General features: G+C 39.5%; 2 protein-coding genes across 4 annotated transcripts in view; one reads left to right on the top strand and one right to left on the bottom strand.

Moving 5' to 3' along the window:
- Nucleotides 1–184,160: 184,160 nt before the first annotated feature.
- On the top strand, nt 184,161–415,077 carry MEIS2 (Meis homeobox 2). Of its 2 annotated transcripts, XM_003418648.3 has the most exons (13): nt 184,162–184,451; nt 185,727–185,959; nt 187,504–187,645; nt 188,340–188,390; nt 189,323–189,373; nt 190,179–190,328; nt 200,549–200,663; nt 253,934–254,079; nt 345,077–345,153; nt 408,958–409,016; nt 410,840–410,950; nt 411,291–411,386; nt 413,643–413,733. In XM_003418648.3, exons 1-12 carry the CDS (start codon nt 184,440–184,442, stop codon nt 411,347–411,349), a joined length of 1,206 nt encoding a protein of 401 aa, XP_003418696.1. In that variant the 5' UTR covers nt 184,162–184,439; the 3' UTR covers nt 411,350–411,386; nt 413,643–413,733. The 2 variants fall into 2 exon arrangements, with proteins under 2 accessions (XP_003418694.1, XP_003418696.1); XM_003418646.4 differs by lacking the exon at nt 411,291–411,386 and having other exon boundaries at nt 184,161–184,451; nt 413,643–415,077.
- An 89,780-nt stretch (nt 415,078–504,857) lies between these two features.
- CDIN1 (CDAN1 interacting nuclease 1) overlaps nt 504,858–576,716 on the bottom strand; it is a 250,163-nt gene continuing 178,304 nt past the window's right edge. The window contains exon 7 of one of the 2 annotated variants that reach the window (XM_023558637.2): nt 504,858–512,487. In XM_023558637.2, the coding sequence (XP_023414405.1) occupies nt 512,358–512,487 (130 nt within the window). In that variant the 3' untranslated portion in view covers nt 504,858–512,357. The remainder of the gene's footprint in view (nt 512,488–576,716) is intronic. The other variant, XM_003418729.4, reaches the window with a different exon arrangement.

Here is a 576,716-nt window from a genome sequence, read left to right on the forward strand (position 1 = left end):
CAGTTTTAAGATGACTTCAGGGGATATTTTTGCTTTAAGTTTTCAAGATTATCTCAGGGCAATAGTTTCAGGGGTTCATCCACCCTCCATAGCTACAGAAAGTCTACAGTCCATGACAATTTGCAAATCTGGTCTAAATTTTCCCCCTTTTGATCAGGATTATTCTATGGAATCTTTGATTGAAATGTTCAGTTATGGCAGCCTGGCACTGTCCAGTTCTGGTCTCATCGCAAAGGAAGCAGTTGTTCATGGAGGCAATTAGCCAGGCATTTCATATCCCCCTGCTATTCCTGACTTTCCTTCTTCCTCTATTGCTCCAGGTGAATAGAGATCAATTGTTGTGCCTTGGATGGCCACTTGCAAGATTTTAAGACCCCGGGAACTACACAAGGCTCTAGGATGTAGAACAGAAGCACTAAACACGTTATTAGGCCAATTAACTGGGATGTCCCATGAAACCATGACCCTAAACCTCCAAACCAAGGAACCAAACCCCATGAGGTTTTTGCTTGTACATAAGCAGCCTCAGTAGCTACTCTTTTTTTGTGTGTGTCATTGTTATAAATATATATCACACAACTTTTGCAAGTTCAACTTTTTACAGGTGTACATCCTATTGACAGAAATTACAATAATTGGCTGTGCAACCCTACCCTTAATCAGTACAGTTTTTCCAACACCGTTAACCCCTTTCCCCCCTCTCTCTCACCCCTGGAAACCACAGATAAACTTTGGTCTTTATACATTTGCCTTTTCCTGTGTTTTTAAACAAGTGAGGTCATACAATATTTGTCCTTTTGTGATTGGTTTATTTCTTTCAGCATGTCTTCAAGCTCCATCCATACTGTAGCAGGTATTTAGACTTCATTTCTCCTACTGGCTGAGTAGTAATCCATTACAAGTATGTACACATTTTGTTTATCCATTCATCTGTTGATGGGCATTAAGTTGTTTCCACCTTTTGGCTTCTGTGAATAGTGCTGCAATGAATGTTGGCATACAAATCTCTTCTTGAGTCTCTGCTTTCAAGTTTTTTGGGAACATACTTAGGAATGGAATTACTGGGTCATATGGTAGTAATGGGTTTTTTTTTTATGGTAGTTCTATTTTTAGTTTTTCGAAGAACTGCCACACTGTTTTCCACAACAGCTGTACCATTTTGCATTCCCCACAGCAATGGGTAAAGGTTTCAATTTCCACATATCCTCAACCAACATTTGTTATTTTCTGTTTTTTATGCTTTAGGTGAGGGTTTACAGAGCAAATGAGTTTCTCATTAAACAATTAATATACATATTGTTTTGTGACGTTGGTTGCGAACCCTGCAAAAAGTTCCCTTTTCGAACTTGGGTTCCCCATTTCCATTCATCCAGCATTCCTGTTCCCTTCTGCTTTCTCGTCCTTGCCCCTGGACTAGTGTGCCCATTTAATCTTGTATACATAATTGAGCTACATTTATTACTGTTTGTTTTGTGGGCCTGTCTGATCTTTGGCTGAAGCATGAACTTCAGGAGTGACTTCAGTACTGAGTAGGGTGTCCGGGGCCATACTCTCAGGGCTTCTGCCGCCTCTGTCAGACCAGTAGTCCGGTCTTTTTTTGTGAGACAGAATTTTGTTCTACGTTTTTCTCCAGCTCTGTGTAGGACTCTCTGCTGTGATTCCCTGCCAGAGTAGTTGTTGGTGGTAGCCAGGCACCATTTAGTGGTGCTGGACCCAGCCTGGTGGAAGCCGTGGTAGTTGTGTTCCATTAGTACTTTGGACTGTATTTTCCCTTGTATCTTTGGTTTTCTTCATTCTCCCTTGCTCTAGATGGGGTGGGACCAGAAGATGTATCTTAGATGGCCATTCACAAACTTGTAAGACCCGGACACTATTAATCAGAGTAGGATGTAGAACATTTTCCTTATAAGCTATGCTATGCCAAATGAGCTAGATGTTCCCTGAGACTCTGGTCCCCAGCCCTCAGCCCAGTAACTGGATCCCTATGGGAGTTTGGATGTGCCTATGAAGTTTCTATGACTTTGCCTTGGTCAAGTTGTGCTGGCTTCCACAGTATTGTGTATTGGCTTACCCCTCGTCAAAGTTACCACTTTTCTATTGTCTAGTTAGTGTTTTTCTCTCCCTACCCCTCTCCTCTCTTATAACCATCAAAGATTACTTCTTTCTGTGTGTAAACCTTTATCATGAGTTTTTACAATAGTGGTCTCATACAGTATTTATCCTTTTGTGATTGACTTATTTCACTCAACATAATGCCCCCCAGATTCATCCATGTTGTGAGATGTTTTGCAGATTCATCATTGTTCTTTATTGTTGCATAGTATTCCATTGTATGTATGTACCTTAGTTTGTTTATCCATTCATCTGTTAGCACTTAGGTTGTTTCCATCTTTTTGCTATTGTGAATGAGGCTACAATGAACATGGGCGTGCATATACTATTCGTGTGACAGCTCTTATTTCTCTAGGATATAGTCCTAGGAATGGGATTGCTGGATCATATGGTTTTTTATTTCTAGCTTTTTAAGGAGGTGCCACATTGTTTTCCAAAATGGTCGCACCATTTTATATTCCCACCAGCAGTGCATAAGAGCTCCAAACTCCCCACAGCCTCTCCAGCATTTGTGATTTTCTGTTTTTTTGATTTGTGACAGTAATGTTGGTGTGAGATGGTATCTCATTGTAGTTCTGATTTGCATTTCTCTAATGGCTAGTGACCACCAGCATTTCCTCATGTGTCTGTGAGCCCCCTGAATATCTTCTTTGGCGAAGTGTCTGTTCGTTGCTCATTTTTTAATTGGATTATTTGTCTTTTTGTTGCACAGGTGTTGGATTTTCCTATAGATTTTAGAGGTTAGACCTTTGTTGGATATGTCATAACCGATTTTTTTTTTCACAGTCTGTAGGTTCTGTTTTTACTCTTTTGTTGAAGCCTTTTTTTTTCTTTTTTTGATAAGCATAAATGTTTAATTTTTAGAAAATGCCAGTTATCTAGCTTGTTTTCTGGTGTTTGTGTACTGTTGGCTGTGGTTTGTATTCTATTTATGTTGTGCATTAGGGCCTCTAGCATTGACCCTATTTTTTTTCCTTCCACAAACTTTATAGTTTTTGGTTTTATATTTAGCTCTTTGATCCATTTTGAATTAGTTTTTGTGTATGGTGTGATGTGTGGGTCCTGTTTCTTTTTTTACAGATGGACATCCAGTTTTGCCAGCACCATTTGTTAAAAAGACTGTCTTTTCCCCCATTTAATGAACTCCGTCAAAGATCAGGTGATCATAGCTGGATGGATTAACATCTGGGTTCTCAATTCTATTCCATTGGTCAATGTGTCTGTCATTGTATCACTACCAGGCTGTTTTGCCTACCATAGCTGTATAGTAGTTCTGAAGTCAGGTAGTGCAAGGCCCATTTTCTGTTCTTTTTATTTTAGCCATCCCAGTGGGTGTGAAATGGTATTTCATTGTGGTTTTGATTTGCATCTCCCTGATGGCTAATCATGCGTCTTGTGGTCATTTGAATGTCCTCTTTGGCGAAACGTTTTTTCAAGACCTTAACCCATTTTTTAATTAGGTTATTTGTCTTTTTTGTTGTTACGCTGTTGAAGTTTTATATGTATTTTGGTTATTAGATTCTTTGTTGTATATATGTTTTCCAAAGATATTCTCCTAGTTGGTTGCTTGTTTTGCCACTTTTTTGGTAAAGTCTTTTGATAAACAAAAGTTTTTAATTTTTGTGAGGTCCAATTTACTTATTTTGTCTTTAGCTGTTTGTACTTTTGTTATTATATTAGATAATCCATTGTTGAAAGCTAGGCCTGACAGTGTTGCCCCACTTGTTCTTCTAAGAATTATATGGTTTTAGTTTAGCTCCTTAATCCATTTTAAATTCATTTTTGTGTATGGTATGAAGCATGGATCCTGTTTCATTTTTCTGCATATGGAAATCTGTTTTTCCCAGCACCATTTATTGAAGAGACTCTTCTTTCCTCATTGAATGGACTTAGTACCCTTGTCAAAAATCAGTTGACCATGGATGTGTGGGGAGTCTGAGCTTGTTTTAAACACAGATTCTATGTAAATATGGCTTTGATTTCTTAGCTTACTATTGTTTTTACATTCTGCTCCTTTTTCTGCATTCATTTTCCTTTTTTGCCAAAGTATATCCTTTATTAGTTCTTTAAGCAAGGACCCATGGTTAGAAAATATCTCAGCCTTTGAATTCCTGAAAATGTTTTCTTTTATCCTTCAGGTAACAGTTTATTATAGAGTTCTAGTTCTCAAGTACTTTCTATCAGCAGTTTAAATATATCTCCTTATAGTCATCTGACTCCAATTTTTCCTGATAAAAAAGTTGATGTCAATCTAATTGTAATTTCTTTGTTGGAAAATTAGTTTCTTCTGATCTTGTTAGAGTTTCCTCTGTATATTTGAGGCCTTTCATTTTCCTACAGTGTATGTAGGTATGAACTTTTAAACAATTACCCTTTCCACAATTAATGAATTTTTTGAGGATTTAGAATTTTCTTCATTTCTGGAAAATTCTCAGCCAATATATCTTTTACTCTTTCCTTTTCATCACTCTATTTTCCCCCCTGAAACTCCTATTAGATGTATATTAGAGCTTCTCACTCTGCCCTCTATATTTGATAACCTCTTGTTCATGTTTTCCACCTCTTCCTATTTCTATGTTTTGTTCTATCTTAGTCTGATATCAGAAATTTAAGTAACGGGTCGTGTATCAGTCAAGGTTAACTCAGAGAAACACAAAGGCAGTGATATAGATTGATAGATGCATTTATCACAGGGATTTGACCTTATGCAATTTTGAGAACTTGTTAAGCAATTTCTGTAAGGTTGTTGTCCTCTTGTGTGATGCTCAAAATGAGCAAGGGAAAATGGATTTAAAGTGGGGAAAGCAAGAAGCTAGAACCCACAAGCACAAGCTGAACCGTGAAGATGGACTGAAATCCATGTCAGTTCAGATAGCCTCTGACCTGGATGGTGTGGGTTTCCTGCAGAAACTGGGACCTTCGTCAAGGGGCTCAACACACACATCTGGCTCAGGAGTCAGGGAAGTTGAAGGAGGATCCTGGGAAGGTGGAGTTCTTTCAGGTCTCACATCAATGAACAGTTGTTAGGTGCCGTCAAGTTGGTTTCTACTCATGGTGACCCTATGCACAATAGAATGAAACAGTGCTTGGTCCTGTGCCATCCTGACAATTGTTGCTATGCTTGAGCTCACTGTTGCAGCCACTGTGTCAATCCATCTCATTGAAGGCCTTCTTCTTTTTCACCAACCCTCTATGAAGAGAGCCAGCTGATAAGCAGCAGGTGTGTGTGGGCCACAGAAATGGCTGCTGCTTCGCTTCCACCCTCCAGGTCCTCTCTTGTGGCCTTTCACCCTAACAGAAAACATATAGGGAAGGGAGTTCTGGGAAATGTAGTTCAGCCTAGCCAAGTTGATACATTCCAAACAGACCACGGTGAAAACTGAGAAGGTAGAAGTAGTTGGATTAGCTGCCCTTCCAGGAAACACAGAAAAATGATAACACTTATGTGCTGAAAAGGGTCAACAATGGCTTTTTCCTTACCAAATCCAATGCACACCTTTAGTCTTCCCTTTTCTCTTAGACTTTCCTGCAGTGTTTAACACTATTAACAACTGATCCTGGTTCCCTAAGTCTGCTGCTTGTTTTTGAGTATCAGTTCTCTATTCTGAAAATAATAGGACACTATGGTCATATCAACGAGTCCTGGTAGTGCAGTGGCTAAGCCTAGCTGCTAACCAAAATATCACCAGCTGCTTCTAGGGAGAATAATGTTGCAGCCTGCTTCTGTAAACATTACAGCCTTAGGAAACCTTATGTGACAGTTCTACTCTGTCCTATGGAGTCCCTATGAGTCAGAATTGACTCAACAGCAATGGGTTTATGGGCATATCATACCACTCAGGATAAACACCAAATTTCCAAACCTTTGTTACAATTAGGTTTGCCAATGTGACTGAGTTCTGACAACTGGGATGTAAGAGGAAGTCATATGTGCAACTTCTGAGAAGCCTCTTTCAGGCGCGGAAGATATTCTTCTTCCTTTCCTCTTTCTTGTCTAAAAAGTCCTTTTTTGGCTTATTCTATCCCAAGAGCACTGAGCTTTTCTTATCCTAACTGAATTTCAGAGCCTTGTTTTTCACCAATGCCTTCAGTGGATCTTGAACTTCTTCCTTCAGCACCATCAGTTCCTGATCATATGCTACTTGTTGAAATCGTTGGACATCAACAAGGCTCCAGGAATTGACGGAATATCAATTAAGATGTTTCAACAAACAGATGCAGCGCTGGAGGTGCTCACTCATCTATGCCAAGAAATATGGAAGACAGCTTCCTAGCCAACTGACTGGAAGAGTTCCATATTTATGCCTATTCCCAAGAAAGGTGATCCAACCAAATGTGAAAATTATAGAACAATATCATTAATATCACACGAAGCAAAATTTTGCTGAAGATCATTCAAAAGCAGCTGCAGCAGTATATTAACAGGGAACTGCCAGAAATTCAGGCCAGTTTCAGAAGAGGACATGGAACCATGGATATCATTGCTGATGTCAGATGGACCCTGGCTGAAAGCAGAGAATACCAGAAGGATGTTTACCTGTGTTTTATTGACTATGCAAAGGCACTTGACTATGTGGATCATAACAAATTAAGGATAACACTGCAAAGAATGGGAATTCCAGAACACTTAATTGTACTCATGAGGAGCCTGTGCATAGATCAAGAGGCAGTTATTCAGACAAAACAAGGGGATACTGAGTGGTTTAAAGTCAGGAAAGGTGTGCGTCAGGGTTGCATTCATTCACCATACCTGTTCAATCTGTATGCTGAGCAAATAATCTGTGAAGCTGGACTATATGAGGAAGAATGAGGCATCACACTAGGTAATCAAGCACTCTCCTCCATTAGTGTTCTCTGAAAAGGTAGAGTTTTCTCATTCTTGATCTTTTCAAATAACTATGTAAGGATGATTCAAATCTTCGTTTTCTGATGTCATGGGAGGGTCAAAAGGATGGAGAAGTTCTGTTTAGTCTTGCCAAAGATCTTTACTCTGATGCTCAGTCAAGATTGGGTCAGGCTGGTCTGAGCTACAGCCTCTAACCTCAGTGCCCTAACCAATGGGGAAATTTTAATGAAAGTAAAAGCAAGTTTTGAGGTAAACCCTGATTCTGGGCAAAGCTTGAATTTTGACTGGTCCTACCCTCTACCCTCAGGGCCCCTACAAAGGAATGTGCTGGGGCAGATCCTGACCCTGTGCCAAGTTTAGATTATGTCCAGCGTGAGCTACTGTCACTAGCCTCAGTGCTACTTCCAGATACTTAAACAAATGATAATACAGGAGATTGGAATGATTCATAAGAGAATGGGCAAAACAAGGGGGAAAGAGAAAGGAATTCATCCCAGCAGGATGGAGATCTTTACTCAGCTATTATGAAATGAGTATCGATGGAGTCAAAACAAAAGTCTTTCTTAGTGAAGCACTCTCATAAGTTGGGTGGTTGTTCCTCAACGTTAAAGGTCCCTAGAAAAATTACTTCATTCACCCGAGTTTGGAGAGATTTGGAAAGGTGCAAGACCAATATTACAATGAGAAACCTGATCTCCTATTGCTTGGGGAGATGGTCCCAAATCTTATTTTGTGAATTAATATCACCAGCTTCTTGAGAAACCTTAGTAAAATGGGTAGTGAGAATGACTCCCTTAGGGTCAGTCTCATTGGTTTTGAATACAGGTAGTTCCTAACTTAGGAATTATTCAAGTAACAAAAAGTTGATTTTACGACCATCCCTTTTTCTTTTTTTGTACATCTTATCATTAGTAATATGTACTACATTTTTATGGTGTTGCAATGCATGATTTGCAGGTGTTATCATTCTCAAATGTTCACTCACATGCGTTCGGTGTTATGACTTACTGATCAAAACACCATCATATAGCAGGATATGGCCCATTCTACAATGACGTCTGTATCGTGTTGGTGCAGGGACTCAGGGAGTCTTAACAGATAGAAAGTTGGGCAATGTCCAACCCTTGACAGTGCAACTGCACAGGCACCCAGCAGCCATCAGGACTCCGACTTCATTGTTATGGTGTTGACACTGACTAATAAAGATTGGATTTATAAAGGTACTGATAATAAATGGCAATAATAATGGAACTTAAAAAAAAAAAAAGAATGAGGCATCAGGATTGGAGGAAGACTCATTAACAACCTATGTTATGCAGACGTCACAACCTTTCTTGCTGAAAGTGAAGAGGGCTTGAAGCACTTGCTGATGAAGATCAAAGATCTCAGCCTGCAGTATGGATTACACCTCAACATAAAGAAAACAAAAATCCTCACAACTGGACCAATGAGCAACATCATGATAAATGGAGAAAAGGTTGAAGTTGTCAAGGACTTCATTTTACTTGGATCCACAGTCAACAGCCATGGAAGCAGCAGTCAAGAAATCAAAAGATGCATTGCATTGGGTAAATCTACTGCAAAGGACCTCTTGAAAGTGTTGAAGAGCAAAGATGTCACCTTGAAGACTAAGGTGTGCCTGACCCAAGCCATAGTATTTTCAATCGCATCATATGCACATGAAAGCTGGACAATGAGTAAGGAAGACCGAAGAAGAATTGACGCCTTTGAATTGTGGTGTTGGCGAAGAATATTGAATATACCATGGACTGAGAAAAGAATGAACAAATCTGTCTTCAAAGAAGTACAGCCAGAATGCTCCTTAGAAGCAAGGATGGTGAGACTGCGTCTTACATACTTTGGACATGTTGTCAGGAGGGATCAGTCCCTGGAGAAGGACATCATGCTTGGCAGAGTACAGGGTCAGTGTAAAAGAGGAAGACCCTCAATGAGGTGGATGGTCACAGTGGCTGTAACAATGGGCTCAAATGTGGCAATGATAGTGAGGATGGTGCAGGACAGGGCAGTGTTTCTTCTGTTGTGCATGGGCCACTATGAGTCAGAACTGACTCAACAGCACCTAACAACAACAACTGAATTTTATTCAGCTTGTCACTGATGGCTTTTTCATTTGGTGAAGATCATGTTGGATTTTGAGCATACTCTGAGGTAATGACCATCCCTAAGATTGGAGACTCTAAATTCAAGCAGCTCTGCAGTCTCTCATTCCAATACTTACCCAATCTTCTGTCTAGTTTAATGAACCTCATTTCTCACACCTGCTAATGAGCATACAATGTCAAATAAAATAAAATAAAAACTTAAGTTAATATTGATGAATTAGATCTATCATTTCCCTTTTTCTCCCAGTGCTTTTTTCCTTTGTAAGAGATTAGGCTTTTCTGGCAGAAGTTACTGTTACCTACACCATACTGATTGTTCTATTTTTGTTGTTTGCAAATTAATTTAACAACAATTTCTTTAAAGTTTTTTTTTTTACTATTCCATTACGTGAATGCAATAAAACAAAATTTTTTAAAAAATCATAACCGAAAATGTTTCCAGGCTCTAGACAGTAAATTAATTCAACCAATATTTAGCAGAATATAATTCCACTACAACAAAATAATGTGAGCAATTTAGAAGCTATGCCTGTTTGTGTATGTATTCTAGTGTCATTCTGATATCCCAGAGTGTCTCTTCCAATGCTAACGTATTCATTAATTAAATCATTTATTAACCCACAGGCATTAAGGGCCAGGCTGTATTCCTGTGTGTCCTGGTGAATAAGACCTCTTGATCTTGCCTAGTGAGGGGTATAGATATACAAATACATAACCAAAATCAATAGGGATAGGTGATTAATGAAGGAAAATACAAAGTTCTGAAAAGAACCACAAAGACACAAATAACTAAATTTATTGAATGGCAAAGAGGACAGATTGGAGATTTTTGAGAGAATCTGACTTTTGGAATTAGAAGGAAATTAGCAGTGGGAGACAAAGGGGAAAAATATTCCAGGCAGGGGGAGCAACACATGTTAAATTGGGGAATGATTACGTTTTGGTGGGATCACATAGCAACATTTGTTCTGGGTAAGAAAGCAGAAGGAAGCATCTGCGTTCTGAAGTAAAGAGAAGAATTCTTGGGACAAGACCTGTGGAGAAAATAGATCACTCTGCTAGAAATATCATCCTCCAAGCCTCAATAAGTCCTTAAGGTGACTTTGACCAAGTTTCCAGCTTCTTATCTGAGCTTATGAAATTGAATTAATAAATCCATTTCATTTAAATAGTTTTTCATTAAGCCTTTTCTCACATCTGCTTGGTTCTTCCGCTTCCCATCTTTGTATTTTCTTTCATTTATTTTTTCTTTCCATCGTTCTTTTTTTCCTTTGAAGTAGATTTTTTTTAAAAACATTAAATGTTTCTGTCTTTCTGACGCCTCGTAGTTTTAGATAAAACGTGAAAAATGCATTTTCATGAGATGCTTTCTTTTCGGGGGATTGTGGTAGTTAAAAATCATTTGACTCAAAGCTCTTTCCCATTGTGTGTGCTTCAATCCTAAGAAATAAATCCATTTTTGTAATTACTCCAATATTCTCATCTCAGAAACTTTGCCTGACACACCATTCCATATGTTTATGATTCTCTGAATGAAAAAGGGTTCCCTGACAACCATTCAGACTTTTCCCTTTAATTTCCATTTATGCCTTATTGTCTTATAACATTCAACTGAAAATATATGTTGCAATATTGTGTGACATTATCAGTATTACTTAAGATTTTATATACCCATATATCAACCAAACATCAGATAAATCTCGCTATTCTCCTTTCTGTACATCTTCCTTCCTGGAAGAGTACAGGTAATAGATTCAATTTCTTCTTTGTGACAAGTTGACTTTAAGCATTTCTTACAAACCGAAGACAAGAAGCAATTTGCATTTTGGTTTGAATTACTTTTAAAATGTGAACTGGAAATGGAATTTGGCTTCGCGTTGGTGCAATTAAAGTGATGGTGCTAACTGCCATGCAGGCTTTTTAGACAAAACTTATCTCAGGGTTGATTTTAAGAAGAGCACAAAGCCAAGACACAAGACTAATTTGAAGGTCTTGCTAATAAATAATGTTGTTAGAAAAAAAGGGGGTATTCTGATGATTTGTAATCCTGCAATAATGGCTTCTAAATAGTTAAGATTAGTTTGAGAGATGAGAGCCTTTCCACCCTCTATGCCATATGCCAGCAGGGGACAAAAATCAATCTTGGGAGGGCTCTGATTACTTCTGCTGCAAGTTTCTTGTCAGCAGATTCAAAATGTGCAGGGCAATGAATCTTCCACCAAGGTAGAGGTGCTGCCCATCAGCAGGAAATCTTTTTTTTTTTTTTTCTAACTTCTGGTAGAATATCTGCTTGTGATAAATTAGGAGGAGAGGGAAAAATAGAAGACTATTTGGTGCAACAATTTTAATCCCGTGTTATCAGTACAGAGAGAAAGTGACGCCAGTTCCTGTGGCTTTGAAATGAAAAATGTACCCTTGGAGAGAAGAAGCTTGAAAGTTAAGGAACAGATAAAATAATGGTCTTTGTCGTCTTGAAATGCCATGCTGCTTAGAAAATGATCAAGGAAGAACCACGTGAAGGGTTGATACCTGAATTAGTAAATAGTGATATCTAAAGCAGGATGTCTAGTTTGGAACCAAACTGGAAGCAATAAGGAAAAAGAAATTGAGCTTTGATTTCAATAAAAGGCACAGGTATATGAACAATGAGAGAAAAAAGGACATCGCGGTAGGCATACTAATGGTCTCCCAAAGCTGTCCACATCCTAATTTCCAGAACCTGTGAATATGTAGCCTTACACGACAAAAGGGACTTTGCAGGTGTGGTTGAGTTAAACACCTAAGGTGGAGAGATTGCCTTGGACTACCCAGGTGGAACCAACGTCTTAACAAAGTCCTTAAAAGTGAGAGGGAGGCAGAAGAGGACGTCAGAATGACATCATGTGAGAAGGACTCACTTTTGCTAGCTTTGAGAATGGAGAAAGAGGGTCTTGAGTGAAGGAATGCAATGCCTCTACAAATGGAAAAGGCAAGGAAATGGACCCCACCCAGAGCCTACAGAAAGGAATGTGGCCCTGCTGACACCTTGATTTTAGCCTGGTGAAGCCCACACAAAGCTCCTGACCTACAAAAAATGTCCGATAATAAATGTGCGTTGTTTTAAGCCACTAATCAAAAAAAAAATAATAATAATTAGCCTTATGTAATTTGTTACAGCACCAATAGAAAACTAGTAGGGACAAGATATGATCGAAAAGAAATACACTTTAAAATTGTATATTGCAAAAGTGCCATGTATCCTCACCATTGCTGGTGAAAAGATATTTTGGTACAATCTTTCTGGTGGGAAAATATTCAGTAGTTTTCAAGTACATTAAAATCACATATGCCCTTTGACCTAGAAATTGCACTTCTGGGAATTTAGTAAAATAACTAAAGATGTGTGGCACGATTTTCTGCAAATAGTCAAAAATTAAAAAGAACCTAAATTTTCAACGTTGAAGGTTATTTGCATAAATCTTGGTATACTTCAAACAAAATACTATGTAGCCATTAAAAATAAGTTAAATGAGAACTAATTGAAATTAAAAAAAAAATTCTCAATGGATTGAATCGAAAACACATACAAAATATTATGTACGGTGTGATATTACACTTAAAGGTACATCTATAATCACATAATACTTTACAGCAATTTTTTATACACATCACCAGATACGTACATGAGCTTGACTGAGGATTTTGAATGATATACACCAATGTGTGAGTAGTAAGTGTAGGTACACAGAATGGGTGTACACCCACTCCTGGATTAACAAGAACACAAAAACAACAAAAAGAATAGCTCAACAAATGGTATTTTTTAGAAATAAATTTTTTTCTGCCTATATATATATGTGTATTTTGTGTGTGTGTGTGCATGCATATGATTTTATATTTCTGTCACTTTTAACCAGCTGGTCGTGGAAGTATAGAATGTAAAATTGTCTATATATTTAAGCTTTCCTCCATACAACTTTGTAAAGTTCAACTCATTCTGAAAAGGGGAAGAGCTCTGTCTCTACTCAAGAATAAAACAGCCCAAAGGTAGAGTGAATTGTTTGACTTTTTTCTGGGCCAGGTCACTTGAACCCAACGTCAGTCATCAAACATTTCCCTATAAGTCCTGCAGTTGATGGGAGTATAAAACGGTACAATATCTTCAGAAAACAATTTGGCAAAATATATCAAAAGCCTTGAAAAATCGTACCCTTTGAACCAGTAATGCCCATTTCCAGAAATCTAAAGAAATAATACGCAAAGGTTATTACAAGTAAGAATATTCACTGAAGACTTATTTATGTAGGGGAAAAATAGGAAACAACCTTAATGCCCAATAAGAGGGGAATTGGGCAGTCATTTAAAATAATGTTTTCAAAGAATATTTAATTACAAGGGAAAATGTGTTCAATATGTTGCTAAGTGAATAAAAGCAAGCTGCAAAATTGAATATACAATATGATTCCAATTTAGAAAACAAAAAGGAAAAATATACCAAACGTTAAGAGCAGCTATCTCCATGTAGTAGAACTGGGCTTTCATTTTTTAACCATGTGTTTATCGGGGTGTGTAAATAGGAGTTTCCATTTCTTCTACTATGTGCATATATATATTAATTTTCAAATTAAGATAACAACATTTGCCAGTCAGAACACCCTGTATCCTCTGGGAGCTGCTCAGAGTCAGTTAGGCTACCTACCAGAATTAAACCAAAGCAGGGCGTTCCCTCTCCTCTTGGCCTATCTCCCTTTCCACCTTCTGATATTTGGCTCTGTTTTATGACTGTGACTCAAGATTCTCTCACAGAGTCCTTGGAACTAGCCTTTTTAGGAACACTGGTAAAGAACCACGGCCTTGCTCTAGGAAACATATCCTTTTCCTCCCAGACTGAAGCTGACACTTGGCCATGGTAAGGACACACAGCATAGCACTAATATACCTGTTATAGCTAATAGCTAATACACATTTTTAAGTAATGCGCAGAGGACAGTTTGCCCTGGGCTTTGTACATACTCCTAGGAACAGCCATGCCACAGAAAAGAACCCTGTTAGAAGCTTTCCACCAGGTGGGAAAGAATTCAATAGTTTTCAAATACGATAAAATCATGCCTGCCCTTTGACCTAGAAATTGCACCTCAGTCAAGTGAAATCATGTATATCACCTTTTATACCTTTTATTGAAAATACCTTTTATATTTCTTGATCATAACCAGCTCCCACTTCAGGACAGTCTCAATGAAAGACTTCTTCGTCCTAGGTTCCGGTTGTCTCTGTCCCCTGTGTGCCATCATTCATGCTACCAGCAATGGGTATTGGGACCCAAACTAATGGAATATGAGAGGAAAATGAGATTAAGACCTTTGAGAAAGTATTTTCTCCTCATTGTGAGCACCTGAAGGCAGGGGCTGCCTCATTCACGTCTGGATTCCTCAGGCACCTAACACAATCCTGGCACATAGTCGGTGCTCATTAAGTATTTTTAGATAATTGAACTTAAAAAATGACATTTTTTAACAAATTCTTCTCAGAGGTTATAAAGGTACTTTTGGTGTGTACCTGTATCTATATAGGATCGTGACGTTCATAATGGCACTTTTGGTGTGTACCTGTATCTGTATAGGATTGTGACGTTTATAATGGCACTTTTGGCGTGTACCTGTATCTGTATAGGATTGTGACGTTTATAATGGCACTTTTGGTGTGTACCTGTATCTGTATAGGATTGTGACACTTATAATGGCACTTTTGGTGTGAATATGTATATGTAGGGATGTGAAGTCCCATTTACTCTAATGGTTGTACAAGATGAACAAAAGGTAATAACGTCTCCCTTTTTGGAAGGTTTACTGGGCCTCAGCTAAACAGGAAGAAATAATTCTGTCTCATTCTGAGGAAACTACAGAGTCTTTCAGTTCAAGAGATCAAAGCTGCATTAACTCTTCCAGTTACTGCCATTTACCACTTACTATCATTTAGTGCTCTGGAAAAAAATCTACTAAATAGGACCCAAGTGGCCTAGCAATTTATTAAGTGACAAATTTATTCTTTTCTCACTACTAAGATCAAACCATTCACCATTCAAATTTTCCACATTTCTCAGAAATAACAAGCTGGAAAAATATTCTTTCCTTACAGATGGGGAAACTAAGGTTTAGTCTTGAAACAAATCAACAGACAGAAGGAAAAAAAAAAAAAAAGAATTACCCACTGCTTACCCTCATTCTCAAGAACACATTGTCTCTTTCTTAAATTCAGACAGAATTGAGTTGTTCAAGCTTTTCAGAGCCCCAGGAAAAAGGGGCGGTTTCATTTATCACTAGGTTTGTACAAAAAAAGAACAGCTTTTTGGGCTCTTACAAAGTACTGGTCTTCAAAATGCTGAAGACAAAGGTACTGATAGAGATGGGTAAGAAAAGGGATGAATTCAGGAAATAAAGGGATAAACAAGAAATATTAAGTTATTAAGTTTCATAAAGCAAGGGGAAATTAAAAATATCTAAAGGTATTTATTCTTTGCCAGCAGTTATCAAAAATATTCAAACTGAAATCATGCTATAACTAAAACCAATCCATTTTTAGATTATATTCATGAAAAGTTGGTTTATGCCTCCCATTGTGGTTCACATTAGGAGAAGGTGAATCTCCCCGACCCACCCCCATCAGATTGAGGTCATGTGACCTGGTAGACCAACATACCTCTTACCCTAAACTTTGATGTTGATGGTGTTGTCAGAGCCATGGCAGTACAGTACCTCCTGGACTGCTTACAGCCCTGTAGTGTGTGCCCAAAAGCCCTCTGGCTTCATGAAAACAACAGCAGCAAGAACCACAAAACACATTCAAGCACCAATGGAACAGAATTGAGAACCCAGACTTAAAGCCATCCACCGCCGGGCAGCTGATATTTGACAAAGGGCCAAAGTCCATTAAATGGGGAAAAGACAGTCTCTTTAACAAATGGTGTTGGTATAACTGGTTGTCCATCTGTAAAAAAAAATGAAACAGGATCCATACATCACCTCTTACACAAAAACTAACTTAAATTTTATCAAAGATCTAAATATAAAACCTAAAGTGATAAAGATCATAGAAGAAAAACAGGGACAATGCTAGGGGCCCTAACACATGGCATAAATAGCATACAAACCATAACTAGCAATGCACAAACATTCTAGAAGAAAAACTAGATACCTGGGAGCTCCTAAAAATTAAACAGTTATACTCATCAAAAACTTCACCAAAAGGGTAAAATGAGAACCTACAGACTGGGGGAAAAAGTTGGCTACCACTTGTCTGACAAGAGTCTAATCTCTAAAATCTGCAAAAAACTTCAACAGCTCAACAACAAAAAGGCAAATAATCCAACTAAAAATGGGCAAGGGATATGACTAGACACTTCACCAAAGAAGACATTCAGGCAGCAAGCAAATACATGAAGAAATGCTCACAATCCTTAGCCATTAAGCCCAACCCACCCAGTGCCTAGAGAAATGCAAATCAAAACTGCAATGAGATACCATCTCACCCTGACAGTACTGACATGAATCAAAAAAAAGAAAATAACAAATGTTGGAGAGATTGCCGAGAGATTGGAACTCTTATGCACTGCTGGTGGGAGTGAAAAATGGTACAACCATTTTGGAAAAAAACAACATGGTACTTCCTTAAAAAGCTAAAAATAGAACTACCATATGATCCAGCAATCCCATTCCCAGGAATATATCCTAGAGAAATAAGAGCCATCACATGAATAGACATATGCACACCCATGATCACTGAAGCACTATTCACAACAGCAAAAAGATGGAAACAACCTAGATGCCTATCAACAGATGAGTGGATAAACAAATTATGGTACATACACACAATGGAATACTATGCAACATCTAAACACCTTGAGCGACTGAGTTGCTGGGGCTGAGGGCTGGGGAACCATAGTCTTAGGGGTACATCTAGGTCAGTTGGCATTACATAGTTGTCTTAGGCTGGGTTCTCTACAGAAGCAAAACCATACGTGTATATGTATATAGAGAGAGAGATTTATATCAAGGGAATGGCTCACACAGTTGTAGAGTCTGGCAAGTCCCAAGTCCATGAGTCAGGCTGGAGGCTTCTCCTGACTCAAGTAGCTGCAGGGGCTGATGAATGAAAGATTGGCAGGTCAGATGGCAAGCTGCTGGCTCACAGACTGTGAAGGCTGATGAATCCAAGATTGGCAAGTAAGATGGCAGGATATTGGCTCAAGTCCCAAGAACCACAGTTCAGATGATGATGAGCTGAATGCAGGATCCAGAACAGAGCAAAAGCCAGGAAGTTGATATATATTGGATGCAGGCCATACCCACAAGGAAACTCCCTTTCAACCAATTGGCTGCTCACAGTAGGGCTTATCATGGAGGAGATTATATCATATCAGATCTCATTATGGAAATGATTACATAATTACATAATGGCCAAACTATATCATAACTGCCAAACCACTGAGAATCATGGCCCAGCCAAGTTGACACACAACCTTAACCATCACAATAGTTCATAAAAGAAAGTCTACATCCTACTTTGCTGAGTAGCATCTGAGATCTTGAAAGCTTGCGAGTGGCTGTCTAAGATGCATCTGTTGGTCCCATCTGGTCTGGAACAAAGGAGAATGAAAAAAAAAAAAAAACAGAGACACAAGGAAAATATTAGCTTAAAGAACTAAAGGACCACATGAACCACAGCCTCCACCAGCCTGAGCTCAGAAGAACTAGATGGTGCCCAGCTACCACCACTGACCGCCCGGACAAGGATCACAATAGACAGTCCCAGAAGGAGTAGGAGAAAAATGTAGAACAAAATTCAAATTTAAGAAAAAGATCAGACTTACTGGTCTGACAAAGACTGAAGGAACTCCCGATACTGTAGACACTGCACATCCTGCTAACTCAGAACGGAAGCCACTCTCAAAGCCCACTTTTCAAACAAAGACTAGACAGACCTATAAAACAAGCAGTAACACACATGAGAAACATACTTCTAAGTTCAATTAAATATACGAGACCAAATGGTCAACTCCTGCCCAAAAGCAAGACAAGAAGGCAGAAAGAGACAGGAAAACTGGACAAATGGACATGGGGATCCCAGGATGGAAAGGCGAAGAATGCTGTCACATTGTAGGGATTGCATCCACAGTCACAAAACAATATGTGTATAAATTTTTTAATGAGAAGCTAACTTGAGTTGTAAACTTTCACCTAAAGCACAAATAAAATTTTTTAAAAACACACATGCAAGTTTCATTTTGTACCTGATCTCCCTTGATTGTCATAAAAAGAGTAGGTATTATTATCACCATTGTACAGATGGGAAAAATGAAACACGAAGAGATAAATAATGCATCCACGCTCACACTGCGAGTAAATGGTGAAGTCTGGTTTTAAACCCAGGCCTGTACAAATCTAAAACACATCACTTCTTACGTGGGATGGTGCTTCGTGTCTGCTGCATTGTGTAGGGTCTTTTGATAGAAAGCTGAAGTCATGTCCCAGGACTTAAATTCCATTTTATTATACTTTTTAAAAAAGTAAAAAAGCTTATTGTACCAATTCCCCGGGTTACTGTTGCCAGGACACAGGCCAGAGTCCTCCAAACTAACCAAGTCCGCGTAGTCATTAAAATATTTCCAAATTGAGACTTAGGCCACGATATAGTAGAGCGCAACTGGTATTTGTTGAATGCCAAATTTAGAAAAACGGTACGATGTTAGTTCCAGGAAACTATGTCCCCAGCCTCTATTGGAATTTCTAGCATACAATCTCCACAAAAATATACCTTGTTGAGCGTATTTTTTTTAAAGAAAATACATAAAAAACATTTTGAAGATACCTAGTGTCTACGAGTATTCTCATTAAGTAACTTGGCTGCTGACACTTATCAAAAACTTAAATTGACCCCCAAATTTTTACTGTTGTGCCAAAAATGTTAACTAGAATTGAGTGTGTCATAGCTTTTGGGAACCTGTCTGATTTACTTCCCATCTCTGGTAGAATAAAGTATATTATGTGTAGACTAAGGATAATTATGGTGGTGCAGTGGTTTAAGTGAAAGGAAAAGTTGGCGGTTCAAAACACCAGCTGCTCCTCTGGAGAAAGATGTGGCAGTCTGCTTATGTAGAGATTTACACCCTCAGAAAACCTATGGGGGTCACTATGAGTCGGAATGGACTTGAAGGCGGTGAGCTTGGTTGTTTTCTGGTATTAGCAGGGCCATGTTGTTGTTCTTAGGTGCCGTCAAGTTGGTTCCAACTCATAGCAACCCTATGCACCGCAGAACGAAACACTGCCCAGTCCTGAGCCATCCTTACAATCATTGTTATGCCTGAGCTCATTGTTGCAGCCACTGTGTCAATCCACCTCGTTGAAGGTCTTCCTCTTTTCTGCTGACCCTGTGCTCTGCCAAGCATGATGTCCTTCTCCAGGGACTGATCCTGCCTGACAACATGTCCAAGGTTATGTAAGACACAGTCTCACCATCCTTGCTTCTAAGGAGCATTCTTGTACTTCTAAGACAGATTTGTTCATTCTTTTCACAGCCCATTCAATATTCTTCGCCAACACCACAATTCAAAGGCGCCAGTTCTTCTTCAGTCTTCCTTATTCATTGTCCAGCTTTCACATGCATACATTGTGATTGATAATACCATGGCTTGGGTCAGGCACACCTTAGTCTTCAAGGTGACATCTTTGCTCTTCAACACTTTCAAGAGGTCCTTTGCAGCAGATTTACCCAATGCAATGTGTCTTTTGATTTCTTGACTGCTGCTTCCATGGCTGTTGATTGTGGATACAAGTAAAATGAAATCCTTGACAACTTCAATCTTTTCTCCATTTATCATGATGTTGCTCGTTGGTCCAGTTGGGAGGATTTTTGTTTTCTTTATGTTGAGGTGTAATCCATACTGCAGGCTGTGGTCTTTGATCTTCATTAGTAAGTGCTTCAAGTCCTCTTCACTTTCAGCAAGCAAGGTTGTGACATCTGCATAACATAGGTTGTTAATGAGTCTTCCTCCAATCCTGATGCCTCATTCTTCTTCATATAGTCCAGCTCCTCAGGTTATTTGCTCAGCATACAAACTGAATAGGTATGGTGAACGAATACAACCCTGATGCACACCTTTCCTGACTTTAAACTGATTGGTTTAAATCAGCAGGGCCATGGCTAGGAATTAATGAAACACCCAAATACCAGTGTAAAATATACTTCCAAAGACATATACATGATCATATTAATAGCACTTGGATGATGCAATTGCCAGTCATTATTATTGTTTTTCATATCCTCTGTATTTTTACATTTTAACAACAAATCTGTGTTTTTTTAAATAAAAATTTAAATATATGAACTTCCAGGGAAATATCCTTCCAGATATGTAGAGACACTGCTAATTAATAACAGTTAATAATTATTATTTTTACTATGCACCAGGCACTGTTCTATGTATTTCATATCCAATAACTCATTAAATGTTCAGAATAACTACTGTAGTGGATCATATTATCCTCATTTTACAAATAAGAAAACTGATTCACAAAATTGTAGAATAAATTAAAAAAAAAAAAAAAACCCAGAATAACTTCCCCAAATCAAACACACTTAGTAAGCAGAGAAGCCAACATAAAACAATCCCATTCTAGACTTTACATTCTTAGCCACGGAACCATTTCACCACACAATGAAAGATTTAGAGTTATGTAACAATTAATAGAGTACAATTAAACCTATGAAAAATAATTACCAAAAACAGTCCATGAGATAAAGATTTAGTATCTGGAATATATATAGAACTCTTATAAATCAATGGCAAAAAGACAAGCCAATTAAAAAAAAAAAAATAGGCAAAGGACTTGAATGTACATTTTGAGAAGGTATATAAGTGGCCAACAAACACGTAAAAAGATGGTCAACATCATTAGTCATTAGGAAAATGCAAACCAAAACCATAATGGGGTACCGTTTCATACCCACTCCAGTGGCCACCAAGTCGACTCCAACTCATGATGACCCCATGTGTGACTAAAGTATAACTGTGCTCCCTAGGGTATTCAATGCCTGATTTTTCAGAGGTAGAATGCCAGCCTTTTCTTCCAAGGTGCCTCTGGATGGACTTGAACTGCCAACCTTCCAGTTTGCAGCTGGCCACATTAACTGTTTGTACTACCCAGAAATTCCTCACGCCCATAGGATGGTCATAATTTAAAGAGGAAAATAACAAATGTTGATGAGAATGCAGAGAAATTGGAACTCTTATGCATTATAGATGAGAATGTAAAATGGCCCAAGTGCTGTAGAAAACAGTTTGGCTGTTCCTCAAGAAGTTAAACATAGAATTACCATCATCATTGTTAGATGCCATCAAGTCAATTTTCAACTCATAGAGAGCTCATGTGACAGAGTTGAACTGCCCCATAGAATTTTCTAGGCTATAATCTTTTTTTTTTTTTTTTGGGGAGCAGATCTCCTGGCCATTTCTTCCACGGAGCCACTGGGTGGGGTCAAACTGCCAACTTTAAGGTTAGCAGCTTAACCATTGTGTCCCCAGGGCTAATCTGTAGACTTGTTAGAGATGGGCCTTACATTTGGTTCCTTACTGTAAGCATAATGATGTGTTTAACAGATTAATGCCATGAAGCCGAAATTCAAGTCAGTAACACGCGTAAACCTACACACAAACACACACACACATACACACACACACGCACACACACACAACCTGGGGTAGACATAATGGACAGTCTCAGTCTGTCAGTTCTATACTCAGCAAACACGTTGTGGGCCTAGTTTAATCTCAGGCAATGTTTAAGAATATTTCTGTTTCTTTGTCCTTCTTCCCCATACTCTTAATTTGCACAATGAGTTCAGTTCCAGGAGCAGATAGGAACAGTCACTTTTCTACTGCACCCATAGGTGTTCAATATTTATTGACTGTGACCAGAGAAAGTTATTCAGTTGTCTGGTTACTAGACTGCAAACTTCTTGAAGTTGGAAATCATATCTTTTACTAACTTTTATTGGTCTGTATCTTAACACCTAGTACAAAACTGTGAATCAGGTGGTCATTTCACTGTTAAAGCTGAATTGATTTTATATACGTTTTTCCCAGGTGGCTGGACTGAAGAAGTAGGCGGGGAAAAAAAGAAAACCCAGCAAGCTCAAATAGGCACCCAAGAAAGAAGTGCTCTATTCTATGCCTCTAGATGAGGTAATTATGGTGATGTCATGGTTAAAGTCATCGACTGCTAATGGAAAGGTCCGCGGTTCAAAACCACCAGTGGCTCCTCCATGCCTCTGCATGTTTACGGTTCACGTCCATATTTCATCTTTGCTTTTGACTGAAATTCCTTAAATCCAAGACCCCCTCTGTGCTATCAGAGCTCTTTACCATAGCCAACCCCAAAGTACTATGCTGAAAGTCTCCAGGTACAACCAGTCACTGACTACATAAGGAGAAAAGGAAATGGGAAATCAGTCTTCTGAACACCCTAGGCTGATCTCTGGCCATCAGCAAAAGGACTCTCCAGGAATAAAACAGGAAGACTGAAGGAGCCAGTGAGCTGAGGGGCATGTGGGTCAGATACGCTGTCCCAAGTTCACATCTCTTCTCCCCAATGTGTCCTTTCCCACTGTGTGCAAAATATCAAGCCAGAAGCACAACAATTGCCAATAAAACCAAAAAAACCCAGTGTCATCGAGTCGATTCCGACTCATAGAGACCCTATAGGAAAGAGTAGAACTGCCCCATTGAGTTTCCAAGGAGCGCCTGGAGCATTCGAACTACCGACCCTTTGGTTAGCAGCCATGCCACTTAACCACTATGCCACCAGGGTTTCCAAATTGCCAATAGGGGGTCCTAAAAAACCAAACCCATTGCTGAAGAGTGGATTCTGATTCATAGCTACCCTGTAGTACAGAGTAGGACTGCCCCATAGGGTTTCCGAGGCTGTCATCTTTATGGAAGCAGACTGCCACCTCTTTCTTCTGCCGAGCACCTGGTGGGTTCAAACCACAGACCTTTCAGTCAGCAGCCAAGTGCTTAACCACTGCACCAACAGGGCTCCCCAAGGGCATCTTAATACTTCTTAACTGCTTTCTAAGTTCCAAATAAATGTTATCTTCATGTTATAGATGATAACACTGCTATTCTAAATAGTTAAATATTATATTAATCTTCCTTGGGTGTTAAACCAGGGCTCAGAACCGAAGGTTTTAATTGTTCCATTAACACCATCTGAGAGTTTTAAACTTAATAGGCTCAGACAGCTTAATCTATTTTTTTGGCAGATTGGGACAAATCAGTCTCCAAGAGCATCAGTTGCTGAGAGTCTCCATACATTTGCCTTTTCCCCCAGGAAGGTGGAATGTGGGTAGATACTTTGGGATCTTCAATCACCACCAGCCTTAGCCAAGCATTCCAGTTCTTCAATGGTTGTCATTCTGAAATCTGGGACACATTTATCATGCCTCACATGCCTTTCACCATAGTCATCATCATAGTCTAAGCATCCTACACCAGCTATCATCATATGGATGGTCCTACTCATAAATTTCTACTTTCCCCCTAAGCTGGTTCACCGCTCACCCATCTCTAAATAACCAAACCTATATAAACACAAGATGCTCAGTCTTCTGGAGACTATTATCCATTAGCACCAAAGTCCACTACATCAACAATTTCCTCACCAAGTATTATCTTCATCTTGATCTGAACAACACCTGAAGGTCTCCTGAAGATACTGCATTCTCCCATAAATTATGTTTCTTGGGGTTCTCCTACCTTGTCTTTCTGGCTGTTTCCAAACAGTCTCTCCTTATTTCTTCTTCAAAACCTCTGCTGGCTTAGAGCTCATATCATCAGACTTTTCCAATCTTTACTCCTCCTCTCATTTATTAACTTTCTGATAAACTTTGTCATCTGGATCCCTATCTCCCTCACCTGTCATGTGTTGATGACTTCAACTTGCACAAAGATGAAGCATCAAATACCATGTTCTCTCAGTTCCTTGGTCTCTTTAACTCCAACAATGTCTTCCACCATTTAACCTCAACCACATGGTTGTACGGAAACCCTGGTGGCATAGTGGTTAAGAGGTACTTCTGCTAACCAAAAGGTTGGCAGTTCGAATCCACTAGGCACTCCTTGGAAACTCTCTGGGGGCAGTTCTACTCTGTCCTATAGGGTCGATATGAGTTGGAATCAACTTGATGGCAATGGGTTTGGTTTTGGTTTTTGGACATGGTCATACCCAAGACCTCATCATCACCAATCATGGCATCACCTTTAAAACCTCAATTTTAAACACATTATTTGACAGTCATTTTCTATCATTATGTATCCATTCAGGTCACTTATGCTAATGCTGTATGACCTTACTGAGGATTGCCCTTACCATTTATTTCATTATCCGTCTTGCCACTGATCTCTTCAATTCCTTCCTATCCATCTCAGATTACACAATCGCTCTACCTCCTATTCAGTCTCCTCAAATCCTCAACCAGTATCTCCCTTCCCCCTCATAAATAATGCTTTTGCTATGTGCTTCATGGAAATGATAGCTGCAACCAGTAGTACTGCATATTTCCACTAATTCCAAAAATCTACATGCATCTCTCTTTCCTTCTGTACAAATGTATGAAACATCTCCACTCTTATCTAAGACCAACTTTTCTACTTGTGCCCTGTGTTCAAGGTTCTTACCTTCTAAGGGTTTCACACTATAGCTATTACTTTTCTCTACTGTATCAACTTTTCATCTTCAATTAATCATTCCTATAGACATACAAACATACCTTTAAAAAAAAGTGTTAGCTATCATTTAAAAAGAAAGAAAACCTTTCTTGAACCTATTTATCTCTCCAGCCCTTGCCATTTTTCTCTGCTTCCCATGCAGCAGATAATTTTTAAATATTGTCTATGTTCACTGTCTCCAAGCTTTAACTTCCCAGCCCTTTCCCAACCCACTAAATCTCTGCTATCACTCTACCAAAGCAGCCATATCTTCAATGGTTGACTGTCTACTCACTCCTTTAAACACTGGCTTCTCTAGGATTTGATGGCTCCACACTTGCCTAATTTTCCTCCTGCTTCACTGGTTGCTCCTTCTCAATCTCTTTTGTTGAATTCCCCTTTCCTACCAGATTCCTCAGAAACCCTGATGGCATAGTCGTTAAGATCTACAGCTACTAACCAAAAGGTCTGCAGTTCGAATCTACCAGCCTCTCCTTGGAAACCCTGTGGGGCAGTTTTACTCTGTCCTCAGGGTCGCTGCGTGTCGGCATCGACTCTATGGCAACCTTTTTTTTTTTTTTAACCAGATTCCTCATGTTAGAGTGAACTAGGGCTCTGGTCTTCTTTTTCTAACTAAAACCTGGCAGATGACCTCAAAAAAACCAAAAACCAAACCTGTTGTTGTCAAGTCGATTCTGACTCATAGCAACCATATGGGACAGAGTAGAACTGCCCCATAGTGTTTCTAAGGAGCAGCTGGTGAGTTTGAACTGCCAACCTTTTGGTTAACAGCCATAGCGCTCAAATGCTGCACCACCAGGGCACCTCAGATGACCCCATCCAGTTTCAAATGCCGTCTATATGCTAATGAACTCAAATTTATATCACAGTTCAGTACCTTTCTTTGAGCTCCACATTCATGTATCCAACTGCCTACTTGACATCTCACCTGGATATCCAATAGTCATGTCAAACTTAACAGAAACCAAACAGAACTATTGGCTTTTCCTTAAAACGTACTTCCCGTATTCCCGAGGTTTTCCATCTCAGTGAACAGCACCACCATCTACTCAGTTTCTCAGGCTCAAAACTTAGAAGTAAATATTGAAAACTTGGAAGTCAGTCCTATGATCAACCCATCAGTCCTTTTGTCCTACCTTCTAAAATACATGGCAAATTTGACCAATTCTCAGCATATCCATGACAATTGGACCAAGCCATCATCACATCTTGCCTGGACTGCTACAACAGTCTATTGTTTGGTTTCCCTGCCTCCTCTCTCAACTATTTATGGCCCATTTTCCAAATAGCAGTGACTGACTGTCTTAGTCATCTAGTGCTGCCATAACAGAAATACCACAAGTGGATGGCTTTAACAAAGAGAAATTTATTTTCTCACAGTCTAATAGGTTACAAGTCCAAATTCAGGGCATCAGCTCTAGGGGAAGGCTTTCTCTCTCTGTTAGCCTTCTCATCAATGTTCCTCCGGACGAGCTTCTTCACGCAGGGACCCTGGGTCCAAAGGATGTGCTCTACTCCCAGCGATGCTTTCTCGGTGGCATGAGGTGCTGAACTCTGTGCTTGCTTCTCTTTCCTTTTATTTCTTAAGATAAAAGGTGGTGCAGGCCACACCCCATTGGATCAGGGGGTGACCTGAATAAGGGTAGTGCTGCAATCCCACCCTAAGCCTCTTAACATCAAATTACAATCACAAAATGGAGGACAACCACACAATACTGGAAATCATGGCCTAACCAGGTTGACACACACGTTTTTGGGGGGACATAATTCAATCCATGACAGCATCATACTTGTCAGGATTTGAAATTATCTTTTTTATTTGTCTGTTTTCTGTCTTTCTCCCTCCACTGTAATATAAGTTCCTTGAGGTCAGAAATGTTTTTCTTGCATTGCTGTGTTCCTGGTGCCAAGAATAGTGCCCGCATCTAGACGTCACAAAATTAAAAAATAAAATAAATTGGTCACAGGAAAAAAAAAAGTGTCTACTTCAAAAGAAAATAAACAGCGTATTTCAATAAGATTGTAGGATAAGAAGTATGGGGATAACAGATGACTGACCAGGAGAAATCTGGGACAAAGTTACATAAAGGGAAAAAAAGAAAAGCGATAATGCTATTACAGGTCAGTAGTTTTGTTTGATGGAGCCCTGGTGGTGCAATGGTTAACAGCTTGGCTGCTAACCAAAAGGCCGAGAGTTCGAATTACCAGCCACTCCTTGGAAACCCTATAGGGCAATTATATCCTGTCCTATAGAGTCACTGTGAGTCAGAATCGACTTGACCAACCTATGGCACACAACGACACCAACAGTCTTGTTTGAATATGGTTGTAAATGCAAAATACACTTTAGAGATATACTAAACCAAATCAAACAACGTACTATGACATTAAACTTAGAATCTGATAGAAGACTGATAAGTAAAGAAATATGAACATGGAGCTATGGAAAGGTTTTTTAAGTAAAAAGGGATTATTAGGAAAAGAATTAGGCCAAGGGTCATTACGAAAAGTTTATGGCCACAGAAACATCAGAGACACCTTTGGAATATAGTCAGCAGAAAAAAAAAATCGTAATTTTAAGTCATATTACTAGGGATGTAACTTAGCTTAAAGTCACTTACCCGTTTACCATCTTGGTATTTTAAGAAATGTCCAGCTCTCTCCCTTCCTCCAATATAAGTAAAATGGAAGTCACATGGGAGTCCCTGAAAAGGAGGAAGTTAACTTTAGCATTTGAACTGTTGAGTAGTGATCAATTAGTTTATTAATAATCTGATAATTGAGCAGGGGGTTCCTGAATAAAATGAAAAGTAGAAATAACCAGCAGGACAATTTTAAGAACCATCTCTCAGCTTTATAAACTAATCCTCCTCTAATGGCCCTTTTTAATGTAATTTATAGTTTCATCATTACCCTTTTTGTATTAGTAATTATTTCTAAAATACCAAAGAACCATCTTTTTTTCAAGGTCCTTCCCTCAGTCTGATTTACAACCCAGCTCAAGTTGGACTCTGTCTTTCGGAGGTTTGACATTTCCAAATATTTATTGCTCTTTTACATTAATGCCTTTCTCATGAATCTGAAGGTGACTGTTATTTCTTTCATCGTGTTGTAATTAAATGGATCAACTATTGCTTTATTATTTCCACTATTTGTCTGCACAGCACATTAAAACTTTCAGATTAGAAAGTGATATTGAGCTCTGGGTGAACTATAACAAACAAATATTCCCGAAAATATAGGGTCCTCTTGATGCATCGCTAAAGAAGCTGTTCCAAGCGAAAGCACAAAATCTTTAATATTTTATTGATCAGATCTAAACCTTCTGCCCAAAGTGGCAATTAAATTTCAATTAAACTGACTGAAAGCATCATATTAAATTTCAGCACTTTACGAGCTATCAGATAATGCTGCAGGACAAATCTTTAGTATGATCACACTCTTTTCAAATTATATTATCCTGTTCATTCACAATAAAAGTGACAGTTTTAGGTATACTTTCAATATTTCTTGAATATAAACCCTCTAATGAACACATTTTATTGCCTTTAAATCAATTATTATTGGATATTTTAATAAAGTGAATTGAGCACTTTGTTTTACACACTGCTTAGAAGTTATTATATTTTGCACTCTGCACAGCAAAGAACTGAATCAGAGAGAGAGAAAGGGCCAAATACGACAGTATAAGATAAATGGAATGAGCCATTTATAAGGAAGAGGGCTTCCTGTCTCACTCTATAGCATTTAATGATACATGCAAATTAGCATCTGGTTAATATTTTGGGTTTTGTTTTGTTTTTTGAAATTTAGGTCCAAATTCTAGAAGTAGCTCATATCACAACAAGAATATGTTAGAAATCACAAAATCATACAGGAATTTAACCTTAGGTATACTTTATTTTGGAAAATTAGGACCTAGTTTTTATTTCTTTCTCTTGCCCTTTGAATTTGTGATTCTTAATATTATATCCAAAATTTTCAGAATACAGTCCACTTTCAATGTTGATCCAGATTGCGCCATTTGAATTATATAAATAGAATCCTGATGTAGTTGGTTCCTCACTTCGGCCACCTGCATGATGAATGCAGCTCCCAGCCTTCAGCAGTCTGCGGAGGTGGTCAGTACTGATTGCCAAGGCGGCCAAAATGAATATGTTGTCCAGATCACTTGTCACTTATTTGAAACACTACTTCTTATTCGTACAAAGCTGAACGCGCTGGTCCCATTTCATGCACATATGTACACCATTAACACATAAATCAGGGAAAGAGCACGGAAACACGCTCAGAGAGAGAAGACCAGGCAAGAGAATGCCTTCTACTCCTAAAGAACCTAGCCACATATAAGGATTTTGCCCTGCTTTGTGAAGACAAAGATGCCTTTTTTGCTGAAGTTGAAAGGATTCTGTAATAACCTCAGTATAATTCATTGGAATGGATTAAATTAAAATTTAGATGAAAATCATGATTTCTTATTGAAATGATTCAATTAGATTATGGTCCCTGAACTTGAGTAATTGAGTCTTAAGGGGACAAGGGACTTTAACAAGTCGTTAAAACTATTCCTCTGTGTTGAGCCAGATTAAGGGACAAACAGCAAAGCTGCTCATGGGCATGGCATTAATCCATAAGGGATGCTCAAATACCATTTCGATAAATGCAGACAGTTAACTCTGGCAGCCCATATAGTGGGTAAACTACAAATTGTCCAACTCCTGCTGAAGTAGACAGCGCCCACAAGTCACGGTGTTAGTATTCATACCTAGCGCTGTTGTCTCTGTTAAGCATTTTGGAGATGAGTCCACATCAACTGAAGGGCAGAGAGAGTCAACTGTATACTATTTACCTGGAATGAGTGATACAGCATTTGCTTCTCAACAAAAATTAAAAAAGATAAAACAAGCGTCTTTTTAAAAGTTGGAGGTGCATTTGCCTATTTCAGAATATCTACTGCTCTTGGGGAAGTTGAAGGGATTTAAGGAAGAGATCAGTTTCTGTATACCATTTTTGTTAAGAGACAATCAGTTTCTCCTGCACTCACATTTGGAAAGGACTCCAAGTATTGTTGTGCCAGGCAAGACCCCACTGACACCATTCCTCAGAGACCGAAATACAGGAATGGGAGCACCCTGTAAATAATCTCCACCATCAGCAAATTCCCAGTACATATAGCTTAAGCCTTGTTTACAGCTTCAGTCTATTTATTTGGGCTCCGTTTTTAGTTAAGCAGAGACAGTTAATCCTGAAAACATTCACTATCCTAAGTGATGTATATGGAAGGGGCAAAGTAGTGGTGGTTGTGGCTCTGTTTGAACATCTTTAAAAATAAGCATAGCCGAATATATATTTCTCAATGGGTAGAGCCCTTCAAAGCTGACTCTCTGGGAGCTTACCCACCTGGACCTCCTCAGGTGAAGCTTACCAAATGGAGGGAAGCCAGCATTATCTCCTAAGCACTCTGCCAGCCCCAAACTGGGTCCTTCTGGATTCATTTGCGCTCTCACGTGTCTTCATAGCATTTCCAAAGGGTTTTGGGTGAGCCGCTGAGGTGCGAGAAGAACACGCTAGAAAATCTTCATATGTTTATTTTTATCTGAGAGTAAGAAGATAATTAATCTTTATTAATACTAATACACAGTTTGGCATGGACAATCTCACTCAGACAGAGGTCCCGTACAGAACCAGAGGTAAAATGGACTGAGCTAAATGGGAATGCCACTGGGGAGAGGGTGGGCCCTCCTGCATTCATTTACCTTCAGCCTATTCCAACACATAATCATTTATCTGTATACAGTGAGAAAGGCTTCCAGACCATGTTTTCCAGTTTAAACTAATCTTGCTGTAAAAAAAAATTGTGGTATGAAGATACTAACTCAAACACAAGCAAGCACATGCCTTATTCATAGTCAAGTACTTCATCATTCATGCTACATGTTAAAAAACAATGATGGCCAAAACAGAGCCAATAAAAATTCAGGCAATGAAATGATCAGAAAGACTATTTGAAATACAAATATACACACACAATTGCTAATAATAGCCTTCACTCTATTCACGTAACAAATATTTCTTGAACGTCTCCTATAGACCAATCGATGTTCTAGGCCCAAGGGATACGGCAGTGAGCCAAAAACAAGCCCCTGTTCTCGTGAGGAAGGGGTAGTGGAGACAGACCATAAATAAGGTAACTCAATTACACGACGTATTTAAAGGTAGTAGAAGAAAAATGAAGCAGGGAAGAAAGACAGGGAAGGCCAAGGAAAGGCTTATCATTAAGTGAGATGATCAGGGAAGGACTCACTGAGATGGTGATATTTGATAAGGGCGATACCATGATGACCAGCAAGACATATGAAAAAACCAACAACCACTGCGTGAAAACAAGAGTCTACAATGTGAAAACAGAGGCCTTTGTAGGACTGATAAATGTTTACAACTTTTAAAGATGCATTTTGTAACTAGCTCGTTCTTTTAAATTTTTAATTTTGTGTATGTTTAAAAATTAACATATTAGTACAGTGAAACTTGCATAGTACTTATAAATTAAAAAAATACATATTCATCTACTACGAATGAGTTCTCCAATCATGTTTACTGATAGAGGTGTATGATGAAAGAATTGGAGAGCAATTGACACGGCAGCTGTGACAACGGACTCACACATACCAATGGTCATGAAGATGGCCTAGGACCTGAAAACGTTTAGTTCTGTTATACATAAGTTCACTGTGAGTTGGAGCTGACTGATTGGCAACTAACAACAACAACTCTCAACTACAACCAAAGTAATTTTTTTTTAATAAAAATTTGATCATATCACCCTTCTGTTCATCTAAAGCCCTTTCACTTAAGAATATATCCAGATTCTTAACAGGGCGCTTGAGACCCTACATGACCTAACTGCTCTTTCCTCCCGCCTATCCTACATTTCAGCAACACTGAACGTCTCCCTGGTGGCCTAGTGGTTAAGTGCTACGGCAGTTAGCCAAAAGGTCGGCAGTTCGAATCCACCAGGTGCTCCTTGGAAACTCTATGGAGCAGTTCTACTCTGTCCTATAGAGTCGCCGTGAGTCGGAATCTACTCGACGGCAGTAGGTTTGGCTTTTTTTTTTTTTTGAGTGGACCTCTCCCTGTTCCTAGAGTAAACCATGCTCTCTCTCACCTCCTGGCCTTTACATACCCTATTCCCTCAATTGGAAAAACGGTTTCAGGAACCACCCCAACCCCAGGATCTTCCTTACTTTTCACCTGACCAAGTGCATGACCTTCCAAAAGTGAGTGAGTTCAGAAGTCACTTCCTCCAGGAAGCCCTCCCTGCCTTATCAAGTAGCTCAGGTGCCCTCCTTGGTTATCATCCCACTGCATATTTATTCCACCACAGATTTTTTGATAAATGGGATGGTATGGACTTATCCTGGGTCTTGTTGTAGTCCTGGAGCTCAACTCAGTGCCAGGCACATAATAGATATTTCACACGTACTAGTTAAATGACTAAAATAAGCAAATGGATGTCACTAGAGCATATTTAAATATTGCTGTGGAAACCCTGGTGGCGTAGTGGTTAAGTGCTACGATTGCTAACCAAAGGGTCGGCAGTTCAGATCTGCCAGGCGCTCCTTGGAAACTCCATGGGGCAGTTCTATCTACTCTGTCCTATAGGGCCGCTATGAGTCGGAATGGACTTGACAGCACTGGGTTTTTTTGGTTTATCAATTTCACAGCTCCTGTCCACATCCTTGGACTTCAGAGTTGCGTTGACTGTGTTCTGTTAGTTTATACATTTCTTTATAACAGAATATTTCACCCTGTAAGGATTGTGACAAGCTTGTAGTGCTTTGGATTGTGCCTGTCTTATAGCGAAAACCAAACCAAACCAGTTGCCGTCAAAGTTGATTCCAACTCATAGTGATCCCGTGTGTTTCAGCGTAGAACTGTGCTCCATTGGATTTTCAGCGGTTGTGATCTTTCAGAAGCAGATTGCCAGGACTTTCCTCCAAGGTGCCTCTTAGTGGACTGAAACCACCAACCACTCAGTTAGTAGCCAAGCGCTTAACCATTTGTCCCCCCCAGGGACTCTGAAGTGTAGTGAATATTCCATAAATATTTATCACATGAGTTTCCTTGGTAGTGTAAGCTAGTTCTCGATTTGGGCAAATCTGTGTTCATGATGATCCGTTTTTGCAAGATATATATTCTAATAACCCCTAATACAATTTTGGACTACTGTGAAGGTCACCACTTCAAATTCACAAACTTGAAATAATTGTTTATTTTATTTAGGTTAATAATCAAACCATAAACATTGTAGCTGTGATTATAAATAACAAAGAACATACCATTTATGTATTATACACTTTAGATATGTTTTGTGTGCATGCGTGCACGTGTGTTTTTGTGTGTGTCTCCAGATGCTTGTAAGCCTGTGTAAGCTAAAGGTTGTCCTTACCTCACTGATACCTGGAGAAGAAACTTGATCTGAGGTTCCACAAGACCCCACCTTATATATGACCTGCCCACTAGGGAGGTACCTAAGAGATTAAATGTGACTTATAAGGGACTAGACCTGCCTCCTCAGGAAGGACTGATCACATTTCCCCTGCTGGAAATTATACTGGAACCCCGTCAGCACAGTGGTTAAGAGCTCAACTGCTAACCAAAAGGTCAGCAGTTCAAATGCACCAGCCATTCCTTGGAAACTGTATGGAGTGGTTCTCCTCTGTCCTATAGGATCGCTATGAGTTGGAATCAACTTGACGTCAAAGGGTTTTTTTGGCTTTATTCGACTCAATGGCAATGGATTTTGTTTTGTTTTGTTTTGGTTACCTCCTCCCAGTTGCACCAATCCCTTAATTGCTCAAAATAGTGAGACACAATGACAAAAGAAAAATGGTGAGAGCAGACCTACCTGGGCTGACTCTTGGCAGTAGGCAAGCTATATTCTTTGTGTGGAATAGCCTTGCTTTTTCTTCATTTTTTTCTGAAAGCAGCACCAATTTTTAAAGAATGGTAAGAGGAATCCATTAGCTTGGACCAGAAAAAAAAATATTGAAAACAATGAATATAAATATAGAAAGAGTTACTGTTTGTTTATAAAGACACATTCCTGACATTTAAGCAAAGATAGTTCACAATCTGAGCTGTTTGGTTGATAAAGTGCTCGGTATTTGAGAGAGAATTTTTTTCCATGACTCAGTATGCTTGGTTTACTTTTCACTATAAACACCTTTTTCGTGCAAGTCTGCCTTTCTTTCTAAGATCAAGTCATAGGACACGTACATATATATGTAAGCCATCTTGAAAAACTGATCAAGCCAAGCTGCTAATAAATTTATTTGATAGCTCTTCTTTGCATATCCCGCACCGCCGAAATACATAAACCCCCAAATGTAATAAAAGACTAATTTTTATTGCGTTTTAATGGATCCATTCAGCAATTTTTTTATGCTTGTGTTTTATTTAGCTGCAGTGAAATCCTTCAGAAAAGATTCAAATTCATGTAAGAGATAGAAGTCGATGGATAAGGGAAGGGAAGGAGGGATATGGAAACAGAAGGCAAAGGGGCTGGCAGTGCTCAGGAAGGGTTTTTCATTTCACTGAGTCCCTTACAATTCAGTCTCAAGTACAGTAGCTCTGTTGTGTGAGCAAATCTTTTTGCGTAGACCATAGTAATTGAACTTTCACAGATTTCTCAAGTACATCGAAACTGCTGCTAAATCAGAAAGGGTGAACCGAAGCCTGCTCCACTATATTGCACTTATCTCCAATGCTCTGCTGGATTTATTTTTGACACTGAGAAAAGAACCATGAATTTTTGTCAACTGCGACATGGGAATTTACATTTGTTCTATAAAACGCACTGAAAGGACCAGGCTGCTCTTTGAGAATGGGAAATGTAATCTATCCAACTCTCAATAAACTTGAGAATATATATCTGGGTAAACCCATCTAAAATGAGATGCAGTCCTGGCAATATGGTGGGCTCAGAAAGGCTGGCAATAAAAGTGGATATACAGTATCTGACATCGGATTGTTTCAAGCTTAATTTCAGTCAAGTAATAATGTCAGGAAAAGAAACGCTCTGTGATGCACAGATTGATACCATTAGATAGAAACTGTGCAATGCCTTATGAACACAACCATTTTCGACTTGATATTATGAGTAAAGAATAGAGCAATATTCCATGTGCCAGCCCCAGATTTGCAGTTATAAAAGTTGACCAGGGTAGTGGTCAGGGAAAGGGATGAAATATTGCAAAATATATTCCTCTGCAAATAAAATCAAGTAAGATTACAAGACTCTAAAAGATGTCCCGTGTAAATGCCCTCCCCAATTTGCCCTGAGTAGCAAGGAACAGCCTACATTCAATGAGAGGGAGCCCTCAAACAGAAAATATTAAACAAAGAATTTATTACAGTCAGATTGAACAAAAGCATCTTGGTGGCACTTCTAGCCTCAATGGCAGAGATGCATGAAATAATTGGCGAAAGGCGATGGGTATCTAGAGAAACCCAAGCAATGAACACCCAGTTCCATTTATTTTTCACTTAAATCGCTTTTTCCAGTCAATAAATAATCACATAACCACATGCTACTTCAAGAACATACATGGGTGCCACCCTTAGCCGGTTTCATTTACGGGCTCACAACTTTATTCAGGATTCCAAGTGTCAGGTCTGTCTTTGGTTTTCATCTTAACAAATGTCAAGTGCATTTTTTGGTTTTCAAAAACAATGGTGTTGCTGATTTTCTCCTGATGAGAGATCACTTCCTGATCTCCTTTCACTTTTGGAGAAGGCAACTTCAGGTACAGATCAAGTTTGGAAAAAAAAAAGTAAAGCAGGCTGGTAAAGGTAAAAAAACACACACAGAAACATAGACTCAGCTACCCACACACCCACCCACAAACGCAGATGGACATCTCTCTACCCAAACATGGCTAGATGAACTAACAAAGAGATTTTCTTGGACACATACCCTTAGAAACCATGGAGACAAGTAAACAACCCATAAAGAAACATCCTTAGTAATTCTGGATAATATTACGGCAAGATTCAATCAATAGCTACCGCCTCATTTGAAAAATTACTTCTAAATTTATTTCGTTAAATATTAAATGTGCTCCCATTGAGGTGGTGAAAAGAATAAAAGAGAGAGACAAATTTTTTTCTCTTTCACCTCTCAGATAATCAAAGGACTACTGATGAATTAACGTCATTGCTATTAACATTTGCACCTTAAGCCATTTTGGTGAAAATGCTATGCTTTCCCCTGTTTGTATACGGTGAGTCTGTCCTCTGTCAGTCCCCTTTTCTTTAATCTTGTTTGAGTGTACAGCTCACTCGTCCTTATTTTATTGACTCAATCACAGGCGCACTGTCACTTTTTATAAAATGGTCACTGCAGAATCACATCAAGCAAATTTTTGATTCTGCAGTCAGTAATTTAGTGCCTTTATGGAATTGCAATTTCAGGGCTCACTGCTTGTTTTTCTAAAATGTACTTTAGGAATTAGTTACTCCAGCCACAAATCAGTTGAATTTATGCACAGTTGTAATACAGTTTATGGCCTCATGGTACATTGCTTCAAAAACAGCAGATGTGAAATTATGATAAATATAATGAGTGTTTTTTTGCCTGATCTAGTGGAGTAGAGAAGGATCTGGAGCGTGTTTACCTACCCCATACAGTACATTTAATGTCTTAGTCAGGAGCCCTGACAATGGCTGATTAATGTCCTCATCTCCTTTATTAAAGATAAGAGTAGCACTGCAGTCAGGAGATAGAAAGCACACCATAAATCTTCGTAAAATGAGCAGTCCAATCATCACTCATCAGAAATAAAATCTACATACATTAACACTAACACTCAGCCTTGCACGCAAGCTCCCATAAAAAGCCAGAAGAGATGGCGGTCCCGAAGTTTTCATTTGAACGAGTTCTTTCCGTTGAATATTACCAGCCCCGTAACCTGGATGCAAAAGCTGGCATTTCAAAGCACATGTGAAAGGGGCAGATGCCTCATCATTCCATTAAGAGCATGAAGCAGGCAACAATTAAGCGATTCACTGGAAAGACATAATGCTGATCTATGCTAGCAATTAATCACAGAATACATTAGACAATGATGGGTGACCTACAAATTTTTGACAAAATAATTTTTCATCATGTTGGCGATTTCTTAGCCTAATATGCCTGCAAGGCACAGAGTCAAAACCTGTCATTTATTCCATTTCTCCTTGACAGGCGGCAACCTGTCTTCCAGACAAAATGAACATTATCTGTGCTCGCTAGACATTTAGTGCAGGGCTTAGCTTACGACTAATGATAATCGGCAGACAGAAATGTTAGAGTCTGAAATAATGTTCTCTTTGTTAAAGAAATTTCTTGAGGTAGAAATTTTTTTTTCAAGAGATGTATAAAGATAAAAACTGTTTTTTATCGGGGTTTTAATGCTACTCTAGGAACCAATATCTCCCTTCTACCAAAATAAACAGAAGGATGTGGCAATTTTTTAAATTAACATCTCATTTGAATACCGACTCTTGCCTGTAAAATTTCTTACATGGCTTGGAGCTGAGATACAAAGGAAAGCTCTAGAGAAAGAGCCTTAAACAAGAAAATGAAGGCAAGCTGTTTTGTGTTCCAGGTTTTATTTTGAATCTGGTGAAAATAAGTTTGAAACATCATGAGTGCGTGTGCTACGGAATATAAATAAATGAAGACCGCGTTGGAAAATGGATTCCCACCGCTCCGATTTCTCTTGGTTTCCATCCATCACAAGGTTCTTCAAAGCCTGAGACAACCTCAAGCATATTTGGGGAAAGCAATTCTGAGTGAGAGAACTGCGTAAAATTGCAAATTTATTAAATGGACTTAAAATTCCACAAGCAAGTCCTTTATCTTGTACTTATAATTAATATAATTGTTTTACGTGCTTTGGCCAAAGAGAGATGGTTTTTTTTTTTAAGTTATTTTTCTTGTGTGTTACATGTGCAAAATGTCATCTTCGAGGTAGATTTGTCTTTGGATTCAGGCAGCAGATTCCTATTAGCCTTAATGGGACTTCCACATGCACATCGATAGGCTGGAAATTTAAAAGAACAAATGGCAAGGACATCAAAATAGTAAAGTCTAATTTAGATGATCCATAATCCTGCACAGTTTCCTTCCTGGGAAGGCAAACAAATGCCACGCCTTATGATATTTCTGATTGTTTTCATGGCCCTGTAAATACATCCTCTAGACTCATTACTTAAGAAGAAAGTCTGCTTCACCAAGTGGCACAGTTTTTGATGTCACGTGTTTGGTTTGAACTGTATTTTTATTTATTTATTTATTGTATAACGTGTTATTGCTAATTAGTGCAATGCAGTGTAGTTCGTTGTTTCAGCGCAGCACTGGGCTTTGTGCCTATCATACAGCTTGGACGCCATTCTTTTCCCATGGATGAGAGGGAAGAGGAAAACTAAATCTCGATTGTTTTATTAGACTTGTTCCCAATTCCTTCCAGACAGATTCTTGTTGGCGCATAATCCGAAGAAGCTCTCATTATTCTGATGAGATGGACCCTGAGGTTCCATAAATTGTGTGTTTGTTCTATCCATTCACAAGGCTGGATAAATGATCACCTACCTGGCAAAAGTGGGCCATGTTCTGTTATTCTTCAAAACAATTCAGTGAAGGATGTTGAGAAAATGACCTTTTGCTCTCTCAACAGAGCCAGGGTTTCCAGTTCAAGGATCTGAGTGTACTGGCTATGAAAGCTAATATTTAAATGTCTGTCTAAGCTCAGGATAACAAACAACTTTAGCCTTCATTGATCACACATTCCTCATTTCCTGGGGTTTCATTTTCTCTCTCTCAAAAGAATATGAAAAACATGATCATCTTTTTCCTCCACCACTGAGTCTCGTCTCTATCACATACTGCTTCACTGCCAGAACCAAGCTAGTTCTATTTCCCTTACCCTACCTCTGCTTAGAAAACCTTCAGAAGATCCTTTATGTTTAATATTCAAAACTGTGAAATTTTACTTCCATAAAAATATGAATGAGAGATATAGACCTGTATAGTCACATGGTCATTTGACACCAATCACCCATTAAACACCATAAAAGTGTAAATTAAATTTGAGAAAAACAAATGTAGTATATTAAAATTTAGATTAAGCAACCTAGCTTGGAGCTAAGGACCTAAAGATCTGTGCACGCTAATTCTAATTCTGATGAAAACAACTGGCTTTGTGAGCTGCACCTGGTCTCTACTTATTCTCTTCCAGCTCTTGTTATATCTTTCCCTTTCCCCTATCAGTCACTTTCCCCATCTACTCCAGCCAGTAGACTCATGGTATGCTATGTCTCCATATGTAAAATGGAGACAGAGAAAGGAGCAAATGCTGAGTCAAACATCTAGTATCTGGATCGTAATTACTGCAGAGTTGCCCAGGCAGATAAGACTGGAAACAGGTGAAAGAAAATGCCTATTGGATGAATCTCATGAGCATGGAAATGATGCAACAGAACATGGAAGCTGTGACTTTGTTCACGTTTTCATATCCACACTTTATTGAATAATGAAGATTCGGGAATTGTTTTAAAGTCATGTCTAAAACGGTCTGTGTTCTCCTGAAGTTCACAGCATAGTGGTGAAAACACTGACTAGAAGGCCAAAGTCATAGCATCACTGTACATTTGAATTGAGGAAACTTAGAAACCATCCAATCCATGCACATGAATTTCTCTTTGTAACCTTGTTTTAGGCCAAGTTCTCTAGAGAAGCAAAACCAGTGAAGTGTGGAGATATATATATATGAGATAGATTTCTCTCAAGGAAATGGCTCACATGGTTGTAGTCGCTGGCAAGTCCCAAGTCTGTGGGTCAGGCGTCAGGCATCAGGCTGAAGGCTTCTCCTGATTTACGTAGCTGCAGAGGCTGACAAACCTAAGATCCACAGGCCAATGACAGGCTGCTGGCTCACGGCTGCGAAGACTGACAAATCCAAGATCAGCAGGTAAGATGGCAGGCTGCTGGTCTGAGTTCCAAGAACTGGAGATCAGATGCTGATGAGCCAAATGCACGATGCAGAGCAAAAGACAGCGAGCTTTGCCCGAAAGTCCATATATATTGGATGCAGGGTACACCCATAAGGAAACTCCCTTTCAACTGATTCGCTATTCATACCAGATCCCATCTTGGAGGTGATCACATTATATCAGATCTCATCATGGAGGTGATTACATCATGATGTGACTGCCAAACTACATCATAACTGCCAAACCACTGAGAATCATGGCCCAGCCAAGTTGACACATAGCCTTAAGGATCACAAACCCCCATATGTAATGGCCATCCAAGTTTGTCCTTATTCTCCTCCAATAACGTGAAGCTCAACCTGAGTGAGACTTTCCATAGGAATATAAAATGTTTAAGAATAAGACTTAACATCTACCGCATATCTGACATTGGGATAAGGCCATCACATGTATCATCTCATTTAAATCCATTGGAAGTAATAGAAATCAATTTTAATGATGACACAATCAAGAGAGATAAGAAACTTCCCCCAAGGACATAGAACTGCTAAGTGGCAGAACTGGGATTCACACCCAGTTCTCTCTGATTCTAAAGGCTGCTCCTGACCATTATGATACACCACCTCCTTGACCTATACACACATTTTGGGTTCATCTTGCAGAATCAGCTGTTTTCATACAAGTATCACTATCTACTTTCTCACTGTGTACTCTACTCCTCCTCTTTCAGGAGACATTTAGCCCAGTTTAACATTTCTAGTTATTGGGTCTATTTCTCATGTGACTTAGCTTTCATTGCCCTGTGTGTCCTTCTCACCTTCCCCTGGATGCACTCAGAACAAAATGTTATCATTTTGACGAGGTTCAGCCACTTTTTTTTTGAAAGCCATACTTCTATTTATAAGGACTAAGATTAAATTAGTTTTGGTCTTAATTCATATTTGGAAATACTAAGCTGTGTCAGACAGTTGATGCATGAAGATTGCAGTTTAATAGAAGTGCCAACTATGACACTTCTATTCCTGAATTCCCATCTGGTCTCGTTACCAATAGGATGTGGAATCCTCGCTGGGCCTCAGTTACCTCATCTATAAAAATTGCTGATTGGTCGATTGCTTTCCCAAATCTACTCTAGCTAAAAGATCACCTCCTTCAGTGTGTATGCCTGGAAATTCTCTTGCTCATTTCTCTCCAGTCATATCAACTTGTGGGAGAGGGTGGAAAGAGTTGGCAAGAAGCAGGGAAATGAAATTAAGAAAAAACCAAAATCTCACTTTAGGAGGTGGTTTACTTACATTTATGTTGTATTTTGTGTACAACGTGAGAAGTGTTGTAAACTTTTAGAGTTTAAGCTCCTAAGAGTCAGTTTCTTTTTGTAGCACCTTTGTCATGTTCCCAGTTTCAAAAGAAGGACCAGGAATCGGCAACACAATCTTTCTAAAAAACTGGATTCACCATAAATCAGATGAACTAAGATCAAAGTCTTTGCGCCTAAATCGTATGCAATAGGCCTTCTAGATATCACCAGAATCAGGTATGTTTTCCAATCTCTTAATGAAGCTGCATTTTGACAAATAGAGTAACACACTCCTGTCCTGAGTATAAAGATTAACATGGAGGTTTTCTGAATCATTCTGATGTTTTTAGCACTGAAAAAAACCACCCCCCAACAACTTAAGCTAAAATGCCATTGAGTCGATTCTGACTCATAGCGACCCTATAGGACAGAGTAGAACTGCCCCATAGAGTTTCCAAGGAGCACCTGGTGGATTTGAACTGCTGACCTTTAGGTTAGCAATCATAGCACTTAACTACTACGTCACCAGGACCAGCATAAGATAGGGAAAATTGCTAAGATTCTCTCTCCTCAGGACTGGAAGGATTCCTATAGATTTTCAGGAAACAAGATCTCATATGCCTTTCTTCCTTGTCTGAAAGATGTCCAACTTATTTCTGAGTGCTCCAGAAGTAGAAGCCACTGAGGGAATTGTTCTGCCTGAGCCCAAAAGGGCCAACAGGACCCTTGGATCATATACACACATTTGTCAGTCCCATTAATTACTTAATCTATAATAACTACTTATGAAGAGCTTCTACCATGTAATTTTGTCTCAATTTCTTCCATCATTAAAGAGACTGGTAATTTGGGTCCTTTTCCTACTTTGAAGGAAGCCTATGTTGAATGAGAGCATGTAAATAAAACTTACAATTGACAAAAGATATCAAGGACAAACTAACCTAAAATTTTGTTAATTCAATACTCCAATTATGTGGAGGGCAGCCTTAACATGCTGCTAAAATACAGTAGAAGTCATAAAATAGTAGAAGTCAAGACACATACTTCTTTCTGGCTGTTGTAGATGAGAACAGAAAATCATTATCTGGGTGATATCTGGGTGCCGTTGGACAAATCAACAATGATTTTCATGCTGCCAAAGCCAATGGTAAGGTAACTTTTACAATATTATAGTGCCTGATATCTTAATGGCATTTGTCATAATTAACAACTTCCATCTTCTTAAAACACTTTTTTCTAGCTTACCTGACACCGTGATCTCCTGGTTTTCCCAGTATGACACTAATCTTTTACAGACTCCTTTGCTGGCTCTTCTTCCTCTACTCTACCTATGCCCTCACCTCTTCTGTAGGTTCATATGCTTTGCCCCATTTGAATTCATTCAATCATATGGCTTTAAATACCATCCATAAGCCAGACTTTCAACATCCAATTGCCCATGTGACATTTCCACATGGACATCCAATAGCCATATCAAACACATGTCCCAAAAAACAAAGGTTTCCCCAATCTGACTCTTCACTCAGTCTTTCCCACCTCAATAAACAGCACAGCCATCTCCCACACCACCCCCCAACAACTTAAGCTAAAATCCTAGGTGTCATCCTTGATTTCTACACTCTGTTAACTCTCAGCATCCAATTCTTCACCTAGACTTGATGATTCTGCTTTCAAAATATATTTCACATACAAACAATTCTGTCTCCACTATTAGCAGCATAGCCCAAGCCACCACCGTCTCTGCCTTGGGCTAATGCAGAGGCATCATAAATCGTCATCTTCTCCCATTCTTGCCTTCTCTGATCCATTCTCCACACAGCAGTCATCAAAGGACATCATGCTTGGTCAGCAAAATAGAAGAAGACCCTCAAAAAGATGGACTGACACAGTGACTGCAACAATGGGCTCAAGCATGGCAATGATTTGTGAGGATGGCGCAGGACCAGACAGCATTTCATTCTGTTGTACTAGGTGTCGCTATAAGTCGGAACCGACATGACGGCACCTAGCAACAACTACATGACACATACCTATTTCAACATGTTGTGATATAACTACATCTGATCTGAGTCCTTAAGAACTTTTCTTCTGTCAAGGTTTATGATTATTAATACCTATTGTCTTTTACAATCAGGATGAGTTTCTTGAAAATGAATGAAGAATGTAGGTACCCCATACTCTCCTGGGTCTCAAAATGCCTATATCATCCAAGGATATTGTAATAGTTCAAGCTGTAAACAAACAATAGCTGTACATATACTCAAGTAATTTAGGTGGCTAAAGGTAGCTATTTTTTAAAGGTAGCTATTTTTTATTGTTCTGTAACTGCTTCATTTGCCAGCCTCAATCTCTAGATCTTCCAAGAGAAATGATTGTGTCTTATATACTCCTTTGGTGCTTTAGAGCCTTGCATAGGAGCTCAATAAATATGTACCTTAAATGTTAAAGAACTAAGTGACTGAGTCAGTTTTATTAAAACACACTTTCATCTGATGTTCCAAACTAAAATAATTTTAATTTTTTCATTGCTAAACACAAAAGCATCAGCGATTGTTTCTTTTAATCATTACATTAAATGGTGGCTAAAATTATAGATATACCCCAGTGTATTTCACAACTTTGTTTGTTTTACGAAGATGTTAAGTTCATACTCCAGGACAAAATTAAAGTTTTGTCTTTCTTTGGTCACATTCCAATAGGTCATTTCTGCAGCATTACCCTAGGTGACAAGTAGTCAGTTCTCAAACACACAGAGCCTGTGGCTTCATCCTATAGTGAGTGACTTCATGTTAGTTATATGAAAGCAAGTCTTACCCCAAATACCGTATTTTTACACAAATAATGTGTGCCTTCTATGTTTCTTTGCCAACCGTGCCCTCCCTCTGTGAGGTATTTTCATAAGCACTACATGCCAATTTTTTTTATATACATTATTTAAAAATTAGCATAGTGCACTTACGAAAATACCTCGCGGGGGGAGAGTGCAGTTGGCAAGCAAACATAGAAGGCACACGTTATTTGGTAAAAATACGGTATTCTTCTCTGGGCCTATGTATGAGAGACATGGACCCCTTGTCATTATCACTTGATATCTAACAGCTATGGGGAAACCAAACAAGTAAACAACCCTTCCCTTTTCTGGGAAAATACAATTCCTAAGCCACATTCCATTTATCCACATCACTATTTGTAGAAGTAAGCATCTTATAGTACCACCCACATGGTTATTGGTTGATCCATTCCTGCAGTCTATCAATCTTTTTTCAATTCTGAGTTCACAGCTAGAGCGGTGTAGCGGTGTATATTACATCTCTATGATAATTTAATTTAACTGCAGTGTACTAGGATCTAGATTGCTCCTCTTAGCAGCCAGGGGTGACTGCATACAGTGCGAGGGCCTAGATTGTTGTCAGCAATAATTACAGGCTAAAGAGAGCTTGGAAAGAATATGACATTCTATAGAAACACCCAGCAATGAGAGCTAGAGTGTATGTAAGGATACATATAGAGGTATTCTAACAAAAACATAAATTTCTTTGTCAAAACCAGTTGATAACTGATTAACCTACAAAATCCCTCAACTGCATTTGCATCTTTGTATAAGTCTGTAAGGTACTACTTGCTCCAGGCATGTTTCCTTAATGGGTTTACAGATAATAATAATCTGAAAATGAAGTAAATGGCCAGGCTAAATTACAAATGGAAAGAAGAAAAAAACAACTCTGCTAATATATTTTCTCTTTTTTTTTCTGCTCACACAAAAGTAAATTCAACTTTAAACATCCAAAAAAGAAATGGCTCCTCCCCGCCCCTCCTTTAATTACCAGAACTATGAGCTGACACACCACTTCAGCAAATGGTGTTGAATCATGAGTGATGCCATATAATGCTGAACTAAAATGCTTGTCTTAGAACATGCTTTTTAGTCATGTGCTGGAGAATATGATAGGAATCCCAACACAGTAACTGCAGTGACTTTTTTTTTTCTTTTTTCAGACTAGCTTTGTAGGAAAGGAATTATCCACAAACCTTAAACATGAAAAGTATTTGCTTAAGTTAGTAAATATAGATAGTTATATCAATGGAAATTTATTTTCATATGACCCAGTGCCCTCGAGTCGATTCCGACTCATAGCGACCCTATAAGACAGAGTAGAACTGCCCCATAGAGTTTCCAAGGAGCACCTGGTGGATTCGAACTGCCAACCCTTTGGTTAGCAGCTGTAGCACTTAACCACTACACCAGCAGGGTGTCCTATTTTCATATAGATTTTTGAATATTATTTTAATATAGCTTTAGGGTTAGTATATAGCTCCAAAATATTAAAGACAAAAAAAGCACTCCACCCCAGTGATGCTTCTGAAGGATGTGTGATTTCTAATTAGCAATTTAGCCTTGATGGTAAGAATCGGTGGAATATTTACACAATCTCATTTGAGGAGATCGGTTGCCCTCGAGTGGATTCTGACTCATAGTGAGTCTATAGGGCAGAGTAGGACTGCCCCATAGGGTTTCCAAGGAGCAGCTGGTGGATTCGAACTGCTGACCTTTGGTTAGCAGTTGAGCCCTTAGCCACTGAGCTACCAGGGCTCTGATTTGAGGACAGGAAGAAGAAATGTGTTCTGTAACTATTTTAAACATTAAGACAAAAATATCCTGTTTGAAAATTATGTCATAATTTGAAAATTATCTAACACTATAGTTTAGTGCTACGGCTGCTAACTTTTTAAGGGTCAGAAGTTCGAATACGCCAGGCGCTCCTTGGAAACTCTGTGGGGCAGTTCTACTCTGTCGTATTGGGTCACTATGAGTTGGGATCGACTCGACAGCACTGGGTCTTTTTTTTGGGTTTTTTTTTTTTGGTATAGTTTCAAGGAGCCCTGGTGGCATAGTGGTTAAGAGCTCAGTCCCTAACCAAAAGGTTGGCAGTTCAAATCTATGGGCTGCTCCCTGGAAACCCTATGGAGCAGTTCTACTCTTTCCTATAGGTTCCCTATGAGTCAGAATCAACTCCACAGCAACGAGTTTTTTTTTATTTTCTTTTGTTTTGTTTATTTTTTTGGTATAGTTTCAAAAATATCAAAGGGAGGAAAATCAGAAACCTGTGTGGCTGTCAGCTCACTTACCCAGGAGACCCAGAAACATTCTCAGATATGGAGAGTATTATGTTCTTCCTCCTCCTGCAGTGAACTACCACCTCCTTGTTATGAGAAACTTAGGGTTGTAAGGGACTTTAACTGTGTTTGCTAAGGACCCAAACCTCATTCCAGTGATGACACAAACTACTTTGATGCCTTCGATCTATTATTTCTTTGTCTACTCCACGAGAAAGCTTTAATAGTAAGGGAGTTCCTGGAAGGAGGTATTTCATACTCTGTATCCCTCACTTGAGGTTTTTACTCACTACCACTTAGTGTATGCCAAACAGCTCAGCAAAAGTTACACACTAACTTGCATATTTCCTACTGATTTCATGATCATATAGCATGTTCCCCCAACTAAGCTGAAAATTCATCAATAATAAAGGCTATGCTTTATACATAGACCATTGATCCCCCAAAACACCTGCACATATGCGTCTTTGGCACTGGGAAGGTGCCCATAAATATTTATTGACTTAATAATGTAAATGGGACTATGTCTTATGCATAAGGGAAGAATATAGGTCTCAGTGATAAGAATTTTATTTATTCATTCCTTTACTCGACAAACATGTATTGAGTGCAAACTTAAGTTCCATTCACAGGGAGGCACCAATTAAAGAAGATAATGTGCTGCCCTCAGTGAGTTACCAGTCAATAAGAGGAGACGGTAAAAAATATAATCTTAATGCCTTAATGCCTTGCTACTATCAAAGTTTGCATACGGTTTGGTGAAAGGAATAATTCATAGAAGGAGAGGCTTCAGTTGGTTCTTAAAGAATATATCCGAAAAGTAGAAGGTGATGGGAAAAAGTTTCAAGGCAGAGGAAAAAATAGCATTTGGTATAGCAGGAATATAGTGAATATGTGAGTTGTGGGAGCTAGAGCTGAAGAGGGAAGAGTCCAAAAAGTTAAACATACTCTGCCCAGGGATTGTATTTCATATTTCAGAAATTTCTCTAGACAGTGCCTCCAGAACCCACTCTCTTCATCTTACCTCTCTCCATGGCAAACTCTTTCCTCCAGAGCTAGATCTAGAGCCCTCCATCTATCCTTGAGCACACTCTCCTAGGACACAGACACAGGCCCTTTGTTCTTTTGCCCAACCATAGGCTAGCTTCTGAAGACCCCTGCCCATGAGAGAGCACAGGCCTCTCCCCACCCACTTACATCAGCAAAGGCCTAAATAGGAAGTTCATATGGAGGAGCCCAGGGCAGTTTCATATGCCTTGCTAAAGAGTTTGGGCTCTATCCTCAAGACTAGGTAAAAAAAAAAAAAAGGAGGGGTGCCAATTTTATATTTTATCTAGGAAGCTCTAACCAAAAACATAAATATTTAATAGCAAATAACTAGAAGCGCATTATAGCATGATATCTAAATCATTACCCTTGATTCCCATTATGGCCTTCTGAGATTTACTGGAATGATTCAGTTAAGCCACTAATTCAGGTAAACCTTTGATCCATTGTTGTTTTGATTTTGAAAGTAGCAAGTGAATCAAGCTTTGGGAATATGCTAATATTCAACTCTGCAGATTTTAGCAGTACTCAGAGAACCATTTTTCTGATATCCATATGTCATTACACATGGTTGATTTATTAATCTTCAGATGTATTTTAAAATACTGCACATATGCAGATTATAATGTCCCCAATAATCATGTACTCTAGCGTGTGATTTATGTTACAGTCTTCTCTATTTAACATCAGGGTTTTGTTTTTTCTGGAGGCAATCTCTTCAGAAAAAATCAGTCTCATGTCTCTGCTGTTTTTCAGCGGGTAAAAGGGCTTTTCATTGCAATCCTAAGAGAAGGAGCTGTTTTTCTTGCCCCAGCTACAAATCATTTCAGTCATTGGTGAAACCTTATCTTTTTAGAACTTCAAGTTGAGTTTCAAGTTTCAGCAGACATAGACCATCTCTGAAGATAGTACTCCTTTTGTGAAAGTGTTCAGCTATGACTACAGTAACCATGTTTAGGTGAAGTTAAAGACTTCATGTCTACTGCACAGCGTGGTGCAGGTTGAGTTGTAGCCACCTCCAGCAGAAGCCATTCTAGTCATCATAGATTCCTATATTTATTAGGACTATCTTACTGGTAGATTGCAGGCAGATGCCCTAAGGAAAGAGAGGCTTCTTCTAATTCACACAAATGTGCCATATGGACTAGCACTACAAGTGTAACAGATAAAATTTTATTTGATTTATAAATTAGTAGTATTTTTTCTTCATTTCCAGCCCATGCACAATGTTCTGATAGTATGCTTTAAAAAAGAAACAGAACTGAAAGTGTTTGAGAAGTTAAAGGGATGTTTCATAGTACCTACTCTCAAAGGGGATTGAAATCCCTTTAAAGCGAGTTAGAATGGGTAGATGAAAATATGAAACACAAGCCCAGGAGAAAAACTAAATCACCCCAGGAACATGATTAGAAGATTGACAGCCACAAAAACCTTGAAGGCAGAAAAACCTGACCTGCTGATTTTCACTAATCATAACTTTACTAACAAAACCAAGCTGAGAATGGCATCACCAACTCAGATTGTATTATTAACAATTTAATTAAAAGAGTCCAGAAAAATTTTCTACATCTATACATTGTCTTGAGATCCAGCCTCACTGAGAGAAAGCACAAGTCATTTAACCTTTGGATACCTCCATTTTCCCTCTACATCCAGGAGGGGTGACACCAGCTTAGGGCAGAGTATCTTGGAAGTTGGCAATAAAATGCTGTCGTCTGGAAAGTAGTGTTAAAAACAACAGTTGTCTTGACTGTCATAGTTAAAACATCTCTATAGAATGTCTTCATTTCTTTTTTTCATTCTTCCTGTTCATGTTTTTATTTATTTTTTAGAGTAAGCAAATAGGGAAAATTATATTGGCAGAGGGCTGACCTCTATTTTATATAATTTGTAGCTAAAAAGCTTGCAGACTAAAACATGTAAATATATGCAGATCTGGGAGCAAGACCTCAGAAAGGAAATTGCCCAGCAAGATTGAGGAAAACGTGGGCCATACACAAGAAATCGCTGGGGCTCTTAAAAAAAAAAAAAAAGGGGGCTCTTAGCAACCTGGAAACCTGAAATGAATTATTATCTGGGTCCTATTGTGACCTACTTAGTATCCTGGCAGCATGTTGGCATAAGGAGAAATTTGGGGCTGTAGGAATCATTTATTTGACCTTGCAGATATACTAACCAGTAGGATGAGTGCTAATTCAGCCCAGTGAGCAGCCACTGCTATAGTTGCAGCCGAATTGCAATGTGCAAAGAAGACTCACCCTATACTGTGTACAAAGGCAGTTGAGTATGTCCTCTGATGAGTTCCTTTTTTATTGGAATATGCTGTATCTAAGTTGTAATCATTCCTGGTAATAGTCATAGAAAAAAAGAAAAAATGTACACCACTGTCATGGATTGAATTATGTCCCCCCAAAAATGTGTGTATCAGTTTGGCTGTGCCATGATTCCTGGTATTGTGTGATTTTCCTATATGTTGTAAATCCTGCCTCTATGATGTTAATAAGGGAGGATGGGCGACCATTGTGTTAGTGAGGCAGGACTCAATCTACAAGATTGGATTGTGTCTTGGGGCAATCTTTTGAGATATAAAAGAAAGAAGCTAGCAGAGAGATGGGGGACCTCATACCACCAAGAAAGCAGTGCCAGGAGCAGAGCACAGGGAAGCTCCTAGTCCAGGGGAAGATTGATGAGAAGACCTACACAGAGAAAGCTTTCCCCTGGAGCTGACGCTCTAAATTTGAATTTTAGCCTACTTTACTGTGAGGAAATAAACTTCTCTTTGTTAAAGCCATCCACTTGCGGTATTTCTGTTATATCAGCACTAGATAACTGAGACAGAATTTTGGTACCAAGGGTGGGGTGCTGCTCTAACAGATACGTAAAAGGTGGATGCAGTTTTGAAACTGTGAATGGATAGAGGAATGGCAGCAACAAAGGACAAGCAGCAGCAGAGAACTTGTAGCACAAAAAAGCAGCAGCAGAACCAGAAGACCAGCACCACCAAACAGCACTAGAGCCAAGCCACGGAGAGAGAAAGCTGAGTGCCTGTGTAAAGGAGGCTTCCTGGTGGGGCGGGATGCCTCCAGGCACTTATCAGAGCTTTGGAATACTTGCTCCAGCAAGGCAGATGAGGGCTTGAGGCCCAAGGAGCAGAGAGGCCAAGAAACCAGGAAGATGAAGCTGAAGAGACAAGGAATACAAGAAGCCGAGCTGCCTCAGTCTCAAAAGGTATGGCCATGACCTCAGGGGTTTCCAAGGGTGAAGCCATGGCCTTTGGTGTTTCTAAGGGTGGAGTTTCCACTCAGATGGACTAGGAGAATGGTGAGTCTAAAGCTGAAGAATCAGAGTTGCTGTCCCAGTGAGCCCAGGAGGCAGAGCTGAAGCTCAGGGATGAGGGGCCTCTACTCAGAATCTGGAAAGTGTGGCCAATACCTAGAGTCTGGAGGCAGGGCCATTGTGTAAATTGTCTCAGAGAACAGAGGATTATTTTCAAAGCTTTGAAGGCTATGTAACGTATTCTGCTGACTTGCTCGGTGACTGTCATCCCTTCTTTTCCTCCTGTTTCACCCATTTGAGATGGAAATGTCTAGCTTGCGCCTGTTCTGCCATTGTACCTTTGGAAGCAGATAGCTTCTATTCTAGATTTCACAAATGAAGAGAAACTTGGATTTTAGACTTGGAGTTAAGACTTTTGCTATGTATGACGTGATGGGGTGAATACATTTTGCGTGTTAGAAGGATGTGATTTTTTAGGGGCCAAAGGCTGGAATGTCATGTATTGAATTATGACCCCCAGAAAATGTGTGTATCTGTTTGGCTGGTCCATGATTTCCAGTATTGTGTGATTTCCCTACATGTTGTAAATCCTGCCTCTATGATATTAATGAGGGAGGGTGGGTAGCAGTTGTGTTAGTAAGGCAGGACTCAATCTACAAGATTGGATTGTATCTGGAGGCAATCTCTTGAGATATAAAAGAGAGAAGTAAGCAGAGGTGGTGTCATGGATTGAATTATGTCCCCCCCTAAAATGGGTGCATCAACTTGGTTAGGCCATGATCCCCAGTATTCTATGGTTGTCCTCCATTTTGTGATTGTAATTTTATGTTAAAGGGGATTAGGGTGGAATTGTAAAACCCTTACCAGGTCACATCCCTGATCCACTGTAAAGGGAGTTTCCCTTGGGTGTGGCCTGCACCAACTTTTATCTTACAAGAGATAGAAGGAAAGGGAAGCAAGCAGAGAGTTGAGGGCTTCGTACCACCAAGAATGCAGCACAGGAGCAGAGCATTTCCTTTGGACCTGGGATCCCTGCACCTGAGAAGCTCCACGACCAGGAGAAGACTGATGACAAGGAATCTTCCTCCAGAGCCAACAGAGAAAAAAAGCCATCCCTTGGAACTGACACCCTGAATTTGGACTTGTAACCCACTAGACTGTGGGAGAATAAATTTCTCTTTGTTAAAGCCATCCACTAGCAGCACTAGATGACTAAGACAGGTGGGGACCTCATACCAGAAAGAAAGCAGTGACAGGAGCAGAATGCAGAGAAGCTCCTAGTCTGGGGGAAGATTGATGAGAAGGCCTACAGAGAAAGAAAGGCTTCCCTTGGAGCTGATGCCCTGAATTTGGGCTTCTAGCCTACTGGACTGTGAGAAAAGAAACTTCTTTTTGTTAAAGCCATCTACTTGTGGTACTTCTGCTATAGCAGCACTATATAATTGAGACAACCACCAATGTTCTTGCTTTCTTCAAGCCTCTACCACTGTTGTTTTGTTTTTGTTTTTAATTATGGTACACTGAGAGGAGAAACAGAGCATGCATCTAAGATTAAAGTTAGAATGAGAAATTAGTTGCTTTGTATAAAGGAGCATCTCTTTGAAAGAGAGAGTACAGGTAAATGGAAACAGGGGAAATATTTGTAGCAAGGGGTCCCTGGGCGGTGCAAACATTATGCTAGGCTGCTAACAGAAAGATTGGTGATTTGCATCTACCCAGAGGCAACTCAGAAGAAAGGCCTAGTGATGTACTTCTTGAAAGTAAGCCGTTGAAAACCATATGGAGCACAGTTCTCCCCTGACATGCATGGGATTGACATTACTCAGAATTGAATTGACGACAACCGTTAATTGATTTTGTAACAAGGCAGAGCAATAAACCTCAAGAGTTCTCACCAATGTATTCTGATGACATTAAAGGGCTCAAATGATCCAAAAAGACCATTGATTCTGTTTGGTCTTACAGGCAAGGAACACAAGGAACAAAACCACAATCCTGCTTAAAAGTATCAGACCAGAACTCAATTCTCCAAACCTTCAGACCTTTCCATGTTTTCCCGCACACTGCTCCCTGCAGTAAACTTTCTTTCAAAGTCTCCTCGGCCGTAAATCTTTGCTAAGGGCACTATGAATCAGTGGGGTTTTGAGTAAGGTGATCTGAGGTAAAGGTTCTGTCAGCTAGCCTTATTCTCCTCTTTTGAGGAAGAATCTGTTGAGGGACCAAGTTTTGCCCTTCACTTCGGTCAAAGCAGACATGAGTCAGAGTTGAAATTGGATCCTACACTTAATTTTGCCTGTGCACACCCAGTTTATAATATATGTCTCACAAATGGATTCTTTCAGAAGAGCCAAAACCTGAGATGCCATGATTGATGGAAAATTCTGAGTAACCCAATTAACGTGGAAGAGGAAGTCATCCAATGTGAAAACTTTAGGTGAATTAACTGTCATCCAGTAAGTCGTGATGTGATGAATAATGAGCATCTGAAGTTTTATTAATGAGCATCTAATGGAAAAGATGGAACTGGCACCAAGAGGTTTAATCCCCAATAATGTGTAAAACAAGCCTAAGCTAAAACCAGGAGATCTGTAAGCGCCAGAACCTAGGACTTACCACAGCAAGCATCAGAACTCATAGATGTGTTACCAGAAAGACACGTGACTGCCAGTTTTCATGGGACAGAAAGCTCAGCATTGAGCAGCTCCAGCATCTCAGGATATGTACTCGCAGAGAATCACCAAAGTCAGCAGTAGTTGCCTGTACTTAGCAATCAGACAGAGAAGGGCAGATTTGTGACTAGAACTACAATAAATTCTTGTATATGACACAGGTATAATTCACAACTGTTTTGCTGTTGTTGTTTTCAGAAAAGCTTTTTTTTTTTTTTGCATTAAGAAGATTTCCCTTAAATACAAAAAAAAAAAAAAAAAAGGTTAGGTATATTTTGTGGCCAAAGTAAATGGCTGTCCGTGAGGAATAATTTGAAAGGTCACAAAATATCTTCAGCGTATGCTTGCTGCTATTGCCTGAAAATTGCACCATTTGAGATGTGTTCCTTTAGGCATTGCCCACCCTTTGGGAGATGGCTATCCCCATGAAAGATAACCTGGGGGGTATCCTATAGGTCAATGGTAAACTTTAACATAAAGATGTTAATGTATTTCCAACAAATAAATTCAATATAGAAAGTTTTTGTGAAGACGGAGAAGAAAACGAAAGGCTCTGATCCTAGTCCACTGCTTAAGGGTAACACACATAAATTGGAATCCATAAATAGACATAGCCAGGGGTGAGTTAACCAGTAAGCAAGGTATGCACAGGCTTGCAGTAAGCAAGGTATGCACAGGCTTAGTTGTGTTTACTTACTAATCTGCAATGCACAATTTCACATGGGTTTTACCACATCTTAAGCCTGCGCATACCTTGTTTATTGGGTAATACATTCCCTGGCTACAGCATGGAGCAAACAGAGCTGATAGGTTCAATGATAAAGATAAAAGGATGCCAACTGAATTCTTTCAGTTCTTCAAAACTGTTATATTCTCTCTTCATTTGAACTTAGCACAAGTTGTTTCCTCCTCCTGGAGAGCTCTTTAACCCATGTTGGTTGTCCTGGCTAACTGAGAACTTTTGAAGGTCAGGGAAATTATCTTTATTCCTTTATTTCTATCACAGTGACTAGGATATTATGCAAAATTCAACAATTTTTTAAGTAACCAATGAATAAATGAGAAACAGAGAAAACTGGAGTTAGGATGATAACTAAGATCAATCCCACTTCACAATTTTGCCTTAGGTGACTCTAGTTAAATGTAACTTATTTCCAAATGTGTCTATGCATTAATTTGAAAATGTATTTGGCTAGAAAAAAATATTACTGATCAATATGATTATATGTTAGAATTGCATGCATAAAAACCTTTTAAATCACATATTTAAGAGAAAATTATCATTTTACTATAAAGCATCAATGCTAAAAACATATTAATGTTACTGTGCTTAGCCAATTCAATGGCAACTAACAACAACAATTAAAACAAACAACCAAAACTACTGGAACTAATAAAATGGAATAGAATGGAACTAGAAAAGAACTAATGGAACTAATAGCAGAGTAGAAGGATACAAGATCAACATACAAAAATCATTTGGATTCCTATACACTAACAAAGAGATATTCAAAAAGGAAATCAGGAAAACAATACCATTTATAAATGCCCCCCAAAAGACAAAATACTTAGGAATAAATCCAACCAAGGAAGTAAGAGACCTATACAAAGAAAACACTATTGCAAGAAACCAAAAAGAGACCTACATAAATGGAAAAATATACCATGCTCATGGATAGGAAGACTCAGCATTATGAAAATGTCAATTCTACCTGAAGTGATCTACAGATATAAAGCAATCCTAATCCAAATACCAACAGTAATCTTTAAGGCATTGGAAAAACTAATCACCAACTTTATATGGAAAGGAAAGTGGTTCTAGATAAGCAAAACATTATTGAAGAAAAAGAACAAAGTAGAAGGCCTCACACTACCTGATCCCAGAATCTACCACACAGCCACGGTAGTCAAAACAGCCTAGTACTTGTACAACGGCAGACATATAGACCAACGGAAGAGAATCAAGAACCCAGATGTAAATTCATCCACCTATGGTCAGCTGATCTTTGACAAAAGACCAAAGTTAATTAAATGGAGAAAAGATGGTATTTTTAACAAACAGTACTGGCAAAACTGGATACCCATCTGTAAACAAATGAAACAGGACCCATACCTCAAGCCTTACACAAAAACTAACTCAAATGGATATAACTTAAACATAAGACTTAAAACTATAATGATCACAGAAAAAAAAAAAAAAATAGGGACAACACTAGGGGCCATAATAAAAAAAAAAAAAAAAAAAAAAAAACTATAATGATCACAGAAAAAAAAAAAAAATAGGGACAACACTAGGGGCCATAATACATGGCATAAATAAAATGCAAACCATAACTAACAGTGTACAAACACCAGGAGAAAACCTAGATAACTGGAAGCTCTTCAAAATTAAACACTTATGCTCATCAAAAGACTTCAAAAAAGAGCAAAAAGAGAACCTACAAGCTGGGGAAAAAAAATTGACTACAACACGTTTGACAAGGGTCTAATCTCTATAATATATAGAATACTTTAGCACCTCAAAAACAGAAAGACAAATAATCCAATTAAAAAAATGGGCAAAGGATATGAACAGACACTTCACCAAAAAAGACATTCAAGTGGCTAACAGACACATGAGGAAATACTTGCAATCATTAGCCATTAGATAAACGCAAATCAAAATTACAGTGAGATACCGTCTCACCCTGACATTACTGGCACAAAAAAAAAAACAGAAAATAACAAATGTTAGAGAGGCTGTGGGGTGACTGGAATTCTTACACATTGCTTGTAGGAATGTAAAATGGTACAACCACTATGGAAAATGATATGGCACTTCCTTAAAAAAGCTAGAAATAGAAATACCATAAAAAAAAAAATCCAGCAATCCAATTTTTGGGAATATATCTTAGAGAAATAAGAGCTACCACACGAATAGACATATGCATACCTGTGTTCATTGCAGCGTTATTCACAACAGCAAAAAGATGGAAACAACCTAAGTGCCTGTCAACAGATAAATGCATAAACAAACTGGTACATACCACATAATGGAATACCACAAAATGATGAACAATGATGAATTCATGAAACATCTCACAACATGGATGAATCTGTAGGGCATTATGCTGAGTGAAATAAGTCAGTCACAAAAGGACAAATATTGTATAAGACCACTATAATGAAAACTCAAGAAAAAGTTTACACAGAAAAAAGCAATCTTTGATGGTTACTAGGGAAGAGAGGGGTGGGGAGGGGAAATAATCAGCTTCGGTGAAGAGAAAGGCAACACACAATAATAAGGAAGTCAGCACAACATGACCAAGACAAAGTCATAGAAGCTTCCTAGACACATTCAAACACATTGAGGAAGCAGGTTAGTAGGGCTGAGGGCTAGGGATCATAGTCTCAGGGGACATCTAGGTCAACTGGCATAACAGTTTATAAAGAAAATGTTCTACATTCTGCTTTGGTGAGTAGTATCTGGGGTCTTAAAAGCCTGTAAGCAGCCATCTAAGATACACCTATTGGTCCCATCCCATTCGGACCAAAAGAGAATGAAGAAAACTAAAGACACAAGGAAAATATTAGTCCAAAGGACTAACGGACCACATGAACCAGAACCTCCACCAGCCTGAGCTCAGAACTAGATGATGCCAGCTACCACCACTGACTGCTCTGACAGGAATCACAAGAGAGGGTCCCAAACAGAGCAGGAAAAAAATATAAAACAAAATTCAAATTCATAAGAAAAGACCAGGCTTACTGGTCTGACAGACACTGGATGAACTCCAAGATTATGGACCTCGGACACCCTGCTAACTCAGAACTGAAGCCACCTCCAAAGCCCATCTTTCAATCAAAGATTGGACAGACCTATAAAACAAACAATAACACATGTGAGGAACGTTCTTCTTAATTCAATCAGGTATACAAGACAAAATGGGCAATGCCTGCTTGAAAGCAAAGTTGAGAAGGCACAAAGGAACAAGAAAAATGATTGAATGGTCACGGGGAACACAGGGTGAAAAGAGAAAAGGAGAGAGTGCTGATACATTGTGGCGATTGCAGGCAATGTCACAAAACAATTTGTGCACAAATTTTTGAATGAGAAACTAATTTTCACGGTAAACTTTCACCTAAAGTACAATAAAATTTAAAAAAAGAAAAAAAAAAGAACCCAAGGACTCATCAATGCAATATTAGCATTCCACAGGAGCCCTGTTTAACCACTACGCTACCAGGGCTCCTCCTTTATTAGCCAAAAATTCCCTAAATTCTAACTTTCCATTTAGACAATTATTTTTGTTCATTTTCTAAACGTTTGATTTTCTCTAAAACCTGTTACTTCAGGGTTATTGTTTTTTTGCTTGTTTGTTTTTTTAGTATGTCCTTGTCAAGAAGGGGTAAAACACACATACACACAAATTAGGGACTAAAAGCTTTGATGAAGGCTGCAGTGTGATGGATCGTTTCTATGCGGCCTTTCTCGCCATGGTCTTGTAACTCTCACCCAAGCGATTGTGTAGGACTATTTGTGGCCCACCAAAGGATTGGTCAGTTTTGCCATCCCAATAGACTTAAAATGAGCCATCCCAGAGGCGAGAAGAAAGGATCTTACCAGCACCAAGGAAGGACAGCCAGGAGCAGAGAATGTTCTTTGGACCCGAGATCCCTATGATGAGAAGCTCCAGGAACCAGGAGAACGAAAAAGAGAGAGCTGTAACACTGAAGATGGTAAGAAACAGAGGCAGAGAGACGGAGGCAGGAGAAACCAGCAGGAGATGGCGCATTGAGCTTCTCAGCCCACAGAGCGAGAAAGCTGAGTGCCTTGGCAGGAGGCTTACTGGTGGAACAGGGTGCCTCCAGGCACTTGGTGGAGATAGGTTTGCCAACCCACAGAACTAGAGCTGAGGGCCCTCAGGCTGAGGCTTGCTAGTGGAGTGAGAGGACTTGGGACACTTGGCAGAACTAAAAGAGCTTTGTAACACTTGCCTGAGCAGGGCAGAGGCCAGAGAGAGGTGTGCCCGTGGGCACAGCTGAGAAGAGGCTGTCCTGATGAACTGTATCCTGAGCTTTCCCGAACGTGAATTGTAACTTGTTACTTCCCTAATAGACCCCATGATCGTATTGTCTATGAGCTCTGTGTGGCCATTGTACAGAATTATCAAACCCAGCAGAGAAAAGTAGACAGTGCTGTGGGAGGGATGGTCGGTGTCAGAATTGGTAAAAATGGCAGAGAGAGGAGGCATGTCTGATGTTCACCTCATAGGAATCAGCCTTGGGCTGTCGATTTTGGTTCTCCTTCCCCCTTGTGAAGTTAGAGGAAGTCAGATGCCACTCCCATGCCACTTTTACAAAGGCCAAGCTAATGTGTATTGGGACGCATGTGTACCTGGTATCAAAACTCTAGCTGACCAGAACTAATGAGTTGGGAGAGTATGAAAGAGAGTCTGTGGATCATTCCATTACCAACATGCTGTTGTTTGGTAGCATTTTTGGATGTTTGCTTTTGTTTGGGAGCTTTACAGTTTATTGAAACTTTAACAGAAGCAAAATAACAGATACAGAAATGCAACATGGAACCCTAAAGTTATAGAAGTGAGTGGTCCTCTTTCCTGGAATGAATTAATGCCCAGGTTAGAAATTACTGAAATTCATCATTCAATTAAGTACATTTCTGTTAAGTAAGGGAAACATATACACTTGAGAAAAATAAAGAAGTGTTTTGCACTACATTTATCAAAAGGAAGAGGGGAATGAAGAAAGGAAAGTAAGAAAGGAGGGAGGGAAGAAATGGAAGGAAAGTACCCTACACATAAAGAAGAATATTTCCATTTGTAGGTAGGAATCTTGAGACTTAATAAAACTGAGGGTTGGTTTCTGATAACAAGCTTTCTGGAAGGTGATTTCGCAATATGTACCAAAAACTTCCAAGTGGCATACACTTTGACTTAATAATTATACTTATAGGAATTTATCCCAACAAAATCATCAAATAAGCTTGTTTAGTTTTTTTTATAAATGTGCTCTTCGACATTTTGTTTATTACAGTGAAAATATGACAATGATAGTGCTTGATTAAATGAATAGTGAAAATATTTACTGTATTTTGTTATGTTAAAAAAAAAGTAGATTATAAAGCAGTATATAGGACACAATCTCATTTTGTAATAGGCTTTAGTGCATTTTATGTATTTTCCTAAGACCCAGTCTAAAATGAACAATATCTAAATATTAAAAGTTGGTTACTTCTAAATGTTGAAAGCTAGTTTTTTGCATGTGTGGGCGCATTTGCATAGTCTAGTTTTTAACAATAAGGATAATACAAATAATAAAAACCAAAAACCAAACCCGTTGTCATTGAGTCAATTCGGACTCATAGCGACTCTAATAGGACAGAGTAGAACTGCCCTATATGTTTCCAGGGAGTGCCCGGTGAATTCCAACTGTCAGGCTTTTGGTTAGCAGCCACGGTTCTTAACCACTACACTGCCAGGTTTTCCACAAATCATAAGGAGTAAGAAAAATAATGAAGGACAATTATTCTTAAAATGTATTACAGATATCAAACCCAGAGAAAGATATGATTATGGCGATGATGATTATATTTGTCCTTAGCTTCAACTATATTTTTACTGGTTCAGTTTTTATTCAAAACTAGAAAAAGGCAAAACTGATTTCGTTCTGCAAGTTTTTCTCCACCTAAGCCCTTCACTCCGACTTACTGTTTATTTATCACACCTTCTGGGACATGACTACAAATTGGTTCCCAAATTGGGAATACGCAAAACCCCCAAACTAATATATAAAACAAATTGTCCCATCATACCATGGTTAACAATTGTGAAGAATTATTGGTATTATAAATAATATTCAATTGAAATTTTAGATCAGCCATGGCTCTGCCTCAATAGTTTATTGGAAAATCATTTGTTTCACGTCAGTTTTGGCATTCAGTATTCAATGTCAATTACGTAGTTATAGCCCAGTTTATTATATTTCTGTTTGTTCCACTGTGTGTGTATGTGTCTTAGGCTTTAAAAAGGTAATTTGTGCCCTCAAAATGTATTAGGTAACAAATTGTGATTCATGCAAATCACTTTGATTTGTTTTCCAAAAATGTAGCCTGCTCCAATTAATCAGTTGCTATTCATTTCAAGTATTTCAATTGCACTCACAACAAAAGCTCTGGTGGGTTATCACTTACATGGGGGGCTGGCCTCCAGAGGGTATGAAAGACACAACAATCAGACATTACACCAAGTATACAATTATAGTGTGTGTCCCCACAAACTCCAATAATTCATACATCACATTATGCTGGACTCCCACCTCTCTGAAGTTCTCCGTTCCCGCAAGCCACCTACCCGCTATAATCACAACGTTCTGCAGTGCGTGGGTGCACAGCTTTCAACCTGCCAAGACCTATTCCGTGACTCCCAATGTGTGGCAGGAGTCAGCCAAGCAGATTGCTATATCTATGTTCTGCAGCCTGCCCATCATGACAAATGAGTGGCTGCAAGTGCTGTGCTCCTGGGTGTGGACTTTGTTTAGGAAAGGAGGGCAGTAAGAGCAACATGTCAATTTCAATTGTGCTTAGAAATTGATGCTGCACAGTATTTTCCTGTTGCTTTTATTACTGGAAATGTAGAAATGGACATAGCAAAGACTTCCAAGAGATGTTATAAACTAAATACAGAAAATGTTCTCTTTGGTAAAGGTTCTGTTTTAAATATGGGACAATTTAAAGTATAATTACCAACATGTCACGTTCTCTCCACCCTATCCCATAGGATGAACTAATAATAATGGACTGGGCATTTTATGTGAGACATATTATTATTTGTTTTCTCCGCAATAACAGGGTACTTAGTGTCATCTAAAATAGAGGGCGTTATTAAACCAAAACCACTTTTCTGTGCTGGCTATTTATAAACCACATACGAATAGTTCTAAAATATAGGGTACTGAAATGACTAATTGTGCTGAGGAGGTTCTCATGAGAGGTAAGAGTGTCCACAAAGGGAAGATTTGGATGTGGAGTTTCTGATATTACTCTGCCAGCCATTGCCAAGTAACTCTGATGACAATGACACAAGATTTTATTTGAAGATACTTCTTCTGGGCCCAAAGACTGTGGAAATAAGTAAAGGGCAGACAAGTGAGGCATAAGACCTATTTCTATCATGTAGGGATATTGAGTCTGAACTGGGTTGCCAGAGATCTCAGGTAAGTAAGCAAAGCAACAGGATGAGAATATGAATCTTTGGACCTTTATGTGTTTACCTATCAATAAGACAAACCTCAATTCCACCAAGGTAAAGTCCACAAACAATGGCTGATAAGTATTCCAAAGGGAAACTCTCAAATTTGACAGTCTTGCCGGTATATGTTTGCAGTTCTAGTTTTCTATTCTCTTTCTTTTAATTTGATTCATTAGGGAAAGGAAGAGAAAATAAAAGTGGATGACCGTTTGTTTGTTCAGCTCCTATCTTGTTATTAGTAATCAGAACTTTACCTATGGCATTGAATGCAATCATTGCAACAATTCTGTGAAAGATAATAAGCCCCGTTCAAACCAACAGAAAGTCAAAGAAGATGATAGTAGTAATACCAATGTAGTCGACCCTGGAAATTGCAGCCTGATTTTCAAGCTGGTGCACTTTCCACTAAATAATGCTTCCTGCTTTACTTTGCTATAGAAAAGAAGACACTTAGCTGTAAACCACAATGAAGAATTTGTTTTATTGTACTACCTATGAAATATTTTTTTTCATGAAATTTAGAAAATAAACATTTTTGTAAATGGGGGTTGTGACCTCTTTCTGCTAAAATAAATAAATAAATAAAGGTTTCAATAGATCATTGTAGTAGGCTGAAAAATGGCACCAAAAATGCCTGCGTCCTCATCCCCAAAATCTGTGACTATGCTACCTTACATGGCAAAGGGGACTCTGTCAATGTGGTTAAGGGTCTCAAAATGGGAAGATTATCCTCTATTATCCAGGCAGGTCTGATATAATCACAGGGTCCTTAAAGAAGGCAGAAGGCTCAGAGTCATGCAGTAGGAGACGTTAACAACAAAAACGAAGGTTGGAGCGATAAACTTTAAAAATGGAGGAAGGACCATGAGCAAAGGAATGCAGGTAGCCTCTAGAAGCTGAAAAAGCAAAGAAACAGATTCTCCTGCAGAGCCTCCACAAGGAAATGTAGCCCTGGCAACACTGTGGTTTTAGCACCGTAAGACTAATTTCAGACATTTGATCTCCAGAACTGTAAGACAATAAATGTATTTGTTTTAAGACACTGAGTTTGTGGTAATTTGTTACAGCGACAACGGGAAACTGGTACAGCCATTCTAACAACCAAATCGAAACAGATAAAGGCACTAAAATCATAGTTATAAAACAAATAAAAAAGCTAATTATAAAACAAACCAAAAATTCCCTAAGGGAATTCAAATTAAAAGTGGCAAGTTTTTTCTAAGAAAGAATCACACGGCTGTTTTTGTTGCTAAGGAATAGCAGGAGGGAGAAACTAGTTTGTCATAGACAGAGGTAAGGAAAAGCAAGCTCGACTTTTACAAAACTATTAATAAGTTACATGTGGGTTTCTGTAACAATGCCAAGGAACCCTAGTCAAAAAGTGAATGTACACACACTCTTTCTAGCTCTTTTACACAAAGTGCTTGGGGGCAACAAGCTAAAGGTAGGGGGCAAGAAAAGAAAACTAAGACAAATATCCTTTGGGGTACCCAACTCTTCACCAAAGCACAAGGCAGAGGACACAAAAGGCTGTGGGTATACGTGAGGAGGAGAGAAGGAAAAAGATTTCCTCAAGGTACATAGAATTGTCTATGGATCTTTATTGACTATAAGGCTGAAAGCTTCTAAAAGAGACAGGTAGCTCCCTTGTGGTACACCAGGAGGTCAAGAAAGCAGGTTAGAGAGAGATCCCCTGGGGTGCAGAAAACCAGAGCTGATCTGAAGAGCAAAAGGAACATCCCAGTAGCTCAAAAAGCTGGGAGTTAAGCTTTAAAGCATAGAAGTAGCTCTAGAGAATTATTTGTGCTCATATTCCAAACCCTGATTAAAGGAAAGTGCTGATACAGCCCTCAAAGTATTTGAAACCAGTGGTTAACTGAATATAACTAAATCTACCACAAAGCCATGTTCAGCTCAACTATAGATTAAATTGACTTGGCACTCATCCTAGTAACCTGAAATAGAAAGGGAACTTACTTTTACAGATAGCCTTTACTTTTCTTTCCACAAATTTTTTGCCATGGAGTAAAAATCTTAAGACATGTAGAAAAAAAAAATGTGACCAAGAGGATGAGAACAGACAACAAACAGAAACAGGATGACAGATGATCCAGATCTTGAACTTAGCAGACAAGAACTTCAAAATAACTCTCATAAGAGGCGGGGCCAAGATGCCAGAATAGCCAGATGCTTCCTTCGATCCCTCTTACAACAAAGATCTGAAAAAACAAGTGAAACAATTATATTTATGACAAGCTAGGAGCCCTGAATATCAAAAGCAAAGTTAGACAATGGACTGAGCGGCACGGTTCAGAAGCAGAGAGGAGTTACAAGACCTGAATCTCTGGGATCCCTCAGGAACCATTCCCGGGAGTGGCTGTGGTGGGCTGGTGGTAATGTTTGGCCACAGTTTCCTCAGGGAGAAGCAGCCAGCCGCACAGCCTACTCACACCTCCAGAACCAGAGAAGAACTGCGCTCTAGGCAAAAGCTAAGTACTTGCTTGTGTTTTACAGCGCCCTCCCACCCCCAAGCCAGCTTCAGAGGCTATTGATTTCCCTGGGCCTGAGATAGGCCCTGTGGACTGCCCGGAGCCATCCTCTCAGCCTTGGAGTAGGAATAAATTTACAATTGGGGGAAAAGAAAATTTGCCTGCTCCACTAACCAGGGGAGCTCAGGGCAGAAGCGGCTCCTGCCCAGGCATAAATGGCCCATTGACTTTGAATACCTTTCCCCCCTGCATGGACCTGTGTGGGCCTGTTTCAGGAGAATAGGCCCTTGTTGCCAGGCTGCAACCGTTTCAGCTGTGCGGTGAAGAGGTGGGTGTTTGATATTTGACACCACTTTGCCTATTGAACAGGGTCCTCACCTACCCACATCAGGGGCCTGAGGACTGGTGGCTCCACGTGGGTCACCCACCCACCCATGAAAGGGGTCCAAGGATAACTGGTACCTCCCAGTCCTAATAACCAAAAGCATTGGGTACCCGTGGTCTGTCTACAGAACCCACCCACCTCAAGAGAACATGGACATGCTTTCCTCACAGACACTCAGGGTCAGTTCTTAACCCCCTGCCTTGTTCAGAGAATGACCCCGGCTGCAACCAGATACTGGTACCTACACCAATCACCCCTGCCCCCTAAGACTGTAGGACAGGGCTCGTACCACACTTGATGATCAGCCACCTGGACACCTGAGCTGAATTCATACAAGAAAAGTAAATGGACTCCTAGACTGATATAGCTGATAACAGCTGTAATCATCTGGTGACAGGAAGTCAGAGCTTCAAAGGTGAAAATAATTAAGCTAGCTCACTCAAGCAACCCATTTAGGCATATCAAAATAAAACAAAGCAATAAGCTAGGATACAGTAAGCAAACATAAAATAAACTAATACAATAACTTATAGATGGCTCGGAGGCAACAGTCAATATCAAGTCACATAAAGAGATAGACAATGATCACCTCAACAAGCTCTCAAAACAAAGAGTCAACAGATCTTCTGGATGAAGGTGCCTTCCTGGAATTACCAGAGGCAGAATTCAAAATATTAATATACTGAACTCTTCAAGACATCAGGAATGAGATTAGGAAGGAGATCAGGCAATACACAGAACAAGCCAAGGAACACACCAATGAAGCAGTTGAAGACATTAAAAAGGTTCTTAAGAACATAATGAAAAATTTAATAAGCTGCAAAAATACATAGAAAGAGAGCAATCAGAAATTCAGAAGATTAACAATAAAATTACAGAATTAGACAACTCAATAGAAAAATCAGAGAAGAACTGATCAAGCAGAAGGCAGAATTAGTAAGCTTGAAGATAAAGCACTTGGCACCAATATATTTGAAGAAATATCAGATAAAAGAATTTTTTAAAAATGAAGAAACCTTAAGGATCATGTAGGACTCTATCAAGAGAAATAGCCTACGTGTGATTGGAGTACCAGAACAGGGAGGGATAACAGAAAATACAGAGAGAATTGTTGAAGATTTGTTGGCAGAAAACTTCCATGATATTGTGAAAAATGAGAAGATACCTATCCAAGATGCTCATAAAACTCTACATAATGTAGATTTTAAGAGAGAGTCACCAAGACATATTATAATCAAATTTGCCAAAACCAAAGATAAAGAGAGAATTTTAAGAGCAGCTAGGGATAAATGAAAAGTCACTTACAAAGAAGAGTCAATAAGAATAAATTTGGACTATTCGTCAGAAAACATGAAGGCAAGAAGGCGATGGAATGACTTATATAAAGAGTTGAAGGAAAAAATTGCCAGCCAAGAATCATATATCCAGCAAAACTTCTCTCAAATATGAAGGCAAAATTAGGACATTTCCAGATAAACAGAAGTTTAGGAAATTTGTAAAAACCAAACCAAAACTACAAGAAATACTAAAGGGAGTTCTCTGGTTAGAAGATCAATAAAATCAGGTATCAACCCAAGACTAGAACACTGGAGAGAGCAATCAGATATCAAACCAGACAGGGAAATCACAAAAATAAATCAAGATAAAAAAATAAAAAAAAAACACAACAGGGAAACAGTGATGTTATTATGTAAAAGAAGACATCATTAAAAAAATAAACAGGGACTAAGAAATGTAGTCATAGATCTTTCATATGGAGAGGAAGACAAGGTGATATAAAGAAATAAACGCTAGGTTTAAACTTAGAAAAATCGGGGTAAATACCAAGGTAACCACAAAGATGACTAACTATCCTACTCATCAAAATAAAACACAAGAAAAAAATAGAGACTCAGCAGATATAAAACCAGTGAAAATAAATAAGAGGAAAAGACAATGTATAAAGATAAACTACTCAGCACAAAAAAATTAACGGGGAAAAAGAAAATGTCAACAACACACAAAAAAAGACTTCAAAATGACAGCACTAAACTCATACCTATCCGTAATTACTCTGAATGTAAACAGACTAAATGCACCAGTAAGGAGACAAAGAGTGGCAGAATGGATTAAAAAAAACATGATCCATCTATATGCTGCCTACAAGAGACACACTTTAGACTTAGAAATACAAACAAACTAAAACTCAAAGGATGGAAAAAAATATATATCAAGCAAACAACAATCAAAAAAGACCAGGAATGCCAGCATTAATTTCTGAGAAAATAGACTTTAAAGTTAAATCCAAAACAAAGGACAAGGAGGGACACTATATAATGATTAAAGGAACAATACACCAGGAGAATATAACCACATTAAATATTTATGCACTCAACGACAGAGCTGCAAGATACGTAAAACAAACTCTATCAGCACTGAAAAGTGAGATAACTCCACAATAAGAGTAGGAGACTTCAACACACCACTTTCCCTGAAGGACAGGACATCCAGAGAAAAGCTCAATAAAGACACGGAAGATCTAAATGCCACAATCAACCAACTTGACCTCATAGACATATACAGAACACTCCACCCAACAGCAACCAACTATACTTTCTTTTCTAGTGCACATGGAACATTCTCTAGAATAGACCACATGTTAGATCATAAAGCAAGCCTTAGCAGAATCCGAAACACTGAAATATTAGAAACCAACTTCTCTGATCATAAGGCCATAAAATTAGAAATCAACAACAGAAAAAGCGGAGAAAAGAAATCAAACACTTGGAAACTGAACAATACCCTGCTCAGAAAAGACTGGGTTATAGAAGACATTAAGGATGGAATAGAGAAACTCATAGAATCCAGTGAGAATGAAAACTCTTCCTATCAGAACCTTTGGGACACAGCAAAAGCAGTGCTCAGAGGTCAATTTATATCAATAAATGCACCCATACAAAAAAAAAAGAAAGGGCTAAAACCAAAGAATTATCCCTACAACTTGAACAAACAGTAAGAGAGCAACAAAAGAAACCCACAGGTGCCAGAAGAAAGCAAATAATAAAAATTAGAGCAGAATTAAATGAAATAGAAAACAGATAAACAATTGAGTTAACAAGACCAAAAGCTGTTTCTTTGAAAAAATTAATAAAATTGATCAACTGTTGACCAAACTCACAAAGGAAAAAGAGAGGAAGTAAATAACCCAAATAAGAAACGAGATGGGCGATATGACAAGAGACCCAACTGAAATTAAAAGAATCATGTCAGATTACTATGAAAAACTGTACTTAACAAATTTGAAAACCTAGAAGAAATGGATGAATTCCTAGAAACACACTACCTACCTAAACTAACACAAGCAGAGGTAGAACAACTAAACAGAGGCATAACGAAAGAAGAGATTAAACCAACAAAAAAAGTCCTGACGCAGACGGCTTCACTGCAGAGTTCTATCAAACATTCAGAGAAGAGTTAACACCACTGTTATTAAAGATATTTCAGAGCATGAAAAAGGACGGAATACTCCCAAACTCATTCTATGAAGCCCCCATATCCCTGATAACAAAACCAGGTAAAAATGCCACCAAAAAAAAAAAAAATTACAAACCTATATCTCTCATGAAATTAGTTGAAAAAAATCCTCAACAAAATTCTAGCCAATAGAATTCAAAAACATATCAAAACAATTATTCACAATTATTATGACCAAGTGGGATTCATACTAGGTGTACAGGGACAGTCCAACAGTAGAAAACAATTAATGTAATCCATCTTATAAATAAAAGACAAGAACCACATGATTTTATCAATCGATGCAGAAAAGGCATTTGACAAAGTTCAACACCCATTCATGATAAAAACTCTAAGGAAAATAGGAATAGAAGGAAAATTCCTCAACATAATAAAAGGCATTTATGCAAAGCTAATAGCCAAGATCATCCTAAATGGAGTCAGTCTGAAAACATTCCCCTTGAGATCGGGAACCAGTCAAGGATGCCCTTTATCACCACTCTTTTTTTTTTTTAATCCTTTTTATTGTGCTTTAAGTGAAACAAAGTTTCCAAATCAATTCAGTCTCTCACACAAAAACCCATATACACCTTGCTACACACTCCCAATTACTCTCCCCATGAGACAGCCCGCCCTCTCCCCGCACTCTCTCTTTTCATGTCCATTTTGCCAGCTTCTAACCCCTTCCACCCTCCCATCTCCCCTCCAGGCAGGAGATGCCAACATAGTCTCAAGTGTCCACCTGATCCAAGAAGCTCACTCCTCACCAATCCATTGTCCAGTCCAATCCATGTCTGAAGAGTTGGCTTCGGGAATGGTTCCTGTCCTGGGGCAGCAGAAGGTCTGGGGGTCGTGACCACGGGGTCCTTCCAGTCTCAGTCAGACCATTAAGTCTGGTCTTATGAGAATTTGGGGTCTGCATCCCACTGCTCTCCTGCTCCCTCAGGGGTTCTCTGTTGTGTTCCCTGTCAGGGCAGTCATCGGTTGTAGCCGGGCACCATCTAGTCCTTCTGGTCTCAGGATGATGTAGTCACTGGTTCATGTGGCCCTTTTTGTTTCTTGGGCTCGTAATTACCTTGTGTCTTTGGTGTTCTTCATTCTCTTTGATCCAGGTGGGTTGAGACCAACTGATGCATCTTAGATGGCTGCTTGCTAGCGTTTAATACCCCAGATGCCACTCTTCAAAGTGGGGTGCAGAATGTTTTCTTAATAGATTTTATTATGCCAATTGACTTAGATGTCCCCTGAAACCATGGTCCCCAGACCCCTGCCCCTGCTAAGCTGGCCTTCAAAGGATTCAGTTTATTCAGGAAACTCCTTTGCTTTTGGTTTAGTCCAATTGTGCTGACCTACCCTGTATTGTGTGCTGTCTTTCCCTTCACCTGAAGTAGTTCTTATCTACTATCTAATTAGTGAATACCTCTCTCCCACTCTCCCTCCCTCCCTCCTCTTGTAACCACAAAAGAATGTTTTCTTCTCAGTTTAAACTATTTCTCAAGTTCTTATAGTAGTGGTCTTATACAATATTTGCACTTTGGCAACTGACTAATTTCACTCAGGTTCCTCCATGTTATGAAATGTTTCACAGATTCTTCACTGTTCTTTATCGATGCATAGTATTCCATTGTGTGAATATACCATAATTTATTTATCCATTCATCTGTTGATGGGCACCTTGGTTACCTCCATGTTTTTGCTATTGTAAACAGTGCTGCAATAAACATGGGTGTGCATATATCTGTTTGTGTAAAGTCTCTTATTTCTCTAGGATATATTCCAAGGTGTGGGATTGCTGGATCCTCTGGTACTTCTATTTCTAGCTTTTTAAGGAAGCGCCAAACAAATTCCCAAAGTGGTTGTATCATTTGACATTCCCACCAGCAATGTGTAAGTGTTCCAATCTCTCCACAGCCTCTCCAACATTTATTATTTTGTGTTTTTTGGATTAATGCCAGCCTTGTTGGAGTGAGATGAAATCTCATTGTAGTTTTGATCTGCGTTTCTCTAATGGCTAATGATCATGAACATTTCCTCATATATCTGTTAGCTACCTGAATGTCTTCTTTAGTCTATTCATATCTTTTGCCCATTTGTAATTGGGTTATTTGTCTTTTTGCAGTTGAGTTTTTGCAGTATCATGTAGATTTTAGAGATCAGGCGCTGACCAGAAATGTCATAGCTAAAAACTTTTTCCGAGTCTGTAGGTAGCCTTTTTTACTCTTTTGGTGAAAAGTCGTTGGATGAGCATAGGTGTTTGATTTTTAGAAGCTCCCAGTTATCTAGTTTTTCTTCTACATTTTTTATAATGTTTTCTATACTGTTTATGCCATGTATTAGGGCTTCTAACGTTGTCCCTATTTTTTCTTCCATGATCTTTATTTAGATTTTATATTTAGGTCTTTGACCCATTTTGAGTTAGTTTTTGTCCATGGAGTGAGGTATGGGTCTTGTTTCATTTTTTTTGCAGTTGGATATCCAGTTATGCCAGCACCATTTGTTAAAAAGACTGTCTTTTCCCCATTTAACTGTTTCAGGGCCTTTGTCAAATATCAACTGCTCATATGTGGATGGATTTATGTCTGGATTCTCAATTCTGTTCCATTGGTCCATGTATCTGTTGTTGTGCCAGTACCAGGCTGTTTTGACTGCTGTGGCGGTATAATAGGCTCTAAATAAAATCAGGTAAAGTAAGACCTCCCACTTTGTGCTTCTTTTTCAGTAATGCCTCTTTCCCTTCCATATGAAGTTGGTGATTTGTTTCTCCATCCCATTAAAGAATGTCGTTGGGATTTGGATCGGAATTAAATTAAATGCATAGATTGCTTTTGGTAGGATAGATATTTTTATAATGTTATGTCTTCCTATCCATGAGCAAGGTATGTTCTTCCACTTAAGCAAGTCTCTTTTGGTTTCTTGCAGAAGTGTACTGTGGTTTTCTTTGTATAAGTCTTTTACATCTCTGGTAAGATTTATTCCTAAGTATTTTATCTTCTTGGGAACTAATGTAAATGGCTTTGATTTGGTGATTTCCTCTTCAATGTTCTTCTTGTTGGTGTAGAGGAATCCAACTGATTTTTATATGTTTATCTTGTATCCCGATACTCTGCTGAACTCTTCTATTAGTTTCAGTAGTTTTCTGGAGGGTTCCTTAGGGTTTTCTGTGTATAAGATCATGTCATCTGCAAATAGAGATACTTTTACTTCTTTCTTGCCAATCTGGATGCCCTTTATTTCTTTATCTAGCCTAACCGCTCTGGCTAGGACTTCCAGTACAATGTTGAATAAGAGTGGTGATAAAGGGCATCCTTGTCTGGTTCCCGATCTCAGTGGGAATGTTTTCAGACTCTCTCTATTTAGGGTGATGTTGGCTGTTGGCTTTGTGTAAGTGCCCTTTATTATGTTGAGAAATTTTCCTTCTAGTCCTATTTTGCTGAGAGTTTTTATCATGAATGAGTGTTGAACTTTGTCAAATGCCTTTTCTGCATCAATTGATAAAATCATGTGATTCTTGTCTTTTGTTTTATTTATGTGGTGGATTACATTAATTGTTTTTCTAATGTTGAACTGTCGCTGCATACCTGGTATGAATCCCACTTGGTCCTGGTGAATAATTGTTTTGATATGTTGTTGAATTCTATTGCCTAGAATTTTGTTGAGGATTTTTGCATATCTACATTCATGAGGGATATAGGTCTATAATTTTCTTTTCTTGTGGTGTCTTCACCTGGTTTTAGTATCAGGGATATGGTGGCTTCATAGAATGAGTTTGGTAGTATTCTGTCCTTTTCTATGCTCTGAAATACCTTTAGTAGTAGTGGTGTTAACTCTTCTCTGAAAGTTTGTTAGAACTCTGCAGTGAGGCCGTCTGGACCAGGGCTTTTTTTTGTTGGGAGTTTTTTGATTACCTTTTCAATCTCTTCTTTTGTTATGGGTCTATTTAGTTGTTCTACCTCTGTTTGTGTTAGTTTAGGTAGGTAGTGTGTTTCTAGGAATTCATCCATTTCTTCTAGGTTTTCAAATTTGTTTGAATATAGTTTTTCATGGTAATCTGATGTGACTCTCTTAATTTCAGTTGGATCTGTTGTAATATCGCCCATCTCATTTCTTATTCTGGTTATTTGCTTCCTCTCCTGTCTTTCTTTTGTCAGTTTGGCCAGTGGTTTATGAATTTTGTTGATTTTTTCAAAAAAACAGCTTTTGGTCTTGTTAATTCTTTCGATTGTTTCTCTGTTTTCTATTTCATTTAGTTCAGCTCTGATTTTTATAATTTGTTTTCTTCTGGTGCCTGAGGGTTTCTTTTGTTGCTCTCTTACTGTTTGTTCAAGTTGTAGGGATAATTCTTTGATTTTGGCCCTTTTTTTGTTTTGGATATGTGCATTTATTGATATAAAATTGGCCTCTGAGCACCACTTTTGCTGTGTCCCAAAGGTTCTGACACAAAGTGTTTTCATTCTCACTGGATTCTATGAATTTCTTTTTATCCTTAATGTCTTCTATAATCCAGTCTTTTTTGAGTAGGGTATTGTTCAGTTTCCAAGTGTTTGATTTCTTTTCTCTGCTTTTCCTGTTATTGATTTCTACTTTTATGGCCTTATGGTCAGAGAAGATGCATTGTAATATTTCAATGTTTTGGATTCTGCTAAGGCTTGCTTTATGACCTAATATGTGGTCTATTCTAGAGAATGTTCCATGTGCACTAGAAAAGAAAGCATAGTTGGTTGCTGTTGGGTGGAGTGTTCTGTATATGTCTACGAGGTCAAGTTGGTTGATTGTGGCATTTAGATCTTCCGTATCTTTATTGAGCTTCTTTCTGGATGTCCTGTCCTTCAGGGAAAGTGGTGTGTTGAAGTCTCCTACTCTTATTGTGGAGCTGTCTATCTCACTTTTCAGTGCCGACAGAGTTTGTTTTATGTATCTTGCAGCCCTGTCATTGGGTGCATAAATATTTTATACGGTTATATCTTCTTGGTGTATTGTCCCTTTAATCAATATGTAGTGTCCTTCCTTATCCTTTATGATGGATTTAACTTTAAAGTCTATTTTGTCAGAAATTAATGTTGCCACTCCTGCTCTTTTTTGATTGTTGTTTGCTTCATATATTTTTTTTCCATCCTTTGAGTTCTAGTTTGTTTGTGTCTCTAAGTCTAAGGTGTGTCTCTTGTAGGCAGCATATAGATGGATCTTGTTTTTTAATCCATTCTGCCCCTCTCTGTCTCTTTATTGGTGCATTAATCCATTTACATTCAGGGTAATTATGGATAGATATGAATTTAGTGCTATCATTTTGATGTTTTTTTGTGTGTGTTGACAGTTTTTTTTTTCCCACTTGATTTTATGTGCTGAGTAGATTTTCTTTATAAATTCTGCTTTCCTCATATTTGTTGTTGTTGATTTTGTTTCTGCTGATTCTGTATTTTTCCCTTCTATTTTATTTTGATGAGTAGGATAGTTTGTCTCCTTTGTGATTACCTTATTATTTATCCCTATTTTTCTAAATTTAAAACTAACTCTTATTTCTTTGTATCGCCATATCTTCCTCTCCATATGGAAAGTGTATGATTACATTTCTTAGTCCCTCTTTATTATTTTACTGTTGTCTTCTTTTGTGTAATAACATCGCTGTTACCCTGTTTTGAGCTTTTTTATATATATTTATAATCTTGTTTTGTTTTTTTTTTTTTGGATTTCCCTGTCTGGGTTGACTTCTGGTTGCTCTGCCCAGTGTTCTGGTCTTGGGTTGATGCCTGATATTATTGATCTTCTAACCAAAGAACTCCCTTTAGTATTTCTTGTAGTTTTGGTTTGGTTTTTACGAATTCCCTAAACTTGTGTTTATCTGGAAATGTCTTAATTTCACCTTCATATTTAAGAGACAGTTTTGATGGATATATGATTCTTGGCAGGCAATTTTTTTCCTTCAATTTTTTTGAATATGTCATCCCATTGCCTTCTTGCCTCCACGGTTTCTGCTGAGTAATCCGAGCTTGTTCTTCTTGGCTCTCCTTTGTAGGTGACTTTTCATTTATCCCTCGCTGCTCTTATAATTCTCTCTTTATCTTTGGTTTTGGCAAGTTTGATTACAACATGTCTTGGTGACTTTCTTTTAACATCTACCTTATGTGGAGTTCGATGAGCGTCTTGGATAGATATCTTCTCATCTTTCATGATATCAGGGAAGTTTTCTGCCAACAAATCTTCAACAATTTTCTCTGTATTTTCTGTTATCCCTCCCTGTTCTGGTACTCCAATCACTCGCAGGTTATGTCTCGTGATAAAGTCCCACATGATTCTTAAGGTTTCTTCATTTTTTTTAATTCTTTTATCTGATTTTTCTTCAAATATATTAGTGCCAAGTGATTTATCTTCGAGTTCAGAAATTCTAGGTTCTTTGCTCAATTGTGCTCCTCTGACTTTCTATTGAGTTGTCTAATTCTGCAACTTTATTGTTAATCTTCTGAATTTCTGATTGCTGTCTGTCTGTGGATTCTTCCAGCTTATTAAACTTTTCATTATGTTCCTGAATAATCTTTCTAAGTTCTTCAGTTGCTTTATCTGTGTGTTCCTTGGCTTGTTCTGCATATTGCCTCATTTCCTTCCTGATGTCTTGAAGGGTTTTGTGTATTAAACTTTTGTGTTCTGCATCTGGTAATTCTAAGAATGCACTTTCATCTAGAAGATCCCTGGATTCTTTGTTTTGAGAGTCTCTTGAGGTGATCATGGTCTGTTTCTTTATGTGACTTGATATTGACTGTTGTCTCCAAGCCACCTAGAAGTCATTGTATTAGTTTATGCTCGTTTACTGTGTCGTAGCTGCTTGCTTTGTTTTGTTTTGGTGTGCCCCTACGGATTGCTTGAGTGAGCTAGCTTGATTGTTTTTGCCTTTGGAGCTCTGGTGTCCTGTCCCCAGCTGGCTAGAGCTGTTATCCGGTATATCAGTCTAGGAGTCCATTCAGTTTTCCTATGTGAATTCATCTCAGGTTTCCAGGTAGCTGATCATCAAATGTGTGGTACAGGCTCTGTCCTACAGTCTTAGAGGGACAGGGGTGATTGGCAGATATACCAGTATCTGATTGCAGCAGGGGGTTACACTCTGAACAAGGCAGGGGTCTGAGAACTGACCCCAAGTATCTCTAAGGAAAACGTGTCTCTGTTCTCTAGAGCGTACTGGTGGGTGGGTTCTGCAGAGGGACCACGGGCACCCAAAGTTTTTGGTTGTAAGTTCTGGGAGGTACCAGTTATCTTTGGACCCCTGTCACGGGTGGCTGGGTGACCTGAGTGGAGCTACCAGTCCTTAGGTCCCTGATGTAGGTAGGTGAGGACCTTGTTTAATAGGCAAAGCAATGTCAAACCTCAAACACCCACCTCTCCACCGCACAACTGAAATGGTTTGCCAACAAGGGCCTATTCTCCGGATATAAGCCCACACAGGTCCATGCAGAAAGGAAGGGTGCTCAAGGTCCACAGATAGTTTATGCTTGGACAGGAGCCACTTCTGTCCTGAGCTCCCCCAGTTAATGGAGCTAGCAAATTATCTTTTTCCCCCAATTGCAAATTTTTTCTTTCCCCATGGCCAGGAGGATGGCTCTAGGTGCTCATCAAGGTCTATCTCAGGCCCAGGGATTCAGCCGCTGATGCCAGCTTGGGTTTGGGGGGGAGTGCAATAAAATATACACAAGTACTTAGCTTTTCCGAGAGCGCCATTCTTCTCAGGTTCCAGAGGTATAAGTAGGCTGTGCGGCTGGCTGCTTCTTCCTGAGGAAACTGTGGCCAAATGCTAGTACCAGCCCGCCACCGCCTCCACTGCTGCTCCGGGAATGGTGCCTGAGGGCTCCCAGCAATTCAGGTCTGGTAAATCCTCTCCACTTTTGAATGGTCTCTTCCTCCCCCTGCCCCTCAATTCATTGTCTAAGCTTGCTTTTGATGCACAGGGCTCCCAGTTTGTCACAAATATACTCGTTTCACTTGTTTTTTTGGGTCTTTGTTGTAAAGAGGGCTCGCTGGAAGAGTCTGTCTATCCCGCCATCTTGGCTCTGCCTCTCCCTTTATCACCACTCTTATTCATCATTGTGCTGTAGGTCCTAGCCAGAGCAATTAGGCTAGATAAAGAAATAAAGGGCACCCAGATTGGTAAGGAAGAAGTAAAAGTATCTCTATTTGCAGATGACATGACCTTATACACAGAAAACCCTAAAGAATCCTCAAGAAAACTATTGAAACTAACAGAAGAGTTCAGCAGAGAATTGGCACACAAGATAAACATACAAAAATCAGTTGGATTCCTCTACACCAACAAAAAGAACATCAAGGAGGAAATCACTAAATCAATACCATTCACAGTAGCCCCCAAGAAGATAAAATACTTAGGAATAAATCTTACCAGAGATGTAAAAGGCCTGTACAAAGAAAACAAGACATTACTGCAAGAAACCAAAAGAGACCTACAGAAGTGGGAAAACATACCTTGCTCATAGACAGGAAGGCTTAAAACTGTAAAAATGTCTATTCTACCAAAAGTGATCTATAGATACAATGCAATTCTGATCCAAATGCCAAGGACATATTTCAATGAGATGGAGAAACAAATCACCAACTTTATATGGAAGGGAAAGAGGTATCAGATAAGTAAACCATTACTGAAAAAGAAGAACAAAGTGTGAGGCCTCACCCTACCTGATTTTAGAACCTATTGTACTGCCACAGTAGTCAAAACAGCCTGGTACTGGTACAACAACAAATACATAGACCAATAGAACAGAATTGAGAATCCAGATATAAATCCATTCACATATGAGCAGATGATATTTGACAAAGGCCCCAAAGTCAGTTAAATAGGGAAAAGATAGTCTCTTTAACAAATGGTGCTGGCATAACAGGGTATCCACCTGCAAAAAAATGAAACAATCCCCATACCTCAATCCATGCACAAAAAAGAACTCAAAATGGATCAAAGACCTAAATATAAAATCTAAAACAATAAAGATCATGGAAGAAAAAATAGGGAACCCTAATACATGGCATAAACAGTATACAAAACATTACTGACAATGCAGAAGAGAAACTAGATAACTGGGAGCTCCTAAAAATCAAGCACCTATGCTCATCCAAAGACTTCAACAAAAGAGTAAAAAGATTACCTGCAGACTCGGAAAAAGTTTTTAGCTATTACATTTCCAATCAGCGTCTGATCTCTAAAATCTACATGATACTGCAAAAACTCAACTACAGAAAGACAAATAACCCAGTTAAAAAATGGGCAAAGGATATGAACAGACACTTCACTAAAGAAGACATTCAGGTAGCTAACAGATATATGAGGAAATGCTCAAGATCATTAGCCACTAGAGAAATGCAAATCAAAACTACAGTGAGATTCCTTCTCACTCCAACAAGGCTGGCATTAATCCAAAAAACAGAAAATAATAAATCTTTGTGAGGTTGTAAAGAGACTGGAACACTGAAACACTGCTGGTGGGAACATAAAACGGTACAATCACTTTGGAAATCGATTTGGCACTTCCTTAAAAAGCTATAAATAGAAGTACCATAGAATCCAGCAATCCCTCTCCTTGGAATATACCCTAGAGAAATAAGAGCCTTTACATGAAGAGATATATGCACACCCATGTTCATTGCAGCACTGTTTACAACAGGAAAAAGATGGAAACAACCAAGGTGCCCATCAACGGATGAATGGATAAATAAATTATGGTATAGTCACACAATGGAATACTATGTGTTGATAAAGGGGAATGATGAATCCGTGAAACATTTCATAACATGGAGGAATCTGGAAGGCATTACACTGAGTGAAATTACTCAGTTGCAAAAGGTCAAATGCTGTATAAGACCAATATCATAAGGACTGGAGAAATAGTTTAAACAGAGGAGAAAATATTCTTTGATGGTTACGAGAGTGGGGAGGGATGGAGGGAGGGAGAGGTGTTTTCACTGCTTAGATAGTGGATAAGAATTATTTTCGGTGAAGGGAAGGACGACACACAATACAGGCGAGGTCAACACAACTGGACTAAACTAAAAGCAAAGAAGGTTCCTGAATAAACTGAAAGCTTCAAAGGCCAGCATAGCAGGGGCAGGGGTTTTGGGACCATGGATTTCGGGAACTTCTAAGTCAATTGGCATAATAAAATCTATTAAGAAAATATTCTGCGTCCCGCTTTGAAGAGGGGCTTCTGTGGTCTTAAACACTAGCAAGCGTCCATCTAAGATGCATCAATTGGTCTCAACCCACCTGGAGCAAAGGAGAATGAAGAACATCAAAGACACAAGGTAATCATGAGCCCAAGAGACAGGAAAGACCACATAAACCAGAGATTGCATAGGCCTGAGACCAGAAGAGCTAGATGGTGTCTGGGTACAACAGATGACTGCCCTGACAGGGGGCGAAACAGAGAGCCCCTGAGGGAGCAGGAGAGCAGTGGGAAGCAGACCCCAAATTCTTGTAAAGGGACCAGACTTCATGGTCTGACTGAGACTAGAAGGACCCCGGAAGTTATGGTCCCCAGACCGTCCATTTGCCCAAGACAGGGACCATTCCCAAAGCCAGCTCTTCAGACAGGGATTGGACTGGTCTTTGGGATAGAAAATGATACTGGTGAAGAATGAGCTTCTTGGATCATGTAGACACATGAGGCTATGTTGGCATCTCCTGTCTGGAGGGGAGATGAGAGAGCAGAGGGGGTCAGAAGCTGGCCGAATGAACATGAAAAGAGAGAGTGGAGGGAAGGAGTGTGCTGTCTCATTATGTGGAGAGCAATTAGGAGTATATAGCAAGGTGTGTATAAATTTTTATGTGAGAGACTGACTTGATTTGTAAACTTTCATTAAAGCACAATAAAAATTAAAAAAAAATAACTCTCATAAATTGTTATACAATCTAGTGAAAATTGGCACGTGAAGGAAGTGAAATTTTCAATGAAATATAAAACTACTAAAAAGAACAAAATAGAAATGTTAGAATACTATGTTGTTGTTAGATGCTGTTGAGACAGTTCCAACTCATAATGACCCTATGCACAACAGGATGAAACACTGCCCTGTCCTTTGCCATCCTCAAAATTGTTGATATATTTGAGCCCATTGTTGCAGCGGCTGTGTCAGTCCATTTTGTTGAGGATCTTCCTCTTTTACTCTGTCTCTCTATTTTGCTAAGCATGATATCCTTCTCCAGGGACCTGTCGATCGTAATAACATGTCCAAAGTATGTGAGACGAAGTCTTGCCGAATTTGCTTCTCAGTAACATTCTGGCTGCACTTCCTCCAAGACAGACTTGTTCATTCTTCTGGCAGTCCATGGTATACTCAATATTCTTCACCAACACCATAATACAAAGACATCAATTCTTTGGTTTTCTTTAATTATTGTCCAGCTTACACATGCATATAAAGCCATTGAAAACACCATGGCTAAGGTCAGACACACCTTTGTCCTTAAAGCTACATCTTTGCTTTTTAACACTTTAAAGAGGTCTTTTGCAGCAGATTTGTCCAGTGCAATGCATCATTTGATTACTGCCTCTTCCATGGGCATTGATTATGGGTTTAACTAAAATGAAATCCTTGACAACTTCAATCTTTTCTCCATTTATCATGATGTGGCTTATTGGTCCAGTTGTGAGGATTTTTTTTTCTTTATATTAAGGTGTAATCCATACTGAAGGTTGTAGTCTTTGATCTTCATCACTAAGTGCTTCAAGTCTTCTTCACTTTCAGCAAGCAAGGTAGTATCGTCTGCATATCACAGGTTGTTATTAAGTCTTTCTCCGGATGCCACGATTTTCTCCATATAGTCCAGCTTCTCAGGTTATTTGTTCAGCATACAGATTGAGTAAGTATGGTGAAAGGATATAGCCCTGATGCACACCTTTCCTGATTTTAAACCATGCAGTATCCACTTGTGTTGTTCAAACAGCTACCTCTTGGGCTATGTACAAATTCCTCATGAGCACAATTAAGTATCCCGGGATTCCCATTCTTCCAAATGTAATCCATAATTTGTTATGATCCACACAGTTGAAGGCCTTCATATAGTCAATAAAATACAGGTAAACATCTTTCTGGTATTCTTTGTTTTCAGCCAAGATCCATCTGGCATCAGCAATGATATCCATTGTTCCACATCCTCTTCTGATCTCAGCTTGAATTTCTGGAAGCTCCCTGTCGATGTACAAGTGCAAACACCTTTGAATGATCGTCAGCAAAATTTTATTTGTGTGTGATAATAATTATATTATTCAATAATTTCCACATTCTGTTGGATCACCTTTCTTTGGAATGGACACAAACATGGATCTCTTCCACCTGGTTGGCCAGGTAGCTGTCTTTCATATTTCTTGGTAATGACCAGTGAGTGCTTCCAATGCTGCATCCGTTTGTTGAAACCAGTTCGTAGTCCATCAATTCCTGGAGCCTTGTTTTTCTCCAATGCCTTCAGTGCAACTTGGACTTCTTTCAGTACTACCAAATCTTGATATTATGCTACCTCCTGAAAAGGTTGAACAACGACCAATTTTTTCAGTAAAGTGATTCTGCATATTCCTTCCATCTTCTTTTGATACTTCCTGCATAGTTCAATATTTCTCCCATAGAATCCTTCAGTGTTGCAACTCGAGGTTTGAATTGTTTTTTAGTTCTTTCAGCTTGAGAAATGTCAAGCCTGTTCTTCCCTTTTGATTTTCTAAATCTATGTCTTTGCACATTTTATTATAACACTTCACTTTGTCTTCTCAAGCCAGCACTTTACTAGGAATGTGGAATGTACAAAATATGAATCTAGGAATATTGGAAGTTGTCAAAAATGAAATGGAACTCATAAACATCAATACCTTGGGCATTAGTGAGATGAAATTAGCCATTTTGAATCGGAGAATCATATGGTATGCTATGCCGGGAATGACAAATTGAAGAGGAATGACATTGCATTCATTGTCAAAAAGAACATTTCAAGATCTATTCTAAAACACAGTGCTGTCAGTGATAGGGTATCTCTACACCTACAAGGAAGACCAGTTAACATGACTATTCAAATTTACACACTAAATACTAATGTCAGAGGAAGAAATTGAAGATTTTTACCAACTTCTGCAGCCTGAAATTGACCAAATATGTAATCAAGATGCATTGGTAATTGCTGGCGATTGGAATGCAAAAGTTGGAAACAAAAAAGAAGGATCAGCAGTTGGAAAATATGGCCTTGGTGATTGAAATGATGCTGGAGATGGCATGATAGAATTTTGCAACATCAACGACTTCTTCATTGCAAATACCCTTTTTTCAACAATGTAAACATCAACTATACACATGGACCTCACCAGATGAAATACATAGGAATCATATTGACTACATCTGTGGAAAGAGACTGTGAAAAAGCTCAATATCATCAGTCAGAACTAGGCCAGGGGCCAACTGTGGAACAGACCATCAATTGCTTATACACAAGTTGAAGTTGAAGAAAATGAGAACAAATACATGAAAACCAAAGTACAAACTTAAGTATATCCCAATTTTTTTTTAACTGAATTTAGAGACCATCTCAAGAACAGATGTGATGCATTGAACACTACTGACCGAAGACCAGAAGGGTGGTGGAATGACATCGAGGACATAATACGTGAAGAAAGCAAAAGGATATTAAAAAGACAGGAAAGAAAGAAAAGACCAAAATGGTTAGAACAGACTCTGAAACTTGCTCTTAAACATAGAGTAGCTAAAGCGAAAGAAAGAAATGATGAAGTAAAAGACCTGAACAGAAGATTCCAAAGGGCAGCTCGAGAAAACAATGCATTATAATGAAATGTGCAAAAACCTGGACATAGAAAACCACAAGGGAAGAACACGCTCAGCATTTTTCAAGCTCAAAGAACTGAAGAAAAAATTCAATCTGCATGTTGCAATTTCCCGTGGAGAAGATACTAAATGATGCAGGAAGCATCAAAAGAAGATGGAAGGAATTCACAGAGCCACCGTACCAAAAAGAATTGGTTGACATTCAAACATTTCAAGAGGTAGCATATGATCAAGAACCAATGGTACCAAGCTGCATTAAAGCCACGGGAGAAAAGCAGGTTCTAGGAATTTACAGAATATCAGTTGAGGTGTTTCAACAAACAGATATAGAGCTGGAAGTGCTCACCCACCTGAATTAAGAATTTTGGGAGACAGTTACTTGGCCATCCAACTGGAAGAGATCCGTATTAATGCCTATTCCAAAGAAAGGTGATCCATTAGAACACAGAAATTATCAAACGATATCATTAAAATCACACACAAGTAAAATTTTGCTAAAGATCATTCAAAGACATTTGCACCAATACGTCAACAGGGAACTTCCAGAAATTCAAGCCTAATTCAGAAGAGGACATGGAATGAGGGATGTCATTGCTAATGTCAGATGGATCATGGCTGAAAGCAGAGAACACCTGAAAGATGTTTACCTGTGTTTTATTGACTATGCAAAGGCATTCAACTGTGTGGATCATAACGAATTATAGATAACATTGCAAAGAATGGGAATTCTGGAACACTTAACTGTGCTCATGACAAATCTGTACTTAGACCAAAAGGCAGTCTTTCAAACAGAATAAGGGGATATTACATGGTTTAAGGAAACCCTGGTGGCGTAGTGCTTAAGTGCTACGGCTGCTATCCAAAGGATCGGCAGTTCAAATCCTCCAGGCGCTCCTTAGAAACTCTATGGGGCAGTTCTACTCTGTCCTATAGGGTTGCTGTGAGTTGGAATCAACTCGACGGCACTGGGTTTTTGTTTTTACATGGTTTAAAGTCAGGAAAGCTATGAGTCAAGGTTGTATCGTTTCACCATACTTATTCAATCTGTATGCTGAACAAATAATCTGAGAAGCTGGACTATATGAAGAAGAACATGGCATCAGGATTGGGGAAAGACTCATTAACAGCCTGTGATATGCAGATGACACAACCTTGCTTGCTGAAAGTAAAGAGGACTTGAAGTACGTACTGATGAAGACAAAAGACTACAGCCTTCAGTATGGATTACACTTTAACATAAAGAAAACAAAAATCCTCACAATTGGACCAGTAAGTAACATTATGATAAATGGAGAAAAGTTTGAAGCTGTCAAGGATTTCATTTTATTTGGATCTATAATCAACGCCCATGGAAACAGCAGTAAAGAAATCAAATGATGCATTGCACTGGGCAAATCTGCTGCAAAAGATCTCTTTAAAGTGTTAAAAAGCAAAGATGTCTCTTTAAGAACTAAGGTGCGCCTGACTTAAGCCATGATGTTTTCAGTCATCTAATATGCATGTGAAAGCTGCACAATGACTAAGGAAGATCAAAGAAGAACCAATGCCTTTGAATTATGGTGTTGATGAAGAATACTGCACATACCATGGACTACCAAAAGAACAAACAGATCTATCTTGGAAGAAGTACAACCAGAATGTGACTAGAAGTGAGGATGGCGAGGCCTTATCTCACATAATTTGGACATAAAATCAAAAGGGACTGGTCTCTGGAGAAGGACATCATGCTTGGTCGAGTAGTTGTTGTTGTTGTTAGGTGCCGTGGAGTCCTTTCTGACTCATAGCGATCCCATGCACAAAAGAACAAAACAGCGCCCTTGGTCCTGCACCATCCTCACAATTGTTGCTATTCTTGAGCTCATTGTTGCAGCCACTGTGTCAATCCATCTCGTTTAAGGGCTTCCTCTTTTTCAATGATCCTCTACTTTACCAAGCATGATGTCCTTCTCCAGGAACTGATCTCTCCTGATAACATGTCCAAAGCATGTGAGACAGTCTCGGCATTCTTGCTTCTAAGGAGCATTCCGGTTGTACTTCTTACAAGACAGATTTGTTCTTTCTTTTGGCAGTCAATGCTATATTCAGTATTCTTTGCCAGCACCACAATTCAAAGGTGTCAATTCTTCTTCGGTCTTTGCTATTCATTGTCCAGCTTCCACATGCATTTGAGATGATTGAAAACACCATGGCTTGGGTCAGGCACACCTTAGTCCTCAAGGTGACATCTTTACTTTTCAATACTTTAAAGAGGTCCTTTGCAGCCAATTGGCCCAATGCAATGAGTCTTTTGATTTCTTGACTGCAGCTTCCATGGGTGTCGTTTGTGGATCCAAGTAAAATGAAATCCTTGACAACCTCAGTCTTTTCTCCATTCATCATGATGTTGCTTATTGGTCCAGTTGTGAGGATTTTTGTTTTAGGTTGAGGCCTAATCCACACTGAAGGCTGTGGTCTTTGTTCTTCATCAGTGGACTAGTGCAGAGTAGAGTGACAGCAAAAAAGAGGAAGATCTTCAACAAGATGGACTGACACCGTGGCTGCAACAATGGGCTCAAGCATAGCAATTAACTGGAGGATGGTGCATGACTGGGCAATGTTTCATTCTGTTGTATGTAGGGTCGCTATGAGTAGGAACTGATTTGATGACACCTAACAAGAACAGAAGTGTAAATATGATAGTAATTCTAAACATACATGCACTTAGTAACAGGGCTTCAAATTACATGAACCAAAATCTGATAGAACAGAAGACAAAAATAGACAAATCCACCAAAGACAATTGGAGATTTAAACACCTCTTTCTCAGTAATTGATAGACAAATAGAACAACAACAACCAAAAAATCAGTAAGGATATAGAAGCTCTGAACAATGCTATCAACCAGCTTGAATTGATATTTATAGAATATTCCACCCAACAGCCCCCAAGTACAAACTCTTTTGAACCATAATAGACCTCGTGCTGGGTCTCAAAAACTTTCAATAGGATGAAATCAGAGCAAGTATATTCTCTGACCACAATAGTATTAAATTAGTAATCAAGAAGACATCTAGAAAACTTCAAATTATTTAGAAATTAAGCCACATACATCTAAATAACCCAGGGGATAAAAAACAAACCACAAGTGAAATTTTTAAATATTTTGAACTACATAATAAGGAAATACAACATGTATAAATTTGTGAGACACAGCTAAAGCAGTGGTTGAAGGAAATTTATTGATTTGAACTCCTATATTAGAGAAGAAATGTTTAAAATAAATTATATCAGCTTTTGTTTTAAGATGGTAGGAAATAGAGGGAAGAAAATAATAGTAATAAAAGCAGAAATCAATGAAATAGAAAACAGAAAAATAGTAGAAAAACTCAACAAGTGTTAGTTCTTTGAAAACGTTAATACGTTTTATAAAATTGCACCAAAAGCCAAACGAAACTCATCATCGTTGAGTGGATTCCAACACATAGCCACCCTATAGGACAGAGTAGAAGTGCCCCATAGGGTTTTCAAGGAGCAGTTGGTAGATTTGAACTGCTGACCTTTTGGTTAGCCACTGAACTCTTAACCACTGTGCCTCCACACCTCCAAAAAATGGCAAAAAAGAAAAAGAAACGTGAATTATGAGCATTCAATATGAAACAGGAAAAAACCCTACAGAGTCTATAGCCATTACAAGGAAGATAATGGCATAGTATAAAAAAAATTATGCCAATAAATTCAACAGCTTGTATGAAGTGGACAAATTCCTTGAGAAACAAAACTTGCCAAAACTGACACTGAAAGAAATAGAAAAACTGAATGAATAGCCTTATATCTATTAGAGAAAATTAATTTTAATAAAATATTTTCCCACCAAGATAAAGCAAAATTTGGGCTTATAAGGTTTCATCAATGAATTTTACTAAACATTTTTAAAAAATTAAAAATACAAATTTTTAATGAAGTAGAGGAGGAGGAAACATTTCCCAGTTCACTTACAGGACCACAATAAACCTAATTACAAAATTTGAAAAAGATATAAAAGGAAAAAAGGAAGGAAGGAATAGAAGGGGGCAGATAAAGAAGGAGAGGGGTTGGGAGGGAGGAAGGAAGAGAAAATTACAGGTAAATGTCATTCTTGAAAATACAAAAAGTCCTCAACAACATGTTAGTAAATCAAGCCCAGCAATATATAAAATGAATGATATATCATGATCAGTGGTGTGTATTCCAGGGATGCAATGATGGTTTAACTATCAAAAATCAATCAATATAATTCATCACGTAACAGAAAGAGGGGGAAAAAAATGATAATTAATAAATACAGAAAAAGCTTTTGACAAAATTCAATGCTTATTTATGATTTTTTTAAAACTCTCAGAAACTAGGAATAAAAAAGAATTTTTCTCAACATAATAAAGGCCATCTATGAAAAACTTACAGCTAGCTTCAAATTTAATGGTAAAATGTTGAGCACATTCTTTTTATGAGAATATCTGCTCTCACAATTTTTATTTCAACATTGTGCGAGTTCTAGACAGTGCAGTGGGGCAAGAAAAAGAAACAGAAGGCCTCGAGTTTGGAAAACTCAAACCCATTGCCACTGAGTTGATTCCAACTAATAGAGATTGGGAAGGAGGTAAAAAGAAAACTATTCTTTTTCCCAGATGACGTGATTTTATACATAGAAAATTCTAGTATATTTGCCAGATACAAGATTCATATACAAAAATCAGTCTTATTTCTCTATACTAACCAAAAAATGGAATTAAAAAAAATTATTTGTAAAAGCATTCCAAAAAATCAAATACCTAGGGACAGATCACACAAAATATGCGTAAGGCCCCTGTTTAGAAACCTGCAAAATATTGCTAGGAAACTTAAAGAAGATCTAAATAAATGGAGAGACAAACCATGTTAATGTTTGGTAGAATTTATTTGGTTAAATATTACCAGTACCAGTTGCTATCAAGTTGATTCCAACTCATGGCAATCCCATGTGTGGCAGAGTAGAACTGTGCTCCACAGGGTTTTCAGTGGCTGGTTTTTCAGAAGCAGATTGTCAAGCCTTTCTTCTGAGACACCTCTGGGTGGATTCAAACCTCCAACCTTTCATTTAGCAACTGAGCACATAAATCATTTGTGCCACCCAGGGACTCTGGTTAAATATTAATTTCCCCCAAATTGACCTATCGATTCTGTGAAAGTAACAAATAAAATATCAGCAGTATTTTTTTTTTTTATATTGACGAAGTGATTCTAAAATTTATATGGAAATACAAAGGATCTAGAATGGTAGAAACAATCTTGAAGGAAAAAAAGTTGGAGAACTTTCTCCTTCTGAAGTCAAGATTTATTCTAAAGCTAATCAGAACAATGTTGTATTGACATTAAAGAAAACAACGTTGTATTGACATAGGAGAGGTTAATAGATCAACATGTAAAAAAGCAACTGATTTTAATAAAGGCACAAGACAATTCTTTGAGGAAAGCAAAGTCTTTTTAACAAAAGATATAAGAGATATGGAAAAACTGTATGGAAGAAAAAAGATCCTTTACCCCTACCTCACATCATACCCAAAATCAATTCAAAATAGATTATAGACCTAAACATAAAATCTAGAACCATAAATAATTCATAAGAAAACATAGGAGAATATCTTTGCAATCTTACTGTAGGCAAGTTTTTTTAGGTCTCTGAATAATATGTTAGAGTACCGTTCTTGGTGTTTACCCAAGAAATATATAAATATTTAGAGAAGCAATATTCATAGAAGTCAAAAACTAGAAACAACCCATGACCAATAGCAAAGAACTGATAAACACTTTGTGGCATAGTCATAAAATTGAATGCTACTCAGCAATTAAAATTTAAGAGCTACTAGTTCACATGACGATATGGATTAATATCAAAAATATTATCTTGAGGAAAAGAAGTCATTAATATAAAATTCAAGAACAAGCAAGACTAATCTATGGTAATAGAAATCCAAAAGTGGTTGCTCCTAGAAGGAGTAATTGACTGAAAGGAGGCATAAAGGAATTTCACGGCATAATGGAAATGTTTTATATCTTGTTTTGGGTGGTGGTTGAATGGGAATACACAATTTTCAAAACTCATTTGCAACCTGTGCATTTGATTGTATATAAATAATACCTCACTTTTATTGGGCATAAAAATGACGGACCTTACCTGAGGAACGAAGTAATTCTATAACATACTGACAGTTGTCTTTTCCAAACATTTCTAAGAAATTTTAAGATGAGTTATTTTAGCCTGAATATAATAAAGCCTTTAGATATAACTACCATTTATAGGAAATAGGTGAAAAACAGTTATTTGACATGTCGAGGAAACAATAAGCTAATTCTATGATATGGAACATTCGACAGGACAAATGACCTGATTAATTCCATATAAATATTATTAAAAAGGAGGCAGATCTGTTATAGATTAAAAGAGACTTAAGGGGCTTATCAACCAAATAAAATGAGTGGTCTTAGACCTTGTTTGGATTTCTATTTGAAAAGAATAATGGTAAAAAAAAAAAAAAAAAAGATATTTTTAAAAGTTCTTTAAGACAGTTGAAATTTGAGTACAGTATTAGATTATAATAAAATTATTAATTTTGTTAAATGTGATATTAGTATTACATCAACATAAAAAAACAAACCCACGTTGGTTAGCAATATGTAGTGAAGTATTGTAAGGTGAAAAAACATTATGTCTGGGATTTTCTTTTAAAATTTTTAGTGAAGATAAAAAGACAAGGAAGGTCGATAGGTGAAACAAGGTGAAACAAAATTGGCAAAAACTTGGCAATTATTTAAGCTGGGTCATGGGAACATATGAGCTCATTAGACTATTTCATTTTGTAGATGTTGAAAAAGTACAATAATAAAACATTATTATTCTATAATAATGAATCATTGTATATAAAAAGGAGGTTACTCTTATTTTCCAGTGAAAGATATAGCTGGCTATCACTTGAGCTCTTGTTACCATAAATTTCCAAATTATACACAAGTCCCTAATTGTTTTTAAACTTTTATGTTCCACTGCTCTTTTCAAGTCATTAAATAATTAACACCAATGAGGGAATGAAATGAAAGCAAATATCCTAATTAATCAAATTAACTTCTTTTATTCTTATAAATCAGATACCATCCCTGTTCTTCGCTCTAAACCAAAACCAATAATCCCAATCCCTACCAAGCCTTATAAACTGGACTGTTTTTTCCAAAAAGTTTTTCAATCTTTCAAATTCAGAAAGTGAACAAAGTTGATTTTGCTAACACCAACTTCTGAACTGTTGTGTGCATTTTTAAACTGATTGAACATGGGCAGAACAAAAAGGAAAGGTAGACTGGCTGTTCCCACTACAATGACAATCTAAACTTGACATACGGACAATATCTTAACCTTTTGTTCACCAAGGGAAAGACTCCCACTCTCTTTAGGCATTTCATTATTTCCTCAAAAGATCTCTTTTCCAAGGTTTTGTTTGTTTTTATTTTTCTATAGCATTTTGAATTTCATTTTAAAATATTTTTAGTTAATCGTTTCTTTAGCAGTGCTAGTCACGTATCACTTATGTGCTTCCATTTTTACAGAAGAGTAATTAATTACAGGTAAGGTGATTTCCCTTAAATGAGCTTACTTTAGGAGCAGGAAATCACTAGTAGAAGTCCTGATAATTGGACATAAATCTCTAGATCAACTTTTTGGACTGATTTTGAGCTGTAGCTGATGAAGGTCCAGGAAGGATACAGCAAAGTGCCTATTAAAATGATATTGGCAAAAACATGGTGCTGGTCCTAATCCTGGCTCGGCTTCAGCTAAGCTGTGTGATTTGACAAACCGTTTATTCTCCCTGGATCTCAGTTATCTCAGAGCTTTGTTGTTGTTGTTAGGTGCCCTCGAGTCGGTTCCAACTCATAGTGACCCTATACACTCCAAAAATAAGGCCAACTTTCTTAAGGCTAGAAGCATTTATTTGTAAATGCCTTACAATCTTGAGGATTCATATACACACACATACCTCAAAACCCTAATGTCATTCAAGGCCCAGTTTAATTGCCACTTACTGCACAAAATCATCCTTGAAGTCACATTCCCTACTTACCAATGGCCCTTCTCTGCTTTCCCAGAGAATGTGAACGGTACCACTTTTAGGATATCTATTACCTTCTATCTACACATCTGCCTCTAGGGAGATTGCAAATCACCAAAAATTTCCTACATTTGGAGTCAGGAAATCTAGTCTTTGCACCAACCTAGGCCAAGGACCTAACATCTCTTGACGTGTTTCCTCATCTTTTACAATGAAGGCAACATTAGCCTACCTTACAATCTTTTTTTCTAAGAATTAAAGGAAATTATGATCTTAGAGCAGTGTCCAGCACGTAATAAGATCTCTATGAATGTTAACAGCTCATGTTATTATTTATAGTTAAGTTTTTCAAGGATAAACACTGTGTCTAATATTAGTTCTCTGAAGGGCTTAAAATAGTTCAAGAAGGGGGGCAAGAAGAAATGAAGAAAGGAAAAAGGGACATGTAAGTGTGCAAGAAACAGTAAGTAGCATGCAAAATAAGATGTGTTTTCTGAATACAGTAATAAGATATATTGGATGATTTGGTTCTTCTCACAGGGAATCCTAACTAGAATAAAAGCCCAGAAGGAGGTGGGTACTAGAGGTAATTTTAAATGTGAGTCATATATTAAGAAGGGTAGGAATTAGTTTCTCCTAGCTTTACCACATTTTGTTTATCACACCAAATCCAATTAGTAATTTGGTATTGAACAGAACAAAATCCCAATTGGTAGGCTGAAAGTTTCACTCTTCAGCAGTGAAGAGTGTTGGAGGACTCCCCAAGCACCAAGGAAGTAGAGGTAAGGTAATTTGAAATACCATGAATCTAAAATTAAAGGGCAAGTGGGAAAGCAACAAGTAAAGATTTGAAGGAGATGGTAGACCAGATGTCTGGGTGACTTTGAATGCTAAGTTAAACCTACCTGAATAGCAATGAAATACTACTTGTTTCAGTTTCACTTGCAATTATCTAATCCTCTGTTCACAGCAGCATTTGCCTGGCTGGCCAAATACAGTTAAGCCTACAAGTAGAAACGGAAGAACAGAGGAAATCCTATTTCTGTCGAACAACACTAATGTGTGATTCTTTCCCAGGGCTCCAAGATGCAGCATTGATGGGAAATTTCCAAGTGCTCTGAGCTACAGAATTATCTGAAATGGCAAATGTTACCATCTCAAATGTGTAAAGACAGATATGGTCTTCTCAACACCGTAGTCCAAATTAGATTCAATATTCTAGCTCACAGACAAGAGACAGTAATCATTGACGCATAAAATAAACATGGAAAAAAAAATCTAGACTGATAAATAGCAATGTGTGAATTCGAGCAACAAGTTGGAACACATTTCTGTAAAAAAGAGTGGTCTAAATTGGGATATTATGATCTTGTAGCTATCCAGTTTATCCACATTTTTATAATTTGATTACAAAAATAAAACTGTTATTATTCTGAATAGTAACCTTACAAGTATTTAACTTTTAGATTTCTCCAAAAGAAACCACATTCCTTATTATTCACTATTATAAATGGTCTTTCCTCAATGTGTTTAAAAGACTCTGTACTGTGTACTTATCAAAAGCTGTGGAAGTTTGTATTTATGACCTCAGTCCTGACAGGTAGATACCAAATAATAAAGACATCTTACCTTCTAAAGCAATAGATTCTAGTAGGCTATAAGAATTCAGGTCCCATTCATTGAAACTGATATTTATCCCATAGTACAGTTTTTTCAGTTTATTTATGCACACTGCAGTGATTGTAGAAAAAATTACAATGAACCATATTTGCATTTATAACCTGAGGCTACGGCAGGTAGCCTAGATTTTCTGGGGCATATCCAATTCGACATAATTTTATTCTTTTCAACAAATTAAATGTCACTTAATTTGTATACCTTTATAAAACTTTTCATATAATAAATTCATAATTCAGAAGAAACAGTCCCTGGAGACCCACTCCTGCTCCTAGTCAGGCCCATTCTGGGGCTAGAAGGGAACAACTCAATTCAGTGACCATTCGCTAAGTTTCCACTGCATGTTAGTACACACTGTTGCTAATTCAGAGCAAATGAGAGCAACTTAATACCTCCCAGGTTCATCCTTCAGACTTCAAAAGGACTGATAGCTGCACTGGCTTCCTTTAACTTACCATAGGTAATACGCCTTGTGGTGCAATGTGTTCGGGCTCAACTGCTAACCTAAAGCTTGGCAGAACACACCCAGCAGTACCATGGAAGAAAGGCTTGTCAGTCTGCCTCCATAAAAATTGCAACCAAGAACAGTTCTAGTGTGCATACATGGGGTATCCATGAGTTGGAATTGACTCAACAGAAATGAGTTTGTTTATTTGTTTGATTCATAGCAATCCTATAGGACAGAGTCGAACTGCCCCATAGAGTTTCCAATGAGTGGTTGGTGAATTTGAACTGCCGTTTGGCTAGCAGCAGTAGTTCTTAACCACTATGGCACCAGGGTTTCCTTTAGACTCTCTAAATTCTACAAAGATACCCTAAGCGAAAATTATTTCTCTTGTTCGCAAAGGGAATTTCGCTTTCTTATTTCTTTTTGCCCTGGTCACAAAGAAAATATTCTTCTTTCCAATATCTATCCACTCGGGAAATGCAAATTGGTTATGTGGATTTTATTAACACTACTTTGAAATATTAAGCAAGCTGAGTTTGCAGAAGTGTTAGCTGTTGTTTTTGTTTCATTTTACAATTTTAATTACATCATCCATGAGAATGCATAATTAGGCCTTGGGTCTAATTTATGCTAAATACAATTAATTCAAATATTTAAAAATAATTAATAACACTTTCAAAAAGATCATGGTTAATGAAATCTACAACATAGTTAAATAAACTTCACTTTATTGCCTATTTGTCTAGACTGACTCTAAAACATGAGTCTCCACTGATATACTCAAGAACTGAGAAACGGGAAGGAAGAGGGGAAAAGTTGGTTTTGTTTTGCTTTCCTAAGAAAAATAAAAACACTATGAAAGCTGAGTGGCTATTCCTTAAAGGGACTCAATGTATTGTTAGACTAGTAATTCCCTTACTATACCCTCCTCATGAAGTTTAAAAGCCACAGGATGGAGAAATGAAGAGTTCTGATGCCAATAGGAATTCTCTTTGAAGACCTGAAAGTTAACATTTCCATCACAGATATATTGAAGTTAATGCGCATCTGATTTCCCTTGTGATTTGCGTGGCCTTGCATTATTCTAAGTCAGTGATAGACTTTCAGGAAGAATTAAAATAATGTCACTTTTAGCGTTTTCTTCTTCAGAACTTCTCATAAGAATTAGAGACACTGTGAAGACAAATCAATCCATTACTTTTCTGCAAAAGTGGAAAAAAGGCACATTGGTTATAGTACACTAGTGATCTCTCACCCGATCTTGTTAAATGATTTAATACAATATCCTGTGGGTCTACTATATTTAAAAAAATAATAATACTTCTTATATAAATTAACAGAAGAATTTGCTAATATATTAGAGAAAATTATTTTTCCAAGCATATCACCATAGTGGAATAACAAATTTAAACTCTTCAGAGCAATCTCATTTATTAAAGATTTAACATAAGACATATATACTACGGCTACCTCCTGGGTAAAAATAATTCTATTTCTTCAGCTATTTGCATAAGACCTACCTCATTTGTGTCACCAGTAAATGTCTTTGTTTTCTAGTTTAGCATAATGTGTACATAAATAACATTGCCACTTTATTCCCAGTTACGCAATGTGTGTTATATTTTGAAACAGGATCTCAACACTTAGGCTGTTTGTGGGCAAAAAATACGAGCATGTCCAAAAGTCTATTGTTTCTGTCCCCATAAGTTATCATTCTGGTAATTATGCAGATGCTTCCAGCTTGCCACAGGTAGTTGAATACTAAAAGTCTCCCCATCCCCACTATCCCAAATCATTCATACAATAAGTGTTACAGAATGTCATGGACTTCTTTTCCAAAGGGGTCTTCAGAGCAGTTCAGGGGATACAACCAAATACTTTATATCTAAAGAAAAAGAAAAACATATAAGGTATGCCCCAAATGCAGAAACATGATATATATATATAAAATGCAGGTTTTGAAAGAACATCACCCTTACCCTAACAATAAGAAAAAGCTATATAAACACAAAAGCATCACTTTTGATGTACTCATCAAAGAGCTAACATCGAGTAGCATGAAACCTAAGAAAGGCATCTCTAAGGAGAAAGAATGTGAGCACTGGATCACTTGTAGCAGAACATGCAAGAAAAAGATGCTGAAAACCATGTAAGTTAATAACATTTCAGCTAAAATTTTTAATAAATTTCTGGAAGGTGAGTGAGGGGTACCATGAGAATATAAAACCCTTGAGAACAGCAGAATCACTGGCAGGGTCTTTTCCACTGCTCCCATTGCCTTTCCAGGCTAGCAAGCACCAGTAACAAGCAACAGCATTCTTCCTTTGGGAGGGGGACAAGAACATGGAGAGAGGACCCCTTCTTAAGCACTGACACACAGGGAAAGTTAAAAGCTGAAGATGGATAAGCAACATTATAAAACTCTGTAGCAACCCAGCCCCCACCATAAGTAAGGTAATGCTGAGAGAATTTAAAATTGGTTGTGCATAGAAGATAATCATAGCAACAACAGCAAAACACAAACATAGCTTAACTCCTTACTATATTGATACAACCCCCAGCATTAGTAACCTTACTGAAGAGGCTTGCCCATTTCTAGACATAAATACCATTTACCTCAATCTGTACTATTCTGTACAAGATGTCAGATTTCAAAATAAAAATCCACTGTCAAGAGTCAAAGCAATCAACAGAACAAGACCCAGAAATAAACCAGATGTGGAAACTATCAGACAAGGAATTTAAGTCAAGAGATAAAAAAAGGTCTAAAGGAAACACTGGAAGTAAAAACTATGGCAACAAGATGAAGAATGTCTTTGGCAAACTCATAAGTACATTCGATACAACTAAGGAAATAATCAATGAACTTAAAAATGGGACAATTGAAATTTTGTAAGCCTAACACAAAGGAGAAAAAAAGAGTGAAATAAAAAGCAGAAGAGAGCATCTAAGTGCTATCAAACTTGCTAATATCCTTCTAATCATAGAAGGAGAAGAAAATGAGACTAGGGTGGAAGAAACATTTGAAGACACAATGGCCAAGAATTATCCAAAAGTGATGAAAAATATCAAACCACAAATCCCAAGAGCTCAGAAAACATCAAACAGGATAATAATGATATTTATTTTCTCAGTCTAGTCACATCATATTCAAACTGCTGTAGATGAATAATAAAAAGAAAATCTTTAAGGCAGGCAAAGAAAAAAGACATAAAATAAACATAAGAAGTGCATCGGATAGGAAATATGCAAGCCCAGAAAACAGTGGTGTGACACCATTAAAGTGTGCTGAAAAGAAGAGTCAGGCAAGAATGCTATACCCAGTGAAAATATTAAAACTGAGAGCAAAATAAAGTGGATCACTGGTGGCCTGGGGACAGCAGTGAGAGGGTAGAAGTGGGGGCTGGGGGGCAGGGAACACAGGGAGGGAGGGAGAGAGGGATTACAAACGAGTATGAGGTAATGGAGGTGATTGGGGTGATATGTTTGCTACCTTGATTATGGTGATAGTTTCATGTGTATACATATTTCGAACTTACTTTTTGTACACTTAAATATGTGCCCTTATTATACATAAATTAAACCTCGATAAAGCTGATTTTCAGAATTCCATAATAAGCAAACAGCCAATAAAAAAAAAATGGACAGAAGATTTGAAAACATTTCTCTAATGAAGATACGTAAATGGTAAAATAAACACATGAAAAGATTCTCAACATCTTTAGTCATTGTTCTCAATATCATCAGTCATCGTTATTGTTGTTAGTTGCCATAGATTTGATTCCAACTCACGATGATCCCGTGTGTGCAGAGTAGAACTGTTCCATAGGGTTTTCAACACTATAAACTTTCAGAAGGAAGCACCAGGCCTGTCTTCCAAGGCACCTCTGGGTGTGTTTGAACCAACAACCTTTCAGCTAGAAGTAGAGTGCTTAACCATTTGTACTACCCAGGGACTCCTCATTAATCATTAGGGAAATGCAAATTAAAACTATAATGAGATGCTATTTCACATCTGCAAAGTGTCGGACATCACCAAGTGCTATCAGGATGTACAACAACTAAAACTCATATACATTACTGTCAGGATACAAAATAATACAGCCACTTTGGGAAACAATTTGTAAATTTCTTTTAAAGTTAAACATATTTACCATAAGCCTAGCAATTCTGTGATAATTACCGAAGGAAAATGGGAACTTGTGTTCCTATAAAAGCATTTACATGAATGTTTCTGGAAACAACCTAAATGTCTGTCAGCTGGGGAGGGGATAAACAAACTTCAAATCATGCATACAATGGAATACTGTTCAGAAATTGAAAGGAACAAACTGATAATGCAAGCACACAAATAAATCTCAAAAATATTTTTCTGAGCATAAGAAATGAAATAGAACACACACTGTATGATTTCATTTACATACAATTATAGAATAGGCAAAGCTAATCTACAGACTCAGAAAGCAGGTTGGTGGTTACCTAGGGCTACAGAGTTGCTGTGAGTAGGAATCTACTTGATGGCAATGGGGTTTTTTTAGGGCTGGCATGATGGGGGGGCCAGATAGAATGGCTGAGAAAGGGCACAAGAGAATACTTTGGGGTGACAGAATTGTTCTGTATCTTGGTTGTGGTCGTGATTACATGGGTGTGGAAATTTGTCAAAACTCATAGTCTTATATATAAAACAAGTGCATTACATTTTATGTAAATCATACCTTAAAAATGTGTATTTCAATTTTTTTTAATCAAAAGGCCATGACAGTAGTTGGTGGGGGAAAAAAATCCTAGTTTTTTTTTTTCCTACACTAAGTCTTGAATTTGCTTTGTTTACTGGAATTTTATAGATAGATTACACAAATTCAGATATTCAGCAAGAAAAAAAAATCTTACCTCTCACGACACAATCTCCCTTGAGAGGCCTGATAGCAGTGCAGATGAACACTGTAAAGGTCTTAAACTGCATTTGCAAAGTTTTAATACTAAAGAAAAACCTAAGGTTCTTGGGCTGTGTATTCCACTTAATAGGCTACCTATGTATCTCCTTCATCTCAGTCTTCTGTGTGTGGAATTCTCAATAATTTCAATGTAAGATATACTGCAGAAGGATGCATCTGTTATGTTAAGAATTCATATAATGTCAGCTTAAAAGAGCAGGATTTAAATTAATACAGACATTGAAAACCATGTCAAACATCAACAACCATGTCAAACATCAACAAAGTGTAGATACATAAGAGATTAGAAGAACACACACCAAAATATGAAGTGAGTTGTAGGACGATAGGTGATTGTTTTTTTCTTCTACGTATTTTACAGAGTTTTTATGATGAGAATGTATTGCTCTGTAATAAAAATGATTTCTAATTATTTAAGCGCAAATGCAAAAAATGAATAGCTTTCTCAATGACCGGAAAGTTTTATGCTTCTGACACAGACAATGTTTTAAGTTGAGCAGAACATACACGCTTAGGCTGTCTTTAATGCTTTGTTTTCATAAAGCAGACCAATGGGATCTGAATATCTTTTTCTTTTTGCCTAATTTTTAAGAGGAGTTTTTCTTCCTGGAGTTCCTATTTTTCAGCACAAAGCACTTGGGCAGCTGAATAAACACATGTTGAAAATTCATATATTAGCATTAGAAAATTAAGCAGTGGCAGGGAACATACCCTACGCGCATTTGGCCTTAGATCCTCTTCCCCAAGGACATTGACCTCTGAATAGTGTTGACAGGGAAGGTCATTCATCTATCCCAAGACAGGCCTACTACTAGCATTTCCCCTGACGTCATAAAAGAGTAGGGTGGCCAGGAGCAGCACTCCACCCTCTTAGCCTTCTATGTTGCTGCCAAGTTCCTTGTCACCACGCCTAGACGTTAAGAGAGGCTTTCCATACCCTTGTTTCTACACATTTCTTATAACTGCAACCTTGAAGAATTCTGTCTTCCAAGGGAAGGGCCTGGTATCCCAGTGTTCAATTTGCAGGTGATTAACATACATCCTTGTGATATTCTTTACAGTCTCAGGTGCCTAAGGTGAATTCAGACTGTGACCCTGGGTAGTTACAAACCAGCACAAAGTTACTGTGATAATGAGAATAATGCAGGCAAACAACTGAAAAAGAAGAAAGTAGCCTCAGCACTTTTCTTTATGATGCCTGTGTATGTATGGCCTGAATTTTTGTGACTATAAAGGAAGGTGTTGCAAGCTCAGGTGGAGATCAATTTGATTGCTTCAAAGCAATTCTAGACCATCAAGGCAACCCCATGTGAATGGCGGTTTAATATTAATATGGGATTCCAGACCAAACACTGGAGTACGCCACCGGGCTTGTGCCTTCATTACTTTCTTGGTCCTCTCTGACTTACTTCACCTTAATAAAGTCCTCGTCTCCCTCTTCATCCCTCTCTTTTACACATTGATATTCTTGCCTCCATGATAGTTGCTTCTATAACTGACCAGGCTAAGAATTAGAGATGGTTTATGTAAAAACTCAATAAATGGTTATTGTCATTATGTTTTCGTCAGTACCATGATCTGCTTTTATTCTTCCCTCTCTAGTCCTACAAATGTTTCTCTTTTCCCTCAAAGCAATTTCGAAACCTTCTTTCCATTTATTCTAGGCTCTTGTTACTCAAAGTGCACCCACAGGGCAGTCACATTGGTATCACCTGGGAGCTTGATAGAAATGCAGTATAGCAGGCCCCAGCCAGGCCTGCTGAATAAGAATCTACATTTTAACAAGATGCTGCCCTCTAATACAAGCAAGCTGATCTTGGTAGCTCCTCTTATTTTGTATTTTCCCACATGCTACCTGACATTCCTTGGCAGGATGGGTATCCTTGCCTCTTTTCTATGTCCAGATTTTATTCGTTTTTCAAGGCCCATTTTACAATCAGCTTTTTCATTGAATGAAAACTCTGGCTGATGTTATTCTCTCTAGCCTGACCTCTGCACTCTCTGCCTTTGCTATGCACACTGACGCTTCATTATATTCAATTTACCACCCTTGTTGCAAGTAGAAGTTGTGTTCTCACAAAAGGAATGTAGGGACCATATCATGCATCCTCTCTTCAGGGTTCATCTCATACTTGGTGCTTTAAAAAACACTGCTGGAGTGATTTGAGCTCAGTTTCTCAGAAAGCAAAAAAGAATCAAAATGTCGGATCAGGCAAAATGACCATATGTTTGGAAACATTACTATCTACCACGATTTTTCTAATAGCAGAAATTAGCATCATGCAAGCCATCCTTTGTAACTGGAAATTTAAGGAGATAAGGGGTATAGAGATACAGATGAGCTATAGTGTTTAGACTACTCATGCTGAATAATGCTGAATAAAAGAGTTGCCTGATTTTATGCTAATTTAATAATATGTATTGATTATATACCATAAACAAGCAAACTTCTGGGAGTTAGGTATACAGCAGAGGACAAAATATAACAAACTACCTGCTCTTTTGTATCTCATATTTCAGTCCTCTGTACTTAAAACTGGATCTTATATGCTAACTTTATCTTTAGTTAAGAAGTATTTCAGAATAAGATATTGGCCACATTCAATTGTTAGTATCACTAGGGACCTATTACCATTGCATGTTTTTCTTAGATTGTAAGATTTGAATGTAAAATAGAAGGGATTGTAAATTATTTATATATTATCCCACTCTTATGCCTAATATAATTTCTAATATGAATGAAACAATTATCTTCAATTTTTAGTTGCTACCGAATAAAATAAGATTCCTCAAGCAGGTGGTATACAAGTTGATTTTATCCTCAAAATGTTTTTGTTATGCTTTGTTTAATTTTAAACAAATACATGTACATACACGTATTTCTGTGCACAACCCCCGCCAACACGCTCAGGCTAACAGACTTCACTACTTTTTTGTAGGCATTTTATTGAAATATAGCGTGAAGTTCACAAATCTTAAGTGAGCAGCTCAATGAATTCGTACAGTGAACATACCCTCTAGATTAAGATACAGAATATCACCTGCACTCCAGAAAAAATTTTCATGCTCCTTACTAGAGCTTACTGCAAACCACTACTCTGACTTCTATCCCCAAAAATCAATTTGCCTGTTTTTGAACTTTATAGAAATGGGTAAAACAGGATATACGGTTTTTCACCTGGCGTCCCTTACTCAAAATTCTATCTATGAGATACACCTATGTTGATATGCTTGACAGCAGTTTCTTTTTTTTGTTTTTTTTCTTGCTGTGTAGTATTTCCTTTAATAAACATGCCACAATTTATTTAACAAGTCTGCTATTGATGGGTATTTTGATTCTTTCCAGTCTAGGGCCATTGTTGGAACACAGAGTTATGAGTATCTTGATATAGATTCTGTTAAGCAGTTTTTTTAGTAGAGATTATACCAACTTACTATTAAATCAGCTTCGTATGTACTTGGAGTTTTTCCATACCCTTGCTGTTACTTGTTACTGTCAGGGCTTTTTGTTTTGTTTAGTTTTGTTTTTCATTTTAGCCATTCTGGAAGTAGTGTAGTAATACCTCTTTATAGTTTTAAGTTGCTTTTATTTTGCCTTTTAAGTAACTGGCCATATTTTATTTTTTTGTCCATTTAGATATCCTCTCTTGGGAAATGTCTGATCAAGTCTTGCACATTTTTTATTAGGTTGTTTTTATTCTCTCGCTGATATGTAGGATCTTTTTTTATTATTATTATTACTCTGTATATGAGAGCTTTGCCTGTGTGTTAGTCATTCTCGAAAAAGTTAGGCCAATTAATAAACAACCTGAAAACCTCAATAGGTTACAACAGCAAATATTTATTTTGTGCTTATTTTACATGTTGGATGCAAGTCAGTTGCAGCTCTTCCTGACTCTGCTAAGCTAAGCTGGTCTCAGCTTCGCTTGGCTCAGTTTGGCTTCATGTGTCTTTTCCTTCTAGGAAAGAAGCTGATGATGTAGACACTACCTGGAATATACTGTTCTCATGGTTGAGTATCAGAATAAGAGATGGACCTAGAATGAATTAGTAATGCCTCAAGAAGCATCTGTTCAGTTACGACAAACGTCATGTCCATTCACATAGCATTGGCTAAAACAAGTCACAAGATCAAGCCCAAAATCAGCAGGCAGGGAAATACATTCTCACTGGGGGAAAGGATGGCAGGGGGTGGGGGGATAAAAACAGTGAACAAACCATACAATATACCACAGTTGGATACATGTATTATAAATATCTTCTCTCCCTCTCCATTAATAATGTCTTACAGAGAAAAGACATCCTTAACAATCACAAAGTACAACTTAACAATCTTTTCCTTTACGATTTGCACTTTCTGTGTCCAATTTAAGACCTTTTTACCTATGACAAAGTATGAAGATATTCTTCTGTCAGAGGTTGGCAAATATTTTCTGCAAAGAGTCAAATGGTAAATATTTTTAGCTTTGCAGCCATACGGTCTCTCTTGCATTCATTCAACTCTACCTTTGCAGCACAAATCAGTCATAGACAATACTTAAACGAATGGACATGACTGCATTTCGATAAAATTGTATTTAAAAAACAGAGGTGCCAAGGCTGGATTTGGACTACAGGCCGTATTTTCCTGGCTTCTATGTTATCTTCTTGAGCTTTGTTGTTTAACCTGTTACAATTACATCTGCAGTCTATCTGGAATATGTTTTTTGTCTGTTCGGTGTGTGATAAGAGAACTATCATTTATGTCGTTAGTTGAAAAGACCCTTTTTCCCATTGTATTACAATAGTACCTTTGTTAGAAATCAGGTGATCATATGTACAGATATGCTTCTCAACTCTATTCCGTTTCATTTGGTCCATTTTTCTAGCCTTTGTACCATATCACTCTGTTTTAAACATTACAACTTTAAAAATTCTTGCATTATAAATTTAACGATTCTGATCTCTTTCAAAATTTTATTTGTTGTTTTTGGCCCTGCATACACACACCAACTAGGAATTTGATTAGGAATTCATTGTTTAAAAGTACACACACACATTCGGGGAGGATAGATATTTTTTCAGTGTTAAGTGTCCCAACCCATAAACATGGTATATCTTTCCATTTTTTCTTTCTCCCAGTAATGATTGATCATTTTCTCTGCGGAAGTCATGCGTATTTACCAGAGATAAAAAGGGACATTTTATAATTGTAAAATGGCCAGTTCAACTTGGAGATATAATAGCCCTAAATTTATATGCACCTTAGAATATAACCTCAAAATATATAAAGCAAAATATAACAGAAGTAAAATAAGAAATATGAAAGCATTGATAAAGAACAGCAAGGGATCTGTGAAACATTTCATAACATGGAGGAACCTGGAAGGCATTATGCTGAGTGAAATTAGTCAGTTGCAAAAGGACAAATATTGTATAAGACCACTACTATAAGAACTTGAGAAATAGTTTAAACTGAGAAGAAAACATTCTTTTGTGGTTACGAGAGGGGGGAAGGAGGGAGGGTGGGAGGGGGCATTCACTATTTAGATAGTAGATAAGAACTGCTTTAGGTGAAGGGAAACAGCACACAGTACAGGGGAGGTCAGCACAATTGGACTAAACCAAAAGCAAAGCAGTTTCCTGAATAAACTGAATGCTTCAAAGGCAGGGGCAAGGGTCTGGGGACCATGGTTTCAGGGGACATCTAAGTCAATTGGCATAATAAAATCTATTAAGAAAATATTCTGCATCCCACTTTGAAGAGTGGCATCTGGGGTCTTAAACACTAGCAAGCAGCCATCTAAGATGCATCAATTGGTCTCACCCCACCTGGGTCAAAGGAGAATGAAGAACATCAAGGACACAAGGTGATTATGAGCCCAAGAGACAGAAAGGGCCACATGAACCAGTGACTACATCATCCTGAGACCAGAAGAACTAGATGGTGCCCAGCTACAACCGATGACTGCCCTGACAGGGAACACAACAGAGAACCCCTGAGGGAGCTGGAGAGCAGTGGGATGCAGACCCCAAATTCTCATAAGACCAGACTTCATGGTCTGACTGAGACTAGAAGGACCCCAGTGGTCACGGCTCCCAGACCTTCTGTTGGCCCAGAATAGGGACCATTCCTGAAGCCAACTCTTCAGACATGGATTAGACTAGACAATGGGTTGGAGAGGGATGCTGGTGAGGAGTGAGCTTCTTGGATCAGGTGAATACTTGAGACTATGTTGGCATCTCCTGGCTGGAGGGGAGATGAGAGGGTGGAGGGCGTTAGAAGCTGGCGAAATGGACACAAAAAGAGAGAGTGGAGGGAGAAAGCGGGCTGTCTCAGTAGGGGGAGAGTAATTGGGAGTGTGTTGTTGTTGTTTTTAGGTGCTGTCGAGTCAGTTCCGACTCACAGCAACCCTGTGCACAACAGAAAAAAAAAAACACTGCCCCATCCTGCACCATCCTTACAATCCTTGTTATGCTTGAGCTCATTGTTGCAGCCACTGTGTCAATCCGCCTCGTTGAGGTTCGTCCTCTTTTCCACCCACCCTGTACTCTGCCAAACATAATGTCCTTCTCCAGGGACTGATCTCTCCTGACAACATGTCCAAAGTATGTAAGACGCAGTCTCGCCATCCTTGCCTCTAAGGAGCATTCCAGCCGCACTTCTCCTAAGGCAGACTTGTTCGTTCTTTTGGCAGTCCATGGTATATTCAATATTCTTCGCCAACACCACAATTCAAAGGCATCAACTCTTCTTCGGTCTTCCTTATTCACTGTCCAGCTTTCACATGCATATGATGCGATTGAAAATACCATGGCTTGGGTCAGACGCACCTTAGTCTTCAGGGTGACATCTTTGCTCTTCAACACTTTGAAGAGGTCCTTTGCAGCAGATTTGCCCAATGCAATGTGTCTTTTGATTTCTTGACTGCTGCTTCCATGGCTGTTGATTGTGGATCCAAGTAAAATGAAATCCTTGACAACTTCAGTCTTTTCTCCGTTTATCATGATGTTGCTCATTGGTCCAGTTCTGAGGATTTTTGTTTTCTTTATGTTGAGGTATAATCCATACTGAAGGCTGTGGTCTTTGATCTTCATTAGTAAGTGCTTCAAGTCCTCTTCCCTTTCTGCAAGCAAGGTTGTGTCACCTGCATAACGCAGGTTGTTAATGAGTCTCTCTCCAATCCTGATGCCCCGTTCTTCTTCATATAGTCCAGTTTCTCAGATTATTTGTTCAGCATACAGATTAAATAGGTATGGTGAAAGAATACAACCCTGACGCACACCTTTCCTGACGTTAAACCAATCGGTATCCCCTTGTTCTGTCCGAACAACTGCCTCTTGATCTATGTTAAGGTTCCTCATGAGCACAATTAAGTATTCTGGAATTCCCATTCTTCGCAGTGTTATCCATAGTCTGTTATGATCCACATAGTCAAATGCCTTTGCATAGTCAATAAAACACAGGTAAACATCCTTCTGGTATTCTCTGCTTTCAGCCAGGATCCATCTGACATCAGCAATGATATCCCTAGTTCCACGTCTTCTTCTGAAACCGGCCTGAATTTCTGGCAGTTTCCTGTCAATATACTGCTGCAGCCACTTTTGAATGATCTTCAGCAAAATTTTACTTGCATGTGATATTAATGATGTTGTTCTATAATTTCTACATTTGGTTGGATCACCTTTCTTGGGAATAGCCATAAATATGGACCTCTTCCAGTCAGTTGGCCAGGAAGATGTCTTCCATATTTCTTGGCATAGACGAGTGAGCACCTCCAGCGCTGCATCTGTTTGTTGAAATATCTCAACTGATATTCCATCAGTTCCTGGAGCCTTGTTTTTTGCCAATTCCTTCAGAGCAGCTTGGACTTCTTCCTTCAGTGCCATCAGTTCCTGATCATGTGCCATCTCTTGAAATGGTAGAATATCAACGAATTCTTTTTGATGTAATGACTCTGTGTATTCCTTCCATCTTCAAAAGAAGATGGGAGTGTGTAGCAAGGTGTATATGGGTTTTTGTGTGAGAGACTGACTTGATTTGTAAACTTTCACTTTAGGCACAATAAAAATTATTTAAAAAAGAAATATGAAAATCCGTAATTAAAGTGGAAGATTTTAACAGATTTCTTAATATAACAAGATTATCAAATATATATATGCATATCAAAGTATATTGGATAATACAGCAAGTCTCAAGAAATTTCAAAAGCCAATTATAAAATAGGCAAAGGACTTGAGTAAACATTTCACCAGAGAGAACATTCAAATGGCCACCAAACACATGAAAAGATGCTCAAAGGCATTAGCCATCAGAAAACTGACAATCAAAACCACAATGAGATACCATTTCACTCTCACTAGGATGGCTAAGATTAAAAATAATAATAAACAAAAAATGTGGGCAAGAATATGTGGAAATTGGAGCCCTCATCCATTGCCAGTAGGAATGCAAAATGGTATAGTTGTGCAAAACACTGTGGTGGTTCCTCAAAAAACTAAAAATAGAACTACCATACGACCCTTCAATTCCGCTCCTAGGTATATACCCCAAAGACTTGAAAGCAGAGACTCCCGCAAATACTTGTACACCAGTGTTCATTGCAGCACTTTCACAGCAGCCAAAAGGTGGAAACAACCTAAGTGTCCTTTAATAGATGAATGGATAAACAAGATGTGGTACATACATGCAAAGGAGTAATACTCAGCCAATAAGAGAAAAAAAGTCTTGATACATGCTACAAAATGGATGATGCGTGAAGACATTGTGTTGAGTGAAATAAGTCAATCACAAAAGGACAAATACTGTATGGTCTCGCTTTTTAAAAAAAGGCAAGAAAAGGTATACATACAGAATGCATTGTTCTTTGGTCATTACCAGGGGTGGGGAGGAGGGAGGAGGAGTCACTTTCTAGATAGTAAAAAAAAAAAAAATTTTTTTTTTTTTTTGATAGTAGACACTTGTTATTTTTGATGATGGGAAAGACAATACCGAATAAGGGTCAAGTCTGCATAACTTGAGCAAGGTAAATGATGACACTAAGAAGTATACAAGAATAAGAGACAATTTTGGCAAATGCTATAACATAGACAGTTGTGTAACAATAGTAATAACAACCAAAAAATGTGTGTGGTTGCTATTGTTGTCATTAAGTCATATCACCTCTATGTACAACCGAATGAAATGCTGCCCAGTTGTATGTCATCCTCACAATCGTTGCTATGTTTGAGCCCATTGTTGCAGCCACTGTCAATCCATCTCATTGAAAGCCAGCCTCTTTTCCACTGATCCACTAACTTACCAAGCAGGGACAGGCCCAGGGGCAAAGATTAGAAGGCAGGAGGGAACAGGAAAGCTGGTAATAGGGAACCCAAGGTTGAGGCAGATGAGTGTTGACACATCATGGGGTTGTTAACTAATATCATAGTGTACAATATGTGTACTAACTGTTTAATGAGAAACTAGTTCTGTCAAATTTCATCTAAAGTACAATAAAAACAAAACAAAAACAAAATATGTGAGACAAAATTTTGCCATCTTCTCTTCTAAGAAGCATTCTGGATGTACTTCTTCCAAGACAAGCTTGTTCATTCTTTTGACACACTGTGTTATATTCTTGGCTGACACCGTAACTCAAATCCATCCATTCTTCTTCAGTCTTCCTTATTCATTGTCCAGTTTTTGCATGAACATGAGGCAATTGAAAATACGTGCACGCAGGGATAGGAGGAAGAGGAAGGGAAAATCACTAACTAGATAGTAGACACGTTAACTTTGGTGAAGGGAAAGGCAATACACAATATGGAGGAAGTCAGCACAACATGACCAAGGCAAAGAAAGACACTGACAGGTAGGCAAAAATTTACTACAGTAAACAGTACAACATCTACAATCCTACAACAACAATAATAACAAACAATAATTTACAAGTGGATACATAGGTAGATATGTATGCTGAATAAGTATGGGAGGGCATATGGGAGTACACTCGTGCATATGTGGATTAGATTGTGGATATTCCTACATTCATATTTGTATGTGCTACGTGTATATTCATATATACAATGAAGCACACAGGAAGCACAGCCATAGAAACTTCTTAGACATAAACAAACACATCACAAGACTGAGTTTCTGGGCTTGAGGGGCGGGGACATCTAGGTTAAGTGGTATAACATAGTTCATAAAGACAACGTTCTGCATCCTACTTTGGAGAGTACTGTCTGGGGTCTCAAAAGCTTGCAAACAGCCATCTAAGATATAATTATTGGTCCCTTTCCACCCAGAGCAAAGGAGAGTGAAGAATACCAAAGGTTCAAGGCTCAAGGAAGCCTTTAGACTAATGGCCCACATAAACCACAGCCTCCACAAGCCTGAGACCAGCTACTACTGCTGACTGCTCTAACCAGGAACACAATAGAAGGTCGTGGTTAGAGTGGGAGAACGATGTAGAACAAAATTCAAACTCATAAAAAAAGACCAGAATTACTCATCTGATAGAGACTGGAGCAACGCCCAAGGCTTTGGACCTTAGACTCTCTCCTAACTTGGAAGTAGAGCCACTCCTGGAGATCATCTTTCAACCAAATAATAGACAGGCGTATGTAATCAACAATGACATCCGTAAGGACAGTGCTCCTTAGAACAATCAACTATAGGAGAACAAAAGGTCAACATCGGCCCAAAATCAAAGATGAGAAGGGACAGGAAAACTGGACAAATGGAAATGGTGAACTCAGAGTGGAAAGGGGGAAGAGCGCTGACACATTACAGAGACTGCAGCCAATGTCTTAGAAACAATTTGTGTAAAATTATTGAATGATAAACTAATTTGCTCTGTAAACTTTCACCTAAATGCAATAAAATGTTCAAAAAAGAAAATATGTGTGTGGTTACATAGGTAGATATGCAAGCATATGTGTATAGAAAGGCATATATGAGTACATGGGTGTGCATGTACAGGTGTATCTATGTGCGTATGTATAAACATGTCTGTGTGTGCTACATGTATATTCATATATATAATAAAGGAGATAGGGAACACAGCTATGGATACTTCCTAGACATACCCTAACACCTTGCAGGATTCGTTCACTGGGTTTGAAGGTTTAGGACTACAGTCTCGTGGAACAATTCCATCAATTGGCATAACATAGTTCATAAAGAGGAGCCCTGGTGGCACAATAGTTAAGCCCATCCAGTGTCTTCTAGGGAAGAAGACCTGGCCTTCTGCTCCCATAAAGGTTACAGCCTAGTAAACCCTATCGGGCAGTTCTACTCTGTCTCGTGGGGTCTCTATGAATCGAAAATCAGTTTGATGGCACACACCAACAACAGTTCATAAAGATAGTGTTCTACATCCTAGTTTGATGAGCAGTATCTAGGGTCTTAAAATCTTGTGAGCAGCCATCAAGGTACAAATATTGGTCTGTATTTGTCTGGAGCTAAAGGGAAAGAAGAAAACCAAAGGCTCAGAGAAGAAACTAGTCTACAGGACTAGCAACCCACACCAACCTCTGCCTCATCTATCCTGAGACCAGAAGAACTAGATGGTGCCTGGCTACCACTACTGACCTTCTGACCAGGGACACAATAGATGGTCCCAGATAGAATGGAAGAAAAGAATGTAGAACAAAACTCAAAAAAGGCTGGTAAAGACTAGAGGAACCCCTGAGACTATCACCCTGAGATACCTTTTAAACTTGGAACTGAAGCCACTTCCAGAGATCAACTTTCAGCCAAATAACAGATTGGCTCATGAAATAAAGAATATTACCCACGAGTACTGTGCTTCTTTAAATAATCGTCTACATGAGACCAAATGGTCAACATTTAGCCTAAAGCAAAGATGAGAAGGTAAGAGGGGTAGGGAAACTAGATTAATGGAAATAAAACAACCAGAATGGAAATAATGAGAATGCTGACACATTGTGAAAAATGTAACCAATGTCACTGAACAATATGTATAGAAATAGTTAAATGGGAACCTTATTTGCTGGGTAAACTTTCACCAAAACATACAATAAAATATTATTAAAAAGAATGTTGCACATCTGCAAAAAGTTGAGTTGGCAAAAGTTGTGTGATATATTTACAAAGACCACAAAAAAATTAATAAATAAGAAGAGTAGCTGCTGAGGCTGTTTATGTACAACCAAACACCTCATGGGATCTGGTTCCTTGGTTTGGAGACTTAGAGTCATAGTTTTATGGAACATTCAGTTAATTGGCCTAAGAATGTGTTCAGTGTTTCTGTTCTACCTCCTAGTTTGTTGCGTAGTGCCTGGGGCCTTAAAAGCCTGTAAACAGCCAACCAAAGCACAACAATTCGTCTCTATTCACTTGGAGCAACAAAGGAAGAAGTGGAGTCAGGAATAGGAGGAGGAAATAGAATGTGTGACTAATTGCCTGCATGAACAATTTGCCTGCTTTGCCATGAGACCAGAAGAACTGCTTGGTGCCCGGCTACCATTACTGAACATTTTGATGAAAGATTCTATAGAAGAATCCTGATCAGAAGGGGGAATATATAGAACAGAATTTCAAATTGTCATGGAATCGAGATATCCTGGATCCATGGAGGCTAGATGAACCTCTGAAACTATTGCCCTGAGATAAGCTTTAAACCTTAAACCAAAAATATCACCTGAAGTCATCTTAAAACCAAACAATAGTTTAACTTAACTAGTAAAGAATGCCTACATTGAGCGTTGTGCTCTTTTAAGATCTATGTATATGGGATTAAACTGACAACAGTAACTTGAAAAATTAGGAAACTGAGGAGGCAGTGAGTTTATGTAAATAGGGAGGAACAACTTAACCTTTCAAGTTCTTATGTTTTAAATATGCCTCTTATAGCAGCCTATAATTGTTCTTTTTTTTTTTTTTTTTAACCAATCTAGCAAGCTTAGTCTTTAATTAGAATATTTAGTCCATTTTCTTTTAGTGGAAGTACAATATGTTTGGGTTTAAATCCAACAAGTTAATATTTGTTTTTTATGTACCTCTTTTTTATGTACCTCAGCCTTTTTTTCCTTTCTTATTGGAAACCCTGGTGGCGTATTGGTTAAGTGTTACAGCTGCTGACGAAAGGGTCGGCAGTTCGAATCCACCATGTACTCCTTGGAAACTCTATGGGGTAGTTCTACTCTGTCCTATAGGGTCGCTCTGAGTCATAATTGTTTCGAAAGCACTGGGTTTGGGTTTTTTGTTTTTTGTTTTTTTTTGGTTTATTCTTTTCTGATTTATTCAAGTATTTTTATTATTCCAAAATAACCCAAGACATCATTATTACTGATTTCAAAATTCAGTATACATTTAGGGTTCATGTTTATTTATCTTTTGCTTGTTTGTTTGTCTTTGGTGATCTTCATTTATTCCTGTATTTCCATGTGTCTATCTGTCATCACCTTCCTTCTGCCTGAAGAGCTCCCTGTAGTATATTTTTTAGTGCGGTTCTTTAAAGACAATTAATTCTTTCTGTTTTTGTTTGCCTGAAAATGTCTTCATTTTTGAAGAACGTTTTCTTTCAGTATAGAATTTGAGATTGGTAATTATTTCCTTTTAGTACTTTGAGGATATCTCCTTGTCTTCTGGTTTCCTGTTGCTCCTTTGAACACTATGAGTCTCTTTTCTTTTTCTTTTTTTTTTTTCTGACTGCTTTTAAAATTATATTTTTATCCCTGGTTTTCAGCATTTTTTATCATAATATATTCAGGAATGGCTAAATTTTTTTTGTTGTCGTTTTGTATTATTCTGTTTAAGGTTCATAGAGTTCTTGAATCTGTAGCTCAATGTCTTTCATCTTTTTTGGAAAATTTCAAGACACATCTTGAAATATCTTGTCCCATCCTTTCTCTAAACTGACTTTGGACTCCAATTACATGTACACTAGGACTTCTTCGATATAGGACTTCTTTGATATATCTGTTATTTTTTCTGTTTATTTCATTCTTTTTGTGTATCATGTTTCAGCCTGGATATTTTCTCCAATTTGACTTCTCCTTTTTTCTCCCTTCAGCTGGGTCTAATCTGCTGTTAAACCCATCAGTTGGGTTGAGTATCCAGTTGAATATAATATTTATTATATCTTTCAGTTCTAGAATTTCCCCTTGGTTCTTTTTAAAGATTCCAGTTCTTTGGTAGGTTTTCTATCTTTTCATTTATTTCCCTCAATGTATTAATCATAGTTACTTTAATGTCAGTGTCTGATAATTTCAATATCTTGATACTGTATTGTTCTGCTTCTATTGTATGTTTTGATTTTTCATTATTTGGTTCTGTATCCTAGCATACCTGGTAATTTTGATTCAGGATCAAACATTGTGTAGGAAAAATTGTAGATGATCTATTATCTTCCACAAGAAGTTTAATTTTCTTTTGAGAAGCAGATAGAGTGTAGGAAAATTACTTTAATATACTCAAGGCTGTCTATTTCTGTTTGCTCTCACTCCTAGTGCATACACTTCAGAGAGACTCAACTGAAACCCTCAAGTTTCATAGCCCCCTCTTCCTAGGTGGGCCTTAAACTCCAGATCTTTCTCCCTAAAACCTGACACTGCCAAAATCTTTGCTTATTTATTTAGCTCTTATCAGCTGCCTTGTACTTGGTTTCCCGATTTCTTAGCATTTGGTTCTACTCAAATGCAATTTAGAAATTGCAAATGCCTCAAGGGGAAATTTCAGGTAGAACTTTGGACTTACTTCTTTGCAGTTCCCTTTTCTCCATGCTCTTGGTCCCTTAAGTTCTGGTAGGCTTGATAACCTGAAACTCCAACTTTTGTCTCCCAGCCCACTGAAATTACTGCGAGCTCTAAACCATTAGAGCTCTGCGAGCTCTAAAACCATTGTTTTTAGTTCAGTCTCTGTGCCCATGCTTGGAATAGACAAATTCTCTACCCTAAATGTAACTCTAACACTAACAGAGTAAGAGTAAGGCAGATAGCCTCAGAGCCCAATCCTTCTAAGAGACACTTGTTTGACTTATCCTCCTACATCAAGCAGAATAGGTTGCACATTCTTCTGAAATCGCCCTTGACAAGATAATCTAGTGGGCCTCAACCAGTTTTAGCAGGTTTTCTATGTCATCTTAACACTTCAAGTGACCTATCAGTTCATTAAGTGAAAAATACGTATAAGCATCCTGCCTCTGGGTAGAGACTTAGCATGCTAATGAAGGAAAATGGACCTCTTCCTCCATCCTGGAGAATTCAACCCTTGTCTAGAGAAAATACATAGTCATCCCCAAGCCCTGAACACCTGTGTGAAGGTCAATGCTGAATATTCACAATGAATTTGCATTTCCTTGTCTGCTCTCTGTAAAGCCCATCTCCCTGAGCTGCCTGTGAGCAGTGTTGGAGGCAACAGCCCTGATTGTTCCTTTCCTTGCACAAGGAAATAAAGGTGCCTTTCTTCTCCCACCTTGACCTCCTGTTTATTGGCTGAAACAAGTCGCATGAGGTTTTCACCTGGCCACAAGAGCAGGCCTGGCTCTTAGGTCTGGCTCATCAAAAAGTGTTTCCTTTTTCTCTGGAGGGTTTGATTGTTCTGATGCTTTCAAATGATTTTTTGTTTGTTTTTTGTGTTATCGTTATTGTTTTCATTTGTCTTTTATATTTGTTCTGTGAGAGGACTAATCTATCACATACAAAAGCAGAAATCCCTGACACTCCATTTTGCTTTATACCTGGTCAACTGTATACATTTATGCATTAGTCTTGTGCCTGATTAGCCTGCGTTTTGTTGATCCTTTGCCTTTTTGAGCCATAGAATGAATAAGTGGCTGAGTCAAAATTATGTATCTCCCCATAACAGGGTGCCAAGCACTTTGCCCTTGAGACCCTTCAACATTCCTTAACAGAACTTTGCACACACACCAAAAAAGCACATCCTAAAATCTGTATTTTTGCAGATTTTAACAACATTTTCTATACTTATATATTTTATTTTGTTTTTATTCATTCCAAAGCCCTGGCTATTGTAATGAGCCTTGAGTCCAATTAGGAGATAAAAAACAACGTAATAGCCTAAAACCCAGGACAAAATAAAAACAGAACTAGCAACATAGATTATTGCTTACACATAGAACTAAAAACTAAACATGTGGGTCTTATGTTATTTATCTATCTTACCCCTTTTGTATCCAGTCAAGAGTTATCTTTATCCCCTGACCAAGCTGACCCAGTTCCTCATCACTCTCTCATTTTTTCCTGTCCTGCAATGGCAGGCTTTCTCCGTCCCTTGTCGACTTAATGTGTGTGAGGGCTGTGAAAAGAGGTTAAGTAGTTCTGGCACAGTAAAGAAGTGTAGAGGCACTGCTGAACAGCCAGAGGACACAAAAGCGCTACCATATTATACTGTTTGTCATTCTGATGTGAACAATGGCTATGAGGTTATTAAACAGATTGTCCAGGGGTTTTTCCTCTCATTAGTATTTTAGCATTCCCTCCCCATACCATTATTCCAGGTTTCTTTCCATTGTAGCTTCTAATTATAATGCAGGCTTGGGGAGAAGGATACACCCACTGGAAACCATGCAGTGGTTCAATTGTTCAAAGCCACTTGGGTATTCATTTGTTTATTTGTTCCTAGGTTTACAATTCAGCTGTGTTAACTCATGGAAACTGCTCTGGGACAGATTTAAATCAAAACAGACAGTTTCCATTTTTGCTCTGAAAATCAAACGGGAAGATTTGTTTTAAATGGGTAGCTAGTGGCTTGCCCCAACATGATTGGAATGTGTGTTTACTTTTTAGATGTAGGATAATGTGATTTTTAGATGTAGGATACTGTGATTTTTAAAAAGTCCAAGTGCCCCTGACAGAATAAGCAAAAAACACCTAGTATGTCACAAGGAATTTAGTAGTCATCCAAAGATACTGCCTTCTTTCTGAAAAATATAAATTTCTAGTGAGATGAATAGAGTTTTCTTAAATATTTATAATAAATAAAAATTCTTAAAAGGGACCATTTGTCAATAAATTTCTTATTCAGTAAGTTACTCTGTTCACTGATGTTGATATTTCAATATGTAAAAATGATTCCAATTTAAAATTATCAGGTCATAGTTTTAGCTCAATAAACTGGGTATGTTTATAAGTGATGCTCAAATAGGTTTCTACTCATTAAACCTTTACTAAGTAATCACAATGTGCAAGATAACTGTATAGACAATGAGGAAAAGTAAATGAACAGTATAAGGTCCTTGAGGTTTATCGTGATGGATTCCTTCAAAAAAAAAAAAAAAACTTAGATCCCTTTAGTTTTTATTTCATTTTTATGTTAAAGAGTTCTAGGATTGAAGTCAAAATATCTTACTATTCAAATGAATTAGAATAAGCAGTCGACTACAGTTCAAGTTTTAAGTATATCCTTTACTCAGTGAATTATTTCCTCACTGACAAACATATAAAATACTTATATATATGGTAGTTTTCAACTTTTCACCTATATTATTTAATTTCATATTTATATCACACAGTGAGGTAGGCAGAACAGATATTTTTTTACTCAGTGAATTATTTCCTCACTGACAAACATATAAAATACTTATATATATGGTAGTTTTCAACTTTTCACCTATATTATTTAATTTCATATTTATATCACACAGTGAGGTAGGCAGAACAGATATTATTATCTACATTTTATAGTTGAAAAAGCCTGACACTCAGGCATGCCGTTTTCCCCAAATCACACAGTGAGGATTGATCCCAAGTCAGTTCTCCTTCCTTTATACCAGGATGCTCCTCAAGATACTCTACAACCACATATTCAAGTTTTCCAGATTTAAGAACACTCGAACATATTGAGTCAAAGAAGTAAACAAAAACAAACCCAAAAAAGTGTTAGGATATTTTTGAGCACAGTGATTATATCTGATTATAATCCCAAATTATAATCACAGGCAACTGGTTACCTACGACTTTGCAAGGCACAAGATGTTTCTCGCAAATCTGCCTGGAAATTTCTATGAATTAGAAGCTGGATTTTGCCTTAAAAAACCATGCCAGAAAACACACACACATTTCCAAGGGTATATTTTGAAAAGAGACCTTTAGCGCTGGATGTAAAACTGTGCAAAGCATTTTATAGAGGTTAAACAAAATTCCTGGCACAGTTTCCAACATCCACAGCTTACAGTTTACACAGTTTACAGTCTGATTGTGCCCCAAAGCAACTGGTCACAGACATACATGGATTTCTCGCTTTGCTTTTCTCTGTGCAGTCCTGTCTCATCAATGGAGCTTTTTCTGATAAAGTGTGAAATGATACAGAAATGAAGAGTTTGTACTGATCAGGTTTCGGGTTCAATCCCCTGAAGCTCTCTCTCCTGGACCCTAGGGCTTTCTAAGCAAATACTATTTTATTACCACAGTGTCTTTGCTACCACACAGTTCCATAAAGTGGTTAAAGTCTGTAGCCCATACAAAGATACAAAGATGGTTGGTGCAATTTGATTAAATATAGTAGTTTAAATGTAGATGCTAATACAATATTTGAAATGTGAGTGTGTGATTGGGTATTAGCAATATTTAAAGTTTGGTTGGTTTTTCTATGCCCTGCTCCTAACGCCTGGATAATATTTTACATACCTGGTGGCCCACTGTGACTAGGCTGGTGGTCTTAGCCCATGTGGCCACTTCCTAAGGAGTCTCCATGAAAATCAGACTCACACCCAACCTGAGCTCCAGCTGCTGATCTCTGAAGATCTCTGTTGACCACTGAAGGAAGTATTCTTCTTCGTCTGGCCTGACAAGAAAGGGTGCATCTTTCTGAGGACCTATGGAATGACACCCCCTCCTGCTCTTCTCCAAAACCTGCCTGGAGTGATGGGAAAATGATAAGCCTCCTCTGATCAGCATCCTCCCCTTTCTTCCTTACTGAGTCTTAAGGGTGGATAAGATTAATCCACACCCTGTGTAAAGGTCCAATAATCTGGAAGAGAGAGAGAGAGAAGCATATTATAACTACACCTCTAAAACTACAAAATTAGATTTTAATCAGGTTAGTACTTTTTTTTAGTAGAACTGGTAAACAAAAATAAGACATTTCCTTTCCTCAAGGAGCATATCAGTGCGCAGTGTCTGAAGTTCTAGAACATGACTCACAGGAAATTGGTTTTATTAGAGATGACCAACAGACAAAAACATATATAATTGAAGTTTGGGATGGCAATAGCCTTTTTAGTACCATGGAAAACATACTGCGCGGTAGTGGTAATCTATGTATCTCTTGAATAAGGTTTATCTTCCATCATATAGCACAGTAAAAAATAAAAATAGTTCAGTGTGAAAATCAATATCAATCTAGGAAGTATGACCCATGTTCATTAGTGAGAATCTATCATTGATACCATTATTCTCTTTTCCCTCAGCGATGCTCCCTAGGTTTTATGTTGTTTGTTCTCATTTGTTTTAAAGCTAGTTCATAAACCCAGGTTCCCACAGTAAATAAAGAGAGAGAGATTCCTCTCTTTAGTTCAAGGGCCCCGTTTGGAACCACTATTTATAGACAGGATTTCAGCTGCCAGGTGAATTCCACTAATTTCTGGGGCCATTTAAAACTCCTCAGAGCCCTGGCAGCACAGGGGCTAAGAGCCAAAAGGTTGGCAGTTCAAATCCACCAGCTGCTCCTTGGAAACCCTATAGGGCAGTTCTACTCTGTCCTACAGGGTCACTATGAGCCAGAATCTGACTCAATGGCAGCACGTTCGGATTTTTGGTTTTCAAAAACTCCTCACAGTTAGGCAGTAGCACCTGACGGCCACTTGTCACTCAGCTGCTTCATCGGAATCCAGGAGGTGTGGTCGCCCCTGGAATAAATCCTGGGTTCACTCCATTCTTTCTATCCTCCCTTATTCTCCTCTGCTTAGTTGTGATTTTCTATGCATTTTTACAGATGTTTGTGTAATGTTCCTTATTACAATTTTTCTTGTGGGTACTTAAATTATACACTTGTGTTCCTCTCTTAAACTGACACCTTCTGCCATACAATAGGGATGCACTTAAGTGATTAGAAGAAAAGATCATATCAATAACATTAACATTAGCTGGTTCTGAGGAAAAACATCAAAGCCTCTTAGATTCCTTAAATGTGAATTTCCTGGAATTTCATTCTCCTTTGACTCTCCACTCTAAAGCTCATGTCAGAATGATAGGGTTGTAGGAGGGACAGTGAGACCACTAAATTTTACTTTATGCACCACTGCTTGTTTAAATTAGCATAACGATTGATTCCTAGAAATTAAAAAATTAGTAAGTCCACTTGACAGCACTGGTTCTGGGTTAAACAAAAGTATTCACTGACATTTACCTGCTGAGGGAAATAAAGTTCTGAAACCCAAATATGTCAACATTGATGATAATCAGGGCCAGTCTGCGGCCTGTACAGTTGCACAGGGCCCCATACTCAGAAGGGCCCCACACCTGTTGCCATCTTGAAATTCTTAATAATTTTGGAACAAAGGGCCCCACATTTTCTTTTTGCACTGGCCCCCACAAATCGTGTGGACATCCATGGTGATAATTCTCCTTGTGTCCTATAACTAGGGTGGCCATATGGGCCTGTTTGCTCCAGGCAATCATGGCTTATGCCTGTGGTCTGTGGAAGATGTTTCAGGGTATCCTCCCTTCACTCCCGGAAGCATTCTAGTTTGGATGATAAAATGTATAGTCACCCTACCAATAAAGTGAATTACTGAACAATAACTGAAAAAGCTCTTGTGAGTAGAGGTGTGTGGGGCCATATGGGTACCAGAAAAAGACAGTCACGTGCTCAGTTCGATCTAGAACCTTGCTAATGTAATTCCTCTTCAAAAAGCGTTGCTGAACATCTATGCTGTGTGAGATGATGTCTGCTGTACCAGAGTCATACCTGTCAAACTGGAAAATTTCATAGTCACTCCATCCTAACATTTTATTTTTAAATGTGGACAGTGTAACATAAATATAAAATGTGAACGTGAATCAAACTGCACATTAAAACAATAGCCTGCTGAAAACATACCCACGGTAGAGTAAAGCACTGAACTGTATTGGGGTTGGTGGTCCAAATGAATCTGTAATTGAGAAAGACCTTGTAAATAATACCTTTCTGTAGAGGGAAAAATGTACGTGCTTGTTTGCAAGACGGCTTTGGTTCCTTGATGGAGACCCATTCTTGTGCTAAACACTTTATAAGAGAAAATCTTTTCAGTTCTAGAAATTAGGAGGATATTTTGGGGGATACCAAAGAAGAAAGAATTAAAACTTATTTATGGTAAACCAAAGAGAATACAGCAAATTTTGACAGCCCATTTATTTTGACAGCCCATTTATTTTATTATTCATTTTATCATTTTTAATGGATTATATTTTACAAATTATGATCCAAAACATTGCCTCCTCAAACTGGTATAAAATATATACGGTAAATGGTATAAAATTGGGACAGATTTCTGCTAACTCAAAAACTTTAGGGTGCATTTGCATTTAATTTTGTTCAGTATAACTTTTTGGCTAAGAACTTTCATAAGTATAGGTTTGCTATTTATTTCAGAAAAATATCAGGACCAATAACAAACAATAAAACACGAGTCATATATACTTTATCCTTCAAACTCTCAGTTTCACCACAGAAGAAGAAATTAATGTTTTCATACATTACTAGGAACAATGTATGAAAAAATGATTGTCAAAATGCTGTTTACCACATCCTTCAAACATAATCCAAAATATGGGGAAATATTACCCCCAAAAATGTTTATCACTGTACTATTTTTATTAGTGAATAATTAGAAAGGGCAAATATGCTTCACAGTAGGTAAACAGTCAAGTAAATTATGGTATATACTGTATGTATAATTCCACATACAGGCATACCTCATTTTACTGTACTTTGCTTTATTGTTCTTCACGGATACCGTGTTTTTTACAAATTGAAGGTTCGTGGCAACCCTGCATACAGCAAGTCTATTTTTCCAAAAGCATGTGCTCACTTCGTGTCTCTGTCACATTTTGGTAATTCTTGAAATATTTCAAACTTTTTCATTATTATATCTGTTATGGTGATCTGTAGTCAGTGATCCTTGATATTACTATTGCACCCATATAAGATGGCAAACTTAATAAATGCGTATAATCAGATGAGTCAGAATATACACACATTTATTATTAAGTCCGCCATCTTATATGGGCGCAGTAGAACATCAAAGATCACTGAGTCGGAATCGACTCGACAGTAGCGGGTTTTTTTGTTTGTTTGTTTATATTCTGACTGCTCCACCTACTAGCCATTCCCCCATCTCTCTTTCCTCTCCTCAGGTCTTTCTATTCCCTGAGACAAGACAATATTGAAATTAGGCCAATTAAGAACCCTACAATGGCCTCTAAGTGTTCAGGCAGGCGAAAGGAAGAGTTGCACACCTCTCACTTTAAATCAAAAGCTGAGAATGATGAAGCTTAGTAAGGAAGTCATGTCAAAAGCCAAGACAGGCTGAAAGCTAAGCCTCTTGTGCCAAATAGTTAGCCAGGTTCTGAAGGCGAAGGAAAAGCTCTTGAAGAAAATTAAAAGTGCTGCACCGGTGAACACACAAATGATAAGAAAATGAAACAGCCTTGTTGTTATTGATATGGGGAAAGTTTTCGTGGTCTGGATAGAAGATCAAAACAGCCACAACATTCCCTTAAGCCAAAGCCTAATCCAGAGCAAGGACCTAACTCTCTTCAATTCTATGAAGGCTGAGAGAGGTGAGGAAGCTGCAGAAGGAAAGTATGAAGCTAGCAGAGGTTGGTTCACGAGGTTTATGGAAAGAAGCCGTCTCCATAACATAAAACTGTGAGATGAAACAGCACGTGCTGGCACAGAAGGTGCAGCAATATTCAGAACGTGTAGCTGAAATAATTGATGAAGGCGGCTACACTAAACAGCATATTTTCAATGTAGACACACCAGCCTTATAGTGGAAGAAGACGCCATCTGGGACTTTTACAGCTAGAGAGAAGTCAACGCCTGGCTTCAACGCTTCAAAGGACAGGCTGACTCTCTTGTTAGGGGCTAATGCAGCTGGTGACTTTCAGTTGAAGCCAATGCTCATTTACCATTTCAAAAATCCTAGAGCCCTGAAGAATTCTGCTAAATCTACTCTGTCTGTGCTCTAGAAATGGAACAACAAAGCCTAGATGACAGCGCATCTGTTTACAACATGGTTTACTGAATATTTTAAGCCCACTGTTGAGACCTGCTGTTCAGAAAAAAAGATGCTTTTCAAAATATTACTGCTCATTGACAATGCACCTGGTCAGCAGAGAGCTCTGTTGGAGGTGTACAAGGGGATTAATGTTCTTTTCATGCCTGTAAATACAACATCCATTCTGCACCCCATGGATCAAGGAGTAATTTCAACTTTCAAGTCTTATTATCTAAGAACTTCATTTTGTAAGGCTTTAACTGCCATAGATACTGATTCTTCTGAGGGATCTGGGCAAAGTAAATTGAAAACCCTCTGAAAAGGATTCACCATTGTAGATGTCATTAAGAACATTCGTGATTCATGGGAGGAGGTCAAAATATCAACATTAACAAGAGTTTGGAAGAAGTTGGTTCCAACTCTCATGGATGATTTTGAGGGGTTCAAGACTTTCGTGGAGGAAGTAACTGCAGATGTGGTGGAAATAGCAAGAGAACTAGAATTAGAGCTGGACCCTGAAGATGTGATCGAATTACTGCAATCTCATGATAAAACAGGAGAGGAATTTCTTCTAATGAATGAGCAAAGAAAGTGGTTTCTTGAGATGGAATCTCCTGGTGAAGATGCTGTGAACATTATTGAAATGATAACTAAGGATTTAGAATATTAAATAAACTTGGTTCACAAAGCAGCTATAAGGGTTGAGAAGATTAACTCCGATTTTGAAAGAAGTTCTACTATCGATAAAATGCTATCAAACAACATTGCATGCTACAGAGAAATCTTTTGTGAAAGAGTCAATTGATGTGGCAAACTTTGTCGTTGTCTTATTTTAAGAAACTGCCACGCTACCCCAACCTTCAGCAACCGTCACCCTGATCCGTCAGTAGCCATCAACATCAAGGCAAGACCCTCCATCAGTGAAAATGTTACAACTCACTGAAGGCTCAGATGAGAGCATTTTTTTAGCAATAAAGTAATTTTTAATTAAAGTATGTACATTGTTTTCTAAACATAATGCTATTGCACACTTAATAAACTACAATGTAGTGTAAGCATAACTTTTACATGCCCTGGGAAACCAAAATGTTTGTGTGACTCACATTATTATGATAGTGGCTTTATTGTGGTGGTCTGGAGCCAAACCTGCAATATATCCAAGGTATGCCTATATACAACTTCCTCTTTTTTCCGGTTAACATCATGACACAAGCATCTTCCAACACAATTCAAAGATCTTAAAATGCATTTACTGTCTGCATTGTATTTTCCTAATTGTCTATACCATGGACATATATAATTTGCATAGTTGGAAATAAAATCTTTTCAAAAAGAATGAAATATTCTATAAACAGCTCTGCACGCAAATAAAAAGCTGGCCTTGCTTAAGATGCAGGATGATGAATATCTATTTTCTCATTATTACCCAAAGATGTTTTTGTTCCAACTATAGGGGCCATGGGCCCTGGCAGCACAGTGGTTAAAGCACTCTTCTGCTAACACAAAGGTCGGCAATTTGAACCCATCAGCTGCTCCACAGGAGAAAGATGTGACCATCTGCTTCCATAAAGATTACAGCCTTGGAAACCCTATAGGGCACTTCTACTCTATCCTATAGGAGCATTATGAGTCAGAATTGATGCTATAGCAGTGGGTTTGGTTTTGGATAACCAAAAAACCAAACCCATTGCCGTTGAGTCAATTCTGACTCATAGTGACCCTAGAGGACAGAGTAGAAGTGCCCCATAGAGTTTTCAAGTAGTGGCTGGTGGATTCGAACTGCTGACCTTTTGGTTAGCAGCCTTAGCTCTTAACCACTACACCACCAGGGCTCCTTGGTTTTGGATAGGGACCATACAACTATTTTTTTTAGGAATATCAGTAAGAGTAAATCACTTTATTTCATTCTTTGCTAAGAAATCACAGCCTTACAGAAACATTTTTCTCACTGAAGTTATTTCTATGTTGACTGAATCTGAGTGATAATTTTCTGTATATATACAGTCCTTCAGAAACCCTGGTGGTGTAGCGGTGAAGAGCTACAGCTGCTAACCAGAAGGCTGGCAGTTTGAATCCACCAGCCACTCCTTGGAAACTGTGTGGGGCAGTTCTGCTCTGTGCTATAGGGTCACTATGAGTCAGAATCGACTCAACAGCCATGGGTTGTTTTTTTACACAGTCCTTCACATGCCCTAAACCAAATTTGAGACCCTTGTCAAAAGTGTGGTAGTGCAACTCAGTTTACCAGCAGAGAACAATGTACTAGTGATGCTTTTCTCTCTCTCTTTCTACCACGCTCTGGGTAGATGTAAGTAAAATTTCATATGAAGATGTTATGCTAAAATGTAAGGGAAACCCAAGGAATAAAGTTTGACTTACACATATTTCCACTGGAGGTAAACTGTGAACTCCATCCTGTGGTCCTTGCTCTAGCAAAGTACCTGTGAACATCAGTGGGAATAGTGCCAAGAGCAAGATAGTGAAGTAGGGCTTTGTGGTGTCAAATCAGATTAGTTTTATCTGCCTTTTTCTAGCTAAGTGTTACACGAGATGGAACTCTTTTATTGTATTTAACCACTTGTGGTTCAATATATTTTTATCTTCATGAACAGCTAGATATGCAAAATGTGGTACAATTGCCTTTTATGGAGGTGGTAAATTTAATTTACAGCATATACATAATATGTATGTTTGTAGAAAACATATTGATCAAACCAGCTTCCTTTTACTAAATATGCAGAGAGAATGTAACATTTCTTAGCATTAACATATGTTGTCTCACACAAACAAAATGAAAAAAAAAAAAACATAATAATATGCAGAGTTTAAATGAGCCTTAAAATGTCTTCAGTAATCTGTGACAATATTCTCACAGATGATTTTATCCCTAGGATGTGTCCTTGGGGTCCCAAAACAGTAACCAGTCAAATCAATAAAGAAGCGAATGGTTGAGCAATTTGTTTTACTGAACAATCCAGTTCGTTCTGTCAAGAATCTTCACTCCAAGAATCCTACGCTGTTGTAGGTCAGGTTCCTCAGAACCAGACCTGAGATAGAGATTTTGCATGCAGGTGATTTGTCGGGGATTGTTCTCCAGTGGAGTTCCTGGGTGGAGCAAATGATTAACATGTTCAGCTGCTAACCCAAAGCTTGGAGGTTCAAATTCACCCAGAGATGCCTCAAAAAAAAAAAGCCCTGGTGATCCCCTTCCAAAAGATCATAGCCATTGCAAACCCTATGGAGCAGAGTTTTACTCTGACACACATGAGGTCGCCATGAGTTGAAATCAACTTGAAGACAACTGGTACTATGCCTTTACAGGACTGAAGGAAGCAAGACTGGGAAGAACGAGATTTGAACTGTGTTTAGGCTGCAACAGAAGCCTCAGGCAACCCCACTAGATGCTCTGAGTCTAAACTGACCCTTCATGTTTTGTTGTTAGGTGCCCTTGAGTCACTTCTGACTCATAGCTGCCTTTCATAGATGTACCCATATTGAGTCAAGGGGGCTAGGCTTTTGTACTTCTGCATTGGCCAGTCATTGGATGGGAGCTTCTCCCAGAGAGAGAGTATTACCTGGGGAGAGGTGGATCCCTTTAGCAAAACATACCCCTAGGGAGGGACTCCGCTATAAGTCATCAGCAGACAATACTCCTGGCAGCTGAGGGATGACTGCCTTGGTCAAGAAGGAAGATCTGGGCAACACACCACACGTGCAAAACAGTCAACCTCTTCCACCAGTCGGAGTCACTTGCTTCAAATAATAAGTTCACCACATCTACGAGTAGTTCCTCAAGGATTCTGGTTAATTTCTTTTCCTAAAGAAATTGACCTCATTTCCCTTCTCTGGTACTCATTTAAACTCGCTGTCTTAGTTATCTAGTGCTGCTGTAACAGAAATACTGTAGGTGGATGACTTTAGCAAACAAATTTATTCTCTCACTGTTTAGGAGGCTAGATGCCCAAATGCAGGGTGCTGGCTCTCAGGAAAGGATCTCTCTCTCAGCTCTGGAGGAAGGTCCTCGTCGCTTTGTAACTTCTGCTCCTGGGTGATCTTCATGTGGCTTGGCATCTCTCTTTCCCCATCTCTGCTTCCTCACTTGCTTGTTTAATCTCTTATATCTCAAAAATTTTGACCCAAGACACACCCTACACTAACCCTGCCTCATTAACATAACAAAGAAACTCATTCCCAAATAGGATTATAACAACAAGCATAGAGGTTAGGACTTACAACACAAATTTTAGAGGGGCACAATTAAATCCATAACATTCCCCTCACCTCCAGTTATCTTTACTGGTCAGTGATTTACCAGTGGAGAGGAAAGGAGAGGATGATCCAGACCAGATCCCCATCTCTGGGGTGTCTGAGTCCTTGATCACCAAACTTTTCTCATTATGGTTGATGTACTTTTCCATTTACCACCAACATTGGACAGGGGTGTACCAAAAGAGATGCAGATGTATTTGTCTCTGTCTCCATTATGTAATAGCAGCCCTACCTCCTCCTGGTGATCAGGATCATTTACCCCTTTGAGGAAAGTGATTCCTTTCTTTGCCTGCCACTCTTGTCACAGGGAGTGTGAAGTGACAGGTGGCAACCCTAACTTGAAGTTTAATGGAACTCTTGCTGCGTTTCATACTGGAAGTATCCTCCCCTTCTGTGAACTAGGACCTCTAATCTTGCAGAATGCACAGTTGCGAGGACAGGAAGCACAAATCCCCAAGTGAGTCACTGGAAGTATTGATAAGAAAACCCACTCCTACTTCGACCTTTTGATTCCCAGACCCATGTATTCTATCTGTTGGGCACACAACATCATAAAATGGGCATTGGTAATGTTATATAGCCCCTACTGGATGATGGTGCCCATCCCAAGATCAACAGGCAAGCTGTTAGCTCCAGTCCTAAAAACCAGAGGTCAGATGAACAGGAGCCAGCTCCAGGATTCAGAGTGACCAAAAGCCCACAAGCCTTGCCAAAAAGTCCACCTATATTGGATGCAGGCCACATACTCAAGGAAACTCCCTTTCAAGTAATTGGCTGCTCATAGCAGATCTCATCATGGAGGTGATTACATTATATCGGATCTCATTATGAAAGTGATTACATCATTACATAGCTGCCAAACTGCATCATATCCACCAAACCACTGAGAATCATGGCCCAGTCAAGTTGACACACAACCTTAACCATCACATATGGTATCCTGTGTCAGAGGATCAAATACTTTGTAGGCCTTCAGGCAGTGGTGCTGGTTGAGGCCTTCTAGTGGACACCCAATGACCCTTCCTCCTGGTTCATGTCTTCGTGTAATACCCTCACCTTCAGCGTAGGTGGGACCTGTTACTTACTTATAATAAATACAATACAAAAAAGGAGACAGGATCTCACTCCTGTGATTATTTTACAATATATATGACTTTGTCTTCCTAGCAGATTCACCAGAATGACTGCCCCACGCTGGCCTTGAAGAAGTAAGCTACCATGAAGTCAGTCGGCCTGTTGAGGAAGCCTGTATTGCAAGGAATTACAGAAAGACTTTAGGACTGAGAGCAGCCTCTGGAAAGAAACTGAAGCGTCGGATCAGCAGCCACAAGGAAATGAATTCTGCCACTCCCTCTGGAGTGCATGTGTCTTTTCAAGGTTTCCAACATACTTGCCAATTCTTATTTATCTGGTTTGATTAACATGATGTCACTGATACGCACACATCATTCGTTGGTGTCGAATTGGACCAATGTAATGTTCTGCAAGCATGTCTAGACAGTCCAGGTCCCCTTGGACTATTAGAGAACAGAAGAGTTAAGAGGTCCTGGGGCAAGACTGTAGAAATATATTGTTGTCTATCCTGCATGAATGCAAACTGCTTCTAGTCTATCTTCCCAATAGAGATAAAAAAAAAGAACACAGTCACCAGATCAGTGGCTGTGTACCATGTACCATGTCGATCCTCACTATTCATGGATTCTGTGTTGGTGAATTTGACTACTCATTAAAATTTGTATGTAACCCCAAAATCAACACTCTCAGTGTTTTTATGGTTGTCCATGGACAGCGTGACAAAAAAATTGAATCACCTGACACACATATTCCCAGCTAAAGTAGAACAAGGCCATGTTTTACCTCTTGTTTCAGCTTTCATGCTATAAACACGTGTCCTTTTCACAGTCTATTTAGTGTTTCATATTTTTGTGCTTTATGTTGCTGATTTTGCTGTTTAAAATGGCCCTCAAGTATTGTACTAACGTGATGCCTAGTGTTTTCCCAAGCACAAAAAGTCTGTGATGTGCCTTATGGAGAAAATACACGTGTTAGATAAGCTTTGTTCAGGCATGAGTTATAGTACTGCTGGCTATGAGTTCACTGTTAATGAATGAGCAATATGATATATCCAGAAAAGAGAAAAAAAAAATGCCAGTCTATAGGTGAGGTCACTCTGGAATGTGTTAAAGTAACATCTATACATCCACTCCTCACTTATTGACATGGTTAGGTGTCAAAGACCAGGTCATTATGTGAAAACTGGCATTATGTGAAAATGGAGGATGGCCTCATCTGATCACAAAATGGAGGATGACTGCATCATTACATAACTACCAAATTACATTATTACATAACTAAATTACATCATTACAAGACTGCCAAATTATATCATTACATAACTGCCAAACCCCTGAAAATCATGGCCCAGCCAAGTTGACACACAACCTTAACTTTAACAGCCAGCATCGCTCTTGACTCACACCTTGCCATTTGTTATTGCCAGACATCTGTCATTAATAGTCACACAGTAGATTTTTTACTATTGTTATAAGTGCAAAATGTAGTTGATAAGTGAGGAATGGGTGTCGTAGGTGATGAAGCTATGGCAAAATGGTTAAACTTGTGGATTCATGAGATGATGACCAATTGAAAAAGCATACTGGAAAGCGTCGTTGTGAGACTAAAAACCAAAGAAATTTACTGTCGTGTTACTCAGGGTCAAAAGAATATTAAACCCTTCTTGCCTAGCGTTTTATTATAAAGAAATATATATTAAATAAGATGTCTTTAAACAGAAACATACGTAAAACAAGGTTATATACTGATCCCCACTCACTCAAACCTATTGCCATTGAGTCGATTCTGACTCATAGTGACTCCATAGGGTTTCTAAGGCTGTAAATTTCTTTGGAAGCAGACTGCCACATCTTTCTCCCATGGAGTCGCCGGTGGTTTCCAACCACCAATCTTTCCATTAGCAGCTGATCACTTTAACAACTGTGCTACCAGGGCTCCTATATACTAATCAGTTGATAAAAATGTTGTGACTAGAGGCTTGAAGGAATCTAAGCCTGAGTTTCTCCTATGAACAATAGCTTAGTAATTCAGTGTTTGCCACAGCGATATACATACCAAAAAAAAACAAACTAAACCAGTTGCCATTAAGTGGATTCTGGCTCATAGTGACTCCACATATGCAGAGCAAGAAGTGCCCTCTCTAGGGTTTTCAAGGTTGTGACCTTTCGGAAGCAGATCACCTGGACTTTCTTCCAAGGTGCCTCTGGGTGGACTCAAGCTTTCAGTTAGTAGTCAAGCTCTTAACTGTTTGCACCATCCAGAGAGTCCTTATAGAACTTGCCTACTATGAATAAGGACAATCAACTATACCCGAGGCCACATAAATCTGCTGTAGCAAAGGTACCAAGCCTGATATAGCACTGCAATTACTTCTACTTGGTTGGGTTTGCCATAGCCCAATGTCATTCTCTTGGATCAGTCCAGTTTTTATAAGCACCAGGTTGTTGAATTAAGTAAATATACAATGAGGATCACCAACCCTGAGTTTTTTAGGTTTTTAAGGGTAGCATTCATTTTTGCCATTCTCCCTGATATATACTGTTCTTTTATTTTCTATATTGTCTGGGAGGAAAGACAGTTTCAGAGGCTCCCACTTGGTTTTCCCACTATGATACATCTAACCCCACAGGCCAAAGAGGAGGAGAGGTGGGAAGCAGGAAGGGGTGCATACTGTCTTACTGATCAGAGGCTTCGGCATCGTCTCCAAGTAAAGGAGGAGTACTAGCTTTTAATAGGAGGTGGTAGGCCACTTCGGTAGGCTCAGAGGATTCAGGGTAAATCTGAGGATTCAAGATCTTGAAATGTATTGACCCAAGGTCTCACTCCTGGTCAACTGGGGTCCAAGTCTTGGCAGAAACAACTTGGAGTTAAAAATTCAACCTTCTTTGGAGCTAATCTACTCTTATTTTTAAGTCCTGAGTTAGATTCCCAGCTTTTTCACTCTCTAGCTGCAGGAGACGGAAGTCTTTTTACACACTGCCAAGGAGACCCTCTGGCTTTTATAAACCGCAAACCAAACCCACTGCTGTTGAGTTGATTCTGACTCACAGCAACCCCATAGGGTTTCCAAGGCTGTAACCTTTATGGAGTCAGAATCGACTTGATGGCACTGGGTTTGGGTTTTTTTGTTGTTGTTTTTAACCTTTATGGAAGCAGACTGCCACATCTTTCTTCAACAGAGTGTCTGGTGGACTCAAACCATCAACCTTTTGGTTAGTAGCCGAGGCTTAACCACTGCATGACCAAGGCTCCTTCTGGTTTTTAGGTTTCACCTTAATTTCATGATTAATCACGCTCAGCCTGTCATGATCTTCTTTAATGTCCTTTAATTGGTATTTACCCCTAAACTCTCAAACACCTGAGATATTACACCTTCCAATGCATTTCCTCCCCTGATATCTAATTACAATTCTGTATCAGTGAAAGGTTTAACAATTATAGCACTACCACATTCCAGGGGTATTAATAGTCTACCTACCACTAGTAATGGAGTTCTAATTAATAGCCAGCCAGCAGATAATTCAACACCAAAGTATAATTTTAGAACTTGATACTTAAGACCATCCAAGTATCGACTGCCATAGGTTGAGTTTTCTCTAAAAGAGACTCTGAGGCCAAGATTTGTATACAGGTGGTTTACTGTGGGATGCTCTCAGATATGACAAGTCCTCTCAGATAAGGGAGTAACAGAGAAAGGACATAGCAGAGGGAGAAGTTCAGCTGTAATACAGTCACAATAGGGCCTCAGCCAATTGCACAACAAGGAAATGTGAAGCTGGGATGGCACTTCAGAAATATCTCTGATAAAAGCCTGGTTTAATCACTGAATTTAGACTGCCCCTGAGAAAGGAGCAAGATAACTCCCAAGAAGAATTCCTAGAGAAGAACTCAACAGTATGCCAATGGCAAGAAATATTCTGGCCACTGGGAGAAATAGTGTCTCTGTTCCAGTGAGAATTTGGGTAGCATACCACAGTATCCGCTACACATGTCAAGACTAGGTAAAAGAAGCAAAAGAATGTTAGGCAATCAACTCTTGGTTAGCTCTCCCAATGTTGGTGAACATAAGCTCAGGTAAATACAAAGAAACAAATAATTCCAAACCTTATTTGCCCCCGACTTTAGAAAGTGATGCAAGACCATCCATCAAAGAGAGAGAACACTCATTCAGACTCATTCTTGCCCATCCTTGGTCCAGCATCCTGTCCTTTTTCAGTCAGCCCTGTTGGGCAGAGGAATCAGGGCTGAGATTCCAGAGAAGTGGCCACAAAACTCGGCTTTCACTTACAAAGAATCAGGTTGACTGTTCTGCATACATTTACTCATCCATTTTGTGATACATTCATTCAGCCTATAAAACTTTAAACACAAGAGGTATTGAAAATAAACCATAAAATATAAAGTAAAAAGATGGTGAAAATGCTGAATCTGACAAGTGCTCTATCTGCAATAGACAGTCGTATCCCTCTGTAATAAACTCTTACTAATCAGTTCTGAGCTTTATAAAACAATAGGAGGGGACTGACAATGCTGTCATTTGTGTATTCTCCCTCAGTTCTCTAATGGAAAGCTTTTTTTCTCTGCCAAGTCATTCCTGACAATGTTAATGATTCATTATAAAGCAGCTTCTGGGCTATGATTTGTGACATTCGGGCTGGTTAGATAGAAGGGCTCGGCAGGTTTCTGGGGAGTGTTTTGGATGCAGGAATGCCTTGAAGATAGCACTTTATTATATTTAGGACAAGTATGACATCCCACTTCAAGGAAGAGGCCCCTATACATATTGAGAAGGGATTTCTACGGTTTAAGTGGGGAGGAGAGGCTTGGTTTAAAAGAATGCCTCCGTGTGTTTTTTGAGGCAACATAAGGATAGGAAGCAGAGAAATGGAGGCAGGAGGCAGAAGGATTATGGATAATGGAAGACTTTTGCCTGAGGGTATATGCCTGCTTTGCCTATTCCTGTATAACTAGAATATTTATAATTCAAATACTTATCTTTAATAATTAAAAACCAAGGAATATTAAAGACAAAAGGTAGAGAATATTATGTACACATGTGTAGGCACCATGCATTAAATCCCCACCATCGCAAAACACAGTAAGAGATGGCTTTAAAAAGAGGTTGAAAAGTGAATATTTTAAAATGTCTTGAAAACGGAATTTCTAATTCACTCCAGTCCTGCCAGGAGTGATACCCTGACTTCTGATTTCTACACACACCATCAGTCACGGGGATAGGTACTAAAAATATCCAGCATGGTGGTTTGACATCAGCACATCAACAATTAAAAAGCGGATACAAATAGTTCAGGTTTTGAAAACCATAAGGCTTTCCTCCAGATTCGTGAAAACATTGGATTTGCACAGGAAAAGGAAAAGTCACTTTCAATTGTTTTCACAGAGGACTTAGTTGCACAGTCTATGTAAACTACTAGTTACAATGGAATGTAATATCCTACCACCACCAGGGACTCTCTCTGATCTTCTGCCTCTTCTCAGACAGCAAAGAAACAAAAGGAAAACAGCCATTGCTCTGGATGGAGAAGAGTGTTTGAAAAGAGAAAAAGACCTCAACTGTACCCACCAGTATTATAAAGCTGTCAATTAGAATCATGATTACAATGAAAATACTGAAATAAAGAAAATGTTATGTAGGGGGGAGAAAAACCAACTCCATTTAAAAAGAAAAAAAAAAAACAGAATAACAAAAAATAAATTGTTCTATTTCAACTTAACAATTCTAAAGGTAATGAAAAATAATCCAACCTAATGGAGCTCAATCATTCATTATTATAGTAGCAGAAAAACAGAATGCTTAGCAGCCAAAATATGAACAAATTAAGATGGTGGATGAAATGGTCAGGTGTCATGGTTTTTGCAGTATGTGCCCTATGTGGCAGCGAGTTTATGAATGGTAGCTTCGACTCGTGTCTAAAAACAGAGGTGTTAATATTTACACCTTGGCTAATTATGGCAAGAAGGAGATTAATGAAGAATTAAATGCTCCTATCTTTTTTACCTCCTATTCTCACCAAGTGAATCTTAGTTGAACATTAACTCAACCTGACAATAATAAGCCGTGGGTGGAGAAGTGAGGAGGGGGACCCAGAGATCTTTCTGTGCTTCCCTTCTGCCTAAAAAGAATGACATTAATCAATGTCTAGGCATTGATTATAGCCAGCAATAAAACTCAAAGTCACACTCAAGATTCATTTTGGGAGGCCACTCATTTTTAGGCTTGGCTTGAGGCTTGGCTAATGCAGTGCTTGACGTACTGACGATCTGAAGTGCAGCATCTTTTGTCCACCTGAGCTGCTGCTACTTCTGTGCTATGGAAAATAGCAAGATTCCTTGGACCAATATCATCATCATCATCAAATCCTATACTTGCCAAAGATATTGCTTGTGGGGTCCCAGTTGAGATTAATATATCAGTAGGAAACAATGGTTTACTGAATCTTGGATTTGGGAGAGGGAGATAAAGAGTAAAAATCTCTTTCTATGAATAGCTTTTATAAATGGAAAGAAACCCTAGTATTTCAAGAAATATTTCACATTGTCCTGCCTGAGGATGGAAAGCTTGAACGGGCAAATTTTTCAACGTTCAGATTAGCCTCGTATCTGCAAGATTTGGAAAGTAGGTACTTGTCAATACCATCCAATACTTTTCTGGAGTTCAATATGGGGTGTAGGCTCACAGAGAGAGGCCCTTATCTACTTCCTCTCTTGCTGTTTGTCTTACATCTTGATTAGCTTTCCACAAAATGCAATCATAATTAAATTCTAAAGCCAAAGATGAAGTCACCCGAATCAGAATCATCATCCAACTAACGGCAAACGATGATGGTAAGATGATGGTACCCGGCTCTTCTTTCATTCTAGCTCGGCAGCATTTCAGTCCTTGACCTCCTGCAGTTGTGAGTGCCACAGGCTGCTCAAACTCTGTGCAAAAGCATTTCTGTTTTATTAGTTCTAAATCTACTGGCTATTAATTTCACAGTGTGACCTCCTATTCTCCGATTAGTTGGCAGATTTCACTCTAGTCTTCCAAAAGCTAAAAATTTTCATCAAGCTACTTTATTTCTCTGTCTTTTCTGGCCATTTCTTATAATGTGCAACATTTCCTGTTTCTTTAACTATCCTTACTACTCTTTTTGTAAGCTTCATGTCTAATAATTCAAAAGAAATTTATTTCATTCTTTTCATAAGAATTTGCCTTTCCTTTGCCCCTTCCTCACTTTCTTATAAATCTCAAGAGAAACTGCATGTTTATCAGGAAGACTGTATAGTGAATAGTTTCCATGTTGTTGAGTAATTTAAAGACTTGACTTGGTATTTTTCTCATTCCAGTAAGTGGGGGATAGGGAAGGACTTCTATCACACAGAGAATAGAAAGAGTGGCAGTGTGAATTCACATAGCCTAGAGGTCACTTAATTTCCTGGACCTTTCTCCTGGAGACATGAATGTCCCATTCTCCACTGTGACCTAGATCTTCGACCTTAGAGGGAAAACGGTGCATTCGTTGCTGCTCCAACTGACATCAGAACTTTTGAATGACTGGCTATTGGATGAAGAATTTTATAACTCAACTCAGGGTCTTAACCATTTTCTATATATGAGTGTGTGGCTCTACAAACTAGACCTTCTTTGAGGAATTCCGGGCTCCAGAGGTTTTGTGGCATTCTGGATTCATTTTGAGCAGCTACAAGCTATCTGACTATCTTGTATGACGACTACGTTGCTCCAGCTAGGTATACTAAAATCCACCCCTCGGTACTGTCAGAGCCAATCCTAAAGAGTAGCTTTTCAAAAGCTCAATTCCACCACATTCACCTCCCCACATTCCAGCCACACAGGCTATAGAGGATTTGTTCAAGAGCTACTTCATAAGAATAGTAAAGACTAGAAACTAGAAAATGAATTGTAGGAAAGAATGAGTAACAGGGATTCTAGATCAGATAGTAAAAATTTTATATATCGTGAATAGGAGGGTCAAGCCAACATTTTTTCAAGACAGAGAAAGCCTTCATTTGTTGGAATATCGTAGAACATAAGACAGACAAGGAGCGAAGATGAAAGGCACTATGGGACATGAGAGTAGGTAAGGGAACAAGTTTCTACAAAGCGTAGGTGAACACCTAAGACTTCTTTCTCTCTCTCGCTCTCTTTTTTTTTTTGAAACAAGATGGAATTTAATACAAAAAAAAATAGAGACTTGCAAAACCATTGGAAGATTTTGGACGGCAAAGCTAGGGAGAGCTGCGCTGGCTTTCAGGAAAATAGGAAGGGAAAGAATCACAGAAAGGAACCATTGATCATCTTAGCTGCCTATAGCACTGACATGAGGGATCTACACTTAGTGGAAGTGACTGCCCATATGACTGCCCATGTGTCGTTTACCAGCTGAGCACGCTAACCATTTGCACTACCCGAGGACTCCATAAAGACATCCCCAAAACCAAAACTCATTGCTGTTGAGTCAATTCTGACTCATAGAGACCCTATAGGACAGAGTAGAACTGCCCTATAGGGTTTCCAAAGCTGTAAATCTTTACAGAAGCAGACTGCAACATCCTTCTCCCGCAGAGCAGCTGGTGGGTTCGAACCGCTGACCTTTTGGTTAGCAGCCAAGCTCTTTAGTCACTGCACCACCAGGAATCCTATAAAGACATCAGTGCCCCTATAATGATTCAAGGGGTGGATTAGAAATGTCATCTTCATGCAAAAGAATTGCATGTAAATAGTTTTGACTTTCTAAGCTCTTTTACATCTGTTATTTCATGGTATTCTCACCATGGAATGTAGTTGGGTTGCTATGTCATCCCCAGTTTCTACAAAGTTGTGTGGGAGGGATTGTGGTCTACAGGTAACTAAGGCAAGAAAAAGTTTAAGTAATTCCCCTAAGGTAGTAAAGATGATACCAGGTTCTCCAAAATAGGATGCCCAAATCCTCCCCTCTTCTTTGCACCAGATGATGCTTTCTTATACGGAGGACTCCATTTCGACAGCATAGTTTTACATTAAGTAAGCAAAATAAAAATGGCACAAATATACCATCTTCTTTCAAAAACATACCAAGTAGACTATTTAATAAAGTCTGCTATAAGCAGTTGCCCCAAGCTCCCAGGATTTCCGTTAGAAAAAAATAAAAATGAATAGAGACATGGGTATGATTCTGTCACATTAGGATTATTCTCAACTTGATTGATGGACTATAAATAACAAGCAACTATTAGTGATGCAACACTACACTGGGGACAGTGGGATTCTGTAGGAACAGTATTGGGACCAGTGCTAAATGAAATGTCCAAATTAATGCCCTGATGGTAAAAGTAAATAGCTGTGAGCATACCAAAATAGAAAGAACTGCAAACACAATGGAAGATCTTAGGTGGAAAAATTAAAAATGGAATGAGATTTAATTTAGATAAATCTATAATAACTTGCTCATGGGAAAGTAATTCCTATCTTAATAATAACAAGTAAAATTCTTCTAAAAGAACAGTAAAGTAGAAAAAGAATTGAGTACAGTGGTTGGGTTTTCTGAGCATTAACAACAAACAAATCTTAGGGGAAACGTTTTTAGATAAAACCCAACTCTTCAGAAGTCTACCAGTTGCAAACGAACTGTAAGTTGTGGTCCCAAACTATGGTTATTTTATGCTCACCAGTTTGATAAAGCATGTTGTTGCCTGGGTGCCCCCATCTATGACTTCTAATCACCTGATCAGTGGTTCCATCTTTATCTGATGCCTGGAGTTTAGAAACAAACGATCCCAAAGGTTGATAAGATCAACTCTTTCAAAAGTCCAAACAAACCAATTGCACTTAAATTCCTCGACTTTAAAAGAGACAAGGAAGAGCTGTAAACTGGTTCCAAAGGAGAGGAATCTGGTTTCAACTCTGGTAGCATCAATCACAAATAAATGGCAGATGCTAGATTAAACTTGAAAGCAGCTGGTATTTGTTTCTTTTTTGTCGTTTTTTTTAATTTTCCAATACACGCAGTTCATAAAAGGTGGTCAATAACTATTAGACATCTCCCCCAAATACAGTCAAATCAGAGTTAAGAAAATTTGATCTGATTATTTGGCAATTTTGATAAGAAATGAAAATGAAACTTTAGCAGTATGTCATGAAGATACATGCCAACAAACCATTTCTTCCTTCCCTGTACATACAGCCATATACTTGTTACTGTGCCAGCAGGAGAGCCCTGGTGGTGCAGTGGTTAAGAGCTCAGCTGCTAACCAAAAGGTCGGCAGTTCGAATCCACCAGCCACTCCTTGGGAACCCTACGGGGCAGTTCGACTCTGTCCTATAGGGTCGTTATGAGTTGGCAATGGGTTTGGTTTTTTTGGTTTTTTGGCCAGGGTGACCTTGGTTCCTGCCCAGGGTGGAGAAGCAATCATGAAAACTGAACAGGAGCTAAAACCGGCCTTAAACTTACAAATTATCTAGTTAGTCTGCAACTTTTGCTCTTCATAATCTGATCATGTTATACCAACAAGGATTTTTTTAGACTTTTTCCTTTTATGCCTTGAAAAAATTTATTAAATACTACAATTGCACAGTAAAGTATAATACTACAAAGAACAAGGAGAAATCCATGACTTTAAGCCAGGGTAGCAATGGGCTACTCTGAAGCATGCAGAAGGGGGTATGTAGAAGGGCAGTCAAGCACTAGAGGGCAGAAAGCTTTAATTTCAGTGAATAATCTATATAATGAGTGCTTGTGGAACAAGGTATAGCCATTTCTAGCTACCAGTTGTTTAGAGAAGTCATTTGGGTACAAAATGTAAGTAATGAAAAATTCACGCTTTTATATTACTTACTTATGTAAATTTATAATAAATAATTATTTCCCAGTGTTTACAGTTCCAAAAAGTGTTGGGTTGAAAATGTAGCCTTTGAAATTTTTATGAAAAATTAGATGCTAATATTTAATTCAGTAAATGTCTATAGTCCTCTTGAATGTCAATTCTTTTTCTGATGTCAGTGAACAAAATATACTGTCATTTCGTCTCTCAGAATTTTTCTTGGTAGCAAGTGACTTTAATTTTAATAAGCTGAATACAGTGCAGTACTGACAGTATTTTTGATGGTCTCAGCTCACTACACTGAAACGGTGCTCTCAGACAATTTAGATTGATCAAGTGGAGCTCAAATTCTTGGTTCCTCAAGTTTCATTGATAATTATTCCTGGGTAATGTCTCTGAATATCAAGTGATTTGAATATCTGGATTAGAATTGTCCATCCAGAGAGCTAGAAATTGATAAACCAATTATAAATTTGTGTAAGTAAATTAGCAAAAGGAACATCTTAGAGAAACTTACTTATAAAATACATTATTAAACATTCCTTTTCCTCTTCAAATTCCATTGCAATGTGAGAAATATGCTCTGCTGTGGAAAAAATGTGACTTTTATTTGGAGGCAAATATTTTGGTATGCCTAATTGCTACAGAAATGTCTTTGAGGGCACTCAGTGCACTCTTAAAGTCAGAAGATGCTAATTCTGCCTCAGACACTGAGATAATGCTTTGAGGATGGTATCCCAAGTTGGAGCAGGGACATCATTTTCCTGCCTGTGTTATATCTTCCTTCCCCCCACATATGGTTGGCTCCCCACATTGAAGGCAACAAAAGCTTCCAAAGGAACAAAAATGACCAGACCCCAGTATCCGCGGATCGCAAACTCCTCATATGTCATCTCTTCTCACCTGTTAGCAAGCTCAACCATTCAGAATGGTTTACACGTGAGGGTTGTTTAAATAAAACTCCCTCTACTCTTTCAAAGTATGACATAGGAGGTTTTGATGATACTTGAAGCTAATTTTTAAAAAGAAAAAGAATGCTATAATGAGGTCATAAAACAGCATTTGAAAACAACTTGCCACAATATGGAAAAGGAAATTTCAAGATGAGTTCCAAAGAAAGCCCAATTAGTAAGCAGTGGCATGGAGCATGGCCTAGGGGAAGGGGAGCGGGGGCTGGGGAGGGATAAAATTCATATCTACTGCGTATAATGCAGAATAAGGACACATAGGAGATACACTTGTAGGGTTATATATACATCTTCTCAGAGTATTTGTTGGGAGCCCCTTCTTACTCAACATGACACAAAGCAGATAGACAAACCTGTATTATCCAGTTGGCTTCTGAATGCAAATGTCACAAAGAAAATAGGACTGATCCAGGATATAAATATTATCACAGACACCCCCCACCCCACCCCAAGAAGGCCTGCATTTCTAAGAAATAAGAAATCTGGTCTGCATTTTAAAAAATCATTACGTAGCACCCAGTGCTTGAGGTTAAATTTGGAAATTTTTTTTTAATTTTTTTAAAGAAACATGGATCAAAACTACTGCTTCTCACCACTATGATTATCAAGATGCGTATTTCTAATCTATCTTAAATGAGTACAAAAGAACTGCTTTTTGCAAACCTGGATTGTGTATCTTACACTGCAGTACAGGTCTTGGGCTTGGTAGGCAATGTTTCCTCTGACTAGGAAGTATTTGTGCTCACAAGGAAAACATCTACAGTGTCATTCAATGTGATGGGTGAATCTGAACTTTCTGAGTTGACTCCAGAGCTCTCCTTTACTGTCATTCCCTGTCGGACCGCAAGCAACCCAGACAAGTCCGAAGGAGTCATAAAATCAAACATTAAGAATGCAATGCATCATAGGAATTTTTTATAGACTACAGACACTTGAAGATTCATTAACTAAGATAATCACGTGAGAGTGACTAACCCCGGGCCTGACGCAGAGTAAGACTCTCAATAAATGTTCATTTATTTCCTTTGTCACTTCTTCCAGCACTCCTTCACTCAGTGAAGAAGGGAAACTAAACATTCCCTCGCTTTCCTCTTAGCTGCTATCTTGTTGCTGCCTCATTACATTGTAGGAGGCGGTCTAATCTCTCGGTGATAGCAACGCACCTGACCATCAGCCTTAGGTGTGAAATTTGGAATACAGACCGTAGCATCTGCCTGGGCTTGACTTTCTCTAGTTGCAAAATAAAAAGTTCATTGTATCATTTACCATTTTGCAGAGGGAAATTTCAAGAATCAGTCACATAACGAACAGACTTTCCTGTAGGCCTTATTTAGGGTTTTGTGGCCTTTAAATACTTAAAACGTTTCCCCAGAATCCAGGATAATGGCTGTGAAGCTACAGAGTTCACGGATAGATCCAGCATTACAATGCCTGAAGCATGTACGATTTAGGAGACTGTCTTTAAGAAAAAAATGCCAATACCAACAACATTCTAAAAGTGAATGTTACTTTAGGATAAGAAAATAAATCACAACAAATTACACCGATTCCCCCAAAAGAACCCATTGGGTTGGTTCCGACTCATAGTGGCCCTATAGGACTGAGTAGAACTGCCCCATAGGGTTTCCAAGGCTATGGGGATAATCTTCACAGAAGCAGATTGCCACATCTTTCTCCTGCGAAGCCTCTGGTGATTTGAATCGTCAATCATTTAGCAGCCAAACGCTTAACCACTGTGCCATCAGGGCTCCTTATATACAAATCAAAGGCTGACAGATATCACAAACATCATAAAAGCCAGAAGCAAATAACACCATATTCCTATTAACTACCTGACACCCCATCTAGTTTTTTTCTACAACTTTTTTTTTTAATTGTGCTTTTTGGTGAAAGTTTACTGCTTAAGTTAGTTTCTCATTCAAAAATTTATACACATATTGTTTTGTAACATTGGCTGCAACCCCCACAATGTGACAGCACTCTCCCCCTTTCCACCCCGGGTTCCCTATGTCCATTTGTCCAGTTTTCCTGCCCCTTCCTGCCTTCTCATCTTGGTTTTGAGCAGGAGCTGCCCATTTGGTCTCGTATACTTGATTGAACTAAGAAGAATATTTCTCACTCGTGTTATTGTTCGTCTTATAGGCGTGTCTAACCTTTGTCTGAAAAGTGGGCTTCTGGAGTGGTTTCAGTTCTGAGCTAGCAGAGTGTCCAGAGTCCACAGTCTCAGGGATATTCTACGTTTTAGTTTCATACTGTTTCATTGACAATGATTTTGTAATGGAGAGAAAAGAAAGACAACTAAGACTTTCACACAACATGGTTGACCAAAAATTGTTTTTTATTAATAACAGTTTATAAAAGCCTTGGTCTTTTTTGCTCTACCATGGTGATTTTGATGTGTTGCATCATCTGGAAACACCAGCCCCCATCACAGCAAGGCAAGTCAGAAGAACTAAGACAGGCTCCCATACATCGGCTGAACAACCATGTGACTTCACGTAGTCACGCACATTGTTTGTATTCTTGTTACAGGTTTACAGATCTTTTAAATCCTGTTTTGCATAATTCACATCAAAACAGAAAATTAATGTACCTTGAATTTGTAATTGTTTAAGCTGCTTAATCAGGTCTATTCCATTTGACTAGGCTTCAATGAGAATCAAATTCTTTGCTATAATTGTACATATCTGGGGTTTGGAAGGATTTTCCACAAACTTGTAGTTCTTTACATTTAAAGTCTTTTTTTTTTTTTTATTTTATGACCTACCTCTTTCTGGTGCCAAAGGACAAGTTTATACTGCAGGGGCACCAAAGGACAACCCCTGGCCCTGCACCTTTGGTCAAAACCCCAGGTGAACTGTTGGAGCAGATGTCAGAGTACTCCTGGTAACCACTTGTTATGGAATAAATTGTGTCCCCCCAAAAATATATGTTGAAGTCTTAACCCCTATACCTGTGAATGTGCTCCTATGTGGAAATAGGTTTTTTTTTTTTTTTTTAATATGGTCATATTGGAGTAGGGTGGGTCCTAAACATAATCCCTTCTGTGTGGTGTCTTATGAAGGAGAGTATAGCCACAGAGAACCACACACACAGGAGGAAAACACCATGTGAAGATGAGGCAGATGAATCTACAAACCCAGGAATTCCGAGGATTGCTGAAAGCGACAAAGAAAGACCTTCCCCTAGAGCCAACACCTTGAATTCAGACTTCTAGCCTCCAGAACTGTGAGAAAATAAATTTCTGTTCTTTAAATCAGCTACTTATGGTATTTTTTTCTACAGCAGCACTAGGTACCTAAGAATCATGGTGTGGCTAGAAAATACTTAACTATACGTAAGGCAACTGTGAAACACAGTAAACCCAGACAAAGTGTACAGCCAACTGAACTTCCCCTAATCAGATCCCAATGATGGTATGAGAAGAGACGTGACTGGGGGGTGGGGGGTAGGGAGGTTCAGAGTAGAAACAGAGCAGTTCTAACTGATCATAGCTAAAATGGCTTAATCTGGCAAATTTTATAGAAGCACATGATCATGAAAACACATTGCTTGAGCCCCGTGTCACAGAAAAAGTGGACCCCATCTATGCATGGGGCTGGGAAGTTTAAAGTTGCATTAACTTCATGGTAAATCTGTCTCCAGTATAGTGGTTAAGAGCACAAGTTTGGGGTCAGACACAGCAAGGTTTCAGTCCGTTTCTAGCTGTGTAACATTCATTAACTCACAGAGACTCAGTGTTGCCACCTGTAAAATGGATATAATAAAACTTGTCTTATATGACCATTGTGGAATTTAAATGAAAGTTATTTATATAATGTAACCTTTATATTCTAAGTCCTCAATAATTGGTGGCTATGTTTGTTACTAGATGAAGTGCTCAGAATTTGTCATCCTTATAAGAGCGCCAAATAAAATATCTAAAATAAACCTTCGGTTTTCAACACCTACCGTTCTACACCTATTCATCTACCTTATTCTCCCAACTAAAGAACATACTCACTCTTCTCTCATTTTCTAATTCGAAGCCTATGTGTCCTTCCAGACTCAGCTGTGATCTCACCTGTTCATTTTAACCTCTCATATTTTCAGCACGTATTGCCAAGCCCATCCTTTTGAAAGACTATAGCAGCATTGTCCAATAGAATATGGTGTGGGCCACATTTTATTTTGCCAGGTTAAAAAAAATGTTTTAATTAAAACCAAGGGAAATTAATTGTAATAACATTTTTATTTAACCCAATATATCTAAAATATTGCCCTTTCAACATGTAGTCAATGTTTGAAAATTACTGAAATATTTTACATTCCCTTTTTTTAATACTAAGTCTTCAAAATTCAGTGTATATTTTATATTTCCAGCACTTTCAATTCACACTAGCCACATTTCAAGTGCTCAACAAATACATGTGTTTAGTGGCTGTCATATTGGGCTGTGCCTGTCTCTAACATGAAGAGTCTGTACCTTACTATTTAATATGTAATTATACAGTAGTCTCCCTTTATCCATGGGGGATACCTTCCAAGACCCCCATGGATACCTGAAACCATGGATAGCACCAAAGAAAACCAGTATATACTATGTTTTGCCCTATACATACATACCTATGATAAAGTTTAATTTATAAATTAGGTACAGTAAGTGATTAACAATAATAACTAATAATAAAATAGAACAATTATAACAATATGCTGTAATAAAAGTTATATGAATGTGGTCCCTGGGCGGGATGGAGCGGGATAGATCGGGAGATTTCACCAGGCTGCTCATTTAACGTTTTCGAACCAAAGTTGACCGTGGGTAACTGAAACCCTGAAACCGCACAAAGCGAAACTGTGAAGGGGGAGAGGAGGAGGCTACTGTACGTACCGTTATGTTTGCTGATGCTTCCTGTCTGTCAGTCCCTTCCCAGCTAGTCCATAGATTCTTTGAAGAAAGAAACTTCTCGTAGAATTCCGTATCTCTGAGGTGCGGTGCCAAACACAGTGAGCACTTAGTAAAGGTTTACTCATCAATGGTTTGGATGCATTTAGTAATCTTAGCAGGAAAAATGCAACAGAGACTGTACTTTCCTTCCACTTGTACTACTTTTGTTCCTCCGAGAGTGTTGTTTTATCTCAGAATATAAACTCTCAGAGTTCGTGGGGAAATGCCAGCTGCAGATAGGTATTAATGAAATCTGCTCCGGCACTGGTGTGGATAAGGCCAGAGGAAAAGACAGGAGAAAGGTGCATGTGGTAATGACTTGTTTATGGAGTACACAATCAGATTAAAGAGCTGCGATTTTTTTTTTTTTTTTTTTTTTTAGGTATGAATGGGAGCCCTGGTGGTGTGGTTAAGAGTTCTACTGCTATGCTAATCCACAGGTAGGCAGTTTGATTCCACCAGGGGATCCTTGGAAACCCTGTAGGACCTCTCTAACCTATGAGTCAGAGTCGACTCCACAACACACAACAGCAGGTATGAATGGAAAGTAATCAAATTCACTACTGCACCTAGCAGTAGGGCTCTAGTTTTTTTAAATATCTACTTGCCAGTGATTAAAATGAGCACCACACTTCTGATTTGCAACTCTACTGTGGAAGCAAAGGTTGCTTTTGAGATGCAGCTGAGGAAATGACACCCAATGGCAGGCCACATTGAGTATGCTACAAAATACTCAGGTCTTTCAACAGCCATTTGAAACTATGCCATGATGAAAAATTTATCATGTCTCTGGCCTGAACATTTTTTAAAGTTCAGGTAAGAATCAAGTCATACAGCACAAATACAAAAGACTTCTACACCCCCATTGCAAAAATGTTGTAGATCCAGGAGGAAACTGGATTTCCAACCATAGTCTTTGTTTCTTCTAGGCATGTAAGAAAACACAATTTATAATAAAGAAAATGTCCAAATACAATGAAAGTAGCAGAGATTTTTAAAAAAGTTTTACTCACCCAGGGAATCATTAACATCTTGGAAAAAAGTATTTTGGCTTTTAACAGTTACATTGGAGAGAAAAAAAAAACTTAAAAATATGTCCTGATAGTAGGCTTGACAATAGGCAATACTGTCCACATTATATTACATTATGTGACTGAAAATGTGTTTTGTCTTACTTATTTTTCTGCAAGTAATAAAGACAAAGCAAAGTGGAAATTTTTTTTAAAAAAAAAAACTTATTTATATCTGTTCTTGAGATGAAAAGCTTCCTCCCAAACATATTTCACAAAATATTGAAAGGCAACATTAATTATTCCTCAGTGTTGGAACATTTTATTTTGCATATTTTCTAATTTTCAAGTTTTCTATCAAAATCCTAACAAAGGGCTTGAACAAATTTCATTTTCCCCATCAAGTCTTCTAGCACAGGGACTCTTCTTTTTTCTTGGAATTTCCATAGCAACTCTGTGTGTACACAAACTTAGTACTTACTATAGTCTTCCATGAATTATGGTTATCTTTCCACTTGTCTATGTATTAGCTCTACAATACAATTACAAGTTTCTTTAAGTCATAGGTCATGCTTTATTCATCTTGTATCTTGAATAGAAAATACATTTAATAAACATGCTGGAAGTCATAATGATTTTGACCATGATTTACAATATATTCAGCAGATCAATGACATAGCAATGTTAGCCATCACAAATGCACAGTAACATTTTTACATTTCTATCTCTTCCTTTTTTATCTATTCCAGTTTCTTTGACTTTTTAAATAAAATTGCTTAGCGTTTCATCCGCATTTTCATGCCAAAAATTCAAGTCAAATTTAAATTAGCAACCTAAAAAGTCTAATTACATTTTAGCATCAAAGAACCTTTTCCTCCCTTACGGTTATATTTTTAATGTTTTTTAGTGCACAACCCAAGTTAAAACACCAGTTTACAAATATGTATCTACTGTGAGTTTTTTTTCCAAATTCAATAATATTCTAAAACCAAATTTTGTGTATTGGAGTCGTTTAAAATGTGGTTACTACTCAACAATTTCAGAGGAAACTATATTACATCAGTCTCAACATTTAAACTAAACCGAGAAGTCAAAATTCTATAAATAAAAACAGCAAAATTCCCAAAAAGCATGAAAGCCAAAGGAAGATGCTAACATACAGCACAAAGTCATTTGGCCTCGTGAGCACTGCACCCAAGGGACTCATTTGAAACAAAGCATGTGAAATGCACCAGGGGAAACGCAAGCTAGTGGTCTCGCTAGCGTGAACCTGTAAAAGTGGCTCAAGAGTAAGAGGTCATGAGGAGAAGGAATTTTGGATTAACTGTGGCCTTGAAGTTACCCCCTGGAAAGTGAGTAGCACTGATGTGAGAGGCGTGTTAGCCTCTTCAGACCACTAGAGTTCAAAGTATTCCATAAGGGAAAATTTATTAAATGAGTCCTCCTGCTCAGTAATGGATCCCTGATGGTGCAGTAGTTAAGAGCTACGGCAAGCTACTGCTGCTAACCAAAAGGTCAGCGTTCAAATCCACCAGCCACTCCTTGGAAACCCTACTGGGCCGTTCTACTCTGTCCTACAGAGTAACTATCAGTTGGAATAGACTCAACGGCAATGGGTTTTGGGTAATTGCTTGGTGGAGCCTTGGTGGAACAATGGTTAAGAGCTAACCAAAAGGTTGACAGTTCTTATCCAGCAGCTGCTCCTTGGAAACCTTATGGGGAAGTTCTACTCTGTCCTATATGGTCACTATGAGTTTGAATCGACTCGCTGTCAATGGGTTTTAATTGCTCAGTAATGTGCCTTCCAAAAGTCACTTCTCTATACTATGATTAGACCTGGTATTTGTCAAGTGCTGTCATTCTCTTTGTAACTCCGTAATGGAACTCTAGGGTGTGAGAGGCTGATCCATTGGACAGCTATACATCTAATCAGAGCTCAGAGTCCTACCAACAAAGCCAGACTACCATTCATTTACCCCTCTAGTGCGTGAACACAGAGATGCAAAAAAGACACACCTTAATTGTTGTGCCTTTTGCCAAATAATACAAATTTTAATAGGATAGGGTAACTGGTTTTACTGTTTAAAAAAGACATCAAGCCCACTTCAGCACTGGTTTTGTTAATTAGCAGGACCAGCAGAGGGAGTGCAAGAGCATTGTTACAAAAAAATGAAATAAAATGAAATCAACATTTTAAAGAATAATAGTAACAATTAGAAGTTGTAAACCTGACTATAAAATACTAGTAGCTATATTGCACAGTCTAAATATGGAAGCAGCCTCGGTAATATAGAGACAGGACTTCTGTTCTGCCATGCATCTTTATACTCATAAACTTGCCCAATATAACCGTGTCTCACTTTCTCAGTTCTGAAAATGGCTCTCACAGGGGCTCCCACTAAGATAAGAAAGGCTATTTGACATCTTGAAGTGAAAGTGACTGCTCAAAGAATGGGAATTATTGCCACAAGAATGAGGCTGATGTCATTTCTTTCTTTCAGGGCTCTGGTTCATTTCTCAGCTTTGACAACAAGGGAACAACAACGAGGTCGTATCCCCTGACATCGCAAGGACAGGGATTCCATTTGATCATGGAGTTATGCGCACCTCTTTTGAATGTGAATAAATAAAAATAATTAGTCTGCAAAGTAGTGTAGAAATGCCTCTCGATCAGAGAGAAACTGCATATTCTGATCTTATATGTTGTTTTACAACTCCTATTTCCATATCATTTAAAGAAGTTACACATCTTCCAAACTCATTGTCAGACTACTGGTTACAATGGAGTCCTGTTCACACCCGACACTCGGTGGTTCATGGTTATATAGAACCTCAGTTTCACTCTTAAGGGGATATGTTACACTCGTGTTTCCCGGAAGTCTTCAGTAGTATTTCTTAGGAAATAATTTCTGCAGGTCCCATAACCACTCTTCTCCAGAGGGAACCTTTGAAAGGAATGATAACCAAAACAAACCGGGCTTCACACCACATTCAGCTAAATAAAGCTCTTTTGTTGGTTCGTTTTAGACTGTTGAATAAACTTGAGGATAGTACAACTTCCCTGAAAGTTTAGCAGAAAAATAGTTTGGAAAGTAAATATTCAGTTCTACTTTCTCCAGTAGATGTCACTTTCTGTACATAGCATATCAAGGTATATAAGGTACACACTATTCCTTACAATGATGGCAAAAAATAACTTTGGGTTCCAGCCATATGTAACAATTTTCAAGCTTTCCTTGGTATTTTCTAGTGTTTGGAACCTTAAGGAACATAAAAAGCAAAATGAATGCTATTAACTGTCTTAAATATTTGTGTGTAGCCTTAGCAGTGGCCATTAAGCCTCACACATGATACAATATTGCAATGCCTTTTTAATAACTGCAGACAACTACATATTATTCCAAATCACATCATAAAATTAATTTGCCAAAAGCAAACATGGTTTCTGAGTAAATAGTCAGTCATTAATAATATACTGCATATTTACCAAGAACCTAGTTAAACATGAGTTCACCTAAACTATTATTATTTCAAGGGTTATTCTGCATGGGCCCTCTATATCATTCCAATATGCACATGTTCACATGAGCTTGGTAATGTCTGAGAGAAAAAAAAAAAAAATCCTGGTTATCTGAAGGGTTTTATTACATAGAAGGGGATATCAGTACTAGAAAAAGGAAGAAAGTAAGGCAGAAAAAGAGAATGAAGGGAAGGAAGAAAGGAAAGGAGAAGGAAGGAAGGAGGAAAGGAAAGAAGGAAGGGAGGAAGGAAGGAAGGGAAGGAGGGAGGGAGGGAGGGAGGGAGGAGGAAGAAAGAATTATAAGCCTTAATAAGTTTTTATGGTATTCACATATCCGAGAATGAAAATCAAATGATGGAAGAACATTAATAGTTAGAATTAGATTAATTCTTCCTAAAATACTTTGCAAAATGCTCTTTGCATTTCTAAACATAAGCCTCATTATGCTGTGCTATTTGTATTCCAATGCAGATGAATTTTATATTTGAGTTGTTTTAATGGACGACTTTGAAATGACAGAGGAGAGTACATTTTTGTTTCTTATTGATCCTATCAAGAATTTGCTTGTAGCTACTATAACTTGAAATAATAGGAAAGGCTAGAGAAGCTTTATAAATGTTGACGTCTAGGTCATGCCTGATTCAGTCATTGTATTGACAAATGTGATTTGATAATTGCCAAATTAAGCTCAAGAGAAAATGTTAAACAACTACATTTATTTTTAGATGCTCTAAATGAAGACTATGAAGTTTGGTGGCAAATAATGATAGGGTGCTAGAAAATTCCCTAAGAAAACAAAAGACATGTGGTCTTTACAAAACAAAGGAATCTACTTGATCATCAAAATAAACAACATCCAAAATAGTCTCTTTAGGTTTTAAATATTTTGTGCAGAGAGTAAACCCAAAGACCTCAATTCTTATCTGAGGTAGAGATTTCTTGATATGTGAGCTGGAGACATCTGCCACCATTCTTGTGTATACTTGGTTAAGACAAAGGGATTATAGGGGGTTGGGTAATAAAGAGATTTAGAGGCTTTCACCTTTAGGCTACTGATTCAACTCCCTTTCAGGCTGAGGAGACCTAAAATCATGATTGTTTTATCCAGTGTGCTGTTTACTTTTAATTCAGCCTGAATTAGGATCTACTTCATAATAAAGCCAAGAGTCAGTTTTTTCACCTATTCAGAGCAAATGCAGTTTTTAGAAGAAAAAGGAAGACTGAGCCGGAAGAATGGAAACAAACACGTAATAGAGACTGAGGTGAATTCCTGAGGAAGTCATCCTCTCTGCTGCCTCTGCAGAGCACTCTACAGAACTGTCTTCTCTCCACGCTCCACCATTCCCAGTCTTGTGCTAGTCTTGATCAATAAATAAACACTGATCTATCATTTTGAAAGACAATGACACCATGATAATAATTTTGAAAAGGGAGACAACTAGTTGATACCGTGTGGCTAAATTACTCTGCTTTGATCTGAACTCTGGGAAGAGGCAAGCAAAGCATGACCCCTACTGAAGTCTGTCAGTCGTTTTTATTCCTGTCTGTACAGCCCACCACACTCAGGCAAGCAGCCACTGGGATTCCTTAGCCTCTACTTGTATCTTTTCTACTTTATGTTTCCCTTTTCTCTATAGTACTTGACACTTTAGTTATTGAATAGATCTGAGCAGAAAACTGAAGGTACCTTGGGAAAGAGTCAATTGCTTAATTCCATCACCCTAATATTTAAAAAGTAATTATTTTATTACTCTTACTTGAGTCTCCAGGTAATGCCTTATCTATTTCTCCTTTAAATTACTTTTTCAAATATTAAATTAACACAGAATAATATTTACAGCATATATACAAATTCATAAGTAAGGAAAAAAGAAATGTCACCAGTACCTTTGGGGTCCCACAAACACCATCCTCCATCCCTCCCTTCCTCCATAGATATCATCCTACATTTTGTGTTTAGCAGTCCCTTACTTTTCTTTTTTTCATAATATGAATGCTTTATAGGAATTTTAAGGATTGACTATTTAGAAAAAATATAACAAACATTTGGGTAAATTGACAGATATAAGCAATTTTGATCAGTTTTAAAACGTTTATTCAATCAAAACTGCCTTTATTGTTAGAGTTCAATTACAAAAAATCAAAATTTGTAGAGAATACGAATGTTTTACCTGCATATGCTCATTAAAATCTTATACACTGCACATAAGTGTAACAAACGATGCTTTCAAATCGTGTAGTAAAAGATTTAAGATTTCAGAAAGAATTCTAAGGGAATGTGTTATGTTTCCTTTTTTGGAGACTTAAATAAACTTTTTTTTTTCTAACGTATGAGGTTTACATGATCTTTATCCTAAAGATAGGATTAACATCTAGATGACTGATTATTAAACCCCTGAGTATATTATTAATATACTCAGGAAAATAGCCATCAAATTGCCTCTCCATTCCTTTTTTGAGATCTGCAGATGAGCAAGTCCTAAAAGGGAGTGGTGGGTGTGGCCCCAGGGTCTTCTGTGAAGAAATACAGGGGACTCACAGAGTGAAGGAGCCCAGAGGATCCCTGAGGCATCCTTCCCCTCTCTTCCTCCATCTCCTCTTCTCCTGCATTCCAAAGTGCACTCTAGGCTCAGTCAACCACCAATAAACAACAGAATCCAATTTGTAGCTACTCTAGCAGCAAAGTAACTCCAACTATGTACCTGGTTCCTTTTTATTCTCCAGAATATCCCCCCTGGGCACACAGACGCATCCCATCTTTGTATCTTTCATCAAAACCTTCAACCCTGGAGTTAACTTTTTACAATTTAAGATAAAGGCATTCATTTAGCGTTTGCTGTTGTTCGGTGCTGTCAAGTCAATTTCAACTCAAAGTGACCCCATATGACACAGTATAACTGTCCCCAAAGGATTCCATTTAGTACTTATGACACCCAAAGTCAAAATTTACCAATAGGGTAGAGCTTATAATTACTTTAAACAAAATGTTAGATGATAATTAGGTTTTCCACTAAACTTAGGGTGTCCTGAATTCACATATGTTATCAGTCTGAGTGTTTTTGAATTTTATTTAAGGTTATTAAGAAACATTCCCTGTCTGGACCTTAAAATAGAAAAATGGGACATTTAAGGCATCAGATGTTAGAAATGAGAATAAGATCCTTCATAGATTGATTACCTAATGGCAAGTGTGACAAGAGTGACAACATATTTTAGAATAATATTACCACCTCAGTAAAAAATAAACACGAATATTATTAACTATTAATTTCTTTAATGTTCTAAATAGTGATAAAGTCATCAAAGGTGTTGAAAATTAAAATTAGCAGATTGAAGGTTTGTATAATAATCTTTGTCATGATACCACTTACATGTCACCTGCTCAATATATTTCAGAAACATTTTAAGTTCATATTCTTTAGTTTATCTTACTGTCACATTCATTCCTTCCTCTATGTTTCCATAGCTGCATTCCAAATCAAATCCCCAGATTATCTTTTGGTTGTACTGGTTTCCCCGTCTCCCAAGTTTGCCCTTCAATCCGTTTTACAGGCCGCTACTAGAGTAAGCTCTGTACAGAGTTTTTCTTCTGTTGCTTCTTTTTTGATGACTTCCGATTTTCCATGGAAATAAATTCTGAAGTCCTTAGTATAGAATTTAAATAGGTCTTCTATCTAACTTTCCAGGCTTCTCCCCAACTACTGAAAAAGTTATGCTATCTCTGTACCTAATATCTAATCATATTCACATACCACAAAATCTCCTATACCTAAAATCCTCTACCTTGCCCCATTCTGCATTTCTACCTGCTGAAATCCTGTTGCTCCCCCAACCCAAAGCATTTATTCTGTGGGCATTCCTTGAATTAACCCCAAATGCTTAAAGCTTCCAAAGTACTTCAGTCAAACAGCATTTATCATGTCCTGCCTCGTATTTCAATTATGAAGACTCTAAGTCTCATTAACTGCCGTTTCCCCTGAGTGAAGTTCATACTTAACACCACCTTAACCTGTAGAATAGCACACAATCAGCTCAGTATTTGTGGCATTAACTTGAATGATTCAAAAAATACGGCCAAAAAAAAAACGAAACCACTACCATCTTTTATCAACGAGGTCTTGAAAGAAAATTACTTGAGTATTATTGCTTGTATGGATGATATGTTATAAAAACTAGTACTCCTAATATTTTCAGAGAAAATATATTTTTAGTACTACAAAGTCCCAGGAATTGTGTTGGACTGAGAAGTCAAATATAAATAAGATTCAGCCTCCTTCTTCTAAAGGCTCAATATCTAACAAGGAAGATGGATCTCCACATACAATTAACTATAGTACAACACTCTACGTATACCAGAAGAGGTTAAATACAAAATGCTCTGAAAGCACAGAGGAGTGAGTAATTAATTCTGGTTGGGATGAAGAAAGGAAGTGGTAACAGGGTGTGGGCCACCTTGGGGTCTCTAAAGTAGACCTTCAAAGAGAAACAGATATTAGCTGAGAAGCCAAGCCTGGTATAGCCATGCAGATGGCGCATGACCCAACTTCAGGGGCACCATTTAGTTAGACTACAGTGTACTTGGTGCTGCCTGGAGCTGTGCATCACGGTGACCCAGGGAAAGAGCCAGCCGTACCCACGAGGTGTGAATACCATGTCAAGTAGCTCTCTTGATATCATATATAAGCTTAGTTAAAACTTTATTAATATTTCACCTTCCAGTTTGTCTTTTCTAGGCCTCCCTTCTACAAGATTTTAGGAATTATTTTTTATAACCTCTCTTTAAGAGAAGTTTCAATAATCACTTCAATATTCACTAGAGTAGTTACGGAACAAAATCGGTTGCATGTGAGAGTTTTCAAACCATAAACAATCTTAGCAACCATATTTTAAATTCAGTGGTTTTTAAACTTTTTAAGTCATTTCTTTCTGAAAATTAAGTTTTGCTAAAATCATTATACAAACCAGTAAAAAAAAAAGTGGATGATCTTTTCCCTGAGCCAATCTTCCTTTTCCCCATCAAGACTCTTATCACAGCCCTAGAGATTCAGAGACATAGTTTGAAAATTGCTACTTCTATATCAACCTCTTCTTTTATAATTAAGAAAACATAGATCCAAATAAATCAAAGTACCCTGTTCAAGTTCATACCAGCCGTTAGTGGAAGACTAAAAAATAGAAGTCCCTTAACAGCCATGCACTGCTCTTTCAAAATAAAATTAATTCTATTTACAAAGCAAAATGAACATGAAGTCCAAGGGTCTCCCAAGGTGACATTTAGGATAGAGAGAGGCTGTTTCTTTTTCTTGGTAAGACCAGACTTAATTGCGATTCAGTAAGTCAGTGTTAAGTAATTCAGAATCAATGCTAAGTCTTTTATTCTTTCTTTCATTTCGATATTGAGCTACCAAAGATGACAGCTCCCAGACCCTCTAACTTCTTGATCCAAGGCAAGAGAGCTGGTTAAAGAAATTCACCTCAGTGATGGCACTGGCTAGTCAGGCACCTTCTTGACATAGAAAGGAAAGTGCAGTGTATCATCTCCCTCAGTTTAAAGATGCACAACAAAACTCAGATGACCTTTCTTTCATCTCATACATTGTGAGAAAGGAGAACAACATTGTCTAGACTCCTTGACATGTCATGTTTTGACTTAGAGATTTATTATTGTTGTTAGGTTCTGTGAAGTTGATTCCAGCTCGTAGTGACTTTATGTACAATAGAAGCAAACAATAACCAGTCCTGCACCATGCTAATAATCATTGTTATGCTTGATCCCAATGCTGCTGCTACTGTGTCAATCCATCTCATTGAGGGTCTTTGTCTTTTTTACTGACCCTCTACATTTACCAAGCATGATGTCCTTCTCCACGGACTGGTCACTCCTGATAACATGTCCAAAGTGCATGAGACAAGCAACTTAAGTGCCCATCGACAAATGAATAGATTAATAAACTGTGGCACATACACACAATGGAATATTATGCAACAATAAAGAATAATGGTGAGTCTGCAAAACATCTCACAACAGGAATGAATTTGGAGGATATTATGCTGAGTGCAGAGTGCTGGTGGTTCAGTTGTTGAGAGCTCAGCTGCTAACCAAAAGTTTGAATCCATTAGCTGCTTCTTGGAAACCCTATGGGGCAGTTCCACCCTATCCTATAGTGTTACTATGAGTCAGAACTGACTTGATGGCAATGGATTTGAGTTTTGTTTGGTTTTGGTTTTTTGTTTGTTTGTTTGTTTATGTTGAGTGAATTAAGCCCATTATAAAAGGACAAATATTGTATGAGATCGCTATTATAAAGTAAAAATAAAAAAAGTAAAAACACACAGAAAAATAAGAAAAACATACTTTGATGGTTACTAGAGATAAGAAGGGTAGGGAGGGAAAATTACCAAATAGATAGAAGACACATGTTAATATTGGTGAAGGCAAAGGCAATACACAATATGGGAGAAGTTAACACAACATGACCAAGGCAAGAGAGGACACTGAGAGAAACCCCAGAATAAAATGCAACTATGGTAACTGCTATAAAAAAAAAAAAAAAAAAAACCTTATGGACAATTCTGCAACAATAGTACTAACAAATGATGATTTAAGACTGGTTACATAGGTAGATAGATATGCCAAGTGGTGTGGGAGGGTATAAGGGAGCACATCTACTGGAAGATACTGGTTTGGTGGTGAATATTTCTACATACATGACTGTAGCTTCTCCTCATATATGAATATAGACAATAGAGTACACAAGGGGCACAGTCATGGCAACTTCTAAGACATAACCAAACACCTAGTGGGTTGAAGTTACTAGGCTTGAAGGCAAAGGATCCTAGACTTAGAGGACATCTAGTTCAACTGGCACAACATAGTTCATAAAAACAATGTTCTGCATCCTCCTATGGTGAGTAGCATTTGGGATCTTAAAAGCTTGTGAGTAGCCATCTAAGATACAGCTATTTGTCTCTTTCCATCAGGAGCAAAGGAGAGTGAAGAAAATCAAAGACTAAAGGGAAGAATTAGTCCAAAGGACTAAGGGACCACATGAACCACAGTCTGCACAACCCTGAGACCAGAAGAACTAGATGGTGCCCGGCTACCACTACCAACTGCTCTAACTGGGATCACAACAGAGGGTCCTGGACAGAGCAGGAGAAAAATGTAGAACAAAAGATCAAATTCACGTAAAAAAAAGACCAGACTTATTGGCCTGATATAGACTGGAGGAACCACCAAGACTATGGCCCTAAGACTCCCTTCTGACCTGGAACTGAAGCCATTCCAGGAGATCGTCTTCCAGGTAAACAATAAACAAGCCCATGAAACAAATGATAACACCCAAGAAGACCATGCTTCATAGAACAATCAAGTATATGAGATCAAAGGAGCAATATCTTCCAAAAAGCAAAGATGAAAAGGCAGGAAGGGGTAGAAAATCAGAAAGAAAGCAGACAGGGAACCCTGTGCAGAAATGGGGAGAGTGCTGACACATTGTGGGAAATGAAACAAAGGCCATGAAGCACTTTATGTACAAAATATGGAATGGGAATCTAATTTGCTCTGTAAACTTTCACCTAGTGCACAATTTAAAATTTTTTTTTTTTTTTTTTACTTTTCAACTAAACTTGCAACACTTGCTATATAAAAGTTTTAAAGTATTGTGACTATCACTATTATTCAACATTGTTTTGTGTTCTGGCCAGTGCACTAAGGCAAAAAGGAAAAAAGTAATACTCTTGCAAAACTATTATTGTTTGCAAAAAATATGATTTATCTATCTAGAAAATCCATAAAAAAAATAACCAGAAGTGGGATGCAGACCCCAAATTCTCATAAAAAGACCAGACTTAATGGTCTGACTGAGACTAGAGGAATCCCAGTGGTCATGGTCCCCAAACCTTCTGTTGGCCCAGGACAGGAACCATTCCCAAAGACAACTCATCAGACATGGAAAGGACTGGACAATGGCTTGGAGAGAGATGCTGATGAAGAGTGAGCTACTTGTATCAGGTGGACACTTGAGACTGTGCTGGTATCTCCTGTCTGGAGGGGAGATAGGAGGGTAAAGAGGGTTAGAAACTGGCAAAATTGTCACGAAAGGAGAGACTGGAAGGAGGGAGCAGGCTGACTCATTAGGGGGAGAGTAAGTGGGAATATGGTGTATATAAGCTTATACGTACAGACTGACTTGATTTGTAAACTTTCACTTAAAGCACAATAAAAATTATTTAAAAAAAAAAAAAAGGAACTGTTTTTTAAAAACAAGTCTTGCTGTCCTCATTCCTAAGGAGCATTCTGGCTCTACTTCTTCCAAGATGGATTTGTACTTCTTTATGGCAGTCCATAGTATATTCAGTATTCTTCACCAACATCGTAATTCAAAGGCATCAATTCTTTTTTGGTCTTCCTTATTCATTGTCCAGCTTTCACATGCATATGAACCCATTGAAAATATCATGGCCTGGGTCAAGGCGTACCTTAGTCCTCAAAGTGACATCTTCGCTTTTTAACGCCTTAAAGAGATCTTTTGCAACAGATCTACCCAGTGTAATATGTCATTTGATTTCTTGACTGCTGCTTCTATGGGTGTTGATCATGGATCCAAGTAAAATGAAATTCGTGACAAATTCAATCTTTTCTCCGTTTATCATGCTGTGTCTTATTGGTCCAGTTGTGAGGATTTTTGTTCTCTTTATGTTGAGATATAATCCATACTGAAGGCTGTGGTCTTTGATTTTTGTTGGTAAGTGCTTCAAGTCATCATCACTTTCAGCAAGCAAGTTTGTGTCATCTGCATAACGCAGGTTGTTAACATGTCTTCCTCCAATCCCGATGCCCTGTTCTTCTTCATATAGACCAGCTTCTTGGATTATTTGTTCAGCATACAGATTGAAAAGTGTGGTGAAAGGATACAACCCTGACACACACCTTTCCTGAGTTTAAACCACGCAGTATCCATTGTTCTATTCAAACAACTACCCCTTAGTCTATGCACAGGTTCCTCAGGGGGACAATTACGTATTCTAGAATTCTAACTCTTCACAATGTTATCCATAATTTGTTAAGATCCACACAGTCGAATGCCTTTTCATGGCCAAGAAAACCCAGGTAAACATCTTTCTGGCGTTCTCTGCTTTCAGCCAAGGCCCATCTGATACCAGCAATGATATCCCTCATTCCACGTCCTTTTCTGAATCCACCTTAAATTTCTGGCAGTTCCCTGTTGATGTACTGCTGCAACCATATTTTAATGGTCTTCAGCAAAATTTTACTTGTGTGTGATATTAACAACAATGTTCAAAAATTTTGCCTTCTGTTGGATCACCTTTCTTTGGAATGGGTAAAATATGGATATCTTCTAGTCAGGCAGCTGGGTACGTGTCTTCCAAATTTCTTGGCATAGATGAGTGAGTACCTCCAGCACTGCATCCATTTGTTGAAATACCTCAATTGATATTCTGCCAATTCCCGGTGCTTTGTTTTTTGCCAAAGCCTTCAGTGCAGCTTGGACCACCACTCATCTGTCAATTTGTCATACTGTGGTGGCTTGCGTGTTGCTGTGATGCTGGAAGCTATGCCACTGTATTTCAATACCACCAGGGTTACCCATGTTGAACAGCTTTCAGCAGAGGTTCCAGACTAAGACACACTAGGAAAAGGACCTGGAAATCTCCTGCTGGAAAACTTGACCAGTGAAAACCTTATGAATAGCAAGAGAACACTGTCTGATATACTGCCAGAAGATGAGCCCTCAGGTTGGAAGGCACTCAAAATAAAATTAGAGAAGAGTTGCTTCCTCAAAGGAGAATTGACCGTAATGGCATGTTGGAGTCAAGCTTTCGGAAACTTCATTGGCTGATATGGCAGGACTCAAAATGAGACGAAACAGCTGCAAACACCCATTAATAATCAGAACGTGGAATTATGAAGTACGAATCTAGGAAAATTGGAAGTCATCGAAAATGAAATGGAATGCAAAACCATGGATATCCTAGACATTAGTGAGCTGAAATGGACTGGTATTGGTCACTTTGATTTGGACGATCATATAATCTACTAGAGTGGTAATGACAAATTGAAGAGGGACAGAATTGCATTCATCATTAAAAAGAACATTTTAAGATCTATCCTGAAGTACAACAATAGAATGTATGTTGTAGTATGTCGTGGGAAAGAGTTGGTTGAAAGGAGTAATAGAAATAATGCCTATTAAGATCAAATGAGTTAATAACTTTTGAAAGACAAGAAGTTTTTAGCTATAGAACCAAAATAACAAGGCCTGGTTTACAAATGTAATTTTGAGCTTTGCTTAGATCAATATGACAATAATTACAGATTTTACATAAAGACCTTAATAATTACCAAGGCTATGGCTTTTGTAAGTTATGGATATTTTTTACTATTAATAACATAGAAGCCAGCTTCTTTCCTAACAGAGCAGGGAATTGAAGAGAATGCAAAATTATTTCTAGTTATGCCACATCTGAATTTCACCTCCCAAATCTAAATTTCTGCCTTAAAGCATGGCCTGGAAAGAACATATAGATGAATATTCTGAACAGACCACAATCCCCCAGCCTCTTCCAAAATTAGCGCTATTGTGTGCCATGATTTTCACATGGTGGCACTAGCTTCATCAATCATCCTAGAAAACAGAACATAAGAAAGAGGCTCACAGGGTAGAGTGTCTCAAAGAGATACTCCATAACTTACAGATAAAAAAAAAAATTTTTTTTTATAACCTAAATATAAACTTCAAAGAAAAATTAATTGGAAACATTTCTACTTTAAGGCAGACCTAAACAAGTCTTTAATTTGTTTTCAAATATCTCCTATATATGTGCCCAGGGGCGCACATGCACGCACGTGTGCACACACATACACACAAAAGCTACTGGTGCTAAAGAACCGGTATCGTATTAATGACTAGTTACTTGCTGAACAAAATGAATACATTTTGATTTAACTTACCATGTTGCCTATATTTTACATCTCCAAGTATGTAAGTATTCTTTACATCTCCAATTTGCAAGTATTCTTACAAATTTTTATTATCTGGAATTCATCTTCTTCATTCTAATAGAAAAAAATTCACTAATACTCTGCAAGTTATTTTACCATGAAGGGACTTAAGAGAAGCTGAGCTATTCTCTAAAATTAGCTATGCTAGATGATTGCCTTTATTTCAGAAAGCAACAGTATAGAAAAAATTTTAAAAAACCCTTTGAAGTCGAGTGGATTCCAACACAGAGTGACCCTATAGGACAGAGCAGAGCTGCCCCATAGAGTTTCCAAGGAACAACTGGCGGATTCAAACTGCCGACATTTTGGCTAGCAGCCTTAGCACTTAACCACTGCGCCACCAGGGTTTCCACCACATACAAGCTGTTGCATATTGATTCTTCTCAGTAGAGCAAGTAAGAGCACTTCGGGCACAGGCCTGAAACTCTTTCTGAAAAGGAAACTCTGTCTCAGGGGGAAATATGTCCAACCACTTTCTACCTGGCTGACCTCCAAGAGCATGATGAACTGCAAAAATATAATACACAAAAGGAATATTTATGTGTCTTCCTCCTTCATCGGATTCACGGTAGTTTTTCTCCCACGTCACAAAAACTATAACTGCAATTTACAAGTATATGCACAATCAAATTGCTATTGATTTAGCGATGCATTTCTTTGATGTCCCTTGCCTTAACCTCATTTATAAAGCTATTTTGCATTATTTCAAACCGCCAATGATTTGTGACTCATGAATATTCAAATCTAATTTGCACTTACCTTTTTGGTATGCATGCTTCCTTGCAATATGTCTCTACATTTGCCCTTTTGTTTTGTGTTTATTTGTGTGTTGTTTTAGTGAAATGATATTCCTTTAAAAGCATAGTGAGTCTATTTAAGAACAACAGGAGTGGCTGATGATTGACTCCTTTTGATCTCAGCTCACCTTTTCTGTATTTTACTGTTTACTGAGTTTACTCATTCTGCAGCATTTCTCTAAGTAATAAAATAGCCATGTTTTTGTTGGTTGATGTCAATTTCAGCGGGATGGGTTTAGTTTTGCTGGGCTATGTGTCTGTAGGAAAGAGTCAACAATTTTTAGACAAACTTGAGTCTTACAAAAAAAGAAAGAGAAAATGGATTATTTCAGGTGGAAAAACAAAAAGTTCATGCAGAATTGAGCCCTGCATGTCAGTGTGGATCAACTTTTCCACTTACACTGTGGAATGCAAGAAATGAAACCTAATGCTCTCATGCACTGAAAAACCTTTAGATGTCTTTCAGATGATGATAGCTAAAAGAGACACCCAGGAGTTTGTGGACTGCAGGCATGTCACTCGTGATTGAAGCTCCAAAACAGAAGAGCAGGGAGCCACCTGACTATGCAATGGACAGAGTTTCTTCTTGCAAAACCTGTTCAGGAACAAATGGAAAGTGTCTTTTCGGGGGCGGGGGGGAATGAATAAAGAACTTCTCTTTTGTAACTGATTTCTGGACTCAACTGTGGTTTCTAAGAACATTCAAACAATTAAATGCTACCTTGCCAAAAAAAAAAGCATTTTCAAATATTTATATTTTTATGCCAATGGAAAAAAAAAAATTGCCATCCAGTCCATTCTAACTCATAGCCGTGCCAATAGCTAAAATAAAAACATAGTCCATAGCATTTACAATGCAATAGAATATCCTTAATTTGTGTCATGCTCAATTTCTAAACTGCCACTTGAACTATAAAGAAATCATTGGCCACCTATTGCCTTCCGTCTCAAATAACATCCCCCCATTTCCTAAATTATTGTGCACAAAGGATGGACAAAGGTCTCAGTTCATCTTATCCTACCAAGATTGTACATACTCTCTGTGATCTTCTAAAAGCTACTAAATTGCTAACTAATCTTCTTTAGAGCCATTTCTTTTTTATTTGGAAAGCCAAATTTCTTCATTACTGGAGAAAGGTTTTGCTGCCATGATATTTTATTGTTTATGTGTATTTAAACAAATATCCTTTGTCTAAAAGAATTCATAATGTTTTCCCAACGTTATCACTTCCTTTGTAATTGTTGACGTCATCGTGCTTCCCTTCATTTTGAAAACCAAACATCATATATTCGCCGGGCCCCATAACATGCCATCCAAAGCTATCGAGGGGGAAAACTCCTCCACCGGGTGCTATTGTTGTATGTTAACTAAATGGTTTATCACATCCTGACCTCAGACGCATGAATCAGAGGACTCCACCCTGGAATACAGAACACCCTTAGGAGCAAGGGTTCTAGCTACATGACTTGATTCTTTTACTAATTAGCTATGTAAATTAGAGCAAGTTGCCTAATCTTAGGCACCCTGGTGGCACCAGTGGTTAAACGTTCAGCTGCTAACCAAAAGGTGGGCAGTTCGGATCCACCAGCCACTCCTTGGAGATCCTATGGGACAGTTCTACTCTATCCTAAGAGGTTGACTTGACGGCAAAGGTTTTTTTTTGCTTTTTGCCTAACTTCTAAAAGCCTCAATTTCCTCATCTGGAAAATAAGGGCAATAATAGTAGCTACCTTAGTTGTTAAAAGAATTAAATGAAATTATTCAGAAGCAGTTAGTCAGTGATTAATATGGAACAGCTATTAAGCGCTCAACTACTAACCAAAAGGTTGGCAGTTAGTAGACCAGAAGCACCTCGGAAGAAAGGCATAGGAGATCTTCTGAAAAGCTTTGACAATCCTGTGTAGTACAGTTCTACTCTGCAGACATGGGGTCACCACGTGTTGGAATTGACTCGATGGCGACCGGTTTGGTTGATGTTTTTTGTTTTGTTTTATTTATTCCTATAACCTAATGTTTGCCAGAAGTTACACCTAGTCTTTAATTGTATTCCAAACTGAGAAAATAATGGCTTTTTAATATCTATTCCATGCCTCCCCCATACCAAAAACCCGTTGCCATCTTGTCGACTCCGAAAGCATTTGCTCCCACCTCCAGGGTTGTGCCCTCCCTCTTACCAGTTGATTAAGCCATTAAAAAAACAAAAACAAAGCCTGTTGCCACGGAATCAATTCCGACTCATAGCGACCCTATAGGTATAATTCTCTCAACAAACTCATACAAATGAGATGTGGAGGGAAATTTGCTGGGCCTTCTCAGATTGTTTTCTTACTCCTTTTCCCACAGCAACATCCAGAGAAGCTTTCCTCCTCACAGTGTTTTGGTGGGAAAGATATGAAGCTCAGCGCTACTTAGATATTATCGAGCATCCTTAGATATTATCTGGCTATATTGGCCATCAGCCTGCGGATAAATCTGATATACGTAAGAGGGCAGAGCCAAAAGAATTGAAAGAAAAGAGAGATGAGGCCTCTACAATAGGTAAGCCTGAAGCCTGCCCCACCTCTTGCCAGTTGCATAGCTTCATTCCCTTATTGCTTCAGCCAGTCTAAATCGGGCTTTCTGTTACTTGCAGCCAAAATGTCCCTGATTCAAGAGGCAGCTAAAAACAATGTCCTCTACGTATTAGTTCTTAGTACAATACTCACAGTGGTCCAGTGCCCAAGTTTATAAAATTACACAAACATGTTGTAATCTCTCTGGCCTTTTCTAAGTCAGTGGCCCAGCCACATCTCCATAATGTGTCTGCATTTCTGATAACAGAAAAAAAATGTTCCAGGGTGGATCCTCCAAGATGTCCCTGGTCTCCTAAATAACCAGCAAAACCCACAAAGCTCTTTCAGCTTTTGCAGGAATTTAAGGCATGGAGGCCATCATGGCTTGCTTCTATAACCTCATCTCAGATCCACAAGTTGCAGAATTTTACTGCTCAAAATGTACTCTGAATTTTTAATCACTTGCCTTCTAGAAAATCACAACCTAAAGTAGAATGGCACTGCATGCATACAACCCAGTGTCATGAAACCTAAACGAAAATTATTTTATGGTTTGTTTTATGGTTTCATGGTCCTGTTTCTAGCTGACCAATTTAACCTGATACATTTAAACAAAAAATAAGATGATGCCCTTAAGCTCCATTTTTGCATCTATATAAGGAGGATAAATCCAGTTTGCTTTAGCTCTGAGGAACCTGTGTCATGGTTTGTATAATGGAAATATGCAATTCCCATTTGGAAATCAAACAAAAAACTTTTCCTGGTACCAAATCAGTCCAGGCTTTCTCTACTCCCTCCCCATCCCACCTGCCCCCAGCTATCCATGATTTAATCTTATCAGGAGCTCTCAGGATTATAGTTCCAGTACTCCTTTGAATAAGCAGTGAGAAGAGAGACCAGGGAAATCTCCATTGCCCTGGAAGATATAGAACCATAGACCTGGAGGCATCCCTAGATACTATCTGAAGGACAAACAACAGATAAAGCTGAGACTTGCCTAGGGTCACACCATTAGTAGCAAATCCCCTGACTCCCAGGCTAGCAGCATCACTTCCACTTCTCCACTCCGTTTCTTATATAAAGTGACTCTTAAAAGTTATATGAACAAATGTATTACTAAATCTAATCTGTGGGGCTGTTCTTTATTGCTTAAATTATGTCCATGAGAATCTAAGTACCTATCTAAGCCTTATGATTATAAGGATAATAATAATAATTTTTTGCATTTTGAGATATTGAAAGTCAAGTCACTGGCATGCCTCACTGTAGATTTCTGTATAAAAAAAATATAACACATAAGAAATATATATAACATATAAGAAATGTCTATATAACATATAAGAAATGTCCTTTCTTGTGTTTGTGAAAACTGGGATGGAAGTAGTAAAGAAATATGGTTTTAAATATGTCTTTTTTTTATTAGTTTTCCTATGCTGGAACTTGATCAACTGACACTAGTGGCCACTGTGACTGTGGTCTTGCCACTAGCCAAATGGAGTGAGTGTACAACCAGCTGAATGAGAATCTTCTCTGTCCAAAAAATATCAGTCCTAGAAACTAAAAATGGAGACATCTTGGCTAGATTTTTTTAAAAAACTAGATTAGGAACAAATCAGTAAATTAATCCAGGTTCTAACCTTAATTGGAGCCCTGGTGGCACAGTAGTTAAGAGCTCCGTTGCTAACCAAAAATTTGGCCGTCGGAATCACCAGCTGCTCCCTGGAAGCCCTATAGGGCAATTCTATTCAGTCCTATAGGGTCGCTATGAGTCGGAATCGACTCCATGGCAACAAGTTTGGGATTTTTTTACTTTAATTTTTTGTGCTACCTTAAAAAAATTTTTTTCAATGTCTCCGTTTTTTCTAACTCCAAAGTGAGAATAATCGTATTGGTTGTGTATTTCCAAATACTGATGCAAGAACTAAACAAGACTGTTTATTTCAAATGCTATAAAACATGTAATTTTCATGGATTCATAGTTTGTTGATTGTGCACACATGTGTTGATTTAATAAATCATTGTGACCAAAATAACCCCACAAAATAAAAAAAAAAAAAAATTAATACTGCCGGTATTTAGAAACCAATTGATTTAAAGCAGGGAATTCTTTCCACCTCCCATACTGGGTAGGTATCTCTGGTTTAAAAGGTCTTATTCAATTCAAAGTTGAAATGAGATCCTTAAAATAGTTCAAAACCAACAGCAAATCAACCATATGCAAAACAATGTCTAGAATCTCTGGGATTAGTGATCAATAGAACACAGGATGAGATTATAACCAAATACTCTTTCTATGATGTCTTCTCTTTTGACAGTTGTTAGAGCCTCTGGGAAATGTTAGAAAGCACAACAGAATTAAATTAGACTTGAAATAGTAAGAATAAAACAAGTGATATGTATAAGGGTATAACATTATAAATATAGTATGAGAAGATACCATTATGGCAATAAGCTTAAAAACTTAGGTGAAATGTATAAATTCATATAAAATGATAATTTTTTGAAATCTGACTCAAAAAAGAAATAGAATCAAATTATTATATAATATTTATTACAAACAAAACAAAAGCCCACTGCCTTCGAATCAATTCCGACTCATAAGGACAGAAAAGAACTGCCCCATAGGGTTTCCAAGAAGCAGATTTTGGATTCCAACTGCCAGGCTTTTGGTTAGCAGCTGAGCTCTTAACTACTGCACCACCAGGGCTCCAATTAAGGTAAGAACCTGGATTAATTTGCTAATAGATCTAAATTATTATATAAAAATAATTATTAAAGAAATTGGATCAATAATTAAAAATCTTTCTTTAAAAGAAGGCCATTATTATATTAAGAGTAAACTCTACCAAATTTTTAAGAAATGGATAATTCCAATCATAAACTTGTCCAGAGAATAAAAATGTGGGGAAAAACTCCTAATTCTAATTCATTATATAAGGTCAATATAACTTTACCTAGACGAAGCAAAAATAATGTAAACAATTTTCAGAAAAAGAAAATGACTGGGCTTTCTCTCCCACAAATAGAAATTGAAAAATTCTAAACAAAATATTATTAACCTAAAACCTAGTTGATACTAAATAGTACCATAATCAACTTGAATTTAACTCAGAATCACAGGAGTAGTCTAATATTAGATGAGATCAGGCACATTCAGGGTGGTATGGCTGTAGACAGAATAGTCTAATATTAGAAAAACCATAAGTGTAATCCCTCACAGGAGCAGAGTAAAGGGAAAAAAAATTACATGGTGATTTTATTACATACAGAAAAGTCATTTAACAAAATTTAGCACTCAATTTGTTTAAAAAAAAAAAAAAAGCTCTTAGCAAACCAGGCTTGGGGGGAAAATGCTCTTAATCTGATGGAGATTATTATCGATTAAATATAGTAAATAGAATTCTTCATAGAGAATTGCTAGAAACACTCATTTTCAGATCAGGAATGAAAAAAGGATGCCCACTATTTAAGGATCCTTCTCTTCAACATTGTCCTACAAATCTGATCCTATACAATGCAATAATACAGAGAAAGAAGAGAAAGGAAAGGAAAAGAAGGGGAGGGGAGGGAAGCAAGGGGAAGGGAAGGAATGGGAAGGGAAAAAAAATTAAAGTCAGGATTAAAAAGGAAGGAAAAAAAACATTATTATCTGCAGGCTATATTACTATATACATTGGAGACCCATAGAATTTATAGACAAATTGATATATGAAAAATGTGGACTGAAGATCACTGGGCAAAACAAAGTTGGGATATTGGTTATCCACACAGAGGAAATGAGAGTACATTCCTACCTCACACCTACACACAACAAACCAACTCCCTGCTGGTTAAACAATTGAGTATAAAAGGAAAATACAACTGAATTTGTTAAAGAAGTTTACAGAAAAACATTTTATAACCTCAAGATGGGAAAGAATCTTCTACACAAGACACAAAAAGCACAAATAATAACAAGAAAAGAATGATAAACTATGTTAAAATTTGAAACTTCTGCTCATCAAATCATATTTCAAACAAAATGAAAAGACAAACCACAGACTGAAAGAAGATATTTATGACATGAAACTCAAAATTAACGATAAGTAGACAATCCAATAGAATATAGGGGAAATACATAAACAAATATTTCACAGAAGCGAAAATACAAATAAAGAATAAGCACATAAGATGTTCAGCCTCATTAATGATTCAGAAAATACATGTTTAAAAACCATAAGTTAAATGTCATTTTACACCAACTATATTCGCAAAAAACTAAGAAAACAAAGATACCAACTGTTGGAGAGGATATGGATCAAAAGGATACCTTATATAGTTTTGTTGAAAGTGTGAATTAGTTTAATTATATGGAATAAAATTCACATTATCTTGCAAAGTTGAACATTTGAATACCCAAAATTCGACAATTCACTCCTAGGATAAACTCTGTTGTTGTTGTTAGGTGCCATCAAGGTTCCGACTCATAACGACTTTGTGTACGTACAACAGAACAAAACACTGCCCCATTCTGCACCATCCTTACAACTGTTGTTATGTTTGACCCCATTGCTGCAGCCACTGTGTCAATCCATCTTGTCGAAGGTCTTCCTGTTTTTGTCTGACCCTCAACCTTACCAAGTAGGATGTCCTTCTCCAAAGACCGATCCCTCCTGATAACATGTCCAAAGTATGCGAGATGTAGTCTCTCCCTCCTTGCTTTTAAGGAGCATTCTGGTTGTACTTCTTCCAAGGCAGATTTGTTCATTCTTTGGCCAAAACCCAACCAAACCCACTGCTGTCAAGTTGATTCCGACTCATAATGATAAGACAAACAGAACGAACCCATAGAATTTCCAAGGAGCACCCGGTAGATTTGAACTGCTGACCTCTTGGTTAGCAGCTGTAGCACTTAACCACTATGCCACCAGGGTTTTGGGCAATCCTTTGGCAGTGCATAGTATATTCAATATTCTTCATCAACACCACAATTCAGAGGTTTCAATTCTTCAGTCTTCTTTACTCATTGCCACATGTGTATGAGGTGATTGAAAACACCATGGCTTGGATCAGGTGCAGATTTACACTCTAAATCTAAAAAAATCTTTGCACATGAGCATCCAGAGACACATACCAGAATGCTTAAAGCAAAACTCTTTATAATAACAACAACAATTAAAAATAATAATAATAGCAACCCAAAGGAAAAAAGATAAATAAACTGTGCTCTATTTACACAATGGAATACCAAGCAAAAATACAAAAGAATGAACTATAGCTACACACGGAAGAAATAATCTTAAAAATGCAATGTTGAATGAAAAAAGCAATCCAAAAAGACTACATCGAATATATCATTTTTATTTAAAAAAAAGCTAAATATATTTTTAGTAATATATATATACAAATATATGTGTGTGTACATATAGAGGGAGAAAGTTTAAGAGTATGTATTTATATACGTTGTTATTAAGTGCACTAGAGTCTGTTCTGACTCATAGCTACCCTATGAGGAAAGAAACATTGCCTGGTCCTGCACCATCTTCACAATTGTTGCCCTGTTTGAGCCCAAACCACCTCATCGAAGATCTTGCTCTTTTTTGCTCATCCTCTACTTTACAAAGCATGATGTCCTCCCTCCAGGGACTGGTACCTCCTGATAACATGCCCAAAGTACATAAAAGTAAGTGTCACCATTCTTGTTCCTAAGGAGCATATGAGGTGATTGACAATACCACGGTTTGGGTCAGGCACACTTTAGTCCTCAAAGTGACATATAGAGAGAATAATATATACTATGTAAATATAATACATTATTACATTTAGCAAAATATAATAACATATATGTATGTTATTTATATAGTTTCTATATAAACTATATGTATAGTTTAGGAAAACACACACCCACACAAACTTTTAACCCAAAAATCAAGATGGTGGTTACCCCAAGGGGAAAGAAACAGAAGGACGGAATGTGGGTATATACAACGTTCCCCTTCTTAAGCTGTGTGGCAAGCCGACAAATGTTCCTTTTATTAGTATGCTTTATAACATGCAAATAAGTTACATATGTTCTTCATATCTATCAAATATTTTTTCTGAAAATTAAAGTAAAAAGATAATAAGGGGTCTTTATTAAAAACAGAGTAATGTTATGACTAAAAGAAAAGGAAATACCTGGTGGAAAAGAGAAAATATTAGAAAGCTCATACAAGAAGTCTTTGGTTCCAGGGAAGTGGGAAGGGAAGTCACCTGGGAATGAAAAAGGTGAGGCAAGTTAAGGGCTTCTGGGTGGTTTGTAAAGAAAGGAAGTAGGAAGAAAAGGAAAGAAAAACAAAAAGGGAGAGAAGGAGAGGAGAAAGGGTAAGAGGGAAGGAAAGGGATGGGAAGGAAAGGAGACTTCAAAAAAGAGACACAAATATTTAGGAGCATTACCACGGTAAAGCAAGTTGTACATAGGGGTTATATTTATCCTTTACAGCCTAGATAGAAATGAATAATTTTTTTTATTGTGCTTTAGGTGAAAGTTTACAGCGAAAATTAGTTTCTCACTCAAAAATTTATACACAAATTGTTTTATGACATTGGTTGCAATCCCCACAATGTTTCAGCATGTTCCCCCTTTCCCTTCACACTCTGAGTTTCCCGTGCTCATCTGTCCAGGTTTTCTTTCCCTTCCTGCCTTCTTGTCTTTGTTTTTGGGCAGGTGCTGCCCATAAGTCTCCTATACGTGATTGAACAAAGAAGCGCGTTCCTCATGTGTGCTATCGTTTGATTTATAGGCCTGCGTAATCTTTGGAGCCCTTGTGGCGAAGTAGTTAAGAGCTCAGCCTGCTAACCAAAAGGCTGACAGTTGGAATCCACCTACCGCTCCTTGGAAATGGTATGGGGCAGTTCTACTTTGTCCTGCAGGGTCATTATGAGTCAGAATAGACTCCACAGCACGCAACAATCTTTTGTTAATAGGTGGACTTTGGGAGATAAGTGTTAACTTTGGTGAAAGGAAAGATACACAATACAGGGAAAGTAAACACAACTTGACCAAGGAAATGACTCATTTTTTGATGAATACATAGAAATAACCAGTTTCAGTTATATTTATTAATAAGGAACCCTGGCAGAGCAGTGGTTAAAGCACTTGGTTGCTAAACGAAAGGTCAGTGGTTCAAACCCACCAGCCACTTCGTGAGAGAAAGATGTGGCAGTCTGCTTCTGTAAAGATTTACAGCCTTGGAAATCCTATGGGGCAGTTCTGCTCTGTCAGACAGAGTTGCTATGAGTTGGAACTGACTCGACAGCAGTGTTGGTTTATATTTATTAAAGGGCCCTCTGGGTGGTGCAAATAGCTAAGCACTGGACTACTAACCAAAAGGTTGGCAGTTCAAACCCACCCAGAGGTGCCTTGGCAGGCAGGCCAGACAACCTTCTTCTGAAAGGTCACAGCCTTGCAAACCCTGTGGAGTGGAGTTCTACTCTGCACGCAGGGTTGCCATGAGCCAGAATTGACTTGATGACAACTAACAACATATTTATTAATATGACCAATTAAATATGAACACATCCGGTGTTGCATTCATAACTCACCCTACTTTTCTGTTTCCTCTCCACGCATAAGTTCCAATTCATTTTTTAAAATATATGTTTGTATCTCTAAAAACCCCAGCCTAACTCATGATACAAATTAGACCTAATTGGTAATGCACATTAAAGCAATGTTCTTTGAAGATAACATTTTCCAGGGAGCCCACCTTTCCAATTTATCCCACTTTTTCCTATCATAGTCACCAAGGGAAATATTTACATTTTTCTCAGTTTGCACATATACCACAACCATCCTGCTAAAGTCAAGTATAATACAATATTACATGTTCATTTTTGCTGTTAGTAAGAGCTAAATATTAGTAAACCAAGATCATCAATACTTAGGTAGGACCAGGAAGGCTAGAATGTAATCGGGTTGAGAACACCGTTCTCTGCTAAGATTTAGTTCTGACCCAGGAAGCCTCCTGTGATCTCAATGTCCTCACTCCACCCCAAGCTCTTTAAGGCTCCCATAGTAGCCCAGTCATAATTCTACCTTTGTTGAAACCAAAATCTGTTTATACACATCCATTTCCCTCTGTGAACCCTTTAAAGCAGAGAATATATTAATTAATCTTCATATGTCAGTCCCCATAAGAGTTCCTAGATAATATTACAATCTCACTAAAGATTCATTTGAATGATTAAACAAAAGTAGGAATTAATGATCGAATAATTCCCACCTCCTTGTTAGTGTTATCAAATTGCACAATTTCTGTTGGCCAGGATTTGTTGTTCTGCTTCCATATGAGTTCATAGCACAGCAAGCAATATATTCTAAACAGAACTATAAGTCTCATACTTAAGTTTGCTAATCCAAGACTTTATTTGAAAATTAATTCTGATGTGTCCTATGTATCTTACAAACATTATTATGCCTCCTGGTAAACCCAAGAGTGGTAAATCTTCCAATTATGTGCTCATAAATTTGTTTTTAACCTGTCAGGTATACATGGCTCCCCCTGCTACATAACTACTCTATTTTTAGTGAAATCACTGGATTCCAAATCACTACAGCATACTTTATTTCAGCAAGAATTTAGCAGAGACAGATCCAGTGCAACACCAAAAGATGCTTACTCCATCCTGCACCTCTGCCTCTAGCTTGTCTAAGCCTTTTTTCCAACATCTGTGAAAAAAAGATCTCCCTCCTCCCCCGTCTGTTTTGCTCAACATGATGCTGTGGAAAGGGCAGTGAGCTGAGAGTAGGCAGTCCAGGGACTTGGTCCCAGGGCTGTTACTATCTTGAGTTAATTAGACTTTGAATGTGTACCTTAACCTGTTTGGGCCCCATTTCCTCATATGTAAAATGAAGAAGTCATGCCAGATAATAATTGTAAAGATAATTAAAAGTTCCATTTATTAAGTTTTTACTCTAAGTGAAGAGCTGTGCTATGTGTTTTCCATATATTATCTCATTTAATTTTAATCCTCCAAACAAGTTGACGGGGTGTATCCATCAGGCCTCAGCAGGAAACAGATGGTACATATCAAACCGGGTAATTCAAGGAGAGCTTAATAAAGGCACTATATTAGAAAGGTGTGATCAGAGTGTAAGGAAATAAAAAGGGACAGTGCAGTGCCCAAAGCTAGAAATGGAACCCCAAGAGAGAGCTATGTGAAGAAGGCTACTTGAACAGTGGCTGGGAAGCAGCCGGCCCATGGAGACCCTGTGAATCAGTACCCGAGACTCACTCAGTCCACTTGGACCAAACCCAACAGGAAGCCAGGGGGCAAGGCAACATTCTAAAACCATCCATCCCAGCCTCCAGGGGCATAGAGTTGGATGGAGAAGGTGAAGAATGGATCTGGCAGGACCACAGACTTCAGTAATATCAAGTATCGTTATTCTGATTTTGTACATGAGGCTACTGAGGTCCAAAGAGGTTAAACGACTTACTTAAGATTACACAATTAGCCCAGGATGGAACCAGGATGTAGTCCCTTCTCATCAGACTCCAGAGCCTTGGTTTTTGCCATTCCTCAGCCCTCCAGGTCCTTTTTGTCCTTCCAGGATTAGAAACAGCCTTACCAAACCAAAACCAAACACAGTGCCCTCAAGTCGATTCTGACTCATAGCGACCCTATAGAAACAACCTTAAACCCTATAGAAACAGCCTTAGGAATGATTTAATTCCACCCTTTCCCTTAAAGATGCTTGAATGAGATCTTTCCATTTAGAACATGAGCCTTGCAGAGACCTCAGTCATCTGGAAAAAGCTAAGGGTCTCTGTTGTCCTTACTCCTGTTTCTCTGTTTATAGCTTGTATTCTAACGTATAATTTGGATTTATAACCCTGAATGGGTTGCTAGTTGAGAAAACGTTGTTAGACAATCAAAGGGAGAGAATAGAATTTATTATTATTTTTTTTTTCTGATGTGCTCTCCAAATTAAGCAAAATTAAAGGATTTTTCTTTTCCAAAGAGTTGTCTAGTATTCTGCTTTGCTTGGGAGTGGAAATGGAAAGTGAGGAGGAGAATAAACTGATGATTAGATTTCCAATATGTGCTAGGATGCCTTGTTGGTGCAGTGGTTAAGCATTTGTCTGCTAACCAAAAGGTCAGCAGTTCAAATCCACCAGCTGCTCCTTGGAAACCCTATGGGGTAGCTCTACTCTATCCTGTAGGATTGCTATAAGTTAGAGTTAGCTCAATAGCAATAGGTTTGGTTTGGTTTTGGTCTTCCTAGGACAGAGCACAGACCAAATTGTGCTAAATATGTTCAAGTAGAACGTAGAAAAAGTGGACAGAAAGCAAGATGTTTAAATGAAGTGAAACTAAAAACTAGGATTAGACATATTCTTTAATACCCCATGAGGGCTCTTAAGAAAAGGAAAGGAAATTCTCAGAGTAGTCAGAGGTTGTTATTACTCACGTGAGAACTAAATTTGCTTAAGAGGAAAGACTGTAGTCATTATCTAAGGTCAAGGGGACCATCCCTAATCTGTCTGCTCCTCTGTCAAACAGAGATAAAAGTCTCACTCAGGACTCTTCATATTAGGGAACTTTTCCTATTAGGTACAAGTACTTCCTGACCTGCATGCAAACAAATGTGGTCTCAGAAAGTCTGTAACTCAGTAGTTGAAAACACAAAACAAATGTAAAAGCCAGGGTGTATTAAACTGCGATCTAGGGCTGGACTAGCCTTTGATGCCATTTAAACCCAGAATCTGACTTAATTAAAGCCGCAAATGTACTTCCTGGTATGAAGCTAGAAAGGAAGTGGCAATACGGGAAACTCAGTCCAGCCTTGTACAGTCCTAGATCCTGAACCTGGCCTGTTCTTCACTGCCTCTCAGTGGCCACAGTTCCAGCACCTTCAAGTCCAGGGCAAAAATGGAAACTCAATTTCAGGCAGACCGGAGCTGTGGCTTGGTCAGCCATTTTTGTTACTAAGAGGAGTTATAGAGGCTGTTGTGGGTGAACAGTGAATGTTCTGGCTCAGGTGTGCCTCACCGTCAACTCAAATGCCTTTCTGTTTTTTCGTTTGCTCCTGAATGGGGGATAAAAAAGGGGAGAGTTACATTTTTGTTTTGGTTGTTTGAAAAGCTTTGGAGTCTTAGCAGAATGTCTGCCCTTGAGTAGTGAGATGCTATGAGTTAAGAAAAGGGGCAATTTAATTATCTTTTCAAAGGTCATCAACATAGACAAGGCAAACCTAAGAGACCACTCTTGGCAGAGAAGGTTCTGGACTCACTTTTAACTAGCTGGTCAATATAAGGCTGAGGAATTTACTTATCATAAGAAATCTCAAAAGACCTGGGTGAGAGGACATCTTTTCTATGAAAAGTGGTTTCCCTGCCATTGAAGCCTAGCTAAGCAGCACTTTTTATATTATTAGCCACAGCTTCATCATCTCTTGGTACTTGGTTAGTGAGTGAAAACGAGGTTAGGGTGGAATGGGGGGAAAGCAGTTCCAGTGGTGGGTGGTGAACCAGTGCCCGGAGATCTCCTCCTTCAGTCAGGCTCTGTGTATATGTACAAGTCAACTGCTACCTTATGACAAACTGGGCTAGTATTCAGGCTCTCCAAAGTGAGAGAAGGGTAAATTTACCCCACAGCTAGTGGGCAAGTATGTTTTGATCCCACTGTTGTTGTTGTTGTTAGCGCCCTTCAGTAGATTTCACTTATAGTTACCCTTGTGACAGAGTAGAACTGCCCCGTGGGGTTTTCTAGGCTGTAACCTTTATTTATTTATAACCTTTATAGGAGCAGAGTGGCTGTGTGGGTTCAGAACCGATTAACCATTGCGCCACCAGGGCTCCTTTCAACAGAGCTACGACTTAGTAATTTCCCCAGGCTGGGGAAGGGCTGGGGAACTTAAAACAGAGGTAAAGTTATCTGTCTTTTAGGATACGTGGTTATGGGGGGGGGGGGGATGTGGAGGAGGAGGAAGGTGAGAAAGGGGGAAGGGACAAGGAAAGGAAAAAGGAAAGGCATGGAGGAAGAAAGAACTCTACCAGCTGACTTCATTTCCCACGTGAATCCACCCTCTCTAGGGCTTCTGTTGTTGCTTTGTTTATGCAAAGTTAGTGGGGCTGAGACAAGTGAAGGAGCAGAGATCCAGGCTGAAGCAGGCAAAAATAAAAATAAATAAATAAACGAAACTGACACACACGCTCGCACACACACACGTACACGCACACACGCAGACCCCTTTCGGTAGGGGTAATCCCAGCCCGCAGACTAACTTTGAAATGAAAACACGCCAAGGCGGGGCGGGGTGGGAGGCCCGGCAGCAGCGGGGAGCGTTGTCTGTGACTGGAGGCGCTCTGGTGAATATCAGGTTCGGATTAGTGACAACTCAGAAGTCACGCCGGCGGTTGGGGGAGGGAAGTTTGCCAAGGTCTCTGAACTCGACAGAAGAGAAAACAGCTTCCCTCGGCGCCGGGCGGAGCTGGGCGTACCGAGAGAGACCTCTGTCCCGGCTCGAGTGAGCCCCACCGCGCTGACACCCCGCCCAGAGATTGAGTTTGTCAGCGATCATAAAATGGGAATTGATTATTCCGGCCACCATTGATTAGGGAAGAATGCTTACTGCAGCAGCGGGGGGAAAAGGTTAAGAGGAAATTGACCTTCTTCTTAGGTGACATAAAGTCATTAGGTAAATGAGATATTCACACAGGAGTTTTAAAAGGTCATGCTCAATTTTTATTTGTAGCCTGAAAAGTCAACCTGGAAATTGGGTTTAGGGCCGAGATCTTGCTTTTCTGGACAGTTGGACCAGTATGAAGACTCTCTAACCGGGGGCTTGGCAGCCGCCAGGGTAGGAAGTGGGTTATTGTCTTGGGAGAATGACGCCTAGAGTCAGCGGGAGTCCTGGGACCCCGAGCTTTGTACCTCTTGCCTGACCCGTGTATGCGTGTGTGTGCACCAGTGTGCGCGTCTGTGTGTCCCTCTGGGGTCTGTGCTTTGCGCCCACGTCTCCTCGGTTCCATTGGCCCGCCCGCAGAGGGATGCCAGCAAAGGCGGACAGTTAAAACCCCTTACCCTACCAGAGTCGGCCACGTCTCACAGAGTCAAAGTGTTTGGGCCTTTTTTTTTTTTTTAGCGGAGTGAGAGATATATTTATGCACATATTTATCCCTCTAATTATAGGAATTAATCCTCTTACTTATGACTAAAAGGTAACGTGGAAGGACGTCCCTTTGATGTGGAAAAGCATCACTTGTGACTCACATCCAGCCTGATTAAGGAACAATTGTTAAACGCTTTACAAGAGGAGGGTGTTTAATTGAGGGGCATTCGTAATTTTACGGCTTAGCACAAAATTAAAAATGAAACGTAATTAAAAACTCAGAAATTCCAACTAATTTTCCAATTATTTTTATTGTCTGAGCTAATTGTTACACAAGGGTATCACTTCTCCCCAAAGCCAAAAAAAAAAAAAGCCAACCATACCTTTTCCAAATATTCGCAGAGAGGCGAGAGTGTACTCCAGGTAAAAGCCGGGTCAAAGACGGTCCTCATCTCCACCCCCCTGCACCGCAATGAGCCCCTCCCTCCCCCACTGTAATTAAGCGCTTCAGCCACTCTCCCCTCTCTCTGAGTCCCTGTAACACCTTGGGATGTGAGAAAGTGATGGCAGTTCTCTTCTGCAGATCATTACGGCAAAACTGGAAGTATCTGTAGAGGCTGATGAATTTCTTGAAGTAACACTTGTCATACATGGCGGAGAGATTAAAAAAACAACTAAGTAAACATAGCTCTCTGAGGGCGATCCCTCGATGCCTCTGCCTTCGGTGTGCGGCAGGAAGGCGGTAACACACAAACACAGGCTAAAGAGATGTTTATAAACCTGCGCATGAAGACGTACAGATGCGTGCAGCAAACTTTCTTTTGCTTTGCACTTGATTTTTTTAGGTGCAAGGATGGGTATAGAAAGGTTTCTCAGTTCTATTTTTTTTTTTTAATGACTGGGATTGATGCTTAAAGCCAAGTTATCTTTCTTTGCATGTGTCTCTTTAAACTTATTTAAATACATTAAAATGTTTACAGAAAGTGCTTAGGTGTTATAGAAATAAAACACATCCTTACAACTAGTCCAGAAGTGGCCCTGTTTTTCCTATCAGACTTTGGAGGGAACCCTGGAATAAAATAAAAAGCATAAAATTAGGCAGAATATTAATCTATACAATTTCAGTTAGTATAGACGGGGGGGGGGTAATTTGGGTTTCAGTGCCTGTCTTTAATTTCTCTGTGATTTTTTAAAAAGAGACTTCAGTGGATTCAAGCTATCTGACTTTTCCACCCACCCCCTCCACCAAAAATAAATGATTGCCTCTGATCTGACGCGCCAGGTGAAAATGGGTAGAATTAAAACTGTCAATTCTGCTTCCAACTTGTGTCTTTCGATTGAGTTCAAAAGCTTTTAAAGGTAAAACGTGCCGATCATTTATACGTATTATTTCTTTTTCTCCTAACATGGCTTTTAAGTAAAAGGAAAGAAAAGGTATTTATATTTCCAAATTCATTTTCCCTGGAAGACTTCAATCTTCCAGGTAATTGGATGATGGACCCTGACGCGTGTGCAAACGTCTGCCCAGCGGAGCCGGGCTTACTTGAGCGCGGCCAAGGAGGTAAGGGGAAGTCCAGTTTTTCTATTTTTCTACCCAAATTGTTCACTGAGAGCCGAGAGGTGGGTATTTAAACCCAAGACTTTCCAAGTGCTTCAATATAATTTCGGAGAAAAGTTTGAGGTAGGCAGAGTGGGGGAGAGAGGAGGAAGAGAAACAGTTCCTTTGAAAGGTAGAAATGGTGAAAAAAGGTATGTAATCCAATGTAGAAAACTGGCTAAAAGAGGCCGTGAACACTTCAGCTTAGGCAAAGACTGCGGAATGCTTTGAAGAAACTGACACGGGTTTTCCAGAGCCGGGAGGAAAAAAAAAGAGAGAGAGAGAGAGAGATGGGGTGGGGTGGGGGAATCCTAGGGTGGGCATTTTATGTAAATGAGAAATCCGAAATGGAGTACAAATCCGGTATAGTAAAACTGACAGTTCTGACAGTATTGACAACATAAATATATGTTTGAACACTGCACTTTCAGACACTTAACCGATGAAGCAATAAAAAAAATTCGACTACAATATTTCAAATAATCGACATTGATGTTTTGATACATCATTTTTATACTCTAAATCGATCTATCACTCTGGGGCTGGTCAATTTTAAGTAAAAATGGGCTGCAACTATTTGCACCTTGGCTAATGATGACCTAATAACAGTCTTCAATTAATTACATCCCGACTATGCTTCCTTCCTTCTGCGGTGGGGATGGGGGAGGGCAGTTCTTGGGGAACAGAACCTGCGTTTGTACCCTCTCCCCTCCTCCTTTCTATTTTTTGCGATTGTCTGGGGTGGAGGAGGATTCTAGAATTAGGAAGGAGTCTTTGGTTGATCACAGACACTGCAGGCTGAGGTCTCACCTCAAGTAGTCACCGACTAGGTTTGTGTTGGGAATGTGGTACTCACTTGTACTTTGCAAGGCCAAAACTAAATTTTAGAAAAATGCCATCATAAAGTTGAGTGAAGCTAATCCTCCCCACGCCCCATACCCTTTCTTTTGCTTCAAGGGTTAGATGGAAGAGATTTGCTCAAAGGGGGAATTGGAGAATTCTCCCTGGTTCAGTGTGTGTGAGAGTGAGAGACTGAATATTTTAAGAGAATATGGATACAACCGGGTGTCCATCTAAAACACCTAGTCTAAGTCGAATCTCTTCTTACGCCCTATACCCTCTGACTGCACTCCACACGCGGCTGAAGGCTGACAGGCTACTGTTTAAAAAAAGAGAGAGAAAAAAAACTAAAGCCACAAGTAAGAAAGAAGACAAATCTCTGGGAGAAAGAAGGGAGGATGCTGGTGAGTCCTGCCTCCCCCGGCGTGCTTTTCCTCCCGCCATCTCTGACTGTTTGGGCTTCCTCTGTTTGCCCTGTGGGCTCTCCAGTGAGCTTTCCTACTCCCACTTTTCTTCTCCACCCCTCCCCAAACTTGGGTAGGAAAATAAAACTAGTTAGTTCCAGGAAAAAAAAAAAAAAATCCTGGACCGACCCAGGTTGCAAAGTCGAGCAGCCCTTTGTGATCTACCGATCAGGCAGGAGACGCGTGGGGACAACTCGCGCCCCCATTGCCGCTGTCCGCCAGGCCAAGGCACCACTCGACGCTGTTCCCACGCCTGGGAAGCCCGATCCTTCCTAAAACTCGCACTGAGGCTCGGCTTCCTGACCTAAATCTTAGCTAGGCTCCACTAGCCCGGGATTCCATGTCAGATTTGTTTCCTCCAAACTTCATAAAGGCAGTTATAAGCCCCTTGGAACCACCGTCAGCTGAAACGCTGCGACTTAAACAACATCTTAAGTAACATTAAGATGGTAATCGAAGGCAAAGGACGTGTAGGCGACCCACGTTAGGTAAGGATGGGCGCCCTGGAAGAGCTCGGTCTCCGGAGCAACACCTAGTGCCAATGGTTGTCAGCCTCTGGCGGCGTCGTTCCGAGCCATCTGCGAGGGACATGGTGCTGGCAGCTAAGAAAAGGGATAAAAAGGAAGATACAGGATCGCGATAGGTGAAGAGACGAGAGAAAGAGAGCGGAAGAGGGAGAGGAAGGAAGAGAGCGCGCGGGAAGGATGAAGAGAGAGCGCACGTCGCGTTTGGAGCCCCGCCAGATAGCGCTAGAGGGCTATTTATTGAAATCCTTCCCTACTGCGAGACCGTGAAGCAGCTAAAATTGGGAGAAATAAGAGAGGGCAGAAAGAAAGTACAATGAATTTCACCCCATCCTATTTAAAGAATAACTTTGCGGGATAATTTATTGTTATTAATTGGAGAGAGAAAAATATATGGTAGAAAACATACGGGGGGGGGAGTGAAGGACCAAAAACAACAACAAACATACATACAAACAAACAAACAAAAAAAGGTCCCCTCCCCTCTGTTGATCCCAACTGGGAAGAAAGCAAGCAAAGTTTACAGGTAGGAAAGCCAGAGAAATTCTTCCTGCACCAACTTTGAGAACTGTTGGTCACATTGCTGGGAAGGTCAAGAACAACTCACAAGGATGAGCCAAGGTTTATGGAGAAGAGGTGTTTTAAAAGTAATAGATGGCTGGCTGTAAGGGGGGTGGGGAGGGAGAGGTAAACACATCATTGGAAACACCAAATAAAAAAATACATATCAATAATTCCAACTGCCATTTAGCAAGTCTGAAGCAGAAGAGAGCCTCTTGCCTTTGTCCCAGTGACGCTGGGATCAGAGTGGTTTTGGTAGAGCTGCAATCAAACTCTTTGAATAACAATTTAGAAATAATCCGGGAAGCTGGGGGAAGAAAACTAGACTACAAAAATCCAATTTGGGGTTCAGCACCCAAAGAACAGTGCTGGAGGTGTTGGCGAGCAGGGCTGGCGACTGCGACGGAGTCCAAAGAAAGAGAGAAAGAAAAAAAAATCCCTTTTATTTACTCAGTTCAGTAATGTAAGAAGGAAAAAAGAATACCTTACCTTAAAGGATTGATTTGATTTTTAACCTAAAACCCCTGGCATCTCACTCATCTAGGTTCTCATTTTAAAACTTTACTTTTCTTTTACCTGAAGGAATTTGTCTGAATCAAAGTAATTATCCATAGTTTTCTTCCAAACCAGTAAACAGACCTTCCACAAGTAAAAATTAACCTTACAGAGTCAGGAAAAATCTGCTTAATCCAAAATACTACAATTGAAAAACACTGATAACTAAAGTTACAAACAAGATTAAGGCTGGATTTATTTGCTCTTCTAGCACAGCATCAATTGTTCTGATCTAAGAAGACAAAAAGGATTTAAACCAGCGATTTTAATACACAGATTAACACTTAGGGCTTCACCATCCTGAGGAATTTGGTGTTATCTGTGCTGAAGATCTATAACTTTCTAGAAAAAAAAGAGAGAGAGAGAGAAGCTGAAAAGAAACAGGCACACAGGCTCCTTAAGGAGCTTGGGCAAATTCACCTAAAATAGAATCTAGGTTCATAAAGGGTTGTTTCAAATTAAATACCGCCCATAAAGCCAATGCTCTTTAAATTAAGGAATTATCACAGGACTCAATGATTGTTTTTAAATCTTAAACATTACCTAGGAGCATTTCATGTTGGGGCAGAAAAAGAAAAATAGAAAAGAAGCAATTCTCAGGAGTCTTGGGGATGCTTCAACGAGAAAGAGGTGATTAAAAGCAGACTCTTAAATTTGAGAGGCCCAAAGCCTCCTCCCATTCACCCCCACCGGCTTGGGTCCCCTCCCTTTCACCTCTTTTTTTATGTAGTGTCCCCACCCCCACTCCAGAGCTAAGTAGCCGATTTGGGATTCTGAAGGAATGGGTTTCAGCACCCATATTTGTTCTGGGGCACTTGTAAAATGCGATTTGTAGAGGGTCTTTAGCCCTCTGATTGTCTTTGAATTGTTTTTACTGAAACAAATCTTTTGCAGTTAATGAGTCCCCACGCAGCTGGACAGCTCCTCTCGGACACTGAGAGCTCTAACCCCAAAATGACCCCAATTTGACACCGCAAGATGAAATTTTACCGCCTGTTAAAACCATTTCCAGCCTGGGCAGAAGGAGCTGACCGTTGACGGAGGTGTGTGCCGCTGCCCGCGACCCCCATCTCGCGCCTGTCTCGCGGGTCTGCCCCATCTACTTTCCCTTCACCCCGAATGTGGAATAGCAGATGAGCCTCACAGCCTGGGTAAGGGTGTCGAGGCTGAGAGTGGGGCAACAGCAAGGCACTACCAGGCTAGAAATCAGAAATGTGGGAACCCCACCGCTTTGTAATCGCTCCTATTGCACTGCAAAATTGGGGATGAGAGGAGGCCAGGAAATTCTCAAATGTTAGCTGCACCTTTTCCAGCTCTATTAATAAAACATCAGCAAGTTGGTGATTAAAAGTAATAGTCTTTTGACTTCATCAGTTTGAACAAGAACCGACAACTCTGAATCGCCTCCAACTTGATCTTGTGTGTAATCCAATACACTGGGATTGCCATTTTAAAGTTTCATAAATGGCATGCAACTGGGTAAGTAAAAACTCTTTAGCCACATGTAATTCAGGTTTCTCCCCTTAGGCAACTGGTCAATTTTAAAACGACTGGATTTTCCTCCAGCAGGACTGTCCTTTTAATATTCACGTGTCATTTTTTTTTTATAGCTAAAAGTCTTTGGAATGGAAGGTGTTTTTTTTTTTCTTTGACAATATCATAAAATTTCCTGCTTCTCCCTTTTACACTTCGCCAGATTGTTCCTACTGTTTGCTTTAATGTATTGAATAAAAGACAAAAGACGTTACAGAATATTAGAGAGAAAGGAAGGAGCTGAAGTTAAAATGCCACCTCCATCGCCCAAAGCGTGAAAACGGAGTTTAAACTTTTTCTTTTTTATAAAACCCAAGATTATCACCGGACAATCAACCCATTAATAGCTTAACAATTGTTTGAAATACAGAATTCATCAATGGGTCTGAACTGTTTTTAACCAGATGCACTGCCACAGAAGAAACATTTTATTTTTTTAATCCTAGTGAGGGTTTTTGAAATCGAAGTTGTAGAAATGCTAACTCACTTAGCGGTATTATTATGAAAAAAAAAAGAAAGAAAAAGAAGAAGAACCATTGGTAAAAGAAATACAAGGTATCAGCCTTGAATGTTTACGCTCTGCGGTGCAGAGATTCGGTGCAAAGTTGAGCTTTACAGAAGAAGCGTGTATCAAGGAAATTGAGTTTCTTTTTAAAACACAATTGGCGCTTACTTAACAAGATATTTACAACAACAATAATCCTTTTTGAAGACAATAAGTACCCAATATTTAAAAATAAGAACAACTGGAAGACTAAGAACCGAAAACCTGAGTATAAACTTCTCAGCCAGCGCTTCTGCTGGGGAGACTTGGATCCACCAGTATCAGGATCTCTGGAAAGGCGAAAATGCTCCATAGCGAGACCAGATTGCTTTTCTCTCTCATCCTTCCCGCCCTGGCTAAACTGAATTCTCATAACTGCCGCATAAAACAAAAATCCTAGAGACCCACTTTTTCTTTTCTCCTTTTTTTTTACGCCTTTTCTTTCTTACTCACCTTTTTTTTATATGTCGGCGAGCAACTCAGCAACAAATAAGAAGGATGCTTTTAATCTTGAAATTCTTCTAGGAATAAAAAAAAGAGGTGGAGGGGGAAGGACCCTCCCCCGCAACGTTCAGGTTTGAAACCCTTAGGCTTTTGCAGGCTTGAAGCCGGGCAGGAGTGGCTGAAAGCCTGGGTAGTCGCTCCTCCTCGAAGCTCCGCGCGCCCGGCCGTCCCTACCCCGGCCGCCGGGCAAATACCTCGCGATCCGCAGTCCTGCTCCCTGACGTCGCGAACCCGCGCCTCTGCCAGCCCCTGAGCACTATCTTTCTTTATATGTGAGGGCCGATTTCCCGCAGACATCATTGTTATGATGGCTCATTTAATCAAACTGTTTAATTGCTCTGGTAATCACTATCATAATCACAGGTGCTCAATCATTCATCATTTTTGGAGGACTTTATTGACCTCCGGAGCTCATTCCCCCATCCCTATTAAAACGGGGCCAAATTTCCCTGACTTCGCTTGAAGTCTGTGCAGGCTGCGATCTCAACCTAGGTTGTACTGCCCAAACGCTTACAATGAAGAAGAGAAGATGGAGAGGAGGTAAAGAAAAAGAAAAAATAAAGCCTTATTCCTCCACCCCTCCCCCACTTTCTTCTCTTATCTCAGTGTCTCTCTCTCTCTCACACACACACACACATACACACACACACACACACAATAATGTCTCTCCCTGCCCTCTCCGCTCTCGGGGGAAGTTGGGTCAAAGCCGCGTGCGGAGGACACGCTACTTCGTACTTTTCCAAATAGGTTTAAAGTTGGGGAGGGAGGCGGCTGTGGAGGAACAGTCTGTTTTCTGGTCTCTGGGCGGGGGACCGTGAACCGGGGCGAGAGCGCAGAGTTGGGGAGAGGGCGCGCTCGGAACACAGGGCCGGGACGCCGGGGGCGGCGGGGGGCTGCTGCGCCGAGTGCGCTGGGTGACCGTGGCTCCGCCCCCAGCTCCAGGCTCCGCGTGATTGACGCGCGACCGCCTGGAAACCGGCGGCGCCGAGGTGAAGCTGGGTGCAGCTCCCGCCAGGGATTAGGCGAGAGACGGGCCAGAACTAGTTTCCACACAAACGGTGTCGAGTAGTTACCTTCCTTTCCCTACTCTCCTTTTCCTTTTTGGAAAAGTTCATTCTGAGTCCGCTCCATCTTCGCCATCTTCCGGTGAAATCGCCCCGGTGTAATTAACAAGGCCATTAGCAGGCGTCACCGCGCCCCGGCCGCTGCACACCGGGAGACCACAACAAAGCTGGGCAGGAGGCACCGGCCACTCCTCCTCGCATGGCATCTTCTCTTTCTCCTTTCCTCTCCACTCCCTCCCTGCTTTTCTCAACTGTGCTGCCCAGGTCTAAGTGAGATCCACTTTCGGAGCCGCACACCAGTCCGAGGCAAACACACACACACACACACACACGCACCCTTGGCGACACGGAAAAACATCAGATACCCAAAAGACTCCCTCCCCACTCCCTTCCTCCCGACTCAGCCGCGGCCCCCAAAGACACCGGGGTGGCCCTTGACGCACAACCTAGAGGGTGTGCGCTCTGAGTTGAGCTGGTCTCTTCTTGTCCTGGAAAAACAAAAGGATATTGACAAGGGTCCTGGATCTGCACAGGGAAAAAAGTGCCACTTAAAAAAAAATCTAGCTCGGTGGTGGCACCGTCTGTAGAGCCTGCTGCCCCTAGGTGTTAGCAAGAAGCCTTCGGGGCGCGGTAATCCGCGGGCAGATGGGGGTGGGGGGGTGCCGAATTAAAAGGAACAAAAGCCAGAGCGCCATGCCAAACGTCCCCGACGCGACCCAGTTAGGCAGGAACCAGGACTGATGTGAAAATGAACTAGAAGTAAGTTTTAAAAAAAAAAAAAATTTAAAAAAGATCTGAGGTTGTACCGTACTTTCCCTGCGGTTTTCTGCAGTTTTCCTCTCTGCGCTCTCCCTGTCCTCTTCATTCTCTCCCTCTCCCCGCTCGCGCGCGCGCACACGCGCGCACACACACACTCACACACACACACACACACACACACACTCCTCTTCCTCCCTCCTCCCCTCCCCGCCGTCTCCGCGGAGGAGCAGGCTCGCTGATTTGCTCCGGTCCGCTCGGCTCCTGCCTCCCCTCCCCCTCCCGCCCCCCGCCCCCCGCTCCCCGCTCCCCGCTCCCCCCCCAGCCGGGGCTGTCGGATCGCACTCGCTGCATATCAGAGGCTCCGCGCGGCGCGCTCCTCCTGGCTCCCGCTCCCCACTCCCGGGATTTGTCTCCGCGTACAACGGGCTATGGCCACCACGACTTCCGGGTTCCGTCATTTCGTTCTCCCGCCGCCGACCCGCGCCGCCAAACTGAGGCTCTTCTCTAAGCCAGGCAGCAGCCAACCTGCCAACACCTACTGACACTCACTCATCTCCCAGCGAGAGAAAGAGAGCGAGAGAAAGAGAGCGAGCGCGAGAGAGCGAGCGCGAGTGAGAGCGAGCGAGCGAGCGAGCGAGCGAGAGGGAGAGACAAAATACCTACCAGGAAAGGGGGGGAGGAAGTCCAATTTTTGCAAACTGTTCTTTTTTTTTTTCTTCATTTTTCCCCCCTGCTTTCTTTGAACAATACTTTCAAGAGAGAGGATCATATTAGAGATAGCGCGGGGCAAAGCCAGGAACGGGGGGGAGGGGGGGAGGAAAAATTCAAGAAGCAGAAACCCCTCGCGGAGTTTTACTGGAAGAGAAAAAAAAAAAAACGGGTCTGAAAGATTCCTCCTCTTCATCATCATCAACCATCATTCATTCACTACCTTGACATTCCGGGCTTTGATTGACAGCTGGAGTGGCAAAAAGCCATGAAACACGACAGTTCGGTTACATGTGGGCTGCTGACGGGCCGCTCGTAACCTTCAGTTCGGGGGCTTGACAATTTTTTTTTTCTTCTTTTTCTTCTTTTTTTTTTTTTCCAACTGAGGGGAAGAGAAGAGAAAGAGGGGGAAAGGAGAACCGAAGAGGAGGAGGAGGGGAGGGGGGAGGAGGAGGAGGTGGAGGAGGAGGAGGAAGATCGGGAGGAGGAGGAAGAAGAGGAAAAAAGAGAAAAAGAAGAAATATCACAAGAAAAAAAAAAACTCTTTGTTGTTTTGCCTGGTTTTTTTTTTTTTTTTCTCCTAAAAATAACATATTGGAAAATTGGGAGCAGTCTCCTTGGTTTGGAAAAAAAAAAAAAAAAGGAATCTTCAGCCTAGATCACTTTCTTATCCGGACTGGGATATTAAATATACGACACATCCAGGAGTTTATTGGAGCGCAGACTGATGGCGCAAAGGGTAGGTTTAAATCCAACACTTACCTAGATATAAATCCTCGCCTAAGAGGGGCCTGTCCCGATGCCTCCTCTCCCTGCCACGCTGGGGCTGCGGCTGCTGCTGCTGCTGCTCGCTGCTTGATGATGGCGGCCGGTATTTAAAAAAAAATAGCAGCCAAATTATTCATCGGCTTCTTTCCCCCCCGTGCCTCTGCGTGTGTGCGAGTGTGTGTGCGTGCGTGTGTGCGTGTCTGGGCGCGCGTGTTCCAGCGCTGTGCGAGCGGGCGGGCGGCGAGTGCGTGTGAGTGCTGTGTGTGTGCGTGTGTGTGCAATTGTTACACGCTTTCGCCTCGCTCCAGCTTTGACCCCAGCAGCGCGATTCCCCGGGTCTCCTGCTGCCGCCGCTGCCGCTGCTGCGCCGCTGCCGCCGCTGCTCCCGCGGCTCCGGGGCGGGCACGGGCCGCGTAAGAGCTGCCGCCGCCGGGGCCGCCGCTGGGGCCGCGCTGCCGCAGCCGCTGCGCCGCCGCCTAGACTAGCCTGGGCTGCTTGTTTTGTCTCTGAAATTGACAAGGACGCAGGGAATCCGCTGCTAAATAATGTTTCTGGTAACTTTCATGTTATTCCCCCCCCCCACCCTTCGCTCCCTGCCCCCGGGGAGGTACTGGCCCCAGTCTTCCCTTGTCTTCGGCGTTCTCGTCCTGATTATTAGCGTTTTTCTTCTCTTTATTTTGTTTCATTTCGCCTTTTGATTTATTGGATCCTCTGGAGGAGGCGAAGGGGGGTTAGGGGTGGGATCCGGGGCTTCCTCCTCACACTAACTCCACTTCTCCCTCCTTTGGCTCGCTACGGTCCTGCTACCTCCGGCCCGAGCGGAGCCTCCCAGCGCCCCCTCTCCCTCTTCTAAACGCTGCTCTTGCTTCATACTTTTTCATTTTAAAATTTTAAAATATTGACCCCACAACTTTCAACTCCGCTGTGTTGACTGGTTTAGGTTACTGTGTTCAACTCGTGCTCGGTACTTTTCTCCTTTCTGACTTTGTTTTTCTTTTTATTTCCCCCTTCTCCTTCCTCCTCCCTTTTTCTTGCACCCCATTCTCTCCCTCCGTCTCACTCACTCTCTCTCTGCCTCCCGCCCTCCCCTCCTCCTTTCTCTCCCTCTCTTCTCTATCCTTTTCCTACTTCTCTCTCCCCCACTCTCTCTTCCCCTCTCTTCTCCCTGCTTTTTTCTCTCTTTCCTCTTCTGGGCTCCCCGGCCCTCTCTCCTCTCCTGCCCCCTACTCCTGCTGGGTTGTGACAGTACGATGAGCTGCCCCACTACGGCGGGATGGACGGAGTAGGGGTGCCCGCTTCCATGTACGGAGACCCTCACGCGCCGCGGCCGATCCCCCCGGTTCACCACCTGAACCACGGGCCGCCGCTCCACGCCACGCAGCACTACGGCGCACACGCCCCGCACCCCAATGTCATGCCCGCCAGCATGGGATCCGCTGTCAACGACGCCTTGAAGCGGGACAAGGACGCGATCTATGGGTAAACCGACCCCCCGGACCCAGCTTACTGTGTTCGAGTGTGAGTGCGAGTGTGTGTTTGTTTCTGTGGGATGGGAGGTGTGGGCGTCTAAGTGGGGAATTATTTCTGCATGGGGGTGGCGGGGAGAGACTTTTTCCTCAGGAAGGGACAGTTAAGGGGGCCTGCGCTTCTGCCCCTTGAATGTAAGTTCCGGGAAGATATGGCTTCCTCCACTCCCACAGCCCCGTCACTCTGGACCCCACAGTCCCAGAGTGACTGAGTCCTCGGAATCAGGCCGGGGCCTTCTTCCTCAAGGGCAGGATTCCTGGCTAAAGGATGTAGAGCTGGTCCTCCCAGGCCCCCTAACAGAGGCCTTGACGAAGGGGAAAGTTTCCTGCCCATGAGGAGCAATTTTTTTTTTTTCTCTTGTGTTTCCTACCGAGGGTCTGGGAGTCTCTAAAGACTGCTTGAGCTGGGATCAGGGCTGCTTCTGTCGGCCAGGAAGTCCTAATCACCCACTTCTTAATTCTCTGTAAATAAAGGGGGCAGACCTTGAAGTGCAGCGGGGTGGAAGGGACTGCTTGCTGCTTGCAAAGAGCAGCTCTTGATGGGGGGTGGAGGGAGAGAGTAAGGGAGATGGCTTCAAATTATTTTATATTCTCAGAGAACGCGGGCAGGGGCGGGGGTGCGCGGTGACAACCGTGTATCACCGGGGCTCTCCGGCTGCGTGTAGGGAGAGAAGGCGGTGGGATGCAGAGAGGAGGGGGCGGTCGGTAAACACAAACTGAGCACGAAGCCAGAGGCCGAAGGCGCCCCAAAGTGAAGCTAAACCGCCCGGAGGAACACAAAGGGCAGACGCGCACGCACACTTCCAAGTTTTAACACGCGATTTATTTATTTTTGTCTGCTGCAACGCTGGGAGAAATGTGGTCCTTGGAAGGCAACTCTTCAGAATTTAACATTCCTATTCTTTTGGCCCCCACACCCATGCTTTACTAGAAGTAGAGCAAACAAGTTTATAAGGCTAGGGAGGGAGGTTAGAAGAGCACCCTCGGATTTGGGAAATGTCACTGCCGGTGTGTATGTAGGTGAAGCCTTTGGCCTCTTCTGAAATGTCCCTTAAAACGCGGAGTTAAAACAATTTTTTATTTCACAGAGTTTCCTTTGGGCGGGGGGAGGTCAGGGCTGGGTCGCAGGGGTTGCTTTGGCGGCCTCTGGAGTGTGGGGAGTGAGTCTGGATTAACAACGGGCCCCAGACTGCCGGAGCGTCTTGGATGTTTCGTTGCGTTCCAACTGAGACTATTTTTACTTGGCCGGCTAAAGTGGCAGGGGGCTTCTCTGTCCAGAGCTGGGGACGTCTGAGTTGAGGGAAAAGGCCAGGCCGTTTTTTCCTTTCTGTTTCTGGCCCAGGCTCGGCTGGCTGAGGAAGGGTTGTAAAGTGTGATGCGTGCCTGTTGTATTACAGAAGGAATCCAAACCCTCCAAACTTGTTGATTACAGTTCTTGCTCCTTCCCCTCTGCACCCCGTCTCCGTGTGTGTGTCTCTGCGTGGCGCTGCCCGTTAGGCACCCGTTGTTTCCTCTGTTAGCTCTGGTCTTTGAGAAGTGCGAGCTGGCGACCTGCACTCCCCGGGAACCCGGAGTGGCCGGCGGAGACGTCTGCTCCTCCGACTCCTTCAATGAGGACATCGCGGTCTTCGCCAAGCAGGTCCAACCTTCCTGACCCACTCACCCGTCTGCGGTCCCTCACTCCCCCTCCCCTTTCCTCAGAGCTTCACTTGAAAGAGGAGGAAAAGGCAGGGACACCCGATCTGTTCCTCTGGCCCAGTCCGCGCTCTTGGCCTCCTCCCCATCCCCGAGCCTGGAGGCGAATTGGAAGCGGAGATAAATATGGGTGTTTGTTTTCCCCCCCAGCCAGGAATACAGGGGCTCGACCCTCGAATTAAAGTTGACCTGCTCCTAATCTGGGGCTTGGCCTTTTTCCCCGCCTGCAGCTACTTGAACAAGAATTGGGGAGAGGGGCTGCGGCAGTCGGGAGTGCCCGGGAGGGAAGGAAGCCGGGCGCCTCAGAGAGCGGTCCGCGCTGGGCGCCGAGGTGAGGGGGCACAGCCTCTCGGACCGCAGGATAAGGAGGTACTCCGGGGCCAGAGAACGGCCCTGAGTTCCCCGCTCGTTTAGAGGTTCCAGGTCCCGCTTAATGGGGCGAGGGCCAGAAGGCCCTGATTCCTTTTCAGCCGGCCCCACTAACTGAAGGCACTATTTCTTTTTCACATATTTTACCTGAGTCCCTCTCCTCTTCGCCTCTGCACCCTCCCGGCTCACACAGTTTAGGCAGAGACAGGGTTTTTCTTCTTCTCTTAAAGGGGGTGGTAATTCATGCTGACTTTCCCTGCTTCTTATAGGTTCGCGCCGAAAAGCCACTTTTTTCCTCAAATCCAGAGCTCGACAATTTGGTAAGGCTCACTGTGTCTTGCCCTTCCCTTGCCGCGGCCCCTTCCCTGACCCACAAACACCTACATTGTCCCTGAGCTCTGGGGAGTTCGAGCAGAACCCTTTGGAGCTCAAGGGCGACAGGGAAGAAGGGAAGAGCATCGAGCCCCCAATGGGAGATGGGGAGCCAGGGGCGGGATGGATGTCAGTGGGAGTAAAGCCCTGGGAGGCAGAAACCGGGGACGAGGCGCCGAGAGCGCGAGAGCAGGGGACGGTTCCCAGGTCTCGGCCCCGGGAGTGAAGCTGCGAGAAGTGAGTTATTTCCTCTGTTTGCCGGGGCAGGCGGCCGAGCCCCGGGCTGCTAACCCGAAGGAAGTAACCGCTGGCGCGGCGGAGGGCCGGCCGAGGGGGGGTGAGGGGCAGGCCAACGCAGGCCACTTTTAGGTGCGATTCTTTTGCTAATTTGCACGATTTCAATATTAAAAGTACTTAAATCCGCTTTCAAAGGCCCTGCCTCACCATTCATCTTGAGTATTTCCTTCTTTAGTAAGGACGGATTTCGCTGGGTGTACTGTTCTAAAAAGCCTTCTCTCTCCAGTGAAGCTACTTTTTTTTCTGGCCTGAGGTCGAGGGAGGAGACGGTTTAAGAGGTTAAAGAGGTCCGAGGCGGAGAAAGAAGGCCTGGTCCTAGGAAATAGTCCTTACACAGCAGTGCAGTGAACACGAGGGGAAAAGAAATGAAATGCTTAGGCTGGGCTTGAGTCAGATTCCTACCCCGTGGCCAATGAGGCAGAGATGATCACTAATCACTTGGTTTTTCTGAGTATTTCTTGATGTGTGGGTTTTGCCTGGCCACCTGCCTGCTGCTTCTCTGCAGCGCAGTTCCCTCACAGCTCCTCACTCCGGGCGCCTCAGCCACAGGGCCCTAACTCCACGCTCTAAACTTTTCTTTCAGATGATACAAGCAATACAAGTACTAAGGTTTCATCTTTTGGAGTTAGAAAAGGTAAGCAGGAAACGACACTCCCTGTAATGATTTAGCCACTTCCCTCTCCTAGTTGAGTTGAGGTGTTTTTAAAGAAGCTCCAGACTGAAGGCATTGATCACCTGGAGATTTTGAGCGACATGTCTTTCCTTCCAACTGCTCCACAACCCAGGGCCTCAGAAGAAGGATGAATTAGGACAGCCCTATAAATGCCTTTTATAGTAGCCCCCCACCCTCTCCCTCCCCCTCCCAGGCGTTTAGGATTGTTTTGAAATGCAGCAAACCATTTATGTTGCTGGACACTCAGCCTGCCTTGTGTCTCTATTAGCTCAGCGCAGCCTGGGCCCAGAGCTTGCACTGGGTGCAAGCAGAGGGAATCACCCTCGCTGGGGTGTCTTTACATAGCTCTGCAGCTCAATCACTTTCCCCTGGAAACATACAAAACTCCTGGCTTATTGAATCGCAAATGCTAATGCCGTCCCCCATTCCAGCATTCTCCTGTTTTGATGTTATCATCAAATCGGATTTTCCTCCCTGGGCTCCCAGTCTGAATCCAGTTGATTTCCAGTCCTGTTTTCTTTTGCTCTCTTTATTGTAACTTGTTGCTCAGGGAAGTCTCTGGAGACTAATATCTCCTGCAACAATTGCTCTATTGTTTCCTTGCCTTCAACTATTACACCCCTTAATTAGAGTTAGTTTGGAAGACAGGACATTCTTGCTCTTCCCTCATCTAACCTTGCAACCTGATATTTTTCCCCTTTAAAAAATGAAACAAAACAACAACAATAACAATCAGCTGAATCCTCCACCATGACCCTCCTTCTAGGTCCACGAACTGTGTGATAACTTCTGCCACCGGTACATTAGCTGTTTGAAGGGGAAAATGCCCATTGACCTCGTCATTGATGAAAGAGACGGCAGCTCCAAGTCAGACCATGAAGAACTTTCAGGCTCCTCCACAAATCTCGCTGACCATGTGAGTCTGAGAGCCTTTAGTGTTCTTTTAAGGCAACCAGGCAAAGCATTATCATTGTTTTGTTTTGTTTCTTTCTTTTTTCTTTTTTTAACTTGTAACATTTATCACCACTTAGTTTACTTTTTGAATGATATGATCTCTTGGATTTTTTTTTTTCTCTTTCTCCCTGCCTCTCCCATACTCTTAATTTCTCTTTCTTGGACTCCTCCTTATTGAGAGGCAAGAAACCAGGGAGGTGATGGAGTGATTTGTGCGCTTAGTCTGCGAAGTTTCCTGGTTTGGTGACTTGGGTGTTAGCAAGTTGTCTGTTTGATGTGGTGACCACTGCCTTTTCAGTTTTCACAACACTGTAATCAGTGCAGCAGCGGGGATAGAAAGAGGCAAGACAGCTAGCTGGACAGGATGGAAGAGAAACAGAGAGACAGAGAGAGAGGAAGGACTGAAAGAAAGATAGAGTTGGGGAGTGAGGGTTGATTTCCCAGTCTCTCTCAGAGATGACACCCCTGAGAATTATTGGCAATCTTGCATTGCATTAGAAATAAAAGGAGTGAACACATTACAATTCTCAGGGCTTTTGCTTTATAGAAACTTATTGCCAGATATGGACTTATTGCCAAGTGCCTGAAGCATCCTCATAATAAAAGACAGTAACCTTGATGAACCAATTATTAACAATGTATTACAGAAAGCTGAGGGAGTTATGACTGAGTAACCGTGGGTTAGTGGTTGAATTTTAACACTTTAACAGTTGGTGAATGAGGACGAAGGGTATAGTAAGGAATGACTGTGTATGCCAGGCCAGGAAAGGAGATTTTTGTCTATTCTCTCTGTTTTTAATCCTATTTTGGAACTGATCGACTGAGTCTGAGGCTTTAAAAAAAAAAAAAAAGCATATGTAGTGAGACTGAAAATTTGAAAAAGAAGCAAAGAGAAGAAAGATTGCAGCTGGTAGGGAAGGCAAGAGTGGTGAGGTTAAAAAGAGTGGGTGTGAACAGCAGTTTATTTATAGGAACTCAAGTGAGGGGGGAGACAGATTGTCTATAGATTGCATTCAGTCGAACTCACAACCTAAATGACATTGGCCATAGAATAATAACTTTGTGGCTGAAATATTAATTTATGAGTCGGAATCGACTAGACGGCAGCAGGTTTGGTTTTTTTGGTTTTTGTGGAGTTAAACAGGCATTGAGACTTCAAGGCAGCATGTGTCCTTCCCACCCCCAATTCCTGGGTGTTAAGAGGAATGAGTTGAGATACAAGGTGAATGGACCCTCTGTGAGGTTCCCCTCTCTCCCCACCAAAAGTTTTGAAAATATGCGGTCATAGAATTTAATAATTAACCTTCCTACTGTATGGGAAGCCAGTCTAAGAATACAAGTTTAAAAAAGAAGGAATAAACCCTGAGCCTGGGATGTCCTGTTCTGAGACACAGTATTTTGGTGTTGAAAGGTCCTGACCTTGTCTTCTTCGGTCAGGGTGAGAAAAACTTCAGGAAGCTATTTCATATGTTGAATGTATTAAGTGAAATCAGAAAGGTACGGCAACGACTAACCAAACCAAACACATCGCTGTCGAGTGAATTCCAACTCATAGTGACATAAAAACAGAGTAGAACTGCCCCATAGGGACAGAGTAGAACTGCCCCACAGGGTTTTCAAGGCTGTAATCTTTAGGGAAACAGACTGCCACATCTTTATTCCTCGGAGTGGCTGGTGGGTTTGAACCAGTGACCTTTCAGTTAGCAGCCAAGCGCTTAACCACTACACCACCAGGGTTCATTGTAGCAGCAGCTACAGAAAGCTAATTTGCTGATGTTCGGTGATAAGATGGGTGGTTATAGTCCATGAGGTAGCATAACGCTACCTCAGAAATATTTGTTTCCGTGGCTATTTATTTGTTTATTTTCTCTGCTTCCTGTTTTTAAGTTTCTGTGAATTGGCATTATCGGGGGAATGGAGAGGGATCTATTTACATGGTTTGTAGATGAGAGGTCCACAGGTCTCTGCGGCAAAAAGCTTTTCTCATGGCATTTCCAGGGGTCTGAAAGAACTACTTTGGCCTTCTAGAAGAGTTTTGTTGGCAACTGTCTTTCAAGTGGCTGTATGGATCTAGAGCATGGTGATGTTTACATAGAAGAGATAAGATAAACTAGGCTGTTTAGAGTACTGGCTGATAGACGATGCCAGTTTAAGGACTATAATATTTAAATATACACTTAAGAAGGAAGTTGTACCTAAGAGGTTAGCAGTTTAATAATTTAACAGTCATCATCTTTGGATAAAAGAGTCCACTGTAACATTTGTTGTTCCGCTTTCAGGCCCCGATCAAGTGACTATGACAACTGATTTATTTTGAACCCATGAGGGCTTGCCACCTCATTGGGCGTCATAATTTAAAGCTTTTTATTTCCTAGAGATCTGAACTATAACATTTTTACTTTAGCCCCCTGCTATTTGTTTTGAAAGGAAGCAATAATTTGTTCCACCAGCTCACCAAGTGGGAAATGGAGAGGCTGGCCACAGACTTGTATTTTATGCAGGAGGTGAGAGAAAACCTTGGAGAGTATGTGCCATTTTCAGTACTTTTATGTCATAGGTATATTGATTGTCTTAGTTCTAGGCCTCCTCCTACAAAGTGAATACTCTAAGGCTTCAACCTCTCCTTCAAACTCACGCTCTCCCTGCCCCCCAGCCACAAAAAAAGTGAAAATACCACAGAGCAGCTACCTGAAAAGTGGTATGAGTGGAACATTTTCAGCATGTAAATGTATCCAATTTGAATCTCCAGGTTTATTTTTTCATTTGCTTTGATATGCATATTAATACATTGCCCCAGGCTGGATCTCATTTGGTGAACGCTGGTGCAGGGGTGATGCTGAGGCACTTCAGAAGGACTGAGACAGCATGTTGTTTTCTCTGTTTTATCTGTTGGCCCACTATTCTGATCTACTGAGCTTCCTCGTGGTTTTATTTGCACATGAAATGCTGAGAGCATTTCAACTTATTGGCTATGAATAATGACAGCTAAAAAAGAAGCGTAGTTTAATTTGTTGCGTGCCAAGGTTTCTCTTGTGGAGGTGACAGTTTGTGACAGCTGTTTGACACCCCCAAAACACATACACCTCTATCCTTATTAAATGGTATCAAGCTACATTGTGTGTGTGTGCGCACGTGCATGCACACGCGCGCACGAGCACGCACACACGCTTAAGGAGGGAGTTGGGAAGGATACAGAGTCAAAGAGAAAGGAATAAATAAGTGTATAATTCTGTAGAGTGGAAAACAGAGAGATGCGTCAGGAGCAAAATATTAGGTACCAGTATAGTTTTCAATTTTCTTATTAAAAGTTTGAAAATAGAAATGAATCACAGCAGTTGATATAAACATCTTGAAAGCAAGTATTATTGGAAGACTTTTAAGAATGAATTTTATATACTGAGTATTACTTAGGAAATCAGACTGTTGTGCTAATTACACAGTCCGTAATGTTATGTAAATAATATGATGTAACATTTTTTTTTAACATAGATGCGTTAAAAGAAGACAACCACAATAGTCTTACCTTCCAGACCTTATATTCAGCAAAGATACTGAATCTGTTATTAATATTACATGTTGGCTATTATGATGAAAGAATGTTGGGAAATTAAATAGAAGATAAATTTGAAACGTTGGCTACTATTCTCTTGTCTTTTGTAACTATCTTACTTCATAATGCTTTTTTTTTGTTATAATGTATTTTATCTTAGACTGTTGTTGTAACATAAAAGTAATAGTAAGAGTTAAGAGACAGCTATTGTAGCATTCTTTGGAATATCAGGGAGAAAAATACATGATGGTGAAAGGAAATAGAGCTCTGTTTTCCAGCAGCAGTTCATGTTAAGTTCCCCAGACATTCAAATTCATAATGTTTAAATAAACATGCCAAGAAATCAATTAAAAAAGAAAAAGTTTCAACCTGAAAACTGCTGTGGAATAACTGTAATTTTTCCTAGTCTGTAGTATTTCTGAATACTGGGTGATGTCCGCAGGGTTTATTTTGCAGAATTTTAGGCAGGCTCTTTAGATCAAAGCACCCCTAAAAAATGAAAAATTGTTTTAATTTCTGTGTTGAAAGCTATGATTTAAATGAAGATATACTGGTATTTTCTTTTGCATCTCTGGATATATGCATGTTTATTTATACCTATTAAAAAAAGAAGAAAAAAACTTATGATGGGTTAGGTTAGAGGGAGAATTCCCAGAAGCAGAATACAGGCAAATGCCTAGAGATAAATTCTATTACTATCTGAAAGATTAGAGAGGGGTGAGCAGCAGGGAGAGGAATAGGCTTCAGCGGCTGCTCTATAGAATATCAAAAGGAAAATAATGAGACTTGGTAATATTATTAATAAGAATAATGATTTATTGTATCAGGTAGTTTCTTATGCTGTAGTATAAAACTAGACCTTAGGAAGTGTTATCCAAGGCCCTGGGGACCCACCTTGGTAAAGTTTTACCTCTGAGCTCTGTCCAGCTGCTCTAGAGACATAGCTGGGGGCCTGGGTTTTCTTTTGTTGTGTTGTTTCATAGTTTCTGGTGGTTGACAGTTTTCCTGTCAATTTTCCATCAAGAATAATTACTCTATGTAAATCCTTTAGACAGTGCAGTTGGAGTATGTTTGCAGAGTAACTGCAATGAGGCGAAGTTGAAGGTGCACTTCTCAGCCACATAGACATTCACCACCAGATTAAAATTTTCAGATTTTTGGTATTCGCTTTCTTCTTTTTTTCAGCCTGAATGTTTTATGGGCTATCACTATATGTTTCAAAATTATAGGGCACATTTTATAATATGGTATTATGATAAAAATACAGGAAAAAATTCATCTTCTCTAAAGGTGGCTCCGTGAAAATGGAGAAATCACTTGCAAAAAGGTACTTGCTACTTCTTTGACAGTGGCTCACCTATCAATTCCTGAAGCTTAATAGAGTGTGGGCGTGGGGAGAGAAGGGAAAGACCCCTGCTCTATTTACATTTTTAAAGAGTGAGTCTATGTGCTGAGAGCACACACGGTTCTCCTGAGTTCTTATGTCAACTGGAGAATAATGAAGGTGGAATTCCAACTGTTTTCAAACCACACAGTGAACTTTTTTTTTTTAACATTTATAGACTTGAATACCCCGGTATAGGCAGCCTTATCCTATTTTTTAAAAATTAATTTTTTGCATAGTGATAATTAGGAGTTAAAACGTCATCAAGTAATAGGAAATAAGTATCTTAATATTAATTATCTTAATATTAATTGTATCTTGCCTGTGTTGTTTAAATACATCAAGTCAAATTAATTTTGTATGCTGCATTTGCTGATTAAAATATCTTTATATATGCTTATATTACTCTCCACCTAAAAGCACAGATCATGAGTTGCTTTACTGTATTCTGCAAGTTCACATATAATTTTATCTCAATGTTACGTATTATGTTTTAGTTGTGTAGGTTCTGGAAAAGCTAATATTTGTAAGTATTTTTTTTTTTTCAATGATAGAAATAAGAAGAAGAACTGGAAATGACTTTAGAGATTATCTGGTCTAACTTCCTAATTTTGTAGAGATAAAGGAAGTGAGTACCAGAGAAAGGAAGGGTATCAGTTGCCTAAGGTCACATGACCCATTAGAGGTGGTACCTTGAGTCTTCATCCCAATCTACTGTTCTCTCTTCTATTTGAATCACCTATTCATTTTGGATTTAAGATAAGTTTCGGATAATTTTAGATTGAATTTGTGTGTGGTATTTTTTTTCCTCTTGTAAGTTTAATCCATTTTACTTCGTCACTCAGTTTTATATTTATTTAGAAATTCTTATGCATTTTACCCCATTGTCTTTTGGCCGTGCAAGAACCACGAGCTGCATCGAATCATGTACACAGGGAAATAACCCATTGATTCACTGGGATTTATTAAGTGTTATCCTGTAGACAAGTGCCCCCACAGAAATGCCGTAATGGTTTAAAATGTTACAATTTCCACCATATCTGCAACTTCCTCAAAAGAGGAACACATATGATTTGCTTCCTATGCCTGGAGACGCCTGTCCTCTCTGTACTCTTTTCTAGATTTAGCAAAATTCAATGACGGTGCTAAATCAATTTTTTTTTTTAACTTTCAAGGGAGAAAACACTGGCAGAATTGTGTGTTCTAGGGAAAGCTGTGTGTAAATGAGAAACAGAGGAGAACAGCAGAGTGATCTCCTGTGGCCCTGCTACTACAAGCTCTCCCCATATTGTCTCCTGCTTTTATATTAATTACAACTTGCATTATCAGCTGCGAGTCTGTAGCCCAGCAAATAGAAAATACTGCCCCTGGAGACCTAGCTTCTTGTATCTATTTTCCATCTCCTTCTATTGTACTCCACTCAGTATTCACTGCTTTTCTCCTGGTAACACTGCTCTTTAATGCAATTACGTAAGAGCAAGAAGTGTACCGTATTTGACTCCCAATTATTAAAGCCCCTGGGAATAGAAACGTGTTCGTTCCTTGCCCTCGGGTGTCTTCCTGATACTTTTGGCTGAAGAATAGGACATACATTGTGGAATCCATGTACCTGAATACTGACACACACTTGCACACAGAGCATTTCTCTTTATTTTTCTACATACGTCATGTATTTTTACATGCTTTCGTATGCCGCTTTGGTTTCCGGATTCACTAAACTTCTGCATATAATTTGGCAGAAAGCCAGGCAGTTATTCTTGAAGGATGTAAACTTGGAAACTTCTAGGGAAAAAAAAAGAAGAAGAAGAAGAGGAAAGGAGTTGCGATACAAACAAATATTTCAATCTGAAAAAAAAACTGTTGTGGGTAAAGGGTTGTGGTTTGTCCTCATACCTTACAATTTTTTATGACAAAAGAGAATTTTATTGACCACAGTATCAATATTTGTCTTGCATATAATCGCACTGCAACGTGCTGCTGAATACAAACAAGTTTGGGACAACTCCTCAACCTTGAAACCCCAGAGGGATTGATATGTTCTTCCTTCTTTCAAACTAGATAAATATCAAGTGATACTCCCTAGTCTGAGTCAGCCTCTCAAACTAGACCATAAAACTTGAGACACTCATTGGAAATAAATATCCTATGACACCTTTTTAGGACAGCACTTTTGAGGGTCTAGGGAGAAAGGAGAGCCCTGGTGGCACAGTAGTTAAGCAGTGGGCTGCTAACCAAAAGGCTGCAGTACAAATCCACCAGGTGCTCCTTGGAAACCCTATGGGGCAGTTCTACTCTGTCCTATAAGGTCGCTGTGAGTCAGAATCAACTGGATGGCAGTGGGTTTGGGTTTTTGGCCTTAGGGAGAAAGGAGGCATCCCTGGGTGGTACAAACAGTTAAGCCCTCAACTACTAGCGAGCACACCCAGAGGCCTGGCAATCCGCTTCTGGAAGGTCACACACAGCCTTGAAAACTCTATGGGGCAGTGCTAGTCTGCACACATGGGGCTGCCATGAGTCAGAATGGACTGGACAACAATTAACAACCACCAGCACCAAAGAGGAAAAGAGCTAGGGGAAAGGCAGTTTAGCCAGTGAACTTGAACAAATAAAGGGAATGGGCTTACTCATTTAGAAGTACCAACTGCTTTTAAAGTAATATTTGCTCATCTAGCTTGTTTGTCTCCCCTTTTCTTTTTTCTTTGGAAAACACCTCCTCCAGAAAACCGGCAGAAGAAATGCACTGAATTATAAATTAATGAGGCCTGACTTGAAAACTCAGCACAGGGCTGACTGATAGAGGCAAACCAGTGTTTTCAGTGGCAGGAAGTCCTCGGTGATCCCTTCAAATCACTACAGTGCCCAAACAGAAAGGCTTGCTCCAGCTTCATTTGAACGATTATATAATAGCTATTGGATGACATTTGCCTTAAAACATAGTTGAGGTGTTAGTGGTTAATTATTGTAATTTTCGTGAGGGGTAAGGAGCTTTTATAGCAGCTGGCTTAATAAAAGAGCCTACAGTGCTTAAAATTAACATCGCTTGCTGTGTACCCTGAAAAGTTGAGCCTAGGTGAACGTGTTGCAGTTATTTATTATTGCATTTTCTAAAAGAAAGCGCTAGCCAGTGTTGTCGCAGGACAAAACTCACGCTATGCTATTCTTTCTTTCTTTTTTCGTGTAATTCTTCCCCCTCTTTATCTGATTGCCGTCCTGACGCAAAGAAGTTGCAGAGCTTGAGGAGTCCCTGTGTTCTGTTTGCCTTCACCTTGAAACTAGTGGAGTGGCTTCTAACTTAGATAAAAAGAAAACTCACAGGCTTGACTTTGTCTTGATACAGGCAGCAGAGACCCTTGGTTTTCATGGTATTTGACTCAACCTCATTTCCTCATCGACTTTCTGAAGCGTACCTCTATTTTAGAAATGTATACCTGTGCTATATTTATAGTTATGGAATTGTTGCTCAGGGTTTTCACTTTGAATCAACTACTTGCCTGATGGCAGTGCCAGTAACATTATTTGATATAGATGTTACTTATCTGGAAACCCTGGTGACGCAGTGGTTAAGTGCTACAGCTGCTAACGAAAAGGTCGGCAGTTCAAATCCGCCAGGCGCTCCTTGGAAACTCTATGGGGCAGTTCTACTCTGTCCTATAGGGTCGTTATGAGTCGGAATTGACTCGACAGCAGTAGCTTTGGTTTTTTGGTTTTGGTTACTAATCTGTCTAACTTTATTTCATCTATCAAAAATGCCAGATATTAATTTATAATCAATTTGTAGCAGGTTCCTAGAGGGGGAAAAAATTTTTTTTGTTGTTGTCATTCCAAGTAAGAATAGTTCCCTACTTTGTCTTAATTTTGGCTTCTTGATTTTATTTTGGTAAAATTTTATGTTCTATATGCACTCCGTAGAGTTGGTGTTGGGAAAAATGACAGTCTGATATTTTTTTCTGGACAAACTATATATAATGGCCACATGGCAAGATTACTTTCAGATGGTCAAGATGTTTGCATGTTGTCTATATGTCTGTCTGTCTGTCTCCTTATTTACTAATTCTTGTAAGAAGCAGCGGCGTACTTTAAGAGATTGATATTGCTTTTTAAAGCTGCTTCCTCCTCCTGCCCCCCAAAGAATTCGCTTGCCAGTGGGCCTGTGAGCTTATTTGAAGTTGTCACATACAAGTGACAAGTGTGTAGCGCTGGCCTTAAGGCTGGTCTGTTTCATGTGTTGTTCCTACTCTCCATTTCTGCCAGAGGAAATTCCATCTCTTGCCTGCCTTCATGTGGTGCTGATAAAGTCCTTCCTGTACATTAGAATTCCTGTTTTCCTTTAAGCAACAGCAGGGTATTGGGAATGATCAGGAAAGGGGAGGGGGAACAGGAGAATACACTCAGCAAAGTAGCATGAGCTATAACTGTTTGCCTTGCATGTCCTCTGAAACCTGCATTTCTCCTAGGAAAACAGCCCTGCTCGGTGAATTTAAAGCTTCCACTAAGCGCAAGTGAAAGCCCTATCCCCAGTTCATTACATGTCCAGAAGTTCATGTCTGTTTCTTTTTTTCCTTGTTGTCTGTGCAGATTAAAACAGAAATTAATAATATTTTAGATAGTGATGCAGTGATAGTGTCCTTGCATCTCTTGGTGGCATAATCAGTTGCCAATAATTTCGAGAGTTCATACAGGCTATTTTAGGGCAATGCCTTTGAAAGATGTGAAGGACTGTCCTGTATATTCTTAAGTCTCTGGCTTTTTAAGGGTGTCATTGAGTTTTGTAGCTTTTAATATGGTAGGATCCAAGAGCACTGGGACCTTTTTTTTTTTTTCTGTTGAAGAGTATGCCCTAATTAGGATAAAGGATAAAACCCAGAAAAATAACAAGAGTAAAAGTGACTTTTGCATTTTTCTCGATAATCTTTTTTTCTTACTTTAAAAATCAACTGTGTGGTGGCCTAATTTATATACAGTAAAGTGCACCCATTTTAAGTGTACCGTTCAATTAGTTTTAACAAATGAATACACCCCATCAAGATTGTAGATGTAGCCATCATCCCATCAAGATTTTAGAGAATCTTTTTCTTTCTTTTTTGTATGTATTCCTGAAAAGACAGAACGCTGTAACGTGGTGTCTCTGTGTGCCTAGTTCCATAAATACTGATATGTGCACGTTTTTTGTCTCCTTCTGCACCTCATGGTTCCTCATTTACATCTGAACTGGTAACCGTGGACAAATTCCTTGGCATCTTGACATCAGAACCCTTCGTCTTGGCGAGACCACGATGATGCAACCTCAACCCACTCAGCAGGCACCCCAGGACCCTCCAGTGGGGGCCACGCTTCCCAGAGTGGAGACAACAGCAGTGAACAAGGTAAAAGGTCAAGATTTTCCTTGTGCAAAGTAGGTGTGACTGAAGTAACTTTATTTTCTGCTATCAGTACATCTTCCTCAGTGTAAAGAGGAGACTGGCAGGTTAAGGGATATCATCTGCTGCTATTTGGGGAGACAGTATTTCCTCTTCTTAATCTATATTATTAAAAAAAAAAAAAGAATCAAAGTGAGCTGCCTAATCTTGAAGTAGGCATTATAATAACAATTGATTAGTTCTGCCAATTCTTTTACAAATTTGGTTAGCTACACTTCCCTTCTGTGTATATAAGGAAATAGAAATGACAGACCTACTTTGCTGCTATGAGGCAGTAGTTTGAATTTTACTGTACACAGGATGTTTTGCTGGTAATATCAACTGTAAGAGTTCTCTGTACTCAAGCAATTATGCCTCTAAAGCACATAAGATGCAAAAATCTCTTCTTATTAGTTCCAGAAGTAGTATATGAACTCTATATGGAATCTTATCTTGGGAAAATGTTTTTTTAAATTCTTAGAATATTATTTATCCCCATTTCCATTCAGCCGACATGGTGACTTTTGTCACAAATCCTAAAAATTAGAATAATCAGAGGGCAAGGGGGACAGTAACTGCAGATGACAAGGAAGCCTGGTACAATTTAGAACAGTTTTACTGCTTAAAACTCACCTATTGCACAGAGAGCAATTATGTATTGGTAGGGATGACTCTTCTATGGCTAAAATGATAATTTAAAGGAAGATACATTATTGAATGTGGGCCAGGAAAGTGTATAGATTTTACTTTTTAATATTTTACATTAGGTAGTGTCTGATCTCCTAGGTCTATTTCATCTCTATTATGACTGTGTTTATGGCCACAATATTTAAACATTAGACAGGCTTCCAAGTAAAGGACAGTTTAACAGCCTGAGCTCTAGTCATATATGCCATTTAAAAGGGGATGGTTGATGCAGGGTGGGTGTCTTCACTTCTCCAAGTTTCTGGCCGGGGATTTTGGATTTCTGGGGTTCTAGAAGAGTCTGGAAACACTGGTGGCATAGTAGTTAAGTACTATGGCTGCTAACCAAAATGTCAGCAGTTCAAATCCACCAGGTGCTCCTTGGGAGCTCTGTGGGGCAGTTCTACTCTGTCCTATAGGGTTGCTATGAGTCAGAATCCACTCGACGGCAACAGGTTTGGTTTTGGTTAGAAGAGTCTAGAAAATGTCCCTTCTCAGATGTCACTAACTTTAAATGGGCCTAAATTATTATCTAAACCGAAACCAAACCCAGTGCTGTTGAGTCGATTCTGACTCATAGTAACCCTATAGGACAGAGTAGAACTGCCCCATAGAGTTTCCAAAGAGCGCCTGGCGGATTCGAACTGCCGACGCTTTGGTTAGCAGCTGTAGCGTTTAACCACTATGCCACCAGGGTTTCCAAATTATTATCTAGGTTTTAGCAATTTACAACTACAACAGAGATGAATATTATCAGATAGCCAATTGTGGAGGAAGTTGTGAATTGTAACCATTTAGGTTTTATATGCTGTTTTTATTAAAAAAATTATTAGGCTAGTTAAATTGAATATAAGAAAACTAAGCTATAAGCCATTTTGGAGGTAACATGTACATGACTTCAATGGATCTACAATGTGATAACTTAATTTGTGGTTCCAAGTCATGGTGATGGACTTCTCATTATGGTTAAACCTGGAAAGCTTTCTATGAGTACACCGTCCCCTCTCTACCCCAAGTTACTGCAATTAAAAAAGGGGTGAAATGTATCTATTAATCAAAACAAAACACCCTAAGCATCTTACAAAAGAGGGGAAAAGGAGAAGCAGACTTAATGGTCTAATGAGGCTATCTTCCAGAGACTTGTTGTGTGTGAGGCTCGCTTTGACCTTTCACTTTGCTCAGGAGCCCAGAGCTTCATTTTTCACATTCTTGCAATTACGTTAACGCTTCAAGCATTTCTGACTCCAAGTCAGCTAGCAACATCAGGCATAACTCAACACTGTGAGTTTTTCTCCTCTCTGTAGATTCATTAACAGGTCACCAAGGTCCCAACTGAAATTTAAAACTGACTGGTTCTGTTCGGTTAGTTGAGTTATGGCAAGATAGATAGCAGGAAAGGGCCAGAAAGAAGGGGAGGAGGGAAAGAGAAGACCCTGGGATTTGGGGCAGAGAATAGTTGCAGCAAGGGGCAAGGCATGAAGTTTTATCATTTTGGTTAGATCTTTTTTTTTTTGTGGGAGGTGGTCAGGAACGCGAAAAAGCTCTGAGACTGATACACTGCTTAAAACAATACGTACAAACCTCTCAACAGTGGGTAGCCACACCCACTTATCCAATGCTGAAGGACTTGATCCCTGCAGGATTTTTTTCTTTTAATCATATCTCCATGGGATTAAAGAATAGACATGGTAGCTTATGTGTATGAGTACTAGGAAGTTAGTCATCTTATTGTATTAAAGTTTGAGGGGGGAAAAAAGAAGGTATGATTCCTATAAATAGAGAATGTTTTGACATGGAGAATTTCCTACCTGGCTTACCACCCCAGTGGATCCAAAACACATGTATAAGGTCATTCTGATTTTTATCGCCGACTCTCTAAGTTTTGAAGGCCAGGCTTGAGTGTATTTTGTCATATTCATGCCCTTATTTGCCTTTTAAACATTTTTTCAAGTTATTTTGATATTTGGTCCCACCAAATTGTCCAGAGTAGCTTTCTGTGGGAAAGATTAATTATCTGCTCCAGGGCAAAGTCAACAGAGATATTGACTGAAATCACATATGCTTATCCAAGGTTAAATCTTAGGGTTGGTGTATAACAGAAAACCTAGGGGGGAAATTTATGTTCGGAGTATTAAATATATTATCATGTTTCATTGAAAACTGAGTTTGGAGTTTAGAAAAGAGTTTTCTTGCTTATTCAGAATTTATTAGCACAACAGGCATATGGAAAACTGTAAAACGATTCAGTTTCAAAACAAATTATGATAAACAGAAAAAATAGAGATGAATTGTACTAAATACAATGTTTTCATACACATTTTAAATTAAACTTTAATAGCCATATGCTATAAAACAATACATGCATTTATGTTGCTTTATAATTTCTCGTGAATATTTTTGCCATAATGGTTACATACACATCTTTACTTTGGAACTAAAATATACCTCATTTTATGACCCGATAATGAAAGAGCTACAGTTACACAGGTGAAAGGTCATTTTGTCCTCCTTCTGTGTGTGTGCAGCAAAGTGAAAAGCGGGGGGAAATTAAAAATAATGTAAGAAATAAACTCGGTAAAATGTAAAATCTGATTCCCACTGTATCTCTCAAGACGGCTCATGCCTAGCAAGAAACTATATAAATGCGAACCAGACTTCATTCACCCTGATTTTTCTTGCTTGTAGTAACCAAAGGGAGGAGTTTGCCTCGTTAGTCCCCTTAGAATGAAGAAATGAATTTGATTCTTTAAGGATAGAATTAGGGTGCAGACTTGGGGCTCTGGGGAAGTTACTGGCTCTATTCATATCTGGTTTCCCATCAGTAAAATGGGGCTTGATAATAAGGCTTGGGGTCCCTGACTCTGTACCTGCTAAGTCAAAAGCTGCTTTGTATTTCATTGTGTATTTTGCCAGAGTAAAGACTAGGAAGCAGCCCCCTTGTTCAGAGAGCACTTTGAGAGCTTCAGATGAAAGGCACAATATATGTACCAAGTATTATTATTATTGATGGGTTTGTGTAACTCCCATTAACGCTGATGGGAGTTACGCATGTGAATTGGCAGGAGAATAGACCCCTCAGTGTTTAGAGCACACGAAATTTACATTTTTTCCAGTGCTGTAATTGAGATGTTGACAAATTGGAGAATATTGATGAGCCTTTGTTTTAAGTATTTCGTGCCAAGTTTGTTTTATTTTTCCTGGTTTGAACAATGGTATGGGTTCAGCAGCAGTGAATGAAAAGGGTAGGGTAAAGATAACTTTGTATTTCAATATTTTGATATGTCAATATGAAATAAATTGTCTTAGGCAAATGGAATATGCTGTTTTAATCATTAGCTATGCATGAAAGAAAAATTGATGTTGACATCTTTGCTGTAAAATCGTTGTAATGGGGCCTTCCTTACAATTCATTTTTGTAAAATTCATTTTGTACATTTTGCAACAATTGAACAATCCCTGCACTGTGAATAGGCAGGATTCCCAGAAATACCGAGACAGTTGGCCCAGTAACTGCTGAGCTCACACTGCACAACACACGCACGTTAACCATACTGTTGCCAGACCCGGTTTAACCTAAATACATTAGCTTTCTAGCATCCCTGTATCTCTAATCTTTCAGGACACAGGGCTGTACAAAGCAGCATAGTTTGCCTCGGCTCCGTGACCCACCAAGCCCCTTCATTGAGGACCCCATCTAACATCCAAGCAATGAGGCTGGAATTCCATAGCTAGGTGTTTATTTATCTATGCATGGTTCTTTAGCAATCATGGCATTGAAATCCACAAACACCCCTTTTATATTGAATTAAGTGTTTATGACTAAATGAGAGTCTAAAATATTATTATGCTATTTGACTTTATAATACATGCCACAGTTATGAAATAGGATCCCCCCCCACCAAAATATTCCCAGTTATATATTTAAAGTAGAAGAAAAAACCTCAAACCCATTTATTGTAGATCCTGAATATGTTCTACTGGGATTTCTCATTCAGTCTAGGAAAACTCTGTCAATGGAATGTTTTCATAGTGGCGGCAATCTCTTTAAAATAACCCTAAATACAATATGACAGATGCCATCTGGCATAATCTTTCGCTAGTTGCTTTTAACTTTTATTTTTCCTAGAGCTAAGTTCATCCCAAACTGGTCACTTACTGTTATGGTAAATACAGTGACATTTCTTTTCCTTCCTGTCCTCCTAATTGTATCAGAAAATTCTTTGAGAATATAATTGGCGATTGAACATTGCCACAGAAGAAGCTGTTGTATATGGAATATTTATGTTGCATTGTCTGTCTTCCCCGCCCCCCCGCCCAAAATGAAGTGGAAAAGAATGCCATTCATTAGCTATCAGTGAATGTCCAAATAATTTCTGTTGGTTTTCATAGGCTTTTTAGAGTAGTAACCATTAGAAATAAAATTAAACTCTTCTAATAAATAAATGATCTAGGAGCATATAATTGTGCCCATAAATGCTTAAAAGCTTTCTGTAATTGCTGTTAATTTTGAGTAATTTCTTCCTATATGTATCAACTTACTCAAAAAACTCAGAGTTGGAATTTCTAGATTTTTTTTTTTTTAACTTAGTCATGTAAAGGGATGTCTCCTGATGCCAGTTAGAGTTTAATTTAGAGTAGTAATTAAACTTGAATACTGCCTCATAAACAAAAGATAAACAATAAACCAGCCACGTTCCCTGCTGTTTCATAGCTTTCTTTCCCAGATGTTTTAGCCTGATAATTTTTACACAGTGAACTACCTAACATGGGGTTTTGTGGACAGAGGTCAAAAATGAGTTTGGTTTTTTTGTTTTTCTTCTTTTTTGTAGTTCATTTTTCCCTCCAAAAAGCACAATGAGGAAGATTTTCCACCACAGAGATTTAAAAAATTAAAAAAAAAAAAAAAATTCCGATTAAAGGCTTAGTGCAGATGTGCTTTAAAGAGAACTATATTTCTTTTTCCTAGAAATTTCTTTTTCTTTAAAACTATTCCAATAACGAATGTCCTTTTTATTTAGTGATAGAAAAAGAAACATTTGTTATTTAAGTAGAATCTTGATTCTAAGTCAGAGAAAGAAGAGGTTGACAATGGAGAATTTTCCTGCTCCCCCATTTTCCTGCCTGCCACCCGCGACCAGCGGTACTTTCTGTTGGTATTCTTCCTTTGGCTACAAGGGTTTCTCTGTCCAGTTCTGGACCCTTCCACTGTCAGCCATGATCTTTCTAATTGTCAGGTACTAGTCGGCCCGTTCATTGCAGAAGCCATGTTATTTTCACTGGGTGGGGTAATTACTGAAAGCTGAGAATAGCTGCACTAAAGACAGAGGGATACTTTCATGATCCCATTAGCATAAGAGTGGGTGAATTATTCATGCCAAGTGAGGATTCTATGGGGAAAAGTATAGTTAATGCACATAGTTTTTAAATGTATCCCTTTCTGCTCTGAGACTAAATTCTTGTTGGAATCAGTTCTCAGACATTTACGGGAAGGCTCTGGTGGCGTGTTAGATGCAGTTCATCTCTCTCTGTTTGCAGCGCTCTCAATAGAGACCATCTGGCAAAGATCCAAAAGGTGATTAAACAAAATGATCAGCTCTTGTTGCTGTGTTACATGTCCAATACTCTGGATTAAAAAACATGACCCACGACAGTCAAGCTGACGTCATGCGGCTCCCCCTCCGCCCCCCTCTGTGTAAGAATTCAGATGGTCCGCAAATGTGTGTGCCATCTTTGTGTCCTTATGGCCCATAATCATGAACAGGTTGTGCAAATGACTCTCTCTGTAGCACTGTCTGTTCCAGCAGCATAGAAGCATTTCATATTAATTGGGTCAGTCTAATATTCATATTGACATGGGGAAAATTACCAAAATTTATTCTTATAGCAGACAATGAATATGCGGGCTTTCTGCTATGAGGGAAGTGAAATCTGACAACTGGCTTGTGCAACTGATTAATTTTTCTCGAAATTGAAGAAAATCAAAGCATGAAAAACTGTCATTCTCTGAAGACAGTGCACAACCCTTTAGAACTAAGCAAAATGGGTAGGGTGGTGGGGCGGGGGGGGTGCTTTAGGGAAGCTTGTGGGAATGAGCTGTGGTTTTAACGCCACAATCAGGGATGAATTTACAGTGCCATTCCTCCCTTCCCATAAACAAGCTGATAATCACAGGGAAGCTGACTCCCAATTAGCTCTTTCTTCCTTCACACAGACCGGAGTGTTTATATGTCCTCTGTTAAGCCTTGCTATGTCATGACTGAGTTGGTACCTCTCATGTCAAATTCAAAAGTTTGGAAAGAAAATGTTTTATTGTGAGGAAACCCTGCTAATAAGCAAGGTAATTTTCAACCCATTGTTTCACGATTAAGGTAAAAATGCCAAGATTTGTGACTGCAGGGGCAGATTATCTTATCTTTGGGGATTTGCACCACATGCCAACTAGAAATATAAACTGAACAAACCAGACATTGTAAGGAAGTGATTGAAGAAATATTGAGAGGCAATCTTGGAATAAAATGCATATGTGTATTTATAACAGTCGTGTGAATTGCTGATGGTCTCATTTGCATATGCCCAACTGTGATTTTATCAAGGGTCACTTTCATGTATGTTAGTGAAGGCATTCAAAATATATGACTGTTACGAGGTTATTCACAGGTTGTGGCTGATCGTTTAGTATTGTAGAAAGAGGCAAAGACTGATATTTTAGGATAAATTTGAGTGCAAATGCCAAGAAAAGGTGAAGAATAAAGCAGAAAAGAAAAAATTCTTAAAAGCCTTTTTCGAACATTGTCAGTCCATGTCAGGTGCCCTTTCTAAGGAAGGTTAAAGCAGTAGGTAAGAAATTCAGACGGGCACAGTACTCAGGGAGGGGAAGTGAGGTTCCCCTTGAGTCAGTGCAATGCGGCAGATAAAAGGGACTTGCATAGCCTTGGGGGTCTTAAGGCTATTATAGGGCAACTCATGCACTGTTATCATGCTGATTTTTCAATTGATTTTTGGCTGAACAGTACTTGGTGAAGCCCTCCAGAGCCTCAGACACAGCAGCCCTTATGGTGCTATACGTTGTAATACACGTGTTCTGTTTTTCTCTTCATTGTCTTTACTTGGCTTTGGAAGAATAGTCTGTAATGACGCCATGTTGTTTTCCCTCTTCCTTTTTTATTTTTATTTCTACTCTCAGAGAGTATTTTGGAAATTCTTATTGTCTGGGGGGAGAAATGAGAGGAGGGTTAACTTTTTATTCATCTTCACATGCTGACATTTGTTTTTAATTTGGCCTTTAAAAATATTTTGATGTAACAGCAGACAATATCAACCATTTTTATCTACCAAATTTATCCCATGGTAGTCGGTCTGGAGTTACTCACTACCTTTCCAATGACAGGCAAGAAAGCAGCTCTGCGATTTCACTGAAATCTAGTTCTTCATAAAAGCAAGCGCACAGTGTTTCAGTACCCCTGCAATTCAGTGATACCCTTACAGGGTGGATTATCCAATAAACAAGGTAAGCACAGGCTTACTTGTGCTTACTTACTAACTGATAGTGAACAATTTCACATGGGTTCCACATCTTTGATGAACCCATGTGAAATTGTTCACCTCAGTAAGTAAGCACAAATCAGCCCGTGCTTACCTTCCCTACAGGGTCATCCGCCCCTGTCAGGGATTTTAACTTTGAAAAGAGGCTTTCATTCTGTAGAAAGGTGCTGTGGGGTTGGGAGAGAGATCGATACCAGCCATACCTAGAAAGAAGCAGAATCTTTGATGTGGTGAAAAAATGTGAAAGTGTTCACTATAGCTGATGTAGTAAGCAACGTACTCACCGTGCTTACCTTGTCTATTAGATAATCCGCCCCAGTCCCTCTGTTTGCTGGAAAGCAAGATCTTGAAAAGGGAAATAATGGAAGAAGACCTAGAGGGAGCATGCTTTTGGTTCTCTTCTGCCTAGGGAATTCTTACTGATGAGAATTCAAATATAATATCACCTCCTCCATGAAGCCTCCTTGATTTCGCCAGGTATAGGCCTTGTTCCCTTCTCTATATCCCTGTGGCACTATCTCTATTATAGCATCTTTCATATTGTATTGTAATTATTTGTTTCTTGGTCCCTCTCACCCTGCTTTTCTGAGGCAGGGATTATCACTTATTCAACTATCTAATATTAAGCAGACTCTCTTGTGAGTCAATTAAAAAAAAATCTACAAATACCACCTTTTTCTCTTTTTAAGGTGGATAAATTCGTCCAAACTTTGTGTTTATTAATTCTGTGATGTGTGCTTGAACACAAATGAAGTATTTTGAACATATCAATACATTCAGTCAAATCCCATTACATCCTTAAGACATAATAAAAATATGTTTTGCTGAAATTTTATTGCATGGAATACTGCCTTAAATTAATCCATAGACCATCAGCTCAAACTTAAAAATCTTTTGGTATAGATAGGATCTTAAATTTTAGATTCCTGCTTATAGGATCTTAAATTTTAGATTCCTGCTTATAGTTCTTAAAATGGGATTTGTCTTCTAATGTTGTCTTAAATTATGTACACATGGTCAGAATTGGGAGTTAGAATTTCTTTTAATTATGTTGTCTGTACATAAGTGTAGGAGCCCTAGTGGCTCAGTGGTTAAGCACTTGACCGCTAACTGAAAGGTGGGCATTTCGAACCCACTAGCCACTCTGTCAGAGAAAGATGTGGCAGTCTGAGTCCATAAAGATTTACAGCCTTGGAAACTCTATGGGACAGTTCTACTCTGTCACACAGGGTCACTATGAGTTGGAATCAACTCAAACACAATGGGTTTTGTTTTGCTTTTTTGATAATATATAAGTGTGGTGCAATGGTCAAGCACTCGGCTGATAACAGAAAGGTTGATGGTTTGAACGCCCCCATCGGCTCCTCCGGAGAAAAGACCTGGAGATCTGCTCCTGTAAAGATTACAGCCTAGAAAACCCTGTGGGGCAGTTCTACTCTGTCACGTGGGGTTGCTATGAGTCAAAAATTGACTTGATGGCACCTAACAATAACGACATGCGTAAGTGTTATCGATACATGTCCTTAAGGTAATAGAGAACTGAATAAGGGAAATTGCTTAACGTGGTGAACGATTTCCCATGATGAACTCAGGGGCCATTTTACCTGTACTCCTTGTTTAGGATAGAATTGACCTTGGGGGAGGTAATAGTTCTTCACACACAGGTAAAGGAATCTGGAAGTAATTCTTAAAGATTTTAGAATCAACATGCTTTTGTGGATTTCCCACATAAGTCCTCCAGTTTTTTGTAGTTTGCTTTTGAGCAAATGTAGTAATTTTGAGTAATGCAAGCAAACACACCCTTTAGTGAGTTCTTTTTCATCTGCATGGGTTAGAGTCTAGAATTTTGGACTGCGAGTCAAGAGTCTGTGCTCTGAGATCATGGCACATTGAAAAGGGCACAGACCCAGGAGATAGAGACATGAATTCAAACCCCTGTGCTGCATAATAAAGGCTAGATTGAGTTCTTCCATCTGTAAGATGAGGAAAACACTACCTGGCCTCAAGGTTGTCCTGGGGATTATGTTAGTGAAGTTTTGTGTGTTAAACACCTAACAGCACCTGGAGCCAGGAACTGTTAGTTATTGTTTCTTTCCTCCTCCCCTGTCCTGTGCTGACACTAGTTAGCTGTATGACCCTGGGTGAGTCCCTTAATCTCTTTGGGTTTTTGCTCATCTGTAAAATAGGATTGAATGAGATGATCTTTTAAGTTCGAGCTTTAGGAATCTAATGTTTACATTCAATGGTCTTATTTTCTTTTTGGGCATTTTATCTTTTACCAGAGAGAGAGACTGGTGATCAGGGGTATAACACGAACATTTTTATTTCCCTGATTTTGCAGGCTAGTTATAGTATGTAGTGAGGTCATATTTTTTGTTTCCAGAAGAGCTTTTTTTCTTCTCAGTTTGGCAGGAAAATAATTAGGCTTTGGAGTTTATTTTCTGAGAATGGTAAATGACACAGCTAAGACTTAGGCCACCTAATGTGATATTACTATCAGTGGACTGTTCAGTCTAAGTAGGAGACGTATTTTGTAAACACGGAGTAACTTATCCATTATCCATTATCTAATCAATTAGCACTCTGTGTCAGAATTTCTATACTTTATTAGTAGAAGGATAGTTGATAATCATTACAGAGGCAGAGACTCCATCCTCTCCTGAAATATATTCCAGATCATTCCAAAAAGTCTAAATAATTTTCAGAAGAATTTTACAGTTAAATATATTTAACCGAGTTCTAATTATTTTAAGACAGATAATTCATCCAAGAAATAGGTGATTACCCATTAAAACAAACCAAACCTGTTCCTGTTGAGTTGATTCTGACTCATAGCAAGCCTATAGGACAGAATAGAACAGCCTCATAGGGTTTCCAAAGAGCGACTGGTGGATTCGAACTGCTGACCTTTTGGTTAGCAGCCGAACTCTTAGCCCCTGCGTCCTTCACTCTTCCTAAAGCTGGAGATGCTACCATTGCCTCAAAACCAAGTGTTCTTGGTTGTTTTTTTTTTTTGATTTAGGTTTGAAGATTTACTGAAGTATACTAGGAGTGTAAAATTTCATATATTTTTTCTTCCAGCTAACATTTGTAACAAATGCCATCCACTAAAATAAGACCTCCAGAATATCTATGTACTAAATGTGAATGACAAAGTTAAGTCATTGATTACTGAAAGAGAGCTACTTTGTGAGAGTCTTTTTATCAGGTCATCGCCCACCCAGGCTGGTGTGTAGGTACACACACTTGTCTGAAGGCAGTAAGCTCTCAGTCTCTCAAGACCTGTTCTAAGTCAATGCCTTTTGTTTTTTTTACTTAAGGTGATAGTCACATAACATAAAATTAACCATTTTAAAGTGCACAGTTCAGTGGTATTTCGTACATTCACATTGCTGTGTAGCCTCTACCTCTTTATAGTTCTAAAATATTTTCATCACCCCAAAAAGAAACACCCTACACATTAAGCAGTTACTCCCAGCTCCCAAGTGCATGCTTTTTGTTTTTTTTCCTTTTTTTTTTTTTTATTGTGCTTTAGGTGAAAGTTTACAGAGCAAATTAGTTTCTCATTCAAAAATTTATACACAAGTTGTTTGGTGACGTGGGTTGCTATCCCTGCAATGTGTCAGCACGCTCCTGCTTTCCCTTTCTACCCCTGGTTCCCCCGCTCCATTCACCCAGTTCCTCCCCCAACCCCCATCCCCTTGTCTTTATTTTTGGGCAAGTGTTGCCCATTTGGTCTCCTAGACTTGATTGATCTAAGAACCAAGTTCCTCATGTGTGTTGTTGTTTGTTTTATAGGCCTGCCTAAGCTTTGGCTGAAAGGTGAACTTCGGGAGTGGCTTCAGATCTGAATTAGAAGGGCCATCCGGGGGCCATAGTCTCAGTCTCTGTCAGACCAGTAAGTCTGGTCTTTTTTGTGAATTTGATCTTTTGTTCCACAGTTTTCTCCCACTGTATCTGGGATCTTCTGTTGTAATCCCAGTCAGAGCAGTTGGCAGTGGTAGCCGTGTACCATATACCTCTTCTGGTCTCGGGGTCATGTAGGCTGTAGTTCATGTGGCCTGTTAGTCCTTTGGACTAATTGCTCCCTTGACTCCTTAGTTTTTTTTTTTTTCACTCTCCTTTGCTCCTTTGACCGATAGTTAGATGGCTGCTTACAAGCTTTTAAGACCCCAGACACGACTCACCAAAGTAGGATGTAGAACATAAACTTTAAGAACTATGTTGTGCCAATTGACGCAGATGTCCCCCGAATCTATGGTCCCTTGACTTCAAGTCTGGGAACTTCATCTCATGAGGTGTCTAATTAAGCCTCACAGGCTTCCCTGGCTGTGCACTTGTGTGCTGTATTGTGTATATTAATATATGAGGAACACCTACAAGTGAATGCTTTTTAAATTCAAATATACAAAGATATTTACCAAGCAAGGCACTCTGGGATAAGAGTATGGAAATCACAAAGATCCCTTCCTTCAATAGCTTACCTTTTACCAGAAGGAGGGGGGCCCTATGGCAAGTGCACAAATAACTCTAATGCAAGGTAGATAATCTGTTTTAGAGGGCAGGGATTGAGAAAGGACTGTTGTACTTTAAGAAGGTTGTCTTTAGAGAGAATGACAGCTTTGGAATCAGGTCGCTCTGAATACTCATCCTTCTATCTCCAAGCTGTAATCTTTCTGAATGTGAATTTCTTCACCTGAAAAATAGGAATGATACCTACCTCATAAGCTGGTTGTTACAATTAAATAAACATTTGAATTTTGAAAACTCTATCGTGGTGACTGACAAATGGTGGCACCTAAAAATTATTGTCTTCATTCGACATTTATTGAACATATATGATTTGTACCAGGCACTGTCCTAAGTGCTAGGAACACATAGCTAATAAAATGTGGTCTCTTTCTTCAGAGAGTTTATATCTTTAGTGAGTAACTCAGAAATGTAGAGAAATAAATATACAGACTTCTAATATTGTGTCAAGCACACAGGTTATAAGGTATTTCAGAAGAGAGAATGATTCATTGCACCTGAAGTATTTGTGGAAGGCTTCACAAAATAGAGGAGTTTTAAAAAGTTTTTTTTTCTTTTTAAAGATGTTTTGATGGCCTTTGATGGTAGTTCCAGTGAGCAAGGTAGGCAGGTGTGGGGAGCAGATGGACTAGCCAGGGCAAAGGCTCAGAAGTGGGAAAGAACATGGCATGCATGGAGCAACAACCAGATTGGCATTGCTGTTTGTGAGAGAGGAAGATTGGAGAAAATTTGGGCTGGAGAGGCAAGGAGGGGTTGTATCATGAAGATCCCTGCTGACCGCATTAAGAAGCTTACACTTAACCCTGTGAAGCACTATTTACCAAACTTTCCTGTTGATAAGAAGCACCGATTGTTGTTGTGTGCTGTCAAGTCAATTTTGACTCACAGAGGCCCTATAGGAGGAGTAGAACTGCCCCGTGGGGTTTCCAAGACTGTAAATCTTTTCAGTAGCAGACTGCCACATCTTTTTCCCCGAAGACTGGCTGGTGGGTCCGAACTGCAAACCTTTTGATTAGCAGCCAAGCGCTTTTCCACTGCATCCAACAGGTCTCCTTCAGGGGCTGGTGGGTCCGAACTGCCAACCTTTTGATTAGCAGCCAAGCGCTTTTCCACTGCATCCACCAGGTCTCCTTCAAGGGCCTATAGTGCATGCAAATACAGATTACCAGGCAGACCACAGATCTACAGAATCAGGATATCCAGGGGGAGGCTCAGAGAATATGAATTTTCAATAAATGCACCCTGGGAAACCCTGCTTTCGCATGTGGAGAACCTATTAAGGAATTTTAAGTAGAAGGAGTGTTATGATGAGATTTTCATTTTAGAAAAAGCTCTTGTAGAATGTGGAGAACCAATTTAAGCAAAACAAGACTAAATATAGAATAAGGGTTAGTAGCCCAGACGACAGATGAAGGTTGAGTTAAGACAGTGGTAATAGAGATGGAGGGGACAGGACCGATGGAGAATTATTTAAGAGAGAAAGCTGAGTGTATCTCACATTAATCCTGTGTGGGGAGCAGAGAGAGTCCAGAGTCCAGAATGATATGTAGATCTCTGCGTGATGTGAGAGTGCCTTCGTCCAGAGAATTTCTTTTCCCCTACTATGGGCTTGGAAGTCTGTCGACCTGAAGAGTAAAAGAGGAAGAATATTTCATTTGCCTATGCAAAGTTGTTGAAGTGGAAATGCGCGAGGTATGTTGGGTGAATAATGATTCCCCTTGGGCCATAAAGTATGTATGGGCAGTGTAGTACGGTGGTTAAAGAAGGGGCCTCTGGCATTAGCCTGCCTGCCTTTAAATCTTCAGATCTGTCACTTTTCATGGGCAAGTCTCTAATCCTCAACTTCATTGTTTATAAAATGAGGGTAATAAATAATGTTGTTGCTGTTAGGTGCCATCGAGTCATTTCCGACTCACGGCAGCTTTTCATACAACAGAACAAAGCACTGCCCTGTTCTGCGCCATCCTTACACTCTTTGCTATGCTCGAGCCCATTGTTGCAGCTACTGCGTCAATCCATCTCATGGAGGGTCTTCCTCTTTTTCGCTGACCTCTGCTTTACCAAGCATGATGTCCTTCTCCAGAGAATGGTCCTTCCTGATAACATGTCCAAAGTACATGAGACTAAGTCTTGCCATTCTTGCTTCTAAGGAGCATTCTGGCTATACTTCTTCTAAGACAGCTTTGTTTGTTCTTCTGGCACTCCATAAAAATCAAAAACCAAACCCACTGCTGTTGAGTCAATCCTGCCTTATAGCGACCCTGTAGAACAGAGTACAACTGCCCCATAGAGTTTCCAAGGAGCGCCTGGTGGATTTGAACTGCCAACCTTTTGGTTAGCAACCATAGCTCTTAACCACTAAGCCACCAGGGTTTCCAGTCCATCGTATATTTAATATTCTTTGCCAACACCATAATTCAAAGAGTCAATTCTTCTTCAGTCTTCCTTAATAGATTATGGGGAATGGGGATTAACTGATGTGATTTATATAAAATGACAGTCACTTTATGCTTGGTTCATAGTAAGTAAAACATTATAGATATTCTTTATTTAAAAGTTGCTTTTAAAATAGGTGAAAACTATCCCCATACAACCAACATCTCAGTGAAGAACCTAAGAAGGAATTTCCACTCATATCTAGGAAAGGAAAGTTATAGGACTCAAAGCTGGAAAAGCATCTACCTCCCCTTCAAATAGCATCACCAAATTACTTCCTATCCCAAACCCTGCCACCATCTCCCAGACCCCGCCTAGCTGGAAGTAACCTCTTTCCTCTGAAGTCCCATTGCACATTTTTCTGATTCTCTTTTCTGACACATCAGTTTCCTCTGTCCTGGCGTACTTTATTAGGAGCCTGGGTGGCACAAACGGTTTGAAATCAGCTGCTAACCTAAAGGTTGCTGGTTCAAACCCATCCAGCAGCTCCACGGAAGAAAGCCCTGGGGTCCTGCTTCTGTAAAGATAACAGCCAAGAAACCCTATGGAGCAGCTCTATTCTATAACACATGGGATTGCCGTGAGTCGGGGGCCTTCTCGACAGCAGCTAACAACAACATAGTGAGACTTTATTATGTGACTTATTTATCATCCTGCTTGATTCTAAGATTCTTGAGGACAGTTTCCATGTCTTAGGCATCTTTTCCCCCATTGTGCCATGATAATATAGGAGGCGTTCAATAATAATAATAATAGGTATTATTATTTTGAAAGGAGGATTAGGCCCATATCGTGAAGGACACTGAATAACAGGCTGGGAAAGTGTACATAATTTGGTAGGTAGTAGGGACCTATTGGAAACCCAGTGGCATAATGGTTAAGAGCTATGGCTGCTAACCAAAAGGTTGACAGTTCAAATCCACCAGGCATTCCTTGGAAATGCTATGGGGCAGTTCTACTCTGCCCTATAATAGGGTCACTATGAGTTGGAATTGACTTGATGGCAATGGGTTTGGTTTTCTGGTTTTTTCAGGACGTATTGAAGATTTACTGAAGATTTTTCAGTAGGGGCAGTGACATAATCACCTTCCTTTTGAATACCAGTGACAAATTCTCTACTATGTCTTCCATTAACTTGAAATACCATCCATTTGAAAGGGTAGCTATTCCTTTGAATAAAGAAACAAATCTCAAATTGCTTTAAAAAAGAAGTATTGATGTTCTCTCTGAAGTAATTTCTGCACTTAAATTATTATGATTCACATAGGTCTCATGTATGTAAAATCATTCTAGAAACTTGTATGTAAGGACACATTTGTGTAAATTTTTATAATGTTTTTGTAATTATTAACACCTAGAAGGAGCCCTGGTGGCGCAGTGATTAAGAGCTCGGCTGCTAACCAAAAGGTCGGCAGTTCAAATTCACCAGCCGCTCCTTGGAAACCCTGTGAGGCAATTCTACTCTGTTCTACAGGGTTGCTATGATTCTGAATCTACTCGGCGGCAACGGATTTGTTTTGCTTTTTTTTTTAACACCTAAAAATGATTCAACAGGATTGAGTAAATATGTCTACTTTAATACTTAGAGAACTATGGTTCCAAAAAAATTTAAATAGACATTATTAAAGGAAAAGGAAAAAGGACTTTGTGGTTAAAGAGATTGAATGCTGGCATAGAGCAGGAATCTAATATAGGGATTTGGGGATAGCTTAATTTGCTAATGTGCATTTGCAAGGCTTTACAAGGGGCGGGGACACAGAACTACACAGACTCCTTTAACCACTGGCACTCTTTTTTTTTTTGGTGTGTTATCCCTGGGGACCAGTCTTCCTCAGAACACACTCTGGAAAACACTGTCTTCAATGCTGCTTCTTACGTTGAAGCACATTCAGATAGAGTTTAATATCCTAGAGAGTCTTCTTGCATCTTGTATTTAAGAGGTGGGTCAGCATGGGCTCAGGATCAATTTTCAATTGTGTGAAAAGCAATTTCCTCTATGGTCAAAAGTCTCCTGGACTTCAGCTATACTTGCACAGAATGTTCTGTTAACCCAAGCTATCCCTGTAGTCATATTTCATTGTATTAATCAAACAATATGCCCTGAATACCCCTTGAGTGTTTGATTCTGTGATAAGCACATTCGGTTACACCCTTCGAAATGTATAAAAGGAGAGCTCAGCAGACTCTGACTCCTGTTTTGTATTAATCCTGAGTTTTATATTAATACCTAGCTTTATGCATGGCAGATGATGTACTTTTTTTCCTCAAAAGTAAACTTGTTTTGAAAGTGGTCACTGAGTTGGAGGCTGGGTGGTAAATCTGTGGAAGGGAGGAGGAGAACAGGAGGAGAAAACAACAATCTTTCCTCATCTGGCAGTGGATGGGTTGACCCTTGCTTGCTTCAGGTGATGAGCAGTAGGCTGGATGAGCTGTCCACCCACTGGGAAATTTCTGGGAAACAGAGCTGCAAAGCCCCAACCTGACTGCATCTCTCTGTTCTGAGAACTCCAATTTAGCAGAATGTTAGAACTAGTTGCCACCAGGCAGGGGTTGCATCTACTGGCAATAAAAATTTCCCTGACTCTTCCTTATGGTTGGAGGATCCTGGGAGGTACCTGTGTCATATTCAGGGACATTCAGTAGGTTCAGAATTATCCTTCTGAGTTATCCAGTGAGGGGAAACCCTTTTGTCATACATTCTAATCCTGAGTTATGTGTGGAGGGATTACCCATGTGGGCCGGTCACCCCCTTTGGTCTATTGCTGTTGTAAGGTGCTGTCGAATCAGGTCCAACTCATAGTGACCCTATGTATAACAGAGCGAAACACTGCCTGGTCCTGCGCCATCTTTACAGTCGTTGCTATGTTTGAACCCACCGTTGCAGCTACTGTGTCAGTCCACCAGTGGAAGGGAGAACTAAGCAGGGCATACCTTGTCTTCTCTAGTTGTGAGATGAGGAAGAAGAGGCTTATGGTAGAGCTAAGACTATCTTTTCAGTATGGTGGAAAGGCCTGATATCGCTCCATTTATCAAGAGTTTGCCTATAAGATTTCAAACTCTTTATAGAAATTAGCTCACAAAATTGCAACACCCCTAAAAGAATGTCCTCCTTATTCATAGACAGAAACATGGATGCATTTGGAGAGCCAATGACCTTTAACATCATTAATCAACTTGCAAAACCAAGAGTAGAAACATGGTTTTTACTGTTCTTTACCCATCCAGGCTTTGATGCTTCTAAGTACAGGCTTTGATGCTTCTAAATACATGAGCTACACATGCTGGCATAATTATCAGACACTTAGTAGATGAGGGTTTTCATCAGGTTTCTTATTATAACAGGAATTCTCGTTGCTATTTTTTTGCCAGTGTAAAACATGAGTTGTTTATATCTGGAAGAAAAAAAAAAAGTTGGACCTTGGCTGAAATAAAATTGCACTGAAAAATGTGTTAGACTTTTTTAAAATTAGAGAAAGAAAAGAAAAAGTACTCTAATACGTTACCGTGTTGCTCCATATGTTAGGCATGGAAGGCAGAAATCTTAGGGAAACTTCCCTTTGGACATTTTTAGGGACCTTGAAGCCTGCCACTTTGTAGGTGGAGAGTGAAAACCCTCAGTTCATGGACTTCCTGCCTCATACAACATTTCCACTCTAGAGACAGTAATCTCTGAAGCTGTGACGTTTTAATTTTTTTTTTATCTGCATGAAGGTACTCTTTTCTTTTTTGAAACTTTTTACATACTTAAACTTACTGGCCTCTTTCTAGCCATGTTGTCTGGTAGCATTTACTGAGTTTTTAATGGTACCCTTTACTTTAGGAGGTAAGGAAAACAGAATTTGAAAAATCGATCCTGATTTCAGAGTATTGGTTCATCAGTCAGTTCTCTGTATCACCCCCATACCTGGCAAAGTGCTCCCTGTACATCCAAGCCAAAAAACTAGACCCGTTGCCCTCAAGTCAATTCTGACTCATAGTGATCCTATAAGACAGTGTAGAGCTGCCCCATAGGGTTTCCAAGGGTTGGCTGGTGGATTTGAACTGCCGACATTTGGGTTAGCAGCCAAACTCTTAACCAGTGTGTTAAAGTAGTAAATAGGCATTGGTTGAATAAATTTCTGTTGCTATTTGACAATTGGCTAATAGCTAATAATTGGTAGTAACTTAATAGATGTTGTTAGCATTGACTTAGAACTTAGTTTCTCATTGGGGATATTAACACACCAAAATTGTTGAGTTTGTCAAAATCTCAGTCACCAAATCTGTGGAACTGAGTGTCATAGGTACGAGAAGACAGGGAATTTCATGGCTTGAAATTCCCTCCAACTCCTACAAATTTAAGAGAAGTATTTTTATGCTTTGCAGAAAAATTATAATTCCAAATTTGAGGAGTTCTTGACACTTATTACTTAGTTCTTAAGAGCACAGACTTTGGAGTTAGCTTGACCTAGGTCTGATTCCTTACTCCGACACCACGTGACCTTAGATGACTTATTTAACTTCCCTAAGCCTCAGCTTCCTCATTTATCAATTAAGGATTGCCACATCTACCTCATAGAGATGTTGTGAGAATTCAGCTGGATAATGTGTTTGAAGCAGTAAGTGCTGGGCCGGGCATAATACAACATGCTTCGTAAATGGGGATAATAAAAATTATAATGATAGCAATCATAATAATCTGCCTGTGGCCACTGACTCTTTATTAGTTTTGGTTCCATAGCTTGAACTTTAAATCCACCTCACATTCTATGAATTCCTGTTTCAAGATACAGTCTAATATGATTTCTCAAAATGAGAGAATAATAGTTTAGGATGCACCGATGCTCTATTTTCCCTTGGTCCTTGTATCCTCACACAGGCATACAAACAGGGACCGGGTTTGTGAGACAAGAAGGCTCAGGAGAGGGGTAAAATCTGGGAAGAAGTGTGAGGCCAAAATTCTCAGTTTCCAATATTCTATGCTTTGGTGTTGTGCTGTTACTACAGCCAGCCCTTTGGCCAGAGACACACTCATCTAATAGCCAAATGCTGTCTCACTCCCTGTTTTTTGAACTTCCTAATTGTATGTTCTGCTTGAAGGCCAGAATCCTGTGAGCTGAGAGGATCCAAGTCTAAACATGGCACTCTTGATTAGGGCACACAATTGAAGGTGCAGTGTAGGCGGCTTTGGAAGGCCACGTGGTTACGGGTTCAGATTCCAAAGTGAGAAAGCCTAGGTCAGGTTCTGCTCTTTAGTACCTGGAACCTAGATTCTTACCTCATAAGGGAGTTTGGTGGAACTCATGAGGTGATAATGTATGCCTGGTGCCATAATAACCATCCATCAAATGTTAGTTCTTATTAACGTTCGTCATCTCTTTAAGCTCTTAGGATCTTACCTTGCATTTCTGTGCAATGAAGATGTTAAAGGATTCCAGTCTTTTCCAGCTCTAACATTCTATATCAATTTTTAAATAATATCATTCAAAATCCAAATATTATCTGCAAAGCAATACCTTGTATTTCCTTTTACATTTCTGATTCTTAATGCATTTTTGGAGCCCTCATGGTGCTGTGGTTAAGAGCTCGGCTGCTAACCAAAAGGGCAGCAGTTCCAATCCACCAGCTGCTTGGAAACCCTATGGGGACAGTTCTGTTCTGTCCTATAGGGTCGCTATGAGTTGAAATTGACTCAGTGACCACAGGTCTGGTGTTTGGTTTCGGATAATGCATTTTTACATAAGTTTGCATTTGACTCCCCCAGAATTTCTCGGGTTTATCCTCATTTTCTACATGAGAGACTTGGCTTTGAAGAGAGGCAATTACTTCACCGTTACAATAGAGAAAGGAAGTGGAAGAACGCAAGGCCATTTAAATTTTTTCATGTTCTTTACCTGCAACGTGTGCTTTGCATAAAAAGGCACTCAGTTCACAAATGATGTAAAATTTAATGAAGGCAACTGATTGTCCTGAAAAAGTCATTAAAACCCCCATGCCATCTCCCTAATCAAAAGGCGGATACCCTTCTATTATTTCTTTATTACAACCTTTTATTTTTATTTCTTCAACTTAAACTGGAGCCTAGGCTATCGTATGACACTTGTTAAAGGTTTTAAATCAGCAATTTATGCTTTGAAAAAGCAATTTCTCTCCCATCATTTTTTTACCCCTTTATGTTAGTCAGATTCATAGGGTCAGTCTTTGACTGGGAAAGGGAGAGGCCAGAAATGACATTGGCACCTTCTAAAGGCTTTTTTTTTTTTTTAAAGGCTTAGTTTTCTTCTCCTGGTACTTAGAAATGGCAAAGAATACAAGAGGTGCTGAACCATAAAATAATGAGACTGCTTTTCTTCTGGGACTTTCTAAAACTCTTGTTATTTCATTGTTACCAACTCATATATAAGTAAATATTGCTTATTTGTGTTTTAATATTTACCCTTTGCACCATCCGTTCGCTTGCTTTGCGGATAAGAAGAATCCCGTCACCCAAAGAAATCTACCAATTCCATTAATAACACGTCCGACTGGATGAAAACATTGAAGAGTTGGTGAATATTCCATATGGTGGATTTTTTTAAAAAATCCTTTTGTGTGAATAAAAAAGGACTTCCTTGAAGCTGTTCATTTCGATTTCCTTTTTAATTTGCTCACCAACACCATTTACCCACCTCTGCAACCAGCTAGAAAACTCACTAGATGGGCTTAAAAAATTAAGTCAGGCTGAGTTCTTTTTAGCTATAAATTGGCTTAGCATCTTGTTTTTGTCTGGCTTGAAAATACTGAAGGAGTAAAATAAATCCATACTCTTTAATTGAAAGGTTCTTCTGAAATATTCAAACCATAGTGTCTGTCGTGTGTATTATTCAAAATCTTCAGAGCTTCTGAATTTCTCAAAGGTATTCTCAGTATTCTGAGAAAGTTATTTTCTGCCCGGCTGCAGAATGAAAAAGAGCCAACCAGAGATTCCTCTTCTCTTTGGCAATATTTTTTCTCTAAAGGATTTCTTGACACTGTCTTTAGTTTTTGACTTCCAGGGCTGTTCCAGACAAATCTCCAGAGATGTGTCTCAGTGTCTATAGTAGTGTCAAAAACGTGAAACTGCGTGTCCAGGTGCTATGACCTCACGTTTGATTGCCAGCAAGGCAGTAGATAAAGTACTTAAGCTACGACCTTCCTAGAGGCTTCCAGAATGTACGTTAAGCACTTTAGAAGGGTAAATTTTGAATTAAGACCATGTGAGTAGTTCTAATTTCTGGTTGACCTGATCTTAAAAAACTTCTGTGCAATATTAGGTCATGAGCACTTGTAGGAATGTGAATGATATTAAGGCGTAATTTCAAAGTCTTATCGTTTCCTGTGTACGAAATGTCATGTGTTCTATGCTTTTGTAAAGATCGTAGTAAAAAGTACATTTTGTAAATATCTAGTTACCTTTGTGTTCAACTTTTCAAGGGGAATTAGTTGCCTAAGAAATTATACCAGACAATAGATAATTTATTCCCTCTTTAGAAATGTACTCGTTTGTTGATTTTTCCTCACTGGATTGGGTTTGTGGTTTAAAGAGAAGTTAATCCTGACTTTCTTAAAACCTATAGAGTTTCAGGATTTCTCAAAAACAATGGTCTTTAATACTCCAATCCAATAAAAATTTCCCATGCGTAAGTGTTCTTGTGCTCTGTTTTGCTTAAATTCCAGGACGATGTGGATGGTATTGGTATCCACATGGTTAAAATGAAGTTGAGAATTGACTAAGTATTCAGTTTCTTGGACTAATGGGAATCAAAACTAATATTTTATTTTCCATACCAGTAAGAAATTAACCTAAATTTGTTTTTATTTCTCTATTTATTTTGCCTGTGTAGATGTGTTTTCTTGTGTGATTTACTGTAAGATTTCCTGATACGGTTCATAATGTCTTTTTTCTGCTAAGCTTTTGTAAATGATATAGACTTTGTTTATAGTTGTGGATATTTATAGAGTGTTTTAAATAGATTTTATAACAGCATATAGTATGTCATAAATAAACTTTTACATACTTACACAAAAGAATATACACAGAAGATTTCTTGGCATTATATATTAAATTTAGTATCTCTGTTTTAGCAGTTGATGTGAGTGAATATATACAAAGTCATCTTTAATTTCTTAGTTTTCTATTTATTTGATATATTATGTGGAGACAGACGCAAATGAGGTATTCTCTTTTTTGACTTCTTAAGCTTAGCAAAAATGGTATTTTATTTGTTTGAGATACCAAAAGGATTTTAATATTTGTTTATTCTTTGTTTTTATAAACTAAATACTTCTCTCAAAAACCACCAACTAACTCACCATGAGGTCTCTCTGATCGAGTTTTTCACGTCTGAGACATCAACACATTATTTTGTTGCAAACCGTGACCAGTTCTAATCTAAGAACTATTAGACTCAAGCAAAGGTTTCAATTCAGATCTTGTAATTCAACATGCATTGACTGAAGAAATTTTTTTCTCTTTACATTAGCTCATTTTCCATGGCCTCTTTATAATATGTCAGATGTTATGAGGGAAGGGAAAAACTAATGTGATATGTGAGCTAATTTCTTGTTTAAGAACTTTAAGAGAGCTATCTGGGATCTGATCGTTATCTTTCCAGATGCCAGCTTTGTTTAGTACTACATCTTTATTGTAGCCTAAGACTCAGTTCTTCTAATTGATTATTGTGTCAATGGACAAATAAGCTCTAGAACAAAGAAGAGCACCCGTGATATATGCCCAAACGTGGCAGCAATAGCAGGGTCGTCATCGTTATCACAGCTAATATTGATTGTTGACTGCTGTGTGCCAGGTGTTATGCTATATGCAGTGAATATAATTTAAATTATTTGATGTAATTTAATCCAAGTAATCCTGTGTAGATTTTTCAGTTGGGAAGACAGAGGCATATCTAGAAAGTAGTAGGATCAAGATTCTAACTCAGGTCTCTCTGATCCTAAAGCCCAGGTACTTAACCACCCCACCATATCATGTCCGTAAGAAGAAAGGTCAAATATTATCAGATGTTTGTTGTTAATCCAGAAACTAGGGCTGGATGTTTTTTCCCATATTCTGAAACTTTCAGGTGGGTTCTGATATTTTTTGTCATATATATCTAGACATTTGTCTTAGGTTTACTGATGTATCAGACTGCGTAGCAATACTGGGGATTGAACTCTTTCCAGAAACCTACTGTCCACATTCTGTTTTAGTGGCAGATTTCTAATGCCAAGAGTAATTTGGGGAAATTATTGGTAGTATATAGAACTGGGATTGAGAAGGCATTTTACCACATTCTCTGGGGGCCTTGGAACCAACTTCTTTGGTATTTTAAGAATCAAACGACCAAACAAAGCTTTCTAAGCCGTTAGCTAATGAATAGGATAATGATTAAGATACAAAATCTAGCAGTTCCCAAATTTCCCATAAATTCAAATAAACATATATTTAGATCAGTTACACTGAAAACCTAATGTTGGGAAGAAAATCAGTGTGGCACATAACAGAACTAAACGGAAGAAGTTAAATTTGGATAAATTCTTCCAGGGCCCTTATATATAAATTTCATTCTGTATAGTTGTCCTCACTAGATGTCTTAGTTACCTAGTGCTGCTATAACAAATACCACAAGTGGGTGGCTTTAGCAAACAGAAATTTATTTTCTCACTGTTTAGGAGGCTAGCAGTCCGAACTCAGGCTGTTGGCTCTAGGAGAAAGCTTTCTTTCTCTCTTGGCTCTAGAGGAATATCCTTGTTCCTTCATTCCTTGGTGATCTTCTTGTGGTGTGGCATGTATCTTCCCCCATCTCTCTGCTTCCTTCCCAAATCCTATTCCGCTCTTTTTATATCTCAAAAGAGATTGACTCAAGACACATCCTACACTAATACTGCCTTATTAACATAACAAAGAAAACTCATTCCCAAATGGGAGCACAACCACAGGTATAGGGGTTAGGATTTATAATGCATATTGGGTGGGGGCACAATTCAATGCATAATGTTAAGATAAAATTTGAATTTGTGAATAATCTGATCAGAATTTCCCTCAGGTAGTTCTAAAGGAGGAACATGGGTATTTATTTTGACTTTAAATATTGGTCTGTTCCATCTTCATGATACCAAAAACCGAAACCAAACCCACTGTCGTCGAGTTGATTCCGACTCATAGTGACCCTATAGGACAGAGTAGAACTGCCCCATAGAGTTTTCAAGAAGCACCTGGCGGATTTGAACTGCTGACCTCTTGGTTAGCAGCTGTAGCACTTAACCACTACACCACCAGGGTTTCCTCTTCATGATAGCAGGGCAAAATAACTGACAAAGTAAGAGAAGACTAAAGTTGAGTGTTACAGTCTTCTACAGGAAAGGCTTCTGTCTTTCTGAACACATCTTCAGGGTCTACTCTGCTTTTTCAGCCTTATATTTTTGAAGCTAAAGCACTCTATTGATTTCTGCTGTTTATTATTACAGTTTTTGACTTTGAAGGAGAGGCATTCTCAAATAATTTTCCAGGTCTACTTTAACTTCTTCTTTTTTACTTTAACAATCCTACTTCATTTCTAAGAAGACAAATTAGAATAGTGTCACAGTGGAATGATATTTAGGTCTCTGCTGTTCCTAGGCTGGGTATCGGAATTATCCCAAGGGCATCAATAAGAGGGAGGACCAAGTTGTTAGGTTAGTGCCACACGCAGTGTGTTGAATTGGAGATCAGAGAGCTCTGAGTCATCTGCCTCACTGGCTCACCCCGAGCCCCCAGGGCCCTGGAAAACTCTTGTGCCTTTTATTTTAACATGTTGCTATTGAGGCAGAGTGAACACATTTTAATAGGCTCTGAGAACATCATCTCCCAGCTGTTGGGTCTAGAATGTCAGGAGCACCAAGTTCTAGTCTTAGCTGTAATTTCCCCTGTAATCTTAAACAATTTACTTGGAGAAATAAAGTGGTTTACTTTGAATTAAAAAATTCTATTTTTTTTTTTAATATATATTTTGCCCTTTGCTTGTAAGCAGCTGATGTTTTATGTTTGCCATTTATTCATAGTGAGACATCTATCCAGGTTTCAAAAGTTAAGAAGTGCTACACTTTTGAAGGGGCCTTGGTGGCACAGTGGTTAAAGAGCTTGGCTGCTCATCAAAAAGTAGGCAGTTTGAATCCACCAGCCACTCCTTGGGAACCCTATGGGGCAGTTCTACTCTGTCCTATAACGTTGCTATGAGTTGGAATTGGCTTGACGGCAACAGGTTTACACTTTTGAAAAGGGTTTCAGGAAAACTGGTTCTGTAACTACAGATCTTAGTTTCTCAAACTATCTTCCAAAAGGCCCAGAATCCCTGCCTCCCTGTGTAATTTATTCCTAAGAAGTAATTCGGCCACTTCTTTCTTTTTTAGTGTGGATAACTAAGAACCCTGCTCTGTAGTTTGGCTGTTTTACCTGAAGAACTATATGTTAAAGTATTTTACAGATGCAGGTACAGCTGTCATTTTGTGTAGGGTTTTATGGATTATAGGGACTAATCTTCCTGGGCAAAATGTAAACTAGCCGTCTCTGCCCTTGAGAACTTGCGCCACGGGCTTGGGTGACCTTTTCTCAGGGTGCCTGGGTATATTGCGATTCTCTAACATCACATCTTGAGCTCCCATCTCCCAACTGTTTGACCCCTTGCTCCACGGCTACACTTAGAAGAATGTGTACAACCAATGGGAAGGTCTGTTTTGACATTAGAATATTTGGAGCTGGTATCCTATATGTAGGTAAGACAGTCATAAGAAAAAACTAGCCCGTTGCCGTTCAGTCAATTCTGACTCATAGCCACCCTATAGGACAGAGTATAACTGCCCCACAGAGTTTCCAAGGAGCACCTCATTGATTCAAACTGCCAACTTTTGGGTTAGCAGCCGTAGCTCTTAGCCTCAACACCCCAGTGTTAGTCATAGGAATGAAAACTGCAGATGTGCCTAGTCACATCACCAAGGATGATCAGATGCAAACCTGTGCAGGAATCTAACTATGCTATTTAAAAGCATTAACTGCACCATACAGTCTCTGTAGGGAATTCTTAACTTTTTGGTTAATTTTCTTTCTTGATTGATAAGGAAGCAAACCGTGTGAGGCCCTCAAAGTAGACGGTAATGAAATTCATGCCTCTTTATTTATTAGGCACCCAGGTCCCTCTGGCAGATAAGATGTGATTCTGCCCAAAAGGTCCTTTTTTAGGCCCAGTCTCTGTCATTGTTGCCCTTTATTGCGGAGTGATGCCAAATGCTAAGTATCAGATTCACAGTCACAGAATTGGTGAGAAGCTCATAAGTCATTACGAGGTCATAAACACATTCATTTTATTCACCTGGTTTCGTTAGATCACACTCAAACTTCTATAAAAAGTCTAGATACCAGTTTCTCCTCCCATGTAATTTTTTTTTTTAACTCTCTTTGAGTCAGTGTCATAATTGTTTAATTTATTTTCAGTTACCTTCCAAACACCTCATGATAAAGGCATAGAACACATGTGCCAGGGTTACAGATACTAAACAGGCAAGTTTGGCACACAGTAACCTCCTGGAACTAAAATGTCGGTGTAATACGTGTGCTTAATTTAACAGCCTGTAACGGTGTTTTTAGAAGATTGAAATGCCTACCTACCCTAAGGAAAGCTCATAAAATTGGGGTCTTTAGCGTTTGTAGGTTACACCAATTGAACCTACACATATCCTTAAAAATCCGCATCTTTGTCAGTTCCTATGCATCCCAGGCTGCTAAAAGAGGAGATATGACGGCGTCGAAGATGAATTTTGAAAAATGTACTTTTGGCAAGCTTGTTAATTAAAACAACTAAAAAGGAGACCACGCATTTAGGAAAATATTGTATAGCTGGCAAACCTTAGTATCCTAAAGGCGTGTAAGAACTTGGATCTCATTTCTGAGGGCATTTAATTAAGGTTTTTTTGAATCAACAAATACACAAAAACACTTAGGTCTTACAAAAATTGTCAGTACCTTGGATTCCATTGCTGAGGACAAGGCTAAGCAATTGGAAAGTATCTAATCATTTATCCCGCATATGCAACATTTCAGTCATGAGTATTTTACTTTACTCTTAAATATATTATTTATAAATAGAAGCTATGTTGATAGACTCCCTTCTAGAAATAAATGACTCATTTTTGGATTGCATGTGAGAGCTTCAAGCTGCTCTAAGTAACAATCTCCGACAATGAGAAAATCGTTGTTATAGTATTCATCTAGCCAGGAGGAAATCATTTAAAAAAAAAAAAAAAGCAAAGCCTGCTCCCCTAGTAACTGGGACCTTTTATATGTGGCACACTAATGACAGACTTTATGTTTGCCTCAGTTCTGAATGTTGGGCACACCAGCACACTTCTTTCCCCTTCTTTTCTGTTTGTGTACTTTGTTATGCGTTACATACGTGGTTGCTCATTTAAATGTAATCGGATATATGTTAATCAGAAAAGTCAGCTTAATTTTTTTATGGTGTTTACAAGATAACCTGTTCTTTTCTTTTGGATTAATTTTTCTATTCGTAATTTCTTATTGCCTCAGAATACGTGCTTTAGCTATAAAAATGGGATTTTCCTTTAAGAAAAGATTCCCAGGAGAAGGGACACCTCCTCTTTCTTTTTAAATGCAGGAAATCAAAATCACCTTTGCCAGTTACCTTTGCTCATAGCATGGCCTAGTAAAATCTAGACCCCAGTGATCTGTGGAGCCTTCGCTGATGAATTTGGCGTCCACTGTCCTCATTGTTTTGAAACTGAAGAGCTCTGAGGATGGAGGGAGGAAAACACATTTCTAACAGGGAAATTATTTAGACATGCAAAGAGTTTGTTCCCAATGAGGGAAGAGCTTTGTTAGCAGTGACTGCACAGATCACATGATGCAACCTTTTGACAACTGAGTGTCTGCAGGAGACGGCTGTGAGCATGACCTTTTGACCTAGGAAGGAATGCTGTGAAGGTGGGGAGTGTACTCTCAGCCCTGGCCCAGGAGAGCGTGGAAAACAGTCCCCGCTACTCTGCTCACTGTATTCTAGCGTGGTTGTAGCTTTGAATGTAGTCTTGGGCAACCAAACACTTGAAAGATTCTTCTAAAATCATTCCAGGCCCTTCCTGTTACTCCTACTGTCTGAAATAGAGTTGAAAACAAACAAACAATATGGCATCCTGTAAACCTATGTTGCAAGTGACTTGAGAACTCAACTACGTACTTGCCACCAGCATGTCTTTTACCCATTTTCGTTCAGAGAATTAAGCCTATGTGCAATGGTTTGGGGGCCATGGGAGGGTATGTGAGCGGGTGCGAGAGGGGTGGGTAGAGAATAAGTCCATTGGTCTAAAAGCATTCCAAGTAGCCATGATTTTCATAGGAACAAAAATCCATTGTGCAGGGTTGTAATCTGAGAAACTTTCTGTTATCGTGCTTGTTTTCCTCACCAGCATTGATCCCCGGTACATGTGACTCTGAAAAGAAGCTCCATGTTGGTGATTCCTCTTATTACTAAATACCATTGTGTTTATAATGGCCATTTATATATGGTTACACTCCACGCCCATTTGGTTAATAGGCATTCTCTAACTCGCTGATGCCACCTGAGCAGCACTCGCTGATGCCACCTGACCAGCACAGGAAGCAGGTCTTGCTTGTCCTCTTGGTTACTCCCTTTTCTTCTGTCTTCTGTCATTCCTGATGTCCTCTATGAAAATGAAAGAGAGAGCTTAGCAGTGCTGAAAATAGGGTAGCACAAATTCTATCGGGGAGGGGACAAAAGGACCAAAAAGACTGGCAAAGCCTTGAAGAAAATAGGTTACTTTATTTTTTCAGTTCTGCAATGTCTGTATGCTTTAGCACCGATTTCTCAGCTAGTTGGGTCCCAGGAGGCCCCACTGAGTCCTGCACTGCTTGGGGAGTTGCAGCTGTAAAAAATGGGGGCGGAAAAAGTGTAGTTTGTACGAATTGTTCTTTACCTTGGTATGGGTTCAGAATGGCAGCTGCACTCCCGACTTTGTGTGTGACAAAAGCCAGCAAAACTGAAAAGCAAGTCAGCAAGTAGAGAGACAAAAGCAACGATCAGCTAATACAGCTCCACATGGCCTGACTAATTTATGAGAAAAAAACTGTTCTGTTCATTGGATCAGCACTCTGAGGAGGCAGGTGGAATTGTAGGAAGTTTTCATTGACTCTCCTGAGCAACTAAGGACGCCACGAGAGATTCTTCTCAGTTTGAACTTTATCAGGGTCTACGCTTAATCAATAGAGTATTGGAAAAAGAATTAATTACTAAAGCAGAATAAAACAGCTGCATTTTAAACTAAGGATCCATCAATTCAGTAATCTTCCAGTTACAGGCTAGGTGCCGTGAGGATTTGACTCCATGTAATGAGGAACCCGGGGAGTTTCCTCATGAACAGGCTGGGAATTCACATTAGCTATTTGTCATCAGTACAACTCATTTCTCCTCTCCCGCATTACAATTTTGTATTTTATGTCCTGTGGAACCCACGAAATTCCCACATTCCTGGGAGGGAGGGAGTGCTTTAAGGCGGAAATCGTCACCCTGAGAAAGAGTCTTAACCTTGCTGGGCCTCTTTATTCTCAGGGCTGTGGCTGGAGCGTTGCGGCCTGGACACCGCTTCATCATGCTCGGCAGCGTGGGGGTCAGGGCCCTGGCTGTTGAAGAAGCATGGGTTTGAACCCAGCCTGGAAATGTTTCATCTATAATTTCCATAATGGTGGATTTCAAGGAGGGCTGAAGAGGGTTATGGGAGATGAATTAGGTTTTTAGTGAGCTCATTAGGAAGCCAAACAGAGTTGAGATGGCAAGGCGGTGAGCTGGCTGTAATCAGTTCTGCTCGCTTTGTTCCCTGCCTTCGGGACATGTTGCGAAAACTTCGTGGCAGGGGTTGCTGAGCCGGTGCTGAGGCGAACCTGCCGTCCCCATGGCTGACTTGTTGATTTGTAAACCTCTTAATTCATTTTTTTTGTTGTTGTTGTTCAATTTAATCTTTTCTTTCTGAAGGAAAATTAGTTGAATGTTAGCCCTCTTTGCACTATTCACCTCTTAAATTATGCTCATTTTGAAGAGCTTGTTATGCCTGAATAAACATGAAATGACTTGGCATTTTCCCATCAGTGGCACACCCATTTTAACACCATGTATTTACCATTCCTGGAAATGTCTCATTAACTTCTGAAAATCTGCGAGCATGATATTTTGGGCTACTGTAACACACCTCTTGGCAGTCACAGAAGGCAGTTTGGTTAATGCCTCATAATATCCATTTTTATTCTCAACATGAAGAAAGACTCTCTATAGAAAATTGATGCAGTTTGCTCTGCTAATTTTCATGCTCATTCCAATTAATTTAACATGACCCAGATTTTCTTCCTCGGGCTCATCCTGACTAATTAGTAAAGCAACACCTAGAACAAGTTATGTTTAATAACATTGAGGAACACTAGTTGTGAGTGATTTTGATGCTAATAAAGATATTCACTGATGGGACAGATATTTTATGTCAATTATGGTATGTAATTTAGAAGTCCCAATGTGGTGGTTGAAGTCTGGAAAGGCTAGCAAATCACTATGGGAGATGATAGTGTTTTTAAGACTTCTACAGTACCTAAATAACCTCTGGGACCAATTACTTAATTTTTTTTTTTTTTGGTAGAACCAGGAGGTTTGTTGACTGATTCTGCAGTAATAAAAGGGTTGGAGCTGTTGCGTTACAAACCTGACCCACTGGTAGTCACTGGGCCCGAACTTTCAGGACTTACTGAACCTTAGCAAGAAAGAGAAGCAATCATGGGCATCAGAAAACAGCATTTGTTCAAGGGGAAGGAGTGGTTTCTCCACCTCTGTGGTTTGGGTTCTTTGATCACATTTTTATCAGTGAGATGAATCAATCTTGGTTCTTACAAGGCTGAAGGTGGTGGTGGTTGTGGCATTGCTGGAAGTTCCAGAGTCAAGTTTGTTTAAAATGGGAGTAGTTGAGAGTTTCATCACAAAGAAGATGGTTGAATTAAGCCTCTAGTAATGGTAAAACACAGAGGAAAATAATCATTTCCTACCATTTTGACAAATATTTCTTTAGTGCCAACTATGTGTCACGCACTGTTCCATGGTGATACTATTCAGAGAAGTTACATAAGACCTACTGCTATCCTCATGACGCTTCCCTTCACAATGAGATGTGAACTTCCCATTATTTTAAACTGATCAACCACAAAAACATTAGATGATTGACTCATTCCATAGAGAAATGTTATGGAGTTTTATAGGAGGGTGGAAAAGTCTGGGTAGATGGGCTCTAAATTCTCAGAGGTAGCCATTATGGGAAGCAGCCTGTTGTTGTTTGAAGGACATGAGTGTGAACCCTATCTCTGCCACTTATTGATTGTAGGATCTTAGGCAAATTGTTTAACTCCCCCAAGCCTCAGTTTCTTCATGTGTAAAACAAAAATCAGCTCTTATAGAGTTGTGAGAATTAAACGAGGTAATTCATAGGAGTTGCTTAACAGTGTCTGGAACAGGGTAAATGCTCAATAAAAAAAAATTTTTATTAATGTTGCTTTATTATTATAGGAAACATTTCAAGTGAAAATTTCTCCAGAGGCATATAATAGAATATACCCTAATCACTTCTCAGTGCTAATTACTATTGTTGAAGTTTGGAATTAGAAATGGCAGGAAAACTTCTTTTTAAGAATATTGTGAGCAGGCTTCTTTCTACATCCCTATTTACAAATATAGCAAAGTCCCGAATTTTTCACTGGTATTTTTTCATAGGTAAAGTCATTAGTTTATCACAGGCAAAGGCTTCCATTATTAGCATTTATTTCCATTTTACCCTTTTATTCACCTATTATGGAAAGAGAACATAATCGAAAGGATTGGTAAGAGTGAGGCTAGATATTACTAAAATCAGGCAAATTGAAAAATAGAAAAAGCAAAAAAAAAAAAAATCCATATTGGAAACAACACTTTCTGAAATTGCCATTTGGTAGGTCAGAAATGGTCTCATATTAGCAATTTCATATGGTCCAGCCTAATAATATTCATAGACCATAAGTAACAGAAAGTGCTTCAGGCCAATGCAAAGAGTTAGCAAACCGTTAACTTTACTCACTTTATCTATAAAATGGATATAATAATATATGCCCTGTACACTCTGTTGTGGTGAGCAAGAGGTAGAAAAAATTACTTAAAAGCTGAAAAATCACTGTGAAATATAAGTTACTGTTTTCCAAGATCATACAGTTCTGAGTCTAGAACACAAGTCACACAATACCAGTCTGCTAATTTTTTTCTTAATGTCCTGTGGTTGACCTATCTATAAAAGATGTCAGTTTCTTTTTCCACCAGAATAACACATCAACTATAGAAAAGGTAGCTATTTTAATAGAAATTCTACAGATATAAACTATATTTTCAAAATGGACTATAACGTGCAGAATCCTCTAAGTTACATAGCCCCTTTCACATCTCTGGTCATTTAAATAATGCAGCATTTTGGAAATTCCTAATTTGCTTTAGAATCTTTGAATTTTCACATAAAATAAAGACTCAGGATATAAGTAATTGAAGGAGTCATTACTAGTTTTAGTAGAGCTGTACGATGTAAATTGGACAGTTATCACTGAACTCTGCTAAGACCCTCAGTTAGGAATAGTTTTACAATTATGAAATGAAGTTGGCTACCTCTTCAGTGATTACTGACCAGTGGTAGAAATTGTGTTGTACTGGGTCAGCAGTGAATTCCTCACTCAAATAGTGTTGAGTCAGCTGGTTTTTAATTTGTTATCTTCTCAGGAGTGCATTCACCGACTTTATCACTGAGAAGAATGACTCCCTAGCCTAGTGTGATCAAGATCCGGAAATTTGCTTCATCAGCATATTAAGGGTGGACTCAATTTGATTGGTGGCCCTTAGATCTGATCTTACAGCAGAGATGTCAGTTCTCTCATAGGCTGGTTTACCACAGGTCTACGAATAAGCCTACTGAGAGAGCAAACCCATTCCTTTTCCTCCTGGGAAATGGTTGAACAACTTTTCCTCTCAAACAAAGACCTTTACAACTCCTGTTTTATCAGCTAACAGCTCCTGAATAAAGTTCACGTCATTGCCGCTCAGGTTCTGTCTTCATGACAGAGTATGAGGTGTACTAAGGCAAACTAATAATTACGTGGCTTTCAGCTTCTGGCCTTTCTAGGAGAACTGGATAGATGGCAATGAGATATGCTAATATTTCCCACATAGTGACAAACATGGTGTTTTGGTTTTTTGAAGTATGAGTTCTGGAAAAATGATAGAAACAGTTTTGTTTTCTTAAGGAAATGTGTTTTTCAGCTTGTAGTGACTCTATTTTCATGTATTTTTAAATGTGAATGGGTCATTAAAATGAAGGAAAGAAATTTGGAAAAGTGAGAATGAAATGAAACTAACCTTTATTTGTTATCTGAGTCAAATGTCACATATCTCAAAAGTTAGATGAATCACTTGACCAGGATCAGTCACTAGGAAGTAGCCACATGTACCCAGGTTTACCTGCCATCAAAGCCATAAGGCTCTTATTTCCCCCCATTCCACTTAAAAAATATATATATATATGTATATATATGAATGTATGTATGGGAATAGAGGCTGTGTGTGGTTCAATAGATCACATGGACTTGAGTTCAAGATCCAGCTCTGTTACTGGATAGCTGTATGACTCTTTAGACAAGTTTCTAACTTGTTTACTTCAGCTTCCATGTGTGTTAAATAGGAATTAAAAATGACAAACTCTGAATTGTTCTACAGATTAGATGACACCTAATATACCTGGAGGAGTCCCTGTGTGGTGCTAACTGAAAGATCGGTTGTTTGATTCTACCCAGAGGCACCTTGGAAAAAAGGGCTGGCGATCTACTTCTGAAAATCAGCCATTGAAAACCCTATGGAGCACTGTTCTGCTCTGACACACATGGGGTCACCATGATTCGGAATTGACTTGGTGGCAGCTGGTTTGCTTTTTGGTTTAATGTGACTGGTATATTCTTGGTGCTTCACAAATGTTAGTTCTCTTCCATGTATATATGATGGCTTTAGAGATTATCTGAAGGCACGGAGCTGGCTGGCAAAGGTTAGTATTAATTCTATATTTCCCGTGAATGTTTAATCTTAAGTGTGTTCAGAGACTATCATGAGTGGTGCCATTTTCCTCTGAAATTGATTACGATCTCCAGTGTGAGGAAATCTTATGCTGGGAGGAATGGATTAATTCTAAATTCCCCAAAAGAGTTTTTGAAAATAATTTATCAAAAAGTATTACCTTTTTAATTAGTATTGGTACTTTTTTTTTTTTTTTCAATTTGAATAGCTCTTTGTTAACAGTATTTCTTATAATGGGATTTGATCAATGGAGGAAAATATTCTTCAGTGAAATCTGCAGAATGCATTCTCACCATCCATTTTATGTCTTCATGAAGTTAAAGAACATAGTATAAATTAACAGGTTTATAAATATCACGTTGGGCTTCTCCCCACAGCATCTTTCAAATGCTGGCCAAAATCATTTCATCCTTTGAGAACGCTACTGCAATAACAGAGAGAACCCTCACTTCCTCTTTCCAATATTGCTCACTATACTTCACTAAAATTTGTTTCATGCCAGCCAGGAGGTTTATGGAGATTTAACTCTTCATTTGCTTAACATTATTTTTATCAACTGTACTGAGGTATAATTGATGTACAAAAACTTCACACTTTTGAGGTACACAATTTAAGGAGTTTTGACAGAGGTAGACACTCATGCAATCAGTACCATAAGAAAAATACTGTATATTTCCACCAGGCCCCAAAATGTTCTTGTACCCTTTTTTAGCCCATCCCTCCCTTTGCACCTGTACTCAGGCAACCACTGATCTACTTTTGGTCATTTTATATTAGTTTACATTTTCTAGAGTTTAATGTACTCGGAATCACCCACTACGTAGTCTTTTGTGTCTGGCTCCTTTCACATAGCGTAATGATGAGCCTCAACAAGTTGCGTATACCAGTAGTTCATTCCTTTTTATTGCTGAGTAGTGTTCCAATGTATGGATATACCACATTTTTGTTGATCCATTGATATTGGTGCATTTTAAAGGACATAACCAAAGTTCATTGATGCACCTTCCCTATGTCAGGTACTACACGAGGCTATATTTTGTGGATAAGCAGCCCTAGCGGTGCAGTGGTTAAGAACTCAGCTGCTAACCAGAAGGTTGGCAGTTCGAATCCACAGGCTGCTTGGAAAGCCTATGGAGCAGTTCTGCTCTGTCTGATAGGGTTGCTGTGAGTTGGAATCGACTCAACAGCAATGGTTTTTGGGTTGTGTATAAAATTCCTAAATTTGTTAATAAGCATAAAGCACCTGGTACAAAGTAGGAATTTAACAAATAGCTATTACTCTTAGTATTTCGTTTAATTTTCGCAATAAACCTGTCAGTGTGTCTGATTCTCTCCGTTTCATAGATAAGGAAACTGAAGTTCAAAGGATTAATCACTTTACCAAGGTCACTGTCAACCAGTAGGAAATAGATCTGGGAATGCAATCCAAGACCTCTTTTATTCTATAGCGCAAGGTTCTTCCATTGCATCACCATTTTTCCCCTAGGGACATGTGCCTCAGGGTTTATGTTGGGAGAAGTGGAGCGACAGAGGCAGAAGACATGTCAGGAGTGAGCCTTCCATGTACAAACAGTTCAGTACAGCTCCCCAGAGAAATAGAATGAAGTCAGGAATTTAGAAAAAGAAAGGAGAACAAATATGAAGGGCACTCTTCCAAATGTAGGGCACCTCTATTGTTTATTGTCTGTTTCAATAAGCTGCTTCTTCCAGGCAGTGTATCTCACAAGTTAATGCCTCTGGAATTTATGAAACATCAAACTCTGGGGCTGGTTTTCAATTCTTAGAGACTGACTTTCTAAATAGCTTCTATGTCCAATTCTTAGATGGAAACCCACAAAGAATAAAACCACATCCCAAGGAATAAGAGAGTCGTCCATCCATCTGTTCAATAAAAGGCTAGGCACATGCTACATCCATGACATTATACAAAGTTTTAAGAGTGATATGAAAAAAGTAAGAGGTATCGTTTTTGTCTTGAAGAGCTCTGCATTCTAACTGAGTGGAAGAAATGTAGGAGTGGTGTGTGCGTATATGTGCATCTGGGTCTGTGGAAGTCTTCTGGAGTTAAGGGGTGTTAAACTAAACACGCTGTTGTCGTTAGTTGCCATGGAGTTGATTCCAACTCAAGGTGACCCTATGTATGCAGAGTGGAGCTTTTGGAATCAGATCACCAGGCCTGTCTTCCAAGGTACCTCCGGGTGGGTTTAAACTGCCGACCTTTCAGCTAGTAGTTGAGTGCTTAGCCGTTTGTACCACCCAGGGAGTCCTAAACTAAACTTTGAAAGAGATAAATCATTTGGGCCAGGGTTCTGCTTTGATGAAATGGATTTTAGAATGGAGAAGGATTAATTTTAGTATTAAAGTCAATCTACTTTCCATAATGCATATCTTTGTAACATAAACAGTATAAAATACATCCCAAATGTTTTCGAGTACATATGCTTGTCCATATGCAAGGTGCTGAGAAGACATTAGTAAGTGGCCGTGAAAACACATTGTTTTGAAACAATTCAGAAAAGATTATGGATACTCTCAAATTCAGCTACTAGGTTTCATTATTTCTTCTAGCATGCATCTTTGTATAAAAAAAGGGAGGGCAAAATGTACTCTTAAAAAAAAATTAAATATAACAGCCATATTAAGAGATAATTAAAATACCATACAATTCACTGTTTAAAGTATGCAATTAAAAGAATAAAGTGTACAATTTGATGGTTTTTAGTGCATTTTCAGAGTTGTGCAACCATTATCACCATCAATTTTAGAACATTTTAATCACCCCCAGACTAAACCTTGTCCCCATTAGCAGTCACTCTCCATTTAAAGTGTACCCTTAAAGTGCTTCTGCATTTGTGGTCCCTGGTGGCATAGTGGCTAAGACCTATGGCTACTCACCAAAAGGTCGGCAGTTCGAATCTACCAACCGCTCCTTGGAAACTCTGTGGGGCAGTGCTACTCTGTCCTATAGGGTCACTGTGAGTCAGAATGAACTTGATGGCAATGGGTTTGGTTGTTTTTTTTTTTTTGGTTTATATGAAGAATGAGCAACATACGATACTTTAGATTATTCTTATTAAATACTCATATCATTTGTTTCTCTTTTGACTATTATATATGTGTTTGGGATATTTATTTGAGTTACATTATAAGAACATACCTGCTAGTTGCCAAATCATAATACTAGATTTATTTTAAAAAATTGTAATAAATCTAATGCCTGGATGTATAGTAGCTACTTTTAAAGACATTAGCAATCCAGTTCATAAACTTCTTAAGCAAAGATTGAAAGTTATATTAGGAAATTCTGTGTGTGGAAATGTTTTCTGAATAATTTACAAAATATAATTTTCTAATCATAAACAAAAGTGTTCCAAATCTGGTGTTTTCATGGTTAAAAAATATTCACCCATAGTCGAACTCAAAGGGACTGCCTTGTTTTTCCAGGTATGGCAAGTTTTCTGCCTTTGACAGGGAGTAGTATTACCACTCTTCTATCATTGGTTTTAGTGGTAAATATTTGAGTTTTCCTTCTCTGGCAGGTTTCCCCCTTACATAGGTGTCAGCTTTTGCAGGTTTTACTACATTATAATATGAATTCTGTTGAATGCCATGGATCCATGAACATAAAAGTAAAACTATGTGGCTGTACATTGTTTTGGGGTGCATTTGAGTCAATTCTCAATTTATAGGGACCGATATTACAAAGTAGAACTGCCCCATAGGGTTTTCTAGGCTGTAATCTTCATGGGGTTGCTATGAGTTCGAATCGACTCCACGGCAACGGGTTTTTGAATCTTCACAGAAGCAGATCACCAGGTCTTTTTCCTCAAAGAGCTACTAGGTATGTTCGAACTGCCAACCTTTTGGTTAGCAGCCAAGCTCACAATTATTGCACCACCAAGGGCTCCTTGTACCAATACGTGCGTATAAAGACAAGAATGAGAATGGATATTTGAAATTAAATGATTGAAATAAAAATTATTGATTTGTTTAGTTGCTGGGATCGTGGATAAATTATCACTATTTCATTGTTTCTTTGTTGTAGTATTGCCTACTCAGAGTAAAAAAAAATAGAAAGTGTTCTTGTAAAAAAAAAAAAAAATTCACCCAAAGCTAGTTATCAACACTGTAGATATTATTGTTCTTTTTTGCATACTTAGCTATGATCAGCTCCCTAAAAGCTTCATAAGGGAAATGTTGAGAAAACTTTTAATCTAGTTATCTTAGTAAACATTATCATTATTATAAAGATGGCTTCTTTTCTCTTAAGATAAAGGGTTTTTGTTCTGCGGTATTTAATGATGTCAGTTGCGAAACAAGATATTTTATTGTTTTCATTTTATAATCATTGACAGAACGGAAGAAATATTCTAAGAACCTTTTTGTTGTTGTTTTTATTTTTGAAATACTATCTACTGATATAAATTCACAGAGATATATCATCTCAAGAGTTCAAACTGATCACAAGTTTTCTATTATACAATTATATTGTGCCTATTTTTGTTTTAGATAGCAAATACTGTAACAAAGGAAGGACTCTTTTATCTGCTACAGATAGAACTTTGCTTTTTTGTTATTCTTCCTAACAAATTTTATTATTAGTATATATTGAGTGTTTTCATTTAATAAAGTATGCAGAAAAGACAGTAAGATAGTAAAATCCCATAGTTAATATGAGATTATTATTGGTACATGCCTGAAAGGTAGAAGTATGATATAGCTAATACATCCTTGGAAACAGACTAATTATATTCCAGTTTCATAATTATATTCTAGCATAAATTGTTAAATATGTATTTTATATAAATGGACCCTTGTAGAAAGTTCTTTTCGTAAGCATAAAAGGGCGTATCTTTCCTTAAAGGACCTGTTGATTCAGAGATGTTAGCCAGCTATCTTTACTAAAACACTTTACAATGCTAAAAATAGCCCACTTCAGTTAAATATGGATATTTTAAAAAAGAAAATCCCAGTTAGGCTGCAACAGAAGGACATTTTGTGTGACAATATTTTGCATGATTAAAAATTTAAACAGAATAACAGCTATTTATATTTACAGTTACATGAGAGTAATTACTAAAGCAGACAAAATACTTAGAGCATAATTTAATAATGTTTTCCTCTAGCAAAGGTGCCAAAATTGTTATTTGCATAATTTTCACAATTTGTACTGAAGCATAGCTAAGTGAAATTGGGAAGACATCTCTCCCCAACCACCTTTTTTCTTCTGTAAGAGATGTGGGAAAGAGGTTCATATATCCTAACAACTCATTTTTGTATAATTCCCCATAAAAATCACGACCCTGGTGTCAAACCATTAGGTGAAAGAGATGTGTTCCATTCATACTTTCTCTTTTAGGGTCTTTATTTCAATGGCCAGCCCCAGTCCAACTTCAAGGCTCCTAATTATAACATTTACTGGTTCAAAGATTAACCTTCTGAGAGGGGCGCTCTGGGCTGTTGGTAACTTGATCAGCTTGGTCTTCTCTTGGTCTCTCTCTCTCTCTTTCTGGTTCTTTGTATCGCAGGAGGGAGATGATGGTATCTGTCACATTCCTAGGATGACTCGAAGATAGCAGCCTTCTGTGTTTAGGGCTGAAAGATTGTGAACTCTGTTAGCTGAAATGCCACTCTAGGGAGGTGAACAGAACATTAAAAAAGCTTTAGCTGGAGGTAGGGTAGTGGCAAGTAGAGTCAAATTTGAGAGCTGGGACTTGAGTGGACATTTGTCCCTGCTTTCTGCCTTAATAAAATCCGAGTGTTAACTGTGGAAAAGGGCATTCGAGAGATCACTAAAAATGAATCATTAGAGTACCCAGAAGAGCTTTATTATGATGTACTGTGAATAACTTAATAACTTCAGAATACTCGGTACTTTTATATGTGCTTATCAGGTAACTGAGTAGCCAGTACATTCTTTTATCCTCCACCACAGAGATTAAGCAATCTGCTGAATTGTGATGGCAAAAGAGTAGAGAATATACTCTTCTACTGGCTTCAGTCAATATTCAGAATTCAGAGAATTCTGTGGTATCCTTTCTTGGAGTATTTTTAAATTCGTAAGTAAAATAATTAAATATACATATATTTCAAATAAGAATAACCAAATTAAGTGAAGACTGGGCTAAGAGTGTGGGAAACTTACGTTCACTTGTGCTATGAAGGATTAGAAGGTTCTAGTCAATAAACAAAGCCATTTTATGGCTTCTGGAGGGTAAATTGAGGGGACCGATTTGGTCAAGGACCAGTATAAGGATGTTTCCCTTCAACAGTTAACAGGATTCAACATGATATGGAAAATACAGGCGTGCAAAACTATACTACGGCACTCACGTTGCCAGCTAAAGCCTAAAACACAGCCACATTTACATATGTGTCCATCTGTCTGTTTTTACACTTTATTTTTCCAACCAGTGGGTGAAGTGGTTTTCATCCAAGCTGCAGTCTGATTTTTTTTTTTCACCCACCTCTTTCCATTATATCCTATAGATGCATATTTTAAAGTTCGTGTTATTTGTCTCTGGACACACATTTTCTCCAGTCTTGGCTGGGGTTTCATTTTTCTTCTGCAAAGTTATCTCATCTCCATAGGCCTGTCCGATCTGCAGCTGCTTAAGCGGGCCAGGTTGTCTGGGGATCTCTCGGGTAGTGAGCAGCTTGTTACCGGCTCCAGGTTGCAGAAATCTCTCCTCGCCGGCCAGGGTGAAGCTGCCAGGGCCACAATCCCGGGCGAGCCGGTGAGAATGGAAGTGCTTTTGGTCTCTTCAGTGGAGAGGCTGCGTAAATCCTGTGTAAATAGAGGAGGGATAACAAAGAACGAGCCCCTGCAGCTCTGAGCCTTTGGAGCCATTTGGGGCTGAATTTGCTAAATGCTGCTTATAGCGCCTGAAAAGTTGAAGAGAAAGGAACATAAAATCCCCTCTTTTTTTCCCCTTTCTGCTCAGACCCCGGGGGGAGGGTGTTCTGGACCAGGAAACCTGAGGTAAGCCGATGAAGGCTTGTTTTTTCAGTGCTCTTTTGAGTGTGAAAAAGGTGGCCTGGGTCACTGTTCCCTCTTTAATGTCGGAAAACCCACACTGTTAGTGAATGTTGCATGTAAACGAAAGCATGTCATCTCTTCTGCTTCCCTCCGTGCTAGTGGGCCATGAACTAGTCACTCGAAAAATCACAGAAAAATTTCCCTTTAACGTGTCCAGACAGTTAAGCACAGCGGGAGAGTAAAAGAGATCAGTAATTAGCAGGTCTCGCTGCTGGCCCCTCACCCCACCTCTCGCCCCTCACCCTTCCCACCTCCCTGGGTCTACCCCCATGCCCCCAGATATGGAAAAAAAAAAAAAAAAGGTAAATTGCAAGTGGAGAAAGATTTACTTTGCTCTGGGTTCTTGGAGAGCAAGTTTTGCAAGGCTATATTCTCCAACAGAACTAGGCAAAAGCTTTTTTTTTTTTTTTTTTGCAACTCATTTGAAACCCTGATGCAGGTTTCTCAGTGGGGTGCCCTAAATTAAACTCCTCCAAGATAGTCCCTGACAACCACTGAAAGAAAATCTCTTTTGCCTCTCAGTACATTTTAATCCTGTTTTCAGAGTACTATATTAAGAGAAAAAAAAGCAGAAAGAAATGATGACAGAAAACGCATTCACAAAGACTGTGTGTTGAAATTCCACGGCTACATTATACTTCGTTTTTCACTGTAATGCTTCCGAGTGATCTGAACAGCCTGGGTGGTGAGCAGCACCCTCCTCGGCATATCCCAGCACTCTCCATTGGAAGGGGGCAGCTTTGAGATGGAGTACTGCTTTCATAAACGATATATGACACGTGTCTCAGATGTGTAGGGACCATTTCTGAAGTAGATGATGCATATTCATGCATAGTGAAGCACTTTGCTTGGGCATGCTATGACCAGTGCCCACAGGGTAAGGGGAGAAGGAAGGAGCCCAAGGCTTGGTGAGCACTAGAACAGGTTACCAAGGCCAGGAAGTCTCCTTCATGGGCACTGTCTTCAAAGCAGGGTATATCCTGTAGAGTCCTAGTAATGTGTCAAGAGGCATTTGCCACTAATTTGTCCATCCCACTAATATTTGAGTGTTTACCCTGTGTCAGGGAATGGAATTCAGAAATCAATAAGACACAGCTCCTACCTTGCAAAACTTAGAGTCAAGTGGGATAGACAAATTAGTAAACAGATAAATTGCAAAACAGAAAAGTAAATATAATGGAGATAGGAATGGCTGAGGAGGTAGAGAGCAGAGTACACTAACTTTGTTAATGGGAATTGGGGGAAAGTTTATACAGGAGATTCTTTTTGCACTGAGTTTTGAAGGTTGAATAGGAGTGTTTGCCTGGCAAAGAAGAATGGGAAGGGGGAAAGGAAAGAATGAAGAGAAAGGGCATTCCAGGCCAAGGGGAAAATATTAAAGCTATGAAATTCTGAAAAGATCCCTTGACTCAGAAAGCTCTTTAAAATTCAACAGATACTCCTGTTTCAAAATTTGTGTTTAATTTGAACTTTAGATCCACCTTGTTGCCGTTGAGTCGAAACGATAGTAACCCTGTAGATAATTGATATACCCGTCTGTATACAAACATGCATTTGCTTCTTTCTAGGTTCATATTTGTTTTTAAATGTGCTGTCACCCGCTCTCTCTTCGAAGCATAAATGTGACTATGCAAGGCCTCACTCTTGAGGTTTTAGTTGCTGATGAGTTGAATCCGACTCATAATGACCCCTTGTATGTCACGGTAGAACTGTGCTTCATAGGGTTTTCAGTGGCTGATTTCTCAGAGCTAGATCTCCAAGCTTTTCTTCTGAGGTGCCTCTGAGTAACCTGAACCTCCAGCCTTGCTGATTAGCAGCCAAGTGCGATAACCCTTTGCACCACCCAGGGACTTCAGCAGTGAGGACAAGGCTGGATCTAACTTTACTTTGCTAGGGATCTAAGAAGCATCTTACTCTTCACATGTCCTTGTCCTCCAACTGGTCAGAGGATGTGAGCTTGGGTTTTGGAGGATACTCTGCCACGAACTGTGTGATCTTTGACAAGTTACTTAATTTCTTTGAGTCTCAGTTTTCTTATCTGTAAAGTGGAGTTGATAATAGGAGTTATTTTTTTCATGTCTCATAATGACTAAATAAATGAGAATTGGAACATTACAGGTGTTCAGTGAAAGCTACCTATGGGAATGATGATCATAAAAGTGACAATAGTGTCGATAAAGAAGAGGAAGCAATATTCCAGAGATACAGAACTGATGTAGAAAAAGGGACTATCCTAAAGTTGACATTAAATAAAAAAGTTTTAAAAACTGTATAAATTTGTATCTATATATGTGCGTGTGTCTGACTACAGTATATATATTTATATGTATATAAGTAAACCCTGGTGGCGTAGTGGTTAATTGCTACGGCTGCTAACCAAAGGGTTGGCAGTTCGAATCCTCCAGGTGCTCCTTGGAAACTATGGTGCAGTTCTGCTCTGTCCTATAGGGTTGCTATGAGTCGGAATCGACCCGATGGCACTGGGGTATGTATGCGTATATGTCTATATATACATACATATTTATGTATGTGTGTGTATATATATCAGTTTATTTAAAAATATATTTAAACAATTATGTACAAATTGGTGAATAATTTAAGAAGCTACAATTTTTCTAACCTCCTGATTATGTTACAATATATTTTATATATTATATGTAATTTATGGTAATATAGATATAATTTATAATAATATAGATTTATAATCACATATGACATATATCAATATATATTCATAAATACATTTAATTCCTGGAGATAGGTTGTTTGGAAGATAAAGATATGTATGTGTATATATATATATGTATCAAAAAAAATTTTTTTTTCTTTATATATATAATCGATTCGACGGCACTGGGTTTTATACACATGTGTGCATACACACACACACAAATGGTATTAGTGAATTTACATTGTACAATGAGATAATAAATATGGTGAGTTTCCACTGATCAAAAGAGGGAGGAAAAAAACGCTGTGATCTTCCAGATGGAGATATCATTCTTCGCTTACTTAACATGTATTTGGTATGATTGTCTTTAACCATTAAATTTGGTCCAAAACTAAGAGAAAAAAAAAAAAAGAGAAGTAAGGATTAAATAAAGCACCATCAAGTTACTCAATGGAAGTACAAATACTATTAGCCAAAGTACATCTTCATTTCTACTGTTTATTTTTCTGAAGATACATGACTGAGAGGTCAGTTTTAGATGTTTGTTATTTGACAGTATGCCAAGTATCGTAGAAACATTGTATTATCCTACCTTTTAAAGATTGCTTTTAAAAGAGGTGAATGTATCTTTTTAGTCACAGTTTTGTGAATTGTTAATAATGCTGCACAGTGATGGTATCAAAGCCCAAGAGATACTGGTTCTCTCTGGGCTCTGGAGGTCAGTCGCATGCTTTCCATTTCAAGGTGTCTATTTGGCCCATGATAAACCTATTATAAAAATCCTGAGTCTCAAAGACCCTTGCTGTACTGAGTAAGAGCTGAAGCAGCTCCAGGAACTGGCTGGCTTTTTGGGGGAAAGTTCCCACAATTAAGGTCAAGGCCAATGTAGACCAGCCCTAGCTCAGTCTCAACCACCTGGACCCAGAACTAATCTCCCCTCTGCACTTAGGCCTTTACCTGTAGGGTCAAGCTTTGCTTGGATTTGTCATTGATAACAGGGTTCAAACCAGACAATGTTTTGAAAAGTTAAAAGATCATTTACATTATTAATGTGAGAATACCAGTGGTAGTAACATCAGACTTGAGATTGCCATGCCTGGGTTCTAGTTTAATCTTGACCACACGTAGCTATAGAATTCTAGGCAAGGCTTTAACCTCCTCACCTCAGTTTTCTCACTGGTAAATGTGTGTTTTTGGGGAGTGTGAGGTAAGTAGAAGGAGGTGGACTGGTCCCCCTCTTGGTTTTCGCATTGTGTTTCTGATAGGCAAGAAGACCTCATCCGTGACATCGAACTCATCATAGCACATCATCACTATTCTTATCATTGGTTTATTCCAAACCAACCAACTGATGTCTAAAATATAGACAGATTTTTGGCTACATGAAATAAGACAATATGCCAATGAAAGGAAGTGACGTCCTTTTGCCCACATAGTTTTATGGCAAGAATTTTACAGATTAGAAAATTCTGCTTCAGAATCTTCTGAGGATCCTCTCTTGTGTGCACATTTCCTTCCTTGATTCACTGGGTTCACAGCTATGGAGATGGATTATGTCTACCCCTGGATACCCATGGTATCCCAGGATTTAGCTTCCTGCAACTAGACTCTCTCCAGTATTGCTCTTATAGGTAGGAGTATACGGGAGCTACTTACCAGAGCAATGCCCATAGTGTGTTCAGCTGTGGAAAGCTCTAGAGCACAGGTGTAAATCTAGCTAGAGATGCTCTCAAAACACTTTAAAGTCTTAAAACAGGAGGACCCAGAGATTAGACTCAGAGTTTGAAGCAACATCAACTAGGGATAGCGGACTAAGGGCATTGTCCCTGTGCTGTACGGCAGTAGTGGTTCTCAAACTTGAGTGAACATCAGACTCACCGGAAGGACTTGTTAACACCAGGATTGTTGGGCCCCACCCCCAGAGTTTCAGATTCCGTAGATCAGGGGTGGGCCTTAGAATCTGCATTTCTCACAACTTCTTAGCTAATGCTGATGCCATTGGTCCACATTTTGAGAACCAATGTTATAAAGATTATTTATTCCTATTGAACTCTCACTGCCACAAAATTAAGACGGGTTATGTTATGTTGGCCAGTACATGTGATAGAGCATGATAGGGCTTTCCTACAGTGGATAAGGGGCAGATCATGTGCTTACCATGACCAGTAAACCCAATTTAAAAAAAAAAAAAACCTGTTGCCATTGATTGAATTCTGACCCATAGCGACCCTAGAGGACAGAGTAAAACTGCCCTAGGGGGTTTCCAAGGAGTGGCTGGTGGATTCAAACTGCGACCTTTTGGTTAGCAGCCATGTCACTTAACTACTGCACCACCAAGGCTCTAGTAACCTCGATGGTAGGAGTAAAATAGAATTTTAACTACATACCTGTCCTTAGGTTGAATATCATTTCACATTAGAAGGTCATCTAATTTACTGGCTTCCAAAACCCAGTTCAAGGACCAAGCCTGGGTGGGTTCATACCTGTCCTTAGGTTGAATATCATTTCACATTAGAAGGTCATCTAATTTACTGGCTTCCAAAACCCAGTTCAAGGACCAAGCCTAGGTGGGTTCATAAGCACACCCAAGGAACTTGTTAAAAATACAAATTTCTGGTCCTAGCCCTAGGATATTTGATTCAATAAGTCTGGGATGAGGCTTGGGACCTGTACTTTTAAGAATTTCCCTGGATGATCTAGGTCACTTCCGAGTATTCCTTTCCACAGCCACACACAATATGCTCCAGTAATGCACAGCTACTTTGAGTGTCTTTGGCCAAAATTTAGACTATATCCTTAGTTATTTGAATTAAATGACTCATCTATGCCAAGAAATTTGAAAGAGAGCTACCTGGCCAACTAACTGGAAGAGATCCATATTTATGCCTATTCCAAAGAAAGGTGATCCAGCCAGTTACAGAAGTTATCGAACAATATCATTAATATCACATGCAAGTAAAATTTTGCTGAAGATCATTTGCTGAAGCAGTTGCTGCAGTACATCGACAGGTAACTGCCAGAAGTTCAAGCCGGATTCAGAAGAGGACATAGAACAGGGGATATCATTGCTGATATCAAATGGATCCTGGCTGAAAGCAGAGGATACCAGAAAGATGTTTACCTGTGTTTTGTCAACTATGCAAAGGCATTCAACTGTGTGGATCATAGCAAATTATGGATAACATTTTGAAGAACGAGAATTCCAGAACACTTAACTGTCCTCAGGAGGAAGCTTTACATAGATCAAGAGGCAGTCATTCAAACAGAACAAGGGGAAAGGTGTGTGTTAAGGTTGTATTCTTTCACCATACCTATTCAATCTGTATGCTGAGCAAATAATCCAAGAAGCTGGACTATACGAAGAAGAATGGGGCATCAGGATTGGAGGAAAACGCATTAACAAACTGCAATATGCAAATGACACAACCTTGCTTGCTGAAAGTGAAGAGGACTTGAAGCACTTACTGACGAAGATCAAAGATTACAGTCTTCAGAATGGATTACACCTCAATGTAAAGAAAACAAAAATCCTCACGACTGGACCAATAAGCAACATCATGATAAACGAAGAAAAGACTGAGGTTGTCAAGGATTTCATTTTACTTGGATCCACAATGAACACTCATAGAAGGCAGCAGTCAAGAAATCAAAAGAAGCATTGCATTGGGCAAATCTACTGCAAAAGACCTCTTTAAAGTGTTAAAAAAAAAAAAAAAAAAGTGTCCCTTTAAGGACTAAGGTGCACCTGACCCAAGACATGGTGTTTTCAATTGCTTCTTATGCATGCGAAAGCTGGGCAATGAATAAGGAAGATCTAAGATGAATCGATGCCTTTGAATTATGGTGTTGGTAAAGGATGTTGAATATACCACAGACTGCCAAAAAAATGAACAAATCTGTCTTGGAAGAAGTATAGCCAGTATGCTCCTTGGAAGCGAGAATGGCAAAACTTTGTCTCATGTACTTTGGACATGTTATCAGGAGGGACTGGTCCCTGGAGAAGGACATCATGCTTGGTAGAGTGTGAGAGAAGAAGAGGAGGACCCTCAATGAGAGAGATTGACACAGTGACTGCAACAATGTGCTCAAGCATAACAACGATCGTGAGGATGGTGCAGGACTGGGCAGTGTTTCCCTCTGTTGTACACAGAGTTGCTGTGAGTTGGAACCAACTAGATGGCACGTAACAACAGCAATAATCCTTGGTCAAGGGGCTGTTGTTATTAGGTGCCATGGAGTCAATTTCAACTCATAGCAACACCATGTGGCAGAGTAGAACTTCCCCGTAGGGTTTTCTTGGCTATAATCTTTACAGGAGCAGGTTGCCAGGTCTTTCTCCTGTGGATCTGTTAGGTAGGTTCCAGCCGCTAACCTTTTGGTTATCAGCCAAGCACTTAACTGTTTGCATCACCAGGCCTTTTTAAAGGAAGCATACCTTATATTTCTTTATTTAGTTTTTCATTATCAAAGGTGGTAAAGTTGAGGGAATGGCCTGTGGATCAGCCCTTCATAGAGGCCCTAGCGGGCACCAAACTTGAAGGAAACACCGTTCCCTGGCATGATTAGAAACTTCTGTGTGCACACAGGCAACACACCCAGCCACGCCAGAGGAAGCATCCCTCACCCCTTAGGTATTATAACAAGTGCAGTTACCAAAGTGTGGGTATTGTCAAAAAGAAAGGAAGGCCCTGCCCATCTTTCCTTGTACCTTGAATAAGCTCACTGACTAGTTCATTCACTCACTCAGCAGACCATCCCTAGGTTTCTGCTCCCACTCAGCAACAGAGGCATCCTCTCAAGATGGAAAGATAAGAAATAGTTCCTGCCCTCAAGGATTTCACAGTTGTGAATCATAGCTTCGGATGCTGGGACACACAGTAATACCTCACATACCTCCTTTGGCACGCTGGTCTACGTGCTGGCAGACACACCCTTTTCAGTACATGAACTCATTTGGCAGATGTGTCAAGGATTGCCAACTCTTACATACACACACACACGTGCACACATACACACGTGTGCACACATACGCACATGCACACACGCACGCAGCTTAAAACAAGAAAACAACATCCACTGAGTTACTAACTCTAGCATCATTGGCAAAATTCTAATTTAGATTGCAGATCACACAGTTGCCTTTTTAGAATTTTCTTTATGCTGTTATTCCTCTGTGCTGGAGTTGGCTCACAAGACCATTGGGGCAAAAAAAATGGTATTTATTGTCGTATTTGGGAGAAGAAAATTCCCCCTAATAATTGAAAAATCTAGTGTCTGATACCTAGTTGTTCATATAAAAACAGACGTGTTTTTCATTGTAATTATTTGTTACAGTGGATTTAAATTCCTGTATTTTACAATATTTATATAAAATGGACTCCTTTATATTAAAATTCATGTAATGCTCCCATCTTCTCTAGTTTAAGCCAATCATCAAAGAATGCACAATCTAGCTACATATATATTTTTTGAGCTAAATATAGTGAATCATATAGGTTGACGGTGTTACCGGCCCTCTTTGCTTTTAAGTAAGAGAAAATGCACCGTGGAAAGGCTCTCATTCTTAAGGTCATTGATTGGGTTAAAAAGGCAAATGCCTTTTTTTGTTGAACTTCGTTCACTTAAGCCATTAACCTTTTAAAATAAGGGTCTTCAAAAAAATCTATCAAAAAATCTTAATGAGATTTTAACAAAATCCTGACAATTTCAGCTTAAACATATACACAGAAACCATATGTGCTTAGGAAGAGATATATACACACAGGCATTGTTTACAGAGTATGTTTTTATATTTGGAAGACATTGAAGGAAGAGATATTCCGTACATACATCACATGAAATGTACATTCCGAGAGCCCACATAGTTTTTACATTAAGAGACAAAGATATCTTTATCCGTGGTAGGTAGACAGACAGACCGACGGACTTCAAACTTGCACTTGCAGTGTGAATTTTTTTTTCCTCATCTCCGGGTACTGCTTTTCAAAATCGCCTCAGGCTACAGAACAGCACCTCAGATCCCCAAGGCCCACTGCCTAGCTCCTAATAGCCAGTCTCCATCTGTGTCACACGAACAGCTGATGAGATCGCGCCAGTGTCTGTATTTTGGAGAGCACGTCCACCCAGGTTAAAATGCTAGGGTTGCCAAGGAGCAGTCAGAAACCATTAGTGTGGGTGAGAATTTGCCTTGCAGCAGTTCCTTGGCATGGTGGAAAGAGTGTGCGTGTACCCGCGCAAGCTTGAGTGAGTGAGTGTGTGTGTGTCTCCTTGTGCAAGCAACCCCCTGGTGTACATGTGCGTGCGGGGGGTGGGGGTAGACAGATGAAGACTAGATTCCATGTATCCAGTATTCAAAAAGCCAAATGCTTTTTGTTTGGCTGCGCCCTGATTAGTTCTTTGACTATTTGGGGTCCCTTTGACTGGCCTTTTTTTTTTTTTTTTATCATAACAGAAGGCAAAGAAAAAGAGAACAGCAACTTCGGGGTCATGCTCTAGTGTTTGGGCAGATGGAAGGGAGCTGCTTTGCCTTGGGGCAGGGTGGTTGTAATGAAGTGGCCTGTCAGTCTGTAAATAGTGAGGGTCATCTCTTCCGTGTGATGGAGGGTATCGTATTGCAGTGAAAATGGAAATGTCAATAAAATTAATCTGCCAGCTCTTTGCTGTGGCTTTTCTGCTTCTCTGGTCAAAGAAGGTTGAGGGTTTTTTTTTTTTTTTTTTTCCCCCGCCGAGAAAGGGGAAGAACAGGTACAGAGAAGCTCACAGAGTAGACCCAGAAGTTAGAAGGGAAGTGGCCCGGTAGCAGGATGTGTGTGTCTGATAGAACTCTCTGAGGGGAGGGAACCAGTGGAGGAATGAGCTGAGGGATCTATAGCATTCCTTGAGAAGCTACAGAGCGTCTAGCTCAGGCTACATTGAGCACAGAGTTTATTGTTTTAGGCTTTCTTGGACAAGGTTTTTACTTAGCATGGGATTTATGGCATTTACTGCTAATGAATGTCTATTCTTAAATTACAAACCCCCCCATCTCAGCGCAATTCCCAGATGTCCTTCCAGGACCCCGGCTTCTTAAACACCAGCAGGAAGCATAAACTCTCCACTTCTCTGTTTTCCTCTTTCGTGTGGCTCCAGGCTAATGATGTGCAAGGAAAACACAGCCATCTATAAAGCCCCAGTGGTGTCCCCGTATTCTTCATTTATTTTGCATTTGATTATGCCACAAGTCGGATCTTGTTTCTTTCCTTTTTTTAAAGTTATTAGTTCAAATATTAATGTAGGAATATGGCATATATTGCCGCTCTTGATTGATGCCTTCCCAAAAACAGGAAGACGTGCTTGGATGAATTTTAAGAAAGTAGGGGTCCTGCAATGCCTTGCCGGAAGAGTTTTTCAGATACATAATTTAGATGCCCTCCAGGCAGGCTTTCAAGGCATTTTTGCCGGAGGGCAAGAAAAAATAACTATGACTGTTAAAAGTAAATGATTTTTGCTAATGCACAATTAATGCCAGAGAAAAGCACAGAAGAGAAAGATGTTGATAGAAACTTCTGATTAAGTGAGCACCCTACCTTGATGTGTATCTTTTTTTTTTTTTTAATGATAATGATCAGTGGTGCAGAAAGCTAAAAGTTTTCACGTCATGCAAATACCCAGTGCAGTGTCATATGAGGAGTGCGTGAACGTGCGTGCTAAGGAGGTGACCATTCTGGGAGGGACTGAGCAGACAGTGTGTTATGTGCAATGAACAGTGACACAGTTACTGTCACCTATGCAGGCAGCCTAGAATATATAGACTACAGAACATTTAACTTGATTACCCTACAGTGTGTGTTCACTATGGGCATGGGGATGCATTTCCACCGAATGGGTTTTTCTGATGGCAGTTTTCCCACATTGGATTCCATAATTGACAAAGAGCTACTGCGCTGTGTCGGAGGACACAATTATAATTGAATTAATGATATGGGCGAGTGTGAGACACACAAAATTAACATTTGAAGAGGCCTGGTTTAATTTTGTCTTTTACATATTTGTGTCTCCAATTATACTTTAATGAAAGAAAACATACCCGCTTAATGGATTTCTTTCAACAAGCGTAGCTGAACCCATCATTAGCTGCACATCGTGGATGGCACCCTTTCTGTGTGTTCTCTTAATGTATTTTATTTCTTTCCACTAGGGGATGGTTTAGACAACAGTGTAGCTTCACCTGGTACAGGTGACGACGATGATCCGGACAAGGACAAAAAACGCCAGAAGAAAAGAGGCATTTTCCCCAAAGTAGCAACGAATATCATGAGAGCATGGCTCTTCCAGCATCTCACAGTAAGTCAAGATGAAAGAGAGAGAGAGAGAGAGAAAGTTTTGGTTGTTTTGCTTTCTCCTAGCAAGTTGTGGAGCTCTGGCAGCACAATGGTTAAGAGCTCTGGCAGTTCAAATCCACCAGCTGCTCCTTGGAAACCGTATAGGGCAGTTCTACTCTCCCTGTAGGGTTGCTATGAGTCGGAATTGACTTGACGGCAGTAGGTTTGTTTGGTTTTTTTTTTTTAAGCAAGTTATAGGGGCTCATACATATTATTTTAATAAGGTGCCTATTTTTTCTTTCTGGAAATAGGATGACTAGCAGAGCACTTAAGGTTTTACCAACTGTCACCATCCAAAGAGCATCCTCCAGAAAGTAGCAGTGTTTTTTTGTTGTTGTTGTTTTTGTTTTTTACTGGGCCAAGAATAGACCTTATTCAAAATGGTGTAGGCCCTTAAACAGTACATGTGAGTAAATTTGTTATTTGTGCTAAAAGGTACAAGAGCAACTTCAGATAATGGAACTGCAACCAAGGGAAATGGCTGCAAGGAGCCCATGAGCCCATAAACGTTGCCGATAACACTTTTAACGAAAGCAACCTTCTCTAGGAGGCAAAAAGAATACCTTGCCACATGCATGTCCAATCTCAGAGGTCAGGTGCACCTTTGATGGTCGAAGCCTCTTCTAAACATTTCGTGTATTTGTGTGACAAACGCAGCAGGGTTATAGGTGCTATAATACCTTTGTTTGTGAGGTGGAGATGAAAGATTCTTTTTTTAGCTGTTCAAGTCTGTTATCTTAAAAGCTAGACCTATTCACTTCTGGGAACGGATTAACTATGTGGGACATTTTTTTTAAGTAACAATTTATCTTCCTGTTTGCATTCAGTTTTATGTGTCGGTATATACAGTTGGCTATAAGCTCTCTCATGAAAAAAAATTACAATACGTTTTGACAGGGGAACGAGGCATTCTTCTATTTTACTGTTCATATGGAAATCTGGGGAAGATGGTAAAAATTTCGGAGGATGTTTTTTGCTATAATATTGTTTTCAGGCCATTCTATTTATGCTAACGCTTAAAAATAAAGTAGCACGTTGCAAGCAGAAGGTCTTCTTTGATTATCCAACTTGTGTGTTGCCATGCTGAATGACATTAGTTACAGTGTCATGGGTCCAGGACAAGGTTCCACTTTTATTTACGTTGGTAGTTGCTGATCTGCTCTTCTGGCAGAGCTACAAAGGGCAAGGGGTGGAGCGGGTGCGGGGAGGGAAAAGTGATAGGTTCACATTCCTAAATCGGCCATCTTGATGTTAGGACATTAGTAGCAAACTGAGGTATATCGATCTGGCGTGTGGTGTCAGGATTAGCTGGGAGAGCCAATGCTGCTGCCGTGGTCGTGGTTATTCTTGCCTTGCAGCTATGGCCATTTCAAAGGTCAGGGCCCTTCGCTGACTCGGCTCAGAGGAATTAGACAGAACATGCGGTCTCTGGGCTGATTACTTAACCAAAGACAAAATAATGAGTCCTAAGCAAATACTGACTAATTGAAAGGGCTGTAAATCCATTACATATTGGTCAGGGATAATCAGGAGTATTTAATCACTTTTATCTATTCAGGAGCACTGAAGCTGCAACAGCAAAGCCCTGAACCTTGCCATGTGGTTATTATTCTCATCATTATCAAAATTACTTCACAGCTGTTCTTTGCTACATCACCTCAGCTGGAGATTTACTAACCTGTAAAATGTTTTTAATTTGGAAGTCGAGTGCGTGTGAGGGGAGGGGCTTCTCATTTTTAACTGAAGGTTTGTTTGGTTAGAGTAGCAAGTAAGAAAGCCAAGGAAGCCACCGATGGCAGGCAAGCTGTTCTCTCCCCACGAGCTCACCTGGCTGCCTCTCTTCCTCCATTTCCCTTCATGCTCCGCCTTTCTTGGCACCGCCCCCCCCCAAAAAACAGACTTCAGCCACTATTTTCCAAGCAAAAACCTACACCTGTTTCAAACTTCCAGTAATCAAAACCAATATCACAGAGCAGCAGAACCTTAGAGAATTTGGCTGCTCTGTTTACAAATGAGGAAACTGAGACCCAGAAAGGGAAGTAATTAACTTAAGGTCAAGCTGGGACCAGGACCCAAGTCTTCTTAATCCCCAATTCTATGTGTTTTCCACCATGTTATGATGACTTTGCTAAAATCATCATCGCCTTTAACAATTGCATATGAGTGTCATAACCTCCGCCATCAATAAGCTCAGAGTCTAAGGGGAAGGGGGCAGATTATGGAGCGAGTGCCATTTTCTTTAATTATTTTAAGCCTTCCTGCTTCTGCAGTAGAGAAGACTTTCTTTATATTTGTCTCTTCAAACCAGGAGCCCTGGTGGTGCAGTGGTTAAGTGCTTGGCTGTTAACTGAAGGGTTGGCGGTTCGAGCCCACCAGTGGTTCCTTGGGAGAAAGATGTGGCAGTCTGCTTCCATAAAGATTACAGTTCTGGAAACCCCACGGGACGGTTCTACTCTGTCCTACTATGAGTCAGAATCTGCTTGACGGCAACAGGTTTAGGCTCCTCAAGCCAACTGTTCCGTTCACTGCTGATATTCTGTGAGTTGAGCCCCACGGGGAAGTGTCAGAAGCACTTGACACCTGTCCTGTGGATCTCTGATCTCCCACCTCCCCGTCCAGGACTGTGCCCCTGGCACGCGTGTGTGGCCAGTGATTCCAGCGCACTGATAATGCTTGCACAGGTCGTGTAAGGTGCTGCAAATGAACTGCAAGTCATTACCCCCATCCTAAAAGTGCAGAAGGCTTGGTGTTGAGTTCTCTGCCCAACTAAAACTTTTAATTAACGCATGCCCTTGGAGTGGGGAGAGAGAAGACTCAAACAGCCTGAACAGTGGAGCCAGGAAACCTGCATTTCACGTTCAGCTTTTCTCTGACCCTCAGTTAAGTCAACGAAGTGCTCTGGACCTTTCATTTCTGCATCTTTAAAATGAGAGGGACAAGTTGCAGGATCCCGCCTCATGTGTTTTGGTTCTTCCGCACTCAGGAGTATCACTAGCAAGAGCATTGCTGTGCCCCAGCCTCACGGTCGGTCGTCCTTCTGTTCCTTCCCTCTTTCTTTTTACTTTTCAGTAAGTGCTTTATGTTTCTCCTCCCTGTGACCTTCTTTTCACAACTTGCCCCTCTTATTACTTTCTCCTAGAGCTTTGTCTCCCAACCTTTCTGCTCCCCTCCCCTGCCTTGCCTGCACCTCCCTTGTGTCTCAGGGAGATTCTCCTCAGCTCCCATTTTGAAATTCCTCCCCCTTTTCATCCTGCCTTCACCCCAGCTGCAGAGTAGAGGTTCAGTAACTTTGATGAGGATGGTCCTGTAAAACTTTTACTTTCCCATCTTTAATGAGCTGGTGGATCTGAAAGATTTAGTCGGCTGTAATTCTGAGCCCAGAAACCAAGAATAGAGACCCCTCACTAGCGACATGTTAATTTAGACTTCTTTTCTTTCGTGCACTAGCGGGCATGAGGAAGTTCTTGGAAATAGAAATGCCCCAGTATATATATTTTCTGTCATTTAATTAATTTCAACTTTCAAAGTGAAATGTTGGCTCTAGCTCACTGAAAATAGATGTAGTCTAAATTATTATTTCATGTAAATTTCTTTGCAAGTGCAGGATTCAATGTGCATTCCTTCATTATTAGTCTCTTTAACATTTTTCAAACTGGTTTGTTCTCTTTTGTGCAGTATGACCTGTTCTTGTATTACAATAATCCCCGATGTACCCTTTTTTCTTTCTTTTTTTAAAAAAGAAGCTAATTGAATTATCTCATTATTTTAATTTGTTAAGCAAATGTATTTTGTATCTCAGGATGTGTTCTTAAAGAAGGGGGCTGCTAAGGCTTTGCCCCCTGAATGGGCCATTGGCCCATTTTGACATTCATGCATTCATTAACTAGCCGAACATAAAAGAACTCTGGTTGTATTTTTTTTTTTCCAAACACCCAACCAGCATGGAGCAACTTTTTCCAATAAGCCACAGGGGTCTCTCTACATATGTTCTCAACTGCAAGCTATTGTCACCTATTCTGAATACCTCAAAAGGCCCAGGGAAAAAAGAACCCCACCTCAACAAAGGCTAACTGTAGCAATTGTTAAGTCTTAGTCTCAATATGACAAAAATCATTAACCTTCAGTTTTCTTGGAAGAACAAATTCCACTACAACTGTAACAGTTAAAATAGTCTCTCAAATTCCAGCTTTAGGGGTGAAGGTGATAAACTTGCAGCTAAGTGATTATATTGAGAAAAATATTTAAACCAAATCCAAAGTAGCATTAAGGAAAAATCAAAAGACTATTTGATATGTTGAAGCATTTCCATATTCAGAGTTAAACACTTTGGATTTGCTTAATCTGGTGCTAAATAATTATTTTCTAGTTTCTAACCACCAGTTTTCAAAACTATTCTTTTAAAAAAATGCTTCTAAAAAAATCACGGTAACTTTAAGGAAATATGTATATGTGTGTGTATATATTTTTCTTTAGAAGTTCAAGTAGCAAAAGCTCTATCTATATTATACCCCTTCAGTTGGCTGCTGACTCTGCCTGGCTTCTCAGGCAGAGAAGAAAAGATCGAAGAAAGAATCCGATGGACATGTATTGGTTTTGCTGGTATGTGCCCAATGGTAAAACAAAGCAAACAAACAAAAAAACCCTAGGGAAATTTCAGGGAAGTATATTCCTTTCACGAACACTCAGAGATTATGATATCATAAAAGTAAGCCTGCCATTACAACTGTTTTTATTTGCCTTCAAAGATAAAGAAAGAAACAGCAAGAAATAAAGACCTGGGCTAACGGTTTATTCATAACCATGAAAAACTCCTCCACACCAAGAAGCCCTTAGTGTGTTCAATTAAGCTCTCAGGCACCTCCACTTGCCACCTTCAAGAGCTTCTGAGTTGTGCTGCAAAGAATATATTTGATCATGGAATGAAAACAGGAAGTGCTCACACACAAAGACACTACTTGCTCATACCAGTTTCAGACTAAAGGTTTTCATATTTGAAAACACAGGGATAAAGCTGACAATCAGGGAATGTGGGATTTCTTTCAAAGATATGTGTGCAGAATCAGAAGCGAATCTGTTTACAAGTGATGCAGTCTTCTTGAGACTGCAGGTTCTATAAAATGCTGCCCTTTGTTCAGGGCAAAATGCATTTGTCTCCTCTCCCTGTCTCCAGTGGTTGGGGAGAGGGATAAAGTCAGCCTCGCAGTTTATTCATTTCACTCCTTGCCTATTAGAATTTGTTCTATGAGATTTTGGCAAGAAAACGCAGATTGTGAAGTATCCATCCTACAGAGCCAATGCCCTCATGTTGTGAGTAAATACAGCTCCATGTTTCATTGGAAAAACACTTGTTTCTTCTCCAGAGAGTTCACCAAGACTGTATGATAGTAACTTAGTCAACTCAGATTTGTTCTTGTAATGTATGTGTGTGTGCATGCACATAAGAGAGGGAGACAGACAGAGGGATTATTTTGCCTTTTAACTAGTTCTCTTCACCTTGTGTCAATCCAGATGACTTCTTTTCCTAAAGGAGGCAGTACAGTGTTGAGATTGAGAGCACAGGAACTGGAGTCTGCAACACACTAGATGTTTGATCTCAAGCAGTTACCCTGTTTGAGCCTCACTGTCCACATCTGTAGAATGGGCATAATCTTAGAACCCACCAAATCAGGTTGGGGTACTGATTAAATCAGATAATAGAAAGCATTCAGCCCCATGCCTGGCTTATATAATAAGTGCATAATATAAAGTAACTATAAGTCTTATTTTAATCTAGTTGAATGGATAGCACGAGACTTTGGCTGGTGGAACTGATCAACCTAAGTCACTACATACTTGTCTAGGACTATATGAGTTGGGGAGACCAGGTTTGCCAATCCAATCACAAATGCCCATAGTAGGAGAGAACATAAGTCTAGATCCAGTCTGCTGAGGAGGCCATGTAAACATCTGATGGCTACTCGTTGATGCTAGGTGGTGACATCAGTCCTGGTGCCAGGTGAAAGCCAGAGCATCTTGGTGAGCCTTCTGGGATGGGGTAGGAGGTGGAGAAGAAGCTGGCTATGGAATAGTTCAGAATGCCTCAGCTGGGCCTACATGTTGATAGAGAACGCTCCCTTTCACTGTCAGGGTTCCCATATGTGAACAGAATCCAGAACTGCCTGCTTCCTCAGAGCGTTAAAGTCTAGGCTCTGACAGACAAACTTGGTATGGCTTTTTAAAAAGGGGGACGCTGAATGTGAAATTAGAAGAATTGGGTTTGAGCTCTGTGATCTTGGGCAAGTTATTCAACTTCTCTGACCCTATCTTCTTATCTACAAAATTAAAATAGTTAATATTTCCGTACTCAGCTGGTTGGGTTCCTGTGTGGTTCAAACGATTTAATCATTTTGTCAGGTACAGTAAAATCTGTGAAAGTCAGAACCTGTATAGGTGGAAACCTGTCGGAGAAGGAAAACTCAAATATTTTCCACTAATAGAGAACGATAGAAAAATGATAAGACTGCACCCCGTCAAAGGCAGAAAACTTGTGAGACCTGGAAAAGCAAGGCAATCCTGTGGAGTCCTGGCCCTCACAGGTTACACTGTACAATGTGCTACACAAATGTTAAGTGTTTTTGGTCTTTTGGCTGTGTACTTCAGTTTCCAAGTGCTTGAGGCCTCTACCAATAACCAGTTGACATAGAGTTGACTCCGACTCATGGAGACCTCGTGTGTCATCATTTTTTGGGAAGTAGATTGCCAGGTTTTTCCTCTTAGGCACCTTTGAATGGCCTTGAACCTCCAACCCTTTGGTTAGCAGCTGAGCACATTAACTCTTTGCACCACCAAGGATTCTGCTTGAAGCCTCTGTTGTTGCTGGGTGCCATCAAGTCAGTTTCGACTCATAGCGACCCCACGTACAACAGAATGAAACGCTGCCAAGTCCTTGCCGTGCCCACAGTTGTTGTTACGCTTGAGCCCATTGTTGCCGCCACTGTGTCAATCCATCTCGTAGAGGGTCTTCCTCTTTTTCACTCACCCTGTACTTTACCAAGCATGATGTCCTTCTCCAGGGACTGATCCTTCCTGACAGGATGTCCAAAGTATGTAAGACATAGTCTTGCCATCCTTGCTTATAGTACCTCACAAAAACACCAAGGGTGAGTGATCTAGCCCTGCCCACCTCCTTCATCTCTACCCCAGTTTTGCCACTTGTACCTTTCCACAAGAGTAGCCATGGAGACACTGGGATAATTTCTATCATTAGACATCTTTTTAAGGAACTTGAATGGTTAATAAAATCAGTATTTCTTGGACATTAGTTACTTCTCCTTGGAAATTAGTACCTTCATACTTCTGAGATTGGTCTACTTAATGCTAATAGCTCTAGGCCAAATTGGAGCCCTGGTGGTACAGTGTTTAAGAGTTCGGCTGCTAACCAAAAGGCTGCCAGTTGAAATCCACTAGCTGCTCCTTGGAAGCCCTATAGGACAATTCTACTCTGTCCTGTAGGGTCGCTATGAGCTGGAATCGACCCGACGGCCATGGGTTTGATTCGGTTTTATAGGCCAAGTTAATACCAAATAAAATGTTGACCTTACTTTTACAGTAAGACAGCGCCTTTCTCAGATTCAGAGATGCAAATGTGGGCTGAATACAAGTCGGGGCTCAGGGGCTGAGAACTACTTCTGCAGAAATGCATATGTAGAACATATAGCTGAAAAACACTGGCAGAGTGAGTGTCTCACAAACATACGGCGCAGTGAGGCTGCCCCTAGCTTTAGCCTTTGCATTGTTTTTCTGCTTGCCAGGAGAAAACATCTGTGAATTATTTGAATGGAACCGTAGACTGGAGATGGTCTGAACTGGTGTCATCTCTGTTTAATTTCAGGAAATGATGTCACAATGCATTGAGTAATAATGCTGGGTGATTTCTTGTCCCTGGGAATGCTGTCCTAAGCATTTCGCTTCTCTTGCAATGTTTCCAATTAACTGTAAGCTTGAGCGTTCTTCCTATTTCATAATGATTTTCAGGGGGTGGGGGGGTGGGAGATTGGGGTGGGAAGAGTGGTAATTTCAGAGGTTGCAGAGGTTCAGAGCTCATGGCACATCCATCATGTCCTTACTGGGACAGGACACTAAACGTCGGGGCTGTGATCACCAGTGGCTGGTTGGTTTTCAAGAATGTCTAAAAAATGAAAGCCTGTACATTCTGATCCTAGCTGTCCAAAGAGTAACTAGGTAATTTTAATAGCAACCTGCATGCTGTAGCTCCTGCCTTTTGCAAAGTTTCCATGCACTCCCTTCTTCTGTAAAGAATAGAGGACATAAGTCAATTCTGTGTGCCATCTGTCGTCGTTTTTACAATTTCCCAAATTAAAGAGACAGGCCAAAAATCGAATGTTGTGTTGAATCCTGGAAACTTCTCTAGAAGAAAGAAAATTGCAACTGATACTTGGTCTCTCTTGAAGAAACAAACAAGGAAACAAACGAATTGCATGCTGTGGTGCCATAACCTTTTACTTATAGGCCCGATGTGGGGTTTAGAATTGGATTATGAGGGGTTCTGCACGTGAAAGACTGATACGTATTTGGGATCCAGCGGCCTTTGTCCTCATGTATGTGAATGACGTTGAGGTGAAGTCTCTGGTACAGTGGTGACGAGATGTGAGGTCTGCTCAGTGCCAAAATGTCGCAGTCAAGACATTTCAAAAGTACGCCAGGCAACTCCGTTTAAAAAGAAGTTCAGCTGAGAGAGACTAAGAAAATTAACTCAGCGATTATTAGCCCCTAGCTGACAGGCACATTTTTAACATACGTAACTGAGGAAGGAGATTGAAGAATCAAATCCTTATTAAATTACCATCAAAAAGAAACTAAAATAATTATTAGCTCAAAGTTTAGCACCCAATTTCATAAAATATCACTCTAAGCATAATTGTTTAAAAATACGTTAAAGAATTCAAGGAGATGGGGAAATTGAAGACCCTTGAATAAAAGAAAATAGAAGGCTGTGCATATCTGAATATTCAGCTATTTAAAAACTCTAAGAATAGAGTGCCATTAAATGCTGTTCAGTGAGATCCCTGAATATTCATTCGGATCAGAGGGAAAATTTCCATTTCTTCCTTCCGCAGGACCACAGTTCGCAAGAGTATTCCGTGCTGAAGTGAAGTTACTGGGAATTACAGGCAAAACTGCCTGGGTTATGAGAAGAACACTGACTGTCCCTCAGCATTGCCACACGTGACCTTAATGTTCAGAACTAATTTTGATTTTAGAGAGCGTGACTGCACAGATTTCAGAGGACTCCTGGAAATGTCCTGCCTTCTCAGTGTTATGATAACATTTTCACAATTCGGGACAGATTATGAAGTCCAAAGACGATACTCAGCCCTATTGCTCCTGTTAAGAAATAGTAACTTGGGTAGGAAGCATTAGGTTGGTTGAATGGGATTTGCCTCGTTATAGTTATGTGCTGGGTACCACTTTCTAAATTGATTGGCAGCAGTTGTTTACAGTGTGCAGAGTAATCACTGGCACCCTTTAAAGGTGTATTATCCTCTTAAAACATAATAGTAATGCCATTTTCATGCTTTTACATTTGCTATTCATGTTTTGAACTGCCAAGTCCCAAATCTGCCAGAACTAATTTAAGTTGTTTTTATCTAATAGTGGATAAGTTGTCAAGTCACAATATAATGGCAGATAATTTTTCTTAAACTATGGTTTTACTTCCTGGTTATAATAGATAACATGAATATTTGTTGAACCTGACTTGACTGTCCACAAAAAAACAAAATAAAATGCCACAACTCAAGAGACTCTTATTGTGGGATTCTGGGAGGACAAGAAATGAAAAGAATATTATCTAGTTATTCGTACCACTATAGAAAATTAACATGGGTAACCAATGGGCCCTCTTCCAACCCCCTTTCCCAAATTTACTGATATCTGATTTGCATAATTTAGCGAGAAGATTAAGATCCACCCTTGTTAATCTCTGAAGCTAAACTTGTTGCTGCTTTTAATTTTAATACCTCAATTATCACTTTATAAATCAATATCTAGATTTGTTTTTATTTATTGCATGATTGCCCTAGGATTGTAAATACTCCAGAATTACTTTCGGCTGGAAATATATGGCTTCAATTCCACAGCTAATAATTTAGAAAGTAGTAACCCCTTAACTTGGATCATACTAAACCAAAAAAAAACATATCAAACCCATTGCTGTCGAGTCAGTTCTGATTCATAATGGTCCTATAGGACAGAGTAGAACTACCCATAGGGTTTCCAAGGAGCAGCTGGTGGATTCAAACCACTGACCTTTTGGTTAGCAGCCAAGCTCTTTAACCACTGTACCACCAGGGCTCCAGTGGGTCATACTACAGTTGTAAAATTGCTTATTTTTTTAACCTAGACACATGGTGTGACCCCATTGGAAGACGACAATAAACAACCCAAGTCTACTGGGGGTGGACTACACTAGTCTTTTTAAAGGGAAAAGGCTTTTATTCAACAGGAGAAATAAGTCCTGGATTATTCCCTGTAGGCTTGGTGACATGTTGGAACTCTGTATAAAAGCAGCCTGATTTTTTTCCCTATGCTGAAAAGTTATAGGTTCCATTTCAGCATTTCAGGATACCTGCAGGCAGCTTGTGAGTTGTTACACTTGTTTTAAACCCTGCCTCACCATGAAATGGAAAAAAAAAAAGTAGTTAGAGAGCGTGGGCAATATGAGATCATTATTCGTCAATTATAGGCTCGGGTTTTGCTTTAGTTTCTGGGAAACCGTAAGTTTAGATCTGTGTGGCGAAATCCCACTGATTACGTGATGGCACTTTGATAAAGACCCCTCTTATAGCTTAATCCTGAAGCTTTTATGTTCTCTGGTGAACTGCTTAAGAGATAATCAAATATGACCATGTGGAAAGGCATCAGTTTTTAACATGACCTTTGTTACCAGTAGGGCATCCTTTGAAAAAAGTCTGAAATTTTTTTCCAGAGGCAGTTTGTAGAAAAGAGTGATTGGATGTTCTTTGGTCCTTAACATGGTTGCACTCTTTGTCAGGGAGTATGAAATGTATGTATGATCAGTTAAACAGAGAAAACAGAGAAGGGTGTGCTTAATTCTCGTGAATCTGTGGTTGGGCCTGATCCAGACACTGGAAATGCTTATAGTTCATGAAAGAATCAGTGTTTTTTCCTACCTGTTGGATAGTGAGGGCAATCTGTTAATTCTTTTGTGCTTTATAGAAACACACACACACAAACAAATATTTTAGACCAGGGCAAAAGAAATTCCTACAGTTTGTAAGACTTGATAAGAATCCCTGGGTGGTAGAAATGGTTAATGCCCTCGGCTGCTAACCAAAAGGTTGGAGGTTCAAGTAGACCCCAAGGCACCGCAGAAAAAACACCTAGCAATCTACTTCCAAAAAGGGAGCCATTGAAAACTCTAGGGAGCACAGTTCTACGCTCACACTCATGGAATTGCCATGAGAGAGAGTCAACTCAACAGAAACTGGTTTATAAGACTGTATACCAGGGACGTCGTGGACCAGTTTGCAGTTACTTGATTAGGGTCCTAGTTGTACCTCAACCTTTACTGTCTGTGTCATTTTGGACAAGTCCTTTAACTTTCGTGAGTGTCACTTTTCTCACCTCATTGTTGTGAGGGCTAGTTGAGATTACAAATCTTTTGAAAAGGGTAAAATGGTATACAAGTATAAAACAATATTCATAATATTTTCATATTATCCTCTAAAATAATTAATTTTCTCTGTCTTTGCTCCATGAAACTTGAACTTGGATATGGATGAAATACTTTTCAAAGGAAGATATTGTATGTGGTCCCTCTGACCTACATCTAATTGGAATGGGGATTAAATCCTACAGCTAGTGTGAGGTGTACAGGGAGAACAAAGACCTTACAGACCAGTCAGACTGTGGCACAGTTGTGTGTGTGTGTGTGTGAATAAAAGTCATTTTAATAAGAAAATTTATCATTTTTATAAAAAAAGCTGTCCATCTTAAGCATCATCATTACTCGGCAAGCACATTTCACATACTGTCAATAAATGTGTTCACCATTGAAGTGAAAGCCACTGTGTTTTCCTCATTGGGAATATTGCTTTCAGTTACCTTTTTTTTTTTTTAAAGAAATAAACTTTTTTTTGTTAAAGTTGAAAAACTCTAAAATAAAAGGACTTGTACTCAAATATTTATATGAGACCAAACACTCAGATGAAAGGAAGAAAACGTAGTCATTGCAATCAATTTTTGCTTTGTTCTCAGGATGTGCAAGCAAGGATCTAAGCTTACTTCCATGAGATAAAAGCTGTGTTCTAAAAGATTATCAGACAGCGCAACTGAATATTGTTGGTCCCTGTACTGAGTGGATAGCTAGCTGCTCAGATGGAATAAAAAGCCAATAGCTTTTTTTTTCTTTATTGTACTTTAGGTGAAGGTTTATAAAGTAAATTAGTTTCTCACTAAACAATTAATGCACATATTTTGTAACATTGGTTGCCAACCCCATAACATGTCAACGTTCGCCACTTCTCAACCCTGGGTTCCCCGTTACCAGCTTTCCTGTCCCCTCCTGCCTTCTCATCCCTGCCCCTGGTCTAGTATGCCCATTTGGTTTCCTTTTGTTTTATGGGCCTGTCTACTCTTTGGCTGAAGGATGAACCTCCAGAGTGACTTCAGTACTGAGTAAAAGGGTGTCTGGGGGCCATATGCTCAGGGCTTCTCCAGTCTCGGTCAGACCAGTAAGTCTGGTCTTTTTCTTTTTGTGAATTAGGATTTTGTTCTCCATTTTTCTCCAGCTCTATCAGGAACCCTCTATTGTGATCCCTGTAAGAGCAGTCAGTGGTAGTAGCTGGGCACCATCTAGTTATGCTGGACTCAGTCTGGTGGAAGCTATGTTACTTGTGGGTCATTAGTCCTTTGGACTAATCTTTCCCTTGTGTCTCTGGCTTTCTTCATTTTCCCTTGCTTCAGACAGGGTGAGACCAGTGGAGTATCTTAGGTGGCTGCTCACAAGCTTATAAGACCCCAGACACTACTCACCAAAGCCAAATGTAGAACATTTTCTTTATAAACTATGTTATACCAATTGAGCTAGATGTCCCTCAGGACCATGGTCCCCAGTGTGGCACAGTTGTAATGGCATCATGAGTCAGTGTAATTTTTGGAATCTTATAAACTCAACTTTTTTAGGATTAAACTTACAAAAAATAACTGGGTGATATTTAACCTCATAATATATGTATTCTCACTTGTGTTACAACAGTTTTGGAACAAATTCCTTGGTGATTTGCACATGTATATTCTTTTTCCATAAATACTTCGTCCTGAGAGTTAATCAGTCCCCAAACCTGCCATTTTTCATCCTGGCCAAGCTGGTGGGGAGCAGCAGTTTTCCACCTTTAAAAATGGTGATCTCATAGCCTCACTCTAAAGATGGTTGAATCCTATGACAGACACAGAGATTAGTGGGATTATTTATTCTTTCCAGAAGATAGTTTCAATCTGGATGCTAAGTATGGCTTCCTCTCATTCTACATTCAGGGATTTGCGGGTGTTAACAGCTGTTATGGCAGAATCCACTTGGGTTGTAACATAGAATACATATGGGAGACTACTGGGAAAGTGCATTGAGGCTGTAGATTTAGGCACATTAGCTAGGTATCCAGGTGTGAGAACCTCTCTGAATGTTAGAAACATTGGGACTACACTTTGAGATTTGAGGCTGATCTTCATAGAAGTAAATGATTGAAACCATAGTGCTGGATAAAGGTTAATGAGGGAGAGAGGGCATAGAGAGCAGGGGTTAGAGGATAGAATCTTGGTAATGACTAGATTTAAAGGGTGGAAGAGAAAAAGTAATGAGCGGAGATAAAGAAGTCAGACCAGTAGGGCACAATCAGATCATGTGGAGAGGGAATGAGTTTCAAAGTAGAGGAAGTAGATTCTGTAGAAAGGTTAAGGACAATGATGACTAAAAATAAGCCTTTGGATTTGGCACTTGGGGGTCATGGTCTATCTTTGAATTCTTCCGGCTGAGGAGTGAGCAGGCAAAGTTGGAAGGGACTTAGAACAGGAAATGGTGTGTGCAGTGTGCAGGGTTCATTAGCAGAGGCGTGTCAGGTGAATCAGGTATATCAGCAAAGGGGAGGAATCCAGCAGGGAGAGATGGAGCTTGAGAGACCCCAGGAGGGAGAGATGGAAGTGTAGGTGTGGAGGGTGGAGATAATGAGGATAGGTAATGCATGTTTCGAGAAGACGAAGCCAGTGAATATAAGGGTCAGTTCACAGGTAGAAAGGTAGGGAGGAGACAGATAGATTTCATAAAGAGTAGGAACAGAGCTGAGAAGATTCAGGTAAGAGCCTTTCTGACTGGACGATTAGGAGCCCTGGAGAGTGTGAGGGCATGAGTTTGGAAATGCGTACAAATGTGCAGCCAGGGCCAGGCTGGAAGGGATCCTTCCCACATTATTTCATTCTTTCTCAGGCAATGCTTACGAGCTCAGGGCCAAACCAGAAGCAGACCAAAACTGTTGCCGTCCAGTTGATTCCGACTCATAGCGGAATCATATGGTTTCCAAGGAGTGGCTGGTGGGTTGGAACTACTGACCATTGGGTAAGCAGCCGAGCTCTTAACCACTGTGCCACCAGGGTTCCGAGCTCAGGACCAGGAGGAGCAAAAACAGACAATAGGAAAAAACCTAGGACTACGGTTTGAAGACATGAGGGAAAGGGAGAACGTAAAGGAGAGATTTCTGACTCATAAGTCAAAATTCCAATGAGATTTTTTTCTCCTTGGATTATGACAGAAAACAATTAAGAAAAGTTAAGATATTTTTTAAAAAGTAAAATGAGGGAGGTCTTGCCCTGAGTATTGTTAAAATTTATTATTAAGCTGCAAGGTGTGGTACTGGATAAAATCATTGACAGAATGAACGTTTGAGCAAAATAAGAATCCACAAATAAACCCAAACATATAGAGACAAAAAAAAGAATGATTAATAAAACATTTTTAGATAGTTGTTTAATTATTTTTTAAAAAAACAATCGATAATCTCCCTCAAAATAGGTTCCAAAAAGAGTTCTTTGAAATAGATGTGAATAATTATTTGCCCTTTGTTTAGTGAAATCTTTTCCGAGCATAAGAACAAAGGATAAAGATAAGCAAAAAAGGTAAAGAAAAATAGTGATGGATTTAGTTAAATAAAAATTAAGAGCTTTTGAATGTCAAGAAAGCACCATACTGAAATAAAGACAGATGTTAAACTGGTACAAATATGTGCAACATCATATAACAGGCAAAGAGTTGGTGTCTGTAATAAATAAAGAGTTGTACAAATCAATAAGGAAAAAAAGGCAGAGGAGATGGCATCACAAGATGGACTTGTGAATACGTTCTCTTACAAAAGAAGAAATCCAAATGGCCAATAGGTATTTGAAAAATGTTCAATGTCGTTAGTAACCAAAGAAATAAAAATAAAATTAGCAATGAGTTACTATTTTTTCTTCCAAACTAAGAAAGACTAAAAAAATCATGTCGTGTCAGCACTGTCCAGAGTGGAAGGAAATATCTACTCAATAATGCCTGTAAAATTTGTCTTTCTGGAATTTAAACTGGTAATATGTGTAAGAGCAGCCCTGGTGGCACAGTGGTTAAGAGATTGGCTGCCAACCAAAAGGTCAGGAGTTCAAATCCACCAGCGCTCCTTGGAAACCCTATGGGGCAGATTTATTCTGTCCTATAGGGTCTCTACGGGTCTGAATCAACTTGATGGCAACGGATTTTTGGGGGGGGGGACTATGTGTAAAAATAAATGAATAAATAAACCTAAACATGCTGTTATCCTTTGACCCAGTCATTCAGTTCCTAGAAGTTTATCATAAGGAAACCACCAGCAATGTACACAAAACTATGCAGAAAGTATAAAGATGTTATTATGACAATAAAAATGGAGAAACACCTATATTCTCAATTATAAGAGACTATGATGGAATGATGGAATATTATAGACTGCTATGTAATCATTTAAAATTATGTTATCAAAAATATTTCAAGATATGAGAAAGTATCTTAGTATGTTGCTAAGTGAAAGAAAAGAGAGAAGGCAGCTTGCACAGTGTGGTTCCCATTTTGTAAAAAAATATAAATGTATGAATATATACAGAGAGGAGCATACGATTAAAGTGTTGACGGTGGTTATCCTTGGATAGTGAGATCTGTGTGACTGGTTTATTTTCTTTTTTATCCTTAAATTTATGGCTTCGGATTTTTCAACAGAATGTGCGCTCTATTTCTAATCCAGAACCCAAACCGACTGCCGTTGAGTCAATTCTAACTCATAACCACCCTACAGGGCAGAGTAGAACTGCCCCATAGGGTTTCCAAGGCTGTAAATCTTTACAGAAGCAGGCTGCCTCATCTTTCTCCCTTGGAGGGGCTAGTGGGTTTGAACCACCCATGTTTTGATTAGCAGCTGAGCACTTAACCACTGTACCACCAGAGTGCCTTAATCCAGGACGATACATTTTATTTTAATAAAGAACCATGATGGGTTGTTTTTGGATGCCATCGAGTTGATTTTTGACACATAGCAACCCCATGTGACATGGTAGACTTGCCCCATAGGGTTTTCTAGGCTGTAATCTTTACAGGAGCAGATCACCAGGTCTTTGTCCAGTGGAGCCTCTGAGAGGGTTTGAACCTCCACCTTTCAGTTAACAGCTGAGCTGTTACCATTGTGCAACCAGGGCTCCTTATGGTGGGTAGAGGCAAATGAAGTGTGGTATTGTATCGGGAAAACCAGGGGACCATGGGGATGGGGAGGGGAAGGTTGGGGGGTGTAGAAAGTCATGATGAAGATTAAGAGGGAGAACAGAGGAGCAGGGAAGGAGAATTTTAGGGTCTGAGACCTTGGAAGTGCAACATCTCTGCTAGAGGAGATCCAGGATTGTTGAAATAGAGATGGAGGACTTTGGAGGACCTTTGTCACACATAGCAAAGCTTCCAAAAGTCAGGATAAGTCATGAAGTGGAGAGGAACATTCCATCAGGTACAGAAGCCATAGAGGAAAGTGGGTGTGGCTTAGAGGTCAACATTCTTCCGGCAAGAAGCAGTGAAGAGAAATGACAACAAGTGATGTGGACTTCATGAGAAAGGTGGCTGGAAAGGCTTAGGTCAGCAGAGAGGAAGAGAAGGAAGGGAAGAGAGAAGAGTCTGGCCACCCTTCCTTGATTTCAGAGGGTTTGATAAGGAGAAAGAGCAGATAACTGCTACTGGGAGAGATTTTAGGGAAATAATATGTCAAGACCAACACAAGTTTTAAAATTTAAAGAAATGGAAGTTATGCCTGTGGAAAAGATAATAGTTATTTCTTTTTTCCTGACACAGCAGGTAAGGGTGAGGCAATGAGGCAAGTTAACAGTATATGATGAAACAAAACAGACCAGAATTCAAGAGTAATGATATTAAGATTACCGGCCTTTGGTAGATTAAAAATAAAACACCAAACCCCTTGCCATCTGGTTGATTCTAACTCATGGCAACCCCATATGTTACAGAGTAGAACTGCTCCATAGGGTTTTCTTGGCTGTGATCTTTATGGAACCAAATTGCCAGGCCTTTCTTCTGTGGTGCTACTGGGTGGGTTTGAACTGCCAACCTTTAAGTTAGTAGTCAAGCACAAACCATTTGTACTACCCAGACACCTTTGCTAGACTAGGGCAGTCATAAAGCTCTCTTGTATGGTGTCAAAGATTGAAGTTGAGAAACTGAAGTAAAGATCCCTAAAATGTTTTCCCAGCACACCTGGACGGAGGAGGGAAAGAGGAGCAAGGAAAGCGTGGGGATTGACTACTCGGTTGGCTAAAATAAGCCGCAAATGGAGTTATTTTCATCATGCTTAAGGTTTGTTTGATCTAGCTGTTTTTCCTTAGAGTTCAGTTTTATATATGCTTCAGTGCCCCAGCCAGCTTGAGTATTTTCAGGATTTTTTTTTCTTTTCCTTCTCTGGTTTTTAGATCAGGGAGGGGCAGACTCAGGGAACCAAGGTCTGCAGACTTTGCTCTTGCCCCTTCCTCAGGACCTGCGATTAATACACACTTTGTCGGGGAGTCTTGGCAAGCCTTGCTCTCCACAGGACTCGATTCATAATTCACAGCCAGCAGGAGGAGCGGGGTCTTTGTGGTGGCTTGTTTGCTCTTTGCTGCGCAAAAAGCAGTGTGTTCTGACCTTCGCTGTTATCTAATCAGGAAGTAGACAGTCCTGGTGTGTAGTTGAGTCCTCCTAGGACTTTTCTGTAAATTATGTTCCAGCTCTCCGGACCTGGGGCACGCCACCCTTGACGTTACTATTGTGTATCTTAAAATAAACAGCATTGCAAGCTGTTTATTTTGGTGTTACTATGTATGCAATTTTAAAACAGTGGTTACGTAAACAAATGTCTCTGTTCCCATAGCACTTGAAAGCCGGTATTCCCTCCTAAGGTTTTGGGTTTTGTCACTTCTGTTTGGATTATAGCTGAAATCCACACTGTGCGCGTTTGGAATGAACCTGGCAGCACCTAGGACCAGGGCCTGCTGTTTGCTTGCCCTTCACCATGTGGCTGCTCTCTTCCCACTCCCCCAAACCCTCTCTACCCTCCATAGCTCCAAACACACCTGCGCAATTCAGAGCTTTTGTTTTGTCTTGGGACTCTAAATTTATCCCCGTGAGTGATCGAGAGGTTCCTTTAAGTTCTTGGTGTCTGTGCAATTTAAACTAAGTGTCGCTTTGGTGATTTTATAACAAAACGCTACTCCCGAATACCCATTTTAAATTGTCACTTGTGTCATGTGTGTGCTGCAGTTACAGAGTATATCCCATTGAAATAATTTGGCCAGGATGAATGAGAACGGGGGCTGGACAAGATGCATGTAATGGTATTAAACTTTTGACAGTGACTTGCCCTGTTACCTTGAGTCCTTTTGCCTCTACTGCATGTAGAGTTGAAGTAGGGAGGTGGTGTTGTTGCTATGTGCTGCCTCATAGCAACCATATATGACAGAGTAGATCTGCCCCATAGAGTTCCCTAGAATATAATCTGTACAGGAGCAGATCACCAGGTCTTTTCTTCTGTCGAGAGGCTGGTGAGTTTGAACCGCCAAGCACTTAACCATTGCGCCACCAGGGCTCCTTCAGGATTATAGCTGTAGAGGATTATAGAGTGCCTTAGACGTGTTCAGGTAGACTTTGGTTTGACTTACCAGAAGACACTTACAAGCACTGTTTCTTTGAGCAATTTACTTAATCTCTTAGTCTTTCTCTGTAAAATGGGTAGGATTGCCTGGGGGGGTACGGGGGAAACAAGTGCTCAGGAGCAATCTCTAAATTGTGCCCCTGTACCCCAGTTTGAGTGCCCAGGGGCAGTGTCTAAATTGCACTCCCCCCCCAAGCACCCAGGAGCAATCTCTAGGTTGGGCCTTCTCCCCAGTTTCAAGATGAGGAGAGGTTGACAATGGCGATGCCTCAGCAGAAATGCCTTCCTTCCTCTTATCCTTCTCCCCGCTTGTCTGGCTGCCTCAGTCAGATTCCTTTCATATTTGTGGAACCTCGGAATGTCACTCTGCACCCCAACTGGTGCCCCCCTTGGACTTCCACCTGGGGTCAAGTGCCCCCCTCTGCCACACCCTCCCTACGTCTCTGCGTGGGTAGGTGGGGACTAGATGCAGTAGAATATGTAAAACAGCCTATCTCTGTCCCTTGAGCAAGACAGGTACTCAATAATTACTCATTCTCTTCATTTCCCACCCCTTCCCCCATGACATGAATTATAGCTGTGGGTAGTCTGCACATGGTTCCATTGACCTGAAACTAGAGTTAATGTAGTCTTGGACCCAACAGTGCCTGACTCAAATGAGAAGCCTTAGCTGCTGAATGATAATGCAGATTGTCCTCACCCAGAGTCTGCTCACCATTAGAGGTGGGGCCACAGCACCCCAGGCTTTCTTCTCCATCCCCTACCCTGTTTGCAAGGAAAGAAGCAGAGGACTATATGAGGTTCTGTTTTATGTGTGTCTTAGAAACCCTGGTAGTGTAGTGGTTAAGAACTACAGCTACTAACCAAAAGGTCGGCAGTTCGAATCCACCAAGTGCCCCTTGGAAACCCAATGGGGCAGTTCTACTCTGTCCTATAGGGTTGCTATGAGTCGGAATCGACGCAACAGGTTTGGTTTTACCCCTGCTATTTGTGGAGATGTTACAAAGCAAATAGTAATCATCTTTCCATAGCATTGGATATATACTTCTTCTGTTATATGATGTACTGTAAGATAATATTTGGGATAGATTTGCTAGGTAAAGAATGAATGGATGACCAAAGCCTGCGTGGATACTTGAATATTTCAAGACGTCTAGATTCTAGTGGTACATTTATTACCCTTAGTACTCAGACTAAAAATTAGTCTACACAAGCATAGATTTTATTCTCATAATTCAGTTGTGTCCAAAAATAAGGATTACTGTGCATATATAGCTATTGTTTGTTTTCCCCAAAAATCAATTTTTCAAACTACTGGCAAAATTTAGGCTATATGCCTACTTGTACCATATAACCTAAAATATGTGAGATGGTGTGGGGTCTTATTGGTTAGATGGCTACATTTTTCACCTTTTTGAAGCACATATACATGGCATTCTGTGAAGAAGTGGAGAACTGTTCTTTGGATCATTTAGATACAGACTGGATCCAACAATCATTTTTTGTTGCACTCTATATGATTCCATAAAGATGACCATGGGAGGTATTTTGAGCATGTAAAATTTTGGTTCCAAATATAAAGAAAATGGTCAGTGGTCATCAACTATTTGAAGGTTTGGATAAGGCTTCAAATGCTTCCTTTTTTTTTTTTAATTTTATTGGGTTTTAGGTAAAAGTTTACAGCTCAAGTTAATTTCTTATTCAAAAATATATATACATTGTGTGTGTGTGTGTGACATTGGTTGCAATCCCCACAGGTGACAGCATGCCCCCCCTTCCACCCTTGTTTCCCGGTGTCCATTCATCCAGTTCCTTTCCCTTCCTGTCTTCTTGTCTTGCTTTTGGACGGGAGTTGCCCATTTGCTCTCATATATTTGATCGAACTAAGAAGCACATTTTTCTTCTTCATGTGTGTTATTGTTTGCTTTATAGGCCTGTGTAATCTTTGTCTGAAAAGAGTACTCAAATGGCTTCCGCTCTGAGTTAGCAGAGTATCCTGGGACCATAGTCTCGGGTGTTCCTCCAGTCTCTGTCAGACCAGACAGGAGCCGTGGAGTCAGTTCTGACTCATAGTGACCCTATGGGACAGCATAGAACTGCCCCACAGGGTTTCCATGGAGTGGCTGGTGGATTTGAACTGCCAACCTTTTGGTTAGCAGCCATAGCTCTAAACTACTATGCCACTAGGGCTCCATCAGACCAGTAAGTCTGGTCTTTTTTCATGAATTTGAATTCTGTTCTACGTTTTTCTCCTGCTCTGTCCAGGACCTTCTATTGTGATCCCTGTCAGAGCAGTTGATGGTGGTAGCTGGGCACCATCTAGTTCTTCTGGGCTCAGGCTGGTGGAGGCTGTGGTTCATGTGGTCTTTTAGTCCTTTGGGCTAATATTTTCCTTGTGTCTTTGGTTTTCTTCATTCTCCTTTGCTCCAGATGGGATGGGACCAATAGTTGTAGCTTAGACAGCCACGTGCAAGCATTTAAGACCCCAGATGCTACTCACCGAAGGAGAATGTAGGACATTTTCTTTATGAACTATGTTATGCCAATTTACCTAGATGCTCTCCGAAACTATGGTCCCCAACCCCCAGCCCCAGCTACTTGGTCCCTCAAAGTGTTTCGGTGTGTCAAGCACTTCTTATTAGCTAAGTTGCTTCTTACTACTTCTTATAGCTAAGTTATTTAACCTTTTAACAGCCTCAGTTTCTTCCTTTGTCAAATGGGGATAATAATAGTGCTTCCTCACAGGGTTGTCAGGATGGATAAAGGAGATAATGTGTGGGCAAAGCGTTTACCACCGTTGCCTGCATTAAATTTTGGTGGTTAGCCATTATCATTATGGAAACCCTGGTGGTGTAGTGGTTAAGAATTCAGCTTCTAACCAAAAGGTTGGGAGTTCGAATCCACCAGGTGCTCCTTGGAAACCCTATGGGGCAGTTCTACCCTGTCCTTATAGGACCGCTATGAGTCGGAACCGACTGGATGGCATTAGGTTTGGGTTTTTTTTTTTATTATCATTATGCCTACCCGTTGTTGTTGTTACTAGGTGCCATGGAGTAGGCTCCGACTCATAGCATCCCTACATACAACAAAATAAAACATTGCCCCGTCCTGCGCCATCCTCATAGTCCTTGCTGTGTACAACCCCATTGTTAGAACCACTGTCAATCTATCTCGTTGAGGATCCCCTTTTTTTGCTGACCCTGTACTTTATCAAGCATGATTGCCTTCTCCAGCGATTGGTCCCTGTCAACCCTTTAAAGGGGGGAAATATTCTTAAATTTCCATAATAATTCTGAAGGTGAAATAGTTTCAAAAATTCCTAGTGTCACTGGCTCACCTTTGTCTAAAAGACCATAGAGTCCCATTTCAGTCAGTGGAGCTGACCACAAAACCCATAGGAGGGGTGTGAAATACAAGCAACTGGGGAGTGAAAAGAATGCTTCAACGGTGACTATTTGATCTCCATTTTCCCTCTTCAGAGCTAGGAGCCCTCTAGGACTCCTGTGACTGGCCAGCTTCATTACCTAGTTTACATACTGTAGTTCATGGTATTCTTCTTTTTTAGTCTGCTTCTTATTGCCTTCCTAGTAATTACACATAAATATGGCAAACTGTCTATATATATTTATTCTTTCTCCTAAATCTTAGACACCTCCATCTCCTGTACTTCATTCTCTTTAATTGTCTGGTTTGCCTCCATTTCCCTACTTCTTCGTTTATTTAATCTACTATATGGTCACTTGCATCTAGAGCTTAAATAATTGTATTATTTTGTATTGGTTTGTCTAATCAGAAGTAGGTCAAAATTGTTATTATGAAGAAAGTGAAAAGGCAATGTACTTTTTTGCCCCCCCCCCAAAAAAATTAGATGGCATAGTGGCAACTGTGTGTTTGTTAAAAAGCAGTTAGCACAAATTAGAAATACTTCACAGCAGATGTGTTTTGTGAAAGGGTATGCTAAAAAATTAAACAGAGAACACTTTCCGGTTATAATTTTAGAAAAATATTGTGCAATGAAGCAAATTTACAATTCATTTAAAATCAACCTTTTTATAGAGTGTGTGGCTTCACGATAAAATTTTGACAATTCTGCAGTTTGTTTCAGTGTTTCATTGAGGGGGTGGGAATCCATCTGTTAGTTATTTTGGGGAACACCATTACCTCAATAATATGGTTCCCAAGTTGCACACAGGCTTCATTTTAAATTGATGTGTGGCTGTGTTAAGTATAAGTGACTTGTTAAAGGCAAAATTTCCTATTATGTGCAAAATAGTAGCAATGATTTTTCTCTTTCCGTCCAACACAATCCCAATATACCTTTCCAAGAACCTTCTTTAGGGCCTGCATTCTTTCAGGAGTTTCTTGTTCTTACTTCACTGGCCTGCTTTTTGAGCCTCTGGTGGGTTTTTTTTTTTCTTTTTGAGAAGTTGCTACCGTTGATACAGTTGCCATTAATCACTGGCTGCCATGTTGTGACGCAGGTTTTAATAACATCCCATTGAGTGGCTTTTGTAAGCTGGAAGCTTACCAACAGCACTGGCCTTTGATATTCGACTCACACCAGGAAAAAGAAAACGTAGAGTTTGAAAAAAAAAAAAAGACTGCACATAGGGAAAAAAAAAAAAAGAACAAAAACTGAAGAAAACAGAGTGAAATAAAAAACAGATAGCTTTCTGTGTGCAGCTCAGTTTGCCATGGGAGCGGCGAAGCTATAAATCTCGGCGGTGTTGTTTGAAAACGGAGCATGAGGCGGCGAAATTTATCATTCATTCTTTGTTGTTTCAGGGAGGGTAGAAGCTAGCTGACTTGGCTAACTTTGGTTTCTGTCCCCTATCAATAACGTTTCATTTTTTTTCAAAAATAAGATCAAAATTTGTCTCTTGCTGGATGGAAGAATACTGGGGGGATTTAGCAAACTGTAAGGAAAAGAAGGGGGGAAGGAGGATTGGCTTTGAGTCGCCCATGTGTGGTGCCAGCATGTGATTTCTTCCACTTCATGAGCGTGGGGATGGGTAGTTTTCTTTCATTAGAGAAGGAAAGGCTCTACACATTTCCTGCTGTATACTTTTAAAATTTTAAATCCATGTGTAGAATTGAAAAGTGTGGCGAAAGAAAGTTCACTGCCATGAGCAAATCTGGAGCCTGATGGAGCTGCAAAATCCCCTCCTTTTGTTTGCACTAGTGTTCAGTGTTGCCCTGCACAGGGGGAAAAAAAAGGTAGAAAGCAAGCCTGCTACAGATGTGACTAACTATGAATATTCATGATTGCCATGGCTCCGCCTTTCCGAGAGCATCCAGGCCTTTCTGATCTCACATAGCTCCCAGATGCTCCCCCTCACATCCCCCCACAACACTTCCCCCACCTCAAATCTGCCCTCCCTGACCAACCCTTGAACAAGACTGCGGTTTATTTCACTAACAGCCTGGCATGATACAGTGATCAGTGCCCTTAGAAGTATACATATGTACATATGTGTGTGTGTGTGAGTGTGTGTGTGAATATACTCTTACATCAAAACAAAGAGGGAAACAGAAAAAAAAAAAAGACGTAATTATCCGCAGTTTTATGAATCCAACTCCCCTTAATGTTCATTATTTAAACCAGCAGCAATTACAAGTTCAAAGGGGTTTAGAGGGCCAGCAACCCGCATAATCACTGCCCAATTAAGCGGGACTCATTCGTTACAGGAGAGTACACCCTGGGCAGTGAATCACGCATGCTGTGACAGGCTCTGATTTACATACAGCAGAAATCTCTGCCCTCTAGGGCTGCGCACTACTTCATCCCAGTAGCCTGTGATACTGAATTTCCTTTTGGCGGTAGGAAGCTGACACCACCTCATATATGGCATAGCATTCCTCTAAATGTCAACAAGACTTAGTCACTTGTGGTGCGCACTTATGTTCAAATAACATGTTGGGCCGTGAGGTAAGTAAAAGTCTCATTCTTGAAAAGATGGACTATGTTTCTTAAAGTTTCTGAATTAGGGACTCGCACAGTTTAAAAGAATGAGAGTTTTAGAATACTGAAGTTTTGGTGTAGCGGCGTTTCCATTTATCCCAATCTGCTCAAGACTGTCATTAAAATCAATGATGCTGATAAAGAGGCAGAGCACCTTGGACCTAAGACTTGTACGTTCCCAAGGGAGTGATCATTCCTGAAGGCATCCTCATAAGTGAGGATGCTCCACAAAGCCCTTTCTTGCTTGGCATTTACAGAACTTCTGTGTCTTATATAAAAAAAAAAACCCAAAAACCCATTGCCATTGATCACAGTTGGAGCCAATCATTGAAGTAATCTGTACTGTGAAAACCTAAAACCGAAACCAGTTGCCATCAAGTCACTTCCAACTCATGTCGACCCCCATGTGCGTCAGAGTAGATCTGTGCTTCGTAGAGCTTCCAATGGTTGATTTTTCTGAAGTAAATCACCAGGCCTTTATTCTGAGGCATCTCTGGGTGAATTGAACCTCTAACCTTTCAGTTAACAGCCAAGCATGTTAACTATTTGCACCGCCCAGGGACTCCTATGTTCTGAAGCTGGTCTTTGTGTTACCAAACTTTAAAGGGCTTTTGATTGGATAGTCCAGGAAACCAGCTTGAGAACTATCATCAGCTGTTGAGATCTCTGGGGCTTAAACGATAAAAATTCCATAACTGAGTTCCAGTGGAAATGCATTAGGTTAGGGTAATGATGGAAGATCCTCAAATAACATATGTAGATTTTTATCTCTCATTTTCAGATTTTCTTTCTTGTCCTTTAGGCAAAGCTTCTTACTGAATCGTCACTTGTCTCTCTTCTTTTGAAGAAGCTCATCTTTCTGTCTCTGGCTAGATCGTCTTGACATTTTGATGTCATTCCTCCACATGGCCATTGTCTTTTCCTCTTTCCTCTGATATAGTGCTGCGTCCACACTTAGGATTTAAAGTGTTTGTGCTTTGAGAATTAAATCGGCCTTTTTGGAGGTTACCGACACTTACACTTTTTGCTGACTTTGAAGTGCAGATAAAGGCCGTGTGGTTTTGTCTCTTGTAACTGGGTCTACACTACACATATATCAAAGCAGTGTGGTTTTAAAAGTTCTTTGAAGTAGATCATAGTGGTTTTTGAAATGACGTGACAAAATGGACCCAAAGCATCATCAAATAGGTTACCTGGTGGTCTATTGTTGGTAACTTTCTGCCATCATCACTCAGAGAGTTCAGTTCAGGGGTTTCACCTTACACTTCAGCTTCTGGACCACTTCCTTTCCCTACGTTCTTTCCTGTATTCTCCTCCCTAAAATTCTTCACTAAGCAGAAACTTTGGGATACCCAAGACTTAAGTTACAGATACGTTCTCTTTACTGTTGCAAGTGTACTGTAAGGCAACGTTTGTTCTGGAAAGAGGAGTGAGCCAGGAATCTCAGTCCCTCGTGATCCCAGTCAAGCAATCTAGTGTTAACCAGGTTAAATGGGCAAGCCGTTTAATCTCTCTGAGCTGCATTTTCTCATTTGCAAAATGAGGATTGTTGTAAGGAGTGGTATTTATTGTTTTTCTTCCATTGCCAAATCTCTAAACTCATCAAGCTGTTTGAGCTCCTCCTCAAGCCATCATTATTATCTTCCTCTCTTCTGTCTTTGTACTCATCTTTGTTCCTCAGAAGGAAGATTCTTTTTCATTTCTTCAGGCTTATTCTCATGTGCAGGCTGAGCTTTGCTGTAAAGTGCTATCGAGCATTCTTAATGGAAGGTTCTCCTCGACTCAATGAAGTCTTCCAAGACAGTTTCCCTTCTTTCAGCTCCACCACGAATGTCCTAGAGAAGAATGAACATCCTGACCAATCAATCTCCTCTCACCTGGCCCCACAGAACCAATCTTTTGTTTAAGTAATTTTATGCATTTACCCAGGAAAAAGGTTGGTGGACAGATTTCTCCACTGTAACGTAGCCCAGAAGTGCTCAAAAAGTTGAGTTAGAGAAAGATCATTCCAACCTTTCTTATGTCCAACTGAAAAAATGTAATCAATGGTCTGCAAATCCGAATAAGATTTATAGATAAATCACTTTAAGATATTCTAACAAAGGATTTAAAGTAATTGAATTTGAATACACTAGGGTAATTGTAGTTAGCATACTGATAGAAATAGCCAAACAGTAGTAAATTGTGCAGCTTATTGGTATACAAATAGATGTAGAACAAGCAGCATATAGGTGCGCACACACACACACACACACACACACACACACACAAGCTCTTGTAGGCGAAATCCGCAAAAGGCAGGTAAGGGAATATAGCATTTTGGTGACTGCACTTCATCTGGGGGAGAACTTTGTAACTGGCCTATGACTAGAATGTGTGATTAGGTTCTGAGGTTCCATTACTGATAAAAATGGAAGCATGTTTTCTTTGCAAACGGATTGCATATCCCTTCATTTGGATCTCTCTTAGCAATCTATGATTCCTAACAGGGCCATACCATTGGGAAAGGACTGAGGAACAGGGAGATGCTTTAATGATCAAATTCCACCTTTCTTTGGTCCAGCCTCTATAAAATCTTGCTGCTATATTGAGCTAAAGTACCCATCAGTGTTCCTTTTATTGGACGTGCTTCATACATTGTGATGAGATTACATGCATCCATAGAGGTTGTTAGGAAAAACTTAACATGCCACTGAAGTGCAATGAAGGAAAGTTAATTGTGTAGATGCCACAAAACTGCATCGATGAGTAGAGCCCTCTGTCAGGAGTATTAATCTGCCTTGAATAAAAACTGCTAAACAGGCTTGTAACCAATAGCCTAAGGTAAAACCTGGTATTAATAAACCCATGGCAATGAATCAAACCACAACTGTCTTTATTCACGTAGGGATCTATAGACAGTAAAACCACTGATAGATGCTGGTCCGTAAACATAATCCTCTTTCATATTGCTCACAGAATTTAAGTCAAATGCAGTTATTGAAAATGTACATATCTCTTTTCAATCTCTATCGTGCTATCGGTGACAAATACTTACACTAACCAAGAAAACTTTTTTTTTTTGGGGGGGGAGTGTATGTTAATAGCAATGTGTGTTTTAATAAAGAACTTTCTTTTTCCATTTGAAATGTTCGTGGATAATTGAATTATCCTGAAAATTTTCTAGTACAATGGGCTTATATGCAAGCAACTCCTATGCAATTCAACTCCATCCGAAATTGATCATTGGTAAAGGTGATGAACTGGGGGATTTATGAGATTTGCATGATTGAACTACACTATATGTAGAGAGGAAACCCTGGCGGCATAGTGGTTAAGAGCTATGGCTGCTAGCCAAAGTTCGAATCCACCAGGCAATCCTTGGAAACCCTCTGGGGCAGTTCTTCTCTGACCTTTAGGGTCGCTATGAGTCGGAATCAACTCGACTGCAATTGGTTATACGTAGAGAGAAGAGACCAGCTACTTTTAAAAGCAATGTCTTTAAATTTAATAAGTTAATTGTTACTATCTGTTGTTACCGTTAGTTGCTGTCAAGTTGATTTTGAGTCATGGTACAATAAATACCCCCAACTCCAAATATACATGGAGAACTACCCAGTGCTGTCGAATTGGTTCCCACTCACAGGGAGCCTATAGGACAGAGTAGAACCGCCCCATAGAGTTTCCAGAGAGCAGCTAGTAGATTCCAACTGCTGACCTTTTGGTTAGCAGTTGTAGCTCTTAACCACAGCGCCACAAGAGCTAGTCATGTGTATTTTCACTTGGAGAAATGTCTGTAGTTTGGGTGACCTTTCAGGCACCTTCCAATCCGATAAATTTGTTTCCCTGTCCTGTCCTTTATAGGTAGCAGTAGACTGTTGCTTTGTTTCGTTTGCTGAATAGTGACTCAACCTAAAACTAAATACGGAGAGGTAAACAAAGAGGGATATGATAAGAATGATGATATTCAAGACCTTGAACCAGGTTTATCCTAGGCCCCCTAATTCATTTTGTGTGCAGGGGTGAAGGAATTCAATATTGTGCTTTTCTGGGGTGAAGGAAGTAGAGATGTGAGTGTGAGTTTGAAAGGAGCAAAAGATAAAGCCAGATCAATCATAACTCTCCCTGTTCAGTTAGAAAAAGTTATTTCATTCAACATTTTAAACAAAGGATCCAAAAAGCTTTGAAGGTTCACCTAAGACAGTGCTTCCCAGTCTTTTCCAGGCCATGAAACACATGGGTTGGGGCATACCAAATGGGGCCTGTCTATCTCCCTTACACCCATGAGTAGGTCACTAATTCAGTATTTCTATTCACTTATTCTTGAATCTGTTCATTCATTCTATTTTTACTGAGCAGCTACTAAATATGTTAGGAGCTAGTTCAACTGATTCAGTTATTTGTCCATAAAACCAAAACCAAACCCATTGCCGTTGAGTCGATTCCAACTCATAGCAACCCTATAGGACAGAGTTGAACTGACCCATAGAGTTTCCAAGGAGCACCTAGAGGATTTGAACTGCCGACCTTTATGTTAACAGCTGTAGCACTTAACCGCTACACCACCAGGGTTTCCATTTGTCCATAGGCTGTGTATTTATGTACACACATTTAGTACTATACATATCCATATATATTGTTATACCTAAATCAGCTATTTTGAACCTTCATTTTTAGTCTCCATACCCTTGTCGGTAGCATACTAAGAAAAATGAAGAAACCTTTTCTTTTTCTTTTTTTAATTTTTTGTGGGGGGTGTGTGTGTATATAAACCCAGTGCCATCTAGTTGATTCCGACTCATAGCGACCCTATAGGACAGAGTGTATATATATATACACACATACACACACACACACGTATATACACACATACCCCACAGTATATATGTGTGTGTATAGTGTGTGTATATATACATATATATATACACGCACTTATAGGAGCCCTGGTGGCACAATGGTTAAGAGCTATGGCTGCTAACTAAAAGGTTGGCGGTTTGAATCGACCAGCCACTCACTCCCTGGAAACCCTATGGGACAGTTCTACTCTGTCCTATAGGGTCTCTCTGAGTTGGAATCAACTCAACAGCAATGTTTTTTTTTTTTTAATACGTATGTATATATATAGTACATATATATGTATATATACACATATAATGGTACCAAATTGGTACATGTAAAAAATGTTGAAATGGCAATGTTTCAACATATATATACATGTATATATATATTACATTCATCATGTTGTGCAGCCCATCACCACTCTCTGTTTCCAAATTTCTGTGAGGAAACCTTTTCAGTTTTCCAAGGATAGCTTTGTGAAGCACTGAAGTGATCAGGAACCAACTTTCTAGAATAATTTTTTCTGAAATTGAATGTCTTCAAAATAATTGTAGCATAATTCCTCACTGCCATACACCCACTCCAAAGGCTGTATTTTTAAAACCCTTTCATTGTCTTAATAGACACAATCTTTTGTGTAAATGTTTCTCCGACCAGTATTTTCCCATTTACACAACACTTAGTTATCCTAGCAGTGCTAAAATAAACATTGGCTTCAGTTTAACAGGACAAATGTTTGCACTCTGGAATTGTTTGTTGATGAAATAAATATTTTCAACCCAAAACAAAACAAACTGGAACCTTCAATTTATCAGTGTAAGGTGACGCCAAGTTTATGTTGGGTTTATGCACGAGTTGGTATTTTATTTTAAATTAATTTTTATGGTCACAGGTGTTCCACTTTCATGGGTTATCTCAAGGAACCCAAACAATAGAAAAAAGTAATAATTTAAGAGATAGGGGTATCTTTGCTGGTTTAGGGTTCCATTCTGCTGTATTCTCAACCTGAAAATTCTCCTTTATACTTAAATGTGTGCCGCACAGAATGTCGTTTTTTATGTTTGTTCCTATAATGCATTCTTGCACTTACGTGATGTTTCACTTAAAAATACTTTAGCTCTTTCTTTTTTTTTCCCCTCCAAATCAATAACTTTAATGCCTGCTCCAAATAAGCTAAAATAGTTTTGATAATTTTCTAGCAAATGGCAAACTTCTGCCTTTTAGCAGTTAAAAACTTTCTGAAATATTAAAAATCGTTTTTGACAGTATATTAAAGTGAGTGGAAGTCTTTATCTAAAGATCCCACTCAACTTTTCATGTACTTAAAATATTACAGGCAAATTGAGGAGGTAACTTATTATAGAAATAAGTAGACTTAAATGAGTAAATACCCTGAAAGAAAAGTGACTCTTCTGTGAAAGAATTTAAATGGCATACTTCATTCGATGTTTTATCTTACTGGCTTTTACTCACCTACATACATTTACAAACCCATATAAACGGGCCAATGGTCACTGTGAAACTTGAGACCAAACACAAAATTTTGAAGTGTAAGAAATAGGTAGAGGCATATTTTAACAACATTTAGTTTATTGAATTTGCATTGGGTTTATTTTATAATTTCTAAGCAATTGGTAATAAAACTTAAAAATAATCTAGGGGAAAATGGAAACGTTCTTACTTTAAAGAGTCTTTAAATTGACTTACTATATTCAGGATATTGGTAGCATAGAAACGAATATTTTTCTACTGAACATTTAATTTAAAATTTTAAATAAAATAGAGTTATTGATACTGATGTTTTGTCTACCCATACACTCCTTCTATGAAGAAGAGAATGTTAATGTTAGATTGTAAAAATCATGAAGGTTTGCCATGTAATGGAAGGTCATTTTCTAGGGGTCTCCAGGCTTCTTGGAGACAACTTTATGCTGTTAGCCTACAGATGAAACATCAAGGATACTTAAAAGAAACACCAGCTGCTTCTTTAGGAACACGCCAGAGATTTACCCATATCAATCTTAGATCTTTTTTTTTATTTATTGGGACTTTAAAGGGGGGATGAGGAGCAAGAATTCTTCAGTGGTTCCCAAGTGTATTCGCAAAGAGACGCTGGAAAGCTGTGTTGGAATGTTTTTGCCTGCAAATAACGGAAAACCACTTCATACTGGCTTAAATGATAATAAGAGCATCCCAAAGTGTGAAGTATGGTGGACTTCAGGGGAGTTGGAGTCAGGGCTTCGATGATGTAATCAGAGATCCAGGCTTGTCCCTGTTCTCCTATCCACACGTTGGCACCACTCTTAGAATGGGTTCCTGTGTGATTGTAGGATGACTGCCAGGGCTACAGGCTGTCTCATTCAGGTCCATTGGCAGAGAGTGGCTTTTTGAGGATCTATCTTAAGAGCCAGGCTTCTCAGAAGCCTCTAGCCAACCTCTTTTCACGTGGGCCAGAAGTTAGTCACGCTGACAAGGAAATGGGATTGCCCTTAGACAAACTGGGCCCATCCTTACTGATGGAAGAAGCATTATGACAGGCTCCATTTCTTGCCTACAGACTCATTTTCTTGTTGTTATAAGCCGTCGAGTCGATTCAGAGTCATAGCAGCCCTATAGCGATCCTATACACTGTTATTATTCCCATTTCACATATGAAGCAAGCAACTGATGCCCAGTGATATTAAGCATATTTGCTTGCACTCAGTAAAAGGTGACAGAAAAAGTTCCAAAACCTCAGTTATCAGTTTTAAATACCCAGATTATTTAGTCTTTTCATACATACCTAACCATCTCCAACCTCTTCTTTTAAAAAAACTATTCAGTCAAAATATGATCTGGCCTGGAAATAGTATGTGAAACCAAACATGTTTTCACAAAGCTGCATCAGAATGGCTTTAGAAACTTTTTAGTGACTGGGAGTTTGTTTTTACGTTTATTCAGGCATTCAGCAATCCGTGCTCAGAAGCTTATCCATGAGGAAGTGGACTAAGTTTTTCTCAGGTAAACAATGAATAGCTTTGTGTCGTTAGTGAGCTGTGTCGGTTGCGAGAGGGAGAATTTTTGAGGAAAAAAACCCTCTAATTGGCACTAGCTTGAGTGATTAAGAAAGACATCAGCATCCAGGATCCCATGTTTCCGTGTGATAGAGAAGAGGACAAGATGTGTAGTGAAGGAAGGGGTGATTCAAGGCAGACTTGCATAAATGAAAGTTAACAGCATGGTTGAGAAACCACAGATCAGGCCATGGCAGAAGGTGTAATAAGGTCACACCCTGAGAGTGCTAGATAAGGATAAGCTGGCATCTCCAATTTCTCTAGGTCATAGAAATGATAACCATTTGCATAAAGTGAAATTTTATTTATTTTGAGTATTAATTGTTTAACGAGAAGCTGATTTGATCTGTAAACCTTCATCTAAAGCACGATATCCGTGTGTGTGTATATGTGTGTGTGTGTATACAACAAAAATTTTGCCATTTTAACCATTTTTAAGTGTATAGTTCGGTGACGTTAATTATATTCACCATGTCGTGTAACCATCACCACCATCTGTTTCATCACCCCAGACAGAAACTGAGTGCCCCTTCAGCAATAATTCCCCATTCCACCCCCCAGCCCTGGTGACCATTAATGTACTTTGGTCTCTATACATTTGCCTTTTTCAGATACTTCATATAAGTGGGATCATAAACATTTGTCCTTTTGTGTCTGACATATTTTAAATAAACCCATGATTGTTATGAGGAGAAGACCCGGGTCTCCAAAATGGGGTGCTCACACCCCTGGAGGTGAACAACCTGACTATTCAAAGTGCAAGAAGAAAATGTTAGAACTTCTATTTCCATACATTACCTCATCACGTCCTTTCCACATCTGTTTTTGGTGGACTCTTTTTTTTTTTTTTTAGTTGATTTATTGTGCTTTAGGTGAAAGTTTACAAATCAAGTCAGTTGCTCCTACAAAAACTTATACACACCTTGCTATGTACTCCCAGCTGCTCTCCTCTTAATGAGACAACACTTTCCTCCTCTCCACCCTGTATCCCCCATGTCCATTCAACCAGCTCCTGTCCCCCTCTTCCTTCTCATCTTGCCACCAGACAGGAGTTGCCCACATAGCCTCAAGTGTCTACTTGAGCCAAGAAGCTCACTCCTCACCACTATCATCATCTATCTTATAGTCCAGGCCAATGCCTGTCTGTAGAGTTGGCTTTGGGAATGGTTCCAACCTTGGGCTATCAAAGTGTCTGGGACCATGACTGTCAGGATCCCTCTGGTCTGTCAGACCAATAAGCCTGGTCTTTCTACGAGAAGTTGAGATCTGCGTCCCACTATTCTCCTGCTCCGTCAGGGATTCTCTGTTGTGTTTCCTGTCAGGGCAGTCATCGGTGGTTGCTGGGCACCGTCTAGTTCTTCCAGTTTCAGGCTGATGGAGTCTCTGGTTTATGTGGCCTTTTCTGTCTCTTGGGCTCATCCTTATCATATATCTTTGGTGTTCTTCATTCCCCTTTGCTCCAGGTAGATTGAGACCAATTTATGCACCTTACACGGCCACTTGCTCGCATTTAAGACCCTAGATGCCTCTCACCAAAGTGGGATGCAGAACGTTTTCACATAAAGTAAAATTTATATCGTGATATTCCCCAAACATTTCGTGTTCTTCAGAGGAAAACTAAGACTTTCAGGTCAGTGGCTAATTTGAGACTGACTTACTTATAGGTAAAGTATCTTTATTTCTCTCATAATTTTATTGACACGAATGTCGATTGAGTTGTGTAGTATGAAAATCAGCATTCAAAAAAATAAATAGAAAAAGTCAGTGGTCAAAAGACGAATGTGAAAAATAAAATATACATTATGCACAGGCAGGATTTATTTATTTAAATAGTCATATAAAGAGATACTGAAAACAAGGGAAGTGGATTATAAGTAATTGTATGACAATAAAAATAATGCAACCCTTTACCTCTCAAAGGATTGCTAAGTGCTTCACAGAGCCCCCTTCCTTGGATAGATGTGTAACACATTCATTCATTTAAATACATAGAAATAACTTGTCACACCTTTGAAGTTCCTCTCCTGTAGTGATCAAATTAGCATTAGGAACTCATTTTCAAAAGTTATATTCTAATGAGCAAGGATCACAGGGAGCTGGTATGCAGAACGCGGCGGATTGGTTAGTAAATAACGCCACCAGCAAGAAGGCCACTCTGTGTGACGCCAGCCCCTGAACAGGAACAGGTTCTGCTCTTCTGGCTTCCGGGGGCTTCAGGCTCCTCAGAGGGTCCCATTCATTGGAGTCCTGTTTTGTTCCATTTGTGTGTGTGTGTGTGTGTGTATGTGTGCGTGTTTTCCCCAAGCAAGCCAACTTAGTCTCACAGTTCACTCTTCTCACATTCCTCTCTTATTGTTTTACTCTTTCTCCTAAAAATGTCCTTTGACCTTTCAAGTCAGCTTGATATCTCATTTAGAATTTGAAAGTTTCATTTAGAACTTCAAGCCCACTGGATCCAGGGGTGTGTGGATAACACCATGATGAGGGCTTGCGTTGATCACCAGCAGTATCTTTAACAGTGTGCTCATGGGAATAGTGATCTCAAAAAGGCAAGTAAGATGACTTTATGACATAGGGTGCTTCAACATGATTTTTATGTATTCTTTCTTGAGATTTTTGAGAATAGCAAATAAAATCGCTCAGAGGCTGCAACACGGCTGTACTCTGCCTCATAGGTTTGAACTGATATATTCCTGCAATCTAAGGTTTTGTTGACTGCTATGGCTCAAACCTACCAAGGCATGATCTTAGTGATATGCAAGGGAGTTTGCTGGGCTGTGCCTGACTGAGTCTGGGCTGCCTTCTTGAATCTCCATGAGTATTTTCAGTCTGTGGTCTCAAAAGCGCCAGTGACAGGCCTTGAGGCAGAGGTGCAACACGAACCATGTCGGGCACCTGGGACATGCCAACACATCCATTAAGGCTGTTTCCATAGTCTATGAAGTTTCCCAACATCATAGCCAGATTATTTTCATATTCCTGCAGAACTGGCAAATAATGCCTAGAGCAATGAAGCCCCTAACCCCCTCATACTGAATTTTGCACTTGAACGTCACAGTTGAGATTTATTACTAGAATTCTGATCATGAGCACCACGTTCAAGATGGCAGCACGTATTAGCTGAGAACGATGAAATCACTTGCTCTCTGAACAAGGAAATCTCTAACGCTTTGATAGAGATAATCATTTCTCTTGTGTAGAGAGAGGAGAATTTTGTGTTTGTTTAAAAATGTCCCACACCCTACCTCCTGTTTTAACTTTGGAATGGTACGTAGAAACTGCTAGGCATGACCAGTAATTAAAATCATATAGTAGTTGTGGAGATTCAACAGCTGATTTGAGATTTCCAACGTCAGCTGAGAAGAAAACTTCTATTGTTTATATGCATTCTGTCATAGGGAACCATATTCTAGAAGAGAATCTGGAGGGAGAAGACTCCTCAAGTCTGGGCTAGTCCTTAATACAAAGAAAGCCTTACTGATGTTGGCGGGAAACGATGATTGGTTAAAGCAGGTATCTTACAGAGTTCAACAGGTGATGACGCTTTCGTCTCTTGGTGCCGTAACTCTTGCTTTTTTTTTCCCCATCTCCTTCCCTTCTTCACACATCCCAAATTAAAAAAAAAAAAAAAAATTAATGTATGATGTTGGACCCTAAAAATATTAACAATTTTAAGATAGAAAATTTAGCAAAAGGTCTTTTTTTTTTTTTAAAAAACCCTGAAAGAATTGCTAGTATGATCTTTGAATAAAAGTGAGGGTTCTGATGAAAGCTGAGCTTTTGGCTTTCTGAGAAGTACGTTTCGGAATGTCATACAGATTCTCTGGCCCAGTGATATGAGCACGCGCAGGGTCCATGGAGGCTGGAGGGAGTGTAACCACAGGGCACTGCTATTCCACTACTCAGCCTCTTGGTGTGCTCTGGGCTCCCTCTGGGGGTGTCAAACAGAACTCTGGGGAGCCCCAGGCTCCCTCCAGCTATCATCAGCAATTCAAGGAAATTGTCCTTCTGGAGGTGAATGAGCTCTTTAGGAGACTGAGTGTTGTACATTTTTCATATCTGTTAGATACTGAGGGGAAAGCTCTGGAAAAAAAAAATCTATGCACTTAAACAAAAATCTCTGTGTAGCAAGCACTCTTTTATTAGCATGCTGACTATTAAACATGAAATAGAACAAAATGAATAAAAACATCAGTTGTCACAACAAACAGTCCCTCTTCCTTGGCAGAAACATGATGAAAATATTTTCTTACATATATTTTGTGTGTTTAAATGAAAGTAAATGTAGGCAACAGTCGGTCGAGGTGTGACACATTAGAAATTTCTTCTTCTCCCTTCAGAAACACCAGGGCCTCAAGGTCACTAATGCCTCCTGCCCCACCAAAATTCAGATGAATTGTTGAGAAAACAAATTCTCCTTGCTGAGAAAACCAATCAGAATTCACTCATACCCAACACGATGAACATAATCAATGTCACTGAATTGAACATGTAAAAAATGTTGAAATGGCAAATGTTTTGTTACATGTATATATACTTACCAGAATAAAAAAAAATAATTCTGTAACACCAAAATGTTACCTGCCGACTCATATAGTCATTAATTTAGCCAATATTTAGTTGTTTTTTTTTTTTACCCCTGTGAGTTAGTACTTCATTAAATGATAGAAGGATACAAAGATGAATCAGGTCCAGAGGCTGCCCTCCAGGAATTTAAATACATGTAGGAAAATGAAATGTGAATAAATACTAAAAATTAAAAGTGGAAAGTGAAATGTCAAAAGAAAAGTATGGGTAAAGGGGAAAGGGAGTTGGGAGGAGGGAAAGATTACTTCCAGCTGAGGGAATTAGGGAATGTTTTGAGGAGGCTGCAGATGTGGGGGTGGGGAGGGAGAGCTTTGAAGGCAGGTGATGAGGTGGGGGATGGGAGTGGGGGGGGCAGGCGCAGCAGGAACAGGGCAGGGAAAGTATGGGGAGCAGTGATTACCAGGGATTGGTTCCCTGAAGCCTGAGATAAGGCTGCCTGAGAAATATGAAATAATGTTGGGAAGGCAAGTTGATCCAGACTAGAGACAACACTGGGGAAGAATCGGGTTGGAGAATGTGTTTTCGAGCAAGAAACCCACATGATATCGTTGTAATTCTGAATAATCACTTTAAAGAAGTGTTTAATCAGATGGACTGAAATGCCAAAAGACTGAGAGGACTATTACAAGGCTTTTGCATAATCAAAATCAATGTTTCCCAAAGTATGGAGAGTGTATGATTTGTGGTGAATAAGGTGGGTTTCTGTGGTATTGTGATTACGATAATAATGTAGTTTAGGTTTGTACTGGAAAACGTAACTTGCACATCACATCTCTGATTTCATAGGTACTATTTTTTTTTAGTTTTATTATCTCTATGAGTCGGAATCAACGCGACAGCACTGGGTTTTGGGGGTATTGTCAAGGATGAGAGAAAAAAAGTAGGTCTCCTGAGTTTAAATATTAAAAATATAATAGTGTATGTGATCTGCCTATATGGCTCAAATCTTTGCGGTTTTAGGGAGATGACTAAAGGTTGAGAAACCCTGATCTAAGTGAAAGTTAATGAGTACCTACGTTAGGATAATAGAAATGGAAATGAAGAGATTAATATGAGAAATAGAGGAAGAATCTGTAGGTTTTGACAATCTAGTTGTGGTAAGCAAGGAAGGGGAGTAGCAGGGAGAAACAATCCGAGATGCTGCTGAGGTTTGGAGAGTGATGGTATTAAAATTCCAATAACCATTAACAGAAATTGAGGAAGAGGAGGTTTATAGGAAAACAAGAGTGCAGTATATACCCTAAAGTGTTTGAGAGACTTTCATCAGGCATTTGCCATGCAGAGCCAAAGTTCTGGAGAAATGTCAGAGCTGGAACAGCAGTAGATTTGGAATCAGCCTCAGAGATAAGAGCTGAAGTTGTGAGGTTGTTACTGGGGAATACCGACAAGAAGGCGGGGGACAGACCCTTGAGGAAGCGTATATTTTAGGAGTGATCAGAGTTAGAATAAAGATGAGATCAGAGAGCTAAGAGGAGAAACAAAAGAATACAGGATCATGAAAGATCATTCCAAGCCTGAGTCCCCAGTGTGGCCCTATGATTGGCATAAGGTAGTTGATAAATAAATACTAAATAAAGGCATAATCAGCGGGGTTGAGGTCTACAGAGAGGTTGAGGAGCAGAAGGGAGAAAATCACATTGAATTTGGCCATGAGGAAGTCATTGGTGACCTTTGAGTCTGTGGAGTCTCAGTGGAGTGACAAGGGCAGAAGCCAGATTGCAAGGAGGGAAGGGCAGAGTGGGGGGTCCGGAAGTGGACTCCTCTCCTCTTTCAAGAACTGTGAAAATAGAGAGGATGCTAGCTTGAGGGGGTAGGAGGGCTAAGAAAGAATTTTTTTTTTTTTTTTTTCTTAAAGAAGAGGGTGTGCTCAACCATATTTGTTAAGGAAAGGGAAAAAATCTGGTCATAGTGAAGAGACTGAAAATTCAAAGGGCAGAAAAAAAAAGGCAAATTTATGGAAAAAATAACCAGGGAGGGAAGAAGTGATGAAATCAAAGGCCTGTATGGAAGAGGTTAGCATTGGCGATGTGGAGGACAGCTCTTTCTCTGAGACTGAGTGAGGATAAATACAGTTAGTGATAATGAAGAGGAGAGAAAAGATAGCCTTGGCTATTTCATTTAAGCAGTACAATCATCTTTAAGAAGTGAAGGGGCGAGGCTGGGGTTTGCTTCTTGAGATGTGTGGAAAGGTTGGCAGTCCTCAGTATAGGGGATGTGGAGAGTTACTAGAAATGAGCGTAAAGACTGCAGAAGAGAGGGCCCATTCAACTTCTTCAACAGCTCTTGGCTGTCGAGAGCTGAAGGGTGGTTAAGTTTTCTACCCAGGAGCTGAGATTGGCAAATTGTGTGTTACGGTGATAAGGAGCCTTTTATCTCTAATTAGGATCTAAAGGCCTTATTTTCCATTTAATTTAGTTCAAGTATCATCCAGCAGGTAGAAGAGGAGGTTAGTAACTCCTAAAATCTCAGTAGCCTTGCTCTAAGTATTCCCCGTGTAGAAGACCTTCCTGTAAGGAAAACGAGGACTGTTAATCACATTCAACCAATGAAGACACTGAGGCATGAAGAAATTATTGGCTATGATAATGGCATGACTTTCTTGGGTACCACACCAAATTTGCTCCTTTATTTTCTCCAGGCATTTAAAGTGCTTCCTTGCTGAAATACTGAGCACTTAAAGACAAAAAGTCAAGAGTGCAACTTGTTTCTATGTGGGAGGTGGGAAGAATACTGCTTTTGTAGTCAGGCAGTCTTAGACCTGATGACTCTTTGATTTACAAACTGTGTGACAGTCTCTCTGAGCTTTTATTTCCTAATCTGTAAAAAAAAAAAAAAAAATTGAACATGAAGTTTAAGAATTACATCCCCAGTAGGGTTGCCATGAGGACTAAATTAAATAAAAACATTCAGTACTGCGCCAAGCACATAGTAGGTGCTCAATAAATATAAGTGAAATTATTTTCCCCTGTTGTATCTAAATTCCTCTTTGATAAGTCTTCTCACAGATTATCTTCTGAATGAACTCTGATGTGCTTGACTTTGGAAAAATATATTTGCAGTAAGTTAATGGTTACAAGGTGTAAAAATAGCATGGGGCAGTATCTGATCCCTTCTAACTTCACAAGGGGGAAGGAGAACCAAGATCAACAGCCCAAGGCTAATTCCTATGAGGCGGAGGTCAGACATCCTCCTTTCTCCGCCATCTTTACCAATTCTGACACCATCCATCTGCAGCACTCTCTACTTCTCTGCTGGATTTGATAACTCATTGCAATAGCCACGCGGTATTCGCCTATCGTACTCACGACTAGGCTCGGGAGCACTCAAGGATGCAGTTCTTCCATCAGGACAGCGTCTTCCCAGCCATGCTTGCAGGCGAGCCTCTCCCTGGCCTTAGGCCTCTGCTCAAAGGCACTCAGATTTCTTGCTCCATGGGCCAGGAAGCACACCTAGTGTCTCCTGCTGCGGGATCTCTGCTGCCAGTCTCTCCTTTCTTGGTGGTGGTGATCTCTTTTCTTTCCCGCCTCTGGAGAGGCTCATTTCAAGCCCAGCAGGATGGCAAAACTGACCAATCCCTTTGGTGGGCCACAATTACCCTATCACACAGTCCAGCCCAATCACCTGAGTGGGAGTTACAAGACCATGGCGAGAAAGGAACCAGAAAAGCAATCCATTGCACCACACAAGGAAAGGGAAATATGTGGCTGAATGAATGAAAACTTTGTCCTATATTCTTAAGAACAGAAACTAAACAAGTGAGGTTAAGTTACTTACCGCCGGCTAGAGCCTGTTCTGCATGCCCTTTTCTTTGCTCACGTTGCTGTGCGGAACACTCACCTGCTTCCCCCACACAAGCAAACGAAGTGCCACAGTGACACTTCCATTAGAAAAGGAAGCCATTGAACATGAAAGTCAGCATTGGTTTACTATGAGTAATTAAACCAGACCTCTCTTGACCTTTGACAAAGCTGCTCATGGTGACCATGTCTGTTTTGTTCATCTCTGCATGCCCAGTTCTTGACACAGTTAGTTCCTGGCACATGGTGGACACTCTTTAAATGTATTAAATAAAGGGATGAATGAGGTCCCTGTAAATAAGATGAAAAATCATGGACTGGTGAGAATTTAGTTAGATGGCTTTCTAATGAAAGCCTAAAGATGACTGGTACCTGAAATCCTCTGACTTTGTCCTTGGCCCAATTGTGTGCAAATATTATTTAAAAAATAATGAATTGAGACCATTGATGACTCTGATTTGTGCTGGATGAAGAGACACCCATTGTGTTAAATGACAGGAGCAGGATCCGAAGCAACCCTAAGAAATAACACAGTAGAATGGAAAGGGCAGTCCATTTACAGTTAGATTACTACGGTTTGAATCATGGTTTCACCACTTAATAGATAATGTAGCCACCAGCAATTTACTTAACCTTTCTGCCTTAGTTTTATCAGCAAAGTCAGGATGACCACCCCTACCTCCTGGGGCTCTTGCATGGATGATAAAGTTCACTTTGTGAAGAATAGGAACTGCTGAGCTTGTTTCCTACCATCAAAACCAGATTTAGATAGGTTCACACAATGGGCCAACTCTAACAAGATGATATTGTGAAGACAATAAACGTAAAAATACTTAAGTACCAAAATTTCATTACACATAAATAAGACAGGAAACCCTGGTGGTGTAGTGGTTAAGTGCTACAGCTGCTAACCAAAAAAAAAAAAGGTCAGCAGTTCGAATCCACCAGATGCTCCTTGGAAACTCTATGGGGCAGTTCTACTCTGTCCTATTGGGTCGCTATAAGTCGGAATCGACTCGATGGCAACAGGTTTGGTTTTGGTATATAAGACAGGGGCTGTGTGACAGAAGGAGAAGTTTTAGCTGACAGTAAATGCAATACTATTTGACTGAAAAAGAAAAGAAAATTTTAAAAGCCTTGTATTAAGACAATATGATAGAAGTCATAGCCCTGTGTAGTCTACATTGGTCAAACTGGCTTTGGATAATTATACCAGTTATGGGCTCTACACTTGAAAAGGGACATTGACAACCTGTATGTAGACCATTGTGAGAAAAAGGGTAGCTGTGGTGATTAGCCTCAAAGGTTTATAGTATGAGGAACATCATGAAGGAACAGGGGATGTTTGGATCAGAGAGGAAAAAATGTAGGGGGACATTATAGCTGTCTTTAAGTGTTTGAAAGATTGTCATGCAGAGAACAGTAACTGGGCTTGTTCTGTGATGCATCAGAGGACAAGATGAGGCTCAGTGAAGGTGCAGGGCGCAGATTTCAGCCTTCCTTGGTAAGCACTTGCTAAGCACCAGTTACCTGAACGTGGAATGAGCTGCCTCTGGAGGTGGGTATGCTTTGCATTCCTAACTATGTTTAAGCAGGGTACGTTTGTTTCTTGGCAAGCGTGTTAGAGAGAGAAGTCAAAGAACTGGTTGAGATGTTGGACTACATATCATCCATGATCTCCTCCCACCCTGTGACACTGGGATTTCCTGTGTCTTCCCTAACCCAAAGTGTGGCTCTTTCTGCCTCAAAAAAGGTGGACTATGGTTCAGTTTAAGTTGAGATAATAAAAATTCACCCAGAAGAATTATTTTCCAGCCCAGTTTATCTGTTTGTTTGCTTTTGTTCTAAAAGACCTATGAACAGAATGTCATTCTTAGCCCTAATCAGATTTTTTGATTAAGAATTCTTGAAACATGCCACAAAGTAAATTGTCTTTCCTCTCATATCTGGCAATTTCTGTCAAGAGAGCAACATGCTCAAGGCATAGCTCAAAATAGAGCCTAAATTTCTCAACTTCCAAATTCCTGAGCTATCTCTACACAATGCTTCTTACCCTGAACTTTCCGAAGGCTGTTTGAGATCACCCAGCCAACCCTGGAGGGCTTCCCTTTCAGTGATTCACAACTCTCTCTGACTGTCTAGGTTTGGAAAGGATAGAGGACTTGACAAGTAACATCTCTGAGAGTAAATAGTAGAGGCTGGCCTGAATGTGAAGATGTGATATGTAGGGCTGCTCTCATTTCTGGATTGAGAAATGGTGGTTCCTTATTTTTGTCTGGGAAGACAATGGAAAGAAATGCTGTAGTTTCAGTCTTGATCATTAGTCACAAGACTGGTCAGCCGTCAGCTCCTAAGCCAGCATGGAAGTTACAGTCAAGTCAGGTCATCCACAGAGATTCCATTCCCTTCCCATCTGCCCTGTCCCTCTTATTTCCTGATACTACTCTGTGGCACAATTCTCGACCTGCTAATAAGAATGAGGAGCCCTTGTGGTGCTGTGGTAAGGAGTTCAGCTACTGACCAAAAGTTAGGCAGTTCCAATCCACCAGCTGCTCCTTGGAAACCCTATGGGGCAGTTCTACTTTGTCCTGTAGGGTCACTATGAGTCGAAATTCACTCGTCAACACCAGGTCTGGTTTTTTGGTTTAATAAGAACGAAGCCCAGTATCTCCTTCTTGGTGGAAATCTTGGTGAAGTTTTGCAAGTTCTCTTCAATTCCCTGACTTTACTTTGAAAAAACATAATATGGCTAAATGGTATAACCACCAAAGTTTGAGCAATATTTGCATTCAAATCTGCAGCGAATAACTCATTTACATTGTTAATTATCCATACTTTGGACAAAAGAAAGAAAAAAGAGTTCAATCAGAGGTAGTTCTGCAGATTGTCACCAAGAGCCACTGGCTCCCCAAGGCTGACGGCTGTTCTGCATTCTTCCAACGTGGACACCCAGAGCTGTTGAAAAGAATTGAGACACTTGTCAACAGCATGGAAAGCTGGCCTTCATCAGAACAATTTTAGTCTGTGGGACTAATGGCCTTTCATTGCTGTTTGTTTTAGTTTGGAACTAAATGAGCAAATTGTTTTAGATAACAGTAGCTTGGTCTTCCTTTCCCAAGTATCTTATTAGGGAAAGCCAAGTAACACAATTTTTAGCCAGTATTAAAAAAAAAAAAAAAAAGATACAACAGACTAGAGGAAGTGGTTAACTAGCCCAGAAATCTAACTTGAGAATGGATAAGAAAAAATAATAATAACAGAAAGCATCATGTATAAGGGAGAAAATGCCATTGTTTGTTCATATTACTGTGGTAAAGCACAACATATCTCAGTGTTATTTGCCTTCTTTTTTTTTTTTTTTTTTTTAAGAGCCGTAAGCTGAGCTAGTTGATGAGCAGTCTCCAGGGAAAGTATAGGATCCCCCTTGTTTCCTGTTCAGCCTTGCTGAAGGGGGAAAAAAAACTCTAATGAAAGAAAAGAACATAATGGCTTTGCAATCCAGGTAAAGGGTTTAGGAGAGTTCAAAGATCAATTAATTTTTAAAACTTGATCACTAAATTTCTTTTCTGTAGAGCAAATAAATTCCTGTCTTGGAAGATTTAGAAAACTGCAAAACCAGTGTAAAAATAAATAAACCAAAACCAAACTTGGGTCTGTCAAGTTGATTCTGTCTCATAGCGATGCTGTAGGACAGAGTAGAACCGCCCCATAGGGTTTCCAAGGAGTGCCTGGTGGATCCGAACTGCCGACCTTTTTGGTTAGCAGCTGAGCTCTTAACCACTGAGCCACCAGGGCTTCATAAATATAAATAAGACAGAATTAATCAGAAATATAAAAGCCCTACTGAGAAAGTAAAAGTTAGATGATTTTCATTTATCTAAAAGTAGTCCATTTGAAGTGGCATACAATTTAAAAAAATATATCACGGATATGGCCATCCTTAGTTAAGTGTCCAAAGGTGGTGATGCATGGAAATGTTTAAAGAGTCTAAGTGAAAATATCAAGTGTGCTTTACATAAACCACCAGAGAGCTTACAGAAATGTGCCGCACTGACCACTGCCCTGATGCTCTGGGTCAGGGCGAAGAACAGAGACGTCCGTTGCATCGTGGTAAAGCAGTGAGATTTCTGTAAGTCGTGATCTGCTGGCATGTAATAACTCGATCTGCTTCATGCAGACAAAATATATTAAAAGTATGGACGAGTGAAGTTTGTGCCCCAGGGAAAAGGCGAGATAATGCATTGAAATTGTTCAGAGGTAGTTAGATGCCTAATGGTCTCAGATGTGAGCTATGTGAGGTCTGGGATCTGGTTCTCATAAATTCTGGCTAGACTGATCCTGTAATTTCAGGCAAAGGATAAAAGCGTTAGCCAGAATCATCAGTGTTCAAGGTCCATGATGCTGGATATTATTCATTTAAAGATTTAAAAAAAAAAGAAACACTTGAAAAGGAAAGCTGTGGCATGTAATTCATGGTTCTGTATTCTTCTGTGTTTGTGTTTGACAATATGTCCACACCTACATGCATGGTATAAGCCATTTAATGAAGTAAATTAACTTGGAATTTATATAAATCTTCCACATTTTTGCCATGCGGGGATAGGATTTTTGATAGAATATAATAACCTATTGCATGAAAAACCACGTAGGATCTAATTATTTCAACTTCAAACTGACGTTTCTGTATTTAAATTGGAGTAAAAAACATGTTTGTAATAAAAATTTACCATTACAAATGGAATAATTTAAAGCCAATTTGGATGGATTCGGGAGTGATTAGAGCAAAAAGTTCCCAAGACATTTGGTAGCCTTATAAATGATTTCACAAAATATGCTAAGTCTTTCCAAGCAATTATATTGGCTGAATACAGAATCCTCAGATTTGAAAAGAAAATTCTCTAACTGTGCTTTTGTAATTAGGTAGATGGCGGGTATGAAAATCCTTGATAATTTCCTCCTTTATGTAATTTGTTTCATCGTAGGGGTAGAAGTTTTGAAGTTTTCATTTGCAGTTTCTTTTCTTTTTTTAACCAGCTCGCTTATGTTCGAATCCACAGTGTATTTATATAGTCTTTCCTGCCAGAATCCTTGACAGTATTTTTAAATGCTTGCCTTTGCTGCCTAGGTTATACCAAGAACTACTCTTCTTAAGTTCTCAAAGCTATACCACCCACACACACATCATGAATAGAGATGTGCATACTTTTTTCTTCTTTTGTAAAACAAAGTGTTCAGTCTAAAATTACTTTGGCTTCTTTGTGACCCCCCCAAATCATCTCAACTTCACACCTTGTGGAGGTAGCTGGTGCAAATGTCTATTTGATTCTGGTGACAAGGCTACTGTTCTCAAAACCTGGTTCGTAAAAACCTCTGCATTTCCATGTATTTAATTATATAATCTCTCTCTTTTAGTGCCATACTGTAAAGCATTCAGATGTTCTCTGTCTATAAGAACCTCAGTAGAAAATACCCTTTAGGCTAAAAATCTGTTGAGCCAGTCTTCTGAGCTTACCTGAAGATATCCGTAGATTCAGTTGCAATTGATTGCTTGAGTTTGACTTTTGAAATCGCTGAAAATACTTAACCTGCAACTAGTCTGTAGCACATGTATATAACCATAGTCTTTTAATGTTTAAAACACACAAATACTTTTTGTTAAGCACCCAAAAGATGAGATTTTTTTATTTGCTGATGAAGAAACTGGTCTCCAAGATTATGATGGTCTTTCGAATAGGCTTCACAGCCATCCGATTACAAAATTTGCATCACTCCTGCTTAAGATTACTTTTTTTGTTTAAAACCACATGCTTCCATTTTACTTATTCTTCATCTTAAGGAAATATACTCAGAGTTCCATCTACCAGCCAGCGTATTAAAGAGAATTATATGAAATCCCATTACTACTTATCCTTATATTTTGATGCCCCTTAAGACTTTGGCAAGTGCATCATTACATACATCTATATCTATATATCCAGGCGCTCCTTGGAAACCATATGGGGCAGTTCTACTCTGTCCTGTAGGGTCGCTATGAGTCGGAATCGACTCGACAGCATCGGGTTTTGGTTTTTATATCTATGTATATGTTTTTTTAATGGAAGTGTATGGATTAAGTATGAGGATTCTGAGGATTTATTTATGCCTCACTTAAACAATTATAAAATATGAAATTGTTCCAAAATTGAAGTCTCTCATGAATTTCTCCCCCTATTACTTGGGAGAAAATTCTAGCAACAGTTTAACAAGCTCTGGTTTTGAATAGTTTTATTGGTACTTCCATCTTTCTATAACTCTGCCTACTACTTTGCCAGTGAGGTTTTTTTGCTGGTTTAGAAAGATAACTGTACAACACTCCTCAGCTACAGATAATTTGCAGAAATTACTGCTGGAGTTGGATTATTTAACTTTTCATTATATGCTCTGTCCGTTAGGGAGACTCATGGTTTTAGCAGGAAGGGTACGTACCGGAAATTGGGAATTAGTTTACATTTTCTATCCAAAGTTAGGTAATATGAATACCTACCTTTTGATTATTTCAACTCTAAACATCTCAAGGCAAAATTAGAATCTGTGCTAGAAAACCTGGGTAGATTCCTCTCACCATCCCCCTGCCTCTCCCCCTCTTCCTAACCCTCCAAATCTTTTCCAGATTGTTTGCAAAATGAAATTATCTAATTTCACGAGTATTTGTTCTAAAAAAGCACTACATTCTCTAGGAAAGAGAAAAAGCACTAAACTCTCTGGTAGAGAGAATCCAGAGTCCCAGTTTCAAGGCCTAATATCTTAAAGCAAGCCCTTTTTTGTCCATGAGATACCTGTTAGAGTCTACAAAAACTCCATGAGAACCATTTGGGCCAAAAATTTCCAAATATATCTGTGAGCCAGCACGTTGATAATACTATTTACGGTAAATGAGAAATGTCAGACAAGTTGAGTTCTCAAAGTACTTTGCTCCAAATCTCTGAGAAACACTTAAAATATTGTGATTAAAAAAAAAAAAATTGTTAGTTTGAGGTCTTTTGGAAAATACTGTATGCTTCTAATTGTCTTATCTCATTATTTCTTTCAAAAATGTATCTCTAAATCAAACTGTAGCAAGAATTTATTCTGGACATTTTAATATCCATTGAGGCACTCTTTCAAAATGTACGTCTGCTTGCTTAATTATAATATTTCTGAATTTGTAACTCTTACCTCTATTAAATTTAGTTTTTAAAAAGACTTTAGACCAGAAACGAGTGCTGAATTATTAATTTGAACATTATGAACTGTTCAAGTTCTAAGTCTAGGGGAAGAAATACCGAACTAATTTGACTAATTAATCTAGTTGATTACAGCATATTTATACAAGCAAAGTTAATCTAGCAGACCAAAAAGTTTAAGGAGCCTGTAGTAAAACTATAAATGAAGCAAATTAGTAATTCAGTGACTAAACAAGTTATTAGATGGAAAATTGACACTTTAACATGCACTTTTAATCATCTTACAAATAGTATAGCTTGAGAGCCTTAAGATTTTGTGCCTTCTGCTTCCATGATGTTTCTAATACCCATAAAGTGTCCTAGACTACAGCATAATTAACATTTTTGTCTCCAATTATCGCCCTGCAAAGCATGCCCAAACTGAAGCCCTTTATATTTATTTCCTTCAGGCTTTCTTGCTGCGCTCTACCGTCAGCCTCATTTAGTTTGCGTGCACCACGAAGATGTGAGAGAAATAAGCCCGCTTGTTTGTTTAAATGTCCCACCTACCCCAACGTGAGTGATGGCAGAGTTAGTGAAATTGAAATCTCCTTTTGCTTTGTCACAAAAACCACATTTAATAGGTCTAATTTTAGGTCTAGTAACGGAGTCTGTCCCATGATAAAAGACTAAGACGGGGAATGTGCCCAAACAGAACTTCTAAAGGTATATGTTAAATCAAAGAGTGTTCCTTTGAGCTGGGACCAAAAAAAGAAAAACCTCATTGATTTTTACGGAAGAATTAAGGAAAAATATCATTCTGTGGATTGCTTGATATGAGGGAATAGGATAGCATTTTGCTTTAGTCTGATACTTAGTAGACAAGTCCCCTGCGTAGGAAGAAATGGCTAATTCTGCTCTTTTAAAGTGTCCAATGTGGTGTTGACACACTCAAATGTTAAATAATGTATTTTAACATGAAGGGAAATCTCAATGCTTTCATGAAGTAAGGCTGAAAATAGTTATACATGCCCTTGATTCATGGAAATTAAAGAGGCAAAGAACTCAGTCATTTATTCATCCCAGGAAAAATCCTTACAGTCTTTTGTGTAGCACACGTCAGATTTACACTTCCTAGATTTTTAGGGCTTCAGATCCTTCCTTGAGGCAAATTTTATCTAATAGCTCTTAGCATCTAGATTTTTTTTCCTGTTCTGAAAAGCATACCACCCTCTCTGACATGTGCTCTTTAAATTATTGTACTTAAAACATTAAGTTTTTCCTTCTTTTAAAAATCCACAGCATAATAAAAAAGCAATGAATTATATACTTTAAATGAGTGCATTGTATGGTATGTGAATTATATCTCAAAGCTGTAAAAAAAAAAAAAACCTACACCAATAAACTTGTCAGTTAGTTAAGCTGTACTTGCTTAGTGCCTTTTTTCATCTTTCTTCTTTGACGAGTTCCTTTCATGAGTAAAAATGTGAACCAAAATAAAGATTTCAAATAAAAAATACCCAGCTATACCAAAAAGGGAGACTTTGAAAATGATTCATATGAAAAAGAAGCTCTATTTACAGCTTGGATGTTAAAAACCACCATTTTATTATCAACAAATTCACAACTTTCTACCCTGTTTCTGTTGGCTGATTTAATATTATTGACGAAAGTAATTTTTTCCTACAGATTTCACAAAGTAGAGATTCATTTATTTATGCATCATTTAATTCATAGATGTAAATTTTTAAATCAAACTGTGTTCCTTTGGTATCATGTTTAAAGAAAAAAAGAAAAAGTACTCTGCTAAAAGGTGAGGCTACGTTGCTCTACCTTCGAGTAGCATGGAGCCTAGTGGCGGATACCAACAAGTAGGGGCATACCATGCTATTGCACCATACACCCATACACTATACATTAGAGAGGTAATTGCCATGTAATAGTCGATAAATGCCTGGCAACCAGCAGGTAGGCCATTTCACTCTATGAAACGTGGCATATGAAGTACTTAGTATAGTGACTGACATAGTCCTCAAAATGTGGGTTAGCCAGAAGCAACAGTAGAAGCACAGTAACATCAGTAGAGTTGTAATACCCCCAAAAAACCCCAAACCCATTGCCATGAAGTCGATTCCGACTCATAGTGACCCTACAGGACAGAGTAGAACTGGCCCATGGAGTTTCCAAGGAGCACCTGGTGGATTTGAACTGCTGACCTTTTGGTTAGCAACTGTAGCACTTAACCACTATGCCACCAGGGTTTCCAGAGTTGTAATAGTAGTTAAATTTATATGATTTAGGAGATCTCAGGGCTGAGTTTTAACGGTTCAGGGGAGCTACCCCTACAGCTGATCATGGATGGCTCGAAAGCCACATGAGCATCCCAGGGAATTAAAATGAATTGAAACTGAAAGGAAAGGTCCTGCCTGTAAGCAGTATTCCCCTCCTAATTTGAATGTAGGCCAAGTCTAACTCTATTATATTTTCCATTGTAAATGCTGTAATGAACACATAGATGGTAGAATCGGTTCACCTGTATAATTAAAGATGAGATGGGTAGAGGTAGGGCTCACAGAAATCACATTTGACTGAGTATTAATTGAAAAACATGAGCTGTAGTTTGCTTCTGATCTCAATTTGTCTCCAGGTGATCACTTAACCTGTCTGGTATTCATTTTCGTCAGATGTTACTTTAACTACTGGCTTGTTTAACTCTCAAAGAGCATGGTTCTTTGTGTTTAGCATGTTTTCAGATGGTTAATGAGTGAATAAATGAAGGGAACACCAGGCACTGAAGATAAGAAGGAATATGGTTTTAACGTGGTGGTGTTTTGAAGTCTGGACAGTGAAAGGGTTATGAAAGACATCTTTATAGGAGCTAGCTGCCTTTGCCTTAACTGGTGGGTCTAAATGTATACTAAATGGGGTTCCACGTTTGCTGATGGCCTTTTTTTAGTCTCTTGAAACAAGATTTCTCCTTGTATTACTTCATTGTCTTCTTCTATGAAAGAGGGATAAGATCGTTCAATAAGCAAACTCATTTAATGTATGATTATATTATGGCAGACAATGAACGAACCTTCTTGAGATGCTTTAGATGGATAGGAATTGTTGTTATGGGAACCTACCAAATCTTCAGTGTCTCTGTGAAGAGACAGAAAAGAGTCATCTTCATATGGGAGAATTGTTAGTGGTTATTGTTTTAAGATATTTCCATAGCTGATGGTTATTTATTAGTAAATTTCTACTTTAATAAGTCTTTTCCCTTTTTCCACAAGCCCATTATGTAATGACTTGTGTAGCATGCCTTGGGATAGCCTATCCAAATAAAGTCATAGCAGTTGTCTAGAGAGGGCAGTTGTTAGAAATGATAGTAGTTTTTCTGTTTCTGAAACGTTCCCCAAGCCAAATGACAGGAATGTCAGCTAACAACCATGGTCACTGAACTTGTATTTGTGATACAGTTGGGAAATTAATGAACGAAGAGAACTTACGTTGCTTTGAGTCTCCCCAAAGGATAAAACTCCCTCCCCTCCAAAAAAAAAAAAAAAGACCAGAAGTGACCATTTGGATGATAAGCACCTGACATCTTTAAGAATCTAGGGCAGTAGTCCATTGAGATGAATGCCCATTTTGAAAGCACAATATCATATCCAAGAAAAAATTATAAAACAAGTGAGCCAAAATTTTATATAGATCTGATGTTCTCCGTGGAAAAACTGAGTGTTATGTCTTTTTTGACCTAATCCCAGTGGTGACTTTGGCAACTGAATCAAGCATTTGAAGAAAACTGGACATAACTGAGATTATTTCAGCTCAGGGAGGAGCCCTAGGAGTAGAGGGTGTTGAGGGACTTTCAGACCCTCACTTGCCATGCCTTTTCTTTGCCACCAAGGTTTTAGCTGTGTGAATAAATGGCCCATGACAGAGTTGGTCTCATTTCAGTAACCATTTATTTGCTTAGTTATATCACAACTTGTCCCAGCCCCTGAGAGGTGCTGCTATTCTTAAAAATGACAACCTGGCTGTGACTTCCCCTTCAGAAAATTCACAACCAATGTCACCCCACCCCTAAAAGGGCATGCTCCAGGTAGAATTTCTAGGTTTAAAAACATTTATTTTTTACTCAATTATGCAGTCCCCCCTGCCCCTACCCACACCCCTCATTGTATGCTCAATAATCCAAAATCTAGAAGGTTTTTTTTTACTCACATAACTTTCGGGGGGTATACACTTCACCATTACCGAGAATACCTCCAGGCCTAGCTTCCTGCAATGTGCGTATCCCCAAAATTTTGTGAAAGTACCCTGTGTATCAGTCAGGGTCCTGTCAGGAAAATAGAAATCACACTAGTTATTTTAACAGGGAGAATTCAAAATAGGGATTTAGTTAAACAGGTGTTAGTAACCTAAAGAAGCAAAACAAAAACAGTGAAGTAACGCTTTAGAAAGTTACTACTATCTGTAGAGTATCCCTGGATGGTACAAACGGTTAACATGCTTGACAGCTAATCAGAAGGTTGGAGGATTGAGTTCACCAGAGGTCTCTTGGAAAACAGGCCTGGCAATCTTCTTCTGAAAAATTAGCCATTGAAAAACCCTGCGGAGCACAATCCTACTCAGATACACATGGGGTTGCCATGAGTCAGAGTCAACTCAAGGGCAACAGGACTGGAGCATCTCTAGAGCTTAGGGAGAGAAATGAGAAGCTGGAATTATCAGAACCTAGAAGCTCAGAGGAGTGGTTAAAGCACTCAGCTGCTAACTGAAAGGTCGGTGATTCGAACCCACCAGCCTCTCCGTGGGAAAAAGATGTGGCAGTTGCTTCCATAAAGATTTACAGCCTTGGAAACCCTATGGGGGCCGTTCTACTCTGTCCTGTAGGGGTGCTGTGAGTCAGAATTGACTCTACGGCAGTGGGTTTGGGTTTAGAAGCTTAGAGAAGGAGCCTCGGGCACTGGGGTTCAGTCCTTTGAGAAAGGGCACTGCCCAGCTTGTACTTCAGGAGCTGAGTCTCAGAATGCTGAGGAAAGGGCACTGCCAAAGTAGTCCTGATACCTCTCACTACTTTGAGTGGGTGTAATGAAGCTGATTCTGGGAATACAGGGAAGCTGGGAACTGGCACCAACTGTCGCCACCGAGTGAAGTGTCATTGCAGGGACAATGTGGATGGAACATTAAGGACACAGGAAAGAGCAAGTCCCTTTCCCTCCTCGTGCCTTCTAATCTTCCTCCAATGCATTGTCATCGAGTTGATTCCGAGTCATAGCAACCCTAGTGGTCAGAGTAGAACTGTCCCTTAGGGTTTCCAAGAAGCAGCTGGTGGATTCGAACTGCTGACCTTTTGGTTAGCAACTGAGCTCTTAACCACTCCCTCCAATGCTCCCTAATGGCAGTGCCTAACAGGGAGCCCATGGACAAAGGAGAAAACAGTTTGCGATGTCCCAGCCCCAGCATCTCAACGCAGAATACAGGAGAGAGGGTTTGGAGTTGTGAGACTTTGACTTAATAAAGCTTACCCTGGAAGCTCCAGCTGCATGGTGAAGGCAGGATTATATTTGACTAGGGAGAGGTGTGAAAGGAAAGAATACAGAAAAAAAGTTTCATTAATGAACAGCAAAACTTGACCATTTCAAAAATAAAATGACGTGAAAATCTGGGCTAACAGAGACCATGCCAAAATGGATCTAACTAGCGACTCCCAGTATCAGTCTTCTTAACCTCTCTCTCAATACCCATAAACACACCAAAAAATGCTAATAGCATCAGAAACTAAGACTGACAGAATCTGGGAAGAATAGGCTCTATTTATAAGGCGTATGGAGCTTCAACTAATAGCATATCCGCTCTTCACTGCATAAAAGAATTAGCATGGGGAGAGGTAAGAATATGCTTCACAGCTCTACACCATCTGCCTGCTGACCCAGTGAACTAGGAATTGTATCAATCAGAAATCTGAGCAGAAATCCGTCTAGCCCTCAGAAGCTGCTCTGTGAGTATCATTTCCCCTACACTTCAACTGCCACCTTTCTACAACAAACAGATACCGAAATTCTCGGGCAGCAAATGAGCAGAAAGTAGGGGGGTGTTAACAGTGGCGCAGAGCTTTCTTATAAATGTGGCCCATGTGAGGGAAGTGGAACATGTGAGGAAAAAATATGAGCTGTGCAGGTTGGGAATCAATGGTTAAGTGTTTAGCTGCTAACCAAAAAAGAATGGCAGTTCGAATCTACCAGCCGCTCCTTGGAAACCCTATGGGGCAGTTCTTCTCTGTCCTGTAGGGTCACTATGAGTCGGAATCGACTCGACGGCAACGGGTTTGGTTTGATTTTTTTGTCTGTCACCACTTAGGAGCCCTGGTGGTGCTGTGGTTAAGAGCTCAGCTGCTAACCAAGAGGTAGGCAGTTCAAATCCACCAACTGCCTTTTGGAAACCCTATGGGGCAGTTTTATCCTGTCCTATAGGGCCTCTATGAGTCAGAATTGACTTGATGGCAATGAGCTTGGTTTTGGTTTTTGGTATCTCCACTTAAGAGTCCCTGGGTGGTGCAAAACCACCTGGCTGCTAACTAAAAGGTTACAATTTTGAGTCCACCCAAAGGCACCGTGGAAGAAAGCCCTAGTGATCCACTTCTGAAAAATCAGCCACTGGAAACCCTGTGAAACACAGTTCTACTCTGACACACATGGGGCCGCTTCGAGTTGGACTTGACTCAATGGCAACTGAGATCGCCACTCAAAATAAAGTGAATAATGTATCTGAAAATGCTCTGATTCAAGATCCAGAAGAAATAGTCAGGATACCATATGGCAAGAAAGCAAGGTGTCTATGGAAAGTCAGGACTGCAGAACAAAAAGTAAAATGATGAGATGAAGAACAGGAGACGATGGAAGAAAATCTAAAAAAGAGCTAAAATCACAACAAAAATCACAACAGCAAGATAAAAATTCTCATGAAATGGAAAACAGAGAATGGGGGAAATAGCTACAGAGAAAGAAGAGGTTATGGGAAATATAAATAGAAGCTTTTGTTAATAATTTTGAAAAATATATATATGTTATATATATATGTACTTCATACCCAGTAGGACAGCTATAATACAAATGACAGATTATAACAAGCATTGGTGAGGATGTGGCAAAACTGAACCCTCATTTATTGCTAGTGGGAATGTAAAATGGTGCAATCACTTTGGAAAACAATGTGGCAGTTCCTCAAAGGAACTACCATAAAAAAAAAAAAAAAAAAGCTACCATAGGACCCAGCAATTCCACTCCTATGTATATACGCGAAAGGATCGAGCACCTATTTTCACACAAAAACTTGTACAGGAATGCTCATAGAAGTATTATTCATAAGAGCCAAAAAGTGGAAACAACACTGATGAATGCATAAATAAAATGTGGTATGTCCATAGAATGGAATACCCTTTAGCCATAAAAAAGGAAGTGCTGATTTATGCTACGACATGAGTGAGCCTTGAAAACATTATGATAAGTGAAAGAAGCCAGAAAAAGAGGCCATATTTTGTATGATTATATAAAGTGTACAGAATAAGCAAACTCATAGTGATGAAAGTAGGTTAGTGGTTGCCAAGGCTTAGAGGAAGGGGGAATGGAGAGAGATTGCTAGTGGATACAGGGTTTCTTTTTGAGATGATAGAAGCTCTGGAATTAGCTAGTGGTGATGATTGCTCAACTTTGTAAACATACTAAAAACCATTGCATTGTACACTTTAAAAGGGTGAATTTTATGGTATGTGAATTACACATCAACTAAAAAATGAAAAATAAATAAAAATGTGTGCACGTGTGTGTGTGCGTGTAAAACAAAACTTGATTCAAGAAGTAGCAAAACAATAACTGTGGGCGGAAAAAAGTGAAAAAGTCGCCTAAAAACCAAGCCCCCTTTCCCCAAAAAAGGTGTTAGGCCTAAGATTTTTTATGGAGTTTACCCAATTTCCTTGCAATAGATCATTTCTTTACTATTTAAAGAATCCAAAACACAGAAAATAACAAAAATTTTCTTTATTTTAAAAAGCTTGGATTCGAACCAAGCAAAATATAAGACATGAGAGAAAAAAATACATATGCTTTCTTAGGAATGTAGATTCCAATATCCTAAGTAGAATATTAATAAACCGAATTAAAAAATGTACACTCAAAATGAAACACGATCAAGTAGAGTTTCTTCCAGGAACGTAAATATCTTTCAACATCAGAAGGTGTATTAATATAACTTGTATTAGTGGAGCCACAGAAAACACCTATGATCATTATGTTAAATATTGAAAAGTTAGTAAAAGTCAACATCCATTTCTGATTTTTTAATTCTTAATTAAAAAGGAATAAAAGGATATTATTACCATAAGAAATAATATCAGAATGACTTGGAATTGACTCAACAGCAAGGGGCTTGGTTTTTGGTTTATCATATTAGATAAACTGTGGAGGTATTCTCACTAAAAATAAGCAGCAACACTTTCTTTGTTTTTCTCAAAATTGCTCAGGAAGGTCTAATCAATGAACAAGTGAAGAAAAAGTGGAGGTGTAAATGCCAAAAAGGAGGAAAAAAAAGTAAAATAATTTGTAAATTCTGTAATTTCATACCTGAACAAAAGGACCAAAATGAAATAAAAAGAATCAAATGAAAAACTATTCTATGTAAGTAAGTTCACTGGGTTGTAAAATCAATGTGCAAATATCACTATCTTTTTATTTATCAGCAATAGGGAATGTAATAACAAGATAAAATCTAAATTAAAATTTATAGTACCAAGCAAAATATTATTTAAAAGATAAAGTTTTATTCCTATTTGAAGAAAATGGCAAACTTAATTGAAAGACTTATAAGAAAACCTGGATAAATGGAGGAATATATTGTAAAAACATCAATTTTCCCTAATATACAAATCAAAATCTCAAAGAGAGTTTCCTAGAAGGCTGACAAAAATTATTCTAAGTTTTACCTTGAAGAATAAAGGCACTAATATAGACGAGGATTTTTTTTAAGAGCAGTAAAAACCTGTTGCATTCGAGTCGACTCCAACTCATAGTGGCCCTATAGGACAGAGTGGAACTGCCCCATAGGGTTTCCAAGGAGTGGCTTGTAGATTTGAACTGCCGACCTTTTGGTTAGCAGCCATAGCTCTTAACTACCATGCCACCAGGGTTTTATTAAGAGCAGTAGAGATAGAGATACTGCTCCACTTCCATTAACCCACATCATAAAGCTAAATTGGAAATAACATCCATATTGTGTGGCTTTTTTGTATAAAATCCCTCAAGGTAATATATATTTGTGAATGGAAAAATGTAAGGGACTATATATATATATATATATATAAAATAAAGAGGATATATGCAAAATGTAATTTTATTAGTAATTTTAATTACACAAAAATTATTTGGTGAGTATTATACAGTTGAATTAAACATGCATCACGTGCAACTCCACTCTAAATAATTAATTAGTGAAAAATGCAAATGATCAGTAATCATTTTTTAAAAAAGCTATCCTTACTAATACTCAAGGAAATTAAAATAAACTGTCCATTTTCATTTATCAGATTGGCATCCCTCAAAGAAAATGATTAACCTGCCCAGTGGGAAAAGATGGACGTATATATTGATTACAGTGTTTATTTTAGTCATAACATTGGAAGCAGTCTAGCTAGCAATTGAAAGCTAATTAGATAAATCGGGATGCATTGGTGTTACGGAATATTATACAGCTATTAAAAAGGATAATGGGATGTATATTTCTTGATATGAGAAAATGTTCATACCATTTTAAAAAGAATGTTACAAAATTATACATCCAACACGAATCTGTTTTTATAAAATATAAACTCACATATATACATATGAAAAAGTTTGGGGATGTTATGACACAAAATATTAGCTGTGTCTTTTCTGAAAGGGAGATTATTTGGGATTTAATTTGTTTTCTTTTTGCATTTTTGGCCTTTCCTAAGTTTTCTACAATGAACATGCATTATTTCGGTACGAAATAGTTTTTTGTGTTTTTTTTCTTAACACTTTACATCAAACGTATACAACGGGCAAGAGTGCAGTCAAAAGCGCACTTTAGTCCCTGGAACAGGAACGTCCCCGTATTGTAGTGATAGGAGCCAGACTGGTGTGGATTCATCTAATGCAGACTCTGCTGCTTACTGGCAGTGGTACCTCAGGCAGGCCATTTAACATCCCAGGGTCGGTGTAAAATGCACAGTTGCCTTGAGGATTAGCAAAAACGTATGCAGTGCACCCAACACAGTCTCTGGGACATACTAAGCACTTCACAAAAAGGTTCATCGTTTTCATTGTTGTTGTTTACATGGTAAATACCAAGGAAACTGGTCCTAAGGCCAGAAACAGATTTATAATGCTGAAAAGAAACATAAAGCAATTGTGAGACAGTAGTTAAGAAGTTTTGGTGTGTAATGCATCATTGGACAAAACAGTGAGATAGATATACGTTAGGCTGTGGTTTACCAAAAGGGAGGTGCTTTTCAAAATTTGTCACAAGTAAAAATTATGCACGGTATCTGCTTTTTTAGAGGACTAGAGAGGTAACTTTTAAAATTTGGGTTATTTTAGGCCCCAAGCAAGGTGTTTCGTCTGTATTAGTTCCTCAGCAAATACCGTGAGTGAAGTGGAATTAGGGGTTGTTGCTTGCCTTAGACTCTTCCCTGGGTAAGACTTGTCGTTGTGAAAGCATTTCACTGAGTGGCCTGTGCCCAGTTAAGCCCTGATTACTAGAAACCACTCAAGAAGATAAAGACCAACTAGGTTCTCCTAAATTTTATCTTAAGAAATTAAATATAGGGTGTTTCACAAAGACTTCCAGCTTCAGTGGTTAAGAACTACAGTGAGCTATAGCTGCAAACCAAAGGTTGGCAGTTTGAATCCATCAGCTGCTCCTTGGAAACCCTGTGGGGCACTTCTTCTCTGTCCTATAGGGTCACTATGAGTTGGAATCGACTTGGTGGCAATGGGTTTCTGTATCAGCTTTTACAGCAATGCGTTGGGCCCTCTGAGGACTTTAATATTATGAGTTGATGTTTATTAAAATTATGATGGATTGATACAATAGCTACAACAATGGATTCAAACGTACCTCAAAATAGAATTTTGAGGCTGGCATAAATCCTGGCAGTGTTTCATTCCGTTATACGTAAGGTCACCAGGAGTCAAAGCTGACTCTAGGGCAACAAGCAACAACAACAAATATTATGGGCTGTGCTACTAAGTACTTTCCTATAGGGATTACCTTCTTTAATACAACAGTTCTATGAGGTAGGTCTTATTATTTCTTCTTATAGATGAGGATCCTAACACCCAAGGTCACATGAGTAATAAATTCCATTTGCGGGTTGAATTTGATTCTATTGGATGTTGAAATCTATGGCCTTGATCACTTGGCTATCCTACCTCCCTATTCCTTGCAATTAACAAGGTATTTTTCAAGTTCGTATTTCATCGTGTCTCATTTGTTGCTGTCTATTTCATGAATTTGATTTTTTTTTTTTGAAACTGATGTCACAAACTGGCTTTATCATGAAGAGCTTGGTTTTAAATAACTATAAAAAAAAGTTCTTGAACAGTATAGGAGAAATCAGCAAACTTGACCAATGCAAAGTGATAGACATTTCCTAGACACTTACAAACACCTTGAGGGTTCAAGTCATTGGGCCTGAGAGCTGGGACCATAGTCATGGGGGACATCTAGGTCAATTGGCATAACACAGTTCATTAAGAAAGTGTTCTGCATCCTACTTTGGTGAGTAGCATCTGAGATCTTAGAAGGGAGTGGCTGTCCAGAGCCAAGGAAAATGAAGAACACCAAAGACACAAGGAAAATATTAGTCCAAAGGGCTAAAGAACCACAGCTTCCACCAGCCTGAGCCCAAAAGAACGAGGTGGCACCCAGGTACCATCACCAACTACTCTGACAGGGATCACAATAGAGAGCCTCAGACAGAGCAGGAGAAAAACATAGAACAAAATTCAAATTCACACAAAAAAGACCAGACTTACTGGTCTGACAGAGACTGGAAGAACCAGTGAGACTACGGCCCTACTAACTCAGTAACGAAGCCACTCCTGAAGCCTACTTTTCAGACAAAGATTAGACAGGCCTCGAAAACAAGCAATAACACCTGAAGAACGTGCTTCTTAATTCAGTCAAATATAGGAGACCAAATGGACAAGCCCTGCCCTAAAGCAAGACAAGGAGGCAGGAAGGGTCAGGAAAATGGAACAAATTGACACATTAAAGGGATTGCAACCGATATCACAAAACAGTATGTTTATAAATTTTTGAAGGAGAAACCAACTTGAGTCGTAAACTTTCACCTAAAGCACAATAATTTGTTTTTTTTTTAAGTACTTGAAAAGTCTGTCTTTCTCAACCAAATTTTGGCTGCAAAAGGATCTTGTTTGTGTATTTACCATACCTCCTTAATTTCAGCTTTTATTTTTTGAGGTCAGGGGTTGTGTTTTACCACTCATTATATCCCGCTGAAACACTATATCCCGCTGAAACACAATGCCTTGCCCGTAATCGTTGTTGTTGTGAGACGTCTTCAAGTCAATTCTGCCTCATAGCAACCCCATGTTACAGAGTAGAACTGCCCCATGGGCTTGTCTAGGCTGTAATCTTTACTGGAGCAGATCGCCCCGTCTTTCTCTTGTAGAGCCACTGGGTGGATTTGAACCACCAGTCTTTCACTTAGCAGCCAAGTACTTGACTATTGTGCCACCAGGGCTCCTTCTTGCCCATAGTAGATCATCGATAAACATTAAGTTTATTGCATGTCTCCAACTGATCATATTAAAAAACAAACAAATAAGAATACTTTTCTCCTAATTTGTTTATTAATGACAGCAGATTTATAAGCACTTGAGTCTCACCTCTTTAGGTCTGCTGGTGTCTGTCTAGGTTTCTAGTCAAGGAGGTACAGTAATACTCTCAGTCTCCATCAGTTGGGGTTTGTTACAGGCATTTAAGGTATTTAAGAACTAATGTGTCCAAACATATATATATACCCATATAGATATTAATAAATGTATGAAGCCCAAGAAGCCACCCACTTGTCTACATATTTGCTTTCTTATTGTTGTATCACCTTTGACTTTTTCTGGGAGTGGCTGTGCATATGAGTATCACCTATTGTAATCCAGACAAAACAAACAGTTGGAACTAAAGAACTCAGCCTGAAACCCAGCACTGTCACTTGCTAACTATGTGACCTTAAGCACATAACCTACCCTCTGAGAAGCTGGTGTTTATAAGATGGGGCTGGTAACACTTAGCCCACGGTGTCATAAAGAAGAGGGAAATAAAGGCACGTGTGTGCGGAGAGCCTCTAGCATGTGGTCAACGTCCAGTAAATTCACGTAACCCTGACAAAAACCTCTTTTTTTTGTGAACTCACTGCCTTGCCTTAAGAAATTTCATGATTCTTCTTCGAATAGACTTAAAAAATGCCGAAACACAGGTATGTGATGTAAAAAACAAGAAAGGGAAAAGGCAACCGCAAGCCTTTGGGGAAGTATCTGCACCTGAGTGATGTGAGAAGAAAAGTTCAGTTTACAGAATTCAGACAGCACTCTTCAAGCCGTTCAGCCTGCACTGATTTGAGGAGTACTTTTTCTTGCATAAATAAAACACTAAAAATGTTATTGAGCTATTCCATGAAGGAGACGCGTACTGGTAACGTAAGACTGTGTTTTCATGCAGTTTTTATTCAAGGCAAAACATAAACCAGTGAAAGAAAAACGGAAAGTGATAAGTAACGTGGTTGTATTTCCCGTGAACATATGGTAGATATTTAAAATGAGGTATGTCAGCTATTAAATTCCCCAGGTGCTTGCCTTAGCCTTGATAATAAGGTTGCTCGACAGAGGGAATTCTAGTATCTTGATGTGATCTTTGGGAAAATTTGAGACTGACTGTTCTCTCATGGGCATGAGTTATCAAGAATTTTGTAAAAGCATTTTGCCCTGATTGGCATGCAAAATGTGCCAAGAGCAATTCTGATGTCGAGTCTATCCTACATGGACTTATTTTCTCACCCCAAACCCGAGAAAAACAAGAGGCTGGAAAAAGACTATTCTGTTCTTGACCAAATGTGGCATGGAGATTGACCTAGAGGAACTGGTTCCCCATGCCTTGTCTCTCTGACCTTGGGTTACATGAACTCGTGTAAGTCAAGGCCACAAACTTAAACATCACGGAAGTGTAAGGTGGGATGAGAGTCAGCTTTAGGAGACAAGTGGTTACTTCAATATGATTGAGCGCCTTCTAGTTAGGAAATTTTTTTGTTTGTTTATATTTTTCATATCCAAACGTTAAAGTGGCACATCCTAGCTCTGAAATAATTGAGGGATTGGGGAGAATATGGGGAATCATTGAGATAGCAGTATACGTAAAATGACTGTTGATTTCTCAGAGTATGAACAATTTGATTCTTGGAGAATGAACAAAAATACTACAAATGGAAGAGCTGGACTTACCTTATGGACCTTCCGGAGGTCAATTTCTGCATCATGGTAGGAAAAACAAAACAAATGGAATGTGTAGGAATTTAAAATGTGAATACAGAGTTCTAAAATCTTTTTTTTTTTTTCAATAGGGTGTTTTAAAACATAACATTTCAGATTCAATATGAGATGATATAGAATTTTTTAAAGCATTGAAGAGCATGCATTTCAGAACACAAAATAATCAGAAGGAAGTTCACCCTTACCAGGAATTTTGGCTTGAGGATACTCTGCAGCTTTCTAGGAAATGTAAATGTGACAGGTTTTTATTAAAATTGTTTCCAAAGGCAAAAGCAAAAACTGCTCTCAGGGCATGGCATCTGAAAAACAATGAAAGGAGAACTACTGTAAAAATACTGCTAAACTGGATGTTTATAAATATGTAACGGTAACTTCTAGCAGGCATCCACAGATAAACATACTTAAGCTGCAAAAATCAATTTTAGAAGTCAGTGGACTTATTCTCTCAGAAATATTTCAAGTGGAATATTTGTGTTTTTAAGATGATAGAAAAACTGAGGCTCAGGATGATTAGGAGACCAGAAGAACTAGATGGTGCCCGGCTACTGCTAATGACTGCTCTGACAGGGATTAGTTTTTAGGTTTCTGTTAAACTCAAAGTACAGTTACAGTTTTTTGTTTTAATGTTTTAACTTCTTATTATCATAACTCCAATTATCTTCATTATTTGAATGCATACTGTGAACAAAGTACCAACACTGATTCCTTTCATTATAGCTTATATTTCATATGACAATTGAATAATTTAAATAATTTAAATTTAAATAATTAAAAAATTATTCATTAATGGACTTTTTCCCAACAAATATTTTCCAAAGACCTACTAAGTTCCAGGCTCTTCAGCCTTTAGTTTTATGCACACTCTCCTCCTCCCATTTTAAGAATGCATATCTAATGTTCGAAGATGCAGCAGAAGCCAAATATAAGTCATTGTGCATAACTAAAGAATCCCCTTTAACTATTTCCTAGTCAAACATTTTGAAACAGAGATCTTTCAGCTGGGGCAAGAACTGCCATGCCAGTGTTGCACCAGATAGTAGGAGCCCTTGGAAAAGCCTTACTATGACTTGGCCACCAAGCAAGTTTCTGTATCTATATCCTGAAGCCTAGTTGGAACATTATTATATTGTCCATTTGTAAATGCAGTACAGTTTATGAAGCACTATCTTATCATTTCCTTATTTAATTCTTTCAATGACCCTGTGAGGTCGGTATTATGATCTTATTTTATAGATGAACAAACTGAGGCTCAGAATGATTAGGAGACCGGAAGAACTAGATGGTGCCTGGCTACTGCTACAGACTGCTCTGACTGGGATTACGACAGAGGGTCCTGAACAAAGTGGGAGAAAAATTACAGAACGGAAAACCAAATTCACACCAAAAAAATAAACAGACTTACTGATCTGATAGAGACTGGAGTAATGACCAAGGCTATGGCCTTAAGATACTCTTCTGAGCTGGCACTGAAGCCATTTCCAGAGGCCACCCATCAGCCAAACTATAGATAGGCCCATAAAGCAAGTTACGACACCTGAGAGGAACATATTCCTTAGGGTGATCTATTACATGAGATCAAATAGGCAACATTTGCCCAAAAGCAAAGATGAGAAAGCAGGAAGGGGCAGCAATTCAGGACAAGAGAAAACGGGGAACCTAGGACAGGATGAGGGGAGGACAAACACATTGCGGGGAATGGAACCAATGTCATGGGACACTTTGTGTACAAGCTATGGAGTGGTAAACTAATTTGCTATGTACTTAAGCTTTCACCTAACACAGAATCAGAAAAAAAAAAAAAAGGTTAGAAAACTTGCCGATGGCCAAGTGGAAACTGAAGCTCAGTATTTTCTATAGCTGTGTTGGCGTATATTATCAAGTACAAGGCAAGGTGTTAGGGAAATATGCAAATACAGATAAATTCTAATACATACTTAACACATTTAAAAGATAGTTCTTCAGTCAACCCCTACAAAGAAATCTTGGTGCTAAGCAATATGGGCAGTTTCAACAGATTTGTATATATCTAAAATTGGTTTCAAAATGAAGAGTCAGGGAGTTGTTTCTGATACACAGAAAAAAACATAGCTCCAATGATTGTCTACGGTTGAATCTTTTATATCTGGCTTTAGAAAAAAAAAAAAAGTTTGTTATATACTTGCATCTTAAACTCTAGCAAAATTAAGGTCGTTCAGAAACCAGGAGAAGTGGTGGTGGTGAGTGATGTTGGTAGGGTAGGTACCTCAGGACCATATGGCAACATAGCATTGAAAGAAAAAAAAAAAGAAACAACAACAACAAAAAAATTTTTTTAAGGCACAGGGCTAATAAATGAATTTTTAAAAATTATTTTTACAAAAGTACGTACAGATGGAGAAATTATAGGTTTCTTGGGGTTGACCACTATTTGGTTACTTATTCCACATGTAGAGAAAAATAAATATGCTTCCGTAATGACAACCTAGCAAGGGGGTAACTGCTCCTATGAGGCTTCACGTCTGAGTTAGCATAGCTAAGGCAGACACGCCCAGGAGTCAGGCTCAGCAGACCCAGAGCGTGTGCTCCCGCAGCGTTTATTAAAGTGCCTGTGAGTACCAGGTGTGCTGTGTGATGATACTTCCCACTTCTTTGACTGGACCTCACCAACCACAATTGAATCACTGGGTCCTATCCATTGAACAGGTCCTGTATCGATACAGCCTCTGAGTTATCACTTAGTTTAAAGCTACTTAGAAGTGACTCAAGGTTGTTTTCGTGGGTTTTTTAAGAACCTTAATTCTACCTTGACACTTGTTCGTTTATTCATTCTACAAATATTTACTGAGTGCTTCCTGTATAAGCCACCTTCTGTGTGAGGCACTGGGGACAGTGCTGAATAAAAGGGATCAGATGCAGCTGCTGCTTTTGTGGTACTTAGAGCGTGGTAAAAAGACACCTGGGGTAAGTGCCCAAAGGAGAAATCTAGGGAGCTTTGAGAGTGTATACTAAGAGAGAATTGGCCTGATGTGAAAGGTCAGCATTGAGATCTGAAGCAGGAAGATGTTGGCATTGGGGTTGGGGAATGGGTGCAAGGGAAAAATGTCAGAAATAGCATGTGCAAAGGCCCTGTGGCAAGAGAGAACATGATGGATTTGTGTAAATGAAAGGCCAGTGTGGATAGAGAGGAGGAAGCAACATTTCTCTGGTGCCTTAAAGGCCATGGTAAACATTTTGGTCTTTGGCTTGAAAGCAATGGAAAACCACTGAAGCATGTCAAGTAGTGGACTGACAAGATCAGTCAGCCCGTCATAATAATCGTTTTGGTTTCACATGGAGAATAGATAAGAGGAGGGCCAAAGTTAATACTCAGAAACTAGTTTAGGATACATTTTTTTTTCTAAATTCAGTCCATTAAGCTCCATTCTTTTTTCTACCTTCTGTATTTTATAGTGTCACTGTGAGTAGGAACTGACTCGATAGCAATGGGTTGGGTTTTTTTTTTTTGGTTCATATTTTATCAAAACAACCTGGAAGCAGAGTGGTTAACCGCTCAACTGCTAATCCAGAGGTGGGCAGTTCAAACCCACCAGCTGCCCCAGGGGAGAAAGATGCGGCAGTCTGCTTCTATAAAGATTACAGTCTAGGAAACTCTATGGGGCAATTCTACCCTGTCTTATATGGTTGCTATGAGTCGGAATTGACTCAATGGCAGCAGATTTGGTTTGGTTTGGTTTTCTTATATTTTATCATAGAGTTTTCTTTCTTATGCTACTGAAATAATCTGAAGTTTTTGTTTGTTAAAGCTTTTTATTGACAACAGAACACTATGAAAAATTTGTGCAATGCGAAAAAAACTATATACTAAATATCTTAATGTAATCAGTTTTCTGTTCAGATTTTCTCCTGTCTCTACACGGTCTTCATATTGATACTGCAGTGTCTTATCATATTCCATCAAGATGTATGAAAGTTTAGTTACCTGTTGCTCCACACTTGGACATTTAGGGAAGAAGTTTTAGCCGAGGATGACAGGATCAGTGAAATGCCGTCCAAATATATTCTTTTTCATTTTTGCAGCAATAGAAGCTAACTTGGGAGAGCATATTCTGCCACTTTGAAGTCCAGCTCTGTGAAAATCCCCCTTTATGAAGAATGTAAAGTCTCCTAAGTATTTGTATTAAGAGTAATGCATGTTGCTTAGGCTGTTAAAGAAATATTGATTTCTGACCCTTAACTGGAATACTTAGCTTTCATTTTTCTTCTTTTTACATAAATTATGTCTGTTGTGTTCCCCTCAGGGAGAACTTAAAAGCATTTTGTGTTATGAAGGCCCCATTCTAGGATCTTACTGCTTTTGAGACGAATAAATGCCAGGCTGGCTATCACTGAAACAGACCTGTTCTTTTCTACGTAGCAAGACTTACAAGTATTACAGGACTGAATTTGGCCCCAGAACTTCTGAAGTTCTAAGCCAGGTTCTTACGGCCAAATTCAGCTTCCAGCTTTCAGGTGATGAGGAGTTTTGACATATCGGCAATCTTATTTTTGTTCAGTAAAATTCTCCTTGGATATTTTTAATAGAATTTAATTTTTTAATTTGTGTTAGCAGGTGATGCTTAAGCATTTTTAGAAGATTGGCTACAAATACTTGCTCGTGAAACAGTGTACCTTAAAGGGTACTTGATACAAGCCTCCCAGGTATTATATTTAAATGGGTCTGCGCTGAAACATTTCAGTATGCTGTAGGAAATGAAATATGGCCAAATAGGTTTTTATGTTCTGACTATTCCTTTTTTCCGTTACTAGCCCGAAGCAAGTACATCAACTTTATGTTTCTCCCCGACTTTTTTTTTTTTTTAAATCAGCCTCCTTGGAAGTTTGAAGGCCTTTCCCCCCTATTTTTTGAACACGTGAAATGCAAAAATTCAGACTTTTATGTGTATCTTGTCTGTCGATAGGATGTTGCTTTAAACACAGTTAATATTGCTAATTAATTTAATTACTCATACTGTAGTTGCGTTAACACATTTTCTGTGAGATGCTCTATCGTGGTACAGTGCCCTCCCTCCGCAACCTAAACTTAAAGCTGTACTTGCTTTCCCCTAAGCCTCAGCTCATGTTTGATTTATCTGATTTCTTTGTATAAAGATTCTCTAGTTTACGATGTGTACACAAGTCATTAAATTGGTGTTGATGTTTATGCTGTGAGCTTGCCAACTGGATATAGCAGGCATTCCTTTATCAGTTTATGATGGGGCAATAAAGACAAGTGTCAGAAGCCCCTCGTCTGGGAAGGGAATCACTTTCCTTGGACTGTGTTGGGTAAAGTAATGTGGACAATTCCACAAATGTGTATGGTACGGGGAATGTTGAAACTCAGGTTTTTCAAACTGTGAGCATTCTCTAATTTCCTGTACTGAGAGAGAGCGAGTGTGTATGAGAGTGAGAGAGAAACTACACTTGAACATTTAGCCAAGAGTTTATTCTTTATAAACCTACCATTATGTATCTAGGTTATTATAGAATCCTTGTCAATAATCTAAAATAATACAGCCATAACAACAAAAAGAAATATTTGAAGAAGAGAGCCCTATGTCATTTGTTTTGTCTGCAAAAATAGGTCAAAAAAAAAAAAAAAGACAAATGTTCTCAAGTAGTGTGTCATAAGCAGGTTAACTTTACATTTTTTTTCTTTATGGGAAGATATTTAAAGATTAAAGATATGAGTTCAGTTTACTTATTCTTGTGCAGATACAAGTCTTCCTGACTGAGCACAAATATGCTAATTTAAAAATAGCTATATGTGTATTGTATTAGCACTTTTTTATGTGTCCATGTCATGGTTTGATTAACTGTGCCCTTTTTATTTCTAAATAATATTTGAAATTAAAAGTCAGAAAAGTTGATTCTTAATTTTTTACATACACTACAGAGGAGTGTCATAATGTCAATGCATTATTTATTCTGAAGTATCACGTGGATGTGTCAGTTTGTTTTTATATCATGGATGTCTATGAATAATCAAAGAATTAAGATAAAATGTAAGAACTCAGAAACATAGGAAGAGTGAGCCAAGTACGGAAAAAACACTTTCATATTTGAAGAAAAGGGTGGACGATCAGGGAGGAGGAAAGAAGGAAGGAAGGAAGGTGTTCCAGATGGTTCTGAAATTTGTGCAGCAGAGGAGAAGATTCTCAAATGCCGTGTGGTTTTCTGAAGAGACAAAAACAGGACTTTATGTTGATGACAGAGAAGATAAACTGGAAGTGAGATACTATAGTGAAACTCATTTTATCTACATTTCCTCCCAGCTCTCACCCTTGCACCAGCTCTTCTCTTCATATTCAGAAATTTAGATAATTAAATGTAGTTAAGAGTGCAGATCAAGAGAAGAAATACAATGATGTCTAATTAGGAGGGTTGTGGCTGGTGAGGACGTGAAAATATTTGCTATCTCTGATACATTAAAATGACAGAAATATCACAGAATATTCTTAAAATACCTTTTGCAAAGAAATAAAAAGAGTATATTATAGCCACTTTACATCTCACTATGAGAAAGAGAGGAGCCCTGGTGTCACAATGGTTAAGTGCTAGGCTGCTGACCAAAAGGTCGGCAGTTCGAACCCACCAGTGGCTCTGCAGGAGAAGAGACGTGATAATCTGTTTCTATAAAGATTACAGCCTAGAAAACCCAATGAGGCAGCCCTACTCTGTCGCACAGGGTTCCTATGAGTCAGAGTCGACTCAACTGCCCACAACAACAAACGAAATCGACAGGTTTTGATCTCAGCAATCACCGATTCAATCAACACATTTTTACTGGGATGCTCCACCATGCAAAGTCATGTGTCAGACATACAGAATAAAGAGAAGTGTGGAATATGGGTCCTTTGCTTGTGGACCGCACTCTTTTGTTGGAAGTCAAGACCTGCCAATACCTGTAATGCAAGGCAGTAAAATGAAACACAGAGATGCGCTTCTAGGGAAAGGGCCTCTCTTCTATGTGAGTGACAACAAGACGTGACCCAGATACAGCTGTTTCTCTGACTTGATGCAGAATATAGCCCCTTCACCAGCTTCTACAAGAATTCCAATCCTATCAAGGATTTTGGGAGTTCCCTAGTTTTACTGAAGATTTTTAGTGTCATGGAGAAATATGACATCACACAACACACACATCATTTGAAAAATTCTTTTATACCTACTTCTTCCCAAGTTTCCCCCCTTAGCCATAGCCATCCATCCACCCTCTCCTCTAGGCAGTGCTCAACGCAACTTCTCAGCTCTTTATGGGGTAGGATTACTTCCTGCCTTGGCAGAAGACGTGGCTGCCAGTAGAAGCCCAGGTCTGAGAGATCCATTTGGACCCCTATCTTCCAACCCCCAAGCTTATCAAAGATTCTGTATAGTAATAGAGCTGATACTTCCTACAAAGGAATTCTTTACCAAAAAAAAAAAAAAACCATGCCGTTGAGTCGATTTGGACTCATAGCAACTCTGTTGGATAGAGTAGAATTGCCCCATAGGGTTTCCAGGGAGCAACTGGTGGATTCGAACTGCCAACCTTTTGGTTAGCAGCTGAGCTCTTAGGCACTGTGCCACCAGGACTCCAGTTCTTTACCAGCAATTAAAAAAATAAAAATTTCTCCGTATCATTATTTAGAAGTGGTAAGAAAGGAAGAATTGCTTCAAAGTAGTAATCAAGGAAGCTTGATCTTGAAGGATGGTACATGGATCAGAATAGGCTAAGTTATATTGTTTCAATATATAGCACCAAAATCTCAGTGGCTTAATACGACAAGAGTTTATTTCTTGGGCACAGAAAGCCTGTTAGGAGTTAAGGTGACTCTGCCAGGGAACTGTCTGTCCTCCATGTGCAAGCTGAGCATTTAAGGTTCTTTGGGGCACTTCCATCTCAACAACTACTCCCATGATTGCAGCAGTGAGAGAGATGGCTGGAGGAGTTCATACCAGCAAGTAAGTTCTTCAGCCTCCAAATAACACACATCCCCTCAGTTATGGTCCACTGTGCCTAGAACCAGTCACATGGGCCTGCCCAACTCATGGAGGGAAGAAGTTCAGAGGGCCTGGGAAACATAGTCATTTCTGTGTATAGAAAGGGAAGGAGAGCCAGAAGTAATGGTGCCGACTTGAAACATCTACCAGATAAGAAGTGTTTTGATGGTAATGATGTAAAAGTAAAAATGGGGAAAGAAGCTAGTGTAGTCTTCCTGTTGCTGTGGAGTCAGTTCTGACTCATAGCAACCCTAAAGGACAGCGTAGAAAAGCCCCATAGGTTTTCCAAGGCTATAATCTCTAAGGAAGCAGACTGCTACATCTTTCTGCCATGCTTAACCACCGTGCCACTGTGGCTCCTTCCCAGTGTAGTTAGGGTAGGATTTTGTATTTGTTTTGCAGAGTAATAAAAAAAAAAAAATAGTGGTATATAAATTGGGAAAGTTATGTTGGGACACATTATGAAAGTCCTTAGATTTCAGGTCAAGAATGTGTTTCATGGGCGACTTGGAAGAGTCGTGCAAGTTTGGGAAAGGGTATGAATGGGTCACGTGGTGTCTTGTGTATTTGCTGGTGGTGGTTATTGGGGCCGGATTTTAGTTAGATTTAGAGGCATGAAGATATTAAAGATTTTATTCCAAATAGCTAAGTATGAGTTAACACCCAGATTCCGGAGTCCCTGGGGAAAACGAAAAGGATAGGGTACTAATTCATGTCCCCACTAGGCACTCCCATGGTGAAAATTCTCTGTACGCCCTCTCTCACCTTATTTAACCAAAATAGCTTCAAATAGCCCATCATTTTTAAGACGCTGTAACAGAAAATTAAATAAAACACCTAATAACCACAGATCACAGTAAACATTTGTATTTAGAAACATTGATAATATTCATGAGCGCTTAAAATGTGCTCAGATATTTGTTAGGTGTCAGCTATGTTTGAATGACAGGAATGATGCGGAAAACTCCAGCTAGGTGAAGAAGCACTGGGAATGGCAAATGATTCTGATTTAAGACCATATTTACCCAATATGAATAAATAAATAGCTACTCTTTATTAGGTATTTAATTACCATGTGCCAGAAACTATGTTAGCGTTTTAAAATCCTTTAACCTGACTCACAAGGTCCAGGATGGTCCAGCCCCTGTCTGTTTCTCCAGCCCCCATCCTTCCACTCAGCCCCTCTCACTCTGTGGTAGGACTCTAGTCTCCTTGTTTTTCCTCAAGTACTCCCGCCGTGTACCCAGCTTTCTGACTTCACTCAGGCGTCTGCTAAATGCCACCTTCTCAAGATGCCTTTCATGTGTGTGGAGCCTCTTGGGCACATGCAGCCTGGGTGGTGCAAACAGTTAACGCACTTGGCTGCTCACCAAAAGGTTGGAGGTTCGAATCCACCCAGAGGTGCCTCATAAGAAAGGCCTGGTGATCTACTTCCAAAAAAATCAGCGATTAAAAACCCTGTGGAGCACAGTTGTACTGGGATACACATGGGGTCACCATCAGTCGGAGTCAGTGTGACGGCAACTGGTTTGCGCTACCCTATATAAGAAAGCAGCATCCCCAGGCACTTTCTCTTCATAGAACTTACCACTCCGGACAGATTATGTGTATTTTTTGTCACCTACATCCTTCTGTTAGCCTCCAAGTTCCGTGAAGTCAAGGATTTGTCTCTTCTGTTTATTGCTGTATCTCCAGTGCCTGTAACACTGCCTGGCACTCGGTTATGACTTGTTCAATTAATAACAGATTTATTTAAACCTATGAGGTAAAAAAAATGTTTTTCTCTATGAGGTAAAAAAAAAAAGAGGTAGGTACCATTAATTTTCCTAGGGTGACTTGGCAGCTTCTTCAGAGTTTCACAGTTAGTAATCCATGGAGTCAAGATTAAAAGTCAGGACTATCTGGTCCTGGTAGCTCCGTAGACACATCCAGACACCCTGAGGGACCGAATTGCTGGGCTGAGGGCTGTGAAGGCCATGATCTCGGGGAACATCTACCTCGGCTGGTGTAACATAGTTTATAAAGAGTATGTTCTACACCCTACTTTGGTGAGTAACGTCTGGGGTCTTAAAAGCCTGTGAGCGGCCACCTAGGATACTCCACTGGTCTCACCCCTTTGGAAGGAAGGAAGAATGAGGAAAACTAAAGATACAGGGCCAAGATTGGTCCAGAGGACTAATGGACCATATCTACCACGGCCTCCACCAGTCTGAGTCTGGTAAAACGAGGTGGTGCCTGGCTACCACCACTGACAGCTCTGACAGGGATCACAATAGAGGGTCCTGGACAGAGCTGGAGAACAATGTAGAACAAAATTCTAACTGAAAAAGAAAGACCAGACTTGCTGGCCTGACAGAGGCTGGAGAAACCCTGAGAGTGTGGTCCCCAGGTACCCTTTCAGCTCGGTAATAAGGTCACTCCTGAGGTTTACCCTTCAGCCAAAGATTGAACAGGCCTGTGGAACAAAACAAGACTAAAGGGGTGCACCAGCCCTGGGGCAGGGACTGGAAGGCAGGAGGGAACAGGAAAGCTGGTAATAGGGAACCCAGGGTTGAGAAGGGAGAGTGTTGCTATGTCACGGGGTTGTTAACCAATGTCATAGAATAGTGTGTACACGATTTGGTGAGAAACGTGTTTTTTCTGTAAACCTTCATCTAAAGTACAATTGAAAAAAAAAATGGGGATAGCAATGATAGGTGCTAAGGTGGGGGGAAAAAATAAGTCAGGACTGCCTGATTCAAGAGCTCAAGCGTTTAACCACAGTACCCTTCTGGTGATCATATACTTAAAAAAAAAAATTTTTTTATTTTATTTTATTTTTAGATCATGGTAATTGAAAGTTGTGGTAAAAATTATTCCTTAAGAATCCAGACATTAAATATGTATACTTAAACTATTCCTCTGACCTTAATATGTATTTATTGAAAACACGATAAATATATCTATATGTATTGGAAAGTGAACTGACCCTCCCCCACCCCCCGCAAAAAAAAAAAAAAAGGTGTCTCGTGGAGCTAGCAGAGGGTGATCTGGAAGGATGAATTTGCTCACTTGGGCCAAATGTTCTCTCCTGCGGAGTGGGCTGCTTCCCAAGGAATTAGCCCCTCTCAAAATGAATTATTAACCCCAGCGTCCTGGCCAAATTCCCACTTGGAAAGCCTAGGAGCCGTTCAAAACTTGGAATCTATTGAAATTAGCCTGGCTTGATTGCAGTCTCTGCATTAATTGTGATATAATAGAGTTTCTCCAGAGAGTTGAGCATATATTATTCTAATTTGTATAGGCTGGCTTTGTCTCTTAAATTTTTTTTAGTTTCTTCTTCCTCTCATGAGATATGGCCTGAATTTCTTTATAGGGTTTTTTTTTGTTTTGTTTTTTGGTTTTTTTCCTTTTCTCCCATGAATAACTGTGGGTTTCTTTTTCCTGGAGCTCGCCAGACCTTTTTCTCACTTGAATGACTAGTGAGTCTCTGGTCATTATCACAGTGTGTTGCAGATATTAAGCACAGAAGCTCCCAGACCCCCAGTTCTCTTGTGCACACATGGCCTGGATTATGAACAAACCAACCATACCAAACCTGCTGCCATGGAGTCGATTCTGACTTATGCAACCCTATAGGACGGAGTAGAACTGTCCTATAGGGTTTCCAAGGAGCGGCTGGTGGATTCGAACTGTTGACCTTTTGGTTAGCAGCTGAGCTCTTACCCACAAGGTTCACTGAATGAATTTTTTCTAATTGTTTATTTGAAGGTCCCTGCCCTCCGGCAACTTACATTCTAGTGGGAGGCACATATATGTTTTAAAATTTGAATTATCTGACATAATAGTGAAATTATTTTGGACTCCTGTACACATCCTGGAAACCCTGGTGGCATAGTGGTAACAAGCTATGGCTGCTGACCAAAAGGTTGGCAGTTTGAATCTACCAGGCACTCCTTGGAAACTCTACGGGGCAGTTCTACTGTGTCCTATAGGGTCACTATGAGTTGGAATCAACTCGATGGCAACAGGTTTTTTTTTTTTTTTTTTTTTTAGTATACACATCCTGAGTCTCTGGGTGGCATAAACAGTTAAGCACCCAACTAATAGCTGAAAAGTTGGTGGTTCGAACACACCCAGAGGTGCCTCGAAAGACAGGCCTGGCAGTCTACTTCTGAAAGGTCAGAGCCTTGAAAACGCCATGGAGCAGTTCTGTCTGCACACATGGGGTCACTGTGAGTTGGGATGGACTCGTCAACAACTATCAACAACAACATAGTCATCCTAAAAGTATGGCTATTAATTTCTTCACTCAATTTTGCTGTATATTATAGGCCCTTTGCCTTGTCCATGAGCAGGCACTATAAGGTCGCGTGCATTCTGGAATGACAGAGAGGTATGAGTTTGGTTAAATAACTGAATCAGTTTTCACTGGTAAAATTAAAATGGGTACCTCAGAAATCCATTGTGCTACGTGATTTTGATGACAACCAGGACCTCATGTAATTAATCACATCTTACACCATTATATGAGTCTTTCGTTCTATAAAGTTGAGCTCTCTTGCCTTGAGTTGGTATAATTAAATCTTCAGTGTCACGTTTTCATCCTAAGCTTTTTCTCTAATCGACGTAAACAATAAGAATGAAGATTTTTGTAAAAGGCAAAAAAGTATTCCAGGGAAATAATTGGCATCATAAACTTTCAGCATAGGCAAAGAAATTGAGAACTCAAAGCTTAAGTCTTCCAATTTAATTCTGTCTGGATCACAAACAAGCGATAAGTCACTTAGGCTTCCTGCATTCAGCTCTTTACATTTTTTTAAGTGAGATGAGACAGTGGATATGAGCCATGTGCACTTAGAACTTCAGCAGCTAATATTAGAAAAAATGCCTTGAAAATGACAGATGGAAAGAGCTATAAATGCAACTACTAATGGATTTATGGGCTCCATCTCTATCCTTCCAAACTATTTCTACCGGTGTTTTCCAAAAAATTTCCCAGGGCTCCACCTGAAGTGTGACCTGATAGCACCATAGCACATGTGTTTCCTGAGTTGGCTGAGTGTTTCCAAAATGTATCGACACTTTAAATTCAAATGTTTATCCACTAGGGTATTAAATCATGGAAAGTGTTACTGCCTTCGTGTGACTGTCATATACTTTTGCCTAGATTGTTGTTATAAGTTCTGTGGGGCTTTCTACAGGTTGTTTTCCCCCTATATCTTAGTCAAGAGTCCTGGTGGCACAGTGGTTAAGAGCTCGGCTGCTAACCAAAAGGTCAGAAGTTCGAATCTACCAGCCGCTCTTTGGAAACTCTATGGGGCAGTTCTACTCTGTAGGGTCACTATGAGCCGGAATCAACTTGACAGCAACAGGTTTATATCTTAGTCAATATGGGCCCAGAAATATATATAATTCCTTGTAGAAAGAAACAGTTCATATTTTCAATAGCGTATGTAAATTGACAGACAGTATGCTTTTAAATCCATAACATGTAGAAACTTCCCACCCCCTTGCCGTTAGCCTCCTCCCAACTAGATAGTTCTGACTACTAGTGTGAGGAGGTAAAAGCCTACAAATGGCTATTTTTCCTGCTTCCCTTGTGCACTTGAAATAAGACACTCCATGTTTCGGTCTCAGGTCAGGCATTGAAAAATATGTTTATTCATTTATTCATTCATTTACCAAATATTTATTGAGCTCATACTCTCCCCTAGGCACTTTTCTAGAAGCTGGGCATACAGCAATGAACAAAACACAGAAGTGAAAATCCAAGTGCGTATTAAAGAAGCCATCAGGAAGCTTCACGTGACTTTTCTTATAAACATCTAGATTGGTTCATAACGAAATTAGAAGAACGTTAGTCCACCGGGGGTGTTAATTGTTTTGCAAAAACGTTTTGTATCTTATAAAAAGGACTCTAGCAAAGAGCAAACTCCCTTAGTAATTCAACTCGCAATATTTCAGTTTGCATTTACTTATGTGAAGCACCGTCCAAGTGAAGCCCTCTTGCTGGCAGGTTTTATACTTACTATGTTCAAGAAATTAAAGAAAACAGTGTCCCCAGAGAGTGATTCTAGGCTTTATAGCATCTTCAGCATTGCCATTCACTTAAAGGGAAAATGTGTTCAGGAACTTTAAGAAGAAGGGGCCGGGGGGGATGAGTGTAACTAGTTAAATACCAGAATTCCAACTTAAATTTCTGACTCTACATTGCTGCAGGTACCTGCCTGATTAAATACCTAGCACAGAACCGGGCACATAGCATCTACCCATCAGTGTGTGTTGTAACATTGTGCAGATACTACCATGATAAAATGTACTTAGGTTTATTCCTTCCTTGTCATAGACCATTTCAAAATTAGAAGAAGATGAAGAATTTATAAAGTAGTGGATTATACATTTCTGCCTGAATTTCCTGTTTGTCTTGTACACTGTGTGGAAATTTTGCAAGTTCAAAAACCTGAACTCAAGAAGTTCTTCCTTTAGATTCTGCCAGGTCTGACTGGATACTAAATGGATACTGATTGCCAGCTGGAACTGTCCATAGGAGGAGAGTTTGTATATATAGTTTCCTCCAACATCCTAGATCTAATCCAAGTCATGATCTTATTGGGGAATCGGAGTTGTGAGTTGGATGGTGATTTTTATCCATGCTTCTGACTTCTTTGAGATAGTTTTTGGTTCCTCCTGTTTACCTTTTTTTAAAAACTGACCTTTCTCACTTCTTCTTAAAAAAAGAAGAATTCTCACTTAGAGGAAGCATAATCAATACTTTCATGGTACATAAAATAGTATACATACATAGAATACATAGTATACATAGAAGATAGTATCTCAGATTTACTTAGTGATTTTCAGCTAGAGTCTAAAGGGCATTTCTGGCTTATTTCTTGCCATGTGGCAATCCTTTCGTGTTTTGCTAACTTCCTGGAGAACTAAACCCACTCAGCTTATGTTGCATGAGGGTACATTTCCAATTACTCAAATAGTAGTACTTAAATTATTGAAATATTTAAGTAATGTATATGATTCAGTCAGTAACACGTAAATAGCCCAGATAACTTCAGACTTCATAATGCCTTGTTTTATTTGAAAAAAAAAATTATTTTTTTCATGGTCAACTGATCAACTCTGCTCTAAAACAGTAATGTGCTTAGCATTATGTAGCAATATGGATCAAACTTAAGTTCCTACACTAAGGATAGATACCAGGTATCAGAAATGCCAGAAGGTCCTACCCATTTTACACAAAAGTTGCAGGCGATACCCAAAATACTTAACAGTCACCAGGGGTCCCTCCAGTTTCCGTCAGACCATTAAATCTGGTCTTTTAACTAGAATTTGAGGTCTGCATCCCACTGCTCTCCTGCTCCATCAGGGATTCTCTGTTGTGCTCCCTATCATGGCAGTCACCGGTTGTAGCTGGGCACCATCTAGTTCTTCTGGTCTCAGACTGATGTAGTCTCTGATTTATGTGGCCCTTTCTGACTCTTGGGCTCGTAATCACCTTGTGTCTTTGATATTCTTCATGCATGCTCAATTAATCAGAGCAGGTGCTGGCCATCCCAGCTTCTATCAGTTAAATTCAGCTATATTAAAAGTCTGTCTTTTTTAAATTTCTTTTTTCTTTTTTGTAGAGATGGCCATTTTCAGTGCTTTTAAAATGCTTGCAAAACACGTTTCATGCAAAAGATAGAATCATTCGTTTCTAAGAATGTATAGAGATAGTACCAATTTCTAATAGAAAAATCAGGAGAAATAAGAGGCAACTATTGCTTTCTATGGAAACCCTGATGGCATAGTAATTAAGAGCTATGGCTGCTAACCCAGAAGTCAGCAGTTCAAATCCACCAGGCGCTCCTTGGAAACCATATGAGGCAGTTCTACTCTGTCCTATAGAGTTGGAATCGACTCGACAACAATGGGTTTTTGCTTTTTGTTTTTTTTTTGCTTTCTGGAGCCCTGGTGGTGCAGTGATTAAGAGCTCAGCTGCTAACCAAAAGGTTGGCAGTTCAAATCCAGCAGCCATTCCTTGGAAACCCTATGGGCAGTTTTACCCTGTCTATAAGGGTCGATTATGAGTCAGAATCGACTTGTCAGCAATGGGTAAAAAAATTGCTTTCTATAAAATCTTACTGCTTACTGGATTAAAAAAAACATGGCCAGTGCAGTAGCTTCACATATCTGTAGTTTGAATATGAACCTCACTTTTCCTCTTTCTTTTGTTCAAGTTGATAAGCAGATGCAAACATAGTTGAGATGAAATTCAAAGACCTCATTCTGTCAATTTGGCTCCTCAAACTAAGAGGGGCCTTTTGTCTGTTTTCCGCTTTGCTCTCCAAATTAGGAAAAAAAAAAAAAAAGGTCACATGCTAAAATCTGTGTCAGATATACACATATACCCCATTTTAATTTTTATGTCAATATTGCCTATCTTACTCTATAACTTCAAATTTATTTGGAGTTACTAAGCATAGCATTCAATTGTGGCGGTTCAAGGGGACAGACTATCAAGCGATTTGATATTTTAATATTTAATCATTTCCGTTTTGAATGATTTGAATGTTTAGACTTTGAATGCCCATGAAGATAAGTTTTCTGTTTATTTGTTTGTTGGGTTGATTATGACATGGATAAGATAGATTATGCTCTTATATTTAATTACCAGTAGAAATATATTCATAAGTATGTCGAGAAGACATTTTGAAGGTGTTCTGCTTACTGGTGATTTGTTTAGGTCTAAATACAAGCTGGACTCTCACACATTGATTTTTTTTAAATCTGCTGAGAAATGCTCTGTATTTAAGGTGTTCATGTATTCTAGGGCTCAGGTAAAAGAGTAATGGGGCCTGTGTAAGCACAAAGATAGATAAATGTGGGGCAGTACCTTGCTCTGTCTCTATCTTGATTTAGTTAACTTTCACTACACAGGCTGCTTTAAAAAAGGGAAGGAAAAACAAATTGATAAGATAAAGCAGGGGGACTTCCAAAATAAATACTGCTAACTGACCTTTTTTTTCTTCGGATGGCCCAGTTAAGGGGTTTCTTCTTAAAGTATCAGCTGGTTGCTTTATTAACTAGCTCTGTGCACCGCCAAAGATACGGGTATTATCTTTAACTTCCCTTGTCATATTTTGTGGACTAACTGGATCATGATGCTTCTCACATATTTTTTAAAATCAAATTCAAAAGTGTTTTGGGAATATGGGGCTATAATTAAACAGAAAATGGTCACGTTTTTGAGCCCTTTATTTTAGAGGTGTGCTTGTAAGTATATAATTGTATCCAAGGCTAATTTTTATACAGAAAGAGCTCTGTATATATTAGAAAAAAAGAATTGGAACCTTTGAACCAACTCCCTAATGCTGGTGTTTTTTACATCTTAGAGTTTTTATTTTGGTGAACTTTAGGAGTTGTGTTTTTCATCACAGCCACTTTGACTGCAACGTTCTCCATACTATGGTGCAAGAAATGGATGGTTACTTACTGTCTTTTTCTAACCACTGAGGTCCATCTCAACAAGTCATTAGTTTACAGCAACTTCCTCCTTATTTTTATGACTTTTCAATTTATCATTAACCCCGTTCTCTTATCCTGTGCTTTGAGATGAGCAAAGAAGATAATATCCACAACATGTCCATTGCTTGCTCTACAGATAATAACCTTTTTGAAAAAACGATAACCCTCGGTTTCTTTTAAACAACCCCTTCCTCTTTAAGTCCATGTTATCTTCCTCTTGTCAAATTGGACTTTCTGTGCCTTCTTAAGGTAAATCAGACTAAATTAGTTAAAGCATGGGCCGTGCAAATGAAACTGGACTAAACATTCTGGAATTGTTTATTATAGCTCATAATCTTGCTTGGTAATTCCTTCATAGTTACCCCCAATTTTTTTCACTGAGACTTTTTTTATGTTATTAGAGAAATGTTGTAATGGACTAAACGCTAATCCTCATTTCCTTCTAATTCACTTCATATGGCCCTGTGTCTGGACCTGTTAAATAGGATTGTTGTCATAAGATTAGATACAAGTATCTCAGTTGTCTAGACATTATATAACTCTTCTACCACATACTTAAGATCCTTGTTTTAAAGCAACCCCTTAGCTTTTCTATTTTTCAGAGGTCCCTGAGTCGTGCAGTTTTCGCTTAGCTGTTAACTGAAAGGTTGGTGGTTTGAACTCCCCCCCACCCCGTGATACTGTGAAAGAAAGGCCTGGTAATCTGCTTGCATAAAGATTACAGTCAAGAAAGTCCATAAGGAGTTTAGTTCTACTCTCTAACATATGGGGTCACCATGAGTTAGAATTGACTCAACAGCAATGGGTTTGGTTTGGGGTTTTTGGTTTTTGGAACTTTTTTGGCTTTTGTGTCAAGAACTAATTAAATATTAATAATGAAAAGCCCCATGCTTTTTTTTTTTTTACCCTACAGCTTCTTAGTGTCACCATCTGGATTTGTGAGTTTCTCCTCAGCCCTGTACACATACAAAATATTATTCTTGTTTTAAATAAGAGCTGATTTTTGCTATTTCAAGTTTGATGTGGATAAGAGATTAGTATGACCTTCACCTTTGAGTATCTCCCTTTTTACATCTTCTTTCTCATGTTGCTACCAAGTTTTCGCCTTAACCAGCTTCTCTTTAATTTCAAAATGATATTTTTGAGGATGCAAAGAATTAATCTGTTTGCGTTTTCAAACTTGGTTAGTTTAGCACACATTTAATGGACAGCTCTTACAGGGACAGCTCTTCCTTCCAGAATCCAGGTACAGAACTGGATTCTGGAAATGTGAGCAGTCAGTTTCTGCTCTCAAGAAGCAGACAGCCTATTAGGGGAGAGAGACATATCAGCAAGTGTTTGCAATGCAGGGTAACAAAAGAGGAAAATAGAGGGTGGCCTGGAAACACGGAGGTTATGGATTATTATTAAGTAATTTACAGAGTAAAATCTAGACATTGCTATTCATAATTCCTGGGTGTTCCAAATAAGATGTGTTCTTTGAGACTGTGTAAGTGTGAAATTTCTTCTCTCTGAGGAAATCAGGGACACCTTAAAGGCAGAGGAGGCCAACTAAGCTTTGGCAGGCCACTTTGCCTCAGTTGCCACGGTTTCCTTAGGTACAAAATGAGAAGTTTGAATTAGATGGCCTCTGATGTCCTTTTGAGTTCCAAATTTTGGAGTCTGTAAGTTTTTCTTTTGCAGTTCACTGAAAAATCTAAATAGCCTAAACCTGCTTTGAAATCTGTTTCAACAAATGACCCATAAAATAAATAAGCACAAAATTCAATTTTTTGGAAAAGTGGTCTGGCTGTAGAGCTGAGTGGCCCCATAAAATATTAATTTGATCATAGTGTGGAAATGTGAAATGATTGTTAAATGAGTCAAGGCCTTATTTGTGGCTTTTGGCTCATTTAGTAAGATTCCTCATTAGCCATGTACGAAGGAAGACATGCATGGCCAAGCAGCTCATGGGAGCATCCTAACAAATGTTAAATAAAAATTATCTTTCTCTAGACTTAGGAATATATTTCTATTACTTTCAAAATAAGACTGTGGTGACCTTTTAAAGGTTTAGTCAATGGCAAAATAATTTTACATTCATTGTGATTAAATATCTGAATTTTATCTGCAAAGCGTTTTCTAATATGAGTTTTCCATACCTTTTTGGAAGTTTAGAAGTGGAATGAGTGTGGATGGTATCCGAGTATCACTGAATTCCATCAATCCTGTCCATATAAACTCCCTTCAACTATTAAAATATGTATTTGTAATGCTTCTCCTTGCAGATGCAAAATGTGTTTCTTCTTAGTCCTAAGACACTTTTTTCTTTTCAGTCATTAACTTTGGCATCTTAAAATTCCTTCTCGATTTTTCTACTTTATCTATATCTTGATAATAATAAATTTAATAACGATTCTTAAAATCTCAATGTGATAACCCATCAGGCTCATTCCGTATTCCTTCAGCTTATCTACCAGAGAGTGTGCTTTCTCTTTGCTCGTCTTAATGAGGCCTTCCCACCGAGGCTCTAAGTATCAAACAAATGTGTTAATCTCTTAGGATCTGACTATTATTAAAATTTCTCAAACCTTTTCTGAATTTTAAAGGATGTGATCATTATAGCTCAATCTGTTTACTTCCATGTAAGCTCAAATGGAAATGAATCTTCCTGAAGTAGCCACATTGTCTTCCTCCCAAATATACATCTGGCATTAAAAAAAAAAAAAAAAAAAAAACTACTAATTTGAATCTGAGATCTGCGTTTCCATGACACCAAACATCTGGATGAAAAGTGAAAAATTCAGTAGATGTTTTCAAATATCCAAATATTGTGTCGATAAAACAGTTAAATGGCTGTCTGAATCTTTCCATTTTTATCTGGGTATTTATGCATCATATACTTGACACAACCAGTCCTTTCTATCATAAAACAGTATCAATTCCAGAAATGATGCATTCACTAGCAAGTAAGTATTGAGCACCTATTACGTAGAAAATACTGTGCTAAAGTGCTATGGAGAGTCCAAGGTTAAATGAGTCATAAATTCTACCCTGAAACAATTTGCAGTCCTGTGAAGGATATAACATGAGGGCCAAACCATAAAAGCCAAACCGGTTGCTGTCGAGTTGATTCAGACTCATAGCCACCCCACAGAACAAGTAGAACTGCCCCCATAGAGTTTCCAAGGAGCAGCTCGTGGATTTGAACTGCCAACTTTTTGGTTAGCAGCCGAACACCTAACCACAAGGCCACCAGGGCTCTAAAACATGGGGGCACACTTGTATGAAAGACAAGGGAGGAAGAGAGAAAGCACTGTAGAAGTTGAGACGAAAGCAACCACTTCTGGCTGAGGAGAGTTTTCCACTGCATCCAATGTTTGGACTGGCCTGAAGGTTGACTAGGGCCTGGATATGCCAAATGCCTGGATATGCCAAAATCACGGAAATAGAAAGGAAAGTTATGGTCATACACCACTCGAAATATAGTCTTCTCCAGCATCTGAGTAAGGAAACTTTACTAAAGTCAAATAACCCTGAGTTAGCCACATGTTTACAGTAACTCTTGTATCATTTTGTATTAGCAGAGTCTTTGTTTTCACTAAGGTTTTTGAGTCTTAAGTATATTTTTCAGGTATTTTGATTAGTAAGTTTATATTCATCTCCCTTAAGAGTTTCAGCTTTATGCAAGAAACAGTGAAATTTACTTTCTATATAACCATCCAAATTCTACCTTGTACTTTGCTTTTCTAATTTAGATACAGAATTTTCAGTTTTATATACATTGCATGCATGCTTAAACACCTGTTTACCAAGTTGTATGGTTTTTTAAAAAAAATCTATTTGGATCATGGAACCCTGGTGGCATACTGGTTAAAAGCTACATACAGCTGCTAACCAAAAGATCAGCAGTTTGAATCCACCAGCTGCTCCTTAGAAACCCTATGGGACAATTCTACTCTATCTGATAGGGTCACTATGAGTCAGAATTGACTTGACAGCAATGGGTTGGGTATTAGGATCACAACTCTGAGAAACTTTCTCATTTTAATCCCAAATCCTCAAGGTTTTTGCCATCTTAAACCAGTCTGTAGGTATAGACTAAAACAGAATAATTCCTTTTTTTGCTTCTCCTTTTCCTTCTTCCTTCACCTCTTCCTCCTCATCTATTTTCTTCTTTTCTTTTTTGAACAAAGAATAATCATTTTCAGATGATGGTGAAAAGGGAATAAACTGAGAAAATTCCAGATAATCTAGATCGTGCCATATGTATTAGTCAGGACTAATTTATTAACCAATGACTAAATTATTGACTCAAGTGACTGAAACATTAGAGTGGCTAGTTTTAGGTAAAGCTGGATCCAGGTGCAGATTTCAGGAATCCATTCTCTATATCTCTTTGGCTCTGCCTTTATCTGCATGAGCATCATTTTTAATCAGGCTTTCCCCCATTTGGTAGCAACAATGGCCATCAGCAATGAGGCACATATTCTCCCAACTTAGCAACCCCAGTGAAAAGAGGACACCTTTGACTGGCAGGCCCATAATTGACTCCATTAACCTAACTTGAGTTCCATGTTTGACTCAACCGGCATGATTAACTATGTTGACTGGCTAGGCTTGGTTCATTTAGCCACTCTGAGCACATCCCTAAAGTAAAATCAGGCACATTACTAAAAGAAAGGGGAAACGGTCCTTCAGTGAAAAGTATTAATGCTGGAGTAGAAAGGTACTCCACTAAAAGTCAGGAGACCAGAAGGTTACGGCTCTTACCACAAACTTTTTATATGACTTGGGGTATGTTACTTAAGCCTTGTGGGCCTTGGTTTCCTCATCTACATAAATTAGGTCCCAAATCTAATATTTTGTGGTTCTGACCCTAAGATCTAAAGATAAGACACATAGAAAATGCAGGAATTTAAACAGAGTAACAGAAAGCAAGAGATACATCATGTTTCATGTAGAAGTGCTTTAGGTAGGAACAGAAGTTAGCTTGGCAATAGCATAGCAAAGAGTTTCTACTACATTTTGATGTCGTGGTTAGAAGCTCAGCTGCTTACAAGACCACCTGAGAGGGGTGTGTGTGTGTAATGAGAGAGAAAGACAGTGAGATTTAGAATTAACCATCATAATCTGTATTATAATCTCAATAGATATTTCATATCCCATGTGTAGCTTTTTCTAGGAAAAAAAAAAAAAAAGCCTTGGAATTAGTTGGAAGGATCCTGGTGGCTATCTAACATAACCTCTTCATTTTATCAGTACAGCATCTGTGTCCTAGGCACAGTCTTATTCTAGGTGACATAACCACTGACAAAGCTTAAATGAGAATTTATCTCTATTTTTTTTTTCACTCTTTCAACAAATACTTAGAAGCACTGGCTGAGGAGGGGAGAAATAAAGAAGCTTAAAAACCAAAGTCTTTAGCTTCACGAAGCTTATGCTTAGTAGAGATGTCTAAGACAATGGCATATGACATGACAATTAAATGTTAAAAATTATAAAGACCCAGTAAATTGCTATGGGAGTTCAGTATAAAGGAGGTTATCTCCAACAATAAGCATGGGATGAGTTTCTTGCTTTGTTTTTAAAAATTCTTGAAAAGTATATGTTCTATTCATAGCATACAAATTCTTGTTTACATTTGTATCCAGCTCCGAAAGTGTAGTTCTAGAGTGATAACTTATGTCTGCCCAGTGTGGTTTTATTGTCCACCTTAGGGAAATTCCTCAGATGGTTTCATATATGAGTGGCATCATTAAAATCAAGTTCATTTGAATTAACTCTATAAAACATACGGTATTTTGGAGGGGCATGGGGAAAAGGAAGCAGTCATCATAATGACCAATTTCCAAGTATGCATTCAAACTAACCAAAAAAGTCACTTGACCGTTTGTCTTAGTGGTTGTATTACTTCATCATAGAAATAATTGGACAAATTGCACGTTGTTCATTCTTCAAAGAGCTCATCTAGTGAACCTTATGGGCCAGCAAGTGGGTCAAAGCTGTAGAGTAAGAAGGTAATTTAAAAGACAGACTTGATCCTAGACATGTCCTGCTCTTAAAAGCATTCAGTGAGTCACCACAACACAACAGAATAGCTAACATATAAAAAAGTTAAATCACTACAATTTTTAAAAATATGAAGTGTATAAATTACTTACAATTGCAATAAATTAATTACAATTTTTAAATTGACATTGGATTAAAAAATTTGTATGAAGTGGTACACATGAAGACAAAATAGAAGTATACAAACAAAAATAAAAAGCCTCCACCCTATACCCTAAACATGAACCATTATCCAGGGTGTATTTTTCTTAAAAAAAAAAAAAAAAAATTTTTTTTTTACAAGCATAGATATGTATATATTTAATCTCAATCGTTCCTTCCTTCCTTCTTTTCTTTCTTTTTTTCCAAAAAAAATTGGGTAATACATATTGTCCTGAAGCTTTCTCTTTTCACTCAAAAATATATGAGGCTGATCTTTATATGAGAACATTACATTTTATTTAACTATGATCCAGTTAATAGGCATCTGGTTATTTCTAATTTTTTAGCCTTCTAAATACTACTTTTTAAGTGATCGTGTACTTCTAATTCATGAGGTGAATTTAAGTATCACTTGAAGCATCTTAAAATCTCGGTATAAATTTGTTCAACACAGAATAATGTTCCTGATAACTTGGTTCAATTTTGAACACCATTGGAGAGTAATTAATCACAAAAGAAGATTATCATAGGTGGTTTCACCAACAAAACTGTTCCAGTGATGTATTTTAAGGATATTGTAGTTCTATTTCCATGTACTCGAGAAACCAGATTTACTCCCAAAGAGGGAAAAAAAGGGGGTGGGACTAACTAAGGTCACTGTCTTAAATAATGATAATATCTTACTTCCAAGTGTGTCATTACAAGAAAGGCAATTAAAAAATATTTTCTGTCTACTCTGAGTCATGAGCCATACGTATTAACTTTTTAAACAGTTGTCAATTAATATTCAAAGTAAGAGGACTTTTGTGATCCACTGCTATTTAACTTACTACAGTGGCTTTAGAATTATTCCCGGATGTGAAAAATTTTGACCTGTGCTGGTTCTCTCTTGATGAAGGAAACCATCATCATCGCTATTAGGTTACAATGCATGTTCTTAGGAGTAAGCTGAACCACCTCTGGGCCACTGGACCAGTGTGGGTTGGCCCCCAACAGTGAACAGACTAAACTATAGCTTTAGTCCAGGAATATGGAAACTGACAACAAATTATTGCTTGTGGTCTACTTCCAGTTTTCAAGTGCAAACATACCAAAGTTTATTTTAAATTTGGGCCAGTCAGACATTTAGTAATATACATCAAAGAAGAAGTGAGGGCTTCCCATGTTTATTATTTCAATATGATGTCTGTTCTAATAAAGCAGAAGAATGCATATGATACACCATGTAGTAGGAATTCTCTAGTTCCACAGTTTGGCCTTAAATATATACATATATTTGTAAATTAATCCAAAACACATTGCCGTGGTTCCAGTTCCTCTGAAAGCTGATTGTTTTCCATCCCTTTTTTAATTTTAGAAATATGGTGGCTGACTGCCAGAACACTTTCAGATAAACAGTCCACTCTGTCTATAAAAGGGGCATAGAATCACGAAGGTTCGAAAACCACAGAACGTTATTTAAATAAGTTAAAGTTATTGTGGGCTTCCCTACTTATATATATATATATGTATAAAAAACAGCCATCTGTGTAAGGTGAATTTTGCTAAGATCCCAATTTTTTTAATGATGGTGGATAGAATTTGCAACTGCTTTTTTCATAGTGAAAGTACAGCTCAGGAGTTCCCAGGATAAAATGTGTTTTGTATGTACTTCTGTGGTCATTTGGTTAAATTTCTAATAAAACCCTGGAAAGAATTCTTGTTATTCCATCAGAATTTACAATCAAAGTGAAAGGAATTGGCTCGGGTGTGAGATCACCTTTCTACTCTTCTACTTCCTTAACAACACTCTAAACCTTCATTTTATCTCAGCCTCTCTTTCTTGCTCTCTCTCTTACACACACTCACACTCAATACAAACATGCACCAGACAACCCATACTTTGTCAGGACTGTCTTGACCAAACACATCCCAACAGTGAGCAAGGTTAAACATCCAAAAAGAATTGAAAACAATCTAGAATGAAACAACACACTTGAATACATTACCAGTGTAGCTCTCTATACCCTTGCGAGGTATCCTTATTTTCATTTTAATTTTTGCTGTTTGTAGAATTTGTCCTTATTGAGCAAATAACCTATAAACTTAGCTTTCAAAATCTTAGAGAGGCAATAAGTCAAAAGGGGCTACTCTCTTGAATCTGGCAGAAAAATACCAGGAGAAGAAGGATTTTTTTCTCCCTCCATCATTTTCCCTCAACCAGTGTTTTCAGTCAATTAAAATTTGTACTCTAGGCCTTTTCCAGTTTGAAGCCACCCCAGCGTCTGTGATGAGCAATACTTCTTGTTTGGGCAGTCATTCATTATCTCCATTACCAAAAGGAGAATAGAGGACAATTACATTGTTTGGACGAATCAGAGTGTTAGGAGGAATATTTGTCTTGGTGGCCGAGTGCAGCACCTGACAGGCAGCGATTGATGGCCAGGAATGGGTGTGAGTGGCCCAAGCAGCCTCATAGGATGCAAATTACTGACTGTGGATTCCAATTTATCCTGTTCATTTTTCTTGCCCGTGCTGAAGACCATTAGTGGTTTTTGAAGCAGTGAAGGGGTCATTACTAATGTGGGCAGGCTCGAAGCAGGAGGCGGGAGGAGGGGAAAAGCCTTCTGTAATTACACAGCTTTCAGGAACAGGCTGGAGGCCCTAGCCAAAAAAGTGTCAACACCTCGCAATCAGAAAAATTTATTTTCATTTTATGCTTAACCCATATTAACTCAACATTATCATCTTTCTTTGTTAACATTTGCAGAATATTAAAAGCCTGGCTTCTATATTAATACAAATCTAGTTAACCCCTTTTGCTATACAGGGGGTTTTGTTTAACCTAATGGCATTTGGGTTTGCTAATAAGCCTTTGCACACATTTTGGATAATGTGTGCTATTATAGAAGATAAAATACCTGAAGAATAAAATCTTAGATGATTGAAAAATATTCACTCTCTCAAACACTGGAATGATTAGAATGTTTGAATGGAGGACTTTGTTGTTGCTGATGTCACCCTGTAATAATGTTGATGGGAAATATTTATTATTGAAGCCTGTCTAGTGTTGGAATGACTTTGACGTGATGGATAAAAGTTTACTTTTTTTGTTTAAGAAAACCAGTGAATTTAGAGCCAGGACTTATTTAACAGATCTGTTTAATAACGATATAATGTAGATGGCACTGGGGGGTTGGGTAGTATCTCTTAAAGTTGATGTACAATTCTGAAATAACAATCCTTGGTTTCAGAATGAGAGAAGGATGTGGGCTGAACATGGGAGAACTGTTCATTGTAAATGTTGGTGAATTGTGTCGGGAAGTAAAGAATTAAAAAACACTAAAACCTATGGCTTCATTCTCTTACTGCCATACGGCGAGGTAAAAAGTAAAATTTCTGTATGAAGCATTGTATGTAATTGACTCCTTCTGACGTACAGTCATTGTGTGTGACCCTGTTAACCTAGAGCAGTAACCAGGAAAAGTGAAAGAACCTTCCACTGTCCCATAAAGGAGTCAGCAGAAATGCATTGTCAGTAAACTACGTTGTAATTGAATTGGTTGCCATGGTTTCCAAGAATACTCATGATTATATCCTGTCTCACTCTCCAAACTTTTACTGTCAATAACCTCATATTAACTAGGAAATACTGATTACACTGAGCCATATCACGAAGATAACATAGAATAAAGGCTTTCCATAGGTTTCCTAGGAAGCAAATTAAAATGGGCCTGAAACTCGTACCCTTAGTGTAACTGAAGCAGATAACCAAAAATTCTGATGTCATCACAAAAGGGCTTTACGTCCCAGGCTGATTAAAGAAACCGAATAACTTAAACACCTCGCTTTTTACCCCTGGCTCTCTAAAGTCTGGCAGGAATATGGGGGCTGCTAATACAGGTTTCTGGATTCTTGTCCCTGCCCACATTTCTCTGCACCTTATAAAAAAGCTGCGATTAGGAAAATCAAGCCATAGAGTAGAGAAATCACAAACAGTGGTTTCGTTCTTAGAAGTACGTGACTCTTGCTTAACTTCTGATGCATCTTTTAAAACATTTGTGTTTTCATTAGCATCCGTACCCTTCCGAAGAGCAGAAGAAACAGTTAGCGCAAGACACAGGACTTACAATTCTCCAAGTAAACAACTGGTGAGTGACCAACAATCCATGTCTTTCTCCCATGGCTAAAATGAGATTTCTAAATAACTGTTTGCTTTTTCTGTTTCTGCAACAAATGAAATTGAGGAGGATAACTTCTGTGTTTTCTACCTTGAGGTGCGAAAGTAGTGTTTAGGGAGAGAAAAAGGTAACCTAGGTAAATGGTTTTTGTAAGATTTATTCCTTTCCCTCTTTCCCTTGTCCCCTTTCTTTGCTGTGCTTCTCTGTCTCTCTCGCCACCTCGCTTTTCTCATTTCTGGGGCTTTAAAATTCTCAAATGGAACCACAGATTCTCTTCATGTCATTCCTGTTGAAAAGTGTTACCCACTCTGTGTTTCTTGCACAGTCCCCCTTGTGCGGAGTTACCCATTCTGGAAGGGTTTCTTTTGTCTAGGCTTTGAGTGGCAATGTAGATACAGGCTTTTTCATTTCTCGTAATGGAAATTTATTTACCCTAATTTTTTTTTTTAACACAGGAAGAAAGGTTTTCCCGTTTTTAGCTTTGTGATTTGGCAGATTATTCCCTTGGTGGCGTATGGACCATCTCTCCTTTGTACATGGCTTAGAGGGTAACTGAGGAAAAGGAGGGGGCAGAGGATTAAATAAAATGATCACAGTGGCCAAGAAATGATATAGGAATTACTTATCAAAATACTGGCCCAGGTTTTATCAGCGGCTTAATTTTGTTCAGTACATTCTTGGGGTGATGTTCAGATTAATTGAACTGACAGTTCTCTTTCAAAATTCAGGGAAAGTATTTGCACGGATTTCAGGCCTTATACAAACTTAATTACATGGAACTCCATTTTATCATTCTAATTCCATGTAGCAGAGGTTGTATTTACAAATGAGAAGTCTCTGCCTTTATTCGCAGCTTTCCTTAATATATTTATCAAAGCAGGTTCATTTACAAAGTGCTCTATCTGTGGGGTACAGGCAGGCAGACATTAACAAAGCTTTTAGGTTTATCAGGCTCGCTGCCTGATGAGCTACCCGAGGGTCAATTGATTTTGTGGTTCTGTGATTCATTTTTTTCTCATTTTTCTAGGATCACAATGAGAGACATGCTTGGAGAATTAGCCAGTTTGTCTGCCTTATCTGTCAGGCAATTTTTTTTTTTCCCAGGGAAGTCAAGCTACTTAAATTGGCCACAGGAACTGCCGTTATCTGACTTTAATGCACCCTATAGTGTGGATAGCATTTCAATTACACCAGTAACCAAAGCTTAGCTGCAGCCTTTTCATGCCCAGTGCTGTACAGAAAGTGATGTGCCTACCTACAGAAGCAGAAAATTGAGTTGCCTTGCTTCTGTCAGGGTGATTAATGCAGAAATAAACTGCCAACCTGAAAAGAAAGGCAGAAAGAAAGGATAGACAATACAGACTTGAATTCACTTTAATTTTCTTCTACAGATTGGAACTATGTACATTTAAAGATACCCTTTAGACCAAAAACTTGAAATAAAGGCTATAATCTCCAGAGGGGGACATGTATGTGATTATGCATTGATAGGTGCCTTATAGAACATATACAAGCGTTGATGTTCTCATTTATGTTCGAGCACAGGTTATCAGTGGTCTAAACAATAATAAAATAATAAATTCTGTGCTAACTATGGGAGATGTATTTGCCCTTCATGTTATTTTATAAGATCCTGGTTACCAGACTGAGCTGTCTCATTACACAATGGTCCTTGATGCAGTTAATGGTGCTTTCCAACCGTAATCTTTTTTAGTAAATTTTGGGCAAGCTGAGGGAGGTTTTGATGAGATTTTTTTAAAGAGAAATGAAATATTTCTACATTGATATTTGGCACTGACATTTGAGGTCCCTCTTTTTGTAAGTCTTGTTCCGTACCATCCATTTCCTGTCTTTCTTGATGTGGTCGGTCATTAGGCTTGAAGAGTAAAGAATTTTTAGTATCTAAAAACTAGCGTTTCTCACAATCAGACATCTGGTTACAACCTGGAAAGGGCACCTCTATTTTCTAAATTTCGTTGAGCCCCAAGGCATGTATGAAGAGTTCCATTGGTGTGATACTTTAAATGCCTTGTTTCTCTATTATTTGGGCTATATTTGCAACAGAATGCCAAGAGTTAGGATGTGACAGTCTATTGGACAATAGACTTTCCATAATATGGCGTAAACGTTGACACCTAGGTCTCTACAAAATAATTCCATCCTTCTAATTTTCACACTTCCTTCTGAAGAAAAGGAGCCCTGTTGGTGCAGTGGTTAAAGTGCTCGGCTGCTAACCGAAAGGCCAGCAGTTTGAACCCACCAGCTGCTCCACAGAAGAAAGATCTGCTTCTGTAAACATCACAGCCTTGGAAACTCTATGGGGCAGCTCTACCCTGTCCTACAGGGTCGCTATGAATTGGAATCGACTCAGTGCCCATGGGTTTGGTTTGGTTTGGTTTTTGGTCTTCTGAAAAATCCTATCATCCTGCCCTCAGGTCCAATTCTTAGTTAATGGTTACTGTAACTTTGATAATAACGTGTGACTCATGAGAATCGTACAGCAAATACCTCTAAAAGACTACCAACAATTTAATATAGTCACCGAGTTTCTCGGAGCTTCAGAAAGAAATTTAAGAAAGCATCAGCTACTTTAGTACCTTTTACAACTGTCCAATGTCTTGATGAAGACAGAAAGCTATCCAACCCAGTTTCCAAAGGCCTCATAGTCATTGTCCTTAAGTACAAAGTAATGACCAAGAGAGATGACAAGGATGGACTATAACCTATTTCTCTGAGTCCTGAAAGCTCTTAGCCAAAACGGAAGGGGGATCAAAGAGGAGTTCCTAAACCTTGTTCATTCAGCTCTACTAGGAAAATGATACCCACTGCTCTAGTTTAGACCAGGAATTTAAAACTGTGTGCTGCAAGGTTGTTCCACAAAGACTCTGAGTAGTATAGAAAGCATAAAAATCAGAAAATCATGGAAGACTTACTGTTCCGGCTCTGCTTCTCACTTACTTCTTAAAATAGAAAGGCCACGTAAGGTCAGGGTAAACAGCACTGTAAAGTAACATCTATAGTAATAAGCAATAGAACATGGTTCCACGCACTTGATGATAGCAATAAGCGATAAAAACAGACCTGTTAAGATCAGTCGGTAGTTATGAACTTTAGAACAAATAAGCGAAGAGGAAGTTTAGGAGATAATTAAGAGAATTAAAGATGTGTTTTATCTTTGTGGCTGATGTTAGAAATAATGGGCTTTTTCAATGTGTTTACAGTAGGGAGTACACAAAAAATGATGATACAACCCAATCAAAATGTGATTTCAGGAAAGGAGTGGAGTTTATGCCACTCAGTCATATTTTTTTCTCTCCAGTTAAATCTCAGAAGGCCATAAATAATCAATGGCCTCATGAAGACTTTTTTTTTTTTTTAAGGATGATAACCAGAACCCTAATATATACACTTCACTGGTTAGTTGGTCGGGAATCACGTCAGCTGAAAAACAACCAAAGTGCACGCATTAGGAGAGAAGAAGAGCAAAGAACCAAATATCCTCAACCTGAGTACTCTCCTCCTAATGGAGAAGTAATTTTTTTTTTTTTACTGGTTTTAATGGAGAAGTGAATACGGTGTAATTTTTAACTGAATATTGATTAAAGCTCTAAGCATAAAATATAGCATCATGAGTAAAAAAATTCAGACTTGGGAGCCAGGCTCTGTGGCGCTAAAATTCTGATTCCACAATCTGTTAGATGTTTGACCTTCGGCAGCAAACTGCTTAACCTCCTTAAGCTTTAGTCCCCTCATCTGTGAAATGGGTATAATAGTCACATATATCTCATATGATTGTGAGAGTTAGGTGAAATACCACAGGTTAAGTGCTCAGCATACTGTGGGCACACACAATGAATCATAGCTATTGTTAAAATAGTTTAAAATGCGTACATAATTGTAAAAACCAGAGAAAAACATGGTGACTTTGTACGATGATATAAGTCATTAAATAACTAACAAATTGGAATGGTGATGTCGTCCAGGGGGAATTAGGCATATTTAAGGGAAATAAACCTTTAGTGCAGACAACTTACTACGCATAGCTTCTATGTTAAACAAAGATAGACTTTCGTAGCTTCTTAGATAATCTTTTTCTGTAGTTCTCTGATGCCAGGGAGGTAAGATTAGGGAGCCCTAGGAGGTAAGTGACTTCAAATAGCTGAGAAGTTTAGACGTTTTCAAGGAAAGTTTGGGTATTAACATTCTGGTATTTTCTCAGGAAACATGCTTACATTGACAAAAGAAAAAAAATTATTTTCTTAATGAGAAAGTTCTTAGGTGAATAATTTGTTGGGATACAGTCATACATCCTTGATGGTGGTAATCATTAAAGTATGGCAAAACCTTGTCAATTAGAATCCCTTAAACTAAAAATCCAAGGAGTAAAATTCTAAGAGATTTTCATGTTCTCATGTAACTTGGTCCAGTGCTATATAATTAATATTAATTTTTTAAGTTCGTATTTCCAGATCAATTTTAAAGGAAGAAAAAGACTTTTAAAAGGTCCTATGTCACTGCAGTAATTGTAGTTTACCTATCCACCAACAAAATCCACAGGGTGGTCTGTTGACCGAATACAGGTATACTAGGAATAAAGGACTTACTTTCTTGATAGAAGGCTGTCTTCAGGGTCCCAAATAAAAAAAAATATGTAACTTCGATTTCAAAGAACTTTCCAGTTGAAGGTGGTTCAGAAGGTTTCTTTGTGTAACAGATAAAATGTCCTTGTTCAGTCTGTCAAACCCAAGATATTAAATATCTGTGTCCTTTTGCCCCACCTTCCTAGAATGGTCTTACCACAATCTTCCCAACTTTAACAGCTTTAATAATGGGATATCGCTGTTTAGAACTTCCTTGTGTTTTACCTATTTCATTTTGGCAGCACCGACCAATTTTTCCAGAATGTATGGGAGCCTGTTTAATTAGGACTAAAGGACGGTGCAGAGAGAAAGGTGGTATCTTGCAAATCAGTTTCCCTTTCTACTCTGTTCCCTGTCCTTTAGGAAGGCTCATTAACTATCCAGGTGACTTGGTTTTCTTACGTGTGAAATGGAATGATGCTGAGACCAAACGAGAATTTGTGTGTGGAAATACAATGTAGGTTCAAAGTGCCCTGAAAAGAAAAGATCGTATTTTCTTAGAAGAACTTCCCAGCCCTGATTAAAATATGGACAGGAACAGAGTGGTAGCCTAAGGAAAGCAATCATTTTCCTCAGGATTCCATCAGCCCAGAGAGGTTTGGGTGTCCCATGCTTTCCATTGCTGTGTACACTTGAAGGGCAGTAATTGTTGTAGGTGGACTTGGAGAAAGGAGGTCAATTTTGGTCCCTGTGTCAGCGAAATCTTCCCACCCAACTTCCAGCCTAATTAGCAGGAGGTAGGGTGAGTGGTAAAAGAGGGTCCACTTGTTTACAGCAGAGAAAAGTCATTTTCAAAGGTGTGTGTATTGTCATTCCGCTGCAAGGAAAGCAGCCACAGGAAATTCATTGTAATATTAGGACATCAAGAGTAAGCAGGGAATTGAGGGGTATGATTTTGTAGTAAACATATGGAATAATTGGTCAGTGGTGCAAGAAATCTAAATGAGGTACAGAGACAGCTGAACACTTTCATCTCAGGAGAGAAAGGATTGAAGGATGGACTGATAAACCAGGGAGGTGGGGTTGAGATAAACCTAAAGGGAACAAGCCTGCTGGACTAAATATCCTCTCTCTGCTCAGCAGTTTTCACTGCTGCCATTTGTTAAACACATAGCTGGCGTCTTCAGTGATTATTTCCAAGTAACATCTATGTTTCTGAATAAAAATCTATTTGAATCTCAAGTCAGATTTGCCAGGTGCCAGATTCATTGTCAGCATTCAATGTGCTGAAGCTGCCGATGCTGAGGAAATGAATACAAAGAAGGGTGCTTTTGAACTCCAGTTTGGTGTGCTTGAGGTGAAAAATCCTTCCCTTTCAGATTGCCTCCTATGCCAGAAAAATCAGTGGCCCCTGGAAGGAGGCAGAGATGCCAACTAGCCCCATGAGGTCTTTTGCTAACTCAGAGCGTTTTCTTACCACCAGTCATTCATAAGGTGAAAGAACTAAGTTTGTGTTAGCAGGAGGGTTTGTAAGTCTCTTTCCATCTCTACCACAAGTTCAAGTCATACTGTCTCCACGGTCATACTAGCTTTTCTTGGCATTCACAATTATCTCTGAGAAGGAAACCGAGAGATGGTAGGAAGAGAGATGAAAAGGAAAACACACATGATTGATCTTTAACCAGAGGGATTGCCCTGAAATGTAAATGGATTTCATTTTGTTCTGCCTACAGCAAATGTAACCAGGGCTGACCGGGGCACACTGGCACATGGCACACCAGTTTTGAATCAGAGGAAGCGTTACCAGGTTCTCTTATTTCACTCCCTGCAGCAGATTCATGAGATTCCCACACCGATCTGAAAATTGAAGATACTTCGCGTACCTAGGCAACAGTGCTTCCGATCCATTGCTGTGCCACATGAGCTTTTTGTAGATACCTTCTCTCCTGTAGAGGTGGGGGTACCATTTCCAGAAATTGAGATTCAGCCCAAATTTGGGCAAGTAGCTCAGGCTCAGCAAAAGCCTTTTAAAAGTGGTAAACAAAGGGAGTAGAGGGGAAATAAAGGAAGGGGATGCCAGCGAGGGGGCTCAAAAGGGAGGTTTGCTGCAATCCTTTACATTCAATTATACCAGCTCCTTTGTGCTTTTCCCTTTCGCTCTGCAAAGAAAGAACGAAATATGGTTTTCATCGCAAGCTGGCAGCATTATCTCAGGATGCATATTTCTTTGCTGGGTTGGAATGCCAATAAGGGGAGAAGGAAAGTTCCTCGTTTAAAGGAAAGTACAGTACTACAGAGAAAACACAAAACAACAAAAAAAGGAATGCAACAAGTTTCTGAAGCAGTTCCAAAAAATGCCACTTAAACAAAATAGTGAAGTGAGAGGGGTTTTTTTGGAAGATAAAATGGTTCATGCTGGAAGTTATCGTTTTCAAGTCTCTAAATATGGCGATAAATTTGGGTAAGGTTGTTTTTGATATTTGAAGATTTTTAGAATTAATCCCCTCTCTTTCAATGGTGAAGACAATAATGCTACAGACAAGTCTTGGGTTAGCACAAGGCTCTACCTATTCCTGCACTTCATTATACCAGCATTTGGAAGAGAGACAAGGTTTGCTCAAATAACTCCTTTATGCGTCGCAATTGGCATGATCTACATGGCTTCTCAAAGTAACACAGAAATAAAAGTCTATATTTCAGGGGGTTTGTGTGATTTTCAAGTAGGATGTTATTGACTTCGCTATGTACTTATTTTCAAGTAAGAAAAAAATGAAGATAACCTCTTGAAAATATTGCAGAATTATCCTGTAACCATTCATTCATTAAACATTCCTAACCCCAGTCACAGATGGATAAAGTAGAAGTCGTATTTTAAGGAACCATTTTTTTTTTTTTTAATGAATTTTCAAAGTATCTGCTAAGTTATTTCCAGAATGCTTTTAAACGCAAAGTTTCAACAGCGCCCCTAAATTAGAAGCTATCGAAAGGCAGAAAGATAGACTGTAATATACCAATACCATATTGTTTACTTTCACTAAATTTTTTCTCCTAAAAGTAGGAGTCTTGGTGGCTACAGCCTGGTTTTAAATTCTGTCCTTTTGACCACATTGCTGCCTTTTCAAGTACTTTTTTTTTCCTTATTTCTTCCTTTACCAACAGTATAGAGTATTTTTATACTTCTTTCAAAAAATTCACTCTCAGAGAAATAAGTACTTTATGAATAGTCTATAGATCAGCTCCTCATTCACTTCACTCATTCATTCATGCACTCATTCACTGGAGAGCAGCCTTCGAAAAATTACTTAATTGAGAATCTGCTCTGTTAATGAGTAAATGTAGGTCCTATTAACCTTGTGATCTTGAGGACTTGTTTTGTTGTTGTTGCTGGTGTTTTTATTGTGTGGATTTTTCAAGTATGAGAGAGAGAGAGAGAGAGAGCATTGATTAGGTGGCACTTCCTGCTGCTTACTCCAGGAACTCTATCCAATTCACAACACTCAGAAGTATTCCTTTTATGGTTTCAAAAAGAAAATACTTTTTTATCTACAAAATTATTAGAAACTTGGGTAGAGAAATACATAGAATCTTATTTCGTGTGTTGTGTGTGCATGTTTTTTGCTTTCAGATCTTTTGCTTCATTGTTTTACTGTAATCATAATAGAAAATTTTTCTGGTGTGTCTGTGTGTGTCTGTGTGTGTCTGTGTGTGTGCATGAATCAGAACCACTGTTGCTGACTGATCATTCAGCATAGATTTGCAGCTCACTCCCAGCCTTCACCCAGAATCATTAATTCTGCACTTAATTTGGAACATATGCAAAGTTCTTTCTCTTTTTGCTTTGCAAGGTAAACATTGAGAGATATGAGAATTCCCGTGTGTCTCTAGATACAGCTTATCTTTTAGATAAGTCCCTGCAAGCTGAAGTTTCAGGCTGTTTAATGTTGACCTCTTGAGTTCCAAACTTCCTTAAAGCCTGTAGATAAGCAACAAACTTTAGCAGTAATTACTAAAGGAGTGAATGGGACAGTGGATTAATCCCCAAAGATCTGAATTCAAATCTGCCTTAAAGCCTACAGGTGAAAAATCTCTTCAATGTTCTCAGCTTAATGGTTTCATTTCAATCCTTGAGCAAGGAATGAACCATTCCTAAGAATACCTATTTAGAGGATTCATTTTTCCACTACTGATTCATAGATACCCCTCATACAGATGGTTACAGATATCTGGATACTTTTCACCTATTATCAGCATTTGGGTAATTTCAAGAGTAAAATATCACCTATTTCAAATCCTGGTTTTGGAGATAATTTCACTTCAGTTTATGAAACACATAATTTTCAGCTTTATTTGTGCACATTGTTTTCTTCCTTCAGAAGAGGGGTCTGGGATCCCAGTAGATGATGGATGGGAATATTCAAAGTAATGCATGTGATTAAATGCTTAAGGAGATGGGTAATACCCACTACCCACTGCCGTCGAGTCAATTCCAACTCATAGCGACCCTATAGGACAGAGTAGAACTGCCCCATAGAGTTTCCAAGGAGCGCCTGGTGGATTTGAACTGCCGACCTTTTGGTTAGCAGCCGTAGCACTTAAGCACTACGTCACCAGGGTAAGGAGATGGGTAAAGTAGTCTTTAAAAAAATGGGATCTGATTCCCATTGCTGTATTTGTCAGTTCAGTCGAAAGATGCACAGGTGTTCTTAAGTGCCCATGGGCAAATTTCCTCTTCATAAAAGGTTTGCAGAAAGTTGCTGAATGGAATTTGGTCACAGCTGGTTTATTTCCTGTGTTCCCTAGAGCTGGTTTAGATATGGTGAGTTCCCAATACCTTCTTAGCTGTGAGGTACTGCATCCTGATGGTCTTAGATCTGTGTGATTCAGCGTGGCTCTTTGCTTTGCTAAACACACAGGTTTCCTGTTATCCTGTGATGTTCCCACGGCTTCTGTGTTTTTGTGTTTCTTTAGTGGAATGGGCTAGTGTAGAAGAAGAATGTGAGAGAAGAAAGTAGAAACTCCCTGTGGAGCAGAATAGTGGAAATCATAAGGATTAACTTTTCTTGTAATTTTTTCATAATGAAATTGCTAAAGCAATGTCAGTAAACAGAGAACAAGTGATGTGTAAAATAATTAGCACCAAAGGGAACATAATAGGTTACTTATTAAAATCCATAGACAGATTATATGACCCCGTCGGGTCCAGGGACCAGAGATCACGTGACTTGGTGTGTCTTTTCTGAGGTAAGCACCCCATTGCACTTTGTCAGCTTACTGGCTTCTGACATTAAATAAGCTTCAGGTATGATTTATTGAGTAGCCTTTTGACAGGAGCTGGAAGCTGAAATCTTCTAGTCCTTGCTGAGCCTCGGCTCTGTTTTCATTACCTTCTCCAAGTATTACATTTAGTCAACCGAGTTATGTGTAGTTCTGGGAGAATCTCTCCTGCTCCCAGAAGTCATTGTTTCACTCATAATAAAATTATGCTATCAATTTGCCACAAGAGAAACACTGGAGTTCACTAAATTATTGCCATGTGTTTTGCACTAAAGACAAAGTGATACCAATTAAAAAAACAACCACCCTGAATTTACTTTTTAATGGTGTGCGGGGAGGAGTGAGCCAGGCTCACAAGGGAGGTCATGTCTCCCTTCTACACGTTACAAATTTCATTTTCCTTAATTAGAAAATGGCGCTTATGGAGAATGAGCAGGGGGTTTAAGTAGGGGAAGAAGAAAGAATGAAACCTGAGCTGAGCCCTAAATAATGTCGGAAAATGACAACTTGCCTCCCACAAGACTATTTCATTTGAGAGATTTGCTAGGTTACATTAGGCTCAGATAGATTTTTCTGGAAATGGGGCCATAACCCACAGACTAAAAAAATGCCCCAGTTCCAAAATTCTGTAGATAAGTCAAATCCATACTTTGGTTGCATCGCAGCGACAAGTACTCTCTAGCTCTCACTTAGAGTCACGTTTTCAGGATGCTGTGTCCCTAGGGATCTGAGCATTAGTTATGATGTAAGAGTGTGATGCCTTCAGATGATCAGCAGGAAGTAATATCCTGCTGTCTCAATTCGTCTTGTACTAGATTAATTAAGGAATTGCCAATAATTTGGTCTCAGAAGGAAAGCTGGCTTATCCCAAACCCTGAATAAATAATGCCTGCCAATTTGCTATCAGGTTGGTGATGAAGTGAATTCAAAATTGTAGATATTATGAATACGTCAAAATCCATTACAACAGAAAATCTTTATACAATAAAAATATTTCCAGCCCCAGGCAGCAGTTCACTAATTTCACACAATTCTTCTAATGATACGATTTTATTAAGCGATTGTGGGCAACTTTTTCCACTGTATTACAATGAGTCGTATCTGTTCAGAAGACAAACAGGTACAATTTCTTGGGAAAATTGGCAGTTCATGGAGATGATATAATATTCCCAACATCACCAATAAATCATTAACAAAGAAATAAAATGAGGACCTTGCTAGACCTTTCTAGAAAGTCTTTTAAACTCTTCATTGGCCTAATGGCAGCTATTACAAGTAGACCAAAATGGATCCAAAAAGAAAGTGATTCTTCTAAACATCATTACAGAATAAAACTAGGTTGTATTTCATGAGTAATAGCTTTGATCTTTGACCCTTTCAAAACTAGGTGATGGTCTGAAATCATTTCTGGATTGGTTTTATTTTTTCTGCCTTATAAGTGACAACAAGATTATTTAGAACCACAAGTATCAGTTCTTAGTAGGTACCCAGAATTTTTTGTTGAATTGAATTCAAATGAATCTAGGGGGAAGGTTGGGGAAGAAAATGTACATGAAAGGCCGTTATTGAGGTGAGAGGATGACTTTACACATGCCATTTCTCGGAGGAGATTATAGTTGACGTTAGTTTTTAATTAGAGGAAGGAAGCATTTTAGTAGCTCCATAGAAATAGTATACAAGAACATGAAAGTGGAGAAATTGAGTCAAGGAGTCTGGGAGGAAACCCACTTCCCTGACTAGAGGAAAAGAGTTTTACAAGTACGTAACAGTGAGGGAGACAGACAACCCAGTCCTCAGGGTTATAGTGGGAACAGTATACAAGAAGTTTCAGTGTTCAGGCAAAGGATGATGCAATATGGTGTGTTAAAGGGACTGCCTGGAACATCAGCAGCTGGGGTCTAGTTCCAGCTCAAACGAGCAGGTGATATTGGGCAATTTCGCCTTTTTCAGTATCTGTTCCCTCATCTATAAAAAAAAGGGGACTGGGTAATTTTTAAGACCCTTTCAGTCTTTAAAATTCTGTTATTTTATGATTCTAAGCCTGTGAATGGAAAAAAAAAAAAAAAAACCTAGTCAAAGTGAGTGAGAGGAAAACGATTTTAACCATTGTGTTTTGCATTGAGTAGAAGAGAGAGAGAGAGAGACCAGTTATTGTAGACCACAGATGACTTAAACAGAGCCTGAATCAGAGATTCAGTTATTAAAACGAAGAAAGAGAGAGAGATTTTATCCCCATTGTTAGAAAATGTGGCAGGACTTGGTGACTAATTCAACATGGGTAGGGGGGCGGTGGGATAAAAAAGGAGCAGAAGACAGCTCCCGGATCTGTGCTTTGGGGAACAAGGGCTGGGGGATTCTTTCCACAATGACGGCAGGTTTAAGTGTGGCCTGATGGTTTCTCAGGGAAGATGATTTTGTTTTCACAATAGATAACATAAAAAAGAGATGAGTCCTGTAGGGGAAGAGGTCAGAATAACAGGAAGCACTGTGGGACCTGGCAAGGGGAGGGAAACGTAGGTGTGGGGTACAGATGTTATTCAAGGCCCTGGGAGCAGATGAGCTCATCCAGAAAGAGAGGGGAGGCCTTACTGAGAGAGGGCACTGGGAGGAGCTTAGGGGTGAGTCCACACTGATTCCTGTTATTTAAAGGGTCCCTGAGAAGACTGCACCATCTGTGGTTACACGGGACCTACCCAAGGTGGACAGCTAACAAGATTGCAGTAGTTCCCAGGTGGAAAGACCAACTAGGATGAAAAATGTTTTACACCTGTTTAAAGCATGCAGTTCTTCATAAAAATGGGATCCGAAGCGAAGGAAAGAAGTAAATCTTTCTTTTTTCAAGTTTAGATAGGATGATAAAGGTGTAAACTTTTTATACCATAAAAGTTTAGGCTTAGACATCCTGCGATCTTCCATAGTTGTGATGGTTAAAACTCTTGCAAGATTGTGGAATTTCACTGTGGATTTTTTTCTCCCTTTGTGAAAGTTCTTGGCACTCTTCTCCCTGACAGGTCGGCAACAAAACAAAAGCGATCTTCCTAATAGTGTGTTGTGGTTCTGGCTGTAAAGAGCATGGACCTTTTGCTGTGGGTGAGCACCACTCTAAAGTAATTTGCCTCAACAGTGACCATTCATACTCTTTTGGCTTGTCACTTTCATAGCGATTTATAAATTTTTAAAAGGCAGCACTAGAGAAAAATGAAACACTGTCTTATAAAAAGTATATCTTATTTAGCTTTTATGTAGAGGCTATGCACAGTGCCTTATCTTAATCATTTTGATAAGCTGTTTCTTAAAGCTCTCTTGCAAAGTAGAGAGCCCCATTCAGAAGGCCAAAAGAACTCAAACACCAGGTCAAAGTTACATGTAGCATTTCACAAAAAGTTATTGAACTTGGACTCCTTTAGATGACCAGACCAAATGATTTCCCTGCCAGGACAGTCACCTTTGTTTGTCATAGTTGTTTAAACTGACTCTAGACATTGAAATTTTTGGAACTAATTGTCTACTTTGTCTATTCCTGTCAACATAGCAAGGGAGGAAGAAGGTCAGGCATTTACCAGTAGCTACTTTTTTTTTTTTTTACTCTGCTTAGCTATAATTATACTTTAAAAAAAAACCATTGCCATCGACTCGTTTCCAACTCATAACAACACTATGGGACAGAGTAGAACTTCCCCATAGGGGTCCCAAGGAACGGTTTGTGGATTCAAACTGCTGACCTTTTGGTTGGCAGCTGTAGCTCTTAACCACTGTGTCACCAGGACCCCTATATTTAAATCAGTGGGGCATTTGCAATGTATACCCAACATCTCATTTGACCTCAAAACACAATTTAAGCAACATGTCAGGTCCCCCCCCGCCACCCCCCGGCTTGGGAGTTGTACTTTGCTTTTAAAGCTTTCTGGTCTGTAAAGTCAGTTTCTCACTGAAGAGCCTTCTCATTCCCTAAGAGTCTCTTTCATGGGTTGCTTGTTCACCATCTGGGTTCATCACTATCAAGAGTTCTTTCAAAAATAAACATATTCCTCTTCGAATATAATCATTGGGTTCCACAAGTACAGATGAACCCCAGAAACCAAAACAATGACTTTGAAAATTTTCTGAAACGATTATCTTTCCCCCTTGACTGCAATAAATGAATCATTCTTCCTATCCATCCAGTCCTGACTATATTTAGAGTAATACATGAACATTTGCAATTTCTTCAGAAATCTGGGCATTCATAATGAAAAGAGTGGTGGAACAGGTTGAGTCATTACATGAGAATGTTATTTTGTGATTGTTAAATCTTTACTCAAAGGGAAGCATTAAATACAAGATCAAACACAGTCAATGAAATTATAGTTACAGTAGAGCTAAATTTTAAAATAGATCTCTCCCACCGGGCTCCCAGGAACACATGCCTCCCCTGACTTAATGGCATTCACTTATTGATAAGTAGAACAAATCTGTCTTGGAAGGAGTCCAGCCAGAATTCTCCTTAGAAGCAAGGATGGTGAGATTTCACCTCACATACTTTGGACATGTTATCAAGGAGAACCAAATAAGACTAGAGGGGGACACCAGCCTTGGGGCAAGGACTAGAAGGCAGGAAGGGACAGGAAAGCTGGTAATAGGGAACCCAGGGTTGAGAAGGGAGAGTGTTGACATGTCATGGGGTTGTTAACCAATGTCATAAAACAATACGTGTTCTAACAGTTGAACGAGAAACTAGTTTGTTCTGTAAACCTTCATCTAAAGTACAATAAAAAAAAAAAAGGGACCATTCCCTGGAGCAGGACATCATGCTTGGTAAAGTAGAAGGTCAGCAAAAGAGAGGCAGTCCCTCAAAGAGATGGATTGATACAGTGGCTGCAACAATGGGCTCAAGCAACAATTGTGAGGACGGTGTAGGACCAGGCAGTGTTTCATTCTGTTGTACATAGAGTCGCTATGAGTCAGAACTGACTCCGCAGCATCTAACAACAACAACAACATCTATAAGCCTAATTTTCAGGAAAGAAGAGACACAGTTGTTTATCATCAACTTTATAAAAGCTGTAAAACCGGAGAAAAGTTTTACTCAATGTCCATAAGTTAAAAAAGTGCAGCTCCACTCAATGAGGGCAGAAAACTTTTGTTCTTCCCAAGATCCAGGTGCCTGCCACACTGCCTGGTACCCAGTAAGTATTGTTGTTGTTGTAGGCCTTCAAGTAGATTCTGACTCATCGTGACCCTATAGGACAGAGTAGGACTGCCCTATAGGGTTTACTATGGCTGTAATCTTTAAGGGAGCAGATTGCCAGAAGTGGCTGGTGAGTTCCAACCGCCGACCTTTTGGTTAGCATCCAAGTGCTTCACCATTGGGCCACCCGAGCTCCTTACACACTAGGTACTTATCTAATATTTATTAAATAAATGCATACATGATGAATGCATATTTGATGTCTGTATCAAAAGATGCTCCTAAAGGACCTTATCTGAGCGATTAAAAACTCTTTAGTGATAATAACACTTTATTTCAAGGTAATGGGAAATTTCAAATGTAAAATAATATTCATGTCAATTCTGGGCAGTTGATAATAAAGTGAAGCGCTTCATTGGCCTAAATATTGGACCATCGAAATTAGATAACTTATAAGTGGAAAGAGCTTTATAGATAATGTAACCTGAAACTATTATTGTACAAGAAGATTAAGACCTAGAGAGGAAAAATGATTGCCCCAGTGCTACCCAGCTAGTTGAAGTAGAGCCCAAAGTTGAGCAGAAGAAGTCTCCAGATCCGGAACTGTTTCTCGATACACCCTACTCAACCTGCAAAATCCCTTCATTTTAATTATTTAATTATCCAAAAAAACAAGAAAAACAACTTCCTGAGCACAGCCTTATCATTAAGTGAATACAGTTAAGTCTTGGGAGGCATGTGTTCCTGGGAGTATCTTGATCATTTTTTTAACTGTAATTTGATAGTGCTGTGATGGCCTTGGTGTTAAGAAAAAGTATACCTAAGGAACCCTCGTGGCACAGTGGTTAAAACGCTCGGCTGCTAACCAAAAGATCTGCTGTTCCAACCCAGTAGCCTCTCTGCGGAAGAAAGATGTGGCAGTCTGCTTCTGTAAAGATTAAAACCTTGGAAACACTATGGGACAGTTCCACTCTTTCCTATAGGGTCACTATGAGTTGGAATCAACTCAACGGCAGTGGATTTGGTATTTGGCCCTTGTTAGGCATACTGATTAACCAGTTATCTGCAAGTTGATTCTGCTCATGAAGATCCCATGTGTGTCAGAGTAGAGCCATGCTCCATAGGGTTTTCAGTGGCTGATTTTTTGGAAGGAGACTGCCAGACCTTTCTTTCAAGGTACCTCTTGGTAGACTTAAACCTCCAACCTTATGGTTAGCATCCAAGTGCATTAACTCTTTGCACCATCCAGGGGCTCCAGCCGGGTATACTGATTATTATTAATTTCGGGTATTGAGGAATGTCATGAAAAATTTATTGATAACACACTAAGAGTTGAGATTCTAACATCATGTTTTAAATAATCTTTATTAAATAAAATATGTGTAATCCATCCTAATGGTTATATATGTATATAAATACATATATATATAAAATGAAACATTTAAGGAACTTCAAGAAATCTTCAAAATTCACTTTGTATTTGAATTCAGGCTTAATTTGTTAGTGGGTGGTTTTTGAATTGAAGACTACTGTATGCAAGGGGAAAAGGAGATAAGCAAAAACATCTTAGGGCACTTACTTGAATTATTTAATAAAAATAAGAGTCTCTGGGCCTGAAAAAGATATTAATGGAAACAAAGCTACTATTAAAAACTTAACAACCAGCTAAGAGTGGGAGCCACTACCATATTGGATCTGTAACCTTGGACTCTAACCAATTATGAAGACCCAGGGCAGCCAGTGAACAAAGCAATTACAATGGGAGTCAAACTATTAAGGAGACAAGAGTTCAGTAGCTTTATGTCCCTGCCAAGGTATCTCTAGAACACTATTTAATAAGAATTGAATAGTACTAACATTTCCACATGGTTGTTTAAAGCAACTTATGGTATATTCTAATCCAGGCAGATTTTTCATTTTGATGACTTGGGAGTGGTTATTTTATTTTTATATGTGCTTTTACAAACATTTAAATTGAAATAACCAGTAGCATAAAATTGCCAGTGATTTAGCTGGCTCTGATCTTGTAACCAAACACACTTAGAAGATTTTTTTTTCCCCTCCCTTTGGCTCTCAGGTACATTTCACTGCATGAGAGCATTTCATGCTAGGCAAAGCCCATACAGGAGATGAAAAAGCATGAAGCATATCAAACACTGCAAAACCTGTACAATTTCTTGTTTATAAAGAAAAACAAGGAATGTAAGCTAAGTGGAAAGGTGCCGGTTGAAAGATATTTTAAATGCCTTTGAGTTAAAACCATCAGGGATCAGAAAGCAGAAGGCAAATTCTAGAAGCTAGTACACCCAGGGAAGAGGCTGATGAATTGCCTTGTGCACATTTTAATTAAACTATCATCTTGAGATTTTTTTGTGTATTGATTTGCACAGTACTTAAAAAAAGCTTCTTTTCCCCCACCTCCCTCCTTTGAATGTTAAAGCTCTGTGCCTTCGGCTTGACTCTTTAAAAAGAAATTACTCATTTTTGGGATTGTTAAGGGAAAAAAAAAAACAAAAAAAACAAATGAGTGGACACGTTCTCTTCTCCTTTTCAGTATGTTTAAATTTCAACTGTTCATGTAATTATGCTGGCATGTATTTCTTCCTGGCTCTAGTCATGCAGAAAAATTTTAAACATGAGAAATTGGACAACTCTAATGTGGTGTAAAATCTACTTACGCATTGTATTTCTTTCAATATTCTTTACCAATAGTATGCACATTGTTACAATTAAAAGAAAATGTTAGCGTTTATGCCCTACTGCATTTATGTGATATACACAGCTGCCAAATATTTTATTAACATTGAAAAGAAGAAGTTTAAAAAATAAAAGTGATGTTAGAGATAGGGTTGACTTGAGGCAGAGGTGACAGTGACAACCATTTAATTGAAATCACCATTTATATGGCACCAATTATAAGAGGACTTTACCAACAGTAGTTAGTTCCCTAACACCTCGTGAATCAGTTATTCTTAGTTCTTCTTTAGAAGTAAACTGAAGCATAAGTTGTAGTGATTTTCCCAGGGGCTTTTGGAAAGTCATGTAAATAGAATGAGACAAAAGCATTAAGACACTCAATTCCCATGTCTAAAAGTGAAACTTTGTATTCCTAGTATTTGGATTTTCCTTTTGATCCCTTCTAAGTAAATTGAAAATCTGAGTCTCCTTCCTTCACACCTCCCTACCTTCAGCTACTCCACCTGCACCACAAATGCTTAATAAATGAGAAGAGGAAGACTCAGCAGTAAAAGCCAGGGACCCATGAAAACGGTTATCTCTTTCTGAGATACCATTTCATAAAGCTGGTCTCTAGGAGTCCCTGGGTGGTGCAAATGGCTAATGAGCCTGGCTGCTAACTGAAAGGCTGGAAGCTTGAGTCCACCCAGAGGCGCCTTGGAAGAAAGGCCTGGCAATCTATTTCTGAAAAATCAGCCACTGAAAACCCTGTGGAACACACCTTTATTCTGGTACACACGGGGTTGCCAGGAATCCGAATTAATGGTCACTGGTAATAAAACTGGTTTCTAGATCATGCAGGTGATGTAAGAGTAGCAAGATAACCTAAGGGAGGAGATAAAGAAAAATTCCATTATGTAGATGTCTTTCTTCCTCAGTGACTCACTAGATTTCCACTATGCTATAGATATGTACATTCAAACTGGGCCTGTCCTTGTCAGTAGTGGCTTTGGGAAGTCCACCTAATTTTTTTTTTTTTTCTGGGCCACAAGACCCTAGGGAAAACTAAATAGTTTTGATGCTGAAATAGTGAAATGGTGCCTCTACCTATCCAAGAGTGAGCTCAAGCTACCCATCTAATTTCCACAAGTGTCCCAGGTTGAATGACGCCCAGCAGGGTCACAGCTTTCAGATTCACTCCAGGATAGAACAGACTCAACTCTCTTAGATCAGCATCTGCGGGCTGTTGTCGAATGGCCCTTCGTGAGGCATGATGGAGAAGGGGACCCAAAGATGAATAGCTTGCTATTTTATGTCAAACTAATGGCCTGCATGTGAGAGATTTCAGAGTTCTAGTCATTTATTTTCTAACTTGGTCAATGGTTGATCTTTGGAAGAGCAAGTTTTTCCAAATTTCAAATAATCTCTCTCTAATAATTAGGATTTATGTTTTCCTCGCTTTCCAGCTACTAAACATCACTTAAGGCTTTTTCTTATTCAGCAATGGACTTTAATACACTAGGTCTGAACCTTTCCTGCGTATCATAGACTTCTCTGAGAATCTAATGAAACCCATGAACCCCCAGAAGAATGCACACACACACATGCTGTTGCCTACGATCTCAAGGACTCCTTGGTCTTTCCATGGACCCTCCAAAACAGACCAGCAAAGCCAATGACGACAACAACAGCAAAAGAAACTTGCTGCTCTAATAAATTTGGTAGAGATATGTTAACTACCTTAAAAAAAAAAAATGACTGTAATCACTATTCCTCCTTTTGTTGGTGGTTGAATTTTAAATTAATTGAATTTTTAAAGTAGTAACAGATGGTTCTCTTTTTATTAGATTTTAAATTCATAAAAAAATCATGAACCATACCTTTTGGTTTTTTCTGTACGGTACACTCAGAGCCACTGCATGGGATTGAGCACTCTGTGCACTGCACAATTCTGGGGGGGCGTCATTCACACGCTGGTATTGGGACCCTTGGAGGTGTGTAGTACGGCAGCTCTGGTCAATGTCTAACACATTATGGTTATTGAATTGGTTAATAAACCTAAACCACACCACCCAACATCACATGGGTTTTAGCAAAATGCCATTTTAGTCACTAGCTGTTAAATCTGCTTTGGCTATAATTATTCTTTTCTGAATGGTGACTTTCTTCTTAATTTTTGTCTCTGTATTAAAAAAAAAATAGATATCACATGTCTAAATAGCCATTAGACCTTAAAGAATATCACAATTTGACACCAACTTTTCTTCTTTGGGGAGCTTTATGCTAATAAGTATCTTGTACACTGCTTTTCAGTGATTTGTGACCAGTTTAGAGTCCGGCTTTGTGCAATGCCTGACTATCTGCATATCTGTCTATTAATTTGTTTATCTGTCTACCTATCTATAGAAATTTTAAACGGTGTAATAACTTTAAGAGCAGTGACACTAATGTAGTATTAGATTAAAAGAATGTTACTTTATATGGGTGTAAATGTAATTTAGAGGCACTTAGAGGAAGCTCTGTACTTAGCATGATTCTTGGCCAGTGAAGACAGGTTGATCCCACTCATTTTGGGATTGCTAATTTGCCGTTAATTAGGAAGATTGATTCTGTGCTGTGAGGCATAGGCTCAACCCCAAAAGCATTTTTCTGGTTTCTGGAGCACTTTCCTAATTGTCATGTCATTGCAGATGTGTAACTGAATGTCACAGGGCCCCACAAAATAGAAGTATTTCTGGCTTCTAGAAAGCAAGTACAAACGTTTTTGCAATTTTGGTATATATAATAAAACTCATGCTGGTGTTATTTTAAATAAACTTCTGCTCTATTCCATTTCATTGTTTAAAAACTCAGTGCCAAAGCTGTGGTCTGATTTGACTTGTTAGTGAAAGAAATGTTTTTGTAGCAAAAAGTCTTTACTCTATTTCCTGGAAGTAAGTGCCGGTCCCAGATACCATGCATCCGTTGAGGCTGTGGTATTCTGTACAAAACAGCATTTATTTTCAGCATGTTAACTGTTTATCTTCTCTGTGATATATTGAGTTTGCTGCTATAAGGCTTTTTTTGTCCTTCTCTCTTCCCTTGGCTGATGACAAATTTTAATCATTGGACTGTTCTTCATGACAATTACTTTAACTAAGATGAGCTATATTCCCTTTATTGGAATGAAGTCAGGGAATCTATCAAAACTAGTGAAAGGAAAATTCCTAGAAATGTTTTTAAACATAGTCATTAAGACCGGGCTGAACCAATGCAGAAAACAATATAGGTACTGGGGGTTGTGAAGGAAACCACTTACCCACTGCGATTTAGATGCCCACCATTGGCAGTAGGATAACCAAGGCCAATTTTGAACCACAGAGTTTATTCCATAGTGGTGGAAACTAGGTAGTGAATACAATGTCAGACGCACAAAGACGGCTGTAATTTCACTTCACATGCTGTGGAAGGTTACAGGTAAACATTCCCATGTTTGTACATATATAAAGGTGTGCATATGATAGGATTCACATGTATGAATAGTACATAAATATACATGTATATAAAGCCTAATCTATAATTATTCTAAACCTAATCTATGATTGCTTCTATATTTTTCCTTTTCCTGAACAACCTCCATGTCTTACAAATTTTTCAAATTTTTTTTTCCTTCAGGCTCCAGAAATAAGTTGAGAATTATTTTGATGGGCTTCTTTTAAATGCACTAGACATAATCTCAGAAACAAAATAAAGATGTTAAAAACCTAGACACCGAGGCCATGAGAATGAGGAATGAGTGATAGTGTGTAAAACGAGAATCTTTAAATGTGTGCCTTTGCATCTTGCCAGGTTAACTTGCAGACTTATGTGCTTAATAGAAAAGCGCTTGGTTGTGCTTTCCCATATGACTTAGTGACTCTTGCCGTCCTCCGGAATTTCTCCGGGTGTCACGGGGAATCCCTTGGCACTCTGGTAGTTCCTTTTTATCTCTGGATATCTCTAAATGTTTTATACAACAACAGTCCCTTATGCAATCAACTCTACTTATCTCTGTGGATTATTCTGTTTTGTTTATTGTCTTTAGATAACTTTTTAATCCCCAACTGGCTTCTTCCTGCCACCCAGATTCTGCTGAGTTGTCACCTCTATTATCAGCTTGTTTATGTTCAGTAAATTCAAATTCATCCTGATATTATTAGCCTGCATAAAATGTAAGTGGGAAATGTGCTGCCTTTTTCAAAACTACATATTCAGTCTGCCAACAAATGTGCACTGAGCATCCACCATTGTCCAGGAACCTGTTACAGTACTGAGAGCTGTGCTAACCCAAAACCAAACCCATTGCCATTGGGTTCTTACTCACACCAGGGTGTGTTCAGGGGTGGGTTAAAACAGACCCTCTGTCCTCATGGAACTTACAGTTGAGAATCAAATGTAAATGAAAAGGCATAAAATGTTTACTTTGATTGTTTAGGATTTAGGAGTATATTTTTCTAGAGTTCAATGTTATAACTATGCAGAGAGTACCAATCATACCTACAGAAGCCATACAGTACTTTGTTCTGAACTTTATCTGACAGCCTTGGAAACATACCTCCCCCCACGCAGTTGGGAGAAAAATTGAAATGAAAGATAAGAAAAAATTCACAGGTACCACAAAGCTTGTACTCCTTACCCCAGAGCTAAAAGCAGACTGCCCCAGCCAGGGCTAATGTTTCTTGCTTTTCCTAAGAACCTTTCTGCTATGTCCACTCCCTGTTCCCTTGCACTGACTCACCACAGTGAACTTTAGCTGTTGAAAAAGTAAGATATGTGCAAGTAAAATGTCAAATTGAGAAGATCCCATATCTGTTATCTTACATTAGTGTGAATATTTGACTGGACCATTTGTCAGATAACAAATATTAACAGTGTTTGGTTCTAGAGGGACCTTGGTAAACCCCAGAGACATAATCTGCCCTCATGGAGTCTCTAGTCTATTCATAAAGACAGACAGACATAATCGTATAACTAGTAATAGCTTTTATTGTGAATAATGTTTGTAATGGAATAAGCCCTCACCAGCTGGACATGAGCTGTGAATTATTCTCAATAGAAATGAAGACATTTGAGAATACCTCCACTCTCTTTCTTTGACAGTCCTTTACAGGAGTGGCACTCATTTTCCAGGGGGATTACCAGGGTTGATGGTACCATCCTGGGCAATGTAGAATGGAGGTGTTGGCCCACAGTGAGACAATAGAAGGTGCTGTTTTTGACTGGTTCTGACTAAGCCAAGCACAGCAATATTGACTGTGTTTAAATCATATTTTTCTTTAGTATATATTTCAGTGCTTCACATAATTATCTAAATACTCCTCAGAAAAGCCTTCTCAGATAAGGATCATGGGTTTTATGAAATCACCATTTATAAAAGTTACGTAACAGAGGGGACATAATCTGCCTGGCATTACCTATAAGAATCCAGGGTACTAAATTGGTTGGCACACACACGGGTAGTACTTGGTACTTTTTAAGTCACTTTTCACGGAGGGGCAGCAAGACACAGTAGACAGGACTGGTTCTGCCACAAGAAGGATCTGAGTTTGCATCTGGTTTCACTAATAACTATCTGTTTAGAGCTACACTTGGAGCCTCATTTTTCTCATCTGTCAAATGGAGGTAATGTGCTTGATTCAGAGTATTATTGTAAGAATTATAACACTTGGGAGAAGCACCAACAAGTAGTTCTTGTTACTAATGTTTTATTATATTTTATGTTCCCTTCCTATTCTTGGAAAGATCTTTCACATTTTTCTGCAGATGGTAATTGACTAATAAATATCAGTAGTTAATTGATAGCACAGAGACTACCTACCAGTGATACCAGTTGCCATTGAGTTGAGTTTGATTCACGACAACCCCATGTGTGTCAAAGTGGAACTGTGCTCCGTAGGGTTTTCAATGGTTGGTTTTTTGGGAAGTAGGTCATGAGGCCTTTCTTCCGATGCACTCCTGAGTGGTCTTGAACCTTCAACCTTTCTGTTAGCAGCTGAGTGCAGTAAGTGCTTGCACCACGCAGGAACTCAACATAGTGGCTAAATTCGGGAAATTTCCTACTCCCATTTTGCAAATGGTTCCCTACACTGACACTGCTGCATATGATTTTTATTTTTCACAAGGTTTTTAATACTTTTGACAATGGACTATTTGACAAAGACATTCGCAAAAGAAACACAAAGAAACGTCGCCAGTATCTGAGTACTCAGTGACTTCTGACCCGCCATATCTGAGGTGGTTCATGTTATGACAAAGTGGTCAGGAAAAAACAAATCATGGCCAACTCTAAGTAGCCCCGTGGTATTTTTTTCTTCTTCCAAGCCCTTGTTCATCTATGCTACTTATCGGATATTTGAAATTAAATAGCTGAGTTTTATAATGTATAAAGTTTATGAAGTTTAATAGAGCTGAAGTACAAACAGCTGACAGGATCTATTGCAATTTTCTAAGTGTAGAGAAAACAACTTATTACAGACATTCTCACACATTTGAAGAAGGAAACAGGTAACATTTTGAGAGATTTAAGGTCATGTTACATCCCTGGAAGCATCTCGTCGGTCACTTCCTGTATTGTTCATTGTTTTTCATATTAAATATTTTGGACATGTCCCTTCAGCTCTCTCATTCCCACATTCCTTAAAGATATAAGAAAAGAAAATGAGCCATGATGTTGTGAGAGAATCAGCATATCTCATGAACTCATACCGGGCGATTGGAATGGTAGATATCATTTCTTTCCAAAGATTAATATGATCTGAAGATTATAATGGAAACCCTGGTGGTGTAGTGGTTAAGTACTACGGCTGCTAACCAAAAGGTCATCAGTTCGAATCCGCCAGGCGCTCCTTGGAAACTCTATGGGGCAGTTCTACTCTGTCCTATAGTGCCGCTCTAAGTCGGAATCGACTCGATGGCAGTGGGTTTTTTTTTTTTTTAAGATTATAATAAATGGTGTATGGCTGTTATTTTATGATGACCCCATCATGGGTATGGTTTCTGATTTCCTTTCATTTTATTTCCCAATCAGAGCCTTTATTCCCTTGGGCCCATTTTTGCCTTTTTTCCAGATTCTCTACCTGGCTCCCTCTGAGCCTCTGTATTGAAACAATTTACCTTTCTCCCTCACACCACTTCTTTCTGGTTTATATCCTCCCTTACATCAGATCCCCTCATACCTTATCAGGCACTGTCTGATCTTTTGGGATGGGGAGTGGGGAGGACTGTCTTGCAGTAGAATTGGCAGGCCTTGCAAATCTTTTGGCTCCCGCAATAAAATCTCCAGTTCCTGAGATTTATGAGGTCAGAGGCATGTAGAAGAGGAAGCACCTACAGTTCATGAAATTGTAAAGAATGCCAAGTGCACGCAGAGGAGGAAAAGATGCCCAAATTCTTGACAGTTCATATTTTTGCCATCCTGGTTTGTGTTTGCTTTCATTTATCTTCCAGGTATTGCAGGTATCCAAATGGCCAATTCAAATGCTTTCTGGAGCCCTCGAGGTATCAGTTGACATAATTAATAGAAATAGACCAGCAGGTGACTGTAAGGTGATTATAAAGTACAGTCCTGGCTGTTGGGGTGTACTGAATACTTTTAAAAGAACTGTGTGGAGTGTGTGTACGCATGCAATGTGTTTAAATGAATGCAGCCTTTCCCATCAGCCAGAAAGAGAGAAAGGATGTAAATTGCTAGCATGTGTTGTTCAAAATGCAAAAGTAGGAAAGCAATATTGATCTGTGCTTTGGATGTTTATTTACATCAGTGGCACAGTGTTAAGATGTCTGGCCATAATTATCAAGACCTGCCCACCTGTCAAACCGCAATTGGGTTATTTCCCCATTGTCTTGCAGCAGTAAATCTTCAGGTCTGGATGGGCATTAGACAAATGGAAAAAGGCTACTTTCCCAGAACATGTAATTCATTATGGAAAACAGGTGCCTGCTGAAGATTTTTTGCTTTAATGCAGACATATATTATTCATAAAATATTAATGTGAGTAATCACTATCAGAGTTGTGTGGGTTGTTTTCATGTAAAAATTCTCAGTGTTAATATGAAGAGAGAAATTCTAAGGGTTCTCCAAAGCCTGCTTTTCAAAAAGGTAAAACCATTCCAGAAATAGTTTCATTTCCTTGCTTTCCCAAAATAGGTTCCAGCGACCCTGGCTCTCACTTACGTAATGTGCGAAAATAAGTCTGCTTTCATGTAGTATGCAGAGGGTGTTCCGTCCAGGACAACCTTGTAGTAGGGACAGAGTGACCTTTCAGGGGAGGAAAATAAATAAATAAAAAGAAATGAAATATTCTTTCATTTTCCAGAAATATGCATGTGAGTTAAAATTTGACAGCCTGGAAGAACATAAGCAAATATATCTTTTTATTTGAAGATAAAAAGAAGCAGGGCTGGATAGGAAAGGAAAAAACCTGTGAAAAAAACGGATGATGCAGTTTTTACGAATAAGCAGCTTAATGTATCTTGGCACCCACAGTAAGCCTTGTAGGAGCTCAAAGTGCCTCAGGCAATCTGTGAGCAGAATAGCAATTTTATTACTTTGTCATTAAACCAATTTCACAGCAGTATTGTTTGTTAATGAGCAGCGGCAAACGAGCGAAGATGTCACACACTGGAATAGCAGAGAGATTTGTGACCCAAGCTCACAGCGCTAAGATGGAAAGACCACGGCTATAAAAAAGGAAATACTGTGGGCTGAAATGCAAAGTCTATACAGCAGAGCTTGTGTTTATGAGCTACCATTTTGCTAAGAGCTGTGAGAGAAATAAAGGTCTGGAAATATGCAGTTAAAACAGGGCCTATAAAATTAAAACCAAATTAAAGTATAGCAGAGGATTACTGCACAGACTGTACTCGACAAAATATATTTTAAGTGATGAGGTGAAATCTAAATCAGTTTTGTTTGAATTTGGTTGGTATTTATGAAATTCAATGAAAAAAATATCCAAACAAAGCAGCTGCCTCACCCTTCTGGGGTCTCAGAGCCATAAACATGCATCACTTTGAGGAAATCCAACTTGCCAATTCTTAAATAATTAGCAATTTCTTGATTCATGGGGCATACCCCTCTACCTCCACGAAAGCCTTCCCTGTTGCTTTATTTGTTCGTAAGGAGATTGCACATGTATAATAAACACTCAGGCGCAGCCTGGTCTGACTGGAGCTGTGGATCCAGTGCACCTTAGAGTCAGAGGTTTGAATGGAGCTGAACATTTGACGGGTCTTTCTCTCTCTCTTTTTCTTTCCTTGTTTTGTTTTTTAGCTTTTCATTCCTTTTTCTTTTTTTCCTCTTTCTTTCTCTTTTCTTCTTCTCTTTTTTGAGCCGGGCTGGTCTTACAGAGAGACTGGGAAGCAGCCTTGAGGGATACAAGAACAGTGCCCGACAGGCACATTACTGCATCCCTGCAAGGCTCCTCAGGTGAGTGAGCTGCCTGTGTTGACATGCAGAAAGAACTGGCTCACATCTCCAGTCCAGGGATCAGACTCACTGTCTTAGTCGTCTAGTGCTGCTATAACAGAAATACCACAAGCGGATGGCTTTAACAAACAGAAATTTATTCCCTCACAGTTTAAGAGGCTAGCAGTCTGAATTCAGGGCGCCAGCTCCAGGGGAAGGCTTTCTCTCTGTGTCAGCTCTGGGGGAAGGTCCCTGTCTCTTTTCAACATCTGTGGGCCTGACATTCCTTGGAGATCTCCATGTGTCTTGGCATCAGTCTTCTTTCGGGTCTAGGAGGTTTTCAGCACAGGGACCATCCTTGCTCTTCTTTCTTGGTGGTAATTAGGTCCCCCTGTCTCTGCTCCCTTCTCTCTCCTTTTATCTCTTGTAAGATAAGAGGTGTGACTCAAGCAAGGGTGATAACTTGAGTAAGGGTGATGCATCCCGCCCTAATTCTGCCTCATTAACATAACAAACATAACCTAATCCTCATTAACATGCCTAATCCTGCCTCACTAACACACAGAGGTCAGGATTTACAATACATCACAAAATGGAGGATAATTACATCAGATCGCAAAATGGAGGACAACCACACAATACTGGGAATCTTGGCCTAGTCAAGGTGACACATATTTTGGGGGGACACAATTCAATCCTTGACACTCACCAACTCCAAAAGAGAGGGTGCAGTGGAGGTGGGGGACCGGGAGGGAGCTGAGAGAGCTGATCAATGCATAATTGTATCTCCATTTGCAAAAGAGATTTCTGGTTGTCAGACTTGCTGTGAGCCATCCCTGTTTCTTTGTCAGGGAAGCCCACCGATTTGGAGGTTGGGCTGATTCAACGTGTCTGGCGTTGTTGGAATGTCGAGAACTGTGTAGTTGCTTCCTCTTTAGGAAGATCGGGGCAGCTCTGCTCTCCCAGGCCCATGGCTAATAATGGCCAGGTCTGGCACACCAGATAGATTCCGATTTGTGGCAAGTCTGTGTCATTAACAAGAGCCTCTGGGCTCACACCCCGGTTCTCACTGATCTCCTTTATATTTGGGCTGCTTGGAGATATGTATTTTTATATATTTTTTCTCTCACGACTCCGACTTTGATTATTAAAGTGTTCATTCATTTTTAATTTCGGTGGTTTATTTTTTCTTTGCTTTCTTTTCCCCCTGATTATTTAGAAGTGATTTTTAGACTAATCTGGTGAAAGGAGACTCTGCAGGGAACGTCCACGGTCTCGCTCTAGGCAGTGCACACAGTGGTGGGAGTTCAGCTTTAAGACTGTTTTCTGCCTGACAGGGCAGGACCCCCAGACAAATCACTGGCTGGCTCTGTGGTAGTTGGCAGCCATTCAAGACTGGTCTTGTGCCAGGAGTATTACTAGATAGCCAGACAGATCAATTCACTTTTACATTCCCGCCATTATTTATAGCCCCACCGTATATCTACTCTTGCTTATGAAGTAATGATTAGCAAATACAGTACACATAAAACATGGGTATTTGTTCTGGAAAGGGCTTTCTCCTGGTGGTACTGCAGATAGTTTCACAGGTCACAGAACCTTAAAAAGGATTTAAAGGGCATGTCTTGTGTCGCATTTGTTCCTTTGAAAATGATGCTCCTTGTCCATTTTTGAGTAATCGAAGAGGATAGAAAGGTTTTCTCGTTGCTTGTGTTTCATTGAATTCTCCGCAGTCCCCTTTCCCACAGATGTTTCACCCAAACCTGTGCAGAGGGAGGTTATGTGGCCTGGGTGGCTATTTAAAATGGCTCTTTTGTGCTTTCCTTTGGAGTGTGTCAAGGTGAATAAAAGCAGTGCTGCTAGCATTTATGGGAGGGAATTTGGAATAGGATTCTTTTTTTTTTTGCAGGCTGAAAGAAACTGATAGGACTCTGAAGAAACACTTTGCTCCTAGTTTTGTTTGTTTTCTTCTTTTTACCTTCTATATTTTCTCCCTCCTGTCCTTCCTTCCTCACTTCTCTCTGTCTTTACGTCTCTGTCTCTCTCTTTCTCATTCTCCAGAGCACATGATCTGTATCAAGATGCTTCTTGATCATAATAAAGAACGTCAGCTAGCGGTGGTCTACCCGTTTCTGTGAAGATGATTACTGTATCAATGCATTTGTTGTGTTGTTGTTAGCTGCCATCGAGTCGACTCTGTCTCATGGTGACCTTATGTACAACAGAATGAAGCATCGTCTGGTCCTGCCTTACCTTTACAATTGCCAGCATGTTCGAGTCCATCATTGTGACTATTGTGCCAGTCAACCTCCATGAGGGGGCCCTACATCCTCACTGGCCCTCTACTTCATCAAACGTGATGTCCTCCTCTGGTAATTGATCCCTCTTGATGACATGTCCAAAGCAAGCAAGTCAGATAATGTTCTTTAATGTGTTTAAAAGGTGTTAACTCAGTTCAGAGTTATGGTTATTGAAAACACAAGTTGATTATAGGTTGGGAAGATGGCTTGACTTTTCCGGAAGTATATATGGGACCATTAACTACCTACTTGGAAGCCTGCATTCTGTGTGCCTGGTATCAAATCCACACACTGAGTTGTGTTTTTGTGCTGAATGAGCGTAGATGGTGAAAGAACGTTAGAAAGCGGTAATACCACCAGAAAAACACAAGGGAAAGTGAACCTGAATTTGAAAACATTAAGCTTGTTAGCAATCTGCTGTGCATCCATTGTTTCATAGTGGTTTATTGTATCATAGACTTAATTCAGGTGACATTATAAGTAGATTTTGTGCCCTCCAGCAATGGAACGCATTTTGTATAGCATGAGTAGCTTGTTTTTCTTCCCAAGCAGACAGAATTCTGACATAATGTTGATAAGGAGACTGACAACTCATAAGAATAAATATTGTTCTCAGGTGAGATTTTTTTTGTTCATTTCTGGAGAACTTTTCAATTTCAGATTGTATTTATATTTTAGAAGACGTTCTTCTAAATTTAAAAAAGTACATAGAAAGTTGCATTATGTCCATGACAAAGATGAGAAACTGAGGTTCCCAAAAAGACTTACTGAATTTCATACTGAATATTAGTGAAAGATGAACGAGGTTAGACTACATTCCTCTAGAATTTTTGTTTGTTTCTGCATTTTTAAATGATCTCCCATAAAACTTGACATTCAAAAAAAAGAAGAGGGGATCTTGGGAATAAAAATGTTAGACGAGATGAAAAAGAACTTCTCATTCATTAATGAAATACTCCTTTATTTGTAGTTTATAGCCCTTCACAGTTTTTGGAGCACTTTTCTAAATGCTGTTTCATTTGGTTGTCATATAGGCCCTGTGACACAAACAAGGCTTAAGTTATTATTCCACTTTCACAAATGAGAAAACACAGGCTTGTCAAGGGTCAGTGAATTGTTCAGTGTTGCCAAACTCAGGTGTCAGGCCAGTTCTAGACCTTCCCATCTGACTCTGATCCCAGCACTCTCCCTTCTAACTCAATTTGAGTTCTTTTCCATGTGCTCCATTATCCTGTGAAAAAGCTCAATTCTCGAAGATAGTGAAGGCAGTCTTGCCAAGTGAAAACAGAACACCTCAGCTGCAGTGTTGTTTAAGCATGCTAGTTTCCATATTTGTCCACAGCAGTGACCATGGAACTCTTTGGATACTCTGGGAATATCTCTCCACTCCTGACCTTTAAGAGTGAGATTTCTCACAACAAATCCCTCACTCTTAAGAGCAAACTAAGTCTTTTTTTTTTTTTTTTAATTCTCATTTTGGTTTCTCTGTATAGCTGATTTTCTTCCCGCTTTTCAATTAACATTGAGTCTCTTTTTCTTATTGTTTTAGTGCTTTTAAATGTACTCTGGCCCAAATGGTTTGTGCTGGACTGCCAGCCTAAAAGTTGGCTGTTCAAACCCACCAAGCAGCTCCATGGAAGGCAGGCCTGGCAATCTGCTTTCACAAAGATTATAGCCAGGAAAACCCTATGGAGCAGCTCTACTCTGTAACACAAGGGGTCATCACGAGTCAGAATCGACTTGACAGCAGTGCGTTTTGGTTTTTTAAAATGTAGCCTGCTTGGCAGAACCACTCAGTTTCATTTTTCAAAGATGGTGGGAGATCATTGGTGTATCAGTCTCAAGGCTGCATTTTAAGGATAGAGTTCTTGATGAGTGGTGCCGAAATATGAGCTATGGGAACAATCCAAAAGGTGTGGGGCATGCTTTGGGTGAACCAAATTATTTCCTGCTTTGGGTCAAGAGAAGAAAGACAGTGAGGCAGGAAGTAACTTTCAACTCCGTATGGTAAAGCAAGAGATTAAGAGCCTTGTCCATGTTTTGCTTTGAAAATGGTGTGAAGATGGATTCCTTGACATTATTTGGAACCACATAAAACAGCATAGAGCATCAAGAAAACTGAGTCTGGAGCATAGAAATGACTTAAACAAGCCGAATGACAGTCTCTTGAACAAAATATATGTTTACACGTCATGTTCTATTATAATTGATCGTTTCTTGTTTTATTTTCTGTGTTCCTTCCATTGGCCCTGTGATTTACATACATGAAGTTCTCCCAGTCGATCTTGCACATTTCAGACATTGCAGAACATCTTTTCCTGGAGACATCTGCTACTGATGCAATCATTCTAATTAAAATTTTACCCAAGGTGGTTCGGCCACTTTGTTTTACAGGGGCTGCATCCTAGAGAGCGTTATACACTGTTTTTGATTCCCAAAAAACCAAACCAAACCCATTGCCGTCAAGTCGATTCCGACGCATAGCAACCCTATAGGACAGAGTAGAACTGCCCCATAGAGTTTCCAAGGAGCACCTGGTGGATTTGAACTGCCAACCTTTTGGTTAGCAGCTGTAGCACATAACCACTACACCACCAGGGTTTCCGACTTTTGATTAGTGAATAAAAAACTTACAAGATTTATTTGATCTTCAGGGTTAAATCTGAACATTAGGTTTTTTTGTTTTTTTTGTTTTTTTTTTCTGACCTTTCTGAAGCCTTCTGAGATGTACTTGTACCAACCAATGTTGGTTGCCTTCTGGCTCTGGGCATTGGTTAATTCTGAACCTTTGCCCCTGTATATATGGGGTTGGTCAGATCCGCTCTAGATTGAAAATGTAGAGCAACATAACTCCACGTGATTTCTGTACTAATTTCCCTTTTCTTTGAATTGAGAAGAACTTGATTAATATGTAATTTCTGAATTACCTTACCTTCAGAACACAGATGATTCAAAGAGTGTACCCCTTTGTAAACCAGGTCAAGATTATATTTCTACTTTCTTCAATTGATGAAGATGAGGAATAAGAGATGGTCATCTGCTAAAAGTCAACATGGCGGTCCTTTTTCCCACAATTGTGATCCATATTGACAATCACATTCCACACTGGTACTCAAATTAAAAGAGTCTTGGCAGACTTATTTTTACTAGTCAGCAAAATAGTTTCTATATCATTCTCCCTTCACCCTTCTAAGTTTTCTGAGGAGGAAAAAAACAAACAAACAAATGGTAGTTACTGAAGAGAGATATAGGTTGCTAAGTGTTTCTGGGACTTTAATCTCTAGCGCCTATTTCTCCTTGGTCTCATTCTAGCATCAATACCCATTTTCCAACCACAAGATGTTTTAGCTTCCTCTGCTCTTAGCTTCCAGGGGCAATGAATAAAACAGACATGTTATTCTTACATGCCTAAATATTTAGATTTGCGAGCTGTGGTCAAGGGTGCACCTATTATGTTTATGCTTATCCATACCAGTGCAGGGAGAAAACTATAGCACCCTGAAGACAAAACCTAATAAAAATATCTGGAAACTCAAGTTGGCACACTTATTACTTATTTTTTCCCATTGACATTCCAGTGGCCTTTCCTGGTAGGTAAAATATGACTGAATGCAAGTGAATTGAGTGAATAAAATTTAAAGCTCATTTGCCAATGCTTAAGGGATAATAGAAAGGAGTACCATGATTGGGCCACTGTGCACATAACCTAGCAACTAACCAGGATTCTTTTGGTAATATTGGGAATTCTTCTGATTGCCCTTTCCAAGATTTGTTTTATGTACATTAAAAAATATATAGTATTCCCAGGGGAAAGATTAATCCAAAGGACTAGTGGACTACATCTACCACGGCCTCCACCAGACTGAGTCCAGTACAACTAAATGGTGCCCGGCTACCACCACTGACTGCTCTGACAGGGATCACAATAGAGGGTCCTGGACAGAGCTGAAGAAAAGTGCAGAACAAAATTCTAACTCAAAAAGAAAGACCAGACTTGCTGGCCTGACAGAGACTAGAGAAACCCTGAGTGTATGGCCCCTGGACACCCTATCAACTGAGTGACCAAGTCACTCCTAAGGTTCACCCTTCAGCCAAAGATTGGACAGGCCCATAAAACAAAATGAGACTAAAGGGCACACCAGCCCAGGGACAAGGACTTGAAGGCAGGACGGGACAGGAAAGCTGGTAATAGGGAACCCAGGGTTGAGAAGGGAGAGTGTTGACATGTCATGGGTTGTTAACCAATGCATAAAACAATATGTGTACTAACTGTTGAATGAGAAACTAGTTTGTTCTGTAAACCTTCATCTGAAGTACAATTTAAAAAATGCATATTATCCCAATATCAAATATTTGTCTAAATACTTAATCCTTATAATACGTTTACAGGCTAGGTGTCTTCTCCATTCTACAGTTGAGAAACAGTGAATTAGAGAGGTCACATAACTAACTAAATTACATAGCCAGGATTCAAACTTATCTCCTAATTCCAATGCAGTTCATTTCTACTAAGCGTATTAACAAGGGGTACTTGCTCTATCTATGCTTTTGCTTAGACAAGGAGCTCAGTGGCGCAGTAGTTAAAGCACTTGACTGCTAACCAAAAAGTCGGTGGTTCGAAACCACCAGCGGCTCAGTGGGAGAAAGATGTGGCAGTTTGCTTCTGTAAAGATTTACAGTCTTGGAAACCTTCTGGGGTCGCTGCGAGTTGGAATCTACTTGACAGCAGTGGTGTGTTTTTGCTTAAGTGGTTCCCTCTATGTGATATTCTTCCTCCTTCTATTCTTCTCATTTTCACTTACTGGAATGCTCCAAAGAGGAGCTCAAAGGCTCCCCTCCTCCTCTTCTTCTTGCTCATGTTATCTCCAATCCTTTCTGCAGGTCCACAGCCACTCTTCTGGCATTGGGACGCTTTCATTGTGTTCAGCATGTTCATTTCCTTACTGCTAAATTCTAAGTTTCCTGAGAGCAAGACTGACTCTTCTTTATCTGTGTATTCTTTAGTGTCTAGAGGATGAGAAGTGTTGAAAAATTATTTGTAGAATAATTTAAGTATTTTTCCTTACAATTCTCAGGTAATTTTCTAATGCCTTTACAATATAAATTGGCTTTCGTATTTCGTCTTCACACCAACACCATCAAGTAGATACTATAATACATTCTCATTTTGCAGTTGAGTAGATTATGGCACAGAAAGGTTAAAGAACTTATCCAAAGGCACACAGTAAGTGGTATATATTTCTATTAAACTATGCTCCCTCTCTTTTAAAACTCACTGGATTGACTGATAGGTGCAGGTCTTATTTCTCCAATTAAATTCGGAGATCTTCAGGGCATGAAATTAATTCAAAATCTAGTGCTTTTTTCGTTTGGCAACTGTGTCCTGTCATTACAAGTTCTTCTCTGTATGCTTCTCCGTGAGGTCTTCAGCACAAGGCCAAAGAGGCAGCAGACACTGAATAAATATCTGTTCAAGGAGATCAAGGATTGTATTTTGAGAATTTCTGCGAACAATCAAAGACTCTAAATAAGGGAGAAGGAGATGAACTGGGAGACATTTGAAGTGAGAGTGTTTCACGTAGGTAGTGTGAATGGGATTCATTGTAGGAGGTATAGAAATGAGGCAAGCCAGGATAAACTACCATTCTGAAACTCTCCATTGTGTGTAAGGAAGTCCTGGTCATGCCTATGGGATGCACTTCTCTTCTTCAAGTGTTCTTGCTTCCTTTCATTGGCTAAAAACTCTTTTTTAGTTTATGTTCAGTGTCATGACAAGTTGGTGTCCCCAGGTGACATTTTACCCTGGTGCTTCCCTAGAGTATGGATGGAGGTAAAAATCTATTGAGGATTCCTTTGTAGGAAAAATTCAAGAAGCCTGAATGTTTAAGACAAAGTTATGCTCTGAATTCGGGGACCCTGATTAAACAAAGATAATTCACATTTTAAAAGTACAACTCTCACATAACCCTGCAGAAATGATGAATGAGAAAGTTAGCTCGAACCTGTTGAATCAGGTTTGAAGTTAAGGCTTATTTTAAATTATTTTTACTCCACCAGTCAGACCACATTCCCATACTCATTCCCCTTGATTTTAAAGGTTTTGAAAATCCTAATCACTATAGAGCTATATACGTTCTCTCTGTTTCTCCTTTATTCTTCCTTAGAACCTATTGACTTATGAATCTAGATGAGTGAAAAGTCCTGGCTTATGACTCAAGTAATTTCCAAGACTCCATTTTATCCCTTTCAAGACCCAATTATTTTCTCCTTGGAATTTTTTGCTGATACTATGTTTTCACTAATGAGGGCATGCTGATTAAAGGACCAATTCAGAATTTTTGTAATGAGTTATGAATTTTGATAACCATTGTCTGGGATCACATATGCCCAGTGAAAACTGGATGTGTAGTAAATTCTACTCAAATGAGTCAACAGCAAAATTGTTGTTTTGTTTTGTTTTTTAATTTTATTTCTTGAAAACTTGCAAAACATGAGGTAAAACATGAAGGCATCTGGCAATAGATTTCATCCTAGTCTCTTTCTTCTTAGCCTTTTTGTTATTTTCCATGAAACTTCAAAACATGGCACAATGCATTCTTCCTTACTGCAAAAGCAGTACATACAGCCCAAATGAATAAAGCCAGGGTATTTTTTATCTCAAGAAAATTACCGCTACAATGCATTCCTCATTACTGCAAAAGCAGTGCTGACAGGCCAAATAAGTAAAACTAAAGGAATTCGAATCTCAGGAAAATTCCCACTACTACATATTCTTCTTTATAACAAAAGCAGTACTAACAGCTAAGAAGCAGAAATAGCTGCCCTGGAATACTGCAGAACCGCTCACAGCAGTGTATTCCACTTGCTACATGTGGAAGCAATAATTGGGCCCTAAAATGGAAACTGGAGCCCTGGTGGCATAGTAGTTAAGAGCCCGGGTGCTAACCAAAAGGACAGCAGTTTGAGTCCACCAGCTGCTCCTTAGAAATCCTGTGGGGCAGTTCTACTCTGTTCTATAGGGTTGCCCTGAGTCGAAATTGACTCGATAGCAACAGGTTACAGATGGAGTAAGAATAACTTATAGGAGTTCCAATCTCTTGAAAAATACCACTGCAATGCTTTATTTCGAAGGCATTATCTAATGTTCAGAACATAGAAAAGCAGGGAGCCAGTAACATCTGGAAACAATGAATGGCATCAAGGAGAAAATGGCCACTATCACTGAATGAAGACTGGCAATAGCTTATTCTCACAATAAGTATATTCTCCCGAGAACACAGTAACTGGGAAACATAGTAAGGAGGCTTGTCCCACAGAAATAAAGGCAAACCTGTCAAACATTTAGAAAATTCACACATCCAGAAGGCATCACCTACAACAATGCTCAATCTATACAAATATGAGGTTCCAACTCAGGGTTCTTGAGTTTCATGCATTTCAAAAGGCTCCCATCTGGAGGCAAAATGTGTTAAAATTGGGCTACCTCTTTCCCAAAGAACTCAAGAGGCATAAAAAGTGGGTAGGGCATACCATAGGTCTCCGTGTTACCTTATCCCGCTATCAGTATATAAGCCCTGGTAGGTAGCATAACATGCCAATGATGAGCACAGGTTTTAATGTCAGAAAGACCTGGAGCTGGATCCCACCTTTGCCACTTACTGTGTGCTACCTTGGGCTTATTACTGGATTTTACTACATTTCCTTTTCTCTAATTGTACATGGGAATGCTAATGGCATTGCCTACTTCATAGGATGTTTGCGAGAATTAAAATAGGATAGAGGTATGCACTCAGTGACAGCTCAATAAATGTTAATTATAATAATATGAATAAAGCCTCCTTAGAAAAGGAGACTTCATTTATAGTCAAATTATGGTATTGACACCCGAAATTTTTTTAGCAAAAATATGTATTAGCTACAAGCCTTCCAGATTTTTCATCAAATGTTTTATTTTTTCTCCAAGTCAGAATTTGATGGACTATGTGTGCAGTTTAGAAGAATAATAAACTAAGAGTTGCAATGACCATCCATGCCAGATTTTCTCCAGTACTAACTTCAAATATTTTGTTTTATTTTGCCAACATAAGCATACTCATATTTTAGAAAAATCTGTCCTGATTTTTGGTTTAACTATGGCCATCATGGAACCCTGGTGGCGCAATGGTTAAGACCCTGGCAGCTAACCAAAAGGTCAGTAGTTCAAATCCACCAGCAGCTCCTTGGAAACCCTGCGGGGCAGTTCTGCTCAGTCCTTTAGGGTCACTATGAGTCGAAATCAACTCGACAGCAATGGGCTTGGTTTGGTTTTGGTTTATGGCCATCATAATAAGTACAGCACATTCTACCACTTAATTCAATGAGCTTCATTTACTCAAGAGATTAAATCCAGTCCAAAGATTCATGGACTGTTTGCTTCACTTAAATGAATCGGTGATTCACGGTTAGTGATCAACCTACTAATACTGCCATTCCTAAATTGGAATGGGCCAGACCCCTGCTGGCATAATGCTCAGAGGGAGGAGGAGTGGGAAGGGCGTTGAACAGCTGATAGTTCTCCTCACTTTCAGAGGGGGCCCTTGAGATGACAGCACACAGGTGGGCAGGGCCAGGCAACTGTGACACCTCCCTGGGGTCCCTTCGATGCCAGGGATTTATAGAGCCTCAGCTGTCAAAGAACAATAAATTTCCCTTCAAAATATAAAACATAAATCAGTGTTTCCAAAACACTGAAAGGCAAGAAGAAACTAAATCCCCATAATAATGAAAAGAATCCGTTAATTAAATCAGCAAGGTAGAGAGCGTCCCTTCTAGCACACGGCCCAGCTGAACAGTAGAATACCTTGGAGACTGAAACTGAAATCCAAGCTTTTTCTGGGTTGCAAGCCAGCATCCTAAGGGAACATTTAAGAGGAAAAAAGTCCTGAGGAACAGGACAAGTAAACACAACTTTTTTTTTTTTTTTTTAAGAAGTTGTACTTAGATTATGTTTATCTAGGAAGGGAAGTTGCAAAACAAATTGTAAACCAGCCTCAGCATATTCGTGCCAACTGCTTATCAGATTTGCCACCAGTCAAGGGTAAGCTGAAGCCTGAGTCCCTGTGAACTAAAACACAAAGCAAATACATGGGATATTTCGAGGAAAGAAGAGAGATATGTCATTTCTTCTGGTTAGATATATTTCTTGTTTTTTGAAGCCTCTTCTGGCTTATTTGGCTCTTGAACTTCCTGGATCAGACAGTTCATAACAATGATTAAGTGTTTACTTCACACGTCTTTCTTTTTTCCTGCAAAATTATCAATATAGATTTGTGGGGTTTTTTTAATGCTTGGTTAATTGGCTGGTCTACTAAGAGAGTCTGTTCCTGCGGTTGAGGAAAGCTGGAAAAACAGAGGTTAAGGGTTTCCTACGAATCTGTCACATTTGGGAATTGAGGGCCATATGGTATTACCGCCCTCAAGCCGCGGATAGCAGCTTCTATTCACATCAGTGAGAGCCCTCACAGAGATGAAGCCACACCCGTTCATAGCCCCAAGTTTGGCTTTTGATTTTACTCTCCAAGTCTCTCAGAGCCAAGTCTCTTCGATTGTGACCTTCTGGCCTTTATATCAGTTTTGACGGCCAGAGAGAGAGCTTTTCAAATGGACTGGAGTCCATTCATAGAATCTGAGACCTCCCTTCAGGATTTGCCCGTGTTCGAAAATATTGAAAACTACCCAACTCTCTTCTAGACCTCAACATTATACTAATCTTTCACATGCTGACTAATAGCATACTGGCGCCATCAATATCTTTGAAAAATGTCGAATATGTCATAGGACATATTTAGAGTACATCAACGTTCATTCAGATTTATATTTGCCTATACCGAGGATGTGTTTTCAATACTTCTGGCAGGAGAGTTTTCTTACCATAGTCTGCATCCTCCTTGCATTACCTTTCAATGGCTTCCTTTGACCAGTCCATTACCACACATGCCCACACTTAATAAGGTCATGTTCCGTATTGAAGGTGGCTAGATCCCTAGTGGTATGGTGGCTGAGCATTCGACTACTAACCGAAAGGCTGGTGATTTGAACCCACCAGCTGCTCCTCAGGAGAAAAGACCTGGGGATCTGCTTCCATAAAGATTACAGCCTAGGAAACCCTATGGAACAGTTTTACCCTGTCACATAGGGTCACTGTGAGTTGGAATCAACTGCAAGGCATACAACAGCAGCAGTGCTGCTGGGAGGCCAAATAGTAGGGTGTAATTTTTATATTGATAAGTAGAATCAGGTTCCTACCACAGAGTGGCCACCCCTCAGCTCCCACCACACCACTAAGCCTTTGACCTTGGAGGTACGGGAGGCAGGAACAAAGGAATAGCCAAAAACTATGACCCATTCCCAGCTGTTCATGGATAAGAGCAGCTTTAAATGGTAGCAAGGGGACATCCAGTTTCTTTGATTCTCAAGGGTAAAGCAAAACAAGATGGTGGCTGGGTGAATTCTCAGTCCCAACAGCTTTCCTCTGAGGATCCCATCTACAACCCGTCCTCACAGGGTTATGGTCTGATTTTCTTTGAGCACAGGGTGTTTTTTTCCCTTGGACCTTTCAGAGTAATACTTGTGTGCTTGAAAAATATCTCCTTAAGTTTATTTGCTTCTTTTTTTAATGAGCGCCAAGTCAAGAGATACTTAGGGTAAGAAGATACTTTCATGAAAAATGAGTATGTGTGTTTGCATGAGTGCACACATACATGTGTGTAAATTCAATGTGTATGGACGTATGCAGATGTTCACGAGACAAATTTTGTGGGTTTTAAAATTAGTATTCTTTTATTATATCTTTACAGCCTTTCCCTGCATGACTTGAACATTTTGCTATTTGGAAATAGCTAGTAGTTGTTTGTTGTTAGTAGGTGAAATGGTGTTGCTGCATGGTACAAACAGTTAACCTGCTCGGCTGCTAACCAAAAGGTTGACACTTTGAGTCTACCTAGAGGTGCCTCAGAAGAAGGTCCTGGCAATCTACGGAAAAATCAGCCATTGAAAACCCTACGGAGCACAGTTCTACTCTGATACCTATGGGGTCTTCACGAATAGATAATATAAAATCTGTTTCACTGGCATCATTAATGAGTATCTTCCTTCACAGATAGAAGAATGGTCATTATTCAATGTGGAATAACCTTTAAGTATAGGATAGTAACTTAGGTCTCCTAAAGACTGGAGCCTATGCTTGTTTAATGGAGAATCTTAGGTTAGGTCTAGATTTTATGCAGCTCCAAAATGTGCATCTGGTCAAAAGTTCAATTTTAATTTTTAAAATGTAGTCTCGATCTCATCTATGGACTAATTTGGAAAAATCATCTTGTTGACATTTATTGAGCATCTCCTCTGAAGAAGCTACTAAGCTAGGTGCTAGGAACCAAATAAGTTAGAGAGCTTGATGGTAGCAGTAATTAGTAAATTAGGACTCTTTTTAAATAAAGTCCTAATTTCAATATTAGAAAAAACATTGTAATTTTTACCTTAATGTTTAACTATATTCTTTGTGTTATTTTCCATGTCCAGATATAGTATAACTACAAATAGATTTTTCCTCTTGTGTATAGTAAATTTTTGAGTGACTGAACCAAAGGCAGGTGTGGACAATGGAACCAGCACCAAAAAAAAAAAAGGTAAACCCCTCCACAGCCTGAGAGATAACTGTGACACACACCGCCATTTTCTGTTTACATTGACATCACTTTGACGGTTTAGCACTTTTATTTTCAAAAGCAGGAGTGGGGAGCAAGTCTTCTGATTGAGGCTTTTCAAAGACAAACTTACAACGAGAAAACAAAGTTTGCATTCCTTTATACATTTAGATATGAGAAATTAAAATTTTGCAAGGCAGGTATGTGGAGCTTCACCAGTCCTTCTCCAAGGTGTCAATCTCCAAATGCTTTTATGTCGCCTGATTGCAAGGCCCTTGAGACTTTTCAAGGAGCCATATTCAGTTGACTTTATGTGGCTTGCCCATTCCTTCTGGTGTTCAAAAAAGAAAGGAAAAGGTCCCTGCACCTTCTTGTCGCCTTCCTTTATTGTACAGTTTGCTTTGTTTGTTTGATTTTAAAACTGCCATTATGTGAAAGTGTTGCAAGTATAAATAATTGAGAAGATAACTCTGTAGGGAAACCACTTTCGCAGCCTTTGTGCAAAGGCAGCTCATTACGGCTCTGAGCTGCAACATTCCACGAGAGCAATTATGCAGCATCAGTGTGTCGTGGATATTAACCAAGGGGAGTAGATAAGAGACGGGAAAATAATTTTGCAACTTACTTAATTAAATTTATTTGGTTTTTCAAATAGCTCCTCTCGTGTGTAATTTACCCAACCACTCCATGGTTGCTGTGGTCTTTGCAGGACTGTTGTTCACCATTTGTTTTTGGCATTCCTCCTCAATTCTCTATGAACCTAAAATGTATTTATATTGGGGTTTAATTTCCACCCAAGGAGAGGTTACCTATGAAAATGGAACCATCATTTGGTCATGAGGTTTTTATCCCCCCTAGGGCTTATGTAGCCAGTTAATATATGTTAATACAGCAAAGCGAACAAAAGGTTAAATAAGTGGGTCAGGCTCAGAACGAGTCCCACACCGCTTACTCCTGCTTAAACGAAAGGAAAAGCCCATAATGGCACTCGCCTGACTTTCACCCCCATCATTTTAAGAATTGCTTTGCCAATCCTTCACAGCAAATAGTAATTTTAAGTGGACCAAAACAGAGCTCAGGGTGTTTGCACTCCCTGGTAATGATAGAGTAGCCTGCTCCCTGGAGTCAATCAGCCAAACAATTGAGTCATTTTTGCCTCCTGTGAGTGAATCACTGCTGTTAGCCTGAATGACAGGATTGCTTATAGGAACCAGAGCCCTTCCCTGGGCTGACCTCATCCCGGGACGGTGAGGTTCAGAGGGCAGGCAGGTGGTGTTTAACACAGTTATAAGTAAAAGCTGATTTGGTACTTGTAGACTCTGTAAACAAGAAAGTGAAATTGTTGGGGAGGTGCAGGGAGCCTTGTATGTACATTGATATATATTATCCAAAGCAGCACTGACCCTTTCCTTGTCTCTTTTCTCTTCCATTGTCCCCTTCCCCTTAATATCCCTGCTCCCACAGTCTCTCTGTCTCTTTGCCCCCCACCTTGCACACTCCATACACACACACACACACACACACACACGAGTCCCCAACACTTGTAATAGACGTGCTTAAGTTAGGTGGCCACAGCCTGATCACAGTTCTGGTTAATGAAAGATGAGAGGGTATTGCCAAAACAAAACAAAAAAACCCTCACATTGGAGGTTGTTCTTCAGTTTCTTAGCATTATTTTGAAGCAGAAATTTTAAGCATAATAAAATAATCAGCAATAGATTTTTTTTTTAAAATAATATTGCATTGTGTGGGAAAGCAGGAGAAAAGTATGAAAAACATCCCAGCCTAAAAGCATCCTACTGATCAAATTACCTTTGAGATAGAAAAGTTCTAATGGACCTTTCAGCCAACACATTTTTAGGGTACAAAGGTCTATGGACTAGTAGGGTTTTATAATAATATTGGGAACTGGAGTTGTTATGAACTGGCAAGGTGTGAAACACAAGTCCTATAAACACTCAATCGTGTCTGAGTCTGACATGGAGAAACGTGAAATGGAAATCCTCTTTTCAAGTGGATAAATGGTTTCAAAATGCAATTTCTGTTAAAAAACAGAATTCCACATTCTTCAAACCCTCCAAACCAAACCCATTGCCATTGAGTTGATTCCAACTCATAGCAACCTTACAGGACAGAGTAGAACTGCCCCATAGGGTTTCCAAGGAGCGGCTGCTAGATTCGAACTGCCAGCCTTTTGGTTAGCAGCCAAGCTCTTAACCGCTACACAACCAGAGCTCTCCTTGAAACCCTAGCACTCCTCAAAATCTTAATAGCTAAATTAAGTTTGGAGATTTATAATATATATTAGGCTGTCTTACTTCCTAGTGCTGTTGTAACACAAATGCCACAAGTGGGTGGCTTTGAAGAACAGACATTTACTTTCTCACAGTTCTGGAGGTGAAAGTCCAAATCAGGGTCTCAGCCATGTCGATTACTTCCTTGTCTGTAGCCCAGGCCATTTCTTGGATTTGTCTTCTCCTGCATGGGCGTCTCTGTGTCTGTTCTGGTCTTTTTATAACTCAGAAGTGATCAGGTTTAGGATCCACCCTACACTGATATTTTCTCATTAACATAACAAAAGAAAACAACATTTTTGAGGAGGATTACATCCACACGTACAAGAGCCAGGAGTTCAACATATATTTCGGAAGAGCACAGTGCAAACCATAAGAGATTATAACAACCTTGAGCAAAAAAAATCAACTTCACTTTGTTTAACTTCATATTTCTCATACTTATTTGACTTAGGACCCCTATTTTGGAGAAACACTAGTGACCCTTAGAATACATTTTGGGAAACACTTCCTTAGAAAGGTATAATGAGAAAAAAAATAGTTTAAAAAGTTTCCTATCTTCTTTCTCCATTTCACAGACCTTCCTCCTTCACTTCCTACTCTCCATTTTTTTGCCCCAACACAAACACATACGTATACACACACAAACACCCATATTACCTAATGGACCTCAATTCCCATACACTCCAGTTCTCTTCTCGACTAAAGTCAACTCTATTTAATCATGCCCCACTATAGCTATATTGCATACTGTGTGTGCTGCCGCCTAGCCTAGAAAAGTCTGATGTCTGCTTTTTGCCAAGTCAAGTCCTTCTCCACACCTGCACCCAAGATTTGCCTGACTTCTCTGATGCCCAGAGGGGTTCACACCTTTAATGTCTCTAGTCTGTATCCTTAGTTGTTTCTGAGTGCAAAGATAACTGGATCAGAGCCGGGAAGCCAGTTATTTCCTGTCTTAGCTCTGCCCCACACTAGGGGCAAATGATTTTGTCAGAGATTCAGCTATACTGTTTGAAAATGAGAACAGGAAAAACCCTAAGGGTACTGATTCTCAATCCAAGCTATTTTTAAGACAAACCCACGGCAGTTGAGCTGACTCCAACTCATAGTGGCCCTATAGGACAGACTAGAACTGCCCCATACAGTTTACAAGGAGCGCCTGGTGGGTTCAAACTGCCAACCATTTGGTTAAAAAAAAAAAAAAATTAGCAGACGTAATTCTTAACCACTACGCCATGTGTATGTCAGTTTGTCATACTGTGGGGCTTGCGTATTTCTGTGAGGCTGGAAGCTATGCCACCGGTATTCAGATACCAGCAGAGTCACCCCTGGAGGACAGCTTTCAGCTGAGCTTCCGGACTAAGAAAGAGTAGGAAGAAGGACCCGGCAGTCTACTTCTGAAAAGAATTAGCCAGTGAAAACCTTATGAATAGCAGCGGAACAATGTCTCATATAGTGCTGGAAGATGAGCCCCCCCGGGTTGGAAGACACTCAAAAGACGACTGGGGAAGAGCTGCCTCCTCAAAGTAGAGTCGACCTTAATGACGTGGATGGAGTCAAGCTTTCGGGACCTTCATTTGCTGATGTGGCTTGACTCAAAATGAGAAGAAACAGCTGTAAACATCCATTAATAATCAGAACCTGGAATGTAAAAAGTATGAATCTAGAAAAATTGGAAATCATCAAAAATGAAACAAAGCACATAAAGATCAATATCTTAGGCAATAGTGAGCTGAAATGGACTGGTATTAACCATTCTGAATCAGGTAATCATATAGTCTACTATGCTGGGAATGACAACTTGAAGAGGAATGGTGTTGCATTCATCGTCAAAAAGAGCATTTCAAGATCTATCCAGAAGTACAACACTGTCAGTGATAGGATAATATCCATACGCCTACAAGGAAGACCAGCTAATACGACTATGATTCAAATTTACACACCAACCACTAAGGCCAAAGATGAAATTGAAGATTTTTTGTCAGCTACTGCAGTCTCAAATTGATTGAACATGCAATCAGGATGCATTGGTAATTACTGGTGATTGGAATGCAAAAGTTGGAAATAAAGAAGAAGGATCGGTAGTTGGAAAATATGGCATTGGTGATAGAAATAATGCTGGAGATCGAATGATAGAATTTTGCAAGACCAACGAATTCTTCATTGCAAATACCTTCTTTCACAAACATTAATGGCGACTATATTATACACATGGACTTCACCAGATGGAACACACAGGAATCAAATCAACTGCATCTGTGGAAAGAAACGATAGAAAAGCTCAAAATCATTAGTCAGAACAAGGCCAGGGGCTGACTGTGGAACCGACCATCAATTGCTCATATGCAAATTCAAGCTGAAACTGAAGAAAATCAGAGCAAGTCCACGAGAGCCAAAATATGACCTTGAATATACCCCACCTGAATTTAGAGACCACCTCAAGAATAGATTTGATGCATTGAAAAGACAGGAAAGAAAGAAAAGACCAAGGTGGATATCAGAGGAGACTCTGAAACTTGCTCACAAATGTCGAGCAGCTAAAGCAAAAGGAAGAAATGATGAAGTAAAAGAACTGAACAGAAGATTTCAAAGGGCAGCTCGAGAAGACAAAGCATTATAATGACATGTGCAAAGAGCTGGAGATAGAAAACCAAAAAGGAAGAACACACTTGGCGTTTCTCAAGCTAAAAGAATTGAAGAAAAAATTCAAGCCTGGAGTTGCAATAGCGAAGGATTCTATGGGGAAAATATTATAAAATGATGCAGGAAGCATCAAAAGAAGATGGAAAGAATACACAGAGTCATTATACCAAAAAGAATTAGTCAACGTTCAATCATTTCAAGAGGTAGCATATGATCAGGAACCAATGGTACTGTAGGAAGAGGTCCAACCTGCAATGAAGGCATTGGAGAAAAACAAGGCTCCAGGAACTGAAGGAACATCCATTGAGATGTTTCAACAAATGGATGCAGCTCTGGAGGTGCTCACTCATCTATGCCAAGAAATATGGAAGACAGCTACCTGCCAACTGACTGGAAGAGACCCATATTTATGCCTATTCCCAAGAAAGGTGATCCAACCAAATGCAGAAATTATAGAACAATATCATTAATACCATTAATATCACATGCAAGCAAAATTTTGCTGAAGATCATTCAAAAATGGCTGCAGCAGTATATCAACGGGGAACTGCCAGAAATTCAGGCTGGTTTCAGTAGAAACCAGGGATATCATTGCTGATGTCAGATGGATCCTGGCTGAAAACAGAGAATACCAGAAGGATGTTTCCCTCTGTTTCATTGACTAGGCCAAGGCATTCAGCTGTGTGGATCATAACAAACTATGGATAACATTGCAAAGAATGGGAATTCCAGAATATTTAATTGTGCTCTTGAGGAACCTTTACATAGATCAAGAGGCAGTGGTTCAGACAGAACAAGAGGATTCTGAGTGGTTTAAAGTCAGGAAAGGTGTGCATCAGGGTTGTATCCTTTCACCATACCTACTCAATCTGTATGCTGAGCAAATAATCCAAGCAGCTGGACTACATAGGGAAGAACAGGGCATCAGGTTGGAGGAAGACTCATTAACAACCTGCGTTAAGCAGGTGACACAACCTTGATTGCTGAAAGTGAAGAGGACTTGAAGCACTTACTGATGAAGATCAAAGACCACAGCCTTCAGTATGGATTGCACCTCAACATAAAGAAGACAAAAATTCTCACACCTGGACCAATGAGCAACATCAATCGCGATAAACCGAGAAAAGATTAAAGTTGTCCAGGATTTCATTTTACTTGGGTCCACAGTCAACACCCGTGGAAGCAGCAGTCAGGAAATCAAACGACGCATAGCATTGGGCAAATCTGCTGCAAAGGACCTCTTTAAAGTATTGAAAAGTAAAGATGCCGCCTCGAAGACTAAGGTGCACCTGACCCAAGCCATGGTATTTTCAATTGCATCACGTGCACGTGAAAGCTGGACAATGAATAAGGAAGACCGAAGAAGAAGTTGACGCCTTTGAATTGTGGTGTTGGTGAAGAATATTGAATATACCGTGGCCTGCCAAAAGAACAAACAAATCTGTCTTGGAAAAAGTATAACCAGAATGCTGTTTAGAAGCAGGGATGGTGAGACTGCATCTTATATACTTTGGACATGTTGTCAGGAGGGATTGATCAGTTCCTGGAGAGGGACATCATGCTTGGTAAAGTACAAGGTCAGGGGAAAAGAGCAAGACCCTCAATGAGGTGTATTAACACTGTGGCTGTAACAATGAGCTCAAGCATAACAACAATTGTGAGGATGGCGCAGGACCGGGCACTGTTTCTTTCTGTTGTGCGTAGGGTTGCTATGAGTGGGAACTGACTCAACAGCACCTAACAACAACAACAGCAACACACCACTGGGGGTTCTTTTCTTTCTTTCTTTTTTTTTAAGACAAGGGAACCCTATTTTCATTCACCAAACAATTTATTGAAAATGTACTATTTTTTACAGTGATGATAACAAAGAATTAAGCTGTGGTCCCTGCTCTCTAAGACTACCTGGTGGGAAAGCCAGACAAGTACATTGTGATTGTGGTATTGAATAAATGCTGTGAGTCAGTAGCTAGTAGTTCAGCTGACTGAGTAAGTCCTTAATCAGACTACAGAACCAGGGAAATTTCTCTCAAGGAGGTGTCCTCTGATAAGAATTTTGGAAGATGTGTTGACCAGATGGCCATGGGAAGAAGGGCATTCCAGACAGAGACAACAGTGAGATCCTATTAGTTAACATATTAACCTTGCTGATTAATTGGGGGTTTTGTTTGTTTATATATTGCCTGATAGCAAAATAAAAGTCTGGTTAAAAAAAAAAAAAAAAAACCAAACCCAGGGCCATCGAGTCGATTCCGACTCATAGCGACCCTACACTGCCCCATGGAGTTTCCAAGAAGCGCCTGGCGGATTCAAACTGCCAACCCTTTGGTTAGCAGCCGTAGTACTTAACCACTATACTGCCAGGGTTTCCAAGAGTCTAGTAGTTCAACAAATTTCTAAAATTATTTTTTGATAAATGGTGATGTTACTTTATATTTACCATAAGAATGGAGATAACACAAATGCCACTATTTCTATTTCTGATGGTTACATTAAAGCACTTAAGGAAATTCTGATAGGAGATGTGGAATCTGAATTTGCTCTTAAAATGCTGTCAAGTTGGTGTACAATGTGTTTACTTGTCTATTGGAGATTATAGCTTTGAGTGGAATGTTGGAATCAAAGATTGGTGGCTTTATTTTTTTGCAAATCGGGGAAAAATCCACTAACTAATCCTCTAAAGCTAAAATATTTAAGGAGTAAAGCAGATGTGGCATAACTGCTGGTTTGCTAGGTCTCTTGTGGTTTATAAAGATATATTTTATGTCTTTTATGATTACGGGATGATGCTAAAAATTTTGTGGGTAATAATACCATCACGTTGGAAAGACCACATATAACATCTCTGGATAAGACAGAGTGCTACCTGGCTGTCAAATTAAAGTAAAAAATGTTTAATTTGTCATTAAGAAAAGGCAGTCAGAAAATTGGATTTGGATTTTGATCTTCGGTGTTTGAACTTCATGAATGTGGGGCCAGTAAGTCATATGCTCATGAATAAAAATTTTCTTTTTTTGCTTCCTAACACAATGGAGTATGTTTTCATAATAATCTTAAAAGATTATTGTTAGATTTATAGTTGCTAGAAATTTAAATAGATATTTAAAGTGACTTTAAAATGTTTTAGATCCTTTATTTGCTTTTTTCATTGGCATTTTTACAAGATACCAGTATGAACTAGTTATATAACATTTGATTTAAACTCAGTAAAATCTACAGAAAGACTGTAACATACATGCTTGTTGGATCCTTTTCTTAATATTACCAGACTTTTTGTGTTTTAATCTCATTTTTTCATATTTTGGGTTGAAGCCACTCTGAAGCTTAACACCTAGGAGATTTCTCACTTATAGATTCCCTTTAAAAGTGCTAAAATCTCAGCCTCTCAAAGAAGAGACCTAGCTACAATGTAAAGAAAGCAATGGTATTGATAAAGGGCCCTAAGAGTGTTTCCACCTTCTGCCTGCGTCCTTTACCACATCCTTTCTTTCAAACCAGCAGGAGAATTTAAAGAAGGATAAGAGCCTAGCCCATCCAAACACTTCTGGGATGCCAATCTGGTCTTCGGAAGTATCCCCTGCTGCTTTAGAAAAAGGAACCCCCACAGACAAATGAAAGGGCCATGGGACATTCACATGCATAGCACCTTCCCTCCAAACACCAAGTGGCTTTAGATTGCTGGAGTTGGATCGGTTTGGCCTGAGTTGAAGAATAGAGACCTGAGCACCATTTGTTTCCACACTACTTTGGATGAAGTGCTATATTTTTCACTTTAAAAGTCCATTTGAAAAGAAAAATATGGTTTGAAAAGAGGACACAATTTGGAAGCCATCCCACATAATAGAGTCCCTTTTAAATGTTAACACTTTGTCCTATCAGTTCTCTTCTAAATTAGTTGTCACCACCTAGAGAAAACCTGCCATTGATTGTTTTATGCTATTGCTTAAAACACACAGTCTCCCTGATAAAAATCTTCCTATATCCAACTGTTAACACTCTCTGATAAATTCTAGTACTAAATTCACACATGTTAAGTATGAAGTAGAACAACTTGGGTAGCAACACAAACACATATGTAATTAACGTGGGCCTCTAAATCTAGTCACATAAATTATTATCTCAGCGTTAAAAGAAAAGGCAAACTGTACCTAAGAAATAAAGCCACAGACACAGAGAATTTTACTGACAATTACTTGGCTAACCATTATCAGGTAGAGAACTTTCTAGAATCTAGAGGACACATGAAGATGAAGTTTTTTGTTTTTCTTTGAGGAAGCTAGGCAGCTTGTACTTGCTGCTGTAGCTCTAGAATATTTACGTAGTTTGGAGTTTTGAAGCTATTAGAGGGTGTTGATGTAAATTCTCTCCTAATCTTTCACTCCTCTTCAGTACCTATGTCTTGATGGCCTCCATAGCTTCTTAGCCTGAAAGTCCCACTGTCAACTCAAAGTCAAAATTTTAAAAATTGAGTTTGCCACTCCTACCACAACCAACAGGAATTTCTCCTCCATTGCCAGTTTTCATCAACCATGTACCATAACATTTTTAGATTCTCCGGTTCATTCTCTTAATTTCTTTTATGTTTGTATCTCTCCTTTGCCATCTAAGCACAATTCATCAGCAGATCTCCAAACCAAATGCGCCAGTTCTTTTTTATTTCTACCATCTTAATCTGAGTTTTTTAATCTGCGTTTACATTATTTTCCCGTTCTGCCTGGGTTAGACAATGGTTTCCTACATTTTCAGCTTCTAGATTCTCAATTCATCCTGTACACAGCTCTTGGAAAAGACCCTCCTCAAACACTGTATTTTATCATTCCAATGCTCAAGAATTCCAGTGGTTTAACATATCATCAAGAACCTGTATCCGTTTGTCTGTTAACCCTGGCCATAATTTCCAGTCCAAAACCAGGAGCCAGTCTGAATTCAATTCTTTTTCCCTCCCTTGCACAAAATCAGCCCTAGTCTGCCTTGATGCCTTCGTGTATTCCATTTTCTTTACGTGCCCTGGTGGCACAGTGGTTAAGAACTACAGCTTGGTGCCCTGGTGGCACAGTGGTTAAGAACTACAGCTGCTAACCAGAAGGTTGGTGGTTCGAATCCACCAGCTGCTTCTTGGAAACCCTATGGGGCAGTTCTGTGCTGTCCTATAGGGTCGCTGTGAGTCAGAATCAACTTGAGAGCAGTGGGCTTTTAATGTGCTTCAACTTTCTTCCTCCAAGAATTCACTGATGAATTTCCCCGACTTCTTTAATTGACCCGATCACGCTTATTTACTGAATGTGGACTATGTTTGTTTGTACTTATTATGTGGTCTCACGTTGTATTTTTCAGTTTGTTGCTGAAGTGTGGGGGTCTAGAGATTAAAAGCCTTTAAAGGCTTGAACTGCATTTTCAGTTTTTTAAATATATAGTGTCATATGTTATATATTTATGCATTATGTATATTTACATATTATATATGACTTGTCTCATTTTTGTGGTTAAACTTATCTTTTATTAAGTATTGAATGTGGAAGATTTATATGTGTGACACATATACAGATTACTATGAGCCTTAAAATTAGAAAATTGCACTAATTCATGACCGAAAAAGGATGAAAATCAACCTTACATAATCCCTGCTGCTCTATACCCTGCTTTCCCTTTCCACTCAAGCCCCTACCCCAATCCCTGGGACTCAGGCTCTCACTGGGATACACAGAGAAAGATCTAGTATATAGTACAGCCCTGAACATTGAGTACGTAGTGCTTAGTAACTTCTGACTAACCAAAAAGCAAGATAGGGTAAAAGCAAGAAATGAGGCTGAGGAAAAGTTCTATTCTCCCTGGAGAATTAAAAAAGGGCTGGGGGGTGGGGGGAAGCAAACACTAGAACAGGGCTTAACAGGTGAGCCAAGTAGAAGCAAGGACTTCTAGCAACCATTCTGTTTTCTTCTTCATTTTCAGCATTCAAACACACACGTATATATATATATATGTATATATGTGTGTGTGTGTGTGCTTTAGGTAAAAGTTTACAGCTCAAATTAATTTCTCATACAAAAATTTATACACACGTTGTTATGTGACCCTAGTTGCAATCCCTATAATGTGACAGCACACTCCTTTCCACCGCAGGTTTCCTGTGTCCATCCAACCAGCTCCTATCTCTTTCTGCCTTCTCATCCTGCCTCCAGACAGGAGCTGCCCATTTAGTCTAATCTACTTGAACTAAGAAGCACACTCTTCACAAGTATTGTTGTACGTTTTATAGTCCAGTCTAACCTTTGAAGAGTTGGCTTCAGGAATGGTTTTTGTTCTCAGTTAACAGGGGCTACGTCTCCTGGGGTTCCTCTAGTCTCAGTCAGGCCATTAAGTCTGGTCTTTTTACTATAATTTGAGTTCTGCACCCCACATTTCTCCTGCTCCATCAGGGACTCTCTGTTGTGTTCCCTGTCGGGGCAGTCATGGTGGTAGCCTGGTACCATCTAGTTCTTCTGGTCTCAGGTTGGTGGAGTCTCTGGTTTATGTGGCCCTTTTGTCTCTTGGGCTAATATTTTCCTTGTGTCTTTGGTGTTCTTCATTCTCCTTTGCTCCAGGTGGATTGGGACCAATTGATGCATCTTAGATGGCTGCTTGCTAGCTTTTAAGACCCCAGATGCCACTCACCAAAGTGGGATTCAGAACATTTTCTTCATAAACTTTGTTATGCCAATTGACCTAGATGCCCCCTGAAGCTATGGTCCCCAGACCCCTACCCTTGCTACCCTGTCCCTCAAAGTGTTTGGTTGAGTTCAGGGAACTTCTTAGCTTTTGGTTCAGTCCAGTTGTGCTCACTTCCCCTGTATTGTGCATTGTCCCTCCCTTCACCTAAGATAATTCTTGTCTACTATCTAGTTAGTGAATTCCCCTCTCCCTCCTTTCCCACCCTCGTAACCATCAAAGAAAGCTTCCTTCTGTGTTTAAACTTTCTCTTGAGTTCTTATAATAGTGGTCTCAAACAAAATTTTTCCTTTTGCAACTGGCTAATTTCACTCAGCATAATGCCTTCCAGATTCATCCATGTGGTGAGATGTTTCACAGATTCCTCATTTTTCTTTATCTTTCCGTAGTATTCCATTGTGTGTATATACCATAATTTGATTATCCATTCATCTGTTGATGGGCATCTAGGTTGTTTCCTTCTTTTTGTTATTGTGAACAGTGCTGCAATGAACATGGGTGTGCATATATCTATTTGTGTGATGGCTCTTATTTCTCTAGGATATATTCCAAGGAGTGGGATTGCTGGATCATATGGCACTTCCATTTCTAGCTTTTTTAAGGACGTGCCAGATTGATTTCCAAAGTGGTTGTACCATTTTACATCCTCACCATTCAGTGTAAATGGTACCAGTCTCTCCACAACCATTTCTGACATATGTGTGTGTGTGTGTATCCTTCCTTATCACCCCTCCTCCAGCAGCAGTATAGGAAACCTAGCCAGGTGTTAATAAATTCATCGTTGGCAAAGCATGTAGCTAGGTTTATGTATATATATGTACATATATAAAAAAACAAAAACAAAACCCACTGCAGTCTAGTCAATTCTGACTCAGCCACCCTATAGGGCAGAGTAGAACTGCCCTGTAGGGTTTCCAGAGAGGACCGGGTAGATTTGAACTGCTGACCTTCTGGTTAACAGTCAAATTCTTAACCACTGTGCCACCAGGGTTTACATGTATGTGTATATATGTGTGTGTGTATATATGTATATGTAAAAATATATATCCACACATACAATGTGTATGTATGTACATATATATGTATTATATATATACATATACACACATGCACACACACATACATATGGTTGATGACTTCTCAGAGTCTGTTTCAATGCTGCATTGTTGCGTGTCCCACTTGGTTGACAGGGCATCATCTCTTACCTGACACATTTATCCATTGAGAACAAGATCATGCGTTCGAAAATAGTTTAATTCTTAAAAGACTGTGCACATGACTTATGTAGATTTTGTTGTTGATTTTTTTCCCCTTGCATGTTACTCAGGGAAGCCTATGTCAGTATAAATGAGTGGTAATGCAGTCAACTTTATGGCATCTTTGATAATGCATTTGCGAAAGCCTTTCTGGACATTTAGTTTAGCTTTTAATGATTGATATTATAGACAGTGAATAAACATTTTTAATGGACCTGTTTGCTCACAAGTAAAAAAAAAAGTCTATTTCCTGCCTAACCCTTTTTTCTCTTTGATTTAAAGAGTGTAGTGCCTTCGGAGATGAAACAGTTCAAATGTGGCCGTCGTAGGTTGGTGGCACCAAAAATAGATGCTCACTTAGGGTAAAACCTGCTGTCAGGAAAAATGGAGCATTCTTTCTGAACTCGGGACCACATGGTTCATGTGAGCTTGCTTGTAGATGGTTGCTACAATAAGGCTTCTCTCATACAGGTGTGTTTATGCCCCAGGCTTGCTGGCCACAGTCCATTCCATTTACAGAGGCTGAATTAAACAATAACTACCGCATTGCAAAAAATGGTGGTGGGGGGGAGGAAAGGGGAGGGGGGAAGGTGAGCGTCAAAAGAGATGCCTGAGAGCTTTGTTAGGGCCAAGAAAAACCCTGTTGCAGTTGTCAGAGCTTGTTGATGTTGCTGGGAACGGCACTTTTTTTTTCTCCTGGATTTTGTGGTTCTGCCTTAGGAAAGAAAGTAAAATAGAATGGAAGAACAAAGTCCTACTCTATAAATCAGCAGCTGCTCCTTGCCAGATCAAAGGAGTGACATTTTTGCTCCTGGACTACTTGTCCACTTGAGGGCTTGACAGGCAGCTAACAGCTGGCCTGCTAGACTGTATGGGAGAATCAGCCAACATCTTCTTCCGAGCAGATGACAAGCTAATCAGAGTGTTATCCATAGCACAAGGGCATGTGAGCTCACCTTGATCTCTTCAAACATTAATACATAATTGCTAAACAGCTTGGTGCATTTTGGGCAAGTTAATGCTTAGGTGGTTTCCACTGCGAAGTAGGATAAAGAATTCATACTTCAATCAAAGGTGATCACGGAAACTAAAAAGAGACTAAGTTTGTCGGAATCATCTCCGCTTAGGGTGAATTAGTAAATGGTGGGGAACATAATGCAAATTGGCTAAGAATGTATGTAACTGGTTATTAAGGACTGGTTGATTTTAAAAGTCTGGTCAGGCTATAGGGCTTAGATAGTTGCTCAGGTAATTGGTAATTTTAAAAATGATTATCCCTTCTTTATATGCTGATAGAGTTGAATAAAGTTGTGGACGTATCTTCCAGGTCTGCAAAGAAGTTGTTTTCAGAAGCACAAAAAGGTGTGTAAGTAGACAGATCTGGAATTTTAATGTCAGTAGTAAAACTTTCAAAGTAATTCAGTTTCTAGTTGATTTCCATCTGCTATAAATCATGGACAGGATGAGGTAATATACTACAACTTATGTCTATTGACTTAGTATTTTATCTTGAAGAGGATGGATCCTAGATATGAATAGCTAAGGAAGTTTGAGTGTTTTCTCCTCCCTGCTTTCAAGTAGCTTTGAAAGATCACTTTTATAGTGCATGATAAATAGCCACATATGAATAATCTGATGGCATACTGTAAGACTAACAGTGCTTCAAAAATCATAACCTGCTGGGATGTTTTGTTACATGCCATCGGGTATGATTGTATGCACAGAACACTGTTTATTGTTGCTCAGCATTACAAAGGAAATCAAAGATAATTCTCTTTCTGAGTAGAAATTTCCCTAATGCTGTTATTAAAAAGTCTCGACTATTGGCAATATGGAGCCCTGGTGGTTCAGTGGTTTAGAGCTCAGGCTGCTAACCAAAAGGTCAGCAGCTCGAATCCACCAGCACCTCCTTGGAAACCCTATGGGGCAGTTCTACTCTGTCCTGTAGGATCACTGTGAGCCGGAATCGACTCAACAGCAGTTGATTTGGGTTTTTTTTTCATTGGCTATATAAGTCTCGGAAACCCTGGTGGCTTAGTGGTTAAGTGCTATGGCTGCTAACCAAAGGGTCAGCAGTTCAAATCCGCCAGGCACTCCTTGGAAACTCTATGGGGCAGTTCTACTCTGTCTTATAGGGTCGCTATGAGTTGGAATCGACTCGATGGCACTGGGTTTTTGTTTTTGGTTATATAAGTCTCAGACAAAGAGGGTGCCAAATTTTTCAAATCACGTTTGAAACTCTTTTGAATTATAAAAATATTTATATTTATTATTAAAAAAAAAAAAAAAAAAACAGTACCGAATGGCATGAAGAAAAAAAAAAAAGAGAGAGAGAGAATCTACCATCCTTCCCCTATCCATTCCTGAAGGTAGTAAAAGCATCCATTAAAAGTTTCCACAAAAACACTTTACTGGCCCAACTGTTCCTTCAGTAAGTACAGATGGAGTAAAATGAATTAAATTATTTCAAATGGCTGGTTGCCCAAGGCCAGTGATTACAAGATTGCCTAGATCCAAGTATAGTATACCTACAGAGAAGAGTACCTGCATTTTCGCAGGTGAGATTCACTATTATATCGTGATCTTTGCAAGTTTCTATTCCTAGGGACACTACTAGATCATCTGTTTGGTACGTGATCCGTACGTGATCTAGAGCAGAGCTTCTCAAACTTCAGTGTGCGTAGATCGCTTAGAGATGATTTAAAATGCAGATTCAGACTCAGTGGAGCCTTGGTGGCACAGTGTTTAAAAGCTCAGCTGCTAACCAAAAACTTGGAAACTTGAATCCACCAGGTGCTCCTTGGAAACCCTATGGAACAGTTCTACTCTGTCTTATAGGGTCACTACGACTTGATGACAACATGTTTGGGGTTTTTTTTTTTTTTTTTTTTGAGGGTGGGACCTGAGATTCTGCATTTCTGCCTTTCTGACACCTCCAAGATGATGGCACTAGTCTGTGGAATATATTTAGAGTAGCAAGGATCTAGAAAACCATTTAGAGAGTATGATTCCAAAATGGCTCATCCCACTACCCTCCCCCAACAGCACGTGCCTGCTCTGTTGTGGTTGTTAAGTGCTGTGGAGTGGATTTTTGACTCATGGAGACCCCATGTGACAGAGTAGAACTGCCCCATAGGGTTTTCTAGGCTGTATGTAATCTTTACAGGAGCAGATTGCCAGGTCTTTCTCTCTCGAAGTTGCTGGGTGAGTTCGAACTGTCAAGAGCTTAACCATTGTACCACGAGGGCTTTTTATGCTTGCTCTAGCATCTGAAATTTCCCCCATGGAAAGATTAGTCCAAAGGACTAATGGACCACATCTACCGCGGTCTTCACCAAATTGAGGCCAGTACAACCAGATGGTGCCTGGCTACCACCACTGACTGCTGACAGGGATCACAATAGAGGGCCCTGGACGAAGCTGGAGAAAAATGTAGAACAAAATTCTAACTCAAAAGGAAAGACTAGATCTGCTGGCCTGACAGAGACTGGAGAAACCCTGAGAGTACGGCCCATGAACACCCTTTCAGCTCAGTAATGAAGTCACTCCTGAGGTTCACCCTTCAGCCAAAGATTGAACACGCTCATAGAACAAAACAAGACTAAGGGGGTGCACCAGCCCTGGGGCAGGGACTAGAAGGCAGGAGGGAACAGGAAGGCTGGTAATAGGGAACCCAGGATTGAAAAGGAAGTGTTAACATGTCGTGGGGTTGTTAACCAATGTCATAGAACAATGTGTGTACTAACTGTTTGATGAGAAACTAGTTTGTTCTGTAAACCTTCATCTAAAATACAATAAAATTAAAAAAAAAAAAGAATATAATGCAAAAATAAATAAATAAAATCTCCTCCATAGCATTATACATTTGGAGTAAGTCATGATCTCTAGAAAGATCTTACCACATGGACACATGCTAGCCAAAGGGGTATAGCACATGATTACCTGTTATCAACCCAGCATGGATTTGTTTAACAGCCAACCAAAACCAAAAAAAAAAAACAAAAAACCAGTTATTCTTAATTATTACCTGTGAGTGTACAGAGCTCTTCAGGAGGGGACATTGGGTAGATGCATCTTGATCATAACCTAACACTTAATGAGCTCTTGTATGTGCCAGGAGTCCCTGGATGGTGCAAAGGGTTAACACACTCAGCTGCCCAGAGATGCCTTGGAAGAAAAGCCTGGCAATCCACTTGCAAAAATCAACCAGTGAGAACTCTGTGGAGCACAGTTCTACTCTGACACACATGAGGTTGCATGAGTTGGAGCCAACTCCATGGCAACTGGTTTTGAATCGGTTTGCTATGTGCCAGGCACTATGCCAAGAATATTACATACAATATTTCCCTTTGTCTTAAAAACAATCCTGGCTGAATTATTCCCCCAGTTTACAAACAGGAAATAAACTGAGGCATGGGAAGTTTAAGTAGACTTGCCCAAAGTCGCTGAGCAAGTAAATGGCAGAAAATATGAGCCTGTGCTCTTTATCATGTTGTTATGTGGGCAAGTGTGAACTATGGGACAAAAATTGAAAAGGGCTTGTCGAAAGTAGAGTATCTCGATAAAGAACCTATGTGGGCCCTGGTAACTTTAGGGAAGAATTAGATAAAAGGAAGACTATTGAAAGAGCATAGTAGAAGGCTATCAAAGATAACATCAGCTACTTGTATGACCTTTCATGTCAGTATAAACACTCCACTACTCAAGGTATATTCATAAAACTACATGTTTGTGATCTCAGATTAATATCATGTTTTCATATTGTAAATTCATGAGCATAAATTCATGTGTATTTAGTTCTGTGGGCAAATCTAGTCTATTGAATTCTAAATTAAGCTATACCTCAGGAGAATTAATTATGTCCTGTGAATATATCCCTTCATAGCCCATGAAACTCACTCATTTGCTTGGCTCACAGTTAGCTGTGAGAAAAGACCTATTGTGCAGCCACTAGTGAAGAACGTAGGTTTTCTACATGACTCAATCATTTGTATGCCCAGGCACAGGTTCCAGGGCATTGAACCTGCTTAATTCATTGATTTAATAATTTTACTGTATCTTACTGAGAAAACCACACCCTTAGCCACCACCAAAAGACAGAAAAAGACTTGCTTTTGTGTGTGTGTGAACTACGAAAAAATGAAGAAACTTGATAACTGACTCGCCAAGGTTTAAGCTTCATTGTTTGAAGCACCAACCAGTAGCAAGCTTAGTGAATAAACGCCCTGGCTGATGAGTCCCAGGGCTCGGGATAGTGGAAAAGCAGAGGTTTTTCATTTTTTAACAGGTCCCTAGTCACTGAGCTGCCTACAACACCTTTTCCAAATTGATCTGATCCCTATTCAACAGTTCAGCCCTTTTCCTTGACCAAATGAACCCATGCAAAAGCTTCAGTTCCTGCAACTCTTGCTTCCTCCTCCGAGTGCTCAGGCCTGGCGGCCTTCCAGTTGACTCCACTGAGGCCTGCACTTTCTAACAAAAGGAATGCTGCTGAAAGGAGTTGGTTACCAGGTGTGGCATGAAGCTAGTGAACCAGAAAGAAGGGATTTATCAGCCATTTAAGAAGAGGGAAAGAAAAAAAGAAAAAGAAACCAACCAACACCCAGGAATGCCACCTAACCCTACTTCTATCAATCTGAAATATGCTTTGGAGTGAAAAGCCTTTAAGAGAAGAATCATGATGGTCAGATTTCAGTTCCAGAAAAGTATGCAAAGCTAAAAATTCTGCTCTTCTGTGGGAAAATGGTCTCCTGGAGACATCTTCCCAGCAAGATGAGATTTCAATGATACTTTGCTATCTCAGGTTTGTTCTTTTCAATGTATTCTTTTCTCCTCTCTGAGTTGACTCAGAAAGTCCTCATGATTCTTGGAAAGTCATTGAATTTATTTCTATAATTAAGTTATTTTTAAGCTAACAGTCAGTATATAATTTTTAAGGACCGTATGTTCTAAAACGTTTTCTATTTAAGTAAAATTTAGAGAGAAAGTACATAGCCTTGGTAGATAGTCTCCAGAGCTTTTGCTGAAGCCTGGATATTAACTTTGTGTTCAACACAAATCAATGGAGCTAGTGCACGTTAGGGTACTAATTCCCAAAGGAGCCACTAAGGGAATTATGTGAAGTCCTTAAAAAAGTCAGAATGAGGCTAATGAAATTTTTTTCTAAGTGAAATCTGGAAAGGCACTAGGCTTACTAAAAAAAAAAAAAAAAATTTACTAACACATTTTATTTATGGCCTATATCATATATGACACATTTTACATCAAGTTGTACTCAGTATGTTTTTAAGAGCTATTTGATGTCCAAGAAGACTTGGTAACTTAGGGTCAAATTGGTTATACCAGTATAGAAGTATATTATATGTACTCAACTTCAAAATCATTCTGAGATGACATTAAAACTTAGAGAATTTTTTAATATCAGATACAGATGAAAAACCTAACAGCCTTTGGATTGGAAATAACTTGTGGGGTTTTTCATTAAAGTTGGGTGCAGCTTGCTGCATTTTGGTGAGTTGGATGTCTTCAGCAATTTTTCAAATGTTTTGGGTTTGGCAAAGTCCAAAATGTTTTTTGCCAAGACCCTCTTTTCCCCTTATTTTTTAAACCCGTGTGAAATTCAAGGATAACTTAATCCATATGTGTCCGATTCATTTACACTTAACTCATCAAAATGTTATTTTGTAAGACCCGTTTAATATCCAAGAAACCTTTTTAAGACAAGTCTTTTGTCTTTGAACTAGCAAGTTGCATTTTTCCATATGACTGGAGCTTGGACCTTGAAGGACTGAAGATCAGTTGGTTTTCAACTTAGAGCTTTCAAATTTTAAGTCAACTCTAAACGTGCACATTCTGTTTGCTACTCGAGCACTGAATAAGGTCATTTTAAAAATACAGACCAGAGGAACTGGGAGAGAATTTCATGTCATATACTTTTGGGGAATGATCATATATGGAAACTTCATCTTACTGACATTAAAGAAATAAAAATTACTCCTCGTTTGATTTTTTTTTTTTAACTCTACAGTTTAAATGGCTCCATTTTACATAGGTCCGTGTGTTTTCTGAGAGCAGCCTGTGGGTCATCAGTGTGATAGAGTAATTTTATTTTTTAATGTCAAAGTTTTCTCAGTCAACTTATTAATTTTAAGAACAACATCTAATGTATTTATGGAGCCCTGGTGTTTATAAGATGTCCCAAGATCAGAGGGGTTGACAATTGGCAGGAGTTGTATGTTAAAAGATTTCTGAAAAAAATTGGGGGCCCACATGTTTTTAAAATATTCTCTTGAACGGTTGTGATAGAATTATGAATCTGGAAAAAAAAATAACAGTATGGATCAAATATATTGTTTGAGAACAAAAATTCAGAGAGACTAAATGGAGCCCAAGTGAAAAAGCAAAATCTCTATTATGTTTTGTAAAAGGATCTCTTGAAAGCTTTCAGAGGCCTCTTTTCATATTTGTTTAGTACAACTGGGCAAAGAAAAGGCCATTGCCATAACCGCTAGTGAACATCCAGTCCATGCCATGGTAACTAGTTGAAAATGTAATAGTGGAGTGGCATTTCCAAGTTCAGCGCTTCTATAAAGACCTGCTAGGACACAGAGTGCTTTTTTAATGTTCTGCATTGTTGTGTGTCCCACATTGAACAACCTTTGGAGCGGACCCCGTTTTTACTAATGTAAACATTCTGATGAGTATCCAAAGAAATGACCTTTGAGTGAACCTCTAACCCTCCCCGTAATTATTTGTTTGAAGACAGTGTGGAGTTCTCCTGCTGAGAACTAAGAACCCTGATGCCTTGCAGCTCTGTGAGTAAGGGAGTGTTTGGGAGAACTAGAGAGAAAGACATAAATAAGGGAACAACCTCCAGATGTAAATAATAAAAGAATAAAAGGGTGAAATTAAAAAGGGAAAAAATAGCAATTCACTTCACCCAAAGAGTTGGCCTGTAGGAAAAAACAAACTGGATGAGTAGCACATAAAAAGAGGTAAACCCTTGCCATGTGTGTCCTCCATTAGAAGCTTGGAGAGAAAAGGTTTCTCTGGCCCTCCTGATCATCTCTATTGATCTTAACCTGAGCTGATAAGGGGAGTTCCTGGGGGTGGTCCCAATACACCGAGTGGGGAAAGAGTAGATAGTTAGAAATTCCTTTTCTGAACTGAGGGATGCTTCTGGAAGACTTTGTAATTTGGTCAGCTATTCCTCAGCAACACATAAAGTCAAGGGGTGGGAACACACAAGCAATCCCAACTCTTCTTTTATTTTGACCTCCCCAGAACTTGTCATTTCTTCTCTAATTCTGAGGGGGTGTAACATTTTTGACAACTGAGCTACACTTTCTTAAGTAATAAAGAAGTTCATTGTTTTCCAAACAAACACCATATGCAAAAGACTCCTTTGGTTTTCTCGTGGCTATTATTCCTCTGCCTAATTGTATTTCCACAGCAGAGCACACAGGAGGCATAAACAAGTATTGGCTGACTGTCATCGGAAGGGACTTCAACTTTGCAGGAATGCAGAGCTGACAACACACACTCCAATTTTTCTGGCTAATTTCAAAGAATGAGTTTCCAGTTCCTGCCTGTGGCCCCATGCGGACTCATTAATCATTAAGTCCCCCCTGCACTTAAGATTTAGAATGGGAAATAGTGAAAAATGTTACAAATGGGTATATTTTGAAGGAACAGCTGGCTGTGTGTCAGACATCTCCCCTCACCGCCCCTCCCACCCCCCAAACCCACTGCCAGTGAGTTCTGCACATAGGCTCCAATGTGTGGGAATACACGTCTTTAAATGTGTAGGAACGAGGGTAACTCACAAATGGTTGAAAATTGTTTTGTTTTTATTAAATTTGGAGAAATAAAGGAGATTTCTTATCATCTTAGTCTGTTTGTACATGAATATTTGATGGGCATTATTAAACATTAAAGTAACATGAAGTAGGCACTTATTTTTGGATTTCCAACAAAATTAGATCCAGGCTCTCTTAGACGAAATAACTGCTTCTCCTTTACATTCCTGGGACTTAGCCACCACCTGATTGGAAAACGTTTCTTTGGGCTCTAATATCAACCATGTGTACCTGAGGCTCTGTCTTTCTAGTGGGTTGAAAGGTGGCTGGGTTTATGGTTGGCAGTTACCTTATCCTCTGCCCTGGTGTCCTAGCTGAGGCTGGAAAGGCCGCCTCCAACTGGCACTGACCTCTACATGACCCCTAACTTTACAGGCTTAAACTGCAGGAGTTGCCGAAGAGCAGAAGTCTTTCTGGCCAGCACTTATTACTGCTGTGTTGGTGATAAAAGTTCAGACAGCCTAATTGATGGCTTTGCTGACCTAACAATACCTTGTGAAAGCAGAGTGCCAGAGCCTGGTCTCCATTTATGACCAGCTGCAAGGGGAAGCTTGGTCTCCCTATGCTGAGTTTAGTTAGGGAAAGGGGAAAAAAATCTGCCAGCCTGTGAACTTTAACCAGATTCCTACTTGCTTAAGAAGCAGAAGCACAATTGCAAATTAATAAAGGTTTTCTCATGGAGGACTTTTTTTTTTTTTTTTTCCCGATCTCTCCCTGAGCCATTTTAGCAACTTGGCTTGGAGTTGGCTATGACGGAGATGATTCCAGTCAACTTAGGGGGGAAAATGGCCTTTAAGTTAGAAAGATATTTCTGTAGACCCTCCACTGTATTGTATTCTCTGCGACATTAAATGCAAAAGCGTTCACAGAGCACAGAAATCGAGTTTGATGACTGGACTTGTCTCTTGTGTTTCAGGTTTATTAATGCCAGAAGAAGAATTGTACAGCCCATGATTGACCAGTCAAATCGAGCAGGCAAGTTCCAACTAGTATGTATATTTAGGTCCCACAGACACAAATCCTCATCAAGTTATTCTTCAGGAGTTGCATCACCTGGTAAATAAATGCTTCCACCAGGCATTCTGGGAGATTTTTTTTTTTTTTTTCAATGTCCCCAGAATTCCGCTCTAGGAAGCAACTTCACTAATTGGTGCTAATTGGAGATTTCCCACCCAGACTCCACTGAAACTACTTTTTATATTCTTTCTGAATTGGTAATTGGGCACAAGTATTAGTGCCACAAGCCGTTTGTTTGACTGTGAGCTCTGGAATTACTCACTGCTTGTCTGCATCCAATCGTTAGCACACTCTCATCTCCTTGCTACCCACAACTCTTTGGTGTGTGCCTTGCTTTCACTCCTGTACCATTCCCTGTTAGACTCATTGTATCTATTCATTTGCTTGACTATTCATAGTATTCTGTCAAAGCCTGACCGGCTGCGTAGCCAGCATTATTTTTTATTAAAAGAGTATTACCTTTGTTTAAAAGGCTTCACATCCATCCCACTAAAATACATGTGGGTTTTTCTCACAGTGTCTCTAAAACAAAGATAAACGGTACTGTTCAGAACCATACTGACATACTTCTGATCATGCTACTTTGGAATACCCGTTTCCTTAGTTTTCTGAGGGGTTGTGGTCTCCTGCAAAGGAGGCTTGTAGAAGGCAACTTTTCCATGTGGTGATGGCTGTCGTCACTAACTTGATAGTTTAACTTGACGGAGATTTGAACTGTGGCCTCAGTTTATAGGATTTAAGAATTTAATCTTCCTTTGGCAAAATTTCCCCAGTAACACTGAAATATCTTCCTAATGGAGGTCGGAGAGGCCTCTTGGAGAAGAATATAAAACTCTTGAAATATGATATTTTCGTTAATACCAGTGATCCTGGCTGTGCAGTGGCTAAAGTGCTCAGCTGATAACCGAGAGGTCGGCAGTTTGAACCCACCAGGCGCGCCTCGAGAGAAAGATGCCACCGCCTGCTTCTGTAAAAAGAAGCAGTCTTGGAAACCCTATGGGGCAGTTCTACTGTGTCCTATAAGGGTCGACAATGAGTTTAGGTTTTGGTGTATATAATACCATGTTTACTTTATCTTTGGTTTGGGTAAAAAAGCCAATATTTAATTGAGTATATTTAACCTTGTAAAATTGTACTCAAATTTCAGATGTTTGTGTATGATTTGAACATTTTGTGTTAAGTCACTAGAGATAGGAGGATCCTAAAATCCTAACTAAATAGCATGTTGCAATGTTTATATATGAGTGCCCCTACTTCCCCGTCCTTCTCCCCTCTAATCAATAGATAAGAAGCAAAGGCTGCATAGGCCGACCCACCTGTTAAACTGGCTGGTGAAGTCTTTCCTCCTGGTCATTTTTTAAAGCTACTAACGTACCTTAACTCCAGAGTCATGGGGCGGGGGTAGGAGGGCAGAGGAGGGAGTTTGCCCCCAGGCCAGGCACAGAATGACGTTCCGAGGAGCCACAAATATGAAAGGCGCCTGACTCAGGCAGCCGGACAAGAGGGGGATGGGGTTTCTGCTGATAGGTCCCGCCAATCAATGCCTATTCATCTTAAAATTGGGGGAAGGGGCAACTTAGAGGTTGCCCCTGGGCACTGGTCCCCGCACTCTGCCCCTGCTTAACTGTCGTGAAAACACACCTACAAGCCACACCCCCAGTTCGTAAGGCGCCCACCACGTTGTTGCGTGTAACGCGTCAGTGCTGCAGCGGGAACAATTGCTGATTGTTTGGTATGTCTTTTCTTCTTTCTCCTCTGTGTCCTCGAATGACTACAATCAGGTTTTCTTCTTGATCCTTCAGTGAGCCAAGGAGCAGCATATAGTCCAGAGGGTCAGCCCATGGGGAGCTTTGTGCTGGATGGTCAGCAACATATGGGAATCCGGCCTGCAGGTAGGTTTGCTCTTCCCTCCTCTGGGCTTCCTGGGAAGTGTCACCTTCTCTACCAGCCTTCTCCATCCACTCTCCTCTCCCACCATCCCGGTGGGCTTAACATTTGCCTGCTGCCTGCTCTGCCTGGTTCCTTTACATTGGGTGGGGGAAAAGAAATCCTCTTGTACCAAGTAGAGGTTTTGCAACAGTACCATTTTACTCTGCCCCACACACACCCTTTTTCTTTTTTCCTTTTTAAACCAAGGCAATGAGTGAAAAGGAATCTGAGTTTCCTCCTATTTTTTCACCATCCATTATTGCTGATTTTCCGGCCTCTTCTTGGATTTTATCTCCTTTCTAGGACCTATGAGTGGAATGGGCATGAATATGGGCATGGATGGGCAATGGCACTACATGTAACCTTCATCATGTAAAGCAATCGCAAAGCCAGGGGGAAGTAAGTACAGTCGGGTGCGACCTGTCTTCACTGTCACTGCAGAGATTTCATTTTACTTTTTTTTTTTTTTTTTAATCATTTGCCCCGTTTTATTTTTCCTTGCCCATAACTGCATGCCTTTCCAAACTAAGGACCTGTTTTTAAATATCTATCACCCATTTCTGAAGGCACAGATGACACTGAGGTGCACTTTTGAAAAGGCCAACTGACAAGCCTGCGTGTGTTTTAAGCAGGTGGGACTGCCTTTTAGCCTGTTTACTGTGGCCCCAATGTGCACAAATACAGACATCAGGCCGATATTGGACATTTAAGAATAAAAATAAGGTCTTGGGGACACCAGTTGACTGAGAGAAATTAAGCAGGCTTCAATGAAGCGATAAAAAAAAAAAAAAAAGGAAAAGTAGAACTGTCCTTTGAGTGACATAAATCTGTCAGAATACGATTGATGCCCAAATTATCTTATATGCAAAGATGAAATGCTGCAGTTCATTATGCCTAGTCTAGATATATGACAGCGGTGACACCATTGATTCTTCACTAGGGAGTCGGTGTGTTTTGATTATTTTTTACATGTGCCTACTGACTTTCGACATGAGACAGAAAGACAGGAAAGCCAGTCAATAAATTTAAAGGGAAAGACATTTAGGAGCAACCGAATATGAAGGAATGGATTTTTCACTGAGGCTGAATGGCTGCAGTTGGATTAAGAAACCCATTAGACTTTAAAGCTTCAAGTGTTTTTGACATCTGAAAAAAATTCAGAGGCTGCCGACGAGATATATCCTTTGCTGAAGACACCAAGCATAAAAAAATTCATATAACACTGAAACTTCCTTGTTTAATGAGGCTGAATATAACAACACGTACCTTGATGAAATCATTCTCTATATGTAAATAGAGGCCAACGTTTTATATGGGATCTCGGGGTCACTGTGGCACACCATTGATGAAGCCAGTTCCCTTCCTTTACTAATGCAGTCAAAAAATGTAGAAAGCAATGTTCCCTAAAACAGCTATAGAGAAAACATTTGCTCAGCTTGGATAATTCTTAATATAGGCCATATAATTTCTAGCCTATTTAATTACATAACATATTTTATGCTTCATGACCAATTACATTAATAGCTTAATACAGAAGAATATTACCCTCTCTTGATTTGATTATGCAGCCACACAATATGGTATATTTGGTACTTAATTATCATCATCCATTGAGCAGGCTGCTGTGGTAGAATAAACAGAGAGCTGGGACTATGCAGGCTGTGTTATTGTCTTTAGATGGTTTTGCCACTGCTGTTAATAATGGACTTCGGATCTACTTAACAAAATGACTGCAGTGTATAAGCCGTTAGATTACCACCTTACAGTGTCGAAAACATCTGTTCAGCTTTTCAACTGTATGTACTGGAGGTTAAATAGAGGTGAATAAAGCTGTCCTTTTAGCTCTGGGGATGTGCAACTATAAATATAACGTCACCTTAATTCAATGAACAGGTAACTTACAAGAGAAGTCAGAATCTTTCAGCTGCTGGCTTCCCAACCTTTTAACTCACAACTTCAAATCCTGTGCATTTTGATGAAGAACTCCTAAATGTGTTGTATTTCATTCCTTCTATCAAGGCATCAGTTTTGGGAATTTTCAGACGTAAACTACTGGGCATGTCATATGACCTTACATTGACTTCTTACCTTTGACCTTTACAATCTCTTGGGTGTGCTGTTCTAAAAATGCCTTTAATTCAAAAAGGGGGCTTCATTTTAAATATACATAAAAGCCCTTCGGAATGAACATGCCGTAATGTTTTGTGTAATAAATTTTTCATGAAGAATATGGATATGATGTCAATTTTATTTTACTTTAGTATCTGCAATTTTCTCCATATCTATAAATGCAACAAAAGGAAACAGACGATGCCGTCAACAGTTAACTGATAGAGGTTGACTTCGAATTTATATTCTTACCGCATTTATCAAAGAAACGTACTGAATACCATTTTGAAAAGCAGTTCCGCTGTCTGGCGTTTAGTTGCATTAAATATTTAGTTCTGTTGTGTTGCATTATACTGCTGTGCGATGAAATTAAACGCAAACTACAATCTGAATGTCTGCAAACATTGGCAAGAATCTGCAGCTAAATTTAGATATAAGATTTGCAGTGTCTGTTGTTTTTTTTTTTTTTTTCCGTCTTTGATGAGTAAAGTATAAAAATGTTTAGGAATTTGACCTGCTCTCTTTTTTCCCCCTCTCTGTTTTCAGGTTTGCAGAGCATGCCAGGGGACTACGTTTCTCAGGGTGGTCCTATGGGAATGAGTATGGCCCAGCCAAGTTACACTCCTCCCCAGATGACCCCACACCCTACTCAATTAAGACACGGACCCCCAATGCATTCATATTTGCCAAGCCATCCCCACCACCCAGCCATGATGATGCACGGAGGACCCCCTACCCACCCTGGAATGACTATGTCAGCACAGAGCCCCACAATGTTAAATTCTGTAGATCCCAGTGTTGGCGGACAGGTCATGGATATTCACGCCCAATAGTATAAGGGAACTCAAGGGAAAAAGGAAACACACGCAAAAACTATTTTAAGACTTTCTGAACTTTGACCAGATGTTGACACTTAATATGAAATTCCAGACAGCTGTGATTATTTTTTACTTTTGTCATTTTTCATCAAGCGACAGAGGACCAATGCGACAAGAACACAAATGTGAAATCGTGGGCTCACTGAGACAATGCTGTCCATGTAAAGATCCTCTGGAAAAAGACTCCGAGAGTTATAACTACTGTAGTATAAACATAGGAACTAAGTTAAACTTGTACATTTTCTGTTGATCACTCCGTTATGTTGCCTCAAATAGTTTTAGAAGAGAAAAAAATATATATACCCTTGTTTTCCACACTATGTGTGTTGTTCCCAAAAGAATGACTGTTTTGGTTCATCAGTGAATTCACTATCCAGGAGAGACTGCGGTATATTTGAAACCTGTTGGGCCAATGAGAAAAGAGCCACGCTGGAGACCACGATGAACGTTTGGCTGAACCTCACCCCTTGGACTCCAGCTTCAAGAATGTGTTTTCATGCCCGGCCTTTGTTCCTCCATAAATGTGTCCTTTAGTTTCAAACAGATCTTTATAGTTTGTGCTTCATAAGCCAACTCTTATTATTATTTTGGGGGACTCTTCTTCAAAGAGCTTGCCAGCGAAGATTTAAAGACAGAGCGAGAGCTTCTTCCAGGAGTTCTGAGCCTTGGCTGTGGACAAAACAATCTTAAATTGGGCAGCTTTCCTCAACACAAAAAAGTTATTAATGGTCATCGCACCAAAACTAGGACTTTATCAGAAACTCAAAGCTTGGGGGATAAAAAGGAGCAAGAGAATACTGTAACAAACTTCGTACAGAGTTCGGTCTATTAATTGTTTCATGTTAGATATTCTATGTGTTTACCTCAATTGAAAAAAAAAAAAGAATGTTTTTGCTAGTATCAGATCTGCTGTGGAATTGGTATTGTATGTCCATGAATTCTTCTTTTCTCAGCACGTGTTCCTCACTAGAAGAAAATGCTGTTACCTTTAAGCTTTGTCAAATTTACATTAAAATACTTGTATGAGGACTGTGACGTTATGTTAAAAAAAAAAGGTGTTAAGTCACAAAATGCGGTAATAAATATTTCATTTTTTGATTTTTTGTTAGGCTTTTGTGTTTTTAATGGTTTTAAGGCAAGGCTGCACAATGCAGGCTGTCTGTGGTGTTAAAAACAGGTGATGGTCTTTTTTCCCCCAGAAGCTGAGTATATTTGAAACCTAATTTGCCATCAATTTTTAAGGCAATCAACTGTAGCTTTTCAATGTATGTTTGCCCCTTAAGTTCTGCCAGCAGAAAACTTCTAAAGGTACAGTGCTACAAGCCAGGTTGAATGATCACCTTCAACATACCCAACGCCCTTTTTTAGATGCATGAAGTTTATATATATATATATTTTTTCAGATGAAGCTTTTCATTTTCATCTTCTGCCAGAATAAAAGGCTTTTCCAGGGTTCATTTTACATCACAAGAAATAATGTCTGTCCTCTTAAGATAATTCATCTGCCTGTGTTTGTCCTCTGTCTTACTAAAATACTGCTGAATATGTCAATTAGAATTTACATTTAGATGTTCATAGAGGAGGAAACAACTTCTGTGGAGTTTGAAATCCTGAGTTTTTAAAGGATTACTTAATGATGAAAGTACTTTAATATAAATTCTATTATGATGTCTTTTTTATTTCAGACGGTTACCTCCAAGTGCAGGCATGCTAGTCTGATGATTTGGTAACTAAACTTACTTTTTTTTTTCCTAAAACAACAACAAAACAGACAATATAATGGCTTTTTCCAAATTTCAGGTAGCATTCCTGGCGAGCTGTGGCACTCATTATCTTGCCAAGATGCTGCACAAGCAATACCTGTGAAAGTGGGCATAAGGAAAAAAAAAAAAGTGTGAGCAATTTGCACACCCCCTCAATTTTTTCGAATAAATGTACCATCTTGGAATTTTCTAACTTCTGGATTTTGAACCCTATGTTTAGAAGGGATAATATCATAAACTTTGGTTACGTATGTAATGTCGACTTGATAGGGAAATAGTTCATTATCTCTGCAAACTTTAACTTGGAAGAAAACCGTAGCTGTATCTTACTTGGGGTTCTTCTATTTTCCATTTCAGACAGCAGTAACGGAAGTGCTATCTAAATGAATAAGGAAACAAACTTCTATTATTTTGTACTATGTTTCATTTGATAGAATTTTTACAAAGATCAGTTTAATTAATGTGTTACTGGGTACACATAGAAATAATACGTCTGACAGAAACTAATGAAGAAATTCTGTACCACTTGGAAAAGACAGGTAGCTTCCTCCTCATTTTTGCTATCCCATTTTACGTGGAGTTTTTTGGTGTTGTAAAATTTAAATATTTGTATATTTTTACTTTAAATGCTTTTAAGTAAATTATGACAAGTCCCTCATTTATAAATTAACTCTCACATCGCCCGAAAAAGAAGTTTTTTTTTTTTTTTGGCAAAGTTTTTCCTCTTTGCTTCTTAGTAAGTGCTGAAGAGTTTCCTTGGTAATGAATTGGCTCATATTTAGGAAATGTTTTATGAAATTATTATTAAGCTATTTCATTGAAGTTTAGAGTCCAGCAGAGCTCTCTACCCTTGGTTTTAATGAATGAAATCTCAGGCTTAGTTTCTTCACCAAACCCACATCCTATCATGTTAACCTTAACCCCTGAAGTATTTGGAAATGAATAATAATTGTAATAATATTTGTTTGCATTTCCTTGTGCAGCCCCCCCACCCCAGACCAAGAGTTGGTGGGGTTGTCCAATTTTTGTAATGCTTTTTATACCACCTCTGAAGGCACTTGCTCCTATCTCGGATTTACTATTTAGTATAAAGAGTTCCGATTTGGGTATATTTAAGAAAGACTCAGCTGTCAAAAGCAAAGAAACTGGGAATGGTGTTTTGACAACCATATAGTGTTAAAGGAAATACTGTAGTCTGAATAAAATTGCTTATGTTCTCCAAAACAAGAGTAATATAAAAACACTTTATTTATATGGAAAAAGCAAACGCAGAAATAAATTCCAAAGGTTTCCCTTTCTTTAAGAAATTCTGAGAGAACTGTAGTCGCCATCTGTGAAGGGTTGGGAATTGAGCAAGAAGCCACATTTTAAAGGAAAAAGACCAGTAAAGTCTGTATCTTCCATCCACCTCTTCTCCCTCCCACTCCCCAGGTCAGCGCCCCCCACCCCACCTCCCAGCTCACCCCAGTTTGATTTGCTGAGGGAAGTCATTCGGGATCCTCCTCTCACCCCTCCCGCCCCCGCGGGCCTGTTAACCTGGAGCAGATTTGGGACGGGAAATGTGGCTAATATCTCTAGCAGCTGTCAGAGGAGGGACCTTCCTTCAAAGGAGCTGGACGGGATCCTCCAAGTTCCACATTAGTCTTGCAGGCCAGCAATTTGATAAAGAGCCTGGACCTCCGGCCGCAAGCTACCACTGCGTTACCAGAGCCGGGTCTGCGCGTCTGGATGCGCCCAGTGGCCCTGGCTTCGCAGTCACAACCCACCGTTGCCCACCCGGCAGGCTTGGTGCGGACGGGCGCCCCCAAGCCCTGGAGGAGGCAGGGCAGGGGCGGGAGGGCGTGCAGTCTCTGCACGGTGCCGCGCACGGCCCCTTGCGCAAGGGCTACCTCCGCCCTCACCTGGCCTTCTCCTTGCGCGCGTGTGTGGACAGAGTTAGACAGACGTGCTTAAAATCAGAGCCGGCAACAGGGGCACAGAACAGTTGCAGTAATCAACTAAGGGCGTCGAGCGCGGTCCTGGAGCCTCCTCCGTTGGGGCCGGGGCTGCGCAGGGGAAATGAGGGTCTGATGGGGGAGGCCGGTCAGATTGTGACGAGAATGGAGACCGTCGGGGCAGTGTTTGAAGTGAGGTTTTAATATTAATAGTTTCGGTGTAGAGACAGAAGGGAGATTGCGTCTCCGGCTCCTCGGGGCAGACTCTGGGTGACAGCGATGATGGATGATCCGGCAGAGCCCAACAGCTCCTCCCCTCCAGCCCCAACAGTGTCAAAGCTACTTCAGTTGAAGCTTTAGAAATAAAATAAATAAACAGAATCACCCACCCTTACTTATCTTCGTACACCTCCACCCCCCACCCCCGCTTCCCCACGTCGATTTATGGATCATTATGAATCAATTACTGCTCTCAATACTTTTCCCATTGGCTTAAATAAAACAGTCTGAAGATAAAAACATGGGGTTCGGTGGGGAATTTTTTTCCCCCTGACAGAAACAATCGCAAAATCCATTATCTCATAATCGGAGGCATTGGGATAGGAGGTGAAGAGGAAGGAAGGGGTCGCCCAGTAAATAACTGGGGAGAACGCTTGGGTGGGGGGGGTTCGCCCAGCTGCTGCCTTTGTCTTGTTTCACGTGGGTTTGGTTGGTTTGTTTGTTGTTTGTTTGGGGTCTTTTTGAACGCGGGAGCCCGCGTGAGAATTAGGTGCCTACAGGTTTTGTAACCTAATTATTTAACTCCTTCGGAGAAATCTATTTGAATGTGTGTCTCCGGCAAACATCAGATGTTGTTGGTAGTGAGGTCGCACATGGGAAAAGGTGTGGAGGAATGGGTCCGTCTGGAAGGGGGATTTTCACTTGGTCGTGAGCAACTGTGCGAGGGTTTGCTGCTGGGTGGGGAGGTTCTCCCTCCCGCAACTCCTCTTCCCTCCCTCTCAACTCCCCCGACCCCCGCCATCGGCTGTTTGTGTCCCACCAACTGGTTTGGATCTGGGACTGGCCGCCACCGCCCCCACCCCCACCCCCAATCCCACCCCCACCCCCACCCTCACCCCCACCCTAACCCTCACCCCTACCCCCACTTGGGCTGCCTGAGGCTTTTCTTCCCTCTCTTGCCCCTTCCTCGGCGGTGCTCGACGTTCTCTAGGTGTTTCTATGACTACATTGTGTGTGTGGGAGGGTCAGATGTGGGGGTTGCCCGCGAGAGGGCCGTTCCTGGGCTATCATTTATCAATGTCACCCACATAATGATTCTCTCTGCAGCCTCCTATTGATGAGGATAATTACATTAGCTCAGAGTGACTGATCAATGAAAAACCACCACACAAAAACTTCTTTACTCCTCCATAATACCAAAAACCGATACAGAAATAACATAGAAAGCCTGATTTTCTTTCCCTCCCCCCCCCCAAAAAAAGGACCTGGGAGTCAAGTCTGAAAATAGAATCAGGTTTGTTGCGTTTAAAGGAGGATGCAATTTTGCCCGTGAATGCGTTTTCTCTAGATGTGTTGGCTCTCATTTCTCCTTTGGTAGAGAATATCAACGGATTTGCTAATGTGAGTTGGCTTTTAGACTGGTCTGTGGTTTTCCGTTCTTTTTATTTCTTTTCTCCCCTTTGGGCAATCTTTTTTTTTTTTTCCTGGTTCAGGAAAGGAGACAATTCTTGTATAAGTAACTAGAAAAAAAAGAAATTACTCTAGGTCCTCTTTGTTAAAATGTTTGCCTAAGTCGGGTTGTCTTTGGTCTTTATCACTTCATAAAGTAGCACAATTAAAGATGGGATGTTCGTGGGTATAAAAGGTGGATCCATAACCTGGCGACAGAACACGCGATTTCCTCGCCTGAAAGTTTGCAGCTAAATTACTATTTCGCTTTTTCTAGACTTAAAAATCAATATTTTCTCAATTAAAGAGAATTTCAATGCTTTACTTGTGAGTTGTTAAAGGCGCCGTAAATTTTATTGTAATGCTTCTTGGCTTCGGAGTAGATGCTGGAGGAGACCGGTTGATTCTCGTGGTCTTTTTCCTCTCAGAGAACCTAGCCCAGGAACGTCCAGGGGTTTCAGATCAAATGGAAGCAGCAAAGGTAAGGAGGGTTCCGAGAGGGACGGGCAAAGGGTGGGGAGCCCGCCAGGGGAGCCCTCCAGCGCCAGAGGCCTTTGTCTTGTATATTTTCACCTCTAGGTGTCCAGCCTCCTGTAAGTGACAGAAGTGTCCATTTTTTTCTAATCTTCAAGGGGAGCACGTTCGACACCCATCTGCTCTGTGACGCTCAGTTAAGGAGCTGCATTTGGGGCATATCCTAGATTTCCCCCCAAAGCCCCCCTCCCCTTTTCTCTTTCCTTTCTTTACTTCAGGAAATTTTCATTGGGAACTGGCCCTTTCACAAGTTCTGCCACATTTTATATGTGTTCTGGCCTCTCTGTCAGAAATCTGTCCCCACCCTCAGGAGTTCGCACTGTTTACAGATGGTTGCTCCATCCACACGCTTCACCTAGTAAAAGCTCCCGCAGAGAATTAACTGTAGTGTGTTAATAGCCCAGGTCGGCTACCGCTCTCTCCTGCAAAGTTGAAATCTGGTAACGGGGAGCATGGCCTTGAACTAACGTTGGAGAGCTGCTGGAGGCCCGCAGAATCCCCAAAACTTCCAGGCCCTGGGACTTGGTGGGAAGTAAGGTAGCTAAACTTGCAGAAAGCAAGGTAGAGAGGAAGTTGAGAAAATGAGGGTAGACTGGAACCTCCTAAGAGAAAGATAGGGTAAGGCAGAGAAATGAAACTTTGGGACTTCTTTGTCATTTAAACAGAAATAATAATAAAGGAAAAGTCCATCTCTAAGGCTTGCTATTAATTTTTTTTTTAACCCAATGTCTGTTAAGGAGCAGGTCCTCAGAGATGGCAAGAAGAGCCTGAGTTTGCAAAAGGAACTGCTTAAAAAGTTCCTTTTGCCATTCCCTCATCAGTTAAATTGCTGGGAATGAGAAGGCTAGGGAAAGGGCTATGTGTGTGGTGTATCAGGGCTTAAGTGAGGGTATGATGGGAAGGGGCACCTAGATATAATGAGGCTACTGTTTTAAGCTGAATGGACAGGGGGATAGAGAAAAAGCCACCCCACACGACAGTACACTTTAAAATAATTCTCACCCACCTGCTTCCTTTTTTTTTCTTGAGCCACACACCGTATTGAATAGTAGGCGTAGGTGGGGAAACTTTCTAGTTCATCATCTTTTGTCTGTAGACCCACCGGCTTGATCCCCCTTCCCTTGGATTCTTGACATGTAAGCCTAGACCGTGGCCTTTTTATCAAGTGAGTGGGGCTTTGTTAATGTATTTGTACTTTTCTGCTTTCAGACTAAGTTTCTCGCTTTGGAGGAGGGAGGGGGTGCAAGAAAGGAGGGGGAGGGGAGAAGAACACAAAGACTAGTTCTCACCAAGCAGGTTTCAAAATAGGAACTTAATGGGAAGAAAGACGGAAGAATAAAAAAGAGAGAGAGAGGGTGGAGAGTGATCATTGTTTATCACAACAGGTTTACTTGTCTGGAAAAGAGGTGATTCAGTGAATATTTTTCCTTTTGAGGGTTCTGTTTTCTTCATATTGAAACATTTTCCAATTTTAATCCTTCAGCAGAGAAAACCACCATATAAATATGACAGGGGCCACTGGCAAAAAAACGAACTTAAACTCAGGGCTGAGAGGGGAGGGGTGTGGGGAGGAGAGAGCGAGCCTTTCTGATTAATAACTAGCAGGGCAATGTTGAGGGCTTTTTCTGCCCGATTGCCTTTTTGAATTAGAGCCGATTTCTTCACACTTCAATAGTGCTTGTCTCCTTTAAAATGACTGGCAGATTTGTTTCTCTTTTTTTCTCTCCCTGAGACTTAATGATGTAAATTTTCTAATTAGTTAAATCATATCGCTTAAAGGCCTAATATTTACCGTGTAAGAAATGATCATTCTGATTTGGACCTCTTGAAATATTCCGAGAAATGCCATTTGGCTTTTAGACTGAAGGATGAGAGGGGAGAAAGCTCTATTGCGGGAGGCAGTTTAGAGGAAAGAAGCCATGGAGCCCGGCAACATGTGAAATTAATAGCTGAAGTTGAGCTGAGCTCACACTCCAAGTCCGCTTTTATTTTTCAATCAGCGAAGATTTAATTGGCAACCCTCAGGCCGGGCGATCTGATATTTTCTCATTAGTTTCCCATCACTAATCTTGAGTGTTAGATTGGCTTAAAGGTTGTCAACATTTGACCAATTTTATTTAAGGGAAAAAATCACGCATTATGGCTCCGGGATGTGAGATCTGCAAATAAATCCTGCTTGGATCAGCGGAACTAACAGGCGAGAAAAATGTTGACTATTCATCGTCGTATTTAATAAGTTGCATTAATGTGTATTTCAAGGCTAGGGAGAGAGATTATACATGGACTGCATAGATGCAGATGAAAAGAGGTTGGTGCGGAGAGGGGTGCATGATAAAGCGGTGAGTCGGTAAAAGCGAGACGTAGATACATTTCGAACAGAGGGTAAATAACCCAAGTAGAAGAGTTGTTGAGGGTTTAGAAGCTACAATCCCCCCTCCCCTTCGTTTTGCAGCTGCGTGAATCTGCAAAGGCTGTGGCAGCTCCGAGCGCCTCGGCTGTCTCGTCTAGAGATAACATCAGAGCGCCCCCTGCTGGCCAGCGGAGCAGAACGCTGAGGCTTAACCTCTCCCCAGCGAACCGTGTTTTTCTGCTCCCCTCACCCCCCTTCACCCACCGACTGTTTCCACCGCCCCCACCTCGGTTCTGAGAAAACCTCTCGGTAGGGGAATAGCTTGTCAAGGCTGAGCATTTAAATGAATAAATGATAAAATAATAATAATAAAATACAAAGGAACCACCCTCCCCCCACCTTCACTTGGCCTCCAGAGAGTAAACTACTAAATGCCTAGGAAATGGACACATTTTGTTTTACAAAATCTCTTTATTTTCTGGGCTTTGCTGCAGTTTGGTGCTGGTTTGTTTCCTGCCGAACTGTGGATGTCAAGTCTAAGGAAATATTTTTAATAAATGCTGTAGAAAAAATAATAATAATAGATGGGATGGGAAAAGAGGCCAACCCAAAACAATATGTTGCATCCTAGCAAAATTAAACTCTCGGTGAACTCTCATTGTTTTAGAAAAGTCCCGAGGAATTGCTATCGGGATTCAGTTTCTTGCCTGAAACGACCCTTTCCTGCATCACAAAGAAATATCGGCCCCTGCTCAATTTTTTTTTCCAAAATAAAGAACGCCTTTAAAAGTTGCCACCATACTCCGATACACACACACACACACACACACAGGTCTTTTCCACACGTGTGCCTGTTTTTTCTCTGCTCATGTTCCCAATTGTGCTTGAAACGGCAAGTGTAGCTGAAGTGCCCCAAATAAACCTCCAATGTCTTTGACACTTGATCTCCCTATGGTGCTTCACGTCAAATGCAAGGTGAGGGACCGGCACTGTTTGAGGGTGTTTGGGTTCTTTTTCGACTGCCCGGGTGCATAGAGGCGTTGTCTCCACTTCCCAGTTCATCTCCACCGGGATTTCTGCGCACTCTGGAACGCCAGGGCGCATAGGTACCGCCAGCCGGGCCATCTCCCCTTACAGCTGCGCGGGCTCCACCCGCAGCCTTTACTCTTGGGGAAGGAGCTGGGTAAGCAGCCACGCCTCGGAGAAAAGTCTTCTTACCATAGCTACACCCCACTTGAAAAGTGCAAATCTGTAACGCGGAACGACCTTAGTTTGTGAGGAGGTTTTGTTTTTACTTTTTAAAGGACCGGACGGCGGGATTTTGTGAAAACAGTTCTCAGAAATGAGGCGCCCGGGAAGGAACCCGGGACTGGGAGGACCGCAGGGGAAAATGGGTCTCGACTTTCATTTCTTGCCAGGGTACCAGGACCCTCTGGTTTAAAAATCCGTTCTCTTCCCTCGCTTCTCCCCAGAACCCCTTAGGTCACCTTTCACCAACTCTCCCTCTTTGGAGACGTTTCGGGAACCGGGATGGGGACCCGGGGGCTCCAGAAAACGAGCGCTCCTAGGGCAAAGCAGAGCCAAGCGACAGTAACCCGAGTCTTCTCGCCACAAATGATGCCTCAGTCGAGTTTGTTTGAAGAGTCGCTGGGGCTATTGTGACAACCGAGGTAAAGTTAAATATTTATACTCCAAGCTGTTGTTTCTATTTTTTGTCTGTTTCGAAGACATACAGTGTATCAAAACTTACTTGAAACATAAATCCTGGTCTGGAGAAGCAGAATCTGCCCTGTGCCACTGGGGTTGACTTTCTGAAAGGTCCCCGTTAGACTCAGAAGTGGGAGGGCAGTTATTTGCAGACCATATGGGTCCACTTAAATATATATGCATATATGTGATATATGTGTCATATGTGTGTGTCTGTATAATAAAGACAAGGAAGGCACGTGTCCCCATTGCAGTTGAATCCAAATTAAAATATATATATTTCTCATAAAATTCTCCCGCAGATGAAGAAAATATGAAAATCTCATTGTATTTGTCTCAGTTCGACTTAATGAAATTTGGAGACATTGACAGTCTGGTCAGCGGTCTAAGTAAATTAATGTGAGGGTCCTTAGGAAGAGACCAAAAACACCTCCTGCCATTAATCTTAAACCATTTGAAGATTATGATTAAGAGAATGGGCTCACTAAGCATTATCATCTCAAATAGCTGTTAACTGCCCCCTCCCTTTACTGTGGCCACAAAATACACTCTCCACTAGGAATGGCCCTGTCTTCTCTTTTTATCTTTGTTTTTGTTTTGCTTTAAGGGCAAAGAAGGGAAAACAGAAGAAAGAAAATCTCCAGAAAGCCTCGGAATCGTTGCTGTTAAAAGACTGTTATTCATTTCTGACCTCCTCATATTTTGCTACCAAAAAAAAAAAAAAAGGTGTGTACATCTAATGAGAAGAGAACAACAGCGTAGGTGCACTTTTTTCTGTTTCCCTGGGGAAAAAAAATTTTTTATTAATAGTCACCAATTTAGCCAGTTGAAAGCTATGGAGATGTAAAAGATGTTCACTTGTCCACATCTGTTCATTGACTTTTGAGTTTTGTAAGCTTTTGTGTCAAACAGAAATTGTGGGAAAGAGAATTAAACGCTTGCCTTCAGGTAACTCCACCTAATCCTGCATTTGAGCGCTGATGGGGAGGAGGGGGGCTGCTATTTTCCCCTAATAAACCCCAAAGCCCTCATTAGACCAAGGGAGGTGGGGTGAGAACTCCATTACTGGGCATTCTGACAAAAATGCAAGCAGCGCCTTTCTGCTCCTGCAGCCCTAGGAAAGGACCCCCCCCTTTTTTTTTTTTTTTGCAAAATATGCAAGAGCCATAGTGTTTTCCTTTTGAGCCCTCGACTGGGCGGACCTTTCAAAGAAACAGACAGTAATTAACATTTAAAAAAAGCAAAATACTGAAACGACGAGCTGGCGGTGGCTAACAAAAAAATTAACTCTGCTAAAAAATTATGCTTCAAGCCCTGAAAATTTTCAGATGCCACAGAAAATCAATGCGAAAGTGCCCCCATCCTAACTGAGTAGACAGCTCTCCTGCGGTGTGATGTTTCCAGTTCAGTGTGGAATTAGAGATTCCACCTCCTCTGGAGCTGCGGGAGATGTTATCCCGAGGCGTCGGGGAAGGGGAAAAGGGAGTGTCTCGCTCCCTGCCTGACCCACGCTTCACACCTGTGCCTTCGATCCGAAGCTGGTGAGAGGGAGAGACAAGAAGCTGGGGCGTCCCCTTCTGTGAGTCTCTGGAGTACCCAGAGCTACTGGGGCGCTTGGCAAGCCAGAGAGTAAACCTAAATAGGCCCCCAGAGGCCAACCACCCAAACTGGGGTGGAGGCGCAGGCAACCGCCTGCCGGCTCCACCGGCTGGGTTCCTGTTCCCTGGTGGACGACAGGCTCTTTGGCCACCGACTTTGGTCTCGGAGCGAGTGTGAAATTCAGTGCAAGGTAGAGTCTCCCCCCCCGCCCCCGCCCCGGGCTGTGTGTGTGTGTGAGAGAGAGAGACACGTGCGCTTGGTGCGGGCCTCTGGTGGCCGACGTCAGCTCAGGAAGTTCATGGGCGCGGCCTCCCAGGCCTGGTGCCCTCCCCCTCTAGCCTCTGCCACCTCCACCTGCTCCCCAAATCTCAGGCCACGCCCGGGCAGGTTTGGTGCCTTTAACTGGCAAGCGCTTGGGAAAAGATCCACGGGTGGAAAGGCGGCCGCTAGAGGAGAGAAGCGAGGAATTGGAAAGAAAGATGGTCCTTCTAGAGCCCAGACATCCCTGTCTTCGAGGAACTGTCATCACACTCGATCTTTTCACCCTGACCTACGGGATTCAAAAACCCGAGATTGATTCTCGGGAAACCCGCGCTCGGGAGAACGTCGGGATTGGACGCGGGCTCCTGAGACTTGCGCAGGCTTTGCTTAGATTCAGAAGTATGATTTTAATTTTCTTAATGAAGGCGCGCTCTAGAGCTCAGCTGGTAGTGGCTGTGCTGAGTTTAATAGACTTCTGTCGAACAGAAAAAGACGGATAACTATCGGTTATAAGCAATCTGCTCTAATGCAATTATTTTTCCAGGTTCGAAGGGCTTTGTGCGGAGAGGGCAGGAGTGAATTAGCGCCCCGGGGACCGCGGAAGTTGGGCCAGGAGACCGCCTGAAATACGAGCCGAACCTGTTTTGTGCGAAGCACTTGGGTTAGGGGGTCGGGGTCGAAGGCTTCAAAGCCCGAGGTCTGCACGTGTGAAAATCTCTCTCTCTCTCCCCCTCCCTCGTCTCCCCCTCTGTCCTTCCCTCCGTCCCTCCGCTTTCCCCTCCCTCTCTCTCCTCCTTTCCTCCTTCCCTCCACCTTTCTCCGCTTCTCCCCCCTTTTAGCTTCTTTTCCCTCCAGCTCGCTCTTCTCCATTCTCTTCACTTCTCCCAGAGTTAATTTGTTAATTTGCTATTCCCCTCCTCTATTTTGTGTATTTCAAAGCTGATTCGTTTAGTCCAAAGTATTTCTCTGAAAGGCTCTCACGCAGACGTAGGCTCTTGGGTTGTGTCAGCCCATTCATCTTTTGAAATCCAACAGAATCGGAATGTTTCAGAAATTGACGCAGGGTACAGCATACACACGCAAAATCACTGCAGGTTTATTTCTATCCGAATACCGAACCAAAGCGAGGAGTCACTCTGTCCAACGGTAACCCCCGTATTAACTCTAACACAAATTGATATTAGTGGTAATTTTAACTCGGAAATTGTCCAGATTCTTCTCTCCACTCCACCTTGTCTGGTAAACACAATCTCAGGCAAACGTGATTTTAAAATAAAAATAATCAACACGATTGATAATTTCCCTGCTTATAGAAAACAAGCCAGATCGATCGCAGGATGGAGGGGTTGAAGACAAGACCGGCCCTCAGGCCAGAGGATTTTGCGCTGGGCACCCCGGAGTCACGTTGGAGCTCTGCTCTCCAGTCTGAACCTTTGCGCACCACCGCTCCAGCCCCGGCTCTCCCTGCTAGCCTCTCTCCCCGGATGCTGGGGAACAAAGGAAGTTCTTCGTGGGGCTAAGGGAAGAAAAGGGTTAAGTGGAACCCAAAGCTGTGTCAGTTCTAGACTCGTGAGGTGGGGCGAGGAGAGGGACTGGGTCAGGCACCCTTCTGCCTTGAGTTCCCCAGACCAACTAGTCCTGTGGTTCTTGTAAACCTTTACCCTCCCCCCCCCGCCCGGTCCCTCTTTCACACCTTCCTTCTATTACACACACACTCCACACACACAGGCGACGTAGGCACGCGTGTACACAAACATCTACGAAGCTCTGCAACGTTTATCTCCTCTTCCCAGACGCAATCCCAGCCCATGCTCTTTGCCTCTGCAACCACGCCTCCAAAAATATATATACCAAAACGAAAACCCATTTGCAAAACACCCCCTTGGCCCCTGTGTGAGGACGGGCACAGAATATAGATAAAGGTGGGAAGTGAGGCCCCTCGACGCTCTAGGCCTCTCGGTGGACACCGTTCCTACAGAGGGACGGTGGCGGGAGGAAGGACGGGCGCGCACATCGTCCCCTTCCCCTACGTTCCTCCTGGGCAGTTGGAAGAGGAATTAGAAAGAGACATCTAGGGCCGCCAGAGTCCCAGGACTTGGAGAAGGAGAGCAGGGCGGGGCTCCTCGGAGCTGCAGAGGTGTGGGGAGCCCTAGCCGGCGCGCGAGAAAGCCTCCGGCCAGGAGAGCCCCGCCTGAGCTCCTCAGAGGTCTCAGCCTCCAGCTCCCTTTGCAGTTAGGGAAGACCATTTCGCTGTGCCCAGGACCAACCCGCTCCAGCAACCTCTGCTGTGGGGGTGTCCTCCGGGCGCTATTACGTGACTGACTTTGGATGGCACGAGGGATGGAGGGTCTGCTTCTCGCAACGGGAGCAGATCTGGAGTGCAGGAGAAGTGGAGACTGTCAGGCTCTCTCTCTCTCTCTCACGCTCTCTCTCTCATCTCTGTGATGGGTGAAGGCCCTCTGTCATCCTCAGACCTGTCATCCCTTCAGGAGCCCTTCCTGCATGAACTTCTGTGTTGTTTTGGCGACCTGGGAGAGGAATAGCAAAGACAAAAAAAAAAAAAAAAAAAAAACCCAAACACTTTGCTGATTCTGACTCATAGTGGCCCACCCTATAGGACAGAGAAGAACTGCCCCACAGGGTTTCCAAGGAGCAGCTGGTGATTTTGAACTGCTGATCTTTTGGTTAGCAGCCCAGCTCTTAACCACTACACCATCAGGGCTCCACAGGCTCTAGGTGGGCCCAATTCTGCTTTTGAAAAGGAGGTGGGAAAGAAGAATGAGACTTTATTACTCAGCCTTGAGTTTTCCAGGACCCCCCCCTCCCCCCAGCCAAGCAAGGTTGAGAAGGGCTTGATGGAGGGTGAAAAAAGGCTACGTATCCCCAACACACCCCAGGTAGAAACCTGGACAGTTAGAGTTGCAACTTCCAGTTCAGCTGAGAACTCCTTGCAAAGATATCTTGGGCCCCTAGCCTATGGCACGTGGCCAGGTCTTCCAAGACTCTAGGTTCTCTCAGCCCATTTCTCTCCTGACAAAACTGGCTAGGTTAGGTCTCAGGCAACACTAGGAGGCCCAGTCAAAGAGTTAGGTTTGCTTCTCCTTCATTTACCCTTCGATTTAAAAAAATAAGTAGAAGGAAAACTTATTTTTTTTTTGTTCATATAGAATTCAGGTGTAAAAATGTATCTTTTCACCAACCGTACTTAGAACACCCTTTTATAGAACAAGACACTTACATGTAAATTTTAAGGGTAAACTAAGAGTGCCTGTTGTTCCCCTCCAATGCCTTCACCTACAAAAGGTGGGTCTCAAGAATATCTCAGGTGGCCAGAGATCTTAAAGTACCCAGTACACAAAAATAACACATAATGGCATCTTTCAAATAAGTTCCCTAAGAGAAATTAGAAGCAAATACCTGACAGCCGAGTTCAGTTTTTTCTACTCACTTTATTTACCCAGGTCTCTTCATTTCAATACAGATTAAATAAACTGCTCAAAAATCGTGGTATTTCCCACCATCGAAGAGTGAGGGGGGTTCTGTTTGTAGTTTGAAACCTATCCGTAGGCCTTAGGACTTCTGACGGTTCAAGCAAAGTCTAAATAGAATAAGGTCACATGTGATTGACAAGTTCAAGTTACTTAGCTCAATTATCAAATTTTTATTTCTAAATTGTGTTCGATTTGATTTTCTTGCTTAGCTATAAATGACCTTTGAAAATCCAATGGCTACAGACAGTTTATACCATGTCCTGTGTACCACTAATTATTTGTAAAATGACTTTGTAATATATGCCTCCTTGAATGTTTCTGTGGAGACCAAGTCTTTCAAATTACAGAGTAACACAGCGATCATGCTTATTCAAAGGCAGTAACTTTAAAGACTCGGTCATCACTACGTTTTGACAACAACTTTCTAAAAGATCTCTAAATTTCCAACCTGCTGGCACAACCTCCAGATTTGGGTAAGCTATATTAAATGCCCAGGTATGGAAACAATAGATAGAAGTGTAATTCATAACTATATACTCTACAAATCAATTTTAATGTAATATCTCAAAGTTCTCCTATGCGTTATTTAATGGATAACCAAGCTCTTCACATCAAGGATCATACTGCCACATCTGGAAATGTTTCCTTTCCTTCTAGTTCCACCTCACCCTGCCCAAGTGAAATAGCTGAAGCCGCCCCTTCCACCATTATAAGATAGCATCAGCTTTTAATCAGCAAGAGGCACTCCTATTGAAATTTACAGGATGACTCTATTTCATTTATATTTTCTTTTGGAGGAACGTGAAACAAGAGCACCACCCTTATTAATTATAAGACTGATGGGGTGAAAAAAGCCAAATGAATTTGGCTTGCAAATCATCAGTAAAAAAAAAAAAAATGAATATTCATGACTATGCTGGGAACTGCAGTCAGGAACCCTGGGCATCAAGCTTGGGAGACCGACCAATGCATTCAAAGAGGGTTCAGTCTCCCCAAATCTGACATGACATAAATGGAAGCTTCTAGATTAGATCCAGAGTGGGCTCCTAGCAAATCAATTCCTTTTTTTTTTTTTTTTTTTCCTTCTAATCTTGCTAAATGTGAACTTACTTCTAGCAAACTCCATCAGGAGTTTAAAAAATCTTTTAAGGTGAAGCACACACCTATAAGTTTTGTGAAGGCAATCTATTCTTGTGTTTTTCTTGCTTGCTATTCATGTAGGTTTTAAGTCAAACCTACCTGTAAAATATTTATCATACACATTTTTAAAATTTAAAACTATTTTATTCAATGTAAAAATATTGGAAACCTAAACAATCCTGGGTATGAAGAGGATTAAAAAGACAGAATCTAAGTCAGACACAGATGGGAATGAGAGGGAAAGAAAACAGTATAGAGAGAGATGAGAAAAAAAAGTTTTCTATCTCTTTGCTGGTTTTCTTTTTTATACACCAGACTTACTCATGCTTTAGTCCCAAAGTGAAGAAATTGTAATAAAAGGTGGAGGCGGAATGGGTAGAGGTAGGAAGGGAAAGGGCCAAAACAAGGATTGAATAATTCAGTGAAAGACAAAATGTTATCTTCTTCTCTTCCTCCTCTTGACCGTGCATTTAAGAGTTTTGCTTCGGAAAAGGGGTTTGGAGCCTTGAGATTTAACGAGCTCGACTGCTGTCTCATCACCAGTTTCTTTTCTGTGAAAGAACTGTTGAGCACGAGGGTGGCCCAGTCCTGTGAAAATGGTTCATTCTGACATCAGGGCTAGTTTAGCACATACGTTTTGAAAAGGAAGACAAGTTGTTTTCAAAACAGAAATGCTAAGCATTCTTTTTTTAAATGCATAAACAATTTGAGAAAAAAATCCTCCTCAAGTTTTCTGAAAAAACTCCCAACTACAAATATATATATATTTTTCACAATTCTAAGTGGATATTTGTGCTAAATTGATGCTTTATGTACATTCTGTCTCGATTTGTCTGTTCTTTGTAAGGATATTATTTTTTTTTTTAAAGAAGCAACACCGCTGACAACAATGTACTTAAATTCACAAGCTTTGAAATTGATGCATCTCCTATCAATCACACTCCGTAGATACAGGGAAACACATTCAACATTTGTATATCAATAGTGGCACACACACAAATCTGTTTTGTTCAATTTAAATGCTCTTCAACGTGTCATTTCATATTTTTCTGGAACATGTTATGGGTTAGTCATCCCGTATCAACTATTAAATCCTTAACCTAAAGAAAATTCAAAATAGAATATTTCTCATGGATTTTAGAGCTGAGAAGTGGCCTTAGGGATAATTTGGTTGAGTCCTCTTATTTTTCCAACAGGAAAATGGAGGTCCAAAGACAGTAAGTGACCAGTCCAACTCAGAAAACTAGTTACAGATTCTGAGAAGATTTCAAATCCCTTAATTCAGTGCCAACTTTTCTTATTATATGGTTCGTTCTCATTTTCTGTTCTTTATATTAGAGCAATATTTATATATATATACAGACTTTTCTACTAACGTTTTTCTTCCTAGCACACTGACAATGAAACTCTTATTAAATAATAATAAGTTATCGATGGTCTGTTGGCCAGTATGAAGATTTGTTGTTGATCTGTGACGTCTGTATTGATCAGGCAAGAACGAGGTCTACAGGTAAAGAGATCTCAGTACTGGCACAAAAACAAACTTGGTATTAATAGAAATACCAACCTTTCTGTATTTATTGGTTACATATCAGCTCAGTCAACCAACCTAGAAACATATAAATAGGAATGGCTGAGAGAGAGACCTCAAAATCTCCAAAAGTGTTCACCAGGGATATTTAAACTGTTATGTGAGCTCCTGACTTCAGCACTAGAGGCTTGCTACTAGTTAACCTTCTCCACCTGGCTCTTATCTTCACCCCAAATTGAATCCTACATGTGCTCCATATTTTTTCACCGTATTTTTGCCTGAGATGATCTTATATTTATGATGGTTTCTTCTGTCAAATTGTTATTTCTGTAGCTTGCTGTCAAAAATGTCACTCAAAGTCTCCTTTCCACCTCTTTTTACCCTCTGTCTCAGTAATTTAGAAGGTCTAATCCAAGTATAATCTACTTCACCTACAATATATATCTAGGAGAAATTTTTTCTCACTTTTCTGTCCCCCCTACCACCTCCCCCCGCCACCCCCCATTTCATCTTCACTCTGCTTAAGGGTTGCTCATTGCTTCTTCTTGTGGTACAATTGTTTATTCATTTAAGTAGTTTTTCTTAAGGTTCAGATACCTAACTTTTGTGGCAAAAGTTTATGTATAAATTATGTTTGGCATGTATTTTCAGAGTCTGTGCTGGTTAGGTTAATACTTAGGCAAGAAAGAAAACAAGAGTGAAACAAAAAGTTCTCCAGTTGCAGAGAGTTCTGGAGCAAAAATAGTAGACATTTAATTTTTAAAAATACAAAAAAAACTAAAATATCCAACTTGTTAGGATTTGTAACTCTCTCCTTATCAGAGTTGCCTCCATTTTGCTGTTTCTATTTCATCATTTTTGCCTGAATATGATAAATGGTCATTAAATCCAACCATTTTTATTTAATGTTCATAAAAACTGGGAGGTTTTCCAACAGATGTGGCCTGATGTGGCTCAGTGAATTTAGTGGATGTCTCATATAAATGGGATAATAACCATACGGAAGATGAATTTTATACCCATGTTTACCTCTTCCAGAACTCAACCTTATTGTAATTACAAATAGCGTTTATTATGTATTATGCAATAAACACACCTTTGTCCAGATATTGTGCAAAACTTTAACTTGATCACTGCCATCTAGAGTTTATAATCTGAGATAGCACTGCCACCAAAATACAGAGAAACATAGAAGACATGGCAGAGTTATATATATTCTTTTTTTTTTAAAGAAAACACAATGAAGCCTGGTTCATGAATGAACAGATATTTATCTTCTTTCAAATTAAATATTTATCTTTCAGACCCGGATAGGTGGCTGGGAGACAAAGAATAATCCATCTCATTTGTTTTCCGTCAATTAGGAAAGACTTTGAGGAATAATTATTCCTGTTTTTATTATTAGTATTTTAAAGAGATTGGTAACGAGAAGAAGGTGGCAGTCAGAAACGCCTAAGTGGAGAGAATATACGTGTTTAGCTAACAAAGGCAGAAGGGCACAATGGTTTCAGATAAAACATGGCAGTCAGATTGCCCGAATCTGAATACTGGCTCAGCCACTGACTAGCTATGTGACCTTAGGCAAACTAACATTTCTAATCTCACAGGGCTTTTATGTGATAACCAAATGAGTTAACGCATGAAGAAATTTATCCCAGTACTTTGTTCGTGATAAGTGCTCAATAAATATTAGTTACTATCATTTTATTTTTGGACTAGTCAACCCCCAACACTCCCACCCAGCTTAAACAGGATCACATGAGAACAATCCATAAAATTTAGACATCTACTTTGATTAGTCATGTAGAAACTCAACAACTTCTATTAATATATGTTCTCTACTTGTTCTCTATCCCTCAAATCACTTCGGTTGGTTGTATATTTGCATCTACACATCCTTCATTATTTCTTCTTTAAAAATGACCTACCTGGCACGTATTTTTGCATGCGAGCCATTTAATAAATACCGTATTTGGTCCCTGGGTCCCTGGCTGGTACAAAGGCTTTGTACTTAGCTACCAATCAAAATATTGGAGATTCAAACCCACCCGGGGTGCCACAAAGAAAAGCCCTGGCACTCTGCTTCTGTGAATATTATAGCCAAGAAAACCCTGTGGAGCTTAGTTTATTCTGTAACACGTGGAGTCAACATGAGTTGGGGGCTGACCTGATGGGAGCTAAGAACAGCAACGGTTAGCAAGTAGCGGAAGGACTACTGGACTGGGAGCCAGAAAAAATGAATTCTAAAGGTGTTGCTGCCAGTGATTAGCTAAGTGACTAGGCTTACCTATAAAATAGGTTGGAGTAAAAAGTGTCCAGAGTCCATTCTGGTTCTGTCTATGCTTGCATAAGTCACATAGGAAACTTTTTCTCACAGAACGGTTTTTGCTTTCTCTTAAGTGTATATTCAGAAGCTATTATGTGCCTGGTCCTGTTCTAGGTCTAGAACTCAAAGAGAAGTAAGTAGAGTTCTGTCTGCAAGAAATGTACCATCTAGAGGAAGGACAAACATTGTATTTTTTTTTTTTTTTTATATGTGTAGAGAGTCACAAGACCAGATAGAATCAACATTTAACCAATGGGAAGCAAACTCATAACCAATGTTAAAATCAGGGAAAGCTTTGTAGAGAAAGTGGCACCTGAGTTGAGTCCCAAAGAAGAAATAATAGTTAAAGAAGAAGTCAAAGGAAATGCATTCCAGGAGGGAATAGTATGTGTAAGGAAATAAAAGGGAGAGAAAGAATAAGAGTCATTTAGGGAAGTGAAGCCTTGTTGGAAGGGAGAGGGTGAGGGTTAGGTGGGTAGAGATGAGGCTTCTTCTGACTCCTTCATCTCTCCCTAGTCAATGCCATCAATTCTTTTGGCTTCAGTTACCCTCCATTTTCTGATAACTCATCAATTCATATTGTCAGTCCAAAACTTGCTTTTGAACTTTAGACTTCTATATTCAACTGTCTACTGTATGTCTCAACTGCTCCGGAGGCACCTCAAACCCTTGATTTTTACCCTAAGGAAACACCTTTTCTTGTGCACTGTCTTGGTAAATGGTATTACCCTCCATCCAGTTGCTTATGTTAGATATTTTGATTTAATACTTGATACTTCCCTTTTCTTCATGCCTCAGGTCCCTCATATTCAATCAATACTCAAGGCCTAATGATTATATAATTGAAGTGTTTCTCTATCTTCTTTTCTCTGTCTCCACTGCCACCACCCTCATCCAAGCCACCATCACTTGGACTTGATGGTTAGGGGCTCTGGAGTCAAATCTGATTCTTTCATATTCCTTTTTAAAATCCTTCTATGGAAATTCATCATTCTTAGGGTAAAGTTCAAATTTCTTAACATGACCTAAAGCCTCCTTGCTTGATCTCACTCCTGTCAACCCATCTCCAGCCCCATCAGGAATCCCTCATTCTCTTTGCTCCAGTTACATTTCACTTCTTCATGTTGATCAGATGGTCTAAATTTCTTCCCACCTTAGGGGTTCTGCATATTCTATTTCCTCTGTCTGGAAGGCTTTTCTCTCTTCTATCGCCCCCACCCCTAATTCTTCAACTTTCAATTTAAATGCCAGTTCATAGAGAAGTTTTTCTTGACTATTTCCCCCCTATATTGGTCTAGATTCTCTGTTCTCATAATGACATTTATGTTTTCTATGTAGTATTATCACACTTACACTCAATTAATAATCATGTAATTGTTTAATGTCTGTTTCATCTGCTAGACTATGATTTCCATAAGGACAAGGTAGGACATGCTTGGTTCACTACAGTATTCCCAATGTCTAATAAATATTTTCTGAAGGGAAAAAAGGATGAAAGGGAGGGAGAAACAATCAAATAAGATAAGGCTTGAAAAGTATACATTGGATTTAGCAACCAAGAGGTCATTGGTGACCACGGAGAAGGCAGTATCATTGGAGTGGTATGGGCAGACGGCAGATTGAAGTGGGTCAATGAGCAAAAGGAAGGTGAGAAAGTGGAGGCAGTGGGTGTAAATTAATGTCAAGAATCTTATTCATGGGAAAAATAAAGCAATACGGTAATAGATAAAGGAAAGATGTGGGGTCAAGGGAATATTTTGTTTTTTATGAAAAGAGAGGACCGAGCTTTTTTATATGCTGAAGTGAAAGCAATAAGAGAGAAAATACATAGATTAATAGATTAAGGATACAGGAAAAAGCAGAGACAGATCAATGGAGGAAGGGATGAGGATTGTAGTAGAGACTTGGATCTGGAATATAAAATCAGTTTTGCAAAAGTTAAAAGTCACCTCTTCACTGAGACAAGAAGAAAGAGAGTAAAGGCAAGTGTACACATGGATTAAATAGAGGTGTGGAGGCGCAGGGCTGAGAAGATAATGTAGGTTTTGCGTAACATCCTGGATTTTCTTCCAGTTGTAGGAGGCACTCTCAGAAAGAGCTTGGTGGAGAAAAGACATAAAGAGAGAGGTGAAAACTTAGAATCACTATTGAGGGGAATTGGAGAGGAAGCTGATCAGGATTAGGTCAAAAAATTGTTGAACCCTGCCAAGGGAGATTTGTGGTGCCAATCATCCATATCATTGTGTAATTTTCTCCAGAAGTGCTTGGCTATATCGGCGAGGCATTGAGATGCTTAGATTTTTCCAAGTCAGAGTTGCCATGGAAAGAACAGAGAGGACGTTGAGGTTACAGGATGGAGAGTATCTGAACGAATGAAACTTTAGGTCTAAGTTAGATAAAAAGGGAAATAAAGACACAAGAAGAATAAAGGAATAAAGTTAGCGATACAGGGGTTGGACATTTACTGGGAAAAAGGAAGGGAGAGGTTCTGAGAGCTAGGAAAATGTGGTGTTGTTGTTGATAGGTGTGGTCGAGTCGGTTCTGACTCATAGGGACCCTAAGCACAAGAGAACGACACACTGCCCGGTCCTGAGCCATCCTAAAATGTAGGAGAGTGTAATGAGAGATTGCTATATCAGACTTTCAGACATACAGGTGGGAGCTTCCTGGATGATAACTAGATCTAGACTGATCGTGGGGGTGGATATCACAAGAAACACCTTCATGTCTGCCCTAAAAGCTGTAACAGCATCCTCACTTTCGTCTCTTCTCACTTCATGCTAAGAATCCCTTTTACCCTCCTCCAGTCAGATCACTAAAAAAATGGGCAAAGGAGAAAATAGAAACAGGCTTTAGTCATTAGTTCTTTGTCAGTTTAATTCAATTCACTTCAACAAATAATTAGTGCACACATACCAGGTGCCAAGCATTGCTGTGTGGTGGAGGAGGATTCAGTGTGTAAGGGACAAGAAGATACCTGAGTTGGGCCATGAAAAATAAGTTGGGAAGAATTGCAGTCAGGAATAACAGCATAACTAAGACATCCAACAATATGGTGTCTGGGGGATGTCAACAAGGAATTCGATATGTCAGAAGCATGAAATGCTAAGCAGAGAGTTACGGCACGGTTCAGCGGGGAGACGTCATGGAAGGCCTCACAGACCACACTAACCTACAGTGATAAGAAGCACTGGAGAGTTTTAAGCAGATGAGTGATGAGGTTAGATTTGCATCTGAGATACTTCATTCCGTTAATTTTGTGGAGAGTAGCTTTATGGGGTGGGGTGGCAAGGCTAGAGTCAGAAACATTAGTGGCTTCAACCATTTACCAGCTCCATGACTCTGGGGTATTTATTTAACTTATTGTGTCTTAGTTTCGCCACCTGTGTAATGGGAATGATAATAGTATTATCTTAAAGGGTCGTAGACAAGATTAAATATTTATTTTCACAGTACTTAAATTGATGCCAGACATGTTCCACGACTGGGGCAGGAAAGGCACAAGATAAGCCTGGAACATCTTGCTGTACCAGAAAGTAAGGGGGTTTACCATGAAAAATGATGGGACGTGTCCAAAGGGACACAGGAGCCAGCTTGAAGAGGCTTCTGTTGATCAAATCTGGGATAATTTCAGCATCACAATATGTAAGGACAGTGATGGATTATAATCTGTTGAATAAAATAAGAATCCATAAATCTATAATGATAATAATTAGAGAAATGAGAAGAAAAGACTCTTCTTAGCTATCGAGTGCTGCTATAACAGAAACACCACAAGTGGACAGCCTTAGGAAACAGAAGTTCATTCTTTCACTGTCTGGTAGGCTAGAAGTCCGAGTTTTCAGGGTGCAGCTCCAGGGGAAGGCTTTCTCTCTCTGTAGGCTCTGGAGGAAGGTCCTTGTAATCAATCTTCTCCTGGGCTAGGAGCTTCTCCGTGCAGGAACCTAGGGCCCAAAGGATGTGCTCTGGTCCTGGCACTGCTTTCTTGGTGGTATGATGTCCGTCTGTCTCTCTTATCTCTTTTATATCTCAAAAGAGATTGGCTTAAGACACAATCTAATCTTGTAGATCTCATCAACATAACTGCCACTAACTCCATCTCATCAACATCATAAAGATAGGATTTACAACATATGGGGGAAATCTCATCCGCTGACAAAATGGTGGACAATCACACAATACTGGGAATCATGACCTAGCCAAGTTGACGGATATTTGGGGTGGAGGGTGCAGTTCAATCCATAGTACATCAACTAATAAATATGGAAGGTATGATGGAGTTTAAAAAATCATAATTTGCAACCATCACAGAAAAAATATTGATTCAGGCAAGTATCATCAATGAATGCTAAATGTAAAAAATAGTGGAGGAAAATTAATAAAGAACAGGATATTTATATGATATTAAATTATCTCACCAAAAATTGCTTATTAATTGTAAAAGTAACAATATTAACTATACAAGTGAGAAAACAAACAACATCTCAAGCACGTGATCAAAGCTAACATCATTAATAAGGTGATGTGCCTCCAATATGATACTGCACAAAGGACACAATTTCACTTCTTGGTTGTTGTTAGGTGCCGTCGAGTTGGTTCTGACTCATAGTGACCCTATGTACAACAGAACAAAACACTGACTGGTCCTGTGCCATCCTCATGACCTTGTTATGCTTGAGCCCGTTATTGCCACTGTGTCAATCCACCTTGTTGAGGGTCTTCCTCCTTTTTGCTGATCTTCTGCTCCACCAAGCATGATGTCCTTCTCCAGGGACTGGCCCTTCCTGATAACATGTCCAAAGTATGTGAGATGAAGTCTTGCCATCCTCACTTCTAAAGAGCATTCTGGCTGTACTTTTTCCAAGACAGATTTGTTCGTTCTCCTGGCAGTCCATGGTATATTCAGTATTCTTTGCCAACAGCCTGATTCAAAGGCATCAATTCTTCTTCAGTCTTTCTTATTCACTGCCCAGCTTTCACATGCATAAGAGGTGATTGAAAACACCACGGCTTGGGTCAAACACACCTTAGTCCTTAAAATGACATCTTTGCTTTTTAATACTGTAGAGAGGTCTTTTGTAGCAGATTTGCCCAATGCAATGTGTCTTTTGATTTCTTGACTGCTGCTTCCATGGGTATTGATTGTGGATCCAAGTAAAATTAAATCTTTTACAATTTTAATATTTTCTCCTTTTATCATGATGTTGCTTATTGGTCCAGTTGTGAGGATTTTTGTTTTCTTTATGTTGAGGTGTAATCCATACCGAAGGCTGTGGTCTTTGATCTTCATCAGTAAGTGCTTCAAGTCCTCTTCACAATCAGCAAGCAAAGTTGTGTTCATCTGCACACATTGCAGGTTGTTAATGAGTCTTCCTCCAATCTTGATGCCTCATTCTTCTTCATATAGTCCAGTTTCTTGGATTATTTGCTCAGCATACAGAATTGACACCTTTGAATTGTGGTGTTGGTAAAGAATATTGAATATATCATGAACTACCTGAAGAACAAACAAATTTGTCTTGGAAGAAGTACAACCAGAATTCTTCTTAGAAGCAAGGATGGCAAGACTAAGTCTCACATACTTTGGACATGTTATCAGGAAGAATCAGTCCTTGGAGAAGGACATTAAGCTTAGAGAAGTAGATGGTCAGTGAAAAAGAGGACGATTCTCAGTGAGATGGACTGACACAGTGGCTGCAACAGTGGGCTCAAGCATGAGAACAATTGTGGGGATGGTGCAGGACTAGGTGATGCTTCGTTCTGCTGTATATGGGGTCACTATGAGTCAGAATCGACTTGATAGTACCTAACAAAGCACAGATTGAATAAATATGGTGAAAAAATACAACCCAGACACACACCTTTCCTGATATTCTTGTTACTCCTGTCCAATTTCCAGTCCAAATGCACTATCTGAATGTAACCATGATGACACATTACACGAGCCCATATTGAGGGACATTCTATGAAATAGCTGGCCTATATTCTTCAAACGAAAGGCTTAGGAATCACTCCACTTTAAAGGAGACTAAAGAGACATGACAAGTAAGTGTGATTCATGATCCTGGACTGGATTCTGTACTAAAAAAAAAAAAGCAATGAAAGACATTATTGAGGCAATAGATAGAACTGGAATCAATTCCAATTGAACTATGTATTAGGTAAAGGTATTGTATCAATGTTAAATTGTCTCAATTTTATAACAGTACCTGGGTTATGTAAGAAAATACACACTGAAATGTAAATGGGTAAAGTAGCACGATGTATTCAACAAACTCAATCATTTAGGAATAAAACACGGAGAGCGAGAGAGAATGCTAAAGCAAGGGTTGCAAAATACTGCAAAATTTTTGTGAATCTGGGGAAATGACTTACAGGAGTTGTGCACACTTTTTGAAACTGCTGTGTAAGTTCGAAATTATTTCAAAACAAAAAGTTTTTTAAAAATGTGAAAAACTCTGACTCAGTGAAAAAGCTCTCAGTAAATCTTAACTATCCTCATCGACACCATCAGTTAGAAAATTCTTGCAGTTTTTCAAATAAGAGGCAATGGTAGGCCTGATCTCAGGCAACAGGCATTGATAGTAGGGATGGACAAGACAGGGAGTATTTAAGCCAGCTGTACCAGAAGTTCTGCCACTGACGGGGGAATGCTCCATGCCATGGAGTGCTATATACCACTAGATACATGACACTTCACCTCAATTTATACATCTCATAGCCAATTTTACTATGTAGAATGAACTTCCCATGGTGTACTCCTCCTGTGTGCTAAATATCCAATTTAATGGAGCTGAATTGGCTTCTGTGCCTCTTGGAACTTCCAGAATGGAGAGAAAAGTAGTAGTAGGGAGAAAAGGCTAATCCATTTTTAAATAGACAAAGATCTTCTCCCTTTTTTTTTCTTTTCTTAGAAATAATGAGAAGTAGAAGGAGGTAGAGAAAGGAAGAGCAATGAGACCTGCTTTGAGAGTATTCCAGAATGGGCATTCTGGAAGATACCTCCTTTCTCGATTTCTGCATTTTTCCCCTGCCTGTCAGTCACTCAGCCCAGAGTTATTTCGTGCCTAAGCCTGACTCCCTTTCCAGACAAAAGAAAGTGAGGGAGCTCACATCTTCTTTCAGGTTTACTTAAAACAGTCCTGTAGTTAAAGGTCAATACACACGACTCACTTGTGATTGTAAAGCTGCATGTCAGCTCAGGCAACACACACAGGAGTGAGATGGGATGGAGAGCTGTCAAATGGATTATACCATCTCAAAAAAGTAATGGTTAGTTGACTAAAGCTTTGAGCAAACGAAGTGAGTTGGGTCAGCGATAGCTTTATGAAAAGCCTATAGTAGTTCCTGTTTGCTGAGAGAATAAAGCCCAAGATGACTTTCTACCATCTTGAATTACTCCACCTCATTAAAATGTCTACACACCAATACTCAATCCCACTGGACAACTCACCAGGCCCCCAATACAACATTCACTTCTCCTATGGCTTTTCTTGTCCTCTTATCTAAATCAGGAATGTCTTTGTCCACCACTGTCTTATCAATCCTTTTAGAGTCAATTCAAGTGCCACTTACTTTGAGAAGCCTTCCAGAATATCTACAGGAATAACAAAAACATGATATTTCTCCCTGTGGTCTATATGAAGTGTTATCCTCACATGTAGATGAACATATTGTCAGAAAATTTAATCAAATCTGAGAACTTTCATTAAATTTGTCTCAGTCTTCTCTTTTTATGCTTGTAGCTTAAAAAGACTTGAAGAACTAGGAAAAGAAATATTGCAGAAGTGAGAAAGTTTTTGGATGCTTGTTAGAGAGAGTGGAGTGAGGAAAACGCATGATCAGAGACGCAGGTATCAGAGATACTCGGTGTAAAATGGTATAAACAAAATAGGGAACCTAATACCTTGACCTATGTAACCATTCCACTTCCAGAAATGTACTTTCCTTCGTGGAGCACTAATTTTTATGTCATGTCAAGTACAGACAACACTGCTTTGCATATAAAAACTTCATCTCTGGACTATTTGCCTTTTGTTTTAGAAACCATTGTCTTTCTAGCTCCACCTTCAGGGACAGACAAATGGTCAGCTGAGTGGCATCGTTAATGGAAGCACCAATTTCAGAAGCCCTACTTCTGGAAGTAGAATAAAAAGGAGGTGTGACCCAGAGTTTAAGATACCCACTGGTAATGAGGGTATTTGAGCGATGGTAACCGGCAAGAAGAAAGACTTCAAGATCTATCTAGCAGCGATCAACCATCACACTCCAGGCATGCCGCCACAGAAAGACAAAAACAGCACGTAAAATGGCAGGAAAATATGCTCCTTGGTTTCTTCATTGCCATCAAAGTCACTGGGGAGGGCTTAAAGAGGAATACCATTCCTGAACGGTAACCTTTAGACTTCTTGTTCCATGACTTGAGTGAAAACTTTTGGTACCAGGGAATGGGGACAGGGATATCATCTTCAACAAAGCATAGTCCTGTGGTCTATCTACTCATTGTCCAAAAAAAGTACAGTAAATAAGGTCAGAGAGTGGTCATCCATTTAGAGTCAATGCTGGTCTTGGAACCAAATCGGTAACTGAATAATACTATTCTTTTCTTTTGACTAAAATATGGACCCTCTTTAACCTTGAGGATGACTATTTCACTAGCAATGTGCACTTAACTTTTGTATACCCACGCAAAATGTGGTAGTATGTGCAAATTTCCAGAATGTAGCCCCAGCTTCTTGCTCCAGAAAATGTCCATCAATTTGATTATTAAAATTAGTTTAATGTTGGTGCCCTCGTGAGCAGAATCTTTAAGGTAACATGAGCCAGCTCACTCTTCCGTATTTCATTGACACTTCACGTGCTCCTTGCAGCTGTCAAGCTGTGTCTACCCAAATCTAAGACAATGAGTAAATCACACCAGTTCAGTCAGTGAATAAATCAGTTAAAATGGTAGCTTGACTGAACCAACAAGTCAGTTGACACTTTGTAAACTGAAACACTGAAGGAAATTAGAAGACATAAATTTGTGTTTTCCCCTGGATCACTTAACATCTCTAAGTGTGTTTCCTTTTTTTCTGTAAAATGGGTATATGAATACTTTGCCCGAATGGCTTGTGGTAAGAATTAGAAATAATAGATGTCAACTAGTAACCTGTAGCAGACACTCAATAAGTGATTATTGGAATATATAGTGATTCTTCTTATTATGTATTAAAAGGTCACATTATTTTGAAGACACTAAGTAATTAATTACTGTTCTCTGTGGATTTTGGAAAAAAAACAACTCTAGCACTGTTTTATTTAATCAGCTTAAGTATAATAGCAAGAGACTGTTTAAAGCTAGATTAATCCAAGTTGTCATGCAACTTAGATAGCAAGCTGGCCATCTATTTCAGTTTATTTTTTATCTGCCTTCACTTTTAATATCTAGGCCTTTTAGCTTGAGTGGTTTTATGGAATATTTTTTAGTAAATAGCTGATCTAACTGGTATTCTGCAAATAATTAAAAAAAAAATCGAGTAGGAGAACTATAGCGATTGTTTGAGGAGGGGGGAGCCTGGTGTTTTTATTTTAACATTTAGGAAATGGATTGCAAATGAAATAAAGATGGTATCATTATACAGTGGAATCAACTATACATTGTGAATACTGGCAGTATTAAAGTTGTGAGAAAAAAGACAATAAATGTGTCAAAAGAAACTTTAAGATTACCTTTTTTTTTTTTTTTTCAAGGCAAGAAAACTGCCAAATAACTTGGAGGCTATATATGTACAAATGTGTTTGTCTTTCTAACCTTCTGGTCTTGATTAGTTTTTCGATGCCATTGGCATCTCTAAGGTTACAGTTTGGAGGAGATTCTGGATTGTAGCTGTGCTGTCAAAGGGTTATTCTTCCTGGTAATAAGGTAGCTACTGGTCCCAGGGAGAGAGAAGAAAACAATCAGGCCTTGAAAGCTGAGACATGCTGAAGTCCAGAGTAAGTTCTTGGCAGAAGCCCAGCTCTTCTTTCTCAAAGCCTTTGTCATCATTGCAACAGAGAAGAAAATGGTGAGGTTTGCACAGATATTCACAAAGCGGGGGCCCAAACAATAAAGAAACCCAACAGCTGAAAAGCTGTGAATATATTTGGGAACTATTTTTGAGAGTACTTTGTTTTTTTCATTTACCACACTGTTGAGTCACATGTGAAGGGATGTGGGTCCCATCAGAAAGAAGCATGCTGCTTATTTTGAAGCAAATTATTATCGAATGACTATGCTTCAAAACATTTCTTAATTTCAATTTGAAGTGAAGTCATTTGAGTTGGGAGCATATGCCTTTGCTAAATTGTTGCCAAAAACAAGAGACAACTTAATTTTTGCACTCACTGCTTGCAAAACTGTTGATTCAATATGTGACTGAAGAAGGCTTAAGGAAGGCTATATTTACTGAAGCCTGGCCTGACCCATGTTCATGATCACTAGTGAGTCTTCACTTCATAAAGCCAAGGGTAAACCCGAATAATTGTTACATTTGGTCCAAATGAAGATCGTGAATTGTATCCCTAATTTAAACTTAAATAGAAATTTTAATAACTTATTGGTGAATAAACTATTAAAAAGTAGAGGATATATGTTAACGTGTATACCACCATGTTGGGACCTATAAAATTTATGCAAAATAATGTTTGATGAAAACTTATCTCTATACATGTGCAATGCAACTTTATGAACTACACGCGTCCCCACTAAATTTTCATCAATACCCGTTATCTAAACTAGTCTTTGGGGGAGCTTTACGGGACAGTGTCCTGATTGTTTTTTTTTTCCCCCCATTTTGGAGGTAAGTTTTGGACTGTTTTCTTAGTGCTTTATTATTTTTTTGCAATAGTAATGCATCAACATGGCAAGAAACCCACGAAAATAAGACTTTTTCTATTCCCGAGGAGTTCTGGCCTCGCAGTGGTTAAAGCACTTGGCTGCTAACAGAAAGGTTGGCGGTTGGAACCCATCAGCCGCTGGACAGATGTGGCAGTCTGCTTCTGTAAAGATTTACAGTCTTGGAAATCCTATGGGGCAGTTCTACTCTGTCCTGTAGGGTTGTTAAGAGTCCTTTAGAGTTGCTATGGCAACGGGATTTTTTTTTTTTGGGGGGGTGGGGAGGTTCTGTTCCCAACCCCCAGGGACTTTTTCCCCTCTGACAGTTACTGTTAGCATTTTTAATGTACCATTCTAAATGTATTTTGTCCATATTTGAGAGTATATTTACATATCTATACCACTCTTTTTTTCTTTATAACATATTAGCATATTTGAGTCATATTAGGGAACAGAAGGCACACTCAAATTTGGACAATTGGAAGTCAGTTTCTTAACGAGAGATTACCAACAAAAATATGGATTACAAAGGGGAACCCCAATGGATAGTTCAATAACTTGAACAGGTAGCAATGGAGTTGTTAGTCCCCCTAAAAAGATCAGTTGTGGTTGAGTTGACTCTGACTTAGGGCGACCCCATGGGTTTCAGAATAAAACTGCATTCCCTAGGGTTTTTAAGGGCTGATGTTTCAGAAGTAGATGGCCAGGCCTTTCTTCTGAGGAACTTCTGGGAGGACTCAAACTTCCAGACTTTCGGTCAGCACTCTAGCATGTTAACTGTTTGCACCACCCAGGGACTTCACTGGTCTCCCTCGGCCCAATGAAAGGTGGAAAGGGAGTGGTTAGGTTGAACTTGGAAGGAAGAAGTCATGTGGGAAGGATACAGTCAGCCCAAGGCAGGGAGCAAGCAAGGTATAAGCGCTCTGATCCCGCACCCTTCCCTCTGATCCCATGAGGAAGTTCTCCACTGGCCACATCAGCAGCAATGCAGTTGGTGTAGGCCGGCCTCCCAGGGCAGAAAGCTGGGTGGAGAATGTATCTGGAGAAGCAGATGGAGGGAATCTGCCATACACTCTTCTGCTTCTTGCTTTTTTTCTGTTAACAATGCCTGCTGGAGATCATTCCACGCATCAGTGCGTATAGATCTCTCCCATGCTTTTGAAGGAGGTAATCCACTGCATGGATGAAACCTAATTTATTTAATTGGTCTTCTATTGCTAAACATTCAGATTGATTTCCTGTCTTTTGCAAGTACACACAGCACTGCAACAAATATGCTTGTACATATGTCTTCATGCACATGTACGCTATATCTGTTATATAAATTCCTAAAATGGAATTTCTTCCTCATTAATTTAGGGGACATGATAGATTTCCCAACAAGGGAGAGAAAAAAAAAAAAAAAAGGAGTTATTCTCACATTTGGGCATAAAGTTGTCCAAAAAATCTGTTGTGAGTCCTTGTTACCCCCAAATCTAAATTCTTTACTGCTTGAAAATCTAAATTCCTTTTAATTTGTAGGATGGCAGCATGGCATGTGCTCAGGGGCCTATGTCCCAGTATATGTCCCAGTCCTGGCTCTGATACATGACTTTGGTCAAGTTTCATAAGTTCTCTGTTCTCAGTTGCCTCATCTGTGAAATGGGGATATTAATAGTACCCGTAGCTACCTCAAAGTGCTCTGAGGGGCTTAGACGAATTAATACGCTGACATTTTTTAGACTGCCTAGCACTATATAATGGTTTGCTCTTATCATTTTGTAACCAATATTCTTTAAACACTGCCCCTCTCACTGCCTTTTTTGTTTGCAGTTCTTAAATGTTTCCAAAACAGCCACTTCACTTAACCAAGCTAATTTTTACTTGTCCCTTGCTCATATTTTGCAAATATCTACCTCTCAGATATTCTCACTTCTCTCTGTGCATCTATTTGCTCTACTTCTTTCAAGATTGTTTCAAACATTTCTTCCAAGCAAGAATCTCTTCAAACTGGTCCTAATACCATGATACACCAATAATACATCTATTCAGACCTTTGTCATATATTGTGTTTAGTCAATATACTGTATTATACTATGCAGTGAGGCACAAAATACGAGAACCACTACTCTGGATCATACCAATTGCCAGCCCAGCCAGATGTTGATCTTTGCAGTAGTAATAAATTATGCTTGTGTGAAAAGCATCCTTCTCCAAGTCCTTAGGTTTTTTTTTTTAAAAAAAAAACTAATATACTTTAGCTTTATAGAGTTTACTAATTTATCTAACTTCCTCTTCAAACTATTATACTGTCATCCTTCACCACAACTTAGGATAATGGTCCATTTAAAATGATAATTTCCTTTTATTTATCTGCAAAGAAAAATTTCCGTACTTTAAGGGATACCTCTTAATTCTGGAATTCCAATTTTGATTTAAAAGTTCTTGCTTTTCTCCACCAAGGCTGCATTTACTCTCTTCAAACACTCATTTTCAGATTTTTCCTAATAGTAGAGCAGAGTGCAATTCAGATGCACAGAGAAAATTTAGTTTCTTGATTTTTTATTGTTTGAATGCTGACTTGATGTCTACTATGGTTTGTTTCTTAATCTGATCCAATAATTTTAAAGTACTTTTAGGTACTGCTTAATCTCTAAAAAATATGCTCAGTCTCTCAGAAATTTCTGTCTCCCACCCTTCTGTCCATCTCTTCTCCAAGATAGTATCTCAGTGTTTGGGAATAGAAGTTCTTAGCCTCATGTTGGAGGGGAAGAGGAGGGCTCCTTTGACTCTCTTGGTGTTTGGGGTTACGCCCCTTGTCCATCTAGGCTGCTGCTCACTACGATGGCTTCATGGATGAAGTCTGCAGTTAGTATAACTCATAGCTTGAGGTCTCTGTACTTTGTTGGTACACAGTGGTGCTTTCTGGTCTACTTGGCATTTCCTCAGCCCTTGCTGATTGTTCTCAGGCACTGCCTTGTCCTTCACACAGTCAGCCTCTAGGCCAGATGGTCAACCTTTACCATGGAGTCAGACCATCCTTTCCAGAATGTACTATTGGCAAGCCCACTATATCCATGCTGCACAGAAACTAAAGGAGGCTCAGCAGTGCAAACTAAACCTTCTGTCCTCTTAAATACCCCATGTCAGCACAGGGCTATTCTTTTGATGCTTTCTTCAATTTATTTGTATATCTCTTAAGACACTTTTCTCTGAAGCACTCACTTTCAAGGGTATGTTCATATCCTTTGCCCATTTTTTAACTGGATTATTTGTCTTTTTGTTGATGAGGTGTTGAAGTGCTCCAAAGATTTTAGAGATTAGACCTTTGTTCGATATGTCATAGCCAAATTTTTTTTCCTAATATGTAGGTTCTCTATTTACTCTTTTGGTGAAGTGTTTCGATGAGCATTAAGTGTCTAATTTTTAGGAGTTCCCAGTTATCTAGTTAATCTTCTGGCATTTGTGCACTGTTACTTAAGGTTCATATTCTGTTTGTGCCATTTTTAGCATTGTGCCTATTTCCCTATTTTTTCTTCCATGATCTTTATAGTTTTTGGTTTTATATTAAGGCCTTTGATCCATTTTGAATTAGTTTGGTGTATGGTGTGAAGTATGGGTCCTGTTTCATTTTTTACAGGTCAGCACCATTTGTTAAAAAGATTGTCTTTTCCTCATTTAATGGGACTTTAGTCTTTGTCAAAGATCAATTGACCCTAGGCGGATGAATTTATGTCTGGATTCTCGATTCCGTTCCATTGGTCTATGTGCCTGTCTATGTAGTGGTACCAGGCTGTTTTGACTACCATGGCTGTATAGTAAAGTTCTGAATCAGGTAGCATGAGGCCTCCCACTCTGTTCTTGTTCTTCAATAATGCTTTGCTTACCCGGAGCCTCTTTCCTTTCAGTATAACGTTTCTGATTATATTTCCATCTCTTTAAAGGATTTGCGTCGTATCTGTAGACACATTGGGTAGAATTGACATTTCCACAATCTTGAGTCTTTCTATCCATGAACATGTTATGTTGTTCCATTTATGTAGTTCTCTTTTGGTCTCTTGCAATAGTGTTTTGTAGTTTTCTTTGTCTAGGTCTTTTACATCCCTGGTTAGATTTATTCTTAAGTAATTTAAAATTTTAGGAACTATTGTGGCAATATTTAGGGGCTATTATTTTTATAATGGTATCATTTTCCCAATTTCCTTTTTGAAGTTCTCTTTGTTGGTGCATAAAAATAAGAGTGATTTTTGTAAGATGATATTTTATCCTGTGACTCTGCTGAATCTTTCTATTAATTGCAATAGTTTTCTTGTGGAATCTTTGGGGTTTTCTACACGTAGGATTATATAGCCTGTGAATAGGGATAGTTTTACTTCTTCCTTTCCAATTTGGATGTGCTTTATTTCTTTTTCTTGCTTTATTGCTCTAGCTAGGGCTTCCAGCACAATGTTAAAGAGGAGTAGTGATAAAGGGCATCCTTGTCTTATTCCCATTCTCAGGGGAATGCTTTCAGCCTTTCTCCTTTGAGAATGCTGTTGGCTGTTGGTTTTGTATAGATGTCCTTTATTACGTTGAAGAATTTTCCTACTATTCCTATTTTATTGAGAGTTTTTTGTTTTTTTCAGGAATAGGTGTTAGACTTTATCAAATGCCTTTCTGCATCAGTTGAGATGATCGTGTGTTTCTTTTCTTTTGTTCTGCTTATGTGGTGGATTACGTTGATTGATTTTCTAATGTTGAACCATCCCTACATATCTGCTATGACTCTCACTTGGTCATGGTGTGTTATTTCTTGATATGATGCTGAATTCTATTGGCTAGAATTCTGTTGAGAATTTTTGCATCTGTATTGATGAGCCATTTTTGAATGATCTTCAGCAAAATTTTGCTTGTGTGTGATATTAATGATATTGTTCTATAATTTCCACACAGGGTTGGATCACCTTTCTTGGGAATAGGCATAAATATGGATCTCTTCCAGTCAGTTGGCCAGGAAGCTGTCTTCCATATTTCTTGGCATAGATGAGGGAGCACCTCCGGTGATGCATCTGTTTGTTGCAACATCTCAATTGATATTCCATCAATTCCTGGAGCCTTGTTTTTTGCCAATGCCTTCAGAGCAGCTTGGACTTCTTCCTTCAGTATCATCAGTTCCTGATCATATGCCACCTCTTGAAATGGTTGAACATTGACTAATTCTTTTTGGTATAATGACTCTGTGTATTCCTTCCATCTTCTTTTGACGCTTCCTGCATTGTCTAATATTTCCCCCATGGAATCCTTCAGTATTGCAACTCAAGGCTTGAATTTTTTCTTCAGTTCTTTCAGCTTGAGCAAGGCCAAGCACGTTCTTCCCTTTTGGTTTTCCATCTTCAGCTCTTTGCACATGTCATTATAATACTTTGTCTTCTCGAGAGGCCCTTTGAAATCTTGTGTTCAGTTCTTTTACTTCACCAATTCTTCCTTTTGCTTTAGCTGCTCGACGCTCAAGAGCAACTTTCAGAGTCTCCTCTGACATCCATCTTGGTCTTTTCTTTCTTCCCTGTCTTTCCAATGACCTCTTGCTTTCTTCATGGATGATGTTCTTGATGTCATTCCACATAGTCACTTTGATTTCTGTGTGCTCCATCTGGCGAGGTCCATGTGTATAGCTGCCGTTTATGTTGTTGAAAGAAGGTATTTGCAATGAAGAAGTTGCTGGTTTTGCAAAATTGTATCATTCGATCTCCGGCATTGTTTCTTTCAGCAAGGCCATATTTTCCAACTACTGATCCTTCTTCATTTCCAACTTTCGCATTCCAATCGTCAGTAATTATCAATGCATCTTGATTGCCTCTTCCATCAATTTCAGACTGCAGTAGCTGATAAAAATCTTCTATTTCTTCATTTTTGGCCCTAGTGGTTGGTGCATAAACTTGAATAATAGTCATAGTAACTGGTCTTCCTTGTAGGCGTATGGATATTATCCTGTCACTGACAGCATTGTGCTTCAGGATAGATCTTGAAACGTTCTTTTTGATGATGAATGCAACATCATTCCTCTACGAGTTGTCATTCCTAGCATAGTAGACTATATGATTGTCTGATTCAAAATGGCCAATACCAGTCCTTTTCAGCTCACTAATGCCTAGGATATCGATGTTTATGTGTTCCATTTCATTTTTGACAATTTCCAGTTTTCCTAGATTCATACTTCGTACATTCCAGGTTCCAATTATTAATGGATATTTGCAGCTGTTTCTTCTCATTTTGAGTTGCGCCACATCAGCAAATGAAGGTCCTGAAAGCCAGAAATTCCGGCCGGTTTCAGAAGAGGATGTGGACTAGGGCTATCATTGCTGAGGTCAGATGGATCCTGGCTGAAAGCAGAGAACACCAGAAGGATGTTTACCTGTGTTTTATTGACTATGCAAAGGCATCCGGCTGTGTGGATCAAAACAAACTATGGATAACATTGCGAAGAATGGGAATTCCAGAAGACTTATTTGTGCTCATGAGGACACTTTACACAGATCAAGAGGCAGTTGTTCGGACAGAACAAGGGGATACTGATTGGTTAAAAGTCAGGAAAGGTGCGCGTCAGGGTTGTATTCTTTCACCATAGCTATTTAATCTGTATGCTGAGCAAATAATCTGAGAAGCTGGACTATATGAAGAAGAGCGGGGTATCAGGATTGGAGGAAGACTCATTAACAACCTGCATTATGCAGATGACACAACCTTGCTTGCTGAAAGTGGACTTGAAGCACTTACTAAGGAAGATCAAAGACCAGAGCCTTCAGTATGGATTGCATCTCAGCATAAAGAAAACAAAATTTCTCACAACTGGACCAATGAGCAACATCATGATAAACAGAGAAAAGATCGAAGTTATCAAGGATTCCATTTTACTTGGATCCACAATCAACAGCCATGGAAGCAGCAGTCAAGAAATCAAAAGACGCATTGTATTGGGTAAATTTGCAGCAAAGGACCTCTTTAAAGTGTTGAAGAGCAAAGATATCACCTTGGAGATTAAGGTGCACCTGACCCAAGCCATGGTATTTTCAATTGCATCATATGCATATGAAAGCTGGGCAATGAATAAGGAAGACCGAAGAAGAATTGAGGCCTTTGAATTGTGGTGTTGGCGAAGAATATTGAATATACCATGGACGGCTAGAAGAACGAACAAATCCCTTACAAGAAGTACAACCAGAATGCTCCTTAGAAGCAAGGATGGCAAGACTGCGTCTTACATACTTTGGACATGTTGTCAGGAGGGATCAGTCCCTGGAGAAGGACATCATGCTTGGCAGAGTACAGGGTCAGCAGAAAAGAGGAAGACCCTCAACGAGGTGAGTTGACACAGTGGCTGCAATGATGAGCTCAAGCATAACAATGATTGTAAGGATGGCACAGGACCAGGCAGTGTTTTGTTCTGTTGTGCATAGGGTCGCTATGAGTTGGAACCGACTCGATGGCATCTAACAACAACAACAACATATTGATGAGACATATTGGTCTGTAATTTTCTTTTTTTGTGGTGTCTTTGCCTTCGTTATCAGGGTTATGCCGGCCTCAGAATGAATTTGGGCATATTCCTTCCTTTGCTATGCTCTGAAATAGTTTGAGTAGTAGTGGTCGAGATCTTCTCTGCATGTTTGGTAGAATTCTCTAGGCCTGGGCTTTTTTGGTTGGAGGTTTTTTTTTTATTATTATTATTACCTCTTTAATCTCTTCTCTTATTATAGGTCTGGTCAGATTTTCTATATCAGCTTGTGTTGATTTAGTAGGTAGTGTGTTTCTACAAATTTGTCCATTATCTCTAGGTTCTCAAATTTGTTGAAGTACAATTTTTCATAGTATTCTGTTATGATCCTTTTTATTTCAGTTGAGTCTGTTGTAATGTGCCCCAGCTCATCTGTTATTTGGGCTATCCTATATTTCTTTTGTTAACGTGGGCAATGGCTTGTCAATTTTGTTGGTCTTTTCAAAGAACCAAGTTTTGGTCTTGTTGATTCTATTATTTTTCTGTTTTCTAATCCATTGGAAACTCTATGGGGCAGTTCTACTCTGTCCTGTAGGGTCACTATGCGTTGTAATCAACTCAATGGAACTGGGCTTGGTTTTTTTGTTTTTTTTTTTTTGTTTTTTTTTTGGTTCTAATTCATTTATCTCTTCTTTAACCTTTATTTCCTTTCTTCTGGTTTCTGTGGGCTCCATTTGCTATTCTCTTTCTATTTGTTCAAGCTGCAGGGCTAACATTTTGATTTGGGGCCATTCTTCTTTTTTATGTGTACATTTATTTCTATTAATTGACCTCTGGGCCCTGCTCTTGCAGTGTCCCAAAGCTTTTGGTATGATGAGCTTTCATTCTCATTTAATTCTAGAAAATTTTTTTTATTCCCTCTTTGATTTCTTCAGTTACCCAGCTGTTTTTAAGCAAGGTGTTATTTAGTTTCCACGTACTTGATTTTTTTTTTTCCTTGTTTTTCCTGTTATCAATTTCTCCTTTCATGGCATTGTGAGCTGAAAGAATTTTTCGTATTATTTCGATGTGTTGGATTTTATTGAGGGTAACTTTGTGGCCTAAAATGTTGTCTGTTCTGGTGAGTGTTCCACATACTTTGTTGCTGTTCTGTGGAGTGTTCTATACATGCCTGTGAGACCGGGTTGGTTGATTTTGGCCTTTATATCTTCTGTAACTTTGTTGAGTTTCTTTCTAGATGTTCTATCCTTTACTGTGTAGTGTGCTGAAGACTCCTACTATTATTGTGGAACTGCCTACTTCTCTTTTCAGAACTGTTAGAGTTTGTTTTACGTATTTTGGACCCCTGTCATTGGGTGTGTAGATATTTATTAAGATTATGTCTTCTTGGTGAACTGTCCCTTTAATCATTATATAATGTCCTTCCTTGTCTTTTATGGTTTATTTTGCCTTAAATTCTGTTTTATCTGAGATTAGTATTGCCACATCTGTCCTTTTTTTGGTTACTGTTTCCTTGGTATATTTTTTCCAATCCTTTGATTTCTAATATACTTTTGTCTTTGTGTGTTAGGTGTGTCTCTTGTAGACAACATATTGATGGGTCATGCTTTTTTATCCGTTCTGCCACTGTCTGTTTACTTGTGTATTTAAGCCATTTACGTTCAGTGTTATTATCAATTTAAAAAAAAGCCCATTGCCGTGGAGTCGATTCTGACTCATAGCGACACTACTGGGCAGAGTAGAACAGTCCCATAGAGTTTCCAAGGAGTGCCTGATGGATTTGAACTGCCAACCTTGGTTAGCAGCCACAGCTCTTAACCACTATCCCACTGGGTTTTCCTGATCATTGACAGGTATGAGTTATTACTGTCATATTACTGTTTTTTTTGGTGGCGCTGGTGTTTTCTTTGTTCCTCTTACTTTCCTGTGTTGAGTTCCTTTTGTTTGTGGATTTTCTTTTCTTTCATTATTACAGATTTTATGTTTTTTGAGACTTTTGTTTTTCTTTTTTTTTCATTCTGGTGAGTAGGTTTGTTAACTTTCTTTGTAGTTACCTTTAAATTTACCCTAATTTTCCTAATTTTGAACCAGTATTTCATTACTTTGTGTCTCCTTGACTTCCTGCCCATTTCAAAGTTTTAGACCTACACTGTTTATTCCCCCTTTTATTGTTCTGATGTTATCGTCATTTACAGATTGACTTCTGTTTCCCGGTTTTAAATCTTTTAACTTTATTTTTGAGAGTTCTTTCCCTATGTTGGTATCTGGCTGATGCTGTCCTGCATCCTAGACTCTGGTTGTTGTCTGATGTTGTTGGCTCTCTAACCAAAGGATTCCTTTTAATATTCCCTGTAAATTTGGATTGGTTTTTACAAATTTCCTTAATTTCTGTTTATCTGGAAATGTCCTAATTTTGCTATCATATTTGAGAGCTCCATATCTCTCCTAGTTCTCTGTTTTTAAGTTTCTTCTTCCATTTGGTGGTTTATCTAGTTCTTTATCCCTTCATTTGATGCTTTGGGTTCCAGGATTGACATTTGTATCTGTTTTATTTAGTTTTTCAAGTCTTTGCTGCAGAGGGATGGCATGATGTGTCTGTCCGGGAGGTCATGTTGGCTCCACTTCCCAGACTTTTTTGTACTAGTTATGCTGAACTATTGTTTGGTTTTAAGAAGACTTCAGGGTATATTTTTGGTATACGGTTTAAGGGTTATCTCCAGGCATTAGTTTCAGGGGTTCATCCAACCTTCATTGTTCCAGAAAGCCTGGAGTCATGTGAATTTGAAATTCTGTTCTGCATTTTCTCCCTTTTGATCAGGGTTCATCTAAGGAAGTTTTGATCAAAATTTTCAGTAATGGTAGCTGGGCATCATCCAGTTCTTCTGGTCTCATGGTCAAGAAGTCAGTTGTTCATGGAGGCAATTAAACACATATTCCATTTCCTCCCCCTGTTCTTGATTCTCTTTCTTCTTCTGATTCTCCAGGGGAGTAGAGACCAATTGTTGTTTATTGCAGATTTTTAAGACCCCAAGAAATATGCAATGAACTAGAAAGTAGAGGTGCTCTGTTCATTAAAATTTTTTTTTTAAAAACCTGTTTAATATTAGCTATTTTTATTACTTTATGGTCAAGTTCACTAATCTTATCTTCCGTAATTTCTAATAATTCATTAATACTGTCAGGAGTATTTTTTATAACAGACATCGTATTTTTCTAGAAGTTTGATTTGGGTATTTTTCACATTTTTATGTCTCATCTTTGCGAGCATATGAAATACAGTTATAATAACTGTTTCAATGTCTTTGTCTACTAATTCTTACCTCAGTGTCCCTTGGAGATGGTTTCTGTTGATTGATTTTTCTCCTCATTATGAGTCATATTTTCCTGGTTCTTTTTATGCCTGGTATTTTCACTGGATGACAGACATGGTGAATTTTACCCTTTGGGTGCTGGAGAAGTTTGTATTCCTATAACTGTCTTTGAGTTTTGTTCTGGGATGTATTAAATTACTTGCAATATGTTTGATACCCTTAGGTCTTGCTTTTAAGATTTGGTGGGGGAGAACAGAGCAGTGCTTAGCCTAGGACTAACTATTCCCCGAATAGTGAAGAAAGATACTTTCAAGTAGCCTGTGAAACACACCAATAATTTTGCATTTTCCAGTCTGGCTGTTGGGTATAGACACAATTTCTGGCTCTGTGTGATCACCTCATACTGTTCTCTCTAATTATTTTGAGTGGTCCATCTCTTCGTTTCCTCACACACATGCACTGAATACTCAAGGGGCACATTCTGTAGATCTTCAGCTTTCTTCTCTGAGCTGTTTTTACTTCTCTGGTCTTTGTCCTGTGAACTCTAGCTCCCTCCATCTCCTTAGACTCTCACCTCCATATGCTTAGCTGAGGGAGTCCACTGGGATCTGTCTGAATTCCACCTCCCTTCACTATGGCCTGAAGACTACCTCAAGGTAATAAATTGGGCCAATACAGGACTCACATGGTTTTCCATTTCTCAGATATCACTGTCCTTCAATTCCTGACATTCAGTGACTTAAAACCATTGTTTCATATTTCTATTTTTTTTTTTTTTTTTTTGATTTTTTGGTTGGTTTAGACAGGAGGGTAAACCTAGCTTGGTTGGAAGCAGGAGTCATTCTACTCTGATTTTGTATGCTGCTTTTTTATCTTTCTGCCCTTCTATTGGATTGTTTGACTGTTTATTCTTTTTCTTTCTTCCACTAATTTAGAAGCTTATTTTAGTTTTTTTTTTTATTGTTTTCCTTTCCAACTTTAATATGTGTACATGATTTAGCCAGTTCTAATACCAAGGTTAATCAGTATCTTTAACCTAATCCCAAAGACTTCATAAAACTTAAATCCTCCTATATTACTAGTATTTCAGTTCTACTTGATTTTTTTCCCTCAAATTCATCATCTTTATTCTTAAAAAAAAAAAAAAAAAAAAAAATTTTTTTTTTCTTTATTCTTACATCTGGTTAATGCTTATTTAGGATTGCTCACGTAGTAACTACTTTGTTTTCTCACTATTTCTTCTTGCATCTCACTCGTTACTTCTATGTTCAATATCCTGTGGGGTTCCTCTAGTAAAACATGCTCTATTTCATTTCATTCTTTATTGAATAGTTGTTTAGCCAGCTATGAATTTTTAGGTGGATAATTATTTACTCTTAGGCTTTTAAATATATTTTGTCATTGCCCCCTTGTTTTTATTCTTATTATTAAAAAGTGTGCTGTTAGATGATGATATGACCTTTTTCTTTGGTTTCCTTTAAAACTACGTCTCTAGCTTTATTATTCTGCTGTTCACTACAATATGTCTAGGTGGCTTAAGTTAATTTTTCTGCTTGAGGCTCATTGTGATTTCTGAATTTCTTCTCAAATAGTCTCTTGATACTAACACTTTAAATATTGCTTCTTGCATATATTCTCTATTCATTCCCATTAGAAAAATCTCATAGCTTTTCACTTTATCCTCCATATCTCTTTCATATTTTCCATCTATTTTGAGTAATTTTTTTTCAGATTTATTTTCCACTTCATTAATTTTCCTTCCAGCTATATCTTATCTGCTGACTTTTCAATTTTAATAACTGCCATTTCCATTTCTATAACTTTTATCTCTTCACGTTTTCCTGGAATTTCTTGTCAATTCTTTTAGCTCATTTTTTATTCCTTCTTTCATATTTTTAATAATTTCAAATACTTACTTTAAAGTTTTTTTGTGCAATAATTTCCTTTTTTGAAGTTCTCTATATATAATTCTTCTGCCTGTTTGGCTGCAAACTCACTTTTGGCAGATCGTTTGTGTATTTTGTAATTTTGGATTGTGCTCTCATGTCAGCTGGGCTTTATCTGTGGAAGCACTTTGCATATTGAGTTGAGGGTTTGTTGTTCCAGAGAGTTTTTGCATTTGCTTTTGCCAGTTGACCCAGTAGTATCAGTAGCACAGTACAACTTTTTATATCACCTTCTTGACATGAGATGCTTAGATTATACATTATAAATCATGTCCGTGTGTATGTGTAATATGTGTACTACATATATATTACATAAATATACACATACACATATATATTATAACCCACTGCCGTTGAGTTTATTCCGACTCATAGCGACCCTATAGGACAGAGTAGAACTGCCCCATAGAGTTTCCAAGGAGCGCCTGGCGGATTCGAACTGCTGACCTTTTGGTTAGCAGCCGTAGCACTTAACCACTACTCTACCAGGGTTTCCATATATATTATATAAACTATATATATGTATATAAAATACTTTTGAGGACAGCATCATGAATACAAATTCTTAAGGAAGAACTTTTTTTTCTAGGTACTGTATTTTATTTAGTGTATCTGTACTTTCTTAGCAAATACCATATTGTTTTGATTTCATCTTATATTTTAATTTTTTCTAGAATTAAGAAATAGCTCATCTTTATGATCCCATTATTATCTATCCCACATTCAACATTTATTATTCGAATAAATAAGTTTCCTTGTCATCTTGCTGAGCCAGTAGGTAGATATTTTCTACATCCATCTTTTTACACATTATTTGGTCCTTCAAAGTTCCACCTTTATCCAGCATAGGGTCAGCTTACAGTTACTACCTGGGTTTTTATTTCTGGCCTTTGAATTTCTCTTACATGTGAATTCAGTCATGTATTTCAAAAAATGTGTGTAATTTTTTTTTTTTTTTTAAGTGGGAGAGTATTACTTTGTAACAAAAAAACTCAGTGGCATCCAACAACAGGCTTTTATTTTTTCTACCCCAGCTGTCAGACCAGCTCTGCTTCACATGTCTTCCTGGAACATTCTCATGGCTCTGGTAGTGGCACAGAGGCTTTTATATTATTACCTTTCCTTAATTAGCAATATAATGTATATCCCATTTTTCATTAAAATTCTTTTTGGTGGTCATATGTCTTTTTGATAGTTATTTTGTTTTTCTACTTTTTTGCAATTATGTCAATAAAACATGTTATTAAATTTCCATGGAAAATATTTGACTAGTTAGTAGGGATAGCTACATAAAGGTTACTACTGTTATTAAAATAGAAGTGTTGCTTTCAAGTGATCCCTGGTGTTGAAATGGTTAAGTGCTTGGCTGCTAACCAAAAAGTCAGCAATTCAAACCCACCGGCTGCTCCACAGGAGAAAGACTTGGCAGTCCGCTTCTATAAAGATCACATCTTTGGAAACCCCATGAGGCAGTTCTACTCTGTCATATGGGGTCGCTATGAGTCAAAATCAAATCAAGTTAATGACAACAGGTTTGGTTTGGTTGGTTGCTTTCAAACTTTGATATGCACCAGAATGGTTAGAGAAGATTGTTAATTATTCATATTTCTCATCTTACTGCAGACCAGCTGAATAAAAACCTTTTGGGATGGGCCACAAGAATCTGCATTTTTAACAAGCCTCCCCAGGTGATTCTCCTAGAGGAGAAAGTTTAAAAACCATTGAAACAGATTAATCTTGGCCAACGTTTCCATTAGTATAAATGTTTGATATCTCTTTTCTTAATATTCTATATTGATTTTACTTTAAGCAATATTTTCCCCAAGGTTTATCAGGAAGATTACTAAATAATAAGCCTTTTACAGTGTGTTTATGACATTGGATTTAAAATAATAATGATGTAACTTTATTTCTGGTTGATAACTTACAAAATGTTTCAGAAAATGGAGTTCAGGACATCTGGATAAATTGGACGGAATCATTATTCAGTATCTCAAGTCAGTCTGGTTTGTGTAACCACTTTTTCTAATAGAATTCTTGAATTTCACTCTGGCTAATCATGCCTGTGTTCAACTATAAAAAGTCTGGTTAATGTGCTAATAATACTAGAGAGCTCTTTCTGTCTTTTTCTGACAAATTGCTTAGCACAATAAGAGCAGTTCCCTTTGGACCGGCAGCAAGAAATGGTGCTTTCTGCTCCTCAGTCCGATGGTTCATTTGGCTTATTATTTTAAATTGGGCATAATAAGCTTCCCAGGATGGTTTTCTTTCAGAGTTGACTGGTCTCTGCATTGGCTGATTACACAAATTGACCACATTGCCACTTGTTTCTTGTTCTTGTGGCTAGAAACTTGATTCAGGATTCCATGATGCAAAGGAATATTGCAAACCTTCTGGCTTAACAGAGACTCTCTTCACATGATTGTTAGCTAAAGAGAGATGTAAACAAAGTTGCTAGAATTTTCCTTTTCTTTCTCAGTTTTTCTTCAACGTATACTTTTTTTTATTATTAGAATGCTATGATAATCAATACTTTGCTTCTTATTGAATTCTTGACATTTGTCTTCTCCACTTGCTGAATTGTGAGTTTACTGATATAGTTTGTTTTGATTTTAAGCAGAGGTGCTTTGAGCAGGTGTGGTTTCTTTTGCAAATCCTGGTTGACATCTGCCATTTAGTCTGACATTTTTAGATTTGTTTTATATCCTTTGCTATAATGTTAATTGATTTGAAGTTACTCGGGATTTCTTCAGCTTCTGAGAATCCACAGAAAGCTTTGTTTCTCAGTTTTATTTTATTTTTTCCACAGAGAGCTTTGATGCAAAAAATTTGAAACTTTTTTTTTTTTTTGCCCATAGCATTCATATGTGTACATTCAACTAGGTGGACTTCGTAGTTAAACAATGGAGAGGGTTTGGTTGAGGTGAGGGTATTCAGATGTATTTCCCTTCCCTCTGTCTCTTTCCTAAAAAGACTTACCAATTAAGTATGATAAAAAAAAACAACGTGTAGGTCACATGCCTTTATTACAGCAAATTATGTGGGTAAGACATAGGGAGTTCCAATGACACGGGCAGCAAATTTCTCCTAGATGTTTTCTGATCCAGCTTCTGTGGTGTTTATGACTCATGTAAGGTAACACCTGAACAAGAAGAGCCATCTCGATAGTGGATTTCAAATCATTTAATCATCCAAGCCCCAGGAGTTACTTTTATACCCAGCTATTTAGAACTCTCATTATTAATAACTTTTAGGAGATACATTTACTCATGAGTACAGTTTTTCAGCTCTCAGAACAGTGCTGTCCTAAAAATTAATTTTCGGGCACCTATTAGATAATTTCCTATAAAATGACTGACTCCTATTACCTCGGCACTCATCTGTGCGAAAACAGAAAGGGAACAGAAGCCACTTCTGATTTCACTTAAGAGCCTTGCCTCCCAAGGTATTTAGTAACCATCCTTGTGATGGGAGGAAAAGGAGTAAGGAGGCAAGAGACTGAATTCGCCTTGAAATCTGCCTTTTTATACACAAGATTCTCATTATCTGATGATTTGTATCTAAACGCTGAAGTTACAAGGTAGTCTGGAGACAGGTTGTCATTACTAAAAATATTCATTACTGAACTAATCACTTACACAAATAGTCTCTGTCCAACTGTCTTTCCTGGCCTAGCAGAACATTTGTATCTGCCCATCGTATCAGCATCCAGGTCCGAGTTCCTCGCTGACTGTCAAATACTGTAAAAAGCAACAATATGACATGATATGATACAAATTGATTGCAAGGAAAATTACATCTTTCAAAAGATGTAGAATTTTATGAAGTCAATGAATGTAATATTGGTAAACTGCATAAATCACATGAAAACCACTACTGGACATGTAACGATCGGGCAGTTAGATCAATTAACAACTAGAGAAGAGAAATTAAGAAGGAGATGACCAAATAGAAAAATGTGAACCTCAAAGGCTTCAGAAAGACACTTGGAGAAACCAATGAGAAAAAACTACAAATATTTTCCAAAAATGACAGCACTGTGCTGCAGATGCCAAATATGAAACAAAGGGTGTGTTATGCTGTCTTACAAAAGTTGTTGTTGTTGTTGGTAGTTGCCACTGACTCAGCTCAGACTCACAGCTACCTTATGTATAACAAAACGAAACATTGCCAGGCCCTATGCCATCTCCATGATCGTTGGTGGGTTTGAGTCCAGTGTTGTGGCTCTCGTGTCAATCTATCTCATGGAGGGTTTCCACTCATTTTCACTGAGCTACTTGACTCCCCAAAATTAATACTCGAATCACTCTTCTGGATTCTAAGATGCACTGCCTTGAATTATACATATTTTTTACTTATAAAATAAATTTGCTTTCATAATTTTTAATTTCATTCTAAAAATAGCTCTAAGGAAATTCTTTTGAAACTGTTTAACTATGAAATCATGGTTGATTTTAAGTGAATTAACTGGGAGATGCCTTTTTCTGGTGCCATTGCCCCGGGTGATGAGAACCTCCTGTGCAATGACATGATCCACTTTTCTCTTCTCTTTCCCCCTTCTCTACTTTCCACTCCATCCTACTTTTAACTCCTTGCTCCCTTTACCTCTACCCTTCCTTGTTACACTTTGGTTTTCTTCTTTTCCATTATTACTTTCCCGCTGATGAGCCTCCATTTCCCAGGAAACCAGACAGGTGTGTGTGTGTGTGTGTGTGTGTGTGTGTGTGTGTGTCTGTGTGTGTAGCTAGTCCCTTGAGACACTTGTTGACCTGTTGACTTCAATGCAATTTCACTTTATTAGGAAATAGAGAAAAATGCATTTTATTTCTACCCCCTTACCCCATTTCTAAGCATTGCAAACAAATAATCATATCCTATCAAGGCTGTTTTGTTTTAACTTAATTTTAAACCTGTTGTTGTTGAGTCGATTCCAATTCACAGTGACATTATAGGATAGTTGAACTGCCCCATAGGGTTTCAAGGAACGCCCAGTGCATTTGAACTGCTGACATTTTGGTTGGCAGCCGTAGCTCTAACTACTGCGCTACCAGGGAAAAATTGCCACAGTGATATTTAGCTAGTCTCCCCTTAAGGAGAACTGAGGCAGAAAGCTACCGAAGGAGAGTATGAAAAGTAGGGGAAGAAAAGGAGTTTGATTCTTTAAGAAGGGTAACCGTAGATCATCACCTAATCTCTTTTGAGAATCAACCTAGAATTTTTCACATGACAAATGCTCAGTAAATATTTATAGACTGGCAAATCGACAACTAAGGGGCCAGTCCTGAGACCCAGCATTTTATTCCATTGTCTATTGACCTCTGGAGCCTGGTGGCACAGTGGTTAAGTGCTCGGCTACAAACGAAAAAGGTCAGCAGTTTAAATCCACCACCCCCTCCCTGGAAACCCTATGGGCAGTCCTACTCTGTCCTATAGGGTCGTTATGAGTTGAAATCGACCCAATGGCAACAGTTTTTTTTTTTTTTTTTTTAAATTGACCTCTAGAGCCAACTTACTGAAAAGCCTGGGGCCCAGTACGTACCCTTACTGCCTTAGTTGATTGCTGCTCAGGTTATTTGCTATATAGATCAGTGTTTCTCCAATACACTTTAGAACCGTGTGGGGACCTTTGAAAAAATTCTGATGTCCAGGCCACAACCCAAACTAAACCTCTGCCTGGGAACCAGCATTAGTATTTTTAAAGTTCCCTGGGTGACTCCAATGTGCAGCCAAACTTGAAAACCATCATCTTAGATGATGATATTTCTGTACTTTCCTTGAGGTGAATTCTTCTAGTTCTGAGGTCTGCAATAGTCCTTTTAAATTCCTACAGCGGACATCAGTACAACCAATTTGATTCTGATGAGGAGAGACAAAATTGTCCCTGGAGTGTGGCGGAGCAGAGGGCTTAGCCTGGATACTTCAATTTAGATAATTTAGGGTGGGACGAAGGCTCTGCCACTGAGGGAAAGCTTTTTTCACATACGCAATTCTCAGACTGACTTGCCATGACTTCTTTCCCTCTATACAGTTCCTGATGTTCTTTTCACCCAGACAACAGCACTTTTAAAGGGTGCCATGGCTTGGAGATAGGCTGGAGAAGACATCTCTCATGTGCCCGTCCTCCTTCTCTGGGTCTATTCTTCATGGCTATTGTCAGGATATGTTCTCAAGCTATGAAGGCTGAAACACCTTTCTGATCTCTGCCTTGATTCCCCCTTCTTCCTCAGAATTTTTGGGTGCTAAAAAAAAACCCAAACCCTTGCCATCGAGTTGATTGCAACTAATAGAGATTCATTGTGTTACAGAGTAGAGCTGTGCTCCATAGGGTTTTCTTGGCTGTAATCTTTACGGAAGCAGAGAGCCAGGCCTTTCTGAGTGCTAGGCAGCACAAAATATTCTAGAAACACTACCTTTACTCCCTGCTGTGGTCAAATATGAGGCTAGACAACAAATTAAGCAGACAAAACTCCTGCCCTGGCAAGAAGCCTACATTTTAAACTGTGCACACTGCACAAAAGCATTCGCTAGGATGTAATGTAAACATTGACTTACAAGCTTTGGTGTACGCCTTGTTTGTGCTGTGTAAGTAGCTTGTTGAAAGTGAAGGGGGAAGAGATTTATCATCTTACTTATACAAGTCAGGAAAGGTTCTGTGGGGGAAGAGGGATTTTAGAAGCTCTTTAAGTGGGGAGAAAGAGGATATTTGATTTTAATAAGCAGTGAAATGAAGCAAGAGGGTAACATTTGGAGCAAAGAGATTAATCTGCCCAACAAAGCCAAATACCAGTATTAAGTAATGGTATAGAGATGTAAACTATGGTATTTTGGTCACTATTTGCTGGTAACCAAAGGGTTGGCAGTTTGAATCTACCAGGCACTCCTTAGAAATCCTATGGAGCAGTTCTTCTGTGTCCAATGGTGTGTGCATTAAGCAAAAGAGAGTTGTAAACCGTTCTATATATATTCATTTAAAATCATATTTTTGACATTATAATAAACATAAAAAAAACATATAGCTAACACTCATTCAGTGCTTTGCACATATAAACACATTTATTCCTTAGGACAATTCTATGTGGTAGGTAAGCTTATTATATCCATTCTACAGATAAGGCATTGAGAGGTTATATAACTTGCCCCAAGTGCTGAAGCCAGAATTCCAACTTAGCCTGGCTCCGGATTCTACATGCATTAAGTTCACTTTGACTGTTCTGTGTTATTCCATCCAGCATGACTGCTAATTTTACTTTCTTGCAGCTAAGATAAAAGCTTGTGTATTGAGTCACTTAATTCTACTAGGCTCATTTGAGATGAAGGATAATTACAAGTGCCATCCAATCTTCTCTATTCTGCTGATCTGATGTAGTAAATGGAGAATTTCTGGCAGGACACTGGAGTGTCAATTAATTGACTCTATTCACAAGTATTTATTTTCCTGAACTGAAAATTAGATGCAGTTATTTAATAACTATTTCATTTTATAAAGATAGGAGAATTAACAACTGTTGCATAATTCCAATTTATTTAATTTCAATAATAACAAAAGGCAAACCGAGCCAGCTGCTGCCAATTCAATTCCGGCTCATGGCGACCCCACGTGTTTTCTGAGTAGAACTGTGCTCCACAGTTCTAAATGGCTATGATTTTTTGGAAGTAGTTTGCCAGGCCTTTCTTCCAAGATGCCTCTGGGCGGATTTGAGCTGCCAACCTTTTGGTTAGTAGCCAAGAATTTAACTGTGTTCACCATCCAAAACCAAAAATCAAACCTGTTGCCATAAAGTTGATTCTGACTTCTGGAGATTCCATGTGTTATACAGTAGAACTGTTGCCTAGAGTTTTCTTTATGGAAGCAGATCACTAGGTGTTTCCTCCATGGTGTTGCTAAGTAGGTTTGATTCACCAACCTTTAGGTTAGCAGGCAATCACAAAAGTGCTTGCACCAAACCTGGGACCTGTGGCATATATAATGACTGCATAAAAGGTGATTAGAATGCCCCATTCTCTGTCCATACCAGACAGTATTTTTCATGTAATGATTTTGAAACACCGTGAAGAATAGGGTTCTCTTGTTACTAAAATATTAACCAAGGCACCAAGCACAAACTGTTTGCACCACCTAGGGACTCCTAATCCCTGTAATAGCTATATCAAACTCATTTGGAAACATTAAAGTGAGGAGATTTTATATGGATAATACAGAAGACCATAATATCTTGAAGAAGTTTCAAAATTATAAAAATTGATGTAGACCCTGGTGAAAGATACCTTACAAAGTGTAGTGAGTGAGTGTAGCTTTTCATATGTTTGGCTCAATAGGCTGCTCAAAATTTGTTTCATATCACGGTTACCATGGAGGGTAATATGTTAGAAATTCAGAATTTAAAGATCTATACTTAGTACAGCATCTGGTTCTTAGTGGGCACACAATAAATATATGTTGAATGGCTAGTATAGAATGACTTCAGAGGACTACCATAAGACAGAAGGAAACGGACTTAAGCTTAACCTTCTCTTTTAATACCATTTTTGTGCTTCCATATAGTTTCACCCAAAATGTGTGTTGCTAGCATCCCTAATGAATGTTAGGCAAATGTATCAGATGGAGATATTTCAGATAAAAGATTATCTTGAAAGAAGACAGTAACCATGCTTCCTCTGGTTTACTCAAGCCATGTACTCATTTTATATTCTGAAGGACATTTCTAGTGTCAGTGTTATTTGCTCTTTCCTGGTAATATTTTTTTTTAAACTTGATTCTCTTTTTAAAATGGTTTGAAATACATTGTGTACTGACAATCTCATTACTAAACTATTCACCATGAAGAGCACACATACACTTAGGACATTTTACTAAATCACCTAATATAAGATTTTATTATCATTAATGTACTTGTTAGGAGAAATAAGTAATTCTATGAAAACTCCATCTCTCCTTTTCTTCATTTTTCTAGACGATCAATGCACAGAAAGCTCAGAGTCTCTGGTTGCTCCTTCCAGGCTTCCCTTGTCAATATTGACACACAGATACCCACCAGCACTCACGCTTCTTTCTAATTCAGCATTTTCATTTTTCCATGTGGTGCTTTGAATTCATGGTGTCCCTCCTGCTCTGTCTATCCAGTCTAACACTGGAGATTGGCCCAAGAGGAAACAAAACAAACAAACAAAAAATCGAGCTGGGTGTCAAGCAGCCCTGTCAGTTCCTCCTAGCCAGGGGATGGCACCAAGGAAATCAGAGGTGACAATTTTGTGCTTCAGTTTCTGTCCTGCCATGATGCAGATAATAAAATTGCTTGTCAAGTGGCTGGTGAACCTCCAGTAAAAGTTATTGTAAATCATGGCCACACAACTGTATTGTTTTAACCCAATCCCCTGTCGAATTAGGAGCAAAATGCAAGGGGGAGGAGGTGAGAAATGACTTTACCTCAAAAGGGTATCTCCAGGTGGAATGGCTGCATTGCCAAGCTTGAAATGAAGAACACTCAGGACCTGTCTTTGCCTGAGCAAACTCTTTGGTTGGGGCAGTGTGCCCTGAAGTTCTAATTTTCAGTCTGTATCTCAAAGGTAATGGCTAGAAATCAATTTTCTGCTTGTCCTCTTGTTTAGTCAAGGGGAGAAATTGGCTGCTTATGAAGGCTTCAGGGCTTGACACCACTTCAAGAGGGCTCTCCAGGATCACAGGTTAAGGTATCTTCTACAGAAGCTTCCTCTCCTCACACTGCAGAAAGCTTCAACCTTGACCTAGAGGGAATTTCCTTTCTAGAGGTGAGCAAGGAAATTCTGTTTCCATGTTAACGGAGGGAGGTCTCCTCCTGTCACTAACTGCCCTGTTAGCTCTGCTGGCTCCCGGAGCCCAATTATGTGCGAAGGCATTAAAAAAGGAGCCAGTGTTCAAGCTGGTGTCCAGAAGGCCCAGGCACAGATCCTGTCAATGAAGAATGGAATGTGCTGGAGTGTTGGTACACACATTTGTGGTTTGGAAGATTACCTTTCAAAGTGGACTGATGGTGCGGGTCGGAAATGAGCTGAGACCCCCATTTCTATACCTTTCCTGCTTGGATGGTCTGGATGCTGTCGGCAGAGGCAGCAGAGAAAATAACAGCAGGGTTAACTGTTCATGCAAGTGTAATAATAGTCTTTAACAGAAGAAGAGTAATTACCATGGTCTAGTTTTCCCGGCTGTAAAATGTAATAGAGACTGGTGTCTACGGCTGATACACACCATGCTTCTCTTCTGAAATACACGCCAGCGACTCTGAAACACCCTTTGGACACAAGATAAATTCACATCTTAATTTTGAAAAAAATCCATTACTGATGGGTAGATACCCTGAATGTATTTGACAGCTCTCGGGCCAGTGCTATTCGGCGAGAAATCTTAAAGCCATGAGGATTTACAGCCCAAGAGATCGCAGAGCAGGAGTGGGCGCAGTCCCATCCCCCAGCCATTCTCCTGCATCACGATGACAGGAGGTATCTGTGTAGCTGAAGGAAGAGCTTGAGAGGGGTGGCTTCGTTTGGAAATAGAAGCCCCTGTTAGCAGCCGGAAGCAGTGGTGCTGAAAAGCCATCGCTGGTGTCAAGAACTTTCTTAGCTAAGCAGTGCAGCTGGTGGCAATAAATAGCATTCTAATAAAGGAGGATGTTCAACCCATGACATAAGCACATACTGTTTCAACTACAAGGCATAATTCATGAGCCTGCATATGCCTGAAATGGGATTTTTTTTCCCTCCTATACATTTATAAATAAAAATGCAAAGATTTCAATGGGAAGAAAAGATCTGCATTTTAAATCAAAATAAAATGGGAAGATCCATGAGAAGTGCATGGCTTTTTAAAGTACACCCTGATACATAATATTTTAAAGATGCTTTGGGTGTCACATAGCACAATTACTCCCGTTCCTTAAAGAGATGGATACTGTTTTCTGTGACAGTGAATACTGTATTTATGACGAGAGGGCTTATAACATTCCACCTCTTCCCAGAAGCTGCAAAAAGGCAAATGCTTAGACTGAATATCTTCAGACTTACTTTTAAAGAGCTGAGCATATGTTCTTACATCAGCCATTAATGAACCCCAGTCAATTTCATATAATCCTTAAAATGGTTCTGAAGGAACTGTTGAAAATGATGAACCGGGAAAGCCACGTGCGCTATTAACGAGGCTTAAACAACGGGGCTCATCTGACCTCTTAACTCATTGACTCTGCGTGGGTAAATAAGTTATTAGTTTTGACATAACCAGTGGTTTATTTTACCATCTACTGCTGTTCTTTGTTACATGTTCTATTCATACCACATGTTATTGCTCTTTATAATTATTGTGGAACATAGCAATTGCAGACTGTATCATATCCCACTGGGATAAACATTGTGGATGAGGGAACAGAAGAACTTGCCTTTGACTTAAAGTTTATTCCTACTGCTTTCTTTACATGAGAAAGATTTTTCATTGACACCAGTCACAAAACTAACTCTATGTTTCAATGACTATGGAGCCACTTTGAATAGCACTTTATCCAGGAGCTCCAAAGGCCAATTTGTTTTCGACTGTGAGGTGTATGTTCAAGCTTATGAAATGAATAGCTAGTTAATCTTTTAAGCTATTACTCAAGATAAAAATCTACTGAACCCGAAAGCAAAATACAGTATTCACACTGTTGTTCTTTGAAATTCATTTTCCATAGAGTGCCTTTATAACTGCTTATTAATATCATAGTTTTGCTTTTGAAAGAAAGGATATGGTAAGCTCAGATGTCAATGAGCACCAGTATTTTCCTTATCATTTTGTTGACTTTGAAACTCATTATTTAGTGATAGAGAGGCTAGGATTTCTATTCTCTTCAGAATGGCAATATGAAAAATTAGTAGTGTTACAGTGTAAAGACATACTGCTATATGGATATGATTTTTTATGTTAGTTAATAATAAGTGACAGAATATTTCCAAGCATTGTATCATAGAGGCAGGAATAATGTGAAAGTTTTGACATGGTCTACATGATTAAGGAGGTAGTGTTGGTTCCGTGGTCTAATTCTCGCCTTGCTCAGGGGAGACCTGGGTTTGATTCCCAGCCAATACACCTCGTGCACAGCCACCACCTGTCTGCCAGTGGAAGAGGGTGTGTTGCTATGACGCTGAACAGGTTTCAGCAAAGCTTTCAGACAAAGACAGACTGGAAAGAAAGGCCTCAAGACCTATTTTTGAAAATCAGCCAAAGAAAACCCTAAGGATCACAATGGCTCAGTTCACAAGAGGTCCTGAGGATAGTGCAGAACCCAGCAGCATTTCGTCCATTGTGCATGACGTCCCCTTGAGCTGGGGGCCAACTTGACAACAACACTGTGATAAAGGAAAAAAAAAAAAAAAAACTAGATAAACAAAAGGTATAGAGCTACCAGCAGGATTTTGCTCAACTGTATCTGATTATCTGTTCAGAACCAGATGGTTTCAGAGAGATTATATATGAAACTGATAAAGATTTGAATCCAGTGGTTTCTGGGAAATTCCAGGCAGAGGCCATCAGGATGTGCTTAAAAAGTCAAAGAGCAGTAATGAATTCCCTTAATTGTCTCTTAAAATACATATGTGTTCTCCAAGTTTATGCTCTGATTGGGTATGTGAGGCTGGCGGTAAGTCAAAACAGGGGGATGGAATTAGTCAAGATTTTAAATCACTTGCATACATATCCTCTCGCTAAGTCAGCAAAAGAGAAAATCTGAAAGTTTATCTTACTTTTCAAGGAAGCATAGATGGGCATATGGTGGATATTAGTTATCTCTAAAAAAATAAGTTTTTTCATAGCTGAATACTGTCTCTCCGAAATTATTAGCTCAGGACTGTACTTACTTGGCACATTCATATTTTCAACCAGTGAATATCAATCAGTGAATTTTCAACCATGAATATCAGTAATAATGATATTCATGAGGGAGGCATGTTGCTTAAAATGAGAGTCTAAAGAGGGAGACCAATTCGGTAGCTTACCTGAATTAAGGCAATGGCAGTAGAACAAGAAAACAAGGAGCGTCTTCAAGAGATATTGAAAAGGGAGAATGAATAGAAATGGAGGCTGAGGAAAAGGGAGAACTCAACAATTACAGCATTAAGTGTGGAAGAAAATATTAGGAAGAAAATGACATTTAAATTTTTTAGATTACTTACTTAGGCTTTTTTCTTATAAATGGATTTAAGGATGCCTTACAGGAGTAGAAACATTACAACAGGTTAGAAAATAAAGTAAATGAGGATTGAAAGTGAAAAGAAATAAGCTGAAGTCAAGACTACAATTAGCACTCCAAAGGCATGCTATATAATTTATATAATTACTTGATGTAAAATAGATTTGGCTTGGAGTTTCCTAACGTCCAGAGCAAAGTAGTCTCAGTACAAGACCCACAGTGTACGAAGGGTAAAAATAAGACAATTGTGCAACCTACCTTTCTGCAGCACTGAGAATGGAAGTAAATTTCTCCTGTAGAAAAGGGTTAGTGTTTATTTAGTACATAAAAACCAAGCTGGAAAAGTCATTAAGTAAGAGACTTTGGAAAGATGAAAATGTGTGTCCAGAATTCGGGAGAGAGGTTGAGCTTGGTATTGGGAGTCATTGTCATTAGGTGCATATGTTCTTTAAAATTTTTCATTTTTGCATTTCTGTGTTGACTAATGATGTTAAACCTCTTCTCTTGTGCATATCGGCTGTTTCAATGCCTTCTTCTTTTGTGAAGCTCAGTTCAAATCTTTTGCCCATTTTTTAAAAGTTAGATAGATTATCTTTTTTTTTTACTGAGTTGTAAGAGTTCTTTATATATCCTAAATACGATCTTTGTCAAACGTATCTTTTGCAAATATTTTCTTCCAGCCCGTGGCTTGCCATTTCATTTTCTTAGTGGTGTCTTTCAAAGAACAGAAATTTTTAATTTTGATAAAGTCTACTTTATCATTTCTCTCTTTCATGATAAATGATTTTTGAATCCTATTTAAGAAATCTTTGCCAAGTCACAGAAACTTTTGTCCTTTTTTTTTGAAAAACAGATTTATAGTTTTATCTTTCATGTTTAGGTCTAGAATATATTTTGAGTTAATTTTGGCATATGGTGTGAGGTGGGGGTCTAGGTACATTTCTTCTTCTTATGAGTATCTAGTTGTTCCAGAATCATTTTATTTAAGTAATTATGTATTCTCCATTGAATTACATCAGTATCTTTGTCAAACATCAATTGACATGTATGTGTAGGTGTATTTTTGGACTTTCTTGTCTATTCCACTGCTCTTTATGTTTATTTAGCACAACTGTCTTCATTACTGGAGCTCTATACTAAGTCTTGACATCAGGTAGATAAATCCTTCAATTATATTTTCCTTTTTCAAAATTGTCTTGCCTCTTCTAGGTCCTTTGCATTTCCATGTAAATTTCAGAATCAGTTCATCAATTTCTACAAAATCCTGCTAGGATCTTGCTTAAGGTTGCCTTGAAACTATAGATAAATTCGGTGAGAATTGACATCTTAACAACATTAGGTCTTCTGATCCATGAACCTGATGCATGAACACCTTTATTTCATTCTTCCTTATTTTTTTCTCAGTAGGAATTCACACATTTTAAAATAGTTTTTGTTAATATTCATTTTTTGAAGAAGAACCATAACACTTTTCTGACTTGGTTCTTGTACTCTTAGCAGGACAGTGCATGGACTATTGGAAACTAAAGCATAACCAAGAAAAATTAAACGCTTTTGACATTGGGCATATGCAATTTATCTCCCTTCTTCCATGTAATAATCATGTTCATAGAGTAAAATTGAATTCTTACATAGAAAAATGACAAGAATTCACAGGCTAATAAATAACTGTAGGCTTCTAAAATTTAACATTATATGTATGAATTTAATTGATGTGATGATATTTAACTTCGATTTGAACTATACAGAGCAAATATATTTATGATCTAATTTGAAGAGAACTACTCTCTTTTTGGGTTTTCACTTTTCTTCTTTGGATCTGTCATGAATTCAAATTTTCTGAGCCAAGGTCATATGACAACTGAAGGCTTTATATCCTGGTTGTAGACTGTAGCAGATTGTAAATTGAGAGTTTATGTAGCAGATTACAGACTGAACTTTTATATCCTGGTTTCAGGTTTTAGCAGAATTATCTACTATGTTGGCCTAATTTGGATTTACTGAATCTGTGACTTTGTGAATGTCATGGAAAAGTAGTCCATGATTCCTTTCCCATGGTTCTGAAATCCAAAAGGTTCTGAAGATCCAAAGTTCTTTTTCTTTTTTTAATAATTCATTTGGTAGGAAAATCTGATATAATTTGAACTAATTTAGTGCTCAAACCTGACCTAAACTGACATGAGGCTAATGTTGATCTTTTCTATCAGTTAGTGTGAACATCCATACAATTCACTGTGGAAATATTTAAGTGTTTGATTATTGGATGCCGTTACAGACCCTGCTGGGATGTTACATATATGGTATGTAAACTCTATTATCTTTCTAAAATTGAAGAATTCTGATTCCTGAAATACATCTGGCCCCAAAGGTTTTAGACAGGTAATTGTGGGCCCATATATCTGGTTTCTGGTGAATCCTGAAGTTGTACAGACAAGCTGTGGGGAATTTCCAGGAGACAATTCTTTTGTCACACCTGCTCTGTAAGCACCCGTGGAAAATGAAATGTACAGTCGTTTCTTTTTTGGCATCTGCAAATCTATTCCTCCTCTCTGATAGCACCTGGCTCCTTTTGGGGAATGGCTTTTTCCCTTTTGGGGGTGCTAATCCAGGTATCTCTTCCCAGTATTGGAGATGAGGGGGATGGAACCTCCTTTTCCCTGCTCCAGTGCCAAGAAGGGTCGGTCATATGTAACCCTGAACTTGGCCTCTAAGATGCCCCATCCAGAAAATTTGGCTCTTGGGTGAATAGCACCATGACAGAGTGAAAGACTGAATATTGTACATCTCAGCAGCATGTGCTGATCAGAATGTTCCTAGATCTTCCCTTCTGGACTTAATATTTTCAGCTTTGTTCTTAGTCTCCCACTGATTTTTGAGCCTCCCAAGGCCATGCTGTTTTCAATCACCTCATATGCATGCAAAAGCTTTGCAGTGAATAAGGAAGACAGAAGAAGAGTTGATACCTTTGAGTTATGGTGTTGGTGAAGAATATTGAATATATCATAGACTTCCAGAAGAACAAATAGCCAGAATGCACCTTGGAAGCAAAGATGGCAAGACCTCATCTCAAGTACTTCGGACATGTTTTCAGGAGGGACCAGTCCCTGGAGAAGGACATCATGCTTGGGGAAGACCCTCAATGAGGTGGATTGACACAGTGGCTGCAACAATGGGCTCAAACATAACAACCATCGTGAGGATGGCACAGGACCAGTGAGTGTTTTGTTCTGTTGTACACAGGTTCCCTGTGAGTCAGAACCAACTCGATGGTACCTAAAAACAACAACAACATATCCTGTCAATAAATTCTCTTTTGGTTACGTTAACCAGAATTTGTTTCTCCTGTTGGCACAGGTATTCTAATACACTAAGGCATAATCTACACGCTTCTGCATGATTCTTGGATATTATCGTTATCATTTTAAAATTCTAAGCAAAATATGTTTAAATAAAGAAGTTAAATCTTCTATCCGAAGAACCACAAGTACCAAAGCTAAATGAAAGAAAAGAAAATTTAAAAAACCGGTTCAAAATCAGCACTTTGATGCCATTAGAATCCTGAAGGTTTCCCAAATAAAATATGATGTTGCTCATAGCAACAAATAAGTGAATAGCCAATCAGGGCTGGCCTTTAAAATATATCAAAATAGGCTGTCCGTTAAATCAGAGAAAGTCTTCTTTATGTTATGATTGCTTTCCAAGATACATTACATTATGATAAACGATCATGTACATTGTTTTGACAATCTGGGAATTTATGAATGAGAAACTGATTTGCCCGCAGTGACGAACTGAATTGCAAAAAAAGCATTAGCAATGATGATACCATTTAAAATTTGTTTAAGAATTGTGTTACAGTTTTGCTTTCTTTTCAATCAGGAGCGAAAAAAGCAGCTAAAAGGCATTTATTTTGTAGTAACAAGCGTCTGACAGCTCTCACGAGGAGAACTCGCTCATAAATCCAAAGGTACAGGCTGGTCTGTTTCTGCCGTATCACATTCACGTGACCTAGATCATCATGATCTACTCATGTTTTCAACCTTGTGCACAGGCGGCGGGAGGGAAGGTGTCACTAAAATTTCACTGCTATTTTTCCTTAGGTTCTTTTTCGATTTTAACATTTTATTGTGTTTTAGGTGAAAGTTTACATGGCAAATTGGGCTCCCATTTAACAATTTTTATACTAATTGTTCCAGGACACTGGTTACGGTTTTCACAATGTGTCAGCATTCTCGTTATTTCCATTCTGTTTGTCCTGTTTCCGCTGGTCTAGCTTCCTTTCCTTTTCTTGCCTTCTTTGTTTTTGGGTAAATGACTGTTTCTTCTCATATGGTTGATCGATTAATTTAAAGGATCCCTGGTGGTGCAGTGGTTAAACTACTCAGCTGCTAACTGAAAGGTCAGTGGTTCAATGCGTATTATAAGCCCATCTATTATATGGCTGAAAGGTGACCTCCAAAATAGCTTCAATTCCAAGTTTAAAAGGGTATCTTAGGGCAATAGTCTTGAGGATTCCTCTAGTCTCTATTGGTACTACAGGTCTGGCCTTTTTTAGGAATTTGAATTTTGTTTTACACTTTTCTCCCCTTCTACCCAGGACTTTCCATTATGTCAGAGCAGGTCGGTAGTGGCATCCAGGCACCATCTAGTTCTTCTGACCTCAGGTTAGAAGAGGCCATGGTTTGAGTGGGCTATTAGTCCCATGGACTAGTTTCTTCTTTGAGTGTCCCTAGGTTCTTAGCGTAAGAGACTGATAATTTTACAGGTTTAAAGGAGGATGTACAGCAATTGGCACCTTGGGTCCAAGGATTCATATGTCAGGCATGAAATTCCATCTTGATTTGTACAAAACAAAACTCAAGATGAAACAGAAATTATGACCATTTCTCTTCATTCATACCTAACAAAATAAAACAAAAACCCAGTAAGTCAAATCACCTGTAGAGAAAAAGAGGGTATCAGAGGTTAAGGAAGATTACTGACAGGCATGTTAAGATTATCTATGGAAAAATTTCCAGGAGTTCTGCTGGGGTTTAAAAGTGCAACCATGCCATGATCAGGGTGTTACTTGGGAAGCTTAGCTGGCTGCCTGACCAAGAGTCTTTGGTATCTACCTTGATGGATTTAAAGTAGATCCCTCAGATTTTCAGGCTCTGAAATTTGATTTATTCAGCACCCTGAGATGGGAAGAGACTCGCATGAACCAAGCTCATATGAGCATGATATGTAAACGAGAATGTCAATTTACTTAATTAAAAAATATAATCGCAAGAAGACCAGACAGGTTTTTTCTCTCATCATCAAAGAGAAATTTAAGATTGGAAGAGAATCTAGATTGTGATGAAAAATATGCTTAATACATACGAAATCAAAACACAGGAGATTAGTTGTATGATTCAAATATTCAATGCCCTTGTTATTTCTTTCTTGTTAACCTGATGCATCTATCTCCGTGAACATAGACCTATCACTGGAACCTGATGACTTGACCCTGATAGCCTCAATTTCTAACCTTTGACCAGTCCTGACAACCAATGCCAGCTGCTTTACTTCTGACTCCCCATTCTCCAACTGCTGGTCTAACCACCTTCCTTCTGAAAGGCCACTTCCTTCTCCAGATGTTTCAATACCATTGTTTAAGCAGCTTTTGACATACAGTCACCATCCCAATCTCTAGGCTGGAAGAAATCTTTCAGTCATTTAGTAACACTCTTATTTATCTACAAGTTGATTTTTTATCATGTAATTTTTTTTCTTAATATTTTAAAAAGGAGCCCTGGTGGAACAACTGTTGAGTGCTTGGCTGCTGGCCAAAAGGCTGGTGGTCGGATCCTACCCAGTGGCTCCACGGGAGAGAGATCTGGTGATCTGCTTCCCTAAAGATTACAGCCAAGAAAACCCTGTGGAGCAGTTCTTCTCTGTCAAATGGGATTGTTATGAGTCTGAATTGACTGGACAGCACACAACTGCAATAACAAAAATATTTAAGTTTCCCAACTTAATAAATTCTGGTTGGAGGAAACCTCGCTTTTGCCCTGTGTACCATGCACAGGCAGTAAGATCCTAAAAAAACTTTTGCCTCTTCTCGTTGGAAACTAGACTGTGAACATGAGTTATTTGGGAATTGAGAGTAAGTCTTCTTCATCTGTACCTGGCCTGTGGTAGACAATCATTGGCTGTTCATTGGGTGGATGAGTTTGAGTGATGAGTGCTGCGGACTTGTTTTTAATTTGACTTGACATGGAGTTGTAGAGTGCACCGATTCATAGAAGCTTTTCTGCCCACCACTTTCTGATAATCAGGGATACTTTAAAAAAAATCAAATCCAATTACCATTTATGAGCAACCTCTCAGGCTCCTACTGTGCCAGGCATATTTGGTTTACAGTGAAGAAGCAGCATTGACCTCTTAAATTTGCCATTTCATTTAAACAATTTAGACTTTTTTTTTCTAGGTAGTTTAGGCAAAAAGGTAGGATGCTGCCTTTGGAAAAAAATGGTCAACGTCATGGATTGAATTGTGTCCCCCCAAAATATCTGTCAATTTGGCTAGGCCATGATTCCCAGTATTGTGTGATTGTCCACCATTCTGTCATCTGATGTGATTTTCCTATGTGTTGTAAATCCTATCTCTATGATGTTAATAAGATGGGATTTGTGGCAGTTATGTTAATGAGGCAGGGATCAATGTACAAGATTAGATTGTGTCTTAAACCAATTCCTTTTGAGGTATAAAAGAGTGAAAACAACAGAAAGACAAGGGCACCTCATGACTGCCAAGCATGGGGGTCCCTGCACTGAGAAGCTCTTTGACCAGGGATGATGGATGACAAGGACTTTCTCCCAGAGCCAACAGAGACAGAAAGCCTTTCCATGGAGCTGAAGCCCTGAATTCGGACTTCTAGCCTCCTAAACTGTGAGAGAATAAATTTCTCTTTGTTAAAGCCATCCACTTGTGGTATTTCTGTTACAGAAGCACTAGATGACTAAGACAGTCAATAATTGCAACTAAAAATCAAAATCACATTTTATCCTACTGTTTTTTCCTCAGGACAAGAAGCTCCTTTCAACACAAATATCTTACTGACCTCCCTAAGGTGTTAGTCCATCAATGTTATTTAGTGCCATTAAGTCGATTCTGACTCATACAGACCTTATATTAAAGAGTAGAACTGCTCCCTAGGGCATCCTAGGCTGTAATCTTTATGGAGGCAGATTGCCAAGTCTTTTCTCCTGCAAAGCCACTTGGCAGGTTTGGGTTGCCAACTTTTCAGCTAGCAGTACAGCTACTCAACCATTGAGCGACCAGTCCATCAACAGACACGCGTTTATTGAATACCTTGTATGTACAGGGATTGCATTAATTACAGTGGATGATACAAAGTATTATTATTCATGTTGTCTACCTTGGGACATCTTACATATTCAATGGAAAGTTAACACTTGCATAAGAAAAGCTAGCTGTCATTGCAAAGCAGTAGTGATAATTACAAAACAGGTGGAAAAGATTAAATGAAAGACCCTGAGCATTTACACATAACCACTCAGTGGGGATGTTGGGGATTTCTCCATGAAGATTTGGTTTTCTTCTCATTCTATCTTAACTTTTTTTTTTGGTCCATAAAAAGGGAAACTGTTCAAGTATTTTGTGTTCCATGTTATTTTCCTTTCTTGGATTACATAAAATATTCTAAACTTTTGAGCCAAGTGTATTGGCCAGGTCAATTTCTTTAACTACTCTTTTCTTATGATTTTATATATTAATGACTTCCAGATTCTTATCTCCAGCACAGCCTTCCTTTGGACTTCCAGTCTTGACATCCCACTGTTAACTTGACACTTGCACGTGGTTGTATTTTAATAGGTACCTCAAACTTACTACATTCAAAAAAGAACTCTAGATTTCTATTCCATCCCATTTTTCACCATCATCACAAGCCTCATGCCATTTTCAGTTCTGGGAATGATATCATCGATTAAACATGTTGCTGAAGTAAAAAAAAAAAAACTAGATGTCATTCTCGAGCCTTTTTCTCCTCATTTTTCCTCCTTCTTGCCTGTCTAACCTATCTGTAATTCCTCTAGGTTCTACCTCCAAAATATATTCCTTATCTGTCCACTTCTTCTACCACCATTGTCCAAGTTAGCACCATTTATGGCCTTGTCTTTGCTTCTTCTATTTCTCCTAAAATCTATTTATCTCGTAGCATCCAGAACAATCTTTTAAAAATGTAAATCAGACCATGTCACTTCTCCATTTAATATTCTCCAGTGGCTTCCAGTTGCACTCGGAATAAAATATAGACTCCTTTCCATGTCCTACTAGGTCATACACAGTCTTGACTCTGTTTATGTACTTCTCTCCCCTTCCTTGCTCACTATATTCGGCCAATAGGACAGATCTTGTTCCTGCCTTAGGGCCTTCACACATACTGTCCTTCTGCCTGGAATGTTCAGCCCCATAGTTTTGCATGGATGGCTCCTTCTCATTTAGATCTTTGCTGTATGTTACTGTCATGGATTGAACTGTATGTGTATCGATTTGGCTAGGCCATGATTCCCAGTAATGTGTGATTGTCCACCGTTTTGTCATCTGATGTGATTTTCCTATGGGTTGTAAATCCTGCCTCTATGATGTTGATGAGATGCAATTAGGGGCAGTTATGTTAATGAGGCATGACTCAATCTACAAGACTAGATTGTGTCTTGATCCAATTTCGTTTGAGATATAAAAGAGAGAAGCGAGCAGAGAGACGGGGAGCGGCGGGGGCGGGGGGACCTCATACCACGAAGAAAGCAGTACCAGGAGGAAAGGTCATCCTTTGGAACCTGGGGTTCCAGTGCAAAAAGCTCCTAGACCAGGGAAAGATTGATGGCAAGGACATTCCCCCAGAGCCAACAGAGATAGAAAACCTTTCGCTGGAACTGGTGCCCTGAATTTGGACTTCTAGCCTACTAGACTGTGAAAGAATAAATTTCTGTTTGTTAAAGCCGTCCACTTGTAGTATTTCTGTTATAGCAGCATTAGATGACTAAGACAGTCACGTTCCTTCTTTGGTCACATAGTCTAAATTATTCCCCCTCCCAACCATACTCCCATCTGTCACATCATTTTATTCTCTTTTCTTCACAGCAAATATCACTGTTTAAAATTGATGTGCTTGTTTATTGGTTTACTTATGCATCTTCTGTCTCCCCACTTTAGTATGTGTTAACATAACACTACTGATCAGTCGATACAGTAATAATGTGCTGTAAGGAATTAAAAAGATGTGGATTTATGAATTACAAACTCAGTTGGCTTCTTATACTTACTCTTCTGTCGTGTAACATATTAATTCTCTAAATGCAACACCTCAGGCATTTGAAAAAGGGCACATCATAGTAGACTATTACATAGTTTCTGTCATTATGGTGCCTAGACTAAAATGGTAAGTTACTGTTAGATTGAGACCAAGCATCTGAAAAATGAGTATACCCCTCCGAAGTAGTTGAGCCATAACAGATCAATAGATTTGGAGAGCCATGTCAAAATCAGATTGTATGACATGGGTGAGGACATTCATAGATGATACCTACAGATCCTTGCTGTTACTGATCATACATTGTTGTCAGGAAAAGAAAAATTATGCATACACCCTTGAAGTATCATACTTATAAATTATTTATAGGTAATAGTAAAATATGGGGCAAAAATGGTAAAATTTGTAAAACATGTTAAGTATTAGTAAATTTTTTTTCTTTTTTAAGATAAAAAAATAGAAGTTCTAATATAATTTTCCTACATCCCCTCTGGGATGAATGTCCCCCACTCGAGTCTATTGTCCTAATCATGGACCATGAAGTGTGCCAATAGCAAAGCTCTTCTCACTGTCACTAATCAACTTTCCATCAATATTTTGTGGGGGGTAGACCAATTCAGCTTACCAATAAGACGGCTGTCTGCCTCTCCTTGCAATGCAGAGAGTGCTTCACAGTCTCTGATATGATCTAGTTTTTAGTTGAGTGAAGGTTATCAATATTCTAGCTTTAATTTTCCTTCAGACCCCCTTGGTGGATATAATAGTCTTTTTTTTTTTTTTAAAAAAAAAATCAAAGGAGACTTTGTGTCCCAGTATAATACAAGGCAAGGTTTTTATACAACTCATCAGTGAGTCAGATAAACCTTCATTGGACGATATTCAGTTCATACGTCACCCCATCATGTGGTTTATGTAAAGAAATGTAAACTAATGGTTTTCAGAATTAGAATGCTCTGTATTTAAGGGAAGAGTTAAAAGAGATAAATATGATCATTTTGCCCATTTTTTATAAGTTTATTCTGATAAATAGGATTAGCTTTATCTAAGAAATAAATTTGTATAAAGGGCATCTTCTTATCGAGTTGAATATATAGTCGAACTTTTGAATATATAGCTGAATATCGAGTTGAATTTGTAGTGTACTAAAGGTCAGCAGTTCAAATCCACCAGCCGCTCCTTAGAAACCCTATGGGGCAGTTCTACCCTGTCCTATTGGGTCGCAATGAGTCAGAATAGACTCAACGGGAATGGGTTTGGTTTTTTCTTTATAGATATAGTTGCTAAGATCAGTGAATGTTGAAGTGGTTGGGGGTGCTTGGGATATCAACCATCATCTACACAAGGAATTGATTTTCTGCTTATGCTCTTTTTAAAATTAAGAAAAAATCAGATTCTTTAACTCATCGCATTTGAATTAATACTCTTTGATCAGATTTCCAGGTTCCCACCAAACTGAAAATTTCCTTTTTTGATGAGCTTTAGGAAGAGTCTTAGCATTTAGAGTGGAGGAAGAGAAGAAAAAGGAAAGCTCAATAGGACGCCAAGTCTATTCTTGGCTTTGCCACTAGTTAGTATGTGACCTTCAGAAGGTCAATTCTCCTCTCTAATATGACTGTTTCATTATCTATAGAATAGACACAGCCATTGCTGTTCCCCTACCCATTTTTAGGAAGTATTTTAGCTCTGTAGGGGTATTCATGGGAACGATGATGTAAGTGAAGAGATTTTGCCTTAAAAGATTGTTTACATGCATTATTATGCAAATTATTTTCACATTTTAAAAGCCCATTTGCTTTGTATTATCTGTTATTTTTTATTCCTATATTTAAATAAACTTTAAATTTTATGATAATTTTAGATTTATAGAAAAGTTGCACAGATAGTACAGGGTTCTCGTCTATCTCACACCCAGTTTCCCCCTATTATTAACATCTTCTATTTGTATTTTATTCCTATTTTTAATCACTAAAATAAATATTCTTCTATATGCTCAAGGTCTAAAAACAAATGTGGGATGCCCTGCTTTCTCTTCTGTGACTGTAAATCCTTAAAATTTTTTTATCGGAAAGCTGTGTATTTGTATTCAGTTGATGTATCAGTTATGATGTTTTTGGCCGCAAATAACAGAAAAGCTTGCCTCAACTGGCTTAAAGAGTAAAGAAAATGTATTATCTCAGATAACAGGAACTGAACGTAAAGCAGTTCCATGATTGGTTCAGAGATTCACTGACGTCACCAGAGACTTGGGTTTTTTCCATTTTTCTGCCTCGTTATCCTCAGCAAGTTGGCTTATCTGTAAGCTTGCACTGCTTCTGGTTGTCAGATAGCTGCAGAACTTCATGCATCTTATCCAGATACAACCAAAACCAGTAGGAGGAAGACTGTATTTTCCTTTACGATTCTTTTCCAGAAGCCCTCCAGCAGACGTTCTCTCAATTTTCTTTGGCCCAAATTGCATCATATGTTCAAGCCTAAATCAATCACTTGACTGAGAGCAACCAAGATGTGCCCCTTTGGGCTCTGGCTGGGGTTCTCCTCCTCTTAGGAAGAACGTGGTCATCTGGGGGTGAGGGATGAATAAAAGTAAGGTTGGGGTAGAAAACCAGTGGTGGTGTTGGTGAATGGTTCTTGGGTAAGTAATTAGAAAAGGCAACTACAGCAGATATTGTGAAACTTTCAAAAATAATGGTGAGCGGAAGAAATTTAAATAACGTGACAACTAACATTTATTGTTTACTGCATGCAGTGCACTATTCTAAGAAAGTTGAATACTGTAATATCATCAGGGCATTTAAAACATACTTTGAGGTAATGTAGCTTTGAGGATCCAGTATAGCTATTGGTGTTCTTACAAATGTTTGCAAAATCGCCCGTTTTACAATTTATATGTATATACTTGTGGAGCTGTGTTGAGTAAATATTTTGACCAATGCTATGGCCTTGGTGATAGAAACAATGCCAGAGATCGAATGATAGAATTTTGCAAGACCAACGACTTCTTCATTGCAAATACCTTCTTTCACCAACATAAACCGCGACTATACACGTGGACCTCACCAGATGGAACACACAGGAATCAAACTGACTACATCTGTGGAAAAAGAAAAGGTAAAAGTTGAATATCATCAGTCAGAACAAGGCCAGGGGCCGACTGTGGAACAGGCCATCAATTGCTCATATGCAAGTTCAAGCTGAAACTGAAGAAAATCAGAGCAAGTCCACAAAAGCCAAAATACATCCTTGAGTATATCCCATCTGAATTTAGAGACCATCTCAAGAATACATTTGACACATTGAACACTAGTGACCGAAGACTAGATAAGTTGTGAATGATGTCAAGGACATCATACATGAAGAAAGCAAGAGGTCATTGAAAAGATAGGAAAGAAAGAAAAGACCAAGATGGATGTCAGAAGAGACACTGAAACTTGCTTAGGAACGTCAAGCAGCTAAAGCAAAAGGAAGAATTGATGAAGTAAAAGAACTCAACAGAGATTTCAAAGGGCAGCTTGAGAAGACAAAGCATTATAATGACACGTGCAAAGAGCCGGAGATAGAAAACCAAAAGGGAAGAACACAGTTGGTGTTTCTCAAGCTGAAAGAACTGAGGAAAAAATTCAAGCCTTGAGTTGCAATAGTGAAGGATTCTATGGGGAAGATATTAAATGACGCAGGAAGCAACAAAAGAACATGGAAAACACAGAGTCATCATACCGAAAAGAATTAGTTCAAACATTTCAAGAGGTAGCATATGATCAGGAACTTATGGTACTGAAGGAAGAAATCCAAGCTGCTCTGAAGGCATTGGTGAAAAACAAGGCTTCAGGAATTGACGAAATATCAACTGAGATGTTTCAACAAACAGATGCAGTGCTGGAGGTGCTCACTCATCTATGCCAAGAAATATGGAAGACAGCTTCCTGGCCAACTGACTGAAAGCGATCCATATTTATGCCTATTCCCAAGAAAGGTGATCCAACTGAATGTGGAAATTATAGAACAATATCGTTAATATCACATGCAAGCAAAATTTTGCTGAAGATCATTCAAAAACGGCTGCAGCAGTATATCGACAGGGAACTGCCAGAAATTCAGGTTGGTTTCAGAAGAGGATGTGGAACCAGGGATATCATTGCTGATGTCAAATGGATCCTGGCTGAAAGCAGAAAATACCAAAAGGATGTTTACCTGTGTTTTATTGACTAGGCAGAGCATTCAACTGTGTGGATCATAACAAATTATGGATAACATTGCGAAGAATGGGAATTTCATAACACTTAATTGTGCTCATAAGGAACCTTTACATAGATCAAGAGGCAGTTGTTCAGACAGAACAAGGGGATACTGATTGGTTTAAAATCAGGAAAGGTGTGGGTCAGGGTTGTATGTATCTTTTCACCACACCTATTCAATCTGTATGCTGAGCAAATAATCTGAGAAACTGGACTATATGAGGAAGAACGGGGCATCAGAATTGGAGAAAGACTCATTAACAACCTTCATTATGCACATGACACAACCTTGCTTGCTGAAAGTGAAGAGGACTTGAAGCACTTACTAATGAATTTCAAAGACCACAGCCTTCAGTATGGATTGCACCTCAACATAAAAAAAAAAAAAAAATCCTCACAACTAGACCAATAAGCAACATCGTGATAAATGGAGAAAAGATGGAAGTTGTCAAGGATTTCATTTTTCTTGGATCCACAATCAACAGCCATGGAAGCAGCAGTTGAGAAGTCCAATGACACATTGCATTAGGAAAATCTGCTACAAAGGACCTCTTTAAAGTGTTGAAAAGCAAAGATGTCACCTTGAAGACTAAGGTGTGCCTGATCCAAGCCATGGTATTTTCAATTGCACCATATGCATGTGAAAGCTGGACAACGAGTAAGGAAGAATATTGGCGAAGAATATTGGGCTGCCAAAAGAATGAACAAATCTGTCTTGGAAGAAGTACAACCAGAGTGCTCCTTAGAAGCAAGGATGGCGAGACTGTGTCTTACATACTTTGGACATGTTATCAGGAGGGATCAGTCCCTGGAGAAGGACATCATCCTTGGCAAAGTACAGGGTCAGAGGAAAAGAGGAAGACCCTAAACGAGGTGGATTGACAAAGTGGCTACAGCAATAAGCTCAAGCATAACAATGATTGTAAGGATGGTGCAGGACCAGGCAGTGTTTTGTCCTGTTGTGCATAGGGTTGCTACGAGTCGAAACCGACCTGACGGCACCTGACAACAACATTGTTGATAGAATTTTTTACTTATTTTGCTTGAATAAAATTTACTCTTCGGTAGTCGGTTCAATTTCATTGCTGAGTAGTATTTCACTATAAGGAAGTGCCACAGTTCACATTCACAAGTTGGTGGACATTTGTTTTGTTTCTAGCTTTTGGCAATTATGGATAATATTGCTACAAATAGTTATGGAGAGGTTTTTGTGAGAAGATAGGTTTTCATTTCTCTTGGATTAATGTCTAGGAGTGGAATTGCCGGGTTGTTTGGACAAGTGTATGTTCAACTGCATAAGAAACTGTCATATTCTTTTCTGAACTGGCTGTGTTATTTTGCATTCCCTCCAGCACTGTATGAGAGTTCCAGTTCCTCTGCATGTCCACTCAGCATTTGATATTGTCAATTTTTTTTTTTTTCAGCCATTCTAATAGACTTGTGGTGGTATCTCACTGGGATTTTCATTTTTGTTTCCCTAATTTTTTTTTTTTAATGAATAATGATACTGAAGGTCTTTTTATGTGCATGTATTCCATTTCTATCTTTTCATTGTTGAAGTGACTGTTCAACTTTGTTGCTCACTATTTTTTATTGGATTGTTTTCTTATTATTGGTTTTTGATAATTTTTTATATATCCTGGATACAGGTTCTTATCAGTACATGATTCATAAGTATTCTATCCCAGTCTGCGCCTTGTGCTTTTATTTTCTTAACAGAACCTTTAGAAGATTAATCTATTTTTTAAAAATAATTTTTATTGAGCTTTAAGTGAACATTTACAAATCAAGTCAGCCTGTCACATATAAGCTTATATACACCTTACTCCATACTCCCACTTACTCTCCCCCTAATGAGTCAGCCCGTCCAGTCTCTCCTTTCGTGACAATTTTGCCAGTTTCTAACTCTCTCTACCCTCCCATCTCCCCTCCAGACAGGAGATGCCAACACAGTCTCATGTGTTCACCTGATACAAGTAGCTCACTCTTCATCAGCATCTCTCTCCAACCCATTGTCCAGTCCCTTCCATGTCTGATGAGTTGTCTTCGGGAATGGTTCCTGTCCTGGGCCAACAGAAGGTTTGGGGACCATGACTGCCGGGATTCCTCTAGTCTCAGTCAGACCATTAAGTCTGGTGTTTTTATGAGAATTTGGGGTCTGCATCCCACTGATCTCCTGCTCCCTCAGGGGTTCTCTGTCATGCTCCCTGTCAGGGCAGTCATCAGTTGTGGCTGGGCACCATCTAGTTCTTCTGGTCTCAGGATGATGTAAGTCTCTGGTTCATGTGGCCCTTTCTGTCTCTTGGGCTCATAGTTATCATGTGACCTTGGTGTTCTTCATTCTCCTTTGATCCAGGTGGGTTGAGACCAATTGATGCATCTTAGATGGCCGCTTGTTAGCATTTAAGACCCCAGAAGCCACATTTCAAAGTGGGATGCAGAATGTTTTCATAATAGAATTATTTTTCCAATTGACTTAGAAGTCCCCTTAAGCCATAGTCCCCAAACCGCCGCCCTTGCTCTGCTGACCTTTGAAGCATTCAGTTTATCCCGGAAACTTCTTTGCTTTTGGTCCAGTCCAGTTGAGCTGACCTTCCGTGTATTGAGTATTGTCCTTCCATTCACCTAAAGTAGTTCTTATCTACTAACTAATCAGTAAATAACCCTCTCCCACAAACCACAAAAGTATGTGTTCTTCTCAGTTTATACTATTTCTCAAGATCTTATAATAGTGGTCTTATACAATATTTGTCCTTTTGCCTCTGACTAATTTCACTCAGCATAATAAATGGCTTCCAGGTTCCGCCATGTTATGAAATGTTTCACAGATTCGTCACTGTTCTTTATCGATGCGTAGTATTCCATTATGTGAATATACCACAATTTATTTAACCATTCATCCGTGGATGGACACCTTGGTTGCTTCCAGCTTTTTGCTATTGTAAACAGAGCTGCAATAAACATGGGTGTGCATATATTTGTTCGTGTGAAGGCTCTTATTTCTCTAGGGTATATTGCAAGGAGTGGGATTTCTGGGTTGTATGGTAGTTCTACTTCTAACTGTTTAAGATAACGCCAGATAGATTTCCAAAGTGGTTGTACCATTTTACATTCCCACCAGCAATGTATAAGAGTTCCAATCTCTCTGCAGCCTCTCCAACATTTATTATTTTGTGTTTTTTAGATTAACGCCAGCCTTGTTGGAGTGAGATGGAATCTCATCGTAGTTTTAATTTGCATTTCTCTAATGAGATTAATCTACTTTTAAGATTCCAATTTTTTGTTCTGAGTGTGGGAGAAAGAAAAACAATTAAGAAAAAATTTTTTTTTATTTATGTTTGCTTGAAGATTGTTTACATACAGGGTTAGCTAAAATAACTTTCAAAACCTCAAAAGACCATGATAACAATTTTTTAAATTTTATTTATTTTGTTGCTGTTGTTGAGAATACACACAGCAAGATATACAACAATTCAACAATTTCTACATGTACCATTAAGTGACACTGATTATATAAATTCACTGCCCCCTAAAGTTCCTATCTAATCTTTTAAGTTGCTGTGGTCCATTTGATCCCATATAGTTGTTAAAAGATAGTTGTTAAAATTCTTAAAATGAATGCTCAAGGCAGACATTATTTACTAGTTAAGCTTAACTGTTGTTTGGTTTCAAGAAGAATTTAGGGGATATTTTTGGTTTAAGGTTTAAAGGTTATCTCAAGGCCATAGTTTCAGGAGTTCATCCAACCTTCATGGTTCCATAAAGTCTGGAGTCTGTGAGAATATGAAATTCTGTTCTTCATTTTTCCTTTTTTCATCAGGATTCTTCTATGGAATCTTTGATCAAAATGTTCACTAATGGTAGCTGGACACCATCCAGTTCTTCTGGTCTAAAGGCAAAGGAGACAGTTGCTCATGGAGGCAACTAGCCACACATTCCATATCCTCCTCCTATTCCTGACTCTTCTTTTTCCTCTGTTGCTCCAGGTGAATAGAAACCAATTATTGTGACTTAGACAAGATTATATATATGTATATAAATTTTGTGTTTTCAGTGAAAGTTTACAAAGCAAATTAGTTTCTCATTCAAAAATTTATACAAAAATTGTTTTGTGACATTAGTTGCGATCTTTGCAATGTGTTAGCACTCTCCTCTTTCCCTTTCCACCCTAAATTCTCCATGTCCATTTGTTTTCCTATTCCTTCCTGCCTTCTCATCTTTGTTTTTGGACAGGTGTTGCCCATTTGGTCTTGTATGCTTGATTGAACTAAGAAGCCTATTTATCTTACAGGGCTGTCTAGTCTTTGGCTGAAAGGTGGACTTCGGGAGTGGCTTCAATTCTGAGTGAGCAGAGTGTCTGGGGGCCATAGTTTCAGGGTTTCCTGCAGTCTCTGTCAGACCAGTAAGTCTGGTCTTTTTTTGTGAGTTTGAATTTTGTTCTACATTTTTCTCCTACTCTGGGCTCAGGCTGGTGGAGGCTGTGGTTAATTAGTCCTCTGGCCTAATATTTTCCATGTGTCTTTGGTTTTCTTCATTCTCCTTTGCTCTGAACCTGATGGAACCAACAGATGTATCTTAGATGGCCCCTCACAAGCTTTGAAGACCCCAGATGCTACTCACCAAAGCAGGATGTAGAACATTTTCCTTATGAACTATGCTATGCCAGTTGAGCTAGATGTCCCCCGAGACCATGATCCCCAACCCTCAGCCCCAGTAACTTGGTCCTTCAAGGTGTTTGAACGTGTCTAGAAAGTTTCTATGACTTCGCCTTGGTCAAGTTGAGCTGCCTTCCCCTAAATTGTGTGTTGTCTTTCCCTTCCCCAGAATTAACACTTGTCTACTATCTAGTTAGTGATTTTCCCTCTCCATCGCTCCCCTCCCTCATAAACATCAAAGATTTTTTTTTCTGTGTGTAAACCTTTTCTTGAGTTTTTATAATAGTGGTCTTGTACAGTATTTGCCCTTTTGTGATTGACTTATTTCAGTCAGCATAATGCTCTCCAGATTCACCCATGTTGTGAGATGTTCCACAGATTCATCATCGTCCTTCATCGTTGCACGGTATTCCACACTTGGTGTGTACCATAATCTGTTTATCCATTCATCTGAGAGGACATTTGTGTTGCCTCAATCTTTTTGCTATTGTGAATAACTCTGCAATGAACATGGATGTGCATGTCTATTTGTGTGATGGCTCTTATTTCTTTAGGATATATTCCTAGGAATGGAATTGCTAGATTTTATGGTATTTGTATTTCTAACTTTTTAAGGAGGTGCCATATTGTTTTTTGTAGCAGTTGCACCATTTTATATTCCCACTAGCAGTGCACAAGAGTTCCAATCTCCCTGAAACCTCTCCAAATTTGTTATTTTCTGTTTTTTTGATTAGTGCTATTAATGTAGGGGTGACATGGTATCTCATTGCAGTTTTGATTTGCATTTCTCTAGTGGCTAATGATCGCGAACATTTCCTCATGTGTCTGTTAGCTGCCTGAATGTCTTCTTTGGTGAAGTGTCTGTTCATATTCTGTGCCCATTTTTTAATTGGACTATTTGTCTTTTGTTTTTGAAGTGTTGAAGTATTCTATAGATGTTAAAGATTAGACCTTCGTTGGATATGTCATTGCCAAAATTTTCTTCCGAGTCTGTAGGTTCTCTTTTTACTCTTTTGGTGAAGTCTTCTAATGAGCATAAGTGTTTAACTTTTAGGATCTCCCAGTTTTCTAGTTTCTCTTCTGGTGTTTGTGCATTATAGTTATGGTTTGTATTGTATTTATGCCAGATACTAAGGCTCCTAGCATTGTCCCTATTTTTTCTTCCAAGATCTTTATTGTTTTAAGTTTTATATTTAGATCTTTGATCCATTTTGAGTTAGTTTTGTGGTATGGTATGAGGCATGAGTCCTGTTTCATTTTTTTACAGATGGACACCCAGTTTTGCCAGCACCATTTGTTAAAAACAGTGTCTTTTCCCCCATTTAATGGACTTTGGTACTTTGTCAAAGATCAGCTGACCACAGGTGGATGGATTTACATCTGAGTTCTCACTTCTAATACTTTGGTCTATGTGTCTGTAAGTCGTACCAGTATCACACTGTTGTATAGTAGGTTCTGAGATCAGGTAGCGTGAGGCTTCCTACTTTGTTTTTTTTCTTCAATAATGCTTTGCTTATCCTGGGCCTCTTTTCTTTCCATATAAATTTGGTAATTAGTTTTTCTATCTCATTAAAGAATGCTGTTGGTATTTGGATTGAGATTGCATTACATCTGCAGATTGTCTTAGGTAGTATCAAAATTTCCACAATGTTGAGTCTTCTTATCCTTGAGCATAGTATGTTTTTCCATTTATGTAGGTCTCTTTTGGTTTCTTGCAATAGCATTTTGTAGTTTTCTTTGTATAGGTCTTTTACATCCCTGGTTAGATTTATTCCTAAGTATTTTATCTTTTTAGGGGCAATTATAAATGGTACTGATTTCCTTTTTGAAGTTCTCCTTGCTGATGTATAGGAATTCAACTGATTTTGTATGTTGAACTTGTGTCCTGCTACTCTTCTGAATCTTTCCATTAGTTTCAGTAGTTTTCTTGTGGAATCTTTGGGGTTCTCTATGTAGAAGATCATATCATCTGTAAATAGGGATAGTTTTACTTCTTCCTTTCCAATTTCGACCCACTTTATTTCTTTTTCTTGCCTTATGGCTCTAGGTAGGACTTCCAGCACAATGTTAAATAGGAGTGGTGATAAAGGGCATACTTGTCTCGTTCCTGTTCTTGGGGGGAATGCTCTCAGCCTCTCTCTATGGAGAATGATGTTGGCTGTTGGTTTTGTATAGATGCCCTTTATTATATTAAGGAATTTTTCTTCTATTCCTATTTTGTTGAGAGATTTTAGAAGGAATGGGTGTTGGACTTTACCAAACGCCTTCTCTGCATTGATTGAGATGATCTTGTGATTCTTGTCTTTTGTTCTATTTATGCAATGGATTACATTGATTGATTTTCTAACGTTGAACCATCCTTGCATACCTTGTATGAATCCTGCTTGGCTGTTGTGTTTTATTTGTTTGATATAATGCTGAATTTTATTGGCTAGAATTTTGTTGAGAATTTTTGCATCTGTATTCATGAAATATATTGGTCTGTACTTTTCTTTTTGTGATGTCTTTGCCTGGCTTTTGTACCAAGGATATGCTGGCTTTATAGAATGAATTTGGGAGTATTTCTCCTTTTTCTATGCTCTGAAACAGTTTGAGTAGTAGTGAGAGCTTTTCTCTGCATCTTTGGTAGAATTCTCCAGTGAAGTTCTCTGGGCCTGGTCTTTTTTATTGTTGTTGGGAATTTTAATTTTTTTAAATATTTCATTTTAGTTGAAAGTTCACACAGAAAATTGGGTTCCTATGGTTCTATTGATTACTTTTGTGTGGCCGTTCTAGCCATGGTCTTGTACCTCCCACCCAGGTGACTGGATGCGACTGTGTGATAGGGTAATTGTGGCCCACCAAGGAGATTGGTCAGTTTTGCCTTAAAAGAGAGCCAGTTCCAGAGCAGAGAGGAGGATCCTACCACCACCAAGAAAGAGCAGCCTGGAGCAGAGAGTGTATCCTTTGGACCTGGGATCCTTGCTCTCAGAAGATCCTGGAAGCAGGAGACTGAGAGAGAGAGAACACTGTAACCCTGCAGACAGTGAGAATCAGTGGCAACAGAGGCCTGGCAATACAGACCTGGCAGCAGAAGATGGTGCAGTGGGCTTCCTGGCCCATGGAGAGAGAAAGCTGAGTGCCTTTGGGCAGAGGCTGAGGGCCAGGGAGAGATGTGCATGTAAACATGGCTGGGAAGAGGCTGTCCTGATGGAACAACTGTATCCTGACTGTTCCTGAGCCTGAATTCTGTTACTTCCCTAATAAACCCCATAATTGTGAGTATGGTCTGTAAGTTCTGTGTGGCCATTGCTATGAATTATCAAACTCAGTAGAGAGTGCTGTGGGAGTGATGGTTGGTGTCAGAATTGGTAAGGATGGCAGAGAGAGGAGGCTTGTCTGGCCTCTGCCTCATGGGAGTCAGCCTTGTGCTGTTGGTCTTGGCTCTCCTTCCCCCTTGTGGGATTGGAGGAGGTCACACATGCCCCCACGCTGTTTTTACAGTTCCCATTTAACAATATTTATACAAATTATTCTGTGACATTGGTTACAATTTTCAAAATGTGTCAGAATTCTCATTATTTCTATTCTGTTTGTTCTGTTTCCTTTGACTTAGCTTCCCTTCCCTTCCTTGCCTTCTCATTTTTGCTTTTGGGCAAATGTTGACCATTTGCTCTCATATAGTTGATTGTTTAAGGAAGCGCATTACTCATGGGTGATACCGTTTGTTTTATAAGCCAATCTATTGTTTGGTTGAAAGGTGACCTCCAGGAGTAGCTTCAGTTCCAAGTTCAAAGAGTATCTCAGGGTGATAGTCTCGGCGGTTCCTCCAGTCTCTATTGTTCCAGTAAGTCTGACTTTTTTAGAAATTTGAGTTTTGTTCTGCATTTTTCTCCCACTGTATCTGGGACTTCCTCTTGTGTCCCTGGTCAGAACAGTTGGTAGTGGTAGCCGTATACCATCTAGTTCTTCTAGTCTCTGGTTAGAAGAGGCTGTGCTCTGTATGGGCTATTTGACCTATCGACTATTTTCTTCTCTCAGTCTTTGGTTTCCTTCATTCTCTTTTGTTCCTGTCGGGTAGATACCAATGGTTGTATCGTAGATGACCACTCACAATCTTTTAAGACCCCAGATACTACTCACCAAACTATGAAATATTTTTTTTAATTGTGCTTTAGGTGAAAGTTTACAGAGCAAATTCATTTCTCATTAAAAAAATTATACGCAAATAATTTCAATGACATTGGTTGCAATCCTGCATTGTGTTAGCACTCTCCCCCTTTCACATTCCACCCCCTGTTCCCCAGTTCATTCGTTCAATTTTCCTGTCTCTTCCCACCTTCTTGTCTTTGTTTGGGGGCAAGTTTTGCCCATTTGATCTTGTATACTTGATTGATCTAAGAAGCACGTTCCTTACGTGTGTGATTGTTTTATATGCTTGCTTAATCTTTGGCTGAAAGGTAAACTTCAGGAGTGGTTTCAATTATGATTAGAAAGGTGTCTGGAGGCCATAGTCTCAGGGGTTTCTCCAGTCCCTGTAAGACCAGTAAGTTTGGTCTTTTATGTAAATTTGATCTTTCGTTCTACATTTTCCTCTTGCTCCGACCAGGACCCTCTGTTGTAATCCTAGTCAGAGTGGTTGGTAGTGGTAGTCAGGCACCATCTAGTTCTTCCAGTCTTGGGGTCGTGTACATGGTGGTTCATGTGTTCCATTAGTCCTTTGGACTAATTGTTCCCTTGAGTCTTTAGTTTTCTTCACTCTACTTTGCTCTGGAGTAGAAGAGACTGACAATTCTATCTTAGATGAATCCTCACAAACTAGTTGTATCTTAGAGGAATGCTTGAAACCTTTTAAGACCCCAGGTGCTACTCACCAAAGTAGTATGTAGAACATTATCTTTAAGAACTGTGTTGTGCCAGTTGACAGGGACTATGGTCCCCTGAGACTATGGTCCTTTCCTTCGAGCCTGAGAACTTCATCCTGTAAGATGTTTAGTTATGTCTAAGAGATTTCCCTGACTGTGCTGCTTGTGTGTTCCAGTGTCTATACTAATATATGAGGAGCACCTATAGTCCTGTATTTAGAAATTTCCACCACCAAACCTGTATCTGCTGGTGGGTGTGCTCCCTTACCTGGTCCCTCACCTCTTGGAATACCTATCTATCTATCTGTCTGTCTGTCTGTCTATCTAATCTACCTACCTACCTATCTATCCATTCATAGATTGTTTGTTGATTCTATTGTTATATGATTGTCTATGCTATAGTAGTTACCATAGTTGTCTTTTATTCCTGAGTTCCTCTCAGTGTCCTCTCTCCCTTAGTTATGTTGTGTTGACTTCTCCCATGTTGTGTATTGCCTTTCCTTAAATAATATTAACACACGTCTACTATCTCTGTGATAATTTTCCCTCCTTCTCTCTCCCATCCCTGGTAAATATCAACAAGTTTTTTTTTACCTGTATGTAAACCTTTTGTTGTTACTTTATAAAAATAGTCTCATATGATATTTGTCTTTTTACAATTATTTCACTTAGCACAATGCCCTCCAGATTCATCCGTGTTGTGAGATGTTTCAAAGATTTGCCGTTATTCTTTATTGTTGCATAGTATTCCATTGTGTGTATGTACCGCAGTTTGTTAATCCACTCATCTGATGATGGGCACTTAGGTTGCTTCCACCTTTTTGTTATTGTGAATAATGCTGTAACGAACATGGGTTTGCATATGTCTATTGGTGTCAAGGCTCTTATTTCTTTAGGGTACATATGTAGGAGTGAGATTGCTGGATCATATGGTATTTCCATTTCTAGCTTTTTGGGGAAGCACTATAATGTTTTCCATAGTGGTTGTACCATTTTACATTCCCACCAGCATTGTATGAGTTCCAATCTCCTCACAGCCTCATCAACATTTGTTATTTTCTGTTTTTATAATTAGTGCCAGTAATGTCAGGGTAAGATGGTGTCTCATTGTAGTTTTGGTCTGCATCTTTGTAATTGCTAATGATTATGGGCATTTGTTCATATGTTTGTTAGCATCCTAAATGTCTTCTTTGGTGAAGTGTCTGTTCATATCCTTTGCCCTTTTTTTAATTGGATTGTTTGTCTTCTTTTTTGTTGAAGTGATCAACATTTCTATAAATTTTAGAGATTAGACCCTTGTCAGATATGTTGTAGCCAAAATGTTTTTCCCAATCTGTAAGTTCTCTTTTGTTGAGCGCAAATGTTTAATTGTTTGGAGGTCCCATTTATCTAGCTCATCTTCTTCTGCGTGTGCATTTTTAGTTATGTTTGGTATTCTATTTATGCATATATTAGGGCTCCTAGCATTGTCCCTAATTTTTCCTCCATGCTCTTTATAGGTTTAGGTTTTTTATTTAGGTCTTTGACACATTTTTTTTATTATGTTTTTTTTTAAATAATTTTTATTGTGCTTTAAGTGAAAGTTTACAAATCAAGTCAGTCTGTCACATGTAAGCTTATATACACCTCCCATTTACTCTCCCCGTAATGAGTCAGCCCGCTCCCTTCTTCCAGTCTCTCCTTTCATGACCCTTTTGCCAGTTTCTAACCCTCTCTACCCTCCCATCTCCCCTCCAGACAGGAGATGCCAATACAGTCTCAAGTGTCCACCTGATACAAGTAGCTCACTCTTCATCAGCATCTCTCTCCAGCCCATTGTCCAGTCCCTTCCATGCTTTGACACATTTTGAGTTAGTTTTTGTGTATGCTATGAGGTATGGATCCTGTTTCATTTTTCTACAGATAGATAGCCAATTTCACCAGCACCATTTGTTGAAGAGACGGTTTCTTCCCCATTCAATAAACTTTGGTTCCTTGTCGAAGGTCAGCTGTCAATAGCTGGATGGATTTTCATCTGGGTTCTCAATTCTGTTCCATTGGTCTACGCGTCTGTTGTACCAGTACCAGGCTGTTTTAACTACTGTGTCTGTATAGTAGGTTCTGGGATCAGGTAGTGTGAGGCCTCCTACTTATTTCTTCTTTTCAAATAAATCTTTACTTATTCGGGGCCTTCCATATAAAGTTAATGATTAGTTTTTCCATCTCAGTGAAGAATCCCGTTGGGATCTGGATTGGGATTGCGTTATATCAGTATATTGCTTTGGGTGGTATTGACATTTTCACAATGTTAAGTCTTCCTATCCAACAGCATGGTATGTTTTTCCATTTATGTAGGTCATTTTTGGCTTCTTGCCATAGTTTTTGTAGTTTTCTTTGTATGTCTTTTATGTCCCTGGTTAGATTTATTCCTAAGTATTTTACCTTTTGGGGGCTATTGTAAATAGTATTGTTTTCTTGATTTCCTTTTCACAGTTCTTTTTGCTGATTTAGAGTAGAGGAATCCAACTGATTATTATATGTTGATCTTGAATACTGCCACTTTTCTGAATGCTTCTATCAGTTCCAGTAGCTTTCTTGCGGAGTCCTTAGGATTTTCTATGTATAGGAGCAAATCATCTGCAAATAGGGATGGTTTTACTTCTTCCTTATTAATGCTGATGTCTTCTACTTCCTTTTCATGATTTATTGCTCTTGCTAGAACTTCCAATCCAATGTTGAATAAGAGTGGTGATGAAGGTATCCTTGTGTGGTTTCTATTGTCAGGTGGAATGTTTTCAGGTTCTCTCTGTTGAGGATAATGTTGGTTATTGGTTTTGTATAAATCCCATTATGTTGAGGAATTTCCCTTCCATTCCTATTTTGCTGAAAGTTTTTATCCAGTATGGGTGTTGGACGTCACCAAATGCTTTTTTGCGTTGATTAACATGGCCATGTGATTATTCACCTTTGCTTTATTTATGTGGTGGATGACGCTGATTGATTTTCTAAGGATGAACCAACTTGAATGCCTGGTGTGAATCCCACTTGATCATGATGTATTATTTTTTTGATATGCTGTTGTATTCTATTGGCCAGAGTTTTGTTGAGAATTTTTGCATCTGTATTCATGATATTGGTCTGTAGTTTTCTTTTTTAGTGATGTCTTTGCCTGACTTTGGTAATAGGCTTATGCTGGCTTCATAGAATGAATTCAGGAGCATTCCTTCCTTTTCTATGTTCTGGAATAGTTTGAGCAGAATTGGTGCCAACTCTTCTCTGAATGTTTGGTAGAATTCTCCAGTGAAGCCATCTGGACCGGATATTTGGTGGTGTTGTGAGTTTTTTTTTTATTACCTATTTGAATCTCTTCTTTTGTTACGGGTCTATTCAGATTTTCTGTCTCAGTTTGTGTTAGTTTAGGTAGGTAGTGTTTCTAGAGATTTGTTCATTTTCTATAGGATCTCAGGTTTGTTGGAGTACAGTTTTTCATAGTATTTATTATGATCCTTTTTAATTCAGTTGGGTCTGTTGTAATGTCCCCCATCTCATTCCTTATTTATTTGTTTCCTCTTCTGTTTTTCTTTTGTCAGTTTGGCCAATGGTTTGTTGCTTTTGTGGATTTTTTCAAAGAATCAACTTTGGTTTTGTTGATTCCTTCTGTTGTTTTTCTGCTATTTCATTTATTTCTGCTCTAATCTGTATTAGCTCCTTTCTTCTGGCGGCTGTGGGCTTCTTTTACTGCTCTCTAGTCATTCAAGTTGTAGGGTTAATGTTTTGATTTTGGCCCATTGTTTTTTGATGTGTGTGCTTATTGCTATAAACTGACCTCTGAGCACGGCCTTTGCAGTGTCCCAAAGGTTTTGGTACGATGTGTTCTCATTCATATTTGATTTGAGGAATTTTTTTTATTCCTTCTTTGATTTCTTCAATTACCCAGTTGTTTTTAAGCAAGATGTTAGTTTCCATATATTTGATATTTTTTCCTTGCTCTTCCTGTTATTGATATCTATTTTTATGGCATTGTGATCAGAGAGAATGCATTGTATTATCTCAATGTTTTTGATTTTATTGAGGGTTGCTTTGTGGTCCAGAATTTGGTCTATTTTGGAGAAGGTTTCATGTGTGTTGGAAAAGAATGTATACTTTGCTGCCATTGAGTGGAGTGTTTTCTGTACGTCTATGAGGTCAAGTGGGTTGATTTTGGCCTTTAGATCTTCCGTAGCTTTGCTGAGTTTCTTTCTGGATGTTCTGTCCTTTACTGATAGTGGTGTGTTGAAGTCTCCTACTATTATTATGGAACTGTCTGTTTCTCTTTTCAGTGCTGTTAGAGTTTGTTTTATGTATTTTGGAACCCTGTCTTTGGGTGCATAGATATTAAGGTTATGTCTTCTTGATGGATTGTCCTTTTAATCATTATATAATGTCCTTCCATGTCTTTTATGGTTGATTTTGGCTTAAAGTCTATTTTATCTGAGATTAGTATTGCCACTTCTGCTCTTTTTTGATTACTGTTTGCTTGATATATGCTTTTCCATCTTTTGGTTTCTAATGTATTTATGTCTTTGTGTCTAAGGTGTGTCAGTTGTAGAGTATATTGATGGGTTGTGTTTTTTTAATCCATTCTGCCACTCTCTGTCTCTTTACGGGTGCATTTAAGCCTTTTACATTCAGTGTGATTATCGATAGGTATGAGTTTATTGCTGTCATATTGTTGTGCTTTTTTTTTTGTGGTGCTGATGTTTTCCTTGTACCTCTTATGATAGTAATTTTTAAAATGTTTTTTTCTGATATCTTGAAAAACAGTGAAGTAGCAATAACCTTTATGTCTTCTACAATACTAAAATTACGAGCTTTTATGTCAATTGCAATATACACAATTGTTTATCCTTGTCCTGTAGGTTTGCAGCATGATTACTACTTGTAATAGAAAATTAAGCTATAGAACAATGTTCACGAACTTTTCCCTGTGGCTCATTATGATACCATTATAATGTCAGATGAACCAAAAAAAAAAAAAAAATACCAAGAGTTATGTCTGATTAACCACTGAGACAATGCATAATAATTAAATAGCACATTAGTCAATACTACATCATTTATTATACAATATTTGAGAATTTTATTCTATTAGTTGAGATAGAATAGGCTAATTCTATGGTAATAACCCCCAAATCGCAGTGGCTTAACACATAAAAGTTTTTTTTCTTGCTCTTAAAAGGGCCCCTATAAGAATGATGGTTGTGGTGTTGATGTGTATGTGTCCGTGTGGGTATGTGGTTTGCTCTACTTAGTTACTCAGAGACCCAGGATGGTGAGAACTCAACCTCCTGGGACTTTGGTTGGGTGCTACAGTAGGGGAAGAGAGGGAATGAAGAATCTTGTAGGATTTTCATTACTCAGTAATGTAGATCACATCTACTCCCATTTCATTAGCCAGAATTAATAACGTGGCCCTGACTAACTGCGAGGAAAGTGTGGTGTCCCGTGTGCTCAGGAAGGCAAGGAGAATAGAATATTAATGAACACTAGTAACTTACCACATTTTCTAAAATAACATAAAAATTCAATTATAATAACATTATATAATAAATTAAAGAGGCATTTGGAGATAGTTTTATTATTTACCAGCTAGGAAACTTTGGACAAGTTGCTTAACCTCTGGGAGCCTCAGTGGCTCCATCTAGAAATGGGTTAACAGCGATAGCTAGCATTTATTGAGTGTTTACTAGGAACCAGGTTCTGTTTCAAGCACTCTATTGTCGTTAGGTGTGATCAAGTCAGTTTGACTCATAGCGACCCCATGTGACAGAGAACTGCCCCATAGGGTTTCCTTGGCTGAAATCTTTACAGGAGGAGATTGCCAGTCAGGTCTTTCTCCTGTGGATGGGCGGAGTGGGTTTGAACCACCTACCTTTCAGTTAGCAGTTGAGCACTTAACCACTGCACCACCAGGGCTCCTTACAGGTACCCTATCTACATATATTAAATGCTTTATCTCCACGACACCTCATATGCAGGAGGTATTTATTATGTCTACTGTTACAGATGAGACAACTGGGAGAGAAGGAGGCTAAGTAACTTGTTAAGCCTAGACAGCTTGCGAGAGTTGGATCTGGGATTGGAACCTGGGCATCTGGCACCAGCACTCTGAAGCTTCATGAGTAGGCTCTACTCTCTTCTCTGTAGATATTCATACCCATTTGTAGACATTGCTGCATGGATTGGATTAGACGTGTATTAAGTGCCTAGCACAGTAGGCACGGTCCTTATCACTGTAATGTTTTAGACATGCTGGCAAATGCAGAAAGGGAACATTGGCTAATGTATTCAATTAAATAATTCAGTATAAAATGGTGTTCTTTTGTGGGGGTGGGAGTGCAGAAAGAAGAAGGAAGAGTTATCTCAAAATAACAGTATATCTGGCTAAGGGTTTCTATCCACAGTCTTTTATGGGGGGGGGGGTGTTTGCTCTCTTTATTTCATTTTTAATTCTGATCCCAACATTAATAATGATGCCCCAGGAGCCTTCAGTTGTGGCACAGACACTTGACAGGTTTTCTCAGAGTCTTGCTATATAATGCATTTGATGAGGTGCTGCATGATAATAAATTACTGAGTTTGTCCCTTCCACAAGGAGAACTGGCTTCCATTATAGCCCTCTCAGAGCTTTGGAGAGCCTAGGGATCATTGTTTCTGGCTATGTTTTGAGTAATCACTAACATTGTTAGAAATTTCAACCAAGTCTTTCTTTCGGTGCAGTTTAAGTAATGACCCAGAGCCCTGTTCTAGGAATTCAAAACATTCCTTTGTCAGTTGGGAATGCATTTGGGTGCAAGTAACAGAATACGTAACAGATAATAGTTTAAACAAAAGGAGTTTATTTTTCTCACAACCAAGGGTTGGCAGTGCTAACATGGGCTCAGCAGCTCAATTACTTCAGGCTTCAATGGTTTCTTAGCCATTCCTCGTGGCTACGATATGGCTACTGCAGCTCTATACGGTCCTTACAACAAGAGGAATAGGGTGGCAGAAAAGGGGCTTTCCTTTCATCAGGAAAGAAAAGCATTTTCTGAAAACTTGCAATAGGTGTTTCCTTCTATCTCATTGGCTAGGATGGAGTTCCATGCTCATCATTGGACCATTCCACCTGTATCTTGATAAAGCATCTTCCTCCAATTCCTGCTTAAAACTGTGTGTATTCCAGGGTTCCATGAGATAGTACTAACAAACTATTGATATAAGTTATCTGGGTGTTGATTATAGGTAAGTCTACTACAACGTAATTTTCATGACTGGGTGGACACATTTTAATAGTTTTTAAAACTATCTTTCAGTTTTCTTATAACATATCACAGAGAGAGAAAAGGTCCTCTCCAAAATAAGTGTTTTTTTTCTTCAAGTTTCCTTTACCGTTGCAAAGTAAATAAATAATCAACTTATGTACCAAGTAAACCTAAATTAGTTAACTCCTGTGTAAAGGGATGTAGCTGCTGGCAGGGGTGTTGTGAAGCTTAGCTAATAGTTTGCAAAGCACTCTGAAGCCCCAGATGAAAGTAGCTACACTTTGCTTGCAGGCATTATTGTTGCAGTGTTTTCTGCTGTCAAGGAGTCTGATCCAGAATTTTCTTCCAACCTGTGCTTTCTGAAGGGAACATTAGTACTTGTTCAACTGCTTTAAAAGTTACTCAGCTTGGCTGTGATCTAATGAGGTTTATATAGGGTCGCTATGCATCTGAATCGACTCAATGGCAGTGGACGGCACTGGCGAAAGGCACGTCTTTTAAAAAGGCACCCCAAATAGTGTCACAATCATCAATCACAGGAAGAACCTAGGAACAAACTAGGCATTTCTCCAAATTCCCTTTGCTTTGCCTTCTCTGGCCCCCTCAAAGATCAAATTGAAATAGCACTTTTTCTCTTTCACTGAATTAACAATGGCCCAGAGAAGGTATTTCAATCCTTTTAAAAATAAAAACTTTTTTATGATGACAAACCCATGTACCTTTAGGAGGCTCATCTGGTGCACGGTGGATTTGGGCTGTTGATCAGATGTGTAAGTACTTGCTAGTTGTTGTGTTGTGCTGCCGCTGAAATTGCAAAGGCTAGGGTCACTATCAAAAGAAACATGGGCTCACTGTCTCCGAGCTCCTCCTCCAAGCAAAGGAATGTTGAACTAGACAACTGTCTGCGAAAACAATCAACTAAACATATGCCCACTCTCAAAGGAGGGTCTTGTTCGCCTGTCTCCTAGCTTTTAGAAAATGGCTTTACCTACATGAGGTTTAGAAAAACAGTAAGAAGCCAAGTTATCTACCTTATAGTGGTTTCCACATTATCATAGAAAATATACATTTTCAAGAGTGTATATAGTTTTATTAAATAGATCTTTCTATGGGAGAGGTAATATTATTAACAATTATCTAATAGGTAATAAACTATAATATATAATAGTTTTATTGGAGGAATGATTTTTTTTTTAAGCGCTAACCTTATTTAATCCTCCTAATAGTCTTAAGTGATAGTATTGTCTCTATTTTACAAATGAAGAGACTGAATCTTCTAGAAAAGGAGTTTGATCATCTGTAAGTGGCGAAGCCCGCGTCTTAGTCAGCAGGCTGTACTGGTCACAGTTCTAGAATATTCTTTGCTAGTCATTCCTGGTGATGAGCAATGGAAGTTTAATAATTATTGTTGGTTTAGATATTATTTTATCCTTCTAGGAAGAGAGGATGATAATCATAATATCTGTGGATTTTTTTCCAGTGGAAGGAAAATCAAATTAGTACGTACATTTGTCAGAAGAAAAAGTCTTTTAAACGTTTCCAAATTCATTTTTAGTGGCACGTCCCTTAGGTTAAATGCCAATTGTGATGGTTAATGTTATGTGTCAACTTGGCTAGGCTAAGAGTCTTAGTGGTTTGGCAGACATTGGACTGACCGCTCTTCCATAATGTAATATAATGTAATCACTTCCATGATGAGATCTGCTATGAGCAGCCAGTCAGTTGAAAGGGGAGTTTCCTTGGGGGTGTGGCCTGCCTCCAGTATATAAATGGAAGTTTCAGCAAGGCTCACTCTCACTCTGAATCCTGCATCCAACCTGTCATCATCTGACTTCTGGATCTTGGGACGTGAGCCAGCAGCCTGCCGGGTTCATCAGCTCCTGCAACCACATGAATCAGGAGTAGCCTCCAGCCTGACACCTGACCCATGGATTTGGGACTTGCCAGCCTCCACAGCTGCATGAGCCATTTCCTTTCATTAAATCTCCCTATATTTTGGGGTTATATATATTTATAGGGTCGCTATGAGTTGGAATCAACTCGATGGCACTGGGTTTGGTTTTGGTTTGATTATATTTATTTGCTCCTCTAGAGAACCCAGCCTAAGACACCAATGTATAGAAACTATCACCGGATGTTAAAGGTTTTAGGATTCTAAAGGGCAAATGGAATCTCTTGGTAAAAATGAGAGTTATTTCTGACAAGATAATGGCTGATTTCTACCACAGAGATTAGGGTATCAGGGCCAGAGCCAAAGCAGTAAAATTCAGAATTCACTAAAAAAATATACCATGATCCTCTACTCTGTAAATAACTAAATATACTTTAAAAATATTGGAAATTCTTTCAGAAATAAATTATTAACTTGATAGTGGAAAGGACAGTGAGAGGTTTGGAGGTACAGATTCTTGTCCTGTCTTTAATTAGCAAGGTACGTAAACCTTGAACAAGTCACTTTACCCCTCCAGACTTCAATTTTCTCATCTGTAAGATGAGGCTTCTGGTCCCTTCCAATTCTAAAATTCTGAGTCTACGAGACAAACTTGTTTCATCTTGGCTAATGGCTCAGTTTTACTTTCCACAAATCTCTCAGGGAATTGTCAAGGAACCAACTGATAATGAAATTCAGTTCTCACATGAGTCTCTTTGCTCCCTTCACACTCCTAGTCTGCTGTTTTTAACCCTTTGTTATTGGGAAACACTTTCGAACAGAGTAGGGAAGCAAGTAAGATGAACATAATCTACCAAAAGACCGAGTCTCACATTTAATGCAAGGCACTCACGTCCACTTGCCATCTTTCTGCTTTTTGATTACGCTCTGTTACGTGGGCTTTTTTTTTTCATTTATTGAAAAACTTAAAAAAAAAATTGTAACTTTGAAAACCCAGATGGAATCTTCTATTAAAAGGAGCAAAAATAATACTTTTAGATCGTACCTACTCATTTTCCGTGTGCAATGATTGTCATTATTTGAGCTGCCAGAATTATGGACTGATAAGATTAAAAGGTTTTAGGAAAATTATTTATGGCTTAACGGGAAGAATGTTAACAAAACCTGCATTAGATATAAAGCATATCAATCTCCTTCATCCTTGGAAATATTTTAACACTTCTGGTTTGGGAGTATTTTATAACCAATATTATAAATACACGATCACTGTTTAATGACACCTTAAAGAATGCATCTTGCTAAGCAGAAAATCATATACCCAGACGATATAAAGACCATGAAAGAGGAAGAAGGGGTGTTCTTAGCTGACTTTGAAATTCCAGCCTGGTTTGATTAGAAAACAAACAAACAAAAACACTAAGGGGTATAGAAGACCATCCAACACGAGACAATCCTTAAATCTCAAGATTCTTATGCAGAGCCAAAGGCTTGACAAAAACAGAGACCCAATGTTTTTCATCAATAATACCATTTAACTTGTAGGCATTTATTTTACTGAGAGTAGTAATTATCTGTGGCCTTAAAAAAAAAAAAAAATTTTTTTTTTTTCCGGTGTATATCTTAGGTTTTTAAATCACATTCCTATTGACATGTTTAGCTTATATGAATTACTAAACAGGTTTTAGCCATGGACGGACATTTCACTTGATGTTATAGAACTACTGGAAAATATGACTGCTTTTTTTTTATTACTCAGGTCCATGAACTAGGTTATGTTCTGTTCCAGATGTTCAGTTTATTTATACTTGCACGAAACACGAAGGGTCTAGGGCAGGAGCGAAAAAAACATCATCACTACCCATTCCAAAGACTAGTGTCCACGCTTGATCAAAACCCTGGTTCCTGCGGAGCCAAAACTCAGCGTCAGAATCCTTCTCTACGGCAGTGAAGGCAGTCACCATAAGCAACTAGACAACTATTTGCTGCTCTTAATCTAGGGTTAAAGCATCTAATTAAAGCCTTGTAGGTTTCCTTTTTTTCCCTATTATACTCTGATTCCCTTTTCTAAAATTTTATGCTAATTATTACACTAAATCAGCTTGTAAAAGGAAATCTTTTTGTGTTGTTTCCATTTTGACCGTGATTTATCTTTTTATGAGACTTTTATTTTTTAAATCCACCCTCCCCCCAAAAAAACCAAACCCACTGCCATTGAGTTGATTCTGACGTATAGTGACCCTATAGGACAGAGTAGAACTGCCCCATAGGGTTTCCAAGGAAGGAGCAGCTGGTGGATTCAAACTGCCCACCTTTTGGTTAGCAACTGAGCTTGTAACCACTGTGCCACCAGGGCTTTAATTCCCCCACAGTACCTCAAATACTTCTAAATACACGTTAAAAACAAAACAAAACAAAAACCAGTGCTGAGTTGATTCTGATTATGGGGGCCCTGTGTATTGCAGAGCAGAGTTGTGCTCCATAGGGTTTTCAAGGTTGCGACCTTTCGGAAATAGGTTGACAGGTTTTCTTCTGAGGTACCTCTGTGTGGGTTCGAACCACTTACCTCTCGGTTAGTAGTTGAGTGCGTAACGATTTGTGCCACTCAAGGACTCCTAAATACACCTTCAGGACTCAAGAAATATTTGTATCTTGAATAAATACATGCAAAAAATATATATATATATTTTTATATTTAGAAATATAAGACAGAAATATCACATGCAGCCAAACCCAACTTGGCCTCAGCAATCTCTGCACTGGGTGTCAGTCTCCTCCAGTTTCTCAAGGAAGGAATCACACACCAAATGGCCTCAACAAATTTAGTCCTGGGAAACATGAAGAGCAAAGAAGACATGTGGAAGCTCTGGTTCCTTTTGTGTTACAAGTTTCCAAAATATGAGGAAACATGCCAAATGCTTTGGCACGGAAATGATAATATACTCTGAATGAATGACTAGCAAGGAAACGCCCACTGAGCAGTTCACGGTCAGTATCTCTCCAGAGGTCAGATCCTGTTGGCAAATGACCAAAGAACTGTTCTCTCTGGAGCCAGTGAGCAACTTCACCCGGCCAGGAAGCACTCTGCCATCAACCCAGCATTATTAAAAGTAGAATTTACAGTTAATCCAGTAACTTTACTCAATATCCCAAAATTTGAGTATGGGACATAATTTGGGGCCCTGATTTGATTTTGGGGAAAAATGTCTTTTAAATAGAAATACAAAGATAAGCCTTTCTTCTTTTTTTTTTAATAGAGAAATATTTTTAATTGTTCTAATTCATAGATGAATAATTATGTACCAACGCTAACTTTAAGGCAAATACAATGAAATTACAGGAATCCCCCTTAAAATGAAGTGTGTATCCTAAAAGATTCTGGAAGATGAATCTTGTTTATTTCAGATTTCGAGGGTTTCTAATCATTAATTCTTTCATTAACATCAACATATATGCTGCTTACCTCCTACTCTAGTAAATATACTCAGGTTTTTAGCTGAAGAAAATGAGATAGTTAATAGTTCCAATTATCTGCATAAGGCCATTTAATGAAAAGTGGGTGAAAACATACTTCATATAAATTTAAAATGCATTTACTCATTCAACATTTATTGAACACCTGATTTGTGCCAGGGCTCTGCTAGGCACTGGGAGGATAGAGCAAGAACACAATAAATTTAGTGTCTGCTCTCATGGAGCTTACAGTCTAGCAAAGAAATCTTGCCATTAAACAAGTACAGACACAAATATGCCAACAGTTAAGACAAATAAAGGCAATCAAGGAAAGGGTGCTCATCTTTCAAATTACTAATAAAACTATGGTTTCCTGCAGAGAAGAGGTAGTTCTGATTACCTACATTTTTATTGGCCCTCTAAAAGAATTTCAAGGAAATTTAAGAAATACAGAAAGTCTGCTAAAGACACACTATATTATTATTTCTAAATGCATCTGTGCTGGATGTAAAGACGACCAAGACATTTTTTTTTTAAGAAAAAAATGCTAGTATCCTGGTAATACCCTTAACCAAGGCAGTTTCCCAGGGAATTAATGGCCATCTAGGTTAATGGCCATTGGCTTCATGTTCAGTCCTCAATTAAACTCTGAACTTCAATTGTTATTACTTAATTGACTTGGTTATATTTCACGTCAGCATCTCAAAATGACCTTCCTTTTAAAAAATAAAAATTACCCTGACATAGTGCCAGGGGTCTTTAGCTGAGTCTGGCATTGTTGCCGCAGCCCCGCGCTATCTATCTATATAGCTGAGCTCAGAATTTGCTTAGCTTTGCTATCACTAGGGTGCTTCCCATCATGCTTGCGTATGACATGAGATAAAAAAAAAAGAAAAAAACTTTTTTTTTTTGCTCCAGATAAATCCAAGCGATGAGGGAAAAGGGATGAAAAACTAAATACATCTGCTGCCATGATTATGGCTAAAATACCAGAGAAATCCACCGAGATCCAGTTTATTCCAAGGCATGAGGGGTTACATCATCTTTATAAATACCTTGAGGATCACAATTAAATACTGTCAAGTTATGCTTTATTTTAAAATGCTACTACATGTATCTTTTCCTTACATTAAAAGTGACTGCGAATGCATTGTTGTTCTAGCTGAGCTCGATAGAAACTTAAATCCCCTTTCCTTATACAGGAAATGATAATAAGAAAAAGTTGGATTTTTTTTTAGCCAAAGAGACAGATTTTATATAAGGTAGGTATGACATAAAGGTCGGACTTTGCTACACTGAAACAAATTAAGGCGTCAAATGGGCATTTCCCCTCCCCTTGTACTGTGGAAAAGTTTTAATAGTGTTTTTGAAGTACTTTGATCGAGCTTTGAAATAATTTTAGTGGATTACTATTGTATGAAAACTGTAATTTATAGCACTTGACCTAGGCAGCTCTTTGTCTCACAGCCACATTCAAAACAATAGCAGGAAAGTGAAAAACACAAGGGAAACCTAAGCTGTTCTGGTTATTATTTAATTCATAATTCCATTTTCCTTATTTAATTTTTGGAGTCCTGATATGTCCTTAACAGACCAGGTTCAGACTAGGTTTACTATACATAGAAAGTTTAGTTTTGAGTAATACATTTAGATGATCCAAACTTTGTGTCACATGTGACCCTTCCTTAACCCAAGAATGACTTTATACAGACAGGGTCAGAGAGACACTTTTCTGTAAATGGTGACGTTGCTGGCCAGCTCTCGTTGTTTGCCTTTTAGTTTCTTCTCTAAGCCGGTTTGTTCCTTAACCCTAATCAAGAATGTGTCAACTGGGAGATTTTTCTCCTCCTATCCTTGTAACAAAAGAGTTATACTTTGAGGCAACTTGCTCGCATCCGACCACATGGAAAATGGCAAGCTGCCCCTAAGATGAACGAGCTGAGCTGACTGTCTAACTAAATCACACAGACATTGTACTACTGTGCTTCATAATTTTAATCAGCTGAGCAACAACGCACAGGCCCAAGGAGTTTACATTCTGGAGGGGCTACTTTTACCAAGAGGTGCCCTGGTGGCACAGTGGCTAAGAGCTTGGGGGCTAAGCCAAAGGTCAGAGGTTTGAAACCACCAGCTGCTCTGTGGGAGAAAGCTGTGGCAATCTGCTTCCATAAAGATTTACAGCCTTGGAAATCCTATGGGGCAGTTCAACTGTGTCCTGTAGGATTGCTACGAGTCAGAATTGACTGGACGGCAACGGGTAGTAGTAGACTTTTGCCAAAACGTTTACTAAAGGCATAAACCTTACGCCATATTTGTGACCCTGTAAACTGTCATTAGTTAAAAGTGTTACGATCTGTCAGGTGCCATGCATGCACTTGAATTCTGTGCCATGTGGAGAATGCTTGGGGTATGCTTTTCCCCAAAGAGGTCAGGCCAATTGCATTCCCCGCCCCCATGTGGATCAGGACCTATATGGGATGCATTTTGTTCTTAGGATCATTTTCTAGAGAGAAAAAGAGCCAATGGGTAGTGAGGAAAATGCAGGATACACGCCCCCGTAGAGGGAAACTCACAAAGGCTAGTAAAGGGAGAGGGGAAAACCTAAAAGGGAAGGACCATGTCACAGCAGTAAAGATGTAATTCAACTGAAGCAGCAGGTCTGTAGTGGGAGCAGGTTAAAAAGAGAAGGCAGCTAAGGTATCTTGGTTCCAAAGAGGAAATGAAACAATGGGTGTAGCTCCCTAGTGAGAGGCGAGAGAATTAACTGTTCACTTCAGGCTGTGCATTAATTAGTGGCCCACCCGGGAACATTTAGTAGATTACCTCATCCCGAGGTTCTCAACAATCCCCTAGCGGCTTGAATGAGTTAATGCACCCCCCAAAGACCAACAATTTATCTTCGTTTCCAGGGTGGAATCAAACCTTGTAGTTAATGAGCAGGTACACGCACCTATGGTTGAAAGAAAATTATTTCCCCTTAAGGCTTTCTACTTTGGAGCCCTGAGCCTTCCCGTTTATGTGTGATTTTATGCATGTTTAGGAGACACGACAGGCACCTCACTAGATGGCAAATGAACAAAAAAAAAGGATCCTCATTGTTTGTTTTTGGGGGATGGGATGGGAGTGCAAGGGGGTCTATGAAGTCAACTTAAGTATCATCCGTCCTGGATCAGTTTTGCTCTGAGCTGATCTCTCTACATGCTCCAAACGTGTCTCCTGTTAGTCTGTGAGAGCAGATGCTTGGCAAGTCTATATATGCCAGAGAGAACACCATTTACTTTTGTTTTATACACACTCCTGCTTTCTGGCTTGACATAATTCGTTAGCACAGTTTGCAGGATGCTCCGTAAAACAAGATTTGGCTCTAACGTTAACGTTCTAATGACAACAGCAATAAAAGAAAAAAAAAAAGGTTTATTTTCGAGGGCTGATGTGTGTATTGTCTAAAGCAAAAAAACAAAGAACAAGCACGCACATAAGCATTTTTAATACATAAGAAAAAGAACAAGGACTGTCGAAGCTTCCAGTCGGGGAACATTACTTTCTTCTTCCACACCCTCCAATTCGAAAGTAGCAGATACAATAATCACATTAGTTTTTGTGTAGAAAACAGCTGAACTCTGAATAGGCTGTAATGTTATCACAGTGTGTACAGTTTTCTGGTTTCTTCCTCATGTGTAAGGGCCACATCGTAAAGCTGCATTCATGAATACAAGGTGGTGCCTGGGCAGGAAAACACCAGCACCTTCTACAGCACATTATGTCAGGGCACCCAGCAGAAGAATAAATACATAATGCAAGCACCTTTTTTGTTTGTTTGTTTGTTTGTTTTAAAATTATTTGTGCACCCTCATCATAAATTTGTTGAATGTAAAACAAACAAATCCTTGACTGGGGTTTAACGCGATTTTCAACATCTGTGCAGGTAAATGTAATTTATTCCTAAGGAAGAAAAAGCAGTTTAGTGCAAGCCATGAAAATGGGTTTTGACAACGGTTCTGTTCGTTAAGAAAATACATAGGCATGTTTTAAAACAAAACTGTTGTATGCATGCGTGGGTAAACGCTCCAGATCAAAGCAAGAGCAGTGGTTTCAAATCACCTTGTTTCACTCTCAAAACTTGCCTTACCAACTTTACGCTGAAACAAAAGCTTGCCTGACATCTCCTCAGCTTTTCCTCTTCTTCCTCTCTCTGTTGAATGCAGCCCACCGCCAAGTGAAATCCCAACAGCACGGGACCCGGCTCGCCGTTTGTGTCCCTTGAAAGGTAAGGCAGCCAGCCGACCTTCATAAACCTTCTTAGGCACAAAATGAACAAAGTACAAACGAAAGAGTCTTTTGAAAGAACCAAGTAATGTGTGTAACTTAAAGTTGTTCGTAAAAGTTACATGTTTATTATTATTTCAAAAATCATGGGGGAAAATATTTTACTAATTACATGATCTGTTGATGCTTTGCTTTAGACTGAAATTTGGCCTGCAGTAGAAAAAAATGAATAAATTAAGGTGAGGAAATACAAAATCTCCTTTACTTTGCTTATGTAAAAATTACGCTAGGTTTATTTCTAGTACACTTAACTCACCTAAAGCTCAACATTTCTAATGCCTACATTAGTTGTTATATAATTATGTGATATAAAAAGCAGATACAAAGCAGTATACAAAAATGTGCTTTTAAAAACTTTTCACTCATAAAAATACTGGGTAACATACATACTGACAACTAAAACAAAACTAAACTTGTTGCCATCGAGTCAATTCCAACTCATAGCCATCCTAGAGGACAGAGTAGAACTGCCCCACAGGGTTTCCAAGAAGCGCCTGGTGGATTCGAACCGCTGACCTTCTGCTTAGCCGCCCTGTCTTTTAACCACTACTGACAACTAGCCATGTTTAAAAATAAACTTCTCAATGCCACCACTCAGCTTCGATCATCTTCTACTTAGCCCCCAACCAAAGTAGCAGTGTGGCTCCCAGACATAGTGTAACTAACAGTTTTAAATTCGATAATGGTAAAATGTTTAGATTTAAATGAGTATAAAAAGAAGGAATTCTCCTAAAAAATATTTTTGCAGCTTGGCTTAATGCCATAGAAACCAGGAAACCATGAAGGCCAGACAAAATTAGTCCACAGCTCCTGCTACCATCTAGGTCTACCAGAGCCCTGCAGGTGAGGGCAAAAATTTAGTTTCAGACTTTGGCTTTTCTAGGTTCGTGCTAGCTTATTCCATTAGGCTGTAACTTAACCCTGGGTATCTGGGAGTCTGGAGAGGAAGGGGGAGGGAAAGATAACGAACGGGGCCTTAGAGAAAAAAATCAGAGGGTGATTCGGTAACTGAGAGGAGAACTGAAAAATCACACCTTTCAGGCTCTACATTTTTCCTTTGTTCAGTACACAAGGAGAAACCATCCGGAAGGAAGAAAGATTATGACTATCTGTAAACTAACTGTTTGACAGAGACAGAAATGCTGATAATGAGTGGGTTGTGTCTGTAGTTCTTGGCTGTTCACATCAGCAAGGGATGAAGGAAGACAGAAACTCCCGATATGTTTGTCTAGCGAGGCAGTAGCGTGACCCCAGGCAGCAAGAGTTCAGCTGAAGTTCAGGGCAGATGTTGCCAGGAGTTTACACTGCAGGAAAGTAAAATTGCTTCCGGATTCACCTTTTCCTCCCAGCTTCTCTTCCAGGATCTTCAGGGTCAAGCTGTGCTATGGCATAAGGTGACAATGTCCGTGGGGAAACAGGCTTTGAGCAGGATACCCCTCTCCCGGTTACAGTCCAGCTCCTGGATAAAGCCATACCAATAGATGACTAAGCCAGGCCCAAATCTGCAAAAGGCGAGAAAATAACATTCATACAGCTACCACACAGCTCCAGAAAAAAGTCATTTTTGAGGCATCGATATGTATTCTCCCAAATAATTAAACGTCTGCATTGCACAAAGCTTTCATTTTAGTTGCTACGATTATGACTGAAGTAGCTGAATTTATACCAAGAAAAAAAGTATTTCCACCTTGGATGGATTTCTTCTCTTTTTGCAAGGAAGTTATAGTACTGCAAATATAGCAACTATCCTAATTACATTTCAAAGTAGACACAGTGATGAGCTTAAGGTAACTTAAGCTCGGAAGCATAAGTTTTGGGATTTTAGTGTCCTACCATTCAAAACAAAACAAACTCAGTTGCCATCGAGTCGTTTACGATTCCTGGCAAAACAAACTCAGTTGCCATCAAGTCGTTTACGATTCCTGGCAACCCCCTTCGTTTCAGGGTTATCAATGGCTGAATTTTTGCAAGTAGATTGCCAGGCCTTCCTTCTGAGGAGCCTCTTGGTGGACTCAAACCTCCAACCTTTCAATTAGTGGCCAAGGGTGTAGCCCTGTGTACCACCCAGGGACTCCCACCATTTAGTGGTACTATCTTAACAATTAAACTTGCCTGTTCTCAACTAGGAAACCCTGGTGGCGCAGTGGTTAAGGAATACGGCTGCTAACCAAGAGGTCGGCAGTTTGAATCCACCAGGCACTCCTTGGAAACTCTGTGGGGCAGTTCTACTCTGTCCTGTAGGGTCCCTATGAGTCGGAATCGACTCGACAGCAGTGGGTTTGGTTTTTTATTCTCAAAAAGGAGCCCTTGTGGTGCAGTGGTTAAAAGCTCGACTGCTAACCAAAAGGTTGGCAGTTTGAACCCACCAGCTGCTCCTTGGAAACCCTATGGGGCAGTTCTGCCCTGTCCTATAGGGTCGCTATGAGTTGGAATCGACTTGACAGCAAAGGTTTTTTTTCCCACTTTATTTTCAACAAAGAAAAAAAAAAAAAGTTTCAAAATTAATTAAAAAAATGGGACAGTTTTAGGTCCTTTTCTGGCTTTAATATTCATTCATGCACTACTAGGGCCAGAAGTCACTCCTGTCATCCTTTCTTTCCAGTTTTTCAAAAAAAATCCCATGTGACTCATGGGGATCCCTCGGAGAGACCTTCTCCCCAACCTTGACTTTCTGCCTCATCACCCCTGTGAGTGTGGACGCAGCATGAAGCCTGGTCGTAGGTTCCTACCCTGAAAATGAGGAATGACGACACTCAGGCCTGTGACAAAGCATAGACAGGCGCAGGCTGAAAACCTCAACGTTTCTAAATCGTGCCTCCGAGTTATCTGCGATTTTGCTGGCCGCGACTGATCCCTGCTAAGCAGGCTCAGGAAGTGGCCCTATAGGCCCCTGCGCCCAACAGGAAGTTGAGACCTTTCGGCTTGGGTTCATAAAGATGTAACCACCATCAATCACCGCGCGCGCGGCGAAGGTTCTGCACATCGGCTCCACGGTTTTCCTACTGAGAGCACTTAATTAAAGGGCAGCACTACTTTTGGTGTAGGGTTGCAGGAATTTTACAGTGAAATCATAAATTATGAATGTCGGGTTAGTAAAAGGATGTCTAAAAAGAGAACTGCTTTCTGTATTCGAACATCAGGGCAGGCTGAACCACGCTCGGCCGAGGAGCTTCTTCCTTCCATGATTTATTACAGGCTGTAGTGTACTTGCCAAAACGAACGGCACAGGATGGGCTGAGAGACACTGGATGGGCAGGAATGAGTTCAATTGGATGTCAGGTAATGGTTTATTTGGGGACACACATCAGTAAGGGATTCACTCTCCGGTTGTATTCCAGATTAACTGAAACTTTTTGAGTCCCCTCCATCAAGAGAGAGAACCAGGAGATGGTAGCATCAACTGAACTTGCTCTAGGGGATGCAGCCGGTGGGTACAATGAGAAGTCCTGGAGCACCAGGTCCTGCGAGATTTACCTGAATTCGGGACTGGCTGGAGACGCTCTCTTCTTTCCCAGCATCTCCGAGGAAGAGTATTCAAAGAGGCTAGAAGAATTAGGCTACTTGTGGCACAGACTGTGTGTGCCCTAGTGCTCATATGCACACGGGGGAAGCTCACACCTGGATGAGACCTTGCTTCCATGTAACCCAGCCAGGGTTTCCTAGTAACTTAATCACAGTTGTCTGCAAGTGAAACATACACTCTTTGGTACCTTTATTTTACAAAGGGCTCTGTGATGAGTACCCAATGATCTCAGATTTGTCAAACGAGGCTGGGAAGAGCAGGAAGACGTGCACATCTGTGGCCCACGTCAGGGAAGCCTGAAACGTTCCCGTCGGCGAAGCATGTGTGAATCATAGCCTCGGCCAAGCTAACATTAAGCTCCACACGTTCCTCCAGCTGCAGCCATTCTGGAGACCATGACATTCTTTAGAAAGGCACTACTATTTTTATAAAGGAAGAAGAAAATGTGATCTAACCAGTCGCTGACAAGAACAAAAGAATATATGGGGATCGTAAACAACCAGTCCAGTATTTTAAAGATTTAATAAAACAAAAACACATATCACCAGCACTCAGAGCAAGAGCAGCGTGTGCTTCCCCCAACAGCTAAATCATAAGCCACAGAACACGGAGTATGACAGCTCTTCACGAAAATGGCATCTTCTAGGCAGAAAAGCCAGGCTCGGGAGCACCTTGATGCTCAAGAAAATGGACTTGTTTCACTTGCGAGGCAACGGATAAAATCTGCAACCCAGGAAGGTTTTGTAAGACTGGGAATCTGAACATTTCGCAGACTGGTGCACGACCAGGACCCCCTGAAGATTGTAACACGGATCCTGGAATTATATTTAGCAGTGACTCATAATAAGGCTCTCCCATCTATCTAAGTCTTTGTGTTTCTTAGCTTTTGGATGGAATTATATTAATTTAGGAGGTGACACGAGCTCTCTCGTGCAGCTCAAAAGTTGATTGGCAGTATGTGCTTGATTCAAACGGAGGAAACACAACTTCCCTGTGTAAATGGAGACTGGTCGGCAGAGGCTTTCAAAGTACAAGGTCTTTGTGTGACAAAAACAATAGGGATTTTTGAGGGTGACAAGCTTGGGGATTTAATGGCAGAGCAAGACCTGGCCCTGACACCTACTTCAGAGTGTTTCTGAGATTTCTCCAACAGCTCAGGACCCAGATTATCAGATGCTGCCAACCAGGGCAGATTACCCAATAGGCAAGGAAAGCACGGTGCTTACCTTGCTGACCGGGTCGTCTGTAGTGAACAACTGCATGTTTTGTCACCACATCAAAGGTTCTGTTTCTAGGTATGGCTGGCCTCTGTCTCTCTCCCAGCCCCATGGCACCTTCCTACAGAATCAAAACCTCTTTTTAAATTTATCATCCCTGGCAGGGGTGGATGACCTGGTAAGCAAGGTTATGCACGAGCTTACTTGTGCTGGCTTACTAATCTGTACAATTTCACACCGTGCTTACCTTGCTTATTGGATGACCGCCCCTGGCTGCCAAGGTAACTTTTCAGCAACATATCGGTTTTTGAAGAGGCTGGCCAATTGAGCAACTTTGTATAATCAATTCCTTGATGATGTGAAAATAACAGAAGGGACCATTTTGATTGGTAATTTGAAAAAAAGCAAATGATCCAATGGTGGCAATCCTTCTGAAAGGAAGAAAACAGACCCCAGCAAAGCTTTATGTAGGTCAAGTGCATGGTTATGGGTTGGGCAATCTCACCTTTGTGATGACTATTTCCATTTACTGTGGCACCACTGGACAAGAACGAGATCACCGGGAAGGCAAATATAACCTTTGTGACCAATAAAAATCAAAGAGGCTCTGGTAACAGTGTTTAGAAGAAAACTGAGTCCCTGGGTCTGAGGGAATGTGTAAAGCAAAGGGGTCGGTCTGCTACTGGAGTTACAGCCCTCCTCACGAGCCCAGGGACGCTCAGTAATGGGATGTCTACGGGTGTGTGAATTGATTCTGCAAAGACATTTCAAGGTTTACCATCATGTCAAGATTACTACACTCGTGCCAAAGAATAAGATCAAATGGATTTTAGAGACTCCTGTGGAGCAGCCACTGGAATGCCAGTGAGTTTCGAACAAATAATTTTGCTTGCAGATAATATACTACCAAATTAGCAAAAAAAAAAAAAAAGCAAAACAAAACAAATACCTCTTCAAATAAAGGGAGGTGAAAGTCAAGAGCCATGACCTTGAGGGTATGAATGCTGAAGTTCCTCATAAAAAATGACGACCTTATAAACGTGTTCTTTGGTTTCCTTCCATTTTAGGGTATGTAGAGAAATTAAATGTGAGACTGTGGAACTAAATAAAGCTCGGCGCCTTTTGTGGGTTTTGTGCCATATCTGTCTCCTAGGGATTACCCCTCCGTTTCACCATTTGTCTTCTTGCACTTTTTGCCCACCGAGGACGAAGACAGGTTTTATTTACATTCATGTCCTCTGTGCCTAGCACAGCGCCTGGCACACGACGGCAGATATTCTCCAGGACAAGAAGGAGAACACAAGGTTAGTAATAATAGCATCAGACAGCTTTGCAGTTGGTCAATCAATCAGTGGCAGTCAGGCAGAGGGTGTGCAGACAGACTTGGCCACTGCCATGGCTTTGCATTTTTATTAGTGATCAGAATGAGTACACTAATAACATACTTATGGGTCACAGAGATAGTAATAATAGTCACAACACTAATCATTAACATAAAGCACTTCCTACATGCCAGACACCGTTCTGACCACATATATTTACTCAGTTAATTCTCTTGCCAATCCTATGAGGTAGGTACAATCATTGCCCCCACCTTATAAATGAAGACACCAAAGCATAGAGCAATTAAGTAGCTTGCCCAAGGTCTCACAGCTAAAAGGTAGAAGAAGAGCCAGTTCTAGAGCCCAGGCAACCTGGCTGGAGGGTCTGTGATGTGGTGATCAGTTTCCTAAACAGGGTGATATGTAGTATCAGAGTGTAACCAGAAGGAGAGGAGATGCCCTTCGCTCTGGCTAGACCATGTCTAGGGTGTACTTCAGAGCGTTCTGGGGTCACCAGTCTGGAACCAGTCCAGAGGAGAACCCTGGGTATCTGAGGAACTGTGAGAATTACAGAGTGTGTCTGACCTAGAAATGAGCACTTATGTTGGTAACACGCTCACCATATCCTGGTTCTTAGAGTGCTCTTGGGGATGAGGAGTGGGATTCAGGCTGTAGATGCTGAGCGAAGAGGCAGGGCAATGTTGGAAAGCAGCCAGAATCACATACAGATTCGACACGAATAAAATTTTTTCTACAACTGAAGCTTTTGAAAAAAATGAAGTGAGCTGCCTTGGAAAATAGTGACATCTCTATGACTGGGTCTTTTAAATGAAGGCTGGGCTGGGCTTTCATCCATTTTTAAAAATTGAGCTAACATATAAAACTTGGGTATTTTCACACAAAATCCTGCACTTTCAGCTCCTCTTGAGAAATCGGTTGATTTTGTAACAATCAGTTGGAATTGAGTAACAGCTGCCCCTTTGAGATAGGACACATGTCCTCAGGTTTGCTGCAGCCCCCACCACTCTGTTACTCCCTGAGGCACAGGCTCACGGCTAGGTTCCTTCGACTGCCATGCCTGCACTATAGACTTTCTTATTGTAGATGCCCATTCTCCATAGTCACAGCTCTATGAAATATGAGAAAGCACAGATAACCTGAGCACAGAGGACACATTTCTTTTCTTGCCTAATCTGCTCATTTATGTTGCACTTGGCCCCTATAAGCATTTGAGTTTTATTTCCTGCCCCGGGGATCTAACTCAGAGGTTCCTAATCTTGTCAGAGATCCATGAGGTGTTGTGAAGTCACTGCAAGAGATCTTTATGTACACCAAGCACTGTCCTCAGACAGAAAAAAGAAAAAAAATCTTATTTTAAATATGTAGGTGATTTAACGGGGATCCACAGTGGCTTTCTGTCATTACGTATTTTCTAAATACACGGATTCTAAGAGCGCAGCTGTTATCACCCAGGGGCCTTAGCAAAATTTTTGTCTGTTTTAAAGAGCGTCAGATTTGGAAAGTTCCACCTCTTCCCATGAACGGATGATTTAGGTCCAGGTGAACAGTGAGACTCCAAGTTATGGGTAACACTAAGACATATTTATAGATGTGTGAAAATGCTTAGCAAATTTGTCAATAATTAATTGTTCCTAAACATAAGGCTCACCTTCTCGGTGAAAAATGAGCTAGAAGAAAAAACACTTAGCTACTATACCAGGCGCTATCTAGGACCCACTCTACAGAGAGCAGTCTTACCACTGTCATCTATAGAGTGAGAGGTACAGAAGAGAAACATTCAGATAAAATTGGGCAACAGTAGCAATGAAAGAACACCCACAGTGGTGGTGGTTGTGGAGTCTTTCTGAGTTGCAACTAAGAATTGCAGAGAGATATTGTGGTAGTGGGCTTCTATGGCCCCAGTGACCCCAGCCTCTTGGTATTCACACCCTTGTGTAATCTTTTTCTCTTGAATATGGGCTTGACCTAGTGACATGTTTCTAACAAACAGAATACAGCAAAAGTGATAGGATGTCACTTCTGTGATTAGGTTACAGAAGACTGTGACTTTCACCTTGCTTTCAGATTCTCTATTGCCTTCTCTGCTTGTACACTTTGATGAAGCAAACTACCACATGGCAGAAACCCAAGTGGCAAGGAACTGAAGGTAGCCTGTCACTAACAGCCAGTGCGGAAGTGTGGCCCTCGGTCCAACAGTGGATGAGGGACTGAATCCTGCCAACAACCCCTGAGTAAGCTTGGAAGTGGATACTTCCAGAGTCGAGCCTTCAGATGAGACTGCAGACCCTGGGCCGATACCATGAATGCAACCTGTGAGAGACTGTGAAAGAGAGGACCCAGCTGAGCTTTGCCCAGATTCCTGACCCACAGAAATTGTGAGATAATAATGTGTGTTATTTGAAGTCACTTAGTTTTGGAATAATTTGTTATATAGGAATAGATAACTAATACAGATGTGTATTACAGATGTGAGTTTAAGTATAAATCACATGTCATTCTTTACATACGCAGTTTGAAGAGGCTTGTTGGGTGTAGATTGGCTTTTTCAGTTAAAATCACACCCAGAATTTATACCTACTTAGGAGCCCTGGTGGCACAGTGGTTAAAAGCTTGGCTGCTAACCAAAAGGTCATCAGTTTGAATCCACCAGCCAGTCACTGGAAACCCTATGGAGCGTTTCTACTCTGTCCTATAGGTGGCTATGAGTCAGAATCAACTTGACGGCAACGGGTTTTTTTTTTCTTTTTTTGGTATCAATAAGTAGAAACTCTTCATCAAGGCAAATCTCAATTAAGCAACTTTGTGCTTTTATACTAGCAGAGCCTCTTGCTATATACATCAGTGCCCCTCCCAGCTGCATATAAGACTCCTGGGTTACCTAAAAGAGATACAGAAATCATCTATGAAATGAAGAATTTCAGTTCTGTGGTTTTGGTGTTAAGCTTGGTCATTGGATTTCTGAAGCTGCAAATTTGAAGGGGATGGAGACAGAGCACAGGAGCCTGGTCACAGGCAGAACACACTGCCTGACAAGGTGAGTGACTGCTGACAACCAGTGAAGAGATGTTTAAAAAAACTCTAATTGTGTAAGCCCAAGGGTGTTTGGGGTTCAGGCAAAGAGGTTTTGTCAATCTCACTAGGTGCTAAAGACAGTACAGGAAAAATAGATGCTGGTAACGTTTTGTTTAGATTTAAAAGGTGGTGGAACCTGTAATATATTTTTAAAAGACTGTCACAAGAATATTTCAAAAATGGTACTTCAACAAGATAGTTCTTGGCTTTCCACAAAAATCTGGCTATCTTTAGTTAGTTTCTGAGGATTCTAGAGTACCAAGATTTGACAGAAAATGATAGAAGGTAAAAATCATGCCTCTCAATCCAAGGTTTTCTATGACCCTCTGAGGAACTCAAAGGTACAGAAAATTTGGGTCCCTAAATATACGATTAAGGAAGGGCTTGCTTACTCTCTTAACTGTAAAACAAAATACTCCCTCTTCCTTGCCATGCCTGTGTATTACCCTCTAACGCAGGAATTATACGGATGGTATTTTTAGTTATCGAGAGAGAAGACTATTAGCTTTCTATTATACTTTCCCTTGAGGTATCTTCTTCAGAGAGTACTGAAATGAAAAGTAGATGCAGGAACTTAGATCTCTCTAACCACACCGTCAAATATCCTTTTGCTAAATTAGCTTCAATAACCTAACTCCCTGGTCGGTCTCCTGAAGTCATTTTAACTCTTAGATCTCCACAAATTTCAGAGGGTCCTTGACCAGTCACTGTGTCTATAAAGTTGATGTCGAAACACATAAAGCAATATGATTACAAAATTATCACCAACAAAGATGCAACCAACATTTACTGAATGTTTATTATGTGAGAGGCAGTTTCAAACATTTTTACATGCATGGGCTAATTTGATACTCACAATAATCCTATGGGGGGGCACTATAATTATTCCCATTTTACAGATGAAGAAACTGAGGCACAGAGGGTCTCATGGTTCGCAAGTGGCAGGGCCAGCCTCTGAACCCAAGAAGTCTGGCTCTATGGCTTGTACTCTTAACAACTATCTGCCTCTCATTATACCTTGTATTTACACAGGAACTTACAACAGCCATCCAACTCTAAAAAATATTTACAACACCTGGAAAAGAGAGAAGAGCAGAGTCCCAGAAGCAAGGTGACTAATCAAAAGCCCAGTATATGAGTTTGGGACCTACCTGCCTACAGGGAGTGATTCTTCTAACTGTGTAGTTGACAGTCTTACACTAAAACGTTTATCTAGCTACTCGTTTCAAGTTAAGTGTCACCACATTCGGGAAGTATATGGAAAAACGTTTATCTAGCTACTCGTTTCAAGTTAAGTGTCACCACATTCGGGAAGTATATGGAAAAGCCACCTATAATTCAGGCAAAAGAAACTGAAATGATTAAATTTGAGGAAGCGTATTTAAAGCATTTGACAATCAGGTGGAAGTAAGCTAAGCGATGAGAATTACAGGATCGCTACATAAAGTTCAAAGGAGAGAAATGTTTCATGCTGTGAAGGGATTCAGAAGTTATGGGGCAGAATCTAAACACGAGGAAAGAGGAGTAAATCCAGAACCCTGCCACAGCCTGTTCACATAAATGGAAAAAAACGGCTGGAATAAGTTATGAGGAAAACCGATGGAACCAGCAGATCTAAGTAAGCACACCAGGTGGAGATTTGTTTTCCCAAAAAAGAAGTGTTGGATTTGTGATACAGGGTTGATACTGTGAACCCCAAAGGCCCATTTGTGTTCCTCAAATCTCTAGAATAGGGATGTATCTTATGTTTGCAGTATTAACTTGGCTTCTCTCTGTTTCCAACTCTGAGAAAATCACTACATATTAAAAAAAATAAGTATGGTTTTACATCTGTTTAGTAATATAATATGAAGGTAGAGGGTGGTGGAATTCATATACTAATACATAATTTGTCTCTACTCAGGATAAGGGAAGCTCAAGAAATAGATCTAATACTTCTCTTCGAAATGAGCTAAATTACCATGATTACATAAAAAAGAATATTCAATGCACTAGGATCCTAAAATACAAATCTAGATCATGTCAATAAAGCAAATGATTTTAAATTGATGGGTGACAAGTCAACTATGAAATGACTTTAGTCAAGTTTCTTGTGCACCAGTGTCTTCATGACAATAAAAATAATGAAAACAAAACTTAGTTGTATTGATTTCAATGTTCCCCACCCAAGTCTTTTATTTCAATGAATACGAAGCCAAAAACCGAAATCCATTGCCAGCGAGTCAATTCCGACTCATAGCAACCCTATAGTACAGAGTAGAACTGGCCCATAGGGTTCCCAAGGCTGTGATCTTTATGGAAGTAGACTGCCACATCTTTCTCCTGCGGGGTGGCTGGTGGGTTCGAACTGCCAACCTTTCAGTTAGCAGCTGAGTGCATAACCGCTTCGCCACCAGGGCTCCTTTTTTAATTAATAAGCAAACAGAAAACTCCTTCTCTAAAAAGGGGACAGCAGAGAATCATACACACACACACACACACATACATTTTTTTCATTTTGGATTGCCGTGTGGGGTCTGTGCTAACTTTTAAGGATGTGTACAGACATGTGGCTGTTGGAAGTTGATTGTTTCACCATCAAAAAGGCTTGCATGTGTTTTTTATGAACAATGCATTTTCAAACACACAGTTCAGGACAGAGGAGAAATATAAAACATCTTGTACTTGTTTTAAAATAAACTCTTACACTGTTTATTTAGTTTTAATCTGTGTGTTGTAGATTGGTTATGCACTTGTTAATCACTGTTGTATGTATCTCTAGACAGTTGTAAATAACTTTTCAGTCCAAGTGAAATATGCTTGCACATGTTTATACGCAAAGCATGTATGTATTTATGCCTGTGTGTAAATGTGTGTACAATAATAATAGAGTAGTGATCAAGTAATATACCATTGTAAGGTTCTGGCACTATGGTCAATTTAATACACAATGCAAATATACTTTTTCTAGTAGTATCTAAAGATGAAATAAATATGATTACTTGGTTGTTTCATTTACTCTTTTGCTTGGCATATCTGTATTTGCAAAATGAAATGACTAGAGAAAGAGAACCCTAGTTACGATTATATAAGTCAGTTCATGGATCTACCTGGGTTATTAAAAGCACAAATTTCTCTCTCTGTAACATCAACTCACTTTCCATAATTTTGAGAACTAAAAATGTAAAATATCTATTATGAATACTGATTCACTTTATGCTTTTATGCCATGTGAAAAATAAATAGGAAATACATTATTTTGAAGAAAATTTAAATGTTTATAAATGTATATAAATAGGCAACTGCAACCACCTGAAACCTTCCTTGGTGTTTACCTAACTAGGCATTTTCATGTCAACATGAAATTACCTGGAAAAGTGCTTAATTTCGACTTCACTTTGTCCTGCGTTGGGTATACTCAGACGTCATACTTAGTCTTTCCAGCCTATCGTAAATCTCTCCTCAGAAGAGAAAAACCGAGATGGGTAGAACAGGAAACAAAGACAGACAATATTTTGTCTTTAGTCTGTGGCCTTTAATCTGCTTTCTGGGAGAAATGACTGCTCTTGGCAAATCGGCCAGTCCCTCTGCATTCACCTGTTAAGAATCTATATACAGGCCTGTGTATTAATCCTGCGTGGCGCACAAGCCACGAAAGACAGGGTCCTCTTCTTTAGTTGCTTAGAACTTCAATTTTAATAACATAAGAACAAATTTATTCACATTAAGTGTAAAATATAAGTTACTGATTGGTTAAACAAATGCCAAAGGGTACACAGAACAAGAATATTTATAGCAATGACATGGGACTATTCTAGAAGTCTTCTTAGAAAAGGTGAGTTTTTGGCTTTGTTGTACGTATGTTTTTTAATTTTCTCCATGATATTTTCATTATTTGGGGAGGGGTTTGAACGGTGTGATTGGGGTAGAGACACAGGAGCGGTGGGGTCGGAACCATCTTTACATTTCGATTATTTAGCTGTGAACTGGAGGATGTGTTTAAATACCATAGTCCTGGTTTTGTTTCAAAAGAGGATTCACGGGGTGGGCAGTACTCATTCTCAAAATGGGAAGAAGAGAGAAATACCCAAATGCAGTGAAAGAAACAGAAAACCTAAAAGCAACTAAGTGCCCAAGGCCATGTTTACTTTAAAAACATTTAAGTACTAAGAGTGAGGGCACACTTCGGGCTGACCTTGGGTACAAATCATATCCTATCTATGTAGGATTTATACCCCAGCCTTCTTTCAAAAGTTGGGGTAGTTTACAAAATTGGTTGTGTGAATTATTACATGTTTCTCAGTTATTTCCCTGGGGGAACATGCCAAAGGCAAACCCATCATTTCAGCTGATTTAGTGTTTGATGCCAGAGAATATATAATTGATATGACAACCCTAATGGATAGTGATCATCAGGTCGGCAAAGCCCGGGCTAACAGTGTTATAGTTCATTCTGGTGTTGGCCACTTAGTCTAGGATGGACACACTTTGATAAATTTTGGGATTATTTCTAAACTTTTCACTTCCAACTTTATGAATATTAGAAAGTACTATAAAATTAAATAAACCTTTATTATATAAATATTGCTTGCCCCCATATGTATTTCTAACAGGATGTTGTTGTTAGGGGCTACAGAGTCGGTTCTAAGTCATAGGTATCCTATGTACAACAGAACGAAACACGCCGGTCTGCATCATCCTCACAATCATTGCTATGTTTCAGCCATTTTGTCAATCCATCTCATCAAGCATCCTCCTCTTTTTTGCTGACCCTCTACCTTACCAAGCATGATGTCCTCCGCCAAGGACTGGTCCCTCCTGATAACATTTCCAAGTACATGAGACAAAGTCTCTCCATCTTCCCTTCTAAGGAGCATTCTGGCTGTACTTCTTCTAAGACAGATTTGTTCGTTCTTCTGGCAGTCCATGGTGTAGTCAATACTCTTCGCCAACACCATAACTCATGGGCTTTTACCATTAGGTATAGAGGAATAGGGTCTTTCTCCTATTTCCTTGGCTCAGTTCTTAAAATATCACAGGGTAACCCAGAGTTCAGTCAGATGTTTATCTCAAGGCTCAAAGAGATTTACGAGTTTTGGATATATAAATGTCTGCTTAAGATAAAAAAAATTATTGGAATTTTCATCCTTGGCAAAGTCAAGTAACTAAAGGATTAAGTCTGATACATAGCCTATAAATCTATCATTAACCAAATGTGACATAATGCTTCAGGTATGTCAGATCCCAGCTTGCTCTAAAAGGGTAGTTAAAAATTTTGTCTTATTCACAATAAATATTTCATGATAAGGAAAATCTCTTTGGCTAACTAACACAACCCCCAAAAGCAAGCCTCCCAATTTTACAGATTTACAAAGGCAAATGCTGGAAAGTGTAAGAACCAATTAGAAGTTGGAACTGTCTAAGTCATCAGGAAAAATGGACAAGTAAGGTAAAGCAATCAAAGAATATGATTCTTTGAAAAAAGAAAATATGGATAATTTTACCTTGCAGTTATCAAACATTTCTAGAATGTAAACTCCATGAGGGCAGTCTGCATTCCAGTGGGGCACAGAAGTCAGTTAATAAACATCTGTTGAGCGAATGTATGAATGCATGAATGAATACATTAGAGTCCTCCTCTCTCGCTTTCCACTTCCAGAAGTGCTATCATGAGTTTGAAAAAAAAAAAAAAACAACAAAAAACCTTTGGCTGTTACCTCTTTACCACGTTGTTGTTAGTTGCTGTGGACTTGCTTTTGACTCATGGCAACCCCGTGTATGCAGAGTAGAACTGCTCTATAGGGTTTCCATGGCTGTGAACTTTCTGAAGCAGATTGCTAGGCCTGTCTTCTGAGGCGCCCCTGGGTGGGTTTGAACTGCCAACCTTTTGGCTAGCAGTCAAGTGCTTAGCTGTTTGCATCACCCAGGAACTTTTCTCTCTACCATATATACTTCTGATAACTATCAGAGGTTTTGCTGTTAGGCATGTATGCTTTCCAGGATGTTATGGGAGAGATGATGGTACAGTTTAAAGCCTGGTAGAAACCAAGAGTCCTATTCCCTGGAAGTGACGCTACTGGTGGTTGAGGTGGCAGGTAGGAATTGGCTTCTATAAAGAAACAGTAAATACCTGGGAGCCAGGGCTTCAAACCAGTCTGGAACTGTTCAGGAACTGTTCATTAATTGCCTACATAAACAAGGGCAGCATATGCATTGCATAGCAACCAAATCTGTTGCCCTTAGGATTGTGACCCAAGTAGGAAACAACTGTGTCCTGATCAAAGGTGGTGGCCAACCGTGCAGCTCTGAATGTGTGTCGCTCCCCATAGTCCTGCCAATAATCCAATCTCCTGCATGGATCCCAAAAATTGCAGGAGCTTGATACAGGAGATTGGATTGTTAGCAGGACTGTGATGAGTGATACACATTTAAAGTAGTGTGGTTGGCTGCCATCTTTGAGTGGGTCACAGCTGTTTCCTACTTGGGTCAAAATCCAACGGACAACAGATTTGGTTGCTATGTAACACATATGCTGCCCTTGTTTATATGGGCAATTATAGGACCTTTCCTGAACCTTTCTGAACCAGTTTGAAGCCTTGGCACTGGGAGCTAATAGCTATACACAGGTGGGTATCACTTCCTTTAAATATAATCAGTTTAGGTAGGCTTTTTTTTACAGTAGCTTTTATCTAGGAGATAAGGTTGTAAAAGCATCAATCAAAATGAAGTACTACTGTTCCAGCCCAAATTTCAGCAGGTTCATCTGTTTTATTTCTTTCTCCCTTTCCAAATACCTTAAGGTGTTTAAGATGAGTGAAGAGATAGCAAACTATTAAAGTAAACTGTATTTGTGTATGACACATGGATCTGTACCCAGTGAGCCACAAGTACCATTCCTGAGGTGCTTATTTCCTTCTCAGGTTCAGCAGGAGCCTGTGTTCCTTGTTGCTTTACTTTTCAATAACATATAAATGCTATTAAACGGTCTTGGCACCATTTTTAATAGTGCTCAAATAAGAAAATGGGAAGCTTATAGCTTCTATATGTTGGAGTGAGGCTTTTAATTTATTTATAACCTGCCTTTTTTCCCAAAGAGGTATGTGCAATAAAATAGCAAAATAGAAATAGAAAACTGAGCTCAGGAAAAGGAAAATGCAAATATGTGAACTTCAAAGGTCAACTTGATAGTTATAAAACTGTAAATTTAAGCCCAGAAAGATTCTACCTGATTATATTCTTAAAGACATAGCTTAAGGGATGAGGATCTGAAAAATGAAGCTGAGAGGCAGGGAAGTTTCCAAGTGAGAGGGAAACTGCTGGGGGCGTGAAGAGTCACACAGACCCAGCACTACAGAATGACCACCAATAGGGCAGTGAGGTGGACAGAGGTGGGACTGACCGCCATGGGCACAGACAGACAAGTGATGTGGGAGTTACAGCGGAGGTCACCTGACAATCAGTGTCTACTGATGCCAGACGGGGCTAGGTTATCCTGAATAGATGCAGGTTGTGCTGAGGGTCAGTGTGGTGGAAAATCCCTGCCATCATTCAGGCTTTGGGGTAATTCTTCAGTTGGAGTCCCTTCTAAATACAACTACACTAAGGCATTCTAGGAAATGTAATGCCCCTTTAACCCATTTCAGACCCAAGGTACCTAGATTCAAAGAATACTTGACTGACTTGACCCCCAGCATTATTTTTCTGGCACAGAAGAAGGTACAGACCATTTCCTGGGATTAGAAGATACAGACTATTTGCCTTTTTTTTAAAGTAAAATAATGCTGCTGATAATAATAATTATAATAACTACAGTCACTATCATAATAGAAGCTAGAATTTTGTGAACTTTTTTTACTGTGTGTCAGCTACTCTTCTAAGATCTTTGTGTGTATTACTTCATTTCAGACAGAAGCCCTGTGAGCAGGTAATATGATTGGTTCTACTTTAATGCTGAGAAAACTAATAAAAAGCTGCGTGAAAGTGATCATAACAGTGATGATGATGACGACAATGGACACTTATTGATGGCTTACTCTGTTCCCGGCACTTCATATACGTTATCTTGTTTAATGCACAGAATGAACTGATGAGGTGGAAACTATTGGTCCAATTTTACAAATGAGAAAACAGAGGTATAGAGAGGTTAAGTAGCTTCCTGAAGCAAGGAGATAAAGCTCCAGAGTGGCCAAGCTGAGATGTCAGCTGAGATCTTACAGTGAGTTCCCTTGATTACCAGCTATGCTACTCTTTCTATGTGCTTCTGATTGCCCATAAGAGTTTTTTTAAAACATCACCCTCCAAACCCTCCCCATCCCAACCTCATGGTAAAGTTCCTGTATGCCTAGTTTTAATACAACTCTTTTCTCAAAGGACTCTTCCACTCTGGACAAGTCCTTCATCTCCTATAAAACGGGGAGGCTTGATGACATAAACTTTAATGCACCTTCTATTTTGAACTTTCTGTGTCCCAGTTTCTCTATCTATACCAAAACCTACTGCCGTCAGGTTGATTCTGACTCATAGTGACCCTATGGGACAGAGCAGAACTGCCCCATAGGGCTTCCAAGGGAGCAGCTAGTGGATTCGAACTGCTGACCTTTTGGTTAGCAGCTGAGCTCTAAACCACTGTGCCACCAGGGCTCCTCTCCATTTATAAAGCAAGTATAATAGCATTTTGATTCTGGAGTTCAAGGTGGATTAGAGAATAAATAAGCTTCAAACACTTTATATATATTCATTGATCCTTCATTACAAAAATTCCGGTCAATAGGAGAATCTAAGAAAAACAATAAAACAGAAACAAAAAACCGGGTCAGTGAAGTACTAATCAAAGACACTACAGGGTAGTACTTTATCCAGACTTATGCAGGGTGAAACTTTCAGATGAAGAACTGAGGGGATAAGAAGTGTGAGTGAGCGAGAATCAGAAAATTTCCCAAATTTATAACTAGACAAATGTTTCTTCGAGACAGCCAGCAGGAAAGGTCACTTCACACGCTCATTTCTGCCTTTACAAATAGAAGGTGATCAGCTTCATGTGACTGGGAGAAATTCCACTTCAGAAGGGACCAGACAGAAAATCCCAGTGACATCAGGGATTTAAACTTTATTTAAATATAGGCCCCTGTTCTTAAGGGTACCACACCACCCAGTCAGTGTTCACATTTAGGCCCCAGGTCATACAACAAAGAAACATGCTTTCAGGGCAACGAATTAGGGCTTCAGTGTACTAACCTAAACACATTTCCTGTTAGAACAGAAGCATTTGGAAAAGTCTTGCCAAGCTTAATATTTTATCTTTGCAATACATGGGTTTTTAGCATTTAAAAAAAATTACTGAAAAGAAACCACCTTCAGCATTTTTAACTAATATTTAAAGATTCTGGAAAGAAGACAAGGGAAACACGATTTAGGAAACTAGTGATGGCTGCCGTCTGGGATCACCCTGCCAAAGAGCATACAGGAAACTCTGGCACACTGAAGCTAGCCTTTAAGGCAGACGAGGACCACACAAGGGGTCTTCAGAAAGCCCAGCGGCCAACACCAATTTCCAAAGGTGCCCAAACCTTTCGTTTTCTTGCAGTTAACGAAGCTGCTTCACCAGACAATTGCAGGAAAGAATATAAGGCTAAGGACAGAAAAAAAACCTCGTTTCTCTCTCCCTTTTTTAGAACAGTGGAAGGATCATATGTAAGCGCAAAAAACTGTAGGACTGGATTCAAAGAACAGGACAAGCTTTGGTAAAAACACTGTTTGGCTCTGTTCTTGAGTGGACGGTAGGAAGAATGCCTTACAGTTTTTAAAATACTTCCACAAACTGAACAGTAATATATCGGATCTAAAAAAAATACCTTATTCTGACTTGACAACCAAGGAAACTGAGGCTCTTGGAAGTCAAATGACTTGTTTAAGATCACATATGAGCAATGCGATCCTGCCAGTGCCTGGACGTACACAGCTGTGCCCTTCTATCACAGCGCTCTTGTCAGGATGCAATGCCCTTCTTTTCCTAACTGTAAAACTGAGACAACTATACCTCGTGCCTCCTGATGCAAAGGTCACATGAAAACAGTTCCTGTGTCCCAGGGCTCTCAGCAGTAAGGGAGACAAGCAGGTTAAAAGGCTTAAGTGTACTAGAATGATTCAAATGTATTTGAATTACGGTGTTGGCGAAGAATACTGAATATATCATGGACTGCCAGAAGAAGGAACAAATCTGTTTTGGAAGAAGCACAGCCAGAGTGCTCCTTGGAAGTGAGAATGGCGAAACTTTGTCTCATGTACTTTGGATGTGTTATCAGAAGGGACCAGTCCCTGGAGAAGGATGTCATGCTTGGTAAGATAGAGGGTCAGCGAAAAAGAGGAAGATGCTAGACTAGATGGATTGACACAGTGGCTGCAACAATGGGCTCAAACACAGCAACAATTGTGAGGATGGTGCAGGACGGGCATGTTTCGTTCTGTTGTACATGGGGTTGTTATGAGTTGGAACTGACTTGACGGCACCTAACAACAATAGGTGGATAAGTTTATAGGAGCCCTGGTGCACAATGGTTAAACACTTGGTTGCTAACGGAAAGGTTGATAGTTAGAGCCTGTCCGGTGGCTCCACCAGAGAAAGACCTGGCAATCTGCTTCCATAAAGATTACAGCCAAGAAAACCCCACGGGGAAGTTCCAGTCTACTGTCACGTGGGCTTACTGTGAGCCAGAATTGACTCTAAGGCACCTAACAACAACTACAACAGGAAGATAACTTTACTAGGAGGAAACAAATGTTATAAGACAGCTGTGTAGAGGGCACTGTGGTAGCTCCAAGAAGGAAGCCCTTACCTCTACCTGGAAAGGTCAGCGGAGACTCTGAGCAGAGGTGAGGTGACCTGTGTGGGGAGCCTTGAAGTCGAAGTTCACTGAGTGGGTAAGAGGTGGAGGGAGATGCAGACGCATACAGAGCGGTGAGAAAAAGCATGGGAGCTTTTGGGGCAGTGCAGGAAGGTGAGGGATAAAGATCCCTGGTATGGCAGAAGACACAGCTGGAAGGTGGGGTGGGAGTGGGGCTGAGGAGGGTCTCAAGGGCACTGTATAGCAGGCTAAGGTGCTTCGAGGGCCTGATGGGATGCTGCAAAGTGGAAAGTCCTTTCCTATCAATCACATGAGGACTCTGCGTCAGACTTTTGCCTGAGGGTGATCTCTTCTTTGAAACCCAAATACTCCACGCCAAGTTTCTATGTGGAATCTGATGGTGAGCTAAATATTTACTTTGTGCAGGGCCAAACTATCTACTGCAGCTCACTTCTTCGGGGGTAAACACATTAAAGAAAAGTATACATTATAACAAATGCCCCCCTCCCCACTTACATCCACCATATACAGAAAAAGGACTGCCATTCAAAAAAAAAAAAAGTAAAAACTATACAGAGGGCTCAACTTTCCGGAGATGTCGGGACAAAGTATGTGTGTATAAACAGTCACAGCCCAGCTCCACAGGGTTCCTCCAGTTTGTATTCTTTGAGAAGTCGGCGGGCACAGGGTGACCGGCTAACAGTTTCCTTAGTGAGTTACATAGCAACCTTATTTAACTTAACAGGAGTCATTAGCTGAATTTTATGACGATAAGGACTTCCAGGAGTGAGTTCCCTTCTGATTGTTTTTTGATTAAAAGCAAGACAAGGGAAAGCTACACTTCCCCATGGCCTTTATGAACCTGTAGTTTTACTTTACAAACTCGGGGGCTGTCGGTTGGCCCCACAAGGCCACTGGAGCTGGTGCCATTGTTTGCTTCCACTGGGTTGAAAGCAATCTATCAGTGTGAAGAGGAGTGACGGAGGTTATTTTAAACATTTAGTTAAGCTCGTGACTGTCTTCTTTTAGAGGCATGTCTGGCTGCAAACTGCCTCATCCTGGGTGACATAAGGCAAGCTATTGAATGAGGTTAGACTGAGGTCCCCTCAGTCAGAGAGCTGGTCCGCCCATGTTGCCATTAGCTGATTAATAGGTGTTTATTTTTAGGGCTTGAACTAACAGGCCATGCGAAGGCCAATGCAAGATGATATTTGAAGTAATCTGTGAGTGCTTCATGCTTGCAAAAGACCTTAGTTTTTGAGCTGTTGTTGATGTAGCCGAAGTTCTTGTCAGGCTAGTAAAATATACCAAAGACAAAGACAACCCCAGCCCTCTCCATTATAAAAAGGACTGTTGCAAAAATAGATCCCCTGTCACTTTTTAAAGAAACATTTTGTTGAACAAAAAGGAAGATAAATATGACCCACCAGTTATGACAACTGGTGAGCCCAAACACTCATTCGAGATTAGGTATTAAATAACAAAGAAGATTCCCAGTATTACACCCAATGCCTTGCATAAACTAGGCTTGCTATTTATTTCTTAATGAGATATTTACGCCTCTACAGGTATACATTATACTAAAACCTCTTATTTGTGATTTTTTCGGATTCATGATTCTAAGAGATTCAGAAACAAAATGGCAAAATGAACCAGTTTCTCATTGCCAAACTGTAGATGCTACAGTTATATATTTATCTGTGTTTGTTTCACGTTTACGTCTTCCACTAAGGCCGTATGCTTCATGAAGGCAAGTATCTTGTCTACTTTATCATTACCTGACATTTTACAGTGTATGGCACATAGCAGATATGGAATAAGTATTTGTTAAACAGGTGAATGAGGGGTAGAAAAGTTACGCAGAGTGTGGTTGCAGTTATTTCGGTAGGTCTGGTCTAGATCTTGGACCTTACGGCGTATATAAACAGTGTTATTAACTGCTTTACTTAATCATTTGCCTTGGTTTACTTGATGACCTTCCCTATTTCCCCAACCAGGAGGGCACTGGTTTCAACTACTTCAGTTGGAGGCAAGTCAAAATTACTGCTTTTTCATACTTTATATTTTGTCTCTTAGGGGTTTGCTGGACTATCTTTACAGGGGAACGGGCCTGGGGCTCTTCCCTTTCAGATTAAGTATGTCATCTCAACCTTTGTGGCACGTAGTATTGCAACACTGGGAGTCTTTCCTTACCTTTTAGGTTAACATAAATTCAGTTTTAATTCTAAGCAGTCACAGCTCTGGGAAAGATGCATTTAGCATTTAGTGCAAGGAAAGATTGTTGTGACAATTCCGATCACCCCTGCCAAAGGCTGTGCTTGAGGCGGAAGGGCAAGGTGCTATTTTGACTTCACAGAAAGATACTGAAGATCTCAAGAGACCAGAAGTCCAGTTTGTAAAGTTGTTACAACCACAATCATATCAGCCAGACCCATAACAGGGACACATGTGGCAATTTACCACCACGATTTCCACAGGGACGAAACCCTTGTGCCTTCTGTCTATTTTCATGATATACCCAATGCAAATCAATCACCTTAAGCTCCTGATACATTAATAATGCCCTTTAGGGTTATTTATGAACAAAACATTGGTTTTACTCAAACAGAGTTAACAGTCACCAATTGAAAGAAGTATTCTTTCATCTCACCCATAATTACGCAGTGGCGCTAGATGGATCTGCCTTTGGTAGGATGAAGAATCCTCATCTCATATTTTGAAGGATTCTTAACTACGATGCCTTCAGATGGTCAGCTGCTACTTTTTGGATTTCCAGTATGAGATCAGACATTCAGAAGAGTATGAAAATAATAACCTTCACAAGGAAGAATGGTATGATGTTTGGGCATAATTTTTCTTTTCAATTGTGCTTTAGGTAAAAGTTTATGGCTCAAGTTAATTACTCATAAAAAATTTATACACACATTGTTATATGACCCTAGTTGCTAGTCCTATAATGTGATAGCACACTCCTCCTTTCCACTCTGGATTTTCCATGTCCATGAACCAGCTCCTGTCCTTTTCTATCTTCTCATCTTGCCTCCGGGCAGGAACTGCCCATTTAGTCTCAAGTATCTACTTCAACTAAGAAGCACACTCTTCATGAGTATCATTTTATGTCTTATAGTCCAGTCTAATCTTTGAAGAGTTGGCTTCGGGAATGCCTTTAGTTCTGGGTTAACAGAGAGTCTGGGGGTCATGTCTTCTAAGGTTCCTCAAGTCTCAGTCAGACCATTAACTCTGAGTTCTGCATCCCACTTTTTTTCCTGCACCATCAGGGACTCTCTGCTGTGTTCCCTGTCAGGGTGGTCATTGGTTGTAGCTGGGCACCATCTAATTCTTCTGGTCTCAGGCTGATGGAGTCTCTGGTTTATGTGGCCTTTTTTGTTTCTTGAGCTAATATTTTCCTTGTGTCTTTGGTGTTCTTCATTCTTTGCTCTAGGTGGGTTGGGACCAATTGATGCATCTTAGATGGCCACTCACTAGCTTTTAAGACCCCAGATGCCACTCACCAAAGTGGGATGCAGAACATTTTCTTAATAAACTTTGTTATGCCAATTGACCTAGATGTCTCCTGAAACCATGGTCCCCAGACCTCCATCCCTGCTACACTGTCCCTCTAAGTATTTCGCTGTGTTCAGGAAACTTCTTAGCTTTTGGTTTAGTTGTTTGGGCATAATTTTAAGAGGAAGCCTTTTGGACTCAGTCTGATATTCAGACTTTTTTTTTTGCCTTAATTTAGTTGAGACAGTTAACATAAGGGGCTTACTCTCTTATTGAGTCTCATGTAATTTGTTAGGATTAATGTCATTCATTCAGCAAGTACAAAATGTGCAGTTTGAAACACAACAAGCCCCCGTTTTGTATCTTCACTTCGCTTAGAGTATTTATAACATTTTATTTTTTAATATATACCTTGAAAAAAAAAGGGTCACAGGTGATTTAGGGTGCATGCTTCCTCAAAGCTTACCTTCTTTCTTCAAAGTATTTATTTTATACTTTTATTAAACTTTATCTATTTAAAATGTGTTTCTACATTTATTTATTCTAAAATATTGAGTGTAGTTAGCTCAAGAAAATGGTTTGTAATTTTGGAACCTTTTTTAAACCTATAGGGGAAGGGGTCACTTTCTTTGGGGAACTGTACATAAATCACCCAAAGTTTAATGACAGTAATTACCCAGGGAATTGGGGAAGTAGCAAAGCCAGTCTAGAGGACATTTCTACAGCCTGTTTTTTCTTTATATTTTGGGAAACATGGGAAAAAGCAGACTGCTTTAACCTACAAATCTAGATAAGGCTGAAAGGAGGAGAGGTGTGGATTAAAGTTTCATATAACTAAGCTGTTAAGGCACTAAGACCTAAGAAAATAACATCAATTTACTTTTGTTCAGTGCTTTGTGCTTTTTAGAAGATGCTGATCTATGATTTAGGAGGACAAAAAGAAGAGGGGCTAAGTGAGGCCCCAGAGACACTCCGTCCAGTCACTGGAGACACGAGTTAGGATCTGGGTCTGCTGACTTCTCATTCAGAAGGGACCTAGGAACCTAGAAAGTACTTCTGAACCGTTTTATACTCATTCTCTATGACATTTATTACTCTTCCATTTGAGTTAGAATTAAAAAATGAGTCCTTGTATTTGTATCTAATTTCATATGGGGTGACCAAAAAATTCATGACCATTATTCAGAGGGTGTTACAAAGGCTTCAAAATTGATGTAATTGCTAAGCACTATTAATACATTTAAGTAATAATTTCATTTTGAAATTAATCAACAGAGTTTACATTCTGATGCCATCACCTTCTGACAAGCTATTTTTCACTTTGTAGCCACAAACTTCTAAATTCTATAAAATAAGGTTTTGTCAGGCATCTAAACTATCCAAAGGTAACATTAATTTGTATCTGTTAGAAAGTACTAATTAAAAAAAAATTAGAGGTTTAAAAAATTAAAAAAAATCATATCTGAGTTCGAACTACTCATCTATAGTTTTTTTTTAATATCATAATTATCATTATATTTCTTTTTAAATGTGGGGCAATGCCTTATTTTTCCAGGTAAGTAAAAATATATTGGTCTCAGTCCAATTTTATAACGTTGTTATATAATTCCTGCTAAAAATTATAATCACTTTCCTAATCTATTTAAAAAACACTAAATATGTTATACATGTTACTTGATGTTTGGTCTTTTGCTATGATTCCCATAGCTATATACTGAGAAATTGTAACAAAAGGACTCGTAACATTTTTCAAAAAGGCAGAAATTAGTCCTTAAGTGACAGAATGGACTACATCCATAGGACAATTAAAAATCTAGGTGTTTAGTGCTATGAGAAGAACATATCAATTTATTTAATATCAGTTTACCTAATAGAATTTGGGGAGTTAACAAATAAATTCACTGTAATATTAAAACAGTTCTGGACACAATAAGAGACAGGATGCTCAAATAACAAGAGACTGAACGGCTTTTTAAAACTATACGCAAGTGAGTATAGATCTTAAAGAAGTTAACCCAAAGGTTATAGGGTGAAAATATCTGTCTTGAAATAACACAGAAGTGGTCCTTGTATCTTTGCATCATTCTTAGTAGTACAGTGTTCCTGCTAATTCAATATATATATATTTATATACAAATATATACATGGGTTAAGAGTATGAAACGACATCTAATTATTGTACCTTAATTTTTGAAAAGCTACTTCAGTTCAATGGTAGTGATGGGGGGTGGAAGAGTGACAGAGAGTTCACTCAAGAGGTAAAACTTCCACTTGGTTTTGAAGGATAAGGAGGAGACTGTTAAGATGGAACAGGTAAGGATAAAGGCAAAGCAAGGATAAGCATAAAGGCATCTGTCTCTGGCACTTAGGGGCTTCCCTAGAAGCCATTTTCAAAATCAGTGCAGTAGGCAATTAGATGGGTGAATCTGGAACCTCCCCAAAATGATCTAAATTACTGATACAGATTTGGAAATTATGTTGAAGTCTGGAGTGTAGACAAGATTGTCAGGGGAGTAACGAGAGAAGGGGCCAGAGGAGGGAAACCTGTGGCTTAGAATGCAAGGGGGAGGTAGAGGAGGAGACCCAGCAAGGACGTTTGTGCAGCTTAAGAGCATCAGGCCCATTGGGTGGCACAAACGGTTAAAAGCTGGACCACTAGCCAAAAGGTTGCCAGTTTGAACCTATCCAGAGACGCCTGGGAAGACAGGCCTCTGCTTCCGAAAGGTCACAGCCTTGAAAACACTATGGAGCAGTTCTACTCCGCACCCATGGGTCACTATGGGCTGGAATTGACTTGACGGCGGCAACTAACAACAAGAAGAGGAGGCATCAATGGGATGAAGAGAGAATCGGGAAAGAGTGGCATCACGGAAGTCAAGAGCAAGATTAACAGTGTCACAGAGAGGAGGGTGGTCAAACAAGACAAGGACCAAGATGTCTCTGCTGGGCCTGACAGCTAGGGGGTACTGCAGTAGCAATTATATCCAATGATGGAATTGGAAGGCAGGCTGTAGAAATACGAGGAAGAAGAGACCCTAAGGACAGATGATTCCTTCAAGACATTTGGTGGCAAAGAAAAGAACAGAGATTAAAGGAGGAACAGCAAAAGGAAGACTGAGAGCAGGTTAGGCTGATGTAGTAAGAGCATCACTTAATATATTGGTGGCCCATATTCTAGAGGTCTGCCATGATTTTGTATAGCATAAGAACAATTGATCTTATGGAAGTTGTGTTCATGGACCCCATCAGAAGGATGCAGGATAAAGAGATTATAATGCTAATAGACTAAAAACAAAGGTTTGTCAAAATCAGATGTTGTGTGAACTGGGGAGAAGTATACTTTATACACATTGGACAAATGATTACAAGTTTGAAATCTATACATGCAGCAAAATTTCAGAAATATTATAATTTTTTAAATAAGAAGATAAATTATTTCTTAATAAGACAGGGTCTTAGTTATCTAGTGCTGCTATAACAGAGATACCACAAGTGGATGGCTTTAACAAACAGAAGTTTATTATCTCATGGTCTAGGCAGCTAGTCCGAAGTCAGGGGGCCAGCTCCCAGAAAAGGCTTTCTCTCTCTGTTGGTTTGTGCGGAAGGTCCTTGTTATCAATCTTCCCCTGGTCTAGGAGCTTCTCAGCTCAGGGACCCCGGTTCCAAAGAATGCACTCTGCTCCTGGTGCTTCTTTTTTGGTGGTATAAGGTCCCTGTCTCTCTGTTTGCTTCTCTCTCCTTATATCTTCTGTAAGATAAATGGTAATGCAGTCCATACCCCATGGGAACTCCCTTTATATTGGATCAGGGGATGTGACCTGAGTAAGGGTGTTGCATCCCATCCTAATCTTCTTTAACACAACCTAACCTTGCCTCATTAGCCACAGGCAGAGATTAGGATTTACAACAAATAGGAAAATTATATCAAATCACAAAATGGAGGACAACCAAACAATATGGGAATCATGGCCTAGTCAAGATGACATATTTTTTGGGGGACACAATTCAATCCATGACAGAGACGTAGAAGAAGATAAAGGACATAACCCAATTGGTACCAATTATTCACTATGGCAACAATATTGAAAATTCTTAGGATTGAGAACTTAAATTTTATCTAAAATAATAAAATATTATTTTAAGATTATGTATTTCTATGCATACTTCCAGGACCAGTTGATTTTCAACAAGGGTGCCAAGTCCATTCAATGGGGGAAGAATAGTCTCTTCAATAAATGATGTCGGGACAACTGGATCTCACATGCAAAAGAATGAACTTGGACCCATACCTCACACTGTATACAGATGTATACAAATATTATTTATACAAATATTAATTCCAAATGGATTAACAACCTAAATAGAAGGTCTAAAATTATGAAACTCTCAGAAGAAAATATATGGGCAAAGCTTCAAGACCTTGTTTTTGACAATGGGTTCTTAGATATGAAAAGCATGAGAAACAAAAGATATAAATATAAACTGAGACTTCATAAACTCAAGTTTTTTTTATGCAACAAAAGACTATCAACAAAGTGAGGAGACAACCTACAGAATGGAAGAAAATATTTGGGGACCATATATCTGATAAGGGTTTAAGATACAGAACACATAAAGAAATCCTTCAACTCAAGAAGAAGACAAAAAATGGGCTAAGGGCTTGAATAGTCATTTCTCCTAAGAAGATACACAAATGGCCAATAAGCACATGAAAAGATGCTCAATGTCATTCGTCATTAGTCATTAGGGAAATGTAAATCGAAACCAGGATGAGATATTAATTACTTCACACTTTCTAAACCAAAACCAAACCAAACCAAACCCATTGCCATGAAGTCAATTCCGGCTCATAGCGACCCTACAGGACAGAGTAGAACTGCCCCATGGAGTTTCCAAGGAGCGCCTGGTGGATCTGAACTGCCGACCTTTTGGTTAGCAGATGTAGCTCTTAACCACTATGCCACCAGGGTTTCCTCACACCCTCTAGGATGGCTATCATCAGAAAAACAGAAAACGACAAGTGCTGGTGAAGATGTGACGAAACTGGAACTCTTGTGCATTTCTAGTGGGAATGTAAAATACAGTGCAGCCGCTGTGGAAAACAGTTTGGAGGTCCTCAAAAAGTGAAGCATAGAATTACCATACGATTTGGCAATTCCATTCTTAGGTATATGCCCAAAAGACTTGAAAGTAGGGACTCGGACACTCGTACAGCAATGTTCACTGCAGGGTTTTTCACAACAGCTCAAGGGTGGAAACAACCCAAGTGTCCACCAACACATGAATGGATAGACAAAATGTGGTATATACGCACAATGAAATATTATTCAGCCATAAAGAGAAATGAAGTTCTGATAATATCCTACTATGGAAAAAAAAATTTATTTTTTTTTATGGATAAACCTTGAAAACGTGCTAAGTGAAATAAGTAATACATAAAAGTATTGTATGAAATAACTAGGTGAGGAAAATGCATAGAGACCACAGTTTATTCGTAGTTACCTGGGGCTGGGGGGAGGGGCAGTGATTTGTTTAAGGGGTACTGAGTTTCTGTTTGGGGTGATGAAAAATGTTTGAAAATAGATAGTGCTGACAGCTGCACAACAGGGTGAATGTAATTAATGTCACCGAATCATACATTTAAAATGGTTAAAATGATAATTTTTTGTTACGTGTATTTTTCTACAGTACAATTTGAAAAGCATGTGTTTTCAGCTTTCTTATCTTAAATTCTAATTAAAAGAGAAATCAAATTTATATTCAGGATATGGGTGTTTACTTAGAAACATTTCTTATTTGTTTCTCTTTAATTTTCTCTTATTTTATGCTAAGTACTTAACTCTGGAGACATTATAGAAAAATCAAGATTAATGAGCTTATATTATATCAAAGTGGGCTCTATGTCTCCACGCTTAGAGTTACTTGTTGATCTCAATTCAATGAATTTTTGGGCAGAATAACTAAAATATTACCCAGTATTCTGAAAGGCCTCTCACAGGTATACGTGACACCATTGTGAGCAGTGTGGGTTTAGCTGTTTTTATGGTATTGAGTGTGTCAGACTAACGAGTCATAACAAATAGAGAGTTAAATGAGACTTTTGGCAAGCAGCTTCTCAATTACAATAAATCCTGGATTCAAGAATTATGACTTAACTACAAATTCTTTCTGTAGAAAGTATTTGAGCTCCTGAGAGGTGCTCAAGGTCCAATAAGTTATCTGCACGAGGTAACAGCAACATTTTTTTCCATAGGTTACTTACTAGAGAGCAAGTTTTCAAGTTGCAATGTGTGGGAAAGGCCCAAGCCCAAACACTAGTTCAGGCTATTATCAGTGACTCTTCTTTGAACTAAGGTATATAGCATATTTTCACGGAAAATTATTTACAAAAATAATCTGCAATTAACAGGAACATGTGAAAAAACTGGTGTAGTGGCACTTAGGAAAATACCCTATGGGGGGAGGGAGGTTGCGATTGGCAAACAAACATAGAAGGTGAGCACTATTTGTGTAAAAATATGGTATGTGAATGTATTATCAGTGTGACTTGTATTTGTATAGGCCTTTGCACCTGTGTCCTGGATGTCCTGGGCTGAGTTTCCCCTGCAATAAATACATAGCTGCCGAACTCTGTAGGTCAGCAAGTCATAGGCTCCCAGAATGTCAACGATCACCCAATTATTCTTCTGACGGCAACTGACAATTTCAGGGTTCAAGTTCTTCCCTTTGGTTAACAGCAGAGCCCCGATGAGTGTCGAACAGATTATTGAAATTAGTGGTCATCACCGCTCAGTGCCTCTACTGGCAAATTACTGCATTTATACTTTTATTACGATGGGAACCCACGAATGTGGGAATACCCTTAGCTGTTTTGTGATTGGCTCAATATTTTTCCAGATTGGTTAAACAGCCTAGAACTTCCTCTGTGTAACTGTTAATCATTCACGCCATTCTCAGAAATATACAAAAGTTAAAGCCACAGAGTCCTTTTTTTGGGTGAGTCAGTACAAGCAAACTATATCTTACAGGGCAGCACCCTGCCATTTGGAATCAATCTCGTAGCTTGTTCAAAAAGATAAGCCATTCCCTCACGGCCAAAACTATCCACCACTTAGGTTAAGAGCACTTGAGGGTTTCGCTCAGTAGGGGAAAAGTCGCCCACGGCAGCCTCTCTGAAAGCAGCAGGGGAGTCGTCTAGAATGTGGTGCCTATAGGAACTACAGCCTATTTCCAGCAAGAGCCCCACAGTGCAGCGGTTATGTTTATGGTATTGAAAGAAAAATAGCAAAGGGGAGGAGAGGTATCAAGCATATGAAGAAATCAAGACAGAAAGGAGGGATTGGCTTACCAGAGCCAAAGGGAGAGAGGTGAGATTACAGATCCAAATGTTTATGCATTTTTTAAAGATAAGATCCAACGAAATTCCAACGGCAAAAAAATTTCATGAGAGATTGGAGATTTTACCCACAGGAGACAGATTACTCTTCCCTGCTGCAAAGCAAATACAATAAGGGTGACAGGAGAATTCTGAGCAGACAGATTCTTAAGTTAACTAGGGCACAAAGACCCGTGACTACTGCACACTTTTCACCTTTATACTGCCCAAATTACATTCTAGGTATATGGAAGGAAATTTAAATGTGCAGCCCTTTATAACTGCTTTAAATAAGTATCGCTTGTTAGGGCCTAAATTTCCTTTTTTTCCTAAAAGAGCTGAACTTGCTTGCTTAGATGTCCAAGTTCACCACCACGACCACACACGCTACCACTGATCAGCTACCACTGATCTTCCTCCACTGTGCTGCCCTCTCCACCTCCCCATTGAGCACCCACTAAATGCCAGGCACTGGGCCAGGAACTTTGCATACTTTACCTACAATCTTTGTTGTAGCCCTGTCAGAGTTATTTTTATCCACGTTTTCCAGCAAATTCCAACTTATATTTCCTAAGTGTTCACTATACATTCACTTGTATCAGGGCTCGCAGGCTCCAGGTCTGTTTGGCTCCTCAGTCTTTGCCTTGTTTAAACAAGCAGCTCTGGTTTCATCATGCAGCAACGTTAAAATAGCGAATGCTTTGGGGTTTACTAAGTGAAAAAGGTTGCCGTCAGCTAACCTGGAGAAAGGTATCATAAGATGTTCCCATTTTGACTGAAAATTCTTAAATATTGGACCCTGGGCATACATAAGTTTAATTTTAGGCTTTTAGAAGAAAATTATATTATGTGTAAATTACACACGGGAAGTTTCAAAAAAAAACTTTTAAACAGCATTAAAAAAAAAAAGGTTTCCCCAATTCCAACATGTGTTTTTACACAAATCTGCATGCTCCAATTAATCTGCCTAACTGCTGGTGTGCGGCTGGACCGTCTTAATCATCTCTGGGGTACAATGTGCAGTTTGTGGTCTGATTTCTAGCAAAAAAAAAAAAAAAAAAAAGTGCACCTAATTTTGGCTCTACCCATACTTAAGCCTATTTTAGAAAATGAGAATTTAGCCATAGCTTTAAACAGTCTTAAACAGAAAGACTGCAAGCAGCTGCTGACAGGTCACTGATGTTGTAATACTCTGAGTACCCGAGGAGAGATTTTATAATATTATCCCAATGAATGGCATAAAAGAGACGTGGGTTTTAAAAATTCATCTCCACTTGTCAAACATTATTACGAAAGGAGGGAAAAACGGAGATTTCTTGGATGATCTGACACAACGGCGTGTCTTTCTGGTCCACCATGTCTGGCTGGCAGAGCTCTGTTCCGTGTAATAAACAACTGTTTGGTACGAGGCTATGTTTGGAACAAGGCAAATTTTATTTCCCTTTTGAAGCCCTTGGCTCAAGAGAGCTGTCTTATGGGAAATGGCTATTGTGTTTACTGTTATTTGATGATGAAATGTCATCTGACGAATATACTTCCATAATAAATTATTCCATTCAATAAAGCCATCGATAATTTGGCTGGTTTAAAAATGCAATTTGCATTACAATGCACTGAGAAGTCCCTGATGGAAAAAATCCTTCTGTATGCTCTAGTTTATATCAACACACACACACACACATGCACTCACGAACTTAAAATACCATTAAAATTTCAAATCTGAAAATGCTATGACCATGTCCCAGCTTAGTAAAACATCATTTTAAAGCAGGAACAAAAACGCTGAATTATTATTATATGAAGAGAGCGTTTACTAAGAGTGAGTCTGTGGTATCAACATGTAGTTGTCACCTATGATAAAATGTAAAGTGTTGCTTTATCATCCTATTTTTGCTGATCTCATGAAATAACCCCCCACCTTTTAGAGGCAGACACATCTCCTCCTTGTAGTTTGAACATTTAGAGTACGGAACGGAATGTCCGTGCTGAAGCTCTCATTACTGATTTATTTTCAAAGGAGCGAGGACATGTTTCAGTAGCTTAGAGAGGAGAGGACTCAAGACGAAATGTGGGTACCTACTGTCCCTTTGAACGTGCACGTCATGAGCTAGTGGTTTCTTCCATGTTGTAGGAAGAGCAGCAGAGTAAGAACCTGCAGTTCTGGACTCCAGGTCTGACCTTGACTCTAACTGGCTGTGTGACCTCAGGTAAGTTACAGAGCCTTTCTGGGCCCTTTTTCCTCAACTACAAATGGCAGGGCTGCACTGGGCAATCTCTAAGCCCTAGCATTTTTCTTCCCTCCTAGCCTTAGTATTTTTTAGTTCTACTGCTGTTCTTGTGGTCATATGCAAATCTGAGTCCTAGTGTATGATTTCCAAACAAAACCCAAAAAGGAATCTAAAGAAAAGATGGCTGTGCCCACTCAAAAAATCAACCAGAACTTCCGGTTATAATAACATATACTAAACCCAATGGAATACATGTACCAAATTTGCTAGATAATTCCTCCTCATTCCCACTAAAAATGCTAAACTTGACATGTGAGGTAGTTGAGAAAGTTGTTTGTTTTCCTTGCAATTATTTAACAACATTTACCATCAAGCTAAATCTAGACGTTTATGCTCCTTGGTGTTATCCTGGGAAGAGTGGGTTTCAGGGAGTCCCTGAACTTTCTGAGACTCTGCAAGCAGTTTTGCATATGTGTACAATTATCTAGGGAGAAAGTTCTTAGCTTCAATATTTAACCCAAAAATTCAGAAACCTCAACCTAAATTGTGATTTAATGCTATTAATTGATGTTGAAAACCTTGGTAGTCAGAACTAGATTAGATTCCTAGCTCAGCCACTTGTTAGTTCTCTAGCCCTGAGCAGGTCTCAGTTATCTTACAGTAAAGTAGGAATAATGACATTTACTTTTACTGTATAGGCTGGTTATAAAGATTAATCAGAAATGTATAGGGAATTAATGTATATAAAATCACTGATCTAGACTCTATCTCCTAATAAAGTGATTAATAAGCAAAAAACTCCTTTTACTTTTTGTTTTAGCAAATGAGGTGAATCATAACTCTTTAATTTACCTAACTAAGTCTTTAAGGTTGTTTACTGCTGATATAAAAGCAGGCTATTGGGTGAAAATTCCTTCTTAGAAGCTGTAGAGAGAAGGGAGGGGAGGAGGTGTGTATCTAAACATGGTCTCCTGTAAAGGAATCTACCTGTCTAAAAGGATTGTAACTGTATTTGTTAGTATGATTATACTACATGAGATCTGAGATCATAGCCACCGGTTACACAGTTTAAAATAATTTAAACTGTTTTACAGTCTTGGTTTACGCATGTCTCATTTCAAGTAGGTTTCTTTCCTAACTCCTCTTGGTGAGCTAATGAGGTTTTCCAATCCAGCTGTTTTCTGGCCTGGATTTGAAGTCACTGAGCTAAGACTCTATGATTATTTTCTCCTGAGTGGAGAAAAGGAAAATCCCTTTACAATGACACTAGAATCTACTTAAGTATCTAAACAATTTCAAGTCCAAAACTGGCACACAGGTCTTCACCCACCACGTGATGGACTGCTTCAACGGTGACATTCCAATGTCCAGGAAATTGGAACTTGCCCCCGCCCCCCCCCCCCCCACCCCGTTTGGAATCACTCTGAGCACAAACTGAGACAGCTTTTTTTAGATCTGTAAACAGAAACCTTGTTTGCATTTTAAAAGTGTTGGGCGGGGGGAACCTGCTGCTGATTCTCTCTGTAACTACCAAATACATGAAATTGACCACCACATGCTGGGCAGGAAAGCAGTCTCCATTTCACTAGACCACCTTCAGACAACTATATCCAAACTATCCGACATACCCATTTTCTGGATGGCTTCTTAAACCTATATAGCATCCTTCCCCCAACAAGCCCTAGTGATACAATGGTTAAGCGCTCAGCTACAAACTGAAAGATCGGGGGGTTTGAATCCACCAGTGGCTCCAAGGGAGAAAAGATGTGGTGATCTGCTTCGGTAAAGATTACAGCCTAGAAAACCCTTGGGGCAGTCCCACTCTGTCATTTAGGGTCACTATGAGTGAGAATCAGTTTGACAGCATACAACAACAACAAACTCTTTCCCCTCAAAATTCTTTGGAAAAGAGATTGTAAATTTGGAGTCTGTTGGACTCTGAGGACCAGAGAAAACTGATGACCTTTTTTTTTTTTTTTTGGACTCTGAGGACTAGAGAAAACTGGTGACCTGACCAGCTAGTAAGTGGAACTACTAAGATTTGGACTGAGGTCCAACAGACTCCATAATTACTGGTTCTGTGCATTAAAACTAGTGATTCCCAAAATACCAAGGGAGAATCTATGCTAGGCAGTTACAAAAGCATCGGCTGGAGAGATTTCTGATTCATTGGGTCTGGGCAATATCAAGGAATCTGTATTTTAATAAGTGCCTCCACTTAATTCCGATGTGCAGCCAAGTTTGGGAACCACTTAACTTTCCCTTTGGGCTGCAGTCTTCAGGAAAGGCTTTCTATGGGGACTGAGGTCTTAACATTGAAGAAAAAAAAAACTGGACATAGGTAGAAGGTGGGTATCATGGATCGAATTATGACCCCCTAAAAAATGTGTGTACCAACTTGGTTAGGCCATGATTCCTAGTATTCTGTGGTTATCCCCCATTTTGTGATTGTAATTTTATGTTAAAGACGATTAGGGTAGGATTGTAACACCTCCCTTACCCAGGTCACCTCCCTGATCCAAGGTAAAGGGAGTTTTCCCTGGGATGTGGCCTGCACCACCTTTTATCTCTTAAGAGATAAAAGGAAAGCAAAGCAAAGCAAACAGAGTTGGGGACCTCATACCACCAAGAAGGAAGCCCTAGGAGCAGGGCGTGTCCTTTAGACGTCCTGCACAGAGAAGCTTCTAGTCTAGGGGAAGATTGACTAGAAGGGCCTTCCTTCAGAGCCTACAGAGAGAGAAAGCCTTCCACTGGAGCTGATGCCCTGAATTTGGACTTTTGGACTACTTCACTGTGAGAAAATAAACTCTTTCTTAAAGCCATCCACTTGTGGTATTTCTGTTGTGGCAGCACTCGAGAACCAAGACTTGGTTGTGACATCCTCTTCAATGAAGGAGACTGGCACCATTTATAAAAGAGTAAGACAACCATCCTAGCTGGGGTAGGTCAGTGTGGGAGAGTAGGTGGAGACTGGAGGTGCATCTAAAAATCAGATAGCAAATAGGTTCATCCCTTGGGTGAACTCTAATTTATTGATAACAATTTCCTGGAAGCCCTGTGTCGAGAAGGATTCTGATGTAGGGAGTGGTGGAATTCAGTCCATATGGCAGACATGCCGAATTTAAACACAGAACTTCATTTTAAAATGACAACATATGGTGTACTTTATAGTCCATTAGACTGGCTTTGTGTAAATGAATATAAGATAAAAATAAGACAAATAGTAAAATTTAATTATTCCCCCCATTTTTACTGGGGTTTACAAATGTTTTTAATTATAGCTTCATGACTTTTACCTGAATTCCTCAAGTGCAAATGCTTTCTTTTAAAATTTATTTTCATCATATCTTTAGTGCAATGCAGAAAAGGAATCTTAAATATTTATTTCGGCATTTTATATTTTTATTGGTTTTGTAAACCACTGAAATTGTAGCGTGTACTCAGAATGAGTTGATTCCATACGCAGTAAATCAACTGGGGGACGGACTACAGCGAATACCATTTACAAAGTGAATCACTACAGCTAAAAATATAACTTTCTCCCCTCCCACCCCTAAAACCTGCCAACGTCCAAACAACTACATAATCACATGTGTACTATATTCCAAGACAAATACATTTGAAACTGGAAAACCTCAAGGTGTCATTGATCAACGCTAAGAAACATCTCACAATCACATCCCATAGATACTGTTTCTTCGGGATAAGTACAAGGAAAGGAATAAAATGATTGCTGAGGATTTGACTGTAAAAAGGGGCCTCATTAAAGTATTTCAAAGACAAAACAGATGGAAAAGTTGATAGCAGAGGGCAAAAAGACACCATAGAAAGGAACTTCAGACTGGATGAAACACTGCAGAAACACAGCACCCCATCCCTGCCTCCATTTCCTTCGGCTGCCTCTCACATTGGTCTCTCTCATCCTGTCCTGACTTCCTGTCTCCCCTCAACTGCAGAAGTTAGTAGCTGGAGTCAGTAGCTTTGGAACTTCCTAACGTCAGTGGGTGGGAGGGAGGCAGAGGAAAGCAGAGTGTGACAAAGCTGAAAACCCTACAAATTTATATGCCTAAGTGAGTCCTGTGGTAATTTGGTATTTAGTATTCAAGATCCCTCTCCCAAAAACCCAAACCCATTGCCATTGAGTTGATTCTGACCCATAGTGACTCTACAGGACAGAGTAGAACTGCTCCATAAGGTTTCCAAGGAGTGCTTGGTGGATCTGAACTGCCTACTTTTCGGTTAGCAGCCATAGTTCTTAAACACTACTCCACCAGAGTTTCCCAAGATCCCTCTACACAGGGCCTAAAGCATTTTAAAAGTAGGCAAGACCTAGAAGGGATCATCCAAGCATTTCAAAGGTCTCCAATTCCAGTGCTAATTCCCCCGGGCAATTAACTGGGTCATCAGCTATACCTTCTAATTACCTTAAAAATATCTTAGGCATGCTCAATGTCTAGACCATAACCTGATGCACAGTAGGTGAGCAATAAATGTTTTCTAAATGTGGCTTATCCTGGTGGCGTAGTGGTTTAATGCTCAGCTGCTAACCAAAGGGTCGGCAGATCGAATCCACCAGGTGCTCCTTGGAAACTCTATGGGGCAGTTCTACTCTGTCCTACAGGGTCGCTATGAGTCGGAATCGACTCGACGGCAATGGGTTTGAGTTTTTGGTATTTTTTAAAATGTGGCTAGATGTCTGAATGGGTGATTGGGTGTGGTCCTGAAAGAGTGAGAAAGCTGGCTACTGTCAAATATAAGACAGGTTTCGGTGGGGGGGAACATATTTCATATTAAAAAATAAAAAAGAATAGCTCTAAAAGAATTACCTGAAGTAAGGAAGTGAGTTTGGTAGGCTATAAGGGGTAAGGATTTGCTTAGAAATTGAGAAAATTATGAAAATAACCTGAAAACACATACAGTGCTTCTTTTTTGCCCTTTTACTTATTTTGGCCACAATTACAAAAATATTTTTATCCTATTCACACTTAACCAAACCCATTGCCGTCGAGTTAATTCTGACTCATAGTGACCCTATTAGGGTTCAGTAGATGTTACTGATTGACTTGGGAACCTCATCCTTTAGAATAGTTTCAAGACTCGACGAAAAGAAAAGGCTCTAAGATTTAGAATTCATTTGAACAAGGAAAAAAAAGAGATCAGTATATTGGGGTGATTGGCAGTCCCTTATAATAAAATTAAAATTAGCTCATTTTACCTGTCTTTTATCCAGGGAAAGAAAGATTTCTCCTGAAGTTTCTTCCCTGCCTTTCCACCCTTTGAACCTGAATTCTGGGCTGAAATTCTATACATGTCATGTGAAATAAGTTTACTTCACTAAACAAGCATACTGCAGAAACAGTGTCATGACAGAAAAAGCAATCCTTATAACGTGAAGAAGATTTTTATCTTGAAGGCTACAGCATGTACGTAATTTAAAAAGAAAAGTATTGTTTATTTATACATGACCTTGTACCTGCATAGGACAAGGACTACAATGCAGAAGAATTTCGAAAGTTAGTTCGAACCACCGGCCTTTTGGTTAGCAGCTGTAGCACTTAACCACTCTGCCACCAACCAGGGTTTCCTCCAAGAGGGCAGGGACATTGACTCCCCAGTGCCTAAAACAACACAGACACTCAGTGAGGAACTAGCAAGAAAATGAAAGAATAAGGAGGTACGAGAGTCCCTTCTAGGAGACTCGGACCTTTCCCCATCCCTTGGCCCCACTGCTACCACTGTTGCCTAAAGAAGCCAACAAAGATCCTGGGGGACACAGGTGCTCCTAGCAAGCCCTAAATCTGTGAGGAAGACCCAGCAGCCAAAGGCATAAAAGGTTCTCAGGAGAATGTGAACCGGCTGAGCTGGAAAACCTATTCTAAAATTGTAATATGCACTCTGGTTTGCTAAAAGTTTAATGGTAATGTTGTAGAGAACTAAGCAGTGCATTTTGGAGAAATATGTTTCGAAATAATATTTAAGCCAAATACTTGGGGGGAATAAAAAGAAATCAAATTTCTAAAAGTAAGGGAGTTACTTCTTCCACATAGGGATTTTCATGATATTAATCTATTAATTCATCTATTAATTGATTGATAGAGGAACTCTAATCTACTAAACCTAAAGGAATGAATAAATGACTCTATGAAGTAAGTAAATCTAGGTAGAAACCAAAGGAAAAGATTAAACTCCTAGAAGATAATGAAAATCATACAAAATTATAAAAACAGTTTTCTCTAGATGTAAAAATAGCATACATATAAATTTGGAAGACAGATAAAATTATTTCCAGGGAGCATTTTACATATTGTTGCCAAGTAAACCTAGTAGTAGATGAAATTAGGAAAAGCTGCGTGTTCTACCCCATTGCTCCTGGACCAGGATAACATTCACCTTTTTGTTTTAAAATAAAGATATATCAGAACTCTTGGGTTGAGAGGTTAAGTGAACTCTCTGTGTAGTTGATAAATGTGGGTCTAATCTAATCAGGGGCTGTCATAGGCAGCACTGCCCTGACCCAGGCTGCTGGTTTCCACGAGGGTAAGATCTAACCAAGATGTGGGCTCTAGGCCTTTGACCTGCTCAAGACCTTGTCCATGCCAGCCGAGAGTTCTGGCTAACAGCCGGGAAACTCGCTGTTCAAATCAATAACATGTGCGCTCTGCTAATACAACACAGGGCTTTGAAATTAAAACGCAACATGATCGAGTGCTTCGGGATATTTTAACAACTAAGAGAAAGATTAGAGCTAGATAAAACCAGGTTTTCGGGTCACTTTTGCTCATTCATGTTTCTCCCCGTTTCTTTGGACTAGACAAATTTAATTTTACTGTATTTCTTAAGAATTTGCTACAAAAACAAAAGTTCGGTAAGTTGTTTCATGGTTGATTGATCTTGGGGAAATGGGGATGTTGTAAGGTTTCTCTGTGACATGTGTCGCCTATTAGATAGTTAGCTTTTTCTGCTTCCAACTGAGCCAAACCAAATTAATTAGAAAGCGGTTTGAATTACAAGCTAAATACAATGAAAAGTAATAAAAACAAAAAATGACATTTAGGTCATCAATAATATTCCTGAGGTTATTCGGCATTGATTTTTCTTGCTTTCTATGATAAAGAGCTTTACAAGTTGTCACACTGACAATTTAACCCCCAGTTGTTACAGTAGTAACAACATCAGGCGTCAAGAATAAAATTTAATAACGGGACAGATTTATTTTCTTTTTGGTTCTCACTTTGTTTCTCCTGGAAATCAAGGCTAGGGGTATAAGATGGCCTGACTCACCACGCATTGAAGGGAGTCTACCAATCACACATTTCTTCTAAGATTCAAGCGTGTAACTATTTTATCAACAAAATACAACCTAAAGCAGACATTGAAGATTCAGACAAAATTAAAAACAAACAAACAACTCAGGATAGTACATTATAATTTTTCCCTTTTAATAAGGAAAAAAATATGAATTATGACAATCTTTGCAAAGAAGTCCTCTTTCTCATTCAAAGCAAAAACTTCTTTTTTCCCTAAGTGAGGAGTTATTGGCTCAGTTTATTTCAGAATTTATGAGGTCCATGAAAACCACTGTTTTAACTACTTTTAAAATTTTTGTGTAGCAAAACCAGTGGCGCAGGGACCTCTGCTTCAAAGATCCAAACTCCTTAATTGGGGGGTGGTGGTAAAAAGTAGGTACAGGATTTATTTTATTTACATGGATTTCCAGTTTGCTAACCCTTGGGAAGTATTGGAGGAGGACTGGTAGCCCTTCACCTCAGTTGAAATCCTCTGTCTCCAGTTATCTGATGGACTGTGATTGTGACATCCCCCTACCCACATACACACACCTGTCAGTTGCTGGCAGGGGTTGGGGGTGCAGGAAGGTGTTTCAGAACCCAGGCCACTGAAAGGACTCTTCTGGATTCGAGACCTGCACAGTAGCCATGTGCTCTCCTGCGGACACCACAGTAAGCAATCCATTCTCAATTCAACCTCAGGGGGACTTTCCATGCCAGAGCGTGCTTGTGGCACACAAGAAGCTCCTCCTGGAGAAGCCAAGGACTGGTGAAGGTGCCCAGCGGCACAACCACTTGTCAGGGTTCCTAAACGGCCACCACGAGATTCCCTTAGAACAGAAGCTGAGATTGGAGGAGTACTTTACACACCCCTGGTCCAACAGGCTGAAAGGCTTAGTTGCCATGTGGATTTTAACACCGTACCATTTATTACACCCTTGTGACACACACATCTTTGAAGGGAAAATCCAAGCTTCTTGTCACGGCTTATGGGATTCTTTACAATCTTGTTTCTCAGAAATTCCCCTTCCTACCACTTTTCCATTATCTCCCACCCATCCAAACACACTGATACCCAGCCACAGAGAATCTGATGCAGCTCTCTGAGTGTGCCAATTTCTCTGACACTCCATACTTTGTTGTATGCTTTTGACTTTTTTTTTCTGTCCGGAATTAGCTTACCTCATTTGTCTCTACGTAGGGTTACCCATGCTTTAAGTTTGAGTCCTATGGTCTTCTCTTAGCAGCTTTAGAATGTCCCGGCCATTTATGTCAGAATGAGAAGAGCCTGTATCCCAGATATTTGAAGTTAAGGTGCTATACAATACGGTAGCCACTGGCTATGTGTGCTATTAAAATCAAAACTAAAATTCTGTTTCTTAGTTACACTAGCCACATTTCAAGTGTTCAATAGCGACATGTGTCTAGTGGTTACCTCCTTGGACACTGCAGATATAAACCATTTCCATCACTGCAGAATGTCCTCCTGGACAGTGTTGGTCTAGAGAATAAGGGGTTGATGGACTGCCTCATCCACCATGGGACCAATAGCCCTAGATCCCGAAAATCCCTTGGGGCCAAGTGCCATTGGTGTGGGTAGAGAGAAACCTCAGTTCTGAGTCTTTGCCTTAGGGGGAGGGAAGTTGAAGGAACGCTTACCAAACGCCAAAAGCCCACCTAGGATATTTTTTTCGTCTGAATTCTGAAAATAGCACAAAAAGTGAGTTGCTTCTTGACTCTACAAGTTTGCCTGAGCACTAGCAGATAAAATATGTATGTAATTACAATGCAAGAGAGGGCATTCAAGGGTAAACCAATATTATTATTCCTACAGTGCTAATACCATCAGTTCCTTTACAATAGTGCAATATAGCTTTTTCTTCCCTACCTTAGGAATCAATTCACTCTTTAAAACAACATCTTCAAATAACTAACTTTGTCTTAGAATTCAGTCCTTTTTGGAATTTGGAGATACAGTCAAACAGATATCAACAGAGCAGGGTACGCCCAGAATTCAGAGAAGAGACTGGAAAAAGGCCACCCTCTCAGAGTAAAACTAGAGAAGTCAACACACAGTAGATGCCTCTATTCCCTCAGCACAGGTTTACAGAGCATCTGACCATGCCAGGCTCAGGGCCAGGCACAGGGAAGCAATGATGGGAAAGATGGAGCTGGTTCCTGCTAGGATAAATTTCAGCACTTATCTCACCAGATGGAACGCACAGGAATCAAAATGACTACATCTGTGGAAACAGATGATGGAAAAGCTCAATATCATCAGTTAGAACAAGGCCAGAGGTCGACTGTGGAACAGACCATCAATTGCTCATATGCAAGTTCAAGCTGAAACTGAAGAAAATCAGAGCAAGTCCACAAGAGTCAAAATATGACCTTGAGTACATGACACCTGAATTTAGAGACCATCTCAAGAACGGATTCAATGCACTGAACACTAGTGACCGAAGACCAGACAAGTTGTGGAATGACATCATACATGAAGAAAGCAAGAGGTCACTGAAAAGACAGGAAAGAAAAAACCAAGATGGATGTCAGAAGAGATTCTGAAACGTGCTCAAGAACGTCGAGCAGCTAAAGCAAAAGGAAGAAGTGATGAAGTAAAAGAACTGAACAGAAGATTTCAAAGGGTGGCTCAAGAAGACAAAGTAAAATATTATAACGACGTGCAAAGAGCTGGAGATAGAAAACCAAAAGGGAAGAACACACTTGGCGTTCCTCAAGCTGAAAGAACTGAAGAAAAAATTCAAGCCTTGAATTGCGACAGTGAAGGATTCCATGGGGAAAATATTAAAGAACGCAGGTGGCATCAAAAGAAGATGAAAGAAATACACAGAGTCATTATACCAAAAATAATTAGTTGATGTTCCATCATTTCAAGAGCTGGCATATGATCAGGAACCAATGGTACTGAAGGACAAAGTCCAAGCTGCTCTGAAGGCACTGGCGAAAAACAAGGCTCCAGGAATTGATGGAATATCAATCGAGATGTTTCAACAAATGGATACAGCACTGGAGGTGCTGACTCATCTATGCCAAGAAATATAGAAGACAACTCCCTGGCCAACTACTGGAAGAGATCCATATTTATGCCTATTCCCAAGAAAGTTGATCCAACCAAATGTGGAAATTATAGAACGATATCATTAATATCACATGCAAGCAAAATTTTGCTGAAGATCATTCAAAAACGGCTACAGCAGTATATCGACAGGGAACTGCCAAAAATTCAGGCCTGTTTCAGAAGAGGACATGGAACCAGGGATATCATTGCTGATGTCAGATGGATCCCGGCTGAAAGCAGAATATACCAGAAGGATGTTTACCTGTATTTTATTGACTATGCAAAGGCATTCAAATGTGTGGATCATAACAAATTATGGATAACATTGCAAAAGAATGGGGATTCCAGAATACTTAATTGTGCTCATGAGGAACCTTTAGATAGATTAAGAGGCAGCTGTTCGGATAGAACAAGGGGATACCAATTGGTTTAATGTCAGGAAAGGTGTGCGTCTGGGCTGTATCCTTTCACCGTACCTATTCAATCTGTATGCTGGGCAAATAATATGAGAAGCTGGACTATATGAAGAAGAACGGGGCATCAGGATTGGAGGAAGACTCATTAACAACTTGCTTTATGCAGATGACACAACCTTGCTTGCTGAAAGTGAAGTGGACTTGAAGCACTTACTAATGAAGATCAAAGACCACAGCCTTCAGTATGGATTGCACCTCAACATGAAGAAAACAAAAATCCTCACAACTGGACCAATGAGCAACATCAGGATAAACGGAGAAAAGACTGAAGTTGTCAAGGATTTCATTTTACTTGGATCCATAATCAACAGCCATGGAAGCGGCAGTCAAGAAATCAAAAGACACATCGCATTGGGTAAATCTGCTGCAAAGGACCTCTTTAAAGTGTTGAAAAGCAAAGACGCACCTTGAAGACTAAAGTGCGCCCAACCCAAGCCATGGTATTTTCAATCACACCATATGCATGTGAAAGCTGGACAATGAATAAGGAAGGCCGAAGAAGAATTGACGCCCTTGAATTGTGGTGTTGGAGAAGAATATTGAATATACCATGGACTGCCAAAAGAACGAACAAATCTGTCTTGGAAGAAGTGCAACCAGAATTGTCCTTAGAAGCAAGTATGGTGAGACTGCATCTTACATACTTAGGACATGTTTTGGGGATTAGTCCTGAAGAAGGACATCATGCTTGGCAAAGTACAGGGTCAAAGGAAAAGAGGAAGACCGTCAACGAGGTGGATTGACATAGTGGCTGTAACAATGAGCTCAAGCATTAAAACAACTGTAAGGATGGTGCAGGACCAGGCAGTGTTTCATTCTGTTGTGTAGAGGGTTGCTATGAGTTGGAACAGACTGGATGGCACCTAACAACAACAACAACCAAAGTAAAGGAGGAGCCAAAAAAGGTCTCCGGTTTTGTCCCATTCCAGTTTTTTTTAGAAATGTCTTTTAGAAATGTTAATGCACTGAACTATTGGATTTGGGCAGTGACTGTGAGTTTGGCTTGTGTGAGAGCATTCCCTTTAACTCGCTCAATTCTTGTGAATGGATAAAAGAGAAGGCTGAGGCCAGACCTTGGTCCACAGAGACCTTGCCAAGGCAATGCTAGCTGAAACTCTGCTGAAAGCACCAGCCTACCTCCCTCTAGAGCTGTGGTTCCCAGCCTAGTTCGTGCACTAGAATTACTGGGACAGCTGGGACACTTTAGAAATCGATGTCCAGGTCATACTCCAGTCCACATAAATCGGAATCTCTGAGGGTGAGAGCCAAGTATCTGTGTGTGTGTTTATCATTTTACTTTTTCAACTAAGGTATAAAATATACACAATTAGGAATATGTTGTTGCTGAGTCGATTCTGACTCGCAGCGACTCTATAGGACAGAGTAGAACTGCCCCGTAGGATTTCCCAGGCCGAAATATTTATGGGAGCAGATCACCAGGTCTTTTCTCTCATGAAGTGGCAGGTGGGTTTGAACTGCTGACCTTTCAGTTAGCAGCTGAGCACTTAACCATCATGCCACCAGGACTCCTTATATGGAAAATAAGATGCAAAAATCTTATGTGTACAGCAAGATGAATTTTTACATATAGCCATGCAACCACCACCCAGAACAAGAAATAGAATTCCCTGGATGTTCTCACATCCCTTCCTAGTCCACGCTGCTGCCCTCCCCAGAGGGAGCCTCTACCTGATGTCTATCACCATCAATTAGTCTCAGGCATTGGTATTTACTAATACTGGTTCCCAAACTTGTCTGCTCATGGGAATCACCTGGTGCCTGGGTCCCATCCTCACAGATGACTGAAACGGTCTTGGGGTATGGCTGGGCATCAGCCCAGGTGATTCTGATAGGCAGCAGTTTGAGAACCACTGCCCTAGTGACTAGAACATTCTTAACTGGAACAAGTATAGTTCCTAGAGGCCAAATACTTAGGTACAAAACCATCAAACATAATCAGAAAGAGTTTTCCCTTCCCAGGGAGTTAAGACTGAGTTATCACTGAGTATAGTCTTTTCGTCCCACTGGCTTCTCTCATTCACCCTATTAAACCCCTTGCAGCGCAGAAATCTAGTGTTCTTTCTCCTTCTCTCTTTCCTTCCCTTTCACTGTTTCTGGTCCAGCCACGGTTGCTACTAGAGATACGAGAAGCAGCTGAGTTCTACCTATTAAATTTCCTATTTTTCTCCCTTCCTTTTGACTTTTCCAGAAACAATTTTTTTTTTTTTAAGGATATAGAAAAGCAAGGGAGAAACAGAAAAGGAAAACAAAGCAGGCTGAGTAGAAAAGAGATGGATGGCTTGCAGGGGAGAAAACATCAAGGGAAAAGAGATGAAGGAGAAAAAAAATCTGCCTCACTGTCTATGTTTACCTTATATGGGTCCAAAAGGACAAAAGGGCTTTTAAAAATTGCTGGGACAAGACAGGTACCCTGGTGCATCAGCTGACGGAAGTATTATTTATTCCATAGTTTCTTAAACCTCATAGCAAAGGACACCCTCCAGGGCTCTCTGTATTCTTGGGAGCAGCATGGCATTGTGGGTGAAGGCCAGGTTCCTGACTCCCACTGCCTGGGCTCTCCATTCAACAAGTCTGGCCTCCAGAAAGGTACTTAATATGCCTTTTCAGCCTCATGTTACACCTTTAGTAAAATGGAGATAATAGTTCCTACCTCATGAGGTCATAAATACAATGTGTTTTATTGAATGCATTCTCAAACTTAGCTACGCTTTTGAGGGCAGCGTGGGGCTTATTTTGGCTTATTGCTTCTGCCATCACCAGAAGGCGTGGGGTGACCCTTAACTATGCTCTATGAACATAATCCCTTCTCTCTCCTCTAGCTTTTGTAAACATTTCTCATAGTAAGTCTTAGGCCAGTTCTAATTTACTTTAAGACAGACCAGAACATTATGGCAACCTGGGTAGTTACAGGTGCAGAGCTGGGTTGAAAGGCCTTCCCTGGAAACTTTGTTTCAGAATCTAGGTCCTTTCCCCTTGCTCCCACAAATGCCTTTATTCTTTTTCTCTTTTCTTCACACCTTCCCAGCCAAACCCTGGGTTTTGCTTCATCTGTCCTCCCTGCCTAGACCCGGGGCACCGGCATCTCTCCCATGGGAGTCAGCAGGATGGTAGCTCCAGCTTACCCACCACTCTTGACCACTGGCTATAAACCAAACCCAGTGGAGTCAATTCTGACTCATAGGAACCCTACAGGACAGAGAAGAACTGCTCCATAGGGTTTCCATGACTGTAAATTTTTATGGGACCAGACTGCTGCATTTTTGTCCCATAGAGCAGCTGGTAGGTTTGAACTGCCAACCCCCTGGGTTAGCAGCCAAGCGCTTAACCACTGCACGACCACTGGCTATATAAAAAAAAAACCCAAACCTCTTGCCATCGAGTCAATACCGAATCATACTGACCCTATAGGACAGAATAGAACTGCCCCACAGGGTTTCCGAGGAGTGGCTGGTGGATTTGAATTGCCAACTTTTTTGGTTAGCAGCCTGAGCTCTTAACCACTGCGCCACCAGGGCTCCACCACTGGCTGTAGTCACTGACATTCTTGTAGCCATTTCCAGCAAACCCACTGACATGCAGGCATAAGGACCTAGGGATGCAGCAGCTTGATCCTCTGGGAAAGGGCTTCTCAAGTGAAACCACTCCTTTGTTAGTGCCCAAGGGGCTGGCCAGAGGCAAGAAGCTGGAGGGGACAGCTACATTTGGGAACAGGGAGATGACTCTCAGAGCTAGTCTATCTCAATTTTTTACCCAAATAATTTGAAAAGGATACCTGATGCGTGGAAAGATCTGTCTGTATATCAAGTGTCGTCATGCAAGAGATATTTGAGATTATCCCAACCCCCTTATTCACTGAATTAAGACAAGGCCCAGAGAAAAGGTTGATTAGTAACAATTAAATTAGAACTAAGAGTTGGACTACAACCAGGTCTTTCAATGCAGAGTCCTGTGACTTCTTCCACCATGCTCAAGGCCTTTCAGAGCTTAGGAATGGTTGGAATATCAGGATTTAAGAATCACGTCTCCTTTATCAAGAAACCAGTGATTATCACCTAAGGCTAACACCCTCTGCCTTCCCTCTGGGTACCCATGAAATCGGTAAACCTCTGGGCTCATGGGGGTGGTAGGCACCGAGGGCAGGTAACAGGAGCTAGGCTGCATACTACTACTTACAATCAACCCAAGACACAAGTGGTTACAGATGGCTGGTCTCTTCCTTAGGTGGTTTCATACTGAAGAAACTTGAATGATGGCTTCAATTTCTTAGACCTTCCAAATTCCCATTAATTACCATTTAAAATGAGGAAATGACTCCTTGGTGTAAGGTACATTAGAGCCACCTACGTGATCAACCTCCTCTACACATTGCTGTCTATGTTACCTCTTGCAGCAATACATTTGAATTCCAGATTCTTTGCGACTCACAAAAGGCTAAAACCTAATAACAAAGGGGCCGTGAAGAAGATATTTCAGGGGATGTCAAAATCCTTGTTGCTGGATTTAACGAAAGGGAAGTTGTGACAGGTGAAGGTCCAATTACTTGTGTGAAACTTTCCAGGTGGCTTTGCTTCCGTGACCTGAACAGGTGGGAGCACAAAGCCCGCCTGCTTCTCTGTTTGCACAGTGACTAATACATTTATAAACACTTAATAAACATTCGACTGTAGCAACTCTCTTAAAATAGTTCTTTCACTGCTAGAATTCAACAGGCTTGAGACTAATGGGTAACCGTAAGGCCACGTCCTCCTAGTGATGCCGGAATCCAATCCTCACCCAGGAGTCGGAGTTACTAATCCTCCTTACGCTCAGGTCCAACTCACAAGCCCGATGGTATGTCTACATTACACTGGAAACAGAGAACAGACTATGAAAATTTTATACCAAACAAACTGCTGAGTTGTAACACATTTGGAAGGAACCTTTTCCAAGATTCCGAGTGAGCCTTGAGCCTTAAAAATACACATCCATTTTCAAATCCCATATTTTGGGAAAAAGAAAAAAATACAGAATTTCAAATTCTCTAAAAATAATCAAGTAAAAACAATAGTAGATGAACTGAACTATCGTTACATTTGACCTTGTATGGCCTCTGAAGGTACGGGAAAAAATACTGACGGCAGATTTAGAAGTCCTGAGTTCATGTTCCAGCTTTGATATAATTTTTTGTATGACTTCTCTTGATATAAATCTAATTTTTCTCCCACATCTCACCTACTGTACTGGTAAGTTAGGATCTGCTGCAAGTGATGGAAAAACTATAAAAGTGGTAGCTTAAACATGATAGAAGTGTATTTTTCTTTTATGTAAATAAAGCTCAAAGCGGGGGGCAACCCTAAGCTGGGATAGTGCCCTTTCAATCACGAGGGACCCAGACTCCTTGTTACTTTCCAATCTTCAGCATATAATTTCCTCTCATGGTCCAAGAGGGCTACCAGAGCACCAGCCATCAAGTCCACATTCCTACCATTAGGAGGGAGGATGTGACAAAGAAAGGCACGACTCCCTTCTTTAAGGGCATTTCTCAAAACTTGCACAGCACACTACTGCTTATATTCCATTGGCAAGAAATTAGCCACTCGTATACATCTTGCTGCAAGGGGAGCTGGAAAACGCAGTTTTTATTTTGGGCAATTATATGCCCAGTCAAAATCAGGGATTGATTTATAAAAGTAAAAAGGGACCATGGATATTAGGGGACAGCTATCAGTTTTGTCACAGATATCTAAGGTGTTGGGCTAGATTTAATGAGGGTGAACATTTCATAGAAGGAGAACCTTGTTCTGCATGCCGGTGGAGGTCTCCTTCAGGTGGACATGCAAATGGAGAATGAATAAACACTGTGAAATTCTGTGTAACAGAATAAATGTGTAAGTTTTACAGCAGAACACATTACCTTTTCTTGCTCATTAAATACCTTTAAGAGTGGAACCAAGCTCTGAAGACTAGATGGCAGAAAACATATGTATGGCTACCTTTATGTTTGCTTTTGTTACTAGACAACTCGATAAATGAGTCTTTTGGCATCCTAAACAGTTCTTTTAACTGAATATTAAGAGAAAAAATAGAATTATCACCAGAAGTCACATCATGGTGCAGAAAATACAGGTGTCAGTTTTCTGCATGTGTAGCAGGGCAGACTTCACAGTGACAAATAAGGACAGAAAGAAAATAAAAATGGTGTCCAAGGCTGAGTCCACAGGGGACTTCTGGATTGGTGTGCTGGCTCTGATAAGTGATCACTTCAGGTAAACTAACACAGAGAATGGCCATGTCACTCTCTACTTTCAGCCAAAGTGATTTTCGCCTCACCTCCCATCTTTCCTTTTTAAGTCTGGGTAGACCGGTTGAGAGAACTGTCAGGTGGTGCAAACAGTTAATGTGCTTAGCTGCTAACTAAAAGTTTGGAGGTTTGAGTCTACCCAGAGGTCCCTCAGAAGAAAGGCCTGGTGATCCACTTCTGAAAAATCAACCATTGAAAACTGTATGGAGCACAGTTCTACTCTGATAGATATGGACTCGCCGTGAGTTGGAGTCGACATCAACTGGTTAGACTGGTTGATGCACTGGGATGATTTTTTCAACTTGTGGGTGGTTTTGGTGCACATACAGAGAATGGACACTGAGAGTCACCAGATTTATAAAGAAATTCACCCTGACTGTAAACACTATACCTACATCCAGCTTTTGCTGTCACCTCCCTCCAGCTACTGTTTACTACCTAGAAGCCACAGCTGCTGTAGCAATATCTAAGTAAGGGCTAACGTAATTCCTGGTGGAGCCAGAAGCTGATTCTTTGCCTGCACTTAAGTTGATCTTTACACAGAGAACACAGGCTTACAAGGTAGGAGGGACGTCCAGCAAGCCTTGATGCCCCCCCTTCCAAGCTCCCTAAACCCAATGCGGAAAGAAAATGAGGATCCCTAGCCAGAAGGGGAATTAAGGGTATAGTTTTTCACTATCATATGGAGGACACAGGGCAAGCTGATGGCAGAGAAGAGGGAATGTAGAAGTAAGGGTCTTCAGAGAAACTAGATTCTATGTCATCCAGTCAGAGGAGGCCTTAAATGCTCATCAGGTGCAAGCAAAATAACACAGCTATCCTAGAGAGGCTTTTTGGATTATGAAGCCAACTGGGTGTAATCTTGACTCTTATCAAGTGTGGCCAACTATTATGGGGCTGGAGGTGCCTAAGCAAAAGTAACCTACAAATCATTTAAGCAAACACTGCTCTATTAAATCAAGATGGAATAGCCAGGTTTATACATAAACTTTACAGGCTTTAACTACTTTAGAAGACATTCTGGTGTCCAGAGATCTTGTTTTGAAGTGGCCAGTGCTTGAGGGGATCACTGCCTCAGGAATAAGCTTTTTTCAGGAATCCCTAAACACAAGAAAAAGTACAAGTTTAAAGAATAGGAGAGTTTAGCAATGGAAGAAAAAAAAGAAGCAGTGAAAGGACGTTAACAGGTTAGGGGTAAAGGTGTTATCCCAAGGCTGGGGTCCGTGAGTGATACAAACAGTTAACGTGGTTGGAAGCCAACCAAAGGTTGGAGGTTTGTGTCCACCCAGGGGTGTTCTGAAAGAAAGGCCTGATGATCTTCGGAAAAACTGGGCACTGAAAACTCCATGGAGCACAGTTCTACTCTAACACATGTGGGGTTGCCATGAGTTGGAACTGACAGCAACTGGCTGGTTTTGGTTATCCCAAGGACAGCCCTTCTGCCAAGTGTAGCTTGCCCAGTGGACCATCAGCTTCCAAATTCTTCCACCTAAAGGGTCTGAATATTTCTGGTTTATTATCTAGACATGAGATGCGAAACTCAGGTTGGTCCCACTGGTATTCTAGAACATGCACATTATGGCTGCAAGTGCCTTCTGTGGCCACCCTGTGAGTCTGACAACACTTGTGAAACCATTTCTATGTAAAAGGAACTCCACATTCACAACTTCTATCTGAACTGTAACATTTATTAGTGCCACTTGTTTGCAATTGGTGGCAATCCCTATTTCATTCACTCCCCTTCCCAAACAAAAATAACGGGCTCTTCAATGAGCTACAGCAAAATATTACACATCCAGCGTGCAGAAGTAATAGTCAATAACATACAAAATTCCCCACGCTTCTTCCTATAGAGGAAGAAGTAAACGGTAATGGTAAGTGGCTTTAGAAGATGCAGAGCTGACTGCGTGAACCTAGGACATGAGAGACGATGAGGTGCCGTTGTCACGGCAGCAGGAAGGGATGAAGCTGCCCACAAAAGCCTCCTCCAGTGTCAGGTACAGTGCAACTTAGGGCAACTTCCTTCCCTGACTCCGACAGAGCCTCCCTGAAGTGCAGTAATGAAAGCACTTTCCCTGACTTCCTCTCCTTTCTGGCTTGTGGCAGCAAAGAAGAAAGACCATATCATCTGCTGGCTGATGAGAACTTGAAAAGCTGTACACCGTCGCCAGAGCTTTTGGAGGAAAAATGATAAATGCCCTGAAGAAAGCCCTGGGATGCTCTATGTAAATCTGAGGTGAGAAGAACCATTAAGGTCTGTGACAACATTAAGCCAGTTACTAGCAATGAAGCAAATATAAGCACGACTGGAACAATCTATAATGACAGCTATAACAAAGGTACCAGGAAAGAGGGAGGAGACCACTTGGAACAATCTGATATATCTAGTGTCCTGATAGGAGAGAAATGTGACCTATTTCAAAGCTCAAGGGCCAGAGAGACCTGGAGTTATAAATGGGGGCTGAAGGTACTACACGACACACCTTTCTAATTATTAGTGCCTTAACTCAGGTGAAGGCATGTCTTCTAAGATCGCTGATGCCAAGGAGACATAGAGTGAGATGCAGGCACACTGAAGAGAAAAGAGGGAAGAAAAGAAACTTTTTGAAATTGAGAGCATTAAAAACTACCTGAAAAGTAATTACATCTAATTTTGGCAAGGGTGCTGCAAAATGGGTGTGCTTATACACTACTTGTGGAAGAAAAAACTGCTACAAACTTTCTGAGATGGGCAATCTGGCAATAGGTGTACAAGATTCTGTGGTCCCTCTGACTTGTGAGTTCTAGTATGCGGATATTATCCTAAAAAAATATTTGTGGATGTGCAAAGTGATTTAAGGATGATGATAACAATAATAACAGCAACACCTAGCATTTATTGGGTGTTTATTATTGCCTTCATAGAAGGAAAGGCTTGTTCTGGATGCCGACAGAGGCCTCAGGTAGGGATGGGGGTGAGGAATGAATAAGCACTTCCAGATTCTACGCAAGAGATAAATGTGTAATTTTCACAGGGCAACACTGAAGACTAAATGCTGGAAAACAAAAGCATATGTATGCGCTATTTTGTTCACGTTTGTTTGTATGTTACTAGACAACTGGATAAATGAGCCTTTTGGCATCACGAAAGTAGTTCTTTTAACTGAATATTAGAAGGAAAAAGAATTATCACTAAGAGTCACATCATGGTGCAGAAAATACAGGTGTCATGGCTTTCTGCATTTATAACAGAGCAGACATCACAGTGACTAATAATAACAGAAGATAAAAATGTTTACTGAGGCTATTGTACTTCACATGCCTTAATTTATTCAGTCATGAGGATGTTCATCACTGTACTGTTTATGTAAGCTAGAAAAAACTACTGACCTCCAAAATACCTACCACGAGTGAACGGTTAAATAAACTATAATATCTTCATAGTCCTTCAGGGACCCAAGACCAAGGGTAATATAATTATATTTAGGGACATGGAAAACAATCTCAATATCCTCCGAGGCAAAGAAAACATGAGTGAGTATACAAAAGAATATACACTAGAATCCCATTTTTGATTAAAATAAAAAAAGTTAATAGTGATAATATGTATGAATTGAGATTATGATAGTTTTTATGTTCTTTCTTTGTGTAGCTTTTATGTTTTTAGAATTAAATATGCACTGTTACAAAAAAAGAAGCACACTTACTTTAAATGATGGGTATTTTTTACAGAAACATAAAAACTCTCTTCCACAAGGTGAGAAAATATATTTAGCTCAGCAAATGCTTGGGAGACACATAAAGACCATCTCCAAAGTGGGACTAACGTGGGGGTGACTTACCCCAAACATGGCCTTGAAAGGCTTAATCATTCAAAAAGGAGGATTCCCGTCAGCAGATTTACATTTTAAGGAGAAAAGGACACTTCTGTGGGCCCTGCCCAGGATGTTTTCAGCAAATTCTCCTTTGTACACTCAGGAACACAGGCACAGAACATAAAGGAGCCTTTCACCTTTGTCCTTCTGTGGCCACATCTACAAAAGGTCCCTCTCTGTCCCCACGTCCCGAACTTGAGCACTGTTCTTCAGCCCACTGCAGGCACTCCCCAGCTCTTTCCTGCATCTTCCTGTGGCAGAATACTTCTTCTGCTCTCTAATAAAATCCTCACCAAACACCAAGGAACCCTCAGGAGACGCAAAGGCCACTGGAGTGAAGCGGATATACAGGCAGGGGCTTTCTGGCATATGGAGGATCCCCATCCCCAAACTCTCTTACCCACAAAGAAATGCAAAAGCAAAACAAAAAAAAATCACAGGTATTTTCTTTTCATGAGTCTCTAACCATTTTGAACTGATGGTAACAGAATTAGGCAACTTAACTAGGTTTAATGATGTTTGTGAACCCTTACGTTTTAAGTTATACTGAGAAATCTAACAGCTTTATTAAGATATTACACTGCACAGTATTTAGAGAGGAACCTTTTTCTACATGAAGGTCAAAACTTATAAAAACACAAAATAAAAATGTAAATTAAATGGATTAAAACACACACTTTTTTTATTATGAAAAAATGTAGAAAAAAATACAAAACTAGAGGCTAGTATAAACAGCATTTGTACACCCAGCTTCATTAATTGTCTACATTTATCAATTTGGTTTAACTTCTCTTTCCTTCTCACCATCCCTATTTCAGGAATATATATAATCAATATTTTATTTATTTTTGGTGGCATATACACAACCAAACATACATCCAATCACACATATTTCTTTTTAGATGACGTTAAGATAGATTCCGTGGCTTGAATGCTTTGAAATCCTCATGAGAAAGACCCTATTAAACACAAAGGTGATATATTCCTGATGCAAGGGGTATTGTTACCTTTACAAGACTTTGAGGGTGAAGAAAAACTGTTGGAGATGCAAGATACATTATCAAATTGTATAGAAATATACGAACCTGTATACATATACAGATTATGCAATACATTTTTTTGCGTAAACTTGATCAACTAAGTCTTTCCTCATCTCACAAATGATGAAATGGAGGCACAGAGAGACAAAGCGCCTTGCCCAATTCAGAAACCTACTTTACCACAATGAGGAGAACAGAAACCAAGGATGACATAACTTGAAGCATGACCGCCATATCTGAACACTTTACTTGCCGATTATACGGTAGGGTCAGAACCTACTTGCAGCTTTGCGGGGAGGCAAGGTGCACGAGGGCAGTTTTACGCCTTGCACACCAGTTTCCTGGTTAATGAACTTGGCTGCTAACCGAAAGGTTGGAGGTTTGAGTCTATCTAGAGGTGCCCTGGAAGAAAGGCTTGGTGGTCTACTTCTGAAAAATCAGTCATGAAAATCCTATAACACACAGTTTTGCTATGAGACACATGGGGTCACCATGAGTTGAAACTGACTTGATGACAAGTGAACCGAAGACTGAACCGATTCTAGCTTCTATGAGATTAGCATGGTACTGCTGGGTACAATCAGAGGAAAGGTGCCGCTAGAAATTTTAGTCTGTAACAGTAGTAGTGCATTTTGTATCTGACCAACAGCAAATAAGAAAGGAATTTGGTTGGAGTTGACCCAAGTAGCTCCAGTTCACGGCCACACTGAGTTAACACCATCCTTGGGTAAAGGCTTGTCAGCATATTATATGTCTAGATTTTTGTTTATTCTTCAACATGCTAGCGACTGCAAATCACACCCTCTTTCCATTCCTGGGCCTCCATAACCTTAACCATTATTCCCACCGTGTAAAACAGAGCACAAATTTAAGGTGACAAAGCTCTGGTGGGGAGACGTGAAGGATGCGATGGGAGCAGAACCCTCCGAGTTCCACGCAGGCATTATGAAGTAACTGACCTATATGAAACTGCTAACATGATTCACAAATTTATTGTCAGGTTCCAGCCTCTAGCTGTTCTCTGATTGTTCTAAATACCTGACAAACTGAAGCCTTTTCACTTCCCGTCGAAATTGCCTCATCTCCCTGTCAGAGCGCCATGGGGGACTCCATTACTTTTCTGACTTCTTTCCCCTCCTGACAAGTCATTTAGCTGGGTTCTTGTTGTGAAGGCTGTCCATGTCAAATTAGCCAGGGCCCCTATTGTCCTTATTACCACTCGAAAAGCCATCATGAGTAATGCTACGGGGTCCCTCAGTTGTCATCATTTGTCAGAAAGAAAGGGAGTGTGGTTACATATAGCTGACAGGTAATTTCAGTGTCTACAATTACCCCAATTAGTCTTGTCATAAACAATTCGATAAATGCACACCAATACAAACAGATAAACACACCAAGGTCTCTCACTATTAATGCTGTGTAATGGGTAAATCAGTGATATAATGCTATATTTTATTTATTTATTTTTAAACTCTCCTCAGCTGTGAGCTGGCAGTTGCTACCTGGTCAGCACAAATTGTACTATCTACTTTCATTAGCTCATCACTGCAAGAAAATTTGAAAGGCTGTGACAAAATTCATTTAGAGAGAGAGGAAAAAAGCAGATTGTTGTAACACCTGCTTTAGGCAAGGATACAACAAAGGTTCTCTTTTCGTCAGTTCTGGGCAACTATGGGCTTTAAAGTTGACTATATTGTGTTAAGACACCAACGTATGAAATAAAGTAGAAATGGAGAATAGAAAAATTATACCATTAGGAGCGTGATTTGAAAGGTGGGCAAAAAAGCCTGCTGCCAAATGCCCAAGTCAGCAACTACATATGCAAAAAGATCATGGGCTAGTAGTTTCATGTATCAGATTAGTTCTTTCCAACTAATGATTCTTTTTTTTTTTTAAGTTGCACCTTAAAATCATACATACAATGCTTGCACTGTTCGGTGTCAGTTATTTATCTGCTCCAGTATTTATATGAATTTGTTTTATAAAGGCATCAATGTTTCTCCTAGCTGGGCTTACCATAGAGGTGATTAAGACCTGGCAAGGGTGGAATACTGCTTCTCTCAGATATTCTCCAAATACGAGGGAATGAACCTGTTTTAACATAACACCCTGTAAGAGGACTCTTCAGTTATACTCTCTATTCATGCCCAGATGAAGGGCCCTTAAGTTCGCTCTTGTGATCCCACATAAATAAATGCTCAAGGCTCAACATCTGTACCAACGTCCACGGCACCCTGTCTGTTTGCTGACCGCAGTCTTAAGAGATGGCTGAAAAACCCAACACAAGGATATTGTTGTAGGAAATTGCTCTTGGCAACTATTTGTTCAAGCTCAAGATTTTTTTTTTCTTTTTAAACCAACACTAAGAACCCACCAGAAAATAGGACAGGTCTCCCTAATGAGTAATCTATTTTAGCACAGTCTTGTCTAGGCATGACAGTTTACTGAGAGGCTTGAAAAACTCGTAATTACCAGTGTTACAGGGCAATTAATGTATATTACATTGCACCGCTCATGGCAGCAACTGTCATTTTCTCAATAAAAATGAGTACTCTTCAGCTAAAGGTGACATTAATTGGGACTTTAATGACTATGCAGAGGAGCTGAAGCCAAATATGAACAAAACAGCGATTCAATGAGCGACTTCAGAAACGAGAAAATTGTACTAAAATGAGATTAATTGCTGTTTAGAAAAAGGAAAGAACCTAAAAAGCTATTAAATTGCAGGGTTTGGGTGCCCGGGTGATGGCTGTGATGTTAATCTTGCATTCTCACAGCGGGCAAATATTCACTAAATTCAGAGCCTTGGACAGCAGGAAAAATCATGTGTGCTTAACTTCCATCCATCAGAAATATATTTCGGCTTTTATCAGTGTTCTAAATACTTCGGCAATTTCAAAAATTACTGCTCCGTTCCTTGGCTGTCATCATGCAAATGTGAACACTGTCAATATTGCTATGAAAAATTTCCCGGCTTCAAAAGGCCTACTTCAGGGAGAAAGGAAGAAAAAATGTGAGGATTAGAATTGCAAAACACACACTACTAATATAACGGAAATTGAACAATAAGAATTTAATGTTTAAGTTGTGGAAACTGCTAAAACAGAAAATGATGGGGTGGGTTTTTGTTTTTTGGGATTTTTTTGGAGCAAAAAAATCAAAGAAAATAATTCCGAAGTTCTTTCAAGGTTTACAACTTTATGCTTAATTAATCGTCACCAATAATGAGGACAGAGTTTTGCAGCTTGACTTCAGGTGCTATAATTGTTACTACTGCTCTGCAGTTTCTGAGAGCTTTTATCCTTGCTTCAAGGTTCTTTTAAACAATTATATAATTGCTTTTCTTTATGGCCTTTTCAAATATCATGATGAGTGTATGTACAAAACACAGCACTTAAACTTTGACATGTAAGAGGGATAAACAGATTTGGTAACTCTGAAGTTATAAACTCTGTGACTTGAAATTAAAAAAAAAGAGAGGCCAGCAATTTAGCATTTTCATTGAAGAGGCAGTTTTTTTACAAGAGTTACATTTTGAACAGATGCGTAGCTTTCACAATGGCCGCTCCCATATAAAGATCAGGCTAGACTTCAGAACAGTCTGCACTTTCCTACTGCATAAGCGATTCTGTTTGTTCTGCATTTTAATATTTAAAGAGCCTTCTCATCTACAGTTTAGGTCAGGGCCTCGAGACACATTAACACACACGTAATCCTGGCCATACTCAAGAACCACATCCACTAAATGACAGGGGGAGGTTAAAGAGTATACTTTCCATTTTCAAATCAATGATAAACCCTGGCTGTTCTAAAAATCCAGAAAGACAAATCACCTGATCTCCATTATGAAGACTGGTTATTGGTCACTTGTCCGCTAGAATATACTCATAGGGGCACTGTGGGGGCAAGGGGGGGGGGCATGGGGAGATAAGTCCGTAGTCCGTAGTTAATGCCTGGATGTTCTGTGCAGTTTTATCTTCCAGCTGTTATCCACGCAAACATGCTTTCTCCCATTTGAATCTGAGCTTGAGAGGAATCATCTTTGTAAAACGAGTTGCTTTCACGGTCCTGCACCCCCTAGAACTACCTGCTCGTCTTCTTCCTCCGATTTCTCCTTTTCTTACATCTAGACTTATGCTAACAGCACAATTCTTCCTCAAGAGTCTAACAAATGTCCTTTTTAGTCCTCTTTTTGGGGGGGTGAAAAGGGACCTTTGTTATTCATTGTGCCATTTCAAAAACTAAGCTTCTCTCATACCTCAAAAACAGCTTTATTTTAAAGACAAAAAATACTCCCAGCTCCCCCTAAAAGTCTTTTCAGGCAGAGTCCTTAGAGAAGACAGGCGCCTTTGGCTAAATTATCTCTAGTGACAAACCATTCACATAAATTTGCTTTAAAAAAAAAAAAAAAAAACTACATGTCAATAGTTTGATTCCATTTTGTCTATGCAAATACCATTGATAAAGATTTCAATGGAAGTTTTCAGGGAGTGGAACAGTTCCAAACTAGGTATTGAAATGGTACTCAGGAATAGGATACTAATTCACCAAACTTGCCAAGAATGATCTAACCCAGCAGTCATACAAAGGCAACGCAAACCGTCTACATGATCCCAGATAATCCCTTAGACTGTATCTCTAGGATCTCATCTCCATTCTGCAGTTTACTGTGTGAGATGCTGTTTGGGGCTCCAGGTTTGCCACTGGCAAAAAAAATGGGAGCAACTTTGTCATGCTAAATTTGCTGCCTGAGAACTAAGTGTTGAGCACTTGGCAGAGGAAGGGCTCTGGGAATGTTAACGATTGGAGATTGGAATAAGCCTTTAAGGAGAGTTCCTGAAATGAATTTATTTGATACTGTTTGTGGTTCGGCTGCTGAAATTCTTTACCTCTCACCGTTGCCACAGTGCTGCTGGGAGAAAAGGTGATCGCGTTGAATCCTTGGACAAAGGCTTGTACAAAAAAGCAGGATGCGCTGCTCTCTGCTAAGGCTTAAATTCCATTTTAAACCTCGTTATTATTTTGCACAAATATCATAGGTCTCTCTTCCAAAACACAACCTAGTGGTTTAAATTTCTTATTCGAGCCCCTCCTAAGATTGAATTGTACCACAGTGCCTGTCAGTCTCACAACTGACAGACCATGTTTAAGCTGGGAATAGTGACAAGTTAAGGAGACTTTTTTTTTTTTTAAATCAATTCCATGAGATTAGTAAGATGTGTTTTTAGATACATACCCTCAGAACATTATAAACTCAGTGAGGAGCCAAACTGGAATATCTCAAATTTGAAAGATGAACAATATTTTGATGTGCCAAGGCTAATACATTTCATGTTTGGAGTCTTACTATTAAGACCTGTAGCAACTGTTTTAAGAGATGAGTCGAAATGAAACAAATGGTAAATGTTTATTCAGTCATACAGTTCTGAAAGAAAACAACTGTTAACTTGCACTAGCCCGGGATCACTTAGCAGACTGCTTTTTAAGAGCTATCACTTCTCAGCAGCCCATAACGGAGAATGCTTTCATTTAGTCCCCTTCTACCTGTTCCAGCTAGCTGATGTTTAATTTAAATTTACTTCCTACACACCACCAATGTTCAGCTAACCAAAAACCACTTCAAAGCAATATTGTTCTTTGTCAGTTAGTTTGTGGAGGAGAAGGTGACAGGCCAAACACATGGGGTCAATGCAACCTCATTTACTCTATCTTCCAAAACAGAAAACTCTTGATAGTTAAATTCTAAAGCGATGAACTTGAAGTGCCTTTTGAATCATCAAATAAATGAAAGTGTATTTAATGTCACTTTAGTGCCAGCAGGACACTTGTCCTGCATAAACAGAAGTTTAATGCCCTCTATTTAGGGGTAACAGACTCTAAGCCATCTGTCTAAATGTAGGTGAATATTATTGTGGAGGGTAATACACTTTGATTTCCCTGTTGATTAACTTTTTCCCCCCTTAGATAAGGTGGGGAAGTAAGAGAAAAGGCAGGGTAGTTAGTTGGGCTTTGGAGGGGTCTGTGTCTCAAGGGACACTACTATGGAGGCCTTGGTCCCCCAGCCATACTGGAACTTTCAGCATTAGATGGAAATTCTCAGGGCATCCCATCTCTTCATCTTTTCAGGATTACATAAGACTTTAGAAAACCTGACTTGAACAGAAAAATGCTTATGGGGAGCTTTCCTGGAAGGAAAGAACAATCAACTGTGAGTAAAACTCATTGCCATCAAGTCAATTCCAACTCTTGCAACCCTAGAGGACAGAGTAAAACTGCCCCATGGGGTTTCCAAGGAGCAGATGGTGGATTCAAACTGCTGACCTTTTGGTTAGCAGCTGAGCTCTTGACCACTGAGCCATGAGGGGTCCCAGCTGTGAGTGAGGGTAAGAAAAAAGGAATCCTATGAGGACCAGGGGGCAGAGAAGACTCAAAGTAAGTGATCAAAACATCTTGGTACTTGAAATGAGAGAGGGGAACAAAGAAAGTCTTCCATATTGCATATCGAAGAGGACGGAAGTGATGGTGGGGTTGTTAGGAGAGTCAGAGCAAGGAGGGAAGAGAAGAGAATTCTGCTTCTACATCTTGGGCCTGCTCGGCTTAAATGGGTCTTTGTCCCCACCAGTCAACAGAGACGTGGAATAAGACATGTATTGGACTTCAGGTCAGACACTGTGGGACCATTAGCACATCACGGAGACTCTGTCCCTGAACAAATCACTACAGGGGAAGGCCCAATGACAGAAACCCGTTTAGCAAGGGTCACCCAGTGACCCAGCCCACATGAATAGTGTAAGCTTCCAGTTCCAGTTTAAGTCAAAACGTGGTGGTAGAAAACCACTAAAACAGTGATTTCCAAACTTTTTTTTCCTTCCCTTACACAATGGAAATAAATAACACAGACACACTCCTACACACTAGGCATGGTAGGGATAGGGCAGAGCCTCCAGCTGTTTCTGATACATTACCAAAGGGAGCAGGACCCCTCTGCCACCAGATAAGAGGCATTTCATCCTAGCAAAGATATGTCCAGTGCAATCCCTAATATATTAAAAAAAATTTTCGAATCCACAGAAAAGTTAAAAGAACAATGAAACCCTCTTTCCCCTACACATACACACCCACCCACCCACCCTCTTTCTAAGGCATTACTATGAATGGTCACTTAGTTTTAAAGGCCCAGGAGCTCTCTAATTCTGAGTTTACTTTTCTCCAATTTTCACTCTGAGCCTCAACTTTCTCTATAGCTTGATTCTGTTTCTACGTTATGTCCAGTCAGGGAATAGTTGTTATACTTGTTTCACTGCGTGCTTAGCAATGCCTGAAAGGTCATAAAAGACATAAGAGGTTAAGGCAGGCTCTTCCTCCTGTATTCTCAGGCTGGAACAGGAATAGTTTCCTCCTTGTTTTGGACTTCATTTTAGGAGCTTAAATTTCATTGCTATTATTGGAGAGCGAGAAGGCATTATTCTTACTCACAATTTTGTACAAATATACATTTTCTGGAGCCCTGGTGGCTATAGGGTCGCTATGAGTCGGAATCGACTCGACGGCACTGGGTTGGGTGGGTGGCGAAGTGTTTCAGAGCGCAGCTGTTAACCAAAAGGTCGGCAGTTCGAATGCACTAGCTGCTCCTTGGAAACCCTATGGGGCAGTTCTACTCTGTCCTATGGGTGTCTATGTGTTGGATTGACTCAATGGCAACGGGTGTAGTTTTGATTTGGGATACATTTTCCATTGTTACTGAAATGCTACATGCAACTAGAGTGAAGTGGGCTAGCAGCCAAACTTACTTTAGAACCTTCTGCCCAGGTGGCACTGGACACTGTCAAAGCAACATCTTTTTTTTTTTTAAAGAAATACAAGAGTTTCCATCATAGTAAGAGCTGAGCCGAATCTTATCTCAACCTTATGGCTGCCTATTTTAAATTTATTACTACCACATATGCACTTTTACCAGTAAAAACAGGAGGAGTGAAGTTCTTGGTAAAAGCAAATACAAAGGACTCTTGGTTAAGCAATCAAAATATTCATTTTGGGGATATTGATCTAAGCTTTAAAAAAAACCTCAATCAATCAGACTGGGTTCTCCTTATCAAGTACCACCACATGAATTTTAGAGGTTAATTTATTTTAGTGTCCTAGGACAAAAGTATAAAAAATAAAAATGGAGGCTTTGACATTTTCCATTAGGAAAAAGTCAAACACTTTCTCTTGTTCTACTTGTGATTTTTTTTTGACCTGTAAGTCGTCCACCCAACTAGCCCCATCAGCTGGTGATTCAGGAAGTTAAAATGCGAGAGAGTTTAGAATTGGTCAAATAGCTAACTGTCCTTACTTGGAATGAGGACAGCCAGATCAGAATCTACCTCCCGCTCCTGCACACTGCATTTAAGCCACTGTTTCCATGTTCCCACTGTTCCCTGCACATCCACCCACCACGGCACCTCCCCTACACTCCAAACCCCACAGACGCGAGCGTCTCGAGGGAAGGGACTCGCATTTGTCCTTGGATACCTGGTACATAGTAAATGCTAAATAACCATGTTGTAGAATAATAAACACAGAAATCCTAGCTCTGACGCTAATGAATTAATCTTGGGCAAGTCCCTTTATCTTTCTGAGCCTTTGCTTCCCTATCCAATAAAATGCTTTCCAGTTTTATCGAGGAATGGCTAGGCTCAAATAAAATAATGAATCTGGAAGTGTTGTATAATGCAACAGATTACTACAGCTGTTGTTAATAATTACCACTTGGGTTTATATGAGAAAACTGTACTGCTGAATGAGAAGAACAAGGGGCGTTCCCGAAGGTCTCCACAGATTTTACCATAAGGAACTTATAAACATTCACAGTTTTCTAAGAACTTTAAGATGTCAAGTCACACCCACATAGTTTTTTGTTGTTGTTGCTGTTTTTGTTTATTTTTAATCCCCTCCCCCATGCCCAAGTCAACACATAGATCCTTCATAAGCTCTAGATCCTACTCAAGGAAGGAAGAAGTGAAGTTCTGAGGTGGCTGGGTCTGGGGGTTGTTTCACATACGCACCTTCATTGTGACAACACAGCACTTCTTCAGAAGGCATATGGGCTCCCCTGAAAGGCAGGATTCTGCTGAGGTGACCAAAATGTCAGCTGGGGCCTACCTAACCCATGTTCCCTCTCTAGCACCAATGGCCCTTACTTCTCAGGCTCCCTACTGCCACACCTGGTTCTGTCCTCCCTTTGCTCAGTCACTTGGTGACATAAGTTGGAGAAAATTAGAAAGGGGTGCCATCACTTATATACATAAGCCACCTCTCTAGGTTTGTTTGGGAGCTACTAAGCCAGACCTGGAGCCCTGGTGGCACACTGGTTAAGAGCTTGGCTTCTAACCAAAAGGCAGGCAGTTTGAATCCAATAGCTGCTCCTTGGAAACCTTACGGGGTAAGTTCTACTGCATCCTATAGGGTTGCTATGAGTCAGAATTGACTCAATGGCTACAGGTTTTAAGCTAGACCTAACAAAAATATGCAGATCCACTTTAAAAAAAAAATTTTTTTTTAAAACAGGAACCACTGTTCCAAGTATTAACGTAATAGCTTCCCCATCCTAAACACGTTCAAACCCTAGTAACAGAAAGCTAGCCAAGTTCAGCCTAAATGGTGCCAGAGGCTTCACGAGAGAGCATTTCTCTAGTGCAGAATGAATAATTTCCATAGGCAGCTGAATTATCTGAGAATCTATGTAAGTTACTGTAACTGGAAATGCTGGCAGCTTTAGTGCTATGTGAGCACGTCCCCGAGGTCCTAAGAAAGGCACCGCAGGTGAAACCAGTAGAGGGGATTCTTTCTAAGCCCAGAGAGCAGTGCAAACACATTGCCTATTTTTTGTCATCTGGTTTGTCTTAATCACGAACTAAAAATTCATTTATAATGCTGTATACAAATACCATGTTTATATCAGTGTCATACGCTGCTTGCTTGAAATCGTATACATTAAGATTAAGAACAGAAATCCACGTTAATGCCCAAAGACAACCAATAACAAAACCACTAAATTCTACTTGTCAAACATCATTTAATATGTGTATTTCTGTTTTTTTTTTTAAGCAGTAATTATTAAAGCTAAAGTGATACGAGTGAGTGTTTATGACTTCCTACTGAAAAGCCCTACTTAGAAGGCATTCGTCTCAGGTTGAAGAAAATCATGTGGCCGTCCCTATGAGATGGCCTAGTGACTTTACAGCCCCTTGTCAGACCTCAGCAGTTTTATTTGTAGTGATACATGCTGGAGAAGGTTGGAGGTTAAAGTTGATAGGCGGGGCAACAGGAAAATCAACCAACTTTTTTTTTCTTTCAAGAGATTACAACCTCTAACATATTCGGGTCTGCTGGCGGTTTCTGCACACTTTACAAGGCTGCTGTTGTTTTTTTACAAACTGATCCTCAGATCAGAGATCAGATGGGTCCAGTAAATGCCCTTATACTCTGAAATAATCCCAAGGGGCCAAGGTACCCCCAGTTTATTGCTGTTGGAATGTTTTTTTTTGGTAGTTTAAATCTAAAACTAAAAACAAAACAAAAACCAAGCTTATTTTTCAAGTATCTGAGATCTTGGAAAGGTGAAATTAGTA

The sequence above is a fragment of the Loxodonta africana genome, chromosome 10 (assembly GCF_030014295.1).
Source record: "Loxodonta africana isolate mLoxAfr1 chromosome 10, mLoxAfr1.hap2, whole genome shotgun sequence".
NCBI classification, from domain to species: domain Eukaryota; kingdom Metazoa; phylum Chordata; class Mammalia; order Proboscidea; family Elephantidae; genus Loxodonta; species Loxodonta africana.

Excerpts from the sequence above, each read along its gene's own strand:
- MEIS2 (XM_003418646.4), top strand. Across the intron at positions 189,374-190,178 it reads ATCTTTTGGAGTTAGAAAAG|GTCCACGAACTGTGTGATAA; the intron begins GTAAGCAGGAAA and ends CCCTCCTTCTAG. Across the intron at positions 345,154-408,957 it reads ATTCTCCAAGTAAACAACTG|GTTTATTAATGCCAGAAGAA; the intron begins GTGAGTGACCAA and ends CTTGTGTTTCAG.